Source organism: Echiichthys vipera (genome assembly GCF_963691815.1).
Source record: "Echiichthys vipera genome assembly, chromosome: X".
Taxonomy (NCBI): Eukaryota; Metazoa; Chordata; class Actinopteri; order Perciformes; family Trachinidae; genus Echiichthys; species Echiichthys vipera.
In genome coordinates, this window is record NC_139825.1 from 45,724,899 (window position 1) to 46,286,206 (window position 561,308).

The 561,308-nt window shown below is 41.7% G+C and overlaps 4 protein-coding genes across 5 annotated transcripts; 2 read left to right on the forward strand and 2 right to left on the reverse strand.

Annotated features, from left to right (window-relative positions):
* Nucleotides 1–44,351: 44,351 nt before the first annotated feature.
* On the forward strand, nucleotides 44,352–287,931 carry grip2b (glutamate receptor interacting protein 2b; the record flags this gene model as incomplete). Its single annotated transcript, XM_083939969.1, has 25 exons — nucleotides 44,352–44,508; nucleotides 212,677–212,754; nucleotides 225,741–225,876; nucleotides 226,802–226,947; nucleotides 227,923–228,009; nucleotides 228,193–228,268; nucleotides 238,132–238,277; nucleotides 238,695–238,842; nucleotides 240,390–240,559; nucleotides 252,935–253,090; nucleotides 253,472–253,624; nucleotides 253,752–253,938; nucleotides 260,118–260,263; nucleotides 262,622–262,702; nucleotides 268,054–268,117; nucleotides 268,375–268,520; nucleotides 271,301–271,445; nucleotides 277,080–277,219; nucleotides 278,295–278,489; nucleotides 278,743–278,902; nucleotides 279,777–279,891; nucleotides 281,250–281,463; nucleotides 281,707–281,897; nucleotides 285,137–285,283; nucleotides 287,764–287,931. 25 exons carry the CDS (start codon nucleotides 44,352–44,354, stop codon nucleotides 287,929–287,931), a joined length of 3,552 nt encoding a protein of 1,183 aa, XP_083796095.1.
* Nucleotides 287,932–307,544: 19,613 nt separating this feature from the next.
* Nucleotides 307,545–347,035, reverse strand: LOC310965579 (sodium- and chloride-dependent taurine transporter-like). Of its 2 annotated transcripts, XM_083939264.1 has the most exons (15): nucleotides 346,856–347,035; nucleotides 334,132–334,361; nucleotides 333,867–334,001; nucleotides 324,844–324,932; nucleotides 324,259–324,404; nucleotides 323,692–323,824; nucleotides 322,040–322,174; nucleotides 321,473–321,576; nucleotides 321,239–321,363; nucleotides 318,382–318,494; nucleotides 317,013–317,150; nucleotides 315,304–315,406; nucleotides 313,764–313,864; nucleotides 313,156–313,326; nucleotides 307,545–312,885 (listed from the first exon to the last, which is right to left on the reverse strand). In XM_083939264.1, exons 2-15 carry the CDS (start codon nucleotides 334,358–334,360, stop codon nucleotides 312,727–312,729), a joined length of 1,881 nt encoding a protein of 626 aa, XP_083795390.1. In that variant the 5' UTR covers nucleotide 334,361; nucleotides 346,856–347,035; the 3' UTR covers nucleotides 307,545–312,726. The 2 variants fall into 2 exon arrangements, with proteins under 2 accessions (XP_083795390.1, XP_083795391.1); XM_083939265.1 differs by lacking the exons at nucleotides 315,304–315,406; nucleotides 321,239–321,363.
* A 134,504-nt stretch (nucleotides 347,036–481,539) lies between these two features.
* Nucleotides 481,540–486,758, reverse strand: lsm3 (LSM3 homolog, U6 small nuclear RNA and mRNA degradation associated). Its single transcript, XM_083939491.1, has 4 exons — nucleotides 486,728–486,758; nucleotides 483,871–483,981; nucleotides 483,686–483,781; nucleotides 481,540–482,412 (listed from the first exon to the last, which is right to left on the reverse strand). The coding sequence occupies exons 1-4, from the start codon at nucleotides 486,746–486,748 to the stop codon at nucleotides 482,332–482,334; spliced, it is 309 nt and encodes a 102-aa protein (XP_083795617.1). The 5' UTR covers nucleotides 486,749–486,758; the 3' UTR covers nucleotides 481,540–482,331.
* A 44,007-nt stretch (nucleotides 486,759–530,765) lies between these two features.
* abraa (actin binding Rho activating protein a) lies at nucleotides 530,766–541,975 on the forward strand. The gene is made up of 2 exons (XM_083938600.1): nucleotides 530,766–531,777; nucleotides 539,169–541,975. The coding sequence occupies exons 1-2, from the start codon at nucleotides 531,139–531,141 to the stop codon at nucleotides 539,604–539,606; spliced, it is 1,077 nt and encodes a 358-aa protein (XP_083794726.1). The 5' UTR covers nucleotides 530,766–531,138; the 3' UTR covers nucleotides 539,607–541,975.
* Nucleotides 541,976–561,308: the final 19,333 nt, after the last annotated feature.

The following is a 561,308-nucleotide window of genomic DNA, read 5'->3' on the forward strand; positions in this document are numbered from 1 at the left end:
CTGTTGGTCTGTAATTCATTCCACAGTGAAAAGTTGTCTCATTTGCTGATTCATATTTACATTTCAGAGAGTTTGATTGATGGTGGCTGTCTCTGCCCCATCAGGTATGAAACAAAGTGTGGAGAGCAGGCCACATTACTCTGTCAATCAGTTGAGTAATTGGGAAACAGCAGAGCACTGCTACCGGCGCTTACTGCCTCAGGGTGTAGTTCAGAGTTCTGAGGCTCAGGATTCAAGGTCAACTTTTTTACCCCCGCAAAGAAAATTCTGTTGGCAGGAAAAACAGGAAACAATGTGACAATACACTGCACCCGTATACAGGAAATGCCCATCCGTACTGTACCTAGGGGTTAGAACGCCTTAACGCTGATGTTGTATTCTGTTTTACTCTCATAGAAGATATGAAAGCCACATATTTTCTTTATGTTTTTATTACTGCACATTTTTACTGATAGTACAGTGTGTACTAGAACTTTATTCCAAAATACTGCTAATATATTATATATTTCTTACTGTCATACTTCCACTTCCCATACACAAACCAATGCAGCGCCACAAATTGATTCCAGCCTTTTTTGTTTTTTTCGACGCGATTATGAAATATAAATATCGTTCTGTTCATTCATATCTGCATAGCACTCTTTCATCCTGTCCGTTCTTGTTCACACACACACACACACGCGCACACACACAGATAGTGAGAGAGAGCATGCGCACCTATGCAGCCTGCCTGTGTAAATGGTAAATGGACTTGTACTTATATAGCGCCTTTCTAGTCATCTGACTACTCAAGGCGCTTCACAGTGTTTGTCACATTCACCCATTCACACGGACATTCACACTGATGGCAGTGGACATCTACATACCATCTAATCTGATCTAACCATTCACACCACATTTACACACCCATGCGCAGCACGGGGAGCAATTCAGGGTTCAGTGTCTTGCCCAAGGACACTTCGACATGTGGACCGGGGGGAGATGGGGATCGAACCACCAATCTCTCGAACAGAGGACGACCCACTCTGCCACCACAGCCGCCGCCGCTGTGTGCTGACAGTCAGCTGTGTATGTGCGCACAGTTTCGCTCTAAGTTCTGGTTTGTGCTGAAATCTAAGTTAGGGATTTAACGATGCATCTTGACACAGTTAAAAATGTATAAAAATGTGTGATGATTCCAATTAGTTGAGATGAAAAATGAATAGAATGGCGCTATCTTTTTTTACTTTGTTTGTTGACAGAGGTGCAAAGATGGCGGCGGACGCAGCAGGTCACCCGAGTCTGTTTTATCGGAGGTTCTAACTCAGTTTTGTCTTTTGGAAATAAAAGTTGTGTATCTTCATCCACTGATTTCCTGTCCTAAGCACTGTTAGTAACAGGCTGGCAGCAGTGCGGAAGGAGTTGTAAAGTAGATAATTTCAGGAATATCTCATGAGGCTACAAAGGCTAATCTGTACATGTGCAGGTGAATAGAGACGGTGGATGACCTCCGAGCAGACAGCTGTGGCTGGTGAGAAGAACTTAGCAGTTAAGTTCTTGAGTTTTAGTAAATGCTTCATATTTCCTGACGCTTGTTTGTTTCTGTTAACAGCGCCTCTGCTAACAGAATGGTCTTCATCATGTGTACGGAGAATATTAATAACCTGAATTCTCTCTGCTCATGTAAACACCATATCCTGAATATGTCCATGTAAACGCACTCATTTGTGAATGTGCAGAGATCTCAGATTCTGTAAATATAGATATGCTGATATGCTATTCCTAACTATGAACACAGACCAAGCCTTAGTTTGTTTGTTTTTTAATTCAATTATTGATTTTGTCATTTAGAAAAATATGTCTGTAATGTTCAGTTTAACTTTTAGAAATAAAATGAAATATGCACTGTTTTGCAGTTTATACCTCAGAAATATTCATTTTTAAACCTGAAAAAGAAAAGCGAGGAGAATAGCCGATATATTTTGTAGATTTTATCACTTTTTGTTAAAAACATCATGTTGTGAAGTCAGTATTGTGAATCAAATCCAATCGTGAGTTGAGTCGGTGTATCCTTACATCCCTACTGATCAGTCTCGTTAAACTGTGTTTATTAACAGGCTTCTGGTCCAGCTGCAGTATAGTTATCGTTGTTACTGTTACTGTTGTCAGGCACCTGGCCTGGTTAAAGATTGTCTAAGCAAACATTATTATAAAGCAAAAGAAAAGGTCTGTCATTTCCGTCATGGTGCCAAAAAGATCATTCATCATTCATTGATCTTCAACCGCTTGTCCCTGTCGGGGTCGCGGGGGGGCTGGAGCCGATCCCAGCTGACATGGGGCGTGAGGCGGGGTCCACCCTGGACAGGATGCCAGTCTGTCACAGGGCACATAGAGACGAACAGAGACAGACAACCATTCACACCTACGGGTGATTTAGAGTCATCAATGAACCCAACACCTGCACGTCTTTGGACTGTGGGAGGAAACCGGAGAACCCGGAGAAAACCCACGCAGATACGGGTTAAAAATGCAAACTCCACACAGAAAGGCCCCATTTAGTATTTCTGCAGATCAAATGGACTGGGTGGCTTTAATGTGTCCCACATAAAGACATGCAAGTATAGCCTAATAGACTTATGAATCACATAAATGTCAGCCGATCACGCTATAATCTTCAAATACGTGTGATTTTTCAGTTCCAAAAAACACTGAAGTTTAAAAAAAGCGATATCTTTACTGTACCCACAGATACATAGTTATGTATATTTGCATAGTCTGATCCAGATAAAAGCAGTTCACATATCAGTTGTAAGAGTCTGTACAAGGGGGAGGTCAGAGCCCCTGCCCCTCAAAAGGTCTCAGTACGGCCCTGCACCACACATTGCTACCTGGTATGTGGGAAACACTGTACTTGGTAAATCTAAAACATGAAGAAAAATGTTTAGAGTCGTCTTCAAGCTTTGCTCCCTCAAGGTTACAAGAAATGGTCCAGTAACTACAAGGTGGAGAAAGTTTAAAGTACATGGATTTATTAAAAACTTTGGCAAAGATAAAACAGTACTTTTGCTACATATTAATCTGTACTTTTATTTTTGAGGAAAGACATTGAGGAAATTGCTTTGCACGGTCAAAGCATTTGTTTTTACTCTTTCCGTCCCTTGGGCCCAAACTGAATTAGGCAGAGGAGCTTTCAGGCCGTCTGCTCCGTCACATTGGAAAAGGATTTTGAAATTGGAAAAGCAACACTTTCTGTCATTTCATCCATCATCCTGTTGTCGTGTTTTTATGCTCTCCTGAAAGTTTCATAAGTTTGTTATACTTTTGACATATTGCTCTCTCATGTACTCTCTGTAGTCTACTTTATCTGCTCCTTTTTTCTGCCTTTGTTCTGCCCTCTTGCTCTCAAGTTTTAATTATCTGAAATTTAAATCCCAGCTGGGGCCTTTCTGTGTGGAGTTTGCATGTTCTCCCCGTGTCTGCGTGGGTTTTCTCCGGGTTCTCCGGTTTCCTCCCACAGTCCAAAGACGTGCATGTGTTAGGTTCATTGATGACTCTAAATCACCCGTAGGTGTGAATGGTTGTCTGTCTCTGTTCGTCTCTATGTGCCCTGTGATAGACTGGCGTCCTGTCCAGGATGGACCCTGGACAGCGGAGCACCTTCTCCAGAAGGCTGCTTCAGCTTCGCTGTCGTAGCAACAGATTCAGGAAATCTTTCCTGCCGCAATCCATCACTTTTTATAATAACTCTCTCACCTCTGCCTGAGAGAGAACTCTGCTCTCTCTACTGTTTTTTTTTGTTTGTATATATTATTGTTGTTATAGTATATTCTGCATATTTTGTTGTATACATTATTATTGTTTATCGCACACTGTGCACTGTATATATACACTATGTATATATTGGATTCTATTTATGTTATGTACAAAGTTTTTATTTGCTGACCCACTACTGCTGCTACAAAATAATTTCCCAGTCTGGGATCATTAAAGTCATTCAAAAAAAATTCTTCACATATAAATACAACTATTTTAAACACACTACAACCCACGCACACACACACACACACACACACACACACACACACACACACACACACACACACACACACACACACACACACACACACACAAACAAATGTCTGAATTACTATTTTGACTACATCTCTTCTTGTTTAACACCACTATTTTAAACTAAATCACAAGAGACAACTAAAAAATACCATTTTACAACACCAATACTTTAACTAAAACCCTTTTATTTTAAAACACTACTTTCTATAGTAGTCTTGCTTTATATTTAAAACACTTACATTCTCATCTATATACAATTCTACTATTTTCACAAATCAGGGCTCCATTGAAGCTGTCTCCAGGTCAAACTGCTCCAAATTGATCAAACTAACGCAGATCTGCTGTTCTGGAACCAAAAACTCAGAGTCTCCTATCTCAGAGTAGATCAACTCAGAGTTCAGGGTTAGACTCAGAGGTTATCGAACCTGCTTTGTGAAACGGACCTCAGATATACCACTGTATGTGTTTCTGCTTGCTGAGTTTGCTTCCACAGTCTCCAGGCTCTGTCTCTATCGCTGAAACTGACTGACTGCCTGGACTCTGCTTTGGCCTCTGATGTAAACACACTGACTTTTTTTGTGAATGAAACTATTTGGGGACGTGGCGTGAGCAAATGGAGAGGAATGCATGAGTAAGACTAATAGATTTATCAACTGTTTTTGCCAAAAGTGAAAAAGGATAAGATAAGGAAAAGATAACTGGAGTGCAAGAGACTGTGCAACATGATTTTGTCTGTGTGTGTGTGTGTGTGTGTGAGAGAGAGAGAGAAAGAGAGGAATAAACACATAGAGAGATAAAGGCACACATAAAAGACACTGCCACCTCCCTGTTCTTTGTTCATTACTGACCATGATGCCCAAATTACTGATGCTTGACACAGTATGACCTGTTTTTTAGTATAATAAACTTAGACATATGTCACTATATAGCCATGAAATATAGGTACTACAATCTTACTCACCTTAAATCTTTTTTCATATCCACAATTTTAATAAAATAGATCACAGTGGAGGCAGAACTGACTGCTGAGATATGTGTGTGAAGCTCTATTAGGATGTCGCTTCATGTTCACATAACCAATTAGGCTATTCTGATCAATTCATATTAATTATTTCAGTGGTAGAACCTGTCTCAACTATCTGACTGAAAGCACATACATATTCCCATCTATCGTCCAAGTACCTGCAATAATGACACTGGCTAATGGAGTGGAAAGCTTCCTGTGCATTAAGAGCTTCTCTCCAGGTTAATGAAGTGTGTGTGTGTGTGTGTGTGTGTGTGTGTGTGTGTGTGTGTGTGTGTGTGTGTGTGTGTGTATGAGAGAGAACCCGAATACATCCTCAGGGTATAAGAGGAATAACTGTGAACCATGCCATGGTTAAAGTGCCCATCCGCTCATATCTGTGTATCCTGTCAAAAGGATCAACGATCTGACTGTCGGACAATCGATACGATTTCTGGCATTTCAGGCATTTTGAGAGGCTTTTGTGCAGTTTGAACAGTTACCCGGTCCAATTCCCCTCATAGCTGCTGTCATAATAAACTTTATAGACTGCATTGGAATAGTATTTTACATGTTTGGGCTGAAAGTGGAGTGTTGTCTGAGACTGCTGTGATATAAAACTGAAGTGCAGACAGAACATGCTTTTTGTTAATTGCACAATATGATGCGTTCTTCCTTCCTGTCTTGATGTGTTGAGGTTGTCTGGTTTGAAGTCAATTTATTCAACTGTCAACTGACAAACCCAACTGTGAGCGTCCATCTGGTCAGTCAATTTGATCCGTATAGTGAGCATAATGTTGTGGCCATGCATAAAGGTCAGTTAAAACTCATAGTTTGAAAAATAAATTATGCACCATTTTAACCCATAAAGAAGGCCGGGTCTGTTGTCGGCTCTAAGCTCGTCACCCTGGAGGAGGTGGTGGAGCACAGGATGCAAAACTGCTGGTGATCATGGACGATGTCTCCCATCCCCTCCATGAAACCCTGGACAAGCTTCAGCAGCAGACTCATTCAACCTCGCTGCTTAAAGAACGGCACAGGAAATCATTCCTACCTGCTGCATCAGACTCTACAACGCTGCACAGCAACGCTCAGGGAATAAACTCACACTACTCAAAGTGACCTATCACTGACATGCACCTTATCTCACGTGCACATTAAAATCCACACAACATATTGTAATATAGTGCTTATCTGCGATACTGTACTCTTATTTTATTATTGTTCATATTTTGTATTTTATATTTTATCTTATTTTTAGTACTTCTGATTGCTCTGTACCGCTGCTACGATGACCTTATTTCCCCTCAGGGATAAATAAAGTTATCCATCTATCTATCCATCTATCTATCTATCTATCTATCTATCTATCTATCTATCTATCTATCCATCTATCCATCTATCTATCTATCCATCTATCTATCTATCTATCTATCTAACCCAACCATCCACTCCTACCTCCTCCCTCAGCTAGGAGTTTGAGGCTTGTTATACTGCGTCACTTCCGGAGCACTGTTTGTTGAAAGCCTGGTGCGTATCATACAGATGCTAGATGGTGCCAAAAAGTTTCATATCAATGTTTACAGAAAGAACAATTTGTTATGGTAACCTCATTGGTTCTTCATTCTGTTGATTCAATTGATTCATATGTCAGCCCCAGTCCAACTTCTCAGACATGAATTCCCTCTCCACATTCTCCTCCAGCTCACTTTGGTGACAAATTGATTCATACAAAGTAATTTAGGATTGCAGAGAATGACTGTGTTCTGGGAGTAAATGTCATTATAATTGTGTCTAAAAACACAAATAGCTGTGAGTAGACATGCATATCACTGATAGTTGTTGAAGAATTGGGTCCTTTTTGTTAGGGATCATCTCAGGATGCTGTGTCTGTATCTGTATAATCTGTGTCTGTGCTGTAGAATTGCTTGCAATTTTGTTATTTTCTGTCTGTATTCATGGCAACTGCATGTGTGCACTTGTGTATTTATCTGTTTTAAGTAGCTCTGGCCCATTAGTGAAAGCTGCTGTAAACAGCTGTGTGTTCTGGTCTCAGGTGGAGTGAGGTTGTTAGGCTCTACATGAAACCCCTGGGTATGGAGTCTCTCTCTCTCTCTCTCTCTCTCTCTAACTCACTCACTCACTCTCTCATTCACTCTCTCATTCACTCACTCACTCACTCATGCCTCTAATCTAAATTTAATGTTGTAGATTCCCATAGTGTGGGCCAAAGCCACCTCGTCAGCCATGAAGGTAGTGTAGGTAAATTTTGTAAATAAATGTCAAAATAAAATATTTATGATTAAATATTAACAGTTTTTAAATAAGTAATGTGAATAGGAACTAATAAAACAAAGCCATAGATTTAAAATGATGTGTTTTTCTGCATTTATCTGACAGAAATGGATCTAGTCATCAGTCAAATCTTGTGTGTTTATCATTGTTGTGATTAGATATTTGAGTGGGCCGCAGAAAACTTTCAGATTTCAAATTGACGCACTGTTATAGATTATTAGCTTTTACTGTAGACTTAACATAACATAGTCCTTACCTGAAACCTTACCTTAATGTATGTAATTGTTGCTCTAATGTTAATATGATAACAACGTTACATTTTGCCTCTCAAATTATTAACAGATTTCTCACCTTAATCTGTTACTGTCCTTAGGATAGGACACATGAAACACTGGTACCAAACCCTAGTCACTCAGTTATTCATTAACATATTCCTGTTAATTTAGAGTGGTCGATCATACGATTAATACATAGCCAATTTTGCTAATGTATTGTTTCATCCAGCCAGTTGAGGTGGTTTTCTCAGGAGGGTGGCTGGAGTCTCCCTTAGAGAGGAGTGAGAAGTTCAGCATCCGTGAGGAACTCGGAGTAGAGCCACTGCTCCTTTGCGTTGAAAGGAGCCAGTTGAGGTGGTTCAGGATCATCTAGTAAGGATGAACCCTGGGCGCCTCCCTAGGGAGGTGTTCCAGGCACGTCCAGCTGGGAGGAGGCCTCGGGGAAGACCCAGGACCAGGTGGAGAGATTAGATCTCCACACTGGCCTGGGAATGCCTCAGGATCCCCCAGTTAGAGCTGGTTAATGTGGCCCGGGAAAGGGAAGTCTGGGGTCCCCTGCTAAAGCTGCTGCCCCCGCGACCCGACCCTGGATAAGCGGCTGATGATGAGATGAGATTGTTTCATCCAACAAAATATACAAAAGTTTTCATCACACACGTGTTTTAAAGAATTGTCAATACAGACAAGATGAATATTAAATAAGACTTTTTATTTGTAGCTGCATGTGAGTGGACGACTTACAACTGGACCAATGAAGGTCTTTTCTCAGTTATACCATGTTAGGCCTCTTGAAATGAATGCGAGAAGTGATAATATTGCCGCTTTTTTGACCATTTTCAACCGTTTCAAAGATGAATAACCATTTATTTCTAAATTATAATTAACACTAAAACTGGATGACATTTTAAATATCCAAAATAAATTGAAACAAAACAACCAAAAACAATAAACACTGGTGCGTTTAGTTGCTACTGTTTTAAAACAAATGCTACACACCGGCTCGCTCAGATTAAGTAGTTTACCGCTGTCACTTGGTCTGAACCCAAAGTGCTCCCATGCGGCAGCTGTGGTGTTCGGCTTTCTCCATTTCCATCTTTGTTTTTATACCTCCAAATCTCAACTAGCGTGTTCTCTGTCTTGCTCACCTCCCCACACAGAGGCCGTGCGGCTGACAAGTGACACGAAATGAGACGAGGGTTAACTCCTCAATAGGGGTCATTTGAAATAGATTAAAACTGTTGTCATCCCGTCTCTTGGATAGAGAGACATGAGGAAAATGAAAACTATCGCGGCTGGCAAAGTTATCAAGCTCATTTAAAGTTATCATGCAATTAAGTGATTTATTGCTTATTGCGACAGGACTATATCATGTTGGATGAGCTGTATTCTTCCAAATGAATTGAAACTTGTGAAGAGAAGAGTGAATTTGGAGTCTTGCTGTTACAAACTCAAAATTGAACATGATTGGATGTTGCTACCGTTACAGTACTACTGGATTATTGCTTAAATATTTAATGCAGCCATACTCTGTTGATACAATAAACATTATCAAGTTTATCCAATTGCTCGTACAACAGGATCATGTGTGTCAGATGTTGGACCCACATAATCTCCAACCCATCCCTATGACAGCATGGATATGAAATGGTTTCGTCCTAAACTGAAGCTCTCTTATTCAGGGCGCACTCACACTGTCCTTCCGCACCGCGTCCCGGGCTTTAGGGTACTTGTCCCCCCTCCCTCTTCCCCCGCGCCCCTGGTCAGTTTGTACTCACACTGCCTGGGCCTCGTGCAAATGCTTCTCGCTGTCCATACGTCATCACGCCGTAACACGTCACACGCATTGATTGACGTCATCGCGATGCGTCGCTTTGTTTACGAATCTTTCCATAGACCTCAGAGTTTTTGTGCGTCTTGTCGACTGTTTTTTAATCTTTTCATCGACCAAATCTGCAGTAAACACTCCACCTCCGCATCACACCAACGTGAACCTTTCGCCGCCATTGTTGTTGTTGTTAAATGTCCGCGCATGGTCCGTCCTTCTTTTTTCTATGTCCAAACAGGCGCACATAAATTACATCAGAACCGTCGTAGGCCTCGTGCTCGTGCTCGTACACATGCGCATGCTCGTGCCCATACAGGTGCAAACGCGCTCTACAAAAGCCCACCTCTCTCAGACGGGCAGAGGACGGCCAGCTGTCTGCAGTTATGCGCGGAGCGGGTGCACTCACACTGGTCAAACGCACTAGGCTTTAGCTGAAAAAACGGTTTTGGCCCGGTGCGAAAGGAAAGGTGCAGAGGCTGTAGAAAAGGGAGAGAAAACGAAGGAGCCGTGGAGAGTTGCTTAAACTGCAATGTTCAGATAATAATTGTGAATTAACTATTTAATTATATCAAACATAAACTACATAATTTCTAAATTATCCACTTTGACTCAGTCCATATAATAAACCTGTCTCACAAAGTTGTCCATTGTTAGCAAGCATGTGTCCTTAAAACCAAACAAAAAAAAGCAGCACATGGAAAACAGACAGGAGAGCCAGAGTTGTAAAACCATCCAGGAACAGGCAGGGAACTGGTCTCTCTTGTATTCCAGTCCATCTTTATCTCAAAGACCGACTGAAATCACTGGAAATGTAAGTCTGAAGATGAGTCTGCATTCAAAAAGGAACTGCTGCATGTACATGTCCCCCGCTAAAATACACGGGGTGCTATTGGATGGTTGAGTGGACTAAGGAGAGAATGAGAGTGACAAAAGACAACTACTGCCTTTCTCTCCAACAATTGCCAGGAATTAAATAACCACACATTATAAGTGTTGAGGATCTCGTTGTTTGTAAATAACTGAATGTTTGTGTTTGTGTAAAAAGCAAAAAGAAAGAAATTACCTGGGAACTGAAAATGTATATGTTTGTGTAAGCCATCTGCTGCTTTATTCAGTCATGTCTAATCCGTGACTCCCTTTGGGAATTGGGCCACATGGATTAACTTCTTGGGGAAAGGAAGAGGAGAAGAAAACAGTACATCCAGACAAGTCTGCATCCTACTGCACTATCATCATCGATGCTGCTGGTAGTCATATTAGTAGTTTTAATAGCCTGGTAAGATGAGCAAATTTACATCACCACAAGGGGGCACCACCTTCACATCATAGTAGGGAGATGGCAGTGAAGCTATGTGACAGAAAAGGAGTGAGGTTGGTAAAGTGGGGAAATCAAAAGGTCACACAGAAAAGGAAGTAGAAGAAGAGGGATGAGGACAGGAGAGGATAGACAAAGATAGAACTTATAAAGGGGGGTTGTGGAAGCAGGAGATCACCAGATAAGGGGGGTGGATAAGGGCGGGCAACAATGAAGGAATGAGAAAGTAGGTAGTAAGTAGTAGCAGCAGCAGTATGAGGTTAGAGAGGAATGACAGGGAGAGAAGAAAAAGGTTTGGAGGCAATGAGATGTATTTAAAATAATAAAAGAGTGGAAATAAAGAAATCAAGAAAGGTATTTGTTCCACTTAGTGTTCATTCATTCATTTTCAACCGCTTATCCCGGGGTCAGGGTCGCGGGGGGTGCTGGAGCCGATCCCAGCTGGCATTGGGCGTGAGGCAGGGTCCACCCTGGACAGGACGCCAGTCTATCGCAGGGCACATAGAGACAAACAGAGAGAGACAACCATTTACACCTACGGGCAATTTTAGAATCATCAATTAACATGTGCATGTCTTTGGATTGTGGGAGGAAACCAGAGAACCCGGAGAAAACCCACGCAGACACGGGGAGAACATGCAAACTCCAGACAGAAAGGCCCAGGCCGTTATGCAAACCTGGAACCTTCTCGCTGTGAGGCGACAGTGCAAACCACTACACCATCGTGTGAGTTTATTAAAACTTTTATATTTTACGACACCGACAATGCCGCTGTCTAGGGGGCCTATTGCATCCCTAGTGAAAATTATTAATATTATTACGGCCTGAGCGCCGACAGCGTCAGTGAGGGACCCATTGCATTTGTGAGGATTCCTCCTATTCTTCATCTTCTTCTTCTTCTTATTATTATTATTATTATTATTATTCTATTAACATGTTAATTGCCTTTTTGAGGGTCTCAACATATCTAAAAAGTCCCCAAAATTTGTAAACTTGTCCAGTCTGGTGTAAATTTCTGTATTTGATGGGTCTCGGGCATGGGAGAGGCAAGATGCCTCGGTAGCGTCCCCTAGAAAGTTGCTAGCATTGGGCCCCTCGATAAGGTTTTACCTAGAGTTACAAAAATCGGTATTCTCATAGAGAGTGAGGAGACGCACAAAAAAGTCTCAAGAAGCTATATCTTAAACCCAACAGGAAGTCAGCCATTTTGAGTTGAAATTGCAAATTTAGTCCATATTTGGCCTTTTGATGGTGCCGTACTTTAACCAACTCGTCCTAGAGACTTAACTGGATCGACATCAAAACTGGCCTGTACCACCTCATGACCCTTATGATCAAAGTTACCTCATATTGTTCCATTTTGTTAAGTGTGTGCCCGGGGCATGGGGGCGAATATTGGCATTTTTCCATGAAACAGGAAGTAGCTAATAACTTCAGCACTAATTGTCCAATCTGCTCTGAACTTCAGATGGTTGATGAGGGTCCAGCCCCTGAACAGAACCACATCTCATTATTCACTCTTCAGTCAGAGCGCCCCCTATTGGTGACAGAAAATATGTGGCTCTTTGAAGATGTCATACTTTAAGAAACTCCTCCTAGAGATTGAATCCGATCACCTTCAAAATTGGCCTGTACCATCTAAAGACCTTAGTGATCAAAGTTCCTTCATATCACTTAGTTTTTCTGGAGGGCGCGGCCGTGAACATTGGCCTCATATCAGAACACAGAAAGTAGCTATAACTTGAAAGAGACTGGACCCCTACTCTGAACAATCCTAGATGACAACCTTGACTCACAGTGAGAGTGCCCCCTACTGTCACACTTTCAAGTACAGCTCCTCCTCCAGGAGGGACATTATGAAATTCAGTAGGCATATATAACACCTCCAGACGCACAAAAAAGCATCCTTGAGCAAAATCTTAAACTCAACAGTGCCAAAAGGTGAATATAGGAAGTAGGTTTCTATAGATTATCTGCGGACCCACCGCCCCTAATGCGACTGGAAGCCCTGACGTGCACTGGGTGTGAGGGCCCGTTCATCGCTGCTCGAAGCTTTAATAATGCTTATGATTGCCTCCGACCTAAACTGTACACCTTATTCAACCCGAAACCATAAAAAAGTTTTACTGTCCATAAATATTTTCAGTGTCCAAAGATGTCCTCCATGTAAACATTGTAAACATTAATGTCTCCCTTCTTGTCCGTCGCTGTATCTTCCCTTGTGTCTGCTTTTCCCAGAAAAACTATCTTTCATGTTTTCATGACAGCACTCTCGAAACGTCTTCACCTTCTCTGTCCTGTTACAATTTTACACCTAGTTTTATTATCATCTGTCTGTTTTTTGTTTTTAGACAGGAGGAAACTTTTCACTGTTATTGTTGATGGGTGCATTCATATACACCCATTCATGCCAATGCTTGAGAGGACCTTTACTGCCTTTATTGATTCCTAACTCTTTATCTTTAACAGACTTTATCAACACAATACTCTGTTTGCCAGTTAGACAGGAATATATGTTTTTAACAGATTCCCCAACCATTTCAAAGACAAAACATCTAGATAGACCATCAACATAATATCTGACTCTACCTAAATGCACATATTTTTGACTGAATATCTAAAAGCCAATCACAGTGTTTCGCATCATATGAAGTGTACTGCAGTAGAGCCACACCCCCTTTTTCAGAAAGCATGGCTGACTGTGAGGCAAGCTGGAGACGTAAGCATTTTACTCAATCATATTGGTAATGTACAGAGTTTAAGTTAAAACTGTGTTTAACGTAAACACAAGATGCTCTTACTTATACATACAATATAAGAAATATATATAGCTTTTACTCAGGACTTTAAAAAAATTACGTGCACATTCTGAAAAGTTTCAAGGTTGAACCTCGTGTTGCCTCGAAACAGTGTGCAACATTGTTCAACAGGTTTTGAGATCTGTTTGGTGGGTATATCAGCAGTGATGTGTGTGTTTTAACGTACAAAAGACAAATGTACAAACAATAGTTTGTTGTTTTATGGTTAATTACATGGCATAGCTGTTTCTTGGGAGAAATTCTGGGAGCAGACACTTGAGTCTGAGTGTGCCCTCTCGATCGACAGTTTATGCACAGAGTGGTATCATCTTACCTAACTTAATAATGCAAATAAATGGATTTCACAAAATGTCAAACGATCCCTTTAAAACAATCATTACACTTACAGCAGCTGCTACAAGACTGCAACTTTAAACAAGCCACAGACTTTTATTGTGAAGCAGCTACAGCTTCCTTCCAGCATGATATAAGCAACTACTAACCACTCAATGAATAAAAATAGGCACATCATTAGGTGGTGGATATCCAACATTAACATTGATGGGAGGTATATTTCAGAACAAACAACCACAGGGAGCTAGATAGATAGATAGATAGATAGATAGATAGATAGATAGATAGATAGATAGATAGATAGATAGATGGATAGATTGATAGATAACTTTTAGGTCATCGTAGCAGCGGTACAAAGCAATCAGAAGTACTAAAAATAAGATAAAATATAAAATACAAAATATGAACAACAATAAAATAAGAGTATTGTATCGCATATAAGCACTATATTACAATATGCTATGTGGATTTTAATGTGCAAGAGAGAGAAAGGTGCATTTCAGTGACAGGTCACTTTAAGTAGTGTGAGCTTATTCCCTGAGCGTTGCTCAGCGTTGCTGTGCAGCGTTGTAGAGTCTGATGGCAGCAGGTAGGAATGATTTCCTGTGCCGTTCCTTAAGGCAGCGGGGTTGGATGAGTCTGCTGCTGAAGCTGCTCTGAAGCTTGTCCAGGGTTTCATGGAGGGGATGGGAGACATTGTCCATGATCACCAGCAGTTTCTGCAGAATTCTGTGCTCCTAAACCTCCTCCAGGGTGTCGAGCTTGGAGCCAACAACAGACCCTGCCTTCTTTTTTGCTTTGATGCCCGCACCCCAGGACACCACAGCGAAGAAGATGGTGCTCGCGACAACAGACTGATAAATCATCTGAGCTATGATGAGGTCATCCATTATTATTTCACACTCAGTTTCATTAAGTAATTAGTGTGGGTTTTGAGAAGAAAAGAAAAATCTTAGACTTAAATGGTAGTTAAATGCATAACCACTGGGGTGTGCTGTTCTATTGATGAGAACAAAATCAATACTGAGTCAGCACTACTAGTGTATTTCAAGTAGTCCTGCCATGCAACATTTAATGTTCAGCTTTTGCTAAGACTTGAAGCCACAATTTACAATACTAAGTATTTGTATAGACACACATGCAAGTACACATAGATGTGCATGTGTCCCTCCACAGCAGTTTTTCAAAATGACTAAAACAAATTTTACTGGCCGAGTGTGCTTTAAGGGCGTGATCACACTGTCCTCCCGGACCACGACCCGGACTTTAGGGTACTTGTCCCCCCTACCTCTCCCCCCCGCGCCCCAGCCCCGTTTGTACTCACACTACCAGGGCCTCGGCCAATACTTCTTGCTGTCCATACGCCTTCAAGCCGTAACACGTCACACGCATTGATCGCGTGTGTGTGGCTTTGTTTACAAATCTTTCCATAGACCTCGGAGTTTTTGTGCGTCTTGTCGACTGTTTTTAAATATTTTCATCCGACCAAATCTGCAGTAAACACTCCACCTCTGCATCACACCAACATGAACCTTTCACCGCCATTGTTGTTGTTGTTAAATGTCCGCGCATGGTCCGTCCTTCTATTTACATGTCCGAACAGGCGGACATAACGCTACTGCCGTAGGGCTCGTGCTCGTGCGCGTACACGTGCGCACGCTCGTGCTCGTACATGTGCAAACGGCTCCGCTAAAGCCCACCTATTTCAAGCGAGCCGTGGAGGGCCAGCTGGCCGCAGTTGAGCGCGGAGCGGGTGCACTCACACTACTTAAAGGTACTAGGCTTTAGCTGAAAAACCGTTTTTTTGCCGCAGCCAAAAGGATAGTGTGATCACGCCCTAAGAATAGATTAGAGTTCAAATAGATGGCTGATTGCTATCTAAAGTGACAAAAATTCATTCTGACTGGTAAATGTTTGTGTTTCGATGGAAAACTTTGCATGCACTTCTCTCTTTTACAGACAAAATAGGAAAAAAAGCAAAAAACAAAAAAACTAAGTGTCAAATCAAAGCCCTATATCATTCATTTCGTAAGGCAAACATCAATTTCTCATTATCATATCGGTGATTGGCAGGAAGCTGATGTTGATTTGCTTTAAGGCTTTTTACTAAACTCAAAGTGACAAATTACATTATTCAAAAAAGTTTCATATATCCTTTTTCCTTAAATGTGTGTATTTCTCTCCTATTTGCCATATTCACATTGAACAGAGATACATAAATCCATATACAGAATATAGGACGTCAGGCTTCAGGTTATCAGACAGTCAGGAGGCATTTGTCTCACACAGTACTGTAAAGACGTAATAATAATAATAATACTAATAAAGGGTACTCCACTGATATATTCTTGGATTGCTTTTCTACAGTTGACCTTAACAAATTAACCTTTACTATTTAAACATAAAAGCCTTTTACTTGTCTCCTAGACTCTATTCCAGCTAGGTTACTTAAAGAAGTGTTACCTTTAGTTAGCACTCCTGTGTTGGATATGATAAACATGTCTTTATCAGCAGGTTATGTACCACAGTCTTTTAAAGTAGCTGTAATTAAACCGCTCCTTAAAATGCCAAGTCTTGATCCAGAACTCCTGCCAACTATAGACCTATATCATTTAATCTTGCCGCTCATTTCTGACATATACAGTAACACATTTTTCATCCTATACATTTCCTCTACATTTAACTTTTCTGATTTAATTTTCTGTGAATTGTATTTGACCTGTATTCTTACATTTGCCTCATATATAGTTGACTCAGAGTTTATTGTTTACTGTTTTTTTTATATATATACTTCCTGTAGTCATAGCTAAGAGTTCATTGGTTATCCTATAATGTATTTTTCTATACCCCCCTTGTGTATTTGTAAGCTGCTGGAAATTCAATTTCCTTGCGGGAGTCATCCCAAAGGGATCAATAAAGAGAAGTACAAGTCTATAATCCTTTACTGTCAGTAACACGGGTCAGTGGAATGAACTAAGCAGTGAGGTCAAAAAACAGCAAAACTGAGTGTCTTCAAAAAGAAGTATTTAAATTTAATTGTGAATCATTGCAGAATAACCCAGGATATAGGATATAGTTAAAAGGCAGCGGTCAGCAGACACTGTGTTGAGACAGGATGGGAGACAATACAAAAAAACACTTGTACCCAAACAACTCTGTAAAGCACAATAGTGCTAGTATGTAAGCAGGATGTTTTCTTTTTTCCTTATTTTTGTTTTAGCTTTCTTCAGATTTATTTGACTTTATATATATATATATTTATATATATATATATATATATATATATATATATATATATATATATATAACAAGAATGTGCAGATAAAGATAATACGGCAAGCTGGTACACTGTGAGAGATCACAGAGACACTACTGAATAACTTAGCTGGGTCTTGTAAAACGAGACACTTAGGAGAATCAATTGGTCCACGATGGAGCTGCTAAGCTTGTCATTGAATGTGATTGACAGAGTTCTCAACAAGGCAAGTGGCCGAAAACATCCTGGATGAATGGGAAAAGTGGAGAGTCGTGTGCCTTAAGGCGCTGGTTGTAGAGGATGTTGAGAATGTGAACATATTCACGTTCATGACAATTGGATTACTCGCCTTGTTCATGCAACACCGGAAGCTGAGAAAGATTGCCGCTGAACGGACCAGTGTGAGGGCAAACAATGCCACAGCTCTGCGCTCTGACATATCTGAATTCCCTGAGTATGTGGCCAGGATGCGAGCGGATGTAGCCACAACTCGGGAGGAAATGGCAAAGCTAAGCGCAGCGAAAACTGCAGAAGAGAGGGATGATTAAAAGAAAATACATGACAGGCAACAAGACGGGACTATTGCTCACTCATGATGGACTAATATGGACACTGTGTCTGTTTGTCTGTCTAGAGATGGACAGCATCTCTGACTACAGCCTGCTGTTGAATTTGTTGTGTCAAAGGACACAAGAAAAATAGTATAATGAAGACAATGTATTCTGTCTGACTAGATAAGCTTTTGCTTCTCCTGTTTTCCCTTTCGGTCATGTGAATTGAAACCAAGATAATGTGTGATGATGATTTATCTAACTGACATGCCCGAAATAAACCAATAAAAAAAATATTTTAAAAATTGGCCAACAGATAGCGTGTAACGTTAAACACTAGAATTAGCTAGAAAGTGGCTGAAAGAAGTAGAGCTGTGAGTGCTTGAGTAGAACTAGTGGATGTTTAAATTTTAAGCGGTAGTTAGCCGCTGTGGTGAATATTATAGCAAAAACAGCTGATTTTAGGTAACGCAGCAGGGAGTGACCTAGACACACACACAAGCACAGGAAATTACGCAATGCGTCACTCTAACACGTCAGCACCACATCACATTAACTCACATCAGTGAATGCTTGAGCGAATCGTCTCTTTCTTGCTAGTTGAGCTCCAACTAAAGGCTGAGCTTGATAATGAATGTAATCCCAGCCAGGGAAACAGCCCTGTCCTGATAACCTTGCAAAATTCAGTCTACAGGTTTTTAGTTGAGATCCAAACTGAAGGCCCAGTCTGAAGATTGGTGTGGTCCAAGAAAGGGCAGTGGAAGTAGCAAATAGGGCCATTGCCCCACCACTGTGATCCCATCACAAGATGGTCTCTAGTTAATAAGCCTTTAGCCTGGATTGGAAGTACAGTTCAACTAATACTAAGGGCGTGATCACACTGTCCTCCCGGACCACGACCCGGACTTTAGGGTACTTGTCCCCCCTCCCTCTCCCCCCCGCGCCCCAGCCCCGTTTGTACTCACACTACCAGGGCCTCGGCCAATGCTTCTTGCTGTCCACACGCCATCAAGCCGTAACACGTCACACGCATTGATCGCGTGTGTGGCTTTGTTTACAAATCTTTCCATAGACCTCAAAGTTTTTGTGCGTCTTGTCGACTGTTTTTGAATATTTTCATCCGACCAAATCTTCAGTAAACACTCCACCTCCGCACCACACCAACGTGAACCTTTCACCGCCATTGTTGTTGTTGTTAAATGTCCGCGCATGGTCCGTCCTTCTATTTACATGTCCGAACAGGCGGACATAACGCTACTGCCGTAGGGCTCGTGCGCGTGCGCGTGCACGTGCGCACGCTCGTGCTCGTACATGTGCAAACGGCTCCGCTAAAGCCCACCTCTTTCAAGCGGGCCGTGGACGGTCCGCTGGCCCCAGTTGAGCGCGGAGCGGGTGCGCTCACACTACTTAAAGGTACTAGACTTTAGCTGAAAAAACGGTTTTGGCCGCGGCCAAAAGGACAGTGTGAGCACGCTGTCACAGCCGAGTATCCTGCACTGCCCTCCATTCTTTAGGTAAGGCACTTTTAGGTAAATGTATTCACTTGAACATCAATGGTAGATTTTTCATTATAAACAGAAGCATCTCTGTCACCTGACAGGCGGCTCTGTTTCTGTTTATTGTTGTTGTGGAATCCGGTCAAAAGGTGCACCTGAACCTACCATGGAGTCCTATCAGCGCACTACCGTTTGTTGTTTGTTTACAACTCACAGAGAAGGCAAACAAGTTTCCACATCAGTGACTTTAGAGAAGCAGGAGGATTTAAAATATCCCTTGCTTCTCCGTCATCTCTGATTACGGCAGTGGCCATGGTGTTCTGAAAAAGCGCAGCTTCAGGCTAATGCTAAGCTAACGTTACACTCAAGCTTCACACTCCCACCGGTCAGTCTGTCTGCAGCTTATTACTACATGCAGTAAGGTGCACGTCTCACTCTCTCTTATTCTCATTCTCACGTTTAAGAAATATATATATATATATATATATATATATATATATATATATATATATATATATATAGCACCTTTCTTGTTTTCTGACTACTCAAGGCGCTTTCACACTTCTTGTCACATTCACACAGATGGCAGTGGACATCTACGTACCATCTAATCTTACAATTCACACCGCATTTATACACCCATGCGCAGCACGGGGAGCAATTGGGGTTCAGTGTCTTAGACACGTGGACCGGGGAGCTGGGGATCTCTCGAATGGAGGACGACCCACTCTACCACAGAGCCACTGTTCTAAAATCTCTCTACAGGAGGGCAAATCTCAACTGCCCCACTGTGGGTCTGATGTTAAAGCCAAGCCAGGACATTTTGGTTAACAGGAGCTTGTGTGACCCAAAAATGTTATTCCTGGCTGGTTTGTTAATGTTTTTCAGCTCTGAAAACCTCTACCAGGGTCAACTAGTTTCTGCTAAAGTTGTGTTTTGCTCTGGAAAAACTTGAAAACGTATGAGAGGAGAGATGTTAAAAAATACTCTCCACATTCTTGACTTGTTACAGAACTGAACAACTTTCTTTTTTCTGGTTTTCACTTCTCTAAATTGGATGATATTTCAGAAATTCCTGGACCAGCAGGAATTCTTGATTCAGTCCCACATGGACCAAAGTAAAAGCCACATGGAAGGAGGCTTAGTCGAAGCCAAGTGAAGTTATATCTTTGTAGTGACAAGCAGAGACTAGAAAGGTAAGGTGTGAACAAAGAAGTGTCAGATCATGTGTATGTGTGTATGTGCATAGGAGTGATAGAGCTCTCGAGGGAAGTGAGGCGAGCCAAGACCTGGTGTGTAATCATCATCGCTACAGGACAGCGAGGGGAGTGCATGCCTTTTAAAGGTAGCACCACAGGGGGGCGAGTCGATCTCAGAGCCAACTGGAGTTTCCTCAAAGTAGTTAGAAGCAGAGAGAGGGAATGACAGGGAGTCTGACACTGAAACTGAAATGTACTGAGAGAGGAAGATGCAGGCAATAAACTTAGGGAGAGGGATATAAAGACTAAGAAAATGTTGGACAGAACTTTGTAAATAACATCAACTACTAAAACCATAAGTTAAGTTCCACGCGACTCTTGTCCAAGACATGCAATAATGGGATGAGGGTACATGATACCAGCCTGGAAATGGCTGCAGACATGGGGTGTTCAGGGGCTTTGAAACATAATTTGAGGTGTGCTCACAGCTGGATTCAGCACACTGCGTAACCTTGCTGATCGCCACACTGCCACTGCGCCTGTGCTATGCTCGACATTGTGAAAAAAAACGTAGCAAGCCATTGGAAATAATAGGTTTCAGAGTTCAGTGGTGCCGTTTCCGCATTTGGGTGTCACAGTAATGTGCACAGTGACATGAGGCATTGGCATTCCTCACCCCTGGATTCTGTTTCTGGTCTCTCCTGCCCTGATCACCTTTGCACATCATGCATGTCCTGATTGGTCAATGTTCAACATATAATCTGTCTTTTGGACAAAGAACTCAAGGCAACATAATCATCTCATTTTAAATACTGATAATGTCAAACTGCAGACTCGTCCCAGCACTGTGCTACTTTGTTGATTTGTTCACCTCTCAGGTCTTATCTGTCAGTCTGCATTGTGAAAAGTTATGAAATGCAACTATCTAGCTAACTCTGGGACATTCAATGAATGTCCATTGTCCCTGTAAAATAAACGTATAAATAAACGGTGAAATCTATTCACGGCGAGGCCTGTGGATTATCCAAAGCAACAGGGGATTGTTTCTGGTACTGTGAGTACCACAAATGACTTGTAGACAATGACTAGAGTGAGGCGCTGGCATAGATCTCATTACATTAAACCCAGAGTGTCTGTATTGTACAGGGGTAAATGAGGAATAGTAAAATGTTGCACCAATAAAACTGACCGCAGTGAAGTGGGAGAAGTGGCACCAGTGTGTCACAAAGTGTATATGAATTGTGTGCTGCTAAGAGATGAAGACAGGGCTTTATCCACTATAACTGGTGCTACTTTTGAGGGATCTCCAAATAAATATATATGTGTATATAGGGCTATGGACCAAATTCTACATATTCTGAGTGCTGTGTAAAACCGAAGAGCTCTGCCCCGAGCAGGTATCTAACCCCCGGACCATCTTGCTTTGAAGAGAAAGTGCTAGTCACTGAATCACAATACTGCATGTATGAATCCTCTGGAGTATTCAGTGAATGGTGACTTTCCTTTTTGTTTCTGATATCCAGCTGTTTGGCTTCAAAGCCTAAATGCACAAAAAAAAAAAAAAGAAAGCAATGTTGAAACAAGTCACCCAATCTCACTTTCTTTCTTCTTTTTTCTTTCTCTCTCTCTATCTCTCTCTTACACAAACACACACATAGGCACACACACACACACACACATTCAGAAGTCCTTAGGTCATTTTGTTAATTAATTAGCCTGTAGAACAACTCAGCATGGAGTTAATGAGAAAGCCTGTCACCTCCTGCAAGTTCCACAGATATCACGTTTCCTCAGGCTGCACATTCAGCCACTATCACAGTGAAGACCCTGAACACATGCAAACAAACACACAAAGCTGATCTTTTTCATGGATTTTCAGTTAAGCTGAAATGCCAAATTTTTATTTTTATGGACTTGACAAGCTCCAGCAAGATTATGTGCAGATCATATAAAACGTAACCTTGAAACCTGAACCCGATCAGGTTGAATAAATTTCAAAAACATTTGGCTGAGGAAAGAAACTTGACTAATATGATATATTAACTGTTCTGGAATAATTTTAAATAAAAATGGTTGCTTAAAACTTTTCATTTACTCCATTTTACGTCTGACTGTATTGTAGCATCGTGTAGCATTGTAGCATCGGTGTAGTGGTTAGCACTGTCCCCTCACAGCGAGAAGGTTCAAGGTTCGCATCCCGGCCTTTCTGTGTGGAGTTTGCATGTTCTCCCCGTGTCTGTGTAGGTTTTCTCCGGGTTCTCCGGTTTCCTCCCACAGTCCAAAGACGTGCAGGTGTTCGGTTCATTGATGACTCTAAATCACCCGTAGGTGTGAATGGTTGTCTGTCTCTGTTTGTCTCTATGTGCCCTGCGACAGACTGGCGTCCTGTCCAGATGTTAGCTGGGATTGGCTCCAGCCCCCCCGCGACCCCGACCCCGGGATAAGCGGTTGAAGATGAATGAATGAATGTATTGTAGCAAAGTAAACTGTAGCACCTTTTATTCTGGTGCTACGTTCATTTCCTTTTCCATGTCTGCTGAGGCACCGGCTCCACACACACAAACACACAATTTATGCGGTTTGCGATAAGCAACTAGACACACACACTACACATGCTTCACAATATGAAACAGAATGAAACACAAATTCAATATGGGGTTACAAACAACAGGTTCGTATGATCTCTTAAATAAATACTTTTTTCCGGTGTTGTTCCTCCGCAGCTTATTTCTGCCTTGCAAATTTTGCAAAATAGAAAACTTTCTGTCTTCTTCTTAGGGTGTAAAATTCCCACGCTGAAGATACGCTGACTCACTGACCATAGACCGGGACTGACGCTGCGGGTCTGCTTCAAATTAAAAGTCAACCCACGTTCGGCCAGTTCAAAGCTTTTAATGTGAAGCTGCCACTGTTCAGTTGCATTAGCAGTAACTTAGTTAGAGGATTAGAGGACAAGGTAAAGACCTGTTATATCCTTAAATTACTTATGTTGTGATCTGGCACTATATTGAAAGTGAAATCAAATTAAATTAACTTGACCTTCTGTCGCCTCACAGCGAGAAGGTTCCAGGTTCACATCCCGGCTGGGGCCCTTCTGTGTGGAGTTTGCATGTTCTCCCCGTGTCTGCGTGGGTTTTCTCCGGGTTCTCCGGTTTCCTCCCACAGTCCAAAGACGTGCAGGTGTTCGGTTCATTGATGACTCTAAATCACCCGTAGGTGTGAATGGTTGTCTGTCTCTGTTCGTCTCTATGTGTCCTGTGATAGACTGGCGTCCTGTCCAGGGTGTACCCCGCCTCACGTCCGATGTCAGCTGGGATAGGCTCCAGCCCCCCCCCGACCCCGGGATAAGCGGTTGAAGATGAATGAATGAATGAATGACCTTCAAAGGGCTGTGGGTGCCGTAGTGGGGTGGGGCACCCCCCTAATATGATGGTAGGGGGAACACTGGTCATGTTACCAGTTAAGTTTAAGTTTAGGCATCAAAACGACTTGGTTAAGATTAACGATTGTCGCCCACCGCGAAACTCCTCCCTATGTGGATTTTTGCTGTCTTATATTGCATTTTAGCTTCAGACGTAGTTTCAACAGTAATATATGTCGGGATTACATATAAATTCTAAGTACATTACTTTTGCACTGTAAAATCTCCCTCATTCACAAACTATCATTTATACACACACACACACACACACACACACACACACACACACACACACACACACACACACACACACACACATATATATATTCAGACTCTGATAAAAAAAAAAGTCAGGAGTTTTATGGCCTGTGGGATTTTTGTTGAGTTTAAAATTCTCATCTCAGGCTCGATGGGACTAATTTGAATTTAGTGAACAGCTTGTCCCGTCTTTGAGTCAAAGTACAATCAGTCAAAGTTTCTCACTCCTTCTTTCAGCTTTAAGACTTTTAAATTAATTCTATTACTTTTAACTTTAGCAAGACTTTGTTCTTCTAACTAACCTGTTCGGTATTTGGGTCACATATCCGTCTGAAGTCAGTGTGCTGCAATCAGATTCACAGATCAGTAATGACCATCAGCAAGGTCAAAGGTCACAGCACCCTGGCAACAGATATTCATGTGATCATGTGACAGACATGAAAAAAATCAAAGGGGGGGGGGGGGAGATCTCTCGTTTCTGTAACATACAAAAAAATTGATCCTTTTTTCTGAAGATTAATAAAAAAGTTACTGTTAAAATAATTAATATCTGTGCATCCTTCAAAAATACAGATGGTATGAAAGTTTATGAAAGTGGGTTACTTGAATGGCTCCTCTGTGTTTTATGTAGGGGTGTCTCCGACTAAAAATGTTCATAGTGGAATTTGATTTGTCACGTCTTGCCTATAGTAAACTAATCGTCAAATCAGTTTTTTTTTGTTTATGAAAAACCCTCTGATGGGTGATCCGAGGTGGCGAGCCATAGACATGAAGCAGACAGAAGCGTGTGCATGTGAGTCCAGCGATGCGCGGTCACGCGTGTCAGGTAGAGGGTTACTGACAGATGTGATTTCTGATAGGGGCATTTTATCAAAAGTATTTGTTGTTATGACATAATTGTGTTTTCTTTCTTTGACAATAGCTGACAGTATATGTAGAACTGTAGTTTCACTTTCACGGCGCTGTGTGAGATTGAACGTCTATAATGAAAAATAACAAATGGGCAAATATTCCAATGAAATGGTTTAAAGCCCAGCCAAGATGCACTCTGACGGTGCGGGATCCTGGATAGTACAACTTAGAGAGGGGATTATTCCCGCAAACTAAGGAGAAAGAGTAAAGTAACAGTATTCATAGGCTTATAACTATACCCAACTCGACTGTGAGATTTTCAGTCGAATCATGCTCCTCGGAACGAATCATCGAATAGTCGGGGTCATCCCTAGTTTTATGGGAGCACTCACACTGTCCTTCCGCACCGCGCCCCAGGCTTTAGGGTACTTGTCCCCCCCTCCCTCTCCCCCTGTGCCCCAGACCCGTTTGTACTCACACTACCTGGGCCTCGCGCAAATGCTTCTTGCTGTCCATACGTCATCACACCGTAACACGTCATCACGCATTGATTGACGTCATCGTGATGCGTCACTTTGTTTACAAATCTTTCCATAGACCTCAGAGTTTTTGTGCGTCTTCTCGTCTGTTTTTGAATCTTTTCATCGACCAAATCTGCAGTAAACACTCCACCTCCGCATCACACCAACGTGAACCTTTCGCCGCCCATTGTTGTTGTTGTTAAATGTCTGTGCACAGTCCCTCCTTCTATTTTCTATGATCGAACAGGCGCACATAAATGACGTCAGAGCCGTTGTAGGCCTCGTGCTCGTGCTCGTGCTCGTACACGTGCGCACGCTCGTGCTCGTACATGTGCAAACGCGCTCTGCAAAAGCCAACCTCTCTCAGACGTGGACGGCCAGCTGGTCGCAGTTATGCGCGGAGCGGTTGCACTCACACTGGTCAAACGCACTAGGCTTTAGCTGAAAAACTTTTTTTGGCCCGGTGCGGAAGGACAGTGTGAGTGCGCCCTATAAATAATCAAAGTTTGACAGAGAGAAACCTGGAGCGGAGAAGTAAAAGTGAGTGACCCAGGATTAGAGTTGATGGAGTTAGTGAAATTGAGTGAAACAGCAGGTGAAAGAAAACCAAGCTTAAAGAGTGTGAGCTTGGGGGAAATTAAGTTGGCATGAAAACTATATCTTAATCCTGCAACTCATATTTTAACATTGTGTGGTGCCCAAAGCTGAGGTTGCAGTGAGAAGCTATGAAGCTGGCAGCAATACAGGCCCTGTAATGTTTTTATTGCGTTATCATCAGGGTGGAGACGAACCAGCCGGCAGTGAAATACCAACATTAAATATAATGACCTGGGGCGGCAGGAGATCATTACATGGGGACTTGGACCAAGTATGTACTCCTTGTGATTGATGAAGTAAGTATTTGTCTTCTTCTGTATGTGTGTGTATACCTTTCATTTGTAGGTATTTTATGTTTTTGACAACTTTGGTAATTGATTACAGACTGCATTTGTCAAAAAGTGCAAAACAGACTGGCGTCACATCATTTGATGCACACATTGAACATTCAGACAGAAGAAGTAGTCGAGGTACAGTAGTCAGAATGTGCCAAAACAAATGTGATAGTATTGGTGCTTTAATGGAGAGTTGACGTATCATCACTGGGGAATAGGACTGTGATGTACGCCAACAAGTCATTGATACTAAACAAGATTCCAGAGAAAAGCCTTGGATGACAGTTCCCTGAAATGTTTCTCAGGTTTACCGACCCCCCTCAGACAAAGGTATTAAAAAAACACCTGTGTGGGTGAACTGTTGTGTGTAGGGATGCAATTAATCGACACACAGCTCTCTGTTTAAATCAGGCCCCCTGTAAAGTATGTGTAGTATTTTGATATTTTCTATTCAGAATGTGTTTGATGTGTGTGTGTGTGTTACATTGTGTGGCAGCCCAAAATTTCCTCTGCTGCACATGCACATGCACACAAACACACACACACACACACACACACACACACACACACACACACACACACACATTAATTGATGATAAGAAATGACATTTAATTGCGTTTTGAACCCGTAATTCCCCGCCAGTCCATGTAAGGGCGAGCTTGACAACAGACGTACTTGACGCATAAGCGGGAACACAAGCAGTTCTCTGACGACAACAACAAGACAATCGAGGAGCGGTGCGCGGACAGGATGAAGAGGGCCAAATGGAGTGCAGTATGGAGCCACCTTAAGGAGCGGCAGTAGCTCAGTCCATAGGTGACTTGGCTGGGAACTGGAGGGTTGCTGGTTCGAGTCCCTGTGGAGTGTGGACTGGTGGCTGGAGAGGTGCCAATTCATCTCCTTCATCTGCTGGTCACTGTCAGCCCCCTCGCTCTAACATCTCTCCATTAATTGCATGTATAGGTCCTGCTTGTGCAATTCTTCTTCTTAAGACGTGAGCTCCCGCAGTTTCGTTAACATCAGGCTACAAGTTAAAGTCCATATTGCCTCTTCATCCTGTCAGTGCACCGCTCCTCAAATGTCTTGTTGTTGTCGTCAGAGAACTGCTTTGCTTGGTTCCCGCGTCTGGCGTCAAGCGAGCCCTTACAGAAATTTACTAAAGCGAAATAGTTTTCATGTCGGCTCTGTGGGAAGAAATCAACAGTGTTTAACTGATTAATTGACTTTGTTTAACCGCCCAGGGCAGCGAGTTAGGCAGCAGGTGACACACAGAATGATCTGATCAGTCAATGTAGATACGGTTTAAATGTTTAAAACATAAACAGCGGGAGAAAATGCAGGTATGAGTCGATCCACTTAATAAAATGTATCCATTCTGTGAGATGAGCGAGTGACGCTCTTGTCTTGCTATGTGGAGCAGTGCCGTATGTTGACAGGTGCGGGGCCCGTTTAGACAGTGAGCCCCCCCCCCATGAGCACCGTCTACATTGGGCTAACACAAGTAATATGCAAAGACACCTGCAGCACCATCAGCTCTCTGCTAAAATCAGGACCCCTGTAAAGGAAATACTGAAATTTTAGTGTTAAAATATCACTGCGTCTAGTTCTCGTGGACTTAATATCGTGTATCGTCTTGTCACACCCCTTATTCTGAATGCATGGCATATTTTTGTAACATTGTACTTTTATGGTGATGGTGCTGTTGGTTTATGTATCATCTTCAAAAGAGTACAATAAAATTGTGACACTGAATTTGAAACAGCACATTGTAATTTATGCATCTCTTATTGATTTATCGTGATTTACACACACACACACAAACACGCTCCTTTCATGACCCATTTAATTTCCTCTGTACATCACTGACACAGTCCTGTTACCCATGGCAACACATGATTTGAGCACATGTTGTATTTCAGAAGGAGTGTGTTTGTATTTCTGTGCGGGCATGTCAGAGTTTTGAGAGATATCTGCATGTTCAGTAGAGAAGGCACAGCGAGTGTCTGAACACAGGTATATGAGTGTGTGTACTTGTACTATGAGGGTGTCTGTGTGAAACTCTGAAACCCCAGTGTGTAAAAACATTTACTAATTAGCATTAACACAGCACAAAGTCACATATTTTTATCCTTGAGTGGCTTTGTTCACGAAACCAACACCAGAGCCTGCAAACATCAACATGAACATGAAGAGTTATTGACGAATCAGTCAAAATCTACATAAATAACGATAATAACTGGTTGGGGGATCCAGGTGTGTTAACCAGCAGAGAAGGGTGCATGGCTCAGTATTGGTGTACGAAGACAGAAATAGTGTCACATTTGTTGAGATGGTCTGTCGGTGTTACATACTCTAGGTAGTGTTGTGTCTGTGATTTGGGATGGTGGATTTGAATTATTTATTCTTTGGTCTATTTACACAGCACATTAATAAGCATTTCTGTGAATGCAACAGGGCCATTTTTCATTTGTAATCCTTTAAAAGAAGAGAATGTGTTACAAATTCATCCTAAAAAATAATAATAACATTTTCATAACTTTAACAAGGTTTTACATTAACTTTTTTGACAACCAGCCAATCAGAATTGGGCTACACGGTGGTGTGGTGGTTAGCACTGACACCTCACAGCGAGAAGGTTCCAGGTTTGCGTCCTGGCTGGGGCCCTTCTGTGTGGAGTTCGCATGTTCTCCCCGTGTCTGTGTGGGTCTTCTCTGGGTTCTCCGGTTTCCTCCAACAGTCCAAAGACAATTGCCCGTAGGTGTGCATGGTTGTTCGTCTCTATGTGCCCTGTGATAGATTGGTATCCCGTCCAGGGTGTACCCCACTCACGCCCGATGCCAGCCGGCTCCATCCTCCACAGAGCTGGGTTTGTCTGACACTCCTGTCTGTTATAGGGACGGTTTTCTTTGCCCCCGTACTCAATGGGGGAATTGTTGGGTCTGTAACGTATCCTGAGATAACTTTTGTTATGATTTGACATATATATTTATATATATATATCATATATTATTTAGCATGTGCAACACAAAAGCACATAATACAATGCATGTAATACAATGAGATAGAAAGTATTAATATTAATCAAAGTATAGATAAATACCATGGCATTTAAGTTCTACACATGTTCAAACCAAGCCGCAAAGCCTGGAAAACGCTGAAAATTGAAGCCAACTTGGCAGGAAGTTAATTGTTTAAATTATATTAGGGCTTTAAATTCTGTATGATTGAAGGCTGCCTGTGAGTGACAGATAGGCTCCGTCACAGGCCGCAAGCATAGACTTGCCATAGAAAGCCACCCACTTCAGCTTTACTTTGGCTCTTCAGAAACTTATCGGTGACGTCATGGAGACTACATCCTTACGGTCTGCAGCTCAAACACTGTTACACATTTTTGTCATGCAGATGGAGCCAAGTTGCAGAGGCTGTTCAGCAACAGGTTGGGTCCAATGGCTAAATCTATGAGTTCCCTTCTGTATTACAGCGCTCTCAGACATAATTATTATCCTCAATTATCAGTCTTATTGCCCCAATAAAGTTCTTAATGTCACTTCAGAAGTTTTTTTATACTTATACTTACTTTATACTGACAATGCTACTGCTTTCATGTGTTTCTCATACTGTATTGTATGGTTTTCATACAGTACCAACGGGATTCAACAGTTTCCCCAACCTGCTAATCTTGGAGTACCTCTTTCACTTATTTCTTATTTGTCTCTTCGTCTGTCTTTAAAGCTCAGACTTCACTATCCCACTTTATTTCTCTCTCTCCCTTCCTTGTATGCAACATTTTTCTCAAATGCTTCTCCCGTCCCCACCCCCACTACCTCTGCCGACAGAAGTTTTTTAGATAAACTATTGAAGAAACCACTGAAATTTCTGGAACACAGCCTGGTTATTACGTCCTCTGTTTACTCTAACAGTGTGTGTGTGTGTGTGTGTGTGTGTGTGTGTGTGTGTGTGTGTGTGTGTGTGTGTGTGTGTGTGTGTGTGTGCGTGCGTGCGTGCGCGTGTGTGTATAAATGTTAATTTCTTCTGAATTTACTTGTAAGTCACTAGGGTGGGAAAAGCAACATTTGTGCTTCTGTTTGTGTTTGCAACCCAGAAGAATTAAGAGAGACCGTCAGAGAAAGTGTTTGCTCTGCAGTTCACAGTTATACAGTAATTTATCCTCCTTCCCTGTTTTTTCCTGCCTTGCTCTACCTCTCTTCCTCCTTACTGTACCAGTGTCCTCCCAGCCCATTTCATATTCCCACCATCTCTCTTTCTGCCTCTGTTCCTCTCTTTGTATAAAAAAATAAACCTCTGCTGTAGTGGAATGTGTGTGCCTGCATGTGTATTTGTGACTTATCGTCTCATTTTTCCAACGATGCGGTACAGGTAGTCTCCTGTACATGTCACCTCAGCTCTCTCTCTTACAGCACCTCTGACTCATTAAAGCGAAGTGTAGAGGCAAAGCTACATGCATTTATCTAGAATCTGTCCGGCTGTAGCTCCGCAGAAAGTTTTTCTTCAGTATTCCAGAAGTGATAACAAACGTCTCATGTCTTGAGAGGTCATGAGATCCTTTCAAACTTTGCAGTGAGTAGAGATAACAGGGAGATGGAATCACCTGCTAGGCATTAGTGCCGGTCGCACCTCCTCTAGTACCCACGGGTCAACTGCAGGGTCATCAGCCAGAAACCACCTATCACCAACGTTTCGCTACTTTAATCCTGGAACGTCTCCTGGTGGTGGAGCAGTGAAATGGACGTCTCCCTGCCACCCCCAGCAGCTGATAGATGTTCCCCCCTGCGGCTATTGTTGTGGTTAGCTGTTTGTTCGCCAGCTCTTGCCCTTCCTCCTTAACCAGAGCCAAAAGCTTCCTTTCTCTTCCTCCTCTGCCAGCTCCTTGGTTGCCTTCTTCAGGCTCCCTCCTGTCACTCCTGCGTCCCTCAGAAGGCGTGTGGTTGACTGCCCCACATAGACTGGGCATCCAACTTCCACTGGATAGAGATGGTGGTCTTCCAGCCTGCCATTCGGCACTCAGCAGCGTTCGCAGGAGCTCAATTCCCTCCTCCGCTGGTACCGTGAGCTCAATGAGGAGCAGGGATTTTGCCTTAGAGGACTATGCCACAATGTCCATTCGCATTAGGGGTGTTGCAGAGTGTGCAGCATTCCTCGCTCCCAAACCACTGGTGAAGGTTCAGAGGACAGAGAAGCGTGTCATATGTTGCACAAATAAGGAAGCTGAGACTTGCCAGCGGGATCTTCCAAAGGTCTGTCAAACTGAAGTTTCGGTTGATGACTCCTTCCCAGGTTGTCCACCTTCCTTGTCGGCCCTGTGACACGGCCTTGATCATATAGCGCTCTTCCTCCAGCCTTGTCACACCCACCACCACCATCTTCTTCCTCTCTTTGCAGTAAGTTTGTAATAAAGAATAGAACACTAGTAGGAAAGGAGTCATCCGCGTAAGCCTATGCCTTTGCGGAATTAATTCAGCATTTTGTTAGAGCTAGAGGTTATGGTTAGGGTTATGGTGGGTGGCAGGGTTAGGGGGTAGTGTTAGGGTCTAAATAAGCCTATTTGCTGGGGAATTCAGCACTGATTGTGGAAAAATATCAGACCAGGGATCATAGGACCTGTTCTGTGAAACGCGGGGAACATCAGACCCTTTTTTAAAGAAAAGGTCTGCTGTTCCCCGGTCACAAACAAAGCGGGGAACACAGGACCTTTATTGGTAAAAGAGGTCCAATGTTCCCCAAAGCAATTTAGGTCAAAAGCAACTGGACAAATAACCATGTCCAGTTGCTTTTGACTGAAATTGCTTTGGGGATTATATAGCAGTTTCTCATTGACCTCCATGTTAAATAGGCTGTTTTCACTGCATAATTAAACCTATTACAGGTAGTACCTGGTCCAAAAAAACCCCATTCTAGTCTGTATGTTGAGGTCATGTCTCACTGAGGGGGGGATTTTTTGTGTGCTAGGCTATTTTTTATTTTATTGGAGGTTAAAGTTTATGAATAATTAAGGGCATAGCCTCTTGAGTGACAGCTAGCCGCTGGCCTTCACTTCTCCTCGGAGGTAAACGTCAGCCAGATGGACGTATCTCCCTCCCCCCGACGTCACATCAATGTAATTTTTTTGTTAAGAGGAAATGAGGTGGATTCAAAGTCTGACAAGATGGCGACTCCTGTAGGCGAGGGCGAATAGATCAAGTAGGGAGAACGGACCTCAACATAGATGCTACGTCCAAACGGGGATCATAGGACCCGGGGAACATAGGTATGCTCCCGGAGGAAATATGTGGAATACACAGAAATATCTGCATTCGTTTTTGTAGTTATATGTAAGAACAGTGCATGAGGACAGCCTGAAACTTAACAGTTTCAATGTGACCCTGAGCCAGCCCAGAGCAGATGCTGATGACATTGTGGTACATTTAAGTTGTTTCCATTGAAAGTAAGACTGAAAGCAAAATATGTTTTTCTAACACTTAAACAGAGAAAGCATCAGGAAAGTCTAATTTCTCACAATGTCTGCAAGCACCATAGATTGGTTGAATGTGTTATCTTTATCTGGACATCTTATCTAGATCAGATCATCCTACCTAATTTGCATTTTGGTGTCTGATCAAAATGTGGGCAGATTCAAGATAACATGATAACACAAAGACAATATCCAGGCAACATATCAAGATTGCATATTAACATCAGGTGTAAAAGTGGCTCTTTATAAACCACTTCAACCCAAGATCAAAGAGCTCACAGAGGGAGATGACCTGGATTCAGGTTTACCTTAGTGCGTCATTAAAAATTAACAAAAAAATAACAAATCTGCTAGCTTACTTATTGGGCAAAGGTTTTAAAATATACCTATCTCTGAGATGTCTGTCTCCCTCATCCAAATACAGTGAAGGGTTGTTTTTGGGTGGCACCATAAATCTTAGAGGCAAACCAGAACCTTTCCAAAGCAAGGGCTTATGTAAACTGACCCCTTAGTCTTATACTGAACATTGTGTCTGCACGTACACACGCCTGCCTACCCATCTGAATTACCCATTGAGTCTGCAGTCACATTAACAAAAGCCACTGCCAAGCTATTCAGTGAAAGTACATTGTTTGACATTAATTAATACCACAGTTTTCCCTTTTGTTTTATGTCTAAGTGTGCCGTTTTACTGTAGTTTGCACTACATTTTTAATTTACCACTTATAGCACAATCCTACTCCTTCGACTTAGATCATTGCTTGACAAGACGGCGGAGACTGGGGCAGGAGAACAAAAGCTCAGGAATGGAGTGGGAGAGATTGATGGACGAAGCAGGGAACAGACAATAATTTGGACCCAATACAGCCTTATGAGGAAAAAGGAGGCCTTTTGTTAGTGCTTATGCAATGCTTTTTTTTTAGGTTTTGGAAAGCAGCTAGTTTAAATTAAGTCAAATGATCATTTTGGGAAATTTAACTTAACACGGATGATTGGAATGAAAGCCACCTATGTAATGTTTACATTAAGCATTTCAGATGAGGATGGTTGGAACAAGATTAACAGAATAGTGACTAATTTTGGGGAAGAGTCATATGAGAGCATGTACAGACCACCCTCATGTCTGTTTATCTGTAAATATGAAGCAGTCTTTTATTTACGCTAAGCACAAAGCCTGGAAACAGCTGGCCTGGCACTGTCCAAAGGTTACTAGATCAGTCCCGTTAAAGCTCAGTAGTTAACATGTTATGTCTTGTTATAACACAAAAACTTCACATTGTGATTTGATGTGGTGTAACATGCCAGGCACAGACGGTGGGCATATTACAAAATTTAGACTACGCTGACTCGTGGCCACTTGGATAAGGAATATGGTTTGAGCTTTGAGTTTTTGTCACCAAAGTACAAGTGGAGGGACACTTGAGGTAAAGTAAACTGTCATCACCCAATCTAACAAATGTTGGCCGCGGAGTGGGAGTTCATATTTTTACACTGTTATATAAAATCCCTTTTTAATTATTCATTTTTCTGATGAATAACTTTAAAATAGTGCATTCCTGTAAATGGTTTTAATTAATAACAAAGTCTACTTTCAGCAAATTTATCAAGGTACAGTTCACTTTATCCCAACTACAATTACCTCAGTTCATTCTGCCTTCTAAGCATTATAAATGTCTGGCTGTTAAATGTCCTCATTTTTATCTTTGTACTCATTCATTCATTCATCTTCAACCGCTTATCCCGGGGTCGGGGTTGCGGGGGTGTTGGAGCCGATCCCAGCTGACATCGGGCGTGAGGCGGGGTCCACCCTGGACGGGACGCCAGTCTATCGCAGGGCACATAGAGACGAACAGAGACAGACAACCATTCACACCTACGGGCAATTTTAGAGTCATCAATGAACCGAACACCTGCACGTCTTTGGACTGTGGGAGGAAACCGGAGAACCCGGAGAAAACCCACGCAGACACGGGGACAACATGCAAACTCCACACAGAAGGGCCCAGGCCGGGATGCGAACCTGTAACCTTTTTGCTGTGAGGCGACAGTGCTAACCACTAAATATGGGAGCTGTTTTCTGTAGATATGGTTGAAGTTGTATTCCCTTTTCTGATTCAAGGCCAAGGCAGATGTTCACCCACCTAGAGCCTGATTCTATTTGAGGTTTCTTCCCATTAAAGGGGAGTTGTGACCTGTCACCACGTGATTGTTAATGGAGAAATGTTGACATCAGTTCAGTTCTTGCAGAATACTTAATCCTTGGTCAAAGCCGACACTATGCTCTAAAAGAACAACATAAATCATCCGTTTTTAGATAAAAAACCCTGCGCACTAAGAGCTTATTGTGTGTTTTGTATAGAGTTGACTCTCACACAGAGATTCCCCCTCACGCACACGCCTCAAGCTAGGCATACACTAAATTAGGTTAGCAGTTGCTAAGGTAGCCAGCTTTATGTTTTGTATAATTTTTTCTTAAATTCTTATCTGATATGGCCTTTGATTTACTTCCACTGCATCTGTTTCCAAACACTGTGTTCCAGACTTTTATATATCTCTGCATCAATGCTTACATCTCTCTGCATCAGTGTTTGTGTGTGTGTGTGTGTGTGTGTGTGTGTGTGTTACTGTGTGTGGGAGGCATGCATTGGGATTAGCATTAATGCTCTAATTATACAATTAGGAGGTGGTAATGATGGAAACAAGAAGTGTTAATGACAGATTTGTGCCCCATAAACATTTCTGTTCATAGAAAGTGACTCATTTGGGTTTCATAATCCATGAAACAACCAGTCCACCAACTCATCACAATGTTTGCTGTTTACATTTTGGATCTTCTAAGAGAAAAAAAAACATTTTAGAGTTTTGATTTGGATACGTTATTGATTGTTTTCTATTTTGAGCAAACTATTCATACATTTAGACAGAAACATAAAACACTAAACATATATTAATAACTATGTAGCTATGCTGTATACCTGAATGTTGTTGCAGTGATAAATGCTCTATCTATATACTGTATATATCCATTCATTCATCCATTAATTATTAAAAACTCACTTTATAAGATTAAAATTGTCTCTAAAGAGTTTGTAGTCTGGTCCCTCAGTGTATCTGGTTACAAAAGATTCTAATCCTGTGAATGTTCTCATTTGTCCAGGTCGTCGTTATCCCCAAAGAAATTTCAGTCAAAAGCAACTGGACTTGGTTATTTGTCTAGGAAGACGTTTCACCTCTCATCCAAGAGGCTTCATTAGTTCATGTGCGCATCCGTCAGTTGCGTACATGAACTGATGAAGAGGTGAAACGTCTTCCTGGACAAATAACCAAGTCCAGTTGCTTTTGACTGAAATTGCTTTGGGGAGAACCATCTCAACAAAACAGCAACTATCAACCCGTCACTATACTGTATATCCCTGAACATAACAAATAACAGCTGTTCACAAATGGCCTCGTGACTCCAACGACTGTCATTATAACCCAGTAGAGCACTAACAAACTCAAAACCAACTTCCCACCAACGAAGGTGACTGTCGTTGGCACCTGGAGCACAATAGGTTCAGGTGACATCCTCGGCCTAGTGTACGCCCTCACTACAGCTTAAATACCTGGATCTCCACACCAGATAGTAGGTCCAGTCCCAGCCTGGTCCTGGTTCTGGTCCTGGTCCAGTCCCAGCCTGGTCCTGGTTCTGGTCCTGGTCCAGTCCCAGCCTGGTCAGATGCGTAAATGAACTGGTGAAGCCTCTTGGATGAGAGGTGAAACGTCTTCCTAGACAAATAACCAAGTCCAGTTGCTTTTGACTGAAATTGCTATGAGGAAAAAGATTCTAATACAAGTTTTCGTGGTGGGAAACTCACTTAAATGTAAAACACTAGATCTCGGTGTGCATTAATAGCCCTCTAATTGACTTAACTATTAGAATAACCTGATAAGGCTCTTCCTCAGCTTTCTGGGACAGATCAATGAACCCATTAGTTGAACCATTAACACATTGTTTTAATGGAAAGTTAAACACCCTCCCTAAATGAACATGGCAGACGGACAGAGGTGTCCTGCTCTGTTCAATTCAACAAACTACATAGTAACTGCCGCCACCTATGAATTAGTTATAGTTAATATTTCCATCATGCTCTCTTTGTCATTGTTTCCCTCTGCCATTGTCCCAGTTCTACATTTTCTAATTTGGATCTTGCAGTGCAACCACTCTTTTATTGCTGAGCAAGTAACATGTTCACTGGATCAGCTAGACCTTATAAGCATGCATTGCTCATGAACACCGTTACAGTCTTTTTTGAGAGAGGGGTAATTTTAATAACGTTTTGTGTATCTTTGATCAGGTATCAACGACCCACTCACAAAGGGTCACTCTGGTTATGTGTGTGTGCAAAGTTTAAGTCATTTGATGTTGAACTGCAGTGACTAATTCACACCCCCTCTTTGTTTGACTGTTTCATAACCAGTTCATGTAGAGTACCAGGAACGTGCGCACACACACACGCACACACACACACACACACACACACACACACACACACACACACGCACACTGTACATATCTTATAAAACTTTGAACGCCCTCCTGGCATCAGAAAATCATCCCTTTAAACTCTGAATTAATTCAAGATAGCCACATTTGTAGAGCTTGCGAGTGTCTGTGTGTGTCAGCAGTGGGTGGTTGGGTGCTTTTTTGTGCTTCTCTCCATATGAGGATCCACCAAAATAGATGAATGAGAACAAAAAAACTGAAGGAATTGAATATGAATTGTTCAGCCAGAATTCAAAGAGAAGTGGTTTGAAAGGGCACGAGTGTTTTGATCTCATTCGGAGCTTTTATGAAACGAGTATTGTGGAAATTTACCCATTAGCACTCAATAAAGCAAACACAAGACATAAAATGTGCATTGTGGTCTGGAGTGAGCTTTACCCAATTGTAGAAGTGAAGAAAGATCTGACCACTTAAACAGACACATTAAATCCAAGCCGTGGATTCAATACTCGCGCCTGCTGCACTCCTGCGACACACAGAGACACAAAGTGACACACAGACCACTCTCCCGCTGAGATGGTAGCAAGGTACACAGGTCTGGCTATGTGCTTGCATACTTTTACTAAACAAGCTGGTATTTAAGTGAATGCTCATCATTTGTTCACCTGTTGCCCTTAAAGGCACCATGTAGCCTTTTTTAACAGCACTTACACTATGGTTATGTTCACACTGTAGGTCTTAATGCACAATTCTGATTTATTGCTCAAATCCAATGTTTTGTTTGGCTGTTCACATTATGTCTTTAAATGTGGCCTGTCTACAGATTTCTGTTTGAGCAGCTCACTCTCCTGAAGTGACCTGCATGCGCAGTTGATCATTGATGACATCAGGCCTGAACAGTGTTTACGGAAGCGAACACGGCAACGGCAACCGGTATTGTAGGGCTTTATGACTTAATGCTAAAAGCAGTGTGTGAGCCACTGGCCGTCTGCTTCTCTGCTGTCCTCCATGTTGGTTTTGATTCTGTTCCTGACTCCCGGCTGTATTACACTTTGTCATTCATTTACAAAACAGTGCAGCACGGGTCAGAATGATGTTAAAGTTACTGTAAATGCAGCCTGGCTGTTCACATTGCGGTTGTATTAAAAAAAAATCTGATACATGTCCGATTCAGTGCCATATATAAAAGTGGCCTAATTCTGATTCCAAAATGTCAGATTCAGTGTGACCTGTCAAAAGCAAATCCAATTTGGTTCACATATGAGCGAAAAAAATCAGATTTAGGTGTTGGTGCAACGCATATGTGAATCATAGGTCCATAAGTTTCAGTCTTTAGCTGTGTTCAAAAGCTTTATGGCAGAGTGTCAAACTGTCCTTGTAGGGTGAGAGGTGTCAGCAGCTATTTTTTTAGCGCTCCTCAGGTCCTACAGGAGTAAAGATCCTGAAGAGAAGGGAGGTTACAGCCGATCACCCTTTCTGCAGAGCGAATGCTACGCTGCAGTCTGCACCTGTCCTTGGCAGAGGCAGCAGCGTACCAGACGGTGATGGAGGAGGTGAGGATGGGTTCATTGATGGCAGTGTAGAAGTGGACCATCATTGTTTGTGGTAGGTTAAACTTCTTTAACTGCCCAAGAAGTACGTCCTCTGCTGAGCCTTCTTGATGAGGAAGCTGATGTTCCGCTCCCACCTAAGGTCCTAATCACACAGGATTAGGGGGGAGGGTGGGGCGGCGCTCTTCCTGAAGTCTACTATCATCTCCACTGTTTTGGAGCATTGAGCTCCGGGTTGTTGTCCCTTCACCAGGTCGTGGTGTCATCTGCAAACTTTAAGAGTTTGACAGACTGGTGACTGGAGGTGCTGTTGTTGGTGTACATGGAGAAGAACAGGGAAGAAAGAACGTAGCCTCGGGGGGAGCCGGTGCTGATGGTACTGGTGTCCGAAGTGTGCTTTCCCAGCCTCACGTGCTGCTTCTTGTCTGTCAGGAAGTCTATAATCCACTGGCAGGTGGAGGCCGGACGTTGAGTTTTGAAAGGTTGTCCTGAAGGAGAGCCGGAACGATTGGGTTAAATGCAGATCCTGACATAGGATCCCAGGGAGTCCAGGTGCTGGAGGTTGAAGTGGATGGCCGAGTTGACAGCATCGTCTACAGACCTGTTTGCTCTGTAGGCAAACTGCAGGGGGTCCAGGAGTGAATCTGTGGTGGATTTGAGGTGGGACAGTACCAGGCGCTCAAAAGATTTCATGACCACAGATGTCAGTGCGACGGTTCTGTAGTCATTCAATCATGTGGGTGCTTTTTTCTTGGGAACTGGGGTGATGGTAGATGCCTTGAAGCATGCTAGCATGTGGCATGTCTCCAGTGAGGAGTTATAGATGTCTGTGAACACTGGAGATAGCTGATCTGCACAATGCTTTAGGCAGGCTTCAGGAGCCTGTTAATGTCTTTCTCAAGTACAGACAGAGGTATTGATGGTGGATGGGGGAGGTGGAGGGCAGCTGTGACGACGGAAGCTGTTCTACCTCTGATGGTTTAAAAGTCAGTTGTGAATTGTGGTGGATTTGAAGCAGTCTCAAGGGAGCTTGGCTGAGATACAGAAAGTTATGTGAAGAGTGATGCACTGGTATTATTGGTTGGAAGGTGATGTAACTTCCTGTTTAATGAGATATGTTATTGATTCAATTTTCCAAGTCACTTTCCCAACACTGCTTTCATACATTACTTTAGTGGTAAAAGAAGGGAATCTTCACATCATTCATACAAGATGCAGTTTGTATACTCACTTAATGTGCTCATTTCAGACATTTATGTAAAATTGTGTTGGATAGGAATAATATGAAATATAGCCTACAAAGCAGAAACAGGCAACATAATACGTTTGGCAGTGAGCAGTCAGGATGCCTCCGCTATGGTGAAGTTTAATTTCATCTAAATGCACTGCAATAGTCAGAAAGAAACAACTGGTTTTAGGTCTTGGAATCCGCTGACAAAGCCAAAAAACTGGAAAGAATCTATTTCTGTCTTTCTGACTCCTGCAGAGTCTATAATACTTTGAAATTGTTATACTGTGAGCTGAGGACAGTCCTCCAGTGCTGCTAAGGATGTCTGACTGTCTGCAGCTGACCTCCTTTCCAAGCTTTGAGTTCAGTTTCACTCCTTTTCTTCTCAGGAAATTGTTGAGGTTGGTTTGTGGATATATCAAACAAGTGCTGAGTGACACAGTTAAACGCAAACCTAACTAACCAAAGACACACCTTACCTGTACCTTTGTTTTTACACAAATGATTGTATCAGTAGCCACCCAGAAAATTGTATTTTTAAGTTCTCTGACGACGCTGCCATCCTGAGCCTGCAGCACTGTCCCCTCATCCTACTTTTTCTGAAATACAGAATTTTGTTAAGTGATGTGACGAGCTCAGCTTCCCCTAAAAAAAGTGGTGCAATATGTTCTGCTGTGTGTTCATTGACTAAATATGCGCTAGAAAGCCTTCGTCTTTTGTTCAAAAGAGTCGGACGCTCAGCTTCTACTGACCTCAATGGGGAAGCTTAGAGCAGGTTGTTCCACTGCGGTGAAACTAGACGCTCATTGGATAAATGCTGGGCTTTGTCCCGCCCATCGGACGGTCAGAGTCTCTGGGGGTCTATGGGACAGTGAGCTGGCCCGGACGCTCAGCTTCTGCATGATGATTGTATGAGCTGTCTGAGGCAGACTCCTTTTTTGATTGACAGCTAAACGAGTGAATCAGCGATCTTGAAGAATAAACATCCAGCTGTTACCGATCCCTCAGAGACTTTGTCTTTGTTAAAAACCACTACCGTTGTGTTTGGCGGGTCTGTTGTGTCACTCTGCAGTTTCTTTCCCCAGCGAGCAGCAGCAGTTGTGGAGCTTCTCCCCCCGTCATGATCACTCACACTCACAGGCGGTCCCACTTCACAGTAGCCTGGCGCAGCAGCTCCAGCTGGGCCAATGCCATTTAAGCAGCCTAGCTCTTCTGGCTATTGGAAGGACACTGGTAAAGTCCCTGGAAAAGACGCCTAGTAGGTACGACAATGTCACAGATCATTTTCTTGAAAAGGAACGAAGGGTAGAATTTACATGTAAATAAACAAACACATTTGCAATGTATGCCGAATAAATGAGCTTCCCCTCCCTGAAAGACCAGCAGCCGCCACTGCTTTAAACGTAAAAAATAAATGGTGCTGGGTCCAAAATCAATAGGGGACCATACTCCACTGTGTATCCAGGGGGGGAAATCAACCAAGTCATCTCCTACAGGTATCTTGATAAACTTTGCCATTGGCAGGTTCATGTTTATTACCTGTGTCTCAAGCAAAGACTGTACTTCTTGCACAGACTCAGGGATGTCGGCTTGGTACGGTAACCTTCCTGTCCAGCTGAAATAAAAAAATTGGTTGCCTGATTCATTCTGCTATGGAGGTGATGGGGAGGTCTGAAAAGCTATGCTAAGCATGCAGTCCATCTATGAGCAGTCTGGCTCAGATAGCTGAGAATATATTGATATTATCTGATCAGAAACATGTTCTTAACACAGTACCAGCTTCTACCATCAGGTAAAAGAGTGCCCACATGCAGGCTGAACTGCTTTAGGAACTAATTTGTCCCCACCTCAGTCCTAAATGCCCCCAGGGCCAAACAAATTGTGCAATAGTACTACTGACCATGGTCAGATGGTGTAATACAGTGGGCGGGGAGAGTGTGTGTGTGTGTGTGAATTGCACTTACCTGCATGCTGTTTGATATATGTGGCCTATATGTATGCATTGTCTATATTTGTATTGTTACTTATTTAATGTATAGCAGCTTTAGGTTATGGTATTGGAGTCCAAGACAAAATTTCCTCTAAAGATAATAAAGTGTATCTTATTATCTTAACTTGTCAATCCTTGGTAAATTGTGCTAGGGTCGTGTCATATGAGGGTTAATGCAATTACCAGTTTAGACTTTGTAATACTTGTTGCTGTTGTTATTCATTAGTGGTACATACAGTATAGCTACAAGTAATACAAAATCATTAGTGTGTATTCCACATGTTTATTTTGTGTGTATTCCACATATTAAAGCTAATTTCTGCTTAGAAAGGCAGGTTGGGGTGGTGGATTGTTCCCAAAACACAGGACTTTAAACGAAGGACAGAAGTTGGTGTAGAGTTTTGATTCTCTTCCTGAGCCCGAGCCCAACCCTGACCATGACCCTGACCCTGGTCGTTATTTCCCACCACTATCGTCGGGCCAGGCCTTTGATCGAGTGCTAGTGGGGTTTTTTTGGTTTTTATCATTGCTTTATTTGCCTAATCTGAGGAGAAAGCTATGCCATAAATAGAAATATATATATATATAAACTATTTTAGCTTGATGTACTTTGATTAATGCTGAATCCCTACGGATGACAATGTACTCTAAAGTGCTACACTTTCAGAAGCAGTTGCCTCAAGACACTCACTAACCTCAATAATCTTCAAGGGGTCAATGTAATTTCCTGCCAGCAATCAATTTTGTCAGGTGTCACTTTAAGAAGAGTGGAAACTTCAATGCGGGACCTTAGCTTGATTAACAGGCATGTCCTAAACCCTACGACTGAGTTTTCATTACAGCTACCAGGGTTCACACCCCCAGCTCTGCAGTGTGTGTGCATGAGTGTGTGTATGAGTGCGCGAGCGAGCGAGCAAGCACAAAAGACTGAGTGTGTATAATAGAGGGTAAACTTTTATGTATGACTTGTATGTGAGAAAGAGAGCTAAGCAGAAGTGTCCACAGTGTGTGTTGTCCTGCCTACCCACACTTAAACAAAGTGTGTGTGTGTGTGTGTGCCTGTGTGTGTGTGTGGCCTCTCCTTCAGAGGAGATGATGAGCTCATTATGGAGAGACACAAACCAGAGATTAGAGAGCAAATGCGGAGGGATGGAGGAATAGATGAAGTAGAAATGGTAAACGGGAGAAAGAAAAGGGTGTTGAAAGAGGAACTAAGAGGGTCAGATGAGATAGAGGAGGTGAAGAGAGAAGAGGCGTAAGGATCGCATTAAGGGTCTAGGAAACAGGTGGAGTGGAAAGTGAGGGATGGAGAGATGAACAGTAGGGAGGAACGAAGAAATGCTGGAAAGCAGTATTAGAGGAAGACATGGATTGATCGAAGAAGTTAGCTGTGTTTGCTGCTGTGGAAGGAGACAAACTGCGTGTGTGTGTGTGTGTGTGTGTGTGCATGTGATTGTGCAGACATGTTTGCGTGCATGCATGTGTGCGCTGACTGACAGAATGAAAGTGCATTTGAGAGAGAGAGAGAGAGAGAGAGAGAGAGAGAGAGAGAGAGAGAGAGAGAGAGAGAGAAATAATGGAACATATAACTGCATATGGACAAAAAAAATAGCACCATGCTGAGCCTTTTTTTTAAATGTCGCTTTATTTATTTCTCCCCCTTTTTTCCTCTGGAAGTACCAGCTGAGAGTTTTGAAGGCTTGATGTGGGAGGTGGCGAGTGAGGGTGCATAGAGAGAGAGAGAGAGTAAACGGAGGGGAGAAGTAAATGTGCTGCCTCCCCCTCTCCTCTCTTTTCCCTCAGTGTCTCACTTCTCTCGTTGCTTCGTTCAGAAGCGAAGGAAAAAGAAGAGAAGAACAATAAGATATAGAGGTGTGGGACGAAACCTGAGCAAGTAACTGCTGCATTGTCAAGGGGAGGGGGGGCATTGGAGGTGAAGAAGAAGACCAGAAGGAGGAAAGGAAGAAGAGAGAAGGGTGAGGAGGAAGAGGAGGAGGGATTTGGGGGGAAATCAAGGGAATCACTGTGCGGGGAAGACGAGTGAGGCAGACTGGCGAAAGTTATCAGGCTTCCCAAAAAGCCAAGAAAAGACAGAGTTAGAAAAGAAGAGGAAGTGGGAGACAAAGAAGACACTAAAGAGTGAGAAGGAAGAAAGAGAAAAGAAGGGGGGGATAAGAAAAGGAGAAAAAAAGAGGTCTGCCTTGATCAGCCATCACATCATCCAGGATGGACAAAGTGGAGCGAGTGATGAAGATGGTGAAGAGGATGTCACCACGGAAGAAGAGGAGAGAAGGAGGAGGAGGAAGAGGGGGAGGACCAGGGGAACTGGAGAGCCCGGACACCCTGTGTGACGAACTCTGCCGTTTCAGCCTCTGCATCAGTGGTGAGAGATCACATCACCGCATGTGGTTGTGTGTGTGCTTGTGTTTGTGTGTGTGATATGACAGTAGTGAATGGGTGTGGTCCTCTGAGTGCACATGAGTGTGTTTTTAAAGACATGCATTGCTTCAGTCGAAAATTAAGAGGGAGTATGTGTTTCTGAATGTTTCTATATGGTGTTTTCAGGATATACATGGATGTCTTAAAGGGCATTTCAGAGTGTTTGTAAACAACAGACATTAAGACACTTCCGGGTGGCAGTACGCAAGCAGCATCCACTGACCTGAAGCTGCCCAGCTGCTGCTTTAAACAGTGTTACACAGTTAAAAACAAAAATGTGTTGTATTTTGGGTTGAGCCGCCTGATAGAGAGCAAAAGATGTAGGGTTTTATCGATTTTCTTCAGAGAATAGTAAATGTTCCTGCGGGACCTGTGGGTGAGGAGGTTAAAGCGAGTGGACGTCGTTCAAAGTACGAGTGCTACAGAGAAAACCGACAGACTGCCTGGAGTAGCTTCTTCTAACGGGGCAGACTGGGACCAAACCTCCATTATCGTGTTTGTGGAGACATTTTCTCACAGAGAACCGATCTCTGACAGTTTTTAGCTAAATTCTATCAAAACTTTCTGTTTAACCTACAAATATAAATGATGGTGTAATGTTTAGAGTTAATTTAATGGTGTTAAACTATAGTCAAATTTCTTATATTTGTAACCATATATCGTGTTAAAGGCCTTATTTAGCCTTGTGTTTACATGAGTCGTCTAAAAGATGACCGGTGAATTAGCCGTGTGCTCCTATGGGCCCCAGTCGGACACCCTGATAGCCGTAAACACTTGGAGCTGCTGGTCGTCCACATTAACATCAATGTTGTCAAAACATCCGGGACCATACTTACGTCCGTCACAATAAAATTACATGCTTTAACAGCTCCAAAATATATCGTTAAGTGTTAAAGTCATTTTTCATGTAAACCAGCACCAATGTTCATACAGCTTTCTCTCATCAACGTCAAATTCTCACACTAATTTGACTTTTACCCATGTACAACTATTAAAAATTTAATTTGTATATTCTTAGAAGTGTGTAAATAAATTCTACTTCCACTTCGGCACAGCAGATCTGCAGATCACCCAGTAATTTAAGCCATTTACTCTGGTCAAATGACACGGAAGGGCTTGTTTACTAGTGGTGCCATCGTAGAACGCTTCGGCGTTTGCCACCCGGAAGAACGAATATTATGGTTGTGGCGTCATGGTGTATTGTCCTATAGGCTACAGCAGTGTAGTAAGCAATTTATACAAATCTAGTTTTTATGTATGTTCCTATTTGAACAAGAATGGATATATGCATGTCTGTGAACCTTTCAGAAAGTATTTTCACATGTTTATTTTTATTTATTTTGAGTGTGTGTGTGTGTGTGTGTGTGAGAGAGAGAGTATGCATGTGTGAACATAGGGAACGTATGTTCTGTGTGCATGAAACAATTGGAAAATGCACTTTTTGAGTTTGCAGTTGAACTGTTTATTTAATTGAGCTGCTTCCTATTAAGTGTTGGTTTTATTAGATGATCATGTCGTCGTCAATCCATGCGTTTTGCAACTGACCTCCCTAACGTGAATAAAAAACTGACAGCCGTGTTCAGGTTTAAATGACTTTCCCTACCTTAAATCTGAAGTCGGAAAGTCTGGCAGATCGAGTTGACTCTAATGATAGACCGATACATCGGTCGGCTCCTCTGACACTTATTCTTCTTTTACACTTTATTCTTGTTGATAGGTTAAAATTGTTTTTTATAGTTGCACTGTCGTTATCATCATTGTGTAATTTTTATGATGTAAATTGAGGGAGCAAAAAGAGATAATCGGCAATTCCTATAGGTCAAAGGCTAAGGCTGATGAAAAAAAAACGGTATCTGCATCGTTTCGTAAAAATCCATATCGGTCGATCCCTAGTTGACTAAAATTTCAAATGTTTACAACTCTCACGCCCCTCGCCTTCTACCACCGGGCTCCTCTGCGCCGCTCCGCGCTCTCTAATCGAGTGCTTGTCAATGGGCGTGCACAAGATTCCTGTGAACGCGCCCGTGTCTTCTCTTATCAATAAATGAACTGTGCTGAGTGAAAACAAATGTTGCTGACTGGGACTATCCAGGCAGCTTTAGTCGCCTTAACTTAAACCGATCTTAACCATAAAGGTGGAAGATAAGGAAACAAATGGACTTGTACTTGTATAGCGCCTTTCACACTACTTGTCACATTTGCCCATCCACACAGACATTAACACTGATGGCAGTGGACATCGACATACCATCTAACCAATGTGACCATTCAAACCACATTTACACACCCATGCACAGGGGAGCAATTTGGGGTTCAGTGTCTTCCCCAAGGACACTTTGACAAGTGGACCGGGGGAGCTGGGAATCGAATCACTGATCTCTCGAATGGAGGACGAGCCACTTTAACACTGAGTCTGTGATATAGTTATGTCAGTGCGTGATGTGACTCATTTTAACCCAATCCATTATCTTTCCCCAGCTCTAACCAAGGACTTTTTCTGTCTAAACGTAAACAAACAGATGTGTTACTTAAACTTTTACCAAGTAGTTTAGTTCCGCAAAACAAATACAAACCATCTTTTGTCCCCGTCTGTAATTCACAACGGTACTCTAATGTTTGTGCATTCACCCACTGTTGTTCATACTTCTCACTGGATGATTGGGGCGTTCATCTTACAACTTCATTGTATCACCATTAAATGACAATCAAATGCAACTACTTTGCTTTAGCAAGTGCTTTATGTAGGAAACAAAGTTCTTATGCTACTCAGGTGACATTCACTGCCGTTGTTTTTCCAATTGCTTATATTACTTTACCGACCCACATGAACTAAAGTGTTACAAAGATGTGCTCATATTTAGTTTCACCTTCGAATAGGACGACATTTTTACGACATCTTATCGCCCACAACCTGTGTTCCTGCCCATTGGACTCTGTTCTGGGGATGTTATTGCTTCCCTTTTCTATGCGGTGAAATCTAAATTGTAATGTCATCTAATGCAAAAATTCGTTATGGAGTAAAAACCTTTTGAAGGCAAACAAACTCATATCCGCCATCCTTAACTCCTGCACCATATATGAACATCAGACTTGTTTGGCATCTTTAGCATTGTTGGCCTGAAATATACTAATGCATAAGACTTGCACATTTATAATTCATAGGAGACTGGAGGAAACTGGCACTGCTGACATCTCCAAGACAATTTCTCCTGCAGGGACGGAAAAGTTTGGCTCACAGTTTTCCTGTGACACTGTTTTCTTGTCTGTTTGCCAGTGTTTGCAGCATTGCTGTTCCCTTGGCTTAATTAGTTAGTGCTAGCATTTAATTAGCACTGAGCTGCGTACTGTTGATGCTACAGTTTGTAAGGTACCTCATGTTCTTCAAAGACCTTGGAAAGTATTTCAGAATGTTCAATTTTTTTGTGAAGTTTATTTTTTAACTTGCTTTGATCGTACACAAACAGCTCTATGAAGAGAGCGAGAGCGGCAATGTGGTAGTAAATGTATAGAGAAAAGGGTGTATACAGCAGTAAACGTACATGTGTGAGAGGGAAGTGTGAGTGTTTCCTCTCCCTCTCCCATATATCATTTCATCAAACAATCTTTATAATCACGCAGCAGAAAATGCAGCAGCCAGACTTCAAACAGCATCAAACAACCATCAGAAAGGCAAACATTGCACAGCAGGCGGAGAAAGGTCACTTTGAAAACCAGAGGGAACACGAGTATATCAAGGCAAACATCCCAATATCCTGCTCCAGCACAATAGATGTTTTTCTTCTCACATGACATACACCATTTACTGAATGCTTTTATCTAGAGCATCAGCAACAGGAGAGCATTAATGTTTAGTATGGTATGAATCCAGAAGGCTTAGACCAATGGATTGATCTGCCAGTCTGTAGTATCTCATCTTAATGCTTGATATCAACCAGAGAAGCATCTTACCTCTGACCTGATGTCGGTGATTACACACAGTAGATGCTGTCTGGGGAAGAACTGTAAACACTGACCAATCAGAGCAGATTGGGCTTTTCGGAAGGGGGTTAGGCACTAAAACGGAGCATTTCAGACAGGTTGAAAACAGGCATATTCAGACAGATAGTATGAGCAAAATAATGTGTTTTTCTTTTTTTTATTTAAGTTTGTAAACATGTTCTATCAGAAGTCCAGAAAGTCCACAAACTGTGAACTGCGCTGAGTGAAAGCAAATGTTGCTGACTGGGACTATCCAAGCAGCTTTAGTAACCTTAACTTAAACCGATCTTAACCATAAAGGTGGAAGATAAGGAAACAAATGGACTTGTACTTATATAGCGCCGTTCACACTACTTGTCACATTCACCCATCCACACAGACATTCACACTGATGGCAGTGGACATCTCCTTACCATCTAACCTAGCCATTCACACCACATTTACACACCCATGCACAGGGGAGCAGTTTGGGGTTCAGTGTCTTCCAAGGCATGTAAACATGTTCTATCAGAAGTCCAGAATACGAGTATGAACCTCACAATTAGCAAAACATGGCACCTTTAAGTCCAAACCAGAGTCCAATGTGCCTTGTTCCCACTGAATGATGTAAGGCAGCTGTTTAGACTCAGCTGTTTATCAATGTCGCCAGGATATCACATCGGCAACCATTTTGACATTTGCTGAAAAAAAAAACCAGCACTGTGAACAGGTAATCAAAGCCATGGCAGCAGGCTGCAGAGAAGAGGAAAAACAAACACACCTCTTCCATTGCTCTTCTCCTAAAAAAAATACGAAGGGTCATCAAGTTGGCCATGAAAGTTATCCTCTACTCAGACATGATGGAGGCATTTTATGTTCCCCACTTCCTGGCTTATAGTGCCACTGAAACTCTTGTCCTGCTGTTAGAGTACAGATCAACTGCACACAAATTGTACCACAGTTCAACTGCAACTCAGACCACCTTTAGGTCGACTCAAATTCTGTTTCTCTCACTGCAACCGGTTTTGGAAAATGCATTTGTGAATTATGATTCTAGTGAACAGTTGTGGTGTCCAAAGGTGGGCTATTGTTTTGGAAGAATTTCTAACAGCATGAACAGAAAAATATTTAACAACCGAAATATTGAACTTCCGACATTATATTACAATGTTCCTTGTTAACTGACGGATGGTGATAGGCATTTACAGTAAGAGAAGAAAAGCATGGAGCATTTTTTCCATTGTCTCTGAACAATGTGTGTGTGTGTGTGTGTGTGTGTGTGTGTGTGTGTGTGTGTGTGTGTTGACTGTAAGTGGGGAAAAATGAGGTGGAAGTACTAGATAGAGTGTAACAGAGGAAGAAATATTAACTTTTTTTTCTCAGACTAGGCTGGATCATCAAATACGTCCCAAATGATGATTTATCTTGATAAAACGGCTCTTTGACACAAATTAATACCAATAAAACTACCAACTGTCACCTTGTGCTAAATTCAGTTCATCAGCCCAGTAGACACATTTCACATTTCTGGCAAACTGCTTAAAAGCCAGTGTTCAAGTCGGACGGGATTAGTTTAACGTGGGGACGTGAGGTAAAATCATTTTACCTCAGGACATTTGCAGTATTAATGGCCAATTTGCACGGGAATAAGAAATCTGTGTATTCTACCAAGAGTGCGAGGGGTTACTCATTTTACGCACTACACCTCCTCCCTGTCTCCATGTGGTGCTACATAGCTTCCTGATATCAGAAAACTAAGTAAACACGAAACTAAAGAACAAAATCAATTATCTAACAACAGGGTTTCTTTTAGCGTCTCTATGCTCAAAAATATCTGGAAACAATTTATTAACAGGATTTGATGGAATATCGATATATGTTTTCCAGGTCGTATTCAGACATGATTAGTTTTACTTGAGGTATTCTTTCCAGACTGATTTATAGAAGTTCAAAATCAATTTTTACTGACATTGTGCATTCAGACAGGACTTAAACCTCTGGTTAGAGTGGCCTTACCCTAGGTCCCCACAAGGTAATTTGACTCAATAAGGCGGCAGTAGCTCAGTCCATAGGTGACTTGGCTGGGAACCGGAGGGTCGTTTGTTCGAGTGCCTGTGTGAACCATGAATGGAGTGTGGACTGGTGGCTGGAGAGGTGCCAGTTCATCTCCTGGGCACTGCAGAGGTGCTGTTGAGCAAGGCACTGAACCCCCAACTGCTCGGGGCGCCGGTCATTGGCAGCCCCCTCGCTCTAACATCTCTCCATTAGTTGCATGTATATAGTTCCTGTTTGTGCATGTGTGTGTATTTCGGGCCTGTGTGTGTGTAAAATGAAAAAAAATAGAGTGAAAATTGAATTTCCCCATTGTGGGACAAATAAAGGAATTATTCTTCTTCTTCTTAATAATCATAAAACAAGATTTAGTTTGCAATAACTAGTAGTGTAACACAGCGTAATGAAATGCAAAAATGCTTTGTTTTACCAGTCGTACACTTTACCCCAGATTGCACAACCGATTATAATTCTTAAGAAGGATCAGGTGCGTGTTTGTGAGCGACTGTAAGAGTAAAAGCCAACCCTGAAGCCACCGATATTGTCAAAGCATGTCAGATTTGGTTTGTGCATGTGCTTTCTGGAACCTAAATATACCTCAAAGCTGCTAAGCTCCTGCATTATTTCCATGCGGGCCAATTTTTATATAAAATCTGCATCTTATAATTAGGCCTCACGCACCGAAATTGTCAGTTCCACAGTGAAACTCCAGCTGAATACTGCAGCGGCTGACAGATAATGCAAACTAGATGTGCTATCGAGGTGAGAAATTAGCATCAGCTGAAAGCCAAAAGCTGCTACAACAGTCAAAGCTTCACCTTTACTGGAGCTGTAGATAAACAAACCCTAAAAAGTATAAAGTATATTTTAGAGTTAAGTCATGTCCTAGGTGCACTTAACCTACATGTTGTGACCTTTTTCATTTAGCCTCTGAGATATTTTGCAGCATAACAAAAACAGTAGAGAGAGTAAATGTTAAATATGGATGCTCCCATTGGCTAATTTGTGACGGTTTGATTTTAGAAATGGACAATTTTCAAACCTAATACAAAAAAACAAACTATAAGTGTGTTCCAGCCAAAGTTTGATTGGTTTGGTAAATGTTTAGAGGGTTAAAGAGAAACCTGACTTTGATGCATTTTATATGAACCTACTGTATTAGAGTTGAAGTTGAATGTCTCCTCTTAGTGCTGCCACCAATCATCACACTTGATCTCCTGCATAACACTTTCAGTATTTATCTTTTTCTGTAGTTTGTGCTCCGTCCAAAAAAGTGTTTGTGGTGGTGAAAGGATGTCAATGTTATGTATTTGGAGCAAGTATTTGCATTAAAAAAAAAAAAATTAAATATGCTAATTACTTGTCTTGTATAAATAGCTCTTACACACAGCAGAAGCCATCTTACAATGGTATATAAATTAGTATTTGCCACAAGACAAATGCCTGTTTGGGTTTAACTGGTGTGTTTTCCTGCACCAACAGTCACATGGGCAGCAAACAACTGTCATTTGGTAGTCCATATTCATGAACATTTGTTAAGAATAACAGACCTGGTTGGGGAGTTTTGGGATGGATGCGCTATCACAGCTACCATGGACAAGATAAATTAGTTTACTGACTTGTTTACAACATCTGAAGTGGTTGAAAGACCAGTCCACTGGAAAAATGTCAGAACTCAAAAGCACAGCAGATGGAGAAAATAAATTGAATCTGCCTGTTGAAAGCTGCTCACAAAGGCTGAAGAGCCTGAACAATATCCACCACTAGCTAACGGGCTACATAAGCATCAAATGCGCAACAGAGAGGGGAGATAATAGACTATGCCAGGAAACAGAATAAACAGATCACAGAAAAGGGAAAGCATCAAACACGGCAGGTAATGGCGTGGGCAGTTTAATACACCTCTCTGCGCTGCCCTTATCGCAGATGCCCAGGAAGCAGAGTGGCAGTCTTACACACCTCTCTGCGCTCCCTGTGGAGCATTTTCCAGCTCAGTTTAGTATACAAACACTGTCTGCCCCACGATCATTTAAATTAAACAGATCAAAAATGAACAGAAGAGGAGCTATAAAGAAAAACTTGATACAAATCAACGCAAAATCTGTGACTATGCAACAATATCAGAAAATAAAATGTGGACTTTTAAACATCAGATCTCTGTCATCTAAAGCTGTATTAGTAAACGATCTGATATCAGACAACCATATTGATTTACTCTGTCTGACCGAAACCTGGCTGCGTCCCGAAGAATATGTTAGCCTAAATGAATCCACTCCTCCCAGTCATATTAATACTCATATTTCTCGAGGCAGTGGTCGAGGAGGAGGCGTTGCAGCTATTTATGACTCAGGCCTATTAATAAACCCTAAACCTAAACTAAATTATAATTCATTTGAAAGTCTTGTTCTAAGTCTTTCACATTCAACCTGGAAAACTGTGCAGCCAATTATATTTGTTATAGTGTACCGTGCTCCTGGTCCGTACTCTGAATTTCTGTCTGAATTCTCAGAGTTTCTGTCAAATTTAGTCCTTAAATCTGACAAAGTAATAATTGTAGGTGATTTTAATATTCATGTGGACAGCGGTAATAATAGTCTCAGTATCGCGTTTATCCCTCTATTAGATTCGATTGGTTTTAGTCAGAGTATACATAGACCTACTCACTGTTTTAATCACACCCTCGACCTTGTTTTGGTTTGTGGTGTGGAAATTAATGACTTAATAGTCTTTCCACAGAATCCTATTTTATCAGACCATTATTTAACAACTTTTGAATTCATATTGCAGGACTACTCACCTCTGGGTAAAAGTGTCTACACTAGATGTTTATCTGATAGTGCTGTAACTAAATTTAAGGAAGCGATTCCATCTGCATTTACTTTAATGCCTCATCCTAATATTCAAGACTCCTGCACTAACGTTAGTTTCTCTGAAATTGATCACATTGTTGACAGTGTTGCAGGCTCTCTAAGAACAACACTCGACTCTGTTGCTCCTTTAAAAAAGAAGACGATAAAACAGAGGAAGTTAGCTCCGTGGTATAACTCACAAACCCGTGAATTAAAACAAATATCGCGAAAGTTGGAAAGTAAATGGCACACCACTGAACTGGAGGAATCTCACTTAGTTTGGCAAGAAAGTCTTAAAACCTATAGGAAGGCCCTCCGTAATGCCAGAGCAGCATATTACTCATCTTTAATAGAGGAGAATAAGAACAATCCTAGATTTCTTTTCAGCACTGTAGCCAGGCTGACAGAGAGCCACAGCTCTATTGAGCCATGTATTCCTATAACCCTCAGTAGTAACGACTTCATGACCTTCTTTAATGACAAAATTATAACTATTCGAGACAAAATCAACTCGCTTGGCACCAATTTTTCATCAAACCCAGGAACCTTACAAACTGTACAACCTGATATATTCTTGGACTGCTTTTCTACAGTCGACCTTAACAAATTAACCTCTACTATTTCAGCATCAAAACCTTCTACTTGTCTCCTAGACTCTATTCCAACTAGGTTACTTAAATAAGTGTTACCTTTAATTAGCACTCCTGTATTAGATATGATTAACATGTCTTTATCAGCAGGTTATGTACCACAGTCTTTTAAAGTAGCTGTAATTAAACCTCTTCTTAAAAAGCCCAGTCTTGATCCTGAGGTACTAGCCAACTATAGACCTATATCTAACCTTCCTTTTCTCTCTAAGATCCTCGAGAAATTAGTCGCCAATCAGTTGTGTGAGTTTTTACATAATAATGAGATATTTGAGGATTTCCAGTCCAGATTTAGAGCAAATCATAGCACTGAGACAGCGCTGGTGAAAATTACTAACAACCTTCTAATAGCTTCAGACAAAGGACTTGTCTCTGTACTTGTTTGACTAGATCTTAGTGCTGCCTTCGACACTATTGACCATCACATCCTGCTGCAGAGACTGGAGCATTTAATTGGCATTAAAGGAACCGCACTGAGCTGGTTTAAGTCATATTTATCAGATAGATCTCAGTTTGTACATGTTAATGACAAATCCTCCATGCACACTAAAGTTAGTCATGGAGTCCCACAGGGTTCTGTCCTTGGACCGATTCTTTTCACCTTATATATGCTTCCCTTAGGAAATATTATAAGGAAGCACTCCATACATTTTCATTGTTATGCTGATGATACACAATTATATATGTAGATCAAACCAGAAGAAACCCATCAGTTTGATAAACTTCAAATGTGCATTAAGGAAATAAAAAGCTGGATGACCTGAAATTTTCTGATGTTAAACTCAGATAAAACTGAAGTTATTGTACTTGGCCCCAAAGGCCTCCGAAACTCAATAGCTACAGACATTGTTACTCTGGATGATGTTGTGTTGTCCTCCAGCACCACAGTAAGGAATCTGGGTGTTATTTTTGATCAGGATAAGTCCTTCGATTCTCACATAAAACTAACAACAAGGACTGCATATTTTCACCTGCGTAATATTGCAAAAATTAGGAACATTGTGTCTCAGAAAGATGCAGAAAAACCAGTCCATGCATTTGTTACTTCTGGGCTGGACTACTGCAACTCCTTATTATCAGGCTGCTCCAATAAGTCTGTTAAAAGTCTCCAGTTGGTCCAAAATACTGCAGCTCGTGTACTAACTAAAACAAATCGAAGAGAACATATTTCTCCTGTATTAGCTTCTCTGCACTGGCTACCTGTAAAATCTAGAATATAATTTAAAATCCTTCTCCTTACCTACAAAGCTCTTATTGGATGTGCATGTTACTAATTCAGCTTCTTCCCTGGAGTTGTTTATGCTTTGTCGTCTCGCAGGTCTCTGCTGATCGCGGTGGTGCCTGCTGCCGTGGTCCTGCATGACGCTTCCTGCTGCTATTATCACTGTTACTCATATATACTATCACTAGTTTAATAAATAAAATTTGTAGCTGTATCGTAGCTGCTATTGCCACTACTCATCTTTGATCATGTTTGCCACCATAATTATTATCATTTTCATATTCTGTCACCTTAGCTGTGCTTGTTTCTACTATTTTATTGTATTAACTGTCTTAACATATACGTTATATTCACATTACTATGAATATTATTATAGTTACTGTTAGGCTTTGCTTGCATCTCTGGAAGTGTGTCTGTCTCTCTCTGTCCATCTGTGTGTCTTTTCTCTCTTTCTCTCTCCTTTTCTTCCTCCCCAACCGGTCAAGACAGATGGCCGTCCTCTACAGAGCTGGGTCTGTCTGACGTTCCTGTCTGTTATAGTGAAGGTTTTCGTTGCCACCGTACTCTACGGAGGAATTGTTGGGTCTATGTAAATCATAAATAAGTCATTGAGTGTGGTCATTACCTACTCTGTAAAGTGTCCTGAGATAACTTTTGTTATGATTTGACACTATAAATAAAATTGAATTGAATTGAATTAATGAAGTGACATTTGAAACCTGCTCAATACGGGTAAATAACATCAGGTTGTTACAGCACACTGCCTTAGGTCAATTTATAATGCCTACATCTATGCAATACTACTACTCATCAGTTTTCATGGAAAAAAGTGTACTTATATTTTATGTCTCAATATCAATATATGCAGAATATTTCACCTTGTCTTCATATATTGTATAGATACACCCACTTAGGATGTTATCATTGCATTGAATGGCCATAATCGTTTCCATAGGCACGGGTTATAAGTGGCCTGCTGCACCTACTAGTAGGTTCAGAAGGAATTTATCATCTATTCACAAGGAAAGGGTCACTATTAGCTTGGTCCAGACTACATTGGTCCACTACATGGTAAGTTTTATGAAAAGATTGTGTTTTGGATTAATGTACTAAATATCTTTATGGAAGAAAGTTAACTTAAAAAGTCACTGTTGACTTTTTGTACACATGGGACACAAACTCTACTCTTGCGAGTAGTTGTTTAGTGTGTGTTTGACCCATTCACCACCCCAACATCCCTTTTGTGTAGAATTTAGATAGAATCTATCTATCTATCTGTATATCTATCTATCTATCCATTTCTCTATCTATCTATCTATCTATCTATCTATCTATCTATCTATCTATCTATCTATCTATCTATCTATCTATCTCTCTATCCATCTATCTATCTATCTATCTATCTATCTATCTGTATATCTATCTATCTGTATATCTATCTATCTATCCATCTATCTACCTACCTACCTACCTACCTACCTACCTATCAATCAATCAATCAATCAATCAATCAATCAATCAATCAATCAATCAATCAATCAATCAATCAATCAATCAATCAATCAATCTATCTATCTATCTATCTATCTATCAATCAATCAATCAATCAATCAATCAATCAATCAATCAATCAATCAATCAATCAATCAATCAATCAATCAATCAATCAATCAATCAATCTATCTATCTATCTATCTATCTATCTATCTATCTATCTATCTATCTATCTATCTATCTATCTATCTATCTATCTATCTATCTATCTATCTATCTATCTATCTATCTATCTATCTATCTATCTATCTATCTATCTATCTATCTATCTATCTATCTATCTATCTATCTATCTCTTACAGCGCCGGTGTGGAGTACCTGAGAGTGACACAGAGGGGTCACCAGCTTACCAATACAATAGATAAGGGTTCATTATTTCCCCCCCACCTGCACTGTGAAAAAGGCAACAAATACTAGCCAATCAGAGTCAGAGCAGGGCAGATCTTCACAATTGTGGATGGGGGGAAAGTAGTCATGTCCAAATGAAGCTTTGTGAAGTTTTATGAACCATGTTTTCTTTGTTTTCTGAGCCGACTAGATGGCACTCACTGGGTTGAAAGCCCACTGGATTACCATTCCTTGAGCCTTTTTCTTTAACCTGTGGCAGCTGTTGGGTTCAGAAAATCAAGGAAATGCTTCCCATTGAGGAAGATAATTTGGACATCACTATGTATGTATGTATGTATGTATGTATGTATGTAAATAACCTGGTAATGGCTGTGGAAGTAGTAATTTGGCATGTGGATGATTACACAAGATTTCCACTAATATTTCTTGCACACTTGTTGCCAGAGTGTCATTGTTTAAGGTGCCACTTTCCAATGGTGACACCCGTGCGTAAGGTTGCGGACCCCTGGAATAGATTAACATCCTACTGAGCCAATCAGGAGGCAGATTAGGGCCATACTGCATCATAGCTATGGTTGTGATAAGCAACTGATAATACATATTCAAGTGACTGGGAACGGCTGAATCATCTGAATTATACATGTTAACATTAAAGTTCCAGTAAAGTGCATGTTAGAACGTTATGATGTTAAATAAACCCAGGTTAGCCCAAAATCTAGACAAATTCATCATAGTGTGACTAAATAAGAGCTATAATACATTTAATTCAAATAGCACTTTTCTGGACTCAAAGTTGCTTTAAAAACAAAGAAAAAACAAAAACAGAGTAATAAACAAGCACAGATTAAAAAGGAGGGGGGCGTGGGGCTAAGGATAGGCTGAGGTGAAGAGATGGGTCTTGAGGTGAGACCACAGACTGTATAAAAAAGGCCGGATGATAATGAGAGACGCAGAGTTGAGGGAGATCCAGAGCCTGGGAGCTGCACTGGAGAAGGCTCTGTCCCCAAAACAGCGGAGGTTAGATTTGTGGATGGAGAGGAGACCGGGTGATGTGGATCTGAGGGATTGTGAGGATTATTAGGAGGGGAGGAGGTCAGTGAGATATAACCTATGAACTTAGAGGTAGCCCATTCTGTTTCTTAGAAATAAAAAGCAGATGTCATAGCCAATAAAAAGCACTGTTGCTCATTCAAAACTTGTCAGTTTCTCCTCAATTTTTTAGAGAGCACCTGTATTGGAAGTGGTTGGAAAATGTAGTTTCTGCCCCTGCTGAATATCAGGGTTTTCATTTCAGAAACACTTACATTCACTGTCGGAAGAAAGATAATACCTTGATGTTTACTACTCAATTTTTCAAGAGTCACAACTGAATGAGAACCTTCATATTGCATATTCTTTATAGACCTTGTCAGCGGAATTCTATTGCTAGATAACAGCCATGGCCCTTTCTGTCAGTTTGTCAATCAAATGAACTGCAACAGGAAATAAACTAGGATGTTTATGTTTACATCTTTGAAAGGGTCTACTCTGTGTTCAGACACCATAGTGGCCTATGGTTGCAGATGATGTATACACATAAAAGGGAGAAAGACAATGTAAGAGACACTGTAAATAAAGCAGTGTGATGTAGCAGAACAAAACAGGAGTAACTTCTGAAGGAACAACCTCAATGGCCACGGTTGGAGTTTACATTGGTACAGTTATCCTCCATTTAACATTGGTGAAAGTTGGATTAATCTCACCAGACATTGAATTCATGCTATCTGCTTCTCCCGTAAACAGTAGTTACATGTTTTGTTGTTCGTTTGTGAGGCCTGGAGGCGCTGGGAGCACTCAACTTTGAGGTTATGTTGTTCTAAGCACCAAGTTCCGGCTTTCAGTGTAAATTGAAATGCACCATAATGCACCTCTCTCACTCCCAAGGGTCCTAAAGAGGACCTGGTAACTGCACCTGTGAGGTGATCAGACCACCAATCTTACTTTACAGAACATACTGTACTGACCTACAGTATGTACTGTACCTTTCCTAATTCAACCCAACCCAATTTAACCTAATCTTACCTACCCTAACCTCCTTTCACGTGACGTAGCATACTGTCAGAACAAGTACCAAAATTACACTGCCTGATATGCATAAACATAGCTTCAGCTTCCACACTCCAATGCTCAAAGTGTGTTAATTTGAAAGATTACAATTACCATACAGGTGTGAGCTGAGAGCAAAGTATTTCCTCCTCCAAAACTGGCACTGTAACTCTAACAATGTGGAACAGGTCTAGTGAACAGTAGGAATATCCAGTTGTGACAACCAGATATTTGCTTGTAGAGATTCACTTCTACTCAAGGTATATATTAGTATTTTGGTACAGAAAAAAAATGTCCTGTAATGTCCTGATGCATATTCTCTCATGTCTTCTACACAGTCATGTGTTTTTAAGGACGCACTCACACTGTCCTTCCGCACCGCGCCCCAGGCTTTAGGGTACTTGTCCCCCCCTCCCTCTCCCCCCTCGCCCCAGGCCCGTTTGTACTCACACTACCTGGGCCTCGCGCAAATGCTTCTTGCTGTCTATACGTCATCACGCCGTAACACGTCACACGCATTGATTAACATCATCGCGATGCGTCTCTTTGTTTACAAATCTTTCCATAGACCTCAGAGTTTTTGTGCGTCTTGTCGACTGTTTTTTGAATATTTTCATCGACCAAATCTGCAGTAAACACTCCACCTCCGCATCACACCAACGTGAACCTTTCGCCGCCATTGTTGTTATTGTTAAATGTCCGTGCATGGTCCCTCCTTATTCTTTCTATGTCCGAAAAGGCGCACATAAATTACGTCAGAACCGTCGTAGGCCTCATGCTCGTACATGTGCAAACGGGCTCTACAAAAGCCCACCTCTCTCAGGCGTGCCGTGGACGGCCCGCTGTCCGCAGTTATGCACAGAGCAGGTGCACTCACACTGGTCAAACGCACTAGGCTTTAGCTGGAAAACCGGTTTTGGCCCGATGCAGAAGAACAGTGTGAGTGCGCCCTAAGAGAGGTTCACTCTGTTGCCCTGATGGCAGGCTTGTCCCTGTTAATCTAGTGTTTGCTATTTGACTGCATTTCTTGATGTCTGATAGCATACTTTGTCTTCAACATCCACACCAGTTTTTCTTCTACAGTTGATGTTCAACTGACAGAAGTGATGCATCATCTCTCGTGGGTGATTATAAATATCTCAGTGGTTTTAAATTAGAAAAATCCTCCTGGTTTTCAACCCTGTCAGATGTTATGGCTGCTGTGTATGTCTCTGTGTGCTCTCATGATCACATTTAGCAGCTATATTTAGGTGTTAAATCCTCCTTTTCTTTTTCTCTCTCATCCTTGCACCCCTAGTCCTCTTCCTATCTCACTCCCTTGGTCTTTCACTCGCTCCTGGCCCTCTGCTTCTCCTTTTGCTCTGTCAACGCTCTCTCGCTCATATACTTTGCCTTCAATCTCTCTCTCTCTTTCTCTTTCTCTCTCTCCCTCTCTCTCTCAGATACTTCAGTCGTGTGGGTGGATGCTTCGTTCCTTCTTCTCTCTTCTATCCTGCTATCAGTGACTGCAGCTCTGCTAGCATTTATCCCCTGCTGTTGTTGCTTTGTTTTGTCTTTATTTGCGTTTTGATGTCTGTTAAGCATATTTGCAATGCAAAGTGTTGATTGCTAGTCTGGATTGATTGATGAAGAACTTGTTTTGCGGAAAACAAATTGAAAATGCAGCTTAAAATGTCCCAGTCTAACAGTAATAATGTACATGTATAAATCATTGTTTTTGTTTTTTGTTCTGTTGCCAATAGCAACCCCTGCCGACACAGTTCTATACATCTTTGTTGGATCATTTTGTGCAGGTAGTCTGTTTATTTGTACTTCTTTGTTTGTTGTGTTTAATGCATGGCTCTTGAGATGATGAATCTGTTTCTGTCATCAGGTTAGTAGTGACCGAGCTAGCCCTTTAGCATAAAGCTTAAGCCTAGTTCAGACCAAAAATTGAGAGAGAAAACACTTTTTTTAGAACCAAAGAAATGTAATTTAATAGAAAGTATACTGTATATATTGAGCTGTTCCCCATGGTCATTTGATTGGTAAAAAACAAAATGACCATTGTTGTTAGTTGTCATGGTTACCCCAGTGGGGCAGTAACCTAACTGTATCACCAGTCGAACGCCGTTCGCTGGTAATATCCCTATACGTAAAGATCTGTTCTGCCTCAGTTTCTCTTTTTTTGGTGCTGCTTTTACTGTGTGATCGCAACCGAAGTGCAAGTAGAATTAATTTACACACTTGTAATGATCTACAAGTTTCATTAGAAGTGATGTGAAATTTCACATTTGTACATGAACGTCTAATTAGTAAATGAAAGAGGCGTTGTTGAGAGAAAGCAGTAAAAACCTTTGGGCGACGCTCAGCCTGAGTGGCTCAGATGGTGGTTTACATTAAAAATGGAAATTGAGAAGACTTTACGGTATATTTTTGAGCTCTTAAAGCATGTCATTTTATTGTGAAGCACTGGAGTATTGTCCCAGATGTTTTGACAGCATTGATGTTAATCTGGACGACCAGTTCCTCCCAGTGTTTACGGAGAGGGGATCAGGGTGTCCGACTAGGGCCGACAGTAGCACACGGCCAATTTACCAGTGTTAGCATCCTTTTGACAACTCCTGTTAAAACTATATATGGTTACAAAGATAAGAAGTTAAGACATTAGTTTTACACCATTAAATTAACTCAAAACATTCTTTATATTTGTAGGTTCAACAGAAACTTTTGATAGAGTTTAGCCAAAAACTGTCCCACCAGTGACACAGATCCTCTTAAGCTTGGAAGACGTTCTCCAGAGCAGCAGGGAGTGAGAAGGAAAGACAGTGGGACCCAGCGGCAGCAGGTCAGCAGACCATTAGACACAGCCTGGCTTATTTTCTGTAACATACAACATTAAAAACAAGGCAGGACTAGCAAGCCAGTAGCCAGACAGCAGACAGCTTGGTAGTTAGCTAGTGTGCTAACAAACAAAGCTGTCCTTCCTCTGGGGATAGTGATGTGCTTTCCTACGCGATGACACCAGTGAGTTGATGAAGCATAGATTAATAAGTGTGACTTCTTTAGCGGTTGGCTCACCTAGCGTCACTACTCCAAGTTGGTTTATACAGAAGTTCATACAGACGTGTGTTGCATGTCAAAGGTACACATACAAATAACTTCAGTTCTAACCATCCATTCATAAATTGATTTGATTATGATTGGTCTTTCTGACTATTTTATTTCTGTGTTTAGAACTTTGCAGGAAAAGTCTGTAGACCAACACATTGTGCGTTGTTGCAAGTTTCAACTCCTCTCTGAACTGGATTTAATATGTTACTATATACAATATACAATATTAACTATATATTAACTAATAATAATAACTAATTACTACTAATAACTAATATTAACTATAACTATACAATATTTATACAACATTCTAGGTTACAGTCAAGTTGAGAATATATTTATTTTTTAGACTTTAATTATATTACTACTAGATTAATTACTATGATGATCTTTCTACGTGGATTTAGTATTGTTCTTTCAGTGGGGGTATGTGGTGCTGTTGTTATAAACAGTGCCCACAAGTGAAAGTAATTACAAACTTCATTAGCTTCCACATATTATTTTTGGGAAATTTAAAGCATTAGATGATCTTGACAGTAATGTTAAGTGCTTTGTATTTTGTGTCCTCTGACCAGTAGGTCCAGTTTGAGTTATCTATACTATCCCATGTGTGAATAATGAATGTTGTCTGTGATGCAAGGCAGGGATAGTGTTATGTTATGAGCAACCCTTTGACAAGCAAATAATTGTTACTCTGACATGGGAGGCTGCTGTTTACATCAAATACACCTAGCCTAAGGACTTTTCAGAGCCTCAAGCAAGTAGTATTTGTGTTTAATCACACCTTAATCTTCTTGGTAGCAGATTAGAAGTCATATGTATTGTTAGCCTGTGAATGTTCTCATGTGTCCAGGTCGTCGTTATCCTCAAAGCAATTTCAGACAAAAGCAACTGGACTTGGTTATTTGTCTAGGAAGACGTTTCTCCTCTCATCCAAGAGGCTTCATCAGTTCATGTACGCATCTGACCTTTGTCTTCCTAGACAAATAACCAGTCCAGTTGCTTTTGACTGAAATTGCTTTGAGGATACATATGTATTGTTTTTTTTTTGTTAAACAGTCATGTTCAATGCTTTTGGAAAGCACTGACACCATCCAGTTGATAGAGATTTTGGATCAGAAAATGCTTACATTGTTTTAAAAAACATTGAGACACTACATGTTTGTCATGAAGTTTGGATGACTTGTTGCCTCCAAAGTGTCTGGCATTGCTGATCTTTCACCCCAGAGAGCTTTTAACCCATAAACAATCACTGGGCAAGCTGGGTTTCACCAATTTCATTTGAGAATTCTGTCTTTATGTTACAGCGGTTATAGTTATCGACCCACCTAATATCAGTAAACCGCAACATACTATATATAACTCTCAATTTTCTGTCGCATTTAACCAAGACGTACCTGCACGTCTCACTCCCCCCACACATTCACACATCCCCATCTCTTCCATTTAGTATAATTGATCTCACAAAATACCATCTACCTTTCTACTGCATTATTTCGATTTGTGCATTTTGCACTGTGTCTCATTTTGGTTCATACATGAGGGGAAGCTTCCATTATAGCGTCCTCCTGGTCTGTCTAGAGATTATTAAAGTGGCTTGATTAAGCATGACTCAATATTATTATAGTACCAGTCAAACTCTTGACCTGGCAGCAGGCTTTAATACACTGAGGATTTGCCCCGTATAAAGTTATGTGTTATATTGCAAAGCTCATTTTCCTTATGTTTGATTAAAGATTTTCATTCCAGACATATATATCACTGGAGCAGTTATGTAGCATCCTGAGTATGATGTCTCAGTCATGATACTCAGGAGTGTGGAGCAAATGTAAATCAACTGCAGTAAAACAACCCCAAAGGACAAGGTTTAGTACAAGTGTGGAGACAAATGCTGACATCTATACAGCTGGCCCTACTGCGGGAAATTCCTGGAGGGACACTTTGAGACACTGTGGGGCAAGGTGAAATACCTTGTCAGTCTTGAGGCTGAGAAATGGATCAACTATGAACACCAGAGGAAGTAAATTGCAGCAGAGACTACATCTATCACAAGTCCATCTATCAGGGAGTCCATCTTGCTTAGCATGAGTTAGAGACTGATGTGTTTGTGTAACAGATTTCTAATCTCATGGGAGAGCAGGTTGCCAACACTGTCAAAAAAACTACTTCTGAGTCTGTGAAAGTCTTGTGTTTTGGGACCCATCCACCACCCCCCTTTAGCGGAGATTGGCAGTCATATACTAACATCACTGTATCACCAGTCAGACGGCATTCGCTGGTATTATCCCTATCCAGATGGATCTGGTCTAACGCAATTTTTCCGGTCTTTTCCTGGTGCTTTTACTGGGTGATCGACACCAAAGTGCAAGTAGAATTAATTTACACACTTCTAAGAATCTACAAGTGAAATTACATATTTGTGTTTTGGCATTTATGTGTCAAATTAGTAAACGAAAGTGCTCTTAAAGAGAGAAAGCAGTACGAACGTTAGGGCTGAGTGGCTCAGGTGGTGGTTCACCTTGAAAATGGAAATTAGAAAGACTTAAGGGTATATTTTGGAGCTGTTAAAGCATGTCATTTTATTCTGAAGGATTGAAGTATGGTCCCGGATGTTTTGACAACATTGATGTTAATGTGGACAAGGAGTGCCAAGTATCGTTTGGTCAGACATGTCTTTAGATGATACTGGCTGATTTTGAAGTTGATCGTGTTAAATCCCTAGTAGGAGTTCATTAAAGTACGTGCAAAATGTCCAAAAATGGCGAAATTCCTGTTGACTTTATAATATCGCTCCAAGAGGCTTTTTTTTGTACGTCTCGATGAATTATATATGCCTACCGTTTTTCAGAATTTTGCGTGAATCCTTGGGGAGGGGCTGTAATTTAGTGTTTGCCAATATGGGGCACTATCATTATGAGTCAATATTGAGATGTAGGTGTATTCAGGCTCTTGTCATGTATGACACATTTATTGAAAATGGACAATGTATGGTCAGGTTAAACAGCTTTCTGTTAAATCTCTAGGAGGAGTTCTTTCAAGTATGAAGACATGTAAAAAACTATGTGACTTCCTGTCGCCAGCAGGGGGCGCTATGACTGTGAGTCAGTATTGAGATGGGTTTGTGTTCAGGGCAGGACTCGTGAATCATGAGAAGTTTGAAAGAGATTGGACAATATAAGGGGAAGTTACAACAACTTCCTGTTTTCATGGCGAGAGGTGACACATTGGCACCATTCATCATCCACACGGTAAAGTTAAAACACAAATGCCGAGTATCTTTTGATCAGACAAGCGTTAAGATGGTACTGACCGGTTTTGAAGTTGAATCTCTAAATCTCTAGGAGGAGTTGGTTAAAGTATGACAAGTGCTAAATTAGAAGAATGGCCATAAAATTCAAAATGGCTGACTTCCTGTTGAGTTTAGATTATTGCTTCAAGGGGCTTTTTTGTACGCCTGGATGAGTTATACATGCCTCCCAGTTTTCATAAATTCATGCAAATCTTGGAGTTGGGGCTGTTTTCTAGGGGGCGCTAGCCAGTCAATTTGCCATGCCCATTTCTGAAAACAAAGAAATACATACATTTCCCTCACTCCTGAATTCTTTGTGAAGTTTGGCGAGTTTTTGAATACGATTAAGCTTCAAAAAGGCAATTCATTTGGCACAAGAACGACAAAAAAATAGGTCAATAGGTCCCTCACTGACGCTGTCGGCGCCCGGGTCCTAATTAGGCTGTTTATATGCTTACAAAGGTAAGAAGTTAGACTTTATTTTTACACCATTAAGTTAACTCAAAACATTACACCATCATTTATATGTGTAGGTTCAACAGAAAGTTGATAGAATTTAGTCAAAAACTGTCCGACTGGTGATACAGATCTGTTACATCCCTGGCTTTAAATTCCTGGAATACCCAAAAACTAATGTGCATGGATTCTTCCAGTAACACAAATGTGAAATACAGACATAATAAATATGTGGAACGTATACAAATGACTGTGCATTAGTTTTTGTTGTACAAAAAGTGAATAAGAACAGCATGGTTATCTCCCTGGATACTGTACAGGTAGAAAATGGATTGATGGATATATAGAAAATCTAAACTTATAATACTATATTTACTTTTGCATTGATTTAATAGTTTAAATATCCTATTAAATAATTTAAAACAAATCCAAAAGTAGCTCTGCTATTTGTTTCAGTAAATTAAGAACATCCTTATGCTACCAACCCCCACAGTAGCTGCAATGACAATGTCTCAACACGATGTTATACAATCAGCATCACAAGTGGCAGTCTACAGTATAACTGCTAAATGTTGTTCACTTGCATTTCTACTGATTAAACACTTACCATAAACTATTAGCTGTCTAATGGAATAACCACTCTTCTGGATGGGTACTTGACATGTCTGATTGAACTGGGATTGCTGGCAGCTCACAGAGAGAAAGAGCAGCTATCTGCTTATAACAAGTCCAGTCAACTCAGCAGGTTCTGACAACAAAATGAGCAATTTGCTTCTACTCTGAAACGTCTGGGTCAAGAGGTCCATTGGCTGGCAGACCCTCATGATTGAATCAAGATAACCAAGCCATGCACCACTACCCAGTGACTCCTCCAGGCATGAGCTTTAACAACCAGACCATATTTGATCAATACCGGGAACCACCATATCACTGAAAACATTCAGGGACTAGATTCTGATGCCTGTAATTTACTACAAATGCTTTAATGACACCGCTTGGGTGCTTTTAAAAGCACATTTCACCAGGGAACGCATTATTTGTTGTGCACTGTTTGGTAGATGGAAGATTCGCCATCTGGTTTCCTTAATAGAGTCTGACCTCTCTCATTTGATCTGTCAGCAAAATTGGCAATTTGCTTCTTGTCTGAGCTATCTGACTGCAGAGGTCGATTCATTTCACCTCCTGTGCAGGAGCTCATGGAGTTGAGCCATATAGCCATAGTGCCAGAGGACGATCAAGAATGACCATGGTGTGACTCGCATGATTGGCATGTTTTTTGTTTGTTTTTATCAAAAAATCTATTTGTTTGTATTTATTTATGTATTTTCTTTCAGTTTTTACATGATTAAACAATTGGTGTGTCAGTCTGAACAAGCACGCCAAAGACATCAGTCAGCCACAATGAAAAGATCACTGGAGGAACATGAATATATTACACTCACCGTGACAGATACAGAAAGAGTAATAGGATAGAGATGTGGAGGACAAAATAGCTTGGTAAAGAGAAATCCCCACATAGAGACAATCAGTCTTCTTCTGTCCTGTATAACCCTCCTGCTTATCGTCTGTCTTCATCTTACAGACATGTCCTGTACACTAATGTACAAACTCACGCACGTTTGACTGCCTATTAGATACAAGCCCACGTCCGCCTAGTTAAAGGTTGAATAAGGAGAATGAGCAGAACACTGCCATCTACAGTCTCAAGATCGTAGTTGCAACAACAAAAAATAATTCCAGCAGTCGAGTTTCCAGATTCGTTGTTGAGTGTGTCAAGCGATCAGCTGGCGGCATGTCAAGTGATTAATCATACAGTCTAACAACTTATTTCGACCAATCAATTAATTCTACAACAGTATTTAATGTTAACCAGTCTTTAACTGGAAGTCTTTCTTTGAGTGGTGTGTAATGGATTAGCTAGCTAGCTCTCAACTGAAAAAAATTCCTTGTTTCTGCAGCCTAACAACAGACAACACTGGCATCCCGCAATGAAACACTACTGGCTGGTACAATGTAAACAGAACATGACATAAAGTCATATTTTTAAATGTAAAAGCCCTACTTTTAATTTTGTACTACTCAAAACGCCCTGTGGGTGTATTATCAATTTATTTTTTTAATATAGCTTTTAATAAAGATTCTAAATATTCAAACTTTAATTATGAAAAAAAATCTCACATATTCACTTACACATTCAAAAACACACGGAAATTGATACACACAGTTATTAGTGTAGAAACTTTACACTCACTGACACACAGGAAGCCTTGCCATGGCGTAACAACATAACAGGGAGTGTATAAAGACAGAGACAGATCAGCAGGATGTCAGAGGAGAAGGGCTCACTTCGGGAACATCTACTTTCTGTTTTAACCTTGATCTACCGGGGAGTAGAACAGCGTCAAACTTTTTTTGCCATTGGTGGGGAGAGGGAATTGAAACACTCCCCCCTCACTGTCTCTTTGTCATTGATGCTATTTGGAGCATGTGTTCTGTTAGAGCCTTTATACCTACTAGTGCTGTCATTGGCAGGGAAACTGATGCTTCCTGCATCTCTCGACTTCTACATATGTATCAGAATTCATACTTTATTATTGTTTTTTTTTTAGGTTGGATTTAGTTATGTTCTATTTCCTAAAGAAAAGTTTCACTGTCACTCTATGCTTTTTGGCATTTGTGCAACTTTTGGGAAAGTTGGCAAACTGAAATAAGGTGAGAATATTTATGTGCGAAAAAAGGGAAGAAGTTGCTCTTCAGTGTCAATTTAAGACAAGATAAACCAAAGGCATTCTCCATTCACTGATCTATGATAGGGGGGAATGTAATGACAGAACTGATATCCATACTGTAAAAGAAAAAAAGATCACATTCTCCCAGAGGTAAATAGTTTTTTTAAGCATAAGAAAGTTGAAAGTCATTCCTGAGTCCTGAGTAAATGTTTTATGAGATGGAAAATCAATGCACAAAGCTCCCGAAAGATGTGGGATGACATGACTTTTTTGAGGGCTGCAGAGCTCAGAAGATTCTTACTTTTGTCTGTGTCTATAATAGGAATAAAATATAAAAGCTTGTCGTTAACACCTATGATAAATTCAGTATCTAACTACTTTCTTAGGGATATTGAGAGAAAGTAACTATTTCAATGGAAGGGGCTAGTAAACTAACAACCAGTCAGTGATCAAAGTGAGGAAACATGAATAAATACTGCAGCATGAATTTATAATGAGCAGTCTGACTTTATATCATAAGTTTGATGAGCCGCACTAAATAATACACAAAAAGGTGGAGAAAATGACTGTGGGACATGTCTCATCATGTGCCACCGCGTCTTTCTGTCTCTATTTGTGTCATACAGTCTATCTTTGTCTCAGGGCTGTGTAAACACAATGCTAATAGTCTATTGAGGTTGAAGTGTTTCTCCCTGCCAGCTCATTAGAGCTACAATTATAAAATCAGAATCTAATGTTTCTCTGTCCTAGTTTTCAGGCCACAAGCACCACTTTTGGAGAGTTATGCTCATATGAGTTCATGGTGTATTGAGATGCAAAATACACCAGCCTAGCAGTTTAACTGATTAATGTATATGAACATATTCTTAATTATATTAAAGCAAGCTTCTTTAAGATGTATTGACTTATTGTTTACGTAATATATCATTGTATTTTTTTGTTATGGCCGAGGCCATTGCACTGTGGTCTTACAGCCTCAACTGGAACATCCTCTATCCTTGGAACATCACAATTTAGAGGTCTGTTGTGTACAAAAACATTTGTTGGACGGGATGACTGTTTGGTACAGTCATCTTTAAAAGCTTGAGAGACAGAATTTTAGAATACCAGCAGTATTTGTTTACACTTTAAGCAGGTAAAACCTTTTGGTTTGGAAAAATTGCAACAATTGGTCTCTGGCACTGGTCAAACATGCTAATCAGTCTTTTTGCCACAGTATGATGCACTGACTTGGACACATCATCAGTGTTGTTTTCTGGAGTCACTGGGCGTTTCGGGTCTCATAACAAACACCCTCTTCCAGGCGACCCGACCGAGGCTGATCAGATCCGGCCTGTGTCCAAGTAGCGTTCTACTGCCCCCACCGCTCTCCCCTCCTCAGCCAGAGCCATCTGGACGTTTTCTCTGCAGCCTCAACATTGCTCTTCATGGCTCTCATCCGTTTTGCCCCTGTTATGCCTAGTATGCTGTAGGCCTTGCTCAGGGAGTGGCTGGCAAATCCCTGACTGCCCACCTCCACTGGCATGCATTTGGTCCTCCAACTGTTCCACTGGCATTCCTCCACCAGCTCCTGGTACTTTCCTCTTTTCCTCTCCTTTGCCTCCTCCATCCTCTCCTCCCATGGAACTGTCAGCTCCAAAAAGACCAGCTGTTTTGTAGCCTCAGAGACCGAAAGACGTCCAGTCTCAGCTTGGACTGGGTGATGTGTGAGGAAATTTTCAGTTCCCTCTCCAGAGCAACTATCATCGCCCAGTCTCGGGCCGTTGAGAGCAAACCAGCAGAGCAGTTCTTAGATGTCCTCTCTGGCTTCTGTCCTTCCTTGACAAACTGGATGGTCTTGGCTGTAGCTTGGGTGTATCAACTGGCTTTTATCCCATTGTTGATTGCCTCAGAGATGGATTTTAGTACTTGATCGTGTCTCCATCGATACAGGCCCTCACCCAGCACCTTGCAATGTTCTCTAGTGTCCCTGTCTTGGAACACAGGGGGCACACAGGTGTTTCTATTTTGTCCCAGGTGCACAGGTTAGATGAGCTTGGGAGGACATCGTAGACCCCCTTGTACTTCAAGAACTTAATCCTCTGCGGGTTCCACTGCCAGATGCTCCCACTTCCTTTAAGCACCTTGCTGCTTCATGGCCACTGCTCTGCGGTTCGCCCTTCCTCAACTGAAGCTCGCACCTCCTCCTGCATCAGCCCCTGCCTCTCCCTTCCACTGGCAGACTCGTACCTGGTTGATGTTAGGCTCCCAAGTCCAGCTCTGTACCGAGGATGGCCTTGTGCTTTGCACAAGTTTCAGCTTGTTGGACTGCCTCTGCTGCCCTCCACTTCCTCCCTGTCCTCGTCACAATTCCTGCCCCGGACACTTTGGCGTCTCTGGATCCTGAGTACTGCAGGTATTCTTGTGCCCGTGCCAAGATAAACTCTTCCCTGAGAGAGCCGAAAGGGAGCCTGAGATTTTTGGTGTTCCCATACAGCCCAATGCTACTTAAGCTGTGTGGTGGACCCGGCCATCTGCAAAGACAGCTGCTCACTCTTTGCTTGAACCCCTAAACCACCGTCATAGCAACCTTGTAGATGAGCAAAGGCCAGATGATTCTGGGAAGGATTCCATGCTAGTATATCCAGGCCTTGAATCTTCAGGGGAGTCCTGGCTTGTCCACTGTCCTCAGCCAGCCCTCCAGGTCAGCACTGGATGTCTTGATGGAGTCCGTCATTCAGGTTGCTGTTGAAGACCTTCCAGAGGCTCTTTACAGGCTTTCAGTGACTGATGGGATCAGATGTTCTCCCAACCTGTAACAGAATTTGTCTGTGACCTTTCCCTCCTTCAGGACCAAGGACCTGAAGCTCATGTGTGCCCACGATCATTACCAACCCTTGGAGGCTCCACCTAGCTCCTGGAACTGCTGTCGTTGTCACTGTGAGCTCTATAATTGTGGCTTTTCTATTGAATCTCCCCACCCTCTCAAAACTGAGGAGAACGTCCCTGGCCTGAAGGTTGACCTCAGGGAGAGGGACAAAATCCTCCTGGATCTCTCCACCGTCGCCACAACCCAGGTGAATGTCATAGCCCATCTTAGGGCTTCTTGTAAAGTTATTTGAACTATTAAGTGTTTTGGGGTGGAGGAAAATGTGATCCTTTCTAAGTTTCATATAAACCCATAAGAATACAAAGCAGTGACGTGCAGTCAGGGGAGATAAGTGAGGCTGTGCCTCCGCTGTCATCATGAGGACAAAGAAACGTAATAATAAAATAACACAAGTATGAATATTTGTCCTCTGGACTATGAGTTTGGTGTGGTTCTTAATGTATTTTGACCATTTTAATAGTCAAAATCGCAGAAAATTCTGTATTTCCTGCTTAAATAAATGAAGTCTCCTTCGGAGGTGAGGCACGGACAGCCCAGCCTCCCTCCAGATTGCGCAATCATTCACAAACTGGATTGAGCGCGTGCAAATAGCGCGTGCTTGTTCCTATTTCTGTGTATGTTTCCAATATGATGGTTGAGGACACTTTTATGTAATAAAAGTATACGTCTTCTTCTCCATGGTGTTCAGTAATGTATTTTACGTATATGTGTAATATTTACATCTTATTGATGAGACATAAATCCACAGGGAAAATGCTGCCTTGAGACAGTACCTCTGCCTCAAGGCAGGCGGCGATAGTGAGCAGCCTGCCACCAGCCAGGTCACGTGAACTCTGACCCGTGTGCAAAATGTAAACACAAAAAGTGTGCTGTGCAACGCTGTAGAGCTTAGCGACAAGCTGTCATTTCTCGCCCTGAAAATGGAGGATTTGATTTCTAAACTAAGACATTTTCCAAAGCTGGACTTTCAGCCAAAGCAAGAAGTAATTTACAAGAAAAGGTAAGATATACTGCAATATACAGCTGCACTGGTGTTTAAAATGGTTTTCAGCATCCTATTCACTCCTATTCTCTCATCCTCTCCTATTGGCATCCTACTGTATGTTTGTAAATCTGACTTGTGAGTCAGTGCCTCTCCAACCCCAACCCTCACTGCACGTCACTGATACAAAGGCTTCAACAGTTTGATTAAACCGACTGTTGCATCATATTGTTGAATGGAAACTTTAGCATTGCATGTAATTGCCTTTAACACTTGAATAAAAGCTGCACTTGGAATAATCAACAGTAGGAAGGTTTCCAAATGGGCTTTTATCTGTACCACATTTTAAGATTTTAAATCCTCTTCTCATTGTACCAGCTGCTCTTTGTTTAAGATATCATCAACTCCTTTTGTCTTGTCTTGCGTATTTACTGTTATTTTTTCAGTGCTTTGGTTGCAAAAACTATCTGCATGCCAAATGTACTTATGGGACAATATGTTTTTAGATCAAGGCCAAAATTGGAGAGGGCGGCAGTCCCTCGGCCCATCCCCATTTACACACAGCAGCTTATGTCTTCTTTCTGTGCCATTACAGGCCTGGGGAGTGTAGTGGTTAGTTGTTGCATTGTGGGATTGAGGCAGCAGTGGGTGCTGTTGCTTTAGGTTGCATCAGATGTTTCAACAGGACATGAATGCTTAGAGGAGGAGCGATGTTAGGGGGTGTGTGGAGGGGAAAAAAATAAAGAAGCACAGATGAATATGCAAGAAAGGCAGGAAGAGATAAGGGGTGGAGATGGTGGAGAGGAAAATGTATGTCAGGTAGAGGAGGTAGAAGAAAGAATAATGGGGGATTGGGAGGAAGAAAAATGGTGGAGAGGTGACTGAGAGGAAAAAAGTGTCAGAAGAAGTAAAGAGAAAGGGTGGATACGAAGATGATAGGGAAGAGGTTCAATAGGGGTATTGAGAGGAGAGAGGGTGGAAGAAATGTCCGACATTTAAATGACAAAAGGGGTTATGAGAAATTAATAGATCTATTGTCTAAAGGTTTATGATATCCATCCATCTACAATATATCTTAGCTTCATCCTGTCATATTCATATTTCCATATTACCTTACTAATTATTCGCCTGCCTGCACATTGTTCACATGTTTGTGTACCACTGATGAGCGTGTCATTCTCTGTTTGCTCTGGTTTTGTTCTGCCCATGGATTTAATACTGCTGCTTTTCTGTGAGGGCTTTTGTTGTTGTTGTGTTGTTTTACAAAGTGGAGATTGACATGTAGCCCACAGTGCTTGGCTTTATCTTTTCTTTTACATTCACTCTCATCACTCATCTTCAACCAACTTCCACCAGATATATTTCTTTTAGTACTATTTTATTTGGAAATGAAAGCCCACATATGTGGAGTTGTATGTGACTGCTGCACTCTCCTGATGCTCCTGATGTTAAACTTACAGCAATGTCTGAAAAAGATAGAAACTCATGATTCAAAATTGATGCAGCAGAACCAGACATATCACCTTTTTGTATCCTGAGCAGTTTTATTCCTTGGTGAATCCTAGAGTTTACATTATCCACAATGCAATGAGTCGACAGTTCGGTCGGAGGTCCAAATGTGTTAGCTTGAGCTGCTATCATCTACATGAAAAGGACATCTAGTGGCTGTTTGATTTTTACCAATTGTCTGTTGACAGAGCCACGTTTCATACCGCTGATTCTCATTCCCAGTGTGTCCAATACTTCAGTTTGATAGCCACTACCAAGGCACCCTTGCGCTTCATAATGAAATGCACCAAGCTATCATACCAAACCCATCCATGGCAATATTACATGCTCACAGCAAACACACCAGAAGTAAGTTGTGGTGTATGGGTCTAAGTTGTGGTGTATGGGTCTCAGGAGACCACGATGCATGTCCTGTTCGGGGCGGGGCGGAAGTAGCTCAGTCCATAGGTGACTTGGCTGGGAACCGTAGGGTCGCTGGTTCAAGTCCCCGTGTGGACCATGTATGGAGCGTAGACTGGTGGCTGGAGAGGTGCCAGTTCATCTCCTGGGCACTTCCGAGGTGCTGTTGAGCAAGGCACTGAACCCCCAACTGCTCGGGGTGCTGGTCACTGGCAGCCCCCTCACTCTGACATCTCTCCTCAATTGCATGTATAGGCCCTGTTTGTGCATGTGTGTATTTCGGGTCTGTGTGTGTAGCATGTATAATAATAAGAGTGAAAAAAAAAAAAAATCCAATTTCCCCGTGTGGGATTAATAAAGTAATTCTTCTTCTTCTTCATGTCCTGTGTAGCAATGCTACAAACGTACTGATTTAAATCCCATCCACAATGTTTTCCTAATGTAAACCAAGTGGTTTCATTGCCTAAACCTACAAAGTCGTTTTGTTTGTATCCAATGTTAACCAAATGTTTTCCATGTTTAAAACAGCAATCACAGTAGAGCGTCACAGTTCAAGGTGCAGGGCTACCCAGTTTGTTGATGAGTGATGCCAAGGGGTCCTGACAAAGCAGCCAATGTGTCAAAGTGTAATCAAAGAGTTGGAAGAGGTCAGGAAACAAGGGTCAGGAAACAACAGTCTCCTGCAGACAGTCAATGTTTTTTATATCCACAATCTTGTCGTAATCTGATGTGAAATTATAGTTTTATCAGATCATAGGTTGTCTTTTTTCCACAGGCATATATGACAATCAGATAACACTTCTGTGTCCTCTAGAAAGGCAGTAACAAAGGACAAGTGTTGTTGTTGAGTCTGGAGGATTTGTTGGGCGTGCCACTGTGTCTTTTGTAAAAATACCACTGGAGGGTACAAGAGAGAGAAAAATTACATAGTACCCCTCTATCTCTCTTTCCGTCTCCAATCTAACACATGAGGAATGACAAGCTGCTCTGGAATTCCCTCACCTCTATATCCACCTACATGCATGCAGACACGAACCCACACACCACACACACTCACACACACAGACATACACACACACAAACACACCTTTCTTTTTGCTCTCTCCCTTTCCTGTCCATTATCCCTCCATTATCAATCCCTCTCGTCCATCTGAATAATACAGCATGGCTGTGACTTCACCTCTTAATGGTTCACTTAAGACACTTTTAACCCCGTGAACTCACTTTGTAGTGACTCCCTGTGGAACAATGCAGGAGGAGTTATACTTGAAATGAGAATCATTACATTTGCCATATACAATAAATGTTTATCAGTAGCATCTTGTTTGCAATGGTGCACGCTTAAGGGAGAGTGGATTCATTCAGAGTTCCAGCTCATGTGTGTCATTCCTACTTACACCAATATAAAAAAAAAAAACTTGTTTTGTATAAAACCACTCACCACTTGGACTTGTACTTATATAGCACCTTTCTAGTCGTCTGACTACTCAAGGTGCTTTCACAGTGTTTGTCACATTCACCCATTCACACACACATTGACACTGATGGCAGTGGACATCTACAGACCATCTAATCTAACCATTCACACCACATTCACACACCCATGCGCAGCACGGGGAGCAATACAGGGTTCGAGGTCTTGCCCAAGGAAACTTTCAACATGTGGACCGGGGAAGCTGGGGATCGAACTGCCAATCTCCGAATGGAGGACGACCCACTCTGCCACTAAGCCACAGCTGCCAGCAAAGACTTTTATTTAAATATGTTTAAATATGGGATATCAGCAAACATCCACTTTAAGAGTGAACCATTGTACACCCACTCTCACAAAGTGAATTTTTGTACAGAATCTGAGATTGCTTTACATTATAAAAAAGGACAGCAGATTTTACAATGATTATTCTAGTAGGTGGGCAGTTTTTGTATAAAGTCAAAATCTGTCAGTTACAGGTCTGGTTTAATCACTGTTACTGAATAGCAAATTGAGATAAATTGTAATGAAACCAGATTTGTTTTGTGTTGGATGTCTTTCCCTTGTGGCTGTTCTGTATATTTTCTCTTTTTGTCCTGCCCCCGGAAACAGAACGTGGCTCTCTTCCTTTTTTGACTTCACCTGTGGCAGCCACATGTTGTCCTACAGGGCAAATCTAATCTGTTTTACTTCAGCTACTTTATATATCTTACATGCTATAGTTCAAGTGTACAGTGTAAATAAAAAGCAAACAAACAACAAACTACTCACTCACTCACTCATTCATCTTTAACCACTTATCCTGTGTCAGGTCGCGGGGGCAGCAGCTTTAGCAGGGGACCCCAAACTTCCCTTTCCCGGGCCACATTAACCAGCTCTAACTTGGGGATCCTGAGGCGTTCCCAGGCCAGTGTGGAGATATAATCTCTCCACCTGGTCCCGGGTCTTCCCCGAGGCCTCCTCCCAGCTGGACGTGCCTGGAACACCTCCCTAGGGAGGCGCCCAGGGTTCATCCTTACTAGATGATCCTGAACCATCTCAACTGGCTCCTTTCAACACAAAGGAGCAGCGGCTCTACTCCGAATTCCCTGTGGATGACTTGACTTCTCACCCTATCTCTAAGGGAGACTCCACCCACCCTCCTGAGAAAACCCATTTTGATTGCCTCTATCTGCGATCTCATTCTTTCGGTCATGACCAAGCTTTTTGTCACCGGCTCAGCTCTCTCTTTTCATGAAAATGGGGTGGTAAAGCAACTGCAATATCCGCTGCTCCGGCCAAACTCACCTCTTTCGGTCATGACCCAGCTTTCATGACCATAGGTGAGGGTGGGAACAAAGATTGAACGGTAGATCCAGAGCTTTGCCTTCCGGCTCAGCTCTCTTTTCGTCACAACGGTGCGGTAGAGCGACTGCAACACCGCCCCCGCTGCTCCGATTCTCCGGCCAAACTCACGCTCCATCTTCCCCTCACTCGTGAACAAGATCCCGAGGTACTTGAACTCCTTCACTTGGGGTCAGGACTCATTCCGGATTCAGGATTATACTCTATTACTGCACTATAGTTCTGTTACGTCTGCTCATTACACACATGTATCATGTCTGACCTCATCTGGATCTGATCACTGTCCACTTATATCTTTTCTGCACTACAGTTCTGTTTATACCTGTTTCAACAGTCTACTGCGTGTTTACATTGTTTACATCATATACACCTGTTCACATGTCTGCTTACATCTGATACACACATGTCTTTCTACATCTCACGCCGACGATGTTCTCTGTATCTAACCTGTACTAACACACTAACATCCTGACACTTATCCTACCTGTACTAACACACTAACATCCTGACACTTACTCTTCTTTTACACTTTATTCTTGTGTTAGGTTAAAATGTTTTTTGTATTATTGCACTGTCGTGATTTGCTGCTCTGTGTGCCTTGAATTGCCCCCCGGGGACAAATAAAGTTTTTTGAATTGAATTGAATTGAATTCCCTACCTGTAGTAAGCAACCAACACAAATCTTTTTAACCAGGATGATTTGTATAAAAATAAATACATCAAATAGTTTGTGTTAAACACAACTCAAGACAACTAAATATAGATAAATACATAAACAAAATGCATTACTAAAATACATTTTTTATTAGTTTAAGAAAAGATGATTACAATATAATAAAAATGGCAAAGCCAGCCGAACCTGCTTCAACAATAACTGTCTGTCCTAGCTTACATGAGTCAGTGAACCTAATTATTATTATTATTTTCATTTTTATTATTATGCTGCATATCTAGTTTCAGTGCAGTCTTGATGTTTCACTGATATGATAATGTCAGAGGACAAGGTTGGACTAAAACTGTCTACACTGGCTCCCTATTGGCTGTTGGATTCCAAATATCCAACACTAATGTGATGCTGTTTTACAGTCGAGATCTGAAGAAGTGGCCTAGATTCAAGACGCGCCCACACACACACACACACACACACACACACACACACACACACACACACACACACACACACACACACACAAGCTTTTCATACATTCACAAATCTAGACCCAATTGCATGTACATACACACACATTTGCACTCTCACAGAGCACAGATGCACACGTACACAAAAAGGCCAACATCCAAACAAACACACACACACAAACACACACCATCCAGGCACAAGCAACTGCGCCCTCATGCATGTATGCAACTGCACACTAAGATAAATACACATACAGAAAGACACAGACTGGCACACACTAGGTGGGGGGAGAGCTTTGAGTGCGTATACACCCTTGTGTAGCCCACGTGTGTGAGTTTGTGTGTGTGCAAACACTAAGCCTTGTGCTCTGAGATTAGCACTAATTTACATTTCTGCCAAAACTGAAGAGAAAGGAACACAGAGAAAGAGGGGCGACCCCAAATCAGAAATGTTATTTAAAGAGGAGGCGATGTAGAAAAAATAGTTAACACAGAAACAGAGGATGAGAGGCAAAATGTGTGAATAAAGGAGCAAAGAATAAAATCAGGAAAATACACATTTGACATTCAAAATGTGTGTTGACAACTTTGAATTAATTTGTTTAGTGGAAATGCTTTGACAGGCATGGATTTAACTTCTTGAATTATAGGTTACTCAAAAGATTCCACACTTCTCATGTCCTCCGGGCCAAAACTGGTTTTTCGGGTCAAGCCTAGTTCGTTTGACCAGTGTGAGTGCAACCGCTCCGCGCATAACTGCGGCCAGCTGGCCGTCCACAGCTTGTTTGAGAGAGGTGGGCTTTTGTATTTGCACATGTACGAGCACGAGCGTGCACACGTGTACAAGCATGAGCACGAGGCCTACGGCGGTTCTGACGTCATTTATGTGCGCCTGTTCGGACATAGAAAATAGAAGGACGGACCATGCGGGGACATTTAACAACAAAAACAACAATGGCTGCAAAAGGTTCACGTTGGTGTGATGCGGAGGTGGAGTGTTTACTGCAGATCTGGTCGATGAAAATATTAAAAAACAGTCGACAAGACGCACAAAAACTCTGAGGTCTATGGAAAGATTTGTAAACAAAGCGACGCATCGCGATGACGTCGATCAATATGTGTGACTTGTTACGGCGTGATGACGTATGGACAGCAAGAAGCATTTGCGCGAGGCCCAGGTAGGGTGAGTACAAACGGGCCTGGGGCGCGGGGGGACAAGTACCCTAAAGCCCGGGCCGGATGCGGAAGGACAGTGTGAGTGCGCCCTAAAAGTACTTTTAACTCACTTACCCACCCAAAGGATGCAAACTGACAATTAAGTAGCAGCACACAGTCAAAGTGTGTTACTCCAAACTCCAAACATGGGATGATCACATAGGTTTTATTATTCAGTGTTCAGTGTTTCTAATGTACAAACAGCAGTAGCTCATACTGGTGTGTACGTTTATTTGCACATTTGTGAGTCATACTGAACACATGACTAATTATGTGTCAATGAAGATACTCTATCCATATGTATGTGTCTGTGTGTGTGTGTGTGTGTGTGTGTGCGTGTGTGTGCGTGTGTGTGTTAAGAAGAAGAATAGGATAATGAGAGCAGTTAATCCAGCCCCAGCAGTTGTTCTCTAATGCCTTATAACAGGCCTCACACAGTGCTGCTTGTGTGTGTGTGTGTGTGTGTATGTGTGTATGTGTGTGTGTGTGTGTATGTGCGCATGCTCGTGCTCGTACATGTGCAAATGGGCTCTACAAAAGCCCACCTCTCTCAGACGGGCCGTGGACGGCCAGCTGGCAGCAGTTATGCGCGGAGCGGTTGCACTCACACTGCTCAAAAGCACTAGGCTTTAGCTGAAAAAACATTTTTTGCCCAGGACGGAAGGACAGTGTGAGTGCACCCTAATAGTTGTTTCCTTGGGTTTTCTTTTGGTGATGTTTGGGGTTTGGTGCTGTTTTGATTCAGCCATCACAAGTAGCTGTAATTCTCCAAATCCAGGGAAAATGAAAAATGAAAATGAAGTGCTTATTCATATCCACTTGGGATTTGATTCTAAAATGTACAGGAAACCACATTTGTGAGGCAACCGTGGCTTCAAGTATAGAACAAAAACCCTCGTCTGGTTAGCTGCCAGAAGACCTGTTAATGTAACTGCCAGAATCTTGCTGCTTTTTCACCCTGCATAAATTAATATTTGTATTCTCCGTCTGTTACATTAGCCACGCTGTGGAGTCCAGGTCAATTTAATCCCTATGAACAGATTCTGCATATGAATGCAGAATGCATCTGTAGGGAACAGGAAAAGGGTAGCGGAAGCGGTTTAATTTCCATTCGTAGCACTTGTATTATTGACCAATCAAGTTTGAGCGGGTTTTGGTTTGCAGGTAACAGTCCATGTGGAGAGCAAACAAGGCAGATCTCATTGGCCATCATGCAGTCACAGATTTCATTAGGTTTTTGAAATAATTTATTGACAACCATATGCAAATATCTGTTTATAGAGACGCCATCTCTCAAATCCAACTTCATTCTCGCATCTCATAGCTGCAAGCTACACCAGAAAGACAAAAACATTGGCTGTTGCCCCTTGAGGCTTAACTATTGTCAGGCTGGGTTCTGAGATCGAGGTCACATTAACTTGGAGCAAAAAATGTCTGATTTTTGTCTCCTGTGCTGTCTGAGAGACCTGACTCAACAAGATTAGACTTGATGTTACAGGGGCTTTTAGGGGTGCTTAGCACATCATCATTGTCGGTGTTAAACTCATATATTCAAAAGAGCAGTCTTAAATAAGCTGACTTGTTAAGGTTGTCTAGTTTAATTATAAAATTTTGTGGTCTTCTTTTATTTGTCGTGGTTGACCCAATACGGAAATGCCAAATACTGCAGTTCTTTGAGTGTCCACTAGACAGTTTGCAAAATAGAGCAATTTCTCATTGACCCCCATGTTAAACAGGCCATTTTAACAGTATAAAACCATGGGTTCACCAGTATCCCCTATTGTGGAAAATCTATACATGGAGGAGGTAGAGGCTTTGACCTCCTTCAAAAGGAGTAACCCCGAGCCATTGGTTCAGATATGTGGACGACACAGGGGTTAAAATCAACTCCTCAGGCCTGGACTCTGCTGTCCATTTACATCTCAAGGAGAAATCCCATTCATTTGATGACAACAATGTCCACAACCTGGACAGAGAGGACAGAAGGTTTGGAAGAGGAGTAAAAGAAGCCATCTATGCAAAAGTAGAGAAACCATCGCTAAACAGAGGAGGAGGTCTGAGACACCACTTATCTCCAATTTACAATCCTGCCCTTTCATCCCTTCCCAAGAGATTCAACAATCTATCCTCAAAGAACAACTGTTCACACATGGCCTCTTGTGACTCCAACGACTGTCGTTAAGACTCAATAGAGCACTAACGAAGTCGAAACCAACTTCCTACCAACGACTGTCACTGTCACTCAACTACGTTGATGGCACTTGGAACACAAAGGGTTCCAGTGGCATCATCGGCCTTGTGAGAGGTTAAATACCTGGATCTCCACACCCGTTAGTTGGACCAGTCCCAGCCTGGTCCTGGTCCTGGTCCTGGTCCAGTCCCAGTCTGGTCAGATGCGTACATGAACTGATGAAGCCTCTTGGATGAGAGGTGACGTAATAACGTAATAACCAAGTCCAGTTGCTTTTGACTAAAATTGCTTTGGGGATAACGATGATCTGGACAAATGAGAATATTCACAGGCCCACAGCATAAACCTATTCAAGGCCTGGTACAAAAAACATTCCAGTCTGTATGTCTAGGCCAAATCTCCAAGACAACACTTAGGAGGGTGAATTTGTTTGCAGTTTCAATTCGGACCAGTTTGAGAGAACGGACCCTGACAGGCATGTTCATTTTTTATACAGTATATGGACCAGACCATCCTTGGTTGCTGCAGGTATCCACAGTTAACAATTAATACACATAAAAAGAGTTTTATCAAGTACCCTTGAAACATTGAACCCCATTCCTGCTCTGCTCATCGGCATTGTTCAGCACTGGGCTGTTGAACAGTGGTTTTATGCCTCTGTATTTTAACACTGTGTTGTGTGTTGTTCTGTAAATAGACAGAGCTTTGGATTCCAGGTCTCATTAACTGGGTACAACACATCCCTTTTTCTGTTCTAGGTGCACTGCACTGTATGGACCAATTAATTGAACACGCTTAGTGCTACAGTGGCTTGCTGCGCTGCACATCAGCAGTCCGAGTATGAAGGGTGATAAAGTGTACCAGCTACGCAGCAGTGCGGTGATTAATAACTCTGCTGAACACACACACCAGAGACTCTAATATGAAGTAGAAAATGATGCAGTTGCATTCTGCAAAGCCTTCCTTTGTGTTTATTCTTTAAACATCTTTCATAAAGTTCCTGCTCCATTGCCTGTTCAAAGTAATCCCTCTTTGAATTTCACAACCTGGTACATACTGACCAAAGGCTTTGAGATTTTGCAAAGAAATGGAAATTTGTCCTCATCAAAATGACAGTATTGGTCATTTTACAAATGCTGACTGCTGCCTTCCAAACTATTATCATTCCAACTCGTGACACACTGCCGTTTTGTCAGGACCGTTTGGCATCACTTGATATGCCACATGACACATGGCGCTCCCGAAAGTCCAGTGTTGGTTTGACCCATTCACCACCCCAACCTACCTCATTATGTGGAGTTTGGCACTCTGAATCCAGGAACTCTTGTTCCAAACATCTCATATCACTGCAGATGGGCTAACAGATGGGCGCTGAAAGTGCCAAAATGGCAAAACAAAATGGTAGTATTTGATGCCCAGAGAATTAAAACAGGCTGGTCTTTTAGGATTGAAAGACTATGTGGCAGAGAGTGAAACCATTGGTATTATATGACATAATGTGACTTAAGGCATCTATTGTTGACATGCTATTTTGTCAGGAACAGGGCTAGCACTCCAAAGTTTGGGGACATTTAGGTGAGGGAAAAACTGGCATAGCCAATTATCAAAATGGTTGGTTGACCTATGACCTCAAGATATCTGAATGGAAATTGGTTCTTGTCGTGCACACAAGTCTCCCTTTTATAGACATGCCCACTGCATGTAGCATAAATGTGTTATTTTATTCTAAGATGGTCTATATTTGAATATCTGGGTCCCTAAACAGACTTGGAATTGCATTAACATTATTGCTAAAACAGTTTGTGAGACATAATTGAGCATAAGCATGACCGTAATATACTCTAGTCATAACATTGGAAGCCTTTATACACTCTAAACTTCCAACATTTGAAAAAGCACCAAACAAAATCACATTGTTTCTTACAAATTTTTGACTAGAAAAGCTTGACGTCCTACAGATCAGGCACAAATGTGTGGATGGTAGGTCTCATTCTCAAGGTTAGATACTTTATATCTGGGTATCCTTGGGCCACAGTTTTCCACATAAGAGAGTAATCATTGTTCTCTTTTAGGTTTGACCACAATCTTGGCTTCACCTTATTCAAGTTTTAGTAGCCATAACAACTTTACGCTCTCTTCTGTGCAACTTGTTTTAGTCTTTAATTCATCTCTCTCGCTCTCTCGCCCTCAGGCAATATAAAATTTAGTGTGTTGTTGTGTAGGCAGATGTTTGTATGGATGTGGTTCCAGTGCTCTCTGCTCATATATGCGTGTGTGTTAGTGTGGGTGTATACCTTGCCGGAAATTTCCAGGGAATGTGCATACAACCGTCGTGCATGGTGTGACACACAATATGTGTTCGTTTCTGAGGGATAAAACGTAAAGAGAGCCACAAACGGAGGCTGTTTACAACTTAATGCCTTTGTAAGTCCTGTGTGTGTATGAAGAAAATACACTTTTCAAAAGGATTTAGATTGTTTGTTTTTCTTGTGATTATAATATACATGAATGTGTGGGTGTGTATATATGCATTTGTGTGTGTTTGTTTGTTTGTGTGTGTGTGTGTGTGTGTGTGTGTGTGTGTGTGTGTGTGTGTGTGTGTGTGTGTGTGTGTGTGTGTGTGTGTGTGTGTGTGTGTGTGTGTGTGTGTGCGCGTGTGTGTAAAATGAAGTAGAGGAGACTTCCAGGGAGGGATTTGTAAATATGGATCAGTTCCTCTGCTGGCAATGGATTGAAATGCCAAAGAAAAAATTGTATCTCCTTCATGGTTTTGCTCATGTCTCCATCAGGTCATGATTGTTTTTCCTGTTCTGCTCTGTTTGTTGCTCTCTGTTGTGTTTACCCGCATTTTTTGGTTTTATAGCCAAGAAGCAGCCACCGTAGCAGACTATTGTCACCAGTGTCATAAGGTGCAGTTACACTGACAGAGGCTAGATGGCTCTAAATGAATCTCTATGACAGGAACCAATTATTTATTTAGTAAAGTTGCAATCCGTTAGATTTTTATCTAGTTAATTGTCTTCTAAGTTCCTAGCTATCAAAGAGTGAGTTAAAACAATGACACTTGAGCATATGACCCACTTATGAAAGCACTACAGTATCCCAATCTGTGTGTCTGTGGAGACATTGCCCCTTTATTAAAATGCATAGCCGTGGTAGTGACACTGCTGACAGCAGTCGGACTGCCGGGTGGGATCATCACTGCCGGTTATACAGCATTCACTTCCAACTTCTGTGTCAGGCTTTAAGTAAGAGCAGAAGTGTAATAGGAACGTGTGTGTGTACGGATTTAAGGGGAAACATATAGGGGACGGGCCAGAAGTAGAGAGGTGCTGTGTCAATAACGTTTACAAAAGAGCCGTCATTATCTGACACTATTTGCCAAACAAACAAGCCATGTTCATTCACCATGGCATCTCCCACTACTATTTCTTTCTTCCTCCCTCCCCAGTATCCACTCCACTTTTATGGACCGTTACCTGTCATCTCTCCGTTTCCACCTTGCTCTGAGCCACCTCTAATCTGTCCTCTTTTCATCCTCCTCTCTTCAGTGGGTTTATCTGTTTTCCCTTTCATAGCAGCACAACAAAAGAGCTTTAGTCTTCACTTCACTTTTTCCCTTTCCTTATTTAGTTTCCCTCTCTCTCTGCTCTTCCTGTTTGTGTCTTCTCTCATCTGTTGCCCACAGTATTCTTCTCTTCTTTGCTTGGATGTTCTTTTCACTCTCCTCTCGCTCCACCACCTTTACCTTCCTCCCTCTGCGCTCTTTTCAATACACCTCCTCCTCCTCCTCCTCATCTTCCTCCTCCTCATCTGTCTATTCTTCCCTTCCTGTGCTGAGACCAGCCAATTGCTACTTTGATCTTGCTGTCACTCTACTATAGCTTTCCCTTCAACCCCCTGCAGAGAGAGAGAGAGAGATAGATAGAGAGAGAGAGAGAGAGAGAGAGCCCTGCAGAAAGTGATTTGGAATGAGGGAGGTTCAATTCAGAGAAAAAGAGCAAGTGTGGAGATTAGTGTCGGGGGCGAGAGACAGAAACAGAGAAAGCATGCAGGAGAGAGTTTGAGTAACAAAACAGAGATATGGACAAGTGGTAGTATTTTTGCTGTAAAGCAACGTCAGGGTGCCAGCGTTGGCAGAGGGTTCCAGCTTAACAACCTAGCGTCATGTGGGCTTTGGCCAGTCACATGATAGCATACAATGTGAATTTTGTATTTCTAGTGTTTACCTTGCGATCTCTGTGATGAACGATAAAATAATTGTTGCCATGACCATTTTCCAAATGCATTTGTCTGAGTGTTGCAAAGTCTTTTGCATGAGGCAACACATGCATCCTGGTGTCTTATATTGTAAATACAGTAGCCTATGCTATGTTTATGTGTGCTAACTTAAGCTCTTTTTGCCTGGTAACTTTATGGCTTTTAGGGCGCACTCACACTGTCCTTCCGCACCGCGCCAAAATCAGTTTTTCGGGTCAAACTAGTGCGTTTGACCAGTGTGAGTGCAACCGCTCCGCGCATAACTGCGGCCAGCGGGCCGTCCACGCCCTGCCTGAGAGAGGTGGGCTTTTGTAGAGCGCGTTTGCACATGTACGAGCAAGAGCGTGCGCACTTGTACGAGCACGAGCACGAGATCTACGGCGGTTCTGACATCATTTATGTGCGCCTGTTCGGACATAGAGAATAGAAGGAGGGACCATGCACGGACATTTAACAACAACAATGGGCGGCGAAAGGTTCACGTTGGTGTGATGCGGAGGTGGAGTGTTTGCTGCAGATTTTGGTCGATGAAAAGATTCAAAAACAGTCGACAAGACGCACAAAAACTCAGAGGTCTATGGAAAGAGTTGTAAACAAAGCGACGCATCGCCATGGCGTCATCAATGCGTGTGACGTGTTACGGCGTGATGACGTATTGGACAGCAAGAAGCATTTGCGCGAGGCCCAGGTGGTGTGAGTACAAACGGGCCTGGGGCGCGGGGGGAGAGGGAGGGGGGGACAAGTACCCTAAAGCTGTGGCACGGAGCGGAAGGACAGCGTGAGTGCGCGCCTACAGTCTGCTGGATCTGACAGTCACATGCCACTATATCTATGAGGATCAGGAGGTTAAATCGGCCGTTCTTCTAACTCAGAGTACGCCAGGCAACCACACAGCTGACAACCTCGCAGCTCAACTAGCTGATGTGGTGGGCACTTACTGGGGAAAGTGACTGCATGTATCAATGACAATGCACGCAGCACTGTGGCAGCTAACTGTCCAGTAAGGGTGAACTGAGACTTAGAGCGTACTCACACTGTCCTCCCGGACCGAGACCCGGACTTTAGGGTACTTGTCCCCCCTCCCTCTCCCCCCCGCGCCCCAGCCCCGTTTGTACTCACACTGCCTGGGCCGGCCAATGCTTCTTGCTGTCCATACGCCATCACGCCGTAACACGTCACACGCATTGATCGCGTGTGTGTGGCTTTGTTTACAAATCTTTCCACAGACCTCGGAGTTTTTGTGCGTCTTGTCGACTGTTTTTGAATATTTTCATCCGACCAAATCTGCAGTAAACACTCCACCCCCGCACCACACCAACGTGAACCTTTCACCGCCATTGTTGTTGTTAAATGTCCGCGCATGGTCCGTCCTTCTATTTACATGTCCGAACAGGCGGACATAACGCTACTGCCGTAGGGCTCGTGCTCGTACACGTGCGTACGCTCGTGCTCGTACATGTGCAAACGGCTCCGATAAAGCCCACCTCTTTCAAGCGGGCCGTGGACGGTCCGCTGGCCGCAGTTGAGCGCGGAGCGGGTCCACTCACACTGCTTAAAGGTACTAGACTTTAGCTGAAAAAACGTTTTTGGCCGCGGCCAAAAGGACAGTGTGAGCAGGCTCTTACTTGGCGGTCGCAGTGTCAGCTAACTTTCTGAAAGATATCATTCTAAATTAGCATCCGAACTCTGGACCAAAGCGTTGAACGAACCAAGAGACCAGCCCCTCAACCCAACTACAGTGTATTATCATCCCTAGAGTCCTGACGCTAGTGTCATTTAAAAGAGCAAAGGATCCCTTGAGGAAAGAAAGCAAAAAGGAAGACAGAAAGTTAAAGTGCGTTAAAGATGAAGAGAAAAATTAGCTAGAAGAAATACCTGAAAAATAGAAGAAAACCGATGATAAGAATATGACAGAGAGCAAAGAGACACAACAATAAAATAGTGGATTAGAAAGAGGGACAAGAACGAGAAAGAGAGGTAGGTATATGGGAAAGAATGAAGAATACCAGTGTGAGTAAGAGAAAGATGAGAGAAGAACACTACTACTTCCCACACAGAAAGAGAGAGTGAACAAAATGAGTGAGAGACAAAGGTGAAAGATGCAGAGAGACGCGTGATCACTTCTCCCCGTTAGAGAAAAGGACTTGCTTGCTTTGCTCTCTCGTTCTCTCTCTCTCCAGTCTTTGCCATGTGACCAACACACCAACATCGCTCTTTTTAACTCTCATCCTTCGCTCGGCTCACACTATGTCTGACTGAAAGGGCGAGAAGAGAGAAGAGGAGGAGGGAGAGGAAGAGTAAGAAAGCAAAGCAGGAAGAAGATAAAGAGAAGAAAAGAGAAAGGATGTTCTCCGTTTCACTCAAGTGCCGCTTAGGGGTCATCAGACGCCGTGTTAAGGGTACAGTGTGTGTGTGTATGTGTGTGTGTGTGTGTGTCAGAAGGGAAATAGTGTGTACATAAGAGTTGTGATGTCTTTGGTGTGTGTGATCTATATTGCATTTTTGTGTAAGTGTATCTTTTGTGTGTATGTTTGTGTTTAACAGTTGTATGTACTTGTGTGTGAGCCCCTGCATGTGTACGTGTGTGTCCTCAGATTTGTGTGCATCAACTTTAATTGTGTATTTTTGTGTGTGTGTGTGTGTGTGTGTGTGTTTGTGTGTGTGTGTGCCAATAGCAAAGCATGATGCTGATGTTTTTGGCATGTTATTTTCTCATCTGTTAATAAGAAGATCTTATTTTCTGCTCAGCCAGTCAATGTGATTCTCTTGATGTGAGCAAACAAGACGTTGTTGCTGGTGTATGGAAATATAAACCACTTTCAGTTTCATTCTCGTGCACTGAGCTCTACTGATCAGTTTCGCAACAGGTTTGATTTTCACAGATTGTTTTGACGTGAATGTGATCTCTAATGTGCATGTCTTTTAACAGGGAAATAGTTCATTAGATCCTGTTTAGACAGTTGTGAATATCTGTTATTCTAGTCTAAATGAAGCGTTTCAGGTGAGGGAGATGTGTTGGTAGTAGCAGTTTGATTTATGTTTAATTTGTAACGGACGCAAGTTTCACTAAGGGCCTGTGTCAACTTAGCATTTTTTTGTGTCTTGCGTCTTTTTTCGGTTGATCCCAAAGGAGAGTATGTGGACGTATACGGACCCAGCGTCTTTTTTTCAGAGCGCTTTTAGATAAAAATCTGAATTTCCGAAAAGTGCTGGTGTTGTCACTGTTCTGGAAAAAGTCTGCTGGTGTCGTGATTGTTGTGCTTTTATCATAGCAGGCTTTGTAAGCTTGCTTTTAGCTGTGTAGCTAATGCTCTATTGATAGTGTTTAGCTAGCTACCTAGCTAATGTTATACAGTTAAAGGGGTCATCTGCAATTTCCCAGCTTGGGATCAATAAAGTATTTCTATTCTTTGTTCCCCCGCATCCTATGGTCCCCGGTCGCATAAGCCTATGTCTTCGCAGATCTAATTCAGCATTTTGTCAGGGGTAGAGGTTACGGTTAGGGGGTAGTATAGGGTCTACATAGGCCTATTGGCCGTGGTATTCGGCACTGATTGTGGAAAAAATAAAAGACAGAGGTAAATAGGATCTTTTCTGTAAATGGCGGGCAACAGCCAACCCTTTTTTGGGAAAAGTGGTCACATACAAAGCAGGAAACATAGGACCCGGTGAACATATGTACGCTCCCCGGTTAATTTAGCTATGTAGCTAATGTTATTGCTGTCAAAATCCATGTGCAGTGCTTCCTGTGCCCCTTTGCGAGAGAAAAACACTTTTTGTATAGCTATAAAAAGGACAATAAAGTGACTTAAAGGTTCGCGTTACTCATTTTCCTCCATCAGAGATTTGTCGAAATCCGACAAATTACATACAATGTGTAGTCTCGCATCATCACATTCTGCAGACAGAAATCTGGCAAATCTCTAATGCTCTGTTCTGTGGGGACTTACGTGTGTGTGTGTGTGTGTGTGTGTGTGTGTGTGTGTGTGTGTGTGTGTGTGTGTGTGTGTCAGCGAGAGATAAAGTTAATTTAGTAAGCTCAGGGACTGGCTGGATGATTGTTGTTCATAATCTTTTATGACTGGAGTATATAAAGCTCATGACTCTTGTTTAATTCAACAAATTCACTCAATGTAGTGAAATGAAGCAGGCAAGGATGTTTAATATTTATCATGAAGGAAACGTTTTCTTCTTCCAGTCAGAGTTATATCATTGAAGCAAACATTGTAAGGTAATAATCAAGCATAAAGTTGTTTTTTTAGGGATCTTTTTTTTAAACCTCTTTGTTTGTTTGTCAGGTTAAAGAGAATCAAGTGATTGCAACAGAGTGTAGCGGTCAGCTTTATAAAAAGTGAAGCTACCTCATTAAATAATCTTACAAATAACCACCAAACAATCTGACAAATGCTTTGTAACCAACAAAAAACTATAAAATTTCACATGAAATATGCATGAAAAGCAAACTCACTGCAGAGATAAACAACACCCAAAGCTTGTATTTGTTTAATATTTAATGTTTCAAACTATCATTATGAATTAGGTTCAAATGTTTCTGTGCAGATTTCCTCGTCTTAGAACCAGCAACCTTGCAGTCTAACTGAAGCCACTGAAGACAGGGAGGGACAGATATTATCATTGTTGGGTTTCAAATGAAATGCTCTCGCATTCAGCTTGAGTTGATATAAATAAAAAAAATATTTTTGTAATCGATTCTCCCACTCTACCTGCCGTGCGATATGTGCTCTTATTTAACTCCTAATAGTACAAAGCTGGTTTCATCTGAGGTTCCAGTGATTATTGATTACAAAACCTGTGTTGTTTCTGTAATAAGCATTGATCACAACATTTGTAGTGCTTTGCCAGCTTGTCATCTCTGCAGCATACGGCTGTGGTATGTGGGTTAGCTGTGTATGTGTGTGATATTTCATGTATGGCAAAGGGTTGGGTCTGTGTGTGTGTGTGTGTGTGTCAGATTGAGATGTATGATTGGCTGCCAGTGGAGCTGGAGCCAGTTTGTTGTGCTGATTGATCTCAGCATCTTTGCAAGCTGTAGGGACCACTCTCTCGCTCTCTCTCTCTCTCTCTCTCTCTCTCTCTCTCTCTCTCTCTCTCTCAAGCTACTGACTTTCAATATATTACACACAGAATGTTTACACACAATAGTCTGCTGTTTAAAGTATGCGCACAGTATTCGTTTGTGTGTGTGTGCTTTCAAAGAAAAAATAATCTACAAAGAAAACGTACTTATAGAGGAATCCGGCGAGCCATTTGTGTCTTCCATCATCTAGCGGTGCCGCCATTACTGCGGTGGCGTCTGAATGGTAGCTGTCATTGTTAAGTTTATCTTTGCTCCTTTTACCTGTACTTTTTATGCAGCATCGTCGTGAAGAACCTGTGCAATTCTCTGCTGCTCCAACAGCAGTGGGAAACTTCAACTTTGGAAAAAATGAATGCGAACTATACAAACCTCTACCCCATGAAGAGTGCAACTGTCTGAGGCTGTATGGTCGACATCATCTGGGTGTGCAGATGTTCGCCAGAAGTGGATCCAGGATATAAACAGAGGGGACTTTGTTCCCAACAGCAAAAGCACGCTACATTTTGGTTAACACTTGTCAATCTCATAGTGAATAGCATGTGGCTGCTTAGCTTAACAGAGTGAAAAAGTAATGTCAGTTACGCTAACAAAGCTTACCTAGCTCAAGTTAGATGCCTCTATCAAGGCTGCCGTGGTCGTACAGAGTAAAGTAACTCAATGTGGTGTTATTGTGAAACATAACGTAAGTTACTCTGACAAGGGCAACATTAATGACCACAATGTAAACATAAAGTAGATGAGTTAGTCAGTGATGGAGGTAAATAATTACAAGTACTCTTCATGAGGTAAAGGTTTGTGAAAGTTGTAGAAAAGGTACAATTATGATAGCGCCCATTCAGTCACGTGCATACTGGAGGGAGACGCCACCACAGCAATGGCGGCTTGTTCACTTCTGGTACTTCATCGGATTCATCTATGAAATGTCCCCTACTCCCTTCTCACAGGGGACTGTGTATGTGAGGGTATGTGAGTGAATTTCAAAATGAGAAAGATGTGCTCAGCAAACTTTCCCTGGCTTAGGCGGCTTGTGTGGAAGAAGGTTTCCTTCCTCAGTAGTAGGTGCAGTAATCAATAGAGCAGAGGTGTTGCTGTTAGATAAGAGGTGGAGACGGTTTAGAGAGATGAACTGCTGAGGTGTGCCAATTAAAGTCAGTGTATTTAAATTAGTGTCCTGCTCAGCTTCTTCCTGCCATCACACTTGTCTGTAACGTATGATCACAGGAATGTGACTGTTATGATATAATGCATGATATTGAAATTGAGATTTTAGTTTTATCTGCTGCCGCACAATTTGAAGAGCTTGTTGTGGCAGTTTCATATGTATTTGCATTTCAAAAATCATATTTTAACAGTGAGAAAATATTAGTAGTCCGAAACTATGATACATTAAATAAAAAACCTTCTGCACGTAAAAGCCAACAGTGGGTAGAGTGGAGATTGGTCATCATATTTTATCAGACATTCTGATCACTTGCATTGTTTTTTTTGGAGTTGCATTGCATTCATTAGTGATTCATCACTTTCTGTAGGTGGATATTTCCCACCAGTGATTTAAATGCAGTACAATCTTGTACATCTTTCATAACACAACTTTTAAAACTCTTTGAAAACATTCTCACACCTCTCATAGACCAGGAGCCGTGTGGCTTTGCCTTTGAACACAACAGTAGAAGTGGAACAAATAATGTAAAGACAGTTATTTTGTTTGACACATCTGTCCTCACAGCACACTGCTAGGCTTTAGTCTCACTGAAATTGATTTTGAACCACTTGCCCCATAGAGTTCCCTCCTGGTGACTATAAATACCAACAAAGTCTGCAAAGTGTAGATCATGATTAACACAACCAGGGGTAGGAATCCCATAGGTTGTCAATTGCATCAGTCAGCTACAATGATGAGCAACCCACCAATTGTTGCATCATCACTGTTTTCCGTGTTCATCACTGAGACATCACCTCAGCTTTGTAGCCTATTGAGAAAATAATAGTTTCCATAATTGATAAGAAAAGGTCTCAAATTACAGAGAAAAGTGGGACACCACAACTTGAGATTATAAATGAACTTTCAACACATTACGCCTTCAGGTTTTCCCAGGCCAGCCTCAGAGTGGATCCATAATGGGTGAATAGGATATAGGATATGATATGATATCACATAAAGTAGATACAGAACGTTGATAAGCATTAATGTACACACAGCACCCTATTTTGACAGAAACACACAGAATTGTAGAAATGTTTGCAAATGTATTAAAGAAATATCGCCGGGCCATAAGTGTTCAGACCCTTTGCTCAGTATTGAGAAGAAGAGCCCTTTTGAGCTTCACACCTGCATTTAGGGATACTCTGCCAGTCCTCCTTGCAGATCCTCTCCAGTTCTGTCAGGTTGGATGGTAAATGTTGATGGACAGCTAGTTTTAGGTCTCTCCGGAGATGCTCGGTTGGGTTTAAGCCAGGGAGCCTGAGAGAGACGGGCTTTTGTAGAGCGCGTTTGCACATGTACGAGCACGAGCGTGCGCACGTGTACGAGCACGAGCCCTACGGCGGTAGCGGTATGTGCGCCTGTGCGGACATAGAAAATAGAAGGAGGGACCATGCGCGGACATTTAACAACAACAACAATGGTCGTGAAAAGGTTCACGTTGGTGTGATGCGGAGGTGGAGTGTTTACTGCAGACTTGGTCGGATGAAAAGATTCAAAAACAGTCGACAAGACGCACAAAAACTCTGAGGTCTATGGAAAGATTTTTAAACAAAGCCACACACACGCGATCAATGCGTGTGACGTGTTACGGCGTGATGACGTATGGACAGCAAGAAGCATTTGCGCGAGGCCCAGGTAGTGTGAGTACAAACGGGCCTGGGGCGCAGGGGGGAGAGGGAGGGGGGGGCAAGTACCCTAAAGCAAGGGGCACGGTGCGGAAGGACAGTGTGAGTGCGCCCTTAGTAACTGGTATCCAGTCGTTCTGTCCTTGTAGCTGAAAAACAGCCCCACGGCATGTTGCTGCCAACACCATGCTTCACTGTCGTGTTAGTATCAGGCAGATAATAAGAGCTGCCTGGTTTTCACCATACCGCTTAGAATTACGGCTAAAAACTTTGATCTGAATCTCATCAGATCAGAGAATCTTATTTCCTATAGTCTAGGAGTCCTTCATGTGTTCTGTGGCAAACTCTATGCAGACTTTCATTTGTCATGCACTGAAGAGAGGCATCAATCAGGCAACCCTGTCATGAAGCCCTGATTGGTGGAGTAATGGATGCAGTAATGGTTGACTTTCGAGAACTTTCTCCCATCTCCCCAATGCATCTCGGGAGCTCAATGATCTTTGGGTTCTGCTCTTTCTCTCTCACCAAGGCTCTTCTCTCCAATTGCTCAGTTTGGCTGGACGGCCAGCTCTAGGAAGAGTTCTGGTCGTCCCAAACTTCTTCCATTTAAGGATTATGGAGGCCACTGTGTTCTTAGGAACCTGTATTATTATGTAATCTTGGCCTGATCTTCGGGCAGTTCCTTCATGAGGATACTAATTTGTTCTGACATGCACTGTGAGCTGTAAGATCTTTAATAGACAGGTGTGTGTCTTTCGTAATCAAATCCAATCGATTTAGACTATAATAAAGGTGTAGAACCATCTCAAAGATGGTCAGAAGAAATGGACAGCACCTGAGTTAAATATAAGAGTGTCACAATGATATTTCAGTTGTTTTTTTTCAGTTAACCTTATTAAACAACAAAATGCAGCGGCGGAAATTCTCACGTTTTTTTAGGATAAATCGTAGCAGAAATGCTTCATTGTGAGGTATTTGTCAGCAGGTGAGAGACTCAGGATCTGATTGTGTCTCTGTGGGGGAAAGATAAAAAAGAAGACTTACTTGTTTTATTAGATTGGTTTACACTTTGGCTCCTTTGTAGGATCCATCTGCTGTTTGACTGTATTTCTTCTTCATAGCAGAGGCTTCCTTTTGTAAGTGTAACTGGATCAAAAGGTTCTGCTGCTGATCACTGAGCGGTCAGCAGCGTCTCCAGGTTTTGAATAATGTTCTCCTTGCTTCCTCACATTACTTCCTTCACACTTCTTGCTGTATGCATTTTTCATAATAGTCTTTTCATCCACATTAGGTGCGCAAAAAATCAAATTGCATATCTTCATGAGTTTAAAGGAAGTCAGTATTTTTACCCTTGCCTTTCTGAAAGAAATAAAAGTAGCAGCAGATAAATGGCAGGGTGGGCTAACCTTTGTATCCTCATGAAATGAAAAGTTCACAAGGGTTAGCGAACCACAGATATGTTAAATATTGATGTTTCTGAACTGCTGCAACCTGATCCTCACATATACACACTTTTTTAAGATTGTGAATTGAAACAAAAAATATTGATTCTACTTAGGTTTAGGCTTTAAAGTGCATGGTTAGATCTAGAAAATTAGTATGTCTGGGACATGAACTGTGGTCTCCCTGGTGAGAGCCTGGCGTGAATTTGACCCAACCATCCACCCCGGCCTTCCCTGGAGTTTGAGGCTTGTTATTCCTTGTTACCTGACATCCGGACTACTTGCCCTGAATGTGTTATATTACCACGTATGATTTCACATTGGAGTTAGTTGAAAGCCTGGTATGTGTCATAAAGATGTAAAATTGTATCAAAATGTTTAATATCAACATGTCTGTGGTCCTGCTGTACTGCAGTTCCCCAAACCTTCTTAGGGCGCACTCACACTGTCCTTCCGCACCGGGCCAAAACCGTTTTTACAGCTAAAGCCTAGTGCAGTTGAGCAGTGTGAGTGCACCCGCTCCGTGCATACCTGCGGACAGCGGCCGTCCACGGCCCGCCTGACAGAGGTGGGCTTTTGTAGAGCCCGTTTGCACATGAACGAGCACGAGCGTGCGCATGTGTACGAGCACGAGCACAAGGCCTACGCTGGTTCCAACGTCCTTTATGCGCGTCTGTTCGGACATAGAAAATAGAAGTATGGACCATGCGCGGACATTTACCAACAACAACAATGGCAGTGTAAGGTTCTCGTTGGTGTGATGCGGAGGTGGAGTGTTTACTGCAGATTTGGTCGATGAAAAGATTCCAAAACAGTCGGACAAGACGCACAAAAACTCCGAGGTCTACGGAAAGATTTGTAAACAAAGCGACTCATCGCGATGACGTCGATCAATATGTGTGACTTGTTACGGCGTGATGACGTATGGACAGCAAGAAGCATTTGCGCGAGGCCCAGGTAGTGTGAGTACAAACGGGCCAGGGGCGCGGGGGGAGAGGGAGGGGGGGCAAGTACCATAAAGCCCGGGGCGCGGTGCGGAAGGACAGTGTGAGTGCGCCCTTATATTCAAAAGGACAAATATAAATAAAAGATTTCTTCATGAGCAAATAAATTAGTTATGAATACCAAGGCCTCTTATTGCAAATGTTACGTTTTAAGAATCATATATTAAAATACATGCATGCATCTTATTAATAAATCTTTTGTAGTTATGAAAAAAAAGACTTGGAATTAAATGTTTCATAGTTTTTGGTGCTCACTCAGCCCACAACATTTTATCATGCAACATGTTTCAGAGGACTGTTTGTATAAACAGAAGTGGCAACAGATTGGCCTCTCAGTTAAACTGACCCAAACAACAGCTGATAAAATGCCCTCAGGAAAGACAGTGAAGCTTCTACCAGCTCACTCGCTATAATGTCCTGTATGAGAGCACTGAGAGCAGAGGGAGCCACAAAGGTTTCAGATGATTTTTCTTTGAAGATCTTGTCACAGTCGAAATAAATGTAATGTGCCACCGTCTATTTCCAGTTTTATCAAAGGGTTTAGCAGTTGGTATGAGAGGAGACAGCAGGGGCAGCATCAAAGCCCAGAGAACCTGATAAAGAACCAAGCAGGATGCCTTTTCCCTTGAGGGGTTATCCACAGATGTCTCTCTTTCTCAAAGTCACACGTACATAAGTATACATATGTACCCTGGAGAAATGGCACACACTTTCAGAATGCATGCAAAGACACTTCAGTGCATATTCACACATACATATATACACAGATCACACAGTAGCAAGGGTCCAAATAGCCGAGAGGTTTGACAATGCAGCAAATAAGCGAGATTCAATGTGTTCAGTCTGCCACCGATTTAAGCCAAATAGTAGCACAAATCCAGTGGAGTGTTTCAAGATGCAGTTTAACCTGCAATTTAACCCAGGTTAAAGCCATTCACATTAACATTAATATTATTGTGGTGTACTGGAGTAGAGTTACATCCCCTTTGTCCCTGACGTCATCGCGATGCATGGCTTTGTTTCCAAATCTTTCCGTAGACGTCAGAGTTTTTGTGCGTCTTGTCGACTGTTTTTGAATCTTTTCATCGACCAAATCTGCAGTAAACACTCCACCTCCGCATCACACCAACGTGAACCTCTCACAGCCATTGTTTTAAATGTCTGCGCATTTTCCGTCTTTTTTTTAATATATATATGGGGAACAGGCGCACAAAAAATGACGTCAGAGGCTGTAGGCCTCGCGCTCGTACACGTGTGCACGCTCGTGCTCCTACATGTGCAGACAAAGCCCACCTCTCCCAAATGGTCCATGGCCGGCAAGCTGGCTGCAGCTAGGTGCGGTTGCACTTACACTGGTCAAACGAACTAGGCTTTACCCGTAAAACCTGTTTGGGCACGGTACGGATGAACAGTGTGTGTGCGCCCTTATGGCCATTTCTTATTCTTTCTGCTGATGAGAGGTTTGGTGACTGCAGAGTGGGCTTTAGTTCCAAATTGTTTTAAAGGATGAGACACTGTGTGCTGAGACAGATCATTTCCCGGTTCAGCACTGAACTGGTGAGCAACTCTATTTGCATGGTTGAACCGATTTCCCATTGACACATATTCCTGTCCTCTTGTGCACTTGTTTTACGTAAATGACCAGCCTTTTTGAGGGACTTAAATTAATCTGTGTCCTTCTCCCTGAAGGCTAAGAGGGTCATCCCTTTGGCCTTAATCTGAACAAACTGCTGTCTCAGAGTTTCAGTCATAAATGGGGTGTGACCAGCAATGAAGTAAATTGTCAGGAGCTGCCAGATTATGAACTGTGATGTATATGAAAGTGTTTTGCTCTCTGATTTTTATAAAATAAAGGTTTTTCATGAAGTGCCTTGGTTATTTAGAAAAACATGCTTGTACGGCAGTGGTATAGCCAAAGCAGATATTCTATCAACTTCTGAACAATGACAAAAACAGTATTTCAGAATTAATCAAGTATTTATAATTTGTTCTCTAATTTTGCTCTCTCCAGTGTATATTCACAAAAAAAATATCACATGAATGGTAAATTCACAGTAATGGGAACTTAACAACAACAGTTTGAGCTTTTCAGAGTTTATGAGATGCATCTGAGTTTGACATGATGTCCCGTTGATACCCACCATGGATGTAGGGAGCAGGATACAGGCTGGGCCCCATTTATTCCTATGAAAGTTGCTTAGTGCCGTGTCTGTCTGTTGTACATTTTCCTTGACCACCAAATTGGCACATTCTTTTATGATTTCACACACCATGGCAACAATTTATATTCATTGGGCGGGTGATGGGTGCAAATTTCAGACCCTGATTAATGATTTAGCTCACTCTTACTCAAATAGGAGTCTCTATATGTCCTTTGAGTTTCTCAACAGCCATTCATCCGGTGACCTTCAGTGTTTCGTATGCAATCTAAGCCACATATTTAGTAGGGCTAACAAACTACTGTATGGGCAGTGCAGTGTATTGAAAGGGGACCCCTATCAACTGTTAAACTGCCAAACTGCATGATGGGTACAGCTTGCTCTCTGTCGCTCCATACACTACATTAAAGAACAGATCGATAAAGAGGCTGGAGATGTTACATTGTAGCACACTAATCTAACACACATTTTGAGCATCAGCAATGTAACTTTATGAAGTTTTCATTTCTCTTTGGTCCTAGCAATAGCCTGGTACCAAATAGCTAACTCTTAGCAAATGATGCTAGCATTGCCAGGGGACTGCAACTATGTCATGGCAGTCTTCAGTGTGCAGTTGTTTGGATGAGCTGTCCTCAAGAAAGCTGCAAGCAGCAACACCAGAGGCCAAGCACTCAGCCTGTTCTAAACATTTTGAGCGGGCACTTCACTAGTTTAATACATTCGAACAACTGCCTTTACTGTAACCTGATTACTCTTGATGACTAATCAGGTTACCACTGAGGCAACCTCTAACAAGTGCTAGAACTTAAGCTACTCGAACTAAAATGTTCATGATAGCATTCATTAGGTGAGATTATAATTTGATCAATTTATTGCAACTTTCAGTGTGTGCCAGCACATAGACTTTAAGACATTGGTTTTACCAAAACACTACACATACAGACAACAGCAAAAAATAACAATACACATTGACAGAAAACAGGAAAAACTATGGCCTGTTCAGCAAGGCCTATTGTTTAGGAAGTGGTGGCAGGGATTAGATTTTTCGCAAAACAAGCCCCTCTGCAACTCATTGCTCTGTACCTGCACCGGAGGGCAGTCAGGTAAGGTGTGGATTGGTGGGTGTGTGATGTCCTGTCCTAGAAAGGTTGCAATGCATACAATAGCGTTATTGTTTAGCTCTGTTAGGTTGGGAATAGGGAGACCAATTACTGTATCTTGGCAGTGGTGTATCTTTGCAAGTTTATGATTGGAATGGGGCATGGACCAGTACACTAAGGGCGCACTCACACTGTCATACCGCACCGGGCCAAAACTGTTTTTTCAGCTAATGCCTAGTGCGTTTGACCAGTGTAAGTGCACCCGCTCCGAGCATAACTGCGACCCGTCCACGGCCCGCCTGAGAGATGTGGGCTTTTGTAGAGCGTGTTTGCACATGCATGAGCACGAGTGTGCGCACGTGTACGAGCACGAGCACGAGGCCTACGACGGTTCTGACGTCATTTCCTGTGCGCCTGTTCGGACATAGAAAATAGAAGGACGGACCATGCGTGGACATTTAACAACAACAACAATGGCGGTGAAAGGTTCACGTTGGTGTGATGTGGAGGTGGAGTGTTTACTGCAGATTTGGTCGATGAAAATATTCAAAAACAGTCGACAAGACGCACAAAAACTCCGAGGTCTATGGAAAGATTTGTAAACAAAGAGATGCATCGCGATGGCGTCAATCAATGTGTGTGACGTGTTACGGCGTGATGACGTATGGACAGCAAGAAGCATTTGCGCGAGGCCCAGGTAGTGTGAGTACAAACGGGCCTAGGGCGTGGGGGGAGAGGGAGGGGGGACAAGTACCCTAAAGCCCGGGGCGTGGTGCGGAAGTACAGTGTGAGTGCGCCCTAATACTTTATACATGTAACTTTGCGTGCATTGTATCATTTTGTGAGATAGTTATTCAACTCTGTGTCATTTGTGAAAATGCACAGAAGGTGAAACTGCTTTCATCTAAAATAGTGAACCTTGCTGTTCTGGAAGCTGCTCTTGACCTATTTGTATTGCAGTGCTACACTAATAAAGGCAGCAATAAGAAGAAACTGGGACCTTACTATTTACCTATAGATGTAGCAAATTTGCCACTTAAATATTGCTGCAATTTGGCTTTATTTTTACCACTCCTGGTCTGGACAGAAAAGGAATTTGCAGACTTTGTAAAGAATGTTCTGTCCACTGAAAAACTTTAATGACTCACTTGTCTACTGTTCAAGAGAGCCTTTCTTGCAGTTATAATGCATAATTGAATCCTGATAACCCCATTTTTCTGTATATGGCAATGTCAATGTTTATTTGAGCTGGAATACCCCCCAAAAACTGTCAGGAGTTCTTTGGGCAGGGCATGGACGACAGGACTCTGCCAATCTTGATGATGTCTGCTTCTGCTGCTAGGACTGAGATTCTGAAACCTGAGACACTTGCTGGAAAAAGATATTAGAATTTTTCCCAGCCTCGTTTGTCACTCATGTTGTATCCAGAGAATATGATAGCATCAAAGAGTGAGTGCATTTGTGTGTCTAAAATGCCCCATTTCCACTAGAAGTGTTTTCAAGATGTAATGTTCCATAGTTGAGTTGAAAATCAAAAGCTATACCAAGTATGAAACCACATTCTTAACAAATGGAAAGCAAAAGCTATGTATGAATGTTCCTTTTTTAGATGTAGCCTTTTTCCAAGAAAATTGACTGACAATACAAGCTGTTAAGTCTGGTCTTTTGTATTCATTGTTCCTCCAGTGCCATTTTCATAATGAATTTAAAATCCAAGGGTGACATAATGTACTTAACTAATAAATTCTGCCATTCATTAGCTCAACCTTTTCAACCCTTTCCCCGAGGCTCTAAGTAGAGCTACTTAAAGCATTATTAAAAAAAGAAGAAAATAAGTATCTCACTTTAGTAGACTGTACAAGTGATGTCCTGATGTACCTCCACCGTCTGCTCCCCCTGGAACACATTAACAAGTAGGTTAAATGAGAGGAGAGCGAATAAGACACCGGGTGTGATGCATTGGAAATACACAATGTTGTGGTAGTTTGCCTGAGGGTACTTGTACATGCTCCCTGTATCCAACCTCGTCTTCCCAGCTAATTAAATATATATAATATCAAATAGAGGTATGTGGAAAAATCTCCAATGCCCTGTAGATCTGTTTTTGGTTAGATACACTTTCTGATTTTAATTGCAAAGGAAATCACACGTTTGAAGACCCTCCTAAATCTTAAGTGAGTTAGCGGGTCTTGAAAGCTACAGGCCTCAAGGGTGTAGAATACTGTTTCCCCTCTTTCAGTTCGTCACTGTCTTGCCTTCAAATTTGTCACTCGAATTACGGAATTGTCATCCACCCTATGGCGGCGGTAAGTCGAGTGTCGATAATTTTGTCTTTGCCTTTTGTTCTCCATTACTGTCACTCTGATTTCCCAAACTGATGGCCCCTGCTTAACACTGGCTACACCTCAGAAACCTCTGTAACGTCACTTACAAACCAATTTCAAACACAAGGGATAGTCGGTGTATTAAATGGAAATTTAATGCAAATGTCTAATTTGCATCGAGACTACACTATGTTGTTAAATGTAAATTTGCGCATCAAAGTTGAACAAAGGTGAACTATGAACATTTTTTTGAATACATCAGTTAAAGGGAGGTTAGTGGGTAGCCAGATGGATATTTGCTTCAAACTATGCAAGCAAAAAATGTAAGCAAGAGAAAGCATGAATGGATTGAATGGACAATTTGCATCTTAGTAGAGTAGGAAGGAAATGAATGTCTTTCTGATTCAACTTTTGTAAACTCCATCTCCAGAAAATGTGTGATTTAGGCATGAGAGGAGAAGACGAGCAAAGCTTGTGAGTTTTGTAAAAAATAACAGTAACCTTAAGGTAGATGCGTTTGCTGCAAGCACTTTGCATGTGTTTCCCTTGGCTGTCCTAATGGGAGTTGAACCCCTAACCCATGACAACGTTAGTACTTTGTTCTACCCATTGAGCTGCACGAGAACCACAGAATCATGCTCCATGGAGTAAAGCCCAGAGGGTATCTTGTGTATTTGCTCAGTTGGATTAGAGTTATGAGTCTAATAAAGCAGCTCCATTATTACTCCATCCATTATTAGTTATTCTGATTCCAGAGGAGTTTGTCTGTAAGCTGCAACTCATCTCTGCATCTTTGCAATGACTCTGTAGGACTTTAAATTCTTAATTTCTGTTCGGACATATTGTGTTTGTGAAGCACATAAGAGCGTTGCGGGTAACAGAAAGGCATAGAGAGTAAAAAAATAAATAAATAATGGAAATCACATTGTCATCGATCTCGGAACCCATCGGCTATTGGTCTGACAAATATTTAGCCCCTCGGGACAATGGCCAATATTTCTGGATTTCCGGCATAGCCTGAGGATATCTGGGGCCTTCTTAATATGCCGGGTAGAATTCGTAACTTGAGATGCAAGAAGAGTTGGAAATGAGAGAGGATGTCTCACTAAACATATCTGCTCATGAATGCTACAATCAGACTACAAAATACTCCAGAACCCTTCTGGGACAAAAAAATGTGTCTTGTCTGCTACAAATTCTGCATTCATATGCATTCATATGCACTCACACTGTCCTTACGCACCGCGCCCCGGACTTTAGGGTACTTGTCCCCCCCTCCCTCTACCCACGCTTGCCAGCCCGTTTGTACTCACACTACCTGGGCCTCGCGCAAATGCTTCTTGCTGTCCATACGTCATCACGCCGTAACCTGTCACACGCAGTGATTGACGTCATCGCGATGCGTCGCTTTGTTTACAAATCTTTGCATAGACCTCAAAGTTTTTGTGCGTCTTGTCGACTGTTTTTGAATATTTTCATCTGACCAAATCTGCAGTAATCACTCCACCTCCGCATCACAACAACGTGAACCTTTCGCCGCTGTTGTTGTTGTAAATGTCCGCGCATGGTCCGTCCTTCTATTTACTATGTCCGAACAGACGCACATAAATTACGTCAGAACTGCCATAGGCATCACGCTTGTACACGTGTGCGCGCTCATGCTCGTACGTGTGCAAACACGCTCTACAAAAGCCCACCTCTCTCAGGCAGGCCGTGGACGCCCGGCTGGCCGCAGTTATGCGCGGAGCAGGTGCGCTCACACTGGTCAAGCACACTAGGCTTTAGCCGAAAAAACGGTTTTGGCCCGGTGCGGAAGGACAGTGTGAGTGCGCCCTAAGAGACTAAAGAATGAGGAACAGCATGATCATTGCAGCATATTGTGAGTTTGTGTGTTTGTCCATCTATCTATCTGTGTCTCTTTCTGTCCATCCGTCTGTCTGTCTCTTCTCTTTCCCTCTCTTCCCCAACCGGTCAAGACCAAGCCCCTACCACAGCAACTTTCTGGTTGATCCAATATGGAAGTACGAGAAATTGCAGTTCCCTGAGTGTCCACTAGAAGCAGTTTGCATAGTAGAGAAATTTCTCATATGTTAAATAGGCTGTTTTCACAGCATAATGAACCTATTTAAGGCCTAGAACAAAAAAATATTCTAGTCCGTATGTTTAGGTCATATCTCCATGACAAAACTGAGGGGGATGAATTTTTTTTCACTGTATACCCCCCTGGTCCAAAAACAGCCGGTGACAACTCGCACCATCAGGAGGTGGTCCCCTGAGATGGAAAGTGCCCTGAGAGACTGTTACAACACGCACGGTGAGGTCATAGAGGGGATGACACATTGTCTGACTGAGTACCTAAACTTCTGCGCAGACGTGGTCTCCCCTGTCAGGACTGTCCGCTGTTACCCTAATAACAAGCCATGGGTAACACAAGGAGTTAAGGCTGTCCTCAACAATAAGAAGGCTGCCTTCAGGAGATTAAGCACTGTATGAGGAAAGCTAAGGACAGCTATAGGAGAAAGGTGGGGAGAGGTCACAACACAAAGACCAGAGCTACAGGTGGGACAATGGAGAGGGCTAACAAGCCCCAAACCCCAATGCATCCATCATCCATCTTTAACCACTTGTCCCTATCGGGGTCGCAGGGGGCTGGAGCCGTTCTCAGGTGACATTGGGCGTCCTGTCCCTGGACACAGAGACAAACAGAGACAAACAGAAACAGACAACCATTCGCACCTACGGGCAATTTAGAGTCATCAATTAACATCCTCAACAATAAGGACGTACTCACACTGTCCTTCCGTACCGCGACCCGGACTTTAGGGTACTTGTCCCCCCTCCCTCTCCCCCCGCGCCCCAGCGCCGTTTGTACTCACTCTGCCAGGGCCTCGGCCAATGCTTCTTGCTGTCCATACGCCATCACGCCGTAACACGTCACACGCATTGATCGCGTGTGTGTGGCTTTGTTTACAAATCTTTCCGTAGACCTCAGAGTTTTTGTGCGTCTTGTCGACTGTTTTTTAATATTTTCATCCGACCAAATCTGCAGTAAACACTCCACCTTCGCATCACATCAACGTGAACCTTTCACCGCCATTGTTGTTGTTGTTAAATGTCCGCGCATAGTCCGTCCTTCTATTTACATGTCCAAACAGGCGGACATAGCGCTACTTCCGTAGGGCTCGTGCTCGTGCTCGCACACGTGCGCACGCTCGTGCTCGTACATGTGCAAACGGCTCCGCTAAAGCCCACCTCTTTCAAGCCGGCCGTGGACGGCCCGCTGGCCGCAGTTGTGCGCGGAGCGGGTGCACTCACACTGCTTAAAGGTACTAGGCTTTAGCTGAAAAAACGGTTTTGGCCCCGGCCAGAAGGACAGTGTGAGTGCGCCCTAAGAAGGCTGCCTTCAGGGGATTAAGCACTGTATGAGGAGAGAACATCCAAACTCTGAACCCCCTTGCTGTGAGGTGACAGTGCTAACCACCGCAGCACCGTGCCGCCCATATATATATATATATATATAAAATATCAAAATTACAATGGTAATTTACCGATCAAAAGTACTGTAATAACATCCAAAGTACCATACAAAGGTGCAAAGAACAGATTGTTAGTGAACTTCTGTATTACAGAGAGGTGGTGACAGACTCTCCACGGGATGCATTGTATAGTTTGATGACCACAGGCAGGAAAGATTTCCTGTGGCGCTCTGTGGTGCATCTGAGATCTGATAGAGCTGTGTATGGAAAACATCTCAGGGGGAATCAAAGTTATGACTCAAGATGTAGTGTGATTGAAGCTTGTGGAATGACTAATCTATAGCATGTTTGCTATTTGGGTAACTTTGACGGCTGCAATATCTTAAACATTCAGAATGGGTTCATGCTTTGATGAAGGGGGAATTCATATGTAAATTCTTTGTCATATTTTTGTGCAACTCGTCAGTGGCAAGTCTTGGATTAGAATTGTATGTTTTATGCCTCTGTGTTTGCCTGAAGGGAACATCACTGCTCCCAAATTCAAGGCTCATTTCATTTGTCACAGCTCAGTTTAATTCCATCTCCAGGACTCTACAGATGACGTGTTTCTGTCACAGCATCAGGCCTCTGGAAGACTCTCCGTGGAGCTTCTGTTTTCACAACTACTCTATTAGATTACTGTTTAAGTGCAGATAGAAAGGTGAGGTCAACAGTAATGGCCACAGTGCTGAATTAATGTGGTTTCTTTTGAGTCTGATAGTTTCACAATGAGAAATTATGTGAGGAAGGAATTAACCATTAACTCTTTATAAATGGCCATTCCACTTAAACACTGCAAACCTGAAATGATCTAGACATTAACAGTCAGGGATTTATGTGTGGATGCAAATATCTGATTCAGTCGAACATCCAACATCAAAGGAGTTTGACTGCCAGCTCTCTAGTACAAATACCAGGTAATCTCCGAGTGGGCTCGTGTGTGAATACAGCTGCTCATTCTCTCGTGTATCCATCAGCAAAACAAACCTCTGACAGTCTATAAGAAGGTTCATTTACACAAAAATGGTGTGCTTCATCTGTGAACAATTAACTCCGGACCTGATTCTTCTGACATTTTCCACGGTTCATATGTGAAAACAGCTTTAGACATGACTATTACCTTCATCTTTATAGTCATCAAACTACATATATATGCAGGCCCTCAGTGTGTCTTCCCTATATATATATATATATATATATATATATATATATATATATATTTATATATATATATATATATATATACATATATTGTTATTCCGATTTTGATCCCCAGGATTGGAGATCAAATTTAACCGGAGATCAAAATTACAGAACAGTGTATTAATACTTGGTTTATTCTGAAATACTGTTAAGAATTACACCTCTGCTGTAGCTACACCGCTGCTGTAGCTTGTTTTGTTTTTTTAAATAACTAAGGCACTTTGCTCTATCGTCTATCTTGCAGTGTCATAAAGCATGCACATTTTCAGGCAGAGGGGTGTGTGAAGATGAAGTAAGCCAAACCCTGAATCTGAAAGGAGTAGCTCCATGTGTTATGAGCGTGGCCATAGGCTGTTTTTGTTTCATCAAATCACCAGAAAACAACTGTAACACACACAGAGTCCAGTCTACACACACCAAACCCTGGTTCCATAGTGAGAGCGGCGCTACTGCATGAGAGATATTTTGTGTGCTGCAGCATATTTAGGGGTCCAAGCCAAGGGGCGTGGGAACCCTATTGTTTTCGCAAATGTTTTTGCAACTCTCTGTAGAATACGGTCAAAACAGGAAGTGGTCTACGTGGTCTCATGGGAGGGCGTATAAATAGCACGCCACTTTTCATGACTTTCATGAATAATATGTCTACGCATATTAAGCTTTTCTCGTGTCATTTAACGCCCGTAGTTCCCCAGAGTTAGGGTTAGGGTTAGGGTTAGGGTTAGGGTTAGGGCATTTCACGCCCGTTATTTCAGCCATCCTTCACATGAAATATTGATTTAAAAACAACCCTCTGACAGAAAGCTCCACCACTTCGTATTTCTCCGCAAGGTGGCTGAGAAATACGAACACGTGGATTTTCCCTCAATGACATTTGTGCGTCAAATGACAACGCTGTCTCTGCACTATACAAGTCAATTGAGACTACATGGCGTGAAATGACACGCAAAAATCATGAAATGCGTTGTAATTATATGCGAGATGGCTTGAGAGAAATAGCGTGTCATTCACACACCTTTTGGTGAGACCAGGCTGAAGTGGTATGTATCTTCTCCAAATTGTGTCGGATTAACACAAAACTTTGTAATCTACTTTCCCATGTCTTAGTGCGTGATCACACTGTCCTCCCGGACCACGACCCGGACTTTAGGGTACTTGTCCCCCCTCCCTCTCCCCCCCGCGCCCCAGCCCCGTTTGTACTCACACTACCTGGGCCTCGGCCAATGCTTCTTGCTGTCCATACGCCATCACGCCGTAACACGTCACACGCATTGATCGCGTGTGTGTGGCTTTGTTTACAAATCTTTCCGTAGACCTCGGAGTTTTTGTGCGTCTTGTCGACTGTTTTTGAATATTTTCATCCGACCATATCTGCAGTAAACACAACGTGAACCTTTCACCACCATTGTTGTTGTTGTTAAATGTCCGCGCATGGTCCGTCCTTCTATTTACATGTCCGAACAGGCGGACATAACGCTACTGCCGTAGGGCTCATGCTCGTGCTCGTACACGTGCGCACGCTCGTGCTCGTACATGTGCAAACGGCTCCGCTAAAGCCCACCTCTTTCAAGCGGGCCGTGGCGGCCCAGCTGGCCCTAGTTGAGCGCGGAGCGGGTGCGCTCACACTACTTAAAGGTACTAGACTTTAGCTGAAAAACCGGTTTTGGCCGCGGCCAAAAGGATAGTGTGATCACGCTCTTACTGAGGCGTGCTACAAAATGTGTCACAAACCAACCACTAGGTGGAGCTGTTATGCAGAATTAATCATATTGTTGTATAATATAACATTACTTATAATTACAAGTTGGATTAACAAGAAACTTGGAACAATAGTTTCTGATGCTCATCTGAGGTTTTGGGAAAATATGACATCAATCATCCAGGAGGTGGCACTGTTTTTTTGTTTTTTGGATGTAATTTGTAGCATTATAAAATATAAATGAGGACAGAGATAGTGAGATACTCTCTACAGCTGCATTTTCTAGTTGTGATGAAATGGAGTTTTTTCCCCCCTGATTCACGGCTTTGGTTTGAACTTCAGAACCGACCAAGTGGAAATATGGACAAGGGCACGGCTGTGTAAAGATTAACCTCTCACCAGAGCTCTTCAGCCTCTGCTCCACCTCACTGCCAAACATGTTGCAGCTAACGTTAGCAAAGACAACGCTCTTAGTGGATCATTTTTGTTTCTGTGTTTTTGAAAACATGGAAGAAAAAGCACTAAACTGTTTATTTGAGGCCAAGGATATTATTGTCAATATTTTTGTAATGTTAGGTTTTTACTTTTCTTGAATATACGGTACGAAGCAATTTTTTATTTATTATATTATATTAAATCATATATCAAAATCCATTTAAATTGAAAACTTTTGCTACTTGTATTGAATATTAATATGTGATTAATCATGATTAACTAATTAAAAAGCCTCCAATTAATAAGATATATTTTGTAATCCTGTCCCACCACTAATAAATTGATTTGTATGCGTGAGAAATACAAGTATGACGGGAGTGCGTGACCAGAGACCGAAAAGAGTGACTGTCTCACTCAATGTGTGTAGGGCGTCATCTTACAGAAGTCAGTCGGGGTGAATGAGTCCCAAAACACAGGACTTTCACCCAGGGGACCGGAAATACAAAGCAAACCCACAACCTTTTTTCTAATCTTAACCAAGTTGTTCTGGTGCCTAAACTTATCCGTCAATTTTTTTTGCCACATACAAGAGCCTCTGAGTTATCATTAGTAAGACCAAGTACGTCCCTTTTTTAGATGAGAGGAGATCAGAGGATAGAGATTAGTGTGTGATGGAGTAATTTAATTTTTCCTGGGGACATGAGCTTTCAGCATGCAATATACTACGTGGTCTCATGGGAGGGCGTATAAATAGCACGCCACTTTTCATGACTTTCATGACTTTTCGCGTGCATGTCTACGCATATTAAGCTTTTCGCGTGTCATTTAACGCCCGTAGTTCCCCATACACTTCTATTGTGAGCTTTTCGCGTGTCATTTAACGCCCGTCGTTTAACGCCCAACCATCCTTCACATGAAATATTGATTTAAAAAATACCCTCTGACAGAAAGCTCCACCAAGCTCCTCCAACACGTGGGTTTTCCCTCAATGACATTTGTGTGTCAAATGACAACGCCATCTCTGCACAATACAAGTCAATTGAGACTAAATGGCGTGAAATGACACGCAAAAATCATGAAATGCGTTGTAATTATACGCGAGATGGCTTGAGAGAAATAACGTGTCATTCACACGCCTTTTGGTGATACCAGGATGCAATATGAGATTGATGGTGTGTTTTCCAGTATGTCTTTAAGACCTGACTGTGCTTTCGTATTATAAAATGGATGCTGTAGCCCACACAGTGTCAGCAGTGCTTAGCTTTCTTCAACTGCCAGGACGTAACATGTTAAGTCTGCTGTAGTTTAGTAGATTATACATAGTGTCAAACCACACACACATGAACAGGATGAGTAATTCACAAGATATAACACTTAGTGTCAGCGCAGAGAGAAACTCATATTGTATATCATTCATAGTATCATGACATATGACACATACACGCACACACACCGACACTGTGATGCAACATGTTATTCATACAGTAACTTAAGTTAGCACTCCTGTATTAGATATGATTAATGTCTTCATCAGCAGGTTATGTAACACAGTCTTTTAAAGTAGCTGTAATTAAACCTTTTCTTAAAAAGCCCAGTCTTGATCCAGAGGTACTAGCCAACTATAGACCTATATCTAAACTTCTATTCTCTCTAAAAATTAGTTGCCAATCAGCTGCGTGACTTTATACATAATAATGAGTTATATGAGGACTTCAAGTCAGGATTTAGAATGAATCAAAGCACTGTATCTCAGTTTGTACATGTTAATGACAAATCCTCCATGCACACTAAAGTAAGTCACAGAGTCCCACAGGGTTCTGTCCTTGGACTGATACAATTCTGCAGCGCTGTGTTCCCTGTTGTTTGAACAGAATCAAGTCAAAGAAAATTATGGATTTGTCATTTTACCATTTTCCGTTTAATGAAAAGGAGAAGAGAAAATGGCTGCAGCTGAAAAGGTAATGAAAAACAATGTTTTAGCTCTAGTGCTAAACTCAACGCTAAGGTTAGCTGGACTTAAGCCAAACCTGATTCTTGCAGATATCCCCAATAAAAGCTTTATACTGTGTTTCTTTCCTAACCAAACAAGAGCACAGTTGATATTACTGTGTACAGCCAGTTAACTTCACCTGTGTACATGACACTTAGCGGCTCATGTTACCTTGGTTTCATACCGTTTCCCATTATGCACGTATTGGAATCTGGTTATGTTTATGCTCTCCGTGGCCTCATGTTTTATGTCCTTAGAGGTCACAACCTGATAATACTATGGTTTGTTATCACTGCTCATCTGCTACTACAGTAGGCTTTTTATATTTTTACCATTGTATTATATTCTGTGGTGCACATGTCTTATGAAGAACTTAAGTAATGATGATCAATTTCCCCCTTTTTTTTTTAAAGGCGCAAGAACTTCACACTAAACTGCAACTCCAGGGTTTGCGGTTGACATTTCCCACATGGCAAAGCTGCTGGGCCATCACAATTTGCTCAGAATGAAGAATAGACTTTCCCAACAGACAACCTCAGCTATACCCGCAAACACAAGAAACAAATTATTCCCAACAGTGATGAAACTGAAGCCACAGATCAGCCACACAATGCTGAAATAACTGCACAGTGACATTGGTATATATATATATATATGTATATATATATATATATATATATATATATCAATGTCACTGAAGATGAAGTCAAACCAACTTCATTAAGATGCATAGTGGGGTTGCTTTGTAGATGCCAAAGCCAATTATCAAGCATTTGATAATTAACTCATAATAGTGTGTGTGTGTGTGTGTGTGTGTGTGTGTGTGTGTGTGTGTGTGTGTGTGTGTGTGTGTGTGTGTGTGTGTTTGGTATAGCTCAAAATGTATCTTACCTAAGTTAAAACAAAAAGCACTTTTCGGTTTCAAGAACAAGAAAAATAAAGAAACAATTTCAGTTTGTTTAATTCAGTTTCAGTTGGTTTTTGTAAGAATTAATCCTCTTTTCAAACAAACGATTAAAGAATCTCAGATAAGTTCCTGTTTATTTTCCCCCCCTAGTTATGAGTGTAGCCTCTTCCCAAACAAACAATCTTTTAACAGGTGGATCTCACCCGCTGTCAGAGTTATCTGAACTCTCCAAAGACCTACACTGCATTTCACTTATTTAAAGAGATATGTTGCTGATTTCAATCCAGCTCTGTCTCATGGCAATGTGGGCTATTTTTCAGTTGATCAGTATTTGGCCTGTGTCATTGGCATCAGTGTCCGCCAATTGGAGCATCAGCATTTTGCCATTTTTTCCCCTGTTTGACATGTGATGATGCACCATTTTCGCACCATCACACACGCTTTTGGCAGAGCTACGGTCCTTTTTATTCCATGGCAGTGACGTGCGGTCAGGGGAGGAAGGTGAGGCTGTGCCTCCCCTGTCATCATGAGAGGAAAAAGGAAACGAAATAATTAAATAACACAAGTATTAATATTTGTCCTCTGGACTATGATTTTGGTGTGGTTCTTAATGCATTTTGACCGTTTTTATAGTAAAAATCGCAGAAAATTCTGTATTTCCTGCTTAAATAAACGGAGTCTCATCAGAGACGAGAGGTGAGGCACGGACAGCCGAGCCTCCCTCCAGATTGCGCAATCACTCACAAACTGTATTGAGCGTGTGCAGAGGGCGCGTGCTTGTTCCGATTTCTGTTTATGTTTCCAATATGATGGTTGAGGACACTTTTATGTAATAAAAGCGTACGTCTTCTTTTCCATGGTGTTCAGTGATGTATTTCACGTATGTGTGTAATATTTACATCTTATTGATGTGACATAAATCCACAGGGGAAATGCTGCCTTGAGGCAGGCAGTACCTCTGCCTCAAGGCAGGCGGCGATAGTGAGCAGCCTGATAGCCAGCCAGGTCACGTGAACTCTGACCCGTGTGCAAAATGTAAACACAAAAAGTGTGCTGTGCGACGCTGTAGAGCTTAGCGACAAGCTGTCATTTCTCCCACTGAAAATGGAGGATTTGATTTCTAAACTAAGACATTTTTCAAAGCTGGACTTTCAGTCAGTAAAGGTAAGATATACTGCAATATACAGTCATTTACAGTAAAGGTAAGATATGCTGCAATATATAGTCATTTACAGTAAAGGTAAGATATGCTGCAATATACAGTCATTTACAGTAAAGGTAAGTTATGCTGCAATATACAGTCATTTACAGTAAAGGTAAGATATGCTGCAATATACAGTCATTTACAGTAAAGGTAAGATATACTGCAATATACAGTCATTTACAGTAAAGGTCAGATATACTGCAATATACAATTGCACTGGTGTTTTAAAATGGTTTTCAGCATCCTATTCTCTCCTATTCTCTCCTCCTATCCTATTGGCATCCTACTGTATGTTTGTAAATCTGACTTGTGAGTCAGTGCCTCCCCAACCCCAACCCTCACTGCACGTCACTGTTCCATGGGGACTACTGCAACATTGACAGGCCAAATAGTTTATCTGATCACAGTTCCCACATAGCCATGACTCAGTTCTGGATTGAAATCGGTCAACTATTCCTTTAAGAATAGAGAAAAAATGTACACAAGTTCCTGCTCTTGTCAAACATCAAGTAAAAATGAATCACTTGAGTATTTGTGGCTGCAGGCTGAAGTAACGGACATATGTTCTTTCAAAACCATTTAAAGTTGTGTATGGTTATCTTGGGATAACTGCAAAAACAAATAACAATAGCCTGCAGACCAAGGTTAAAGTTTGTGTTTTTGAAATATAGCTTTATGATATACATAAAAGTAAAATAGAGTGTGGCAGTAGCTACTCTAAATTTATACAATATGTTCATTGTGGACATATTATTTTGCAGTTAGCAGTGTATTGTGAGTCAAGAGAGTGCAGCACAAACATTATTAGCTTCTATTGTTAGCTGCTATTATTTGTAATATGAAGCCCAAGCCTAAGCTGATTTTGTTATGCTTAATGATGCTGATATAGGCCTAGTCTGCCAGGGGAGACTACTGTTCCTGATACTCTGAGTTTCTATCCTGTTTGTCTGTATCATTCTTGTCTCAACGATGCATGTTATTAATTCAACTTCATATTTACCACCATAATTGTTATTGTCATTTCCATGTTCTGTCACTCTAGCTATGGCTGTTTCTTGCTGTTCTGCTGTATTAACTGCCATTTCATATGAGTCATATTCACTGTTACATTTGTGGTTGCTTGCATCTCTGGAAGTGTGTCTCTCTCTGTCTGTCTTTGTGTCTGTCTTTTCTCTCTTTCTCTCGGTGCAGACAGATGTCAGTCCTCCATAGAGCTGGGTCTGTCTGACGTTCCTGAAACTGTGGTTTTGAAATATAGCTCCTCTGGGCATCTATGATATACATAAAGGTAAAATAGTGTGTGAAGTCAGTGGCAGTAGCTACTCTAAATTTATGCAATATGTTCATTTTGGACATATTATTTGCAGTTAGCAGTGTATTGTGAGTCAAGACAGTGCAGCACAGACATTATTAGCTTCTATTGTTAGCTGCTATTGTTTGTAATATGAAGCCCAAGCATTACCCTGCAGTCACTCATTCAGTCAGGATTGAGTCATTTCATAGTGTTAAATTGTGAGTGGAAAACAATGACCCATCTTAATCATCATATTTCTATATGTTTAGATAATAAATATGTATTATTTGTACACATAATGTTGATTTGTTTACTGAAGGTCAGGGATAGTTTATTATACACAGTAATCATGTGACCTGAATTGAGTGAGACACGGTCTGTATTTGTTTGCATAATCACCATTTATATTTTGTATCACATTATAATTTGTTGGCTTGAGGTGGCAGGGAGTTTGTTTTGAACTAAGCCCCCACCACAGCGACTTCCTGGTTGATCCAATACGAAAGTGCCAACAACTGCAGTTCTCCAAGTGTCCAGTTGGAGTAGTTTGCACAATAGAGCAGTTTCTCATTGACTCCAATTTTAAACAAGCCAACTCACAACATAATTAAACCTACTTAGGACTTGTTTACAAAAAACATTCTCGTCTGTATGTTTAAGTCATATCTCCATGACAACACTTAGCAGGGTGAATATTTTTGTAACAGGACAGTTTTTTTATTTTATTAGAGGTTAAAATTTATGAATAATTAGGATTAGCCGCTAACTCCATCATCTCGACCTGGACTGCGGTCATTTGTGTGGTGGTGTTTCCATAAGTGACAAGATAGCTTGCTCTTCAATCAACTGTACAAACAGATGCTTTAGGAACAAACAGTGTTAACGTTAGCGTTGTTATGCTAATGACATAGCCGCACTTGCACCATGACTTACAAACTCTCGCTCTGAATTGTAAAACCAGGGTTTTAGCACAACCCGAACGTTTTGTACAGACATCCATGTTCTTCTATTCTGGTGATCAATGGTGTTTCCACTCACCCAGTCATAATATTTGCTAGATGGATTGGTATACATTTCTGTGTAATAATTTCTTGCTTTTGAGGACTGAATGAAACATATATCATTTGACATGGGAGCCTGTTGAAATTAGGATAATGTAATGATGATTAAAGCATAGGCTTCATTGGGTTTATCAGTGTATTCACATTTTATTACAGGACATCCCTACTCGCCCATTCCTGACAGTAACACTGAGCAGACTGTCTTTTTATTTCTTGTTTCCCCTTTTCCCTCAACCCTTCTCCTCTTTACTTCCTCTTCTCTTCCATCAGCTTACCCTACATTTGTATTTTTTATCCCTCCAATAATACTTCTATGCTTTTATGTTTCTTCTTATGCTTTGAATTAACTGTCCTTCATCCAACTCTCATATTTTGTTCACCTTTTGTATCCTCCTTCCTCTACACCTACCTTTCAACATTCGTGCTGCATAAATCTTTTCTAATTCCACTCATCTCTCTTCTTCTACCATTTTCTTACATCCTCTACTCTCCTTTTTTGTATTTGTCATGTCTTCCTCTAATGTCCGCTGCTACTTCTCTCCTTTCTCTCTGTGCCGTCAGTGCCCTCTGCTGATTGATGGCAGCTTTACATCACACTGAAGAGGCTGAGCACACAGTCTGTAGTATTAAGGTGGATGCTGACTTTACTGAGCAGCTGAAACCTCTAAGCAGTTAGTTTTGAGCTCTCATTTACCACTGCATTTACATAAAAGCTCTGTGGAAAATACCTGCTTTTCCGCATGTTGTTTGTGACTGGAATGTGATAAAATTAGCATTTTATTAACAAGTCTGCTTTTTGGGAGACGTTTTTTACCTGCTGAATGCAGAATGTTCTTTTATTGTTATAGTATTGAATTTTCTAATATTATTTTCACCAAACAATTTTATAATGCATGCATCAAGAACCAGAAAGTCTCTAATGCATAGACATATATTTTAGAAACTCTTGCCCAAAGTTAAATTGCATTGATACATTTCTGGTAGTTAGCCTGGCTTCATATTGATTTGAAATCAAGCGTCATCGAACCATTACGCTTCCATCTATGGCATCATCACTGTTGGCAAAAAACAAATGACATATTGGCTCCTACATGCATCAGTCAAACTGAAGTATTGCTTTGTTTCCACTTATTACATCCGATGTGAGGCTCCAAATCTTGTTATGCTATTAATGAAAAGAAGTGAATTTATCAGAAATGAAAGCCCCATCCCTGAATGTATTATTATCTTTAAGACCCAATTACAAAAGAGCACAAGAAGAAAAATTTCAGGAGAATAAAATTGTCTTACATTTCCCTGCTGAAACTATGAATTGCCTTCAGGTCTAATCTAAACATCTAAACATAGTTATTTATTGAACCCATCAGACAGTTGATGAGATTACTTTAAAACTATACATAAAGCCTGTTGTCTAAGAGTTGGGGATACTGTGGGCCATGAGTACCCTGCTCTGGTTATCCTGGTTTTGTTGCATTCATTTACAGTCACTGCGTTTGCATGCATATCAGTAACCCGAAAATGGTCTTTCCTTGGTTAAGGGAATAATCTGATTATTGAAGTTCCTGTCGTATACATGAGCAGGGGTAATCTGAGAATGCTGTTTACATGCGCAAATGATCTGGGAACTGAAGGAGTTCTCTAGGGCTGTTAACTGGGGTATGAGAACCTTGATTATGGTGGTATGGTGTTTACATGGTGTTTAAGAAACTGGGGTATGCCCTTAACCCGAATATAATCAGGTTTTTAAACCGCATGTAAACGCGAGTGACTGGATATAGTTTGAGTTTAGAGGCTATGGTGTAGCTTTGGAGTCACACCCACATACCCATAACTATGCTATATGTAGGTTACGCCTTTGCAACCTGTTCTCATCCCAATTCGTCACATACTGACTCTTGGTCAAGACCCCTTGGCATCAGTTGTAAATGCACTGCTTGCCAACAATGAACATCCACTATGATGGTTGTATTAAACATGTGGAGCACATGGTTAATGTTGTGAATTCAAAGAAACCTACTTGGTTTGTTTTGGTGACAAAAGCCATTCGGAGAGGGTTAGGAAAAGATCATGGTAGAGGTTAGAATAAGTCAATTTCTTAAGTAATTTAAGTTAAGCGCATGACAGACAGGACACAAACAAAACACAAACTGCAGTCTGCAGTCCTGCGTTTGTTTTACCGCATCGACAACTCTGCCCTTCTCCCTACACAGACTTCCTCCGACAGACATCTGATTCACAGTTGAAATCCTGTTGCGTCTCATACGGATACTCAAGGATCCTTTGCTTGCCACGGGGTGTGACAATTAGTGTCAGCATTCGACGCCCTGAGCATGAGAATCGTCTGGCCGTAGCTGGTGTGCACCTCCTCAAAGATATAACTACATGTCTTTGAGGACAAGCTTTTACACAGTCGACCACTCTGTTCTATTGCAGAAGCTTGTTAACTTAGGAATGACCTCTAAAACTGTTAAATGGTTTGAAAATTACTTTAGCGATAGGACACAATGTGTCCAAGCTGACGGTTTATTTTCTGACTTCGTGACTATACAAGGGTCCAATTTCTGGACCTATTTTATTTATTTATCTATATTAATAATTTGTGTAGTAATGTCACAAGTACAAAATTTCATTTTTATGCAGATGACACCCTTATTTATATAGCTGTGCATCATCTTTAGGTAAAGTGCAGTTAAGGACCTTCAATCTGCCTTTAATGTAGTTCAGAATTTTTTTAAATGTTGATAAAACTAAAATCATCTGCTTCTCAAGACTTAAGACAGCTGTGTGTCAGTCAAATGTAAACAACTTACAGATTGTTACTCTCAATAATAAGGGGATTGAGAAAGTCTCAACCTATAAATATATGGGCTTTTTCCTTGAGGAAAATCTGTCTTTTAAATACCAGATAAATAATTGAGTGCCTTACTAAAAAACTCAGGGTGAAGTTGGTTTTTTTTTGTATAGAAATAAATGTTATTTTTCTTTTCCTTTTTAGTGCTAGAAAAAAATCATCCAAGCCGTTCTTTTATCTGTTATTGACTATAGTGATATTTTGTACATGCACGCAAATACTGCATCTTTAAAAATGCTGGATTCTGTGAACCATCCTGCTTTACGATCCATCTCTGATTCCGGTTTCCAAACACACCATTGTGCTCTGTATGAGAAAGTTGGACTATCTTTATTACACACCCGTAGAATGGAGCACTGGTATGTGTTTCTTTATAAGACTATTTTACATCAACTTCCATCATGTCTGTGTTCTCTACGAGCTCCTAGAAACACCAGAACCTGCAGCACACACTCCTATAAACACCAGAACCTGCAGCACACACTCCTAGAAACACCAGAACCTGCAGCACACACTCCTATAAACACCAGGACCTGCAGCACACACTCCTATAAACACCAGAACCTGCAGCACACACTCCTATAAACACCAGAACCTGCAGCACACACTCCTAGAAACACCAGAACCTGCAGCACACACTCCTATAAACACCAGGACCTGCAGCACACACGCCTATAAACACCAGAACCCGCAGCACCCGCTCCAGCAGCCTGATTATGTTCAATGTTCCTCGGACCAACACTGTGTTTGGTGAAAGTGCTTTTAAATATTTAGCACCCCTATCTTGGAATAAACTACAGGATCATTTCAAACTGGAATCCCTCATCAGCATGGAGCATTTCAAAAGCATGATTAAGGACTTTTTGAATACAATTTGCACAAGTACTGTCTCTGAGCACTGATCTGCTTCTTTATTTTAAATGCTGTTTACTTTTGTTGATCTATCATGTTAAGTTGTGTGTCATGTTTAGTTGTGTGTTGTTTTGGTTTTAAACATGAATCTTGTATGTTTATGCTGCTGTCTTGGCCAGGACTCCCTTGGAAAATAGATTTAAATCTCAACGGGAATATTCCTGGTTAAATAAAGGGGAATGAAAATGAAAAAATGTCAGGGGTATAGTTGCTACAGAGATAGCATGTTGGAACCAGAAAAGCTGTGCTTCGGTCAGCTCGGATCACTTGTGTTTTAAAGACCAGTGGAGGTTGTAGACGATGTTAAGCAAGTTGAATGAAAGCTCCGTTAGCTGCTCGTCTTCAACACCTCTAGTAAAACCATTCCTGCTTTAAACTTGCTGCTCACTATGTCTCAATCACAGTGCATGAACGAACAAAACATGATGATTTGCACTCTTTTTAGTAATGAAACAAAGTGAAATCCAAATCACTTGACAAAAAACTTAAAAAACTTAAGGTTACTGTAATTTCTTCAAGTACATATGTAGCCCACCATCGCTTGAATTATAACATGTTTGTAATCAAAGCTTGATATGACCTGATTATGTACAATACATCGAGCACAGTGGTTCTGTCAACAGATAAAATCTGTCATGAAGCTATAAACAAAATCTTACACCATAGATAACTGGCAGAAAAAAAACATATTGACTCGTTGGTGTGAGACTGTACTAGGGCCTGTGGAAAAATGGTATAACCATTTCAAACACTTGTCTGGCATTTTCCTCGCAAGTGCAGGCACTTAGAAAAAGCTCTAGTCTGTGTGTGGTACAATTCATTGTCAGTGCGCAGTGGCTTTGCACTCCTAAGCCTTTTCTTGCGTGTATAATCTTTGTGATTTAGGAAGCAAATGTGTTCATCTGCAGAAGCTCTGGAAAAGTGTGTCACATTTTATCTCATGTCACAATCCCACTTGTCTTTGGTTTAAATCCCAGTGGAAACATTTACACTTGCCCGGGGGCTCCAAGGTTGCAATATATGCTTTTAAACATTTAATTACCTGTATACAGACAGAAAGGAAGGAAGTCGAAGTCAGAAAAGCTCTCCTTTAGAAGCCTCAGAGATAAGCGGAGTGTGCTGTGTTTGTGTGATGAATGTTTGATTGTGTCAAAGGAGATTTCTGACATATCTAGAGCAGAGATAGACAACATTTTGCTCATTAGAGGAAAAGGGAGGTGAGAGATGGATGAGGAATGAGAGAGCGAGGGGGAGGACAGATGGAGGGATGGATGGACAGACAGACAGACAGATAAGAAAAGGATGAGAAATAATGAAAGTGAGAGACGAGAGAGAGGATGATGAGCTATGCAAACCTGAAGTAAGGAGTGGAAGAGGAGAAATAAGGAGATGGTCATTAAGATTGAGGAAAGATGTAAGGCAAGAGGGATGATTAAGGAGATGTACATTTACATTCTGGTTATGAGAGTATAAAAAATGTAGAGGAGAGAAACAGGTCAGTCCTTGAATCAAGTGCCAACACAATCATTCTGTAAGTGGGGAAATGTTCAGTCTAATAATACTCACAATAGTTCTAATATTGCAGTGATGACATTTAGTACAATTATGATAAATCTGCAGTTATGAAACTGCAGCTTTAAAACAATTTGGGGAAGGCGAGTAGGAAGTGGAAAGAGCAGAGAGCAGTCATACATTCAGAAAGACTCACACAGAGTTCTGTACGCTCCACGCTTAAAGATGTGTGGTGTTTTTTTGGGAAAGCAGATATGAGTCACAAGATGTTCATTTTCAAACGCTCTGAAAAAGTAGCTCTTGAATGGAGCTGAACCAAAAATAGGTCTGCGTCTTTGTACAAAGAGGGGAGAATCACCGAAGCCAAGTCGTGACTTTAGAACTTCAAATACACTTCAGTAAATCCAGTCTCTGTGTGTGGATTCTTTACTTATTCAGCCCTAAGATGCTCTGAAAGACTTGTTTGATATTTCAGGAGTTCTAATTTGCTTCCCAAAGCGGCTTTACGTCTTTACCAAAAAGACGCTCTTTTCTAAAATACTAGTTGACTGTGAACACGACCTTATCCATTCAGGCATTCTGCACTATTCCTAAAGTGGCTTTAAATCTTTAGTCAGCCACCAGTTTACTCTTAACACACACAGCTTGATACCTTGCTCCTTATTTGGCCTTATTTGACATCACAAGTTAGCGAACAAGTTGCTAATCAGCATACTCAATTTAAATACACATTTCTCAGTTGCAGAGAACAAGTCATGTTTATCTGCTGACAAGAACATCAAACTATTTTTGATTAACCAGACTCAACTTGACTGCTAATATTATTAATAAGGATCCCAGAGATGTGCTTTTATTTTAAAGCAGTTTTTCTTCAGAAAACTTCATGAATTCATTGAGAAGTTTATGAGAATGTACCTGGCTCATTCAAGTTGATTAAGGATTTATTTTTCTTTGGAAGAGGGTGCATAATAATATACTGTCTAACCCTAACCAACCAAATTGACTAGATATACTCCAAACTATCAGAGTAATAATTTTATCTGCAATTTCCCAGTTCCATTAGGGAGGGAAGTTTATTTGTATAGCACAATTCAACAACAAGGTAATTTGAAGTACTTTACATAAAACATTAAAAGCATTGAAAAAATGACATTTCAGTATTATAAGTAAAATATCATTGCAAGCATTAATTGTGAATTAAGTGTCATTTTCAAGACATGTAATGGAAGTTACAGTGAAGTACAGGCAGTTTAATGAATTATTTTGTTTACTGAAATGCAGCGGCAAAAAGGAAGGTCTTCAATCGAGATTTTAAAAAAACTAAGAGTTGCATCAGACCTGCAGCTTTCTGGGAGTTTGTTCCCGGTATTTGGTGCATAAAAACTGAACACTGTTTACCAACGATTTAAAGAACTGCCAGTCTGAGGTCCTCAAGCAGGACTTCAGGTCCATGGTGAACCGCCTGCTAGACAGGGGGAACTGATTATTTCCGGCCCGCTTCCCCTGCCGCATTTTAGTGACGTCATGACCAGTCACCTCTGCCAGCTGCACCTGTGGCTTAAAGGATACTGCCTGGGGAAAAGTATTCCATTTTGTCAACAACTTTACAGTTTTTTTTTAACAGACCCAGTCTTTTTAACACGGCGGCCTGTACCCAACCAGGAGGTGTCAAGACTTTTATCTACCAACATTAACCTGACCACCACCACCCCCTGACTACAACCCAGTGTTGGGATCAGGATGCAGAGTCACAGTTTAATACACCTCTCTGCGCTGCCCTTTGGTCGGATGAAAATATTCTAAAACAGTCGACAAGACGCACAAAAACTCCGAGGTCTATGGAAAGATTTGTAAGCAAAGCCACACACACGCGATCAATGCGTGTGACGTGTTACGGCGTGATGGCGTATGGACAGCAAGAAGCATTGGCCGAGGCCCTGGCAGTGTGAGTACAAATGGGGCTGGGGCGCGGGGGGGAGAGGGAGGGGGGACAAGTACCCTAAAGTCCGGGTCGTGGTCCGGGAGGACAGTGTGAGCACGCTCTAATACACCTCTCTGCGCTGCCCTTACCACAGACACACAGCAAGCAGAGTTGCAGTCTTGCCCACCTCCCCACGCTTCCTGTGGAGCACTTTCCAGCTCAGTATCCTATAAAAGGCTGTGTGCCTCACGGTCATCTAAATTAATTAAATCAAAAATTAAAAGAAGAGGGGCTATACGGAAAAACTTGATACAACATTTTAATATCTTCAGACAAAGGACTTGTCTCTGTACTTGTCTTACTAGATCTTAGTGCTGCCTTCGACACTATTGACAATCGCATCCTGCTACAGAGACTGGAGCGTATAATTGGCTTTAAAGGAACCGCATTAAGCTGGTTTTAGTCATATTTATCAGATAGATCTCAGTTTGTACATGTTAATGGGAAATCCTCCATGCACACTAAAGTCAGTCACGGAGTCCCACAGGGTTCTGTCCTTGGACCGATTCTATTCACCTTATATATGCTGTCCTAAGGAAATATTATAAGGAAGCACTCCATACATTTACATTGTTATGCTGATGACACACAATTATATTTGTAGATCAAACCAGAAGAAACCGATCAGTTTGATAAACTTCAAATGTGCATTAAGGAAATAAAATGCTGGATGACCTGAAATTTTCTGATGTTAAACTCAGATAAAACTGAAGTAATTGTACTTGGCCCCAAAGGCCTCAGAAACTCAATAGCTAAAGATATTCTTACTCTGGATGATGTTGTGTTGTCCTCCAGCACCACAGTAAGGAATCTGGGTGTTATTTTTGATCAGGATATTTACTTCCATTCTCACATAAACTAACAACAAGGACTGCATATTTTCACCTGCGTAATATTGCAAAAATTAGGAACATTGTGTCTCAGAAAGATGCAGAGAAACTAGTCCATGCATTTGTTACTTCTAGGCTGGACTACTGCAACTCCTTATTATCAGGCTGCTCCAATAAGTCTGTTAAGAGTCTCCAGTTGGTCCAAAATGCTGCAGCTCGTGTACAAACTAAAACAAATCAAAGAGAACATATTTCTCCTGTATTAGCTTCTTTGCACTGGCTACCTGTAAAATCTAGAATATAATTTAAAATCCTTCTCCTTACCTACAAAGCTCTTATTGGTCAGGCTCCGTCGTATCTTAAAGAGCTCATAGTACCGTATTACCCGACTAGATCTCTGCGCTCTGAGAATGCAGGGCTACTCGTCGTTCCTAGAGTCTCCAAAAGTAGAATGGGAGGCAGAGCCTTCAGCTACCAAGCTCCTCTCCTGTGGAACCAACTCCCAAGTGTTATTCTGGAGGCAGACACTGTCCCCATATTTAAAAGTAAACTTAAAACTTTTCTCTTTGATAAAGCTTAAAGCTGGGGTTATGTTGTTATTTTTAAGGTGGTTTTGTCATGCTCAATAATTCTGCTATAGGCCTAGTCTGCTGGGGGATAATCCTGTTGCTGTTACTCCTTTTTTTTAGACCATTTATCCTGTCTGTCTCTGTCATTCATGTCTCGTCAATGAATGTAACTAATTCAACTCCATGTTTGCCACCATACTTATTATCATTGTCATGTTTTGTCACTCTAGCTGTGCCAGGTTCTTGCTGTTCTGCTGTATTAACTGCCATAACTTGTAAGTCAAATTCAACTTTGCCTTAGCTATCACTATAGTCACTGTTACTTTTGTGGTTTCTTGCCTCTCTGGAAGTGTGTCTGTCTTTGTCACTTTCTGTCCATCTGTCCATTTTTTTTTCTCTTTCTCTCATCTGTTCTTCGTCCCTAACCGGTCAAGACAGAAGTCCGTCCTCCATAGAGCTGGGTCTGTCTGACGTAACTATATATAGTTATAGGGAAGGTTGCCAATGGGGGAATTGTTGGGTTTATGTAAATCATAAATAAGTCATAGAGTGTGGTCTACACCTACTCTGTTAAGTGTCCTCAGATAAATTTTGTTATTCAAGATTCAAGATTTAAGATGTTTAATTGTCATATGTTCAGTTAAGACAGACGTCACACTGCACAATTAAATTCTTACTTTGCGAATCTCCCTGGTCACAAAGAAAGTAAAAATGAAATAACAATATATATTTAACTTAACAGTGTCAGAAATATAATTTTAAAAAGGCTACGATAAAATTTAAGTTAAAAAATTGTACAGACTAAAAATAAAACAAAATTAAAATGGATGTTAATCTCTTCTGTGTGTGTGTGTGTGTGCGTGTGTGTGTGTGTGTGTGTGTGTGTGTGTGTGTGTGTGTGTGTGTGTGTGTGTGAATCAGTGCAGGGGTGTGAGGGAGGGAGGGGGTCTTGATGAGGGAGCTGTTCACCAGCCTGATGGCCTGTAGATAAAAACTGTTTGTCATCCTTGTGGTTCTGGATCTCAGACTCCTGTAGCGTCTACCCGATGGCAGCAGCGTGAAGAGTCTGTGCTGTGGGTGGGTGCTGTCTTTGATGATGTTGTGGGCTCTTCTGGTGGCCCTGGTGGAGTAGATGTCCTGAAGTGAGTGGAAGGCTGTTCTAGAGATGGACTGTGCAGTTTTGACCACCCGCTGGAGGGCCTTCCTGTTTTGGGCAGTGCAGTTTCCATACCAGACTGTGATGGAGCTGGTGAGGATGCCGTTGACCTGTAGAAGTTGCTGAGGATTTTGGATGGAATGCCAAATTTTCTCAGCTTTCTCAGGAAGTACAGTCGCTGCTGTGCGTTGTGAGTCCAAGTGAGGTCCTCGCTGATGTAAGTGCCGAGGAATTTGAAGGTTTTCACCCTGTCCACTTCTGTCTCACCTATGCACAGTGGTATGTGCTGCACTGTCTTCCTTCTCGGGTCAATGATCTTCTTCTAGGTCTTTTCTGCATTCAAGGAGAGATTATTGTCTTGACACCAGGCTACAAGTTCTGCCACCTCTCTCCTATACGCCATCTCCGACCCTCCAGTAATCAGTCCGATGACTGTTCGCAAACTTTACGATACTGTTGTTGTTCTGGGTGGCCACACAATCGTAGGTGAAGAGGGTGTACAGCAAGGGACTCAGCCAGCAGCCCTGGGGGGTCCCTTTGCTTACAGTTCTTGTTTGAGATGTGCAGTTGCCAACTCTGACTGACTGGGGTCTGTCATTGAGGAAGCGCAGCACCCAGTTACAGAGGCCAGGTGTCAAACCAAGAGTGAGGAGCTTAGTAGAGAGTTTATGGTAAATGACCATGTTAAACGCTGAGCTGTAGTCTATGAAAAGCAGTCTGACGTATGTATCCTTGGCCTCTAGGTGATTGAGGTTGGTGTGAATGACAGTGTTGATGGCATCGTCTGTGGACCGGTTGTGACGGTACGCAAACTGGAAAGGGTCCAAAGTGTCCAGGATGTTCTTTTTGATGTGTGTCATGACTATCCTCTCGAAACACTTTATCACCATAGGGGTGAGTGCAATGGGACGATAGTCATTCAGGCAGGTCACAATCAGGATTTTTTCTCCTCAGAGCTGTGCGCACCTCGGCTGTTGTCACAGTGAGTGGTGAGTCTTGTGCACGCTCCGTAGTCAGTGGTCCTCTCTGTTGGTTGGTGTTGAGGGCCTCGAATTGGGCATAGAACTCATTAAGCTCATCTGGTAGTGAGGGCTGGCTGGTTGTGGCCCATCTGCTCCCCTGCTGGTAGTCAGTGATGTGCTGCAGTCCTTGCCACATGCGACGGGAATTTGTGGTTGAGTAGAAACCCTCCAGCTTCAGTCTGTATTGCCTCTTGGCATCTCTGATGGACCTACGCAGGTCATATCTGGCCCTTTTGTAGTCCTCAGCGCTGCCTGAGGCAAATGCAGCGGAGGGTGCATGTAGCATGGACCGAACTTCACAGTTGATCCAGGGCTTTTGGTTTGGGTATATCCTGCAACGTTTTGTGGGTACAATGTTTTTTTCACATGTACTGATGTAGCATGTGACACTGTAGGCATATTCCTGCAAGTCCACAATACAGTCAGTCCCCGTAACAGCAGCTTTAAAAATGACCCAATTTGTACTACCAAAGCAGTCCTGAAGCACCGGTTCAGTTTCTTCATTCCACACTTTAACAGTAGTACTTACTGGGGGGGCTTGCTTGAGGCGTTGTCTGTATACAGGGTAGACGAAAGCTTAGATGTGGTCGGACTGACCAAAGTGAGGCCGAGGCACAGCCTTGTAGGCTCCCTTTATGTTGCAGTAGACCTGGTCCAGTCTGTTGTTCTCCCTCGTCGGAAAGTTCACTTGTTGGTGGTATTTGGGGAGAACACTCTTGAGGTTGCAGTGGTTGAAATTGCCGGCAGCAACGAACACTGCGTCCAGGTGTGTGGTCTCATATTTGTTGATGATGTCATGCAGCAACCTCAGTGCCGTGGCGGAGTCCGCCCGTGGCGGGATGTAAACACTCAGCAAAAACACAGTTCTGAACTCCCTAGGCAGAAAGGATGGTCTGCATTTCACCATTACAAGTTTGATATCAGACGAGCAGTGTCTTTCAACCACCTGTATGTCCGAGCGCCAACTGTTTACGTAGACGCGTACGCTGCCGCCTCTCTTCCTTTCCGAAGCCACTGTACAGTCTCCGCGGTGGACAGAGTGCATTGTAAGATGAATGGCAGATTCTGGGATGCTGTCCGAAAGCCAGATTTCAGTGAAAATAAGAGCACAGCATTCTCTTATCTTACGCTGTGTTGTTATCCTGGTCCTCAGCTCATCCATCTTGTTATTGATAAAGAGCGAACGTTGGCTAGCAGCAAGCTAGGTAGCGTTGGGCATGTAGCCCTTGCCGCGTAGCCGCCTTGTCCGCTCTCTCCGTCGGCTGCGCTGGTCACCCACTGCCGGCGCTGTTGGGCCTTCCTGGTTGTGGTTAGTGGGGTTTCAGCGTAACAGAAAGTTAAAGTCTGTCAAGCTGAAAGTGAGCTTATGGTGAGCTAAACCAATCTCCAAAAGCGCATCTCTGTTGTATCTAACTGCCGCGTTGCCAAACTTCAAATCTAGGGTGTAAATCCAAACAGTAATATAAATGAGAGGCCTGGATGGTTCGTAGTTGTGCAGAAGATCAGAAATGTATTTTAGGTCCTAAACCATTCAATGCTTTGTAAACCAGCAGAAGTATTTCAATTAATCCATTATCTGGCAGACAGGAAGCTAGTGTAAAGATCTGAGGACTGGAGTGATATGAGCAACTTTTTTGGTCTTAGTGAGGACTCAAGCAGCAGCGTTCTGAATTAACTGCAGCTGTCTGATGGATTTTAAAGAGAGACCTGTAAAATCATTGTTACAGTAGTCGAGGCTGCTGAAGATAAATGCATGGACAAGGTTTTCAAAGTCCTGCTGACACATATGTCCTTTAAGCCTTGATATATTCTTCAGGTGATAGGCTGACTTTGTGATGTTTTTAATGTGGCTGTTGAAGTTTAGGTCCATGACTACACCTACGTTTCTGGCTTGGTTTGTGGTTTTTAGCATTTTAGCATTGCCGTTTGGAGACTGGTGCTGACTTTTGATCGTTCTTCCTTGGCTCCAAAAATTATTTCAATCCATCCATACAATCGTAATTTGCTCGATGCATCTGCTCAGTGCTTGTATTGGACTATAGACGCGTGGTGATATAGTAATGTAGATTTGTGTGTCATCTGCGTAGCTATTGTAACATACTTTGTTTGTTCTCATGAAACCTTCAGGAACTCCACATGTAATTTTTGCCGGCTCAGATGTGTAATTACCTATAGACACAAAGTAATCCTTGTCCTTCCATAAGGAAACAAAAGCTGTTCGGTTGTGTGCATGCAGCATTCACCCTTCCCTTTCCCCTACTGGAAGATAAGAGGCCACAATACAGTGTGGATATCAGTGGAGATGGCATGTGGAGGAGAAATTGTAACCTTTGAGGGTGCACAATAAACTGAGAAAAACTTGCTGCATAGAGAGGGCCAGAATCCAGAAATATTATTACTGGTGATTCTTTGAAAAATATAAACCATTTTGGTGCACACTGTGAGTTTTATTTTTTTGAATGACCCATATCTGATAAATATGGACTCAATTTAGATCATAAGAAAATATATTATATTACACAGATAAACTGTAATTTGTCATGCATGTTTTCCAAATATGACCTTATTTAATGTCTGTAATTACTTTTGCTTTCTTGAAAGGAACAAAAAGGTAGTGATATAAAAACATAAAACCATGTTTGTGGAACAGCGACCTTCGGTAACCCCAAGCCCCTATCACGGCTGCTTTCACTGCTGCTACCGTTAGCCTCTGCCCCCTAACCAGCGACAAGCTCATCCAGTCTTGACTGGGAGATGACGGCAAGTCTGACCCCAAGGACACAAACTGTTTTAACTTCAGTTCATTACAGACTCACGGAGGTGAAAGCTCTCACACCACATTAGCTTAATAAAGGGATGCTTCCCCCTGTCTGAGGCCAGCCATGCGTACACCTCCTCCTCCTCCTCCTCCCGTCATGGCCTATTATGGATGAGGCTGTTAACACCCGAAAAGCCTTGTTTGTTTCAGCCCACAGGCTTTTGTCAAGCTGATTCATTCCATCCTGCTCGAATGGCAACATCAGTTAAATGGCTGGAACGTAAAGTTCACAAGTCATAAAGGGAGAGTGTAAGTAGGTGTGGACAAAGAAAATATTCACCATACCAGAGCACTTATATAGTATTCTGTTTTCATCCCTTTTTAGAGCTGCCAGTGCTTTGTTTGCCATATATTATATATATTTTCTACATAATATAGCTCCATTTGTTCCATGCTTCAACCATATTTCTGCAATATTTAAAGCAATTTGGTGCACCACTTTTCAGTACTGGTACTGTACAGACATCTTAGGTTTACTATCTTCTTTCAGCCTCAACTCATCACATCCAAATACTCAACATTTTATGATGTTAAAGGTAATAAGCAATAACAATAATCTGCGCGTTGGTGGCACTCCAAAGGAATGTCAAACTATCACTTTGAATTATAAGCAAATTAAGGTTTCTGACCTTTTTTGCGATCAAGTGGCCAACTAAGGGACATTGGCCCTCATTTATCAAACGAATGTATGGCAGAAAAACGTGTGTACGACCATTTCCTGGAAAACTTTGGTATTTATCAATTTGGACGTGAGCTCGAGCTACGATCAAATCTCAAATCTGGTCTGAGATCGTGTACGCACATTTCAATTGACCCCCAGCCTATTTGTAAATAAACACTAGTAATAACACTAGGATCATGTCTACATAGTCCCCACATCCTATCACATACATAGTATTCTATTACTGGCATCTGGAAATATATCCTCCTTTATTTTAATGATTTGCTCAGTGGCACTGTCTTGCTCCCTTCTTCCGACAAATACGTATTGAAGTGCATATTTTCAGTTCAGTTCATATGTACAGTACAACAGAGACGCCCAGTGATGAAAGCAAATACACAGATGAAGCAAATGAAAGCATATAACCAAAGAAAGCAACAACAAAACCTTGTTTCTTCCCTCATATCTCTCTTTATTTTCTGGTTCATTATTCCTCCCCATGTGGCCCGGGTGAGCCCTGTCCTCCACTCTGCTCCCACTGATCAAACACTGCAAATCCCCTCTTTCTCTTTCCTACATAAATTATTACTCAAATTGGTAAAGATGCACACAACAGGTAAGACGGAATAGAACAAAATGGAAGGTGTGAAACCCTTTTCTGACAACAAATAATGCTGATATCTTGTTTTGTCTCTCTGTGGGGAAAAGTGTGGAACACATCTTTAGTTGAATGAATCGACTGAAAAGGCATTGTCAGTTGACTTGTTGGCTCAGCAGAAGGTTTATCATCTATCATGTTGCTAATTCATACTTCAACACTGACAAAAAACTACTAAACTACTATTTAGACTACAACACTGTAAGATGACAATGGACTGTATAGAAAATGGACGTAGCCTCTCCATCGAGGTCCGTTCTCTCATCTTGATCCAACTGTACTCACCTACGGGAGTCGCCATCGTGTCAGACTTTGAGTCCGCCTCATTTCCTCTTACCAAAAAAAGGGTATGCATGTGACGTTGGGGGGGATATGTTCATCTGGCTGACGTGAACGTCCAAGGCAAAGTGAGGCTAGCTGTCACTCAAGCGGCCGCGCCCCTAATTATTCATAAACTTTAACCTCCAATAAAATAAAAACTAGCCTGGAAAAAAAACATTCACCCCCCTTAGTGTTGGCATGGAGATATGACCTAAACAAACAGGCAAGATGGCACTTCCCTATTGGATCATCCAGGAAGTCGCTATGGTTTGGGCTTGAAGACGGTGTAGTATACAAAGCAGAAACAGCAAGGAGTATTGAAAGTAGGGCTGGGACTTTAACGTGGTAATTACGATTAATTAATTACAGAAAAAATAATGCATTTAATCGCAATTTATTTTCGCACATTTGTGCGAACATGTTGCAGCTAACGGTAGCACAGACAACGCTCCTGGGAGGGACTGTCATTAGTTGATGGATCACTCTTGTTTCTGTGCTTTTGAAAACATGGGAGAAAAAGCACTAAACTGTTTATTTTATGCCAAAAATAATATCTAAATTAGTGGTGGGACACGATTAAAAAAATGTATCTAATTAATTAGAGGCTTTGTAACTAATTAATCGCGATTAATCGCATATCAATATTCGAAGTAGCAACATTTTTAAATTTAAATGGGTTTTGATATATGTCTTAATATATTCTAAAAAATGAAACGGTACTTAGTATATTCAAGAAAAGTGGAAACCTAACATTGCAGAAATATTATGAATAATATTTTTGACATAAAATAAACTGTTAAACATAGTTATTTTTCTTCCATGTTTTCAAAAACACAAACAAAAATGATTCATCATCTAATTACAGTCCCTCCAAGGAGAGTTGTCTGTGCTAACGTTAGCTGCAGCATGTTCGGCATTGGGGTGAAGCAGAGACTGTAGAGCTCCGGTGGGAGGTGAATCTTTACACAGCCGTGCCCTTGTCCATATTTCCACTTGGTCGCTTCTAAAGCCTAGTTCTTTACAAAGACTCTAACTAATTAGATACATTTTTTTAATCATGTCCCACCACTAATTAAAGTATAAAAAACAGTGACCTTTACCATGCAAATAGATAATAATCGCCTTGTGAACCTACTGGTAGGTGTAGCGGGCCACTTCTTACCCATAACTGTGAAACAGAAGACCATTTTTGGCCATTCAGTGGTGTGATAATGTCTGAAGCAGGTGATCAACGTTCAAGTTAGCAGCATTATTAAAGACAGTATGACAAATGTGAAGTACAAGATTGCCAGATCATCTCTTAAAGCATCACTTAGTAGCATGTTACGGGAAGGAGATTTTTATTGTTGTATGGTTTTAATTTTGAAATTTCACCAACGGGTGATGCACGGTGGTGTAGTGGTTAGCCCTGTCCCTAAGGACATGTAGTGCGTTCAGGTCATGTGGCACATCTGAGATTTTATCCTATCACAGACCTGCAATTAAAAATGATGACAGCTATTTTTAAATGAACTTTTACTGAATGCTTTAGTTTAGTTGCCTAATCCTAATTGTATCAAACGAAATCATGACATTTTCTCCCTACTGTCTTGGGCAATTGACATTTTCCATTTTCCATACCATAGAAACCATTGTAGAAAGTGACCATTTTAAATATATTTATTTGGATGTGAAAGAACAAAATGTCATTGAGAATAATCTGTAGTAATAATCCAATGGCTGCATTCTCATCTAGCGCTTTAATGTTGCTATGTCTACAGTCATTCATGCCGGTGTTTGCCTCCATGCAAATCTCTATCACCTGTGTTGCTCAATGGGGACATTTTTTGTAGAAATTATATATGGTTCTCCTCCTGCAAAATATTTATGTAAAGCCATTTTATTTAAGCAGGGACCCACTGTTGTTTCATGAGCTTCACCTGTGTTTATTAAAAAGACACCGCCCAATTAGATTATAACTGCAGCGCCCACTTGTCCAATAAGATAACACCAGGCTACCGTGATTGTCCAATAGAGTTAAACCCATGACTGACTATGTGACTGTGCAGGAAGTCGCAGGATCCGGGACCTGTCAGTATAAGTTAGTCCTGTTTGTTTGTCCTGTGTGTGAGTGTGTGAGTGCGTGTGTGTATGATGAACACTAAGTTCCTGTCGGCTGATGTCTCCAGCAGAAGCTGACACTCTAGTTAATCAACTTGACACACCAGGTAGGAGAGAGAGAGAGAGTTAATCATCCTGACCAAGCCCGGGAAAAAAAAAAGCAGTCCCCAGCTGTGGGTGCATCGATTTGAGTTTATCATGCTATATAAGGTGCTGGGAGTGGGGGGTTACAAGAGAGAGAGAAGAAGACGGACATAGAGAGAGATATCAAGGGCATGGAAAAAAAAACAAACATAGCCGTATTGTGAAAAAAAAAACACGGACAGGGAAACTCTAGATTAAGGGTTGACCGAGCAAGTGAAAAAAAAGACTGCCTCCACATCAGCTGCTCACTTCTCCTGAATCATGTCATGACTCATTCAGTAGCCCTTTGTAGCTCAATGGTTTCAGCACTTGTTCACCAGTGAAAAGTAATAGAAGTCACCGGAAAGGCCGAAGCTTTTATGTATCCCTGTAAAGACTAAAAATGCAACTGAAGGGGTACCATATTTTTCGGATTATAAATCGCTGTTTTTCGTTGCGACTTATACTCTGGAGCGACTTATGTGTGAAATTATTAACATATTACCGTAAAATATCAAATCATAGCCAGGGCTGTTATTTATCTCAGTCACGTAAGAGACTCGGCGTATATCAGCAATCGTCACACACACACGTCAACCAATCAGAATTCGGCGGGGGCGGGTCATGGCAGAAGTGCATTGTGAAAAAAAAAAGATGCTACCTGCTACTTGGAGTTGGCGGAGTTGTTCAGAAGTGACACCGAGGAAGAAGAGTTCACTGGATTTAGTGATTAGCAGTGACAGAGTGTTTGGTAAACGTAGAGCATGTTCTATATGTTATAGTTCTGTGTGATTAGTGACAGAATGTTTGGTAAACGTAGAGCATGTTCTATATGTTATAGTTATGTGTGATTAGTGACAGAGTGTTTGGTAAACGTAGAGCATGTTCTATATGTTATAGTTCTGTGTGATTAGTGACAGAGTGTTTGGTAAACGTAGAGCATGTTCTATATGTTATAGTTCTGTGTGATTAGTGACAGAGTGTTTGGTAAACGTAGAGCATGTTCTATATGTTATAGTTCTGTGTGATTAGTGACAGTGTGTTTGGTAAACGTAGAGCATGTTCTATATGTTATAGTTCTGTGTGATTAGCAGTGACAGAGTGTTTGGTAAACGTAGAGCATGTTCTAGATGTTATAGGTCTGTGTGATCAGTGACAGAGTGTTTGGTAAATGTAGAGCATGTTCTATATGTTATAGTTCTGTGTGATCAGCGACAGAGTGTTTGGTAAACGTAGAGCATGTTCTATATGTTATAGTTCTGTGTGATTAGTGACAGAGTGTTTGGTAAACGTAGAGCGTGTTCTATATGTTATAGTTCTGTGAATGACTCTTACCGTAACATGTTACGTTAACACACCAGGCACGTTCTCAGCTCGTTGTTCATGCGTCATATAACGTAAACACTTATTCAGCCTGTTGTTCTCTGTTCTAGTTTTATTTTAAATTGCCTTTCAAGGTGAAATGTCGTTTCTTGGATTTAATCAAATAAATTTCCCCAAAAAAATGCGACTTATACTCTAGTGCGACTCATATCTGTTTTTTCCTTCTTTATTCTGCATTTTCGGCTGGTGAGACTTTTACTCCAGAGCGACTTGTAACCTGAAAAATACGGTAAATGGAAATGTCACTTGTTAACCTACTTGTAGCCCGTAGTGTGAGTTGTATCTCAGACCTACAATTAAGTTGTTTTTTTATGCCATACCATAATCATATTGTAACATTGCACGTGTGGCTATAATAGGAATATTAGACAGACTCACAAATGTTAGGCGAGCAAAATTAATCTGTGTTTGTTTGTAAATGTGAAATGTTTCATTTAAAGTGACAAACCCAAACATAATGATCACCAATTCTGCAACTCTCTGGCTCCTTTTAGCTTATTTTAGCTCATTAAATTCACTGCAGATCAGTTGTAGTGGTCGCATCAATCCAGTTCCCAGCAGCAGCCGGCACCGTTCGACAGACTTAGTGGCTAGCTGGTGTAGAACAGGGACTACCTAGCAGATAAAGAGACATATATATTTTTATTTTCTACTGTGACCTTGGAGGAAAGACATGTTTGACTACATGAAATAAACACGAGGAATGCTTGTTTTACCTCATCTTGCAATAGATGTGTCGGCCATATCCAACTGAGTTTGAGTTATCACTCAGGTCAATAGTAGGAGAGGAGCTCAAGGGACTTTGAAGACAGCTTTTTATAACTGTGACAATGACTCAACGCTGATGGTGAATATAATACTGTTAGTCGTGAAGACAATGACACGCTGGTGTTTTTTCGTTCACTAAGTTTGTTGATGGCTGTAATGATGGTATAATAATGATTTTCACATCACTGTTCTAGTACTCTAACAATTCATGTTGTGTGTTCTGCCAGCTGCTGCCAGTCTAAATGTTGCTGATGCAGGCTCATTGTAATGAGGTGAAACAGGAGATGTGTGTTTGCTTCTGCTGTCTGAAGATGAGCGGAGTGAAAGAGAAAAAATGAAAATGCACCTATACCTGTTTAGTCCAGTTAGCCAGATACCAATCTGGGAGACTCTCGGCTATCGGCCTGATGACGGTTTAGCCCAGCGGTGTCAAACTCCAATTCCCAGTGGGCCAAATTTGCGGGCCAAACTCAAATGTGCATGTGTTCCTTCTATCCAGATGTGTAACGTTGAACCTTTCCAGTGCAGGTCCTTGTTCTTGTAGTGGTGTTTCTTCTGGTTGATTCTTTGGTTACAGCCACGGTGGCTCTGCAGACGAGACCAACAGCTCTTTTCCTTCAGACACAGATCATCTGCCACCCACCGCTGCTGAAAGCTCCTGTTCTCCATCTTTCTTTTGGTCGTTTTTGGGGAGGGGTGGATTAAGTCTGTCTGCAGAGACTGGTAGCACGGATGCTTATGTTTGTTAACAGTAAAGTAGACGTGTATGTGCTTTATACTCGCCGGCCAGCTCTCATAGAACCTTGATATGATCTTGAGGGCCAAATATAATTACACCACGGGCCAGATTTGGCCCACGGGCCTGAGTTTGACACCCCTGGTTTAGCCTCTCAGGGAGGGTTCTGAAACAGCCAGGCCAAAATGTCCTCTTCTGTGCACCAGTCATTGTTTACCATCTGAGTCCATACCTTTTGCTGTTGTTTTTCTAGGTGTTTTAGACCCATCAAGTTTTTTATTTCCCAACTGTGATGTTTGAGGGATGCAGGAAGATAGATTGAAAAGGCAAAATGGCTGGTTCCAAAGTAGTGAGGAGAATTGTGTTTTGTCTTGTCTATGCACTCAACCGTATTCAACAGTATTGAAACAACTCACAAATAATGTTCTTATAAGGGTTTACAGCTCGAACCCCTTTGTCCTTTGAAGAAGGAACCTCACAGCACTGCTATTCTATGACTTTCCATGACTTTTTTATTACATGACTTCTGTTACGTGCGAATGTAGGATCCATAGTACCCTTTGTTGTACTTTTTGTTTTCTGCTTTTAACATCAGATTGTGTCTTTTGGACATAATTTATATACATACTGTTATGAATCGGCAAAATTATTGTGTGGGGCGATGGCTGAGTGGTTAGAGCAGTCCCCATGTAAAGAGCCTGAAGGTTCTTAAGGCAGCGTCAGCGGATTTGACTCCGACCTGTGGCCCTTTGATGCATATCTCCCCCTCTCTATCACCCTATTTCATGTCTGTCCTGTACAAAAATTATTGGAAAACTGCCAAATAAATATTTCAAAGAAAATATTTTTTCAAAATCAAGTCATAATATTTCTCCCTTCATATGCATATTTAAACCTCTAATTAACTTTGATCATGTTTGCCACCATAATTATTATCATTGTCATATTCTATCACCTTAGCTGTGCTTGTTTCTATTATTCTGTTGTATTAACTGTCTTAACATATACGTCATATTCACATTACTATAGATATCACTATAGTTACTGTTAGGCTTTGCTCGCTTGCATCTCTGGAAGTGTGTCTGTCTCTCTCTGTCCTCCACAGAGCTGGGTCTGTCTGACGTTCCTGTCTGTTATAGTGAAGGTTTTCGTTGCCGCCGTACTCTACGGGGGAATTGTTGGGTCTATGTTTATCATAAATAAGTCATAGAGTGTGGTCTTAACCTGCTCTGTAAAGTGTCCTGAGATAACTTTTGTTATGATTCGACACTATAAATAAAATTGAATTGAATTGAATTGAACTTTAAAATATTACCTGTAATCTGTCATGCACCAGTTTTGAGTCAGTCATTCTGTTCCACATTGAGCATGTTTGCAGACTGTTTGTTTAAAGTATAGTTGGGTTGATCAACAATATCAGACATTAATTGTCATGCATTGTAAATCAAATGCACACCTGTGTGAAAAGCAGACCTTCATCATTCACAGAAACACTCAGTTATGTTCAATATAAGCAACCGAGAGAGAAAACATCAAACCACAATTTTCATGCCATTTGAGGTCACTCTAGCAGAGTGATGAAAATACACGGCTTGAGTCAGTGCCAGAAGACTTCCACATCCTTTCTCTCTGAGGACCGCTCACTTCAGATGGTTCACTGTTGACAGAGGAAAAGATGAAAACACCTTTCCCCCTCAGATGGTTCAAAGTTCTTTGACACTTCTCTTTGTGACAGCGCCTCTGCGACGAGCTGCAACTTAAAATTTTCAGTTGCATCTACTGGCTTCATTTTAAAAAATAATTCAGCAAATTAGCTAGTTTGAATTGAAAACAACAATTCATGCTCAGGGCACAGTGTAGACTTTGAATGAATTGATTGCATCATGTGGTAACCTAATGCAATATCTCTGCAACAAACACCAACTCTGAACCTTTTAATGATTTCGTTAAAAGTGCAAAAGAAGATTTGATTCATTGCTGTGGTCATTTTCAAACAATATAATTAAATCATGATATAAATGTAATACAATAAATGCAAGAAATTACACTTTATTTGTAGGGGTGTGGACTGACCTGAAGCCATCATGAACATGACCTGCAGGAGTCTTTATGAATGTTTATGACTGGTGTCATTTGGTCAGTTACGGACGGACAAATACCAGCAGGTAGATCCCCAAAGCAACTTCAGTCCAAACCAACTGGACTTGGTTATTTGTCTTGGAAGACGTTTCACCTCTCATCCAAGAGGCTTCATCAGTTCATGTACGCATCTGACCAGGCTGGCACTGGACCAGGACCAGGACCAGGCTGGGACTGGTCCAACTAACTGGTGTGAGATCCAGGTATTTAACCTCTCACAAGGCCGATGATGTCACTGGAACCCTTTGTGCTCTAAGGGCGTGATCACACTGTCCTCCCGGACCACGACCCGGACTTTAGGGTACTTGTCCCCCCTCCCTCTCCCCCCCGCGCCCCAGCCCCGTTTGTACTCACACTGCCAGGGCCTCGGCCAATGCTTCTTGCTGTCCATACGCCTTCAAGCCGTAACACGTCACACGCATTAATCGCGTGTGTGTGGCTTTGTTTACAAATCTTTCCACAGACCTCTGAGTTTTTGTGCATCTTGTCGACTGTTTTTGAATATTTTCATCCGACCAAATCTGCAGTAAACACAACGTGAACCTTTCACCACCATTGTTGTTGTTGTTAAATATCCGCGCATGGTCCGTCCTTCTATTTACATGTCCGAACAGGCGGACATAACGCTACTGCCGTAGGGCTCGTGCTCGTACACGTGCGCACGCTCGTGCTCGTACATGTGCAAACGGCTCCGCTAAAGCCCACCTCTTTCAAACGGGCCGTGGCGGCCCAGCTGGCCCCAGTTGAGCGCGGAGCGGGTGCACTCACACTACTTAAAGGTACTAGACTTTAGCTGAAAAAACGGTTTTGGCCGCGGCCAAAAGGACAGTGTGATCACGCTCTAAGTGCCAACGACCGTCATTAGAGTGACAGTCGTTGGTGGGAAGTAGGTTTCGACTTTGTTAGAGCTCTATTGAGTCTTAACGTCAGTCGTTGGAGAAAACACACACAACATTAATTGCTAGTCATACCGTACGCGAAAGTAGAATTAGTTATAGGTATATGTTTAGTATCTCTAAAGTGTAGAGGATCTATACTGTAAAACTGTTACCAGTCTTTATGAATGTGTATGACTGATGTCATTTGGTCAGTTATGTTACTCTCAATGCAAAGTTGACATTGTTCGAAATGTCTTTGTTATGACAACTTGGCATTAACCTAAACAATATAGCCCTTCAAAATCCGACTCAGTTATCTTACTTAAAGAAACTACTGGGCTGCATGTGTTAACATTGCATTGAACTCAGTCATATGTGGTTAGCTTTATCAGTGGCTTTCATGAGACTGTTATATTCATGTTATTTTACCTCAAGGGCAGTGGCACAATTTAAACTTGGCATAAAGAGCCTATAGAATGAGTCACATTGTGTCACATTATCCAAGGAAACATTTTAAAATCTAAACTGATTAGTGTTTTTTTCACGCTTTCAGCTGCATCTCATGTCTACTTTGGTAAATGGACCTGGCTTGGAGTGTAAATCTTTAGTCATCTGATAAAAAAAAAACGTGTATATAAGTTCACAGTGTGGGGCTGTTAAAGTGAAATTCCAGCGTTTGTGTAACAACAATTCATGGAGACAACCTGGAGAGTCGCTGACACCTGAATGTGGTTAACACTGAATAGCTCGGGGCAGCACGGTGAACACAAACGGAAAAGGGTAAGACGTCTTTTTTTTTTTTAAATCTTATACTGCTCAAAATAACACCAAACCTCTTCAGTAGCATGATGAGAGTCCTTATACATTAACCGAAGCACCAACAATGTAGTTAGTGAATCAGGAGTTTATTAAAATTGTTTTGAAAGACTTACCAACTGGCCCAGGTACCAGCTCCTCTCATAGTAAAGTCCATTCAAGTCAATTATCAAATGCAATTCATAGGGAGGAACCCACTGATGCTGTGTTTACCGTGTTGCCCTGAGCTAATCAGTGTTAGCCGCATTCTGCTATTAGCGATTCTCTGAGATATCTCTGTGGCATAGTTGTTACACAACAAAAAAATTGTCTTGATGGCTTATTTTATTAGTGTATTTGCCAAAAAAGATCCTTGGATGATTTTACGCCAGAATTTCACTTTAAGTGTGAAGTAACACACTTTCACAATACAATTTCCATGTAGAAGCTGAAGTCTCATTGTCTTTTTTTAGGTAATGGGGTTAACTCAGGTGTGGACCTTCAGCCATGTGATGACAGGCGGTCATAAGGGAGGGAGCACATTTCCCCTGTCTCTGTTTAAGGATGTTCTCTGGGGTCTAATGTGAGGGTCCTCCTTGACACTGGTTATTAAACTTTACAGAGTAGGTATAGACCACACTCTATGACTTATTTGTGAGTTACATAAACCAACCCTATAACAGGCAGGAACGTCGGACAGACCAAGCTCTATGGAGGACAGACACCGGTTGGGGAGGAAGAAAAGGAGAGAGAAAGAGAGAAAAGACGGACAGATGGACAGAGAGAGATAAAGACAGACACAAAGACAGACAGAGAGACAGACACACTTCCAGAGATGCTAGCAACCACAAACGTAACAGTCACTATAATAATATCTAAAGTAATGTGAATATGACTTATGTGTTATATGTTATACGTCATCCATGTTTATCAGCGGAGTCCAGATCACCTCCAAGGTCTTTATCATATGTTTTACCTCTGTACACTTAAACCCCCTCACATAAAGCATGCCAAGTGTGACAGACTGTGAGGCATCTCAAAATACCAAACCACGACAATGCACTAATCTTTAATTCCTTAATGTCTAATGAGAACCCACACCTAAGGAAAGGAGAAATGTGTCATGGCAGTAGAGCAATGAATGAAGGGAGAACCAGCAGCGTAATGAAAATTGAAGTCCTGCGGGATCTTGTGAAATGAGTAAAAACGTTAACTTTTGATTTTGTGTGGCAGACAGACATAATGAGAACATTACATCATTTAACCACGGGAGGATTGTGTGAAAACTTAACAAACTGTATTAAGCAGACACATGATGTTAGAAAATGGTTCTCATTCTGTCAAGTACACATCCTGAGATAAGTTTAAGATTAATTAGAAACGTAATGTCATGCGTTAATTTTGAATCATGTTTCTATTCTTCTGTGCTTTTGTGGTGTAAAGATTAACTAATCTAGATGGTAACTCAAAATGTGTAAAATTGTGTGTGAGATGGTTAAAGGTTGAATATGGAGAATGATAAGAACACTGTCATACGTAGTAACGCAACAACAACAAATTATTTCAGCAGTCGGGTTGCCAGATTTGTTGTTGAGTGTGTCAAGCGGTAAGCCTGCGCCATGTCAAGTGATGAGTCATACAGGGTAAGCCTGTCTTCAACTGGAAGTCTGTCGTTGAGTGGTGTATAATCGATTAGGTAGCTCTTAACTCAAGATGATTCCTTGTTTCTGTAGCCTAACAACAGACAACCCTGGCAACCCGCAATGTCGGCCGCTATTTGCTGGTACGATGGAAACAGAACGTGACCGAAAGTCATTGTCAAACTTGTCAAAAATGTTTTGAAATATTAATTCAGACTAAATCTATATTTTTTATGAAAAAGCAATACTTTCGTTATGTTAATATTATACACTGACCTCGATTGGTTAAAGTGGAATTTTGTTTTTTTTTACCCTATTTCCACATTTGTACGTGACAAATTATTTTAGCAGTCGGGTTGCCAGATTTGTTGTTGAGTGTGTCAAGCGGTAAGCCTGCGCCATGTCAAGTGATGAATCATACAGGGTAAGCCTGTCTTCAACTGGAAGTCTGTCGTTGAGTGGTGTGTAATCGATTAGGTAGCTCTTAACTCAAATTGATTCCTTGTTTCTGTAGCCTAACAACAGACAACCCTGGCAACCCGCAATGTCGGCCGCTATTTGCTGGTACGATGGAAACAGAACGTGATTGAAAGTCATTGTCAAACTCGTCAAAAATGTTTTAAAATATTAATTCAGATGTCTGAGACAGGTAGGTGTTTGATAGAGCTGTTGTAGAGGAAGGCATATAACTGGTGGCAAGATTATCTCATGTTTGTATAAGAGTCTGTTAAATCTTAAATAGCACTCAACCTCATATGTTAAAACAAAGTGGGAAAAGGAAGGAGGAATTGTTCTATCCGACGAAGACTGGACAACAATATGGAGATACCAATGGAAGTGCACCAGTTCACAGAAATGGAGGGAATTTGGGTGGAAAAATCTAATAAGATATTTTATTACACCCACACAGAAATCCCACTATGTTAATAATCCCCCTGTTTGTTGGAGAAACTGTGGAAACCAAAATGCGAACCATTATCACATCTTCTGGGAGTGCTCTGAAAACTATTGGAGGGAGATACACAAGGCCTTACAAGAATGTTTAAATGTGAATTACCTTTTGCAAGTAAAACCATATATTTTACCCCAAGTGAAGGAGTTCAAGTACCTCGGGATCATGTTCACGAGTGAGGGGACGATGGAGCGTGAGTTTGGCCGGAGAATCGGAGCAGCGGGGGCGGTGTTGCAGTCGCTCTACCGCACCGTTGTGACGAAAAGAGAGCTGAGGAAGGCAAAGCTCTCGATCTACCGGTCAATCTTCGTTCCTACCCTCACCTATGGTCATGAAAGTTGGGTCATGACCGAAAGAACGAGGTCGCGAGTACAAGCGGCCGAAATGTGTTTCCTCAGGAGGGGGGCTGGAGTCTCCCTTAGAGATAGGGTGAGAAGTTCAGCCATCCGTGAGGAACTCGGAGTAGAGCCGCTGCTCCTTAGCGTTGAAAGGAGCCAGTTGAGGTGGTTCAGGATCATCTAGTAAGGATGAACCCTGGGCGCCTCCCTAGGGAGGTGTTCCAGGCACGTCCAGCTGGGAGGAGGCCTCGGGGAAGACCCAGGACTAGGTGGAGAGATTATATCTCCACACTGGCCTGGGAACGCCTCGGGATCCCCCAGTTAGAGCTGGTTAATGTGGCCCGGGAAAGGGAAGTTTGGGGTCCCCTGCTAAAGCTGCTGCCCCCGCGACCCGACCCCGGATAAGCGGATGAAGATGAGATGATGACCATACATTTTGGATATATACCTCAGGACTGGTCAAAAGAAGATGAGCTCCTAATGAATGCACTGCTTGTAGCCGGTAAAAAAACTCATACCAGGAAATGGTTATCTCAGGAGAACCCAACTTTAAATGCATGGATGGAAATTACAATGGACATTTATAAAATGGAGATGATAACAGCACTTGTCAACTATAGATTAGAACAATTTGCTTCCTGCTGGCAGAAATGGGTTTCCTACGTAAAGCCTCTTAGGCCTGATTTTACTTTTACAATAATTATTATATTGTATTGTATACATTATTTTCAATAATAAGGTTACAAAGAAAATGTCACTCCCTGTGTGTTTATTTAGTTTTCTTCTTCCCTTCTTTTTTCCTTTCCTCTGTTTGTCTGTTATGTGTATATACACAAACAAAAAGACTGGGAATTGTAGGAAATATGAATATATGAAGAATACATATATTTGAAATGCACTTTGTGAAGAAGCATATTTGTCTTGATGATGAAGAATGAAGAAAGAAAAAATTCATTACAAAAAATATTAATTCAGACTAAATATATTTTTTTATGGAAAAGCAATACTTTCGTTATGTTAATATTATACACGAGCCTGGTCTCACTAAAAGGCGTGTGAATGACACGCTATTTCTCTCAAGCCATCTCGCGTATAATAACAACGCATGTCATGTTTTTTGCGTGTCATTTCACGCCATGTAGTCTCAATTGACTTGTATAGTGCAGAGATGGCGTTGTCATTTCACGCACAAATGTCATTGAGGGAAAACCCAAGTGTTCGTATTTCTCCGGAAGGTAGCGGAGAAAGTGTGTGTGTGTGTGGGTGGAGCTTTCTGTCAGAGGGTTGTTTTTAAATCAATATTTCATGTGAAGGATGGCTGAAATAACGGGCGTGAAATGCCCTAACCCTAACCCCTAACCCTTACCCTGACCCTATCCCTGACCCTTACCCTAACCCTAACCCTTACCCCTGACCCTAACCCTAACCCCTAACCCTAACCCTAACCCTGGGGAACTACTGGCGTTAAATGACACGCGAAAAGCTTAATATGCGTAGACGTGCACGCGAAAAGTCATGAAAGTCATGAAAAGTGGCGTGCTATTTATACGCCCTCCAATGAGACCACGTAGTATACACTGACCTCGATTGGTTAAAGTGGAATTTTGTTTTTTTTCTCCATTGTCAATATACAGTAGGTACTCTAAAAGTGCGTGATTTTGTCACTGACAGGTGACTCACTGCATTCTGGAAAGATAGTAAAGTTGTCCTGAAGTCACATGACATGAGTTGTGGCAGGCAGAAGACATTTGTTGAACTCCAGATGGACACGTACCAGCGGGAAGAGTTTATTGAGGCGTAACTTTGTGATACAGATTTTCTCTATCTTTCTATAATCCTGTCAGACACTTCTGATAACAGAAATTCCCCTTGAAGGTTCAAGATGTCCTATTATGCTAGTTTGCAGGGTCATGTTTATATTTCCCGGGTCAACTACAATAGGTTTACATGCTTTGAACTTTAAAAAACACAATATATTTCTCATATTGTCCATTGTTGCAGCACCCATCCAGCACCTCTGTGCGACAGGCTCTGTTTGAGTTTCTTTGCTATTTGGTGTTCTCCTCACCTCAGATATTTCACCGTAGACACATGAAGCATGAAGGCAAGAAAAGATGTATTATCCCGAGACAGAAACTTATGAGATGTCTCCCTGTGACAGCTATTGTAGCGGAGCGCGCCAGTGCCTCCACGTGTAAAAAACAGAAGCCTGGTGATGTATATATTTGTTTTTTACCTTCATACAGGTAATATTTATGGGAAACACTTGCTTCTTTATAAGTAGCAATGTCCTACTTTATAGATCACATACCTGGAAGCTGCCTGGTGCAGCCTTCCACTGCTTGACAGCTTGGAAGAGGAAAAAATAATTTCACTGTTTGTACCATCCGTTACACAACGTACAAGTCAATAAATAGAGACATGCATTGTTCGTCTGCTGTGGTGCACTAACAGAGATTGCAGACAAAGATTTAGATAATTTGTCTCTGGATGGACACATTGGTAACATTTATGTTAAGAGTCTGCAAGAAGACTAGACGACTAAAGGGTAAAAAAAGAACCAAATCAGTTTCATATCATGCTGTTGGTACATGATGCTACTGTGCAGGTGCATAAGTACAGTATATGCTTGGACATGTATGTAAATGAAACAGATTTTGATTTTCTTTTTCTCTTTTTTAGTTTAGCTTTTGTTGTTTGCTGTGCTTTTTTAATGCAGATATCATTGCACAGTCTCCTAAATTATGGGCAATTACTCCTAAAATGTGTGCAGGGTTGTAGACTCTTTAAAAAAAAAAAAATCTACATTGAAGTTTTTACCAGAGCCTTTAAGCACTTGCTGATTGTGCATTGGCCCAGTTCTAAGCCCTTGAGGACTCAGCAGGAGATTTTGAGTCTGTACATCAGGGTTTAGCCTGTGTGTGTGTTAACTATGTGATGAACTAGCAACCTAGGCAGGGTGTAGCCGTGTCTTCTGGACACTACCAAGTGAATGTTGGGATATTTAGGTTTCACCCCCCTGTGACCCTAAGTAGCTTTAAGAAGGGGAGGAAAATGCATGAGGGATACAGGCAGTACTGAGTTAGTAGTAAATGTCCATGGTGCTGAATACAGCATTTAACCACATAGAACGTATACATTTGTTTCTGTCTTTGTTTCTTTCTTTACAAGCATGACTTACATGATTTAAAACATGTACAAATTTAACAATGCATTGCATAAGTTTTCACTACAGTGATATGTTCTTCAATATTTACTGTTTCCTATAAAGTTGGAATATTTATTTTTCAGGAACAATATATATATATATATATATATATATATATATATATATATATATATATATATATATGTATATATATATATATATATATATATATATATATATATATATCCGTGGTTTAATTTTCACTGTGATATGTCTGGAAGAGATCGATCAATACAGTTTTTAGAATATAAACTATATTTGAGAATATATACACTGTATCTATCAACATTAAATCTTATCCATCCCATGTTTTTGTAAGCTGCTGGAAATTCAATTTCCTCGGGGAAGTCATCCCAAAGGGATCATTGAAGAGAAGTCTAAGTCTAAGTCTAACCGTGCATTCACAACAAAAGCGATGGAGGCAATTAAATCGCCCCGCGCCCGAGTATTGCGTCGCTTGCTCACGTTTGTCACATTTTTGTTCATCGCTTCATTCGTGTCTATTGCATGTAGCCACCAAGGCGGCTAGCTAACTGAAGCTAACCCCCGGCTCAGCCTCCTCTGCTGCTGTGCTAAATGGAAGTGATGCTAGTGCTAACACTGATCTGAATGCTTTCAAAAAGAACAGAAATGAGCTCTCAGATTAAGGGTGTGGCTCTTAAAAGAGCCGTTGTGTTGTAGTGAGATCAGTGATTTAACTTCCGTAGCTGCACAGGCTGCTGCACGGTCTCCGGTAGATCACCGGTTTACTTCTTCTTCTTCTTTATTTCTGGCAGAATAGATGTCTAAAGGCACGTTGCTGCCATCCACAGTCCATAGTTATGTCCATTATATATCATATCCACAGGAACAGTCTGGTTTCCCCCAAGGACTGCTTTGGCAAGTACAGTGAGCCCCTTGATATTTCACAGAGAACTTTGATGGCGCTTACCCTAATCTCAACGCTGATTGGGTGTCACGGCACAGCTTCACGCGATGATGCTTGAAAAGTTAACATTTTTCAACTTCAAGCATCACACACGATGAGGCGATGACACAATGGACGCTCTTATCGCTCAGAGTGCGTCACCCAAAGCGAGACCGCGTGTCATTGCGTCATTTACATTGATTTTGAATGGCAGCTTGACGCTTTTATCGCCCCAATCGCTTTTGGTGTAAATGCAAGGTAATTGTCACATTCATTTCATGAGAAGAGTTAAAAAATATTTTTTTTCCAACTTTATGGGCAACAATGTATAAGCCCTACCCCAGCACTGGATCTGAAATGAAACACTGACTAGGATGTTAAATTGCTGACTCTCAGCTTTGAGGGAGTTTGGGGTGTTCACATCCATTATGGCTGAACAATGTAGGGCATTTGACCTTTTTAGGGTACGGAAAGCATTGCAATTTCTATATAATTGACCTGATGTGGATGCAAACACCTTCAGATTAAAGCTGTGAGTCAGCACCTCCTAAGCCAAACTGTCTGCATTCTTACAAACGGCCCTGTGTACCGTTTCTATGGAAGTATTTCATTCTGCAGACTTTGTATTTCATGCTGCAGATGACTTTGTATTTTGGAGTGAAAAGTTTCATGTACAGATAAACAGCCTCTGCACAATGTTGTGGTCCATCAAACCAATAATTGTAGTTGCAAACCAATACAGGATGTTTCTCTGCTTTTTGCTCAATATGTGCTAAGACATGCTTCAGCTTCAACTCCCGGTTCATCTCTGAACAGGAATCATTGTGCATGTAGGGTGGACTGATGGGGCAAAATTGTGAGTTGAGGGGGAGAGAGCATTTCTTGGTTTCATGTCACTTCAAGCGACATTGGTCACCTTATGATCACCAACCAACAGGGGAGCTAAGAAATAAGTCATGATCTGGTGGGCATCAGTGGTGGATGCTTTCATCTTTTGGCTACACTTCCAACTGCCTTACACACACAAACACACAGACACACACACACACACGCACCGACCTGCTACACATACACACGCGGGCCCACAAGACAGACAAAAAAAAAACTAGGGCATCAAAAGTCCTGAAGGCTTTGAGCAACACATTTTTTTGCATAATCAGGATAGAAACTGAGAGAGGGAGAGGGCAAGGGAGAGAGAATCCTGTAATTAAATTAGTGCATAAAGAAAATGAGGAGGAGAACATGAGAAAACACGAATATCTGCTCTGTCAGAACAAAAGCAGACTGGAAGCATCAGAGTGAGCGCAGACCTGATTAAAGTTGATTATAGGGACAGCTTTCTATTCCTGTATTTTTGTGTTAGAGCACACGCACCAACGCACAGGCAGCCTATGGTTCATGAGGGAGGGGGTCCCTTTGAGAGAGTAAACGGAGATAGCAGAGGAGAGAGAGAGAGAGAGAGAGGGGTGCATGCAGACAGACTGAAGTTCTGCCTCCTTCTTCTTCCTCTGCTCTTCCATGAGGAGCGAATTACCCATCCAGTCTGGAATCGGTGTGGGGGAAAATGCTTTTTCTTCAGGCTATATTGAAAAGACGGCTTCTGCAGAAAGGTAAAAAAAAAAAAAAAGGCAAAAAACGTTGATTTCTCTTCGCTGTTGTACTCATTAGTTAACTGTTTTGCACTTTTTGCTATATCATGAAGCTCCCCAACTGCTCCGGGCTACTTTTCCCTCTGCACATCTGCTGCCATCGATCATTTGATTGATCTCTCTTGTACTTGACGCTTTGTTGCGGGCTGAGGCCAGCTGAATATTCCCCCATCATGCAAGCATTTCTCACTTTATAGTGACAGATAGGCAGCGTTGAAGGGTTTGTCAGTCAGGCACGAAGACCTATTATAAAGCAGTGTTTTTCTATCTAAGAGGGCAATCTTAGGTAAACTGTTTAATGTCATCACCTCCATAAACAGTTTCCGTATCCCTCTGCCGACTCCTCATCAACATCTAAATATCCTTAAACATGTCTAACTTTATGTTTGCAACATACTGATGACTTAGTACAAGTTATATAACATTTATATAATTCCTTAATGCTTGCTTGGTATTGAATGATAGTTCACTTTGATTTTACTGTGTTGAATTATCTTTTTAATTAAATTGCTGTGCATGTTTTCCAGGTTATATGGCCTATCTTTGTGGATAGTGAAAAAGTGATTTGTTTTGCTTCTTTCTGCTCTTATTATGTCAACAAATCATTGGTCCCATAATGTGCAGAGGACTAGAAATGTATGTGTGCTAGTCAGTAGTATAGTTTTATGTTCTTTTTAATAATGATAAAAGCGTGTTTGCAATGATTTTTGGTTGCCCTTTGTGATAAACTGTGAGTTACAGTGATATTATGGAATTAATGTGCAATAGTAACACCGTAGCATTTCTCTATGGGGGACGTTTGTCCTCAAAAGTCACTCCATTACTAAATATTGACTCATATCATCTGTTATATGTCATCTATGATGTTTGGTTATAACCCGATATAGATGGAGACGTGTGGTGTTGCTGTGAGAGCTTAATTGTCCATTAAAGTGGCTTCATGTGCTATTTTGTTGTAAGTCCTTTTCCTTTCCTGTAATATTTATTGCATATATTCTTTATTATGTTTTTTTGATGATGCTATCATCTCTACAGTTTATTTTACCGTGTACATGTGGCGCTCCTCCAGTCGCCTCTGCCTATGTTTGTAGGAGAGAGATGTGCAGATTTTCCCTCTCCCTCTTCTGCTGATTTATTTATGAAATTGGGTATCTAATACTTTGAAGTTAGGCCTGGAGACGCAGTGGAAAAGCAGGCAAATGGGGACAAAACGCCGCCTATTGCCTGTCAGGGCACACTGCAGCCCACTATGGGATTACTATCATAATAACAACAATCGGAATATCCAGAGGAAGTGTGAGTTAAAGCCTTTATTGCCACACAGTTTAGGAAATAAATCATTGTCATACTAACTGCATCTACCAGATGTTAATATTGTGGCAATGTCTTACAGTTCAAGAGAAGAATGATGTATCTCAGTAACATAGAAACCAGCATGCTGAATGACTTCAGACAGCTGAAGCGAACAAATGTGACATTTTGCTGGAGTGTGTTGCTCAGTCTGCAGAAAAAGACTTTGACTTCCACAATCACTGTATCTGCAAATTCACCCATAGAATAAATGGAACACCACAGATAAGCGTGCCCCACCGCTGTTGATAGATTAATACCAGAGAGTTTCACACACACGTTATAGCATGTGTGTTATAATGAGGACTCACTTGTTTGACATTTAGGAGGTGCTCCCTTCTAGATTGACAGGGGAGAAGAAGTTTTGCTAAAGATCAGTGACATTATAGCCGAAAGGTCAAAGTTGAGAGTCACACAGCCATGACTGCATGAGGAGAATTTATCTCACGGACTCCAAAAGAGGACTGCACATGCAGACGTTCTGTGTGCATCATTTAGCCTTATTTCTGGGTAAGGGGCTAGTTTTATGAAACATAAATGATATGACTTACTGTTATAACTTATTACTGTTAAAACGCATTAAAATAGCCAACCAGTCCTTTCCACTCTTTAAATCAAAACACAATTACTTGTAGTCTCAGAAGTTTTGTCATTGTTTAAAAATCAATACAAGGGGTGGACTGTTGCACAGTGGTTAGTGCAGTCGCCCCATGTAAAGAGGCTGGAGGTCCTTGAGGCAGCGGCTGCGGGTTTGACTCCAACCAGCGGCCCTTTGCTGCATGTCTCCCCCTCTCTCTCTCTCTCTCACCCCATTTCCTGTCTGTCCTATATAATAAAGGCTTTAAAAACTGCCAAAAAAAAGTCAATACAAGATGTTTCTGCTGTTAAAACAGCCATGGTGTCCTCATTCACTGATCGCACATATAGCCATGAGTATTAATTAATGCACTCTATTATGTAACCCACGTATTTATTACTGCAGAAATTACATCCAGAGCAAAGAAAGAAATCAGGGGATGTACTATGACAGTGCCAAAAAAAGCAAAGGGATGAGGGTCGTGGTGATGAACGTGTCCCAAAACAAAGGGACTTTCAACCAGGGGACCTGCATTTGTGTCTAAATACATTATTCAAACATATGTTGTTTGTGTTTGCTGACAGCAGCAATAAATTACTTATTAGACATTTTCTTTTTGACCTGTGTGTAGCAGCTACCTAAGTTTATGTATTTTAAAGGGTCGGCGTTATAAGCTTTAGCTTCTGCCTATTCCCTTTTTTCAGACCTTATACATTTATTTTTTGTGTTTGTCATGAAATGTCTTTGTCTGAAATGTCTGAAACTGAACTGAACTGAACTGAACTGAACTATGCCAAACCACAGCCTTTTAATCTGTTCTTAAACTTATTTGGTCACGTAACAGTAGTTTGGTGTGGTTGACATTTCACATTGCAACAGCACCCCAGAAAGCTTTATTTGCGTCAGGAAGACTAACATTGGAATTTTTGGGTTCGCAGACTTTTACATTTTTAGAAACACAGACCACACCACAAAGACAACAAAGGGCAACACACACCAACACAACCAAAAACAGCAGACCAACACATAAAATAGTAAAATATATAAAGGTGCTTTCTGTAAGATGGATAACAATGTAGTATCATGGGGGGAAAAACTGCGAGAGTGGTATTATTATGTCAATCTCAGTCTGAAAAAAAAATGTGGCTACATCTGTTGCTGTATGTTTATGACACATTTACACAAACATATGCACTATAATGACTTGTTCTATGTTACTGAAGTAACCTGTCCCTCTGCTGACACGAGGAACTTTAACCCATGTTCACTTCCTGTCACCGTGCTGCTCTGAGTAAGAAATGCTCCTTTGTTCAAAGACACACATTCGCTCTAGTCATGATGCATAACCTGGTATCAGCCTATGCAGTAGCGCTGTTTTGTAGTGCTGCGAGGGCTACAGGTTGCCTGTGATTTTTTTATCCACCAAGTCAGTCTGAAGCTTTCTGAAGCTTAATAATTCCAGGACCTGCAGGTTTGCCTGTGAAGTTACATCAAACCTATTACACACTGAACCTCAGGGAATGACAAATAAATGGCGGCTTTGAAATTGTGTCTCTTCTCTCCAGGCAGCTGATGGTTATTCTGCAGATTAGCTGCCCATCCACCGGGAATCCTTTTCACTGCAGCGCCGCATGCATCCGTCTCCATTTTCACAGGATATCTGCAGGTTTAGTCTAACATGATGTTTTGTTCGCGTCTGAATGTGTATTGATATCATCATCACTCACACTCATCTTTCACAGACATTCAACTTTGCTGCGTGAAATAACAATAGAGTACTTGTAACGCAAGTGCAGGCATTTCTTCTGAAAGTATTGTCCAACCTGTCAAAAACAATTAAGGAGGACATACTGCAACCTTTTCAAAGCCTGCTCGACATTCAGCGACATATTCAAAAATCTGTTGGTAACATTTTACATTGGTTTAATTTGGTTCTTCAAGTTAGCATCACAAATGCCAAAATGAATAACTTGATGGTTGAATGTGGAAGACTGTGTGTGTGTGTGGTTGAGGTATAGACTTAAGGCAAGCTGTTAAAAGTATTCTGCAGCATGAACAGGCTGATTGAGGACGGAGTCGAGTGTCCAACTGACTGGAAATAAGTGGAACTTGAGCCGAGATGTCTTATGGGTCTAAATTATGCACTATGATTTTATATCTTTTTGTACATAAATCCTCCTGAAGACTTTGAAAAGTCCTCTTCACTCCCATCACATCTTCCATTGATATCAACTACATTCATTTTTCTATTTCCTTAAAGCCGTGGCTCTCCCATCCTTCCCTCACTTTTTCTGTTCCCCACCATCACATTTTCTTGTGAGACACAGAACTGATCATGAATGAACCTGATGATGCTGTATATTCACATTTAACCTCTCAAAATATATAATCCAAACATTTTTCTTAATCTGTTCTTCCTGTGCTCTCATTTTTCTCATTATTTCCTCTTTGACCTCTGCATTTTCTCTCCATCTTTCTCTTCTCTTCCCCATGTTTCCCCTCTCTTCCTGTCTATCCCTTTTCCTTCCCTCCATCACTCCCCTCAGCATCTTTCTCTTCTCTTCCCCATGTTTCCCCTCTCTTCCTGTCTATCCCTTTTCCTTGCCTCCATCACTCCCCTCAGCATCTTTCTCTTCTCTTCCCCATGTTTCCCCTCTCTTCCTGTCTATTCCTTTTCCTTCCCTCCATCATTCCCCTCAGCGATGCAGATGTGCTTTCTTTGATTTTGTCACCAGAGATTAATTAGCACTTTATTAGGAATCCTATTTACACCGCAAGCCAAAGCGGGGGCTGAGAGAGAGAGAAAGAGACTGAGAAATAAAACTTAAATTCTAAAAATATTCTTGACCTAATGTTACAGAGAAACACAGGAAGGACCTCATGCCCTGCTCTTTCTTCTACCTTGTTTCTCTGACTGATGTACACAGACATTTTTGCTTCTCCTAATAGGTAATTTATCAGCTGCCATTTGACACAATCCGTCCTTTTTTATCCTGCACCAAAAATAAAAATTCTCTCTGAAAAAAATCATTAAAAAAAAGCTAAAAAAAAATGTTTAAAAAAGAGAAAAAGCTTTTAAGAGTCAGGCCTTCAGGAAAAACATGGAAAACTGTCTCTCGTAGGCCATAGAAAGGACATTTGTTTGAAACAGCAGGATTTAAAACTGAGACAAAGGCATTTGAGGCAATGGCACCATGTAGTACCCTCCACTGGAGGTCGGCTGTCAGTTTCTCAAGGGGGGGCTTATATAAAACCCTCCAGTGCGGAGGACGCCCTGGTTTGTTGCTCCAAGCTGTTGGGGGCCTACCGCTCATTCCAGCAGATTTTATCTTACATTTATTAGTAGGTTTTTATTTAACAAACTCTGCTACAGCCTCCTCTTCCTCTCACAGATCACTCCATTTTGTACTACCTTGCCCAATCTCTTCATTTATTTTTCCTTCCATGATATCCCCTAAGCAAATTCAGTCAAAAGCAACTGGACTTGGTTATTTGTCTAGGAAGACGTTTCACCTCTCATCCAAGAGGCTTCATCAGTTCATGTACGCATCTGACCAGGCTGGGACTGGTCCAACTAACTGGTGTGGAGATCCAGGTATTTAACCTCTCACAAGGCCGATGATTTCACTGGAACCCTTTGTGCTCCAAGTGCCAATGATCGTAGTTAGAGTGACAGTCATTGGTGGGAAGTTGGTTTGGACTTTGTTAGTGCTCTATTGAGTCTTAACGACAGTCGTTGGAGTCACAGGAGGACATTTGTGAACAGTTGTTCTTTGAGGTTAGATTGTTGAATCTCCTGGGAAGGGATGAAAGGGCAGCATTGTAAATTGAAGATGAGTGGAGTCTCAGACCTCCTCCTCTGTTTAGCGATGGTTTCTCTACTTATACATAGATGGCTTCTTTTACTTTTCTTTCAAACCATCTGTCCTCTCTGTCCAGGATTTGGACATTGTTGTCATCAAATGACTGGGCTTTCTCCTTGAGATGTAAGTGGACAGCAGAGTCCCGGCCTGAGGAGTTAGCTCTCCTGTGTTGGGCAATGCATTTATGCAGTGGTTTTGTGGTATGTAGAGATCTTTGCATTCCTCGTTGCATTGGACAGCGTAAACCAGATTTCTTTCGTGGGTGTGTGGTGTTCTGTCCTTGGGATGAACTAGTCCTTGTCTGAGTGTGTTACTGGGTTTGAAATACACAGGGATGCAGTGTTTGTTGAAGATCCTCCTGAGTTTCTCTGATACCCCAGCCACATACGGGATGACTATGTTATTTCTCTTGTTTTTTTTCCCCTGGTTTTCTTTCTGGAAGCAGCTGTCATTTTCACAAAGGTCCAGCTGGGGCAGCCACAGGTTGTGAGGGTGCCTCTCAGGTGCTTGCATTCTTCCCCTTGGGCCTGTGAGCTGGTGGGTACGTTTTCTCTGTGTTGCAGGGTTCTGATAACTCCAAGCTTGTGCTCCGGTGGGTGGTGGGAGTCAAACAGTAGATATTGATCTGTGAGAGTGGGTTTTCTGTAAACCCCAATGTGGAGGCTTCTGTCATTTTCCATATGGACGTCAAAGTCTAAGAAAGGCAAACTATTGTCCTTGACTTCTTCCCTGGTGAACTTGATGTTTTTGTCCACTGAGTTTATATGTTCGGTGTGGGGTGTTGCCCACAAGTGGTGCCAGTATATTGGCTACGTGCTTGGCAATGTTGAAAGTGACCGAGTTGATGCTGCTTACAATGGGCATGAGCGGGGCCCCTTCTCTTTGGATTTTTTGGGAGTCAATATAATCAGGGGGTAGAGCCTGTAATAGTGTGATTTGTCAATGGCCCCTTCTTTTTGTAGTTGCTGTAGACACTCTATCACCTTCTTTTGGTAACCGCTGGTAGGGTCTCGTTTCAGAGTTTCATAAGTGTAAGAGTCACTGAGTAGTGCAGATATCTTTGCCCTGTAATCAGTTGTATTGAGAACAACTGTGCATCTATCCTTGTGTGATGGAAGGATTGTGATGTTGTGGTCTTTGCTCAATGCTGTTACTGCTTTTTTCTCCTCACTGGTGAGGTTGGATGGGGGGACCTTAGCTTGGGACAACGATGCTGACACTTTGAACCTTAGTTGTTCAGCCTCAGTTCCGGTTAGGTTGTTTTTCTTTATAGCAGATTCTGTAGCTGTAATCAACTCCACTATGGGTACCTCGGTTGGTGTCATGGCAAAGTTCAAGCCCTTGGCTAAGACCTCATTCTCTGGGTGTGTAAGATCTCTGTCTGACAAATGGAAATCCGTTTTTTGCCTCCAAGTGGGTATTTCTGTGTTTTAAATCGTGAAATTTCTTTTGTTTGTCTTTCTTTGCTCTTGCGTTGAGATAGTTGGGCTTTCAGAGTGAGATCCAGAACTTTCTCCATGATAGAATCAGATAAGATTGATGTCTGTTTCTGTAGTGAAAGGCCCTCTTTCTCTTTCTCCTTCGATAGTGAAATTTACCTGTCTTGTAAGCTCATTGAGGAGTTGATGTTGAGGCTTTTCTATGATTTTCACCACATAATAACCGCTCATAGTGGAATTAAAACATAGGCTAGTTGGTCTAAGCCTTTGTTCTTTACATCTCAGACTAAACCGTAGGTGCTTCACCCAGTGCTTCTGTCTCACCCTCTCTCACATCATTCACACACAACCTTCACACACACACAGCAGCGGCACATGAACAAACATTTTGTTCACGGTGATGCCTGCCTAGATGACTTTGTTCACAGTCGGAGACATAAGGATACAGAAAGAAGAGCAACAGGAAAGAGAAAGTTAGACAGGATATGAACCTCAATCTTTGGTGTCCCAGACCTAAATGAAAATGCTGAGAGAGAACATAGTACAGGCAGTAACTGTGTTCTTTCATCCCTCCTTAAAGTGTAACCCCAGTGAAATTGGACCCCACAGGCTTTGTCGGCATGAATATACAGATGTTCCTTCTTTCATTTGACTTGAGCTCCGCTTGAATGCCGTAGCATCATTAAGAGGAGGGTCAAACGGGATTTTTTCAAACGGGATTCATTTTACTGGCTGCAGTAGCTGCAGTGCCCACCAGGTGGCACATGTGAGCAGCTCAAATGAGTTATACAGTCCATGGTACAGACAGAGACTTAATGTCATAGTATACATGTTATGTGTTATGACCATAGACGTATAATAAAATATGTGGACAAATGTGCTTCCAGGTCTGAGTGTGCGCCTAAACATTCATTCAGACAGTTTATGGTCTTAACTTCTAGTTTCAAGTCTTATCAATACAGAATGCCGTTCATTTAGTAACTTGTGAACCCATTTAGAGTAAAATAGATAATAACGCAACAAATGCTTTAGTAGGAGGCTGCACGGCCACCTGTCAATCAGGATGTCTGTGTTAAAGTCTCAGGACTTTGACCCTCACACTGCGCTTTCACTTCATCACACTTCACTGGGACATTGGCCGCTGGAAATACAGCGTTCGGTTACACTTTGCTAATCGAGCTACAGTAGTTAGCACTAGAGTTACAGGGTTTGTGTGTCTGCAGGCAACAGGAGCAGACGACCGGAGCACGCCGCTCACCCGCCAACTAAAATATAGTGTTTAAAATCATTAAAGTTTCCCTCTTTAGTGAATTAGCATTTAATACAGCAGCATGGCTCTATGACACTGGTTTATTTTGTGTTTTAGTTCAACCTGGAACTCGTAATTTCTTCACAGTTGGATATTTGGGTGTACTATGAATACAAATACAAGTGGTAGCAAAAAAATAATATGAACAAAAAAAACAATAATTTGTTTTAATCAGGCTGTTCAAGGCCAAAGGGGAATTGAAGAATGCAGCGCAAACCAACAGTTAATATAACATTAGCCAACCAACTGATGATCTCATGCATTTGTCCTCAAATTAAAAATAAATGAAACAACAGGATCACAGGAACGCAGCTGGTGTCCCTGTGAACCCACTGGTGCTCTTGCACCCTGAGGAAGGAGCAGGCCGACACATGTTGGTGTTTTTTACACCAATGAAATACCCTATAACATAAAGGGTTTTTAACTTTTTCAAACCCACCTGAGTGCCAGCACTTTTTTCTTTTAAAAACAAATCAAGTTGGGGTTATCTGTAATTCTGAAAATTAAATGTGTACCATTTAAAGACTACTCAGCAGATACAAGTGTAAACGGTTGTTTCTGGAAATATATTGTTAAAAGAAAACAGCTGAGCAAATGCATTTAAATATACACTGTGCCACATTAACGCAAACTGAAGAGCCCATTTTGGTGTACAAACAGATTGATTTAAAAACACATGTAAATAATGATGAAATCCACAGACAACAGAACGGTAATGTCTCGTCTTACCGTTGATTCGGCTCCACAGCGAAGAATCGGCTGAATAAATATCAATCCACCAGTCAAAATCCAGTCCTGTGAGTGTCATTCAGCAGAAACATAGCAAGACATGGTTATCTCATATTTTGGTTACTGCTTTCAGCCTCTTTGCTGTAGCTGTCAGCGTCACGTTACTTCTTCATCTGCTTATTTCCTGTACGGAGCGCTACTCTGTCATTGCAACCCATTTTGTGGTCGGAGGGTGTATTTTCCCTAAATCCTGTCAGCAGATTTCTAGCATACTGTTGCCCCCTAGTGTCTACAATTAACAAGTGCAGAACCCCTTACTTACCGCCGCATTGGATTAAGCCATGGAGACAAGTTTTTTGTGTGATCGCCTATTAACAGAGAAATTCCGGACGGTCAGGCAGCCCAAACAAATCGATTACCGAGTTCAGTTATATTGAACCTTAAAAGAAATAAACTACAGTGCATTCAGTAAAAGACTTTTATGCCTCTCAGTATAAACAGAGCCTGCTGCTAAGGCTTGTAGCGTTGTTAAACAGTCTTTTTTTAATAACTCCAAGTACTCTAACTAAGTTGTTGGTGCTTTTTTTCATTTGAAAGGACTGTTGTCATGCTAATGCAGAGGTTTGGTGCTATTTTGAGCAGTATTAGTGGTTAAAAACAGCTGTTTTGCATGCGTTGGGCACTCTGCCATGTCTGGCTGTTAGCGACTGTCGGGTATTTCCCTGTTTATTGGCTATCACCCAAAAAACTTTGCCGGAGTTGCACTTTAAGTATGGCCATGCAAGGTGGTTGTAATATAAATGAATATGTATTAGAGCAAACAACTTCTGCTGTCCTTTTCCCTCTGAGGCCAGCTTTAGCACGATGGACTGAAGAAAGGTGGGAGGTTAGGAGAGAGTGAGATCAAGGGAGATGGGTGAAATATTGTAAGATAGAGCAAGGACAGAGATGAATGAAAGGAAAGAAATGAGTCAGTGAAAAAATGTGTGTGAATTTATGATGTAGGAGAACTCACGAAGAAGGGGAGGGTGAGTAATGGAGGATGACAGATGAGGGAAAAGGAGAGACTTTACTAGCAGTGAGAAGAAATGTTACAACGTTGAGGAAGAAGGGATTTGATGGTGTAAGAGATGAAGGGTGACAGAAAGGAAGAAGAGAAGCGCAAAGACAGACAGGGTGACGACTGCCAGAGGGATGATGTTGCGACGGTTAGGTTAAGGTCAGGTCAATGTATTTGTACCCTTAGGCAGATTTGATTTGCAGTAAAACGAAGACGGAGAGCAAGGTAATGAAGAGAGAAAGAATGAGAGTTATGAGGGATGTTAGAATTAGACTCATTCCAACTCGCTGTGGCTCTTGCTTGCAAATCCCTGCAAAGCGTCAGGCTTTAAGACAAATCTGACAAACATTTAAAAAGGAACCTTTTATTATTTATTTGTTGTTGGATAAAATAGAAGTGCATCAGCATAATTTGTGCCATCCAGGTCCACTTCTAGTTATTTTCAGTGTTTCTCTAAACTACCTTTTGAGCAACGCTTCACACAAGCAACAGAAAGGCTAACGACTGGCAACACCTCTTAGTTCATTTAACAATGTTAACTTAGGGCGCACTCACACTGTCCTTCCGCACCGCGACCCGGGCTTTAGGGTACTTGTACCCCCTCCCTCTTCCCCCGCGCTCCAGCCCTGTTTGTACTCACACTGCCTGGGCCTCGGCCAATGCTTCTTGCTGTCCATACGACATCACGCCGTAACACGTCACACGCATTGATCGCGTGTGTGTGGCTTTGTTTACAAATCTTTCCATAGACCTCGGAGTTTTTGTGCGTCTTGTCGACTGTTTTTGAATATTTTAATTTGACCAAATCTGCAGTAAACACTCCACCTCCGCATCACACCAACGTGAACCTTTCACCGCCATTTTTGTTGTTGTTAAATGTTCGCGCATGGTCCGTTGTTCTATTTTCTATGTCTGAACAGGCGCACATACTGCTACCGCCGTAGGGCTCGTGCTCGTACACGCGCTTGTGCTCGTACATGTGCAAACGGCTCTACAAAAGCCCACCTCTTTCAGCTGTCGGCTGTTATGCGCGGAACGGGTGCACTCACACTGCTTAAACGTACTAGGCTTTAGCTGAAAAACCGGTTTTGGCCCGGTACTGAACGACAGTGTGAGTGCGCCCTTAGTGGTTAACATTATAGTGCATTCCCAATTTTAGAACAGTGTCCTCATCTTTTTGTCCGAGAGCAAGTAAAGAAGAATTTTCAATACATCCTTTGTTATGTTTTGTTCGCCAGTAAATGTTAAAAAGTTGTTGCAACCAGAGTGATGTAACCCACTAAGCGGTTGCCTGCTGTTTGATACATTGCTCACAGCTGCAATGTGGTATTTGAGGGATCTGGAGCTCCCATCCAGGTGCAAAAGGAAGATGATAGCCATTATAAAACCTGAAATGGAGCTGAAACTCTGCATGGTCCAATCAGCATGTGCTCAGTGAACCAAAGTGCATCTCTCTGGGATCAAACACTCAGCATGTTGACATTCAACGTATTCTCATCAAATGATATCGTATGAAACATTACTTTACACTTCACACTATGAAATTAGTTTGTATGACATCTTACAAAATATGACAATGACTGCAAAGGTTTAGTTTAGGCAACAAAACGCCTTTGTTAAAGTTGTACTCCATATGATTTCCATCTATTTAATAGCCTATCAATCAAATAGTGGGTTAAAACAATGGTGTGTGATCATATGACACACTAATGAATGCACTTGTTGCCTTTTTTGCCAAGTATTCCAATATCTGCGTCCATGGCAACATTCGCGGGCTGGATGTAAACAAGCCGCCATGTTAGTGACGCTGCTGACAGCGGAAATCGATAATTTCAACTTCTGAGTCAGACCATCCATCACCCTACCACTCTTGCATCATAATTCACTGTTCCACTGTGTATCCGTATCCTAAATGTCCTGTTTTTTTGCCCAAAAAGTTAAATACAATGCCTATGTTTGTAGATTTAATGGATAGCTAACATGCTTAGCATTAGGCCCGGCTGCTTATGGACATAGCTTGGTACAAGACCTCTGAATCACAGTCCATGTCTCTAATTCAGTAAGCAATTCTGTATTTGATGACCTGGGAATAAGAACGGTCTAAGGGCGCACTCACACTGTCCTTCCACACCGGGCAAAAACAGGATTTTTGGCTAAAGTCTAGTTCCTTTGACCAGTGGGAGTGCAACCGCTCCGGGCATAGCTGCGGCCAGCTGGCCGTCCACGGCCCGTCTGAGGAAGGTGGGCTTTTGTAGAGCGCATTTGCACATGTACGAGCACGAGCATGCACACGTGTACCAACACGAGCAAGAGTCCTACGGCGGTTCTGACGTAATTTATGATTGATTGATGATTATGGTGAAAGGTTCACGTTGGTGTGATGCGGAGGTGGAGTGTTTACTGCAGATTTGGTCAATGAAAATATTCAAAAACAGTCGACAAGACGCACAAAAACTCCGAGGTCTATGGAAAGATTTGGAAACAAAGCCACGCATTGCGATGACGTCATCATTATGTGTGACGTGATACGACGTGATGACGTATAGGCAGCAAGAAGCATTGGCTAAGGCCCAGGCAGTGTGAGTACTGGCCAGAGGGGGGAGAGGGAGGGGGGGCAAGTACCCTTAAGCCTGGGGCGCGGTGCGGAAGGACAGTGTGAGTGCGCCCTAAAATGCTACCCATCTTTCGGGGAACAAGCTGCAGTGGGACAGTTAGTTCTAAGAGGCTGGAAAGTGTTTGAGGACTGGCTTAAGGTTGTACTCTTCGAACAAACAAAAGCTGCATTTATTTCTTATGTGTCAGCATGAGTTTGTTTGGTTCTGCCGACTATACTCTGTGAAGCCTGGTTGGAAGTACTGAGAGGGAATTAACCAAAGAATGATAGAGTACAGATAATAAAAACAGAGTTGAAAGGACATGAAAAGGATCAAATGAGAGACACTATAACACAAAGATAAAGCATGAAATTTGGAAGATGGGAGAAAAGGTTAAAGGACAACAGCAATGAGGACGCATGCGAGATTGAGTAAATTAGAAAATGAAGGGGGAACGAGGAAGAAAGAGCTGGAGCACCAGAGGGGACAGGCAGAGAGGATCAAGGACCAGAATAAATGGCAGACAGGTTAGAAGAGGCAAAACCACCTCACATGAGAAGGAAATGAGAATGAAATGAAAAAGAGGGAGAGAGAGAGAGAGAGATTAAGAAAATAATGACAGGTTGTGTTGCATATTGGGGTAAAGAACAAAGGCAGTGACAAGTGGCAGTGTGTTTGGTGCTATTAGGCAGAAAAGAGCTCAGGCTGTCACTTTCAAGACGCCCTTTCAGAAACCTTTTCAAAATCCATTGTTTGACCTTTCTCAGCTTCCTTAGTTTGCTGCCAGTGACAACAATGAGCCCACAGAAGAAGGAAAAAACCCCAACAAATAAAAGCCAAAGGAGGAAGAAATATAAAGAGAGATGGAGGAAGAGAGACAGAGGCTTCACACTTTTGGTACCCTGGCCTCATTATGTCAAGGCAGGGTTACAAGAGAGCAAAGGAAGGAAGACGAGCAACAGAGGGGGGAGTCATATTTAGAAAGAGAATGAAATAAGAGGAGACAGACAGGAGGGGTGAGATGGCAGGAATGACAGAATGAATGAAATGATAATTGGGTACTATTTAGATCTTAGCTTAATTCAAAGACATTTCAGTCAAGAACATAATCTCTCTTTTGCATAATATCAAAAAAAACCACTGTGTGTTTGCTCTCACGACTAAAATGACCCAACTATTGTCTTTGAGAAGCAAAGGCATTTGTGTAATTATGTAATTTATGGATAAAAGGCACAATCAGGTGCCCGGTCCATATTCCAACAGGAGGATCCAAGAGTAAATAAGCATTAGCAAGTGGCTTGCTCGATAGCTGCGCTCATCTCATCCATGGAAGCCGCCATGTTGTTTACCTTGAACAGTCACATCTCGTTATGTCACACTTAATTCTGCCTCAAAACCAACGTTGATTGGTTTGGTCGCTTGGCAAACTTCTCCAAATTTTCTCCCTTCTCCTTTCTATATGCATTTTCAACACAACTCTGTGGCCCTGAAGATGGGGATGCAATGTGAACGAGAATGTTGTCCTGGGGTCGTTTTGGGTTGCAGATGGGAGAAGTTAGCCTTCAGTGCCTTGAAGGCAATGAAAAGTGACCTATTTTACAAGAAGCTTGTCGATTGAATGGGCTTCATCAGCTCCACAAGTTGATTCGGAATCAACTTTCAAAGATGGTGCCATCCGAGCACTTTCGTCGCTGTCAGCGTACTCCGCTCAAACTGCTGTTCTCATAGAGCGTGATCACAATGTCCTTTTGGCCGCGGCCAAAACCGTTTTTTCAGCTAAAGTCTAGTACCTTTAAGTAGTGTGAGCGCACCCGCAACGCGCTCAACTGGGGCCAGCTGGGCCGCCACGGCCCGCTTGAAAGAGGTGGGCTTTAGCAGAGCCGTTTGCACATGTACGAGCACGAGCGTGCGCACGTGTACGAGCACCAGCCCTACGGCAGTAGCGTTATGTCCGCCTGTTCGGACATGTAAATAGAAGGACGGACCATGCGCGGACATTTAACAACAACAACAATGGCGGCGAAAGGTTCACGTTGGTGTGATGCGGAGGTGGAGTGTTGTATGCAGATTTGGTCTGATGAAAATATTCAAAAACAGTCGACAAGACGCACAAAAACTCCGAGGTCTACGGAAAGATTTGTAAACAAAGCCACACACACGCGATCAATGCGTGTGACGTGTTACGGCGTGATGGCGTATGGACAGCAAGAAGCATTGGCCGAGGCCCAGGTAGTGTGAGTACAAACGGGGCTGGGGCGCGGGGGGGGGGAGAGGGAGGGGGGACAAGTACTCTAAAGTCCGGGTCGAGGTCCGGGAGGACAGTGTGATCACGCCCATAGAGAATGAGTTGAACTGAGCTGCTCTTTTCGGTGTCAGGTATTTTCTGGAGCCCAAAGCAGAATTCTCAGAGTAGCCCAGGGTTAAACACGTCAATTATAGGCCTACCAGTACAGTGCACGACCATTTACAAGTGCTGTTCTGCATTTTCAAGAAAAACTGCTCTGAAAAATTATAAACCATAAGTCTGTTTATTGATTATTATGTTTATTATTATGTAATGCACTTAATACATATTACATTTGATCCTTTTGGATAAATAAATAAATGTTCCAGTAAGCACAAGAGCAGTCATATTACAGATGTCCGACAGACATAAATATGCTGCAGATTACAAACAACAAATCATCTTCTTCTTTGAGATTATCTCTCCCTGTGTCGAACATTTACATTAATAAGAAACACTAGGAAAAAAAAGCATCCGGTCTTTCTGTGTGTAATCCAAACCTGGCCGTCTGAATCCAGAAAAAATAAATAGAAATATAATTAAATTCAATTCAATTCAATTTTATTTATAGTGCCAAATCATAAAAAAAGTTATCTCAGGACACTTTACAGAGCAGGTAAAGACCACACTCTATGACTTATTTATGATTTACAGAGACCCAACAATTCCCCTCGTAGAGTACGGTGGCGTTGAAAACCTTCACTATAACAGACAGGAAGGTCAGACAGACCCAGCTCTGTGGAGGACGGACATCTGTCTGCACCGGAGAGAGAAAGAGAAGGAGAGAGAGAGAGAGAAAAGACACACAGATGGACAGAGAGAGACAGACACACTTCCAGAGATGCAAGCAAAGCCTAACAGTAACTATAATAATATTCATAGTAATGTGAATATAACGTATATGTTAAGACAGTTAATACAACAGAATAGTAGAAACAAGCACATCCAAGGTGACAGAATATGAAAATGATAATAATTACGGTGGCAAACATGATCAATGATGAGTAGTGGCAATAGCAGCTACGATACAGCTACAAATTTTATAGTTTATTAAACTAGTGATAGTATATATGAGTAACAGTATATATAAGTGTAAAATAGATATAAATATAAAAAGAAAAGGCAATATAAAAGAGAAAGAGCAGAGGGAGAAATGAGAGAGTGAATTATGAGACGACTGACGGGTATGCAAGCTGGCACGGCAGAACGCTGTGATTCCACCGAGGAAGAGCATAAAGCAGATTTGGGGTTAATTTGCATTTCAAACTCGCCCGACTTCCAGTCTACATTACCAGAAACCTGGTGATTTGCACTCTCTCCTCTATCTCTTCTCCCTCTATCTTATTTAATCTCCATATCTCCCGTTTTCACTATTTTCCTGAGTTACTGCAGGGTGTTTTTTCCTCATATTTGTTTTCTATCACTCTTGCAGATTGGTTTAGTCTTTCAGCGTGTTTCATTCATTTTATCTTTATGTGTCATCCTCAGTGTTGCTCTCCTCTAATGTTCTTTTTTTTAAATCTATATAGGCAATAACATATTGTCTATATTGTGATTTTCCTCACTCTGTTCGAGGACAGGCTGATAAAAACTAAAATCTGCCGTCTGTCATGATGAACTGTCCCAATCAGTTTGATAATGAAGTATGACAATAGATATTTTTTAGACATCAGTTAATGGTATTTCATTCCTCCTGCCTGCTCACTTTGCTTGCCCTGTTTACAATTTTACACTTCTCGACTGTTGGCTGACTGATTGGTCGAACGTCTGATTTTAACGTCACTGGTTGTTGAAGCTATTTTCAGTTAAATGTGTAGTAATGTTGTTAAATATGTTGTTTGTATAGCTGGAGTTTGCAACAAAAATAATTTCCCCCTGGGATTATTAAGGTATTTCTGATTCTGATTCTGAATTTTAAGGGATTCAGGCAATTTGTTGAACATTTAAAGATGAGTGGGCTTAGATTGATAATGGGTCACAATGCCTGTAATTTGGTAAATTTGGTTTATTGCCGTACTTTGTCCCCATTTATCTCTTTTTTTTTATATATATTTTTACTTATAGTCTAACAATTTCCTGCAGATGTTGTCCTTTTAGGTTTGGGCCATGATAGTGATGTCAAGAAGGGCTAATATATATATATATAATTATTATATTATATTATATAATAATAATACTTCGCTCCTGTCTCTGTCGCCTTTCCTGTCTCATTTCCTTTGTCTTCGTTACTTATATAAGCTACTTAGATATATTTTTTCTCTGTCTCTCCTGGTTTTCTTTTCTTTACTTCACTCTTTTATACAATCACCCCCTCCCCCTTTCTGTCTTTCTCTCTTCCCCCTGTCTTTTAATTTACTCAGCCTCCCTTTTTTATTTTCTCTGTAACTTCCCATCTGTCCATGTGTGTGTCGTGCAGTGCAGAGCGCTATTGAAGTGAGGGCATGAAGATGCACAGCAGGGGGAGGTATAGACTCAGAGAGAAAGAAACAGGTAATTAAAGAGAGTGAAGAGGAGGTAGAGCTACAATAAAGTGAAGACAGAGAACTTTACAACATGGAAGTAGAAGACGGACTAATCTGAAGTGCATTACAAGCATTACAATTGTTATTAAAAAGTTATTATGTTTAAACCACAATTGAAAAACAAATCTGCAAATCTAGCCTTCAGTTGGCAACAGTGGCCTGGTTGTCTGTTCTTTGGAAGTATTTCTAAGAGCGTGATCACACTGTCCTCTCGGACCACGACCCGGACTTTAGGGTACTTGTCCCCCCTCCCTCTCCCCCCCCGCGCCCCAGCCCCGTTTGTACTCACACTGCCTGGGCCACGGCCAATGCTTCTTGCTGTCCATACGCCATCACGCCGTAACACGTCACACGCATTGATCGCGTGTGTGTGGCTTTGTTTACAAATCTTTCCATAGACCTCGGAGTTTTTGTGCGTCTTGTCGACTGTTTTTGAATATTTTCATCCGACCAAATCTGCAGTAAACACAACGTGAACCTTTCACCGCCATTGTTGTTGTTGTTAAATGTCCGCGCATGGTCCGTCCTTCTATTTACATGTCCGAACAGGCGGACATAACGCTACTGCCGTAGGGCTCGTGCTCGTGCTCGTACACGTGCGCACGCTCGTGCTCGTACATGTGCAAACGGCTCCGCTAAAGCCCACCTATTTCAAGCGGGCCGTGGCGGCCCAGCTGGCCGCAGTTGAGCGCGGAGCGGGTGCGCTCACACTACTTAAAGGTACTAGACTTTAGCTGAAAAACCGGTTTTGGCCGCGGCCAAAAGGACAGTGTGATCACGCTCTAAGGTAGGAGAATAGTGAGCATGATATGACTATTGTTGTAATGAGGAAATGAATGCTGGGGTACAGTACATTATACCGAATTTAGCATGTGAACAATTATAGCAAGGTTACTGTTACAAACTGCCTTCACATTTATATTTTCAACTTGATTATTTTGGTATACATTTGTTGCTTTCAATATTTTTGCAGTCCGCTACTCTCTTGCATGCCTGCATGCTGCCACCGTTTGCTACATCTCACAGATGTAGTGTTGAGTATCATCTGCATATAAAGTAAATTCATATGCATTTATATTACATTTCCTTTGCTCTATTCTACTTTAATGGCTACTGCTCCCATTTGTGTAGATTATAGTGTGTGTGTGTGTGCGTTTGTTTGTGTGTGTGTGTGTGTGTGTGTGTTTCCTTGTCCAGACATAGACATTTGTGTGCATAAGTCTTCTTAACCAGTGCCTACTGTGTGTGTGTGTGTGTGTGTGTGTGTGTGTGTGTGTGTGTGTGTGTGTGTGTGTGTGTGTGTGTGTGTGTGTGTGTGTGTGTGTGTGTGTGTGTGTGAAGCTGCTGTACTAAAAGTGCACATGCCTGAATGGGGGTGTCTATATCATGCGTGGCCTTGTTCATGTGTGTTGCACTGAGCCATAGGAGGCTATCATTTGCCACTTCAAAGTACTTACCCATAATCCTCGGCGTCTGGATTCATTTGCACTTGAAACCCACAGAAAGAGGATAGGATGGAGGAGGTAGAGCAAGAACGAGGAGGGGAAACAAGACAGAGACAAGATGAGAAAAACTCCATGTTGACCATGTGCAACATAAAATAGGATCTCAAGTGTTCCAAGACTGTGTGTGTGCATGTGCGTGTGCGTGTGAGTGTGTCTGGAGGAGCAAGCCGACATGACACATTTTCTTGACTGCTTATTTTGCCTCCTTCCACCTCTTCCCCCCTCTCCATCTTTTTTTTGGAGCCTATAGGAAAGCACATTCTCATACACATTCACTAATGCAGTATGTGGATGCATACACACACACACACACACACACACACAGACTTGGCCCGACCAACTTATACACACTTTCAAACGCACACATCACACGTAATCATCACGCACAGACACGTAGGCAGCCAAATACTATAGATGAATTAATAAAACACACTTATTGAGACAGAAGCTCACACACCCACAAACAAATGCAGCTAACTTCTCTCAGAGTAACAAGCATGCTAATACAACAGCACTGACTTTCCATCCACCTCAGACAACTTCACCTTCCTGTCGTCTCGCCTGCTGAGAAACAGAGACAGAGAGAGAAAGGCTCACCTACTGTATTTGTTTCATGTTTTGCTTCCAGTCAGGATTTTCTTGTTCGCTATTAGTAAACCTACGATAAGTTATGTATAATGAATTCAAATATTCATTCATTCATCTTCAACCGCTTATCCCGGGGTCGGGGTCGCGGGGGGCTGGAGCCGATCCCAGCTGACATCGGGCGTGAGGCGGGGTCCACCCTGGACAGGACGCCAGTCTATCGCGGGGCACATAGAGACGAACAGAGACAGACAACCATTCACACCTACGGGTGATTTTAGAGTCATCAATGAACCGAACACCTGCACGTCTTTGGACTGTGGGAGAAAACCGGAGAACCCGGAGGAAACCCACGCAGACACAGGGAGAACATGCAAACTCCACACAGAAGGGCCCAGGCCATGGTGCGAACCTGCAACCTTCTCGCTGTGAGGTGACAGTGCTCTATTGAGGAAATCAGGTGGCGTAGTATTAAGGGCATCAAAGTCTGCGTGGGCATGGTTGGTGATGGGTCAAACATATGACTTCCCACTAACGGAGTTTGTGTATTGTGTGAAAGCAAAAGTTAAGAACTAAAGATGAAGAGAGTCTTTGCAAGTATTTTTTGTCGTCAGCTTGAGAACTTGATATCTTACTAGCCATGACAAGAAGCAGATTTTTTTCTGTAGTCGTCAACTCACACCTACTGGCACTGCTAACAGATAAAACTGGCGACTGTGGCTCAGAGAGAGAGTGGGTCGTCCTCCATGATTGGCGGTTTGATCCCCACCTTCCCCCTGGTCCACATGTCGAAGTGTCCTTGGGCAAGACACTGAACCCCGAATTGCTCCTCTTGCTGCGCATGGGTGTGTGAATGTGGTGTGAATGGTTACACTAGATTAGATGTTATGTAGATGTCCACTGCCATCAGTGTGAATGTCTGTGTGAACGGGTGAATGTGACAAACACTGTGAAAGCGCCTTGAGTAGTCAGAAGACTAGAAAGGCGCTATATAAGTACAAGTCCATTTCCCATTTACCATCACTCATTAATCATTGGATGATTGGTTAAAGAGATGTTCTGAAGCCCTTTGACCATGCTGACAGTGGGAAATTTGGACAAAGCTGAGAAGGGGCATTATTTATTATTTGTCGAAAACACCTGAAAGTTAAATTCTCTACTCTACCAGATTTCTCCGTTAATAGTTCACACACGACAAAAACTGTCTTGATAGCTTATTTGATGTGTGCAAGTGTCTAAAATAACCATGTCATGATTTTATGCTGGAATTACACTTTAACTTTGGATCTGTGTATTGGTATGTATGAGTTCATTTGAAGGGGGTTCTGAGTAATTACACTGCTACATTATTCATGAATATAGCATATATCAGCTTCTGTATTAAGCATGGTAATGTTCAGGCTCTTAGTATGTACTTCAACCTGAAACATACGACATTGAAGCGTACCTTATTTTCAGAATACTAAAATCGAACTGCATCCTGAAAAAGGCAGACAAGCTGTTAACACGTTTGCATGCGTTGCTGGCATTGACTGCTGACTGATTTGTAGCTAGACGAGACTGAACAATGTGACTCAGAACCTTTGCTGATGTAAAGATGTGTGAGCGAGCTGTTTTGGGATGAAACTAGGTCAGGCAGCGTTGGGCGAGCAACCTTCATGATGTGCTGACCATGAGGCAGAGAGATATAGAGAGTAATAACTAGGGTTATTAGTGTCTCTGCCCCCTCACCCAGCAAGCAGACGGATTAGGCTGTGTGTGTGTGTGTGTGTGTATGTGTGTGTGTGCGTGTGTTGGTATGAAGAAGAGAGTCCTCGTTTGTTAATAATGGTGCAGCCAGAACGAGACAATTCTAGTGCACAGTGACATTTATATATACATGCATTTATTTATTCGTCTTTTGTTGAGGAACAGACATTTGTTGAAAGTGTGTGTGTTTCTGATGTGTGCGTTACAACACATGCTTTGAAGGAAACATTCCAGCTGGAGGAAATGTTTATAGTAAATGTATCTGCAGGGTGTTGCTAATTTGTTTTCCTAATTTCTCCTTGTGGCAACTAAAGCCTAATTCACATTTTGTAGTTCTGTTTATGTCACTCAAAGCATTTGTTTAAGCTTCGGGACAAATTGTGGCGTTGGATAAAAGATTTAGTAGCCTAAACCGCAAGCTTTGAAGCTCGACCTCTTCTCTAAATTTAAGAAATGTCTTATCCTAGAGATGAAAGTAGCAAATGCTTTAAAATCTAATATATTTTTGGTGGCATGTATTGTGAGTTATGTAGTAAATGGAGCTTGATGTGATGTGTTTGAAGCTGCTGTGGATAAAAGTGTCAGCAAAAATGTAAATGCAAATGTGGAGGGAAGCTGGAGAAGGAGGAGGAGGAGTGGGATGTCTTGAACCAGTCAATCCTCTCTCACTGGCACTCTCTGTCTTATCTCCAAACACTATTTTCATACCTTCAGACACAGTCCTATCTTACTGTGATGCTTTCAAACGTTTGCTCCCTTCTTTTGTGTCCTTTCTCTCGCAGTATCTTACTCCATCTTATACCTCTCTTACCCTCCAAGTGAGTGCAATTGATTAAATGCATTGCTCTATTGACATGACTGGACTGTAGGCTAAATACAACACAGCAAAAGCAGGTTGTACAAGGTCTAGGCCCTTTTCAAAAAGAGACCGTCTTGCACAGGAAACGCAAAAGTGCCGTTTCATGCTCACTTTTTATTCCACGTTTAGACAAGCGTCTTTTTGGGGGTGTTGTGGGCATTTTGGATATTTGTAATTCATAATCATCGTTTTGTCAGGTCAGACACAGTTCAGTGTCTCCTCTGTCTCACCTTCTTAATGGATAATGCAAATAACTAACTCATGATGGTATAATGGGGCTACACGGTGGTGTAGTGGTTAGCACTGTCGCCTCACAGCAAGAAGGTCACAGGTTTGCATCCTGACCTCGGCCTTTCTGTGCGGAGTTTGCATGTTCTCCCCGTGTCTGCGTGGGTTTTCTCCGGTTTCCTCCCACAGTCCAAAGACATGCATGTGTTAGGTCAATTGATGAGTCTAAAATTGCCCGTAGGTGTGAATGGTTGTCTGTCTCTGTACGTCTCTATGTGTCCTGTGATAGACTGGCGTCCTGTCCAGGGTGTACCCCGCCTCACGCATGATGTCAGCTGGGATCGGCTCCAGCAACCCCGCGACCCCGACCCCGGGATAAGCGGTTGAAGATGAATGAATGAATGAATGATGGTATAATGGCATATTTGTGTATCTGTACCCTGTGTTAGAGACCTTGTGATGAAAGAGGTTCAGAATGTCTTAGGCATGTTTTTTGTTTGGTCCAAAGACGTCACCCAACCAAGGCTTAGCGCGTCCTGTCTCTTCCTCTAAAAGACTGGGCACCATTTGGCACATCGTCATTCCTGCTAGACTCTAACTTTGTGAGGATGCAGGGAAGAACGTATTTTTGTCTGCAGAGGAAAATGCTTTGGCAAAATAAACCACGGAGAAAAAGCTGATCCTGTTTCTTTATTGAAGAATCTATTTTCACAACAGGGGAAATCTGCGTGTGTAAAAGCCCTGAAAAGGGGAGTTATGAATGAAAGATGCACGGACACAACTTTCCTCAAACTATGCGTCTTTTTATTAACTGAAATAATAAACAATCATCAGTAATTCTGCTGAAATATTACAAGAGAACATGTGCAACAACATTACATTCGACATATTTTAGCATAAGCACTTGCACCAGTATTTTCAACTCTGAATGGCAAGTAAAATATAGTAAAGCACAGTGAAGTAAAATGGCTCTTCATTACATCACAATACACGGTCATACTGCGTTACAAATAATCACCTGAGAACGTCTACACATTCAACTAACACTAAAGTAACCAACAACTCTTATTATGAGGGACCCTTACCTGAAAAGGGGAGTTACGAATGCATAAACACATGGCCCAACACAGGAGAGCTAACTCCTCAGGCCTGGACTCCGCTGTCCACTTACACCTCAAGGAGAAAGCCCACTCCTTTGATGACAGCAATGTCCAAATCTTGGACAGAGAGGACAGATGGTTTGAAAGAGGAGTAAAAGAAGCATCTATGTAAAAGTAGAGAAACCATCGCTAAACAGAGGAGGAGGTCTGAGACACCACTTATCTCCAATTTACAATGCCGCCCTTTCGTCCCTTCCCAGGAGATTCAACAATCTAACCTCAAAGGACAACTGTTCACACATGGCCCGGGTGACCCCAACGACTGTCGTTCAGACTCAATGGAGCACTAACGAAGTCGAAACCAACTGCCCACCAACGACTGTCACTCTAACGACGGGCGTGGGCACTTGGAGCACAAAGGGTGTCAGTGACATCATCGTCCTTGTGAGAGGTTAAATACCTGGATCTCCACACCAGTTAGTTGGACCAGTCCCAGCCTGGTCAGATGCGTATATGAACTGATGAAGCCTCTTGGATGAGAGGTGAAACGTCTTCCTAGACAAACAACCAGTCCAGTTGTTTTTGACTGAAATTGCTTTGCGGATGAATGAAAGCTGCACGGACACAACTTTCCTCAGACTATGCGTCTTATTAACTGAAAGAAGTGAAGCGTGCTGAAAAATAGCTCAACACCCACCCTAAATATACATATCTCCACCCTAAATATACATATTTTAGTATAGTTTCTGTTCTCCACCCATCTGTCTATACTGTTCCCCATCTGTCTATACTGTTCCCCATCTGTCTATACCGTTCACATTATTATATTGTTTATATTATACTTTGCTTATTGTTTTATTATATATTCTTTTCTAAACTATACCAAGGGGGAGTAGCACTCCAAATTCGTTGTATGCAAATGCAATGACAATAAAGGCTATTCTATTCAACAGCTCTACACTGCCCCTACTGTAGCCCTCAGGTAATTACAACTACTGTTCATACTGCTGGTGTTAAAATGGCATTTTAAACATAAAGCATGAGGTACAAAAAGTCTGTACTCAAACTGCTATAACAGATTAAAGATTAATGACTTTACACTATTAAATTAAAGGAACATACTCACACAAGACATTAACTGTTACTCTGCTGCTGATAATACATATTGTTTAGTATGCTGGTAATACAGATAATTCAATCCGTCACAAAAACACCACAAAAAAATAACAAAACGACTAAAAACAGACGCAAAACACCACAAAAAGATGACAAAACGACTAAAAACTTGTTTAGTATGCTGGTAATACAGATAATTCAATCCGTCACACAGGCGTGAGAGCAGACCAGAGCCAGTGAGAGCACGCAAAGGGGGAGCATTTTTTTTCTGGAGGGTGGTTTCATGTTTTTGCGTTTTAAGTCCCCAAAAAACTAACAGAGAATCTCAACAACGCACACAGAGGGAGAGTGACTTCATTACGCTATATCTCTTCATAGCAGAAGTGTGTTTGCTGCTCTATCAACACTCTGAATGTTGATTACAGCTTCTTTAAATGTAGGTATAATAATTCAGAATGTAAGAAAAAACTAATTAACAGTGTTCACAAATTCCAGTTTGTGTAATGGAGGACTTCGGTGACTCAGTGACCAACAATCGTGACCCATAACCCATTACTGGAGGAGGGCAAGGGGCTGAAACTGAGTTATTTTCACAATTTTCTTTTTTTTTGTTTGCCGTTCATACAAATTGTATGCTACTTTTAAAAGATAGGAGCTAAATGCAGAAACAGCATTTACAGTTTTTGGACATCAGTTAATGTAGCAATAAAAGAAAAATAATGATGTTTTAAATAAATGTTTTAGATATTTATACATGAATTCACTGTGTGTGTGTGTGTGTGTGCGCGCGTGTTTCTGGATGATTTTAGACAGTGGGAGAGAAAAGAAGGATACCTAACTGAGCAGAGAGAGAGAGGGGGGGATGGAAAAGAAAAAAGGAGAATAAGGTTTCAGACAAAAGGAGTGAGAGCGGATTTAAGAGAAGTAGATAAGGAAGAAACTGTTGGCATTAAGGAGAAAATCCTTGTATGTTAACAAATGGTAGATAATAAAATTAAGTTATCTTATTTTAATTGTTGGCCATTTCCCTGCTACTATAACTAATACCAAACAATTACTGAGGTATACGTTTGAGAAGCAATTAAGGGATGTTACCCGACTGAAAAACTGTCTCATCCAACATCATCTCTGCAGCAAAAGTCTCACTGGTTTCACAACACACTGTTAAACAACATCCACCCATCAAACATGATCAATAGACATGTCACCCAAAAAAGTTTTTCCTTAAAGGCAGTCTGCTGCCGTCAACCTTTATGGGAAGAGTCGAGCTCACTGCCTAGCTGTGCACCATGCATTTATCAGCTTAAATGGACAGGACAATGACAAGATTGGCATCGATAAGTGCCTTGAGAAGCAATTTACTCCCCCATGCTCTATGCTAGAAGATCACCTGTGGCAGTACTGTGTTGAAATATAAACACTGCACACTCTAGAGAAAACTTCCTGACAGGATGTTGGATGAACTAATCAGCTTTCCTGATATGCATGTCTGCACTTAGCGTCAACACAAATATGTGTAAGTTACCCATAACAGCCTGCTCTGCATAGGTTTGCAAAGATGTTAACATGTATCCCTGCAGAATCATAATTTACTTCCCTACACTGTGTCAATATAGCCTCCTGAGACCATCCTGATCTCACAAGCACCATTGTATTTTACTCGCAAATCAGTCTGCTAATGTGCGGTGGAGAGAAGTTTGACAAGCGACCGAACCAATCAGCGTGTTGAAGTGTGACGCAGCGGGAAGCAACTGTTCAGTGTAAACAATATGCGGCTTCCATGGGTGGGATGAGCGCAGCTATCAAGCAAGCAACGCTTTTTTCTCTTGAATCTTACTGTTGGAAAATGGATCCGGCCCCTGAAATTGTGCCTTATATCTGTAAATTTATGTTACAAAAACGGCAAATATCCTTTACCGACATGTTGTTTACTTTCTGAGCTTTGTGTAACGGGTTTGGTTAGGACCCAATAGCAGCACAAATACAGGCAGGTATCGTTGGTAAACTTTATTGGTTTGATGCAGGGAATAATCACGGCGCTGCAGGTAGCCACAGAGGAGACTGGAGTTACACTCACTCTGAAGAGCTGAACCAGGTAACCACCAGTTAGCCACAGGAGCCGACAGGCAGAATCCAGAAGGGGACAGGCGAGGATCGTGGTCAGGGACGGAAGGCTGAGGAGATTTCCAGGAGATCGGTCAGGCAGGATAGAGGTCGGTCAGGCTGGGTCGAAACCGGGAGATCAGGCAGAGTAACGCTGGAGAGTCTGGTGCAAGCGTCGAGAACAATCTGGCAATGAGTGAGTGTGGAGTTGGGGCTTAAATACAGCCAGAGCAGAGAGCACAGGTGAGTGGAGTTGGCTTGATGAGAGGGGTGTGTCTGATTGGCAGATTGAAGCAGGTGCAGAGTGTGAGGCAGAGATGAACTGTGACACTTTGCTTTTTTCTCATGTTAATTAATATATGTGGTAGAGTCAGGTTAGTGGCAATATGGAGACAAGCAAACCCAGGAACAGAAGTGTAAAACAGGGTTGCCATATTAGTGATTAAAATAAACATGCATGAACTAGCAAAGATCACTTAGCAACACTCTTTTTCTGATTTTTCTCTTTCGTCCATCTCCTTTTATCTCTTTGTCTCTCACTTTCCAAATAAACTCTCTTCTTTTTTGTCTCTCTACTCCCCTCATACGCTTTTACACACTCTTTCTCATAAGCTCGTCCTCTCTCCCCCTCCCTCCCTCCCTCTCTCTCTCTCTCTCTCTCTCTCTCTCTCTCTTGGGTTGTGCAGTTGTAACGTAAGTGCCAGTCATCTCTTATCACCGACGCTGTGTTCCCTGAGCACTCGCCAGTCCACAACTCTCCCTGTTTCTCTTCATCTCTGTCTTCTTATTCTTCTCTTTTGGTGTCATTGTTCTCTCCTTCTTTTACCCTGTGGATGCTACTCTAGTAGGGAAACTTGATGTCTGCTGTCATGTTTTGCGGTCTGAGGAGAGACGTTGGGGCAAACAATGTTGGTGAGTGTGGCACCCATGAGAGTAACTCTTAAATAACATTGCAGTCTTTTAATTATTAATGTATTGGTGTTAAGCTCCCACTGTTGTTGTGATTCTGGACTGCACTTCCCAGAAATAACCTGTCATTCAAACATTGCATGGAGGTCCTGTGGCATCTTCTTGATTGGATGTTCTGCTGATGAAGTCACTACAGGTTTCTGTAGGTGACACTATTTTCATATTTCAGACATGTCAGTTGATTTCCAAAAGAGGTTCTTTGATTTATGCTTTTGTATTTGGTGTTAAACCGTTTAATGAAAAGCAGAATGTCACTGTTTGCTTGTTTATTGCAGAAACAATCCTGTTGACACTCTTTGATTTAGAGAAACATTTGTGTATAGTTTTTCTAAGTATAGTGTTACTAATATGTAGAACATTTCTCTAATTTGTTATTATTACATGTAGGAGGAAGCATCCCCAGTCCACCCAATCACAGTTATTGTGCCTTTATGCGCATCCTTCTTAGTTACTTGCTTCACAATGACATACAGCTAACGCACAATCAAGCAAAAAGATCTAGGTTTAAAAGAGATTTAATGTAAGTTTAAACACAAATGTCTTTGTAGGGTACACAGAGAGGGTATTATGGGTGTTGCAGTGTACATGAACAACTCCCTAATCTCAACAGCAGACTTGAGCATCAAAGAAACTGATGGGTTGATTAGGGGTGTCATGATTCTCAAAATCTACTATTCAATTTGAATTTTGGATTTAGGGTCATCATTTGATTCAATTTTTGATTCATTTATTTATTTTTATTCAGCACCAACACCTATGCTACAATAGGAGTAATAGAGAGTTTATGAGGTGCACCTGAATGCACCATTTAGTCGGTCAGGGAAGACAAAGTGTTGACACACCTGTGACCTCAGGGAAGCAGGATGATTTAACAGTTCTGTTGTTTCTCTGTCATCTCTGACTCCGACATTGGCCATGGTATCTGGCCATTTTGATTATTGCAATTTTGATGGATTTTTGAATCTGACACCCGTTATGGTCGATGCATTTACGGTCAAAAGGTTGAAAGAGAACAAAAAACACAAACATGTTAAAGTCATACTCAAGACCCATCCAAGAAATCTGTCATGCCAACCTCTCAAGATGACTCAGTGTATGCTTACTGCAACCTTTAAGTTGTACAGAAGCACTGATGCACTATACAACTGTTGTACTTTGTCTCTTTTGCCTGTCTGCAATATTCAATAAAAAAATCTGGCAAAAAAAGCAAAAAAACAAAAGTCAACACACATAATGACCGTGAATGTGACAAGATGGAAAACTTGTTTGTCTGAAAATACATCTTATCGCTATAGAGGCTGCTAGAAGGTCTATCAAATCTTACGGATTACATCTTTAATGTCATGATCTGGCTCTGTCAGTGCCCTCCTATCCTTCGTCTTGTGTGTGTTTGTCTCCCTCTGTCTGCGTTTCCCTGCATGTGCTTCCCCCTGTCTGTGTGTAGGTCCGGTAGGCGTTCCCCAAAGCTGCAGCCTGTTAGCTGATTACACCACCACCTTAAAAGCCTGAAGCTGGCGGGCATGCAGCGCCGGACCGTCGTCGAACCTGTATTGTTAAAACTATTCCCCCCGGACTGGCGTCCCCTTTCTCGTAGTGATTTTCACGCTCCCCGGTGTAAGCTTATTAATCGTGTTTGTGTTCTGTTTTACTCCGTAGTCTCCCGTGTTCCCGTCCGTCTCCTTATCTCCCGTCGTCTCCTCGTTCCTGTATTCCCGTGTTCTTTTAGTTAGTCTTGTGTTTGTATTCTCTGTAGTGTTTTTGCATTTGTTCCGTTTGTATTATTAAACGTTTTATTTGTAACTTTATTTTGTCTGTGTCTGCATTGAGTCCATTTTCGTGTTTTACCTGAACCGTTCATGACATTTAAGGTATTTAAACCCAACATGCCTTTCTATTTAGTTGTTTGCTGTTTTCATTCTAGGCACTGCTTAAATGTTTGTTAGCTGTAATAATAGTTGATACTAGTTGTAGAGTTAAGCATTTTATTGTGGATTTGATTTAAAGTATATTTTTAGTACTTTAAGCTGTCCATCCAAAACTTAATATATTGATTTGTTTTCAGTTCTGTTATCACAAACATAAGCTCATCCCCACTGTAGACTGTCAGCTCGAAGTATTCTGCACACCTCGATAGTCAAGACTCAAAACTATCAAATATGACAACAGCACAAAGCTGGGTTTATTTTTTTCCTTTAGAATATAATATACTAGTAGAGTAATAGTAGAGTCAGAGGGACGCACCAGGGATATTAATAAGATAGAACCATCCTATTTCATGCACCAATGAGCATAGTGGGAGCTATATTCACTTCCATGACCTCAGAGACTGAATAAGCTGATGGCTCTGCTGGAACTCAGGAAGCTGCTTTCATTTCTTTTAGTTTTATGTAGATACAGACACTATAGAGGTTTCCCAATTCACTGCACGCTTCATTAAACTACTTCTGCACTTTGGCGTCATCCTCAAGAGAGATTAATAGGAAAAGTAAAGCAGTTTGGAGAACAGCAGGTCAATATATTTTAGATTATTCAGGTTCTAATAATCCCTTTCACACATGCATTGCTACTGGGGCGGCAGTAGCTCAGTCCATAGGTGACTTGACTGGGAACCGTAGGGTCGCTGGTTCAAGTCCCTGTGTGGACCATGTATGGTGTGTGGACTGGTGGCTGGAGAGGTGCCAGTTCATCTCCTAGGCACTGCCGAGGTGCTGTTGAGTAAGGCACCGAACCCCCAACTGCTCGGGGCGCTGTTCACTGGCAGCCTCCTCGCTCTAACATCTCTCCTTAATTGCATGTATATAGGTCCTGTCTGTGCGTGTGTGTATTTCGGGCCTGTGTGTGTAACATGTATAATAATAAGAGTGAAAAAATTCAAGTAATTCTTCTTCTGCAAACCTGGAACTATCCCGACGTTAGCCTGCAGTCGTTTAATCTCTAAGTGAGCCCATGTGTGAATGCAGCCACTTATTCTCTAATGTATTCACCCATCGAGCGAGGGGCATGTTGATGACATGTATATCATGCTGCGGCCAAAAGCGAAGCAAAACAGGGTGATTTACACAAAGAGGGCAATGAAAAAGTCTAACTGGAGACAAACAAGATTTGGAAACTTTTGTCGGTAAAGACGGATGAAAAAACAAATTCAAAGAACGGCAAGAGACTCTGTTGAATATGACCAAATCCGAACTGGCTCCATCTGCATGGTGAAATCTACGTTGTCCTGCCTCCTGCTGCTCTACCCAGTAGTAACTGAGAATGTATCTAACATGGAGAATATCAAGTTGTGTACTACACGTGGGAAAAAGAAACAGATTCTCGTGACATTGTCTGGAGTTCGTACGTGAAAATGAACCATGTCTAAAATTCCTCCTTGCTGTTTGCATGTCATTAATTACTGTATCGCCTGCATTTTTTACGGGGTTGATTTAGTCTGTTCATCACTGTTGAAGAAATGGAGGAGAAATGCGTCATAAATTAATAATGAGGGGTTTAGCACCGCCTCAAATTTCTACCAACTGTAAAAGTTGATTCACTCACACATTTTCGGAGCATTTCCGAGCTGACCACACTGAGAGTTTAATAGCGTCGTGAGGCAGTGTGTGTGTTGGATGTTATCATCAACTGTGCATGATGTGTGCAATTTTCTCTGCTCTTCCCTACTAAGTGCATTTTGCCCAGCATGTTGTAACCATAACCCTCTAGGAGTAGATAAAGCACAAAGAGACACATTGGAAATATATTCATACATGCTGTACATGCACACACTCCAATATTTTATGTATTGTAACGAAAATTACGTGTCAGAAATACAAATGTCTGTCTGTGTTTTCATCTCATTTGCACCTACTTTCCTCCGTCTGCCATTTACATTTTAAGGCATTTGGATAATGCTCTTGCTTCAAGTGGCTTACAAGCATCGCATAGGTACATTGTGGCAGAGCATACGGCAGCTGATTGCGACCTAACTATGTCACTTAATAGCAGAAGTACTGTCTCTTTCGCTACAAACCCACTTATCTCTCATCTTCACCATAATGTTATCTGTCTCCCTTTGCCGGCCCTCTGCTAAACCTTGTCAACAGAGTTAAATGAGCATCGTGTCAAATCCATGGTGTATACGTGCTGGTGAAAAGAAGCTAAACTTCAAGGGATTTTTTGATGTTTTTTTCCTGCCCTACTCTTGCCAAGCTGTTCTTTCCTCATGCATGCTTCTCTTTCTTGTTAGTTTCACCTTGTTGACAGTGTTGCAGGCTCACTATAAACAACACTTGACTGTGTTGCTCCTTTAAAAAAGAAGATAATGAAACAGAGGAAGTTAGTTTCCATGGTATAACTCACAAACGTAAGTAAATGACGCTCCACTAGATTGGAGGAATCTTGCTTAGTTTGGCAAGAAAGTCTTAAAACATATAGGAAGACCCTCCGTAATACCAGAGCAGCCTATTACTCATCTTTAATAGAGGAGAATAAGAACAATCCTAGATTTCTTTTCAGCACTGTAGCCAGGCTGACAGAGAGCCACAGCTCTATTCAGCCATGTATTCCTATAACCCTCAGTAGTAACGACTTCATGACCTTCTTTAATTACAAAATTATAACTATTAGAGACAAAATCAACTCGCTTGGCAGCAATTTTTCCTCAATCCCAGGAACCTTAGAAACAACTGTACGACCTGATATATTCTTGGATTGCTTTTCTACAGTTGACCTTAACAAATTAACCTCTTTTATTTCGGCATCAAAGCCTTCCACTTGTCTCCTAGACTCTATTCCAACTAGGTTACTTAAATAAGTGTTACCTTTAGTTAGCACTCCTGTATTAGATATTTATAATATGTCTTTATCAGCAGGTTATGTACCACAAAGGTCTCTGTACTTGTTTGACTAGATCTTAGAGTGGCCTTCGACACAATTGACCATCACATCCTGCTACAGAGGCTGGAGCTTGTAATTGGCATTAAAGGAACCGCATTAAGCTGGTTTAAGTCTTATTTATCAGATCGATCTTAGTTTGTACATGTTAATGATGAATCCTCCATGCACACTAAAGTCAGTCACGGAGTCCCACAGGGTCCTGTCCTTGGACCGATTCTATTCACCTTATATATGCTTCCCTTAGAGGAAGCACTCCATGGATTTTCATTGTTATGCTGATGATACACAATTATTTTTGTCTGCAGCTCGAGTACTAACTACAACAAATATAAGAGAACATATTTCTCCTGTTTTAGCTACTTTGCACCGGCTACCTGTAAAATCTAGAATATAACTTAAAATCCTTCTCCTTACCTACAAAGCTCTTATTGGTCAGGCTCAGTCATATCTTAAAGAGCTCATAGTACCGTATTACCCGACTAGATCGCTGCGCTCTGAGAATGCAGGGCTACTTGTCGTTCCTAGAGTCTCCAAAAGCAGAATGGGAGGCAGCGCCTTCAGCTACCAAGCTCCTCTCTTGTGGAACCAACTCCCAAGAGTAAACTTAAAACTTTCCTCTTTGATAAAGCTTACAGCTAGGGCTTACGAGCCCTCAGCAATGTTATTTTGAAGCTGATTTTGTTCTGCTTAATGATGCTGCTATAGGCCGAGTCTGCCGGGGGATAATATTATGAGCAAGTGATTTTCCTTGAAAATGTAATTCAAGGTGGAAGAGTTCGTTGAGGACAATTTAGCGTTGCTTGCAGATACCTATGACATTTCTGTCAATAAACAAGCAAACAAACACTCAATTAAGACATTGTTATGGACTTCTTTGGTTGACAAATAGGTGTTGCCTAGTTGTCCTGACAGTCCTAAATCTCCTATACAACCAGTTCAGAACATGGAGGCAGTCATTAAGTTGAAGGAGATGGAGCTTGAGTCACAGAGATTGTCTTTAAAAGAGAAAGAGCTCCTACATGTTCTTGAAATGAGACGACTTGAGGAAGAAACCAAAGGGGCTGAAATCCAGCTGCAGGAGAGCTTTTTGAGAGCATGAGTTTGATGTGAGCAAAAATATTCATTTGGTTCCACCATTCAGTGAAAAGGATTTTGACAAATATTTCACATTGTTTGAGCGTTTGGCTACATAGCTGAAATGGCCTAAGGGCCTGTGGACATTGCTGTTGCAATGTGTCCTTGTTGTAAAGGCACGTGAGGTATATTCTTCATTGTCTTTAGACAATAGTCTTGACTATGAAATTGTAAAATCTGCGGCATTTCAGAAAGAATGACAACCAAACGTATGTTGAATTTGCTTGTGAAAAGGAGGCTCTGTTTGAATGCTGGTATGCTTCCAAGTGCCTCCAATTTTCCCCAGATATAATATAGGGATACGGCCACATTTTCCCATAAAGGGAGTGTCTCTGATCCTGGGAAACGATTTGGCTGCGGGCAAAGTTTTGGTCACTCCTGAAGTGACCAATGTTGCAGTGTCCAGATGAACTTCTGCGAAGCATCCGAAAGTTTTTGCATCATGTGCTGTCACTCGCTCTATAGCTACAAACCAAGCTAAATTTGATGATGAAATTGGCTGTTTTTGTATGGAGCATGATGGTGGATCCTGTGTTGTGCAGGGTGTGGCTGCGTTCCAAGTTGGTAGAAGGTCTGAGAATAAACCAGTGTCGTTGTCAAGTGATCAGTTGGTTGCTGAGCAGTCAGGTGATACCGAATTTGTTTGACAGTGCAGTGTCAGAGGTGGAAGTCAAAGGGGTATTTTCTGAGGGGTAACTTGCTGATGCGTTAATGGTCTCTTTTGAATGCATCTGATAAGGATGACTGGAGCATTGTTAAGCAAATCTTAGTCCCACATAGGTATCGGAATTAAATCCTTTCTTTGGCTCATGAAAATCCTCTTGCTGGCCATTTAGGTGTTAATAAAACATATGACCATATACTACAATATTTATTTTTTTTGGCCTGGGTTGAAGAGGGATGTAGTGCAGCATTGCAAGTGTTGTCAAGTAGCAGGGAAACCAAATTAAACTATTGTCCCTGCACCCTTATATCTGATACCTGTAGTTGGTGAGCCTTTTGAGCGCATTATGATAGACTGTGTGGGTCCAGTGCCTCGAACAAAAGCTGGCAAAAAGTTATTGTTAAGTTGTAAAGTTACCCGCTTTCCAGAGGTGATTCCATTACGGAAGATAACTGCTCCCACAATAGTGAAGGCTCTTACTAAGTTTTTTTTTCCTTGTTTGGTCGACCTAAGGTGATACAAAGTGACCAGGGTTCGAACTTTATGTCTAAAATATTTGCTCAAGTGTTGAAACAATAGGACATTAAACATTTTCATTCAAGACATCTTCCAATTAAACAAACATCCTCCCAAACATTTTTGACCATTTTTAACGGGGATACAAATGTTTAAACAATGAAACGGGAAATTAAAATTTTAACTTTAAATGCAGGGAATGAGTTCGAATGTAAAACCCCCACATTTCTTTGATGCAACAATGCTTATGGGAATTGCAGACTCAACTGGGAGAAACAAACATAACATAACAAACATATCTTAGAATTTTGCAGATTTCATATATGTACGGCAATTACACCTTGAACTCTTGTGTCAGACTGCACTGAAAATAATGGCTCAGACTGATCCTCCTCCAATAAGTGAGCACTTTGTTTCAGCAGTGTTTTACACGGATAAAGTCTAGGGCTTTGAGAGAAAAGGGGTTAAGAGAGGATAAATATAAAAAATGTTTTTTAAAAAACATGAGATCATTAGACCTAAAGTGTTGGTGACACACATCTTCACCCACTCTCTCCTCCCTGCCCTACCCACCCCCAACCAGATCCATACAGGCTGCAATTAACCACAACAGAGAAGCCATTACTGTCCTAATTACTGCTTGTTCCTTCCATAGCAACTCTATATGTGTGGGTGAGAGATGGTTTTGTGTGTGCGTTTGTTGTTGGATGAGGATAAAATGTGTGCAAAGGGTGACAGAGTTTATTTGCGTAATTGTGTGTGAGTGTGTGTGTGTGTGTGTGTGTGCATGTCATGCTGTATTAACTGTGCATATTGTGACTTGTTTTTTTACTTTTCATTGTTCCTTTCATTTTTCTGTGTTCCATTTGCTCAGCCACTGGTAGTGTGTGTGTGTGTTGTGTATAACTACAGTCGTTGCCAGCGTTGTCCCAGACAATAGCTAATTACACATCTTCACCGCCTTAAGCATGATAATGACCGCAATCAGATGCCTTGGCATTCAGCAACTCAGAGCCTATCACACACATTGTGTGTGTGTGTGTGTGTGTGTGTGTGAGAGAAACTTTGTTTGGGACTGTTTTTATTTGATGCCATCTAAGAGTCTACAGACTGACCTTGATTGCTATAAAGGTCGACTATGCAAGCAGTGTATTACACCTATATTAACGTTTGTTTTTTGTGGCTACCTCTAATGGCCATAGTAATTAAAACAGAGGAGGAAGTCAGTTCTCCAAGTGGCCACTAGGGGTAGGTTTCATAATGGAGCAATGTCTCATTGTCCCCCATGTTAAATACCCCGTTTTCATACCGTAATTAAACCTATTTAAGGCCTGGTACAAAACACTTTCTAGTCTGTATGTTTAGGTCATATCTCTATGACAACACTGATGGGGCTGAATATCTTTGGACCAGGCAAGTTTTGCTTTTATTGGAGGTTAAGGTTTATGAATAATTAGGGCTGGGGCCTCTTTAATGACAGCTAGCCACTGGCCCTCACTTCTCCTCTGAGGTATAAATCAGCCAGATGGGCTACCTCCCCCCATTGTTACATCAATGCCCTTTTTTGGTAAGAGGAAATGGGGCGGAGTCAAAGTCTGACAAGATGGGGACTGCTGTAGGCGAGTATGATTGGATCAAGTTGAGAGAATGGACCCCGATGGGTATGCTACGTCCATTTTATTATTTTGCCCCAAACCATCACCTTTTTATTGTCCTTACCAAGTAGTTTTGTTATCCAAACTTAAACAGTTCTGTTTCATAACGTTAACTGCATGTTTAAAACCTGTTGTTTGTAAGGTTGTGTTGCTTTTTACAGCAGCAGGACTTGTATGGGGGATGAGTGGAAATAAACAGTGTGTGTGTGTGTGTGTGTGTGTGTGTGTGTGTGTTCACAGTAATGAAGGAACATGTCGCCCAGTGCAACAGTGTGGCTCACTGTTGTGTTTTTAATAGTTTTGGACACACTGGGGGTCCATGGCAAGATGATAAGATATGCATGGGCTCATTCCTGAATCCAAAGCATATTTCAGTTTTGGCAAGTCTGTAAACACACGCTCGTTCGAAGCATTTGAATACAGTTAAGGCCTGATGTTATCGTTCTTTTGAGGGCAGTCTCATGTGATCGGTCTAACATCCATTTGATCCTTAAGAAATGATGGCAAATATATAGAAGCTGCGACTAGAAAAATGAGAATTAAAAGTTAGTCATGTCATGCGGAACTTGGATAAAGTAATAATTAATAATATATAAGGAGCTCTTTTCCAAAACGCTTTAAATCCATTTTAATAGTTTTCAGGAAAATGACATTTAGACCCACACATTTGGTTAATATTCAATGTATCTTGTCAAAATATTTTATTGGCTCAGTCTGAACATGTTGAACGGACGGACAAAAGAAAAAACTCTCCCGCTTCAGAGCGCCGCCATGTTGGATCGCATAGAACGCTCACTGAATTCTGATTGGTCAAGAGGACGTGTCGCATTTAGGCTAAAAATAGGTTTGGCGCTGGTCGCGGTTTGGAAAGGAACTGCATCTTGAGACCATTTTAAACAAGGAAATATAGAGATTAGGCAGAAACACTGATGAAGCAGTGAAAAGGTTCTGTAAACAGCAAAGTGGCTCAAACTCATTTATTTAAATTTGGCTTTTATCTCGTTTTGGAAAAGAGCTCTTCATTTATACCTTCTCTGAGAAAATTATGTTTGGAATTAGAATCAGAGGATGTTGGACGCCAGTTGTTCAGCCAATCTTTCTGTATTGTAGCATTGAATGAACAGGGGGGGGTTTGCCTTTATCTGAGCTCCTCAGCAGCACACTGCGTCGTTTGTATTGTGACGCTTACCTGGAGGTTTGCTGAATAGTTGCTTGATTATTATGGCGTGTTAGCGTAAATGCATCGTTCAGAAAAATGAAGTGGGCTGAGTCCATTACTCCCTTCAATTCAAATCCGTTCAATGGCATCTTGTGTTTTCTTTTATGTAAACAGACAAGCATTGCTGAGTGTTGGACTTTTTCTATTCAGCAGCATCCCGTTCACTTTGATTACACACAGCTGCCCAATATAAACACAACACAGTCCTGCAGTTTCAGCTCATTCAAGTATATTATGCATATTAACTCAAACAATAAAACATCATAAATTGCAGCATTATTATGTTAATCTGTGCTATTGTGCAGAGGGTGGTACCTTCAGGACATTCATTTGTTGCTTCATTGTTGCTTGGAGATGTCCATTAAGTGTGTTCTATTATCACAATATAAAGTTGTTTTTTTAAATATCTATTAAAACTAGTTCCAGTCCTGATTTGCTCACAGATGAAACAGACTTTGCTGTTGTGCTACTGTTGTAACAAAAATGCATCACTGTTTTGTTGCTGCAGAAGAAACCCACAGGAGAAAAGCTGAAAAGGTTCACTTATTTTACAAAGTACAGTTTTTAATCCCTTTTGTGTTGTTTCTTCACAATTTTCTAGCAGTGTTCGTTCTAAAAGCAATACAAGCTATTGTTGTGTAGTTCTTCGAAGATAGCTAAGGGCGGACTCACACTGTCCTCCCGGACCACGACCCGGACTTTAGGGTACTTGTCCCCCCTCCCTCTCCCCCCCGCGCCCCAGCCCCGTTTGTACTCACACTGCCTGGGCCTCGGCCAATGCTTCTTGCTGTCCATACGCCATCACGCCGTAACACGCATTGATCGCGTGTGTGTGGAGGGCCGCAGTTGAACGCGGAGCGGGTGCGCTCACACTACTTAAAGGTACTAGACTTTAGCTGAAAAAACGGTTTTGGCCGCGGCCAAAAGGACAGTGTGATCACGCTCTAAATGGACGTTTGGGTTCCTATAGTCCTATTGATGATGTTCGTGAATCATGAATAGTCTAACACGATCCTTATGTGGTACTAAAAAAAACAACCATTCATGGTCAAACAGCGTCGGCGCGTAGTATATAATGATGATGTAAATCATACTAAATTGAAATAGTAAAGATATATTCAAACAAAAATATTACATCGACTTGGTTTAATGATTCCCTCAGAATATCAGAGAAAACATCTGGTAACGGGGATGGATGTGTGTGTGTGTTTGTTTGTGTTTGAGTGTTCACATGTGTTTGAGGGGGAGAAAGAGAGAGAGATGGGGTGTGTGTATGTAACACTCGCATTTTACCATGAATAAAAATCTATTTATACAATTCAAAGTATTGCATACAATTCTACCTGACGCACGTGTTTACTCAAACAGGTTTCAATGACAAACAGATGTATTAAGAAAATTAATTAGAGATTGAGAATGAGCAGATGCGTGACAATTTGGGAGGGGTGTGAAACCGTCTACCATGGTGGAAGACCATGCTACTGGTTGCCAGAGCACCACGGTACAGTGTTTGAACCACGACTGGAAGCACATAGGGACAGAATCCCTGCATTTAAACTGAGATATAAAGAGACATTTGTGAAGAGATTGAGAGAAATAAGGCAAAAGAAAAGGGTCCCTACAAGGACAAATTAGCACTGTCGCCTCACAGCGAGAGGGTTCTTGGTTCGAATCCCGGCTGGGGCTCTTTCTGTGTGGAGTTTGCATGTTCTCCCCGTGTCTGCGTGGGTTTTCTCCGGGTTCTCCGGTTTCCTCACACAGTCCAAAGACGTGCAGGTGTTCGGTTCATTGATGACTCTAAATCACCCGTAGGTGTGAATGGTTGTCTGTCTCTGTTCGTCTCTATGTGTCCTGTGATAGACTGGCGTCCTGTCCAGGGTGGACCCCGCCTGACGCATGATGTCAGCTGGGATCAGCTCAAGCCCCCCCGCGACCCCGACAGGGACAAGTAGTTGAAGATGAATGAATATTATCAGGACCCCCCCCCCCCACACACACACACACACACACTTAGCTGTCCATCGTTTCCGAAGATGACGCTTGCTCCAGGGATTGGGTTGGGGAAGGGTGGGTGGGGGGGCTGGGGTGGGTCAGCGACGTTGCCGCTGGTGCCACTTCTCGTGGGCGAAGAGTCCGATCCTTGAGCCGCACACTCGCCCGCAGATGGAACACGGGAACCCAGATGCCAGGGGAACACCAGCCGCCCGCTGGTGTCGCTGGGTGCGCCTCTCAAAATGTCTGTCTTGGTTTGTTTTGTGTATCTGAAACACTGCCGTGGCACAGGTTCCCTGCCAGGCATTGGAAATAGAATAAACCAGGAAGCAACAGCGTCAAAAACAATGTGAAAAAAACAACAATAGAGAAATTTCTTTAAACCGAGGGAGGACTTTGCCATGGAAAGTAACATCACTACCAAGAGGACCTGTGTCGGTCAGAATTCTGTCCAAAAGTTGGCCACTTGTGATTTTGACAAAGGTGACCTGGGAAAAAAAGCTGTATCCCGACCAGCTGTATGTTGGCGAAGAGCCAGCTGCTATACCGGAGGTCGAGTTACTTCGTCATATTCCTATTCAACCTCCTTTCATGTATATATCATGTGTACATGGGGAATTTCAATAATCTGATTATTCCCTTAACCGGGGTAAGGTCATTTTTGGGTTACTGATGTTCATGTAAACCCACAGTTATTTTAATGAGTCTAGCACTTCCGCGATGACTACGTTGCTGTCATGACATACAGCACATCCAATTTACGTTCCCATAATCACAAGCACAAACAGATACACTAATACAGTGTTTTTCAACCACTGTGCCGCGGCACACTAGTGTGCCGTGAGAGATCGTCAGGTGTGCCGTGGGAAATTATCCAATTTCACCTAATTGGTCTAAAAAAAAATTTTTGAAAAAAAAAAAATTATTATCTGCAAATAATATACCATTGTCGAGTGTCCGTGCTGCAGTAGTCGTGACTCAGAGCGTAATCATGTAAAACTCTTCCATAACACTAGATGGCAGCAGGTAGCGAATTGCATTGTACGTTGAGACAAGAGAATTAGTGAGGCATGAAAGTGACCGCTGGCGGTAAAAGCATTGTGGGTAAGCGAGACTACGGTGAAAGTGATGGAGAAGTTTTTGAAGAGGAAAAATGCCAATTCCGAACTGGGCCCTGGACAAAATTCGGACCCAGAAGAAGGCCTTAGTATGAGTGGAGGAAAGAAAGCAAAGACGGTGAGCTCGAGGCAATACAGCAAGAGTTATGTTTCATTTGGATTTACTTCCACCGGGGATGCAACGACACCGATCCCGTTGTGCTTGGTGTGTGGTGAGAAGCTATCCAACAGTGCTATGGTACCAAGCAAGCTTAAACGCCATCTCCAAACGAAACACCCGTCGCTTCAAAACAAGAATAAGGAGTATTTTGTTCGCCTGCGTGAACACACGGAGAAACAGGCAACATTTATGAGAAAAACCACAAAGGTAAATGAGAGAGCCCTTAAAGCTAGCTACCACGTAGCTGAACTTGTAGCTAAATCCAAACGGTCACACACTGTGGCAGAGACATTAATATTACCCGCCTGCAAAGCCATTGTAAATGAGATGCTGGGACCTGAAGCGGTTAAAGAAGTAGCCAAAGTCCCTCTCTCAGATAACACAATTGCCAGACGTATTGATGACATGTCTGCCGACATCGAAAGTGTGGTTTTGGAAAAGATTCGTATCAGTGAGAAATTTGCGCTGCAACTTGACGAGTCCACGGATATTAGTGGACATGCTCAACTCTTGGCCAATGTGCGTTTTGTGGATGGAGACGTAATCAGAGAAAACTTTCTGTTTTGCAAGGCTTTGCCAGAAAGAACAACGGGAGAGGAAATTTTTCGGGTCACATCAGAGTATCTCGAAAAAGGAGGACTTAAGTGGGAAAACTGCACGGGTGTCTGCACTGACGGAGCCGCTGCCATGGTCGGGCGCACCAAAGGCTTCGTTAGCAGAGTGAAGGAAACAAACCCAGATGTGATAGTTACGCACTGTTTCTTACACCGTGAGGCCCTCGTTGCCAAGACTTTACCAGCAGAACTAGCCCCTGTGTTGGATGATGTTGTGGGCATTGTAAACTTTGTAAAGACACGACCTGTGAAAAGCCGCATATTTGCGTCTTTGTGTGAGGAAATGGGAGCGGAGCATAAAGCCTTGTTGTTTCACACGGAGGTCCGATGGCTGTCGCGCGGCAAGGTGCTGGCCCGTGTGTATGAGCTGCTGGAGGAACTCAAGGTGTTCCTGACAAATGAGGGGTCCGATTACGCAAAACTGCTTGCAAGTGATGAGTGGTGTGCAAGGCTGGCATATCTGGCGGATATTTTTCATCATCTGAATGAACTGAACACACGAATGCAAGGCCGGAATGAAAACCTGCTCACAAGTACGGATAAAATAAATGGCTTCCGTTCAAAGGTGCACCTCTGGCAACAACATGTGGAAAGTGGCAACCTTGAAATGTTTCCACTCACCAAGAAATGTCAAGATGTTCACACTGCTGCACTGTGTGAGATCATTAGTAAACATCTGAAAACTCTCCAGGAGAAGATGTCATTTTATTTCTCTTCAGCCTACACTGATAGCCTTGACTGGGTTAGGGACCCATACAGCTCAGCAGTTTTTGGAAAGGACATGACTTTGCAGGAGCAGGAGGAACTAACTGAACTGAGACAAAATCGTGGTCTGAAGCTAAGCTTTGCTGATCTACCTTTGAACAGTTTTTGGTTGACTGCTGCCAAGGAGTTCCCCATTCTGGCAAACAAAGCTATTGTGACATTGCTCCCATTTTCCACAACATATCTGTGTGAGGTGAGCTTCTCAAGCCTGACTGCCATCAAAAGTAAAAACAGAGAGCGACTGAGAGCTGTTGAGGAAGAGCTTCGTGTGTGTCTTTCTTCAATTCCTGCCAGGATATCAGCTCTTTGTTCATCCAAACAGGCCCAGGTTTCACACTGAGTGAGTAAAATACACTGAGATTGACATTTTGTACATGTAACTCTTCATATTTCTCAGTGTAGAACAGTGAAATCTTTCCCAAATATTATTGCTTCTGTCATAATAAGCACTATATTTCTGTATTCCTGGTAATTTATGATTTTGGACAGAATTAGAGTTTGCACTTTGACGTTTTCTACTACCTTTAAGACCACATTGTTGTTTCATTTGTTATGTTCAAGCTGTATTTTTAAAGTGGACATGTTAAGTGCACTTTTTATTTGAAAGAAGAAATATAAATGATGATAAAGTCCTTTATTCTTTGTGTTTATTTGATTCTTATTCAAGACACTTTGATGAGAATGACTATATTGTTAATATAGGCTACAGAGTATCATTTTTTAACATGTTTGGCTGGTGGTGTGCCTCGAGATTTTTTCAATGAAAAAAATGTACCTTGGCTCAAAAAAGGTTGAAAAACACTGCACTAATATAGTGGAAGAGCCATACTTTGGACTGTTTCATTTGTTTTGCATGTGTGTGTGTGTGTGTGAAACTTTGATCATGCACATCCACCCACACATCCACGTCCCTATTGCATACAGAACATCCCTTCTAGTGTTCATGTGTGAACGCCTGTTGGTGAGGTGTTTGCTGTTATAATAAAGGCATGTTCGTGAGAATGTAATGTGTTGTGAATATAAAACATACTACTATAATCTATGTAGGTGTGCATGTCGGCAACATGTATGTTGTGTTTCTGTTGCTACACTTGCATTTTGTTCCATAAAATATGCAAATCTTTCTGTGCAAGTTAATGTGTTTGAGCTTTAAGTCTGTATTTGTGTGATTAGATAATGTAAGGTCACCACAGCTGCAACTAGCACAGCAGTGCCTCCTGGCAAATCTATACAAGTGTATGTTTGTGAGGGAGGGAAATGGACAAAGAGAAACTTTGAATGTGTTTGTATAATTACATGATATTGCCCTGAGTGTATGTCAAAGCATGCTTATATGTATTGTGCATTCATGTTTTGCCTGTGTGAAATTATGTTTGTGTGTATTGTTGTGGACTGCCTTGATATCTGTCTCACTCTCTGTCTGTGTGTCTGGCCCATCGCCCATCTAATGGGTATCCGGTGACCTTGAGGCAAAATGTGAATGAACTTACATATGCATGTCAGTGTTTCCGCTGTGTGAGCATGCATGTTAATAGACCCTATAGTAGCTTGAGAGGGAGGTGCTGTGAAGCGATGACACAGTTATGGAGCTAGGCTAGCAGTTTCGCTACTTCGTTGGTTGTGCTAAACTAAGCTAAACGTCACAGAGCTACATTGATGATAGTGTATATACATAAACTTTTAGAAGTCTTCTCATCCAGCTCTCGATAGGAAAAGAAAGCATGTTTCCTTAAATAAGCTATGGAATTATATTAACAGACTAAAACTACCTAAAAGATTTTGATCGGCTGTTCAATACGTACCAAGGTTAAGGTGTTTTTTGAATGTTCTTGAAGGGTTGTCCGGCCTTTAGACAATTACATATGAGCTTAGTCCACGTGACGTCACTCATAGATTTCTGAAGAGCCATTATGAAGCTCAAGGGGGCCGGCTCGGCCTCCTGCCAATCCAAAACTTGTCCACGGAGTTGAGCATGAATGGAGCTGAGGTGGGCTGAATGAAGCCTATAATCTACACTTGCCACCTGTTATGGCACCCACCTGTCAGTCAAGGCCAGCATTCAACTAAGTCTTACTATAATGAAGTGAGTTGTATAAAAATGTACCTCCCGTACAGTTGTCATGAAAGGGTAAATTAGCTAAAAAGGCCAAAACTGTTTTTTCGTAGCAGGCTGTAGACATGTTTATTTCTGCTGTAGAGTTGGGCATTTTAACATGGGTGTATATTGGAAGTGACTTGCTTTTGGAGCCAGCCTCAAGTGGCCTCCTCGGGGAACTGCAGTTTTTGGCACTTTCACATTGGCCTCTTTTTTCAGCCCCTGAGGGTCGCCTCTTGGTCCTCCAACACCATACTGGGCATGGGAGTATAACAGTAATGTTAAACTGTGTATTATAGAGAGGTAGCTTCTTTTTAGCTTTGCTGTGAGAAGAGTGTGTGTGTGTGAAACGTGACAAAATGTTGCTTTGCACAAAACTTCTGCTTTTAAAGTGTCATCTTTACAATATACTGTATCAGCTGGGATCCGCCCCAGCCCCCCCCCCCGCAACCCCTACCCCGGGGTATGCGGTTGAAGATGAATAAATGAATTAATGTATCCCCAGCTTTTTTTACACCAGTATGCACCTTGGGTCATGTGACGCACATGATTGCTATGTAACACAGAGTGAGCATTGATTTTGCAGATCTGAACACAAACGGACATTTGGGTTGAGGCGTTTGTAATTTTGACCTGGCGTGTACCTGGATGATCGAAATCTACAGAAACATTTTGTTGTGCAGTTTGTCGAGGAGAACCTGAAACTGAGGCTGGATTATGAGAAGTTATGAGAAGGCATCAAGACAGTTTGTACAGCAATGACACATCTCCTAGCCTCAGTTGTTGACAGTACAGGCTTATCCTCAGCAGCCAGCAACGAGGACAAAGAGTTTGTGTGCATGCTGTAAAAGTAATATTCATTTGTATCTGTTTATATAAGTTTGGTGAAAGCTTGAGGGAATCCTGCAAGATACTAATAGAGTGTCTGTTAGTATTCCCTTCATGTATGCAAACACACACACACACACAAACACACACACACACACACATAGGCAGAGATACACACATATATACACAGCCTGTTTGTTTCTATATGAAGTCAGATGTTTTTAATCTAAGCAGGTGCATTTTTCACCTACAACCTCGTAAACAAGCATAGGCACATGTAGTCTGCACTTCTATATGTATTTTACTGTGTGTTTATCAGAAGATTAATTATTTGTTTTGTAACAAATGAATCAGGTATTTTTATGGTGTGCCTGCTGAACTACTGCTGCAAGACTCATGTTCCAAAAGACAAGGAATATTATGGATGTGTACTTCTTGGTAACTTCGTTCCTACCCTCACTTATGGTCATGAAAGCTGGGTCATGACCGAAAGAACGAGGTCGCGAGTACAAGCGTCTGAAATGTGTTTCCTTAAGAGGGTGGCTGGAGTCTCCCTTAGAGAGAGGGGGAGAAGTTCAGCATCCGTGAGGAACTCGGAGTAGAGCCGCTGCTCCTTTGCGTTGAAAGGAGCCAGTTGAGGTGGTTCAGGATCATCTAGTAAGGATGAACCCTGGGCGCCTTCCTAGGGAGGTGTTCCAGGCACGTCCAGCTGGGAGGAGGCCTCGGGGAAGACCCAGGACCAGGTGGAGAGATTATATCTCCACACTGGCCTGGGAACGCCTCGGGATCCCCCAGTTAGAGCTGAGCTGGTTAATGTGGCCAGGGAAAGGGAAGTTTGGGGTCCCCTGCTAAAGCTGCTGCCCCCGTGTTTTTCATTCAATGCAGTTGAGACACCAGGGATAACTTTGGGCTGGTTAAGGAATCAATGTTTTTCTTTTTTTTTTTGCTTGTCACTATTTCCATCTGTCACTTTTCCATTCTCTCAGTGAGTGAGCACTAAGTTTAAAAGTACACCATTAGGACTTATGTATCATTGGCTTATTAAAGTAATATTTAATAAGATCCCAATTATGTAATGGGAAAATACAATTTTTACTCATATTATGCAAAGTTAATGTATAAGATAACCATTTATGCATATTTATGTGCTGAGGTACTTTCCACCTGCTTATGGTTCGTTATGTGAAACCACCGACCTGGCCTCAACTAGCTCTGTTAAACAGGAGAGCTAACTCCTCAGGCCTGGACTCGGCTGTCCACTTACACCTCAAGGAAAAAGCCCAGTCCTTTGATGACAGCAATGTCCAAATCTTGGACAGAGAGGACAGATGGTTTGAAAGAGGAGTAAAAGAAGCATCTATGTAAAAGTGGAGAAACCATCGCTAAACAGAGGAGGGGGTCTGAGACTCCACTTATCTCCAATTTACAATGTAGCCCTTTCATCCCTTCATTCAACAATCTAACCTCAAAGGACAACTGTTCACACATGGCCCGGGTGACCCCAACGACTGTCGTTCAGACTCAATAGAGCACTAACGAAGTCGAAACCAACTGCCCACCAACGACTGTCACCCTAACGACGGGCGTTGGCACTTGGAGCACAAAGGGTGTCAGTGACATCATCGGCCTGTGAGAGGTTAAATATCTGGATCTCCACACCAGTTAGTTGGACCAGTCCCAGCCTGGTCCTGGTCCTGGTCAGATGCGTACATGAACTGATGAAGCCTCTTGGATGAGAGGTGAAACGTCTTCCTAGACAAACAACCAGTCCAGTTGTTTTTGACTGAAATTGCTTTGAGGATAACGATGACCTGGACGAATGAGAACATTCACAGGCCTAGCTCTGTTAAACTTTTCAACTGTTCCATTTCCTGTTTTTACAAGTATTATTTGCTGTGTCTAGACAAACCATATGAGAGGTCTGATCGATTAATGAGTTGCCTTATAAACAGTTCATGTTTTCATCTGTTCAGGGTCAGTCAGTCAGTTTGCACACTGATCTGACCCATACGCGAGTGTGACTCTGTATTTGCTCTCAAAACCTTTTCATAAAATAGCCATTAAATACAGATCATTCCCTACAGTTATCAGTTAAATTTCCACCACATTTTATAGTTTGAATATTGTCTGAGTAGATAGTAGTAGTAGCATGACTATCCTGATAACATACTATGACTTTGAAGTCTAAAAGCAACTAGATATTTCAAAACAGCCAAAAATAAACTACATCCTAAGGAAACTTTTTGTCCCCACTTACAAGAAAGCTAGTCAAAGTAAAATGTCCGTTGTTCAGTTGCAGATTTTTTAGTAGCTTTATGGAACTGTTCAACAATGAGTTTTGGTTTATCACATGTATGCACGCTGTAGGACAACCTCTTACCAACTGTGTTAAACTATTTTACTGATCAACAAGTAGTAATATGCCAAGATATGCTGCTGACAAAGGCAGAGAACTAGAAGACTACAGTGTGGTAAACATTGATGTAGCTTAAAAATGCTGGTTTTAAAATAAAAATTGGCTTTGAGGAAGGAAATGCTTTTATCGCCTTTGTAAGCAACGTGGTCTCATGGGAGGGCGTATAAATAGCATGCCACTTTTCTATGTCTACGCATATTAAGCTTTTCGCGTGTCATTTAACGCCCGTAGTTCCCCAGGGTTAGGGTTAGGGTTAGGGTTAGGGTTAGGGGTTAGGGCATTTCACGCCCGTTATTTCAGCCATCCTTCACATGAAATATTGATTTAAAAACAACCCTCTGACAGAAAGCTCCACCACTTCGTATTTCTCCGCAAGGTGGCAGAGAAATACGAACACGTGGGTTTTCCCTCAATGACATTTGTGCGTGAAATGACAACGCCATCTCTGCACTATACAAGTCAATTGAGACTACATGGCGTGAAATGACACGCAAAAATCAGGACATGCGTTGTAATTATACGCGAGATGGCTTAAGAGAAATAGCGTGTCATTCACACGCCTTTTGGTGAGACCAGGCTGTTGTAAGACCTCAAAGATACAACCAGTGAGATTTGCTGAGTGACACACTGAATGTAAACATTACTTTTATTTGTTTAAAAGGAACCTCTTACTACCGAATAGTAAAAAGAAGAAGAAAAAAAAACATTGCTCATAAACAGGCAGTTTGAAAAAACATATTTCAGGAATTTTCTAAAAAATGCAATTATTTCGGGAAAAGAGCTTCAGCTATGAATTTACTGTCTAAATTCGAAAGAAGTAAGGGTATGAGTCCTTACCCCAAGTGAAGGAGTTCAAGTCCCTCTGGATCATGTTCATGAGTGAGGGGACGATGGAGCGTGAGTTTGGCCGGAGAATCGGAGCAGCTGGGGCGGTGTTGCAGTCGCTCTACCGCACCGCTGTGACGAAAAGAGAGCTGAGGAAGGCAAAGCTCTCGATCTAGTGGTTAATCTTGGTTCCTACCCTCACCTGTGGTCACGAAAGCTGGGTCATGACCGAAAGAACGAGGTCGCGGGTACAAGCGCCTGAAATGTGTTTCCTCAGGAGGGGGGCTGGAGTCTCCCTTAGAGAGAGGGGGAGAAGTTCAGCATCCGTGAGGAACTCGGAGTTGAGCCTCTGCTCCTTTGCGTTGAAAGGAGCCAGTTGAGGTGGTTCAGGATCATCTAGTAAGGATGAACCCTGGGCGCCTTCCTAGGGAGGTGTTCCAGGCACGTCCAGCTGGGAGGAGGCCTCGGGGAAGACCCAGGACCAGGTGGAGAGATTGTATCTCCACACTGGCTTGGGAACGCCTCTGGATCCCCCAGTTAGAGCTGGTTAATGTGGCCCGGGAAAGGGAAGTTTGGGGTCCCCTGCTAAAGCTGCTGCCCCCGCGACCTGACCCCGGATAAGCGGATGAAGATGAGATGAGATGAGATTTTTTAAAAATGCAATTATGTCTGGAAAAAAATCTTCAGCTATGAATTTACTGTCTAAAATTGGAAATAAGTTCAAAACATACATTCATCTACTCTGTAACAACAATAGCATCATTACTGTTACTGAGAGATGAATCTAAACTTTTAAAAATGAGTACCACCTTCATGACAACATCCTTCCTTTAATCTGTCAACCCACTCACATGCGCTTAAGACATTACTGCCTCTGTTTGAAAAGAACCTCATGCTGTTAGCATTATGCCAGTGCTTCTACCGCAGGGGGAAAATCTGGCCTGATGCCTCGTCTATAACTCAACCTGTTCAGTAAGCTGACAGTGCCAGCAGTCATTAGCCTAATCACATTCAAATTATTCACCAGGAAACGTTAATTTATCGGGCAGAGTTGGAGAAAGGAGAGGAAAGGCAGCAGAGAAAAAACAGACCTTAAAGAGGAAATTAAGCTGTTCTGTAGACCCATTCAAAAAGACAATTAGTGCTACAGATCATGTTGTGACAAACATATTTGCCGTGTGCTGATAGCTAAGCCGGCATGAGGTTTGTTTGTTTTGAGCCTGAGAGCTGAAGTTTCATACTGCTTGGGGGCGGGGGGGCAGAGGCAAAGATGGCCAAGTTGCCTTAAGCATGTTTACGTCCCTGTGTGTGCGCAATTAACTGTTTATATAACGGTGCTTGAAGGTCTTTATACACCTTTATTTAATTTTTTATGTTTGTGTGACTGTGCACACGCAGGTGTACATTTGGTGCCTAAATTATTTTGGGTATACATCAGTCTGTGCTGCCAGAGGCCGTGTGTGTTTGTGTGTGTTTGTGTGTGTGTGTGTGTGTGTGTGTGTGCGTGTGTGTGTGTGTGTGTGTGTGTGTGTGTGCGTGTGTGTGTGTGTGTGTGTTGATGAGCAGCCTCTGGGGCCCATTATGCCTGTGACAGCCCCACAGTGGGAAAGCAGCCAGCCAGATAACTTATGAGAGCAGTTTAAAGCAAAATTGAACCCACAACTTATGAATTATTAAAGTCATTACACCTCTGTGAAGATCGCATAACTCCAAAACACAACCACAATGGCCTCCTTTCCACTGTCACTGCTGGGAAGAGAACTGATTTCTGAGCATTACAAGTGGGGAAGTGTTGCATATTTCAGATGTTTTGGAGTGAAAACAGGAAACTACTTGTTTTACTGTGTTGTGTAATCACTAAGTTTGTTACGATAACTGAACTTTAAACCTACATACAATACTAGCAAAAGTTAAAAAAAAAAAACAATACTCAATGCCTCTTTCGATAATAAAGCAAAATGACCACATTTCCCAGCAATTTGCACTTTGTCTTTATATGTTGTTTTTATCATATATACATTTAGTTTCTCTTCAGCTATTGGCAAAATACACGCAGACATACAGTTGCCATCAAACTCCATGAACATCAGGTTCTGTTAAAACTGTTTTTCTGCCAGCCTGCTAACTAACCAAACCGACTGAGCCCATTTTTATAGCTGCAATCATCAGTGTGTCATGACAATGGATCAAATGAGTGTAACAAGAACAGGTGTAGAAACTAATCCAGTAGGAACAATCAGCTAACTCTGCAGTGTCGCTCAGAATCACTGCGACGTTGCACTAGCAACAAATTTCTTCCGGGTAGAGAACTTTATTACTGCTTGATTTATATTGCAGAGATATGTAAAATCGGCAAACTTGTTCAGCCCTGACTAACTTTTAAAGATATATATACCCGGCCTAACCTATGTTTCTGTTTATGTGCTGTGTAGTTAACCTGGTGTGCTCAGCTACAGTCGTGCAGGGTGCTGTCATATTCTTTAATCTGTGGCCCAACAGGTAAATTACTTCTCCAACCTAGCGTGTGTGACAGTGTTGTTATTAGTAAGATATGAAAGCATCAAAAAATGCTTGCCAAGGCTAGCCTATATCATGAAAGATTTTTTTATTTATTGAGCTTAAACTGTTTTTTATAGCTGCAATCATCAGTGTGTCATGACAATGGATCAAATGAGTGTAATAAGAACAGGTGTAGAAACTAATCCAGTGGGAACTATCAGCTAACTCTGCAGTGTCGCTCAGAATCACTGCGACGTTGCACTAGCAACAAATTTCTTCCGGGTAGAGAACTTGCTACTGCTTGATTTATATTGCAGAGATATGTAAAATCGGCAAATTTGTTCAGCCCTGACTAACTTTTAAAGATATATATACCCGACCTAACCTATGTTTCTGTTTATGTGCTGTGTAGTTAACCTGGTATCTTTAACGAACCAAATGTGCTCAGCTACAGTCGTGCTGGGTGCTGTCATATTCTTTAGTCTGTGGCCCAACAGGTAAATTAGTTCTCCGAACTAACGTTTGTGACAATGTTGTTATTAGTAAGATATGAAAGCGTCAAAAATGCTTGCCAAGGCTAGCCTATATCATGAAAGATTTTTTTATTTATTGAGCTTAAACTGTTTTTTATAGCTGCAATCATGACTGTGTCATGACAATAGATCAAATGGGTGTAACAAGAACAGGTGTAGAAACTAATCCAGTGGGAATAATCAGCTAACCCTGCAGTGTCGCTCAGAATCACTGCGACGTTGCACTAGCAACAAATTTCTTCCGGGTAGAGAACTTGCTACTGCTTGATTTATATTGCAGAGATATGTAAAATCGGCAATCTTGTTGTCATTTTTCAGCCCTGACTAACCTTTAAAGATATATATACCTGGCCTAACCTATGTTTCTGTTTATGTGCTGTGTAGTTAACCTGGTGTGCTCAGCTACAGTCGTGCTGGGTGCTGTCATATTCTTTAATCTGTGGCCCAACAGGTAAATTAGTTCTACAACCTAACGTTTGTGACAATGTTGTTATTAGTAAGATATGAAAGCGTCAAAAATGCTTGCCAAGGCTAGCCTATATCATGAAAGATTTTTTTATTTATTGAGCTTAAACTGTTTTTTATAGCTGCAATCATGACTGTGTCATGACAATGGATCAAATGAGTGTAACAAGAACAGGTGTAGAAACTAATCCAGTGGGAACTATCAGCTAACTCTGCAGTGTCGCTCAGAATCACTGCGACGTTGCACTAGCAACAAATTTCTTCCGGGTAGAGAACTTGCTACTGCTTGATTTATATTGCAGAGATATGTAAAATTGGCAAATGTGTTGTCATTTCAGCCCTGACTAACTTTTAAAGATATATATACCCGGCCTAACCTATGTTTCTGTTTATGTGCTGTGTAGTTAACCTGGTATCTTTAACGAACCAAATGTGCTCAGCTACAGTCGTGCAGGGTGCTGTCATATTCTTTAATCTGTGGCCCAACAGGTAAATTACTTCTCCAATCTAACGTTTGTGACAATGTTGTTATTAGTAAGATATGAAAGCGTCAAAAATGCTTGCCAAGGCTAGCCTATATCATGAAAGATTTTTTTATTTATTGAGCTTAAACTGTTTTTTATAGCTGCAATCATGACTGTGTCATGACAATGGATCAAATGAGTGTAACAAGAACAGGTGTAGAAACTGATCCAGTGGGAACTATCAGCTAACTCTGCAGTGTCGCTCAGAATCACTGCGACGTTGCACTAGCAACAAATTTCTTCCGGGTAGACAACTTGCTACTGCTTGATTTATATTGCAGAGATATGTAAAATTGGCAAATGTGTTGTCATTTCAGCCCTGACTAACTTTTAAAGATATATATACCCGACCTAACCTATGTTTCTGTTTATGTGCTGTGTAGTTAACCTGGTGTGCTCAGCTACACTAATGCTGCGTGCTGTCATATTCTTTAGTCTGTGGCCCATCAGGTAAATTACTTCTCCAACCTAACGTTTGTGACAATGTTGTTATTAGTAAGATATGAAAGCGTCAAAAATGCTTGCCAAGGCTAGCCTATATCATGAAAGATTTTTATATTTATTGAGCTTAAACTGTTTTTTATAGCTGCAATCATGACTGTGTCATGACAATGGATCAAATGAGTGTAATAAGAACAGGTGCAGAAACTGATCCAGTGGGAACTATCAGCTAACTCTGCAGTGTCGCTCAGAATCACTGCGACGTTGCACTAGCAACAAATTTCTTCCGGGTAGAGAACTTGCTACTGCTTGATTTATATTGCAGAGATATGTAAAATTGGCAAATGTGTTGTCATTTCAGCCCTGACTAACTTTTAAAGATATATATACCCGGCCTAACCTATGTTTTTGTTTATGTGCTGTGTAGTTAACCTGGTGTGCTCAGCTACAGAAGTGCAGGGTGCTGTCATATTCTTTAATCTGTGGCCCAACAGGTAAATTAGTTCTCCAATCTAACGTTTGTGACAATGTTGTTATTAGTAAGATATGAAAGTGTCAAAAATGCTCAACACTAACAGCATCCAATAGCCAAAAAGTTCATGGGAAAAAAAAGATGATGGCGTATATGATGACATACAAATTCATGAATAAAGACCTTGTGGATCTGTTCCTTTTAAAGAGGTAATTTTTATATTAATTTATTTTTAAGAAGCCATTCTGGGGGTAACTCATATTATCGCTCATTTTAAGTGATCACTGGGAATAATGCATCTCAAATCTTATGGATTATGACTTTAAGTGTTTTAAATATAAAACCACAAGTTTAACTTGGTGACAGTATCATGAAGTATGTCCTATATACAGGGACTTGAGTCATAAGCTAAACACAACAAACTAACTATTGCAGTTTGTTTGTCACAGTGACGTTTAGACTTCAAGGCAGAAACTCTATGTAATTTAAAGAAGAATTAAAAGCATGCAGATAAAGGATTTGCAAGACACTGCATTTTAAAATCCTTTCTAACTGCTTAGCGCTGTTGATGGTATTAAGCTTGTTTGAAATGCTGCTTCAGGTGCTGAAAAGCATTTAAAATACACATTTATTCTCCAAGTTTAGTAGAGACATTTATTTTTAAGCTGTGGTGTAATTGTCCCAGATTATAATGCAGTGTACTGACACATCTGGAGTAGGGTATGAAAGTAGTTGAGAATTAGCTTATGAATTGTTAAACTTATCCCACCCCCCTGATGAAGCAGAGGTTGTAAAGTAGGACACATCCTCTACCCTCCGAGCCACAACAACAGCCTCAGCCCACCGTTACAGCTGCCGTCAAACTGATTTATACTAACTGAGTGTGGGTTTGCAAAATACTTAATATCCTGCATGATATCCTAAATGAGACCATCAAATATGTAATTTATATTGGGGGATGTGTAACTTAAAGTGCTCATGACTTCTTAATAACTAAAAAATGAACTCCTTGAAGAAAAATGTACAAGGATTAAAATGATTTTTCCCAGAATCTAATTCAGACCAGTTCTCCAGAAAGTAACAGCAGCAGTTAAGACCATAGACTTTATAAAACATCAGCGTAATCTCTGTGACCCGTCTCTGAGTCGTTGGGAAGCTCAATGTGACAGCGGTTCCTCCAAGCTAATGAAAATGGGCAAAAAGGTGGTGCATGGATGGAGTTGAGACGGGCTGAATGAAGCCTACAGTCTATGTCACCTGTGACGGCCATCCCTTTATTAGAAGAAGAAGAGAAGAAGAAGAAGAATTCCTTTATTCGTCCCGCAATGGGGAAATTCAATTTTCACTCTATTTTTTTTATTTTTTACACACACACACACAGGCCTGATATACACACACATGCACAAACAGGACCTATATACATGCAACTACTGGAGAGATGTTAGAGTGAGGGGGCTGCCAGTGACCTGAGCAGTTGGGGGTTCAGTGCCTTGCTCAACAGCACCTCAGCAGTGCCCAGGAGATGGACTAGCACCTCTACAGCCACCAGTCCACGCTCCATTCATGGTCCACACAGGGACTGAGCTACTGCCGCCCCGCAGAACTTTAAGTGTGAGACCAAAACCATTTTTTTCCCCCAGGCTGTAAATATCTTTATTCCTGCTGTAAAGTTGGGCATTACAGCATTGGGGTCTGTTGGGATTGACTCTTTAGTTCTTTGCGTTGGCTTTATTTTTGCTGCTTGGTTTAGGGCTACAGAAGTAGATATGTTTTGTCCACATCAAAAAGAAAATACTAACATTTGATTGGAACCATCCCAATTGGACATCAAATTGAATTTTTTTATGTAAATATGTACTTTCTTCTCGATTGTTTGCCTTTGGGCTGTCCTTCTCCAAAACAAGCACATTGGCCTAGTCCATATAATATGGACAGTCCTGGGAGTCACAAAATTCAGATCTGCAGCTCACTCTCTTCAGGTGTATGAAAATACCAGAAGCTTTTACATTATTTGCCTGTCGATGGTGCAGACTGTTACTTTTGTGCCATAGGTGACACTGTTGGACTGGAGCTACAGGTTCACAGCAGCAGGACTGAAACTGCAGCCCTGTTATTGGACTACATTTGCTCAGCCTGGTTTCAGGTGATTTACATCCATGACCGTACTGTAGCTGTGTTCAAAATCATTCCCTCATTCACTCACTCACTATCCCCTAAATAGTCTTTATTAAATAGTGCACTATATAGGGAATGACCCAACGAGATTGTTGGAGCAGATCCCAGCTGACAGCGGGCGTGAGGCAGGGTACACCTTGGACAGGATGTCAGTCTATCGCAGGAAGAGCAAGATAGCAAGATTTGAGAAAGAGCGATCAATCTGTCGATCCTTTCTGTGTTCAGGCCAGGTGCGGTTTCCCGTGTTGATGGTGTACTGATGTTGATGTTAATTATAATTTTAAACCCTGAATAAATTGTTGGAATTTCAATGGTGTTAAAGTGTGGTTTTGTTAACTACGGTTGTGTCCTGATTGCGAGCTGTAATAGCCCACAGCTGTTTTCTTTCACAAGTGAGTAACAGTTGTAAGCTTGTGAGAAACGGTTGTTCGTAACTGTAGTTAGCTCTCTAATACCTGGCTTCTTTTAGCACCTCCTCTGCTTCTTCTCCTTCGGTAAAACATGTCCGGTACAATGTAGTGTAAATTGGATGTACACTCAAATTAGCTGGGCATTGTGGGTATTTTATAGTGGACTATACTGTGAATGAAATTAACAACGGAGAATTCCAACACCACTACAAAAGGGCGTACAGTGTACCGCTGCAAATATTATAATTTTGCGTGAAAATGTATTATAATTTGCGTTATTTAGCAAAAAAATATATATATATTTTGTCCCTGGAGTAGGCCTATTTGGGGGGATAATCTAACAGGGGTGTTTGTGTGTGTGTGTGTGTGTGTGTGTGTGTGAAGGGGAGAGAGAGAGAGCGAGAGACGAGATGTGTGTGTGTGTGTGTGTGTGTGTGTGAAGGGGAGAGAGAAAGTGTTCATACACGACAGACACAGTCCTAAGGGGTAATCAATTCAATTAAATTTTATTCATTTCCAATTCAATTTTATTTATAGTGTCAAACCATAACAAAAGTTATCTCAGGACACTTTACAGAGTAGGTAAAGACCACACTCTATGACTTATTTATGATTTACAGAGACCCAACAATTCCCCCGTAGAGTACGGTGGCAACGAAAACCTTCCCTATAACAGACAGGAATGTCAGACAGACCCAGCTCTGTGGAGGACGGCCATCTGTCTGCACCGGTTGGGGAGGAAGAAATGCAGAGAATCCAATGAGTTTGGAGCATAAAGTGGCAATCCTCTGCAGGCGGTTTCTGTTCTGGAGGCTGGTTGAGTGCAACCAGCAGGTTATGGAGAAGGTGATGATGCTTTCAATGAAGGAGTAGTAAAATGTCCAGAGGATGGTCTTGCTTACTTCAAAGTAGTTGAGCTTCCTCCGGAAGTACTGCCGCTGGTGACATTTTCTGAGAATTTTCTGAGAGGAAAATTACAGTAGACTGTCAAAGATTGTACCCAGGTACTTGTATTCCTCCTCAAGATCAACAGGCTCTCGATGTAATATGGTGGTTACTGCTGCAGCAAGTGCCCTCTGTTTCTCAGAAAAAGACACCAACATCACCTTGGTCTTGTTGATGTCCAGCTCTAGACAAGAGCTGTCGCACCAATCCATATACTCCTGGAGAGCTGATCCATGTTGCTGTGAGGGGCCTGACAGCAGAGACACGAGGACTGTGTCACCAGCATATTTGTTCAGGTACGAGTCGGGCTGTGTAAATCTGCCGTCATCGGTGTAGAGCACGAAGAGTAGAGGGGAGAGGATACAGCCCTGAGGAGAGCCATTGGAGGTGTAGTGTAAGTCTGAGAGTGTTTTATTGACCAGCGCTCTCTGTGATCTGTGGGTTAGGAAGTCCAGTAACCACAGGATGAGCTGGTCTTCTAGGTGAAAGCTGGAGTTTGCAGGTGGAAGAGGAATCGGCAAACAGGTGTCTGGCTGAGGAATTCATAGTTTTAAGTGTCTGTGTAGAGTGTCCAGAATTAATATTTTGGCATCATCGACGCCTCTACTCTTGCGATATGCGAATTGGAGAGGATCCAGCAGGGAATTTGTCTCCTCGGTGATATGTTGTTTCACTATTCTCTCCATAGCTTTCATCACAAGGGAGGTGAGGGCCACAGGTTGAAAGTCCTTGAGTACTTTGGTAGTGCTCTTCTTTGGGATGGGGATGACTGTTGAATGTTTCCATCTGGGGAACTGTGCAGCTGTCAAAAATCTTTGGAAGAGGATCTGGAACACTTCTCCTAGCTGTTCAGCACAGTACCTTCGAACACGGCCGCTGATGTTGTCCGGGCCGGGTGAGCTGGTCTCTTTGGTCCTCCTCAGAACCCTCACCACGTCCTCTGCGTTGAAGGTGAGTGCACAGCTGCTAGGTTGAAGTGTAGTCCTAATCTCTTCAAGCTGGGTGGTGTTATGCCCTCAGATCTGGTGTAGAAAGAATTGAAGTCGTTTGGAAGAGATGCATGGCTGCTACCATCCAACTGGATGGTAATTTGCTAGGTGGTGGTGATGTTTACAGCAGCCCTGCCATGCTGAGCAGAGGTTCCCCTGTGTGGATTTTTCATCCACTTTGTTTTTGGCTGCTTTAATGGGCCGCTTAACTTCCTTGTTGACCTCTTTCATCTCAGATTGGGAACCAGTGATGATTTATTTGAGCTCCTTGGTAACCCATGGTTTATTGTTGGAGGAGATTGTGACAGCTTTGGAGGGAATGATGTTTTCTTCACATAATGATAGTGTCCACTTGCTCATTCAGGTTGCCAGAGGGGGTCAACAGGTTACTCCAATCTGTGGACTCAAAACACCCTTGGAGAGCTAGAATGCTGTCATCAGTCCACTGTTTGATGTTCTTAGTGACTTTCTTAACCCTCCTTATAAAAAGTATGTATGCCAGGATGAGCTGAACAGTATTGTGGTCGACAGAGCCCAGTGGAGGGAGTGGGACAGACCTGTATGCACCAGGGAGTTACCCATAGCATTTGTCTAGCATCTTCCCCAGGCGGGTGCTGCATGTGACATACTGATGAATACCTTTGAGGACTTTCCCGGGTGAGCAGTGGTTGAAATCACCCAGGATAGTTTTGCTGAGTCTGGTGATATGTGTTCCAGTTTGTTTAGTGGTGTTGTGATGTGTTCAGTGGCGGCAGCATTAGCTTTGGGATGGATGTACACCAGAATGAATGCTCTCACCAGAATGAGAGCTGAAGGAATTCCTCCTTCCGAAGTAGAAGGGGCGAAGGGAGATAGATGTCAGTGGTTCACAACTTCTCTCTCACCAAGGCCGTCAAGCACCAGTGTGAGTTCACGTAGAAATAGACGCCGACGCCATGTTGCTTTCCAGTGAGCTTGCTATCTCTGCCCAGTCTTAATGGTGGAGCGAAGCCACCAATGTGCAGCATGTTGTCACTGTCATTGTTGCTCAACCAGATTTCAGTAAAAGCCAGAATCGAAGCAGTCCTGTATTCATGCAGATGTTTAGCATTAGCTTGCAGCTTGTCTAGTTTGTTCTGGAGCGAGCGCACGTTGGCAAGAATCATTTGGGGGGGGGGGGGTCTATTATTCCACACATCTTTGTACCTCTTCTGGTTACCTTGTCTTTGTAGTGAATGTAGTTGCCAGGGTGAGATAAATTATTACGAAGTAATTTCTCGGGTGGTGAGATGGGGGTTAAATCTGAGCTGTAGCAGGACTTCTCTGGTGTAGGTGATACGCTGGACGTCAGGGGTATTATGCCCGAAGCTATGGGTTAAATCCTGAAGGAGCAGAAAGAGGAGCAGCAGTAGTAAACGAAGTCTTTGTGTATCTATGTGGCAAAGGATATTCCAAACAAAGACAAAAGTAAACAGCAGAACAGTGGTAGCAATAGCATTAGCTGTTGCATTAGCGTTAATTACCATTAGTTGGTAACGTTATGTTAAACATTCAAGAAAAAACAAACATAGAGGCATTTATTAGGACAACTAATGTTACGCATTCTCTTCCTGTTTCTTCATAACTCCCCCCCCCCCCCTTAAACCAGAACAGCGGCGCTCGGTGAAGTACCATTAACAACGGGCTGCTTTCGGCTCAGACACAGAATCATCAATAGTGTGCTGTTGTGGTATAACAGTTCTAGTTTGCAGTGGACACATTAAACCTTTTTGTCTTCTTTTCTAAATGTGAAATGATCCTCTGACTCCGGATGTAGTGATGTGCATCTGCAAAAATGGTCCGTGAGAAACAATGATCCCTGTGCTGAACAGGCCACATAACGCGCAAGATAGGAATTAAACAAATCATAGAGGCAGAGATTTTGCCTCAATTAATTTTTGAGTTACTCGACAAATAGTTTCAGCCCAAATATAGTGCACTACTTCTATTAAAGGGAACGAATTCTCTTGTGTCCTAAATGGTCCTTATCATTGTGTAAACATGCCGACCTGCCCCAGCTGTAGGAGAGCAAAGTGATAACAGCAGCAGTTTGGATAAGTGGTCATGTCAATACCTAATTTTTTATAAGTGACATTACTGTGTTCCAACTTTTAATAGATATTAAATACAATCAATTGCCAATATCTATAATAATATATACATTATATCAATCATATTTTGATTGATTGTATTTGTCGTCTGCATCCCAGGCCATGCTTTTTTCTTTTTGACCATCCTCTGTGCCTCTCCAAAATGCAATGAATTTATTACTTATCAAACATTGAAATCCTCACACGTCTCTGCCAAGTATATGCCAGAGACCATTAAACAGGACATCTGTCCCCCTTTGTGACTCATCACAATGATGGCCTCAGTTTCACTGTCCAAGGGAGACTAACCTCAACACTTTACAAATGGCCTTGCAGTGTAATTTCCAATGCATCAAACTATTGTAAGGCAGTAGATACAGTGACTGTAATGACCTGTAACTACAGGTACCTAGAAAAACCTCACATGTAATCCTTTTATATGGATGTATTTACAACATTGTTGCAATTGCACTTGTGATCGTGTTAGAAGATTATATACAGAGCAAAGTCTTTTTCAGGTTTTTGCATTTTTGTAGAATTTTTGCAGGTTTACACTTCTCAGCATTGAGAGAGCATTGTGCAGCTTTCTAGGCAGGGAGGCCCACTGGGGCTGCTTCGGTTCAATGAGAAAGAAATCTTGGATTTAGGATCCTTATTTTAAGAAACCCAATTTTAAACAAATTGCAGGCTCATCCCTCCGTTGTTAGATACACTGTCAGCTTTCCTGAGGGTGCATCCACACGATCGAAAACAACCTTTTTTTGCTCCGTCGCTTTTAAAAGGTTTTCCGTCCACACAGCCTCGGCTCAATAAATATCTGCGTCCACACAAAACCAGTGTAAGAGACTTATAACGCTGCAATACACATGCCAGGCCTGGATGTGGCGCTGTAACTGCCACAGAAATACACCAACAATGGAGAAGAAGAGACGGAGAGACGCTGTATAGGGTGTATGATACAAACACTGGCGTGAGTTTCTTGCCAAATCTGGCGACATCCATCCTAGAGAGAAATCTAGTGACTGTTTCTGGTTTTATTGGAGACTTTTGTGGTGTTTTGGAGACTCTGATGCACAAATCTCTCTGTAATTACTGTCCTCAACGAGCAGTGGGTGCTGCTGTGAGCCCTTCCCCATACCAAAGCACTCACAGGCGGACAGTTTCTCACTAGATTTAGCAACTTTTTCAGACCTTCTTATTAACTTTATTTATACAAAGCTACTAGTGACCTATTTAGTGACTTATTCAGACCATCAAGGAAAAGGGAGCAAAATATGGTCAGCCAAATTCATTCCCATGCACTTCACTCAGAGTGCAGTTCAGTATAAAGTCTATGGGTCCATCTCTCCTCACGCAGCGGCACTGTTGTTGTTATGTGACACCGCAGTAGGGGGCGTTTTTATATCTTCCCACTTTGGGACCTGGTAACAAAAGATACTGTTTTCAGGCTCCGATAATGTCGGCTGTGTGTGGAGGGTCGGCCAAAACGATACAAAATTTGTGCAGTTACAGGAATATGCGTCTCCGTGTGGACGGGCCGTCAGACTCTGGTAGCCTCACATTTGCTCATGCTAGAAACTTTGCTAACATGCAAGACAAGTGTGGTTATTAGAGGAAGAAATTGCCAGAGAGGCAATGAAGATACAGAGAGTACATGACAAAATAATGCTTGTGGGATGTACTATAATGAAGAGACTAATCCACAATAAGCCAGCATACCATTATGATTGACCTAATTCCGTCTATACTAGTTACAAATTACAGAAGGAAGTGTTTTTTTGAAGATAGTTTATCTGGAAAATGCTTCAAGTGTTTGTCTTATTCTTTGTACAGCAAAACACTGAGCTGAGGAGCCCAGACCGAAGTCAAATAAGCTGACAACTATCCTTTATGTTCATGGCCAATGAGTGGGGAATGTGGTGAATGGTTTCTTGTTTTCCAAAGATGGCTAGTGTGTAGAGAAGGATGATATGAGATTTGACTCATGGGTCGAGAAGGGAAAGAAACACATTTAGGGATGAGTGACTGTTGGCAGACACACACGTATGTAAAGCATTGTTGGCCTGAAGGATTTCTGTATCTGTGTTTGTTTCGATGTTTTCGTCTGAGAAGAAAGTGACGTGATGCAGGTTTTTGGGTGGAGAAGTTGATGCAATAGTTTAGTACTCTCTCTTCTCACTTACAGCTGTCCAAGTGAGAGAAATTTCCAGAAAATGTGTCACCGTGGAGCAGAATCATGTTGATATAATGATGTACAGTACCTATAGAAAGTTATTATACCCTTTTGAAATAGTCACATTCTTCTTTTGCAGCCTAAAATGATAATACATAACAAAAGTAATTCAGTTTGATTTACACATTTTGCCTTACAACATTCAAGTGAATTTTTTTCTTCAAATTTCTGAAAATAAATCAAAAATGGAAAACTAGAAAAGCAGTGTTGGAAAAGTGATGAGTCCCTTCACCAATAACTATCATAAACATTCTCAGGTATAACCAATCACCTTCCGAATTTACACATCATGTTAATTGGCCTCCGCCTGACATCAGCTGTGGTGTTTTTGATTTTACTTCAGAATAAAAACATCTGTTCCTTGAGGATTCATCTCCTAGTAGTGCAACACAAATAATTCACCGTGGTTGGAAAGATGCTTCCAGGATAAAGTTGTGAATAGGCACAAGTTAGGAGAAGGATATGAAAATATTCAAAATACTTTAACCTTCCCTCTAAGTACTGTTCAGAGTATTGTCCAGAAGTGGAAGTTATATGGCACCACCCCGACCTTTCCTAGATCAGGCCGCCCCTCCAAACTGGATGACCGAGCCAGGAAAAGATTGATCAGAGAAGCTACCAAAAGGCCTATGGTGACCTTGAAAGAGTTACAAGTCTTAATGGCAGAGGTTGGTCAATCTGTGCATGTGACAACAATTTCACAAGTTCTGTATGTATGCATGGCAGGGTGGGAAGAAAGAAGCGTTTTCTGAAACAATGTCACACTGAGTCTCATAAAAAAAACATTTTTAAGATTCTGATGCCATGTGGAAAAAGGTTATATGGTTCAAAATTACATTTTTTGGGCTGAACTCCAAGCGCTATGTTTGGCAGAAACCAAACACAGCACACCACCCAAAACACACCACCCTTCAGTGAAGCATGGTGGTGGCAGCATTATGTTGTGGGCTTGTTTCTCTTCAGCAGGGAATGCCAAGTCCACCCAAATTCTTGAGGAAAACCTGCAGCCCTCTGTTAGACACTTGAAAAAAGGCAGGTGGTTCACCTTCCAGCTTGACAACGACTCAAAACAAACCTCCATGAAAACAACACAGTGGCTAAAGGAAAGGAAGGTGAATGTCCTAGAGAGGCAGAGTCAGAGCCAGGACCTAAATCCTACAGCACATGGATGAAGAGTGCAGTCCTTCGCTGCGCACCACAGAATTTGATTAAACTCGAACAGTTCTGCAAAGAAAAATGGGGAAATATTTCCCACTCTAGGTGAACAAAGCTCGTAGAGACATATGCAAACGGCGTGATGGCTGTAATTAAAGCAAAAGGTGCCTCCACAAAGTATTAAATATGTGGACTCATCACTTTTCCAACCCTGCTATTCTAGTTTTTCATTTTCTATTATTTTTCAGACACTTGAATGTCTTAAGGCAAAATGTGTAAATCATGCTGGAACAATATTTTTTTATGTATTATCATTTCAGGCTGTAAAACAAAAAAAGTGACTATTTAAAAGGGTATCATGACTTTCTACTGTGTTTAATAAAATGATCATATTATACATCATAATAGAGAAGTGAATGTTACATTCTAAACCTCTAATCCTTATTAAATGAGCAAAATCAAAATAATAAAAGTATACTGATACCCTTAAAGACGTCTTGTTTGTCTCTGTTCTCTCTAGATGACGGGCCATATGGGAAAACAAAGGATATCTCTGGACCAGAACAGACCATGGCCTCGAGAAGACACAGTATACCAGGTACATCTATCTATCTATCCATCTATCTTAGAAAACTACTTTAAACTCTATCATCCATAGTCAGTCACCACACCGAAGCATCAGCATTTCTTATCATTAGTCTCAGACAGTTGCCTAAAGCAGAATTATGCAATGACTGCAATTAGCTTAATCAGTTTGACGCATTAATAAAAACAGCTTCCTTCTGTCCAAACTGGATATTTTCACTCTTGATCTCTATCAGATTCTGATGCATTTTGTGTTTGAATGGTAGGGTGACCTCATGACTGCGGAGAGGGTGCGATAACAGCAAGGTCTCAGCTTATCTGATTACAGTAAATGTGCTTGCTCTGAAAGTGTCCCTGGGTGTGAAACTGAGGAACTAGAATGAGCCTTCTAATGTATACCCTTTACATTCATCATCTTACGTGTGAACAGTCTTTCTTGCATGTAACCCCATACTGTTGTCATGAACGGTACAGGAATAACACAATGGTGGACTCAAATGCAGACACGGACAAAAGAAAGTACAAATTAAACGTTTAATAAATACAAACGGAAAAAAACACTACAGAATAACAAACACGAGACTAACTGAACAAACACGGAAATACAGGAATGGGTAGACGACGGGAGATCGGGAGACGGACGGGAAAACGGGAACACGGGAAACTAAGGAGAGAAAACAGAACACAAAACACGATTAGTAAGCTTACAACGGGGAGCGTGAAAATCACAACGAGAAAAGGGGATGCCAGTCCGGGGGGAATAGTTTTACCAAGGTTGGGTCGACAACGGTCCGGCGCTGCATGCCTGCCAGCTTCAGGCTTTTAAGGTGGTGGTGTAATCAGCTAAACAGGCAGCAGCTTTGGGGAACTCCTACCGGACCTACAGACAGACAGGCAGGGGGAAGCACATGCAGGGAAACGCAGACAGAGGGAGACAAACACACACAAGACAAGGGAGAGGAGGGCACTGACAGAGCCAGATCTTGACAACTGTACCAGTAAGCGCAAAAAAACAAATCAACTAAAACATTGGATTTCTCTACAGCCCCCCCCCCCCCCCACACACACACACACACACACACAAGCACACAAGCAAAACAATGTTTAAAGCGAGCTAAAAGTAAAACCTCAAAAACCTGTAAAGCTACTCAACAACAATTATACACATGAAAAATTGTGATATTACTCTGTTGCATGAAATAATTGTGCTCAAGTTGTTTAGATTAAAGCATAGTGTCCCATGGTAGAATTAGGCTTTGTTTCGAATCGTTCTTTGTTTTTCTTTCTCTTTTCTCTTTTATGAGTTTATTTCATGCATCAAATCACCCATATTAGTTCTTCTCCTGTATCAGGTTTTTACTTTTCCAGGCCTTCTTGTTACTCCGCCAATTCCTCTATTGGCTGGCCAATCCTCTCTATCTGTCTCTGTCTATTTCCTCTTCTCTAATGCTCCCCTTTTGTCGTCTCTTAATCAGTCTTCACTCATTCGTAATTCCTATCAATGCTCCCTCCCAGTGTCACCTTGTTTTGTCTTTTGTTTTTGTCTGTATCTTTGTTGTTATTATTTGAGCACAATGTCATAAGGATGTATCTCAATGTGTGTGTATGGGAGACAGATGATATGTGTATTCCCTGAGCATCAAAATGAAATGGTAGATAAAACTTTATGAATCCCAACATATTGTTCTGCATCTGGGGAGGCAAACCTCATCTGTGTTCACAAGGATTCATCAGCATCAAACTACATTTGTAAAAGCTTTGGTGCTTGCATGGAAATGTGAACAGTACAAGGGCTAATGAATGAATGAATGAGTGCCATCCTGCAGATTGTGTGTTTGTTTGTGTGTGTGTGTGTGTGTTTGTGTGTGTTTGTGTGTAGGTGTGTGTAGGTGTGTGCATGTGTGCATGTGTAAATGACAAACAAAAGCAGACAAACGTAAAGATAGCCGTCTGTCAGCGCAGCTCAAAGAGGGTATTTTGCTTATTACATCAGTACATTTTTCATTTTATCCGCCAATGTTTTCCTGATTGCTTCAAAGTAAAACACATAATGTTTCAAGATGTTTTCAAACTCACAGCTGTTTTCTCTTAAATCCTACTACTATCATTACACTTCATGCTCAGCACCAATTGGCAGACAGACAGAAACTAGCTGGTGAGAATAGTGAAGCATTTAGCAACTAAATAGATATATTTCCCTCAAGAGTTGGTAAAGGCCACAGCAGAGGCCAAAGACAGAGCAAGTAGTCGGGAGCCAAAGTCTGAAAAATGGGTTGAACCTGACATGGTATGCCATACTTTTTGTTTTTTTCCTGATAACTTTGACCCTAAAAACCAATAATTGGAGGGTCTGCTCCGCTGGAAATATCGCAAAAACAAAAATTTTGGCCATTTTAGTGTATGCATCCTTTATTTTCTATCAGAAAAATGTGAAAGCTGATTTTTTTCCCCTTAAATTATCAGTGGGTTTGGTAGGCTGTCACACAGATCACATGTGCTGACAAAATCTACCAGAAAAATAACTCTTAAAACATCTTTCTAAATGATTTTGAATCAATTTAATGCAAAAAAAAATAGTCAGTTTTTTCCCCACTTTTTTCCAATATTTTCATCTTTACTTCAATTCAATTCAATTCAATTCAAAAAAACTTTATTTGTCCCCGGGGGTGCAATTCAGGGCACACAGAGCAGCAAGTAACGACAGTGCAATTATACAAAAACATTTTAACCTAACACAAGAATAAAGTGTAAGAGAAGAGTAAGTGTCAGGATGTTAGTGTGTTAGTACAGGTAGAATAAGTGTCAGGATGTTAGTGTGTTAGTACAGGTAGAATAAGTGTCAGGATGTTAGTGTGTTAGTACAGGTAGAATAAGTGTCAGGATGTTAGTGTGTTAGTACAGGTAGAACAAATGTCAGGATGTTAGTGTGTTAGTACAGGTAGAATAAGTGTCAGGATGTTAGTGTGTTAGTACAGGTTAGAATAAGTGTCAGGATGTTAGTGTGTTAGTACAGGTAGAATAAGTGTCAGGATGTTAGTGTGTTAGTACAGGTAGAATAAGTGTCAGGATGTTAGTGTGTTAGTACAGGTAGAGTAGGTGTCAGGATGTTAGTGTGTTAGTACAGGTAGAATAAGTGTCAGGATGTTAGTGTGTTAGTACAGGTAGAATAAGTGTCAGGATGTTAGTGTGTTAGTACAGGTAGAATAAGTGTCAGGATGTTAATACAGGTTAGAATAAGTGTCAGGATGTTAGTGTGTTAGTACAGGTTAGAATAAGTGTGTTAGTGTGTTAGTACAGGTTAGAATAAGTGTCAGGATGTTAGTGTGTTAGTACAGGTAGAATAAGTGTGTTAGTGTGTTAGTACAGGTTAGAATAAGTGTCAGGATGTTAGTGTGTTAGTACAGGTAGAATAAGTGTCAGGATGTTAGTGTGTTAGTACAGGTTAGAATAAGTGTCAGGATGTTAGTGTGTTAGTACAGGTTAGAATAAGTGTGTTAGTGTGTTAGTACAGGTTAGAATAAGTGTCAGGATGTTAGTGTGTTAGTACAGGTAGAATAAGTGTCAGGATGTTAGTGTGTTAGTACAGGTAGAATAAGTGTCAGGATGTTAGTGTGTTAGTACAGGTAGAATAAGTGTCAGGATGTTAGTGTGTTAGTACAGGTAGAATAAGTGTCAGGATGTTAGTGTGTTAGTACAGGTAGAATAAGTGTCAGGATGTTAGTGTGTTAGTACAGGTAGAATAAGTGTCAGGATGTTAGTGTGTTAGTACAGGTAGAGTAAGTGTCAGGATGTTAGTGTGTTAGTACAGGTTAGAATAAGTGTCAGGATGTTAGTGTGTTAGTACAGGTAGAATAAGTGTCAGGATGTTAGTGTGTTAGTACAGGTAGAACAAGTGTCAGGATGTTAGTGTGTTAGTACAGGTAGAATAAGTGTCAGGATGTTAGTGTGTTAGTACAGGTTAGAATAAGTGTCAGGATGTTAGTGTGTTAGTACAGGTAGAATAAGTGTCAGGATGTTAGTGTGTTAGTACAGGTAGAATAAGTGTCAGGATGTTAGTGTGTTAGTACAGGTTAGAATAAGTGTCAGGATGTTAGTGTGTTAGTACAGGTAGAGTAAGTGTCAGGATGTTAGTGTGTTAGTACAGGTAGAATAAGTGTCAGGATGTTAGTGTGTTAGTACAGGTAGAATAAGTGTCAGGATGTTAGTGTGTTAGTACAGGTTAGAATAAGTGTGTTAGTGTGTTAGTACAGGTTAGAATAAGTGTCAGGATGTTAGTGTGTTAGTACAGGTAGAATAAGTGTGTTAGTGTGTTAGTACAGGTAGAATAAGTGTCAGGATGTTAGTGTGTTAGTACAGGTAGAACAAGTGTCAGGATGTTAGTGTGTTAGTACAGGTGGAATAAGTGTCAGGATGTTAGTGTGTTAGTACAGGTAGAATAAGTGTCAGGATGTTAGTGTGTTAGTACAGGTTAGAATAAGTGTCAGGATGTTAGTGTGTTAGTACAGGTAGAATAAGTGTCAGGATGTTAGTGTGTTAGTACAGGTAGAATAAGTGTCAGGATGTTAGTGTGTTAGTACAGGTAGAATAAGTGTCAGGATGTTAGTGTGTTAGTACAGGTAGAATAAGTGTCAGGATGTTAGTGTGTTAGTACAGGTTAGAATAAGTGTCAGGATGTTAGTGTGTTAGTACAGGTAGAATAAGTGTCAGGATGTTAGTGTGTTAGTACAGGTAGAATAAGTGTCAGGATGTTAGTGTGTTAGTACAGGTTAGAATAAGTGTCAGGATGTTAGTGTGTTAGTACAGGTAGAATAAGTGTCAGGATGTTAGTGTGTTAGTACAGGTAGAATAAGTGTCAGGATGTTAGTGTGTTAGTACAGGTAGAATAAGTGTCAGGATGTTAGTGTGTTAGTACAGGTAGAATAAGTGTGTTAGTGTGTTAGTACAGGTAGAATAAGTGTCAGGATGTTAGTGTGTTAGTACAGGTAGAATAAGTGTCAGGATGTTAGTGTGTTAGTACAGGTAGAATAAGTGTCAGGATGTTAGTGTGTTAGTACAGGTAGAATAAGTGTGTTAGTGTGTTAGTACAGGTGGAATAAGTGTCAGGATGTTAGTGTGTTAGTACAGGTAGAATAAGTGTCAGGATGTTAGTGTGTTAGTACAGGTTAGAATAAGTGTCAGGATGTTAGTGTGTTAGTACAGATAGAATAAGTGTGTTAGTGTGTTAGTACAGGTAGAATAAGTGTCAGGATGTTAGTGTGTTAGTACAGGTTAGAATAAGTGTCAGGATGTTAGTGTGTTAGTACAGGTAGAGTATGTGTGTTAGTGTGTTAGTACAGGTAGAATAAGTGTCAGGATGTTAGTGTGTTAGTACAGGTAGAATAAGTGTCAGGATGTTAGTGTGTTAGTACAGGTAGAATAAGTGTCAGGATGTTAGTGTGTTAGTACAGGTAGAGTAAGTGTGTTAGTGTGTTAGTACAGGTAGAATAAGTGTCAGGATGTTAGTGTGTTAGTACAGGTAGAATAAGTGTCAGGATGTTAGTGTGTTAGTACAGGTTAGAATAAGTGTCAGGATGTTAGTGTGTTAGTACAGGTTAGAATAAGTGTCAGGATGTTAGTGTGTTAGTACAGGTAGAATAAGTGTCAGGATGTTAGTGTGTTAGTACAGGTAGAATAAGTGTCAGGATGTTAGTGTGTTAGTACAGGTAGAATAAGTGTGTTAGTGTGTTAGTACAGGTGGAATAAGTGTCAGGATGTTAGTGTGTTAGTACAGGTAGAATAAGTGTCAGGATGTTAGTGTGTTAGTACAGGTAGAATAAGTGTCAGGATGTTAGTGTGTTAGTACAGGTTAGATACAGAGAACATCGTCGGCGTGAGATGTAGAAAGACATGTGTGTATCAGATGTAAGCAGACATGTGAGCGGGTGTATTTGATGTAAACAATGTAAACATGCAGTAGACTGTTGAAACAGGTATAAACAGAACTGTAGTGCAGAAAAGATATAAGTGGACAGTGATCGGATTCAGATGAGGTCAGACATGATACATATGTGTAATGAGCAGACGTAAACAGAACTATAGTGCAGTAATAGAGTATAAATATAATATATAACTATAAGCTAAATAATAAAGTGATAGTGGTGGTGCATGGCAGGAAAACAGCAGTCTGAGTATATGCTAGCTCTGTGTAACAGATGAATACTGAAAAATAAAGTGACCATAGTGCTGTCATGGATACAATATAAGACCTGATAGACACAATAAAGTGGAGTAGTGCATTAATACCATAAATTAACATAACTAACAGAATCAAGTGGACCAGTAAGAACATAGTAGCAGAATAAGTCCGGTGTGAACATAATAACAGAATAAATAAGTAAGTGGAGTAGTGCAACAGACCGGAGTAACATTATAAACAGAACTTCACTGGCAATCAACTATTCCAACAAGTTCTTACTTCAGTCAATATGCCATTCTTTTCACCAAACAGTATACTCATTCAGTAGAAAAAATATATATAAAAATCAATGGATCTGTGATGATTGCACTACTAGCTGGTGACAAACAGGCTGAGAACCTCAATTAAAATTTAAGGCTACTTACCTTGGGGGCAAAACTCCCTTTTTTGAAAAACTGGCATGGAAGAGCTCAGAGACAGAATTGTGGCAGGACACAGATCAGGCGATCAGATGATGTCAGGCCCTCCCCTACAACCCTACATCTCTGGTATGCAGAGGACCCAGTCTGTCTCCTGGGTGCAGCTCCGGCAACCCTCAAACACATCTTGGTGAGCTGTAGGGGCTTTGTAGCACGGTCCACCTCAAGGCTCCTGAACGAAGTAGGGATCAGAGGTCAGGCCCAACAGATGGCAATCAAAGAACTTGCCACTGCAGCAGAGAGAAGCACTCACTGGCGGTGGTTGAACCATAGGGACACAGAATGGGCTGCCAAATGACCACAAGGTTCCACTGTGCAACACACACCCACCAATCAAGCAGCAGCTCCAGCCACTTCAGCATCACCGCTCACACTATAAATTGTATCCCTGTGTAACGATCGGTGCGCTATGATTTTGTGACTCAGCCGCCTGGTGCTTTGTTGTCCATTGTATTGTTCATTGTGTGGGTTATTACTCCAGAGATCGGGACAAAGGGTAGGTTAACACACTAAACTTGCTGTGACCGTAGCTGCCTCGTGTTAGTAACGCTCGGGATAGGGGTGCTGCCCACATGGATTTAGTTAAGTGGATGATCTTTTGTTTGCTTTTTGTTTCAGCTCTAGTTTTATAGAGTCCTTTTTCAGTTATATTTGTTTTATTGCTTTAGCAGCACCTGTAGGCCCTCTCCTTCTGTTGTGGTCCTGTATGTTTTCCTTTTCTAATTTTTAACTTTATTGTTGATAAATAATTTACATTACCAACAACAGCTGGTTTTATGTTGCTTCCCTTTCCCCTCAGGAGCTGGGTTGTAACATAGTAGTAAATTCAATAAAGTAAACCAAAGAAAAAAAAGTCTAAATAAATAAGTAAGGTTGATGCAATGATATATAAGCTATACAAAGTCATATATAATTAACTCGTATTAGGTGTTCATTTCCAAAGACTACTGTCGAGGTTTAAAAACCTGACAGCAGACAGAATGAAGGACTTTGAGTAGCGGTTTTGCTGCGTGGTGCTACAAAGCGTTGGCCTGAAGGCATTAATCTGAATTCCAGAGAGCAGATACGGTCGTTTTGGTCAACTTTTTTTTTTTTTTAGCTTTTTGGACCATCCGCTACTCCCAAAGGGATTTCAAGTCCTTCTGCCGAACTCACACACACGATTATCTTGGAGCACACCTTCACAATTTTGTTCAGACTATTCCTGTCCTTCTCACAGAGGCCATCGAACCAACAAACGAATGAGGTGTTTAAAAGACTCTCAAGAAATAACCGATAAAACATGGTTAAAACTTTGTTACAAACTTTGAAGGATTTTAACTTTCTCAGTAAATGGACTCAACGTTGACCACATTTAACAGTAGAATCTGTGTTTGTATCAAACTTTTCAATGCGAGTCGAACACAGTTCCCAAATATTTTTAGGTGTCTACAATCTGGACCTCCTCACCACGGATGATGCGTGTCTTAAGTGTGTTATTGTTTTTCCTAAAATAAGTGAAAACCTCCTTTGTTTTAACACATTGAGGTCAAGGAACTTCTCATCGCACAAAGGCTGCTATTTATGACTCAGGCCTATTAATCAACCCTAAACCTAAACTAAATTATAATTAATTTGAAAGTCTTGTTCTTAGTCTTTCACATTCAACCTGGAAAACTGTGCAGCCAATTATACTTGTTATATTGTACCGTGCTCCTGGTCCGTACTCTGAATTTCTATCTGAATTCTCAGAGTTTCTGTCAAATTTAGTCCCTAAATCTGATAAAGTAATTATTTTAGGAGATTTTAATATTCAGGTAGACGTTGATAATAATAGCCTTAGTATTGTGTTTATCTCTCTATTAGATTTGATTGGTTTTAGTCAGAGTGTTCATAAACCTACCCACTGTTTTAATCAAACCCTCAACCTTGTTTTCGCTTATGGTGTGGAAATTAAAGTCTTTCCACAGAATCCTATTTTATCAGACCATTATTTAATAAGTTTTGAATTCATATTACAGGACTACTCACCTCTGGGTAAAAGTTTCTACACTAGATGTTTATCTGATAGTGCTGTAACTAAATTTAAGGAAGCGATTACATCTGCATTTACTATAATGCCTTTTCCTAATATTAAAGATTCCTTTACTAACGTTAGTTTCCCTGAAATTGATCACATTGTTGACAGTTTTGCAGGCTCACTACGAACAACACTCGTTATGCTGATGATACACGATTATATTTGTCGATCAAACCAGAAGAAACTGATCAGGGACCAAATCCAAAATGTGATGGCGGCTATAGGAACATTTTTAGAATTGGCAAGCCACATTAAATTTAATTATTGGAATGTGATTATTGAAAGCCTACCCAACCCAATGACGATTGGAGGAAAGAAATACGATTTTTTCCCATTTTTCTGACATGAAAATGTTTTGTGCGATATTTCCAGCAGTGCAGACCGTCCAATTTTTAGTTCTCAGGGTAAAAGATATCGGAAAAAAACACAAATTAAAAGTATGGCAGACCATGTCAGGTTCAACCCATTTTATTGAGACTTTGAAATTTTGGCTACCATAGAGAGCAAAAGTTGGACTTTTATTCATCAGTTGGCCAAAAACATGACTCCAAATGATAGCTAATTTGGCTGTGTAACTGCTGAGTGTGTAAATAAGAAACTTCTTGCTCATAATATTAGCTTACTGTAAAAGGTTGGTATGTCAATCTGTGCTCACAACATGTCCACTGCCCACAAATGGGCAAAACAATATATATGCTGGGCTTTTTTTGTCTAGTACGGATGAACCCTGGGCGCCTCCCTAGGGAGGTGTTCCAGGCACGTCCAGCTGGGAGGAGGCCTCGGGGAAGACCCAGGACTAGGTGGAGAGATTATATCTCCACACTGGCCTGGGAACGCCTCAGGATCCCCCAGTTAGAGCTGGTTAATGTGGCCCGGGAAAGGGAATTTGGGGTCCCCTGCTAAAGCTGCTGCCCCGCGTCCCGACCCCGGATAAGAAGTTGAAGATGAGATAAGATGCTGTTTTTGTATTTAGTGTAAATTACGGCAATTAATATTACACATTTAAGTTCTCTGGACGTCAGGTGATGTAGTTTAACAAGCCTCAAATGAGAGGTGGACAATATGGGAAAAATATCATATCATGATTTTTTACAGTAAAATCACGATATCAGTTTTAATGGATTTTTTTTTATCATTTTGAAAGTTACTGAACAGTGCAACAAAGCATTTCCCATTTTAAAAATAAAGCCATAAAAACACAGTGTTTTTGCCAAAGACCCTTCCTTAACAGATTTAAATCAGTTTGTGAAATTTTGCCAAGTACAATGGACATTTATCAAAAAGCTGCCAATTCAATTAAATTTTATTTACAGTTACAAATCATAATTAAAGTTATCTCTTGAAAACTTTACAGAGTAGGTAAAGACCACACACTAAGACACACAGATAGGGTGAGAAGTTCAGCTATCCGTGAGGAACTCGGAGTAGAGCCGCTGCTCCTTTGCGTCGCAAGGAGCCAGTTGAGGTGGTTCAGGATCATCTAGTAAGGATGCCCCCTGGGTGCCTCCCTAGGGAGGTGTTCCAGGCACGTCCAGCTGGGAGGAGGCCTCGGGGAAGACCCAGGACCAGGTGGAGAGATTATACCTCTACACTGGCCTGGGAACGCCTCAGGATCCCCCAGTTAGAGCTGGTTAATGTGGCCCGGGAAAGGGAAGTTTGGGGTCCCCTGCTAAAGCTGCTGGCCCCGCAACCCGACCCCAGATAAGCGGTTGAAGATGAGAATTAATATTACACATTTAAGTTCTCTGGACGTCAGGTGATGTAGTTTAACAAGCCTCAAATGAGGGGTGGACAATATGGGAAAAATATCATATCATGATTTTTTACAGTAAAATCACGATATCAGTTTTAATGGATTTTTTTTTATCATTTTGAAAGTTACTGAACAATGCAACAAAGCATTTCCCATTTTAAAAATAAAGCCATAAAATCACAGTGTTTTTGCCGAAGACCCTTCCTTAACAGATTTTAATCAGTTTGTGAAGTTTTGTACAATGGACATTTATCAAAAAGCTGCCAATTCAATTAAATTTTATTTACAGTGCCAAATCATAGTTAAAGTTATCTCTTGAAAACTTTACAGAGTAGGTAAAGACCACACACTAAGACACACAGAGCACACAGTGTCAACGAAAACCTTCCATTTAACAGACATGAATGTTGGACAGACCCAGCTCTTTGAAAGACGGACATCGGTCTTGACCGGTTGGGGAGGAAGAAAGGGAGAGAGAAAGAGAGAAAACACAGAAAGGTGTACATAGAGAGACAAAGACAGACAGAGAGACACTTCCAGAGAAGTGAGCAACTACAAATGTAACAGTAACTATAATAATACCTATCTTAATGTGAATATGACTTATATGTCATGGCAGCTAATACAGCAGAATAGTAGAAACAAGTAGAGCCAAGGGGACAGAATATGACAATGATAATAATTATGGTAGTAAATATGATCAATGATGAGTAGCTGTAATAACAGCTGTGATACAGTGAGATATATTACGGATGGTGTTTTTAATGGCTACACATTTTATAATTTATAAGACTAATGATAGTATATGCTTGTCACAGCGTCCTCTGCTCTGCTCACTCACACACAGAACTGCTCTCTGTCTCTCCCTCAGTCAGTCATGTTCGCGGGTCTTTTCCATAAAAGTTTAGGCCCTATTCAATAGGTGGATCCGGCCTGTGAGAGAAAATTTACTGGCCCTTCAAGTAGAAGCCTATGTGAAAAAGTAGTTCATGACCGCTGTCCTCTCCCGTATCCATCTCAGCGCATCTGTCTCAGCGCATGCAATACCAGCGCGCTGGGGCTGGGAGATTTTCCCCTTGCACTCCCTGTAGTCACTACGCTCTTCTATTTGGGTCTCTGCATCCTCTTGGGGACAGCTCGCCAAGGTCCGCACTGCTGTTGTCCTTGCAATGGTTTCAGACTGGTTAACTCTGTGGTAAAATCACCACAACAATGTCTCTTTCTACTCTGAAAAAAAGAAAACTTGACACAGAAATCCTTCACGCACTGAGTGTCTGACACTTTCTTGCTGTAAAAAAATAAATAGAGGTAATAGTGGTATAAATAATATTACAAATTAAGCCACACACACACACACAAACACACACACACACACACACTTCCAAGAAAACCAAAAAAAGCACCATAAGTGAGTGTGAAAACTCTTGTTCATTACATCTTACTTCATGATTGCAACCACACGTGTTGTATTCATTGTTGCAAAACTTGTTCTCTAAATAGTTTGTTTGCTGTCGTGATGGAAACCTTTGATCTGAAGCTCAATGCTGATTTTGTCCTGTACGTGTGTTAAAGTGTCCTCTAGGAGACTAAACATCAAACTAAAGGAAGTGACTCACCACAGGTGTGGAGGCTGGACTCTCTTCTGATTGGCTCATAGCGGACGGCAGGAAACTACTGACATTGTTATTATTATTATTATTATTAATTTAATATGAACGTGTGTGTGTGTGTGTGTTTCATACCTGCTCAGTTTGTTGAGTCGTTGTCCTGTAAATAGTTTTCCAATCTTCAATAAATAAAACTATTTCTGATCAACCCATATCAATTGCATGCTTAGAATACATACTAGTTAAGCCCCGCCCATTTCAAGACAACCAGATCAACTACCGGGTTAAACCCCGCCCACCATGAGTCCGGATACGCATACGGATAATTTATAAGGTAAACGGATACAGCTACAGATAATGCTGTATTCCCTCAACCCTAAAAACCAATCTCTTCAGTACCATATCTGCAATTTAAATATACACAGGTTTTTTTCTCACTTGGTCTTGTCTTGATAAATTATCGGTTTTAATTTACATAATTTACTCTGAAGAGTTATGTGACTGTTTGCTGTAACTGATGATGTGCTTTAACCTTTCCACGCCTTTCCAGGAACTTTTCAAGTGGAATGACTGCATGAAACACTGAGGCTTTGTTAATTCTCATTAACTGATACTTATCTTATCTGATCCTCACATTTACATTTCAGTCATTTCAGCTGACTCATATATTGAGCTGACAGGGATCATTGTCTCCGTCAAGGACACACAGCAGCAAACATCTTTTGATTCATCCTTCTTGTGACCCTTTAATCCGGGAATCATAATGGACAGAGGGCAGCCACTAACCACTTTCCAACTCTCTGCTGTATCTGTGTGTTTGAGTGTGTGTGCGTACATGTCTGTGTGCACATCTGCGTACGTCCTTCCCTTTCCCTGTTTTCTCTGTGCGTGTATTTGTCTTTATGTGTATGTGTGTTTTTGGTTAGAAGCTCTGCGGGGGGTGACTATGGTGGAGCTGGTGAAGAAAGAAGGAAGCACACTGGGCCTCACCATCTCAGGAGGAACCGACAAGGATGGGAAACCACGGGTATCAAACCTACGGCCTGGAGGATTGGCGGCCAGGTAGGTGCAACACCAGCAAAGAAGAGGAGGATTACATAGTTCAGGCTTTCTTGATATAATTCTCCGAGTGAAAAAGTCTTATATACCGTAATTTCCGGACTATAAGCCGCTACTTTTTTCCCTCGTTCTGGTCCCTGAGGCTTATACAACGGTGCGGCTTTTCTACGGCTTACGGTAACCAGGGGCGCGCACTACCGAGGATGCGCGAGACCGAGGCAGACATCTGGCGCCAGGTAACGAGAGCAAAACAAAGAGTAGGAGAGCGTCAGCGACAGTTTGCGCGAAGGAAGTGTTCATGCAAACACCATCAACATGGAAAACAAACGGAGAAGTGCATATGATGCTGCTTTTAAGTTAAAGGCAATCGATCTGGCTGTCAAAGAAGGAAATAGAGCTGCTGCACGTACCCTTGACATCAATGAATCAATGGTTATTTTGATAACGTAAACGGCCGCGGGACTGCACTTTTACTGCCGTGATACAGGCGAGCACTTTGTATTACTTTGCACCGCTGTATTATTTGTACTCTGCACGAATGCTGTTCGCCATGTCAAAGATGTGAAAGTTTGATTGAATGATTGAAAGATTTATTGTTAATAAATGGGACGCTTTGCGTTCCCAAACAGTCATCTCTGTCCTGACAATCCCCTCCGTGGTAGCAGGAATCCCTATATACTACGGTAATTACACATCAAAACGCCTGCGGTTTATAGTCGGGTGCGGCTTTTATATGGAGCAATCTGTATTTTACCCTAAATTTAGCTGGTTCGGCTTATAGTCAGGTGCGCTTTATAGTCCGGAAATTACGGTATAGCCTATAACTGGCAAATTTGCAAAACAACGTACTTGTGATGGTTTCACTGCAACCGGGCTGAAACCCAGTATCATTCATGCCTTTACATCCTTTCATCGCTCTTCTGTGCAGGAGTGACCAGCTAAATGTCGGCGACTACATTAAGTCAGTGAACGGCATCAATCTGACCAAACTGCGGCACGAGGAGATCATCAGCTTACTGAAGAACGTAGGAGAGAGAGTTCTGCTGGAGGTGGAGTATGAACTTCCCCCCACAGGTAAATATTGATTCAGCAAAATGCATTTACATTTACATTCATTTGGCTTTTATGGTTATAAAGTAATCGCCTCGGTAAGGTGAAAAACACAACCCTACCGACTGAGAAGGAGGTTGTTATTGGATGATTCTGAAAAAACCTGCATTGCAATGCATTTAATGATGATGTTTTTGAATACACTATCAATGTTATATTGTATATATATATATATATATTGTGGTTCTGCCAAATAAACTCAAGTAAGTTATGTTGAGGGCCACTACACTTGGTTATAAAATTTAAGGGTTAGGCAAGAAAGATGGTGGTTACAGCACTTAATGTTGCTGCTTGATGTAAATATGTGGAAAAAGCTGTCTCCTTATTCATTTTAATGAGATTACTGTCGGTACAGCAGTGGTTATACATAAACTTCTGTGCAGTGATTCCTCATCTCTAAAGCCTTTTAACTCATTGAACTATTACTCAAACCGTCTCATTGTATCCCTGGTACCGGCAGCAACACGCTGCACACTGTGCCATTTTCCGTCTGAATGCCTACATAAGTTTTCATTTTCATTAGTACGTCATTAGCTTATTGTCTGACTGAAACATTAACATCTCTTCCATTTATATGTATTTTTACTTTTATTATACTGCATTTCAAGATAATAAAATTGCATTAGTAGCCATAGTAAATGCAGCATACAGGTAAAGCAGTACAAACAGCAGTAAAAACATGGAGTGGCATTATCTTATCAGTACTGTATATGTTATTTTATTATTTTTATTATAATTATTTTCCTTATTGAATATTCATGCTCCATTAGCATGATGTAAAAATGATTGTAAGTGAACAAAACTTCATTTAAACCTGATTATGGAGCAGAAATACAGCTACATTTTACATTTGTTCACTAAATTAAATAAATAACCTCTCTCTCTCTCTCTCTCTCTCTCTTTTGTTCGTTCTGTCTCTTTATCTCCCTCTTCTTAAAGCTCCAGACAGCAGCTCAGGGGTTATATCAAAGACAATCGACATCTGTTTGCACAAAGAGGGGAACAGCTTTGGTTTCGTCGTGAGAGGTAATCACCAGTAAAATAAATAACTGTATGAATAGTTATGATTGACATTGAACTACGCTCGAATGGTGGCACTCAATGAAAAGACTGCCATTCTCATACTGAATGAAAAGACTGAGAGAAAGTAAAGGTTTTTAACCGTAGTTATAGTCCAGTGTTCAGCTTTAACCTTTACTGTTCTTGCAGGTGGTATTCACGAAGACTGGCACAAGTCACGCCCCCTAGTGGTCACTTACGTCAGGCCAGGAGGTCCTTCAGACAGGTAGCACTGACTGCACACTCATGCAACCGTAAATCCATGTATACTGTACATTCTGTTTGTTCATAAGGGAACAAACTCATTTAAAGTCACATGCATACTCAGAAAGAATCACGCACACACAGTTATACTGAGAGATATCCAAGCAAACACACTAACATATATAAAATCAGACAAACACACATGTCCAGGAAAAATATAAGCTAGGCAACCAGTCTCCATTGAGTTTAAACGTACTGTACAGCGACACAGTGTGGCCGGTTCCAATTAGGAGTATGGGAAATTTGTCTGCGCCTTAATGCAAATGAACCCTAAAGATATAGGTTTCATTTCCTGTGACTGTCACTGGTATGTTAACAGTTATGTGTTACTCATTGCTGCAGCAGCGTGAATCACCTCATATCGCTTTAATGTTGTCATCATGTGTCCATCTCAGTCTTCATGTTTAAGTAATAATATGTGACATTACCATATAAATGTCAGCTTTGCAGCTGTTTAACTGATTTAACACAGCAGGGATTGAACCTTCTGTAGATCCAGTGCATGAATCTGAATCCTCTGGGAAAAGAAAAAAAAATGCCTTTAACATGTTCTCATGAACAAGCCGTACATGTGTATTCACAGTGAATTTAAGAGGCAGAGACAAGAGTGTCATCTACGGAAAGACAGACCTCATGTTTGAAGGAAAAAGGAAAAAACCATACAATTCAATTCAATTCAATTTTATTTATAGTGTCAAATCATAACAAAAGTTCGCCTGTGAATGTTCTCATTCGTAACAAAAGTTATCTCCGGACACTTTGCAGAATAGGTAAAGACCACACTCTATGACTTATTTATGATTTACATAGACCCAACAATTCCCCCGTAGAGTACGGTGGCAAGGGAAACCTTCACTAGGTGGCAAGGGAAACTTTACCTTTAACTGTCTGTCTTGAACGGTTGGGGAGGAAGAAAAGAAGAGAGAAAGAGAGAAAAGACAGACAGATGGACAGAGAGACAAAAACAGAAACAAAGACAGAGACAGACACACTTCCAGGTGGTTTTGAATCTATTTTAAGTCATTTTGCATCTTTTTGTGGTGGTTGTGCATCTATTTTTTGTCATTTTGCACCTTTTTGTGCTGGTTTTGCATCTATTTTTAGTCATTTTGCATCTTTTTGTGGTGGTTTTGCATCTATTTTAAGTCATTTTGCAGCCTTTAGTGCTGGTTTTGCATCTATTTTTAGTCATTTTGCATCTGTTTGTGGTGGTTTTGCATCTATTTTTAGTCATTTTGCACCTTTTTGTGCTGGTTTTGCATCTATTTTTAGTCATTTTGCATCTTTTTGTGCTGGTTTTGCATCTATTTTTAGTCATTTTGCATCTTTTTGTGGTGGTTTTGCATCTATTTCTAGTCATTTTGCAATCTTTTTTTGTTGGTTTTGCATCTATTTTTAGTCATTTTGCATCTTTTTGTGGTGGTTTTGCATCTATTTCTAGTCATTTTGCAATCTTTTTTTGTTGGTTTTGCATCTATTTTTAGTCATTTTGCATCTTTTTGTGGTTGTTTTGCATCTATTTTTAGTCATTTTGCATCTTTTTGTGCTGGTTTTGCATCTATTTTTTGTCATTTTGCATCTTTTTGTGCTGGTTTTGCATCTATTTTGAGTCATTTTGCAGCCTTTTGTGGTGGTTTTGCATCTATATTGAGTCATTTTGCAGCTTTTTGTGGTGGTTTTGCATCTATTTCTAGTCATATTGCAATCTTTTTTTGTTGGTTTTGCATCTATTTTTAGTCATTTTGCATCTTTTTGTGGAGGTTTTGCATCTATTTTGAGTCATGTCGCATCTTTTTGTGGTGGTTTTGCATCTATTTTGAGTCATTTTGCATCTTTTTGTGGAGGTTTTGCATCTATTTTGAGTCATGTTGCATCTTTTTGTGGTGGTTTTGCATCTATTTTGAGTCATTTTGCATCTTTTTGTGTTGGTTTTGCAAGCAACCACAAAAGTAACAGTAACTATAATAATATCTCTAGTATGTGAAAATGACTTATATGTTATGGCAGTTAATATAGCAGAATAGTAGGAAACAAGTACAGCTAAGGTGATAGAATATGACAATGATAATAATTATGGCAAAACATGATCAATGATGAGTAGCGGTAATAACAGATGCCAATCTTGTGTTGGTTTTGCAAGCAACTTTTGTGGTTGCTTGCAAAACCAACACAAAAAGATGCAAAATGACTCAAAATAGATGCAAATACAGTGAGACATACCACTGAAGGTGTATTTATGGCAACAAATGTTCTAGTTTATAAGACTAATGATAGTAAATATGAGAATTAGCTCCAATGCAGGACCACAAGTTTTGGACACACATTTTCCAAATCACGCCTGGGTTTGTTTGGTCTAATGAATTATTCTGACCTTTTAAAAATTCAGTTTTTGTCTGAACTGTGCTTTGGGCTGGACGCACAGTTTGAATCTGGTTAGATATCTTTGGTTGTTGTGTTCAATCTGGGCCCGCAGCCAAGCTCCTGTTCTCAACATCAAAGAATATCAATTCGATTTCTCCGTATTAAGTATATGCATACTAATTGTTATTTTCTTAGTTTATCCTACATTATACATGTATATTAACCCTCATTAATTGTGGAATAAATAAATCCCTATTAGTCAAAAATCTCTCAGCATAATAATTAAACCTACATTTTTGCCACTAAGCTCCTAAGGAGCAGGAATAGTGGAGCGTGTCGAGGCATTTCCCCTGTTAAAGGACTGATTGTTTCCTGCTGTGTCGTAGTGACCAGCAGACGTTGTGTGTGAAGCTTAGAGTAATAAAATAAAAATTCAATTTCAACATAATTGCCTAAAACCCTCATTACTTCAATAATGCTCCATCTACTTATTACTTACTCACTACACGTGGGAGGGAGGGTTATTCACACAACCACTCCTACACAGAATCACGCGGAGAAGGAAATACAATCTACTAGACAATTAAGATTTAAAGTTGTACTCCGTAAGATTTTCATCTATTTAATTGTCTTTTAAGTTCCTTTTTATCAAATAGTGAGTTACAACAATGGTGAGTGATCCTATGACCCACTAATGAAGCATTGCTACTTGCTTTTTTTGCCAAGTTATCCAATATCCGTGTCTGTGGCGACATTTACATCCGCGGGCTGGATGTAAATATGCCACAATGTTAGGGTGCACTCACACTGTCCTTCCGCACCGGGCCAAAACCGTTTTTTCAGCTAAAGCTTAGTGCGTTTGACCAGTATGAGTGCAACCGCTCTGCGCATAACTGAAAGAGGTGGGCTTTTGTAGAGCCCGTTTGCACATGTACGAGCACGAGCGTGCCCACCTGTACGAGCCGAGCACGAGGCCTACGGCGGTTCTGACGTCCTTTATGTGCGCCTGTTCGACATAGAAAATAGAAGGATGGACCATGCGCGGACATTTAAAACAATGGCGGAGAAAGGTTCACGTTGGTGTGATGCGGAGGTGGAGTGTTTACTGCAGATTTGGTCGATGAAAAGATTCAAAAAACATTCGACAAGACGCACAAAAACTCTGAGGTCTATGGAAAGATTTGTAAACAAAGCCACGCATCGCGATGACGTCAATCAATGCGTGTGACGTGTTACGACGTGATGACGTATGGACAGCAAGAAGCATTTGCGCAAGGCCCAGGTAGTGTGAGTACAAACGGGGCTGGAGGGGGGGACAATATATATAGTATGTGTATGGATTTAAGAGGGTAACATATAAGGGAAGAACTGGAAGTAGAGAGGTGAAGGTGTTTCAATAAAATTCCCAAAAGAGCAACAAAGACAGTGACCATGAACGTGGGGGAGGCTCTGGAAAAACAAGCTCGTCTGCAGTTACATCTTACTGCCACAGAGGTCGCCGGAAACAACACATCACAAATCTTATAGAGCACAACTTTATTACAAAGAAAGTTAAAGAAATTATTCATAAATGTTATTAACTATTAAAAAAAATCATTTTATGTAGTGAGGATCCCACATGATGAATCAAAATCTGCACCAATACATTGTTCAAAAGTTACCTAACCCCAACGTTAGCCAACATAACTCTTCTTAAAATCCTAACTTTGGATGTGTGACACAAATTTTATCCGACCTCAGCACATTATTGCTGCCAACAGTGACAATAACACTAGATTTGCAAACTGTTTGTGTTGCATTTAATCTCTATTCTAACCTCGATTTAGAAGAAAAATTCCTTTGTTAGTCCCGCGAATGGGGAAATTCAATTTTCACTATTATTTTTCATGTTACACACACACAGGCCCGAAATACACACACATGCACTTACAGGACCTATATACATGCAACCAATGGAGAGATGTCAGAGCGAGGGGGCTGCCAGTGACCGGCGCCCCGAGCAGTTGGGGGTTCAGTGCCTTGCTCAACAGCACCTCGGCAGTGCCCAGGAGATGAACTGGCACCTCTCCAGCCACCAGTCCACACTCCATTCATGGTCCACACAGGGATTCAAACCAGCAACCCTCCAATTCCCAGCCAAGTCACCTATGGACTGAGCTACTACCGCCCCCTTAACTTGTACAATGCAGTTTCATTACAAAATGTTTTTGGGACATGCTGTTACAGTACAAAGGGTCACAGCAATGACTGTTTAGCACCAAACTGGAGATAATTTTTTCTTCTAAAACCACAAAGAATTAACATCACCCACAATCATACAATGCATATACATGAGCTACAAATTCCAGGGAAAGTGAGAATGAAAGCAAAGACGCAGACACAAGGGCTCAACCAAACTGTACACCGATGGGATATTTTGTTTTTCCCTTTTTAAATGTGTCCCCCATCTGTATAGTCATTGCACAATTATATCTTAGTGAGTCTAATTTTGAACAGCATACTTTACTCAACTGTTTCAACACTACTACTCCAACCAACGCAGTAGGAAGAGATTGAAAAAAAGTGTGACCCCCTTCTCTGATCACTCATCAGCTTCAATAGGTTGATTCAAGACTTTAGAAATGAGAGATGCTATTTTTATTCTAGTGGCAACTATCTGTGAAAGAGCTGCATTGAGTAATAGTTTATACAACTGCATTACAGTACACTAAGCAGTTATGTATTTACCCCCACAGAATTTTGCAGAATGAGTTGTCGGAGATCTTTGACACATCTTTAGGGTATCATAAAGAACTGTTTCATTGTGAGCCAACATATATTTGTCACTCTTGATTGCAGATCAACCAAAACTATTGGTTTTTCATTAGCCATGGCCTTTTTCTTGTTCACCCTCCGCAGGTTCACACTCAGTGACACACTTTTAAATCATATCTTTACTATTGAGTTATTTTGCCCCAAAGCTAATCGAACATAATGCTAAAGAAATATTGGTCAGTCCGGGGGAAAGGAATGAGATATCCATGCTGCTTTATATCCAATTTATATACCAGTTGCAGAAAACCTAATCCACAGCACCATACAGTCCCAGGAGTAGCTACATTTTTAGCAATACTGGGATTTAAAGCGCCAACTCTGAAAGTGTTGGAGTCCCTTTATGAGGAAACTGCATTAAAAGCATCCTTTCGGGCGGCAGTAGCTCTTGGCTGGGAACCCGGAGGGTCACTGATTCGAAATCCCTGTGTGGACCATGAATGGAGCGTGGACTGGTGGCTGGAGAGGTGCCAGTTCGTCTCCTGGGCACTGCCGAGGTGCTGTTGAGCAAGGCATCAAACCCCCAGCTGCTCGGGGCGCCGGTCACTGGCAGCCCCCTCGCTCTAACATCTCTCCACTAGTTGCATGTATATAGGTCCTGTCTGTGCATGTGTGTGTATTTCGGGCCTGTGTGTGTGTGTAACATGAAAAATAGAGTGAAAATTGAATTTCGCCATTGTCAATTGACAAATAAAGGAATTATTCTTCTTCTTCTTGTGAACAGAAAATAATGACTGCTTCTTAAAACAGGCTAAATAAGATGTTGATATTGTGTTTAATCTATTTAAGGACCTTAAAAACTGGTCAAATGTGGATGATGACGGACAAATTGCCCCAAATTGAGTGTAACAAAAGATTCAACAAAAACAGGTCTACTTAAAGTGAAATTCTGCCGTTAAGTTATCTCTGGGTCTTTTTCGGCAAATACACTTATCAGATAAGCCACAAGACAATAAAACGGAGAAATCCCGGGGAGTCGCTAACAGTCGCTAAAAGTCGCTAACAGCCGAATGCAGCTAACACTGGTTACAGCACAGCATGAAATTGGCACCTGCACACACGGCAAATGTGTGTAACTTTTGTGATTGGCGGGTGAAACTGTCAATCTACCTGCCACGTTGGTGTGTAGCTAATAAGACAACACAACACTGAGCAAGTGTTGTGTGTTGTTGACCAATCAGGTAGCTTATTGTTGCTAAGCAAGCCCCGTCATTTTCTTGGACTTTCAAAATAAAAAACGAGAAGAAGAAGAAGAAAAACTAAAAATTTGGCGGCATTTTGCTGGCGTGAAGAGGCCGATGGCTGCAACAGAACAAAATGAGTTGATTAAATATTAAATTAAAAAAGACGTTTTAATACAAAATGGAAAGTGGAAAGGGATTGCAAGGTTCTTGTGTACGATGCCGCAACAGATCGGGATCGGGATTGCCGTATGTTTGGCAAGTGGAGGATGCAGAGGGGAGTTTCTGCTCCTCCTCCTATTTTGAGGACTCAGAGCGCTCAGTTTGTGCTCTGTGGAGGGTTTTCAATCATTGTCTGACCTCGACATTACAATGTAATGTAGTTTGGTTTCTGTTTATTATTATGATTGTTATTGTTGTTGTTTATCTCATCTCATCTCATCTTCAGCCTCTTATCCGGGGTCAGGTCACGGGGGAAGCAGCTTTAGCAGGGGACCCCAAACTTCCCTTTCCCGGGCCACATTAACCAGCTCTAACTGGGGGATCCTGAGGCGTTCCCAGGCCAGTGTGGAGATATAATCTCTCCACCTGGTCCTGGGTCTTCCCCGAGGCCTCCTCCCAGCTGGACGTGCCTGGAACACCTCCCTACTAGATGCCCGAACCACCTCAACTGGCTCCTTTCCTTGTTGTTGTTTATCTAAATGTTATTCCATCAAAACAGTCAAAATATGTCTTATCTTGAAAAGCAACATTAACTTATAAGACATTTAAATATACTGTTCATTGTTAATCTAAAATAAAAATAAAAATGTTGAACCTGGGTATCTGATGACACTACAGTGACAAAGAAACAGTGACTAATGGATTGCAGTTGGGTGTTACCTAAATAAGTGAGACCATCAATGAGATGATTGGCTGTTTTTATTTCTGTTAGTTTCTATTTTAGTGAGTGTGATGCTGCCACACCAGCTCATTATGTTGGTCCAGTCATTAATGAGATTAAGTTGGTTTATAACTCAACCGCACTTTCATTTGTATTCTGTTCAAGAAGTTCAAGAACCATTCTTATGCTTTTTCTAAATCGTTCACCTTTATTTTACGCACAAAAAAAATGTAGCTGGTAAAAAAACCACTGTCGACAAAAAAAGTTAACTTCAGGCCCTGGCTGTTACACCAACGTGGTCTCATGGGAGGGCGTATAAATAGCACGCCACTTTTCATGGCTTGCATGACTTTTCGCGTGCATGTCTACGCATATTAAGCTTTTCGCGTGTCATTTAACGCCCGTAGTTCCCCAGGGTTAGGGTTAGGGTTAGGGCCCGTTATTTCAGCCATCCTTCACATGAAATATTGATTTAAAAACAACCCTCTGACAGAAAGCTCCATCACTTCGTATTTCTCCGGAAAGTAGCGGAGAAATACGAACACGTGGGTTTTCCCTCAATGACATTTGTGCGTGAAATGACAACGCCATATCTGCACTATACAAGTCAATTGAGACTACATGGCGTGAAATGACACGCAACAAACATGAAATGCGTTGTAATTATACGCGAGATGGCTTAAGAGAAATAGCGTGTCATTCACACGCCTTTTGGTGAGACCAGGCTGAAAACACGCTTATGTATTTACCGTAAAAGACCCTGGGATGATTTTACGCCAGAATTTCACTTTATGAGTACGTCCTGCAGATTTGTTATTAGGGCAATTTTGCTCAGGCAGAGCTTTTTGTTTTGGATTTTCCGTAATTTGTAATAATATTTGAATGACTTTTATTTGACGCCTTAAATCTTGTGAAACCTCCTTTCTAAAATACTTCTATAATACTCGATCCTACAGCCTCATTCCAGCCTTAATGAAGCCCTTTGGTTTAAGCTTAGCTTGCACCATGTTGTTAAAAAGCTTCAGGACTATCTGCGTCACACTTTACAACTTCTCGCTTGTTTGATGACTGCTCTTTAATTCTCACACTCTGCATAAAGCATCTATCGGCTCTTTATTGCAGCCGTTTGCGTGAAAAATCCAAATATGGCATATCCATTTTCGGAGGAAGAAGTAATAGCCTGAAATGTGCCTTTGAGTGCGTGTATAATCATTCATTCATCTTCAACCTCTTGTCCCTGTCGGGGTCGCGGGGGGGCTGGAGCCAATCCCAGCTGACATCGGGCGTGAGGCGGGGTACACCCTGGACAGGACACCAGTCTATCGCAGGGCACATAGAGATGAACAGAGACAGACAACCATTCACACCTACGGGCAATTTTAGAGTCATCAATGAACCGAACACCTGCATGTCTTTGGATTGTGGGAGGAAACCGGAGAACCCGGAGAAAACCCACGCAGACACGGGGAGAACATGCAAACTCCACACAGAGAGGCCCAGGCCGGGATGCGAACCTGGAACCTTCTCGCTGTAACCACTACACCACCGTATAGCCATAATATTGAGCAATAAGTCTGTGCAAGTGTTTTTGTCAACCAGAGACTTTTAGACAATTACCAGATTTCAAACGAAACCAGGTTACAAAGGATGGCAAAGTCTTGTTATTTTGAAAACTGTGATGCAGAGCAGTATAATCTGTCATCTTGACGCTTTTTCCACTGTGTTTGTCCTCCATTTGAACTTTAGGAGAAACTATAGTGAAAGTCTCAGACAGATGAGAGCACAGAAAAGAGGAGGATGAGATCAGACGGATGAAGACTAGGGGAAGTATAGGAGTAGGAAGAAATGTGCAGCACGTAGGAAGTAAGGTGAGACAGGAAGGAAGGTAGAAATAAGGAGCGATGTTAAAAGGGAATGTTGTGAAGTAAGGACTGAAGCAATATTGGAAAGAAAAGAGAAGCTTTGTCAGGTCAGGTTTATCTGGTAAATGGAAGAAGCAAGGATACAAATAAGATGTAAGAGAAAGTCACAGAGGTGCAAATGATGATGATCTCATCTTCATCTTCAACCACTTATCACGGGGTCGGGGTCGCGGGGGGCTGGAGCCGATCCCAGCTGACATTGGGCGTGAGGCGGGGTACACCCTGGACAGGACGCCAGTCTATCACAGGACACATAGAGACGAATAGAGACAGACAACCATTCACACCTACGGGCGATTTAGAGTCACAAATGATGATGATGAAAAATGTTTTTATTTTTTTATTTTTATGTCTTTGTCATTTATTCATCATGGTTTTTCTCTTAATTCTTTCAGACAGTGTAGTCTACGCTGTGTCATGGCCGTTACCAAGTCATACATATCGAGCATATTTAAACTTTAGATATTAAAGGCAGGGAGAGAACAAATTGATCAGATTCAGACTTTAAAAAGAAGGTAAAAGGGTGAAATGTAAAAGAAAGCAGGAGGAACAGGAGAGATGGATTTTGACTGCTTCTTTTGAGTTATTTTAACACTTGATGTCATATTTCTGCGTGTGTGTGTGTGTCTGTGTGTGCGTGTGCGTGTGCGTGTGCGTGTGCGTTCAGAGAGGGCACACTACGTCCCGGTGATCGTCTCCTCAGTGTGGACGGTGTGCCACTGCACAACACCAACCACAGTGATGCCCTCAGCATGTTGGCTCAGTGTGGCCAGGAAGCTCTGTTCCAGATAGAGTATGACGTCACTATTATGGGTGAGGAACCACACACACACACACACACACACACACACACACACACACACACACAATACATGAATTAAAGCCTTGGGCAAAAGTTTCTTTAGTAAAATGCCACAGAAATTTAAGATTGGATGTTATTTGTTGATGTGTTGGCAGTTTTCTGCTGCCTCAGGCTGTGAGCTGCCTCTTTTTTTCAGTGTAAAATTGCTCAATTTAATTCACCCAGAATGCAATGCAAAGAATCCCCTGGTCATCACATCTGATAGTTGTTGCTTTCAACAGCATTTTTGCCTTGAGCCTGTCTGCTAGGCTACTAATGTTGATGGTAGAGGAATTGAAAGGTGTTGCTACAGAATGTCACTGTTGTTCTTTCAAATCCCATCAGATCGAACTGTTATTGAAATAAAGAAAATGCTTTTCTCAAATCAGACACAGTAACAAACGCCTCCGGTCCACTATTAGTGGAAATTGCCAAGTCGCCAGGAGCATCGCTGGGTATTACGCTGACATCGGCCAATCATCGGAACAAGCAGGTCATCGTCATCGACCGGGTTAAACCTGGCAGTGTGGTGGACAGGTATGCACAATATACAGTATATGTTTTCATACATGCACGCTGGCAGTTTGACCATCAAAATCTGTTGTCAACTGTTCTCCTGCTGACAAACTTCAGATAATGCATTCTTTGGATTGCTGTTTTTGTCCTGGGCCTCACCTCTCAAGCTACATGCAGGCTAAACCTTGGATTGGTGCAGCTTGTTGAGGTGATACCATAGAGGGTTGTGAAGCTCAGTGTGGGCAGCTCCAGACGTTCCCATCTTGGCAGTGCCTGACTCCGCCTGCTAATCCAAAAATGGGCAAAATCAACCATTGTACAGTTATCCTAAATGGTTATAGAGATCAATACGATCAATGCGATTTTTTTTCGCACTAATCTGTAAACATGTTTATTTTTTTTATTTAAGTTAGGCATATTAACATAGGGTCTGTCATGAACGGTACAAGTATAACACGAAAGGTGGACCCAATGCAGGCACAGACAAAAAGTAAAGTTACAAAATAAACGTTTAATATAATAAACGGACAAACGCAAAATCAGTACAGAGAATACAAAATCAATTACTTACTAAACGAACACGGGAATACAGGAACGGGGAGACGACGGAAGATCAGGGAGACGAACGGGAACACGGGAAACTACGGAGAAAACAGAAAACAAACACGATTAATCAACTTACTACTGGGAGCGTGAAAACCATAACGAGAAAGGGGATGCCAGTCCGGGGGGAATAGTTTTACCAATACAGGCTCGACGACGGTCCGGCGCTGCATGCCTGCCAGCTTCAGGTATTTATGGTGGTAAGGTGATCAGCGTAACAGGCTGCAGCTTGGGGGGAACGTCTACCGGACCTACACAGAGACGAGGGAGAGAACATGCAGGGAAACACAGACAGGGGGAGACAAACTCACACAGAACGAAAGAGAGGAGGGTACTGACAGAACCAGATCTTGACAAGGTCTCTAGGCATTGACTTGCTGTAGGAGCCAGCCTCAAGTGGCCATTGGAGCATTTTCATACCTTTAGTTTTCATTATGTTCCCTCTCACACTTCTGACTGAAACCAATGCAGTTGGACAGCTGATATGCAACTGTTACATATTTATGCAATCTACTTATCTCTAAGACATGCATGCACACACAGACACACACACACACACATAAACTGTGTCAGGCCTCATAATTTCCACTGACAGTATGAGACAGGATATATCCCCGAGCCTCAGTCTGTCTCTAAAATATACATGAAGCACTTGAACTGTGTGTCAGTGCTAAAATTAGCTCTAAAATAACCTCAGTCAACTCAACAGGTTGACTGTGGAGGTCTACATTTTGCTATTGTTCATTCCCACATTGTGGCAAATTCATTGTTTTATATTTTAGTATAGTTTTAATATTAAAGGCAGCTAATCCGAGCTAATCAGGCTACTTTTGAAGCCTACTTATGGTATTCAAATATATTTCTGAAACAGCAAAGAACACTTTGTACTCTATTACTTTCTCTTTTTCGCAATTTTGCTTGGGGAAGATTCCTTCCTTCATCTCCCTGTCTCTGTGTTTTACCAGATGTGGAGCATTGCATGCTGGGGATCACCTGCTGTCCATAGATGGGACGTCAACAGAACACTGTACAGTGCTGGAGGCAACGCAGCTTTTAGCAAGCACAACAGAACTAGTGAAATTAGAAATACTCCCCTCCCATCAAACAAGGCTCGCTGGGAAACAGCACGACACAGGTGAGTCCACCAGCTATGTGTCTCTAAGTATGTAAAATGTCTACCAATCAATACGTGACTTTAAAAAACACACTTTACATATTTCCATTTGAACAGACTTGGACTTGGGCTTGTACTTATATAGCGCCTTTCTAGTCTTCTGACTACTCAAGGCGCTTTCACAGTGTCTGTCACATTCACCCATTCATCCACACTGATGGTGGTGGACATCTGGTAGATTAGACCATCTAATCTAATGTAACCATTCACACCACATTCACACACCCATGCGCAGCACAGGGAGCAATTCGGGGTTCAGTGTCTTGCCCAAGGACACTTCGACATGTGGACCGGGGAGGCGGGGATGGAACCGTCAATCTCTCGATTGGAGGACGACCCACTACGTCACTGAGCCACAGTCATCCACTGTAAACTGCATTTACAGTGGGTGAAGCATGGAAACAATTTTGCGACCTTATTGGTTTGCCTGTACATCAGTACATCTGTGAATGATCTCACTCGTCCAGGTCGTCGTTATCCTCCTAAGCAATTTCAGTCAAAAGCAACTGGACTTGGTTATTTGTCTAGGAAGACGTTTCACCTCTCATCCAAGCCTGGTCCTGGTCCTGGTCCTGGTCCTGGTCCAGTCCCAGTCTGGTCAGATGCGAACATGAATTGATGAAGCCTCTTGGAAGAGGTGAAACGTCTTCCTCAGTACATCTATTACTGATGTATCCTAGTGCATGAAAAGGTTCACATCAGGTCATTTAAGGCTTGCAATTAATGATCTTACAGTCATTTGTGGATGCAGTGTTTCCTCAAGGATTTTTTTTAGCATAGTTTATACAAACAACAAATGTTTTACTTACTTGCTTACCTACATATCAGTAACTCTCAAAATTTCAAATTCAAACAACAGTACAAACGGACGGTGTCTATAAGGTACAGGGAAGATGAGGGGGACGACAAACACCAGTGTTCTCACATTTTGCCATACTTGTCATATATTTATTTTTACACAAGCGGTTATCTTGTTGTTTGTTGGTGGTTGTTTGTTTTGTTTAGCCTAAAAACAAACAAAAAAACAAACAGGATACACAGGAAGTAAGAAAACCTATAGTAGTAGGTACTAAGTGGAGAAGGGGTAGGAGTTAATAAGCTAATGCTTCTTCCTGCTCCTTTTCAAACATACAAAGGGTTTTTAATGACTCGTGCTTCAAGTGTAATTTCTTTTTTTCATATGTTTGAAATAAAGCATTCATTCATTCATTCATTCAACTTTCACAGAGCTTTTTTTATGAAAGTATAGAAGGAAGAAGTGGAGCTATCTCTGCTGCCTTTGTTATGGTTGAAGGAGCAAAATAGTTTTCCATCTGATTCCTTGATGGAAAACAACGTATTGGGTTGATATCTTTATTTGCGGTGTGAAGACTTAGAAAAATGTACCGTGTTTTTCGGATTAGAAATCGCAGTTTTTTCATAGTTTGTCCGGGGGTGCGACTTCTACTCTGGAGCGACTTATGTGTGAAATTATTAACACATTACCGTAAAATATCAAATAATAGCCCGGGCTATTATTTATCTCAGTCACGTAAGAGACTAGGCGTATATCAGCAATCGTCACACACACACGTCAACCAATCAAAATCGGGCGGGGGCGGGTCATGGCAGAAGTGCATTGGGAAAATAGAAGATGCTAGCTGCTACTTCCGTACCGTTGAGTTGGCGGAGTTGTTCAGAAGTGACACCAAGGAAGAAGAGTTCAGTGGATTCAGTGATTAGCAGTGACAGAGTGTTTGGTAAACGTAGAGCATGTTCTATATGTTATAGTTCTGTGTGATTAGTGACAGAGTGTTTGGTAAACGTAGAGCATGTTCTATATGTTATAGTTCTGTGTGATTAGTGACAGAGTGTTTGGTAAACGTAGAGCATGTTCTATATGTTATAGTTCTGTGTGATTAGCAGTGACAGAGTGTTTGGTAAACGTAGAGCATGTTCTATATGTTATAGTTCTGTGTGATTAGTGACAGTGTTTGGTAAACGTAGAGCATGTTCTGTATGTTATAGTTCTGTGTGATTAGTGACAGAGTGTTTGGTAAACGTAGAGCAGGTTCTATATGTTATAGTTCTGTGTGATTAGTGACAGAGTGTTTGGTAAACGTAGAGCATGTTCTGTATGTTATAGTTCTGTGTGATTAGTGACAGAGTGTTTGGTAAACGTAGAGCATGTTCTATATGTTATAGTTCTGTGTGATTAGTGACAGAGTGTTTGGTAAACGTAGAGCATGTTCTATATGTTATAGTTCTGTGTGATTAGTGACAGAGTGTTTGGTAAACGTAGAGCATGTTTTATATGTTATAGTTCTGTGTGATTAGTGACAGAGTGTTTGGTAAACGTAGAGCATGTTCTATATGTTATAGTTCTGTGTGATTAGTGACAGAGTGTTTGGTAAACGTAGAGCATGTTCTATATGTTATAGTTCTGTGTGATTAGTGACAGAGTGTTTGGTAAACGTAGAGCATGTTCTATATGTTATAGTTCTGTGTGATTAGTGACAGAGTGTTTGGTAAACGTAGAGCATGTTCTATATGTTATAGTTCTGTGTGATTAGTGACAGAGTGTTTGGTAAACGTAGAGAATGTTCTATATGTTACAGTTCTGTGTGATTAGTGACAGAGTGTTTGGTAAACGTAGAGCATGTTCTATATGTTATAGTTCTGTGAATGACTCTTACCGTAACATGTTACGTTAACACACCGGGCACGTTCTCAGGTCGTTGTTTATGCGTCATATAACGTAAACACTCATTCAGCCTGTTGTTCTCTGTTCTAGTTTTAGTTTAAATTGCCTTTAAGATGAAATGTTGTTTCTTGGTGTTGGATTTTATCAAATAAATTTCCCCAAAAAATGCGACTTATACTCGAGTGCGACTCATATTTGTTTTTTTTCCTTCTTTATTCTGCATTTTCGGCCGGTGAGACTTTTACTCCGGAGCGACTTTAAATCCGAAAATACGGTATGCCTTGATCTGAAAAAAATAACGCAGCTTTTTCGCCTTGTAATAATTGTGTTGTGTGAAAGTATTCATAAGAAAACAGTTCGAAAAATACATTGGCCTGCGAATTAATCGCATCTAAAAATAAAAAAAAAGGCCCCCGGTGTGAAAAGGTCTTACTTGTGTCTCTCCCTGTCTCATCACGCGTGTCGCCCTGATTCTGGAGCGCTGCGCGGATGTTTCTTCTCTGTCATGTCAAATGAAAAGCCCTTGCAGAGTCCTGTAATTGCAATTTCATTTTATAAAATTCTGAAGCAGCAGGAGCAATAATTTAGCAGCGGCGGGCATTTACATAGCGGAGACCCTAGGATGTGGGCCGCAAAGAGAAGACTATAAAAGTTGTTATGTGGTTTCTTGCGTTTGCATTTGCATTTGCATGTTTATGCTGTCACCAGTGTAATCTAGTCTTGTCTAGTCCAGTCTAACACAAACTGGAGCACAAAGTCAACAGTAGCTGCTACACTGTAACTAGTTGGTTTCACACTAAACTCACCATTTGGTCCATCATTACACATACATCTCATCTACTGCAGCATTCATGTAAAGTGGGAGAGGAAACCACTTCTTATTAGTAACAGAAAGTAAGAGATGTGCAGCAGATGTGTGCTCTCACATGTGAAATAGCTAACACACGGTACTGTCCATCTATCATCATCATCTTTTCATATCACAGGGCATGAATTTTTAAAAGAAATGCAGTAATAATCCTTCAGTCTCTCATAAACTCATTATTTATCCTGCAATTTTATAGCACTTGGACTGGTGTCAACCAGATGGTGGTTGTTTACTTATGTGGCCAAATTCAAATTGATGTTGTTGTCTTTCTCTTACACGTTGTGTTGTCCTCCAGATCAGCTGCTAACACTGTTTGATTATGCTGTGTCAGATGTGTGGTGACACAGCTCTGTAGTGAATTCATTCAAGTGTGTGTACTAGGTCTCGAAGTTGATACGTATAATAATCTCTTGATTAGATTCAAGCTTTTGGCTGTCAGTCTGATTTTCACAGCCAGCCCTAGACTACTATAAAGGAACAGTGTATATGTGTGTGTTAAAGGTCTGGTTTGTTTACAGTGTATGAACACCAGTTCATGTCTCCAGATGAGGAAAAGTTACAAAATGTCATGAAGAAAAAGAAAAGATATCCTGTATTTTGGTCAACGCAGAACCCGAAATGGGTCAAATTTACCCTTAACATAATACAAGGGATATGGAGGGTAATTTATCCTCCTTTTAGGGCCACATCATACAATCTCATCTCATCTCATCTCACCTCGTCTTCAACCACTTATCTGGGGTCGGGTCGCGGGGGCAGCAGCTCTAGCAGGGGACCCCAAACTTACCTTTCCGGGCCATCCAAGGCGTTCCCAGGCCAGTGTGGAGGTATAATCTCTCCACCTAGTCCTGGGTCTTCCCCGAAGCCTCCCCCCAGCTGGACGTGCCTGGAACACCTCCCTAGGGAGGCACCTAGGGGGCATCCTCACTAGATGATCCTGAACCACCTCAACTCCTTTCAACGCAAAGGAGCAGCGGCTCTACTCCAAGTTCCTCACGGATGGCTGAACTTTTCACCCTCTCTCTAAGGGAGACTCCAGCCCCCCTCCTGAGAAAACCCATTTCGGCCGCTTGCACATCATGAATGTGTTTGTTTATTTATATGTATATTCTACCCTTCGTTCCTTTTTAAGAAAATGATCTGTGAGCTTGGCCCACCAATTATGCGTCTTGACCAGCAGAGCTAGGCTGCTTAAACTGCCTTGGCCCAGCTGGAGCTGCTGCGCCAAGCTACTGTAAAGTATGACCACCTGTGAGTGTGAGTGACGGGCAGAGAAGCTCTGCAGCTGCCGCTGCTTGTTGGGGAAAGAAATTGCAGTGACACAACAGAGTCGCCAAACACAACGCTAGTCGTTTTCAACAAAGACAAAGTTGCTGGGGATCAGTAAAGTCTCCGGATCAGTTCAGAACAACGGAATGAAAAACTTGGAAAATGCTCCGCTGGCTGTTTATTCTTCAAGATCGCTGATTCGCTCATTCAGCTGTCAGTCAAAACAGGATTCCGCCTCAGACAGCTCATCCAATCATCATGCAGAAGCCGAGCGTCCGGGCCAGCCCACTGTCCCATAGACCCCCAGAGAGGCTGAGCGTCCCATGGGCGGGACAAAGGATTGAGGATGTCTTTGTGGAATGGTAGATGGGGCGGATCTTTGACCTTTTTGAGCATCCTTTGAATAAGTGCAACTTGTCTGATAAGTGGGAAGGTTATGTTGAATAAGAGGAAGTCAGAGTGTTAATGTGGAAAACAGCAGCTGCACAAACTTCAAAAACAACTGAACTTATTTGCACTTGGTAAATGGACTTGTACTTATAAAGCGCCTTTCTAGTCTTCTGACTACTCAAGGTGCTTTCACAGTGTTTGTCACATTCACCCGTTCACACTGATGGCGGTGGTTCTCTACATACCATCTAATTTAACCATTCACACCACATTTACACACCCATGCGCAGCACGGGGAGCAATTCAGGGTTCAGTGTCTTGCCCAAGGACACTTCGACATGTGGACGGGGGGGTGGGGATCAAACCGCCAATCTCTCGAATGGAGGACGATCCACTCTGTCACTGAGCCACAGTCGCCACACGCCACATATCCACTTACAGTGTGGATATATGCATTTCACCCAGGTGTCTTCAGTTCTTTAGGTTCTTGATTCAGTATAATGCCACTTTTTTCTGACCACAGCCATCTTCTTACAGAAACACAGATTGATGAACGTAATTAGTTAAATGAAGTGTTTCTGTAGTTGTATCCAAGTAACATCTTTTCATCTGCAGGGGAATAAGAAAGCTGGGATTAAAAAAAGAAGAGAAATTATAGACTGAAATAGAGTGAAACCTCTGCTGAGACAGGGTTTAATGTCAGCGCGAAAATGAGTTGAAAGGAGAAGTGACGGATGAATGAGAAGTGAGTGACAGAGTGTAATGGCCTGATGGTATTTCATTAAAGTCATTACACTTCCTTTCCTTCTCCTCTACTCCCATTTTATTTAATCACCTTCTTATTTCTCCTGTATTCTTCTTTTCTTTTCATGTCTTCCTTTCTCTTGTCTCGATTTATCTACCCTTTACATGTTTTCCCCCCAATTTCTTCTTTTTTTTACTCCTACCCTTCTGTTTCATTCATTTCTAATCAGAAAACAATAAGGTTAATTTACTCGATTCGCACTCTAACCGCCCACACACACGCACACACACACACACGCACACACACACACACACACACACGCACACACACACACACACACACACACTCAAAAGGTCGCCATCTTATCTCACATCTCCTTAATTTGTCTCTACGAAGCAAAATTCATTCTTTCCCTCTTCCAATCATGATTGTGACTGCTGTGTGTGTGTGTGTGTGAGTGTGTGTGTTAGTGTGTGTGTGTGTGTGTGTGTGTGTGTGTGTGTGTGTGTTTCTCCAGTGTTTGTTACTGCAGCATAGATAAGTGTTGGTGAGTCTGGACATAAGTGTGTGTACTTGTGTGTATCTCTTAAGGTGCATAAGTGAGCATCAGTGTTGATGTGCAGTGTCCTGCTTGTGTGCATCTATCTGCGTGACTGCAGTCATTTCCTGTCAGCAGATCTGGTGTGTTTCACCGCACGTAATGACTTTAATTTTAATCAGGGAGGATTAGACAACAAAATGTTTCTACATTTCTCAGATCTCACCCTGTGGCCGTCCCAATTCTTTTGCTCCTTAGACCGGTTGCCAACAGAGCGGTTTAGATAAGATGACTCGCATGTCGAGGAGAAAAAAGCTCCGCTGCATGGATGTAGCAGCACAGGGCAGCTTAGGATCAACTTCAGAGTCTTGATAAGTACGTGCAGTGAGGAATTACACATAAAGCTGTGTAGGTTGTTAGACTTTAGCCTTGATTGTACGCTGATGCTCTCAGTGGGAGTTTCCTTGAGAAAGGTTCCTCCCGACATCTGAGGAAAAGTGACTTTATAACAGATGGCGGGTGAGTCCACCAGCATTTCTGTTTTTCTTAAACAGGCTTTCAGTTTGTAGCCACTGTGTTGTTGGTCTAATTAACTGACAATATAATGTGATTATTCCATATGCGCATGACTTTCAGACTGCTATAATTACAAACACCATTTTATTATACTGGCAGGTGCTTGATCCTCATTCACTCATTCATTCATCTTCAACCGCTTATCCTGGGGTCGGGGTCGCGGGGGGGCTGGAGCCGATCCCAGCTGACATCGGGCGTGAGGAGGGGTCCACCCTGGACAGGACGCCAGTCTATCACAGGACACATAGAGACGAACAGAGACAGACAACCATTCACAACTACGGGTGATTTAGAGTCATCAATGAACCGAACACGTGCACGTCTTTGGACTGTGGGAGGAAACCGGAGAACCCGGAGAAAACCCACGCAGACACGGGGAGAACATGCAAACTCCACAGAGAAGGGCCCCAACCGGGATTCGAACCTGGAACCTTCTCGCTGTGAGGCGACAGTGCTAACCACAATTATTTCCTAACTCCATGGACACTTTGACTGCAGGTCTAGGCCTGTCCCAGAAGTTATTTAGAGAAGCGATAATGTTGCCGTTTTGAGAACATTTTGAACTGATACAAAGATAATGGCATATCAATGCAAGTACACCCCATCAACGATTAATAAACATTTATTTATAAAGAATATTTAACACTAGAACTCAAAGACATTTCAAATATCCAAAATAAATAAACATAACAATAAAAACAATAAATGAAATGGACTCTCATTTTTTTAAATTTTCATTGGCTCATTTAGTTGCTACTGTTTTAACCCTGCTTTTATCCTAAGGGTCAATTTGACCCCATTTGATGTTTAACATCTCTAAATACTGACATCTTTTTTTTTTGTTGCTTTATATTCATGACTTTTCCTAATTTTATGGGGACAACTCATAAAAAACCTAAAATTGTCATGATTATATATATTTTTTTATTGTTCTTATCGTACATGTACTTGTCGCATCGGTGTTCCTTTGGGTCAGTTTGATAATCTGGATGATTTAATCATTATTATTATTTTCTATTTTACATTTCAAATATTATATGAGGTCAAATTCATGCTGCTGTCCTTGATAACGGACGTTACTTTCATTCCAGATGTTACAAATAACACAAAATAGCACTTAAAATAACAGACTTACTTTAAAACACACACACAGAAATCCCTCCATGCAGTTTAACATCAGTGATATTTTTCATTTAGTTAAATAAATACATAAAGTACCCGACTTCACTTGAGTCACACATTGATTATGATCATTTTCCAGATGTTTAACGGTCAAATTGACCTCTAGAATAAATGGTGTTAGTAAAATTTGAGGGCAACAGGAGGGTTAAGTTTGGTCAACTTGAACTAAATCTAGCAAATGAATCAAAGCAGCGGTTGTTTCTGTTAAAGGTGTCTGGTGGCTTTGAAGATAGCCTAGATAACGGCTTCAGTTTCATGTCAGAAATGCTGTCTGACAACAAGGTAAAGTTGTGGAAAGAATTCTAGATATAGCTACATACTATATCTTGATTTAAAAAAAAAAATGTACTTCTGTGTTGGTACTCGTATCCGCTTCTCCAAACTGGGGGGCGCGCCAACCACCATCAACTGTAGGTAACACACTGACCTCCTACACAACCCCACAAAACATCTTAGGGCCCCTAGGGCGCACTCACACTGTCCTTCCGCACCGTGCCAAAACAGGTTTAAGAGCGTGCTCACACTGTCCTCCCGGACCGAGACCCGGACTTTAGGGTACTTGTCCCCCCTCCCTCTCCCCCCCGCGCCCCAGCCCCGTTTGTACTCACACTGCCAGGGCCTCGGCCAATGCTTCTTGCTGTCCATACGCCATCACGCCGTAACACGTCACAGGCATTGATCACGTGTGTGTGGCTTTGTTTACAAATCTTTCCATAGACCTCTGAGTTTTTGTGCGTCTTGTCGACTGTTTTTGAATATTTGCATCCGACCAAATCTGCAGTAAACACTCCACCTCCGCACTACACCAACGTGAACCTTTCACCGCCATTGTTGTTGTTGTTAAATGTCCGCGCATGGTCCGTCCTTCTATTTACATGTCCGAACAGGCGGACATAACGCTACTGCCGTAGGGCTCGTGCTCGTACACGTGCGCACGCTCGTGCTCGTACATGTGCAAACGGCTCCGCTAAAGCCCACCTCTTTCAAGCGGGCCGTGGACGGTCCGCTGGCCACAGTTGAGCGCGGAGCGGGTGCACTCACATGGCTTAAAGGTACTAGACTTTAGCTGAAAAACCGGTTTTGGCCGCGGCCAAAAGGACAGTGTGATCACGCTCTTAAACACACAGACAGAAATCCCTCCATGCAATTTAAGGTCAGTAATATTTTTGATTTTGTTAAATAAAAACATAAAGTACCCGACTTAACTTGAGTCACAAATTGATTAGGATCATTTTCGAGATGTTTCAACTGCTACGCTCAAATTGACCCCTAGAATAAATGGTGTTAGTCAAATTTGAGGGCAACAGGAGGGTTAAACATCAAATGTGACTCACTCAAGTGAAGTGGTTCACTGCGGTCATTCGTTTGAAGCCGAAGTGCTCCCACATGGCAACTGTGGTGTTCAGCTTTGAAACCAATTCCATATTTGTTTTTATACCTCCAACTATCAAATACAGTGTCCTCTGGGTAACGCCGGGGTCCGCCTCCCCACATAGAGGCTGTGCGGCTGACAAGTGACTGACACGACATGAGACGAGGGTTAACTGATCATTACGTGGAGGAAGCGAGAGGGGTCAGTGGAAACAGTTGCACTGGACAGAAAACTCTTGTCATCTAGTCTCTTGGATAAAGGGACTCCAGGAAAATGGAAAAATGGAAATTATTGAGGCTGGCAAAGTTATAAAGCTCATTAAAAGTTATCATTCGTTCCATTAATTTATTGCTTATTGCAACAGGCCTTTTCAAGTCAAGGCATCCGCGAGAGCTTGTTGTATGCTACAGGTTTCGTCATTTTTCCTAGAGATTTTGGGGGAATAAATAAATGGAAACACAACCTGTCACACTATAAATAATGTGATCGTACCTCGGTGTTGCGGCCAGTTTTTAACCTAAGTTTTAAACCGTTCACCTTACAGGGGATCGCTTGCTGGACTTGCACGTCGGTGTTCAATTATACTCAGAGTCTTGCGTCTTCGTTCAAGATGATTTATTTTCCTTATATTCACAGAACATTTCATTTGACTTGGTGAGTGTGAGCGTGAGCGTGAGGTCTAAAGCAGTGTCGATTCCCCCTGTTCCACCCCGTCAATGCCCCATTTCCTGGCTCTTATCTTTTCCTAGAGATTTTGGGGGAATAACTAAATGGTAACACAACCTGTCACACTGTAAATAATGTGATCATACCTCGGTCTTCTGCTGCCAAGGGATGGTAGCACGACCCGAAGACTTGGCCTCGGATGATGTAGCCTAGAGTAACATGTTCAGCTACTTCTGTTGGTGAAGCGCTGAATTATCTTATAAACTCTGAGGCTTTGAGGTCATGTGTGTTTTATTAAAGGAGATGTGACATGATTACATATATCTCATAGCAGATATAGAGCAAAGTCAGCTGTTGAGCTAACTTAGTTTGTTATTGCTATCCTAAGCACTTCTTCTGGTTGCCTTATATCCCTCGGTAGAAGGAGGCTGATCACATTATTCCATTTAAAGAAAAAGTTTTTATTTTCAGAGTCAAATGAGAACACTGACACCACTCATGTCTGTACAGTTAATATGAAGCAACTGCTGGCAGTACGCTAGCATACCACAGAGACCTTTAACACAGGGACACTGCTAGCCTAGCTCTGTCCAACTGTAACAAGGTGTGGGTCAGTGTCACCAGCTAACATGTTACCATTAACACATTTCTACTGGTTTCATGTTGTTCCACTGATCAGAAGTTGATGTAGGGTACAGAAAACACCAGTGCATTAGTTTTGTTATTGCAATAGCAATGCACCAATGATGAAAAAGATGGAAAGTTAGAAAAAGGGATGTAAGCAATGAATCTTATGAACCATAATTTTTTTATGGCGAAGGAAATGTAATCAATGTGTTTAGACGTCAAGGTTTCACACCATGTTTTGGCGAGACACACTAATTAAGTGTGTTTGTCTTTAAAATTCTCATTACTGTGGCTGTTCAGCCTGGTCTCACTAAAAGGCGTGTGAATGACACGCTATTTCTCTTAAGCCATCTCGCGTATAATTACAACGCATGTCCTGTTTTTTGCGTGTCATTTCACGCCATGTAGTCTCAATTGACTTGTATAGTGCAGAGATGGCTTTGTCATTTCATGCACAAATGTCATTGAGGGAAATCCCACGTGTTCGTATTTCTCCGCTACTTTCGGGAGAAATACGAAGTGGTGGAGCTTTCTGTCAGAGGGTTGTTTTTAAATCAATATTTCATGTGAAGGATGGCTGAAATAACGGGCGTGAAATGCCCTAACCCTAACCCTAACCCTAACCCTAACCCTAACCCCTAACCCTAACTCTAACCCTAACCCTAACCCTAACCCCTAACCCTTAACCCTAACCCCTAACCCTAACCCTAACCCTAACCCTGGGGAACTACAGGCGTTAACTGACACGCGAAAAGCTTAATATGCGTAGACATGCACGCGAAATGTCATGCAAGTCATGAAAAGTGGCGTGCTATTTATACGCCCTCCCATGAGACCACGTTGGGCTGTTAGACAAGTTAACAAGGGTTAGCTTCTAATAAATGTAAGTCGAAACACTGTCCTCTGATCTGGTGATCATGGACAATGTCTCCCATCCCCTCCACGAAACCCTGGACAAGCTTAAGAGCAGCTTCAGCAGCAGACTCCTTCAACCTCGCTGCTTAAAGAACGGCACAGGAAATCATTCCTACCTGCTGCATCAGACTCTACAACGCTTCACAGCAACGCTCAGGAAACACACTCACATAATTTAAGTGACTTATTACTTAAATCCTACCACTGTAATGAAAAATGCACCTTTCTCTCTTCATCTTGCACCTTAAATCCACATAGTATATTGTAATATAGTGTTTTAAATTTGTGGTACTGTACTCTTCTTGTATTTTATATTTTGTATTTCTGATTGTTTTGCACCGCTGCTACGATGACCTAATTTCCCCTCGGGGATAAATAAATATGTTTTCTATCTATCTATCTATCTATCTATCTATCTATCTATCTATCTATCTATCTATCTATCTATCTAATCTATCTATCTATCTATCTATCTATCTAACACAGTCCTTCTTGTGTGTTCCAGTGAAGGTTCAGAAGTCGGATCATCCCCACTCCTGGGACCCTTGTGTGAACTACTGTCACCCGTCAAATTCCACCCTCTGCAACACAAGCGCCACCCTCAACAAGTCGTGGACCGCCTCAAATAATAACACCATCAACAGCCTCGACTACTGCAAGTGTAAGAACACAAACACAGACGCATCTGTTCATCAGACTTTTATTTTACTTTATATCTGTTTCCCTGTGTTAATGTCCATTGTGCAGCAGCTTAAAACACATGACCTGATTAAAAACACAGGAGGAAGTATTTACATTTCTATGCTACTTGGTGAAACTAGACTTCTGGCAAATGCAGCTTCTCATCTACTCCCACATACTAACATTACACCAAAAGTTAAGATGTTTCCACCTTGCTAGTTTATCCAAAACTTTGTGTAGTGGTAGAAACACGTCCCTCACAGATACTGAACAATACTGCATCACACTGTATCAAATTATAGGCAAAAACCTTCTGAAGAGGTATTTACTTCATTAACTTCTTTTCACTCTCTTTATGCAGCTCTGGTATCTGCCAGTTTCTCTCCTGGTTCTACGACTACATCGGGCCCCAGCAGCCAGAGCTCCAGCACCCTGCCCAGGCCTACAGTCCCCATGAGTCCACGTAACTCGCTGCTCAAACGACGGCAGAGAAAGAAAGAGCACAAAAGCTCCTGTAAGCTCAGCACGTCTCCCTGTGTACTATAATGTAATTTTTCTGAAGGCTAATTAGTAATAAAAAAAATCAATCTTGTGTGTGTGTGTGTGTGTGTGTGTGTCTGTGTGCGTGTGTGTGTGCATAGTGTCCTTGGCATCCAGCTCAGTGGGTCCGGGCGGTCAGGTGGTTCACGTAGAGACCAGTGAGGTCGTCCTGACAGGCGACCCGCTCAATGGTTTTGGTGTCCAGCTGCAGGGAGGAATATTCGCCACTGAAACGCTGTCTGCACCCCCACTTATCCGATTCATAGAGCCCGACAGCTCTGCAGAGAGGTGAGCACACGCGTCCATGCATGAATGAATTGCACATGACATCTTTACGGTCTTTAACAGTGTGTTTGCTCTGTAGTCAATAACCTTTTAGACACAACAACTTTAAAAATATATAAGAATTGGACTTTTCGACACTACAACATCAACAAAAAAGACAAACTGCCAGCTTTGGCGGATCTATTGCACAACTAAAGTTATTTGTATATTATCATGATACACACACACACACACACATATTTACACACATGTTTTTGTGTTTAACATTAGCAGCTTTACTTGTGCGTATTTTAATGTTAGTTCTCACTTGTGTTCCCACGCCATTTACTCCTCAGTAGAATGAGTATTAAAGTAATGAAGATGACTGACATATAATAATGCAGGTCACCCACTCATGGCTTAATGGTGGATAAATATATATGTGTGTGTGTGTGTGTGTGTGTTTGTGTGTGTGTTGGATTTAATGCTGTCTTACTTTTCTTGTGTGCATGTCAATGTTAGTGTTTGTGTGTGGGTGTGATACTGATGCTTGCAGTGTATTAACAGCTCTGCTTGGCTCAGTATGATGTGTGGGTGTGTAAACACTTTAAACCATTTACTTTGTGTACAAGAGTGTAGGAGGGGTTTTCCAAATATCGGCATGCGCATGTGTTCTCACAATGCTGATTCACACATATGTGTTCACAACTTCATGTCTGCATTATGTGTGTGTCTACTGATTGATGTTCCCATCGTATAACAGCATCTCTAAGTGCTGGGTGTGTTTCCACACCCCTAGGCCACACTCTCTCCTCCATTAATGCCCACGCTAACAACACTAATTAGTTAGCTTCCCCTCGCCCACGCTGGATGAATCGATAAATACCTTCCCTTCCTGATGAATCCAAATAAACCTCTTCACACCGCCCTTAATTACACAACAGTGACCAGCAAGGGCATCTTCCTTCCTAAGGGTTTAACCCATAATTATCATGCTTTTTTGCTGCTGGAAGTTGTTTATAAATGCTTATTTGGATTTCAAATGAATTTAAATATGTGTACTGTAGCAGTCCTCAGAAAACACTAATAAAGCAGCCACTTCTGGGCCGTATTCACAAAACATTTTCTTGTAGCGCTAGGAGCACTTAAAGTTCTTAGTTCAGAGTAATTTCTTCAAACCTATTCCCAACTTTTCCTCAGGGGTGGGAGGGACCCCTAAAATCAGACGGGGTTGACCTCGTTACTATGGATGACATCATGTTCATCCCTTCTATGGCCACAGTGATTGGCTGAGAGGGAACGAGTCCCTTAGGGCGTACTCACAGTGTCCTTCCGCACCGCGCCCCGGGATTTAGGGTACTTGTCCCCGCTCCCTCTCCCCCCGTGCCCAAGGCCTATTTGTACTCACACTACCTGGGCCTCGCGCAAATGCTTCCTGCTGTCCATACGTCATCACGCCGTAACAAGTCACACGCATTGATTGACGTCATGGCGATGTGTCTCTTTGTTTCCAAATCTTTCCATAGACCTCAGAGTTTTTGTGCGTCTTGTCGACTGTTTTTGAATATTTTCATCGACCAAATCTGCAGTAAACACTCCACCTCCGCATCACACCAACGTGAACCTTTCGCCGCCATTCTTGTTGTTGTTAAATGTCCGCGCATGGTTCGTCCTTCTATTTTCTATGTCCGAATAGGCGCACATAAATGACTTCAGAACCGTCGTAGGCCTCGTGCTCGTACTCGTACACGTGCACGCGCTCGTACATGTGCAAACGCGCTCTACAAAAGCCCACCTCTGGACAGTGTGAGTGCGCCCTAAGAGGGAATTTATGACAGAAACACTTGAATGTGGAAGTGAATGAACTGCAGCACTGTGTGGGGTCTGGATAGGACGTTTATCATCTGGAACAAAATCCTCCTGACCGACAGCTGGGAGACGCCAAAGATCATCTGAGCTGCACAGCTGCATTTTGCCTGTGGTCAAACAGCGGAGAGTTGTACCAACTTTAATCTGGGAGGATATTGGTAGTTTTCATTGGTTGTTGATGTGACGGCATCCCTGACCAACTCTAGTACGTACATAATGCCATCTCCATTAAGGCGATACCTTTTTAAAAGCTCACTATCATTTAATCTCTCCAAAATGCAGCAGCCATGTTAGTTCCTTCCTCATTTACTCTGAGTCCTCCAGAGGACTCCTATGTTTGTATAGATTTAGGAGCTACTTTTAGCGCTAAATGTTTTGTGAATTACACTTATTTGAAAAAGCTAGGAGTCCTAAAATTAGGAGTGAAACGTCCCTTATTTTTAATAGTTACTTCTAAATCAGCAAGTTAGGATCTACTCTTAGCCTTAAGATGTTTTGTGAATGCGGCCCCGGATCCTTTGCATCCTAACTGCCAGTACTGCTGTGTAGGTCAAACACCACCATGTCATCTGGAAGAGAGATGGAGCCCATCGTAACACCATAATCACATTACATTTTTAATGTAAAACTGACGCGCAAGAAGGGTGTCAAATAAATAATAACATTTTAACTAGAAAGGTAAGACATGATTCAGTGAATAGTGGTTTGAAGATGGGTTTTTCTAGAGATAGCTGACATTTTTAAGGCAAAATTCATACAAAGACATTGCTGATTAAAAATATGTTGCAGATAATGTTTCAACAAGTAATACAATTGATGCTACATTAGCAATACACAGCTAGGGAGCTAGGTGACAGAGCAAGACGTGCTGCTTTAGCCTTACACTCATTTGTATTAACTCAGGTATGCTGTACTAAGGGAGTTGTGTGTCCGTGTGTGTGTGTGTGTGTGTGTGTGTGTGTGTGTGTGTGTGTGTGTGTGTGTGTGTGTGTTTGGGCATACGGTCACATTCTCATCTTGATATAACACAATCATAAACCCTGAGTATACAAACTACAGATTGAGTCTGGGTTATGAAACCTACTCGGGCAAGACAAAGAATGAAAACCGCAAAATGAAGGAATAAAGAGCAAAAAAATAAGATGAGAAGATAAGATAAATGAGAATGAGGCTCATGACTGAACTGAGTTTATTCTCCAAACTATACAAAAACAAAAAATGGAGCAAGGAGACGGAGAAACAAAGGGATGAAGATAACAAAAAAATGGGAAAACAGGAGACTTGGCAGGCCCGTGGCTTAATGGTGGATAAATGTGTGTGTGTGTGTGTGTGTGTGTGTGTGTGTGTGTGTGTGTGTGTGTGTGTGTGTGTGTGTGTGTGTGTGTGTGTGTGTGTGTGTGTGTGTGTGTGTGTGTGTGTGTGTGTCACATTCATTCAGAAAAGTAAAATCCCATACACCTGGGAGTAGCTGCATGAAGGTGAAGCCTAGTTAAAGTGAGACAAATCACTTCCTCTTCATTCCCTCCTGTCAGAAGTCTCCTTGGGCAGTTAAAGGATAACTACTTTAATCATTTACTATCATTTAATAATATGGCTCTTGTTTCAGTTTAGTGCACCAATTATGAACCGCAGGTGTGAATTTTGACCCTTAAGCCGCACATACGCACAAAAAAGTTACTGCAGTTAGGATGGGTTGGGTGTAACGGCATTAAAAAAGGTTTAATTATGCTGTGAAAACGACCTGTTTAACATGGGGGTCATTGGAAACTGCTCTATTGTGCAAACTACTCCTACTGGAAACGCGGAGAAGTGCGGTTTTTGGCACTTCCTCCTTGAATCAACCAGGAAATCGCTGTGGTTGGGGCTTGAGTAGAGTTCATAGAAAAACAACCCAAGGATAAAAAGGTCAACAACCTTCACATTTAGCCAAACAAAAGGTATTTACATAATTAATTAATTTCAAAGTCAGTGCTAATGTGCTTTTCTTTCATTGCAGAACTGTTTTATGTAGCTTATGTCAGCTTTAGGGGTGTCTCAAATCTTTAATATCCAAACAGCGGCATTTGAAAGCTACAGTAGCTAAAAGTGACACAGCAGGGAGTCTGAAGCTCCTTCTGGCGTCATCTGTCAATGTAAAATTAATTAAAGAATATAACATTATTGGGACAATACTGAAGATTAGTACACCTACATGCTTGAGTCTTTCTTTCCCCTCTTGGTGCGTTGTACGCCCAGGGGTAATCACATCTGAATAGGCACAGAAAATAACTACACAGGTTGTTATTGGAGACCATCATCTTGCTCCGCTTCGAGGAAACATTACAAACCATTCAGATTGAAGTACTGGATAATCTCAGACACATCCTTATTGAATACCTCTTTTGATGGCTTTACAAACTCTGACAGTACTACTTTTGTCAAACCTTTACCCATCTCCCCATAACCCGTTCTAGACGTTTCCCAAAGTCTATTTCATAGATCTCTTTAGGGATATCACACCCACTGAAAAAAAAAAGGCTGTTTAAATAACTAGAAGGTCCCTAAGAACTAGTTCAAACCCAGATTGTAGGGCCCAAAACTGGTCACAGTTTCTCAGAAAAGGTCTTATTTTTAAAAATGAAAACACAATTTAACCTTTATTTGTATATGTGATCTCACTGAGACACAGGATCTGAAGGGTCTCAAGTAGACATGGTCAGGACACAAAAAGAAACAAGACACAGTGTTACAGACAGGTTGCACATACAAAGACAAATGAGGATGCAAGTCAAGTGCAAAAGTGCCAAAGTGGTAGTTTAAAAAGATCAACAAGAACAAAAGCAGAATAATACTCACACTGTCCTTCCGCACCGCGCCCCAGGCTTTAGGGTACTTGTCCCCCCTCCCACTCCCCCGCTGGCCAGCCCATTTGTACTCACACTACCTGGGCCTCGCGCAAATGCTTCTTGCTGTCCATACATCATCACGCCGTAACACGTCACACGCATTGATGACGTCATCGCAATGTGCGCTTTGTTTACAAATCTTTCCATAGACCTCAGAGTTTTTGTGCGTCTTGTCGACTGTTTTTGAATCTTTTCATCGACCAAATCTGCAGTAAACACTCCACCTCCGCATCACACCAACGTGAACCTTTCGCCGCCATTGTTGTTGTTGTTAAACGTCCGCGCATGGTCCGTCCTTCTATTTTCTATGTCCCAACAGGCGCACATAAATGACGTCAGAACCGCCGTAGGCCTCGTGCTCGTACACGTGCGCACGCTCGTGCTTGTACATGTGCAAACGCGCTCTACAAAAGCCCATCTCTCTCAGGCGGGCAGTGGTCACGCGGAGCGGGTGCACTCACACTGGTCAAACGCACTAGGCTTGACCCGAAAAAACGGTTTTGGTGCCGTGCGGAAGGACAGTGTGAGTGCGCCCTTAAAAGACAAATTACTAAAAATCCCTCTCTTAAGTTTCCTACAAGCCCAAAAGCATTACAGCTAAAAAGTGGGAAATATTAAAAGACATAATTGTGGGATATCATGACAACATGCCCATTCCCAGAGCGTCATATACCGTCACTTTGTCACGGCCCTTGGGGTTTAAAATCGATGCACAAGGCTCTCATGATCATCTTTGTGAAAGGCACCATGCTTTCAACTGTAAACCCGTCCGTTGCCAATTTCAACGCTCAGAGCAGGTGCGCCAGAATTAAGAGTGACAAAGATTTGACTGTCATCGAGGAAACCACGTTTTTTTGTCCCATGCGTACCTTTAATGAGGTTACAAACTGTTTTCTTTTAACCCTAACCAAGTTGATTGTTGCCTCAACCTAACCCCATGTTCCTCGTGTTTAAAAAATCGACCATAGTAGAGCAGACTCGGCAGTAGCTCAGTCCATAGGTGACTTGGCTGGGAACCGTAGGGTAGCTGGTACAAGTCCCTGTGTGGACCATTCATGGAGTGTGGAGTGGTGGCTGGAGTGGTGCCAGTTCATCTCCTGGGCGCTGCCGAGGTGCTGTAGTGCAAGGCACCTAACCCCCAACCGGGCAACGGTCATTGGCAGCCCCCTCCCTCTAACATCTCTCCTTAGTAGCATGTATAGGTCCTGTCTGTGCATGTGTGTGTATTTTGGGCCTCTGTGTGTGTAACATGATTAATAATGAGAGTAAAAAATTCAAATTCCCCGTTGCGGGATAAATAAAGTAATTCTTCTTCTTCTTCTTCTTCTTCTAACCAGTGCATTGACAAGTGACGCCAATCCTGGAATCACTAAAAATAAAAAATTAAATAAAAAAACCTTTGTACAAATGTTTCCAATCTTTCTGACGTCACCATAACTCCTGTTGCAGGTGTGGCCTGTTGCAGGTTGGAGACCGCCTCCTGTCAATCAATGGGATCCCCACAGAAGACGGTACACTTGAGGAGGCCAACCAGCTTCTCCGAGACGCAGCACTGACCAATAAAGTCACATTGGAGATAGAATTTGATGTAGCAGGTTTGTGATGGTGACTTTTGTATCACTACATCATATTACCTCTGATAGGATTTGCCTTTCAGAAAGATGGACGCGAAAGCAGCTGAGGACACACACAGCATCTTCGCTGTGTGTGTCCTCAGCTGTGTCAAGCGGCAGCGAGCAACAGTTGCGCTCTCTCCTTTCCGCACTTTTTAGCTATTTTTTCTTATTTACTGTCTTTTTATTAGTGCTTTTTCCTGTAAGTCGTCGTGCTAACCTTCTGTTCAGGGCAGTCTTAGAGGTACAAGACAGGTTCCTCCTTGAACAGCAGCAAACACAGTTCTTTGATACTATTGAAGCATGGCATGCAGAGTATTTATACTCTTGACAAAATATGCACAGGGCCTTTTCATGATGCTAAGCTAAATTGAACGTGCTTACATGGCTCCTTGTAGTCACGTCTTCTGGTCAGCTGTCCAAGTGTCACACACATGGAAATAGATTTGTGCGCACACAGATCATCACAAGAAAATAGACTACCTAAATAAAGTCCACCTATCAACCTAACCCCCAGATATCTGCTATAATTATCTGGTTTACTACTCTGTATCATTTCCGTGTGGCTCTATTATAGCTCATGTAATCTGCGGGATATTGTAATTAGTCGGATACCTGTGAGGGCTGTTGCAATTCAATTTTCCTTGAGTATAATTAAAGAACATAAAGCAGCTGTTCACTGTGCATGATCTATTAGCAAGCAGTAGTTTTGTTGGAGAATGTACAAATTTGCACAGACAGCATGAACAGGGACGGACAGCATTATTACGGCGCTTCGCTGCAGGGCCTGGCATCTCCAGGTTTGTATGGCACTTTAGCAAAAGAGGTCAGAAACTCCTCACGGAAGCTTTTTGTGACAGCTTGACGCAAAGCAGACTCGTAAAACTGGAGGAGGCTCCAGTAAAACCATCCAGTTAAAACAGTGGATTTTAGAAATGAATACAGATTAAGGCACAAGAGCAAACATTGCCAAAACATTTCAACAGTACATACAATACACTAGGTATGCAGTTTATAAAACACCACGCATCCATCACTTCATGTTTACACCAAGACGTTGGAAAAGCATTTCAATGTGGTTCCATCCATTCAATAAAGCAGTTATGATTATGATTTGTCCAGACTAAGACTTGAATTGAGCTGTGTAGCTCTCTGCAGTTATGAATTGTGTTGTTTTTTTTTGTTTTTTTTAAATTATTGACTTTCTGAATGTTGCATAATTTAACGAGTTAACATAGCCAGCGAAAGGGTGAGAAGTTCAGCCATCTGTGAGGAACTCGGAGTAGAGCCGCTGCTCCTTTGCGTTGAAAGGAGCCAGTGTAGGTGGTTTGGGCATCTAGTAAGGATGAACCCTGGGCGCCTCCCTATGGAGGTGTTCCAGGCACGTCCAGCTGGGAGGAGGCCTCGGGGAAGACCCAGGACCAGGTGGAGAGATTAGATATCCACACTGGCCTGGGAACGCCTCAGGATCCCCCAGTTAGAGCTGGTTAATGTGGCCCGGGAAAGGGAAGTTTGGGGTCCCCTGCTAAAGCTGCTGCCCCCGCGACCCGACCCTGGATAAGCGGATGAAGATGAGATGAGATGAGATGAGAACATAGCCAGCAGTAATTATGAAAGATTCAAGATTCAAGATTCAAGAAGCTTTATTTATCCCGAGGGAAATTACTGTGCAACAGTTTTAATACAAAGATGGGAAAGGATCAGAGTGACAATAAGCATAAAAACATAATAAAATAAAATAAAGCTAACGTAAAATAAATCAAACAATTAACTAGATGTGACAGAAAGCAACAGACATTGTGGTTAAATGAGCATTTATTCTTTAATTAGCAGGATTTCTTTCCCTACCATTAACCCCAAAAGTTGATGCAGTCAATTCCGTCTTTCGGATTAAGTTTGACGCCGTTGAAAGGAATTTACTTATCATCCACTTCTTGCAGCTGTCATCAACTGTTCATGAAATTAAAACACTTTGATGTAAAGATTAAAAACCTGATGGACACTTAATGAACTCGACCATCAAGATCGCAGTGTGTGTGAATGTTACAAGCTTCTTGGGGAGGATCCTGAAGCGAGGAGCTGTTCCAAGAAGTGTCAATCGGTCGCTGTGAACACAACTTGCCCTCGTCATGTTTTTGCCTGCATGTACGGTTGTTTCACTTATGACTCATGCAGACAAACAGTGAGGATTTGAAGTCCCTGTTTGCCCTGGAGAAGAGCAATAAAGAGGAGATAAGAGCAAGAGCTGAATGGCTTGTAATTACAAATGTTAAGCAGGATGAAGACTTATTTGTTGCTCTTTTGTAATAATGTCTTTTTCCGCATGTGTTTGTATCGCAGAGTCAGTGGTGCCTAGCAGTGGTACGTTCCACGTCAAACTGCCGAAGAAACGGGGAGTGGAGCTGGGTCTCACCATCAGTGGTAGGAACACACCACACACACACACACACACACACACACACACACACACACACACACACACACACACACACACACACACACACAAACAAAACACTGAACTTTATATGATCTATTTTTTGTTTTGAACTGCTGGCAGAATCTTTAAATTGCACCGTAACCGGCACATTTTTAAATATTTAGAGTGAAAACATAAATACAACAGTCAGTATTATGCATTATACACACACACACACACACACACATACACACACACACACACACTAACAAAAGCACACTCTTAACTTTATATGATCTATTTTTTGTTTTGAACTGCTGACAGAATCTTTAAATTTCACCGCAACATATATATATATATATATATATAATATTGGAGTGAAGACATAAATCCAACAGTCAGTATTATAACCACCATACACACACACACACGCACACACACACACACACACACACACACACACACACACACACACACACACACACACACACACACACACACACACACACACACACACACACATTTTTTCATATTGGTTATTACACTAACGTTCAAAAGTATGTGGACATACTGCACATGGGTGATATTTGGGTCTGGCCACATTAAGTAAAATATAAATACATACAATGATATTTCTACATCTAGACTGTACTGTCCTTCCAACTTTGTGGCAGGCCTTTTACTTATTTATGCATGAAAATGCTCCATGCACAAAGACCAGTTTTCCCACTTCTGAGCAAGTTTATTACAGTGAACTGAAACTTGGTGTGAAAAAATCTTTTCAGTTAACTGAAATAGAAATAAAAACTAGATTTAGTCAAATGTGTCAACACAACAAACATGAGGAGAATCCATTTCAGTATTACTAATACAAACTGAACATTAACATATGAAGAGCTCTTTTCCAAAACGAGATAAAAGCCAAATTAAAAAAAAATGAGTTTGAGCCACTTTGCTGTATACAGAACCTTTTCACTGCTTCATCAGTGTTTCTGCCAAATCTCTATATTTCCTTGTTTAAAATGGTCTCAAGATGCAGTTCCTTTCCAAACCGCGACCAGCGCCAAGCCTATTTTTAGCCTAAACGCGATACGTCCTCTCGACCAATCAGAGTTCAGTGAGCGTTCTATGCGATCCAACATGGCGGCGCTCTGAAGCGGGAGAGTTTTTTGTGTCGTCCGTCCGTTCAACATGTTCAGACTGAGCCATAAAAAACATTTTGACCAGAGAAACTGAATATTACCCAAATGTGTGGGTCTGGGTAAAAATGTGATTTTCCTGAAAACTATTAAAATGGATTTATAGCGTTTTGGAAAAGAGCTCCTCATTTACACGTTACAAAGAGATCTGAGATTGAACAAGAAAAGGGGCTAAAAGACTCTCGTGTGTCTATTTTGCATAAAACTAAACACAACTCAAATGACACGCCTTTTGCTGTTTCTATAAAAAAAAATATTGACTCGAAAGCTTCAAGTTAAAGTAACAAAATCATCAATTTAACAAAAGTAAAAACGTGCAGGTTTTTGTTCTTTTAAGATAAACATTAAAAAAAACTTTTTCTTAATAAATAAATAAAAACAATAATAACTCAAGTGTTTGTCTGGCCTTCACAGAGCCATGTCTTCAACACCATCACATGTCAGGCCTTATCATCACCCAGCATCAGCGCCAACCTCACCATCACTCCTCAAGCTAAACGGGAACAAATCCCTTCAGTCAGCTTCTCAATTCAATGAAAAGTCTTCCCAGAAGAGTGAAGGCTGTTAAAGCTGGAGAGAAATGTCTGTGTGGCTGTAATGTCTATGTGTCAATATTACTGTATTTGGGTATCTATTTACTTTTTATGTTCATATATACTACTGTTCAAAAGTTTTAGGCTACTGAGGAGAGATTGTGTAAGTTTCATGTTGGAAATTAAGTGACCTAGAGGGCACTTTAAGACACATTTAGGCTCCTAGAGGGCACTTTAACACACGTTTATGCTCCTAGAGGGCACTTTAAGACACATTTAGGCTCCTAGAGGACACCTTAGCAAACGTTTAGACTCCTAGAGGACACTTTAGCACACGTTTATGCTCCTAGAGGACACTTTAGCACACGTTTATGCTCCTAGAGGACACTTTAACACACGTTTAGGGTCCTAGAGGGCACTTTAACACACGTTTATGTTCCTAGAGGACACTTTAGCACACGTTTATGCTCCTAGAGGGCACTTTAAGACACGTTTAGGCTCCTAGAGGACACCTTAGCAAACGTTTAGGGTCCTAGAGGACACTTTAGCACACGTTTATGCTCCTAGAGGGCACTTTAACACACGTTTATGCTCCTAGAGGACACTTTAGCACACGTTTATGCTCCTAGAGGGCACTTTAACACACGTTTAGACTCCTAGAGGACACTTTAGCACACGTTTATGCTCCTAGAGGACACTTTAAGACACGTTTATGCTCCTAGAGGGCACTTTAAGACACATTTAGGCTCCTAGAGGACACCTTAGCAAACGTTTAGGCTCCTAGAGGACACTTTAGCACACGTTTATGCTCCTAGAGGACACTTTAGCACACATTTAGGCTCCTAGAGGACACTTTAGCACACGTTTATGCTCCTAGAGGACACTTTAGCACACGTTTATGCTCCTAGAGGACACTTTAACACACGTTTAGGGTCCTAGAGGGCACTTTAACACACGTTTATGTTCCTAGAGGACACTTTAGCACACGTTTATGCTCCTAGAGGGCACTTTAAGACACGTTTAGGCTCCTAGAGGACACCTTAGCAAACGTTTAGGGTCCTAGAGGACACTTTAGCACACGTTTATGCTCCTAGAGGGCACTTTAACACACGTTTATGCTCCTAGAGGACACTTTAGCACACGTTTATGCTCCTAGAGGGCACTTTAACACACGTTTAGACTCCTAGAGGACACTTTAGCACACGTTTATGCTCCTAGAGGACACTTTAAGACACGTTTATGCTCCTAGAGGGCACTTTAAGACACATTTAGGCTCCTAGAGGACACCTTAGCAAACGTTTAGGCTCCTAGAGGACACTTTAGCACACGTTTATGCTCCTAGAGGACACTTTAGCACACATTTAGGCTCCTAGAGGACACTTTAGCACACGTTTATGCTCCTAGAGGACACTTTAGCAAACGTTTAGGCTCCTAGAGGACACTTTAGCACACGTTTATGCTCCTAGAGGGCACTTTAACACACGTTTATGCTCCTAGAGGACACCTTAGCAAACGTTTAGGCTCCTAGAGGACACTTTAGCACACGTTTATGCTCCTAGAGGGCACTTTAACACACGTTTAGACTCCTAGAGGACACTTTAACACACGTTTATGCTCCTAGAGGACACTTTAACACACGTTTATGCTCCTAGAGGGCACTTTAACACACGTTTATGCTCCTAGAGGGCACTTTAACACACGTTTATGCTCCTAGAGGACACTTTAACACACGTTTAGGCTCCTAGAGGACACCTTAGCAAACGTTTAGGCTCCTAGAGGACACTTTAGCACACGTTTATGCTCCTAGAGGGCACTTTAAGACACGTTTAGGCTCCTAGAGGACACCTTAGCAAACGTTTAGGGTCCTAGAGGACACTTTAGCACACGTTTATGCTCCTAGAGGGCACTTTAACACACGTTTATGCTCCTAGAGGACACTTTAGCACACGTTTATGCTCCTAGAGGGCACTTTAACACACGTTTAGACTCCTAGAGGACACTTTAGCACACGTTTATGCTCCTAGAGGACACTTTAAGACACGTTTATGCTCCTAGAGGGCACTTTAAGACACATTTAGGCTCCTAGAGGACACTTTAGCACACGTTTATGCTCCTAGAGGACACTTTAACACACGTTTATGCTCCTAGAGGGCACTTTAACACACGTTTAGACTCCTAGAGGACACTTTAACACACGTTTAGGCTCCTAGAGGACACTTTAGCACACGTTTATGCTCCTAGAGGGCACTTTAACACACGTTTATGCTCCTAGAGGACACCTTAGCAAACGTTTAGGCTCCTAGAGGACACTTTAGCACACGTTTATGCTCCTAGAGGGCACTTTAACACACGTTTAGACTCCTAGAGGACACTTTAACACACGTTTATGCTCCTAGAGGACACTTTAACACACGTTTATGCTCCTAGAGGGCACTTTAACACACGTTTATGCTCCTAGAGGGCACTTTAACACACGTTTATGCTCCTAGAGGACACTTTAACACACGTTTAGGCTCCTAGAGGACACCTTAGCAAACGTTTAGGCTCCTAGAGGACACTTTAGCACACGTTTATGCTCCTAGAGGGCACTTTAAGACACGTTTAGGCTCCTAGAGGACACCTTAGCAAACGTTTAGGGTCCTAGAGGACACTTTAGCACACGTTTATGCTCCTAGAGGGCACTTTAACACACGTTTATGCTCCTAGAGGACACTTTAGCACACGTTTATGCTCCTAGAGGACACTTTAACACACGTTTAGGGTCCTAGAGGACACTTTAGCACACGTTTATGCTCCTAGAGGGCACTTTAACACACGTTTAGACTCCTAGAGGACACTTTAACACACATACAAAAGGAAGGGCAAGTGACCTGGAGAATTACTTTCAAAATAAAACAGGAAATGCACAAAACAAAAAACCCAAAGACAGGACAAACCTCACCGCGCCGTGACATAAAGTTCACAAACCTCAAAATAATAGACACAATTAAAAATGTTTTAAACTAATACATTATGAAACTGTAACCTCTAAAGGCGTTCAATGAAGCTACATGTCTCATTTTAACCATAAAAAAGGTCTCCCAACAATTTCATGCATGGAAAGTTTTTGTATACATCAAAGTGAAAAAGAGATTGGTGAATAAGGCTTGAGCTTTACTTCATAATGCCACTTTATGAGCATTATGCTGTACTGTGGCTGTGTCTGAGACAGAACGGTGCAATGGTGCCATCTTCTGAATGCAAGTGTCCACAGCTGAAAGAGAGAAATATTTTACAGGGCAACACACTGAAAAAAATATATTTACTGTGACAAAAGGGTTATTTATTTGCCATTAACACCAACATGCTTTGCCTTTTTCAGTCTCAGTGTTTGTTAAAGAGTATTTGATTTGCAATGAGTGCAAATACAGTTAATAATAAATAAATAAATAAATAATTACACATTCAACATTCCTTCCATTATGTCAAAACACATGCAACCTGACACTATTTGGTGTTGATGATTTCATGTGATATTACTGTTACACTTTGTTGTTATTATCAGTAATACTTTATTTTATATTTGACAGCAACTTACTTGGTTGTTGCTGCTGCTGTTTAGTTTGATGTCATCTCCCTCCACAGCCAGTAAGAAGACAGGAGAGCCCCTCATCATTTCTGACATCAAGAAGGGAAGCATGGCCCACAGGTATCTTTACTATTATATTCTTTTGTAGGTATCATGTGTTGTTCTCATCTCTCTTCTAATTTATTTGTCCAACTCTGTGGTTACGTGCATCGTAATTGACGATAGCCTATGTATTACTCTGATCTCAGTATACTTACTAATTAAAAGTGCCATTGGTGAGTAGAGTTTGGCGGAAATATGACAAAGGATGCTGTAGGACAAGCATGACAGAAGCGATCGTATCTGGTTCCACCTCTTTGTCTCTGTCTGTCCTTCAGGACAGGGACGCTGGAGCCCGGTGATAAGCTGTTGGCCATCGACAACATCCGACTGGAGAACTGTTCCAAAGACGATGCGGAGCAGATCCTGCAGCAGTGTGAGGAACTGGTCAAACTAAAGATTCGCAAAGACGAAGACAACTCAGGTACACAAATTAGCAATACTTGATTTATTCTGGAATACTATATATATATATATATATATATAGAAGAAGAAGAACAACAACAATTACTTTTATTTATTCCGCAACAGGGAAATTGAATTTTTTCACTCTCAATATTAATCATTACACACACAGGCCCGAAATACACAAACAGGACCTATATACATGCAATTAAGGAGAGATGTTAGAGCGAGGGAGCTGCCGGCGCCTCGAGCAGTTGGGGGTTCGGTGCCTTGCTCAACAGCACCTCAGCAGTGCCCAGGAGATGAACTGGCACCTCTCCAGCCACCAGTCCACGCTCCATAAATGGTCCACACAGGGACTTGAACCAGCGACCCTACGGTTCCCAGCCAAGTCACCTATGGATAATATTTAATATATATATTATAATATAAATAATAGGAAGTGTAGAGGCCCTTGCTTTGAATGACTTCAGCACATCTGCGCCCACAGGACATCACTAGTTTCTCACACTGCTCTGCTTTGATCTGCGTCCATTCAAGTTCAGTAACTGTAGTGGGTTTCTTAGACATTACTTTGTTGCCTAGGTTTTTCCAGAGTTTCTGGGGTTTAGATCTGGACTCTGACACTTAGGGTCTGCTCACACTGTCCTCCCGGACCACGACCCGGACTTTAGGGTACTTGCCCCCCCTCCCTCTCCCCCCCGCGCCCCAGCCCCGTTTGTACTCACACTGCCAGGGCCTCGGCCAATACTTCTTGCTGTCCATACGCCATCAAGCCGTAACACGTCACACGCATTGATCACACCAACGTGAACCTTTCACCACCATTGTTGTTGTTGTTAAATGTCCGCGCATGGTCCGTCCTTCTATTTACATGTCCGAACAGGCGGACATAACGCTACAGCCGTAGGGCTCGTGCTCGTGCTCGTACACGTGCGCACGCTCGTGCTCGTACATGTGCAAACGGCTCCGCTAAAGCCCACCTCTTTCAAGCGGGCCGTGGACGGTCCGCTGGCCGCAGTTGAGCGCGGAGCGGGTGCACTCACATGTCTTAAAGGTACTAGGCTTTAGCTGAAAAAACGGTTTTTGCTGCGGCCAAAAGGACAGTGTGATCACGCCCTTACTCCTCGAAATTTAACTGACTTCTTTAGACACTTTTGGTTCAGTGGTGCCCAGTCTGACAGGGAACATAATGATAAAATTGAACTTTAGCATTGTCATGTCATGGTTTGGGGGATCATTTCTGCAGCAGGAGTTGGGCCTCTTGTACAGCTACATGGCAGGGTGAATGTGAATGTTTATGTGAACCTTCCTTTGCCAACATGCAACACCTTCACTGCAATTGTCTCCCAATCAGCTGCAATTTTCATGCTAGACAATGTCCTCTGTCACAGTGCAAAACGGGTTAGGTGGTTCCTTGAAGCTAAGAATATTAAAAAAGTGAAATGGCCGGACCAGAGTCTAGATCTAAACCCCATAGAGAATCTATGGAAAATCCTTGGCAACAAAGTAATGTCTAAGAAACCCACTTCAGTTACTGAACTGTGGCTGAGACAAGAAGAACAGCCCAAGATCAAACCAGAGCAGTGTGAGAAACTAGTGATGTCCTGTGGGCGCAGATGTGCTGAAGTCATTCAAAGCAAGGGCCTCTGCACTTCCTGTTATTGCTTTTTCACAAAATAAAGGTTTTTGTTGTGACTTGTGCCTCGGTTATTTAAAAAAACAAAAAAAAACATGCTAGTACAGCAGTGATATAGCCACAGTGGATATTCGGTCTTTAAGAATGAATCAAGTATAAATAACTTGTTCTCTAATCTTTGATCTCCAGTGTATATAAACTAGATAGTCATGATGTGAGGGATGGGTCATTGAACAACTGAAACATTTCCAAATGTGTTTTATTTGATTAGATAACGTTCGACGGCTCAACAGACATCAGTTTTTAAGGAGCTGCACTAACAGTGTTAAGCCACCAGGTGGAAATGTTGTCCACAACTCATGGACTCATGGAGAATTATCATCCGAGACTGTTACATGCATATGTATTGATTTCCAGTGGGAGAGTTATCATACAACAAAACAAAGATCAACAAATGCATGTATGGGATATAGTTAGTATAGTATAATGTGTAGGAAGATGATATATTGCTGGTGTAGTGGTCTAATGTGTGAGCTTTAATCCAGCTAAGGACCCTTGTGCACATGTTACTGATTTTACAGCCACCATCATGGATTTGTGTGATTTAACGCGTCCAGGTTGTCGGGAAGAGATGTCCCCTACTGTGTGTTTTGATGTAATTTTGAAACACCACACACACAGACAGACAGACAGACAGACACACACACACACACACACACACACACACACACACACAGACACACACACACACACACACACACACACACACACACACACAGTGAGGGATTGTGTAATCATGCTAGAATATGACTAAGAGGACATGATCACATGCACACAGACGCATGGGGTAAAATGCAGACATAGTGTGTTCTTGCTACATGATGACAAGGCAGTCTTATACCTGGTTACCATGGAAACTGTGTTTTCCTCACCAGCGTCTCGGGAAGAGTTTTGACCTACTTCTGTAATGAAATGCCTTTCAAGCATTTCACATGAACAGTCAACGTGATGCAGAATCAAGCAAAAGAGGTTCTAGTTTGTGTGTTTGTGTGTCTCAGATGAGCAACATACGCCAGGAAGTCTCATTAGTTAGTTGCAGTCGTAATGTTAGAATAACTTGTGCATGTCTGTGTGTGTGTGTGTGTGTGTGTTTGTATCAGATGAGCAGGAGACATCAGGCAGCATCATCTACACAGTGGAGCTGAAGAGGTACGGAGGCCCTCTGGGTATCACCATCTCAGGCACCGAGGAGCCTTTTGACCCCATCACTATATCCGGACTAACCAAGAGAGGCCTAGCTGAGAGGTACTGTACATGCTTACGGCCACATACGCATCATCTTTTCTTAGAAATCTAGGCTGCCAAGTTTGAGTTATAAAGTATTAGGTTTATGGATTCATTTGTTTTCACATATTATTATTGTGTTGCTTGAGGACCAGTCAACAGTATATATACAATATATAAAGACTAAATGGTGGTGTAGTGGTCAGCACTGTCGCCTCACAGTGAGAAGGTTCCAGGTTCGCATCCCTACTGGGGCCTTTCTGTGTAGAGTTTGCATGTTCTCCCCGTGTCTGCGTGGGTTTCCTCCGGGTTCTCCGGTTTCCTCCCACAGTCCAAAGACGACATGCACGTATTAGGTTAATTGATGACTCTAAAATTCCCCTTAGGTGTGAATGGTCGTCTGTCTCTGTTCGTCTCTATGTGTCCTGCGATAGACTGGCGTCCTGTTAAGGGTGTAACCCCGCCTCACGCCTGATGTCAGCTGGGATCGGCTCCAGCCCCCCACGACCCCGACAGGGACAAGCGGTTGAAGATGAATGAATGAATACAACTAAGGCCCTGTTTACAGAAACAATATTTTATCAGATGTGCGTTTCGTTTTGACGGCAAAAAGGTGTAAAAACACAAAAGTGTCTCATCTGCTCACGCTAGCTCATGTCACGTACGCACTTACACCACATCCATGTGCAGAGTACAGTTAAACAACAACAAACACGTCAGACTATTTCCATCAGTCGGCCATTCAAGTGTCCTGGATGGGAGCGGAGGCTATGGGAGGCTGTAGACCGTGCTGCAGATCCCTGTCACACTGTACAGCGTCCTGCTTCTCTGCTGTTAGGGAGAGAAGGAGAAGGTAGTTTCTACGTACGCACCAGCTCTGGGTGGTGTTGTATGGCAGTGCTTCACAGCACCACCTAGTCATCTGGCACACATATTACATTGACTGTCACACACTTTTGCGTCACACAGATTTCCTCCCAAAGACGTTTGTTTAAACGCTGAATGAAAAGTGAGAACACAACACCACTTTTGCATTTCCTTTCTTGATTGTATTCGTCTAAACGGGGCCTAACACTACTAAAGGTGCTAAAGATCTCTCTATATAAACCATAAACTGTGTTCACTGGCTGCATGGAAAATATATCTTCTTCAAATAACAATTAAATTCTGATAACTTCACTGTATGGTAAATACATTTGACCTGGTGCTTGTTAGAAAAAATTGTGACACAAGGACCAGTTCAGAACCAGAATCAAGTCATAATAAAAACAAAATGTATTCTTGTACAAGAAGAGAGCATAAGTACACTTAACGCCACTGTCTCAACAGGCTCTGAGGGCTCCTCAGAGCCATTTTAACATGTAGTTGAAAAGTAATGGTTGTCATTCAAGTTCAAATTCACTTTTATTTATAAAGCACAGTTAAAAAGACCTGTAACAGTCATCCAAAGTGCAGAGACAAAAACAAATTGAATGCATGTACAAGAAACAGGAAAACGTGCATCATCATCACACATACAAATGCATGTAGCACCTGCACATATACAAACATATGCACATACAAACACATATGCGTATGTGTATGGTTACAGTAATCATAAACAGCAGTGCAATATTTGTTAATTATTATAATTATTATTGTAAAAAATGCACACAGACATTTTAAACAAAAACTAGGCTGGATTAGATGTCCCTGTGGATCTGTGGACAAGAAAAAATGTTTTTAAAGCACAATTAAACCTCTACATGGAAACCGCATGTCTAAAATGTAATGGCAAGCTGTTCCAGATCTATCCTCAAAGCAATTTCAGTCGTTGGACCAGTCCCAGCCTGGTCAGATGCGTACATGAACTGATGAAGCCTCTTGGATGAGAGGTGAAACGTCTTCCTAGACAAACAACCAAGTCCAGTTGTTTTTGACTGAAATTGCTTTGAGGATAACGATGACCTGGACGAATGAGAACATTCACAGGCTTAAGCTGTTCCAGAGTTTGGGAGCAGTCACAGAGAAGGCACAATCGCCCTTGGTCTTCAATTTTAATCTAGGTACATCCAGCAACAACTCACTGGTTGACCGTCGATCTCTGGCTGAGTTACAGACTTGTATGAATTCTGCCAGATAAGTTAAAATCTTAAGAATAATGAATTACTCTTTAAAATCAATCCTAAAGCAGATGGGAAGCCAGTGGAGGGAGGCCAGAACAGGGGGGATGTGTTGACGTCTTTAAGCGCCAGTTTAAAGGTGAGCAGTCATGGGTATATATTAAGAAAACATAGTAAGCTAGCTCGGCCATTCCCATAGCAATCTGCAACTCTCATGCTGGCTCTGCTCTGAAAGGTCCCTGTTCTCACAGGGAAACACAAAACATTTGACATTTGACATTTACAGTGTTGACTTTTTCCCCATCAACTAGTAACTAGCAATGTTTTTATGGTAGTAGTCTACTGCCGAGGGTTTCAGGCTGCTGTTTTCTGGCCCTTTGAAAACTACATATTTTATAATTCAAAGCATCAAACATGAGTCTTGATTCACAGACTGCAGCCTGCACAACACTAAACAACTAACCTGCAGGGAGATGGCATGCGGGTGTATGCTATGTCCTTTTTCTGCTCTTCCGCAGGCAGCAAAAAGGAACACTTCACACAAACCTTGTTAATGTAGATTTGACATAAATGTTTTATATGAATATCTATAGTCAGCTTAAAAACCTACAATAGATTCTTTATTGTTTTGTCATTTTATTTTTACATAAGTTGTTCATGAATTTATTAGTGGACATGTGATTCTTAAAAAAACCTCAGGTAAGCTTCTCTGTGACTGTGTAAATTTGTGTTGGCCCTCCTCTCTACAGTGTCATGTTTCACACAGTGTCTGTCTCATTAGGTGGCGGATGGATCTGTTCCCACATTTGCAAAATGTTCTTCTGTCGCCTTTTTGGTGGACTGTATTGTTACATTGAATTGTGTATTTATTGATTTATTCAGTCTGGGAAAGCATCTAAGGCACACAACCTAGTTTAAAATGTTTGTTCCACTCGTGCCAGTGTTTGCATTACATTGATAAATGTGTTGTTCTTGTGTTGTTCCTACAGTTAAATGTTTAAACTTTACTGCACAGAATGATATCTCTGCAGAGCTGGACACTAGGATTGGCAATCCCATTTCCAGGGGTGGGCCTACAAGCATGATTTGTTGTATCACAAATTGTAAGAAGCCAATCCGGGTCCAATATTCAACACTGAAAATGGGAGGTGGAAGCTTTCAGCTTCACATCACACACTCAGAATGGACTTAACAGTAGATATATAAAATATAGTACTTTAGATTTGATCTCTTATGTGTTATCATGGCAGCACATACAGAAACTTGAGGCAGATTAAGGAACAAACTCACATTGCCTTATTTAGTCCTCCCGAGCCATGGGGTGAAAACCTTATTAGGAGAAATAATAGAGGACTCCTTAGGCAATAAATATAGGGATTCCCCACCAGCAGCTGAGTGTGCAGCAGGTGTGGTGATAGATGAGATAATGAGAAACACAATACAGCAGAGAGATGTGGTGGCAGCAAGTGTCTGCGGCAATGAGACTGAACAGGAGGTGAGGTAATGGTTTTCCTGAGTCATAATCATCCTCTGGTGAATTCAGCTCCAGTCAACAACTATTTATTTCAAAATCAAATGTCAGCTTTTATAACCGGCTCACGCATTATCCCACCAAAACACACCCAGAGAGGCAGCTTACCGCTCACCCTGCCACTCACAAAAACACTCTATGAGCCGTTTTTTGGGAGTTTGTAATGTAATCGTCCTATTTCCTGTTGTCGATAAAGCACTTTGCGTCAGACCTGTGGGCTAAAAGCACTCTATAAATAAAGTTGGCTCTGCTTGACAAAGAAGACGGTTAGGGAATACAGACATCAACATCCTTGTGTCTGTGTGGCTCGTGGAACATGTTCACCCCGACCCAGTTTTTCTTTGAGCCAGTTTGATAATGTTAAATCAGCTCAGGTTAATACAGCTCTTTCAAACACACTCTTATCTGGCTTCAATCACGTGTGCATGTAAGTATAAAGCATGTGATATATGCATCAATGAGCTTGTGTGTGATAAGAGACCAAAATAAACAATAAAGCTATCAAGGTAGGCCGCAAGATAAAGGTTTGTTTTTTGTTTTTTCATTTTTACACCAGGTCTCATACAGTGGCAGTGATAGTGTGAGGGAGCCGGAGTTACTTACTCCAGAGTCGTGTTGTGACCCTCGACTGGTCATGTGGTTGTCTGCATGAATTTTGTTTAAGCAGTAATACCTTCTAATCAAAATCCCCGAAGCCAAATCTGATCTGTAAACAATGACGGCATCACTGCGGCACGTATCCAATGTTGTGCCCTTCACTTTAGATTTGTAAACAGCTTAAACTTAAACGTGTGTTTTGGAGGAATTATACCAATGCCTATTGTTGCACAAACAGCTACATGGATAGTAATGCACATGGATGGATTGCAGGCACAGGGCTCCGGGCACAGGCCCAGGGGCCCAGAGGGTCAGAGGTCCTGACTCACAAAATGTTACTGAAAGTAACACAAAATAATCTCAGAGACTCTAAATGACTGAAAATATACTCATAACAACCAAAACACACACATAAAGACCACAAATGACACATGACAACTACAAACAACAGACAATGACCACAAAGAGACACAAATTGACCACATAGGAAATAAATCAACTAAAATTGATACAAAATGACTACAATGAGAGCCAAAATGACCACAAAGAGACAGCCATTACATTAATTAGACTCTTTGAGTTTGGGTGCATTGTTCCTATGTAGACAGTGTGGGGCCTCTTACATGTCTGTACCTAGGGGCCCATTGTTTCATCATCTGTCTATCACAATGTACAGAACCATTGGTGGTGTTGTTTCCATTTGGAGCTGGTATAAACTGTTTTTTGAGTCATTATGTTGATCAATTTAAAGTCTTATCTTAACTTGATGCCTCTGAGCAATACTTAGCATGCATAGTACTTAAAGTGCAATTCCAGCGCAAAGGCATCCCACGGTCTTTTTCAAAGTTTACATACATCAAATAATCATTGAGATACTCAAAATAACACCAAACCTCTACAGTAGCATGAGTGTCCCTACACATAGAGTAAACCAAAGCACCAACAATGTAGTTAGTGAACCCAGAGTTTATTAAAAGAGTGTTTAGAAAGACTTACCTTCTGGCTCTGGTATCAGCTCCTCTCATAGTAAAGTCCATTCAAGTGGATTACGAAAGTCAATCCCAAAGGAAGGAGCCCATTGGTGCTTTGTTTTATGTGTATTGACTCTTCTCATGCTGCTGCAGAGATTTGGTGTTATTATGAGAAGTATTAGTGGTTAAAAAAGACGTTTTGATGCCTTTACCGTGCTGCCCCAAGCTAATCAATGTTAGCCACATACGGCTGTTATTGACTCCACCAGATTTATCCGTTAAGAGTTTTTACACAATAACAAACTGTCTCTATGGCTTATTTGATAGTGCTGTACAAAAAACATGGCATGATTTTGCATCGGAAATACACTTTAAGTGTGCATTACTCAGTGTGACTCTGTGTTCTCTTACTTATGTCTGTGCACTAATGTGTTGTGTTTTCATGTGTGTCTAGGACAGGGGCTATTCATGTAGGTGATCGGATCCTGGCTATCAACTGTGTCAGTTTGAAAGGCAAGCCCCTGAGTGAAGCTATCCACCTGTTGCAGATGGCTGGAGAGACGGTCACCCTCAAGATAAAAAAACAGCTTGATAGTAAGTATGAGAGCTGTGGATGGATTAATATTGTTGTGATGTAACAAAATATATATGTACCGTATTTTTCGGATTAAAAGTCTCACCAGCCGAAAATGCAGAATAAAGAAGGAAAAACACATATATAAGTCGCACTAGAGGTACCGCACTGGTAAAATCCAACACCAAGAAACGACATTTCACCTTGAAAGGCAATTTAAAATAAAACTAGAATAGAGAACAACAGGCTGAATAAGTGTTTACGTTATATGACGCATAAACAACGAGCTGAGAACGTGCCTGGTGTGTTAACGTAACATGTTACGGTAAGAGTCATTCACAGAACTATAACATATAGAACATGCTCTACGTTTACCAAACACTCTGTCACTGCTAATCACACAGAACTATAACATATAGAACCTGCTCTACGTTTACCAAACACTCTGTCACTAATCACACAGAACTTTGACATATAGAACCTGCTCTACGTTTACCAAACACTCTGTCACTAATCACACAGAACTATAACATATAGAACCTGCTCTACGTTTACCAAACACTCTGTCACTGCTAATCACACAGAACTATAACATATAGAACATGCTCTACGTTTACCAAACACTCTGTCACTAATCACACAGAACTATAACATATAGAACATGCTCTACGTTTACCAAACACTCTGTCACAAGTGTAATAGGAACATAAATAACAGCCCAGCCTATTATTTGATATTTTACGGTAATGTGTTAATAATTTCACATATAAGTCGCTGCAGAGTATAAGTCGCACCCCCGGCCAAACTATGAAAAACAATGCGACGTATAATATGAGAAATACGGTATATTCCTTAATTCTGTCTTCTTGGCCTGCTGAGCTGAACTCTATGTTTCTGAGGTCCCTCTTGGTTCTGCCATTTTCTTTAGATTCCTAGATGCATTTAATATTTTTAGAAATAGAGAACTCAAAGATCTTTCATCCTGTGACAACTTGCAATCAATCTTGTCTGAAAACAGGGTCATTGTCTCAAGATGTGTTTGACATTTGAAGACCATATATTGGACAAACCTAATTCCAACTTCTTCTCTCCAAGATGTAGAGGACAGAAAGGCAGCAGACGCAGAGGATACGACAGAGAATGAGCTCAGTGACCCTGAGGAGGATGATTTGACAGACAGTCAACAGACCAATAAGCTGTCAGAGCTTTACACCACAACCATACCCAGCGTTGACTCTGCCATGGAGTCATGGGATGGATCAGGGCTGGACGCCGGCTATGGCAGCCAGGGTAAGCTTTAACACACATACTGTAGACTGCAAAAGACAAACATGGCCATACACTACAAAACATATTTAGAGTAACACGTACTTAACAAAATTAAACTCAGACTCTTGTATATTATATCTTGTATAAATCACAAATGGTTATGTATTTAATCTACATTGAGAGAGAGAGAGAGAGAGAGAGAGAGAGAGAGAGAGAGAGAGAGAGAGAGAGAGAGAGAGTCTGTAAATGAGAACTTCCATCACTCCTCTTGTAGGTACATATAGCCACCAGGCAGCTGGCATCGCCCTCCATCCTCACGAGTGGCGTAGTGTCAAGCAGCAGCAGCGCAGCACGACCCCACCTCCTGGACGCCGGAAGAACTACCCTTTCAGTGACGGAGGCTTTAGTGAGGATGACTGGGACAAACCTCCTGGGTAGGACTGAACTTCTTCTTAACTACCTATGATGTATCCTGTATGCTTTGCGGATGTTTTTGAACACATGCATCACAGTGACATCAAGTCTGCATTCATTTTTGCAGATGTATCCGATTGCACTGATAATTTACAGATAATGTAAATCTGAAACAAGATAATGCAGACTTCATGTATGCTCATTGTGAACTTTCAAGAGACTGTTACAATACCTTGGTGCTACAGAGGAATGGATGGAAACCAGTTGATCTCTGAAACACTGCAGTAAATGTATCAATGGACTGAATGTTACTATTCAGTAATTTCATGTCATGATGCTAAATGTATATTTTTAAGTTCTCTTAAAACGGTATCTATGTGTTTGTGTCTCTGTTTGCACACTGCTGAGTCAGGAGGTTAAGCCTTGAGAGGATAGCAACATTCACTGGCATTATATAACACTAATGGGGGGTTGAGAGACAGAGAGGAGAGAAAAAATAATCATCTGCACAGTGAAAGTGAATTAATCTTGTCAGTCAAGGACACTCAGTGTTCAGACATTACTCACGTTGGATTTAACCAGATCCAGTGGCCTTGTCCTGTACAGACACTGCTCTTTCTTCACATCTTTGTTGATGATGGTACAGCGTTGATTTCTGTTGTGATGTCTTCAAAGCTGAAGCTTAACTCAACAGTACACATTTGTTTACATCACTATGACTCTTGACTGGTCTGGTTACTGTTTTCTGGTACAGACAAGTTTCGTGTTATAGAGAAAAGCACAGTTAATATAATATCCAAGTGATGCAGATCCACCAAGATTCATTGTTTGGTGGCTAAAAATGTGATTTATTTTCTGGTAATCAGTTAATTCATTTGTGTTTGTGTGTGATAGATTTATTGGCCAACAACAAGACGGTATTCTGCTGGATCAGGATGACAGTTTCTGGTGTCAGGCACTTGAGGATCTGGAGACCTGCGGCCAATCAGAGTTACTGAGAGAGATAGAGGTCAGTTGTCAGAAAAAAATCCACCTCCAAAAATTACCACAAACAGTTGACCTGACCTTGACATGACAAAGGCATGTTAGCGTTAGCTTCAAACATGGAAACATTCATTCATTCATTCATCTTCAGCCTCTTGTCCCTGTTGGGGTCGCGGGGGGGGGGGGGGGGGGGGGGCTGGAGCCGATCTCAGCTGACATCGGGCGTGAGGCGGGGTCCACCCTGGACAGGACGCCAGTCTATCACAGGGCACAAATCTTAGCAATTTATGTTCACATGCTTTATACCTGATGCAAGGGGTAAACAACATTAAATTGATCCATTCATTTGTGACATATATTGATGGTAATTGTTGCGTGTAACTTTATCTATTTCGTATCTAATTTGAATTTGCTCAGCTACTCACTACATAATCTGCAGCACATTTATGGCAGTTATGTGCACAGGCTCAGTACACACACACAATAGTGATATCACTATATGATATCAAAACCATTAACACATTATCATTATATTCTCTGGTGCTGCCTCAGGCGGCAGCTTATAGCCACAGCTCCCGTTGTGTTATTCCTTCATTGGTGCCCAGCTGAGGCCACAAGTAAGTCCGTTTCTGGACCCTCTGCAGTTTGCCGCATTTAGGAGTCGATGACGCTGCTATCTACCTGTTGCAACAAGTCCATATGTGTCTGGAGTGTGGGGGAGGCACTGTTAGGATCACTTTCTTTGATTTCTCCAGTGCTTTCAACACCATTCAGCCTCTGCTCATAGGTAACAGACTTGATAAAATCATCAAGAAGGCTGGCTCTGTACTTGGTTTCAGGCTTGAGTCCGTTGTGGAGAGGAGAACGCTGAACAAATTGTTAGCCATTATAGACAATGATCAGCACCCTCTCCATCACACAGTGGTCAGACAGTGGAGCGCCTTCTCACACAGGCTGCTCCACCCCTGCTGTCGAAGGGACAGATACAGGACATCTTTCCTGCCACATCCCATCACACTGTACAATAACAATTAAACTTTTCAGAATAATAAAATCAGGAACACCTTATGATTTTCTCATAATCCGTCCACTGCACCTTATATATTATATGTTTACATTTACACTACAATTAGACCGCTTATTTATACATTTTATTTTACAGGTATATTTTATATTGTATTTCTATATTTCTGTTTTAATGTGTCTGTGTAATGCTGATGTTACACTGCAATTTCCCAGTTTGGGGTCAATAAAGTCTTTCTATTCTATTCTATCTGCAGCCACTGAATAGTTGTTGATGTAGTGTATTTCTTTACCATCAGTATCACTTACCAATTAGCAGTTTTAGCTGAAGTCTAAGTGTGTCTGTTTTGGTTTGCGTAGGCATCCATCATGACAGGAACAGCCATTAGTCTTGGTGTAGACGGTGTCAACAAGCCTCCAGTTGAGCCCATGCTGAGCCACAGCAGGATGAGCCCGCTACGAAGAAATTCTCTCCTGCACCAGGGAAACCTGCTCCACCCAGGTGCACACCTCCACCAGGGCGTCCATCTCCACGAGGAGGCCCACCTGCATGAAGAGGCCCAACTCCACCAAGGTAATTATTGAATGGCAGATGTGACAGAGCCAAGGGTGGTTGTCTCTAGGACTGACAAAAAACAACTCCCAAATGTAATTGTGTTTCTGTATATAAAAGTGCTGTTCATTATATGGTTGGAAAATAAGTTTTAATCTAATTATTCTTAAAAACTTTCATTCCACCAAGACACCCACTTACTACAGGAGGCCCATTTTAACCATGAGGCCCATCTGCACCATGATGCCCACATGCACCACGAAGCCCACATGCACCACGAAGCCCACATGCTGCACCAGGGGACCCACATGCATCAAGATAACCATTCCCATCTCCTGCACCATGAGCCCAAGCCAAAGGCCTCATTGAGAGTGTCAGAGAGGACGTGGGAGTCTCGTCGGATCAAAGAGGAGATGCAGGGGATTCTGTCCCCGACCCCTTTGGAGCTGCACAAAGTGAGTTAAAACGTGTCTGAAGACGCTTTCAGGATGTGGCTTCTCTTCTGGGTTAGGATTATATGTTGATCAGATAAGGTCAAGTGAGGTCTTGACTGTAAATTAAACACTACAAATGTAAAGTAAATCAAAACTGACCCATTCTACTTTTGGAGACTCTAGGAACGGCAAGTAGCCCTGCATTCTCAGAGCGCAGCGATCTAGTCGGGGAATACGGTACAATGAGCTCTTTAAGATACGACGTAGCCTGACCAATAAGAGCTTTGTACGTAAGGAGAAGGATTTTACAGGTAGCCAGTGCAAAGAAGCTAATACAGGAGAAATATGTTCTCTTATATTTGTTTTAGTTCGTACACGAGCTGCAGCATTTTGGACCAACTGGAGACTCTTAACAGACTTATTGGAGCAGCCTGATAATAAGGAATTGCAATAGTCCAGCCTAGGGGTAACACATGCATGGACTAGGTTTTCTGCATCTTTCTGAGACACAATCTTCCTAATTTTTGCAATATTACGCAGGTGAAAATATGCAGTCCTTGTCATTAGTATAATGTGAGAATCGAAGGAATTATCCTGATCAAAAATAACACCCAGATTCCTTACTGTGGTGCTGGAGGACAACACAACATCATCCAGAGTAACAATGTCTTTAGCTAATGAGTTTCGGAGGCCTTCAGGCCCAAGTGCAATAACTTCAATAACTACCATTCTCATGTATGAATGGAGTATGCAGTGTAGAGCTAGAGGAGATAAGTAGGGCTTAGCATAAAGACGTTAAGTAGGGGGAAGAGCAAGCTGTCCAAAGTTTTAAAGTATGCTGACCACTCTAAAATGTTTTAACCTAATACTGTATTTATTTTTTTTAATCTAACAATTTCTTGATAAATCTGTCTCACAGGGCCAACAACATACCTTGTTGTTGTTACGAACCAAATGCAATGTGTCAATTAGCCAGCTTAAGAGGTATCTTTTGGCGCATTTTTCAATTTTGGATAGAGCCAGGACTTGCTGATTACCACCTGGCACTAGCTGCATACTTAATGCACAAGTGTCACTGATAACATTAACAACTGCTCCGTTATATTCAAGTGTCACCTGTACTTTTTCTCCTGTGACATGTCAAAATTCCTAATGTGAATAAGACCTTCATGAAATTAAATAACTTTAAATTGATTCAAGTTTTGGTTCAAGCATTTTTATGAGCCTGTGAATATTCTCATTTGTTATCTCCAAAGAAATTTCAGTCAAAAGCAACTGGACTTAGTTATTTGTCTAGGAGGACGTATCACCTCTCATCCAAGGGGCTTCATCAGTTCATTGTTGTCCTCAAAGGAGTGGGCTTTCTCTTTGAAATGTAAGCAGAGTCAAGGCCTGAGGAGTTACCATGCGTTTATGCAGTGGTTGTTTTGTTTCTCCACTGTAGAGATCTTTGCATCCCTCATTGCATTGGACAGCATAGACCAGATTGCTTTTGTGGGTGTGTGGTGTTCTGTCCTTGGGATGTACTAGTCTCTTTCTGAGTGTGTTACTGGGTTTGAAATACGCAGGGATGCAGTGTTTGTTGAAGATCCTCCTGAGTTTCTCTGATACCCCAGCCACATACGGGATGACTATGTTGCTTCTCTTGTTTTCTTTTTCTTTTCAACCACTTTGTTTTTTCTTTCTGGAAGCAGCTGCTGTTTTAACAAAGGTCCAGCTGGGATAGCCACAGCCGTTGTGAGGGCGCCTCTCAGGTGCTTGTGTTCTTTCCCCTGGGCCTGTGAGCTGGTGGGTACGTTATTAGCTCTGTGTTGCAGGGTTATGATAACGCCAAGCTTGAGTTCCAGGGGGTGGTGAGAGTCAAACAGTAGATACGGATCTGTGTGAGTGGGTTTTCTGTATACCCCAATGTAGAGGCTCCTGTCATTCTCCATATGGACGTCACAGTCTAAGAAAGTCAAACTGTTGTCCTTGACTTCTTCTCTGGTGAACTTGATGTTTCTGTTCACTGAGTTTATATGTTGGGTAAAAGTTTGCACCTCTTTGGATTTGATTTTAACCCATGTGTTGTCCACATATCTGAACCAATGGCTGGGTGATATTCCTTTGAAGGAGTTCAAAGCCTTGTCCTCTACCTCCTCCATGTACAGCATTTTTATGAGTTTGAAAAATACATTATTTTCATGGTGCAGGATATTATGTAATACAGTAACGAATGTACAGTATATGAGCCCAGCCCCCTTTGGGAATTGTTATGCTGGTGACTACATGTTCTCAACCTCCTGTGGATTTACAATATAAATGCATACAACGATCTGCACAAACATGTACAAGGATGTGTGTACTAAATCTGCTTTACAGTAATAATAGGCAGATTGGCCATCAGTCAGAGTGTTACAGCTTCTTAATGGTGTCTCATTAAAACAGCATACAGTATTGACACATTATATAATACTGCCTTTTCAGTTTTTTTTGTTAACCCGTAGCTTTTAGCAAAACATCTTGGCTTCTTTACCAATTATAAAACAATCACACATTTATCCAGCAATCATACTGTATTCAGCAGTGACCTGTCGAGCATTTAATCATGCTTCACTAAAGTATGTGACATGGGCAAGACACAAAATAAACACAGTTTAACAGCCAAATGCTGATATCCAAGTTACAAGTTTGCAAGTGAAAAAACTATAGTAATTTATTGAATAACTGGTAAAATGTGATTATTCCAGCCATTTGGCCTGTGGACAAAATGTTAATTTTGTACACTGAGCATACACTTACACAAATCACATAGCACCTTCTGTCAAGACAAGAAAACAAAAACCTCACAATCCATTTTTTGGTATGCAGTCAAATTTCAAGAATAAAAGGTGCAGACATGGGTAAGAAACACACACACACACACATACACACACACCTGGCTGACCGTTTCCAAGAAAACATTAGCTTTACTCTGAGTCACAGAAAGCCACTGCTTTCCATTTATATTTTAACTTGGATTATTCTAGATAGTTCATTCATTCATTCATATTCAACCGCTTATCCCTGTCGGGGTCGCAGGGGGGCTGGAGCAGATCCCAGCTGATATCAGGCGTGAGGCGGGGTACACCCTGGACAGGACGCCAGTCTATCACAGGACACATAGAGACAAACAGAGACAGACAACCATTCACACCTACGGGCAATTTTAGAGTCATCAATTAAGTTAAAACATTTAATTTAACCTGACCAAGCTCACATCCTTCTGTCGTCTTCTGTAGGTTACTGTGGTAAAGGACCCAGAGATCGATGACTTTGGCTTCAGTGTGTCAGACGGCTTCTTGGAGAAAGGAGTTTACGTCAACATGATCAGACCTGACGGGCCAGCGGACCGAGCCGGGCTCAAACCCTATGACAGGATCTTGCAGGTAACGATGAGAGCAATCCATTTGATGTTAGAGGGTTTTAACATCCGTATCTAGGCAACATTGTAAAAATGCAAGGCCACATTGAGCCTACAATAGAGATGTCCCAATACCAAACATTCAATAGTCGGTGCCAATACCAGTGAAATAACATGATTTGGCTACCACTGGTCGTAGTGCAACAACTTAAGATTCATACATTCAATAGAATGAGCACATTGGCACCGACAGACACACGCAAACCTAATTGCTTGAAGTAAATGCAGTCATTTCTACAGACATGGTGGTGGCAGGTTGACAAGACCAACTGAAATGTAAAGAGGTGAGCTAACTGATTAGCCGAGGCTGCATTACTGCGAGGTACAAGCTAACGTTAAACCTACGCGACATAACATACGACATTATTGGAACAGATGTGCCCGCGAGCCATCCCAAACATCATGTAATGTGTATTTGAGTATGTCAGGTAAAAAAAAGAAAACGTTAACTCGTCAAAACGTTTGGATGTTGTTAAGGCTGTCCCCCACGAAAAATGTTCATAGTCGAATCTGATTCGTCACGTCTTGCCTATAGTCGACTAATCGCAGAATCAGTGTTTTTTTTGTCCTCATGAAAAACTCTCTGATGGGTGGCGAGTCATAGACATGAAGCAGACAGCGGCGGGTGCATGTGAGTCCAGCGCTGCACGGCCCCGTGTGTCAGGAAGAGGGTTACTGAGAGACGGGATCTCTGATTTAAATGTGTTTTGTTTGTATCATTCTTAGACAATAGCTGACGGTATATTTGAGGAGCTCTTTTCCTAAACGCTATAAATCCATTTTAATAGTTGTCAGGAAAATGATATTTTTTACCTAGACCCACACATTTGGTTAATATTCAGTTTATCTTGTCAAAATGGTTCATTGGCTCAGTCTGAACATGTTGAACGGACGGACGAAACAAAAAACTCTCCCGCTTCAGAGCGCCGCCATGTTGGATCGCATAGAACGCTCACTGAATTCTGATTGGTCGAGAGGACGTATCGCATTTAGGCTAAAAATAGGTTTGGCGCTGGTCGCGGTTTGGAAAGGAACTGCATCTTGAGACCATTTTAAACAAAGAAATATAGCGATTTGGCAGAAACACTGATGAAGCAGTGAAAAGGTTCTGTTTACAGCAAAGTGGCTCAAACTCATTTTTTTTTAAATTTGGCTTTTATCTCGTTTTGGTAAAGAGCTCTTAATTTAGAACTGTAGTTTCACTTTCACGCCGCTGTGTCAGACTGTGTCGGATTGAACGTCGTTAATGAAAAACAACAAATGGGCAAATGTTGAAATGAAATGATGCTGATGATTAAACAGTAGCAGACTGCTGTATTCCTGCCGCCCAGATAGATTAAAAGCCCAGCCATGATGCGCTCTGACGGAGCCGGATCCTGGAAAGTATAACTTAGTTAAGAGGGGGAGGGGGTTATTCCCGCAAACAAACGAGATAGATTAAAAGCACATGAGTTATTTTCACATTTTTAGCAACAGAACTTATTAATAGGCTTATATTTATACCCAAATAGGCTATTTATCATGGTTTATTGGGAGAAACCAAACATCTATGTGTAAAATTAGACTTTCAAAACCCCCAGAGCCAGAATGGAATGATCCATTGTTTCATAACCACATTTTGCGCATTTTGCGACGATTCAACTGTGAGATTGGCAGTCGAATGGGGCTCCTCGGATCAAATCGTCGAATAATAGACTATTTGGGGTCTTCCCTAGATGTTGTAAATATATATGTATCAAAATCACCTTGAATTAGGAGCTACCATAGCTGTCCCCGTGAATGCCTCCTTGTTTAGTTTTTCATTACAATGTTAAACATAACGTTACCTACCTGATCAGTCTTCATATTTTTGTTTGCGGAAACATGTCAGTCGTGTTTTGAACGTCACATTATTCTGAAGACTGCGGTAACATCGTTTGCATAGTGGCTTCAGCGGATTGATGATAACGCCACGGTCATCTGCCTCAAATGCAAAGTACTTCCATTCTTATGGTGCCTTTTTTATCAATGAATCAGGGCGACACCATTGCTGTTGTTCACTTACACATAGGGTTTGTTATGCCATGTGACTTCCACCTTGTGACCGACTGGATCACTCGCTATACTTCCCCCCGTAAGAGTCCCATCACTGAAACTTATGGTGCCTCGATGCTTCAAATGCCTCAAAAAAATAGGCATTGTCTGTGTTTTTTTAATTTTAGAATGGGAAGGTATCACAACTATCGGTTCTTGTGACATCCCTAGCCTACATAGTCCGAAGGTTATGACAAGGCAGCAGAACAAGGTCTGTGGCTCAACAGTGTTCGTTAGGTTAGGTTCTACTGTCAGACAGGCGACAAAATTAAGACCCTAGTTACAAATCAGGAATTATCCTTAAACCTTGAGCAAAATTTGGTCTCAGTCTTTGTTAGCTAGCTAACCAACAGCAGTACCGTCTTTGTCCAGGTGAACCACGTGAGGACAAGGGACTTTGACTGCTGCCTGGCGGTGCCTCTGATCACAGAGGCCGGGGACAGACTGGAGCTGGTCATCAGTCGCAACCCACTGGCAAACGACGATGACGACGACACAGAGGACAATAACAACACTTTAGACCACCCGCTCAACCTGTAGTACACACACACACACATGCACACACACACACACACACACACACACACACACACACACACACACACACACACACACACACACACACACACACACACAGAAGAAAACAAGACAGATGAGTATCTAGACACTCTGTCACACTCAGGCAAGAGACTGGTGATGAAGTGCACAGTTACATCTACTGGAAACATAAACACTCCACTGGCTTGCAATAATTCTACTTAAACACAAAGACGGGAACACACACACACACACACACACACACACACACACACACACGCAAGGTCACACTGTCGTCTCTCCCCATTCACGCTGGGTTTAACTGCTGGCATAATGTATACTTCTATGGAAGAACCGGCCAAGTGCAGGAACCCCCGGAGACACTTGCCTGAAGGCTGGCTGGGAGTCTTCACAGTGTTGTCCCAACATAAACAACCACTTACTTGGCACTTTAACCAGCCATCAACCGATTCTTATTCTTTAAATATTGCTTTTACTTAAAGCAAATCGATAAAACCCTGCAATTTAGTTGAGGTAATTGAATCTGCATTTTAACGCCAGGCCACGGGTCTATAAAAATGTCTAGTGCTGATGGTGATGGAGGGATCTGCCTTATCACACAATATTGTAAATGACTGAAGGGATTTCAAGTGAAACTGCCTCGATTGCAGATTCTAATTGTTATTAACACTCACGAGAAGATTGAACCTCACTGGTCTTCACAGATGTAGCCATTGTAGCAGTCCATATCGCTGCTAAACGTCTGCTCTAATACTGCGGCTCCAAGGTAATTTCGTAGTTCCAGCTGTCGCATGAAGGTGGACTTCTATATTGGATACCTCTTCACATCATAAAATCAGCACAGTGATAATTTAAAGAAAAAAAATAGTGTCAAGACAATGATGTTATCACAAGTGGCAATACTTTCAAGACAAATCATCAAAGGGAAGAGAAAGAAGAGAAGAATTTGGTTTCCTCTCCTGACGAAAAATGTCATCTTTGGAAACTTTTTTAGCCAAGGCAACTTTTGCTGCGACAAAATTGGGAGGCTGTGCCCTTGGAGTTGCTCCAGAGAAAACTGTGTTGCCAAAGGAACATTTTCCTGCTACATTTTGAGAGATTATGACCATTTTTATTTACCACTCATGGGTTCATCTCACCTCAGCTGACCGACAAAGTCAAAGAGCAGTAGCTCTTCACAGTACTGTGTGTGTACTTTAACCCTCCTGTTCTCCTAAGGGTCAATTTGACCCCATTTAATGTTTAACATCTCTAAATAATGAAATTTTTTTGTTTTTTTTTTGCTTTATATTTATGACTTTTCCTAATTTTATGGGGACAACACATAAAAAACCTAAAATTGTCATGATTATATATATTTTTTATTGTTCTTATCGTACATGTACTTGTGGCATCGGTGTTCCTTTGGGTCAGTTTGATAATCTGGATGATTTAATCATTATTATTATTGTTTATTTTACAATTCAAATATCATATGAGGTCAAATTCATGCTGCTGTCCTTGATAACGGACGTTACTTTCATTCCAGATGTTACAAATAACACAAAATAGCACTTAAAATAACAGACTTACTTTAAAACACACACACAGAAATCCCTCCATGCAATTTAACATCAGTGATATTTTTCATTTTGTTAAATAAATACATAAAGTACCCGACTTAACTTGAGTCACAAATTCATTATGATCATTTTCGAGATGTTTAACGGTCAAATTGACCGCTAGAATAAATGGTGTTAGTCAAATTTGAGGGCAACAGGAGGGTTAAATAGCCATGGTCATGATTAGGGTTAAGTTTAAAAAAATCTGAAATAAAATAACCTATTTATGCCATTACAGGTACTGGGGGTACCACATTTACTTTGAGATATAGTGTAATTTCCATAAATAAACAAGGTAAAGGGGCGTGTCACAGCATCGAAACTGCATTTTACACTAGAGCAGGTTTTGGGGATAATTGATTTATGACACAAGCCAGAAAAAATCAATGTTCTTCAACAACAAACCGAGCTAAAGCTTCTGATTTTCAAGTGAAAACAAATGGAAGATGAAATGAATGAATGATTGATCTTAATAAACCTTAGTCAACAGTCAAATGTGTAATATAGGGTCATTGTAATTTTCCATGAATCCAAATTTACCCAGGCAGTCACACCAAAGAAACATCACGCGGAGTGCGTTATTTTTGAGGGTTCACATTTCGAATTAATTAGCATTAGCTTTTCATTCTTGCCGCTCAATTATGGATTTTGAAATATATGACTGAAAATAGCTAAGCATATTCAGAGATATTGGGTGTATTGACTGGAATCATAGATAAGTAGCTGCACCTATGCCGCCTATGTCCAGAATCACAATGCTAAAGATAAGTGCCAAGCTAGTCAGACTAGGAACAAGTCACACACACAAACACATTCATACAGAACATGGCCAACATGTACAGATAACAAAAGGACATGAAACAATGCAGTTTACGTGTGTGTGTGTGTGTGTGTGTGTGTGTGTGTGTGTGTGTGTGTGTGTCCCCTAACTTGTGTTCTGTGTGTCCGGCTTTGTTTTACTCCTGCATCCCTGTTTCTGCATGTACGTGTCGTTACATTTCTATCTTTGTGGGTGCATCTGGAAGGCTTCATATACATGCGGTTACCCACACCATTTGGCCAACTGAAAGTGTTTAATTCTCATAGTAGAACTGTGGCTTTAATCCTCTTTTGTTTACAGTCGCATTAGGAAGAGATTGCAGCCTGTTTAGAGGAATAACAGCACCGATGATACTTCAACACGTATAGAGAGTTTCAATGGTGTCCTCAATGGGACTTAACATAAAATGTGGTATTCTGAATTGCTCTAACTTAGCGTGCGAACCAGACAAATCTACAAGCTCATCTTACATTTGCTCTTGCAGGTGCGTCTGATCCACGTCCCGTTTTACAACCGTAAACTATGATGTGGACTATGATTGATAACTTGCAGAGGCTTCACACTTTACACAAAATAGTAATTTTGGCACACATTTGTCTGTTGCTCAGCTCTACGTCACATTTCCTTGTTCTGATTGGTTGTAGATTCATCCAGAGCGGAAATCCCAAACTAACTGAGAGGTTGCAAACCAACCAGCATTTGTGATTTGGTAAAGCTAGCTCCATCGGTCAGTGCCCCCGAAATAGCTCCACTCCCATTGCAACTCTTTCTTCCAGTACCCACGTGCCAAACCCAAAATCTGAACCTATCAAATAACCTTTTCTTTACCCCTCACACCTCTCCCCGCCAGCTATTTCGGTTTGTTTGTAACAGCATAGATTCCTCCCACCTCCTGTCTTCTCATATCCCTGCCCAAACTTTCCTTGTCCTTACAATCTGTTGATATACAAATGAGACTGGCTGCCACTAACATCCTTCTGCACTTGTGTGAAACAAGTGAAAGTAGAGCGTATACGGGTTGGATGGTGACTGTGTTGGCTTGTAAGTACATTAGAGATAGCCATTATGTTTGAGTGTAAAAAAAAAAAATGTGCAAGAGGGCGAGGATACACATAATGCAGAAACACAGGAATGCTACACGTGAGAGTGTGTGTGTGAGAAAGAGAGGAGACAGAATAGCCTCTGTCCTCTGAAGGACTGGAACATTTTTCAACAGGAACAATCACAACCTCTGTTCTCTCTCTCGCTCTCTTTCACTATTCGCATGTCTCCCCACTCTTTCTCCGCATTGTAACATAATACATTTAGAATCCAGCTGTCCCTTTTGAGAAACATGTGGGTGTAAATGAGGGAGACTGTGCGGGTACGACTAATGGTATGTAGGCCTGTGTGTGTGTGTCAAGGTTTCTGTGTGTACTATATAAATGTGTTAACATATACGTAACCAAGGATGTCATTTTTTTTCCTTTTTAAGCATGTATGAGCTTTTGAGCATGTGTTTGTGTGTACGTGTGTGTGTCAGAGAGAGAGAGAGCAAGGTGGTGTACATTTCATTGTACAGTGGTGATATTTTTCAGGGTTGTGGGCTGTTCAGGACCCTGAGGAGACTGAAAACAGTATAAACTCAGTTTGTCTGAGCGAGCCGGAGAAAGACAAAGTTTTCATAAATAACAAAAAAAGGGACATTTACTTCTCTCCAAGCACTTACTAAAAAAAAATGAAGCACACTGTTGAATACCATGCACTGTAAGTATTTTCATGTACAACAGGACAAACTTGTCTTGAGTGTTTTTTACGCAATGTCAAGTGGCCAAAAAAGAAAAAACTGTTTTGTAAAGCAACAAAAAATAACAAAATACTGAGAAAAGCCTTCCAAACTGTTGTGTTGGTTTTTATCTACGTATGTATGTGTGTACGTATGTATGTTGAATGTACGTAAGTATGTATGTGTGTGTGTGTATGTAAGGTCATTCATATTCCCTATGCATTTCTGGGTCAAAGGTCAGTTTAAAGCCCAATCCGGAATCATAACAATAGTACCACAAATAAATAAACAATACGTTTATAAGACTATAAAAACTATATCACAATTGTATATTGTAATAAATTACGCTTACAGTTAAATGGTTGGAGGGTAAAAATGACAAGAAATCCAATAACTGTGATAATGTAGGAGTGATATTTCAATTGTATATTGCTAATACAAATGATTGAGACTCTAATCTATTGAATTTTGGAAGATTTAATTATAGTATACTGCATACACTAGCCTGTTTATGAACTTGCTAAAAGATGTCATTACATTTGAGAGGTATTACATAATATATATATTACATCATAATAGCTGAAAACCCTTGACAAGTGGGGAAACCAGGCTGGGGAAGTGAAATGAGTTGCGTTAGAGCTAGCTAGCTGAACCAGGCTATTTCAAGGACCGAAGGTTACATCACTGTTACAGCTCCGATCTCTCTTTCTTCATCTGGTCTTTAATGTACGACAACGCGTTATGGAGAATGAGCTGCGCAAGTCTTCAATAAAGCACCCGCAAAGTGTGAGGTTGATCAGATGAACAGTTGTCAGGAGGAAAAAAAAATCGATGGACAGACAAAGACTCCTTCTATTGTAGTAAAACAGCTTCTGCAGCAGATCATTACTGTGTTTGTCTAACAAGTTAACAAGTGGGAGATGGAGCAAGTGTTGAAGTGTGTACTGCATGAGTTGTTACTGTGCGATACAAGCTCCTCATTTGTTCAGTGTTTTATTTTGGAGACGTGGAAAAAAAACATCACCGCTTCCCGTTTCTTTCAGGTCTGTTTGTACTGCTTTCGATTAATTTGAAAGGAGACATTTTGGTAGCCATATTGGATGATATCAGATGCTAGATTTGGTGTATTTTACCGAATGTATATATTTATATAATTTGTATATTTTTGGTAGTAGGCCTATAAAACCACAGCAGGCTATCTGTTCAACTAACTGTTAGCCTACTTCCCAGAAAATGAAAGTTAACAATTGATTATGATTAGCTTAATATTAGCTTAATGCTTAGATAATATTCACATAATTCCCCAGAAATTAATGCATTTTTTTGTTTTAAATCATTCATCAATCAAAGCACTAAATAACTATAGTGTCTTCACTTAAGCTACAACCCAGATACATTTAGCTTTATTATAACTACAACACTAGGTCAGCTAACCATTAGCTTAACTTAGGCTACAACCCAGATACATTTAGCTTTATTATAACTACAACACTTAGTCAGCTAACCATTAGCTTAACTTAGGCTACAACCCAGATACATTTAGCTTTATTATAACTACAACACTTAGTCAGCTAACCATAAGCTTAACTTAGGCTACAGCCCAGATACATTTAGCTTTATTATAACTACAACACTAAGTCAGCTAACCATTAGTTTAACTTAGGCTACAACCCAGATACATTTAGCTTTATTATAACTACAACACTAAGTCAGCTAACCATTAGTTTAACTTAGGCTACAACCCAGATACATTTAGCTTTCTTATAACTACAACACTAAGTCAGCTAACCATTAACTTAACAGGCTACAACCCAGATATATTTAGCTTTATTATAACTACAGCACTAAGTCAGCTAACCATTAGCTTAACTTAGGCTACAACCAGATACATTTAGCTTTATTATAACTACAACACTTAGTCAGCTAACCATTGGCTTAACTTAGGCTACAACCCAGATACATTTAGCTATATTATAACTACAACACTAAGTCAGCTAACCATTAGCTTAACTTAGGCTACAACCCAGATACATTTAGCTTTATTATAACTACAACACTTAGTCAGCTAACCATTAGCTTAACTTAGGCTACAACCTAGATGAATCTAGCTTTATTATAACTACAACACTAAGTCAGCTAACCATTTGCTTAACTTAGTCTACAACCCAGATACATTTAGCTTTATTATAACTACAACACTAAGTCAGCTAACCATTAGCTTAACTTAGGCTACAACCCAGATACATTTAGCTTTATTATAACTACAACACTAAGTCAGCTAACCATTAGCTTAACTTAGGCTACAATCCAGATACATTTTGCTTTATTTTAACTACAACACTAAGTCAGCTGACCATTAGCTTAACTTAGGCTACAACCCAGATACATTTTGCTTTATTATAACTACAGCACTAAGTCAGCTAACCATTAGCTTAACTTAGGCTACAACCCAGATACATTTAGCTTTATTATAACTACAGCACTAAGTCAGCTAACCATTAGCTTAACTTAGGCTACAACCCAGATACATTTAGCTTTATTTTAACTACAACACTTAGTCAGCTAACCATTAGCTTAACTTAAGCTGCAACCTAGATTAATCTAGCCTTATTTTAACTACAACACTAAGTCAGCTAACCATTTGCTTAACTTAGTCTACAACCCAGATACATTTAGCTTTATTATAACTACAACACTAAGTCAGCTAACCATTAGCTTAACTTAGGCTACAACCCAGATACATTTAGCTTTATTCTAACTACAACACTAAGTCAGCTAACCATTAGCTTAACTTAGGCTACAACCCAGATACATTTAGCTATATTAGAACTACAACACTAAGTCAGCTAACCATTAGCTTAACTTAGGCTACAACCCATATACATTTAGCTTTATTATAACTACAACACTTGGTCAGCTAACCATTAGCTTAACTTAAGCTACAACCCAGATACATTTAGCTTTATTATAACTACAACACTTAGTCAGCTAACCATTAGCTTAACTTAGGCTACAACCTAGATGAATCTAGCTTTATTAGAACTACAACACTAAGTCAGCTAACCATTAGCTTAACTTAGGCTACAACCTAGATACATTTAGCTTTATTATAACTACAACACTAAGTCAGCTAACCATTAGTTTAACTTAGGCTACAACCCAGATACATTTAGCTTTCTTATAACTACAACACTAAGTCAGCTAACCATTAACTTAACAGGCTACAACCCAGATATATTTAGCTTTATTATAACTACAGCACTAAGTCAGCTAACCATTAGCTTAACTTAGGCTACAACCAGATACATTTAGCTTTATTATAACTACAACACTTGGTCAGCTAACCATTAGCTTAACTTAGGCTACAACCCAGATACATTTAGCTTTATTATAACTACAACACTTAGTCAGCTAACCATTAGCTTAACTTAGGCTACAACCTAGATGAATCTAGCTTTATTAGAACTACAACACTAAGTCAGCTAACCATTAGGTTAACTTAGGCTACAACCTAGATACATTTAGCTTTATTATAACTACAACACTAAGTCAGCTAACCATTTGCTTAACTTAGTCTACAACCCAGATACATTTAGCTTTATTATAACTACAACACTAAGTCAGCTAACCATTAGCTTAACTTAGGCTACAACCCAGATACATTTAGCTTTATTATAACTACAACACTAAGTCAGCTAACCATTAGCTTAACTTAGGCTACAACCCAGATACATTTAGCTTTATTATAACTACAGCACTAAGTCAGCTAACCATTAGCTTAACTTAGGCTACAACCCAGATACATTTAGCTTTATTATAACTACAACACTAAGTCAGCTAACCATAAGCTGAACGTAAGCTGCAACCTAGATGAATGTAGCTTTATTATAACTACAACACTTAGTCAGCTAACCATTAGCTTAACTTAGGCTACAACCCAGATACATTTAGCTTTATTATAACTACAACACTAAGTCAGCTAACCATTAGCTTAACTTAGGCTACAACCCAGATACATTTAGCTTTATTATAACTACAACACTTAGTCAGCTAACCATAAGCTTAACTTAGGCTACAACCCAGATGAATCTAGCCTTATTTTAACTACAACACTTAGTCAGCTAACCATTAGCTTAACTTAAGCTGCAACCTAGATTAATCTAGCCTTATTTTAACTACAACACTTAGTCAGCTAACCATTAGCTTAACTTAAGCTGCAACCTAGATTAATCTAGCCTTATTTTAACTACAACACTTAGTCAGCTAACCATTAGCTTTGTTCCTAGGAAAAATATAGTTAACTTGCTAATTATAGTATTCTGCTCAGAGAACTAGAGTTAAGTAGCAAACCATAATGACCTTACCAGTCTGTTTCCATTACTGTAAACCTGAATACAAACTTCTTTCCTGAACCTTCAGCCAAATGTGGCTGTGACTCTTAAGAGGGGAAAATAATATAACGTTGCATAACTTACAAATGAGAACATTTCAGTGTCTCCCCCAGATCTGTGTGGGTGGTGTCTCCAATCACTGCTTCACATTTATGCTCAATCCCACGAGAACCTTTTTACACAGAGGTTATTGGATTCATGCAAGCCTGTGACATTTGTAGTTGTTTTATGACTTTACTTTAACATTAAATCATTTAAAAAGATGTGTTGACAAGTGGCATCAACACTTATTGCGATTCCGGATTGGGCCGTTAATAATGTATGCGTTGATATTGTGAAATTTTTTTCAAATTGTGTAAAGGTCTATTCTATGTAATATAGTATTTTTCTATGACAATATTACTCTTCCGCAACAGGGGAGGAAATACAAAACAAAAATGATTAAAGGGAAAATAAAATGTATAACTTTGCTGTTGTTGTTGTTTTGTTTTCTTCATTTTCTATGAAACAAAAAAGAGTGTACTGGTATACTTCTCTTTTCGAGAAGAACATGAGAAAATATCAAAAGTATGAACAATAAAATGTCTAATTTTATGTTGGGTGACTAGTCTGTTGTTATTCTGGTGTGTCTTTATGAACTTCAATGTAACTCAAAGGCTTCAGTGCAAATTCTGTTGTGTGTGTGACTGATAAAGTGACAATATAATGGGGCATTTAAATCCCACCTTAAGAATTAATTTTACAACTAAAGTTCCTTTCCCTAGTAGACTACCACAAGTAGTGGAGAGGAGGTAATACATACAAACTATCAGGGTCCTAGTCTTAAATATTAACATCACAAGCTTCTACCTTTGCTGTATATTTATAGTTTTTCACTTGAAAACACAAACATGCTTAAAGAACTGGGGGTCTTAGGGGAAACAAGTTGTGTGTGTGTGTGTTTGTGTGTGTGTGTCCAGTATGTGGGTGTAATATTCATTCATTCATTCATTCATCTTCAACCGCTTATCCTTGTCGGGGTCTTGGGGGGGTTGGACCCGATCCCAGCTGACATCTGGCGTGAAGCAGGGTACACCCTGGACAGGACACCAGTCTATCACAGGACACATAGAGACGACAGAGACAGACAACCATTCACACATACGGGTGATTTAGAGTCATCAATGAACCGAACACCTGCACGTCTTTGGACTGTGGGAGGAAACTGGAGAACCCGGAGAAAACCCACGCAGACACGGGGATAATATGCAAACTCCACACAGAAAGGCCCCAGCCGGGATGCGAACCTGCAACCTTCTCGCTGTGAGAACAGTGTGTTTGAATCTCAGTATTCAAGCCTTTCTGTATGTATTCATGTCTCTGTCCATGCTAATGTCTACACGTGATCTTTTTGTCTTTCACTCAGTCGACATGTTTCATTTTCTTAGTATATACAGTTTTGTACATTCTGTTCTTGCTGACTTAATTATCCCTTAGAGCGAGCCTACTGTTACATAATAGGCCACAGCAGTAACATAAGGAAAAGTAGTTAAAGAACCAATGACACACCAGCAGCGGTGGAAAGAAGCTGAAGATGGGGAAAGACCTGAAGACAAGTTGAAACCTACGAAGACTGGAAACCAACACTTAATGATCGACTTCCACCATCAGACACAGATTCTGTTTTTTAATCTCGTCAGCCAGAAAGCACACAGAGACAACACAACTATAAATTGTAGAATGTATAAAACCAATGAATATATATGATCATAATCTTGTAATTATCATGTGGAGATAAGTCGTAGTGAGGCAATTGTCATCATGGAGATGTCAAATACCTAACAAGACATTGCAAAACACAGTGATTGACCCATGACACATACATATGTCCCTAGATCACCTCAGTCACAATTAAGTTACCAACAAAATAAAATATATGATAAGAATGTATCCATATAGTGGGACTTTTAGCTTGTATTTTCCCAGTTTCCATGAAAACGTGACAAACTAGCCGCTGTTCCACGTTAGCTTGGTAGAGATTGTAACACAAAACTACTTTGCTAGCTTAATCTTGTTGTTATTAGGATATGTGCTGAAAAGAAATATTTTTTCGCACGGTGAGTTTTACGCAAGACAATTTCAACTCCCTGTTGAGTCAGCCAATAAACTTGAGCTAGCTTAACGTTAGCTTGTAGAGATTGTAGGGTGTCGCAACCTGAATAAATACCACATATTTAAACACAAAACTGCTTTGCTTGCTCAAACTAATTGTAGCTAAACTATCCACTAAAAAAAATGAATGGGCAGATCCTTTTTACAATTCGCCCTGTGTTGGGTTTTTTTCTAATTTCCATCAGAAGTATTGAAGGATTTACTGGTTCATTAGTTATCCAAATATATTATTTTTAGGTGGCTTTTTGCTTACTAGCTTTTAGGTTATTGTTGAAGTTAGGCTACCTTGAAAATAAGAAAATAAAAATCAGATTTTACTTTTTTTGACCTACTATAGGTCTACTATGAATCATTTTAACACACACTACGACTTTTTTCTGACTTTCATCAACATATTATAATAGGACTTTTTATATCATACAATACTATTATGTTTTTTGACTCAGTAAGACTTCACTCACTCATCACTCATCTTCAACTTCTTATCCAGGGTCGGAACGTGGGGGCAGCAGCTTTATCAGTGGACCCCAAACTTTCCTTTCCCGGGCCACATTAACCAGCTCTAAGTGGGGATCCCGATGCGTTCCCAGGCCAGTCTGGAGATATAATGACTTTTTCAACATCTTATACTATGATTTTTTATATCATACTATATTATGATACTTTAATTTCTCGTAGATTTGCCAGTTTAATCTCATAGATCTGCAACAAAGATTTTTTTACTTGCTATACTTTAGCATTTTATGACTATTTTTCAACATGCTGTACTATGATTTCAGGGTTCCTATAAGGAATTTATTTTGAGTAATTTCCAGGTCTGGATAAGTATGGACAAATCTTTGTATTGTTTACAGACCTTCTAAAATAAAATATATTAATATATACAAATCAAAACATGTTTACTAATGCAACATAGCCGACCTGTAGAATCAAGCTAGCTGTAGAAGGGTGTCAGGTTACAATGGCTACCATTCGCCCTGCAACTGCAGCGATTCTCATTTATTGAATTCTTTCCATACATATCGTCTGAATTTTATTCAAGATTTATTTTTATTTATCATTAATTTATTCATTTACAAGTATGTTTAATCCATCTAATAGCCAATGAATCACAGACTTGTGTTTTCTTTTGTAGTTCCTGGTTAATTGTACATCCCTATTGTTACTGCCTGTAGGGGTTGCAGGTTCAAAGTTATTAATTGGACTCTTTAATCCTTTAGCTTAAATAAAATGCTGTGCATTGAACATGTATCGGTTTGGAGTTAGTTCACTTATATGAGCTACATTACCTATATAAAAATGTCTTGTAATTACTTGACAACATAATGGCATACATAGTCAGAATTGGATTCGGAAGTTGGATTTTAAAACCATTTATTGACATAAGCCTCTAACAATTGGTATTCAGATGTTTAATATTGACCCAAAAATCCTCTGAGAAGTCTTGAAATTTGAGTCTGAAAAAATATAGAATTTTGAAATGGGATAACTAAAACTGCCACTTTTACTCACTCGGCCCCCGGGTTCACCCCAGAATTCACAAACTCAAAAAAACAACGGAGACAATCAGAACGACTGCACAAGAAAACCGGTCTCACAGTACACTCCCTCGCATATAAAGAACACATGCACCTCTACAATTTAGCACTCAATGAAGTCTGCTCTGTCTACTACTCCGGCATCATTCATTCTGGATCCTCAAACCCACACACTTTGTTTTACACTATAAATTAACTCCTCGAACCCCAGGACAACATCTCATCCTCATTCCCCCAGGAAAAATGCGACAACTTCCTACCATTTGTCCACCTCAAGATAGAAAGCATCCACAACCAGCTCGCCACCTCCTCTGCCACCACCCAGACTTGGAACCGCAACTTCCCCCAGAACATCGATTATGCCTTTTCTCACCCATCACCACAGCATGCATCTCCCGCCAAAATATTCTCTACTATGAAATCCTCCACCTCCCCCCTGGAGCCCATGCCCTCTGACCTCGTCAAAGCCTGCTTCACTCTCTCACCCCACTCATCACGGACACCATCAACTCCTCCCTTACCTCTGGCACCATCTCCCCACCTCTTAAGCTTGCTGCCATCACCCCCCTCCTCAAAAAGCCTGGCCTTGATTCTGATGACCGCAACAACTTCAGACCCATATCAAACCTACCGTTCCTCTCAAAACTACTGGAAAGAGCCGCCTCAACACAATTCAAGCAATACCTCCTCTCAATAACCTGTACGAAACATTCCAATCCTGTTTCCGAACCCACCACAGCACTGAAACAGCTCTACCCAAAGTCACCAACGACCTCTTGCTTTCCTCTGACTCCGGCTCCCTCACCATTCTCCTCCTCCTTGACCTCAGTGCTGCCTTAGACACTGCCAATCACTCCATCCTCCTCAGCCATCTGCCATCCATTGGCATAATTGACTTCGCCCTCTCCTGGTTCACCTCCTACCTGTCTGAAAGATTCCACTACATGGGGAGGATATCGATGGGCTCACTGAGTGCATCACAGACTACATACATTGTTTGCGCAGACTGCAATATCCCAGCTCGAATTGTGACCTGCTATGCCGACAATAAACCTTGGATCACCAAGGACATTAAGGACATCCTGAATGAAAATACTGTGATAAGGTGAGGAGAGTGCAAGGGGTAATCAGACTTAAAATGAGGGAGGCTAAACACAATTATAGGAGAAAGCTAGATAAAAAACTCCAGCCAAACAACATGAGGGAAGTTTTGAGCCATGTATTCCTATAACCCTGAGAAGCAACGACTTCATGACCTTCTTTAATGATAAAATTATAACTATTAGAGACTAAGTCAATTCGCTTGGCACCAATTTTTCTTCAAACCCAGGAATCTTAGAAACAATTGTAAGACCTGATATATTCTTTGTGAGTTATTTGAGGACTTCCGGTCAGCATTTAGGGCGAATCATAGCACTGAGACAGCACTGGTAAAAATGACTAACAACCTTCTAAAAGCTTCAGACAAGGGACTTGTTTCTGTACTTGTTTTACTAGATCTTAGTGCTGCCTTCGACACTATTGACCATCGCATCCTGCTACAGAGACCGGAGCATCTAATTGGCTTCAAAGGAACCGCATTAAGCTGGTTTAAGTGTTATATATCAGATAGATCTCAGTTTGTACATGGTAATGACAAATCCTCCACTCACACTAAAGTCAGTCACAGAGTCCCACAGGGTTCTGTCCTTGGACCGATGCTATTCACCTTATATATGCTTCCCTTAGGAAATATTATAAGGAAGCACTCCATAAACTTTCATTGTTATGCTGATGACACACAATTATATTTGTAGATCAAACCAGAAGAAACCCATCAGTTAGATAAACTTCAAATGTGCATTAAGGAAATAAAAAGCTGGATGACCTGCAATTTTCTGATGTTAAACTATTCTGATGTTGTGTTGTCCTCCAGCACCACAGTAAGGAATCTGGGTGTTATTTTTGATCAGCATATGTCCTTCGATTCTCACATAAAACAAACAACAAGGACTGCATATTTTCACCTGCAAATTAGGAAGATTGTGTCTCAAATGGATGCAGAAAACCTAGTCCATGCATTTGTTACTTCTAGGCTGGACTATTGCAACTCCTTATTATCAAGCTGCTCCAATAAGTCTGTTAAGAGTCTCCAGTTGGTCCAAAATGCTGCAGCTCGTGTACTAACTAAAACAAATCGAAGAGAACATTTTTCTCCTGTATTAGCTTCTTTGCACTGGCTACCTGTAAAATCTAGAATATACTTTAAAATCCTTCTCCTTACCTACAAAGCTCTTATTGATCAGGCTATGTCGTATCTTAAAGAGCTCATAGTACCGTATAACCAGACTAGATCTCTGCGCTTCGAGAATGCAGGGTGACATGTCGTTCCTAGAGTCTCCAAAATCAGAATGGGAGGCAGAGGCTTCAGCTACCAAGCTCCTCTCCTGTGGAACCAAGTCCCAAGTGTTATTCGGGAGGCAATCACTGTCCCCATATTTAAGAGTATGCTCAAAACATTCCTTTTTGATAAAGCTTACAGCTAAAGCCATTAGCCATCTGGCTTAGAAACCAGAATGAGTTTGAAGGCATCACTTCTTTTGGTCTAGTCCACAAACTTTCCCTATATACCGATGACCTTCTCCTATTTATTTCAAACCCCACATTGCGCGGACTGCAATATCCCAGCTCGAATTGTAACCTGCTACGCCAACAATAAACCTTGGATCACCAAGGACATTAAGGACATCCCCAATGAAAAGACCGTGATAAGGTGAGGAGAGTCCAAGGGGTACTCAGACTTAAAATGAGGGAGGCTAAACACAATTATAGGAGAAAGCTAAGAACAAACTCCAGCGAAACAACATGAGGGAAGTGTGGCGTGGCATGAGAACCATCATCGGGTCCCAGAAGACTGGTGGCACAGGGTTGGAGGATTGTGCCCCCAGTTTTATCAATTCTGGATCAGTTTGGGCACCTATCGGGGTATAAGTTGAATATTCAGAAAAATTAGTTATTTTTAGAATTTTACGTGAAAGTTTTCACAGAGGGGATCATTGACAGCATTCCACAAAACTTTGGACCCACTGTCAGCTCTTATTAGTAATAGTTGAATGTTTTCATCGACCAAATCTGCAGTAAACACTCCACCTCCGCATCACACCAACGTGACCCTATTGCCGCAATTGTTTTAAATGTGCATGGTCTATCCTTTTTTCTATGTCCGAACAGGCGCACATAAAATGACGTCAGAGCCGCCGTAGGCCTCGTGCTTGTGCTCGTGCTCGTACACGTGCACACGCTCGTGCTCCCACATGTGCAAACGTGCTTTACAAAAGCCCACCTCTCCCAAACGGGCTGTGGCCCACTGGTCAAACGAACTAGACTTTAGCTGTTAAACGTGCTTGGGAACGGTACGGATGTTGAGTGCGCCCTTACTGTTACTCCTGACGATGCTGAGGACACTTCCTAGTGCCTGGAAGGAGAGACACACCCCTTTTGTTCTTTCTCTTTTCTCTTTTTCTTTTTCTTGAATTACCTTATTTATTTCTGCCATTAGCTATAGTTTTCACTCTATTTGGTTTCATTTCAACTTATTTACCGTAATTTCCGGACTATTAGCCGCTACTTTTTTCCCTCGTTCTGGTCCCTGAGGCTTATACAACGGTGCGGCTTTTCTACGGCTTACTGTAGCCAGGGGCGCACACTACCGAGGATGCGCGAGACCGAGGCAGACATCTGGCGTCAGGTAACGAGAGCAAAACAAAGAGTAGGAGAGCTTCAGCGACAGTTTGCGCGAAGGAAGTGTTCATGCAAACAACCTCAACATGGAAAACAAACGGAGAAGTGCATATGATGCTGCTTTTAAGTTAAAGGCAATCGATCTGGCTGTCAAAGAAGGAAATAGAGCTGCTGCACGTACCCTTGACATCAATGAATGGCTGGTTATTTTGATAACATAAACGGCCGCGGGACTGCACTTTTACTGCCGTGTTACAGGCGAGCACTTTGTATTACTTTGCACCGTTGTATTATTTGTACTCTGCAAGAATGCTGTTCGCCATGTCAAAGATGTGAAAGTTTGATTGAAAGATTGAAAGATTTATTGTTAATAAATGGGACGCTTTGCGTTCCCAAACAGTCATCTCTGTCCCGACAATCCCCTCCGTGGTAGCAGGAACCCCTATATACTACGGTAATTACACATCAAAACGCCTGCGGTTTGTAGTCGGGTGCGGCTTATATATGGAGCAATCTGTATTTTCCCCTAAATTTAGCTGGTGAGGCTTATAGTCAGGTGCGCTTTATAGTCCGGAAATTACGGTATCCACTTATGTTATATGTTATTCTATTATTTAGTTGGTTACTGTGACCATGTCTGACATGGGAGGGATAATGGGATCCATGTTTGTGTTTTTTTGTTTTTGTTCCAGTTTCTTCACTTTAAGGCAGATGCATTGACACACAGTACAACTTTTTTTTCTCTGATCATCTGCAAAATTCAATTAAAAAATGTAAAAAAAAAAAAAAGATCTTCAATAGAAAACATATTATCAGCTTGTAAAGTATGCTGTTCAAGGATATGTGAATAACCGGCTGTCTGCCAACACGTTTTCCATATCACAGATGATGATAGGTCAGTTTTGTGACCAAAAAGAACTTTGTTATTGCAGGTTTAGGTAAAGCATCTGTCTTCCACCACTAAAAAAAGCTTTTACTGCAATAAAAAAGGATGGTTTATTGGCCTACATAAGATAAAGTGCTGTTTACAGCGCAAACCACCTTCACATACCCAGGTAAAAAGTGGCATGTGTCTGCACAGAGCCATTCACAGCAAAACAGTAGTTACTGGGATACAGTGGACAGTTAACTGGACATTGCAAATGGGAGTTAACGGCGGTAAATCTATAAAGATAGATAGAAAAAAGTGCATACACTTTCCCTGTGGCATGTACCCAAGTAACACCCCGGGATCAAAATTGGCCACATTTTCACATCCACCCTCACTTCAATTTCCTATTTTTGACTGTAGAACAACATAATCTTGAAAACACAACTATTTGTTTTTGCTTGCTCCTCTGTGTGAAGGCAAAAAAACCTGTCAAGAAGATGAAGTGGTAAAATAAATTCTCAGCAGCAAAGTCTATTCTCGGAGCTGGCAGGCTAAGAACGGAAATGTCAGGATTGTGTTTCTTTCTCTGGAGTTATTTAAAGCTCAGAATGATGCAACACAAGAGACAAATTAGCATTATTCATCAGCAGGTTCAAGCCACCAACATCCTCCACGGGGGCCTTTTTGTGGTTTCACATGGAAGCAATAACCATAACTACTTTTCCGGGCAAATTTGTAAATCACAACAAAATAAGGAATGAAGACAGGATGTACTGCCTTAAAGAGCCTTCTGTCTGTTTCAATATTTTAAATTTGTATTTAATGATTTCACGGAAGTGAGTTGTTTGGATTTGAAGAGAAAAAAAATGTAACCTCAGCTATTTTGGAAGAATTGCAGCCTGGGAACTTTAGCTGTGTTGAGTACCCAGCGTCTATTAATCACCAGCATGTCTACGCCTTTATTTCTCTGCTGTGAAACAGATTTTTCAGTCAAAATATTCCATAAACTGAAGCTGTTTACAGAGCTGCTTACTCCAAGCTTAGTTTGGGAGGGGTTAGAGGTGTTTTGAACAGTTCTTCTACTATTTTGAGAAGTTCACTTATCTTAGGTAAGTGATGGCTGTTTTGGTTTATTTCTGTTTGGTTAGGTAAGATGTTGAGGGTTGTAGCGCCACCATGAAGCCAACAAAAACACTTTACTCTCCCCCACAGTTCCAATGGCTGCAACGTTTTTTTGTGCATTAGATGATTTACTCCAAAACACATGAAGAAATCAAGAAACGGTTGGCTATAGTTGTTGAGAACCTTGTGGCAGCCATCCCTATATCCTCAAAGGCTGCCATGGAGAAACGAATCACCAACCAGAAAGCACGAGGGCAATCGTTCATCCCAAACAATAATAGCAGCTCACCTGCAGCTCATTGGATACACAACAGGGCCATCTCTGAAATCTGATGGTCCCCCCCAGGTGCCAACGCAGTCAGAGACCTGTGCTATCCTCTTTATTAGGCTGTAACAGGGTCTGGCTTCAAGTTAGAGTACATATATTGGTATATACAACCACCTCATGCTAGCTTGTCTGAAAGGCGCCTAAATAATGCTCTAAAGTTTGGCTAAATGTTTGCAAAAGGGTCATTTTCAAGGGTGTCCCTTGACCTCTGACTTCAAGATAAGTGATTAAAAATGTGTTTGCTGTACTGTAATATATATTGAAAATGGTTTTCACTATTTTATCCACCCAAAGGTAAGAAGGAAGACCAGAGTACAGGATTGACTTTGGGATTTGCAAATAAAAAGATGTCCAATTATATGTTCCCTCCTCAGGATATGTATACTATATTATACTATATATACTTTTCAATCAAATTAAGTTTGGTTTTTCGTATCTTTGACCTGCACCTTAGGTACTAAGTATTTAATGGAAACAGCACTAAACTCAGTTTTATTGTGAAACACCTAGAAGTTCTACATTTTATGCTTTCCATTATGATAAAAAAACAGCAATATAATCAGGTCTAGACATTTCTTAATTACACACAGGTTACAGTTGCACTGGTATTGTTATTGCCACAAATCAAGTTTCCAACCCATCTGACTACTTTCACATATTTAAGGAGAACTGGCACCAGTGAAATGTGCTGGAACGTAGCCTCCTGCGCTGGCTTGAATACCTTAGTATTGCAGGCTTTGTATGATTATAGTTTATAATGCCATCAGGGAGATGTAGGTATATAAATGCACCTACGTGGTCTCATGGGAGGGCGTATAAATAGCACGCCACTTTTAATGACTTTTCGAGTGCATGTCTACGCATATTAAGCTTTTCGCGTGTCATTTAACGCCCGTCATTTCAGCCATCCTTCACATGAAATATTGATTTAAAAAAAACCTCTGACAGAAAGCTCCACCACGTGGGTTTTCCCTCAATGACATTTATGCGTCAAATGACAACGCCATCTCTGCATAATACAAGTCAATTGAGACTAAATGGTGTGAAATGACACGCAAAAATCATGAAATGCGTTGTAATTATACGCGAGATGGCTTGAGAAATAGCGTGTCATTCACACGCCTTTTGGCAATACCAGGCTGAAATGCCACTAGTTGAGAAATTGAACTTGAATTGAATGATTTTTGTATGTGTGTGTGTGTGTGTGTGTGTGCGCGCGTGTGTCAGCAGTGTGAGTATGTACTTCATACATTTATATTGAAGAATAATACAAATGAAAAGTCAATAGTTCATTCTCTGAAGACACATTTTTATTAAGAAATAAAAAAAAGTTTTACACCTTTGGTAAAACCTGTTCAAACACATATTTTTTTATTTTTTTTTACCTAGCTTACAGGTTGGCCATAGAAATAAAAAATAAAACCTTTCAAATTCTTTTTAAAAATGTTTTTTTCTCCACCAAGAATTAAAAAAACATTTTCTCATGTACATTCTCAAAAAGGGAAGGGCTGGCATAAAGTATAATGCAGGAAAGACAGAGGCATTGTCACTGGAGACCATGATCAGAATGAGTCTGGCAACAGAGGATGGGGAGGATGAGTGGCACTCCATTTCCCAGAGGACTTAGCGCTGAGATCCCCATTGTGTGAAAGTGAAAGATGATGTTATAGCCTTTTGTGTCATGGTTAAGATCTTGTCCGCACAAGTTAAAACTTGAATCAAAGCTAAAAATGCCCAAAATTGAATTAGGTGACATCCTCACTGCTGTATGGTTCTCTGAGGAATTAAGGACGCCATCTTTTGCAAACGTCAAACCAAAGAATGAAGAATCTTTTCATTAAGGAAATGGAGCCCCATCTATCTTCCTTCACAATCACAGTGACTACAATGATAAAACATTTGTTGTCACCTCTACACAGCCAAAAGATCACAACTGTATGGTTTAATGTTGCATCTACATCACAGAAATAGACAATCAGAATCTAAATCCTACAGATATGATGTTGTTTTCATACCAGTAATGAAACATGGGATTTGAAATCCGGCTATCTGTTCCTCTGTAGATGTAATTTGGTTCTTCAGTTTCTTTGATAAAGCACTAAGGTTGCAGGGTTTGGCAAAGTGGAGTTGGATTAAGATAGAAATGTCTGAAGAAGCAGAATGTAGAAATTGCATACAAGGTTTTAAAAGAAAAGCCCACATTTGATATGGTGTAATCTGTTTTTTATTGGATTTACTGCTTTTGTTGCTGAGGGGCAGGCTTCCTAAAAGCAGCCACAATTACTTCCAAGGTGTTATACCGCCTTAAAACAGGTCAAAACGTTAGCATACCGCCTTAAAACATGTCAAAACGTTAGCATACCGCCTTAAAACATGTCAAAACGTTAGCGTACCACCTTAAAACATGTCAAAACGTTAGCATACCGCCTTAAAACATGTCAAAACGTTAGCATACCGCCTTAAAACATGTCAAAACGTTAGCATACCGCCTTGGTACTGGTTCGATTTTGCAGATTTTGCCGATGCGTTGTAGATTCAAAATTATGAAATTTGGAGGTGCTTTTTGAAAGCTGCCTGATTTTTTAGCAACACAGCAGTACTGAGATAAACATAGGCAGGTAGAAAGAAGGTGGGCTTAGTGGCAGTGTTTCTGTGTTACATACCCCTCACAAACTTAGCAGTCTGTCACAAAAATAAAAAGTAGCATTTCACTGAGAAATCCAGTTTGACGTGACAAGGTTTTAGTTTTATTCTCAGTGCATTTTCAAACCACAAGATCTTTGATGGAGTAGAAGTTTAGTTTGGTTTAGTTCCACAATGCGGAACATTTTGTGGCGCGTTTTAATTTAACTGCACCCTGAAGATTCAAATTTTCTTCATCAAGAATTCACAGGCTATCGTTTTTACTTCAAAGGTTAGTACCACCTCTTGGAAAAACAGCAAGAAAAATAAATGTATTCTACAAAGTATTGCACGTAACAAATCGTAGCTTCTTTTTTTTTTGCTTCTTTTTTTGATTGATAGTTGTACATGTTACTCCAATGACAGAGGTTCAAATACACTATATTTGGAATACAAAAGGCAAATGTGACAGACAGACATACAATCAAATAAAATAAAACAAGAAATGGCTAAATTCAAATATAACAAGATCAATAAAAATTAACCCTAAAAAAAGAAATCTTCAGAAACTTTAACATTCACCCGCAGGTGACTTTCACATTTTGACATTCGGCGGTAAAAACTTGTGCATTGCTAATGCTTCGATTCTCTTGCAAATTCCTTATTTCTGAGAAAAATCGGTTAAGCGTAGGTTAAGGGAAGGTTTACGAAGGCTAACTGAAGGGGAGTGTAACAAGGCAAAGGGACTTGTACATACCGTAAATATACAGCGAGGCAGAATAAACCAATAAATGAATGCATTAGTTATTACTTCTGGTCCATGTTACCCCAACGGAAAAAGGATCTTAGCACTACAGAAACATATTTTTTTAATCGTGAGAGTATGGAAGAAGGTTATCTTTCTATTCATTTTTGTTTCTTTGCAACATATATTTAATTTTCAACACTGCTATTGACATTGAAACTTTTAAGTCCCCAGAATATTTAACATTTATTTCCATTTTCGATTGTTTAATTAATGCACCATGTAGACAAAATGGTGATCTAGGTGCTCTATGCATTTTCTGTTTTCAAAACGCCATGAATATATTTTATTTAACTTTTCTGATGCTGTTGTTTTTACCTTCACTCAGCTTTAATTGCATTATTTACTCAGTGCAAAGATCCTTCAGGGGAATCCAGAACCAGGTCTGTACAAAAAAATTTAAGATTAAAATTGAGCTTTGAATCTTTATTTAAATGGGAGGTCTGCGATGGGAGCTTAGCTGTACAAAGACGACTCATATAGTAAATGTTTGCTACTGTATGAAAATAGATGTCTGCTGTGGATTTGGTTTCACAAATCCCTTTTAATGATATGAACTACTTCATTCTATTTGAAGAAATTAAATAAAGTGACATAAAAAAAATAAATCCAAGCTTAGATGACACAAAAACTGAGGCCCTGGTCTCACGATCAATTTTGATGTGATGTTGTTAGTCAAATTTCTGCAATGCATGTGGACCGTATACCTGCATATTTGACTTGAATGAATAGTATTTAACATTTTGATCTATTTTAATATGTTTGCTTTTGGGAGAACAGAAGCACTGAATGCTAAAAGCTTAAGGGTTTTGACAGTATTCAGACATTTTTGGAGGCTAATTGGGACCCTGAATAAAAAGATATTGACAGTATTTTTTGGCCTCATCATTTGATATGATGTCCAAATTGTACAAATAAGGTGCAATAAAATCTCACTTTGACTCACTCTTTCTGTATTTTTGGATAAGATATGCAGGTGAGGTCTGATTTTCTTTTCAGAAATTTAAGTTGCAATGTGCACAAATTCTAAAACGTTCACTGCCTATGAAACGTTTTTCGAGCGGTTGGGGTTCCTTGTTTGAAATGAAGCTTCTCAGCTCTCGTTTTCAGCGAGGTGAAGCAACTGCGGGAAAAACATGTCCAAATTCTGTCATTCACTGGCTCTGGTTTGTCTGCAGCCAGATGTCATATTTGACAGTGTCTTGAAAGGAGTTTGACACTCAGGTGAGTCGACAGGTTTTGTTGAAAGTGTAACCAAACCAATAGTTGCTTTGAGTCATTGTGTAGTTGACATTTTACCATTGGCCACAGTGCCCTGTCTGGCTGAATTTATCCAAATTAAATACTGTCCCCTGGTATTTACAGAAGAGGAAAAGCTATAAACCCCCAACACCTACAAATTTACAGATGGAGCCATTGTAGAATTGCCACTGTGCATTGAACTGCTCACTGAATGTTTGTCCCACACTGCCACCAGAGAAAATATTTGGGAAAAATCTGTTGTTTGTTTGTTTGTTTGCTGCTTAAGACGAAATTGTTTGCAGGACCAACACTGGAGAAATGAACGATGGGGCTAGTACAACAATGGCTGCCACTGTAAATGTATGATTTGTATAATAGCTTGGTATTTTCACCCGATGAAAGAAGTGTTCCTTCTTTTATGTAAAACTACAGTAATTATCATCAATAGTGAATACCAATAACATTATAGTCTTAATAAAAAAAATCTAAACATCGACAGAGCAAAAAACTAATAATAATGTAACTTACGCTGCAGAAAATAAAATAAATCCAATCAAAGATTGTAAGCCAAGAGTGCCTAGTGCAGTTACTAATGTACTGTAAACTGGTCTAGGACAGAGAAAGATAGATAGAGAGATAGATATAGATAGACTGATTAGCTACTACTGTACAGTACGCCACAGACAACACACTCAAGGGTTCAACCTCCACACTTCAAATCCTTTCAGATACCTCTCTTTGTGTAGGAGCGGGTTTCCCCAACACAGTCACGGTGCTAGTTTAATCTTTGACCCGTAGTTTATAGCTATGAAAGATAGTAAATATGGATATTTGTGCTAAGGTGCATTTAGGAACCAGGATCCTAGTTTGATAAGGGTCATCGGCTGTCATGGCTGCATCAACAATATATGCGTCTCTTTTTTTCAAATCAATCTACAGGATGTTACAATTTGTGGGATTGGGAAACATACCCTGTGACATCAACATTTTGAAATTTAGGTTGGTAAGTTCGGTCTTATGTCTCAAGAAAAAACTTGTCTTGTGCATCTGAAATACAAACTTTCTTTCAGAATATCTGATAACTGAATGCAACTTACCTGCCAGTTTCTAACCGTGATATGGGTTAAAACATGTTCATAAATTAATGATATTGTATCTGTTGTGCCTTTTACAAAACCTCAACTGGGCCTCTGCTGAAGAGCCAAAGTCAAACCCTATGGCACATGCCTCAGAAAAGTGCACCCTGTTGATTGTATCACAGGCAAAGAGCTGTCATATACTCAAAGAACAGCTCAAAACATTGCTTTTGGTGATCTGTGATTATTATTATTATTATTTATGGGAAAACATTTGCTGTCTGACTCCAAGACTCCAAAACCATGTTCTTCCTTTTATCGAATAACGACTGGTTTGAAGTAGCCGGTGGAACAAACATAACCCTACCTGCAAAAATGTGCTACCGTGCCTTTAGACAAGACAACAGTGGGACAAGTAGTCACATGGATTTTACAAATAGGAAAAAAATGACCAGCACCAGTTATTATGAGTAATTCAGAAATAGATTTGAAATGTGATTGCTACCCTCTTAAGAAACCCCACCAATAGCAAACTACTTCCAAAGTATTCCTACAAGATTTGAAACTGGATCTTTTTTTTTATCCTTAAAACCCTTATCAGTCCACCAGACAGACAGATAGACAGATAGACAGAAAACTAGCTAGCTTTAGAAGCATTTTAGAGGAGAGGAGAGGAAAGGAGAGGAGAGGAGAGCGATCTCATGGAGAGCCTCCACCTCATTCCTTTACATCATGGTTTCTACAATGGTGTGGGTGGGAGCCTTCATCAGCAGGCCCTTGTTCCCATTGGGGTCCAGCGGGTAGGAGAGCTCTTTGAGGCCACGGTGGTCTTTGGGACGGGAGCTGGCCCCGCCACGAACCGGGGCTGCCACCGCTTTAATCCTCTACAGGAAAGAACAAAGGAAGGAGGGATAGATTGGAAAAGTATGAGACAAGGGCAGGATGAAAAAGGGGTGAAAGAGAGAGTGAAGAGGGGAAAGGAAAGAGGGTTGGCAAACCACAGACGGAATGATGGAAAAAAGGTAATTGAAAGAGAGGAATGGCGTGAGCAAAATGGAGAAGAAGGACAAAAGACCGGTTAAAATTAGAACTAAAAAACAAAAGCACGTAAGAAAAACCTACATGTGTTTTGAGTGTGTCATTGCTGCACCCACCTCAATGAGCGGCCCATCAGATCTGATAATCTTGATGACAACCACCATGGGGATGCAGATCATGGAAGTCAAGGCCAGAGCCCAACCTATTCCGACGGCCCAGTCAGGATACTTGTAGACCTTGTTGTACGTCAATGGCTTGTATTTGACCAAGGAGAAGATAAAGCAGCCCTAGAGATGAAGAGGAACATATATTTTAAGCCTAATTCAAAGCAAACCAATTATACTTAAAGTGAAATTTTGGCGTAACAACAATAAACGGAGAAATCCCAGAGAGTCGCTAACAGCTAAATGTGGCTAACACTGATTAGCTAGGGGTATTACGGTGAAGGCATTAAAACGGCTTTTTTAACCACTAATATTGCTCAGAATAAACCAAACCTCTGCAGTAGCATGACGAGAGTCCCTACACAAGACAAATATTGTATATTAAATATCAAGTAAAATGACCAATTTGAAACGGTGACATATCTCTTTAAGAAATGTGAACATGTGACATCTAGTTTCAGGAAGGACATGCTTCAGAAAGCAGTTGTTGTAGAACAAGAGGAAGAAGAAGTTTTCTGCACGCATGATTTCTGTTCACTACAATAAAGGCAAGTTCTTACCATGCACAGTAAAGGAGTGATAACTGTCCAGCTCCATTTCATCCAAGCATTTGGTCTGTAGCCAAGCATGTCCTCAAGTGCATCATAGAAATTATCAACGCCTGTGAAGACAGTGAAATACCTTCTTATTAGTTATTATCATTTTGCAAATAAATTACTCATTTAGAATAGAAATACTTTATTGAGGGAGATTTCACTTGTTTCACAACAATTAAAAAGCAGGGCAAATTATTTATGGAGCACATTTCAAACACAGAGGCAATTCAATTCAGTACAATAACAAAGGGCATAATCCAAATTTGGAGTCTTGGATGCTAATATTGGGATTAACTGAAGTTTGTTACATCTTAGATGTATTCTTGCTTCTGTAGATTCAGTTTTTACTTCCATAAAATGGTTCTAGTCTGTACGTACCTCAACAAAATACAGCAAAACATTATCCTAAAAGTTAACTGTCTATATCCAATGTGTATTGAAAACTACTACTGCATGAAGGACAAGTATAAAAAAATGTTTTAATTTACAGTTCCCAGCAATGGGCATATGGTCTTATTAGAAAGATCTGATCTCTCTAAATGGACTTTGCTGTGCTGCAATTATCTATCCCGAAGTGCCCTTTGAGAGAGTGCAAAGACAACCGGAAATCACATTCGGTGCATGGAGTCATTGCAATTTCCTGTGCGCAAAAGTTGGCTTCTAAATTATCAGATTGAAATTCTGGCGTAAAATCATCCCAGGGTCTGGCCAAATACACTCAGCAAATATGCCATCGAGACAATTTTTTTCGTGTAACAACTATTAACGGAGATATCCCAGACAGTAGGTAACAGTCGCTAACAGCCGAATGCAGCTAACACTGATTAGCTCGGAGCAGCAGGGTGAACGCATTAAACACCTCAAAATAACACCAAACCTCTGCAGTAGCATGATAAGAGTCAATACACATTCACCGAAGCATCTAGGGCTCAATTCCTTTTGGATTGCATTTGGTAATTGACTTGAATGGACTTTACTATGAGAGGAGCTGCTACCTGGGCCAGTTGGTAAGTCTTTCAAAACACTCTTTTAAAAAAACTCAGGGTTCACTAACTACGTTGTTGGTGCTTCGGTTAATGTATAAGGACACGTTTCATGCTACTGCAGAGGTTTGGTGTTATTTTTAGCAGTATTAGTGGTTAAAAACAGCATTCTGCTGTTATCGTCTGTTAGCGACTGTCCAGGATATCTCCGTTAATAGTTGTTACACGAAAAAAATTGTCTCGATGGCTTATTTAATGTGTGTATTTGCCGAAAAAGACGATTGGGATGATTCTAAGCCTGAATTTCACTTTAAGTATACCTCCTACAGCCTCAAGATCAAATTCAAATTCAAATTCAAAAAACTTTATTTGTCCCCGGGGGGCAATTCAGGGCACACAGAGCAGCAAATAACGACAGTACAACTATACAAAAACATTTTAACCTAACAACAAGAATAAAGTGTAAGAGAAGAATAAGTGTCAGGATGTTAGTGTGAATAAGATAGTTGTATTTCACTCACCATAAACCCAGGCAACAGCTATACATTCAAAGAATGCCACCCACAGAAGGCACACACCGCTAGCTGCATAGTAATCAAACAGCTGGAAAACATACATGCCACCCTGCAATGAGACAGATGGACAATCAGGGTTAAATAGACACTTGTGTGGCAATATTTTCATTGCATTATAAATAGAAAAACCTATGCTGTGATTTCTATATTCATGTGCATTATAGTGCATACAGTTTCAGTTTCGTCCTCCTCAATGCACTGAGCTTTAGGAACATTCACTAAAATGCATAAGCTTGTACATTTAACACCTAATTCTTGATGATCATTCAAATGTATAATGGGCAAACGGAGATATTTTAAGACTACACATGAGTTGTGTGAGACCGGGTTTGAGAGGAAGGAGAGGGTGAGGATGGACGAAGAAGATAGTGATGATGATGGGTGGAAGTATGATTATTGTGGAGACAGAATGAGAGAGGAGATTTAATGGAAAGATCTGATACATTATGTGGACAGAAACACTTAACCTACAGATACTTTATCTTGGTGTTTCCTGTTTTAAAGTACGTATTAGAAATTAGCATGTAGCTTAATGGAAATGGAGTATTTTACACAGGGAAGTGTCATACTGACTGCACTGTGTGACCCAGCAGTTCCAGTCAAGATAGTTATCTGGTATTCATGGTTGTTTTTCAAAAATGCTGGCACTTAGCAACCTTTCATTTGAGATGTATGTTCGTGCTCTGTGCATAGAAAGTGCAAGGAATCAGGTATAGGTCTTGGGTTTTATGAAACTTGTAGCAATGATCTATCGTCACATCTGTTCAAGTCAATTTGTCTGGTTTAATGGAGTTTGATGGAGTGTAATACAGGGTAACATTTTCTTGTCACAAATTTCTTTCCAAATTGCAGTCACAGAGGCGGTAGGTGTGGCACAATGTTGGTGGTCTCTCTTGGAGACGTCTCTCATGGACAAACAAACTTGGACGAACAATTTAGGCACTGGATGCCGGTGTCACAAAACAATTATTGACCTAATAGTGCCTTCACTGCAGTCAAAAATTCAAACTTTGAGCCTCAATAAAGCCTCAATAGACCTTTCTCACAGCCAACTTTGCAATGCTATGACAAATTACTTTGTGATTTAGTGTGTGATCTGGAAAGTCAAAAAGTCTACAATCCAAGTCCAAGTCTTGCCACAGGACAGGAGAAGATACATGACAATGATGTGTCTGAATAATTCAAGGTAAAGGAAATGTCAAAGTATGACAATAGGTTGATGAACATGGGTGAAGTAAGTATAAGAAACAAAAAGAGAGAAAAGAGAACAAGGAAGATGGATTATAGAGAAAGAGGCGAAGCATAGGAGAGGACATGATGGAAAGAAGTTGGACTTGATGAGAAAAACAGACACGAGACAGAAATAGAAGAGGAGGGGGAGAAAATAATGGAAAAGCTAAGTCAGGTCTACTGTATATATTAATACCAGAAGAGGGAAAGGAAGTTCAATTCTCATGACTTGACAATATAAATAGCCCGCTGTCATATCCCCGAGGGAATGACACTAATAACTGTCCTAGACTGTTGTTCCTGGTGTATTGAGCTGTGGGCCAGGACCTGAATTGAGGTCAGTTTTTTACTGGATAAGTACTGTAATTGTGAGAGACAAGTCTATCCAAATGGTGCTGTTTCCCCGAATAGCTTGGCCTTGTTACCTTGGTAACCATGGTGAGTCCAAGCAGGTAGCTTATGAAGCAGATGATAGCGATGAAGATCTCTCTGCGGTAACCCTTCCGTAGGAAGGACGGATACAGATCCACCAGTGATGTGATCTGCCCTTCCACTTCCACAAACTACAGGGTGACACAGAGACACAGTGGTGTTATAAAACAGCAAAGGGTGCATTAAAGATCCACTGGTAACATGGGCTGCTTTTTTATACTAACAAACTACTATCTTAATATCTGTTCTCAACCTTTTAGTTTCATTTGGCAAATAAAAGCATCACTGATGTCACATTACAGGCTCTCATGTCTGAATTTGGCTAAAGAAGCTTCACATATATGACTTTTCTATTTAATGTTGTGAAACGCTCGCCGTTTTAAGCACAAGGTTAACGTTGTGAAGTGGAACGACTATGTTAAGTTTAGGAAACCAAACTGATGGGTGAAGTTTAGGGAAAGGTCATGGTTTGGGTTAAAAAGAGGAGGCTGTGTTTGTTTTGGAGGCTAGTCCTTGACGTAGTTACGCACTAAAGTCGTTACATTGGTTAACTTAAAAAAAGTCAATGTCTGGTTTCACACAGGACAGGATCAGGGTCTCCTGAAAGTCATATGTTTGTTTGTTTACCCTTCCATCTACCCCGAACTCCTCCCTTAACAGTCTCTAGGGATCTTCATACTGTCACATGACTTCCTCCAATGCTCATGCTATGAATACTAGGGCCACTAGAAGTCGAAGTAGAAAGTCCCTGAAGTATATATATATATATATATATGAAGAGCTCTTTTCCAAAACGAGATAAAAGCCAAATTTAAAAAAAATGAGTTTGAGCCACTTTGCTGTATACAGAACCTTTTCACTGCTTCATCAGTGTTTCTGCCAAATCTCTATATTTCCTTGTTTAAAATGGTCTCAAGATGCAGTTCCTTTCCAAACCGCGACCAGCGCCAAACCTATTTTTAGCCAGAATGCGATACGTCCTCTCGACCAATCAGAATTCAGTGAGCGTTCTATGCGATCCAACATGGCGGCGCTCTGAAGCGGCAGAGGTTTCTGTTTTGTCCGTCCGTTCAACATGTTCAGACTGAGCCATAAAAACCATTCTGACGAGATACATTGAATATTAACCAAATGTGTGGGTCTGGGTTAAAAAATGTAATTTTCCTGAAAACTATTAAAATGGATTTAAAGCGTTTTGGAAAAGAGCTCCAAACACACATATATATATATATATTTACGCAATGGAAGACATTTTTCTTCTTGTTCGCTAACATACACATTAGCAGACCTCAATCCCTAATGTGCTTTAAGTTCTACTTTGATAATAGCTGTACATGTGTAAGAGTTCATGTTGCTGCTAACCTGACTGTCGAGGCCAAGCAGCAGCAGCATGATGAAGAAGAGGACTGCCCAGACTGTAGGAAAAGGCATCATGGATACAGCCTTTGGGTAGGCAATGAATGCTAATCCGGGACCTGCAGAGGAGGAGGGTGGGGGGTAAGAAAAGAGACAGGGGGTAGGGGGAGGCAACATTAGTATCATGATTACATTCTTCTTTCTTCCTTGTGGGAAGAAAAAAACTCGACAACCCAACAATGGAGATGCAAAACAACATGTGAACCCATGATCAAACCTGGGCTACAATACTGCAAATATATGTGTGTGTGTGTGTGTGTTTGTGTGTGTGTGTTATGTATATTTAACTATTATCTGTAAATAGGTATTACATATATCTAATACAAATCTGTACTTACCTGTTACTTGTAAACATTACTTATCACACTAGCTGTATGCATTTCATACCATTTACAATGACACATTACAAGGAAAACAGAACAATAATAATGAACATGTAGAGTTTAATATGTAATGTAAATAGTTATCTATGTAAATAAGAGTATCGTGTAACTGCATCACTGTGGAAGCAAGTCATGAGAGTAATTGTGAAGAATACTATACATGGATGTGTGGTGAATCGCAACTACTATATGTGCTGTGTGGAGTTAAGTTGACAAAAAGGCTGTAAACATTGCAGCAATTACATGCAATATTGAACCTACTTATGCTTGATTCACCAGCTGAAAGACAATCAACAGCTAGAAAAGTAAATCAGGTATTAGTTTCAGAAATAACACCCACGTCACTCTAGCCATTTTGCATTCTTTACTTTTTTAGCATGATCCTCCTCTCTATGAGATAATACAAAATGGCCGTAGTAAGAGAGCAGCAGATGCAAACTGGGATGTCAAATAAAAAGCAAAGGCCTTTCTTTCCCTGAGGTTTAATTTGAAGTTGATGCTACATTGGGAACTGTAAAACAGGCGTTAAGAAACAAGGAAACAGCCGTATCAGCAAAAACAGCATTGCAGCTGATAGCAAGATAAAGTATGTTCAGTTTTCTTTGCAAGCTATGACAAGGCATCCAACCAAACACCACGTTGACTCAAAAAATAGCACCAACTTCCATTCCCTGAGACGGGAAATGCAAGCAGAACATTGATCGAGTATATTAACTCCCCAATAAACAGTATGATAAACAATTATTTGACTGTACAAAACGTAAAATACTACAACTAAAACCTAGATTTTAAGATATTTTTATCTTTTTATGACAGTCTCTGGGGTCAACAGAAGTCGTAGCATGTGTGCTTTTATTGCACTGTGAAAACAACAACTGTGAATTCAGTCAGCATTATCTTGCATGCTGATAGCATTCATGTACTTGTCATGTACTTTAAAAACAATCAGCCACAGTTAAAGCAGACCTTTGGTGTTCTTAGACTTCCAATAACTATATTCGTAGGTTTAATGGAAACACCTTTTCAGGCTGGAAAATTTACCTCTTCATTAACAACTGAGTTCAATATTCCAAGTTCTAGTTTCTCTGATATACATTTCTATTTCTTGGTAACCCGTGGAGCATCAACCCACTCACCAAACACAATGTTGATATTGGATAAGACAAAATTGTCCAATATTCATATCGACTGGGCTGGCAACATACACAGCGTTTTAAGTTTGCATAATGCCCTAATCTTAATTTGCTTTTGTAAACCTGGATGACCTCTGGGCGACAGATGAAGCCTGTTAGCACTTGACGCTAACACCATCATTGTTCTGTAATCAGCAAAATGGACAAGATTCAAGTTTGTGTCTGATTTGATGTCAAACAAGAAATCTTATGTTTGTAACAGAAGGATGTGAAATCCAGAAAAGAGGAGATTCAACATTTCCAAACAATTCCCAATAGTGGTTCTGAAAAACAGCTTTCAGTTCTCTGTTTGTGTGTTAACTCCTTTCTTTGAGTGCAATCTTGAGTGTATTTTTAAAAGAAAGTGCAAACATTCATCCTTAATCTGCTTTGGGATATGTAAAACAAAACAAAAGCTGCATTTGCAGCTCCATAGAGTGATTGTAAAATATAATAAGGCAACACTATAGGCCCATACTGTAAAACATATACCTTAAGTCCATGTTGGGACTTGCGGCTGCGTGAAAGTTTTTTCGAAAAACCTTTATGTAAGTCTCATGTAATCATGAATGGACGTGTTTCATAAATGTCTTTTGTTTTACTAAATGTTTAGTAGTATGTGTGTAACGTGGACTTCTGGGATTGGGTTATGTGTGTCACTTATTTCATGGCTCTTGGCCTTAAAGTGAATTAGTTATAGAAAAAGAAAAAATAATGTCTAGAAACAACTGATAACCCCATATGCCAATGTGTGACTCAAATAGCTAGGAACCACAACAATGGTGACATCAGTTTGTCAAATGTAGGTAAAAGAGGAACCCCCTTGGGACCTGACCATGTTTAATACAGCAAACTGGCACAAGATGCACACTGCTAGTTGTAAGTGTAAATTCTAGCTTATTTTTTCTAATGTCTCTTAATGTCTCCAACTCTTGCCCTTCAAAAACCCTAACCCTAGGTTCTTATCCATCCAACTTGTTTTAATCTAATGATGCGCCAAAAAAAGACGAGCAAAATGCTTCTCACATTATGCTTTCGTCAAGTAGTGTTTGATTGCGGAAACTTCCATATTCAGATGCCGTCATTTGTCATTGTTCAAGGAATCCATGTAAGACCAAGTTACCATTCAATTCGAAAATAATTCTCTTTTGGGATTCGTTGCTGTTTTTCTTTGTAATTACTGTTATTAAATTTGTTAACCAGGAAGCAGCGCCCACCATCACTGCTGCCTTTATAGAACCCTCGTACCTGACTCTGCCACATCAGCAATGTCCACCCCTTGCTCTTGTGCCATGAAGCCCAGGACGGAAAATATTGCGAAGCCAGACACAAAACTGGTACCACTGTTGAGGGCTCCCAGCAGCAAACAGTCCCTATGTCACACATATGTCATGAGGAGGATTTGTTAATGAACACACAAGGATCCCTTAACTCCCCTCTCTCCCCTGCAGCTAACCCCCTCCCTGAAAACTGATGCCTCACCTGTAGCAGTTGTATTTGTACTTGTTGTAGCTCCCCAAGGATGTCATGGCCCCCAAACAGATGGCATAGGAGAAGAAGATCTGGGTGCCGGCATCAATCCACACCTATCAAGCAAGGGAAGAGATTGGGGAAAAAAGGCTGAGGCCTGCTGATGATGGGAAGCATAGGGCATCAGTGATGCGTAGAAGAGCTAACGGGGCGGGAGTTAAGTCGTGGGTAGTCACGCATAGCTTGAACTATCCAATACGCTATGTCAGAATGCGCCGCTTATCATTCTAGGACTAGGGAAGTCAGGGTCTGTAGAAATCTATTGTAGTATTTCTGTTTTGACTAAACTGTTGTATACCTGAAATTATTGAATGTACTACCTCTTAAGGTAGCATAATTTCTTGTATACTACCAATGGATTCATAGAGGCCACCTTTTTCAATTAAATTTCGGACACTTCATGTGCAGCCAGACTTGTTCAACAGGGAGCAGCTCGCACGGATGTTTGGCTTGAATAAAGTGACTATAACAGGAGCGAGTGATGGGGTTTTCTCACTTAGGCAGCACAGGTGCACCTACCTCTGGGTCCTTCAAACGTGCAAGGTCAGGGTAGAGATAGAACAGGATGCCTGCAGAAGCACCTGGCAGTGTCACACCACGGACCAACAGCACGATGAGCATGACAAATGGGAACGTGGCTGTGATATAGACAACCTGAGGGAGATCACAATACAGAATAGCAAGGTCACACATTATGGAAACACTAAATCCTCAGGGTTATTCTACAGTTGAAGACTTTAGTGAACTTGAGTGTTTGTGAACTTGAGTTTCAGGAATGGTCTGTCTTTGCCACAACATTAATTTAAATTTGTAATTTGATCTAATAGTTAATATATTTGGTGTCATGACGGGATTTTGTTTAACCAATGTGTGAACTCTGGAAGTTGTTTCTGGATTATGACAAGAACAGACCACTGGCTGTCACTTCAATCAATAGCAGTTTATCGGCATCTGTTATTTGCTAAGCGGTGACCACACTTGGCCTTACAGGAGTGACTTTATTACCAGATTTACAACTTGGAGAGACCAGAGAGCATTTATCAGGCCCAACCAATCAATAAATAGCGTTAAGCTTATAAAAAGAGCAGTCTGGGATTGATTGGGCTACCTCTGGTCTCCAGTGGGTTGTTGTTGTTGTTGTTGTTGTTGCTGATGCTGTAAGACCAATTGAACATGCTCTGAAATGTTCCCTTTATGCATTCAACAAAGGTGACATCCAACCTGCAATACTGTGCAAAAAAGTAACCACTGCTGAATTCCCCTGCATGCATTTGGGATCTAAAAGACTGTGTGTGGGGAGGCCGGTGGCACAGTGGTTAGAGCAGTCGTCCCATGTAAAGAGGCTGAAGGTCCTCGAGGCAGCAGCCGCGGGTTTGTCTTCGACTTGCGGCCCTTTGCTGCATGTCTCCCCCTCTTTCTCTCACCCCATTTCCTGTCTGTCATATCTAATAAGGGCTTGAATAAATGCCTGAAGATAATCTTAAAAAAAAAAAAAAGACTGAGTGTACATTTTCAACACATACAACTGTACATTGAAATATGTCCAACCCTTGCTTCCTTTCCCAGTCTTAAAAGTCAGGTATACATTTGAGGAAATGCTGCTGTTAAGCAAGGCATCTCTGGGAGGAAGTATGACAGGAAAGTGTAACCAGATGTTGCCCTAACAGTATCCTATTCTTTCTTTTGAGAACTTCTGCCTCAGAAATGTTTGTTCAACTAAGTCAGTTCTCCACAAAAATCCAGCCTTGTCTGTTAATGAACACAGAACCCTTTGAAACACAGCAGTTATGGCTATTTATAATGTTATTTTTTCATCCATTTCAATCATTTTTGATGTATGGGCTCAAAAAACAATCCATTTGTCTTTTATTAAACAGAGAAAAAAGGGGATTTCAACACATTAAACAGCACAGCATTTGCTGCTTTCTTAGCCCCCCCAGACCTTGTAAATGTGCATTGCCCTGAGCTTAGATTAAACATAGCCCTTATTATTCTCTTGGTAAGACCACAGTGATCAAGTCATATGAGCGTCACCACAGCATCATCATTATAAAACAATGATGTAACTGGACAAGTTAGCTTTTGCAATGTTCTTTAAACTGCAAATCACAACCAGTAGCTTAATAAAAACATTAAGTACAGGACAAACAGGAACATCTTTTTTACAGTACCTTGCCAGTGGACTTGACTCCCTTCCAGATGCAGAAGAAGCAGATGACCCAGACAAGCAGTAAACACAAAGCCAGGTCCCATTTAACAGGACCGATGTCATCTATTCCACTGGTGATACCCAGCACATTACGTCTGCAAAGTTAAAGGAAAGCTCTATAAACGTGTGGATCCATCTGTGCAACTCACTCACAGCACTTATGCAATTATCATGGTATGGTGACAGGAAGCTAGAGCCAATTTCAAGTCAATCGAGTGGGTGGTTCACACAGTGTATGTCAAATGATAAAAACTGATATATGAGCAACTTCCTTTGGACAGTTGAACAGGTTGCCTTTGGTGGGGTCACCAACCACACCAACTCTGTAGTCTTTGGTATTCAGACTTTGAATTTCCAGGTCTAGTTTAGGTCCTTGTAATTAATTTAGTTTAATGTCTACCTTGCCCAACAAAAAGTGAAAGGGTACCATATAATAAAACTGCACCTTAACTAAACATGACACATCATAACATGAAAAGGTTGCATAGTTATGCAACTGAGCATGTATATGTGCTCTTATGTAACTCACTCCCAGAACTCGGTTACAGGGGAGGTGAAGTTGGTGGTGTTGGCAGCCGTCCAAAGGGTTTTGTTCATGCGATGTGTGTCTTCGATGCAGCTATTGGTGTTCCAGGGCTGATTGCACTTGGCCCATGGCAGCTCCGGCTGAAAACACTGAATGCACAAAAAAGAAGGAGTTATATTTGAGGCACAACTTTGGTTTGGGAAATGCTGGCTGGCTTCACAGTATATTTCTTTTTGTCTATGGTAGGTGGTCATGCCCTAAGTGGAATCATTCACTCTAACATGGTCCATGCAAGTACCTGAACACAAATTACAATGCCTAGCCCAGCTGGCAAAACGCATGTTATCATCAACTGTTCATTTCACTGATCCTAAGACTATTTTTTTTACTGTAAAAACCCTACAACACTCTCATTTCAGCTAGTCAGTACGTACAATAGGGGCAATAATAAGAAGTTCCAGAGCCCTGATAAAAATGTCCTTGAGTATTTCTACAGTACAAAGACAAAGTAATTTGTGATTGAAGTTATAGGAAGAAAAAATTCAACTTTTTTTAATGCCATCAAAAGTTAGTTTTTCCCAAACCTACCTGGAACAGGTAGTAGACACCCCAGGCCAGGATGACGATGTAGTAGATATTCAGCAGGGACACAATCACAATGGAGGCGTAACCAATACCTGGAGAGAAGTACAAGGTCAAAGTGATGATACAAGAAGTCGTCAACAGTCCAGTGAAATGGGCAAAAACAACTGAAGGTTGTGTTAGTAACAGAACAATCTGAGAAGCCATCACTGGACACTGTTTGGAACAGGGCAGGCAAAATGCTTGGCAGGTGATCCGTCTATCACCATCTACAGCATTGGTGTCAAACCGATCCAGTAAAGGGCCGTGTGGCTGCAGGTTTTCATTCCAACCAAGCAAGAACACACTTGACTCTACTTACTCAATCACCTGAACTGTCTTCACACAGTTGGTTTGTTGGACCAGGTGTGTTTTTGATTGGTTGCAATGAAAACCTGCAGCCACACGGCCCTTTACTGGATTAGTTTGACACCCATGCTTTACAGTATCATGGGCTAACTCCAATGACTTTTCCAGTTGCTAAATTAGACCCTTGCTGAAGCCAGTCAGGAGAAAAGAGAAAAAAACATTTTTTCCATTGAGAAAAACCTTCAATGCCACTCTTGCTCTTCTTTACAATAAAGAAACCCTCCAGTTCTGATATAACTGATGCTATTGCAGCATTGCAGTCACAATTGTTTTTAAGTCGTCACACACACCTACACAACGCCAGTAGCTGCCATTAGCTCTTCACAGTCCCATGCCCTCATGTGAATGAATGAAGGACATAGTCTTGATGTCCTTCAAAATACCCACAATTTTCAACATATTAAACTCAGTAGTGTTTGTAGAGCATAATTGCGATTGTCCATAATACAGGATGTAACAGTAGTGAGTTCATGATGAAGTAAGTGTCACAATTCATGAAATAAAAAAACATGACATCGATGATGTTTGGTGGATACATTTATGTGTTGATTTTTTTGTCTTCACCATCAATAACTTATGGTTAGTTATGCTGATTTTGTTCTGCTTAATGATGCTGCTATAGGCCTAGTCTGCCGGGGGATAATACTTTTCCTGATACCCTGAGCTTCTCTCCTCTCTGTCTGTAACATTCATGTCTCATCAATGCATTTTACTAATTCAACTTCTTCCCCGGAGTTGTTTGTGCTTTGTCGTCTCGCAGGTCTCTGCTGATGGTGGTGGTGCCTGCTGCCGTGGTCCTGCATGACGATTCCTGCTACTCTTATAATCTATCACGTTAGCTGTGCTTGTTTCTACTATTCTGCTGTATTAATAAGTCATATTCACATTACTATAGATATTATTATAGTTACTGGAAGTGTGTCTGTCTCTGTCTTTGTCTCTGTCTTTGTCTCTCTCTGTCCATCTGTCCGTCTTTTCTCTCTCTCTCTCTCATTCTCTTCCTCTCTCCGGTGCAGACAGATGTGCGTCCTCCACAGAGCTGGGTCTGTCTGACGTTCCTGTCTGTTATAGTGAAGGTTTTCGTTGCCACCGTACTCTACGGGGGAATTGTTGGGTCTCTGTAAATCATAAATAAGTCATAGAGTGTGGTCTTTACCTACTCTGTAAAGTGTCCTGAGATAACTTTTGTTATGATTTGGCACTATAAATAAAATTGAATTGAATTTAATTGAAATTACGCACATTTTTTTGTGTATTTTCATCGAGAAGTTATTATAGGCTTGGATTTAGGCTTCTGTCTTAGCCATTTGTTCCTTCCCTCTATTTCTGCCAGAGCCACGTTTGTTCGAAGACTCTGTCACACTGCAGTGAGAGGTGTCCTGTCTTGTTTTTTTTTCTTGTGAAATTCATGTTTTATTTTGAAAAAAGTAATCCTCCTCTCGTTTCAGGTCACTTGCCCTTCCTCCCGTGTCACCGGTCTGCTGTGTTCCCTGATTACTTGACAATGTTCACCTGTGTCACCCTCCCTCATTTGTATATAGTCCTCGTCTTCTCGTCTTCTTGCCAGAGTATATGGTCTCATCGTGTACCTCCAGCCTTGTCTTGTCACTAAGTATTAACTCTTTTATATTTCTGATTTTTTGAGCACCTATGACGAAGAGTTTTTAGTCAAGTTTGTGTAGCAAGTTTCATTAAGTGCCTTTATTTTTCCTCCTCTTGGAGTGATTTTGATTTAAAGTTTTCATTAGCTCTGTGCAGCATGGGTTTTGTTTGTAACCTTTTGTTCTTTTCCTCCATGTGAGTGACGTCCATTTGTGTAACTTTCGTAGACTATTATTTAATCAGTGTAATTTTTGCCTGTTGTTTTTCCTCCCTCAGGAGCAATTTTCAGTTTATTTCAACTGAACTGTCCAGTTTAAAGCAGGGCAGCGGCTCTGTGTGCAACTACACCATCCGCTTCCACACCGTAGCAGCGGAAAGTGGGTGGGATCACATGCCGCTTTACGATGTGTTTCTGAAGGGGCTCGCTGCCATTATACAGGACCTCCTTGATCCCCTGGATTTAACCGACGACCTAGATGCCCTTATCGCGCTCGCCATCAGGACAGACAACCGGCTCGCCTAGCTCAAGTGACAGAGAGGTTGTCTTAATAATTTACCCGGTGTGTCAGAAATAAAGCCTGCATCAATCGTTCCCTGACTACTTTTGAGTCCTTATTTTGCGTAAAATGAATTGTTTTATACCTCAGGCTAAATTGGACATGAGTATGTAATGATGTCGATCTGATGCAATGGTGCAGCCACTAAAAGAGGCTAAAGAAACTGAATAAGAAAATCTCAAATGTCAGGAGAATCCATGTTAGCATAAATACCCACAGTAAATTTAACCTACTCAAGGTCTACAGCAATCATGTTTTAGTTGTTTTAACCTTCGAGGGTGGCCCTGCATTTCATTTTAGTTTGACGTGTAGGAGACCGATGAACTAAATTTTATAGCCGTCAATACTGGCCTTGAGACAGAGCTGGTGGTAAATCAAGTGTGTGTGTGTGTTCCTGTGTTTCTACTACACAAGGATGTAAATATAAGGAACTGGGAACAGGTGTACGAGTTGGGATTTGGGACAACATTTGTACATGGATTAGGCTTCAGGTTAAAGGTTAAGTAATGATTGTGGTCCTCCTAAGGGTCCTTATGAGTATATAAGTACAACTTACGTGTTTGTGTGTTGTGTATGGTCAGTACACATCGCTGACAGAGGCCAGTCATCCAAATTCATGTCCTTCAATGTCAACGGGCATTTGTGTGTGTGTGTGTGTGCGCGCACTTTGGTCTGTGTGAACTGCCTGCACGGATTTTGTGTTTGTGTGAACTACTTCTCCATCGTATCATGTCCTTTTAATCACTCAGCTAATTAGAAGCTAGCAAGCATTTTCAACACACACATGCGCACATGCACACACACAAGCACATGAACACACTTGCTCGGTCACATGGAACAGTGCTGATCAAACAAACAGATGCGTCCTCCTCCATGATGTAATTTCTTGTGCTCATCTGCTGACCTCGGCTGACCTGCCAGTTTACATTTATAAGCATTTATTTGAACGCACATAGCCAGTGATAAAAATGTATTGAATTTGGAAGAGTAGCGTGTCTTTAGAGGACTCACACTGAAGAAATAATTGCAATACTGTTTAGTGCCAGGGAGCTGCAACTTGGGTCTGTCAGACTTGATTCACATTTGTCATTAACCTCTGACGTATTGTCTTGATTAGATATTAAATCAACAAATCTGTTAAATAATCATCAAATTAAATCAAGTCATAAGTACTACAAAAATTGATAGTAGTGCTATATTAGTAGCTGGGGCCATTCACATATTTGCGTTGGCCACCGTACTTCTCTTACATGCTTGGCAAAAAAGGGAATCTTCACAGCTAGATGCCAGAAAATCCTACATACTGAAACTTTAAGTAATGTCATATTAAGGGCGCACCCACACTGTCCTTCCGCACCGCGCCAAAACCGTTTTTTCGGGTCAAGCCTAGTGCGTTTGACCAGTGTGAGTGCACCCGCTCCGCGCATGACTGCGGCCACCTGGCCGTCCACGGCCCGTTTGGGAGAGGTGGGCTTTTGTAGAGCGCGTTTGCACATGTACGAGCACGACGCCTATGGCGGTTCTGACGTCATTTATGTGCGCCTGTTCGGACGTGCTCGTACAAGTGCGCACGGACATAGAAAATAGAAGGAGGGACCATGCACGGACATTTAAAACAATGGCGGCGAAAGGTTCACGTTGGTGTGATGCGGAGGTGGAGTGTTTACTGCAGATTTGTTTGGATGAAAATATTCAAAAACAGTCGACAAGACGCACAAAAACTCTGAGGTCTATGGAAAGATTTGTAAACAAAGCAACGCATCGCGATGACGTCAATCAATGCGTGTGACGTGTTACGGTGTGATGATGTTTGGACAGCATGAAGCATTTGCGTGAGGCCCAGGTAGTGTGAGTACCAACGGGCCTGGGGGGAGAGAGAGGGGGGGGGACAAGTACCCTAAAGCCCGGGGCCCGGTGCAGAAGGACAGTGTGAGTGCGCCCTAAGACACATTATAATTATTTAGCTGATCAGAAATATGATTTGGGCGCAACGACCAATCGTGTCAGGTTGGAACAGTCTGTTTCAGTTTAGATACATCCTTTTCATATGTATCAGCTGATTAAATGGCTGTCATCACAAGTATACATTTGAGGTAGCAGGTCCTACCCTACCTCCTAATTAGCTCAGTAGGCCATTATGATCTATTGGTAAACTGGATCAGTGCAGGATTGTTCAAATTGACACCTTCAAAATCAGAGATGTGGGCAGCAATTCAGGTGTCTCGATTCTCTTTCTCGTTTCCAGACTGGTATTTCTTTCAGCTTGTGTGTGTGATGTAGTGTTGAGTATCATCTGCATATAAAGTAAATTCATATGCATTTATATTCCATTTCCTTTGCTCTATTCTACTTTAATGGCTACTGCTTAGGGGCGGCTGTGGCTTAGTGGTAGAGTGGGTCGTCCTCCATTCAAGAGATTGGCAGTTCGATCCCCATCTCCCCTTCTTGGGCAAGACACTGAACCCCGAATTGCTCCCCGTGCTGCGCATGGGTGTGTAAATGTGGTGTGAATGATTAGATTAGATGGTTTGTAGAAGTCCACCACCATCAGTGTGAATGTCTGTGTGAATGGGTGAATGTCGCAAGTAGTGTGAAAGCGCCTTGAGTAGTCAGAAGACTAGAAAGGCGCTATATAAGAACAAGTCCATTTACCATTTGCTCCCTGATTTGAAGAGAAAGAAATCACACATTGGTGTAGATTATAGAGTGTGTGTGTGTGTGTGTGTGTGTGTGTGTTTCCTTGTCCAGACATAGACATTTGTGTGCATAAGTATTCTTAACCAGCTGCCTTGTGTGTGTGTGTGTGTGTGTGTGTGTGTGTGTGTGTTTCCTTGTCCAGACATAGACATTTGTGTGCATAAGTATTCTTAACCAGCTGCCTTGTGTGTGTGTGTGTGTGTGTGTGTGTGTCATCATGCAAAATGTGGTTAAACATAAGACAGGTAGAGGGATCTCTCATTTTTCTGTCTCTGCTACCTACCTCTACTCTTTCCCTTCTCTCTTTCCTCGCTTTAATTTATTTTTCCATCCTCTCCTTCTGACCATTCAGTCTCACCCCTTTCATTACTCTTTTCCTCACTTCTCTGTTTGTCTTAATTTCCTTTCTCCTCCCTCTTTTTCCTCTCAGTCTCTCCTCTTTTCCATACACCCTCTGTCACTGCCTTTATTTCTCTCTCCCTTGTTCTCGTGTTTATCAATTCATCTCATAGCTCCTCAGATCTGGCTGCTCTGCTTCTTGTCTGTCTCTCTCTCTCTCGTCATCTTCCTGATGTGTTGCTGCACTGTTGCCGTAGCAACGTATGATTTAGGACACTCTGTACACCGTCTCGGGTGTGTGAGTGTGTGTGTTTCTGCGTGTGTGAGAGACGGCGGGGAGATAATGTGTCTGAAAGGAAGAACAAACGCCTATATATGTGAAAGTGAGAGTAGCAGCATATGTAAATAATTAAAATGAACATAATAATTTAAAAAAAAGGTAACGATGATATAATTACTGAACTAAATTTACGACTATGAGGTAGATAGAAAAATCCCTACTGACAGGAAAGACCTTAACCTTAATCAGCTGCAAACAGGGAGAGGGGGAGGTGAGAAGAAATGATGAGGGAAATGATAAAGCTTAAGAGGGAAGAGAGGAAAGGAAAGGAAGGAAACATGATGGAAGAATTAAGAAAAATAGAGACAACAAAAAAAAAACAAACACATCTCACTCTGACACCTGAAGTAAAATCTAGGAATACATCTAAGAACGCCAAATGTGCGCGAGACGATTTTCCCAGGAGAGGAGGTGAGAGCTCGGGAAGGTTAAAGCAGAATAGAGGCCTCAGTGTGTTGGTGTACCAGCGCAGGCCTGGTTGCCTGGTAACAGTTGTAGGGTAAAGTCTCAGCCGTCTGATTGGCGGGAGTCTGGTGTGACTCAGCCTTATGTTGCACAGCCATTCCTCTGTGAAAAACAACAGAGGTCTGGAAAAATTTAAAGCCAGTAGTCGGGCAGGAAAGGGCTGTGCTGTGTGCTCATTGGTCTTCAGAGAGATGCCATGAGGGTGGGGCAGTGGGTGGAGATATAGTCAGAGCTAAAGGGCAGAGCTCACTCAAAAGACCACAACTGGTTCAACTAGGGCCAGTATGATGACATATAATGTCAAAATTATAGAAGAAGTGTCCATCATATATATTTTTCTATATCTTTTTTAAATTATTATGCCAAAAAAACAGCAACCGAACTGCGTTAAAGGTGCAGAATCTTTAATAAAGGCTATATTTTAAACAAAAATAATAAACCCATAGGGCATTTTGAGGAGCACAGAATGAACTTATTGCTTTTACATGAAAAAATATATATTTAGTCTGAAATAATATTTAAAAAAAAGTTTTGACGGGTTTGAGAATGTCTTTCTGTCATATTCTATTAACATGTTACCAGCCAATATTAGCCGGTGTTGCGGGTTGTCTGTTGTCCGGCGCAGCTACAGTAGTGCTTAGTGAAATGGAGTTTGCCAATCCTGCGGCTGCTTCCGAGCCTCAGCAAAAGAGGGCGTTATTTGTCCCAGCAGCTGAGTGACCGGAGACGGGCAAAAACCAGGGTCAATAAAGGCCAAGCATTCACTCGATGGACTGAGATAAAGGAGTTCAACAACATTAAAATGGCTAGGTTTCTCTTTGATCTGTAAGCCAACTTTCATGTGTACTTAGCTGTAACTGCTAACCACAAAGGCTAATGGTTAATTTAGTCAAACTCCTCTGCAATACTTGTTTTTATGGTGCGATTTGCTGGAGGGGATGGGTTCAAACAAGGCTCTACAGTGTGTCTCCAGACCTGGCAACAAGACTGGTTGATTTTTTTAATGTTGCCGCGACTACGATCTTGAGAAACTACATGGCAGTGTTCTGCTCATTCTCCATATTCAACCTTTAAGCTTTACTATGTGGTTATTTCATATGTCTTACATTTTGTTTATTGGATTACCAGAAAACATGCAATAAAGTTGTGTTCATATCACCCAGTACTAAGTTCAGTCAACTATTAAACTATGTTGGCTGTATTTGTGTGAAGTAGGGGTGGAAAGTTTTTTTTAAAAATCCGTCCTGTTCGGTACGCATGTCACGGTTCGGGACACGTGTCTACCGCCCGGTTTATGAGGTGCTACGTAGCGTAAGTCTGAGCACTGTCCTCCGTCTCACCGCGTCAAATCCAGGCACGCTGGGAAACTTGCTCCATGCGCGCGGCCACAATGCTACGCACGGTCCCGCTACGCTCTTCTTCGTGGGTTTCTGACTCGCTAAGCTTCGCTTTGTTTGTTCATTTCTGTCGGGTCAAATCTGTGGTAAAATCACCACATCTATGTCTCTTTCTACTGTGAAAAAAGAAAAGTTGACACAGAAAACCACCAGTTCACCAGAGAATGGACAGAGAAGTTTCTGTCACTGTGAAGCCTGTGTTCATGCAACAAGGATTGTTTTTGACAAGCTTGTTGCACTTTGAGGTAATGACCATTATTTGATGGTCTGTTTGATGGGCTGAGGATCTCGTCTCTGCTTTTTGCAGATGATGTGGTCCTGATGGCATCGTCGGTCAGTGACCTTCAGCACTTACTGTATCGGTTTGCAGCCAAGTGTGAAACTGCTGGGATGAGGATCAGCACCTCTTAGTCTGAAGCCGTTGCTCTCAGCAGGAAACCGGTGGATTGCTTATTCCAGGTAGGGAATGAGTCCTTACCCCAAGTGAAAGAGTTCAAGTACCTCAGGATCTTGTTCAGGAGTGAGGGGACGATGGAGCGTGAGTTTGGTTTGGTCACCATTGTGACGAAAAGAGAGCTGAGCTGGAAGACAATGCTCTCGATCTACCGGTCAATCTTCGATCCTACCCTCACCTATGGTCATGAAAGCTGGGTCATGACCAAAAGAACGAGGTTGTGGGTACAAGCGGTCGAAATGGGTTTTCTCAGGAGTCTGTCTTAGAGATAGGGTGAGGAGTTTAGCCATCCGTGAGGAACTCGGAGTAGAGCCTTTGCTTTGAAAGGAGCCAGTTGAGGTGGTCCAGGCATCTAGTAAAGATGCCCCCTGGGCGCCTCCCTAGGGAGGTGTTCCAGGCACGTCCAGCTGGGAGGAGGCCTCGGGGAAGACCCAGGACCAGGTGGAGAGATTATATCTCCACACTGGCCTGGGAACGCCTCAGGATCCCCCAGTTAGAGCTGGTTAATGTTGCCTGGGAAAGGGAAGTTTGGGTTCCCCTGATAGAGCTGCTGCCCCCGGGACCCGACCCCGGATAAGCAGTTGAAGATGATTGATGAGTGAGTGATCTTTACATCTATTTTAATATGTATGTAATGTAATATGTATTATATGACTAGATTATAACTATGGTGGTGCCAAAATGGCAAATTCTTAAAAGACCTCCAAAGCTCTGAGCAGAGCAAAAGCCTTGTGCTATCCAGTGCTATTTATTGGTGAGGGGCTACATACCAGTAAAGATGGGGCAGAGCTTCTCCCAGCAGGTGATGCCACCCTCAGAGGTGAACTGACCCAGGGCGACCTCCAGGAAGAAGACTGGCAGACCTCCGCCAAACAGGAAAATGAAGTAGGGGATGAGAAATGCACCTGGGTGTAGGGAAAACATTATCAGCATGAATTCAAAAGAGGGCCGATGTGGGAAAGCAGAGCATGTTTGATAAGCAAACCTTCTCTATACTTTATGTAAATAAATCACTGAGATATTTTAATGCCTTACCTCCACCATTCTTATAGCAGAGGTACGGGAAACGCCAGACGTTCCCTAAACCAACAAAGCCACCAGCCACAGACAGAACAAAGTCCAACTTGCTGGCCCACTTCTCCCGCTGGGGGGGTTTCCCCTCTGCCTCATCTTCAGGCCGGGTGCCAGGGCTTTTACCAGGAGATGGCTTCAGAGTGTCCTTATGGAAGTCCTTCAGGCACTGAAGTTTCTCTTTTTGAGCCATTCTGTAGAAACAGGAGATAGATATTTTTAATAAACATATATATATATATATATATGATTTGAATACTGCCATCAATACACAAAAATCTAAACAGATTTTCAAGTTTTAAAAAGCCTGTGAATATTCTCTTTTGTCCAGGTCGTCGTTATCCTCAAAGCAATTTCAATCAAAAGCAACTGGACTTGGTTATTCCCTAGACAAATAACCAAGTCCAGGTGCTTTTGACTGAAATTACTTTGATGACAGATTTTGAAAAGAACCCTGTGACGGTGGCTGGCTACCTGCCGTAATGGCTGGTTGACCAACACAAGAGCCACAACCCAAGATTTTCCAGCATTTGACGGATGATTGATGGGAGCAATAGTTTCTTAGTCTGTGTTAACCAACTGAAATCAACTGTGATTGAATACTTTTAAACATGCTGGAAGACAAGGGGGAAAACTAGATGGTGTTCCAAGCTGTAATCAGTGGTGATTGTTCTAAGACTGCAAGGGAAAATATGGTGAATCCCGTGGTAAAATAGTTACTGCTGTGTGTACATTTCATTGACTTAATACGCGCTAGAAAGCCTTTATCTTTTGTTTAGAATCAGCTACTTATCACATGTATCCAGTTCAACTACTTTTCATTCAGCCACAGCCCTTTACAGAGTCCCACGCTCAGCTTCTACTGACTTTAATGGGGAAGCGTAGAGCGAGTTGTTCCACTGCAACAAAACTAGACGGATCATTGGATAAATGCTGGGCTTTGTCCCGCCCATTGGACGCTCAGCATCTCTGCGGGTCTGTGGGAGAGTGGGCTGGCCCGGATGCTAGGCTTCTGCATGATGATTGGATGAGCTGTCTGAGGTGGAATCCTTTTTTGATTGACAGCTAAATGAGCGAATCAGCGATCTTGAAGAATAAACATCTTCAACAACATTCTTCAAGTTTTTCATTCCTTTGTTCTGAACTGATCCGCAGACTTGACAGATCCCCAGCAACTTTGGCTTTGTTCAAAACGACTAGCGATGTGTATGGAGACTCTGTTCTGTCACTCTGCGGTTTCATTCCTCAACAAGCAGGGGCAGCGCCGGAGCTTCTCCCCCCGTCATGATCACTCACACTCACGGTCACACTTTACAGTAGCCTGGCGCAGCAGCTCCAGCTGGGCCAAGGCCGTTTAAGCAGCCTAGCTCTGCTGGCCATTGAGAGGACACTGGTCAAGTCCCTGGAAAGGACGCCTTGTTGGTACGACAAGGTCACAGATCCTTTTCTTGAAAAGGAACGAAGGGTAGAATTTACATATAAATACACATTCATGATGTAGGCCGGAAAAATGAGCTTTCCCTCCTTGAAAGACCAGCAACCGCCACCAGCTGTAATAGATGTTCTTTGAAACAATAATGGCTAAGAACGTAAGAAAATATGGCCTTTATACCTGTACAGTTTAGAGTTATTTACATTTTTATTTGGCTTTTACTTTCTACTCATACTCCGCTGACACCTAGTTCAGAGGTAATGGAGGTTAGGATAGAGTTTTAACTGTATTTAAATATATATATATATATATAAAAAATTGTTAGTTGTACTGGGAATCAAACTTGTAGTCTCATAGTTAAAAGAGCAATATCCCTTTCCAAATATAAGTTAATTACACCAACAATATGTCTTGACCAGTCAACTGATGTGGCAGTAGAGTGCATTGAATTGAATTGAATTGGTCTGGTCTGAGGAGGCTTATGCGACACTGCAGGGCTGCTTAAAAGTGACTGACTGGCCTTCACTTTGTGAGACGCTTGGGGAGGACATTGATGGGCTCACTGAGTGCATCACAGACTACATTAATTTTTGTCCCATCTCGGACTGTAACATGCTATGCCAACAACAAACCCTGGATCACCAAGGACATTAAGGCCATCCTGAATGAAAAGAAGAAAGTCTTCAGAGATGGAAACCGTGATGAGGTGAGGAGAGTCCAAGGGGTAATCAGACTTAAAATGAGGAAGGCTAAACGCAATTACAGGAGAAAGCTGGAGAACAATCTCCAGCGAAACAACATGAGGGACGTGTGGAGTGTCATGAGAACCATCACCGGGTTCCAGAAGACTGGTAGCATGAGGTTGGAGGCCTGTGTGGACCAGGCAAACAAACTGAACTTATTTTTTAATAGGTTTGATACAACGGCCCATCCCCCACAGGACTCTGCTGCTGGCTGCCCTTCAAAGACTGCCACTATACCTCCCCCTACTCCTCCTCCTTACATAGCCCTTACCTTCTGCTCACCACCTCACTTCACACCTACCTACTGCTGACAAGACTCCACCCTGGCAAAGATGCAGGCACCCTGTATTTCCAAGGGTTCTTAAAGCCTGTGCCCCTCTGCTTTGTGGAGCAATGAGTCAAGTCTTCAGCCTGAGCCTGCACCTCCAGAGTCCCTGTGCTGTGGAAGACGTCCTTCTTCGTGTCTGTGCCAAAGAGGCAGCGTCCCAGTGGCCCTCAGGAATAAAGACCCTGATGTCCCACATCATGAAGACCATGGAGACCAAGAAACTGTCTTCTCTCCCTTTCTCTTCACACTCTTCACCTCAGACTTAAACTATTGCACTCCTGCCACCTTCAGAGGTTTTCTGATGACTCAGCAATAGTTGGCTGCATTGGAAAGGGGGATGAAAGTGAATACAGGACTGTTGTGGGCAACTTGTCACTTGAAGTGAGCTAAGTGGATCTCAGGAGGATGAAAAAACACCTGCGACCCCTGTCTCCATCCAGGGGGTCCCTGTGGACACTGTAGAGGAGTATAAATACCTGGGGGTTTACTTCAATGATAAGTTGAACTGGACTAGAAACGCAGAGGCTGTCTACAAAAAGGGTCAAAGTCGACTCTTCTTCCTGAGGAGGCTGAGGTCCTTTAGCATCTGCCCGACGATGCTGAGGATGTTTTATGAGTCTGTTTCCAGTGAGATCTACTTCACTGTCACATGCTGGGGCAGTGGGCTGAAGGTCGCAGACACCAACAGACTGAACAAACTGATCAGGAGGGCTGGTGATGTCGTAGGGGAGGAGCTGCACACCCTGACGACTGTGGCAGAGAGGAGGATGCTGTCCAGGCTCCGGTCTATCTTGGACAATGTCTCCCACCCTCTCTGCGACACACTGGCCCAGCAGAGGAGCACCTTCAGCAGAAGACTCCTCGCACCCAGATGCACCACAGAGCGCCACAGGAAATATTTCCTGCCTGTGGTCTTTAAACTATACAACACATCCCTTGGAGAGCCTGTCACCTATATATATATATATATATATATATATATATATATATATATATATATATATATATATATATATATATGTTTTTATTGAATCCTATTACTTTTAAAATAGTGTGAATTGTGACCCAGAAGGTTTAATCTGCTTTGGTATCACTGCGCGAGCATTTTATTGCCGCCAGCAGGAGGCAGTGTGGCGCTGTGTTACTACCTCCAGGACTCTCTATGCAGCGGCCATTTTGTTTCCTCATTACGCTGAGGGAAGCTGCACCGAACAGAAGCACTCCTCTCCAGTCTCATAATTTCTTCTGTTTAATAATTAGTAATTAGTATGTGTATACTAATATGTTTGGTGAATATGCAGAGAAAATGTGTTTCTTCTATTTGGCGCGAACGGGTAAAAATGGCGTCTGTGGTAAACTCTTTTCTGATTGTCACTTAGTGGAGTTCAGAGTATCCACGACTGACCCACGAATGACAAGTGATGTCAGTAATGTGTGCCGTGGACCATAAAAAAAGATAACAGTTGAGTCGCAGTGTTTTTACGCTAGGTTTTCACTGAGGTTTGCGTGAGTTTTTCTTTGTGTATAACCACTTTAACTACGGACTGAGGTGAATAAAAGTTGCCAAATGGAGAAACAACGTCATGGCTGCTTGAGGATGCTGCACCGAACAGAAGCACTCGTCTCCAGTCTCATCATTTCTCCTGTTTATGTGGACAGGTACTCAGTTTTGGATCTGTTACGCTAGCAGTCCATGAAGTTAGATATCCCAGATGTCAAATACACACTACCAGTCAAAATATGGTGTCATAGTATGAGTTTAGCACGGGTTCAAATAGCCAAATCCATTTTGTTTTTTTATTAAGAGATTACCAAGAACTTTACCAAGTCATTCAGAGTCACCCAGTGCTCTCAGTTTTGTCGTGGATGTTAATTTTGAATGTACCTGCCCTAAAGGAGAGCTATAGCCATCAAAGCCAAAACAAACATTACAATGTCAAAACAATGGTTTAAGCTTATATAGAGGAGAAATTACACAACCCATGATCTTCTTCTCCCTCCCAAAGTCAATAAAACTATTAAATGTGACTGTGATTGGTCAAAATGTTTAAGCAATGTGAACAAGGCCACAGTGACACAACCAGAGCAGTAAATTTCCACCAGACAATGGCCGTGAGAGAGGGAGAGTCAGAGGGAAAGACAGACATACTTAGTAGTCAGCAGATGTCTGTCATTGTGGAAAACGTCATGTATTTGTGTTTCTCTATCTGCCAGACTGCTGTACCATCAGCTTCCTTCTCTTTATCGCTCTCATTTAATCACTTTTTCTAACTGACTTTCTGCAAAATATTTACACAGTACAGGCTCAAGGACAAGACCGCATTTTAGATAAATCCCTATGGCTTTGTCTGTTGCTGCCTATTGACACACATTTTTTATTCCCCCAATTTCAGGATTTTTCAAAGGACAGAGCGATGAAATTCATCATTAGCATGACACACTTGTCAGTGAGAAAGTATTAACAGTAAAGTCTGCTTGTATAGATCTGCATAGAGATAATGGAGAGAGCCCTTGCATACAGAAAGTTTCAACAGTCTAACCCACGTGTTTGTATATCTATACGATAGTGCATCTATGTAACTCTCAAGCTAGTTAATGATTTCACTAACACACATTTATCTTCATGACTTACTTCCTACGCAGTTAATTAGTAACACTGAGGACATTGGGACAGTGAAAGCACTTGTGTTGAACTCTGTTTGAGAATATTCAGAAATGTCCTTTAAATGCACACAAACACAAAGTGTAACATCACATTTTTGGGACTGTTTCATTGTGTTTCATTTCACGGTGACTGGCTAATAAACTGGTACACAGGTCCTGCATTGGTTACTATCAGACACTAAGCTGCTTGTGTGTGTGTGTATATACATACATTTAGTTTTTCCTGCTTGGAAAGACAGTCGACTCCATTATGTCTGTGACAAACTGTTAACATTGTTATGTCTATGTTATAAATTAATTTCCCCCGGGGATTAGTAAAGTATTTCTGGTTCTGATGGCCATAAGTGATAGCACGATTACTTCCAGTATAGTAGTGTACTTGCATATGCTCTTTGACTACGGAGATAATGGGATAACTGAGAATGTGTCTATAAAACTGATGGTGAATCAATTATACTTTCATATAAGAATCAGTTTTAGGCACAAAATGTGTTTTGCTCATTTAAAAAGAGGTAATCTGACTCTAAGTGGGCTCCCTTGCTGTTACTGTATCATGATTTATGGCTGTATTGTAGTTAAACAGCCTCGTTTAGGTTCCTTTAAAGTGTGTCGTACTGGATTGACACCACAATACAGTTGGCAAATAAATGAGTCTAAACAACAAAAGCGCTCTGACCCTCGGTGGTAACACAAAAAAGAATGAAAAGTAGAGGACCCGCAATTGAGCCTTGTGGCACTCCATGGACGCATTAACTCACCTGTATAACAGCTACATCTGAAAGAATAGGTGAAATATATCATATGAGACTTTGACAAGCTTGCGTACATAGGGCACAATACCATGTAACAACTTTCTTGTTTTCCCCATCTCTATTCTTAAAGTATCTAAAAAGGACATCAAATAAAGCAAACTCTTATATTTGTATTTTAAAAAGTTAATCGCCAAGACTCTCCAAGCATCTACAACACAAAACAATATTTTTTTTGCTGAACAAGAGTAAAAAGAAAGGGGACATATAGAGGAGTAGTGTGATAGTTAATGAGATCCACAATCAATATGAATGCACATTAATGTCATTTATTGTAAAAGTTATGTGTGTTAATATAAGTAGGGACAGTTTGTTTAGCTATATTCTGTTTCTGCATCCCCCTTCAACCTTGTGGAGTTCATAAAAAGCTTTTACAATTGTGGAAGATATATCTCCAGTGGTGCTTTAAAACATTAAAATCCTCTGTTGTACAAGAAGAGATTCTTTTTGTTTTATTAATTGTTTTTGAAAATGCAAATGCAGTTCTTACAAGCACCACTGTTCCCCACAGTAACACTCACTAACTTCCTCTCAACACTTACTCAATACACCATCATGGGTGCTAGAGGGTAAAGCATAATGCTGATATGTGTATATAATCTAACATCTTGTTTGATGGTGTTTACAGCTAAAACAAACTAGACACAGGGCTACTACGGTTCTTGTCTTATAAAATGTAAAAACTGGGCAATGTGGTTGCACTTTCTTTTGCTCATGAGCATGACCAAAATAATTAGATCATGGATATAAGCGGCTGAAAGTTGTAATATTCGCAGTGACGCTGAGCTTACCATTAGAGATAAAGCTCAGATATCTGGGAAAGAACATGTGCTCCTTTGCATTTAAAGGAATCAGCTGAGGGATGTGGTACCAGCATTCAAATCAGATGCGTCATGGACGTTTCCCTGTGGAGGTGTTCTACGCCATGGGTGTCAAAGTCAAGGCCCGCGGGCCAGATCCGGCCTGCGAATGAATGATCTTGGCCCCCGGAATAATATTTGATTAGTATTAGATCCGGCCCGCACGCCACAGCGGCCTGCTGGTGTTTTTCACCAACGCACCAAAACTACATTACCCACAATGCAACGGTAGCCCGCGAACTTACTGCAGCGCCGCAAGTGGGCTGCCTCGGCTTCCTTATTCATCAGCATTTAGGGCAGATGTCAACTTTCACTTGAAATTACTGACAGAGTCGTACAAAAATGTGATTATTAATTTAATTATTAAATAAAATACGATACACTGTGTTAGGTCTTGGTTCAATAGGTCATATGCATCATTTTAATATGTTTTAATAAACATTGAACCAGTCCGGCCCTCGGCTTGTAGCAGATTTGTTTTTTTGGCCCTATGATGTGTTTGACTTTGACATCCCTGTTCTACGCCATCCAACTGGGTGAAAACTCTACATTGACACTCTATCAGAAGATCCAAAGTTAGAGATGGCTTAAGTTTATTGTCTGACGAGGAATTCGCAGAGCCACATTTCGAGGAAAGACAGTTGAAGAAAATTCTCAAATGACAGCAGTGATACATAAGCAGGAAATGTCGCTGTTGCGCTGTTGCCTACAAAATGAGAGAGAGCGAGACTGGCTGTGGGAATAGTAATGAATGGGAACGATTGAAAGTTCAGGCCAAAAGCTTGGTGTAAAACATAGAGACTCATTGTCATCTTATTGGTTCGTGTGTGTGTGTGTGTAATGCTGGCTGGAGTCTCTACATGAGTACACACACACACACACACACACACTCTTACCATTTACATAACACTCTCCTATTTTAAGACCATGTACATTTCCACTGGGCTGACCACTTATTAAATCCACTCCTCTCCTTCCTTTCTCCCTCTCCCATCTTGGCTCCACATTTCTTTTACTCCTTATCCTCTTTTCCAATCTCCTCCTTTTCCTTTGTTTTGATCACATGTAAAGATGCAGACAGGGGCTACTAAAAAGATAGTGACAAAGAAAAATGAGTCAGGCAGATAAAGACAAAAATAGATGTGACAGATAGCCTGCAAGAATGAGTGTGCATTTGAAAAGATAGATGCACAGAGAGTGATAACAGGAAGTGTAATATGTTATAAGGAAACAGAGAGGTGCAAACATTCCAGACTTACCTAACTAAAGTTAACATCACAGTTGATTCTTAGTTGAAAGAAAAAGTGCATTCTTGGCATTAAGGTCAATGGGTTTCAGTGCTGTTTACACACACAGCCAACGTCTATCTCCTTATCACACACTCCAGGACTTCAACTAAAATGTGTATCTACACCGTGACTTGGCATTCATGAAATTATCTGAAGCCAACAGAGTATGTTTGCCATCAGTGTTCAAAATTTTCCAAAGAATTATCCGGGTTATTTAGGTTGTTCAGAGGAGGTTTGCCCTGAAAGAGACCCATCTCTTATCTTCAGTGAGTCAGTTTAGTACTAAGCTGAATTGCTTCTATCATGAATTACATGCTGCTCCTGCAAGAATGTGTTCCCTTTTATCATTTTAGCCCTGGATAATTGTCATAGCAGATATGTGGGGAGTGCTGCTGCTAGTAAGTCTGAAGTATGACATCCTTAAAAAAAAACCTGTTAATTTGACCAGTAGATGACACTTCGATTGTGGTTTATGTTAAATTAAATACCATCGATATAGATCTACAAACAGGTTGTGATATCTTGCATGAATACCTACAATAACATATTTTGGCCACTGAGGGAAAGCAGGAAGAAGCTATAAACACTTTAAAGTTGATAAATCTAACTTGCTAGCAAAATGTTATTTTGGCGTCATCTGGTGGTAGCCTGGAGAATTACACCGTAGCAAACGCGCATTGTACGCGTCTGATAGCCACATAATACTGCAACTGCCTTTACCAAGACTGTATCATTAAATTCGACACTTTGTAGTTTAAAGACAGGTTGCGGTCAGAAGATATTTCACATTGTCTCTGTTAATCATTGCTACTTCCACTTTCTGATGACTCGAATGCAGAGTTTTAAAACTCCCGACATATTATTTATCCATTGGTAAAAAGGCTCAATGGCCACATCTCAACCAAAAATGCAACCAGACGCTTGTTCCAGAAAGTTTCAGCCATACTACGCCAACTTCAGCAGCAGCTAAGTTTCCTCAGTTGGCGTTGAACTGTAAACATGTTTGACAGCCAAAAGGGGGCGCTGGTTGGTTACAGTCTGTCATTCACCTTCGAAAAGAATGATGCACTTCTATCGTTCTGCAGGAAGATGGTGATTAGGCATTTACTAGCATTAAACCTGACCCTCCAACTAGAGCTGGCTGAAAATCAACATCTATACTGCTTTCACGTTCAGCTGCCAAGGAAAATGATATCTTTCAAAGCACATATTAACGGTTTAAAGTGCAAAACAATGTTATAAATTCATAGAAGATAAAAAGGGAAGTTGTGAGAGTGTATTTAGGTTAGTGGGCATGCACAGTAGCAGTGGAGGTTTACCAAGAGCTGAAGTCAAGGACACACAGTCCTATACTGTGTGTAACTGGTTTTATTCACCATGTCACTTTAGGCCCTTTGCCTCTCCGGATTTTGACTTATAGTACGATTCTAGTAATGCTGAAGGGCGGATATTTCACTTAACACAGGTTACTTACTTGATAGGTGAGTTTTATAGGAAACAAGCCTGCATTCAATACCTTACACTATGAAATACTAATTTGATAGAATTACAGGAGGACAATAATTCCTCAAAAACTACAAATTTTGAAGAAGATCGTATAAAAAAAGTGTGCCACAGGAAACCACTACAGGACACAAATAGGACATTATAGTCAACCCTGTGGTGTGATCCTGACCTCACAGTGGCTGAAAGAATGTCACACATCACCTCGATGAGGAGTCTACAGCAGCCAATATTAGACTCAGGGACACACACACACACACACACACAGTCTGCTTAGTAACCCAGGCCGGACCTGTATACCAGTTTATCAGTCAGTCACATAGATCAACAACTACAGCTACAATGAAACAGTCCCTAAAATGTGATGTTACACTTTGTTTCAGAATTTTCAGAAATGTCCTTCAAATGCTTACAATGTGTGGTCAGTATCTTAGCTGCTAACCAACACGACCCATGAAGATCTGAGTACTCTGGATTTTTTCCCATCCTGCCAACTCTACAATTATAGGCAAAAAACATGACAATGAATACTTCAAACTCTACAAAAGCCCATATCAGTCTTGTAGAGATCACAGGGAGATGGAATCACCTGCTAGGCATTGATTGCACCTCCTCCGGTGCCCACAGAGGGTCAACTGCAGGGTCATCAGCCAGGAACCACCGATATCAACGACGTTTCGCGCCTTTAATCCTGGAACGTCTCCTGGTGGCGGAGCAGTGACAGGGACGTCTCCCAGCTGTTTGTTCCCCAGCTCTTGTCCTTCCTCAATAACCAGAGCCAAAAGCTTCCTTTCTCAGCCTCCTCTGCCAGCTCCTTGGTTGCCTTCTACAGGCTCCATCCTGTCACCCCTACGTCTCTCAGAAGGCGCGTGGATGACTGCCCCACATAGACTGGGCATCCAACTTCAACTGGATAGATGGTGGTCTTCCAGCCAAACCAGCACTCTACAGCGAACTCTGTGTACTTGGCCTTTTTTTCGTTCGTAGCTGGCCTCGGTCCCCTCCTCCGCTGGTACTGTGAGCTCAATGCTTCTCTCCACCCTAGGCTTGCCCTTCCTGCCTGGACTTCGTCGACAATCTCTTGATGTTGCAAGCAACTGATGGAGGGCACAGCCTGGTTGGTGGACTCTCTTAACTCGAGAACGATCCAACTGATGAATTGGAGCGGAAGTTGGAGGGTGTTCCTTCCTAACAGGCCCATTTCAGAGAGGCATCGTGGCAGCCCAAACCACTTTCTGGTGAATAAGTTGGCCTTTCCATCCATCTTACTTGTGGTGGATGAGGGGATTTCACCCATTTTCAGCGGCCACATCACTCTTCTGTAGAGCATGAACTGGTGGCACCAGACTTTGTACTTACCTGGGAGTTGGCTTTGGTCGATCTTTGCCAGGTCTTCTGAGAGCTGTTTAGACATACGATGTATGATGTACAACGTACTGCCTCCCTAGGCTTTATATGGGTTGCACAGAAAGGAGTGGATTTTTTTCTCCCCCTAAGATGAAGGTGGTGCTGTCGGTTCTGACTCCTCTTATGAGAGACAGGCTCTGTGATTTTGAGGGCTTAATCCTCATTCGAGCCCACGACATCAGCTTGTCCATCCTTTTCAGAAACATCGTACCGTGACACCAAACATGGTCATCCTCAAAACCTGATAAAAATGTGTTGACTCTAAATTCAGTTTTGAAACAGCTTATGTAAAGAAAAAAATGTGGGCTTATGCTCAACTATCGTTCACCCATTTTATATGTAAATGGCTGAAAAGTCTTAATGTGTTGCCATGTATATTGCATCTGTCTAGCAATACCTGGCTGTCTGAACGTTTTGAACTGTGCTCTTTTGCAGGTTTGTTGGACTCTGAACATTAAAAGTAAGAGTACAGTTTGATCCAAAACAAACCCAACTGCTATCATAAGCCAACATAAACTACTGAAGATAATTTGCAGTCTAGACAAACCTGAATCTCTTTCAAGACACATGCGAGCCAGATAAACCCAAGACACACCTCAGAAATATGAGGACAAATCAAAACTGTACAGAGGTGTTACAAAAGAATGATGCACTTACATGCATTTGACATTTGAGGTGCTAGATGTTGGAAACAGGCCATGCCTACCATGCACTGTCAACAACAGCAAATTAAAGCACAGCCCTAAAGCTATTTAAAAATATTTTCTACGTTGTTAGCAGTGGTTCATCTGCGAGAGAATGGGTGACAGAGAGAGGGAAAGCGAGAATGAGAAAGAGAGAGGGAGGGAGGAAAGGCGGAGAGAGAGAGAGAGAGAGAGAGAGAGAGAGAGAGAGAGAGAGAGAGAGAGAGAGAGACTCGTGTTTAGGAGAGCGCACGAAGTGCAACATGCGACTGGCTGAGCATCTCTGCCTTCTCGCCGCTCTGAGCGCTTCACTTCCCCTTTTCAACCACAGTTCAATGACGAATTTAGACAGTATCAAATAAAGTCAATGAAAAGGAAACATATATAAATTGCATGACTATTCCCTTTGATTGGAATAGCCTACAAATCTATACAGATGTGGAAAAAGACTGACCATTAAAGAGCAGAACGTCTAAAAGAAAATGACACGGAAAATAGACTTATACATTTAAAATCAAGCATCACATAAAAGCAACTGAAGCACGCATGTAGAAAAGCACGTGGGGAAAAACACTTATGTTGCATTTGGAGTTTTTAAGAAATTGCAAATCCACTAGCGAACGAATCAGCGCTCAAAGAGAACAGCCTGTATCCATATCTACATCACCGCTTCCCCACCTGCCTACACACTACGGCCGGTAAAACCGTCAATTACTGCAATCACCAAAACACTGATAATTGATTTATCCACCCATAAATGACCTTTAACTCTTCTTAATTGCTCCTCTCGCTTGCAAAAATAAATAAATAAATAAATCATCATTCATTTCCATTCTTAGACAAATCAGATAAATGTCGGCATTCAAATTATAATTATAATAATATTCATAATAAAATTACATGAGCAGCACAGTCATCCCTTCCCTTCCGCTTTAGAGGTTTACAACGAGGTTATAGGTTTTTCCGTTACCTGCTATGTTGATATAATATCGTCTCTTATTTTGTCCTTTTAATGTCCTTTGAGCGCTGTCCCTTGTACGTTTCTTCTTGTCCGTGTCCTCCTGTGTCTGTGAGAGCGACTGAAGGCTGGACGCGTCGGTAGCCTATTTTTTAGCCCGTTTATAAGCCTCTCTTTCTGACCTTTGTCTCTCAAAACAGGGGGGACATGAGAAATCAGCGGCAGTGGAAAAACACCGGCCTGCCTCCTCTCAGAGCAACAGGAGAGCCGTGTGACGCTGTTAGGACCCGCCTCTGATTTCTGTCAAGTGCGTCGTTTACGCGAGCGAAGCAGCACAAAGTGGAACTGGAAGAGATGCACGGGCTCAAGGTCGGTGCCAAATCCACTGGATGAACTCTAAAATGCACTGATGCACTCTTCCTGCCCATCACTCTGCAACAATGTAGCTCTGTTCCAGGGTCCATTGTTATCATCGACATGCCGACCATAAGCGTTTAAAGGCTCCGCCAAGTGATGCAGGCACATTTTCAGTTTGCAAAGTAGGAAGGGAAGGTCTACGAGCAGCACGTGAAAGCAGCATTAAGGGGGTAGCTCTCCCCCCACCCATTTCAGGAGTTGGTTGGTTTGTGGTGTGTATCTTAACCGGCATTCACGGGCATACTCCCACGTGCTTACTCTCAGATTTATTCATATGGCATCGTATGTCTCTATTGCAAAATATGAATCTCTCACACTCACTGGTGTCATGTGTTACATCCCATCAGTATCAATATTTGAGACACTTACTGTGTTGTACTTTGCATTTTTAAAGGTAGCAGCTTCAAGGCAGAAATGCTCATTTTGCACATAATATGTCTTGTATAAAAAACACCATATAGTCATGTTAAAGGTTGAATATGTAGTCTTTATTAAAAATCTATATTTAAAAAAATAATGTACCCACGGGGCATTTTGAGGGGTACAGAATGAACATATTGCTTCTCCATAAAAAAATATATTTAGTCTGAATTTATTTTATTTTTTTAAATTTGACAGGTTTGGCAATAAGCTCAGTCCATAGGTGACTTGGCTGGGAACCGTAGGGTTGCTGGTTCAACTCTCTGTGTGGACCATGTGTGGAGCGTGGACTGGTGGCTGGAGAGGTGCCAGTTCATCTCCTGGGATCTGCCGAGGTGCTGTTGAGCAAGGCACCGAACCCCCAACTGCTCGGGGCGCGGGTCACTGGCAGCTCTCTCGCTCTGACATCTCTCATTATTGCATGTATACAGGTTCTGTCTGTGCATGTGTGTATTTCGGGCCTGTGTGTGTAACACGATTAATAATAAGAGTGAAAAAAAATGTAATTTCCCCGTTGCGGTATAAATAAAGTAATTCTTCTTCTTCTTACTTTCCCCCATGTTCTGTTTACATTGTGTCCAATAGCCTTGGGCGTTGCAGGTTGCCAGGGTTGTCTAATTTGTTGGGTGCAGCTACTGTAGGCTGGCACTGGGTGAGAGTTTTCCCAGCAGCTGAGTGACGGAGACGTGCAAAACCTAGAGTCTGTAAACAGCAGGCCATGCATTCATTCCATGGACTAAGATAAAGGAGTTCAACTGCATTAAAACACACGCACAAATTACTACTTTATGTCACACAGATCTTTAAAAACATAACAAAGTGTCCCTGTGAAGACTCTGTGAATGATTTAAATATTTAGACAGACATGGTAATGTTATGACTGGCAACATATTTGATTAGGCAAAGACTAAGCACAGAGGCAAGTTTTAGATCTGATGCGCTATTCAAATAAAAACGATTTCCCCAACTGTCTGTTGTCCATTGTATTTCAGAGGTAGTCCCTGGCTGAGTTAACCTAGCCTACTGTACCTTTAACATGTGTATGGATACTTTCTAATTTTTCTTTGTTAATTCACTTTTAGGCACGTTTGAGAATCATTTCACTGAGGCCATCATGGAGAATTTCTTCATCATTGGCCAAAATCCACTCACTTGACCAGTGCAGTCCATTTATATCTCCAGGGGAAATGTGTTGATTCATTTTAACCTCCGTTCTAAACAATCTTTATATTATGTATTATCTTGAACGTTTGATTGGTAGTAAATGTTGCCCTTCCAAGTGTTTTCAAACACAGCTTTACGACTGTGTTTGTACTGGTGTTCAGTGACAACTGAGAGTGACCCCGCAGATGTACTATAGGTTGTGATTTTGAGGCACAAATAAGGACATTTGCATGCACCTGACTTAGTAAGAATTACAGATTCAGGCGTATTTCTAACTAAAAACAGAAGGAGTCTGACTGGGCTCGGATTTTCTTAACCATCCATTCAGTCATATGTGTGTTTTTTGGACCTATTCTGTCATTAAGGTATCTTAGGGCGCACTCGCACTGTCCTTCCGCACCGCGCCCCAGGCTTTAGGGTACTTGTCCCCCCTCCCTCTCACCCCGCTGGCCAGGCCCGTTAGTACTCACACTACCTGGGCCTCGGCGAATGCTTCTTGCTGCCTATACGTCATCACGCCGTAACACGTCACACGCATTGATGACGTCATGGCGATGTGTGGCTTTGTTTCCAAATCTTTCCATAGACCTCAGAGTTTTTGTGCGTCTTGTCGACTGTTTTTGAATCTTTTCATCAACCAAATCTGCAGTAAACACTCCACCTCCGCATCACACCAACGTGAACCTTTCACCGCCATTGTTGTTGTTGTTAAATGTCCGCGCATGGTCCGTCCCTCTATTTTCTATGTCCGAACAGGCGCACATAAATTACGTCAGAACCGCCTCAGGCCTCATGCTCGTACATGTGCAAACACGCTCTACAAAAGCCCACCTCTCTCAGAGGGGCGGTGGACGGCCAGCTGGCCGCAGCTATGCGCGGAGCAGTTGCACTCACACTGGTCAAACGCACTAGGCTCTACCCGAAAAACCTGTTTTGGCCCGGTGCAGAAGGACAGTGTGAGTGCCTCCTTAAAGATCTACAGGACAAGAATTATGAGAATATGATAATGACACTGATTAAATTTTGCTTTTGGCAGTCCATATGGAATTAAATGTATTGACAATGAAATAAATCTTAAACCATTTAGACATTTGAGCCAAGTCAGTATTTGGAATATGTGTGAAAAAATACCTGAAAATCGATGGAGATGCAGTGATCAAGGCATTAAAGTGTAATTTCGGCGCATCAAATGGTCTTTTCGGCACTTGCCCGCATCAAATAAGCCATCGACACAGTTTTTTTAGTGTAACAACTGTCAACAGAGAAAATTGTGAGAGTGCTAACAGCCACACGTGGCTAACACTGATTAGCTCTGGGCAGTATGGTGAAGGCATTAAAACGTCTTTTTTAACCACTAATGCTGCTCAAAATAACACCAAACCTCTGCAGCCGCATGAGAAGAGTCCCTACATATATAACGAAAAACCAACAACATAGTTATTGAACACAGAGTTCATTAAAAGAGTGTGACTTACCAACTGGCCCCGGTAGCAGCTCCTCTTGTAGTAAAGTCCATTCAAGTCGAGTATCGAATGCAATCCAAAAGGAAGAGGTCCATTGATGATGATGATTGATGATTAAGGAATCTGTCGCCTCTTCCAATTTATTCTGGGGACATGGTAAAAAAGTTTCCAGTAGGGTGCGGGTGACAAGGGATGGGGAATGCTCCATAGCAGTCACATATTGTGTTGCAGTATTCAATGATTCCAGCCCACAGCGAAAAATGTCACTCTCTTGGCAGCATAAACATTCTTCTTCAGTGCCCATGGACGCACAGCACCCATGCACGCACAGCACCCACAGGCTGATGCTATGTTTGATGCTACCCTGATGCTACCTCTACCTGTAGCCCCTGCTGGCAACAGACGTCCCTGTCCCCTCGCGTGACATTTGGGAAATTTGCTGTCTGGGACATTTCCAAACCTTTTACATCTATTATTAACTTATATTTCACCAAATGCCACAAACAAAGTTCATGTGTTTTGCTGGAATAAATCATCAATGGGCTCCTTCCTTTTGGATTGCATTTGGTAATCGACTTGAATGGACTTTACTATGAGAGGAGCTGGTACAGGGGCCAGTTGGTAACTCTTTCTAAACACTCTTTTAATAAACTCTGGGTTCGCTAACTACGTTGTTGGTGCTTCGTTATGTATTTATCTCTTTGGCTCTTTATGTTGTTTTAACCATGTATGAATGTTTATTGTATAAATAAATAAATGCTGTATATTCCAACTTCTGTTATTGTGACGTTATAAATTAGTATTTTATTCTGCCATTCAAGGGTTTGCAATTAATTTACTTTTTTCACACACCAAAAGATGAAGACACACACATACACACACACACACACACACACACACACACATAAATACATAAATATAAACAATCTGGCAGGTGGATGTGGAGCACACAATTTTCCACGTTTTGGCATTGTCTCTCTGCCTGTTATATAATGCGCACGCAGGACCAGATTTGTTTAGGATCTCCATAAACACACACACACACACACACACACACACAAACATAAACACATATCCACATATCCACACAAACACGCACTTACTTGTTCCTCAATGCAACTTTGCATCATTCAAATAACTTAGTATGACCACTTAAATCTGCTCTGAGGATCCAAACATCCTGCTTCCTTTCCTATCGTATGAAGTGGTCTGGTCAGGATAATAAAGTAGCACTCAAGGTTTGGAGTGTTCTGCTGTGATACAGTTGCCTGTGTTGACCTTTCCTCGGGCACTGAGATAAAGTCTGCTGAAGCAGTTGGGTTTTATGTATCTGCGTAGTGCTGAGACAAGAAAGCAACTTGAAAAAGGTGAAGCTCTTTCACAGATGATGGGGAACAAGTCGACACGTTATTGCTGGGTATATGTGAGAACTCTGGCTGCATTAATTGTTTTGTGTTTCATGTGTTGTGTGTTGCGGAGACAGCAGGAGGGTCAGCGTTTTCTATTGGAAAAGCCAAGATGAACTATTGTGTTTTCGATCTATATCACCTTGAAAACCATTAGTGTTCAACATGTTATACTTGGGTCTGAGGACTGCCCTCAGAGCATGTTGATACACTGGTGTTAAGTGTACAAGATGATCTCTTCTATATAAAATTAAAATATATAAATGTTGTTTTTATTATAACTTGATTCTGGTTACGAACTGGTTCTTGTGTCACAAGTTTTTTGACTGTTGCAACATTGTCAAATTGATTGTGTCACTAGGAAAGCATGAATAAACTCTCTCTCCCTCTGTATGTGTTTGCTATGTTCTCCAACCTGTGTGAATGCTGTGCTTTGCCTCTTCTGTCTTTGTTTACTCTCACTCTCTCTATCTATCTCTCTTTCTCTCACTCTCTCTCTCTTTCTGTGCATCCTTCTCTGTCTCTCTCTATCTGAGTTTCTCTTTATTGTCGTGAATGTCACAAAGACTATGTTGGCCATGCATAATTCAATTCAATTCAATTCAATTTTATTTATAGTGCCAAATCATAACCAAAGTTATCTCAGGACACTTTACAGAGTAGGTAAAGACCACACTCTATGACTTATTTATGATTTACAGAGACCCAACAATTCCCCCGTAGAGTACGGTGGCAACGAAAACCTTCACTATAACAGACAGGGACGTCAGACAGACCCAGCTCTGTGGAGGACGGACATCTGTCTGCACCGGAGAGAGAAAGAAAAGGAGAGAGAGAGAGATAAAAGGCGGACAGATGGACAGAAGGAGACAAAGACAGACACAAAGAAAGAGCCAGACCAATAATATCTCTTTCCCTCTCATAAATAGTCGTCATAGTAGTAAATAAGCACAAAAAATACTAAGCTGATGGGTCCAGTAATATGTGAGACAAGCTGCAGACGGACGGACGGACGGACAGTCACACAAACACACACACACACAAAGGGAACTGATGTTTTTTTAAGATAATAGAAGCAGACTTTGTTGTTGATTTGATGCGTCTGTGAAGTCCTAAAAGGTTTAACAACTGTTTGAGATGAATTAGTAACTTAACTAAGTTCCTCCTTCTGGAGATGTCTTGTGTTTTCTAAATGTTGATCTCCACTATAAGCTCCTTCCTCGTTTGAACCTACACACTCAAAAATAGAGGTACCAGTTTGTACCTAAAAGGGTACAAATGCTTGTCGTGGGTGCACCTTTTTGAGAGACATTTGTGTAACTTATCAAATTGTACCAGTTAAACTATAATTGTGTACCCTTGAAGTCATATATGTCCCCTTATACTATAGTACAGCAATGTACCCACTGAAGAAGAATTACTTTATTTATCCCGCAACAGGGAAATTGAATTTTTTCACTCTTATTATTAATCATGTCACACACACACACACACACACACACACACACACACACACACACACACACACACACACACACACACACACACACACACACAGGACCTATACATGCAATTAAGGAGAGATGGTCCCGCTTAGAGCAAGGGGGCTGCCAGTGACCAGCGCCCTGAGCAGTTGGGGGTTTGGTGCCTTGCTCAACAGCGCCCAGGAGACAAACTGGCACCTCTCCAGCCACCAGTCCACGCTCCATTCATGGTCCACATAGGGACTTGAACCAGGGACCCTACAGTTCCCAGCCAAGTCACCTATGGACTGAGCTACTACCGCCCAAAGGGTACCATATGGTACTTATAAGGGCACCACCCCAGCGACAAGCTATTCTGGACTTTAAGGACAAACAAATATACCAGAATTGTCAACAATATTTGCTTCTTGACTGTTTGACATTAAAAGATTATAAACAGTCTATTGTGAATAAATATTTTCACATAAAATGTATTCATGTCAATGTATAAAATAACGAGATGTAAAGATTGCTTAAATGATTAACATTACACATTCATCTTCAACTGCTTGTCCCTGTCGGGGTCGCTGGAGCTGATCCCAGCTGACATTGGGCGTGAGGCGGGGTACACCCTGGACAGGACGCCAGTTCATCGCAGGGCACAAGCTGTCAGCAAATTATTTCAACTCAATAAGCTATTTTTGTGTAATTTGGGCTTCAGCTAGCGCTCAAGTAGTTACTTTTTTAATAGCCTATGGGCCAATGGTGTGCACAAAAAAGCCATTGGAGAATTCTTATTTGAAATCATGGATAAACAACAACGAACATTGTTAAACAAAAGCCGACCTGATCAACACTCGTCATGTATAATAATTGTTATTTGTCTGGAATGTCATTACCCGCAAAAACTTCACCTATGCAGAATATGTTTTATTTCAACATTTGTGTAGAAACTCAGAAGTATAAACAACAGCATATGTACATAAATAAAAATAAGTATGTATACTGTAAATTAAATTCACATTTTAAATGACAGAAGTAGTACTATTAAGGATTCCCTATAGTGCAGCCAAACAAATTTACTGTCATCAGGAATTCCCTTCTGGCCAGGAGGATAATGTTAACATTTTAAATCTCATAATTTCACAACAGTGGAATATTGAAATAACATTATTATATTATACACTATACTTTAAACTCTAGCTTTATATATATTTGGGTCTCATATACTGAAGGCCAGTTGTTATGAGATTACATAGTTCAGGTGTTGCAGGGTTGTTGGTTCTATCAGTCATAACATTGTCCTCATTGGAGTAATTGCTGAGACCTTGGACCCGCAGCTGCCTTGCCAACTGTAGGTCATACAGGGAAACAAACACCAGCAATCAGATCAGCATACAGGATGTAAACAAAGGAAAGAAAGGCGAAACCGCAAAAAAAGATTGCCCCAATTAGACGTTGTAAACATCCACCACACTTCTTGCACTTGTCATGATTGTGCACACTTCCTCCAAAAAATCCTTCATTGCGCAGGATTTTTTGTGACATTACACGCGTCCTCACTCTAGATTTGACTTTCAGCTAAAGTGGTTTGGATAATCTGACTGACCTGACCTGGATTTTATATTTTTTGCAGTCTGTAGTTTGTTGCCCAGTTGAACCAATTTTTGGGGATGTTGCCACATTCAGAGCTATTACACCCTGGAAATCCAGATGCACCGCTAGCAAATTTCCATTTGCTCTGCTGCTGCCTCTGGGCACGCACCATTGGCGCTCATTAACTTTGTCAGAAAATCCGAACTCTCTCAACTCCCATCTGCTATGGGCGGACGTAAACGATGACGACAGTGCTGCGCCACTCGAGTCATCACCTTGTCCATTGCTCTGATTGGTTGTAGTAGTTTGTATTGCTATACAATTGTGTGAAGTACTATTTGAAATGCATGCTCTGATGCTGCCCCTTGAGTTGGGAAGGTCTATTGCTCATTGCCAAAACCTACATCTGGATAGATGTGGGTCTGGATTTGGAGGCTAGTGCAATTAAGTTTTAATGTTTTAAAGGCTGATAGGATCAAAAGCCAAAGCCACAGAACTACAAGTTTTCCTTGAAGATCCACATGATCAGCTTTTATGTAGAACATACAGACTGATAATGACTTACAGCCATTGATGTAAAGTAATATTAAGATAATAAAACAGAAGAAACTAAATGTTTGGAGGGACATATTAAAATACCTTCAAGGATGTTTCACGTCATTTTGCTGATCACAGTTAATCTCAGTAACCAAATGATGTTTGCAGTAGAAAGAGTAACACCCAGAATTGAGTGTCTCATAGAGAGAGAAGGAAGGGATTTCAGTCATTATAGGGCACTGATATTAACACCCGCTGATCAGAGCAGCGGGGGCGGTGTTGCAGTCGCTCTACCGCACCGTTGTGACGAAAAGAGAGCTGAGCCGGAAGTCAAAGCCCTCGATCTACCGGTCAATCTTCGTTCCTGCCCTCACCTGTGGTCATGAAAGCTGGGTCATGACCGAAAGAACGAGGTCGCGGGTACAAGCGACAGAAATGGGTTTTCTGGAGGCTGGAGTCTCCCTTAGAGAGAGGGTGAGAAGTTCAGCCATCCGTGAGGAACTCGGAGTAGAGCCGCTGCTCCTTTGCGTTGAAAAGGAGCCAGTTGAGGTGGTTCGGGCATCTAGTAAGGATGGGAGGAGGCCTCGGGGAAGACCCAGGACTAGGTGGAAAGATTAAGATCTCCACACTGGCCTGGGAACGCATCAGGATCCCCCAGTTAGAGCAGTTTATGTGGCCCGGGAAAGGGAAGTTTGGGGTCCCCTGCTTAAGCTGCTGCCCCCGCGACCCGACTCCGGGTAAGCGGATGAAGATTAGATGAGATGAGATGATAGCAACACCAAACTGTCATCCACCTCTGCATAATTATGTAAACAAACACCATCATTGACAAAAGTGACTGCTTAGGAAATGCAAGAAGTTAATTGTATCTATTTTCCAATAATGTAGAGTATACTTAATTCCATATAGGTACATGGATACACAAAAAACTATAAAAGGATGCTTGTACATTGTCTCCATATATGCTTGGGTTTCCTCCCACCACCAAAACATCTATCCCACACAGTGAAAAGGGGAAGGGTCTCATCAGGAAGGGAATCCAGCGTAAAAACTAATAAATCAAAAATGCAGATTATGAATCAAACTTTCATACCAGAAAGATGGAAACATCATCTGCTTTGGCTGAAAGAAGAATGTATTTGGAAGAAGTATTTGCTCTCATGCTTTAAAGGTTGAATATGTAGAATGAGCAGAACACCGCCATCTAGTGTCTCAAGATCGTAGTCGCAACAACAAAAAATAATTCCAGCAGTTGCAAGGTTCGTTGCCGAGCGTGTCATGCGATAAGCCTGCACCATGTCAAGTCATCCGAGGTAATGACTCATTTCAACTAATCAATTAGTTTTAAAACAGTATTGAATGTTAACCTTCAACTGGAAGTCTTTCTTTGAGTGGTGTAATTGATTAGCTAGCTAGCTCTCAACTCAGACTGATTCTTTGTTACTGTGGCCCAACAACAGACAAACCTGGCAACCTGCAATGCCGGTCGCTATTGGCTGGGACAGTGTCAACAGAACGTGACAGAAATGTGTTTCCAAACACGTCAATTTTTTTAATATTACTTTAGACTAAATATATATTATTTTATGGGAAAGCAATACTTTCATTCTGTACCCCTCAAAATGCCCCATGTGTGTATTAATTCGGCTGGTGTAGTGATCAGCACTGTCGCCTCACAGCGAGAAGGTTCCAGGTTCGCAACCCAGCTCGGGCCTTTCTGTGTGGAGTTTGCATCTTCTCCCCGTGTCTGCGTGGGTTTTCTCCGGGTTCTTCGGCTTCCCCCCACAGTCCAAAGACGTGCAGGTGTTCGGTTCATTGATGACTCTAAATCACCCGTAGGTGTGAATGGTTGTCTGTCTCTGTTCGTCTCTATGTGTCCTGTGATAGACTGGCGTTCTGTCCAGGGTGTACCCCGCCTCACGCCCGATGTCAGCTGGGATCGGCTCCAGCTCCCCCGCGACCCCGACAGGGACAAGAGGTTGAAGATGAATGAATATAATCACTCTACATATTCAACCTTTAATACTTCTATAGTTTCTATAGAGTCATTATCTGAAAGCAAAGACTATTTACAACCTGGTATGAATATAAATCTATTCTATTTGTACCCAGGTATTTTATTTTGCCAAACCCTAGCTGGGTAGGGTAAATCTAACCAAACTGTGATATAATCAGTAAGTAAATACAAATTTTAAATTTTGTCCCAGCCTGGATTTGCACCATTGGCTCCTGAGTCAATGCTTAACCCAGTCTCCCACAGTTAACTGCCACTACTGACACACTACTACTGACACACTTTGTCCTTTCTTTGAAGCAGTGGATGTGGGGTCAAGGCTATTTTCACACGGGTGTAAATAAACACTCCTTTATCTTAATTATGACTGAAAAAAGAAGATTAGAAATTTATTGGGCAAAGCGAATGAGCTCTTAGCTGGGGGTGGATACACAAATCATTTACCCACTTTTATTCACAATGCAAGATATGGCATAGTCTCGGTGGAGGTCTACCCTCTGTGAGTGCCAGTTTAAGATAGAATGAATCATCTAGATGTACTAGATTTAAAATAGACATGCGAAGAGCAAGCAGGTGGGGATATATTGGGAATTTTAACAGGGGGGAAAGGCGATTGTGGGAGTCAGGTGACCAGGATTGATGGGACTGCTGGAGCATGGCAGGCCTGGAAAATTCCTCAGAAATGCATGGGCCCAGGAAAAGTAAGTGTGGCTGGAGGCAGGGACAGAGGGAAAGACTGACAAAACATGGCAGAATTGAAAATACACTATACACATAAAGTATACATTATATATAACATTTTATATATATATGGTAATGGTAAATAGACTTGTACTTATATAGCGCCTGTCTAGTCTTCTAACTACTCAAGGTGCTTTCACAGTGTTTGTCACATTCACCCATTCACACAGACATTCACACTGATGGCAGTGGACATCTACATACCATCTAATCTGACCATTCACACCACATTTACACACCCATGCGCAGCACGGGGAGCAATTCGGGGTTCAGTGTCTTGCCCAAGGACACTTCGACATGTGGACCGGGGGAGGAACCGCTAATCTCTTGAATGGAGGACGACCCACTCTTTCATTGAGCCGCAGTCACCCCGCATATAAATATATCACTCTGTTATACTTTGGAATATTAACATATTAAAGTCAATGTAAAGTGTGGTTTAATTGATTTGGAAACCTTATTTATACAATATTTTGTAATCATTTGAAATTGGCTGCGTGGTTAAGAACACATTTTTCTGTAGTGTGACAAACTCTCTTTTGTGATTGCTTTACACAAACTTTAAATAAATAATATAAGGAATTAAAGTTGTACTCCAAAAGATTTTCATCTATTTCATTGTCTTTTGAGTTAAAACAATGGTGATTGATCACATGACCCACTAATGAAAGCACTCCTAATTGCCTTTTTGCTTCCTATTCCAGTGTCTGAGGCGACATCCGCTGGCTAGCGTACCGTAATTTCCGGACTATAAGCCGCTACTTTTTTCCCTCGTTCTGGTCCCTGAGGCTTATACAACGGTGCGGCTTTTCTACGGCTTACGGTAACCACGGGCGCGCACTACCGAGGATGCGCGAGACCGAGGCAGACATCTGGCGCCAGGTAACGAGAGCAAAACAAAGAGTAGGAGAGCTTCAGCGACAGTTTGCGCGAAGGAAGTGTTCATGCAAACACCCTCAACATGGAAAACAAACGGAGAAGTGCATATGATGCTGCTTTTAAGTTAAAGGCAATCGATCTGGCTGTCAAAGAAGGAAATAGAGCTGCTGCACGTACCCTTGACATCAATGAATGGCTGGTTATTTTGATAACGTAAACGGCCGCGGGACTGCACTTTCACTGCCGTGTTACAGGCGAGCACTTTGTATTACTTTGCACCGTTGTATTATTTGTACTCTGCACGAATGCTGTTCGCCATGTCAAAGATGTGAAAGTTTGATTGAATGATTGAAAGATTTATTGTTAATAAATGGGACGCTTTGCGTTCCCAAACAGTCATCTCTGTCCCGACAATCCCCTCCGTGGTAGCAGGAACCCCTATATACTACGGTAATTACACATCAAAACGCCTGCGGTTTATAGTCGGGTGCGGCTTTTATATGGAGCAATCTGTATTTTACCCTAAATTTAGCTGGTGAGGCTTATAGTCAGGTGCGCTTTATAGTCCGGAAATTACGGTAAATAACCCGCCATGTTAGCGATGCTACTTACAGTAAGTCTGCTGGCCCAACCCGTCACTAATGTTATGCTGCGTTCACTTGTAATCGAAAATCGGACTTGAGACGGGCTTGTGGTCAGGGCAGAAGTGTAATAGGAACAGGAAGGATTTAAGAGGGTCATTTAGACTGGAAGTAGAGAAGTGAATGTGTTTCAATAAAGATAACAAAAGAGCAAAAATTTAAAATTTTAATATAAATGTAGATAAAATAAATAAATAATTAAAAATTGTCAACACATGTAGTAACCGTGAACGTGACAAAATGGAGGGCGCTGAAAGAACAGGCTCGCAGTTACATCAAGATTTTTATTTTGTCATTGTGGCAGCAATAAGTTGGCGAGCAAACACAAACTTCTACCTTTGAACCACTCCTCATCCTCCTTTCTGCTCTCCAGCTGATATCCGTCCTCCAGGTTGATCATAAATTTGTATTTTATATATGTACTATGTAAAAAAACATGTAAAATTGCTGACTTTACTGCTCCTATTTGACGTTTTCCCCAATGCGGTATATTTTGAAAACTGAATATCCCTCCCAGTGGCAATGACAGGCCTATTTATACAATTCTAATATTATTATAGAGTTAATTCCCGTAACGTTTCACTCGTAATGGCAACAAATGTTTATGTGAACAGAATGGGAATTCATGGCAGTCATCAAGAATTCCCACTTTTATGTAAAAATGCATCAAACTCAGAGTACAAATTACTTTCTGCGTTGTCTATAAAGGCACACATTTTGGTAAAGATATGATTTTAAGCATACAGATGAACAGCAAATAGGGGCATTATGCCAGAGAAGAGGTTTGTGTTTATTTATTTATTTTCATTATAAAACTGTGTCATTATTGGAATTAATTTTAAGTTCTGGGGATTCAAGATGAATAAAATAAACTACAAAACTTCAAGTAAGCTTTCTTGTGTGCACAGGGTGAGTACCGTATTTTTTCGGATTATAAGTCGCAGTTTTTTTCATAGTTTGGCCGGGGGTGCGACTTATACTCTGGAGCGACTTATGGGTGAAATTATTAACACATTCCCGGGCTATTATTTATCTCAGTCACGTAAGAGACTATGCGTATATCAGCAATCATCACACACACAACTCAACCAATCAAAATTGGGCGGGGGCGGGTCATGGCAGAAGTGCATTTGGAAAATAAAGATGCTACCTGCTAATGCTTGAGCTAAGCGGCGCATTGTCTACCTTTGGAGTTGGCGGAGTTGTTAAGAAGTGACACCGAGGAAGAAGAGTTCAGTGGATTTAGTGATTATCTGTGACAGTGTTTGGTAAACGTAGAGCATGTTCTATATGTTATAGTTCTGTGTGATTAGTGACAGTGTTTGGTAAACGTAGAGCATGTTCTATATGTTATAGTTCTGTGTGATTAGTGACAGTGTTTGGTAAACGTAGAGCATGTTCTATATGTTATAGTTCTGTGTGATTAGTGACAGTGTTTGGTAAACGTAGAGCATGTTCTATATGTTATAGTTCTGTGTGATTAGTGACAGAGTGTTTGGTAAACGTAGAGCATGTTCTATATGTTATAGTTCTGTGAATGACTCTTACCGTAACATGTTACGTTAACACACCAGGCACGTTCTCAGCTCGTTGTTCATGCGTCATATAACGTAAACACTTATTCAGCCTGTTGTTCTCTGTTCTAGTTTTAGTTTAAATTGCCTTTCAAGATGAAATGTCATTTGCGACTTATACTCGAGTGCGACTCATATTTGTTTTTTCCTTCTTTATTCTGCATTTTCGGCCGGTGAGACTTTTACTCCGGAGCGACTTTTAATCCGAAAAATACGGTATTTGATGTTCAATAGATGGATTATTTTAATCATTTTAAGACCAGAGACAAAAATTAAAGACACAGCTTTCAGTGATCCTATGAATATGTGTGTATTCATGGCATAAGAATATACTTATGTAATGAGTGCAATGCTACTATTAATCATATATCGTAGGAGACATGGCAATTAAAAGACAGTGAATATAAAATGGTGTTTATTTATTGTCTTTTCTTTCTTTCCATCCGTCAAACACCAGCCTGCAGCCCAGACGAAGCTCTCAGGCTGTAGCAATATGAGAGGTGGTGTTTGTTTGCACAGCCGCCTTTAGTGTCGTTGGACAGGAGGTCATGTGACAGGAAAAGAGACAGAGATCTAGATGGTAGACTTCCTGAATGAGGCGGCGGGAGAAAGAATAAATGCAAGGCTGTGTTTGACATCAAACAATTGTATCTGTATTTGCTTCCTCCCATTTCTCAATGTCATCAGAAATGTTTTTGTTTCTGCCTTTAGAAAGAAATGTGAACTGGATCTTGTCACATTTTGTTTTTGTTTATCCTCACGTGTGTGTTCTTTGTTTCCACGTGAAATTATTCCTTTGTTTCTCGCTGCGGTGACGTCATTTCTGATCAGTCGAATAAAGGAGGCACTGAGCAACTGAGAACCAGATGGAGAGACAGCGAGGAAGAGTGAGAGGGAAACATACAGACAACAAATGTGTTTATTCCCAGTGAAAGGAGAGAGGCTGCAGAATAAAGACACAGGGAGAGAGAAGAGGAAGACACGCAGCTTCAAGTCTTAATTTAACTGCCTTTCAAGATCATTATTATGCGTTATTTCCCGTCAAAATAATGTATCACTACGAGTCATCTAATACAAATATGAACCAATGGGATATCATTTTACAGAGACGAAGGCAGTTTGGTTTGATGGGAGGGATCTGCCCCGCTGTTCACAGGTTTGTGTGTTTCTCTGAAGTTGTGTGGTAAACATGTTCAGCTTTATAGGAAGTTCATTTCTGGGTTTCTACTCAGTTCCTCAAAATGTCTAATCTCACCTCAACAAAACTCAGACCAAGAAGTTTCCTTTTTGTGAAGCAAAACCAAGGAAATCTGACTGAAAATGTGACACTGAACCTCTAAGTCACACAGAAGTGTCTGAACAGATGGACCAAAGTCCCCCGAGAAGCCCAGCTCTTCTCTAACTCTCTTCAGTTAAATAGCTTTTTAAATAGTTCATCATAGTTTGTAAACAGAGACAATCATCCGCAGTCATGTCTAATCACATTCCCAGTTATAGTATCTATGAATTTGTTTGTTCTTTCTGTGGGCTAAACATTGCCTTAAGCCATTTAGTGACTTCTAAAAACATTTCAATCCAAACATTTGTTATGTTCTATAGAAAAAGACTAAAAGTCTACAGCCATGTGCAAGTTCAACCCCATTCAGTGTCAATGGGACGGAAATGAATTGCCTCACGAGGCATTGTGGGTGTTTCTGTGATGTAGGACTGACTGAAAAGTTAGAGGTTGAAAGGTGAAACATTTCAGCGTCATGCAAATGAATGTGGAAATTTGCCTCGTGGCTGCAGAGCAGAAAAAAAAGACCAAAAAAAAAGGGGCTGAGGAGACCGTTCTTTTGGCTCCTCTGCATTTGTGGTGTGAAACTAAGGGCGTGATCACACTATCCTTTTGGCCGCGGCCAAAACCGGTTTTTCAGCTAAAGTCTAGTACCTTTAAGTAGTGTGAGCGCACCCGCTCCGCGCTCAACTGGGGCCAGCTGGGCCGCCACGGCCCGCTTGAAAGAGGTGGGCTTTAGCGGAGCCGTTTGCACATGTACGAGCACGAGCGTGCGCACGTGTACGCGCACGAGCACGAGCCCTACGGCAGTAGCGTTATGTCCGCCTGTTCGGACATGTAAATAGAAGGACGGACCATGCGCGGACATTTAACAACAACAACAATGGTGGTGAAAGGTTCACGTTGTGTTTACTGCAGATTTGGTCGGATGAAAATATTCAAAAACAGTCGACAAGACGCACAAAAACTCAGAGGTCTACGGAAAGATTTGTAAACAAAGCCACACACAGGCGATCAATGCGTGTGACGTGTTACGGCTTGAAGGCGTATGGACAGCAAGAAGCATTGGCCGAGGCCCTGGTAGTGTGAGTACAAACGGGGCTGGGGAGCGGGGGGGGGGGGGGAGGGAGGGGGGACAAGTACCCTAAAGTCCGGGTCTCGGTCCGGGAGGATAGTGTGAGCGCGCCCTAAGTGTGTAGAGTACATCAGTAGAAATGGGCATTTGTGGGCTACTATGATTGTAACTTATTATTTGTGTAGTGTGTCATTTGAAATAAGCTAATGCTAATGTGCAGCTTAAGACCATCTACGGCTGCAGCACTGGTTAAAGGCGTGCACGTAATTATACAGTTCTAGAGTTCGCGGGCTAAAGCAGCAAGCTTTGGGCCAGCCATGTTTATTATTTTGGTTTGCGTTCATTTGATTGTAAATGTGAGATAGTTAACCTGCAGAATAGGTTAATTCTGTTATATTAAGAGATCATTAATGTATTTAATGTACAGTTATTACTCTTTTGATGAGAGGATGGAGAAAGATGTGTGTTTTAAGGAAAGGTTATTACATGATTGATGATAGACAGACGGGAAATGTTATCTTTGGTTTAATAAAAATTTTGATATTTAGATTTTTCCTGGAAAATATGTGGAAAAAAAGCGTAATTTATGTGAATTTCATTCAAACGTGGTTAAGATACCAGTGCTTTAATGCAAACAAAATAATAGAAATAATCTATGATTGCAGTTAAATGTTTAACCTGAATTTAAGAATAAATATAATCCGAACGATTTGGAGAATGAGCAGTTGTGGTCCAGTTTCACTTATTGCTGTCCTGTGTTTCCAGTCAGGATTATATATCTGTCAGCGGAGGCCTAGCCGGGACCTGCTACATCTAAACAAAATTCCTTGGCAGTCCATCCAGTAGCTGGTGAGATATTTCAGTCTGGACCAAGCCCCCACCACAGCGACTTCCTAGTTGATCCAATACAAAAGTGACAAAACCGAGTGTCCACTAGGAGTAGTTTGCACAATAGAGCAGTTTCTCATTGACCCCCCATGTTAAACAGGGTGGGGGGGCACAGCCTCTTGAGTGATAGTTAGTCGCTGGCCCTCACTTTACCTCGGTGGCTAGTTATCAGGATTAGCATGCTAACACCGTCATCTCGACTTGGATTGCTGTCATTCGTGTGGTGGTGTTACCATATGTGACAAGATGGTTTGCTCTTTGATCAACTGTACAAACAGATGGTTTGGGAACACACCTAATAACGTTAGCTCTGTTATGCTAATTAAATAGCCACACTTTCACCATGACTTGCGACATAAGCTAGCGTACTATTGATGGCACTTACACCAGATGCTAATCTGGAGCACCGGGAGGATTCAGGCTGTTAGGGTTGGTGTTTTACAGTCTATGAGCATGGTGCTGTGTTGAATATCAGTTTAAATCATAGATCATAAATGCTAACTGCCTGCACTTGACTCCCAGAGCCGTTTAGTTTTCCACTAGAGATGGGAAATAATAAAAAATGACTCCTGTTCACTCCAGGTCCCGGAAAAAAATCTGGACGTTGACTCCTACTCCCGTTTATCTAGTAACATGTTCTATTAGCCTATCTCCCGGTCAGTGGTGCTAATGTTGCTAATTCAGATGGATGTATCTCCCTCCCCGCAATGTCACATCAATACCCTTTTTTTGGTAAGAGGAAATGAAGCAGAGTCAAAGTCTGACAAAATGCCGACTCCCAGAGGCGGGTACGATTGGATCAAGTTGAGAGAACGGACCTCGACGGAGAGGCTACGTCCATTTCTTATACAGTCTATGATCTTGACCAGAGTAGTGGAACAACAATGACAGACAACCCCCAACTGAAACACTCCCATCTTTGTTGCTAGCATGGCTACATCAGTGGTATGTAGGCCAGTAACACTTGGATATGACTGACGCTGTAGCCTACATGCTTAGTCAACAGCCCAGTTCTGATGCGGCTCATACACAGTTCCACTCTGTGATGAGCGTAACTGTGTTGAGTCACACTCATAGCTGAATGGAGCACTCTTTGTTAAGGTGTAGCAATCTTCAGGATGAACCTTGGTTGAAACAGGAACTGTTGGAATGATTAGTTATATTGATAATTATAGGCAACATACATAACAGTGTGGGCAGTGAGGTGGCAAACTCAAGGCCATCCTCAGCAAATGCCCCTGGTTATGTTGAGAGCCTGCTACATGATCGAGGCATGCTCGGTTTTAATCCCACATTAGTCAGCAGGCAGTCAGTCAGGCAGGCAGTCCAGAGATTAGCGCCTGTCATCTGACCGCCTTGGCCGGCCAGGGAGAGGGATTAATCTGAAATAAATGCACCACTTCCTAGTAAACACCAGCATTACAAGCAAGGGGGGTGACTGTTTTATAATTAGATTGGTACTTAGTATATATACCTTTTATTTCTTTAGTGAAGGAAGGACATAATTTCTACACATTGACACATAATAAAGCTGCAAGATGGGTTGATCTAAGCAATAGATAAAATAGATACAATAGATGAGCTAAGATAGAGAGATAGATAGATGGACGGATATGGTTTAAGCTCTTTAACAGGAACAGTAGCTGAACTTCACTTAGTACAACCTTTTGACATCGTTTAAAGGTTGGAGTCTTTATCATCTATGAAGCCCATCTCTCTCTCACCACAATTCAGCACACAATCCCTTTACTTAGCCTGTTTCTCTGTCTCCATCCATACATGGTTTCATGCAGCTACCTCTGGTGATGACATCTGGATTAAAGGACCATACTATAGGGTTTAGTACATTTTAGTACTTTAACTGAAAACCATGTATGCCATAAATAAATACATACTGATGTAGTGAATTCCAAGCTGTCATTGGTTTACACTGATTTTAGTGACACTTCAAACTTCAAACCTCCAAACTTTATGTTTGTAAATACCTGATATCGGAGTTTTGAGCTACATTGTAATGCAAGAAATAAGGAAATGGACATGTGTAATTCTATACCGATGTGTTCTTGTATGCAGTGCTATTGATATCTGATTATTACTTATTCTTGAATACAACCCCAAGAAGAGTTTTTAGGAAACAGCATAATCAATATGCCCTGTGTACATCAGGAGAAACGCATGAGCTAAGAACTGCAGATCATTCACAGTATGCGTAACCACTTTTCTTTACATTGGATTTAACATTAACATATAGAAACTATTGCTTAATGCAGGTTTAAGGCGAAAAACACCCAGATTTAGAAACCAGAAGCTTCTTAAAATGATTTTTAAACCTTGCCAAGCACAGTCATGTGAAAGAGTAACGAGGACACTGAGCTGTTGGAAACTAAACTGAAAGTGTGGAGAGACTTGCAGTTGGCAGCAGTGTCTGAGACAGTTTTATGGTTGATCAAACACACAGGGGCAGGATGTCCTGTCTTGATATTGCTGCTGCACTGTGTTTTATGATCTAAATTCAACACTGCAGCAGAGTTGAACTTGGAGTTAATGTGTCCAGGAGGTCTTTAGTTTAATGTTGTCTTATAAGTTTCATGATTTATTGGAGATATAATTACAATCTAAGAAGTAATGTAAAGGCAGAAATATGGCTTCAACTCTGGCTATGGCTTTCCTCTTCCATTCCCTCTGTTGCTGTTTGCTTTTACATCAAAAGAAGCTGAATCAAGAAGCATATTACATTTTTTTTTAAAGGCTTTTGCCACAACAATAAAGAAGCAATATCAGAAAAAGATGTGGGACGTGTGATGTTGAACTTTGGCATTATTATTCTCTCCACACAGAATACAAATGATAAAAGGATAGGAGAGGCACTGTTCAGAACTGGCTGGCACACTTATGATTGTTGCTATGCAGCTTTTGATAATGTTGCCATGGAAATAATCATTGCTGCAGAGCGTAAGGCTGAATGTCTTATCTGTTACCATGGCAAAGGCTGTGGTTTGCAGATCATTCTGGGAGAGAGCTGTGTTCTCCAGACAGTTACTCTTTCCATGCGTGAAACACTCATTTTCTTGACATCTACTGAATGAATGTGACGTACGTGACGGGCTGATTTTGCCACAGTTACATTCTTATCTCTATGTAACTGTAAGGAACTAGATGCAAGAACTACAGAGCATACTCAGCAGCAGAACAGCACATTAGAGAGGCAAAGAAATGTCCAGATAGAGGAAACTCTATGCACAAGAGGCTACGTATGAAGTGCCATGAGTGACGTTCACTTTGTTCAATGAGTCACTGTTTGGTAACTTGGACTAAACATTATTTTTGCTAATGCACTAAGGCACCCTGGAAGCGATGTATAGTGTTTATGGGGAATGTGTTGTCGCAGACACTACGTGATAGGAGTCTTATCTGAAAATAACAAAACTCTTAAAAACCTAATGACCATAAATAACCATTTTTACTACTTAAAGCATATAAGGTGAGTTTGAGGCAGGTCTATCTCACCAAAACACCCATAATTTACATGTGAGTTTTTACCTCTGTGGGAGAGCAGGGCCATTTTTCTCCGCTGAGATAAGCCCGGTTGCTGATTGGATGTAACTCTCCGCGGGATGTGACGTGTGGAAGGACTCGATGCCAGAATATCACGGCGAAGTAGAGTAGATACTTGTATCCAGTGGTGCAGTGCATGGGTGTCAAAGTGATCCAGTAAAGGGCCGTGTGGCTGCAGGTTTTCATTACAACCAATCAAAAACACACCTGACTCAACTTACTCAATCACCTGAACTGTCTTCACACAGTTGATTTGTTGGACCAGGTGTGTTTTTGATTGGTTGTAATGAAAACCTGCAGCCACACGGCCCTTTACTGGATCAGTTTGACACCCATGGTGTAGTGGAATGCAGTGCAGAAAATGATATGTGCACGCGTATCTTTGCACACGCTTGTTAAAATGAGTGCTTCAGTGGCTGGGTTGGAGTCTGACTGATTCGGACCTGCGACCCTTTCCTGCATGCTAACGTTGTGAATCATACAGGCCCCCTTAAATCAAACTGCAACAATTCTGTATTTCTCACTTGGAGTAGGAAGTGAACAGAGCGCCGCTGTATCACTGATCAGCTGATCACCTGCGATCAAAACCCATTCAAAATGATATTTCACCTCCGGAGTCTCGAAAATCCCTAATGGAAACACGACGAGTGAATGATCATTTGAGAGGGTCTTTCTCCGCTCACTCGGCCTTTAGCTTTGCCCCAGCCTTGCTGCCCCTGGGTCGCCTCCTCAGCTCCTCCAGGACGGGGTGCCGTATCCCCAGCCTGGTCTCACCAAAAGGCGTGTGAATGACACGCTATTTCTCTCAAGCCATCTCGCGTATAATTACAACGCATGTCATGATTTTTGCGTGTCCTTTCACGCCATGTAGTCTCAATTGACTTGTATAGTGCAGAGATGGCGTTGTCATTTCACGCACAAATGTCATTGAGGGAAAACCCACGTGTTCCGCAAGGTGGCGGAGAAATACGAAGTGGTGGAGCTTTCTGTCAGAGGGTTGTTTTAAAATCAATATTTCATGTGAACGATGGCTGAAATGACGGGCGTGAAATGCCCTAACCCTAACCCTAACCCTTAACCCTAACCCTAACTCTGGGGAACTACGGGCGTTAAATGACACGCGAAAAGCTTAATATGCGTAGACATGCACGCGAAAAGTCATGAAATTCATGAAAAGTGGCGTGCTATTTATACGCCCTCCCATGAGACCACGTAGGTATCCCAGCTCGCCCCTTTGTGCATAGAGACAGCAGTTTCTCTCTTGAGTCATTGAGAAAACTGGCTCTTGGTTGCATTTTAAAGTTAGAAATATCCATAGGATATTTTTAAAACACACAATATCTTCACAAGAAGAGTACAAAAGTAGCAATAAAGAGGTTAAAATAGGGTAAAATAGCTAAAAAAAAAAGAGCTAACAACCGGAGAGCTACTGGAGAGGCAGCCTTTTCCTACAGCGCCAGAGTATTGGATACATTTCCCTTTAGGTTTATTCTTTGATCTGCTCAAGACACAGGGAATGACTTACCATACGGTCAAGAAGAGTCGAATCAGAGGTAAACAGCTTGCCTGTCTGTCTAAAGTTAAATAAATATATATCTCTGCTTCATATGCTACTTATCACCCTGTACACAGACATTAAAGTGGTACTGCTCTTCTCATCTTAATCTTGGCAGGTGCGACAACAAGTGTGTTTCCAAAAATGTTGCAATATTGTTTTAACATGACTCAGGTCCTTATTTCACAATCAACATACATCTTTTGTATTTTGTAACTGTACTGTTGAACACTTTGCTCCAAATTAAGTTGCAATGAAAGAAACAAAACCCACTTATAAACAATTAACATCTGGGGAAAGTTGTTTTAATTATTCATATTAGCAGAAGTGTCCCCAGCACGTGTGTTTGATTGTGTGAGATTCCTGACTTATTACTTAACAAAAGGCCTCATTATTCTTGTGCGTCTGGTCGAGGATTGAACCGGCAGGCCAATCTGCGTCTCCTTAATGGAGCATTATCCGGTCGGCTGAGCTCCCATTCTGCTCCTAGCTCATTAAACGTCAAGCCCCTTTTTTCCCCCCTTAGAAACAGACGTCAGATCTCTTGGTCGCTTGATTTCAGGGATAAACACATTCTCGAACACATTATCTCTGTCTCCCTCTAAACTGCACTCACAATGTCACTCCACCAAGCAAGTGCACTCATAGTCTCTCAGCACATGTCTTCGTGAAAGCTTTAAATCTAAATGTTGGGTTTTTGCGTCTTTTTTTAGTTGTTTTGAGTCTTTTTTTGTTGTTTTGTGTCTTTTTTTTGTCGTTTTGTGTCTTTTTGTGTCTTTTTTTAGTTGTTTTGTGTCTTTTTGTGTCTTTTTGTCGTCTTTTTGTGTCGTTTTGTGTCTTTTTGTCGTCGTTTTGTGTCTTTTTTTAGTTGTTTTGTGTCTTTTTGTCGTCGTTTTGTGTCTTTTTTTAGTTGTTTTGTGTCTTTTTGTCGTTGTTTTTGTGTCTTTTTGTGTCTTTTTTTGTTGTTTTTTTGTCGTTTTTGTGTTTTCAACTAAAAAAAGACACAAAACGACCAAAAAAAGACACAAAACAACTAAAAAAAGACACAAAACACACGTCATTAGATCATCATCACTGATGTCACACATGTACACACACCCTTATGGATGAAATGTTTTGATTTTTTCCTTATTTCTTTGATTTTCTCCTCTACCCTCCTTCCTCTTTCCACTCCCTCTTATAAATTAAACATTTGCTTCTTTGCTTTCTGTCCTCACTCATGTTGTTTTTGGTCTACCTTGATATTCTCTCAATCTATGTCCCCATTATAGCTCTCTTTGTCCATCTCTCAGGCATAAACACATGCCCTCTGGTATGTGAATATCCCAGCTCACCTCCTGGTCGGGGGGTCACTTAACTTGACTGACTGCCTCCTCCTCCTCCTCCTCCTCCTCCTCAGTCAGGTGTCTCCTGTTTCCTGACCACAAGAGCAGGTGCAGACTGACATCATGTATCGTAAGTATTATCTCATCTATTTCAATGAGACCACTGTGTTCACCTAAGGGTCCTGAAAAAAACCCAGGTTGGCCGATTCAATTTGTGCAAGTGCACATTCCTGGATTATTTTGTAATGTGAGTGGCATAATTATACTGTTTGCCACACGATCATCACAACGAGTGTTATAAAATTAATGTGGCTGTAATAACTTTTTAGAGTTGTAAAATCCCGTCTTGCAGGATCATTAACTGCTGTACAACTCAAACTAGACCTACTGGATTATATTTCATCAGCTTTAGTTCCTGTTTTATTACATTTCAAACAAACCAGCTGCCTTTGCTTTTCTTCGCGTTCAGCCTCAGCTTCATCTCTCTTTATAAACTCTCGCCTTTGCTTCCTGGTCTCTTAGGGCGCACTCACACGGTCCTTCCGCACTGGGCCAAAACCGTGAGCCCTTAGTGATTTTCCCTACACTTTCTGCTAGTTTACGTTCACCTCCTTTGCCAAGGCTGGATATCGTAACCAGGAAATTCCGTGCTCAGGAAACCAAAAAGTCCCGGGTACACTGTGGGCCAGTTGCTTTTATTTTAAAAATCACGTCATAGCTTATAAATTTGTATGGAACGCTATCAACTATCAACTGGGTCCTGCATTATTTTATCGAATCTAGCAGCCCCTGTCAGGCCTGTGTCACCATGGCACAACAGGCTACAACTACCAAGTAGAATAGAGATGGACTTTTGATTCGCCTAACACACAAACAAGCACACAAACCTTCACCTCAAGTGCCTTTCTTTATCTCACACAGACAGCCCACACAAATTACTCATCTCATCTCATCTCATCTCATCTTCAGCCTCTTATCCGGGGTCGGGTCGCGGGTCAGCAGCTTTAGCAGGGGACCCCAAACATCCCTTTCCCGGGCCACATTAACCAGCTCTAACTGGGGGATCCTGAGGTGTTCCCAGGCCAGTGTGGAGATATAATCTCTCCACCTGGTCCTGGGTCTTCCCCGAGGCCTCCTCCCAGGTGGACGTGCCTGGAACACCTCCCTAGGGAGGCGCCCAGGGGGCATCCTTACTAGATGATCCTGAACCACCTCAACTGGCTCCTTTCAATGCAAAGTAGCAGCGGCTCTACTCCGAGTTCCTCACGGATGCTGAACTTCTCCCCCTCTCTCTAAGGGAGACTCCAGCCCCCCTCCTGAGGAAACACATTTCAGACGCTTGTACCCGCGACCTGGTTCTTTCGGTCATGACCCAGCTTTCATGACCACAGGTGAGGATAGGAACCAGGACTGACCGGTAGATCGAGAGCTTTGCCTTCCTCAGCTCTCTTTTCGTCACAACGGTGCGGTAGAGCGACTGCAACACCGCCCCTGCTGCTCCCTCACTCGTGAACTTGATCCCGAGGTGAACTCCTTCACACAAAATACTGCGGTAATTCAATTCAATGCACATATTTTTGCATATGTCGTGCTGTACAGCCTTTTATACTATAGTTAAGAGTCACATCTCTCGCCAGCATCCACACACGTCCTCACTGCCTCTTCCTCTCTGTGCAGTTCTCATGCATTTGTTTTGTGTAGTTTACTTTCTGTGGCTGCTTCAACATGTAGTATGCTGCTAATATACTATTGCTCACCCTTTACAACTTCTTATTGATAAACTGTTAAATTGTTCCTGTATTCTTTTTACTAATGATGTTCTTGACTGCGGTAAGTTGCTTTATTGTTCATTTCCTTTGTATATTAAATACTAAACACCAAGGCAAATTCCTTGTATGTGAAAACCTTGTTTGAAAAACATTCTAATATTAATGAAAGGTTGTTAATAACAATTAAATATAGGGTCCTAGGCATTCAAATTAATGCAAAAAATGGTAAATGGACTTGTACATCTATAGCGCCTTTCTAGTCTTTTGACTACTCAAGGCACTTTCACAGTGTTTGTCACCTTCACTCGTTCACACAGACATTCACACTGATGGCAGTGGGCATCTACAGACCATCTAATCTAATGTAACCATTCACACCATATTCACACACCCATACGCAGAATAGGGAGCAATTCAGGGTTCAGTGTCTTGCCCAAGGACACTTCGACATGTGGACCGGGGGAGCTGGTCATCAAACCGCCAATCTCTCGATTGGAGGATGATCCACTCTTCCAATGAGCCACAGTCGCAATGTAAATGTCACCTATCATTTAGCATGATGTCATTAGACTGACTTTTTTCTCAACACCCTTGACTGTAACTGAATTCACCGGGCCCTGTCTCAAAACCTTGTCTGGTCTTGTCTTTGTACGGCAAATCGTGACTGTTAGAAAAATGGACCAGTTCGGAACCAGAATCAAGTTCTAATAACTAAATTTATTCTTAAACAAGAAGAGAGCATAGGTACACTTAAGTGTCTCAACATGCTCTGAGGGCAGCCCTCAGAACCAGATCATTTTAACATGTAGTTGAACAGAAATGGTTGTCATAGAGATGTATTTACAAAACATTGTAAGCTACTTTGGCTTTTCCCATAGCAATTGCCAACTCTCCTGATCACACCGCAACGCACTCTGTGAGAAAGGTCACTGTTCTCAGAGGGAAACACAAAACAATGTATACAGCCAGAGTTCTCATATATAACTAATAATAACTTGTTGACTTATTTTTCCATCAGTGGCGTGGCATGGCTGTCGTGGAGTGCTGCAGCAGAGTGCGTCCATTTTATCTTAGGGCGCACTCACACTGTCCTTCCGCACAGTGCCCCGGGCTTTAGGGTACTTGTGCCCCCTCCCTCTCCCCCCGCGCCCCAGGGCCGTTTGTACTCACACTGCCTGGGCCTCGCGCAAATGCTTCTTTCTGTCCATACGTCATCACGCCGTAACACGTCACACGCATTGATGACGTCATGGCGATGCGTGGCTTTGTTTAAAAATCTTTCCATAGACCTCAGAGTTTTTGTGCGTCTTGTCGACTGTTTTTGAATCTTTTCATCGACCAAATCTGCAGTAAACACTCAACCTCCGCATCACAACAACGTGAACCTTTCTCCGCCATTGTTTTAAATGTCCGCACATGGTCCCTCCTTCTATTTTCAATGTCCCAACAGGAGCACATAAATGACGTCAGAACCGTCCTAGGCCTCGTGATCATGCTCGTACGTGTGCGCACGCGCTCTACAAAAGCCCACCTCTCTCAGACGGCCCCGGACGGCCCGCTGTCCGCAGTTATGCGTGGAGCGGGTGCACTCACACTGGTTAAAACGCACTAGGCATTAGCCGAAAAACTGATTTTGGCCCGGTGCGGAAGGACAGTGTGAGTGCACCCTCAATCGAGCAGCTACATGGGCCACGGAAGCCTCACGGCACAGCTCTATTTTTACGGGGCTCGTCTGTTTTTCTCTTTGCGAGCAACTACGCAGCCATCCAACAAGTGGGCAATGTGAGGTAGCACAACTTCCAAACCCTGCATAACCAGCTATATTAAAAGTTAACATGCACACAGTGAAACTGGCAGCAGCGCAACGTGACCCTTGGAGCCTGTGTAAATAATACAGCTGCTCCCTGACTACGTACGCTGCACATCCGTTCCCCATGTATTTTGACTGTGACATTCACTTTCTCCTTCTCTCTTCCTCCCCCATTTACCATACTTTTAATTACACCTGTTATTGCACCATGTTGCGAGCGTGTTGAAAACAAGTACAAGCAGGTGAGACATGTTTAAAGGTTTTGGTTTTCTTAATTAAATTTGGCAGCTAAAGCCACAAAGTTTCAGTCACGAGTTGCTCAAGGGGTGGGAGCAGGGTGTAGTGACCTCTTTGAAGGTCACAGAGGGGGGCAACTGGCGCCACTGGTGCATTAGGGCATTTTCCGACAGTGATATGGGAGGGCGGTTAAGTAGTGATTGGACTTATTCCAGTGTATTACCCTCTGGGTGGGTCACACTTAGGGATACAGTGAGATCAGATGTGTGTATGTACATCAAAGTATACTGCTATCAAGAAGACTACGGCGCATTTAACTTGTAGAAACAGGCAATCCAAAGGAAAACAACATGCAAACAAGTGGCATGATCACCACACAGGAGAAAAACAGACAAATCGATTGAGCTAAGGTTTCAGGAAATGTCTTGGGTCTACAGAAACACACAAAGTTAAACGTCTTCAATCTCCTCTGAAAGGTAGTTTAGGATTGTTGGGACTTGGATGTTTAAGGTCCAAGTGTTGTTGTTTGTTTTTCTGCCTTGTCTCATGGTAATTTTACACACGGCTGACCCAGTTGAAAAAATATCTGAATCACAGAGTGGTAGGTGTGGAGGCAGGGAGTAAACTGTGCTGAGTTTAAGTATGTGGAGGGAGGACTGGATCAAGCTCCTGCCTAAATGTGTTTATGTCTGACTCAGAGAGGAAAGATGAATGATGAAACTCTAAAATTTCATCAATATCACAACAATCAGTTATTGCTAAAGAGAAGCTGTGCAAATTAGCACAAGGAACAATATTAAAACTGTTTTAATTTTAAGTCACAATGAACACAGTCAGTGGGACAGACAGTAAATGTTGCATAATTGATCCGACAGACCAAGCTGAGGAATATGGATGAAGTAGCTCAGTCACATTTGCAGGAGCCTCATCGTGCAATGCTCTGTAGGTAAGAGTGAGAACCTTAAACTGGATCCTGTATGCAGGACAGGGAGCCAGTGAAGAGTTTTAAGTACAAAGGTGTGAGTGAGTGGCCTTGCTGCAGCATTTTGAATTGTCTAAAGACGGTCTAAAGCAGACATGCTATTTGAAGAGAAAAGTGCGTTACAGTAGTCGATACGAGATGACATAAAGGCATGTATAAGCATTTCAATTTCAAAATTTGCAACTACTAATCTCCGTCTACTAGTCAGCTGTTTAACATGGGTGTCATTTTATCAAATATTACCCCTAAGTTTCGCAAGTGGGAGTGAACAGCAGAGGAAAGAGGCCCAACACTAGAGACGAGCGAGTACAGCATTATCTGTATCTGTATCTGTATCTGTTTACCATATAAATTATCCGTATCCGTATCTGTACTCGGGATGGGTGGAGCCTAACCCTGAAGTCAGAATCAGAATCAGCTTTATTTGCCATGTATATGCAAACATACAAAGAATTTGAATCCAGATTTTTTTCTCTCCTCTGTGTACTAAATACACAAAAATATAATCCTTTATCCTCCCTGCCCGTTTCTTCACTAGGGACTGGTGTAGGTCGGCCCCGATGATTTTTTCAGTAGACCTGATTTTCCGTTGCAGTCTGTTCCTGTCCTGTTTGGTGGCCGATCCAAACCAGACAGTTATTGATGTGCACAGGACAGACTGGATGATGGAGGGGTAAAACAATGGTGAGCAGCTCCTGAGGCAGCTTGAACTTCTTCAGCTGTCGCAGGAAGTTCAGCCTCTGCTGATCCTTTTTCCTGACTGAGTCCATATGGGACTTCCACTTGAGCTGCCGGGCGATTGTGGTTCCCAGGAACTTAAAGGAGTCCACAGTGGACACAGTGCTGTTGAGGATGATGGTGGTGGGGGGTAAGGTGGGTGAGTTCCTCCTAAAGTCTACTGGATTTAAATGAGAAACAAATGAATGTTGTCCGCAAGTGGTAATTAATGTTAAAACTGTTTATGATTTGTTCTTAAGGCAGTAAATACAATGAGAACAACAGGGGCCCCAGAACTGAGTCCTGTGGGACAGCACAGGAGAGTGGGCAAGAGTCAGCCACAAAATCACCAATAGAGACAGTAAAACTTCTAATGCTATACCATGTGTCCTAAAGACCGGGGAACGGTACGGGCGGACAGTGTGAGTGCGCCCTAATGCTATACCTCGTATACCAACAAAGTCACATAACCTCTTGATCAAAATGAGATGGTCAACTGTGTGGAACGTAGAGCGGAGAAGTACCAACACAGAACAATCACCTGCATCAGAGGACATTAAAACATCATTAGAAACCCTCAGAGCAGCAGTTTCAGTAGAGTGCCACATCCGAAACCCTGCAACAGCAGGACCAGTAACAGGCGAAACATTTAAGCGTGCAGCATGGAAACCTGCATGCTCTTAATCAAATCCAACAGATCTTGTACACTGATACGTTTAAAGAGTCCAGAACAGTAGGAGATGGAGAGGGGCTAGAGATGAGCCTGTGAGCCCCAGAATGAATGCTGGACCTAATTGCCATTACCTTATCTACAAAAAGAGGTTAGGCACGTGTTACACTCCTCTGTAGAGAAACATGGTAATGTGGAAACTTTTGGTGAAACAATGTTGTTGATGGTGTCAAATAAAATCTTAAGGTTTCTTTTTGAGGAGGCATTCAGGTTTGCAAAGTAAGCAGTCAATAAAAGAAGTGCAGACATCCTTGAGGTGCAAGCGATGCACCTCAGTGCAGGTAGACCAGACGCTTTCCACAGCCGCTCTGTCCTTCGACACTCCCGTTGCAACCTCAAGACAGTATCAGTCATCCAAGAGGGAAGTGAGGCAGATGGCTCTGGTCCTCAGGTTCCACTATGTACAGCAACATGGAGCAATGCTCATTAAAAGATTGTGATAATAGCTCCACACCGTTGTATTTCATGTTAAAATTACAGACAAATTGCTCTAAAAAGTGATCTGTATTCTCAGTTATGATGCGGTAACACAGTTATTTTAGGGCACAGTGAGTCAGCATTTACATTTAGATACATTTGTGTTCACTGATCAGTTGGTCCTCACATTGGACATGGTTAACATCTAAGCCTAGAAAGGTCCAGAGTATGACCACCCATGTGGCCCCAGATGTTGTTTGACGTCAAATGATTCTGTAATTTAATTGTTTAATTGTCCTAAACAGCCAACATCGCGAAGCGTTGCTTACTTAACTGTTACATTAGTAAACAATCATTTTAGGGGTCCCGGGCATCTAATCTCTACTCCCCCCTTCTCACTATCTTCCTTCTCTCTGTGTGGGACTACGTTATGCATGAGTAATTGAAATGGATGAATACTGGATTGAGGAGGAAGCTGAGGTTCCACAGCCAAAAGAGAAAACTTATTCAGGTGCAGAATATTAAATCTGTTCTGCAGCTGGATGTTGTGGTCATAAGGTGCAATTGAGGAGCCCTCTTATGTACCATAGACCAGTGCTCCTGATGATGGAGTGGAGTTGGCCAGGGATGCATGTTTTGTTCTAGCCCCGAGCTGGTTCCAGTGACCCGAACAGCAGCTGGACACTGAACGGTGACAGGTTCTGGAGTAGAAGCAGCCTCCTTGACCTCCACAACAGGGAGAGAAGGAGCAGAGACATCAGGAGCTTGGGTGCAGGTTGTGCTACACCGTGCCACACTGAAGATGCTGGCATCCATTAACTCTTCAGCTTCCTGGATCTTGTAGAGCGCAGGAGGGCGCAGCTGACACAGCCTGGAATAAGAGGTGAGTGGAGCCATGGTTTCACGGAGGTCACTGGGTAGCAGAGATGAAAGAAGGCTGGTACAGGGCTACACATGCTTTAAAAGTTTAAAACTAGGCACCAGGCAGTTTGATGGTAGCAGGCCTAGGCCAAGCCGCTGACAGGGCAGTCACTGACACCTACATGCAAGGGCTCCAGTGAGGCGCCCGCAGCATTGTTGAAGCTCGATGGCAGTGACTCAGGAAGAGTGAGGTGAAACTTACCGACACAGGTCCAACAAGTGGACCTGTTGCGGTGATGTGCACTGTATATAATAACTATAATAAATAATACTACTTTTATTAAAAATGTGTTGCTGCTCATGGGGGAAGTGTGTGGTCTTTACCTACTCTGTATGTAAAGTGTCTCAAGATAAGTTTTGTTATGATTTAGCACTATAAATAAAATTGAATTGAATTGATGTTGTTATGTAAATTTTGGTACTCGGTATCAGGAGGTGAGTCTCCGTTGCCGACCTCAGCTGTCAATCCATGCAGTTAAAAACATCCAAATGACTAAAACTTAAAACCGGGTTAACACGGGCACTTAAAAGCACATTAATTTTAAAAACTCTGCTACCAAAAAGCTAAAAAAAAGTATCAAAATGTGACGGAGCTACTGACAGTGTGCAAAAAAAAAAATATACAGCATAAAGGTGCGTTCAGACCAAATGTGAATGACGTGAATTGAGCGACAACTACATTTATAATCAATGTAAATGGCGCAATGACACGTGATTCAGGCAGAGGCGGCGCAAATAAATGTGGCGCGAATGAGGCGATTTTATTCGCGTCTATCGCATCTGGTGTGAACGCACAGTTAGGCAAACACACACTATATTTTGCAGAATCTAAACAGACAGTAAGCGGGATCAACACAGTAAGAGCAGAATGCACACACACACACGCACACACACACACACACACACACACACACACACACACACACATAGCATAGAGCACACATACTGTATAGACAGAATAACCGGGACAGCACATCACCCTCTTCCTGTTGTTGCAGTGTTGAGTGACGTCATGTCCAGCCTGGTATTGATGGACAGTTAACTGGTAATGGTGTCTAATGTTTTGCAATGTCGATCTTCCTGGAAGCTTTCCTCACTCTCTTACTAAAGCATTTATATCACTCTGAATGCTTTTATCCAGAGCATTCAGTTGCTTTGGTAAGAGCAGACCACGTGGGAAGTAAACCCTCAACCCTGTGGATGTTAATGGCGACACATAAACTAAGCAAATACATAAAACAGCCTCAGTGCCAGAAGTTTTTGGCTTGTATTGTACATATTGCGGCCTAAAGATACCCCTTTACTGCATTGCCTGGTGTTTAATGGTTCATAATTTAAATCAATACATTTCAAATCAAGCTCATGTTAAATTGCTTTTTAATGGCTGAGCTAATATTGGGGCGGCAGTAGCTCGGTCCATAGGTGACTTGGCTGAGAACCTGTGTGGACCATGAATCGAGTGTGGACTGGTGGCTGGAGAGGTGCCAGTTCATCTCCTGGGCACTTCCGAGGTGCTGTTGAGCAAGGCACCGAACCCCCAACTGCTCGGGGCGCCGGTTACTGGCAGCCCCCTCGCTCTAACATCTCTCCATTAGTTGCATGTATATAGGTCCTGTTTGTGCATGTGTGTGTATTTCAGGCCTTTGTGTGTGTAAAATGATAAAATAGAGTGAAAATTGAATTTCCCCATTTTGCGGGACGAATAAATTAATTCTTCTTCTTCTTCTTCTTTAATTATTTTCAACAGCATATTTTAGTTGGCGGGTGAGCGGCGTGCTCCGGTCATCTGCTCCATTTGCCTGCAGACACAAAAACCCTGTAAACCTAGTGCTAACTACTGTAGCTCAGTTAGCAAAGTGCAACTGAACGCTGGGCCTGTGTGTGTGTAAAATGGAAAAATAGAGTGAAAATTTCCCCATTGTGGGACAAATACAAGAATTCTTCTTCTTCTATCGCTAAGTAGAATATTTCCTTACATTATGATTCAACAGAACGATTCAGACTATACAACCTCAATTCTCAATTCCTGGATCAATTTCCTTGCGGGAGTCATCCCAAAGTATCAATGAAGAGAAGTCAAAGTCTAACTGCACTGTTTGTATTACGACGAGGCTGATTTACACGCTACCGAGTCGTTTTCGTTTAAATGTGTTCTTGATTTGGAGGTTCTGCCTCGTCCAAAATAAGATGACTTTCTCGTTGCAAGGAAGCAGCTTTGAACCTGTTGGTGAACTGTTTATCTTCAATAACACAACCTATGTTGTGAATTGAATTTTGCCTAGCAACAATAACCTCACACAAGTCACAGGAGCCCTCGGGCTCTTTCGAGAGTGACGTCTGCATCAGGTAAGATTTGACTTTCTAGAGAAGACTGTGAGGGAAGGATATGAGTTAACAGATGGTTGGCATGGAAACAAGACATTTTCAGAGACCAGGGAGACCCTGCATCGTACTCCTGACAGACAAGATCCCTGCACTGACAGTCTGGATGATGCTGACACACAGATGGGATGAGAGGATGAGCGCAGTGTCGATGATCCTGCTGTCACTAGAACGCTTTGCTTTGTGTCTATGATTTACTTTGTCAAAGAGGTCCTTACATAATGGTTAGTCAACCACTTGAAAAACAAAATAATAATGCTATTTTAAGTTAATTTAAGTTTGAGGAACATATAGTCAAGCAGTGAGGCGAGCTTGTGACTGGAAAGCAGGTTTTTTGAATCCTGAATAACCTGGTTAAGAAGTAATATCTCCTTCCTTTCTCAAAGCACCATGGAGGTCACACTTAAGGATACTTACCGTATTTTTCTGATTATAAGTCGCATTTTTTTTTGCCTTGCTCAACAGCACCTTGGCAGTGCCCAGGAGATGAACTGGCACATCTCCAGCCACCAGTCCACGCTCCATACATGGTCCACACAGGACAACTGTCCCCATCACAACTGTCATGCCCCTTAATAAGTATTACATACAACTTAAACACAAATAGAATTGAACTAAAAATGGTAAATGATAGGATTTCTGAATATCCTCACTTAAATTACAATATGCCACCAAAGACATGTGAGTATGAAATAAATGTGTAAATTAAGGGATAGAAAACTAAGCAGAAACTGCCTATATGTCTTATAGAGAGCATTGAGTGAATTGTGCACTCATCCAGTTAGTTTGAGATCTATATCTATCTTTATCTAACTGGAACTACTGTAATTTCCGGACTATAAGCCGCTACTTTTTTCCCTCGTTCTGGTCCCTGAGGCTTATACAACAGTGCGGCTTTTCTACGGCTTACGGTAACCAGGGGCGCGCACTACCGAGGATGCGCGAGACCGAGGCGGACATCTGGCGCCAGGTAACGAGAGCAAAACAAAGAGTAGGAGAGCGTCAGCGACAGTTTGCGCGACGGAAGTGTTCATGCAAACACCCTCAACATGGAAAACAAACGGAGAAGTGCATATGATGCTGCTTTTAAGTTAAAGGCAATCGATCTGGCTGTCAAAGAAGGAAATAGAGCTGCTGCACGTACCCTTGACATCAATGAATGGCTGGTTATTTTGATAACGTAAACGGCCGCGGGACTGCACTTTTACTGCCGTGTTACAGGCGAGCACTTTGTATTACTTTGCACCGTTGTATTATTTGTACTCTGCACGAATGCTGTTCGCCATGTCAGAGATGTGAAAGTTTGATTGAATGATTGAAAGATTTATTGTTAATAAATGGGACGCTTTGCGTTCCCAAACAGTCATCTCTGTCCCGACAATCCCCTCCGTGGTAGCAGGAACCCCTATATACTACGGTAATTACACATCAAAACGCCTGCGGTTTATAGTCGGGTGCGGCTTTTATATGGAGCAATCTGTATTTTACCCTAAATTAAGCTGTTGAGGCTTATAGTCAGGTGCGCTTTATAGTCCGGAAATTACGGTATAGTAGATAAGCTCTTAAATCATCCCGGCAGCTCAGCGCTACATCCCACTGTCCAATGAGTAGAGACTGTTGGTACTTGTGATTGATTTTGTTCAAAAGGCGTTCTTACTGTGTAAATGACTACTGTTCATCTAAGATAGCATAGTAAGTATTGTATTAGTATGTAACAACTAAATGATAGCCTTTTGTATGGCGATTAATGTTCGGGCACACATACATGCCCATAGAAGGTAAGACGATTCGACGCGGTGATGTGGTTGTCAGCACTGTCGCCAGTGAGAGGGTTCTCTGGTTTGAATCCCGGCTGGGATTATAAAATAGAATAATATCAATTATGTCGATTAAGTGTCAAAACTAATGGTTAAAAGTTAAAAGTGACATCTTTAAAATTGCGGCTTGACAAAACTGGGCCCTTCTGTGTGGAGTTTGCATGTTCTCCCCGTGTCTGCGTGGGTTTTCTCCGGGTTCTCCGGTTTCCTCCCACAGTCCAAAGACGTGCAGGTGTTCGGTTCATTGATGACTCTAAATCACCCGTAGGTGTGAATGGTTGTCTGTCTCTGTTCATCTCCATGTGCCCTGTGATAGACTGGCGTCCTGTCCAGGGTCTACCCCGCCTCACGCCCGATGTCAGCTGGGATTGGCTCCGGCCCCCCGTGACGGGTGCTACACCAGGATGTTGCGTGCAGTGCTCAACATCAGCAGGACTGCACATGTAACCAACATGATCCTGTGTGAGGGAACACCAAGGGTGAGTGAAAAGATTGCTGTAAGGAGAATGAGACTTGCAGGTCACTGCCAAAGACACCCAGAACTATCAGCCAGCAAGCTGGTGCTGTGGGAACCGACACGACACGCGGGCGCCGGTCAAGAGGACGTCCCACACTAACATACGTGGACATACTCAAGAGGGATGCAGGAGCCCAGAGTACCAGCGAACTGGAAAGATGTATGTCTGAGGACAACCTAGAGAGCCCTGTGACCCCGACAGGGACAAGTGGTTGAAGATGAATGAATGAATGTATTTTAAAATGAAAATCAAATAACTTATTATAACAATAACTGTTATTTCTCATTCCTACAGTTATTTCTCTCACAAAGTTTGAGAGGATGAAAAAAACAGTTTTAAAAACAGTTTGCACATTAAGGGCGCACTCACACTGTCATCCCGGGCTTAAGGGTACTTGTCCCCCCCTCCCTCTCCCCCGCACCCCAGGCCCGTTTGTACTCACACTGCCTGGGCTTCGCGCAAATGCTTCTTGCTGTCTATACGTCATCACGCCGTAACACGTCACACACATTGATGACGTCATGGCGATGCGTGGCTTTGTTTCCAAATCTTTCTGTAGACCTCCGTTTCCGTTTTTGTGCGTCTTGTCGACTGTTTTTGAATATTTTCATCGACCAAATCTGCAGTAAACACTCCACCTCCGCATCACACCAACGTGAAGCTTTCGCCGCCATTGTTGTTGTTAAAGGTCCACGCATGGTCCGTCTTTTTTTTTTTTTTTTCTATGTCCGAACAGGCGCACATAAAATGACGTGAGAGCCACCGTAGGCGTTGTGCTCGTACACGTGTGCACGCTTGTGCTCGTACATGTGCAAACACGCTCTACAAAAGCCCACTTCTCAGGCTGTGGACGGCCAGCTGGCCGCAGTTATGTGCAGAGCGGTTGCACTCACACTGGTCAAACACACTAGGCTTTAGCCGAAAAACCTGTTTTGGCACGGTGCGGAAGGACAGTGTGAGTGCGCCCTAAGATAAGGATTGCACAATACAGAACACTGTAGTAATGTTTTATTGGGTATCTACCTCGGGTTTACACTCTAACTGGAACTATAGTAGATAAGCTCTTAAATCATCCCGGCAGCTCGGCGCTACATCCCACTGTCCCATTAATAGAGACTGAGTAACAGCCTGGAGCATCAACTTCAGCTATAGATAGATGAGGAACAGCCAGAGAGAGGCAGCTGCACACTGGAGCTTTTACAGTAGAAAGAGGGAGACACTGTGTGTGTGTGTGTGTGTGTGTGTTTGTGTGTGTGTGTGTGTGTGTGTGTGTGTGTGTGTGTGTGTGTGTGTGTGTGTGTGCTTTACAGTAAGGACACTACAGCAGAGGAGGCTACATGGAAACTCATAAATTGTTGATATTTCAACATGTTATAAATGATTTAAATATAATGTTTATTGCACTGCAGAAGACTTGTATTGCTGTAGGTCGGCTGTGCTTTCACTCCTGTACTGTGCAGTGTTTTTTATTCATGATCTCTGGTGTTCACAGAGAGCTGAGGAGTGATTATGGGACTTAACAGCCGGAGCAGCAGCTGATCATCGTATATAAAAAGGCAGAAATGTGACACAAAAGAGGCATTTTGAATTGAAATATTACACTCGTGGCTGGAGTCGACAGGTTTCCCTCACGTTTGAAACATGTTTAAAATATACAGTGAGAGTTAGACACATGCTCAACACACCTCTGTTTGAAGTTTTTCTTTTACGGGTTTTGAAATCAGTTCATTCATGGAAGAAAACACACGTTTGTTTGAACTTCACCACACAGATCAGTGTGAGCACCTGCAGCAGAAACAAGGGTTGCCAGACGATTTTTTTCTTCAACCTGTCAATAAAGCTCAATCATTGAATTATTTAATAGTGTAAAACACACACGCACATGCTCACAAACAGAAACACACACACACACACACACACACACACACACACACACACACTATAACCATCTAAAAACGTATAGCTTCATTCATTGTAAGCATTAGAGTTAAACATTGCCCAATTTTCCTCCAGGGATCAATAAAGTATTACTCATTTCTTCTTACTGACTAAGGGCGCACTCACACTGTCCTTCCGCACCGCGCCCCGGGGTTTAGGGTACTTGTCCCCCCTCCCTCTCCCCCCGCGCCCCAGGCCCGTTTGTACTCACACTACCTGGGCCTCGCGCAAATGCTTCTTGCTGTCCATACGTCATCACGCCGTAACACGTCACACGCATTGATTGACGTCATTGCGATGCGTCGCTTTGTTTACAAATCTTTCCGTAGACCTCTGAGTTTTTGTGCATCTTGTCGACTGTTTTTGAATATTTTCATCGACCAAATCTGCAGTAAACACTCCACCTCCGCATCACACCAACGTGAACCTTTCGCCGCCATTGTTGTTGTTGTTAAATGTCCGTGCATGGTCCGTCCTTCTATTTTCTATGTCCCAACAGGCGGACATAAATCACAAATGACGTCAGAACCGTCGTAGGCCTCATGCTCGCACTCGTACATGTGCAAACGCACCCTACAAAAGCCCACCTCTCTCACACGGGCCGTGGGCGGCCAGCTGGCCACAGTTATGCGCGGAGTGGTTGCACTCACACTGGTCAAACGCACTAGGCTTGACCCGAAAAACCGGTTTTGGCGCGGTGCGGAAAGGCAGTGTGAGTGCGCCCTTACTATCCTCAGGTACTGGATTCTGGGTTGTTTTTTTCTTCATTATAACTAAAATTACATACATTTAAGAATGCTTTAAAAAGCCGACCCAGGATGAAACAAAGGTTGCGTAACATTTTAACATCAACCTCAACTTAATTTGACTTACAGCAATGTGTAGGAGTTGCCTTCAACTGCAGCTTTTAATGATCAGTAGAGTTTTAGGTTACATCAATTCAAATTCAGATTAAATTAAAAAACGGTCTTGGTGAGGAAATTTGTGTCCAAAAAACATTAAGACTTTAAGGTGAGAAGTGTGGTCCACCTTTGAGGGAGAAGACTATTATTTTGCTTTGTGCTGATTCATCACAACTATATGTGAATCAGAGGTGCTCCTTAGTGCAAGTTTAAGTTCACCACAAGAAGAAGAAGAAGTCCTTTATTTGTCCCGCAATGGGGAAATTCAATTTTCACTCTATTATTTTTTTTTTTCATTTTACACACACACACAGGCCCGAAATACACACACATGCACAGACAGGACCTCTATACATGCAACTAATGTAGAGATGTTAGAGCGAGGGGGCTGCCAGTGACCAGCGGCCCGAGCAGTTGGGGGTTCATTGCCTTGCTCAACAGCACCTCAGCAGTGCCCAGGAGATGAACTGGCACCTCTCCAGCCACCAGTCCACGCTCCATTCATGGTCCACACAGGGTCTCAAACCAGCGACCCTCCTGTTCCCAGCCAAGTCACCTATGGACTGAGCTACTGCCGCCCCAAGCACACTAACATAAACACACACGCACACTGGATGTGTAAATTTGTACTCATCAACACATTCACACTTGCTGGCAAGACCAAAGATGACAATCTGTGTGTGTACTCTTTGTGTCTGTGTACTGGCAGATTGGAAATAAAGAGCCATACCATGCTTGTTTGCTCCCTTATTATGTAATTGCCGCGCCTACATCGTGTGATGGCTTTGAGAAAAGCAGCAGACGTGATATCATTGCTTTTTAAAAAATTTATGTTTCTCTTCGTTCCAGGAAGATGGTATGGGATAGAGAAGGACAGAGGAAAGGAGAGAAGACTGGTAGAGTATAATATAAAGAGGACAGAGGTGAGGAGAGATGGAGGAAAAGGTTAGAGGCAGTTAGGAGGAAGGAGATAGGAAGGAAGGGAAAGTAGGGAGGAAGGAGGAAAACACTTGTTATCTGGATCAGTTGGGTGCGGTTTAATAAAGTGGTGAAAGAAGGGAGTGAGTATTACTGTACTGATGTTAAGGGAAAGGTTGCAGACGTGCTGTCCTTGTTGCACAGAGCAGCAGTGAAGATATGAGTTAAATTAAAAAAACAAAAGTATGACTTGTTTTCGCGCTGCTGTCGAGGTCATGTAACAGTTCTGTTATGCAGGAAAGACAGAGAACAAGCTTGAAGTGGAAAGAGACAGAAAAACACCTTGTTATAAAGTTGTTTCTGTCTATGATCTCTTATAAGAGAGCAAATAAAGTTTCATGTTTAGTGTCTTAGGGCGCACTCACACTGTCCTTCCGCACCGCGACCCGGGCTTTAGGGTACTTGCCCCCCCCTCCCTCTCCCCCCGCGCCCCAGCCCTGTTTGTACTCACACTACCAGGGCCTCGGCCAATGGTTCTTGCTGTCCATACGCCATCACGCCGTAACACGTCACACCCATTGATCGCGTGTGTGTGGCTTTGTTTACAAATCTTTCCATAGACCTCGGAGTTTTTGTGCGTCTTGTCGACTGTTTTTGAATCTTTTCATCGACCAAATCTGCAGTAAACACTCCACCTCTGCATCACACCAACGTGAACCTTTCACCGCCATTGTTGTTGTTGTTAAATGTTTGCGCATGGTCCGTCCTTCTATTTTCTATGTCTGAACAGGCGCACATACTGCTACCGCCGTAGGGCTCGTGCTCGTACACGTGCGCACGCTCGTGCTCGTACATGTGCAAACGGCTCTGCTAAAGCCCACCTCTTTCAAACGGGCCGTGGACGGCCAGCTGTCCGCAGTTATGCGCGGAACGGGTGCACTCACACTGCTTAAAGGTACTAGGCTTTAGCTGTAAAACAGGTTTCGGCCCAGGACAGAAGGACAGTGTGAGTGCGCCCTCAGTGTGTTTTATTTTATTTTTTTCAGTTCATTCGTTAATAGAGGTGCGTTGTACTGGAAACCATCCATCCCCAGGTAATGTTGGTATGAAGAACCTTTAAAGGTAACCAATCCTATAGCATCTGTTTATTAGCTCGATATCAGATGTCTCAACGACTTACCCTGTGTCTAGACTGCAAATGACACGCCAGCGTTGCACAAGGACAGTGTTCACGCAACAATGAAGGAACTGTCTCTACTACTTCCCCCGGTGTTGCCAACTTGGCGACTTTCTCACTACATCTGGAAGCTTTCCAAATCCTCTTGGCAACTTTTGTTGTCAAAACGAGTAGCAACAATTCTAGCGACTTTTTCTAGTGTAATCTGAGACTGTTGTGGTGTTTGGAGACTCCAACATTTATCGCTCTGTAGTTACTGTCCTCAATGAGCAGCGAGTGCTGCCGTGAGCCCCTCACCCGTCCCAAAACGCTCACAGGCGGTCAGTCTCATCATAGCCTAGCGCAGCATGCAGTCCTAGCTGCAGTCGGAGCAGAAAAGAGACACACACCATTCTGCGTCCAGACTGCAAATGAATCGTGCATGCACAGAGATGATGCTGATCCTTGGGATGCAAATAACATAACAGTCTTTTAATTGAATGTGATATGCTAACATTTAACAATAAAGGACAAAATCCATTTATGTTATGTGGGTCTATTCAAAGCAATTCAATTATATTATTATTATTTTGAGAAGTGATTTTACAATAGCAAGATAAACAAGACAGGTCCATGTATCTTTTGGTCATTCGATTTTCAATTCACAAACGGATATTTAAAAAAAAAGGGTGGTTATTTGATTTTCGTTTTATAATTCATTCATTCATCTTCAACCACTTGTCCCTGTCGGGGTCGCTGGGGGCTGGAGCCGATCCCAGCTGACATTAAATCAAAATTGGCGTTTTGATTGGTTTTTCGTTTTCTAGTTATTTAAAAAAATAAAATCACTCGAAGACAAGTTGCCACATTCACAGTAAGAGCACCAAGAGGACGCTGCTGTGTCAGAGACGAATTTATGCTTCTTATTTGATATTTTAGCTTGTGACAGCAAATCGTTAAGGTCATGAGGGGTTTGACTGTTGGTACTTGATTTTGTTCAAAAGGCGTTCTTACTGTGTAAATGACTACTGTACTTGCCATGCATAGTCCCCTGAGATGTCCGCCACTTGACAACAAGGGGACTCTCACGGCTAATTGGGCTTGGGACACAAGCTCAGGGCTGATCACCCTGTGGCTGGCCGCCTCTGGGGAGGGTGTATAGTGTAAATGGCCGAAACACCCCACGATCCAGAGTAACACTACTGATGATGCGTCTCGTAAATTCAATTCTCCTTCAAGTCATCCACCATTCACCGATTAGTCCACCAGCTAATTGTATGTGCTTGCACAGAAAATGTTTTTCATTCCTACAGTTACCATTACAAATAAATGCAATTGGCCAATCATGCAAACAAGGCAATGCCGTTATTTAGCAACCAATAGTTTACTTACTGAGGAGTTGGCAACACTGGATCCACCTGGTCTGAGCATTTTAAAGCTTTGAGCAGCAAAGGAGTAGCCACACAAGTCCATACTCTCTGTGCAGTGTGCACTTTTCCTTTGAGCCCGAGCAATGCCTACCCTAACTATTTTCACTGTGTTGAAGCCATTACACCGATCTGTGTTTCACCTATATCATATTTATCATATTTATGCGAGTAACTAATCATGCCTATATATCAAATTATGCTGATCATAATGAAATCCTGTTGATCATGTTGATGTGATATTCCTGAAACGATTATGATGATGATGATGATGATGATGCAATGATGAGGTCAGGGGGTGGTAACTCTATATGTAGATGTCACCTGAGCACAGGTAAGGGGGTGTGTTTGGCCAGAGAGCGGATGGGCAAACAATTTTCAACTTAATTGTAGGAGCGGTCAGTAAATCAACGCGCATTCTTTCGTAGTGTCACAATAATACGTTCTTATATTGCTGTTACTGTTGAGCAATAAAAGAACGTATTATTGTGACACTACGAAAGAATGCGCGTTGATTTACTGACCGCTCCTACACACTGCTAGATGTTGATCTCACACCAAACCATGTTTCCCCTATAATTCTGTAGGGTCTCACAAAGTTTGAGAGGATGAAAAAAACAGTTTTAAAAACAGTTGGCACATTAAGATAAGGATTACACAATACAGAACATATGCATATACAACAATACAGGGGAGAAATAATAAAGAATTATAAAAATCCCTTACTTATGCACTACATAGTAGTAATGTTTTATTGGGTATTGGGTTTACACTCACAGATTGTCGGAAAAAGTGTAAATAAAAGGTTCAGGTCGTGGTCATGACCGTGAGACACAGCTGAGACATGAGCATGCATGTAGCAGGTGTAGGCAGCTGCATTGATAAAATAGTTTATAGTAAAAAAATAGTGCAAGTAAAACAACAAGTATCACACGTCTAGACATCAGGTCAGATGGCATGGCCTTACAAATGAAGATACAGATAGATGCCTTCTATATGTCACTGAGGCCCATTTGACTTTTTCACTCACAAAAGAGTTTGACACCAGTCGTGAGTAATGAATTAAATGGCATAAATGCATTTGTCTTTTGTTCAGAACAAGACACTTATTAAAATAAATATGGCCAAGTATGGCATAGAAGATGGTATTGTCTGCATAAAAATGTACTTTTCAATGTTCAGTTGGAAAATACCTTATTTACATATAGAGAAAATAAAGATTCCTTCAACTAGTTTCTTGTAATAAATCAGCTTTCAAGTCACTGCAGTAGTGAGTGAAGAAATTCATTCATTCATCTTCAACCGCTTATCCCAGGGTCGGGGTCGCTGGGGGGGGGGGGGGGTTTGGAGCCGATCCCAGCTGACATCTGGCGTGAGGCAAGGTACACCCTGGACAGGACGCCAGTCTATCGCAGGGCACATAGAGATGAACAGTGACAGACGACCATTCACACCTACGGGTGATTTTAGAGTCATCAATTAACCAAACACCTGCACGTCTTTGGACTGTGGGAGGAAACCGGAGAACCCGGAGAAAACCCACGCAGAAATATCACACTTAATTTATGAAAATACATAAAGCATTGCATTGGAAACAGGTGAGAAGATTCAAATCCTCCTAATTAAACAACAAAAACATTGTCACTGCACTCGTGAAGAACTCACATAAGCATTTTTTGATCTGATGCTACTGTCAATAGGGTGACATAGAGTAGCATTAGCATTAGCATTGCCTTTTAAAACTGCCATATGTTACAGTTGTAAAATTAGACTTTTCACCTAAACTACGATGGTTAAGGTTTTTCTGGAACAAGGACACTACGACGATTTGGTAAAAGCTGGATTGGGTTAAAATATATTACTTAGAAAAGACTGGAGGATGATTGGGATAATGGTTAAAAGAAAACCTACTTTGATTATAGGAAACAGAAAGTTAACTGTTGACTCATATCAAACTCTGACATGTTGTCAAACCAAAATTCCCAAAAGTGCCACACCTCCCTGGTTGTCACTGTGTGCTGGATGCCTGTCACGCTAAGAGCGTGGTAGCAGAGACAAACCTAGGCAACAATGAACCCATGGCTCGGCTTAAATTCCAGCACCATTATTTTCCATTCACGCTTTACTCTGAGCTGCGCCCTTAAGCTTCTCTAAATGCTGCTGTCAGGGAAAATGTGCTGAAGGTATACTAAGGGTGCACCGTTTGTACTCACACGACCTGGGCCGCGGCAGAATGCTTCTTATCCGCCTATATGTCCTCACGCCGTTACACGTCAAACACATTGATTGATGTCATTGCAATGCGTGGCTTTGTTTCCAGATCTTTCCGTAGACCTCTGAGTTTTTGTGCGTCTTGTCGACTGTTTTTGAATCTTTTCATCGACCAAATCTGCAGTAAACACTCCACCTCCGCATCACACCAACGTGAACCTTTCGCCGCCATTGTTTTAAATGTCTGCGCATGGTCCCTCCTTCTTTTTTCTATGTCCCAACAGGCGCACATAAAATGACGTCAGAGCCACCGTAGGCCTCGTGCTCATGCTCGTACATGTGCGCACGCTCGTGCTCATACATGTGCAAACGTGCTGTACAAAAGCCCACCTCTCCCAAGCGGGCCGGGGCCGGTTGCACTCACACTGGTCAAACGAACTACACTTTACCCGTTAAACGTGCTTGGGCATGGTACGGATGGACAGTGTGAGTGTGCCCTTATATTCACATTCACGGAAAATGGGGGTGGTGCTGACATGGGAATAAAATGGTTTTTTTTTTGTTTTCCCCAAGTTCTCACAAACTGAAAATACATCATTTACGGGGTGTATTCTGTTGGAGATGCTGCCAAATCCCTGAGGTAACAAGTACAGCTCTAAAATAAGCAAATAGATAAAGTCAGATAACAACACATGAAGTGACCCCATTACTCCACTATACTGTAACTTTACATAAAAAATATGTTTGCTGTTATGTTAATGAATATTGAGAACAGCCCCTTTAAATACAAATTAAGGTATTTTTATGACTCATCACAACAGTTAATTTAAGTGATTTTTCCTTTTTAAGACTTTTAGCTGACCTTTTATAGTTTGAATCGCTCGAAGAGGCAAAGCTGTCCAATATTTTTTTAAGACTAAAGTAAATAAGGGATATAATAATGTTTGTTTCCATTTACACTTGTGACCCTACAGATGTATCTTATTAAGGTCCTGACGATGAATACTGTATAACCACAAATTCAGAAGTTGAAAAAAAATACACATATTAACAAATGTATTGTTAATATTGTGTTTCGCTTTATATCTGGCTCCTTTCTATAGACCTTGGAGTTTTTGTGCGTCTTGTCCGACTGTTTTGGAATATTTTCATCTGACCAAATCTGCATACGTGCGCACGCTCGTGCTCGTACATGTGCAAACGTGCTGCACAAAAGCCCACCCATCTTATGACCACTCATCACAACAGTTAATTTAAGTGATTTTTCCTTTTTAAGACTTTAAGCTGACCTTTTATAGTTTGAATCGCTTGAAGAGGCAAAGCTGTCCAATATTTTTTTAAGACTAAAGTAAATAAGGGATATAATAATGTTTGTTTCCATTTACACTTGTGACCCTACAGATGTATCTTATTGGGGTCCTGACCTCTGGGTTGGTAACCGCCTGTGTAAATAAAGCATCAACTTATGACGATGAATACTGTATTACCACAAATTCAGAAGTTGAAAAAAATACACATATTAACAAATGTTGCTTTATATCTGGCTCCTGCGTCCTGCGAATGTTGTGTATCAATGCATATTTGTTTGTTTTTGAGCATTGCAACCTCTGAAGCCACTGAGACATAATATTATGAGTTTAATTTTGGTTTTGCTTCTGCAGTACAAATAAATCTTTTCAATGTAGTTGCTTGTCCATTTTACACGAACATCAAACTCAAAATACAAAAAAAATGGGGAGAAAGAAAGGAAAACATTTGTAATTAGGTCTCTCATCTTTAACCCTAACCTTAAATTACTTTGTTAAGTCCCATCCTGATATAGATTGTGTGGTTCAAAGTCTATCGCTGACATTTTTTGCACACAAAGAGCAACATATTTTCAACTTAGCCTGCGAGTTTGAGCTCTGTGTGACAATGGTCACATGATTTTCCTCCTACATTTAATTGCTCGCAGGAATGTTAATCCTGTTCACAATGAGCGTTAAATCTGTCATGCTGAAGTTTGCAGCATTGATTGGAAACTAATTAGATGTCACAGCAGAGGGGTGGTGACAGATCGGGAACACTTCTGAGCTACTTTTTCAAAATGCCAATTTCTGTGCTAATTTGGATTTTTACCTGATTTAATTTCTATTGATGAGGTTTATTTGACATATATCATTTCACAGGAGCTAGTGTTGCAAGTTTAGTCCAAAGTCCAAACCTCCACATATAGAGTAACCTTACCCCCACATAGAGATCGTGACTGATGATAAAGCCGAAGCGAGACAGCGTTTGTTTTTAAATAGAAAAGTTTACAGCGTTTTGGTTTACTATCCAATATGCTGCATTACAAGTTAGAGATAAGACATTTGTCAGAAGCGAGGATAAGGAGAGACAATAAATGTTTACTTCCAAGTTCAATTTAACTTTTTTAATGTCACAAATAGACGCCTGGATGTTAAAGAAAAGATCTTCTTATATGTGAGAGTCTGGATTTCACACTTCAATTGTTACTATGAATTATATGTCTCTATCAAACTCGTGAATGCGCCAGATCACTTCTATGAGATGAGGAATACCATTTTTGCTATTTAGACGGTTATGGTACATGGCGCCTGTCCCTGTGATTTGAGCCTATTTTAAGAATCAGCAGATCAGAAGCCATAATGCAGCTTATCTGCTTACTCACTGTATTGTAAACATTGCAGTGTGACTGTAAGATAAGCGTCTGGTCACCTCCTGTTGTCCTCTGTTTCAGGCAGAGAGGTGAGGCAGGACGCATGCGGTAAGTTTGACCTATTTAGGTAACATGGATAAGCATGTTAACAAAGATCACTGCCTGTTGATGTTGATGATTTCTGTTTCTTGTTAAAGTTTTAACCATCTATCTATCTATTTATCTATCTATCTATCTATCTATCTATCTATCTATCTATCTATCTATCTATCTATTTATCATTCGATCTATCTATCTATCTATCTATCTATCTATCTATCTATTTATCATCTATCTATCCATCTATCTATCTATCTATCTATCTATCTATCTGTGCATCAAATGACAACGCCATCTCTGCACTATACAAGTCAATTGAGACTACATGGCGTGAAATGACACGCAAAAATCATGAAATGCGTTGTAATTATACGTGAGATGGCTTGAGAGAAATAGCGTGTCATTCACACGCCTTTTGGTGAGACCAGGCTGGGAAAAAGGGAGAAATATGTGGTTGGCCTAATTCATTCCCATGCATTACGCTCAGAGTAAACCAACTCTATGGCCGCTGAGGTCTGTCTCTCCCCCTCTCTCCTCGACACGGCAGCACTGCACAGACACGGTTGTCGTTGTTATTATGTGACGCCACAGGGTCAAAGGTCGAGGTAGGGCGTTACCTTCCAGACGACAACGTAAGGGGGGGTGCTTTTCAGATCTACCACTAATCTACTCTAGGACCAGGTTTTAGAAAATACCATTTCAGGCTCCAATAATGCCGGTTTATCAGGAGGGGGGATGGCTTAAATAGACAGGAGTTGAAACAGAGCTTGTGAGATAGAGGGTTGATACAGGTGCAGCAGCCATGAGCAGTATGTGAAAAATAAAGTTTTTTTTAACATTAAAGCATGTAAATGTGTTCGAGTAACACAAACTACATGTTTGAGTCTGAAATAGAGTATAATGGGTCCCCTTTAAACGTTCCTCAAGGTTTTTTCCTTTATCAAGCCTGCATCGCCGATAAGCCCGCTCAAAAAGGCTACAGGAGACAAGAACGATGTGACCTCAACCCCAAAGAACTTTTAACAGCAGCAGACACACAACCACCAAGTTCAAGCCACTTTCACTATGACCACATTTGTATTTTCACACAGGAGACAGAAAGGCAGTAAACAATTAGAGAACGGGTAGGAAAAAAACAAGAAGTCAAATAAGGATATAAAACTTAACTGCTGATCAGAGGTGTTGCTTCAACCATGCGGGGAGTCGGCAAGTGGATTTGAAAAGTTGCCAGATGTCAGTGATTGTCTAATTGTCTGTGTCTCTTGTCAAGTGTACAATGCGGATAGTCAAAGAGAAAATGATTGCAAAATTAGGGACAGAGAAGCAGAGCACCGTGAGCTGTTGTCATGTGCTCTGAGCAAATACGAAAATAGAATCCAAACGCATACAAATTACATAATATACTGATCTTTTTTTGCTACATCATAACTTAAATTTACACGCTTGGAGTGTCAAAAGCTCCGTGGGGTATTTATTACGGAACAGCGAGGTTAAAAGAGACTAATTGTTCATTGAATCCTAGACATTGTGCACATTAATCTTCATATGACTGACTCAAATTTGCACGTACACCACGATGTACCATCATAATTTGGCAGGAGTGTCATTTTGGGTGTGTGTGTTTTCCTATGTTTGTAGATAAGGTGAGGCCAGATCGTGTAAAACAGATGGATTTGTGCCAAAAGGTTCGTCTCATGATTGATCTACTAACAAACATCTTTATGTCAAGGCATCCTGTTTACTCTTTGGCTATTTGTAGCGTATGTAGCAATGTTTTTAGGAGTCTGTCCCTGTTTTATCTCAAGGATGCCAATGAGTGCATGCATACAAAAGGCTGACATGAGCTACAATCCAACTGATGGTTCAGATAATGCTTGGACCAATAAGGCAAGGGAGAAGAAGACTGCTACCAAGCCAACGTGCATGTAAACCTGGGGTCCCATTTAGAAGAAGTGTATGCCACTTCCAAGCAAATGTTGTAATCTATAAAACCAAGTTTGACAGGAGAATACCCGCACCTGTAAATTAACCCTGACCCATGCATAGGAACATTTGTTCCAGAGACATTTAACAGTCAGCTAATTGGGGACGGGTCACCACTTCTGTCTAACCTATTAGGAAGAAGAAGAAGAATTCCTTTATTTGTCCCGCGAATGGGGAAATTCAATTTTCACTCTATTATTTTTTCATTTTACACACACAGGCCCGAAATACGCACACATGCACAGACAGGACCTATATACATGCAACCAATGGAGAGATGTTAGATCGAGGGGGCTGCAAGTGACCGGCGCCCCGAGCAGTTGGGAGTTCGGTGCCTTACTCAACAGCACCTCGGCAGTGCCAAGGAGATGAACTGGCACCTCTCCAGCCGGTTCCTAGCCAAGTCACTTATGGACTGAGCTACTACCGCCCCAAGGGATCTCCTTGTTGTCCTCAGCCAAGTTTCAAAAGTTTAAAAGTGGCGTCTCTCTGTGCTGTCAGCTGTCATGCCAAGTGTCAGGCGATGGAAATCTCCACCCCTGTCACCGCCATGTCTACAGCAGCATCTCCTGGACTCCTTCTCCACTGCACAAATAATAATGACGCAATGTGCAATATTGGGTTTTGCCAGTGAGAACACAAATGGTCAAATGGTCAAAAACAGTTCAGACCAGATGTGATGGCTGTGATGTATGGGACGAGATAACATACAAAGTCAATGTACAGAATACATTACATGCATTTCAGGACCCTACAAAAAAAAACAGTAGTTAGTGGTAATTTTTAGTTTGTGGGTGTTGATTTTGGTGTTTTAACACTTGTAGTGATGGGGGGGGGGGGGGGGTGAAGGGCCTTACCTATGCCCCTGAGTGTGTCCTTAAATTGACACTGTGTGTGTTAAATATTAACACTCAGAGTGAAAGGAGTGAATAACACAATTTCGAGTTAAAAGTTGAGATAGTTTTGGTTCTTATATTTATGAAAAAGGCACGAGAACAGCCTGATGTAAACCCAGGAAACACTTGTGTATTTCAGTAAATTTGTTGTCATTTGACGCTCAGTGGAAAAAGGAACAAAGTCCAATAACAGAGGAGCTGAAGGTTGGTGGATGGGTAAAGTAGGAGACCACAGTTTGCATGGTTGTGTTTGTGAGCATACTTAAAATTGCCACCAAGACACACATTTTTTAAACGGAAATTAACCATTTTGAAGAAAAGTTGTTACTTAAATATACTTAAATCATAGTTAGAACCATTTACTTACAGATACAGAATTACTCATCTTGAATGGTCACGCTATGAAATTCCCCTATATTAAAGCTTCTCAGCATGCTGTCTATACTGTGTGTGTGTGTGTGTGTGGGGGGGGGGGGGGGGGTATGGTAGTTTCCTCACAAATGTGCATATCTGTCTGTCTGTCTGTCATAAAGAGGCCTGAGGGCTATCATGGAGTGTTGCATAATCATTTAATAAATCTCTTCTCTACAGAGACACAGAATTTCTCTTGCAGCCAAGTAAAACATATAGTACATGTGGCGTGACAAAATACATGAATACATCAACAGGAAACTTTCAACAGTCGCTCCAAGTAGTTAAATGAGGTAATAAACGTCAGAACTTGACACACGTACACAAGCTTGATTTCCACTCCCACAATTCACCAGAAATGGATGTAAATTGCGTCCATCAATGAAAAGAAGGACAAAAATTAAGTGTTTTTTCACTGATTAAGTAACTTTGGTTCATTCTATCAGCACCAGAGCATATGGCATTACATGCAACCGTTGGCTATTTAAAGTCCCCATATCATGAATTTATCACATACACACCCCTTAAACCATTATTGGCAGTGATATCATCATATCATGTTATCATTTTTAAATGTCAGAAACATTATCAGTGATTAAATGACAACGCTTTGGAAAGTAATTCACAACTGAGGACACAGTAAAAGGAGCATTAAGCATGAATCATGACTTGAATTAAAAAGAAAAATCACTCAATAAAATGTAATTGAAAATAATTGATACTTTAAAATCACTATAATGTGTTGTAGTAAATCAGTGAAATTGGCCATAAACTTAAAGAAACATTATTTTTTCTTAAGTTTTCATCTGTATTTTATAAATATAGGTTCATGTTTGGGAATCGGTGCATGCAGGGTGTTCTGACCCACAGGTTCACGCACATCTGGCCCCAGAAGTGAATGATTTTCTAATACGACATGTCATGAATCACAGTACTAGGTCATGTGCAGATCATCTGTGAACAAGCTCACCCTGAGTAAATAAAGCTGGAAATACAACCCTGGCCAAGACCAGTGTTAAAACCTGGGTCAAAGGTCATTGTCGTCTCTCTTGTTAAGCACAGAGTTCAACTAGAGACCATCTTGCAATGGGATCACACCAGCTGCGACGCCAAATCTGGGCTAGGGGCGTAAAGTGGTGGTTCCGCTGCCCTTCGTCAGATCCATCTTTGAGCTCAACCTTCATTTTGATCTCAACTATCAGGTTTTATGACTGTTTCTTTTGCAGGTTCCCGGTGACAAAATCTGCCGGACGACATCCAGAAAGACGTGAACACCCGGCAAAATACTCAAACTGCCTCTGTGGCTGGTAAAAAATATCTGCTATGTGTTGTAATTTTAACGTCATGAATACGGTACAGTTATTCGTCGAAAACAAACGTACGTAACATTTGTAACATACAAGATAACAGAACAAAATCTTACGTATGAAAAGTTATGCCTTTATCCTTTGTCTTCTTTGTTCGTTCGGTACTACAGCCATATGCTGCGCACAAGTCAGTCAGCTGGTTCTGATCATCAAAGAAGCATGGTTGGACTGCCTTGGATCCCCGTACACAAGATGACAGCTGTATGGACACATGCTGAGAGGCAACAGGCACCTCTAGTGTTTATTTCTATATCTGTCTTATTCATGTCTCATTAAATCAGCCTCAATTACACGCAGTACTGTCTATCTTCCATCTGTGGGCATGTTGCTGCAAAAATTCTGCTTAATGCGTTGGAATCAACTGGTATTGCTAACAGTGGCTAACCTGTCTAGACCATAAACTGTATATAAAGATAGACGGCTTAACAGATCACTAAAAGTGCAGCCAAAACATTTAAATTGCTCCCTGCTGGCTGGCTGCAGTATAGGTCATGCACCCTCCATGTTAGTGGATGGGATATGGGCCAAACTTAAAGGTTAAAGTACACAAGTGTTTGTTTTTCTTATGCCGTGCTATATAAGCGAGACGAAATGTCATGATTGACAGCTGTGATCGACTTGTGATTGGTTGGGAATCGACTGCTCAGTCAGTAATGCGCAGACTCTGGATCCAAAATTACAACATAGCGACATCCGGCGCCCAGGGGGGGCATCCTTACTAGATGCCCAAACCACCTCAACTGGCTCCTTTCAACGCAAAGGAGCAGCGGCTCTACTCCGAGTTCCTCACGGATGGCTGAACTTCTCTCCCTATCTCTAAGGGAGACTCCAGCCCCCCACCTGAGGAAACACATTTTGGCCGCTTGTACCCATGACCCCGTTCTTTCGGTCATGACCTAGTTTTCATGACCATAGGTGAGGGTAGGAACCAAGATTGACCGGTAGATAGAGAGCTTTGCCTTCCGGCTCAGCTCTTTTTTCCTGAGAACGGTGCGGTAGAGTCCAATTCTCCGGCCAAATTCACACTCCATCATCCCCTCACTCGTGATCATGATCCCGAGGTACTTGAACTCCTTCACTTGGGGTAAGGACTCATTCCCTACCTGGAGTAAGCAATCCACCAGTTTCCTGCTGAGAGCCATGGCCTCAGATTTAGAGGTGCTGATCCTCATCCCAGCCGTTTCACACTCGGCTGCAAAACCGATCCAGTGAGTGCTGAAGGTCACTGAGCAACGATGCCATCAGGACCACATCATCTGCAAAAAGCAGAGACGAGATCCTCAGCCCACTGAACTGCAACCCCTCCCCACCATGACTACCCCTCGATATCCTGTCCATGAAAACCACAAACAGGATTGGTGACAAAGTGCACCCCTGGCGGAGGCCAACCCCCACCGGGTGAGAGTTGAAAATCTTTCGGACAGGGGCCTCCTCCAGACGTTCACAGTTCACCCGCACTACTCGTTTGGGCTTACCTGGTCAGTCCAGAATCTTCCCCAGTCCTCTGACCCAACTCATCACCAGATGGTGATCACTCATCACCAGATGGTGATCAGTTGAGAGCTCTGCCCCTCTCTTCACTCGAGTGTCCAAAACATACGGCCTCAGATCAGATGATACAAACACAAAATCGATCATCAACCTTTGGCCTATGGTGCTCTGGTACCACGTACACTCATGAGCATCCTTATGTTTGAACATGGTGTTAGTTATAGACAATCCGTGAGTAGCACAGAAGTCTAATAACTGATGACCGCTCGAATTTAGGTCAGGGAGGCCGTTCCTCCCAATCACGCCTCTCCAGGTGTCTCCATTGTTGCCCATGTGGACGTTGAAGTCTCCCAGCAGAACTATGGAGTCTCCTACTGGAGCACCATGCAGGACTCCATTCAGGTTCTCCAAGAAGGCCGAATAATCTGAAGTGCTGTTCGGTGCATATGCACAAACAACAGTCAGAGTTTACCCCCCTACCACCTGCAGGCATAAGTAGGCGACCCTCTTTTCCACCGGGGTAAACTCCAACACCGCGGCGCTCAGCCCCTCACCTTTACTGCTACCCGTGTAGCAGCGCACCCGACTCCAGCGGTTCCTCCTACGAGTGGTGGGCCCACAGGGTGGAGAGGAGGGAGGTGCCACGTCACTTTTTCGGGCTGTGCCCGGTCGGGCTCCGTGGCAAACCCAGCCACCAGGCGCTCGCCGGCGAGCCCTCCTTTTGGGCCTGGCTCCAGACGGGGGCCCCGGGCTTCCTCCGGGCAGAGTCTCTCTTCCTCTTCCTCGTTTGTGCATAGAGTCTTTGTGAACCATTCTTAGTCCGGCCCCTCTCCTGAGACCACTCTGCCATGGGAGACCCTACCAGGAGCACCAGGCTCCAGACAACACAAACCAACACAAATAATAATACACCCAAAGGGTGTTTTGAGGGGTACAGAATGAAAGTATTGCTTTTCCAAAATATATTTAGTCTGAATTACTAATTTAAGAAAAATTTGACAAGTTAGACAATGACTTTCTGTCACATTCTTTTCACATTGTACCAGCCAATAGCAGCCGGCATTGTGGGTTGCCAGGGTTGTCTGTTGTTAGGCTGCAGAATCAATTAATCATTTTGAGTTGAGAGCTAGCTAGCTAACCAATTACACACCACTCATTAAAAGACTTACAGTTGAAGACTGGCGTTAAAAACTGTTGTTTCCCTGTATGATTCATCACTTGACATGGTGCAGGCTGATCACTCGACACACTCAGCAACGAACCTGGCAACCCGACTGCTGGAATTATGTTTGTTGTTGCAGCTCATCTCTCTTGAGACACTTGATGGCAGTGTTCAGCTCATTTTCCATATTCAACCTTTAATGTGATTTCGGAGATTTAATGGTTTACCGTAATTCCTCATAGTGACTGGAGCCTTTATTTACCTCAACTACAAAAGGTATCAGGCCTTTATTTAAAGCAGATTTGTATTAAAGACAGGCCTTTATTTTTAATTACCTCTACCTGATAATTAAAATTTACATTTTTCAGTTTGATCTGCTACTGTCTGCCCTGTTAAAGTTACAGCAGTACACTGTTAATACAAGCTCAACACCTGTCTCTGTTTCAAATTAAAAACACTTTAGAATAGTTCAGATTAAACAGATGTTGCAACTTATTCAGTATGCCTAGTTGATGTGCACTTAATATGGTAGCCTCCGGCAGCTTATTCATCCTTGTTTTTCCCAACCTCCGGCATTATATTATTCAATACCCGGCCTTTGTTTATTTGTGTTCAACAATCCCTCAGCCATTATAAGATTTCTTTATTAGATTTCTGATAAACCATTGTATCCACTGTAAACCACATGACATAAAATAAGTGTGTCTCTGTATTACTACAGACTTCACAGTGCTTCCTTCATAATGGCTTTTATTGTTGTTTTGCTTTTGAGCTGTTTGCATGTTTGTGGAATGTCACAAATGAAATAATTAAGATAAGAAAATAAAATAAAACTAATTGATATATATGAAGCAAGGCTTTTATATGGGAAGTGAGCTGCTGGCAGCTACGCAGTTTGGTGTTAACTTTATTTTTTGATGACATCGCTGTTTTGGGCATGTTCCTTTATAAGAGAGCAAAATGTTGAAACAGAAACAACATTATGGAGATATTTGTGTTGTTGAGCTCAGAGGATCAACAGGATGCTAACATCGGCTGTCCGCAATAAGTCTCTTTTCATAGAGGCGTGTGTCACAAACCTGTTCAACTCAGCTGTAGGTGAGTCCTCACTAAGACCAAAAAGTCGATCATATATCTCCAGTCCTCAGATCTTTACACTAGCTTCCTGTATGTCAAAGAATTGGTTTCAAAATACATCTGTTGGTTTACAAAGCACTGAAGGGATTAGGACCAAAATACATTTCAGATCTCTGCCCAGCTACGATCCATCCAGACCTCTTAGATCCTCTGGGACAGGTCTGCTCTGTGTCCCCAGAGTCAGGACTAAATATGGGACAGGTCTGCTCTGTGTCCCCAGAGTCAGGACTAAACATGGGACAGGTCTGCTCTGTGTCCCCGGAGTCAGGACTAAACATGGGACAGGTCTGCTCTGTGTCCCCAGAGTCAGGACTAAACATGGGACAGGTCTGCTCTGTGTCCCCAGAGTCAGGACTAAACATGGGACAGGTCTGCTCTGTGTCCCCAGAGTCACGACTAAACATGGGACAGGTCTGCTCTGTGTCCCCAGAGTCAGGACTAAACATGGGACAGGTCTGCTCTGTGTCCCCAGAGTCAGGACTAAACATGGGACAGGTCTGCTCTGTGTCCCCAGAGTCAGGACTAAACATGGGACAGGTCTGCTCTGTGTCCCCAGAGTCAGGACTAAACATGGGACAGGTCTGCTCTGTGTCCCCAGAGTCAGAACTAAACATGGGACAGGTCTGCTCTGTGTCCCCAGAGTCAGGACTAAACATGGGACAGGTCTGCTCTGTGTCCCCAGAGTCAGGACTAAACATGGGACAGGTCTGCTCTGTGTCCCCAGAGTCAGAACTAAACATGGGACAGGTCTACTCTGTGTCCCCAGAGTCACGACTAAACATGGGACAGGTCTGCTCTGTGTCCCCAGAGTCACGACTAAACATGGGACAGGTCTGCTCTGTGTCCCCAGAGTCAGGACTAAACATGGGACAGGTCTGCTCTGTGTCCCCAGAGTCAGGACTAAACATGGGACAGGTCTGCTCTGTGTCCCCAGACTCAGGACTAAACATGGGACAGGTCTGCTCTGTGTCCCCAGAGTCAGGACTAAACATGGGACAGGTCTGCTCTGTGTCCCCAGAGTCACGACTAAACATGGGACAGGTCTGCTCTAAACATGGAGAGGCAGTGTTAAAACTGCAGGTCTGCTGCAACTCTTAGTTCTTTTAAATCAAGACTGAAGACTTTTCTGTTTGCTACTGCTTTTCAGTAAACTGCACTGTTACTTCTGTAACTGTAACCATCTTTTATGTTTTAAAAATTACTTTTAATGCGTTTTCAATCTTTTACATGTTTTAATTGACCTTTTATATGTTTCAGATTTATATGACTTATGTGTTGTTTCTCCCATGCTTTTAATGTTTCAAGTGAAGCACTTTGAATTGCATTGTTGTTGAATTGTGCTATACAAATAAACTTGCCTTGCCTTGCCTAAAGTACCGTATAACTGAGCTTTGCATTCCGGTCACTTTCTTTCTGGTGTGTGTATAAGTAAATGTATTTTGCTATGTTTCAGCTGCATTCTCTGCTCTACTCCTAATTCATGCTTTTTTGTTTTTTCATTAGAAAAAGTTGTGTATAAGGTCTGTCTGTACTTTTTCTTGTATTACCTTAGCAGAGGTTACAAGCGAGCTGAACCAATAACACTGCAGACCTCTGATTGGTAAATATCGCTATAGCACAATATGGGACATCCTGCACAAAAGCTACCGTCAACAGAGGCCATAGTTTTTTATTAACTCAACCCAGATTTTAGCATAGTCTACACTATATAGTGTAGACTATGCTATACAATTGACGAAGTACGGATGTTCCTGTTTGTTTTCTGACATTATGAAGTACGGCATAGTTGTCCATCTTCGGTCCATTAAAAAGAAAGAAGGGAAGATCAGACACTTTTCGGTCCATCTCGCCAAAACTGATGATCACCGGCAATCAAAACGCATTCAGAATGATACGTCACCTCCAGAGTCTCGTAAATCCCCCTCTTTGTAATGGAAACACGAAGAGTGAATTTGAGAGGGTGTGGCCTAAAACTTTCCAAGCGGCCACATTTTACCCTAATGGAAACGCACATTGACACATACAGTCTATGTTTAGAGCTTGTGAATCACTATTTTAGATAGCTAAAATCCTCCTCGGCTGTCAGACTGCTGCACATGGGTGCATGAGTGTTAATAGCCTTAAACTGAAGCAGACATTCTGCCCTACAGATGCCAGCATTCGCATCACTGTCTGATTTGGCCGCAGATATAAATAGGCCTGTCCGTCCTTGAAGTAATTAGAGGAATAGCATATGACTTATTGCTGTATTAGAATAGGGAATTCAATTTATTAGATAACTGGAATAGGAATAAGTCTATTATACGTCTTTTCTGCCTCACACTGCTATTCTCTTCAACTGTACATCTACTTCAGATGGCAATGGAAAGTTATTTCCTACTGTACTCACAACCCATTGTCAGAGAAAGACAGTGTTTTTTTTAATGATTTGATGATACTGATTTAAAATTAGAAAGTGCAGTTATTAAGCACGAACCTCCTCTTTTCATGTTCTTTTAAAACTTCCAGCATTTAATAAATAGATAAAACCACAGCTATTCTACTATTGTCAGCTGCATCACATATTGGTCATAAAAAAAGGATTCTCACTGTCAGCAGATGTCTGGTACAGACTGTACACTTGTATACATAACATTTTTTTTTCCTTCAGTGTTCAAAGACGACAGCTCATATATTTCTACTCCCTCTCTCTTTTCCTGAACACATGCTGCCGTCTGTCAACACGGCGTTCCACAAAAGATTTGCAGCCACCGACATGCTTCAGATCTTCAGCAGGCCAACAGCGTCCTGCTACAACGGTGGAGTCGAGTTTCTTTGACCTATGGAAACCTAGAAAATCTAATAATACCTACCCCACTCTACCTCCAACAATGAACCTTGTTTTGTTTTGTGTATTCATTAAGAATAAATTAAGTGTGTGGGCAGCTTTATCCTCAGCCTTGTCATTTGAGTCTCAGCTTTTATTGTTACGGGAAAAAAAGATAAACTCTCCTGAGATGCCTGTATAAACATTAATGGGATGCTCTGGTGGGCCCTTCAATGGTATCGCCACAAAGAAGGAAGCGTTCATGGAGCTGTCCCTATTCACTGTCCATACGTTTCTGTGTATTCCACATATTTATTACTCTAAAAAATTACCTCTAGAGCAAAGAAAGAAATCAGGTGTAGAACTTTGTATAAGGACACTAAACCCCTCGCAAGGAGGTAGGGCAGGGTGGTGGATGGGTTCCAAAGCACGGGACATTCACACGGGGAATCAGTTTGATGCCTAACCCTAACTGTCACAGTTTATTGTCTAAACTTAAACAGGAACTACAGTAGTTTTGATGCCAATCCCTGACTGTCTTATTTGTTGTTTTAACTTAAGAGGCCATGACAATGGAATTCCTGTGGCGTTGCACTCAAGCATAGAACAATGTGACAACTCTCAGATATTGTTGCACTGAACTGGTTAAACAGCCCTGCTGTCTGCTACTTAAAACAGTGCTGATTGTTCTAAGACTGCAAGGGAAGCTGAGCTTCCCCTAAAATGTCACCAAAAAAAAAAAAAAAGTGTCAAAATATGTACTGCTGTGTGTACATTTCATTGACTTAATACGCGCTAGAAAGCCTTCATCTTTTGTTCAGAATCAGCTACTTATTACATGTAACCGGCGCAACTTCCTTCTCACTCATCCCCACAGCGCCACACTGCTTTAAGGGAGTCGGACACTCAGCCTCTACTGACTTCAATGGGGAAGCGTAGAGCGGGTTGTTCCACTGCAGCAAAACTAGACAACCATTGGATAAATGCTGGGCTTTGTCCCGCCCATCGGACGGTCAGCGTCTCTGGGGGTCTATGGGACAGTGAGCTGGCCCGGACGCTCAGCTTCTGCATGATGATTGGATGAGCTGTCTGAGGCAAAATCCTGTTTTGATTGACAGCTAAATGAGCGAATCAGCGATCTTGAAGAATTAACATCCATCGGAGCATTTCCAAGTTTTTCATTCCTTTGTTCTGAACTGATCCGGAGAATTTACCGATCCCCAGAGACTTTGTCTTTGTTAAAAACGACCAACGTTGTGTTTGGAAACTTTGTTCGGTCACTCTGCGGTTTCTTTCCCCAACGAGCAGCAGCTGCTGCGGAGCTTCTCCCCCCGTCACGATCACTTACACTTACAGACGGTCACACTTCACAGTAGCTCCAGCTGGGCGAGACACATAGTTGGTACGACAAGGTCACAGATCATTTTCTTGAAAAGAAACAAAGGATAGAATTTACATCTAAATAAACAAACACATTTATGATGAAGGCCGGAAAAATTAGCTTCCCCTCCTTGAAAGACCAGCAGCCGCAACTGTTTGTGAGATATACAAATTTTGTGCTTAACTTTTCTTATGATATCATATGAACCTGTTGATGTGAACATATTCAGCTAAAAGATTCTGCTAGCTCACCTGACAACCTGCACCATCAGGAGGTGGTCCTCGGAGATGGAAAGTGCCCTGAGAGACTGTTACACCACAGTCTGGGATGTGCTGATCGACCCGCACAGTGAGGGCATAGAGGGGATGACACATTGTCTGACATACCTGAACTTCTGCGCAGACGTGGTCTCCCCTGTCTGCTGTTACCCTAACAACAAGCCATGGGTAACGCGGGAAGTTAAGGCTGTCCTCAACAAGAAGAAGGCTGCCTTCAGGAGCAGGGACAGGGATGTCATGAAGGCAGCACAGCAGGAGTTGAAACATTGGGTAAAGGAAGCAAAGGACAGCTATAGGAGAAAGGTGGAGGAGAAGCTGAGGGAGAACAACATGAGGGAGCTCTGGGAAGGTGTGAGGACCATCAAAGGTCACAACACAAAGACCAGTACTACAGGGGGGACAATTGGAGAGGACGAGCAAGCTGAATGACCCCCTCTATGTCTTCAACAGGTTTAACCAGCCCTTGTCGCCCCCAAGCCCACCCTTACTGCAGCCATCTCTCCTTCTTCCCTCTACACACCTCCCCCCCGACACCTCAACAACACCCCCTCCTCCTCCACCTCAACACAATCCCCGCCTCACATCAGCACAGACCAGGTCAGAGGAGAGCTGAGGAATCTCCAGCCCAGGAGCGCAGCAGGCCAGTGTAAAGTGTGTCAGAGACTACTGAAGACTTGCGCTGCAGAACTGTGGGAACCACTACAACGGATCTTCAAACTTAGCCTGCAGCTAGGGAGAGTGCCTACCCTCTGGAAGACATCCTCCATCGTTCCAGTTCCCAAGAAGAACAGGCCCAGCGGCAGGCACTCACTTCACACCTGATGAAGGCAGCTCTTCCTCAGCCTCCTCAGACCCCAGGTACAACACGCCCAGGACCACCTGCAGTTTGCTTGCCAGCCAGATGTTGGTGTGGAGGATGCCATCCTCTGCATGCTGCACCGAGTCAACTCCCATCTGGATAAGGGAAGCAGCACAACAAGGATTCTCTTCTTGGACTTCTCCAGTGCCTTTAATACCATCCAGCCACCTATACTTCAGGACAAGCTGAACAGGATAGGAGTGGACCCCTATCTGGTGGACTGGGTCAGAGACTACCTCACTGACAGGCCACAGTACGTCAGGCTGAAGGACACCACGTCTGACACTGTGGTCAGCTGCACTGGAGCCCCTCAGGGCCCAGTGCTGGCCCCTCTTCTCTTCACCCTGTACACCTCAGACTTCTGCTACACCTCGGAGGTGTGTCACATACAGAAGTACACCGATGACACAGCTATCAAGTCCAGATGTTATTTGTAGTTATATGTGAAAACTCTGGCTGTATTAATTGTCTTGAAGTCAGCAGAAGATTCGGCGAGTGCTATGAGAAAAGCCGAGATAGCTTAATTTGTTTTCTAAATATATCACCATGACAACCGTTACTTTTCAACTATTGTTGATGTTAAAATGACTTGGCTACTTCTACGTGTATTTACGCTCTCTCTATCCTAACCGTCACCATTTGTAGGCTAAATCAGTCATGTTGTGGTAGTTTGGATGCCTTGTTGTCGCACACAATCATGTATGTTGCCTTTAGCGGTCAACTTCACTGTTCACTTCTGGTCCATCACCGAACTTTTCATTCGACATCGTATGTTGATCATGAGAATATGTTGGTATTTTCTAGTTTGAGTTGAACTGTCCCTTTAAGGGTTGGTTAGGTTAGATTCCAAAGGTTTAAAGTCCAAAGGTTTAACATAAATGTTAAAAAAAGTAGTCATATTTTTTTTAACAAGTTAAATTTTATTAAAATAAGGCATAAATCAAATCTGGCTACCTACCGTCAAATTAGCATAAAGTGTATTCACCTTGAATATACAGATCTGGAAAAAAATAAGTGGAAATGATGAAACAAATTTTGTATTCCAGTGCTGAAAGAATAATTTCAGCACAGACACAACTGACTGGATTTTTTCCCTTATTCATACAATCCAAGATTGTAAAATACAAATTATATTACAATGGTTTATTTGTCTGCAATAAACATATGATAAAGAGGCACAGCTGCTCAGAGCCAATAACAAGATAACCCACTGAACCATCTGAGCAGCCAAGAAGATAATATGACTCTTTGCTACCGTGTGTGTGTGTGTGAGTGTGTGTTTGTGTATGCGTGTGTGCGTGAGAGTCTGAATGGAATATGAGAAGGTATCATGACAGCCAGTTGGCTCACTCTGAAACAACTGATACTGCACACTTTCTCCGTCCATCTATCATGGTCTCTCTTTCCTTCTCTCCAGCCTGCCTCACAACTCCTTTTCTAATCACACTCTCCTCATCACTCTCTCTAACCCACACACACACACACACACACACACACACACACACACTAATTTAACACCCACGGAAGCCAGATCATGTTAGCAGATTGCCAAACTGGCATAGAACTGTGTGTGCCTGTGTGCTTCAAGAGCCCTCAGCAACATTCAGCAGTAGTAATGAAGATTGAAATCTTCACATCGCTTCTGTCCACAGTTCATACAACGTGCTGCGCAGAGGAACAAGCACAGAGGCCTGCAGGGAAGAATGAAAAATCTGATTCTGCATACCTCCAATATTCACCAGCCATGTAAAATGAGCCTTAATGAGATTTTATTCTGAAATACATCCATGAAAGCCAGAACAATCAGCAACAGGCTGTCTTCATTCAAAGTTCATTCATATAACTACGAAAAGGGATGCACTGTAGCTTCTATGTCTCCATATATCTATTAGTCATTTTATATAAAAAATGTGTCACAACAGGGTTTTGGAAGAGCTTTTTCAAGATCATGTCAGAGGCTTTAGGTGTGGCTATCACTCCCTGTCCGCTCATTGCTATTTTGGAGTTCGCTCAAATCATTTAGAAAAATCAAGATTCATTCAAACATCCAATTTTCACTCCATGGGTCAACTGAGAAATACACTTCTCTCACATTTCGATACTGTAGCTACAACTTCTACGGCATGGGGTGAACGACACATTCTGTTTTTCTGTGTAGCTGTGCTCTTACATCAAGATGAGTGTACAAATGTTTGGTGGTTGATGAGATATTCTGTTTGGAAAGGGAAGACCATCTGGAGTAGGGGGTGGGATAAGGTTTTGTATGTTTTCTACTTGTTTGTTCATTTGTATAATTGTTTATGTGGAAGGAAAAAAAAACATGCATCTATTTGTAAAGGTTATATGACATAAGTGATGTGTTTCAATAAGCGTATTTATAAAAAATATAGGCTGCAATTTGACGTCCTGTCTACGTGAAACCAAGGCGTAATATTCCTTCTTTCCCAAAAGACTGCTTTGTGACATGTGACGTGAAGCAAAAAGTTACAGTACAGTGACGTACATGATCAGATAATTCACAGTTTTCTTTGCCGTGGCGGTTAGCATCTCGGATTTCACAGGCTTTTCAAATGCCCATCTTGACTGTCGATATTTTGCTGTCTCTCATTTCTGTGATCGGCTGTTTCCTGCTTTTAAAACTCCTGGCTGTGGGTCACACAACAGTTCATGTAATCAACTATTTACATGGAAATCAAGGCAGAATATGTGTAGGGTCTGAGTCATCGCATTAGGATGCTAAATCAAACAAGAAATATACCTTGGTCTGTCTGAATTTGGGGAGCAGGCTGCAAACAAGGCAGCCAAGTCAGAGCAAAGAAGGATATTATGTGATTTTGTACGAGAAAATATCATATGTACCCATTGTTGGTGATACGTTGTCAGCAGGGATTGGTTTAGAAGTCCTGATCCCTACAAACACAAAATGTAAACACCCCTGTCTTCATACTTTGGTGCACTTTTTGGTCTGGATCTTTTTTTTATTAAGCTCCTTCCAATTAAGGAAAATCTTAACACTACAGAATACAATGATATTTAAGACAATAGTGTGGTGTCAAGGTTTGTTGCAAGGATATTTAAAGGAGTGGGGTTTCTCCTTGAGATGTAAGTGGAGTTAGAATCTCAAGAAGAAAGCCCACTCATTTAATGACAGCAATGTCCACATCCTGGACAGAGAGGACAGATGGTTTGAAAGAGGAGTAAAAGAAGCCATCTATGCAAAAGAAGAGAAACCATCACTAAACAGAGGAGGAGGTCTGAGACACCACTTATCTCAAATTTACAATGCTGCCCTTTCATCCCTTCCCAGGAGATTCAACAATCTAACCTCAAAAAAACAACTGTTCACAAATGGCCTCCTGTGACTCCAACGACTTGTCGTTATAAACCAATACAGCACTAACCAAGTCGAAATCTACTTCCCACCAACGACTGTCACTCTAACGATGGTTGTTGGCACTTGGAGCACAAAGTGTTCCAGTGACATAATCAGCCTTGTGAAAGGTTAAATTCCTGGATCTCCACAGCAGATAGTTGGACCAGTCCCAGCATGGTCCTGGTCCTGGTCCAGTCCCAGCCTGGTCAGATGCGTACATGAACTGGTGAAGTCTCTTGGATGAGAGGTGAAACGTCTTCCTAGACAAATAACCAAGTCCAGTTGCTTTTGACTGAAATTGCTTTGGGGATAATGATGACCTGGACAACTGAAAACATTCACAGGCTTTAGTCAGTATTCTTTTAATGTCCTCGAAAGCTGACTGCTCTTTAGCAGCTCATACAGGAGCTGGGACGAACCTCCACAGGTAATTCACCATGAAGAGGTCTATTTTTAGCTCCTGCACATTTTCAGGCGGTGGCAGCTGGAGTATGGCCTCCACTTTGTCAGGGTCCGTCTGACCCCTGACTGGTCAATGAGATGACCCAGGAAGCGTAGCTGGCTCTGCCTAAGGTGGCATTTCTCCCTGTTGAGTTTCAACCCTGCCAACTCAACACGCTGCAGCACCTTCATGAGTTAGGCATCATGTTGCTCCATCAAGGTCCCATAGCTTAGGATGTCCTCCATGAAGACTGCCACACCTTCCAGTCCATCTAGAGTCTCTAGCATCTCCCGCTGGAAGATCTCTGGTGCACTTGTCATGCAGAAAGGTCATATTTTGAAACAGTATCTGCCAAATGGTGTTATGAATGTTGTCAGCTTGCAGCTGTCTGGATGCAGAGGGATCTAACAGAATCCGCTGGCAGCATCAAGGGAAGAAAACACAGTTGCACCCCTCAGCTTGGCTGTTATATCATCTGAGGTGGGTAGAATATAGCGTTCTCTTTTGACTGACTTATTTATTTTTGTCAGGTCAACGCAGATTCGGACTGTGCCTGTGTTCTTCTTCAGGACTGGTACCATGGGAGTGCACCATTCAGTAGGTTGCGTCACCTGCTAGATGACACAATCCTTCTCAATCCCCTGTATTTCAATTTCTACCTTCTGTAACATAGGAAAGGGCAGTGTGCACTTCATTTTAGCTCATCAACTCGCCTCATCAGGTCCATCCTTACTGACAGAGCCCGACTGAGGAGATTGCTGACTCTACATCCATGTACTACGTAGGCAGTGAAGGGATAATCTATTCCTTTGTGACTGGCTGTTGCATTAAAGCGGCACAGACGCAGCAGCTCACCTCCAGGGCTGTCCAGAGGAATGTCAGGTGGGTCCAGTGTTCTCTCAGGGATGAGTGTGTGAAACATGTCTTCACTTATGACAATGACGTCATCTCCTGTGTCTATCTTAAATTCTACTGAAGAGGAATCAACAATCAATGTTGCACAGACCACTGTTCACGTCTCTCAGTAGCATCACACACTGAACCCAGAAAATGAGATGTTTGCTCATCTCTTTCCGTCTCTGTGACCTCATTTACTGACCAGCTGCGACATATTCTGGCCCAGTGTCCCATTATGTGATAGTTGTGGCATATAGCTCTTTCTGCAGGGCACTTTTCATCTCTGTTATGCTGTGTTTTCCCACATTTGCCACATTTCTTCTCATCATCACCATAACAACGAAATAGTCATTGCGGTCCTCCTCTTGAGCAAATGTGAATGACTTGAAAATGTTTTCTGCCTTGTTACCCATGGCATAAAACAGGCAGCTCACTTGTACTTGTCCCTCATCCTTGTAAAGTTTTGTTGCAATTCTGTATCGCTCAAACTGTTGCTTCCTCTCAGACTACTCCGTCGGCTTGTCAAATGTAAAGTTTTCCAGAGAATTAAACATTTCTTTTCTTCTTGCCATCTGACTTCTTAATTTATCTCTTGGTCGTTCATTGAACTACTTCTGAATCCATGTAAAACGATCGAGGGTCGGCTTGATCTGTTTATATTTACTTTAATGATAGCACAAACATCTAAAATAAACCGGCAAGTGTTTTCATTTACCAAGGCCACAAGGCATTAACTGCTCTGTGTTTCAATGTTACTGTGACAATATTAGTTCCATTACACAAACTATATATGACACCAACAACAACAAAGTAACCTTTAATCCAAAACCTGGCAGGGTGTCCAACCTAATGCCCCCGGGGTCGTGGTGCAAGTCAGTTTGGTCAGTTTGGACCTTCTGTGTCAAAAGTCTCTGGCTGTTTCTCACTGTTTTTTTTATATATTATAACACCAAAATGAATTCAATCCAGATGAATCAGAAAGTAATCAACCCACTAAGTCAGGATTTCTGATAGCAGTTGCATGTTATTTAAGGGGTGGCATATATGCAGGGTATGGTAGGCTATTTGTGATGCGTCTGCATCTGCTTTGTGACCCTAAATTTGGATTTTAAGTGTTATTTTTCTTTTTTTTACTTCTCATGTGACTCATTTGATGTGACATGATTGGAAATAAGCAGAGTTAAAACATAGCACATCCCCTTGGAACAGCTGGAGATAAATTCTGTGTGATTCACCCCTACTGAGGCAAAAATTGTCTTGCTGCCTCAAATGCACATACTGTGCACCATCAGCTAAAGAAGAATAAAGTTTTTAAGGTCATTTGAGCAGTGGTGCAATTCTGTCTGTGACATACTGTACAATAAATGTTATATTCAAAAACATTCGAGGTGTGTGGAACCATTACATGCAGCCAGCGTGGACTGGATTTACGGGAGAGAGTTTACAGCTCTTGGTTAGTTTCTAATAAGTTAGTTTGAAAATGATATCAAACTAAAAGCTACACATATCTTTATGCTCCTTTGTCTTGATTCAGAAAACTGAACTCTCGTCTTAAATTATTTAAAGTTGTATGCATCTGGTCCCTGGTGGGAGTCTGAACTGCTAAACCATAACACTCTCACTTAACAAACACACTCCAAATATTAGGTTTGGAGGCAAACTAGGTTCCCATATCCATCCAGAAATATAATCTTCTTTTCGGTCCTTTCATCTGCATGGATGCAACATGGAGGATTGCTTCCTGATTAATCTTTTACTTTTAGCTCTGCCTTGTATCCATCCTGTCATTTATGTGTTGTAACGGTGATACAATAAGTAACTGTGCGTTTTGTACAACATGTACAAACAATTACCAGCAGATTTAACTGTCCAACCACTGTGCCATCCCCTGATTATCAAAATCATCATCAAAATGTTAAAAATAAGCATCAGAAAGCAATAAGAACTTACGGTGATTCAGTCATTGACCACTGGAAGTCTGCATGTTTAACGATCCTTCAATCAGTTTGGGATTCATAAAATTAATTCCTCCCATTGTTTGTTTTTCACTTTGGTGCTCATCCACTCATATTTACATTTGGATTAAGGTCTGAGGCTTTTTTAAATTTAAGTATTACTCTCTCATGTCTCCTCCTTGGTCGGTTTTTCTCTTTGGTCAGGGTTATCTTAGAAAATTGTCTGTCGGTTCAATGTATTCAATCACATTGGAAGAGAAAGTGATGACGGTTGTTCCAAATGGCTTCACCTGACAGTAGGTTTGAAGAGATGACTATCATAGAGAGGGAGAAGAGGCTTAGGCAGTCTATCCTAAAAGGCATTTATTGTGTTGCACTATGTTCAAACTCAACTCCCTCACATCCTAGTTTCAAGTATTTATGGAAATAGTTGAATAAACTCCCGTAATACCAATGCTGAAAAGGTGTGAGGCTATTCAACCATCTGACAAAGAGTTCGGTTGAAGTACACTGGCTCTTTTACAACTATTTTATCCTATGTTCTCTCTTTCTCTATGTCTAACAGACACTGTTAGGACAATGAGAAAAGGTATAACGTGAAATTGCGATGACCCACACTAGTAACTGATATCAAAGTTTCCTCTCACTAAGCACCAGGGCACATATATACATGCACAAATAACTGAAGCCATCACAACATGCTTGAGATACAACATGAGACAAATCACCTGACAATAAAACCATCAACTCTCACTTGATAGGTTTTCAGTTTCAGTGGTTGGTTCTCTTTACCCTTTCTGTTCAGCTGTGGCATCTGTGACCTAATAGGGGCGGAAGTAGCTCAGTCCATAGGTGACTTGGCTGGGAACCGTAGGGTCGCTGGTTCAAGTCCCCGTGTGGACCATGTATGGAGCGTGGACTGGTGGCTGGAGAGGTGCCAGTTCATCTCCTGGGCACTTCCGAGGTGTTGTTGAGCAAGGCACCGAACCCCCAACTGCTCGGGGTGCTGGTCACTGGCAGCCCCCTCGCTCTAACATCTCTCCACTAATTGCATGTATAGGCCCTGTTTGTGCATGTGTGTATTTAGGGTCTGTGTGTGTAACATGTATAATAATAAGAGTGAAAAAATCCAATTTCCCCGTGTGGGATAAATAAAGTAATTCTTCTTCTTCTTCTATAGCTTCTCATGCTAACATCAATGTTTTTCTTTTTTATTCTTCTGTGCAATGAACATAATGGGTATGCTAGGTACATCCAAGTTTGCATACCTGGTCTCAAAATAACATGAGGTGGAACCATGAAATTCAAGTTCACACCAACACCACGTGTGTTACATCTTTCAGGCTGAGAGAAACACATTTCTGACCCCAATAATGTTAATAAGCATGTCTTCCTGATACCGGAGCCAGAGTCATAACCCTTTGAATTTTTGCATGCTGCATGTAATCAGATCAACATTATACTGACTTCCTCATGTTCAATGTCAGCTGATTTGTTTTCAAGGGATCATGACAGTACCCATTTCCTTTTTTACCTGTGGGTGTTACTGTATGTGAGGGTGATTGTTAAAAAGCAATAGTCTTAAGTGGTTGTTGATGAAGTGGGCCACAGCATTAATCTGGAAGCTTCTAGTCAGCCTGCTCCAAGCTCCGATTTAGATCATGTTTATCAACAACAGCTGTCTGCCAGAAAAAACACAACACAGACCTCTAAACACTAGACGGCTTAGTTATTACGTGACTGCTACATTGTCTCCGTGCCTCCGACCTGCACGGACTGCTGTGTTTCAGTGGAATTCATAAATGAGTGGCTAATTCTTCGAACACCTCACTAAATTTCAGCCTCTTGCACATCTTTCAAGCCTAACATTGTCAAAACAGAGCAGCTAATGTTGGTAGCAGAACTACATGTTGGCTACTGTCCTGCAGCTGCTCTCTGTTTCCACACCGACTGAGCATAAGTAAGAGTGAAAAGACCGTAAATTACACAGTGAATGACTTTCTTACTGAGCTCAAATGCAAAAAAACGTGCTGCAACTGTGGTGTTTGTTTTTCTTAAGGAAAGCCAGTACTTGAGATATGAAAAGTTTGTGGTAAAAAACAATAAAATATATTCTCCTTGGTCAAGGCCTCTCTCTACCTTGAGAATCGCATTGAGCCTAAGCTGTTGCTGCAACCTATGAAGAAAAAAAAAAGGACTGAGCCTCACATGTAAATAGAGTTTTATACAGAAATGGCGCTCCTGACTATTTGTGATTGGTTTAGAAAACTGTTGAGGCGGTCCCTGGACTAGACTTTGGACCATCCATCACTCTCACACACCTCATTTGTTCCCTGCTGCTGCAAGGGTTGAGTACTCAACCCCTGGGCACATGGTTCCTCCAATGAGCAGCGAGTTCCTGTTGAAAGAACCCTCCCTACTCTGTTACTTTCCGCTTCCTGGGGCTGATCCTCTTTCATCATACTGTGCCTTTATGTACCTATTTTTAACTTGGGGTTATCTGCAACGTCCTATAATAATGTGTAAAAACATAATATATAATTATGTGTTCTGTGTTAAATTGAAAATAATGTGAAAGAATGCTAAATAATCTTTATATGAATTCTATATGTCCACATTGAGCAATAATCCAATTTTAAACAAACACTTTTTATAAAAATTTCCACACAACGTGTCTTTTGGTTTTATTCAAAGCATTATTCTTTAAGGAATGGGTAGAAAAACAACCCAAAAAATTAATATCTGAATACCAAAATTGAAAACCAATCGCACAAACATATCTGAATATTCGGGTCCAGCCCTACAATGGGGTTGAAGAAATATTTTTTACATGACCCATGAACATTTTTCGGCAAATACACTCATCAAATAAGCCATCCAGACAATTTTTTTTTGTGTAACAACTATTAACAGAAATAACCCGGAAAGACGCTAACACCCGTGGCTTAAACACTGATTAGCTTGGGACCGCACAGTGATGGCATTAAAACAGACTTTATAAGTTTTTAATCACTAATCCTGCTCAAGATACCACCAAACCTCGGCAGTAGCATGATAAGGATCCCTACATATTATCTGAGCATCAATGGACTCCTCCTTTTTGGATTGCATTTGGTAATCGACTTGAATGGACTTTACTATGAGAGGAGCTGCTACCGGGCCAGTTGGTAAGTCTTTCAACACTCTTTTAATAAACTCTGGGTTCACTAACTATGTTTTTGGTGCTTCGTTTAGTGTGTAAGGACTCCTATCATGCTACTACAGAGGTTTGGTATTATCATGAGCAGCATTAGTCGACAAAGGCTGTTTTTTAATGTGTTTGTCATGCTGATCCGATCTTATCAGTGTTTTAGCCGCAACAATTCCCCCATTGAGTACAGTGGCAACGAAAACCTATAACAGGCAGGAGCATCGGACAGACCCAGCTCTGTGAGGGACGGCCATCTGTCTTGGCAAGTTGGGGAGGAAGAAAAGGAGAGAGAAAGACAGAAAAGATGAACAGATGGACAGAGAGAGACAAAGACAGACACAAAGACAGTGCAAGTGCAGCGTATATTCAGAATGCACGAGTTAAAAGGAATGACACTGTCACCTACTGGCATGATATATGTATGCAGGCACACACATACTGTATATACCACATATCCCTCTTTTTTAATAATAATTCCTCGCGGGAATTAGATTCTGAAGATCTCAGTATATTCTCGAATCTGTAGACAACTTTCAGCAAACAAGGGGGTAGCCTTCACGGCTGAAAACAGCGGACAAAAATGCAATGACAGTAGCGTGACATAACATTTGATATAAAGGCCGTTTTTAACTGTATAAGTCAACCAATATAATGGTGGTCAGGTTGAGCAGAATGGAATGGGCCCACTATATCCATGGCAAGTTTTTCCCAGGCTGCATTGGGAAGGGGCACCAGTTTCAGTGGGGCAGCACTGGTTATGGCAGTTTTGTCATGTTGGGAGCAGGTGGTGCATGACTTAATGGCAGCTTCAACATCAGAGTCTATACCAGGCCACCAATAAAGCTCCCTAAGTATTTGTTTTGTCCTCACCATGCCTTGGTGAGTGTCGTGGGCAAGCTGTACTAGTTGTGGCTTAAGAGTCTGTGGAATCACAACTCGGTGAGTACCTCTAACCAAGACCTCATTGAGTTCAGCCAGCTCAGTCTGTGCAAGTAGAAGGGCAGAACGGCAGAAAGGCAGGATGAAGGCCTTTAGCTGTATGGTGCCAACCATTTCTTTGATAAGCCATACTCTACTGCAGTACTTGGCAATCTTGGTAGGCAGTATGTATCTGCTCTGTAGTAACAGCTGCAAGGTCCACAGACACCATTGCTATGATGTCCTCGCCCTGCTCTTGTGGGTCAGAAGATGGCAGGGGCATGTGAGACAGTCTCCTATGACGTAATCACCACCTGGTTAGTATTCCACAGTGTAGTTAAAGCACATGAGGCGAGCAGACCATCTCAAAATCCTCATACCTGCTCTTTCGAAGCCTTTGGTGGACAGCAGGAAAGTAAGTGGGCTATGGTTCCTGTGCAGGGTGAAGTGTCTTCCCCAAAGCTAAGTGTGCCAACGCTCAGCTGACCACACACAAGAGAGGCTCTGCCTCTTTCTCTATGATAAAGTCTTTCCTCTCACAGTCAGAAAGGGACCTGGAAGCGAATGCAACAGTACTTTCAGTATCTTACCGTGTAGCTGGTGAGCAATGCACCAATGCCGTAGTCACAGGTGCCTGTAGTGACGAGTGTAGGTAGAGCAGGATCGAACAATGTAAGCGCTGGGCTTATAGCAATTAGATCTTTGAGGTGAAAAAAGCCTCCTTAGCAGCATCAGTCCATTTTATTTTTCCTCAGCAGAGCATAAAGAGGTTCCACCACAGAGGCGTAGCAGGGAATGAACTTTGAATACAACCCTGTGAGGCCTAGGAAGGACTGTAGGGTCGTGGCACAAGGGGGAGGAGCCTCTGTTATAGTAGTAACATGATCTGGGTTGGAACGAATGCCTGAAGCAGAAACAATGTGGCCCAAAAACACAAGTTAATTTTTCCTGAACAGGCATTTTTCCACATTTAGTTTCAGTCCACTGTTGTTCAGGCGGTGCAGTACAGCTTTGAGTCGTGTCTTAAGCAGCATAGGAGTATCAGCATACACAATAATATCGTCAAAGTAACACTGGAAACCATCCAAACCTGACAGAATCTGTGACATCATCCTCTGAAATGCACTGGGCTGATGTGAGACAGAAGGGGACCTTAGTGACCAAAAAAAGTTCTCGGCTCTTAGGGTGCAGAGGTACCTGATGATATGCTTTTCGCAGGTCCATAGAGGAAAATATTTGCGGCTCTGTTAGCTCATGAAACACCTCTTCAATATGAGGCCGTGGATGGCTGTCAACAACCACAGCCTTGTTGGATTCATGTAGATCTGGACATATCCTGACTCAACCCACCTTGCGGTGCACCACTACTATGGGTGAAACCCAATGGTGAGGAGTTGATGCATTCAATGACACCGTCCTTTTCTAGTCTCTGCAGCTCCTGAGACACTGCATCACGAATTGCAAAAGGCAGACAACATAGCTTTTTTGCTGCACAGGCTGTATTCCAGGTCTCACAGTGACTTTGTGAACAAATCCAGTAACTGTTCCAGTCTTCGAAGCATCAGTTTCAGCAGCTGTGTACTGCACAGGGATGGCAGGGGGTGTGTTGGTAGTGACATGACCCTCTCTGATCTCAAGTTACAGGGCATTGAAGAGATCCATGCCTAAAATGGGCGTACCTGCTGAGGCAATATGCATGTACTGGGACGTGCATTTTGTCCTGTATGTCACCTTCCGTTCCAGACAACCTAGCACGGGTATAGGTTTATTTGTGTATGTGGTCAGTGTTTTTCTGGGCTTCAGGCGAGGGGTGTGGCGGAAGTGACTCTTGTACATGTGCCATCAGATCTGCAGTAATGGTAGGGCTACCTGAAGCCTTCAGGGTGATATTGCACATTCATGTACTGCTCAGTGTACTTGAATCATCTTCATCAACTAATAGCACTGTGACACTGGAAAACTTCTCCCACATCTCATGAAGCAGTCCTGCTGGCTGAGCACTTGGGCAACATGTATTGAAGAGCCACATCTGAAGCATGTCCACATCTGTAGCATGTCTTACCAGCAGCCGTTGAGCCGTTCAATGCAGCAGTCGTTGGGGTGGTCTGGGAAAGTTTGTTTTCTGCTTCTGCTTCTCACAATGAAAAGTAGACTTACGAACCATGTCAACAACAGCCTCAGCAGCTCCTTGAAGAAGCTATCGTTTTAGCTTCAGCAACTAGATTTTCAATCTGAGTGACAATTGTCAAAGTCTTTTCGAGTATAAGTTTATCCACAAGCAGCAAGCGCTCTCTGAACCGTGCATTGGAGGTTTTCTCCACAAGTTGGTCTCCTGTCGTCAGATAATGTCCCAAACTCACATGCAACAATTAGCTCCTGCAGGGCCGCTGCATACTGAGCTGTGGACTCATCAGCTCGTTTAGCGTATTCCTCTCTGCAGCGACTTTCAATTTAGGTACAAGCCTTCTTGAGTGTGCATGTGCAAAAGTTGCATGCTGCCTGTTGCTACTCCAGCCTTTGAGTTTGCTTTTTTAAACTTTCTTAACTTTTATTCTTTTTTTGTTCATTCTGTTTCTTAACCCTAACTTTTGTGAAGTTCTGCCCTCTACAATGAGGTTACTTTCAATTGTTTTCGTGTTTTTTTTTCGTGATGTTTTTATCAATACCGCTTCCACCGGGACACGCTTCCTTTGTTCCTCTGGAGAACAGCTGATCGCCCTAATGCCGGCCAACTGAGTGGCCAGACCAGCTGGGTTTCCACCCGAACTCTGGAGAAAAACACACCAGGTACGCAGAGGTCGGAATCAACGTTGGGGTTATAGAGGAGGGATGAGACGGGACAGGCTTATGGAGAAAAGAAGATTTAAGCCGTGTCTCCCCTCTGTTGTTATGGGCAATGTACAGTCTCTGTACAACAAAATGGATGAAATAATGGCGCTGACACAGAGACAACTGGAGTACCTTGAGTGAGTTTCACGGAGACATGGCTGGACAGGGACATTACGGACCAGAACGTCTCCATGGATGGCTTCTTTACCCTTCGGTGACTGCACTGAGAGTGGTAAGCAGAAAGGTGGGGGGCTTGCCGTTCTAGTAAACAGCAGATGGTGTAATCCTGGTCATATCACCATTAAAGAACAGCTCTGTAGCCCGGATGTTGAACCGGATGTTGGCCATTGGACTCCATTCATACCGTCTGCCCAGAGAGATCCCCCATGTCATCACTGTTGTCCTGTACATTCCTCCCTCTGCAAACACCACATCTGCCTGCAGCATCATACAACCCACCATCTCCAGTCTCCAGACTCAACACCTCAGTGCCCTTATCATCATGTCGGGAGACTTTAACCATGTCAACTTGGATAGAGTTCTACCGACCTTCCAAAAGTACTTGAGCTGCCCTACCAGAGAGGAGAGGACTCTGGACCTTATGTATGCTAAGATTAAGGATGAATACATCTCCTCTTCTCTCCCCCCTCTGGGCAGGTCAGATCATTGCCTGGTTCACCTCAAACCCTGTTATGTACCTCTGGTGAAAAGGAAGGCTACGACCACAAGGACTGTGAGGAGGTGGTCTGAGAAGGCTAATGAGACACTGAAAGGCTGCTTTGACTGGCCTGCACTTTGTGAGCCGCACAGGGAGGACAACGATGGGCTCACTGAGTGCATCGCAGACTAGATTACTGCTTCGCCAACAACAAACCCTGGATCACCAAGAACATTAAGGCCATCCTGAATGAAAATAACAAAGCATTCAGAGATGGCAACCGTGAAGAGGTGAGAAGAGTGCAGGGGTACTAAATCTGAAAATTAGGGAGGCTATAGACCATTATAGAAAAAAGCTGGAGAATAAACTCCTGCGTAACAACATGAGGGACATGTGGAGTGGCATGAGAACCATCACCAGGTTCTAGCAGACTGGTAGCACGGAGATGGAGGACCGTTTGGACCAGGCCAAGAAACTGAACCTATTTTTCAATAGGTTTGCAGCCCATTCAATGACTGCCACCTTACCTCCCCTACTCCTCCTCCTTACAGACCCCTTACCTTCCCCTCACTTCACACTTACCTATTCCACCCTCCCCCCCTGCTCTACATCATGTCCTCCACAACCTCATGACCTCAGCCCTCCCCCAACGGACAGTGGGGTGTCCATCACACTTGACTTGGTGTGAAGACAGTTGACAAGACTCCACCCTGGCAAAGTTGCATTCCCTGATGGCGTATTTCCCAGGGTGCCTAAAGCCTGTTCCCCCTAGCTGTGTGGAGTACTGAGTCAAGTCTTCAGCCTGAGCTTGCACCTTCGGAGGGTCCCTGGGCTGTGGAAGACGTCCTACCTCGTGCCTCAAGTCAAGTCAAGTCACTTTTATTTATATAGCACATTTAAATACAACAGGAGTTGACCCAAAGCGCTTTACATTAGAAGACATCAGGTTTGGTGCCTGTACCAAAGACGCCGCTTCCCAGTGGCCCTCAGGACTACCAACCTGTGGCCTTGACGTCCCACATCACAAGACCATGGAGAGACTTGTCCAGGAGCAGCTAAGGCCTATGGTCAGGCCCTTCACTCATCCACTACAGTTCGCTTACCAGTCTCCTCTGGGATTTGAGGACTGCATCACCTACCTGCTGAACAGAGTCTACAGTCATCTGGACAAGCCTGCGAGCACTGTGAGAGTCATGTTCTTTGACTTCTCCAGTGCATTCAACTCGATCCGTCCAGCTCTACTAGGTGAGAAGATGGCTGCAATGAAGGTAGAGGCCCCCATAATGTACTAGATTGTGGATTACCTGATGGGCAGACCACAGTATGTACGCCTACAGAACTGTGTGTGTGAAAGGGGGGTCAGCAATACTGTGGCCCCACAGGGGACTATGTTCTCTTCACCCTCTTCACCTCAGCCTCCAGCTACTGCACTGAGTCCTGCCACCTTCAGAAAATTTCTGATGACTCAGCAATAGTTGGCTGCATCGGAAAGGGGGATGAAAGTGAATACAGGACTGTTGTGGGCAACTTCGTCTTGGAGTGAGCTAAATCATCTGCAGCTCAACGTGACTTAAACAAAGGAGCTCGTAGTGGATCTGAGGAGGGTGAAAACACCTGTGACCCCTGTCTCCATCCATGGGGGTCCCTGTGGACACTGTAGAGGAGTATAAGTACTGGGGGTGAACTTCAATAATAAGTTGAACTGGACTATATTTGCAGAGGCTGTCTACAAAAGGGCTTGAATTATTAAAGTATTTCTGGTTCTTATTCTGATTACCAATCGCTGGCAGCATGTAGAAGATCTGCTGAGCCTCTACGCCGACCGTGTGTATTAGCAAAGCATGCTTCCCCTTATTCTCCACTTTGTCGGCCAGAGCAAGCACATAGTTATCAAAATTGTGAATCCATGCTTCGAAAGGCACTGTAGGCTTCCCTAAGCTTTGTAAAAACTAGCAAAACAGGGACTATCAAAAAAAGGTGGTGTGGTGGAGGTGGAGGGGTTGACGACTGGTGTTACTACATCCATATTTCCGTATTATACAAGAGGCACAGTCTATGGCTATAACTCATCTATGAAATAATCTCTTACATACTTGGACCTGTGCCGCTTTAGATGAGACAGCAGTCTGCAGTGTAGTTTATAAACATCACTGATAAACCAGAGATTTATAGAGCAACATGGTGTCATGATCAAAGAAAGCGACTCTTTCTCTGTCTTTCTATGTAATAATCTCTAATAATAATAAAAATTAAAGCTATTTAAAGTAACTGAAAAAAGTGGGCTGGGATGGCATCCACACAGCTCACACGCCAATTTTTGAAACAAGGATTTTTGTTCTTTCATCACCCTATGTTCTCATTTACCGGGAACTCTTGTCAGTTTAGGTGAAGGGTGGCGTTTTATAATTTAAAGGTTGTGTTTAAATAATTAAAAATGGCACAGTGGTGCCTCAAAGGCATCAGTTTATCCAGTTTCCATTTGGATGGTGTAGGGTACCGTGCAGCAGCGAAACATGTGGAAAAGAGAGTGTGGACAAATGTTGCAGGTACTTAATATGGATTCATACCTCTTGATTCGGATTCAATATTCATCAGTCATTCCAAAGGTTGTTTCCGGTGCTACCGTTCATACCTCCGTCCAGTTTCAGCATTGTTATGGATGTTACGCAACACATCCTCTAGAGGGGAGTGCTTTGAGGCTAATTACCGGCATCAATAATCGCAAACATAGCATCTGGAAAGGGGGTGATTTTGCTGTTTGTCATCCGAAATCGGCAAAAAGGGCGCAAAAAGTGTACGTGGCAGTGGCATGTGTGACCACTCAATGAAAACCGACACCTTAATGGAGAGGATTTATCTTTGGGTTTGCAGATGAGAGAGCTAAATGACGAAAGGATGTCCGCCGCTACCTCTTCTTCTTCTAATTTGAGTTTTCTGGCGGCTGTCTGCCTCTACTTTCAAAGATTTGCTTTTTAAGCTTTTTAAATGTCCAGTTACTACTCTATTCTTCGTCAGTTTTCATGAATGGTTGGACTTACTATTAACTGACTTTACTGCCCCCTCAATTTCCGGTGGTATTGCTCCATTCAGTTCGGAGCACTCCGGATTCATAAGCTCAGAAGCGCCGAACTCAATGACGGAAGAGACGCTCTCCGGGACGGGACGAAAGAGTCCATATCCACATTTACCGTAGAGTGGAAATGGGCCTTTACTACTCAAAGGAGAAAGTAGAAGAATCAAGTACACAATCTTATATAAACAGTTGAACATCGGAAAAGTTTCGTCTGAGCCTTCAAGGACAATTCTGTTATGTGTTAAGGCGATTAAGTGATTAATAAAAATAGATGACATCCATAGTCACTTACTGTTGCATTTAAGTAATACATGAAAAAACATTTCACAGAAAAAGGTCACATTTTTAAAACAATGACACTCCGTATCGATGGGTCCTTGGTAACAGTTCAATTTGAAACTTTGGAAATAATTGATTTTCCAAAAACTGTGCCAGTAACTTCAAAGACTCTCTCTTCAATTCCATCTCCAATGCTAAACACAATGGTTGTACTCAACAGGCAATGGCAGGCACTCGATCTGCCACCAAAGCCAACAGCACATCTTGATCTCAAAGTTAAATCCATGTCTTAAGCAAACTGCAACATAAATGTTTTCTTTGTTAACATGAAACTTAGGTTTTTTTTCCATCAGGTTGGCATGGCAGATGGGTATATATATACACTACACCGCCCATGAGCCCAAGTGACTGTTGCTATGGTAAGAAACTACTCAGAACCATGAATCAGAGTGATCAGAAATTCTTGCTTTCTATTACCGGAAAATTCATAATAAGCAAAACACATTTTTGAGCTGAGAGAGACCAACTATACCTGCCATAATCTCCAATGAACATATTACCCTCAACAAGTTGTGTTAATGTACAATTGTAGTTTGTATATAAGGAAACTACAAAAGGCAGAGCTAAATGTGACTGCATTCCCTGTACCTGATTATTGTGATCCTAAATTAAGTGAAACACAATCGCAACCAAGAGTCTACCTTCACCAATTCATTATTCTCCATAAGACTGACTCTTAGTAAACAAGTTTGTAAAATAAGTTTGTTGTCTGAAGGTCATTTTTGAGCATTTCTTAGAATCCCATGCTTGAGTCTGTAACGCTGTTGTCACTTTGTCAGCCGAGGTCTTCAGTTACCTGCTATCTCCCCAAAGCAATTCTAGTCAAAAGCAACTGGACTTGGTTATTTGTCTAGGAAGACGTTTCACCTCTCATCCAAGAGGCTTCATCAGTTTGTTTACATAACTGACCAGGCTGGTACAACTAACTGGTGTGGAAATCTGGTGTGGTATTTCATCTCTCACAATGATAATGATACAGGGAATAACACTGAGTAACTGGACCCAAATTCAGACAAGGAAACAGAGTAAGGTTTAAACAAATATATAATAAAGAAAACAAGGGTATAAGATGGTCGAGGGTAGGCAGGAACGGATAACAGATGAACAGTCGGGGATGCAGACGAGGGAACGGGACCTCTGGAAACTATAACGAAAAGGAACAAAGAAACAATAATTAACAAACAAATCAACACGTAACGATAATGTAGTCATACGAAGGAACCAAACAACCAGACAAGTAACCACGTAAATGGGGAAAACGGTCTGGCACATCCGGCTATTTGTGCTGCAGGCATTGCTTAGGGGATCAGCCACAGCTGGGCGGAACAACGCTTACCAGCTCCTGACAAACAAACAGAGGGGAAGGACCCATGCAGGGAAAAATAGAAAAAGGGAGACAAACCAAGCACAAAAGGAAGGGACAGGCCTGACACGACAGGGATTCTAACATTGTGCTCCAAGTGCCAACGACTGTCGAGTGACAGTCGAAGTAGGTTTGGACTGCGTTAGTGCTCTATTGAGTCTTAATGACAAGTCTTTGGAGTCACAGGAGGCAATTTGTGAACAGTTATTCTTTAAAGTTAGATTGTTGAATCTCCTTGGAAGGGATGAAAGGGCAGCATTGTAAATTGGAGATAAGTGGTGTCTCAGACCTCCTCCTCTGTTTAGCGATGGTTTCTCTACTTTTGCAAAAATGGCTTACTTCTCTTTCAAACCATCCGTCGTCTCTGTCCAGGATGTGGACATTGTTGTCATCAAAGGAGTGGGCTCTCTCCTTGAGATGTAAGAGGACAGCGGAGTCCAGGCCTGAGGAGTTAGCTCTCCTGTGTTGGGCCATGCGTTTATGCAGCGGTTGTTTAGTTCCTCCAGTTGCTGACAATGGGCCTGAGCGGGGCCCCTTCCTAATGGATTTGTGGGAGTCCATACAAGCAGGGGGTTGAGTCCTGGGGATAGAGCCTGTAATATTGTGATTTTTCAATGACTCCTTCTTTTTGTAGTTGCTGTAGACACTCTATAACCCTCTTTTTGAAACTGCTGGTAGGGTCTCGTTTCAGAGTTTGGTAAGATGAGTCACTGAGTAGTGCAGAGATCTTTGCCTGGTAATCAGTTGTATTGAGACCAACTGTGCATCTACCCTTGTCTGCTGGAAGGATTGTGATGTTGTGGTCTTTGCTCAATGCTGTTACTGCTTTTTTTCTCCTCACTGGTGAGGTTGGATGGGGGTTTAGCTCGGGACAACGCTGCTGACACTTTGAACCTTAGCTGTTCATCCTCAGTTCCAGTTAGGTTGTTTTTCTTTATAGCAGATTCTGTAGCTATAATCAACTTCACTATGGGTACCTCTGTTGGTGTCATGGCAAAGTTCAAGCCCTTGGCTAAGACCTCATTCTCTGGGTGGGTAAGATCTCTTAACCCATCTGTTATGTGTTTCTTTCTGTGCTGGAGAGTCATTTTTTTGCCTCCAATTGAGTATTTCTGGGTTTTTGTCAATTTTCTGGGATTGCAAATTGTGAAATTTCTTTGTTTGTCTTTCTTTGCTCTTGTTGTGTTTAGATAGTTGCTTTTGACTGAAATTGCTTTGGGGAGATAACGATGACCTGGACAAATGAGAATATTCACAGACTTACCTGCTATCCTTTACCAGAGGTTGACGGGGCGGGAATGGACAGGAGAGGCGAGCGTACTGAAAGAAAGTGATCTGCTACCACAGTGTAACTGCATGAATAAGAGAAGAGCTGGGTGTAAAGTTATACCTGCAGGGCTGACAGCTGAAGTGAAATGCCTTGTTGAGTGAGCGTATACAACACAGCCACTCTCACTGAGACCAGAGCCGACTTTAAACATGTGACTGTCTGGTTCAGTTTGATTTTGTGATGTGACGGCACATATCAAAGAACATTTTTTCTACCATCCGGCTATGCCTAACCCTGCAAATGTTAATGGCTGTATGTGCTGAGGATGCAAGGTATCCAGGTATCAAGGTATCTTTGAGATTTTTGCTGCCATCCCAAAGAAATGGAGAAAATTGGGTTTTCCTTAAAAAAGTCCTCAAAGTGTTGATACAGGTAACACATTTCCAGACACACATCACTTTTGCTCTACTTTACTCAAGTTCCAACAAAAGCTGTTAACCCCAAGGTCTGAGTTTAAGTGATATATCTAAACTATGCAATGTACAACTGGATTACATAATAAATCTAAATATCAAGTGAAACATCAACGCATAGAAAACAGTCTTACACAGGAACATTCAAATCAAATGTTCTCCCTCCTCTGAGAGTAATAACCCTTTCTGAAATGTATTTCCCAGAACTTCTGTCTCCCTCACATTCCTCTACCCTCTGCCTGCTGTGAGACAGATATTAGATGATATTAAAATATTTGTTTTAATATTATAGGAGACAGGAGGAGGAGGTTAGATCCACAAAGCACTCTGCAGGGAAGTCACATTTCACTGGCTGTAAGTGTGTGTGTGTGTGTGTGTGTGTGTGTGTGTGTGTGTGTGTGTGTGTGTGTGTGTGTGTGTGTGTGTGTGTGTGTGTGTGTGTGTGTGTCCCAGTTCACGCCAAAGACTCATGATGAGAAAAAAATGTTTTAGAACGTTGCAGGTAAAAGTTACAGCAGTGTAAGGTGATATAATTCTGATGTTGGTTGATGCTGTCACCTGCCACTCAGCCTGTCAAGTCGCCAGCAGCTGGTTTTCGAACGTAACACACATCACCTTTTTAAACAGCCTATTCACTTGTATCAAAGTCTGCTGGACAAGACAAAAAAACTGCTAGCTGGTTGAAATGGTTGTTTTGGACGGAGGCTCAAAGAGTGTGCGAGAGAGAGTGAAAAAAAGACAGAGAGAGAGAAAAAAGAGGGTCAAAGCGTTACAACAAACAAGGAGAGGGAGCGCCGTAATCGAGAGCAAAGCAGTGATTAAGGGAAAAAAATGGTCTTTTTCATTGCTAGAAATGTAGCTATAGTCTAGTCTATAGTATAAACAAATTATATAAAGCTACCAAAAAAAAAGCCTGAAAGTCAGAGGTTAGAACGTAAGACCGGGAGGAGTTGCTATGGAGTTGATACACCATCTAGCCTTGTCTCATTAATGTAAACTGGCAGGTTTCAGAACGTTGAGACCTGCACATTGCAATTACTTGAAAGTTTTAACTCGTCTCGTCACAAATATTTGGTCTGAACTGAGCTTTAGAAGAAGAGTAAGAGAAGAAGGTAGCCATCGAGGTGCAATTCTGAGACTGATGTTTGTGCATGCATGTGTACATCTAGTGATGGATGTAACTGAGTATTCAAGCAGTCTATTGTGCTTGATCAGGTTGTCATAATAACCACGAAAAGCAATGCACTGTAAGGCATATGTAATCCACGTACTGATTACTGTAGTAATTATGTCTGGAGCAAAGAAGGAAATCAGGTGACAAAGTACAAGATCCAAATCCGTGCAGAGAGGAGGGTACGGGTGGTGGATGGGTCCCTAAAACAGGACTTTGTGTCATAGAAGTACTAAGCCAAACCACTACCTTTTCTCTAAGTTCAAGTCTTTTTGGTGCCTGTTTACCAACCGATCAGCATTTCATGGCGTTAAATAAAATGTCATGTTTCGTGAGATATCATATGAACCTGTTGATGTGAACATGTTGTTATTGTTCTTATTGAAACAGTGATATTCAATGTTTCTGTAAAAACCTAACCACCAATGCCAACATTGTATTCTGGCAACTTGGTGATAGTATCATGAATAGTATCATTAAAACCTGTGATGCCAGAATCAGTGAAGGTCTTTCTTGAAAAATGTGAATCAATGAATGGACTCGTTTCAGCTCTAAAAATACACATTCAGATATTACGAAAACAATATGATTAGGTTTGAAGAGTAGAATATTTATTTTCTGATAAAAGAAACGAGCTGTTTTAGACAAAACTTTGCATCTGACTTAATGTTTATGAAACAAAACAGAGGAAAAGGGAAGTGGGAATGATGGAACAAGAGCAGAGTGACAGTGAAGAATCCTCAGAGATTCACTGAGTTGGGATGTAGGTCACCTGTAATCAGACCACGCACCAGTCTGTGTGTTTGGAGGGGATACACAAGCACTCACAGAGCGAGCAACACTCAGACATGATGATTGTTCTGACCTGCTAACGTTGCAGGAGGTAATGGGTTACACAAGACAGAGAACAGAAAGACTGGTCAACTAGTTAGAGCGTAAAGTGAGATTCCGGTATAAAATCATCCCAAGCTCTTTTTAGGAAAATACACTCGTCGAATAAGCCATCGAGAGATTTTTTGTATGAACTATTAATGGAGATATTCCCGGCAGTCGCTGACAGCCTATTGCGGCTAACATTGATTAGCACAGGACGGCAAGTCTAATGAAAACTATCGCTAAACCGCTAACACTAATCCAAATAAAACCAAACCTCTGCAGTAGCATGATAAGAGTCCTTGCACAGCATGTTGCAGTATTCAGGTATTCCAGGCCTCTGCGAAAAATTTCACTCATAAACGCAGCATTAACATTCTTCGGTGCTGATGGGTTCAAAGTACTCACAAAATGCCCGCACACTGAGACGCCTTGACCTCCTCCGCTGGCTGTTCACCCATCTTCTGACCCCTGTCCTGTGTATTCTGGCTAAAATAGGTATGGGCGCCCATGGAAATCATAGAAGTCATCTGTCTGATTGGGTGCTGCAGGGAAAGCTGTCTGGGACTTTTCCAAACCTGTTACAATCTATTTTTAACTTATGTTTCACCAAACTGCTAAAAAACCACAAAGTTTACGTGTTTTGCTGGAATAAATCATCAATGGGCTCCTTCCATTTAGATTGCATTTTCTAATCAACTTGAATGGACTTTACAACGAGAAGTTTGTACTGTGTAACCTGACTGTCGCCAGATGAATTTTGTTCTGCCTTACTTCACTCATACATCTGGGATCGCTCCATTGGAAAGTGACTTTAGGAGGCTGGGCCTTATCAAAAATCTTCTGACTTGGAGACGTCCACAGGTTGTTGAGGGCCAGAGACAAGGCCTTCAGAGCTGGAGACGAATCTGGCTTGAGAACAGCAAGAGCCAATCTTTCCCGGGGCATCAGAAAAGCAAAACAGGATCACACACACAGAATAACATCCTGCTTCAATGACAGCAAAAATGCACGGAGCTTATGGCAAGGCATTCAAGCTATCACAGACTATAAGCCTGTACCAACGAGCTGTGAGAAACAATACTCACCCACAGGAAAACCCAACACCTCCCCATGACCAGACTCTGTGCCTGTCTGCTGCCAGCATAAAGAAGTCATTCTCTGCTATTTACGCCTGGAAAGCAATAGGCCCAGACAACATCCCTGGTTGGGTGCTGAAAGACTGTGCAGAGGAACTGAAGGATGTCTTCACTGATATCTTTAACACCTCCTTGAAGCAAGCCATTGTCCCATCAAGCTTCAAAGTTGCCACCATTATACCTGTGCCAAAGACATCATCCCCATCCTGCCACAACGACTACCGTCCTGTGGCACTGACACCCATCATCATGAAGAGCTTGGAACGGCTAAGCATCAAATCCATCCTCCCCCAAATTGGACCTGTTCCAGTTTGCGTACAGGGCGAAACGATCCACAGAGGATGCAATTTGCTCTGCCCTCCACCCAGCCCTCACCCACCTGGAACAGAAAGACTCATATGTGAGAATGCTGTTCATAGACCTCAGCTCAGCATTCAATACTATAATGGCACAACAGCTTATCTGCAAACTGGATAAGCTCGACCCCAGCACAATCACCCTGGCCACGAGGGCCCTCACTCTTTTGACTCAGGACTGCACAACAACTTACAGCACCAATCCCCTCATAAAGTTTGCGGACGACACAACTCTGGTGGGTCTCATCATCAAGGGCGACAAGGAAAGAGGTAGATCTTCTGACCACGTCGTGTAGGAACAACAACCTCCTGCTAAATGTCAGCAAGAAGAAGGAGATTGTTGTTAACTTCTAGAGAAGCCACACTGACCACCCACCACTAACCATCGACGGTGCTGCTGTGGAGAGATTGAGTAGCACCAAATTCCTGGGGGTGCACATCAGTGAGAACCTGTCATGGACTACAAACACTACATCACTGGCAAAGAAGGCACAACAGCACCTCTACTTCCTGCGGAAACTCAAAAGGTTAAGTGCTCCACCACCTATCTTGGTGACATTCTACAGAGGCACCATTGAGAGCATCATATCCAGCTGTAATGCTGTATGGGGTTGAAGCTGCACTGAGTACAGCAGAAGAGCCCTGCAGCGCATAGTGAATAAAGCCGGGAAAACCATTGGTGCCCCACTCCCATCCCTCGAAGACTTGTACACCACCGGCCTCACCCGGAAAGTGGTCATAATAGTGAGTGATCCAAGCCATCCTACACATAAACAGTGTTTAGCCTCCTGCCCTCTGGAGAGAGGTACATAAGCCTCTGCTCCCGCACCACTAGAGTCAATTACAGCTTTGTCCACCAGGCTGTTAGGCTGCTGAACTCTCTCCCCTCTCTATCCTCAGCCCGATCCAGCAGGGTGTCAGGAAGATAAAAATCTGTCCTCCAAGAGACACCCTGAACTCTTGCACATTAACACATAATGTTAGCTTTCTCGTAGTTAATAATCCTGTGGACCTCTCCGGGAACCATCACCTTATCGTGATGGAGAGGTTTGTGTGTCCCTGTGAAACTGAGGGCTGTGTTGTCTGGAGCCTAGTGCTCCTGGTAGGGTCTCCCATGGCAGAGTGGTCTCAGGCAAGGGGCCAGACTAAGAATGATTCACAAAGACTCAATGGACAAACGAGGAAGAGGAAGAGAGACACTTCCCTGCGAGCCAGGCCCAGACGGAGGGCTCGCCGGTGAGCGCCTGGTGGCCGGGTTTGCCACGGAGCCCCGCCGGGAACAGCCCGAAAAAGTGACATGGCACCTCCCTCCTCTCCATCCTGTGGGCCCACCACTCGCAGGAGGAACCACTTGGGTCGGGTGCGCTGCTGCATGGGTGGCAGTAAAGGTGAGGGGCCCCGATGGACCAGACACGGGTAGCAGAGACTGGGGACGTGGTATGTCATCTCTCTGTCGGGGAAGAACCTGGAGCTTGTGCAGGAGGTGGAGCGCTACCAGTTAGATCTGGTGGGGCTTACCTCCACACACAGTCTCGGTTCTGGAACCGTACTCCTGGACAGGGGTTGAGCCCTATTCTTCTCTGGAGTTGCCCAGGGTGTGAGGCGCCGGGCGGGTGTAGGTGTACTCACAAACCCCCGCCTGTTGTGTTGGAGTTCACCTGGGTGGACGAGAGGGTCGCTTTCTTACACCTGCGGGTGGTGGGGGAGAAAACTCTGACTGTTGTTTGTGCACATGCACCCAACAGCAGTTGAGAGAGAGGCAAAGCTGGAGGCTGATGGGGAATCATTGTCAATATCTCTGGCGGAAGTCACTGAGGTAGTCAAACAACTCCACAGTGGCACAGACCCAGGGGTTGATGAGATTCGTCCCTAAATGCTGAAAGCTTTGGGTTCGGGGGGGCTGTCTTGGTTGACACGTCCCTTCAACATTGCGTGGAAGTCTGGGACTGTGCCATGGGAATGGCAGACTGGAGTGGTGGTTCCCCTATTTAAAAAGGGGGACCAGAGGGTGTGTGCCAATTACAGGGGTATCCCACCACTCAGCCTCCCTGGTAAAGTCTACTCCAAGGTGCTGGAAAGGAGGGTTTGTCCTATAGTCGAACCTCAGATTGAAGAGGAACAACGCGGATTCCGTCCTGAACGTGGAATAATAGACCAGCTCTTCACTCTCGCAAGGAACCTGGAGGGGGCCTTGGAGTATGCCCATCCAGTCTACATGTGATGTGATCTGGAGAAGGCATATGACCTGTTCCCTCAGGAGATACTGTGAGAGGTGCTATGGGAGTTTGGGGTGAGGGGGTCACTTCTGTGGGCCATCCAATCTCTGTACACCCAAAGCGAGAGCTGTGTCCTAATCCTCGGCAGTAAGTCGGATTCGTTTCCGGTGGGGGTTGGCCTCCGCCAGGGGTGCGCTTTGTCACCAATCCTGTTCGTGATTTTCATGGACAGGATATCGAGGCATAGTCGTGGTGGGGAGGGGTCGCAGTTCGGTGGGCTGAGGATCTTGTCTCTACTTTTTGCAGATGATGTGGTCCTGATGGCATCGTTGGTCAGTGACCTTCAGCACTCACTGGATCAGTTCGCAGCTGAGTGTGAAACGGCTGGGACGAGGATCAGCACCTCTAAATCTGAGGCCATGGCTCTCAGCAGGAAACCGGTGGATTGCTTACTCCAGGTAGGGAATGAGTCCTGACCCCAAGTGAAGGAGTTCAAGTACCTCGGGATCATGTTCACGAGTGAGGGGAAGATGGAGCATGAGTTTGGCTGGAGAATCGGAGCAGCGGGGGCGGTGTTGCAGTCGCTCTACCGCACTGTGACGAAAAGAGAGCTGAGGAAGGCAAAGCTCTTGATCTATCGGTCAATCTTCATTCCTACCCTCACCTATGGTCATGAAATCTGGGTCATGACTGAAAGAACGAGGTCGCGGGTACAAGTGTGTGTGTGTTTACATGCACCATACCATATCCTCGGCCGAAATGGGTTTTCTCAGGAGGGTGGTTGGAGTCTCCCTTAGAGAGAGGGGGAGAGGTTCAGCCATCCGTGAGGAATTCGGAGTAGAGCCGCTGCTCCTTTGCGTTGAAAGGAGCCAGTTGAGGTGGTTCGGACATCTAGTAAGGATGAACCCTGGGCGCCTCTCTAGGGAGGTGTTCCAGGCACTTCCAGCTTGGAGGAGGCCTCGGGGAAGACCCAGTACTAGGTGGAGAGATCTCCACACTGGCCTGGGAATGCCTTGGGTTCCCCCATTTAGAGCTGGTTAATGGGGCCCGCGAAAGAGACATTTGGGGTCCCCTTAAAGCTGCTGCCCCCGTGACCCGACCCCGGATAAGCGGTTGAAGATGAGATGAGATGAATAATCCTGTGTCAGTGACACAATAACATCAAATACTAAAATTCATATGTTAAAATAAACATTCTTTGATAGTAAATATATTTTGATAATGTGTTAAAATAAGATCCTTAATGATAATACACATTATGACTGAATAATACATGCATACAGACTGGGACAAACTTCAAATATAATCCTTGTTGGATCCTTAACATCCATACAAACATGATTAGGTTAAATATCACCACATTTCTTTAACTTGGGCAATCTTGATTATAGAACGACTGGAGTCAGTCCAAACAAAACTAATTTATTTATGGATGAATAAAATACACATTATAACAGTTTATACTTCCTATAATAGTTTTTTTTTTCAGAAAATAGTAAAGATGTGAGTCTCTGTCTCTTCTTATCAGATCAGGTCTGTGGGTGTCTCAGAGTCGTACAATGTAGGGGTCTTGAGTTAGAGTCAGGGTGCAATAAGAAAGCCTTTTCTCCATTAGTTAACAAATACATTTCATCTTATCACAGTGTCTGTCTTACATAAATTCGTCTTACATGGTTCTTCATTTAATGACCTTGAAGTTATTTTGTTTACTCTTTAATGAGTTCCAGGGTTGTCTAAAAGGTCAAAAGATCCTGAGAGTAGAGCAGGGAGGGCCAGTTCGTGTCTGGGTCAAGGAACAGAGATAAGGCAAAGACAGGCCAGAGAGGGAGAGAGATAAGTTGGCTGATAAGGCATCAGGGATTTCTGATCAGACTGGCATCTAGGTGCCTCATCACAGAATCTGTCCCCATTCTTTTGATGATGACATATGGGGCAATGTTTCCTTCACTTACCTCCCTTTCCGTCCTCTGTAATTATGATCTATCATCACATTCACATGCGCATTAACCTGAAAGTAATTACTTAGTGCTATTCTAAGTTATGTCAGTAATAAAAAGAGAATAACCAAGAAAGATTTAGAGGTCATTAAGGAAAAGAAAGACATTTTTAGAGTTTCGTTTGCACCCATTCACTCTGTCCTTTATTTCTTCCACCTCCTCTCCCTTCTTGCATGCTCTGTCTCTCCTCCTCGTCCTCCTCCTCCTCCTGCTCCTGCTCCTGCTTCTTCTCCTCGTCGTCTGTGTGGTGAACCATACAGTTAAATGCGGTCAAAGCCTTAACGGCTTTTTCTTGGAGACCTACTGCAGAACAATGACACCTTGGGCGGCCAGTTGCCACAAAGCTTTACAATCCAAACGGCTCCATTAACCAGCAGCTGAAGAAAATCATTGACCTCTTCAGTTTATGGTTAATCAGACAGTTTTAGAAGAAAACATACTGGTGCCAAAACATCTGAGGAGTCTAGTACCTGAGGAACAATACACAATCCTGTTTAAGGTTAAACTCCATTAAAAAGTTGACATACCACTCCCAAAAAAACCACAAATATTACATTAAAAATCAGTTTAACTCTATTCACCTGCAAATGTTGTGATGAGGTCATGCCCTGGACCTATTTCAAAACATCAGAAAAGTTTCTTCAAAAGTCGCACAAGGAAAATAATTTTGAGTTTTATTATAAACTCATTGGTTACCAGAAAAATATAAATAGTGGATGATTAAGAAGAAGAAGAAGAAGAATTACTTTATTTATCCCGCAACGGGGAACTTGAATTTTTTCACTCTTATTATTAATCATGTTACACACACACAGGCCCGAAATACACACACACACACAGACACACAAACAGGACCTATACATGCAATTAAGGAGAGATGTTAGAGCGAGGGGGCTGCCAGTGACCGGCGCCCCGATCATTTGGGGGTTCTGTGCCTTGCTCAACAGCACCTCGCCAGTGCCCAGGAGATGAACTGGCACCTCTCCAGCCACCAGTCCACACTCCATACATGGTCCACACAATGACTTGAACCAGCGACTCTACAGTTCCCGGCCAAGTCACCTATAGACTGAGCTACTGCTGCCCCCTTAATAATGTCCTAATTATTGAAGGGAATTTTTTATCATCAGTTGTTTGAGCAGTTGCCAGTTAGGAAGATTAAAGTAGTCTATACTGTATAATATTATTATTCTAAGAGATCCAGAAGCTCTTATGTGTTGTATTTGGAGAGTTTAACCAGGATATATGACAGTGATGGAGACAAGGAGACACGGAATAAGCAGCAAAAATGGAGAAAATAAAATCAGTGAATTGCTTAATTCTTCTAATTTAATTTTTTAGACTATTTGTAAGCATACTGGCTACATACGGTTGAACTAACTTTTACGGTAAATCTTGTGACACAGCCGTGTATTTGCCTGCTGTGCTGTGTCCTTATTGACCAAGATTGAGTCAATTATGGTCAATTTAGAAAAAGAGCAACAGTAATGAAATTGTATCTTCGTGGGGATGGCTGGCAGAAAGAAAATTGGTAAATGAGTTTTTTTCATTTTGATCAAAAATGTAAACCAACATACACGTTAAATCCCAAACCCCGACCAGCGTATTTGTGAAGCAGCAGGACATAGTTTGCCGCCTGATGCTGCATAAACTGCTGGGTTTACCGAAATGGAAAATCCCTTTCCTTGGTGGGTTTTCTTGGTTAGTCTTTGTGCCCACATTGTGTGGTCTGTTGCTGCCGGGAACTATTCAGATGAATACACGCGCACACACAAATATCTAGAATTTTAATATTTTCGAACTTGGTTTTACCGGTTTCCTCCCACAATCCAAAGACATGCACGTGTAAGGTTAATTGATGACCCTAAGATTGCCCATAGGTGTGGATGGTTGTCTCTGTTCGTCTCTATGTGCCCTGCGATAGACTGGCGTCCTGTCCAGGGTGGACCCCGCCTCACGCCGGATGTCAGCTGGGATCGGCTCCAGCCCCCCGCGACCCCGACCCCGGGATAAGTGGTTGAAGATGAATGACTGAATGAAATTCAAACCCCGAAAGGGATGCAAACTAATAAATGTGTAAAAAGCAAAATCTAAAACATCATCATGTCTCAGCCGGGGCCCATGACCATTTATTCTCTAAACTTAGGGCGCACTCACACTGTCAGTCCGTACCGTGCCCCATGCTTTAGGGTACTTGTTCCCCCCCTCCCTCTCCCACCTGAACCTCGTGCTAATGCTTCTTGCTGCCTAGACGTCATCACGCCGTAACACGTCACTCTGAGTTCTACTTACGTATATCCAATATCTGTCTGTGGCAACATTCACGGGCTGGATGTAAATAAGCCGCCATGTTAGTGACGCTGCTGACGGCCGTTGGTCTGTCGGCCCAGATAGAAGGGAGCAACCCTACGTCACGTAAAAGGCCGCACCCTGTCGCTGGTGAAAACAAAGGAGAAGACTTCAGTGTGTAGGCGCTAATGCGAGAAATAGGAGTGAGTGCTAGGTTTATAAAAATAAATTTGATTACATTTGAGGAAAAACATTACAGTCTATGGGAAATACGAGTAATATTTCCATATTCATTGATAGAATGATGGCAGAAAAAGGACAATGAGTTTCTGTGTAAAAGAGAGAAAGTCAGTACATTTTCACTGGACAATCATTCCCTAACTTTTTGATTTTTTCCATAAACACAATCATCGCTCAGCAACAACGTAATATACAGTAGCTGTCTGCTTCACTAACGTTAGTCATGCAGGAGGTTTCAAGGCCAGTTAACCTAAAATAGGCAAAATCAGGACAGATTACAACAGGATTTGTATTTACTGCCAGTCAAAGTCGACACTTTTATTTTCACTGGAATAGAGGGCGTGGCCTCATGTGTTGCTCTCCTCTATCGTCACAAATGGTTATTATGCTGCTTTCACTTGTAATCGTAAATTCCAACTTCGTAGTCAGGCTTGTAGTAGGGTATAAGTATAATAGGAAAATGTATGTGTGTATGGATTTAAGGGGATGGGCTGGAAGTAGAGAGAAGTGTGTTTCAATGAGGTTTACAAAAGAGCAAAACATTTTTTACAATTGTCAACACACTTAGTGACCATGAACGTGACAAGATGGAGCCTCTGAAAGAACAGGCTCGCCTGCAATTACATCTTACCACCACAGAGGCTGCTAGAAACAACATATCTCCAATCTTATGGAGTACAGCTTTAAACTACAGAAAGTTCATTCCACACAGACGCACACACTCGTGTGAAATTGCACCAGAAAATCTGTGAAACAGACAATATTCAATTTAAAAATTCAAACTCAATATATGAAATGTTTGGGACAGGAATTAGAGCGTCTGTTTAGTCCTGTTTTTCTCCCACTCTGCTCATTAAAACCTGTCAATCATCTGGACCAGCTGTTGTCTCTCCCCCTGCTGTCTATTAAGCCTCCACAGGTGAGGAAGAGGCAGATGGTGATCATCATGCAGCTGATTGGATACTAACGTCACAATATTTTAATCATATTTACTATCTTCCACAGAACTAAAGATTGTCGAATCCTTTGTGACACCAGGTTTTTAAAAGGCATGCATGCATCAAAACAGATTTATTGCCAGAATACTTCTAGTTTTATAATATCCTACTTTTGTTATTGTATACTGCTGCTCACAGACATACACATCAAGTTATACTGTATGTGTCTGATATTTGGAAATGTACATCCTCATGTGGGTGTTGCCAGCAAGCACCAACCACAAGTGACCAGTCCCCAAAAACATGTTTTTTATTTTTCCACGCCGAAATACCTCCTGTCCACTGGTCCCTGATAATTACAGCATACATGACATTATCCCATGCATTGTCCTGTAACAGACTGTGACAATAACCCTTTAGGAGTCAGACAAAGGGTCCAGTGGGAAGCCAGCAGCGTGAAACTAACTCCTTTAGACACGTACAGTATTGTTGCTGTGGTGCTAACAAGCCAGGAATTGTACACATTAACAAGCTCCGACATCTAACCACACCTCATGCGGCTGCTTCAGTGTCTCATCTGCCTTCTCATTGCAGCTGTGGTCATCTTGAAATAGTGCTGCCGTCAAGCTGTAAACAAGGCTGGAGTTTCTGATACACCACAGAAATGTGACAGTGATGACGGATAGAGTAATCTCTCTTTGGCCAAATATGAACACGGCATTCCAACTCAGATGTGGGACAAAACAAATGGGCCGAGATCGCCAACAAAGGAGAGGTCTCGGCTCGCTTCCAAACTGATCCCTGGAACAGTTTGTTCGCAACAACCCAGCAACCGAAACAATTGACTCACAACTGCTGTTCACACTCCAACAAAGTCGGTGGCCAGCCGTCATTAAACAGAAAGAAGACTCACGCTGTGAATACCATGACACCTTCACATGTTTACAGTGGCCAGCTGTTTACTGAATTCTAATGTTTGGGTAGAAGACCAAGAACCTAGCGAAATAAGTCATGGGTTGACTTAGGGCCTATCCACAAGGAGACGCGTGTTCCTGTAATCGCACAACTCTAGTATATAACGCCGGCTATCCACACGCAGCCGGCGTTATTGGAGCCGAAAACGGTATCTTTTGAAACCGGTTCCCAGAGTGGGAAGATTTGAACCCCTCTGAGTGGCTGCATGGGAATGAATTGAGCCGACCAAATATTTCTCCCTTTTCTCTGATGGTCTGCATACGTTGCTAAATTGGTCGCTAGTAGCTTTTCATAAATAAGGTTGCTAAGAAGGTCTGAAAGGTGAAGCTAAATCTAGTGAGAACGTGACCTGTGAGTGCTATGGTGCGGCGGGCCGGGCTCACAGCAGCCCCCGCTGCTTGGTGAGGACCATAACTACAGAGTGATTCATGCATCAGAGTCCAAAACACCACAAAAGGCTCCAATAATCCCAGAATCAGTCACTAGATTTGTCTCTAGGTTTGATGAGGATTTGGGAAGTTGCCAGACTTGGCAAAAAAAAAGTGCTGGTATTATACACAGCGTCTCCCCGTCTCTTCTCCGTTGTTGGTGAATTTTGTGGCAGTTACAGCGACACATCCATGCCTGGCATGTGCATTACAGCGTTTTGGCCAGTTTCACTGGTTTCTAGTGGACGCAGATATTTTTAAACTTTTTAAGAACGACGGAGAAAAAAAGGTTGTTCTCAATCGTCTGGGTGTACCCTTAGAGCGATAAAGTAAAATGTCGCTTTTGGTTTTTCCATCAAAGAAAAGAAATGGAAAATCTGGTCTAAGGCAAATTCCTAAGGTAAGATTTTTGACCAATAAGAGAAAAGTTTGGACTGCTGGTGAACATTGCGTTACGAACACAAACGAACTAACGAGGGATTAATTCAACAGTTGTGTAATTTTAGCCCCTGAATCAGAGCAAAGCAAACAAACTATTGACTTGAAAATGCCCTTAAACCATCTGAAATGCCTGCATCGACAAGATTGATGTCTTTTCAAGTGCAACACAAGAGATTTGAAGTACATGTATAGACAATAATATCAACAAAAAGTGATGAGGTTAATTACATGATGATACACTTCAAACAACAATCACCTCAGTGATTTTATCTGTTTATAGCACAATGTTTGCACTTGCTCACGTCCTGAGGCGTGGTTAGACCTGTTTAGTGAACGGCTAATTCTCTGATGATCCTCCAAGAGAGCACACAACGCGGTTGCCAAGAAATCACTGTTCTGAGCATTGCGTTCTGTTTTTGCGTTCAAGTTGTTATGTCACATGTACTCACCTCCCAATGTCACTTTCTGTAGTTTTAATTTCTCTGAGTTCTTAGATTGCCTGCCTCTGCGACCTCACCCTATATCCTGTCTGCAGACACAGGTGACTGAATCACACACACACACACACACACACACACACACACACACACACACACACACACACACACACACACACACACGTGTGAGGAAAGTTGCTCTACAGCATTAAAACCACCTTTACCATAATTATATAACCGATATGCTTGAGCTTTTTGTCACTATGCAGCACAACGCTGGAATCAATGGCCTCATGGTGACAACCACAGCGATTTTTAAATCCATATTACAAACTTTTTAGTTCTTAGAACTCAAGGTCTTATTTTGAGCGTCACCAACAATGAAGTATGGGAACATGGAGTGTATTAAAATAGTGTTTTGAAAGACTTACCTACTGGCCCCGGTACCTGCTGCTCCATTCAAGTAAATAACCAAATGCAATCCAAAGGGAAGGAGCCCATTGATGATTTATTCCAGCAAAACACATAAATGTTGTGGTTTGTGGCAGACACGGTAATCCCTCTGCCAAAGCTTCTCGATCAGGATCTAAAAGTCCAGATTTAAAACAATAAGCCACTGATTTAACAGAGCACGGTCATCGTACGGCAATGGTAGCCTATGAAACGTTTCTGGGTTGTAAGCTTTCATTTCGGTTTCTCAGCCGGGAAAGATAGAAACACGATCCATTCTGTCTCTCTTCACTTCAAGTTGCAGGCCAGTCACCTTTACCTGTGCCTGCACTCACTGTGCATCTTCTGGCCGCCTTAAGATGTAAATGGACAGCAGAGTCCAGGCCTGAGGAGTTAGCTCTGCTGTGTTGGGCCATGCGTTTATGCAGTGGTTGTTTTGTTTCTCCGATGTAGAGATCTTTGCATTCCTCGTTGCATTGGACAGCATGAACCCGATTGCTTTTGTGGGTGTGTGATGTTCTGTCCTTGGGATGTACTCGTCTCTGTCTGAGTGTGTTACTGGGTTTGAAATACACAGGGATGAGGAATGCAAAGATCTCTACATTGGAGAAACGTAACAACCACTGCATAAACACATGGCCCAACACAGGAGAGCTCACTCCTCAGGCTTAGATCTCAAGGAGAAAGCCCACTGCTTTGAGGATAACGATGTCCACATCCTGGAACAGAGAAGACTATGTAAAAGAAGGGAAACCATCACTAAACAGAGGAGGAGGTCTAAGACACCATTTATCTCCAATTTACAATGCTGCCCTTTCATCTCTTCCCAGGAGATTAAACAATCTAACCTCAAAGAACAACAGTTCACAAATTAAAGTTAAATAACTGGATGTCAACACCCGACATTTGGACCATTCCCAGCCTGGTCAGATGGGTAAATGAACTAATGAAGCCTCTTGGATGAGAGGTGAAACATCTTCTAAGTCAAAAAAACAATTCCAGTTGCTTTGACTTAAATATCTTTGGGGATAACAATGACCTGGACAAATGAGAACATTCACAGGCTTAGTAGTGAAAGATGTTTGAGCAATGGAGCAGTGCTTTTACAAGTGGTTGTAAATGCTTTCACACTATTCCAGTGATAAGTTGGTGTTAATAAAGTGTCAACAACTGCAGCAATGCACCAATAAAGGCACTGAAGAAGCAAACATGGATGGAAACATGCATAAATATTTCAACAACAAATAAATGGCTTTGAAAATGTTTGTTTGAGGACATGCACATTTGTTTAATCTCATGGATACACACACACATGCATTCTAGTAACTAATACATTATTTACGTATGTGAGTACGTACGTATGTAAATAATGTAACTTTTGTTTTAAGAAAAAATCCAAAGGGCACCTTTAAAAGTGTTGTAATTCTCACATAAATCCGGCTATCAAATCAAACGACAGAGAAACTAGGATAACAGCGATCACGGAGGGAGAGTGACGCCATTACTCCACTATAGATGTGTTTCTATTAGGGTCGAATACCTGTAATGATGCGGGTCAATCTTGCCAAAATGCCCTTAATTTGCATGTGAGTCACTCAAGCAGCCATTTATACTGCTGTTTTTGGGCCTCTGGCAGAGCAGGGCCGTTGTTCTCCCCTGAGAGATGCCCGGTTGCTGATTGGATGTAACTCTTAGTGGGATGTGACGTGTGGGAGTAAAGGCGCCACAACAACACGGCGGAGTAGACACTTTTATCCAGTGCTGTAGTAGAACGCAGCATAGAAAATGGTCTGTACATTCACATCTATGCACAGGCTTAATAAAATGAGTGCTGCAGCGGCCGGGTTGGATTCTGACCTGTGGCCCTTTGCTGCATGCTCCCTCTCACTCTCACATTTACACATACACACACACCGCAAGCTTGTCTGTCAACACACTTTTACGGTGCCCAGAACTTTTAAGATGGAGTGTTTTCTTTTGTGTTACTTGCACATAAGTTGACGTTGTGAATCATACGGGCCATCTTAAATCAAACTACATCTATTCTGTATTTCTTACTGTAGAGCAGCACACCGCTGTATCACTGATCAGCTGAACATCAGCGATCAAATCCAATTAAGAGTGACATGTCACCTCCAGAGTCACCTAATCCCTCTTGGGCACGGAGCAAGTAAACAGCCGTTTGAGAGGGCGTGCCCTAAAACTTTCCAGGTGGCCTCATTTAACCCCAATGGAAACTTTCCTTTTATCGCTACATGGCAGATAGTTGTTTGCTGCTATATGAATGTTCTGAAAGTCGAGTATAGCTCCTTTAACGGCCTTTGTGGTAAAGGTAAAAGACAGTGTCTCTATAAACAGATATCTGCCTCTGAATGCACATAAAAAAAACATAAAAAAGTAAATGTAAAGCTAAACTGGTGTCAGATAATAGACGATGGGTTCTGTGTTTGTATGACCGTTAATGCATTCTGCCTTGTTCGCTCTCCACACGAACCGTTTACCTGCATGCAACCAAAAAATGTTGAAAAATGATTTTTTTTCATTAGTTATATGTGAGTTAATTGTTTTGTGTTTCCCGGAGAGAACAGGGACCTTTCAGAGCAGAGTGTGTTGCGGAGTCAGCATGACAGTTGCCGATTGTTATGGGAAAAGCGGAGACAGCTTACTATGTTTTTTAAATATATCACCATCACCATTACTGTTCAACTACATGTTGAAAGGACTGCCCTCAAAGAATGTTGTGACACTGGTGTTGAGTGTACTTATGCTCTCTTCTTGTACAAGGATACATTTTGTTTTTATAATAACCTGATTCTAGTTTTGAACGGGTCCTTGTGTCACAAGGTTTTCTAATATAAATACTACTAGGACTACAAATGGAAAGCTTCTGCCTCTACCCAAATCTGTCCCGTTGCCTACAGATTCTACATTTCTGTCATCTCACAGAAAACAACCAATGTGAAGATTAAATACTGCAAAGGTGCATTGCCTTCAGTCTGTTTTATCAGGGTAAAAAGACTAGAGCAAGTTTCATTTTTATAAAGCATAAAACAAGTGCTGTATTAAATTGTTTGTATGTTGTTACACTGGTGAAAACAGGGTAATATAGCCTGAAATACATGTGCATCATCACTTCTGCATTGCATTTACATACAAATACGTTTTGGGTATTTCAGGGTATTTCTAGAACATTTGGTCTCACATGAGTCACTGCTGCCCCTAAGCTGAATGAGAGGACATCTCACTGATACATCAAAAATAAACAGTCACATGGCCATATGAAGTCACGTTATACACGCACATGTGGAACTGAAGGGTTGACTCGTGTCCTGCTGTCTCAGTGTTATTATGGCACTCTACAAAATGCCAAATGCCAATACACAAAACGACTAAAAAAGACACAAAACGACTAAAAAAGACACAAAACTACAAAAAAAAAGACAAAAAACAACTAAAAAAAAGACAAAAAACAACTAAAAAAAGACACAGAACTACTAAAAAAAGACACAAAACGACTAAAAAAGAGAAAAATCAACTAAAAAAAGACACAAAACTACAAAAAAAGACAAAAACCAACAAAAAAAGACACAAAACAACTAAAAAAAACACAAAACAACTAAAAAAAGACACAAAACGACTAAAAAAAGACACAAAACGACTTAAAAAGACACAAAAAGAAACAAAACAACTAAAAAACGCCCCAAAACAAACTAAAAATAAAAAACAACTAAAAAGACACAAAACGACTAAAAAAGACACAAAAAGAATAAAAAAGGACACATAACGACTAAAAAAGACACATAACAATTAAAAAAGACACAAAATGTCTAAAACAAGACACAAAACGACCTAAAAAATACACAAACTGACTAAAAAAGACACAAACTGACTAAAAAAGACACAAAATGACTAAAAAAGACACAAAAAGACACAAAACAACTAAAAAAGACACAAAACGACTAAAAAAGACACAAAACAACTAAAAAAAGACACAAAATGACTAAAAAAAGACACAAAACAACTAAAAAAGACACAAAACGACTAAAAAAGACAAAAAAAGACACAAAACAATTAAAAAAAGACACAAAACAACAAATAAAGACACAAAACAATTAAAAAAAGACACAAAACGACTACAAAAGACACAAAACAATTAAAAAAAGACACAAAACGACTACAAAAGACACAAAATGACTAAAAAAAGACACAAAACAACAAAAAAAAGACATAAAACGACTAAAAAAAGACACAAAACAACAAAAAAAGACACAAAACGACTAAAAAAAGACACAAAACAACAAAAAAAAGACACAAAACGACTAAAAAAAAGACACAAAACAACTAAAAAAAGACACAAAAAGATACAAAAGTTACACATTTTGTTATTTAATTGATTCAATTGATAGTGAAAAGTTTAATAAGTAAAAACGGCTAAAAGCTTTTGACTGGTGAGTAAAAAATGAGTCTGCCGTGTCGTCTATGTCCCGCTTATCGTGCACGTCGTCAATTTCAGAGGAATTCAGACTCATGAGCCACCGAAGCCTTCGTTACTGCACAGTTACAGAGGAGAGACAGCGGTGCTACGGCCTTAAAGGGTTAAAGACGTCAGCGACAGCTACGGTTAAAGTGAAGTCCAGTGATCTGCTGCAGAAGGCAAAGAAAGTTAGTTTATACAGCACATTTCAGTGACAAGGAAATTCAAAAAGCACAAAATTAATAAAGGTTTAATTAAATAAAAGGCAACGTTGAACACAAATGTTGTGAGCCTTGGTGTTCGGTTCATTGATGACTCTAAATTGCCCGTAGGTGTGAATGGTTGTCTGTCTCTGTTCGTCTCTATGTGTCCTGTGATAAACTGGCGTCCTGTCCAGGGTGGACCCCGCCTCACGCCCGATGTCAGCTGGGATCGGCTCCAGCCCCCCCGCGACCCCGACCCCGGGATAAGCGGTTGAAGATGAATGAATGAACTTCAGTTACAGGTCTACTGTAACTGGAAGACAGTATCAGTAGGGCTGAAGTTTTATGGGAGTTTATTTCTAGATGTCAGCCCGTTCTCATTCAACTGTGAACCTGTCAGCTGACAGCGCCAGGATGAAGAGCCCCAAACTCCGCAGAGGGTCAGGGGGATGTGGACAAACACACTTTCATCCAGGGGACAGCAGTTCATGTCCTGTGTGTCACTGTAGTTACGTTACAAACGCAGTTATTTTAACCCCACCCACGATCAGGGCAGTACGGTGAAGACATGGAGCATGAGAAGAGTCCTTACACATTAACCGAAGCACCAACAACGTAGTTTGTGAACCCGGAGTTTATTAAAAGAGTGTTTTGAAAGACTTACCAACTGGCCCTGGTAGCAGCTCATCTGTCGCCTCTTCCAATTTATTCTGGGGACATGGTAAGAAGCTTCTAGTACAGTGCGGTTGATGAGGGATGGGGAATGCTCCATAGCAGTTAAACAGCGTGTTGCAGTGGTAACTGAGTCCAAGGGCGGCAGTAGCTCAGTCCGTAGGTGACTTGGCTGGGAACCGTGGGGACCATGTGTGGAGCGTGGACTGGTGGCTGGAGAGGTGCCAGTTCATCTCCTGGGCACTGCCGAGGTGCTGCCGAGCAAGGCACAGAACCCCCCAACTGCTCGGGGTGCCGGTCACTGGCAGCCCCCTCGCTCTAACATCTCTCCTTAATTGTATGTATATAGGTCCTGTCTGTGCATGTGTGTGTATTTCGGGACTGTGTGTAACATGAATAATAATAGAGTGAAAAAATTCAATTTCCCCGTTGCGGGATAAATAAAGTCATTCTTCTTCTTCTTCTTCTTCTTCTTCTTCTTGTTCTTCTTCTTCTTCTTCTTCTTCTTCTTCTTCTTGTTCTTCTTCTTCTTCTTCTTCTAATAAGACTTTTTCCAAACCTTTTTTCAACCATCCGCATCCATAGCAGTCAAACAGCGTGTTACAGTATTCAATGAGTCCAATTAGACTTTTCCAAACCTTTTACCATTATTATTATTACCTTATATTTCACCAAACTGCCACAAACCATAAAAGTTCACGTGTTTTGCTGGAATAAAGCATCAATGGGCTCCTTTCTTTTGGATTGCATTTGGTAATTGACTTGAACGGACTTTACTATGAGAGCAGCTGGTACAGGGGCCAGTTGGAAAGCCTTTCAAAACACTCTTTTAATAAACTCTGGGTTTACTAACTATGCTGCTGGTGCTCCGTTTTATGTGTAAGGACTCTAAGCTGTTTTAATGCGTACACCGTACTGCTCCGAGCTAATCAGTGTTAGCCGTATTCGGTTGTTAGCGACTGTTAATGACTCCGTGGGATATCTCCGCCAATTAAAGACACAAAAAACTAAAAAAAGACACAAAACAACTAAAAAAAGACACAAAAAACTAAAAAAAGACACAAAATGACTAAAAAAGACACAAAGAGACACACAACTAAAAAAGACACAAAACGACTAAAAAAAGACACAAAATGACTAAAAAAGACACAAAACAATTAAAAAAAGACACAAAACGACTAAAAAAGACACAAAAAGACACAAAACAACTAAAAAAGACACAAAACAACTAAAAAAGACACAAAACAACTAAAAAAAGACACAAAACGACTAAAAAAGACACAAAACAACTAAAAAATACACAAAATGACAAAAAAAGACACAAAACGACTAAAAAAGACACAAAAAGACACAAAACAACTAAAAAAGACACAAAACAACTAAAAAAGACACAAAACAACTAAAAAAAGACACAAAACGACTAAAAAAGACACAAAAGACTAAAAAAGACACAAAAAGACACGAAAAAACTAAAAAAAGACACAAAACAACTAAAAAAAGACACAAAACGACAAAAAAAAGACACAAAACAACTAAAAAAGACACAAAAAGACACGAAACAACTAAAAAATGACACAAAACAACCAAAAAAACGACATAAAACAACTAAAAAAAGACACAAAACGACTAAAAAAGACACAAAAAGACACGAAACAACTAAAAAAAGACACTAAAAAAGACACAAAACAATTAAAAAACGACACAAAACGATTAAAAAAAGACACGAAACAACTAAAAAAAGACAAAATGACTAAAAAAGACACAAAAAGACACAAATCAACTAAAAAAGACACAAAACAACTAAAAAAGACACAAAACAACTAAAAAAAGACACAAAACGACTCAAAAAGACACGAAAAAAACTAAAAAAAGACACAAAACAACTAAAAAAAGACACAAAACGACTCAAAAAGACACGAAAAAAACTAAAAAAAAGACACAAAACAACTAAAAAAAACGACACAAAACAACTAAAAAAAGACACGAAACAACTAAAAAAAGACACAAAACAACTAAAAAAAGACACAAAACGACAAAAAAAAGACACAAAACAACTAAAAAAGACACAAAAAGACACGAAACAACTAAAAAATGACACAAAACAACCAAAAAAACGACATAAAACAACTAAAAAAAGACACAAAACGACTAAAAAAGACACAAAAAGGCACGAAACAACTAAAAAAAGACACTAAAAAAGACACAAAACAATTAAAAAACGACACAAAACAACTAAAAAAAGACACAAAACGACTAAAAAAGACACAAAAAGACACGAAATAACTAAAAAACGACACAAAACAACTAAAAAAAGACACAAAACGACTAAAAAAGACACAAAACAACTAAAAAAAGACACAAAACGACTAAAAAAGACACAAAACAACTAAAAAAAGACAAAACGACTAAAAAAGACACAAAACAACTAAAAAAGGACAAAACGACTAAAAAAGACACAAAACAACTAAAAAAAGACAAAATGACTAAAAAAGACACAAAACCACTAAAAAAAGACAAAATGACTAAAAAAAGACACAAAACAACTAAAAAAAGACACAAAACAACTAAAAAAAGACACAAAACGACAAAAAAAGACACAAAACAACTAAAAAAAGGCACAAAACGACAAAAAAAGACACAAAACGACTAAAAAAAGACACAAAAAGACACGAAACAACTAAAAAATGACACAAAACAACCAAAAAAAACGACATAAAACAACTAAAAAAAGACACAAAACGACTAAAAAAGACACAAAAAGACACGAAACAACTAAAAAAAGACACAAAACAACTAAAAAAAGACACAAAACGACAAAAAAAGACACAAAACAACTAAAAAAGACACAAAAAGACACGAAACAACTAAAAAATGACACAAAACAACCAAAAAAACGACATAAAACAACTAAAAAAAGACACAAAACGACTAAAAAAGACACAAAAAGACACGAAACAACTAAAAAAAGACACTAAAAAAGACACAAAACAATTAAAAAACGACACAAAACGATTAAAAAAAGACACGAAACAACTAAAAAAAGACACGAAACAACTAAAAAAAGACACAAAACAACTAAAAAAAGACACAAAACGACAAAAAAAGACACAAAACAACTAAAAAAGACACAAAAAGACACAAATCAACTAAAAAAGACACAAAACAACTAAAAAAGACACAAAACAACTAAAAAAAGACACAAAACGACTCAAAAAGACACGAAAAAAACTAAAAAAAGACACAAAACAACTAAAAAAAGACACAAAACAACTAAAAAAAGACACAAAACGACTCAAAAAGACACGAAAAAAACTAAAAAAAAGACACAAAACAACTAAAAAAAACGACACAAAACAACTAAAAAAAGACACGAAACAACTAAAAAAAGACACAAAACAACTAAAAAAAGACACAAAACGACAAAAAAAAGACACAAAACAACTAAAAAAGACACAAAAAGACACGAAACAACTAAAAAATGACACAAAACAACCAAAAAAACGACATAAAACAACTAAAAAAAGACACAAAACGACTAAAAAAGACACAAAAAGGCACGAAACAACTAAAAAAAGACACTAAAAAAGACACAAAACAATTAAAAAACGACACAAAACAACTAAAAAAAGACACAAAACGACTAAAAAAGACACAAAAAGACACGAAATAACTAAAAAACGACACAAAACAACTAAAAAAAGACACAAAACGACTAAAAAAGACACAAAACAACTAAAAAAAGACACAAAACGACTAAAAAAGACACAAAACAACTAAAAAAAGACAAAACGACTAAAAAAGACACAAAACAACTAAAAAAAGACAAAATGACTAAAAAAGACACAAAACGACTAAAAAAAGACACAAAACGACTAAAAAAGACACAAAACAACTAAAAAAGACAAAACGACTAAAAAAGACACAAAACAACTAAAAAAGACACAAAACAACTAAAAAAGACACAAAACAACTAAAAAAAGACACAAAACGACTCAAAAAGACACGAAAAAAACTAAAAAAAAGACACAAAACAACTAAAAAAAACGACACAAAACAACTAAAAAAAGACACGAAACAACTAAAAAAAGACACAAAACAACTAAAAAAAGACACAAAACGACAAAAAAAAGACACAAAACAACTAAAAAAGACACAAAAAGACACGAAACAACTAAAAAATGACACAAAACAACCAAAAAAACGACATAAAACAACTAAAAAAAGACACAAAACGACTAAAAAAGACACAAAAAGGCACGAAACAACTAAAAAAAGACACTAAAAAAGACACAAAACAATTAAAAAACGACACAAAACAACTAAAAAAAGACACAAAACGACTAAAAAAGACACAAAAAGACACGAAATAACTAAAAAACGACACAAAACAACTAAAAAAAGACACAAAACGACTAAAAAAGACACAAAACAACTAAAAAAAGACAAAACGACTAAAAAAGACACAAAACAACTAAAAAAAGACAAAATGACTAAAAAAGACACAAAACGACTAAAAAAAGACACAAAACGACTAAAAAAGACACAAAACAACTAAAAAAAGACAAAACGACTAAAAAAGACACAAAACAACTAAAAAAAGACAAAATGACTAAAAAAGACACAAAACCACTAAAAAAAGACAAAATGACTAAAAAAAGACACAAAACAACTAAAAAAAGACAAAATGACTAAAAAAAGACACAAAACGACTAAAAAAGACACAAAACAACTAAAAAAAGACAAAACGACTAAAAAAGACACAAAAAGACACGAAACAACTAAAAAAAGACACAAAACAACTAAAAAATGACACAAAACGACAAAAAAAAGACACAAAACAACTAAAAAAGACACAAAAAGACACGAAACAACTAAAAAATGACACAAAACAACCAAAAAAAACGACATAAAACAACTAAAAAAAGACACAAAACGACTAAAAAAGACACAAAAAGACACGAAACAACTAAAAAAAGACACAAAACAACTAAAAAAAGACACAAAATGACTAAAAAAGACACAAAACAACTAAAAAAAAGACACAAAATGACTAAAAAAGACACAAAACAACTAAAAAAAGACAAAATGACTAAAAAAGACACAAAACCACTAAAAAAAGACACAAAACAACTAAAAAAGACACAAAACAACTAAAAAAAGACACAAAACGACTAAAAAAGACACAAAACAACTAAAAAATACACAAAATGACAAAAAAAGACACAAAACGACTAAAAAAGACACAAAAAGACACAAAATGACTAAAAAAGACACAAAATGACTCAAAAAGACACAAAAAGAAACACAACTAAAAAAGACACAAAACAACTAAAAAAGACACAAAACAACTAAAAAAAGACACAAAACAACTAAAAAATACACAAAATGACAAAAAAAGACACAAAACGACTAAAAAAGACACAAAAAGACACAAAACAACTAAAAAAGACACAAAACAACTAAAAAAGACACAAAACAACTAAAAAAAGACACAAAACGACTAAAAAAGACACAAAAAGACTAAAAAAGACACAAAAAGACACGAAAAAACTAAAAAAAGACACAAAACAACTAAAAAAAGGCACAAAACGACAAAAAAAAGACACGAAACAACTAAAAAATGACACAAAACAACCAAAAAAACGACATAAAACAACTAAAAAAAGACACAAAACGACTAAAAAAGACACAAAAAGACACGAAACAACTAAAAAAAGACACTAAAAAAGACACAAAACAATTAAAAAAACGACACAAAACAACTAAAAAAAGACACAAAACGACTAAAAAAGACACAAAAAGACACGAAATAACTAAAAAACGACACAAAACAACTAAAAAAAGACACAAAACGACTAAAAAAGACACAAAACAACTAAAAAAAGACACAAAACGACTAAAAAAGACACAAAACGACTAAAAAAAGACAAAATGACTAAAAAAGACACAAAACAACTAAAAAAAGACAAAATGACTAAAAAAAGACACAAAACAACTAAAAAAGACACAAAACGACTAAAAAAGACACAAAACAACTAAAAAAAGACAAAATGACTAAAAAAGACACAAAACAACTAAAAAAAGACAAAATGACTAAAAAAAGACACAAAACGACTAAAAAAGACACAAAAAGACACAAAACAATTAAAAAACGACACAAAACAACTAAAAAAAGACACAAACGACTAAAAAACGACACAAAACAACTAAAAAAAGACACAAAACAACTAAAAAAAGACACAAAACGACTAAAAAAGACACAAAACAACTAAAAAAAGACACAAAACGACTAAAAAAAGACACAAAACGACTAAAAAAGACACAAAAAGACACAAAACAATTAAAAAACGACACAAAACAACTAAAAAAAGACACAAACGACTAAAAAAGACACAAAACAACTAAAAAAAGACAAAATGACTAAAAAAAGACACAAAACGACTAAAAAAGACACAAAAAGACACAAAACAATTAAAAAACGACACAAAACAACTAAAAAAAGACACAAACGACTAAAAAACGACACAAAACAACTAAAAAAAGACACAAAACAACTAAAAAAAGACACAAAACGACTAAAAAAGACACAAAACAACTAAAAAAAGACACAAAACGACTAAAAAAGACACAAAACAACTAAAAAAAGACAAAATGACTAAAAAAAGACACAAAACGACATGTTTTGCTGGAATAAAGCATCAATGGGCTCCTTCCTTTTGGATTGCATTTGGTAATTGACTTGAACGGACTTTACTATGAGAGCAGCTGGTACAGGGGCCAGTTGGAAAGCCTTTCAAAACACTCTTTTAATAAACTCTGGGTTTACTAACTATGCTGCTGGTGCTCCGTTTTATGTGTAAGGACTCTAAGCTGTTTTAATGCGTACACCGTACTGCTCCGAGCTAATCAGTGTTAGCCGTATTCGGTTGTTAGCGACTGTTAATGACTCCTTGGGATATCTCCGCCAATTAAAGACACAAAAAACTAAAAAAAGACACAAAACAACTAAAAAAAGACACAAAAAGACTACAAAAAAGACACAAAAAGACACACAACTAAAAAAGACACAAAATAACTAAAAAAGACTCAAAACAACTAAAAAAAGACACAAAACGACTAAAAAAGACACAAAACAACTAAAAAATACACAAAATGACAAAAAAAGACACAAAACGACTAAAAAAGACACAAAAAGACACAAAACAACTAAAAAAGACACAAAACAACTAAAAAAGACACAAAACAACTAAAAAAAGACACAAAACGACTAAAAAAGACACAAAAAGACACGAAACAACTAAAAAATGACACAAAACAACTAAAAAACGACACAAAACGACTAAAAAAAGACACAAAAAGACACAAAACAACAAAAAAAGACACAAAATGACTAAAAAAGACACAAAATGACTCAAAAAGACACAAAAAGACACACAACTAAAAAAGACACAAAACAACTAAAAAAGACACAAAACAACTAAAAAAAGACACAAAACGACTAAAAAAGACACAAAACAACTAAAAAATACACAAAATGACAAAAAAAGACACAAAACGACTAAAAAAGACACAAAAAGACACAAAACAACTAAAAAAGACACAAAACAACTAAAAAAGACACAAAACAACTAAAAAAAGACACAAAACGACTAAAAAAGACACAAAAAGACACGAAACAACTAAAAAATGACACAAAACAACTAAAAAACGACACAAAACAACTAAAAAAAGACACAAAACGACTAAAAAAGACACAAAAAGACACGAAACAACTAAAAAAAGACAGAAAACAACTAAAAAAAGACACAAAACGACAAAAAAAAGACACAAAACAACTAAAAAAGACACAAAAAGACACGAAACAACTAAAAAAAGACACAAAACAACTAAAAAAAGACACAAAACGACAAAAAAAGACACAAAACAACTAAAAAAGACACAAAACAACTAAAAAACGACACAAAACAACTAAAAAAGACACAAAACGACTAAAAAAGACACAAAAAGACACGAAACAACTAAAAAAAGACACTAAAAAAGACACAAAACAATTAAAAAACGACACAAAACAACTAAAAAAAGACACAAAACGACTAAAAAAGACACAAAAAGACACGAAATAACTAAAAAACGACACAAAACAACTAAAAAAAGACACAAAACGACTAAAAAAGACACAAAAAGACACAAAATAACTAAAAAAAGACACAAAACAACTAAAAAAAGACACAAAACAACTAAAAAAAAGACACAAAACGACTAAAAAAGACACAAAACAACTAAAAAAAGACACAAAACGACTAAAAAAGACACAAAAAGACACAAAATAACTAAAAAAAGACACAAAACAACTAAAAAAAAGACACAAAACGACTAAAAAAGACACAAAACAACTAAAAAAAGACACAAAATGACTAAAAAAGACACAAAATGACTCAAAAAGACACAAAAAGACACACAACTAAAAAAAGACACAAAACGACTAAAAAAGACACAAAAAGACACAAAACAACTAAAAAATACACAAAATGACAAAAAAAGACACAAAATGACTAAAAAAGACACAAAACAATTAAAAAAAGACACAAAACAACTAAAAAAGACACAAAACGACTAAAAAAGACACAAAAAGACACAAAACAACTAAAAAAGACACAAAACAACTAAAAAAGACACAAAACAACTAAAAAAAGACACAAAACGACTAAAAAAGACACAAAAAGACACGAAACAACTAAAAAAAGACACAAAACAACTAAAAAACGACACAAAACAACTAAAAAAAGACACAAAACAACTAAAAAAGACACAAAAAGACACGAAACAACTAAAAAAAGACACAAAACAACTAAAAAAAGACACAAAACGACTAAAAAAAGACACAAAAAGACACGAAACAACAAAAAAAGACACAAAATGACTAAAAAAGACACAAAATGACTCAAAAAGACACAAAAAGACACACAACTAAAAAAGACACAAAACAACTAAAAAAGACACAAAACAACTAAAAAAAGACACAAAACGACTAAAAAAGACACAAAACGACACAAAACAACTAAAAAAGACACAAAACAACTAAAAAAAGACACAAAACGACTAAAAAAGACACAAAAAGACACAAAACAACTTAAAAAGACACAAAACAATTAAAAAAGACACAAAACAACTAAAAAATACACAAAATGACAAAAAAAGACACAAAATGACTAAAAAAGACACAAAACAACTAAAAAAAGACACAAAACGACTAAAAAAGACACAAAACAACTAAAAAAAGACACAAAACGACTAAAAAAGACACAAAAAGACACAAAATAACTAAAAAAAGACACAAAACCACTAAAAAAAGACAAAATGACTAAAAAAAGACACAAAACGACATGTTTTGCTGGAATAAAGCATCCATAGCAGTCAAACAGCGTGTTGCGGTATTCAATGAGTCCAATTAGACTTTTCCAAACCTTTTACCATTATGGACCTTTTGGATTGCATTTGGTAATTGACTTGAACGGACTTTACTATGAGAGCAGCTGGTACAGGGGCCAGTTGGAAAGCCTTTCAAAACACTCTTTTAATAAACTCTGGGTTTACTAACTATGCTGCTGGTGCTCCGTTTTATGTGTAAGGACTCTAAGCTGTTTTAATGCGTACACCGTACTGCTCCGAGCTAATCAGTGTTAGCCGTATTCGGTTGTTAGCGACTGTTAATGACTCCGTGGGATATCTCCGCCAATTAAAGACACAAAAAACTAAAAAAAGACACAAAACAACTAAAAAAAGACACAAAATGACTAAAAAAGACACAAAAAGACACACAACTAAAAAAGACATTAAACAACTAAAAAAGACACAAAACAACTAAAAAAAAGACACAAAAAGACACAAAACAACTAAAAAAAGAAACAAAATGACTTAAAAAGACACAAAAAGACACACAACAAAAAGACACAAAACAACTAAAAAAGACACAAAACAACTAAAAAAAGACACAAAACAACTAAAAAAAAGACACAAAACAACTAAAAAAAGACACAAAACGACTAAAAAAGACACAAAAAGACACACAACTAAAAAAGACACAAAACAACTAAAAAAGACACGAAACAACTAAAAAAAGACACAAAACAACTAAAAAACGACACAAAACAACTAAAAAAAGACACAAAACGACTAAAAAAGACACAAAAAGACACACAACTAAAAAAGACACAAAACAACTAAAAAAGACACAAAACAACTAAAAAAAGACACAAAACGACTAAAAAAGACACAAAAAGACACAAAACAACTAAAAAAGACACAAAACAACTAAAAAAAGACACAAAACGACAAAAAACAACTAAAAAATACACAAAACAACTAAAAAACGACACAAAACAACTAAAAAAAGACACAAAACGACTAAAAAACGACACAAAAAGACACACAACTAAAAAAGACACAAAACAACTAAAAAAAGACACAAAACGACTAAAAAAGACACAAAAAGACACAAAACAACTAAAAAAGACACAAAACAACTAAAAAAAGACACAAAACGACAAAAAACAACTAAAAAATACACAAAATGACAAAAAAGACACAAAACGACTAAAAAAGACACAAAAAGACACAAAACAACTAAAAATGACACAAAACAACTAAAAAAAGACACAAAACAACTAAAAAAAGACACAAAACGACTAAAAAAGACACAAAAAGACACGAAACAACTAAAAAAAGACACAAAACAACTAAAAAAAGACACAAAACGACAAAAAAAAGACACAAAACAACTAAAAAAGACACAAAAAGACACAAAACAACTAAAAAATGACACAAAACAACCAAAAAACGACATAAAACAACTAAAAAAAGACACAAAACGACAAAAAAAGACACAAAAAGACACGAAACAACTAAAAAAAGACACTAAAAAAGACACAAAACAATTAAAAAACGACACAAAACAACTAAAAAAAGACACAAAACGACTAAAAAAGACACAAAAAGACACGAAACAACTAAAAAAAGACACAAAACAACTAAAAAAAGACACAAAACGACTAAAAAAGACACAAAACAACTAAAAAAAGACACAAAATGACTAAAAAAGACACAAAACAACTAAAAAAAAGACACAAAACGACTAAAAAAGACACAAAACAACTAAAAAAAGACAAAATGACTAAAAAAAGACACAAAACGACTAAAAAAAGACACAAAACGACTAAAAAAGACACAAAACAACTAAAAAAAGACACAAAATGACTAAAAAAGACACAAAACAACTAAAAAAAGACAAAATGACTAAAAAAAGACACAAAACGACTAAAAAAAGACACAAAACAACCAAAAAAACCGACATAAAACAACTAAAAAAAGACACAAAAGGACTAAAAAAGACACAAAACAACTAAAAAAAGACACAAAACAACTAAAAAAAGACACAAAACAACTAAAAAACGACACAAAACAACTAAAAATAGACACGAAACAACTAAAAAAAGACACAAAACAACTAAAAAAAGACACAAAACGACAAAAAAAAAACACAAAACAACTAAAAAAGACACAAAAAGACACGAAACAACTAAAAAATGACACAAAACAACCAAAAAAAACGACATAAAACAACTAAAAAAAGACACAAAATGACTAAAAAAGACACAAAACAACTAAAAAAGACACAAAATGACTAAAAAAGACACAAAACAACTAAAAAAAGACAAAATTACTAAAAAAAGACACAAAACGACATGTTTTGCTGGAATAAAGCATCCATATTCAATGAGTCCAATTAGACTTTTCCAAACCTTTTACCATTATGGACCTTTTGGATTGCATTTGGTAATTGACTTGAACGGACTTTACTATGAGAGCAGCTGGTACAGGGGCCAGTTGGAAAGCCTTTCAAAACACTCTTTTAATAAACTCTGGGTTTACTAACTATGTTGCTGGAGCTCCGTTTTATGTGTAAGGACTCTAAGCTGTTTTAATGCGTACACCGTACTGCTCCGAGCTAATCAGTGTTAGCCGCATTCGGTTGTTAGCGACTGTTAATGACTCCGTGGGATATCTCCGCCAATTATTCGTACATTAAAAAATTGTCTTGATGACTGTATTGGCCAAAAAAGACCGTGGGATGGTTTTACGCCGAATTTCACTTTTACACAACTCCTATACAACATTAAACAGAAAAATAATGCTCGTCTGCACAGATCACAGGTAGACATCATGATTAATGTTCATAAAATGCACCGGAAACTTGGAACATACCGTATTACACATAAACCGCCTTTTGTGAGATAAAAAGACAAACTGTTGGATGCTGGTTGGTGGTTTTTCATTTGTCTAACGTTGTGTAATATTGATTTATGTGAGAGCAACAACAAATTTACACACAACACAGCAATGAAAAAAACAATTGTTATTTAAAATATGTAAGTTATCTACATTCATGACCGAAAGAACGAGGTCGCGGGTACAAGCGGCCGAAATGTGTTTCCTCAGGAGGGGGGCTGGAGTCTCCCTTAGAGAGAGGGGGAGAAGTTCAGCATCCGTGAGGAACTCGGAGTAGAGCCGCTGCTCCTTTGCGTTGAAAGGAGCCAGTTGAGGTGGTTCAGGATCATCTGGTAAGGATGAACCCTGGGCGCCTCCCTAGGGAGGTGTTCCAGGCACGTCCAGCTGGGAGGAGGCCTCGGGGAAGACCCAGGACTAGGTGGAGAGATTAGATCTCCACACTGGCCTGGGAACGCCTCAGGATCCCCCAGTTAGAGCTGGTTAATGTGGCCCGGGAAAGGGAAGTTTGGGGTCCCCTGCTAAAGCTGCTGCCCCCGCGACCCGACCCCGGATAAGTGGATGAAGATGAGATGAGATGAGATGTAGTTATCTACATGTAAATGGAAATTCTGTACGTGTTTATTTACATTCAAAGCAGGGAAGTTAAATCAGATCACAAGTAAACCATTCAGATCTTTATAAACCAGCAGTGAAATTTCTGAAATGCATTCTTTGAAAGACAGGAAGCCAGTGTGAAGACCTCAGAACTTGGGTAGTGTGATCCATTTTTTTGGTCTTAGTGAGGACTCGAGCAGCATAATCAACATCTGAATCAGCTGCAGATGTCTAGTCAGTTATTTAGTGAGATGTGGAGACACAGCAAAAGCCTATGTTTGGTTCTGAAAGAGTCTTGTGTTGATGATTCATCTTCAACCTCTTGTCCCTGTCGGGGTCGTGGGGGGCTGGAGCCGATCCCAGCTGACATCGGGCGTGAGGCGGGGTACACCTTGGACAGGACGCCAGTCTGTCACAGGACACATAGAGACGAACAGAGACAGACAACCATTCACACCTACGGGTGATTTAGAGTCATCAATGAACCGAACACCTGCACGTCTTTGGACTGTGGGAGGAAACCGGAGAACCCGGAGAAAACCCACGCAGACACGGGGACAACATGCAAACTCCACACAGAAGGGCCCAGGCCGGGATGCGAACCTGGAACCTTCTCGCTGTGAGGCGACAGTGCTAACCACTACATTTACGGTATGTAACACCAAATATCTTTCATCCCTCGGTCATGGAAATATTATGCGACAAAACCACAAATTACACACCCTGTTTTCACGCTTGCTAAATTAAAATGTTAGCCGACTGTTTGGGTTTTGACTACATACGAAGTTTTGGTTCATTTCAGTGTTTTTAGCAACCAACAATAACAAAAGTGTGGAAAACACTTGAAAAAAATGTAAAAGCACTTAAGAAGTATCGTAATAGAGAGATTACATAATTGCCACACGCACACACACAGACACACACACAGACACACACACACACACACACACACACACACACACAGAGGTCTTCGCTCTTCGACTCAGCAGGCAGATCTGCGTTGGCATCATAAAACAGTTGTGGCATCTTGGTATTTTCTGGCCATCTGTCCTGCTCTCTTGTATAACAGTTCCCTCTGGGCTATAATGTCTAACCTCTGCAATGGGTCCCTTGTGAGAGAAGGACACACAGCATTTCATTTTTTTATTTGTTTTGCATAAGTCATTTCAATTCTTGGCTTTGCATTGCAGTCAAATGCCAAGCAAATAAGTTGGCAGTGTGGCTGCTCCTGCCTCTACAGCACGTCTACACTGTGTTTATAATGCTGCATATGCTGAACAATGTCATCACCTGGAAGTACGTGACAGAATGAATTTTGGCTCACAGAAGGCGATCACCACATAAATGCTGGTACTGCAGGATCACAATGTCTCACACACAAAGCATTTGAAGGAACACCCAAAGCAAAGCAAATCATGCGGGTTTTTTTCTGATACGTAACTTATTCATTCATTCATTCATTCATCTTCAGCCGCTTATCCCGGGGTCGGGGTCGCGGGGGGGCTGGAGCCGATCCCAGCTGACATCGGGCATGAGGCGGGGTCCACCCTGGACAGGACGCCAGTCTATCACAGGACACATAGAGACAAACAGAGACAGACAACCATTCACACCTACGGGCAATTTTTAGAGTCATCAATGAACCGAACACGTGCATGTCTTTGGACTGTGGGAGGAAACCGGAGAACCCGGAGAAAACCCACGCAGACACGGGGACAACATGCGAACTCCACACAGAAAGGATCAGGCCGGGATGCAAACCAGGAACCTTCTTCTGGACAGGACGCCAGTCTATCGCAGGACATATAGAGACAAACAGAGACAGACAACCATTCACACCTACAGGCAATTTTAGAGTCTTAGACAAAAACAATCAACACACATTTCAGAACCAGGTTAATGGGATCAACGGGACAATTTCAGACTTACTTGATGGCTCTAAAATTGCCCGGTGGCCACTACACGGTGGTGTAGTGGTTTGCACTGTCGCCTCACAGCGAGAAGGTTCCAGGTTTGCATCCCGACTGGGCGCCTTTCTGTGTGGAGTTCGCATGTTGTCAGCGTGGGTTTTCTCCGGTTTCCTCCCACAGTCCAAAGACGTGCAGGTGTTCGGTTCATTGATGACTCTAAATCACCCGTAGGTGTGAATGGTTGCCTGTCTCTGTTCGTCTCTATGTGTCCTGCGATAAACTGGCGTCCTGTCCAGGTTGTACCCCGCCTCACGCCCGATGTCAGCTGGGATCAGCTCCAGCCCCCCGGGACCCCGACATGGACAAACGGTTGAAGATGAATGAATGAATGTTCCCTTAACAGAACTGCCAAGTGTCTGTGTTGTCCACAGTCTATGTTTGTTTAATAGTATATTTTGGCCTTCACTTACATCTAACAGTGCATGGACTTGAGCGCTCAGTATACAGTTTATTGGTCTGCACCTAGGTTTGGAGAAGTGATTATATTACCAATTGTTTTCCTGATATTTCCTTCCTCACCTATAGAACATGTCTGTTTCATTTTCTGCACAAACAAAACACTTTTTGCGTGGACTGGTGGCTGGAGAGGTGCCAGTTCATCTCCTGGGCACTGCCGAGGTGCTGTTGAGTAAGGCACCGAACCCCCAACTGCTCGGGGCGCTGGTCACTGGCAGCCCCCTCGCTCTAACATCTCTCCTTAATTGCATGTATATAGGTCCTGTCTGTGTGTGTGTGTATTTGGGGCCTGTGTGTGTGTAAAATGAAAAAATAGAGTGAAAATTGAATTTCCCCCGGTGCGGGACGAATAAAGGAATTCTTCTTCTTCTTCTTCTTCTTCTTTTATTGTCACATCTACAATACATTAAAGTATTTAGTTACATTCAGTAGTTTTGTGGTTATGCAACGTGGTCTCATGGGAGGGCGTATAAATAGCACGCCACTTTTCATGACTTGCATGACTTTTCGCGTGCATGTCTACGCATATTAAGCTTTTCGCGTGTCATTTAACGCCCGTAGTTCCCCAGGGTTAGGGTTAGGGTTAGGGTTAGGGTTTAGGGTTAAGGGTTAGGGGTTAGGGTTAGAGTTAGGGTTAGGGGTTAGGGTTAGGGTTAGGGTTAGGGCATTTCACGCCCGTTATTTCAGCCATCCTCCACATGAAATATTGATTTAAAAACAACCCTCTGACAGAAAGCTCCACCACTTCGTATTTCTCCGGAAAGTAGCGGACAAATACGAACATGTGGGTTTTCCCTCAATGACATTTGTGCGTGAAATGACAACGCCATCTCTGCACTATACAAGTCAATTGAGACTACATGGCGTGAAATGACACGCAAAAAACAGGACATGCGTTGTAATTATACGTGAGATGGCTTAAGAGCAATAGCGTGTCATTCACACGCCTTTTAGTGAGACCAGGCTGGGTTATGGGCGTCCTAAGTGGTGTTTTTCTCTATTAAATATATTAATGTTAATGTCACTTTCAGCGACTTGATACCATCCAGACATCAAGGAAAAACAAGTGTACAGCTCTGAGAGCAGTATATAACATGCAGCATGTCAGAACGTTGATTCTGAGCGGTTTAGTTGCTTTGATTTAATCAAGTCGCAGAGTAACCCCATGTCTAGACTGTAAATGTATCATCCCTTGCATGCCACATGCAGCAGGTACACTGTCATTTTAATCTATCCAGCTGTCCGTACCCCTGGCAGGCTCCTGTCTCAGCTGCAACTTATGGGTATAAATGTGATCAGGAGGGTTTAATTTTGCTTTAAAATCTATTTTTTTCAACAATACATGTTTAAACCAAAGGTTGGACCCAGTATAGAGGCTGAATAAATATATTTATTTAGATTTTGCTACCTGTGTGGAGTAGAGAGCACTGTCTCTGGAGAAAGAAAGAAAGCAGCGTACTCTGCTTCGGTTTAATCCCAGACTCTCTCCTCACTTCTGCCAAGCAGCTGCACAACGCTGATGATCAAGTTAATGGGTAAGTGTGATGAAGTTAAAAGGCCGTATGCCAAGGATTTAAGTGTTACTCAGGATTTTATTGTGTAATTATTCCAGAAGGCGACACTTACCAGCAGTTTGTGACATGATAAAGAAGATAAAAGCTGAAATTTTGGCCTTGTCTGTGTCGCCCCCTGTGGTGGTGACAGGTAAATACAAATGTGTATGATCTGTGCCAGAGGTTTTCAAACATTAGTTATGCCATTACCAATGACAGCACTGATAATATATTATTATATTATATAATATTATAAAATATTGTTGCAAAATTACATCATTTCAGTTCATTTCAGTGACTTTTTTTTGCAGGGAAGCGAAAACAAAAAGCATTTTGACAAACAACTTAACAAAACTGCAAATAAAAATGTGAGCATCAAACTTGTGACCTACCACAGAGATGGTATAAACTCTGCGTACACATCACATCATTACACACACACACACACACACACACACACACACACACACACACACACACACACACACACACACACACAACATGTGCAGTGTACAGTATAGTCAGATAGAAAGAGGATAGCGGGGATTTATGAGCTCACGTGTGCGTTCTGCCAGGCAGCCGTGACATGTTATGTAACATGTGAGAGACGCATACACACACACACACATATATATACACACGGACGTAACTCAACTCTGTTAAACTGTCCAACATGTAGACAGCCTCGGGGGAATGAGTGGGAAATAAAATCTGATGAGGACTCCGCTCCCCCCCAAAACATAAATAAGTCTGGACTCTGTTTCTGTTTCCCCAGTCTGCAGACAAAGCTGATTTTAACAACATACATTTATCAGGTTAAAAGTTTCTAATGTGCCACCTTAAAAAGGGGCATGCACACATGTACTGTATAAGCAACAGCTATGAAAACATTTGCCAAAGTGCCAAAATCGCTGCTGTTTTATCATTTTACTAAGCTGCAAATGCTCAGTTCCTGCTACTGTCATTTAAACAAGGAGCCAGGAGATGCAGCTGCATTCAAGGGTTCACCTGTGGGACACTTCACATCACTTCATTAAAACAACCCACACAGGGATTTAGTTCAACGTGGGTTTCCAAGGAGAGCTTTGGTCTCACATAATCTCCATGTTGATGTTATGGCCACTGGAAAAACCCATAACATTCGAGCAGTAGTTGTTGTGTTACTCTGCTCAGTGTTAAATACAGAAATAGTCGGTAGACAGTCGAAGGCTAGTGATATTTATCACACTTCCATGAGACGTTTTAAGTGTGTGTGCTTGTGTGTGTGTGAGTGTGTGTGTGTGTGCGTGTGTGTGTGTGTGTGTGTGTGTGTGCGTGCGCATGTGTGTTTGTGTGTGTGATTAATTCAAGGACGGCTCGCTCCAAGGTTCCTTGAGCCTTGATTTGGTTATTTTTCTCTCTGTGGGTCACATGCCTGTCCCAATGACAGGTTTAGCCTGTGTATAGTGTGTGCATTCATAACGCGTGTCTCTTCTGTCTGCAGTTATTCCCATCAACAATGCTTCACCATGTGATTAATCTACATTACCAGTCTACTTTCAGTTCTTATCAACTCTACAACTATAGTCATGTATTGACAACACTGCCAGGGTTACAAAAAAAGGAGTTTAACCTTGCTGTGAGAGTTTAAACCTCATCTCACAGCATGCACCGAATACAGCACGTCGGCAGCAGTCTCAGTGAACATGCTTTGATAAACCTGGTGGACGCTGCCTGCCCAGCATCACACAGCAGACAAAGTCAGGGCCAAGGTATACTTGATCAGAACATGCAAGTGCAAAATGTACTAGCAGAGCAAACTGGAAAATTGCAGCAATTGGCATTAATAAAACATGGACAGCCATGGAGGTCGATTGTGCAAGCAGCTTATTATGACCCATATTTAGGTTTGTTGTTAGATGACGATCTTTAGTGACGTAGTAATATTCATTCATTCATTCATTCATTCCCCTTAAACCGCTTATCCCGGGGTCGGGGTCGCGGGGGTGCTGGAGCTGATCCCAGCTGACATCGGGCGTGCGGCGGGGTACACCCTGGACAGGACGCCAGTCTATCACAGGGCACATAGAGACGAACCGAGACAGACAACCATTCACACCTACGGGCAATTTTTAGAGTCATCAATGAACCGAACACCTGCACGTCTTTGGACTGTGGGAGGAAACCGGAGAACCCGGAGAAAACCCACGCAGACACGGGGAGAACATGCAAACTCCACACAGAAAGGATCAGGCCGGGATGCAAACCAGGAACCTTCTTGCTGTGAGGCGACAGTGCTAACGACTACACCACCGTGTAGCCCCTAACCAGCTTAATCAAAAACAATTTCCTTTCACAACAAATGTTAATGCATTGCACACTTCTCAATGAGCCCTCTGTCCGCCTTTCTGTGTGGAGTTTGCATGTTCTCCCCGTGTCTTCGTGGGTTTTCTCCGGTTTCCTCCCACAGTCCAAAGACGTGCAGGTGTTCGGTTCATTGATGACTCTAAATCGCCCGTAGGTGTGAATGGTTGTCTGTCTCTGTTCGTCTCTATGTGTCCTGTGATAGACTGGCGTCCTGCCCAGGGTGGACCCCGCCTCACGCAGGATGCCAGCTGGGATCGGCTCCAGCCCCCAGCGACCCCGACAGGGACAAGCGGTTGGAGATGAATGAATGAATGAATATTTTGATGCTTACAAACTCTCCCATCAAGAACCAAAAAAAGAATCACCAAAATATCAATATCATCTGTATCATTTTCCAAAGATTTGTAAGCAATGAACAGAAGCTGTGTATTTCGCTACAGTTCAGATACGTATCAGCCCTTTTTGCAGCGTAAAAACACCAAAACACAAAAACAAGCATGATGGACGTGCCTTTCTAGTCTTCTGAACACTCGTGTTAAAGACACAATAAGACAACTGAAGACATTAAAGGTGCTGATACTAATTTTGGAGACAATAGGAGAGCGTACACGTATTCACCGGATCAACCTTCAAGTAAGAAGCTCGCCCCTCTAAAGAACGAGGCATTGAGCGCCAGTGTTGGGTGCTGGAGGGAAAGTGACAGGGGCAGATTTAAATAACTTTAGCTACACCAGAGAGTGTGAATGCCGAGTGATGTGGCCTCATCACATCAGAGCTGCAGTGATGAAAACGCAGATATATGTGACACGTGAAGAATTGGATGATGAGGTTTGTCGTGTCTGTCAGCACTTGAATGTGCTGAACGTATATTACGTATATGCCCTTCTTATACATTTACATTTCATGTAATAAAGCCAGAGGACACGGATGTCATAGTCACAGCATACCATTTGAAGGAGTAGTGTGTAAGATTTAGTTGGCAGAGAGACAAAGAGAGACAGACAACCATTCGCACTTACATTTACACCTACGGGCAATTTAGAGTAATCAACTAACAGGAGACACAGGTATGTGCCTGTGAACCGTGGGAGAAAGCCGGAGAACCCGGGGAGAACCCATGGCGGGCACAGGGTGATCGCCCCACCCTGGATCCCAACAGGGAACCCTCTGGCTGTGAGGCTACAGTGCTAACTACCAAACCACCATGCAGCCCTATTGGCAGAAATGTAGGCAAGGCAAGGCAACTTTATTTGTATCGCACTTTTCATACACAAGGCAGACTCAAAGTGCTTCACAGCACAACATGGCATGAATTAAAGTGCATTACAGAAAGACAAAGAGAATAAAAACACAGACAATAATAAAAAACAGTGCAGACGTTAAAAGTGCCAAGATTTAGCAGAAAGCTGAGGTGAACATAAAAGTTTTCAGTGTAGTTTTAAAAGTGGTCAGAGTGGGTGAAAGTCTCACATCTTCAGGAAGTTGATTCCAGCTGTTTGTTGCATAATGACTGAAAGATGCTTTCCCTTGATTTGAGTTTACTCTGCGAACCACTGACAGACTGGCCTCAGAGGATCTCAGTGATGTAGAAGGCTGATGTAGTGGGAGCATATCAGTGATATACCTCGGCCCTGGACCATGTAGTGATTTATATGTGAGCAGGAGGATTTTGAACGTACAGGAAGCCAAAGTAATGATTTAAGAACTGGTGTAATGTGCTCACATGTTTTGGTCTTTGTCAGAACTCAAGCAGCAGCGTTCTGAACGAGCTGCAAGGAGACCGTTACAGTAGTCCGGCCTACTGGTGATAAAGGCAAGGACAAGTTTTTCTAAATCTTGAGTCTTCTAATTCAGACATTTGTGTTCCAACATACAGCTCCGCTTGTGTGTGAAAGCTCTTAAGTGACAGTTTTCTCTTTCTCTGTAAACAGTGTGAACACACTCATCACCTTATGGGATGGAAGCCTACTAAGGGCGCACTCACACTGTCCTTCCGCACCGGGCCAAAACAGGTTTTTCGGCTAAAGCCTAGAGCGTTTGACCAGTGTGAGTGCAACCGCTCCGCGCATAACTGCGGACAGCTGGGAGAGAGGTGGGCTTTTGTAGAGCACATTTGCACATGTACGAGCACGAGCGTGCGCACGTGTACGAGCACGAGCACAATGCCTACGGTGGTTCTGAGGTCATTTCCTGTGCGCCCGTTCGGACATAGAAAATAGAAGGAGGGACCATGCGCGGACATTTAAAACAATGGCGGCAAAAGGTTCACGTTGGTGTGATGCGGAGGTGGAGTGTTTACTGCAGATTTGGTCGATGAAAAGATTCAAAAACAGTCGACAAGACGCACAAAAACTCCGAGGTCTACGGAAAGATCAGGAAACAAAGCCACGCATCGCCATGACGTCATCAATGCGTGTGACGTGTTACGGCGTGATGACGTATAGGCAGCAAGAAGCATTTGCGCGAGGCCCAGGTAATGTGAGTACAAACGGGCCTGGGGAGAGGGAGGGAGGGACAAGTACCCTAAAGCCCGGGGCGCTGTGTGAAAGGACAGTGTGAGTGCGCCCTAATTCCCAGTCCAATAAAAAAAAGCTACTTAAATAACTTATATATCTTTTTGTTTACACCTGTTGTCTTGTTCAAAGAGAGAGAAAGCACAGTGAGAGGACGGAGATTTGGTTCTGTGGTGTTCTGATGGATCATATCTGGGGAATATTACTTGTAGAAGGAAACGCCTGCGGACGACCAGAGAGGCAAACGCTAAAACACTTAATGTCTGATTATTATTATGTGAGTATTTCTGTATTTACTCGATATCAAACAAATAAAACCCACATTTATGAATGAGATTGAATCAGCGGACCTTACAGCAAATGATGAGGGAGATAAACAGACTTTATTTTTGGTTTTCTTTCCTTTCTTTGTTTTTTTTTAACCGGCTCACCGGCATTGTGTGCAGAAAAACCGATTCAGTCGGCATTTAATGCACAACAACCGAATCGCTCGGCGTTTGTAGAACAACCGAATCTCTCGGCATTGAGCGCACGACGACCGAATCACTCGGCATTGCGTGCAGAAAAACCGATTCACTCGGCATTAATGCACAACAACCGAATCACCCGGCATTGAATGTGGCCCTGTCGGACCACTCGGAGGAATCCAGATTTCCGCGGTGACATCCGCAGCACTTGGAGATGGCGCTGCCCACAGCGGAGAAGAGTCTGCGGATGACGTTCGACTCCTGTGGTGTCTTCAGGTGACGCTTGACGGAGGAAGCAATGAACTTCTCAAGTGCTGGTTCCCCTAGTTTTAGGGAGATCAGCACCATTTGTTCGTTGCCCCACTTCTTGCACAGGTCCTGGAAGATGGTCTTGTCGAGGTTCTTGAAGGTCTTCTGGGTGGCGTGGAAGTCTACACCCTCGACCTTTGCCCATATGACCTCAAACAGGTGCTTCATGATGGCCTCGGGGTTTGAGCAGGTAAAGGTCACTTTGTTTTTCCTGTATGCCCGCCCAACTAGCTGCTCCACAAACGCCTCGATGAACTGCTTATTTCTTTCCTGCTGCGCCGCAAGTTTGGCAAGTGTCTCTTTAGTTACTGAGACGGTCGCTCCACCGGTCGATGCTTTACTCGATGCACCAGTCAACGCAGGCAAGTGCCCCATGAAGGGTGTGGTCGGTGACTCTATAGGAGGCATTAACTCACTGGCCGTTATACCTGTGATCAATCTGTCACTGTGGGTGTTGACCTGAGTGTTCATCCACCAACTCATCAGTCCCAGGAAACTCCACGCTCTGTCCTGGATCTCAGCGTACATGTCAGCATCTGACTGAGGAACATGCACTGTCCTGCAGACTGTTCCTGACGTTCCTGGATTAATCTCTGGCTCTGTTGCATTTGCGATGTGTCCGTAGAGGAGATCACTGAATTCCTGTGTGAACGTCTGGACTTTGAGAGGGGAAATGTTCTTGAATTTTGTCATTTCCCAACCTTCATTTCCATCCATTAGTTTTTCACCCTCCTCTGCCAGCAGAGAGGGAACGAGGTCTGTGATTTGCTGCGGTGATTTCCTGCTTTCTTCTTTGGGGTCCAGGTCGAATTTGTCCACCACTTCTCTCGCATTACGAGTGATCCACTGTCTGGCAAAATACTTTGCATAAAAGGCCTTGATCTTCTTCTCTGCTCTTTTCCTAAACCGAAGGTCCTCCTTTTCAGTTGTTGGACTTGGGACGTCTTTCAAACTCCTGACATCGTCGGCAATGTCTTCTACGACAGCCTCGATGTCAGAGGAGCTTTGGGATCGTAGCGTCAACTCAGAACGCGACTCTTCGTCCAAAAGAGGTTCAAAGATTTGAGTCACCTCCTCTTGGATCATGTCTCTAATCCTGTCCTCTGGTGTGGCCTCCACCGGGGCTTCTGTGTGTCCGTGGTCATCGTCTTCTAGGTCTTCTGGGTCTTCTAGGTCTTCTGGGTCTTCTGGTTCCTTGTCGTCTCTGTCTGGGTCTTCTGGATCTAAAGGTGTAACTGGTGTCTGCCAGCGCTCCTGATCCTTGGGGTTGTCCGGATCCACAAGTGAAGCTGATGCCCGCCTGTGGTCTGATGACTTGATGAGTTTTTGGGGGGAGGTGGTCGGATTCGGTCTTCTCCTCTTTATAAAAGGTGTTTTGACCCTGGCTGTGAGGGCCTTTAACAGTTTGCAGACGTATTCAATCATAGTGTTCAGCCTGCGGGGGGGAGTGATGCGGTGTGTGCTTGCCAGAGAAGAGTTGACGTGTTCTGAAATGTCTCTGCTGAGCAAACTCGACAAGCGATTTGAGTTGATACCCTGGATCGGGTTCTTGATGTCCAGAACGTCGGAGAAACTCTGTGAGACAGCGTCCCCCACACAGGACTGAATGTCCTCCACAGACACTTTAGTTTGGCCCTGGAGAGCTCTCAGCACGGCTTTGGACAAGGACCGTATTATGTCCAGCAGCAGTTCGGCCAGCACAATTTTAGTGGAGTCATCTGCGGTGCCTGTTTTCAACAGCTCCAGCTGTTCGGGGGTTATCCTTTTGAAGTAGGATTTGATCAGATAATTGCACAGTTCCACGGCTCCTGACTCCTCCGTCTGTGGCGATGCTGGTCTTGAGAGGGCCATCGTGGCTGTTGTTCCTTCTGAATGCTTTGTGTCCTGAATGTCCGTCGAAGAATCCTTGTGAATAAGCGAGTTATTGTCCTTCCTGGTCGGAGCCACGTGAGCTTGTGTGCAGCAGCTGTTCAGGTCTGGAGGCAGATCGAGAATGTGCCGGAACCCTCTGTGATCTCTCATTTACATAGAATTATGATATCACAAAGGCAGTTCTTTAAGCTCCGCCCCCTCAACATCAAAGCCACCGCTGCTAGGCAACAGCGGAACACTCTGGCTGTTTGTTGTTTTTCAAACAATCAGTGAATGAAATGATTTCCATTTGTATTATTGTTATTGTTATTGTTATTATTGTTATTATATAAAATAAAAGGCAGCTTAAGCTAGCAGTTTCCATTGTTGTGGGAATTTTGTAAATGTGTAATTCATAATTTACAAAGCTCCTCCCCAAGTGTTATTCTGGAGGCAGACACTGTCCACGAGCCCTTAGCAATGTTGTTATTTTTAAAGCTGATCTTGTTCTGCTTAATTATGCTGTTATAGGCCTAGTCTGCCGGGGGATAATACTTTTCCAGGTACTCTGACCTTCTCTGCTCTCTGTCTGTATCATTCATGTCTCATCAATGCATGTTACTCATTCAGCTTCTTCCCCAGAGTTATTTGCGTCGTCTCGCAGGTCTCTGCTGATGGTGGTGGTGCCTGCTGCAGTGGTCCTGCATGATGCTTCCTGCTGCCATTATAATCTATCACCTTAGCTGTGCTTGTTTCTACTATTCTGCTGTATTAATAAGTCATATTCACATTACTATAGATATTATTATAACTACTGGAAGTGTGTCTGTCTCTGTCCATCTGTCCGTCTTTTCTCTCTCTCTCTCTCCGGTGCAGACAGATGTCCGTCCTCCACAGAGCTGGGTCTGTCTGACGTTCCTGTCTGTTATAGGGAAGGTTTTCGTTCAATTCAATTAAATTTTATTCATAGTGCCAAATCATAACAGAAGTTATGTCAGGACACTTTACAGAGTAGGTAAAGACCACACTCTATGACTTATTTATGATTTACAGAGACCCAACAATTCCCCCGTAGAGTACGGTGGCAACGAAAACCTTCACTATAACAGACAGGAACGTCAGACAGACCCAGCTCTGTGGAGGACGCACATCTGTCTGCACCGGAGAGAGAAAGAGAAGGAGAGAGAAAGAGAAAAGACGGACAGATGGACAGAGAGAGACAAAGACAGACACAAAGAGAGAGAGAGCAACAAGCAACGTACAAAATGCAACTTACACATTTACTCAAAAAAACTATAAAGACTGATCAGGAAGGTGACGTTATGTAAAACATTCATGCAAAACTAAACATAGAGGCATTCATGAGAACAGCTAACGTTAACGTTACGTTTTCTCTTCCTGTTTCTCCGTAACTACGGCAACCGACCTCCTTAAGCTGCAACACTGCCGCTCGGTGAAGTGGCGTTAACAATGGGCTGCTTTTGGCTCAGACGATGAATCATCAATGTCGTGCTGTTGTGGTAGAACAGTTCTAGTTTGCAGTGGACACATTGAACCTTTTTGACTTCTTTTTAAGTGTGAAATGATCCCAAACTTAGTCTCCTCCTTTACTGGGCTGTAGTGGTGAGCATCCGCAAAAACGGTCCGTGTGGAACAATGATCCCTGCGCTGAACAGGCCGCATAACGCGCAAGATTGGAGTTGAACCAAACATGGAGGCAGAAATGTTGCCATGATACATTTTTGCAGTCGAGTATCTCAAGTTGAAAAGAACGGACTTGTCTCTCTCTCTCCCTCATTTCCTGTCGTCTCTCTACCATCAAAAATAGCATTTTAAGAGGAAGTAGCTTTTGTAGACTGTCATCTTTTAAGAATTACTATCTTATTTCTAAGTGATGATAACCTGCTTGTTTCTGTCTTGTTTTAATATATCCACTCTTATATTAAGGTGACTGTGTCTCACATCTTCAGGAAGCTTATTCCAGCTGTTTGTTGCCTAATGTCTGAAAGATGCTTTCCCTTGATTTGAGTTTACTCTGCGAACCACTGAGGATCTTAGTGATCTAGAAGGCTTATGTAGTGAGAGCATATCAGTGATATACCTCGGCCCTAGACCATGTAGTGATTTATATGTGAGCAGGAGGATTTTGAAATCAATTCTCTGACGTACAGGAAGCCAGTGTAATTATCAGAGCCAGTGTTATGTACCTTCTGAGGAAGCTCAGGTCCTTTGGAGTGCAAGGGGCACTCCTGACCTCCTCCTATGACTCTGTGGTGGCATCAGCCATTTTCTATGGAGTAGTCTGCTGGAGCAGCAGCATATCAGCAGCAGACAGGAGGAGACTTGATAAACTTATCAAGAAGTCCGGCTCCATCCTGGGATGCCCTGTGGACTCAGTGCAGGTGGTGGGAGAGAGCAGGATGATGGACAAGCTGTCATCGCTGCTGGTGCAGGAGTCCCACCCCCTGCAGGTCACTCTCACAGCACTGGGCAGCTCCTTCAGCAACAGACTGATTCACCCTAAGTGTGCGAAGGAGAGGTATCGCAGGTCCTTCAGCAACAGAATGACACACCCTAAGTGTGCGAAGGAGAGGTATCGCAGGTCCTTTCTTCCTGCTGCTGTCAGACTTTACAATCAGCACTGCTCCCAAATAGACTATTGGCCTCATCCTGTACCCTGCACTGTGAAATATGCCTGTACTATGGGCACTTCTGTTTTTTGCACTTTTTGCAATTTTGCTCACATTTTCTGGTCTTTGTTAGAACTCTAGCAGCAGCGTCCTGAACGAGCTGCAGCTGCCTGACAGTTTTTTTGGGAAGACCTGCAAGGAGACCATTACAGTAGTCTAGCCTACTTCTAATAAAGGCACGGACAAGTGTTTCTAAGTCTTGAGCTGACATGAGCCCTCTAAGAGGTGATAGTAGGCTGATTTTGTTACTGATTTGATGTGACTGTCGAAATGTACATCAGAATCCATAATAACCCCAAGATTTCTGGCTTTATTTGAGGTTTTCAGGGACAGTGTAATGTAATATTATATTTATAAATATGTTTTAGCTTTCTACAACACTGTGTAAAAGAGATCATTGCCATGGAAAAGTGTTCTGGCAGAGGCAGAGCCAGAGCCTGGGTGGACCACATCCGTCAATCCACAGAAAGTCTGGTATATTTAACTTTAGTAGTGACAAAAAAAACAACTAAATGTTAGCTTTCCATTACTCCGATATTAATTTTAATAGCCTGTATTTGGCGAGCACAACACTTTGGGTTCATGGTTAATGGCTGGATTACTGGAAAGAGAATAAGAAAACAGTACAGCGGACACTGACGACAGAGAAATGGACCAATATGCAGTAAACGCTACGCCGAACACAGTATCTGCTATGGCAGCGTTTAAAGACTTTGACAGTTACTGAGCAGAAAACCTCCATCCAACCGTAGAATCACTGCCATAATGACCGGCTCGCTCTACATTGTTCCTTACATAATCCCCTGATAGATGCCACTAAATCCTACACACTGATTATTTAATAGTGTAGTTGAGTAAAGATTTTTTACTCAAACCCAAGCAAACTATAAATGTCACCATCGTGGTTGCACAAGATCAAAAGTTAGGAGAGCGCCCATTTTTTTGTTGCTGCTATTTACAGCTTTTTTGTTTTGTTATGTAGAATAAATTGACTACATCTGTATTTTGTTGTGGGCTACACGGTGGTATAGGTATATGGTTAGCACTGTCGCCTCACAGCGAGAAGGTTCCAGGTTTGAATCCCGGCTTGGGCCTTTCTGTGTGGAGTTTGCATGTTCTCCCCGTGTCTGCGTGGGTTTTCTCCGGGTTCTCCGGTTTCCTCCCACAGTCCAAAGACGTGCAGGTGTTCGGTTCATTGATGACTCTAAAATTGCCCGTAGGTGTGAATGGTTGTCTGTCTCTGTTCGTCTCCATGTGTCCTGTGAGAGACTGGCGTCCTGTCCAGGGTGTACCCCGCCTCACGCCCGATGTCAGCTGGGATCGGCTCCAGCCCCCCTGCGACCCCGACCCCCGGGATAAGCGGTTGAAGATAAATGATGTATTTTGTGCTGGCTGTACAATGAAAATAAATTAACCTTGAAAATGTGTAGGCTTCCTCCTCTGGGGAACATGAATGTTCTTACAAAGTGCCATGGCAATCCAGCAAGAATATGTTGAGATATTTCAGTCCAGACCAATGTTTTATCTGCAGTATTATGTTACATTACAGACAATTTTAGTTTTAATGATTTCAAAATGAGAAATTAAGTCTTTAACGTCAGTTTGAAACTCTGACAACCATAAGCCTCAGTGGCTGCTAAACAAAACAAGCCTGACTGATCACTTCTCTCTGTCATTTTTAATTGTCTTGTATTGACTATATTCATTCATTCATTCATTCATCTTCAACCTCTTGTCCCTGTCGGGGTCACGGGGGGGTGGGGGGACGGGGCCGATCCCGGGCGTGAGGCGGGGTACACCCTTCGAACCAGGAACCCTCTTGCTTTGAGGCGGCAGTGCTGACCACGACACCACGATGTCGCTCCTATTGACTATAAACATTAATTCATTCATTCATCTTCAACCTCTTGTCCCTGTCGGGGTCTTGGGGTGCTGGAGCCGATCCCAGCTGACATCGGGCGTGATGCGGGGTCCACCCTGGACAGGACGCCAGTCTATCACAGGGCACATAGAGACGAACAGAGACAGACAACCATTCACACCTACGGGTGATTTAGAGTCATCAATGAACCGAACACCTGCACGTCTTTGGACTGTGGGAGGAAACCGGAGAACCCGGAGAAAACCCACGCAGACACGGGGACAACATGCAAACTCCACACAGAAAGGCCCCAGCTAGGATTCGGACCAGGAACCCTCTTGCTTTGAGGCAACAGTGCTGACCACGAGAACACCGTGTCACTCCTATTGACCATATTGATATATATGACATATACTTGTTTTTAGCTATTTTTATTGATTTACTTTAATTTTATTTGCAGTTGTATTTATTTTTGCTTGCTCATTTTACTGTTTGATGTATTTTAACAATCTTATCACGTGAAGCACTTTGTGGCTGTCTGTAAAAAGGTGCTTTATTTAATAAACATAAATATAATTATATTCCATAAAAAAGTTTTATGTGGTTGAAAGCTACAGCAAAAAAAAACATAGTATGACTTGAGTTTAACTGTTGTATGAAGTTGTTTCTTTATTGTTGTTATCCAGTTATTACATCTACAATAGGACTCATTTACAAACATTTAGATGCAGAAGATGCTCGTACCTCATTAAAGTGCATTAAGGTCTCGTCCTTGTGTTGTAACATTGAAGTAATCGTTCCTTGGAGGTAGCTTTTGTATTCTGATAATGGACTATAATGGCGAAGTGGAAAGCCGGGCGGTGCAGCCAGTTGCCTCACCAGTTGCATCGACAAAATGTTTCATATTCCCAGTAAAAAAGCTCCTTGAGGCTTTGTTCTTTAAACACTTCTACTGGAAACACAAGAATAAGGAACAGGCAGAAGGAAGATTTTCATGTATCCCCAGTTTTAAGTAAGAGTCAGCTCCTGTCCGCCACTCTGTCATGCTGCTTTCAGTTCAGTTAAAATCCCATCATGTCACTCTGCAGACAGGTAGGTATATGTTCCCTTTAGGCAGATTTGCAATTACAGAAGTCAAAACGTCTGCTATAAAAACATTGATGATTCAGATTCAAGCAACTGAACTAGCTACAGAACTAGTTCATATCAAAGTGGCATGAACTGTTGACAAACCAAAGTAACAGGTTCACCTTGGAGAGAGACATCCCTGTAATTATTTTTCCGAGCTGTACATTTCCATTGTATTTGAAAAAGGTAAGAAATCTCAGAGACGACCTCCTGTAAACCGTGACTCTATCAGTGTTTCCCACAGTTAGGGTCGGGACCCCAAAAGGGTCTCAGACCACGCTAAAACGGTATAATTAAATTTCCTAAGCAGAACAGCGAAGACTTTCTTCCCCTTCTCTTTCTTCTTGGGAAGCTTGACCTGAAAAACTTGTTTTGTTCTTTCGATTAGGTGACATTGAGTGTGACTTCTGTGCTTCCCTCACTCTCGATCACGCAAATGCATAATGTATTTTTGTAAGTTTGGGTCCCAGGGACACACCAAATTCATCTTTTGGGTCTCGAGCTGGAAAAGCCTTGGGAACCCCTGACGTAGATCTTTGTAGTCTGGCTGAACTGAGCCTTTACGATGACAGTTGTGATGGTGAGTACCTGCTCGGAGATTAAGCAAATACAGGAAAATCTTTCATGTACTGCTGCCGCCTGTCAAAGGCTGGCATGGGGGTTCAATTGGATAGCTACTCAAACATAATCCAGACGTTTCTGCCTTGAAATAAAGAAACTAAACATGTTTCTAAAGATGCCTCTCATGTTCAGTTAATGTAATATTACAAACTCTTTGTAGGACGTTGTGCTTATGACTGTAAAGTCACTGTTGGAAGCTCAGTTTTTTATTTAGAAAAGATTGGTTGGGGGGCAGCAGTAACTCAGTGCATAGGTGACTTGGCTCAGAACCGTAGGGTCACTGGTTCAAGTCCCGGTGTGGACCATGTATGGAGCATGGACTGGTGGCTGGAGAGGTGCCAGTTCATCTCCTGGGCACTGCCAAGGCCAAGGCACCTTGGGCGCTGGTCGCTGGCAGCCCCCTCCTTGATTGCATGTATATAGATCCTGTTTGTGCATGTGTGTATTTAAGGCCTGTGTGTCTAACATGATTAATAAAAAGAGTGAAAAAATACAATTTCCCCGTTGCGGGATCAATAAAGTTATTCTTCTTCAAATGAGGCCAGCAGCATTTTCATATAGGTCACCATCACCTTTGTAGCAGCCCCATACTGTGGATGGTTTATTTGACAGATACTGCCATCTGGTGGTTAAACAATAAATACTTTAGCATAATTACTTAAGTACTGACTGTGCTTAAGTGTAGTTTTGAGGTACTAACTCAACCATTTCTATATCTTGCTGCTTCACTATGTTTCAATTCATTCAATTCAATTTTATTTATAGTGCCAAATCATAACAGAAGTTATCTCAGGACACTTTACAGAGTAGGTAAAGACCACACTCTATGACTTATTTATGATTTACATAGACCCAACAATTCCCCGTAGAGTACGGTGGCAATGAAAACCTTCACTATAACAGACTGGAACGTCAGACAGACCCAGCTCTGTGGAGGACGCACATCTGTCTGCACTGGAGAGAGGAAGAAAAGGAGAGAGAGAGAGAGAGAGAAAAGACGGACAGATGGACAGAGAGAGACAAAGACAGAGACAGACACACTTCCAGTAACTATAATAATATCTATAGTAATGTGAATATGACTTATTAATACAGCAGAATAGTAGAAACAAGCACAGCTAAGGTTATAGATTCTAACAGCAGCCGGAAGCGTCATGCAGGACCACGGCAGCAGGCACCACCACCATCAGCAGAGACCTGCGAGACGACAATGCACAAACAACTCCAGGGGAGTTTTCAGTGGAAAATATTTATTTTATTACACTATGCCAGGGGTATGCCAACACACCTGACTCTAATGATTTGCTCGTTATCAAGCAGCTGATGCTCGTCACAGTTTGTGTATTGTTACACTCAGGTGTGTTCGGGTAGGGAGAAACCTAAAACATGCAGGACAGTGGCTCTCCAGGACCAGAACTGCCTACCCATGCACTATGCAGTACATCTTAGGGCGCACTCAAACTGTCCTTCCGCACCGGGCCAAAACAGGTTTTTCGGGTCAAGCCTAGTGCGTTTGACCAGTGTGAGTGCAACCGCTCTGCGCATAACTGCGGGCAGCTAGTCGTCCACAGCCCGTCCACGAGCAGCAGACACTCAGGTTAGCTGGTCGGATCATGCAGGACCCCTCTCACGCTCTCTTCGCGGCGTTTGAGTGGCTCCCCTCAGGACGCCGTCTTCGCTGTCCCTGCTGCAGGACACAGAGGAGAAGAGCAACCTTCATCCCCAGGGCTGTCCAGCTCCTCAACTCCTGACCCCTCTGACCATCCCCCTCCCCACTCTTGACACCCTCCCCTGGACACTACGGCGGTTCTGACGTCATTTATGTGCGCCTGTTCGGACATAGAAAATAGAAGGACGTGATGACGTATAGGCAGCAAGAAGCATTTGCCGAGGCCCAGGTAGTGTGAGTACAAACGGGCCTGTAGGGGGGGACAAGGACCCTAAAGCACGGGACGGACCGACAGTGGGAGGGCGCCCTAAGAAACAAATAGAAACAGGTGAGTTTTTTCTCTAATAGTTGCTCAGCATATTGTTTAGTAAAAGTTATTTAATTAATAAGGTAAATAATGAATTGACATATTCGGTATTGTCTCAGAAATCTCTACATTGTAATGTTAAACCAGAGAGAGGGTTTTAATGAGACTTTATTTGTCATTAATGCATTTAATCTTATTTAGTGCTGAACTAGAATCCTAGATTAAACTGAATAGGCGGCAAGAAGCATTTGCGCGAAGCCCAGGCAGTGTGAGTATAAACGGGCCTGGGGCGCTGAACATTTCATACAATAGTGTACAAAGGGTACATTGTGATAGAAAAAAAAAAAAGTTGGGGGGCCGACGTTAGGCTCAGATTTTCGGTGTCAGTCAATTAAAGGGCAGTTCTGTTATAATGATTAATAATCTTGATAATGAGCACGGCATTGTTTACTGTGTGAATACAATCTAAACTAAAATAGGATTTAAGTACAACACTTCTTTGCTTTTCTTTAAAAAAAGAAAGAAGGGAAGTTGCCTGTTGATTTTAGGATCGATAGACTTAGTTAACGATAATTAAAGCTCAAATTAATATCCTTAAGTGAAAGACAACAAACAGTTTTTTTTTCCAAATCAACTTTTTTATTGATACCAAAAAACAAAAAGGAAGCAAATGTTTACATTTACACATCCGAGCGTGACGTCTCAAGTTTCACAAACGCTACAAAAATATATATAAAAAGAAAAGAAATTACCAAACACTGTCCGAGTGAAGTCCAATATTCACAGATCGTGGGGTTTGGAGTAACTGCAAGAACCATGTTTCATCCCCTTTTGCTGTCTGTCGCCTGGTATAGTTTTAAATTCACTCGACAAATCAGACCAAAACAACTTTACGGACACACGTTTGAAACAGTCCCGCTATTTAAAATCATAATGAAACATTTGTAACTTGGTCTGGTCGTTGTTGAGACTGCGAATAAGAATAAGTCATTTGAGGAGACTAAACGCAAGATCACATGTTCCTGGTGGGGATTTTCTCACTGAGCAAAATAAAAAAATGAAATAACCTGAAAAATCAAACTCTGAATAGTGATGTGAAACCCCCCTTGATCCCAACATCAATTTAATAATAATTTGGCCAAAGAAAAACAAAAGAACATCCTTCTTTCTCTAGAACAGAAGTGTTTTGTCTTCATTTCCTTCAGTCACAACATGTTTTATATCCTTGCAGCCCCACAAAAGGAAATTGGGAATTGTGTAATCTGTGACCTTCAAGTCCTGGATGTTGAGGAGGGGACGGTGTTGACAAAAGGGGTCTGAAGATGTTTTTGAACCTAACCAGTTGCAGCATCACCCTCTCCCTCAGTACAAGAAACTTCTGATGCCCACGAATGCTCCTTCACACGCAAGTGGTCAGGGTTAGCCTACCCTGAGGGGCGGAGCAACAAGGACAACACCGTCGCCTCGGACAAACAGCATGGGGATGTTCCTCTTGGTTGACTAAAAGAACAGAAAAAAACACGCTTTACTTTAGCTATACATGAATTACAAAGATAGCAGTACTATGAACATGATTTTAAAAGCCGTAAACCAGTACAATATTTAGCTTTTTAGACATTTTGCCCTGAGTCCTGCCACCTTCAGAAGTTTTCTGATGACTCAGCAATAGTTGGCTGCATTGGAAACGGGGATGAAGGTGAATACAGGACTGTTGTGGGCAACTTCATCACTTGGAGTGAGCTGAATCATCTGCAGCTCAATGTGACTAACATAAAGGAGCTCATAGTGGATCTGAGGAGGGTGAAAACACCTGTGACCCCTGTCTCCATCCAGGGGGTCCCTGTGGACTCTGTAGAGGAGTATAAGTACCTGGGGGTGTACTGAATTGGACTAGAAACACAGAGGCCGTCTACAAAAAGGGCCAAAGTCGACTCTTCTTCCTGAGGAGGCTGAGGTCCTTTAACATCTGCTGAATGATGCTGAGTCTGTTCAATTCAATTTTATTTACAGTGCCAAATCATAATAAAAGTTATCTCAGGACACTTTACAGAGTAGGTAAGTCTGTTGTGGCCAGTGCGATCTTCTTCACTGTCACATGCTGGGGCAGTGGGCTGAAGGTCGCAGACACCAACAGACTGAACAAACTGATCAGGAGGACCGGTGATGTCGTGGGGAGGAGCTGCACACCCTGACGACCATGGCAGAGAGGAGGATGCTGTCCAGGCTACAGTCTATCCTGGACAATGTCTCCCAACCTCTCTACGACACACTGGCCCAGCAGAGGAGCACCTTCAGCAGAAGACTCCTTGCACCCAGATGCACCACAGGAAATCATTCCACCCTGTGGTCATTTAACTTTACAATGCACCCCTAATAGTCTGTCACCCCCTCTTTGTGATTTAAACTCAACTATAGACAATCTGTTCTTTACACATTTTTACAGTACTTTTGATCTGTATATATATTACCATGGTAATTTTGTGCCAATCTTGTCCTTTAAGATCTTGAAAAAAGCCTTTTTTACACGTGCCAGAATTCATGGCTTCTGTCAATAGTGCGATACAAACATATAGTATTTTGTATCACAATCTGTATTTAAAAAGCTACTTTGGAAGTGGTTTGATGCTGCTGATATAGAATAAAACCATAAAGCAGCATTATTCTATCGTTTCAGGAAAGCCCAGTGTGTCCAGACTAGTTTAGGAACCAAAAACACCACAACTAGTTCAGCTGTAAGAAATGAGGCTGTAACAGGTAAAAATGAATATAATACCTTATAGAGTTCTTCATAAGTCTCCTCGTCAATCTCCACCGTCGTCACCGTCTCCTCCACCTCACCCAGGACCATGTTCATGTGCTGATCGTAGGCCTGCAGAGAACAGCCACAAATATAAACTGGGAGAAGTGCACAGAAAAGGGTTTGACAGTATAAGCACATACTGGCTGTGTGTATCTTACATGCAGTCGACCACGGAGCTCTCGGTCATTCCTCATCTTGACGTAGATCCTCTCATCTAGACTGAGTCTGATCAGATCGAGTGGCTCCTCAACTGTGTTGGTGATTGGTTGCTGCAGCACACATAAAGGATACAAGTTAGGCCCATGACAGACAACGAATTCAACAACTTAAGAGACAAAAAGCAACGCAATTTCAGTCGACTGCTGCTTCCATAACTCCGTAAGGAAGTTAACCCCAGTATACATTAACTTAAGGGAGAATATGGGCGCACTCACACTGTCCTTCCGCACCGGGCCAAAACAGGTTTTTCGGGTCAAGCCTAGTGCGTTTGACCAGTGTGAGTGCAACAGCTCCGTGCATAACTGCGGCCAGCTGGCCGTCCACGGCCCGTCTGAGAGAGGTGGGCTTTTGTAAAGCGCGTTTGCACATGTACGAGCACGAGGCCTACGGCGGTTCTGACGTCATTTATGTGCGCCTGTTGGGACATAGAAAATAGAAGGAGGGACCATGCGCGGACATTTAACAACAACAACAACAACAATGGCGGCGAAAGGTTCACGTTGGTGTGATGCGGAGGTGGAGTGTTTACTGCAGATTTGGTCGATGAAAAGATTCAAAAACAGTCGACAAAACGCACAAAAACTCTACTAAACTAAAATATTTCTTCTTTAAAAGAACACCAGAGAACGGCTGTGAAGGTTTTAGTTGGTGGAAACAATGTTTTTCGACCTTCTCCCGGCTGGGTTTGGCTTTTCCCTGCGGTGCTTCCATCAGCGTCAAAAGTTGGTTTAGATGTGAGTGGTTGAAGTAGCACATCAATAAAGATGGCGGATAAGTGGTTTATCCAATGTGAAGCAAGGTGGAACGAAATTAATGTGGTGAAAGTCAGGTTACAAACTGGGGGCCCAGCTGGTGAAATGTTTGATGCATAGTTAAGCTGTTACACATATTCAAAGAGTAAATTCAGCCATCAACACACATCCACTATGTCCATGAAAAGAAAAGCCTGACAGTCAGAAGCTGCAGGATGAGATGAGAGGAGCAAACAGATACCAGAGGGGATAAGTGTGTGCACAGCAAGGTGAAGACAACTCAGGGCGCACTCACTGTCCTTCCGTTACGTGCCCAAACAGGTTTTACGGCTAAAGTCTAGTTCGTTTGACCAGTGTGAGTGCAACCACTCACGGCCCTTTGGGGAGAGGTGGGCTTTTGTAAAGCGTGTTTGAACATGTGCGAGCTTGAGCGTGCACATGTGTACGAGCACGAGGCCTACGGCGGCTCTGAAGTCATTTTGTGTGCGCCTGTTGGGACGTAGAAAAAAGAAGGAGGGACCATGTGCGGACATTTAAAACAATGGCGATGAAAGGTTCACGTTGGTGTGATGCGGAGGTGGAGTGTTTACTGCAGATTTGATCGATGAAAAGATTCAAAAACAGTCGACAAGATGCACAAAAACTCTGAGGTCCATGGAAAGATTTGGAAACAAAGCATGCATCGTGATGACGTCATCAATGCATGTGACGTGTTACGACGTGATGACGTATGGACAGGCAAGAAGCATTTGAGCGAGGCCCAGGTAGTGTGAGTACAAACAGGCCTGGAGGGGGGGACAAGTACCCTAAAGCACGGGGCACGGGACGGACGGACAGTGTGAGTGCGCCCTCAGAGCTTGTTCATCAACACTATCTTGCATTAAACGGTCAAAAAGCTTTGGGGAGTAAAGATCTGTTGGAGAACAGCGGTGCAACTCATTTCTACTGAGTTAAGAACCTGCTATGAAACACTATGCAGCTGAAATTAAGGAGAAGTAAATCATACATAACCACAGTGGTGGAAGGTAATTAAGTGCATTTATTCAAGTACAACTTTGAGGTATTAGTACTTTGCTTGAGTAATACCGTTTTCTGCTACTTTATACTTCTATTCCACTACTTTCTTAAGTTAATATTGTACTTTGTTCTTATTTACTTTACATATTCCAAATATTGATACATAAAGAATATGAACAAGTAGGAAATAGTGTAATAAAGCTACACATCAGCACCACTACATCGCTTTATTTTAGGGTACTGTAACTTACTGCTGCTACACTTACTGTGCTTTACTGTAACTTGTATATGTATGTATAAAGTAATTCAAATTAGCACCACCTTAAAGTGATATTTACACAAATCCAATACTATAATACTCTGAAACAGACCATTCTGCAATATGGATACTTTTACTTTTTATACTTTAAGTACTGCTTTTGATTTTGAATTTTACTTTAGTAACATTTTGAATGCAGGCCTTGTACATAACAGAGTATTTCTACAGAGTGCTAAGGTTATTTCTTATTTTAAAAGCTCTTAAAGGCTTCTTCCACCTCTACATAAGTACTAACATTTGGAGGAGAGACTGAAAATTGATGAAACTGTGGAGAAAAGTAAATTAAATGAGATTGTATTGCGCTCTTATAGATTATAACACAACCAATCAAACTAGTATTTAGTTGTTATCTAAACACAACCAATAAAACAAGATTAATAGTCAATAATGATGGCTGTGTGCTATCTTGCATTTAGTGGTTTTAGCTTTGAACTGGTAAAATATATAAAATAGCACCGGAGAGTCTCTCAAACAGGTTTTCTCATTTTGACGGTAGCATTACATGCTAACAATGCTAACAATGCTACCTTAGCTAGCATGTTTGACAGGCCTCTCCGCGCTGTTAACAAAGCAAAACCAGAATAAAGGGACATATTAATCACCCTCAAACAGGCACAGGGATAAAACACTACACCGTCATGCTTTAAGGGTCGTTACATTCACGCTATGTTAGAGAATAACCGCATATTTTGACGCGGCTGCACAAACCTGCTCCGCTTCGTCCGCCATTGGTTTGGAGTCTGAGTCGTGTGGGTTGAACGGGTGCGGATGTAGAAGCACTAAAGAGCAGGCGCCGCGGTGGCTGCTGGGAAAAAGACATGCGGCCGCCATGTTGGACCGGTCACACTCGTCATGTTTCTACAGAAGTGAGAAGAAGAAGAAGAAGAAGAAGAAGAAGAAGAAGAAGAAGAAGAAGAAGAAGAAGAAGAAGAAGAAGAAGAAGAATTCCTTTATTCGTCCCGCACCGGGGAAATTTGATTTTATCATTCATTCATTCATTCATCTTCAACAGCTTGTCCCTGTCGGGGTCGCGGGGCCGCTGGAGCCGATCCCAGCTGACATCGGGCGTGAGGCGGGGTACACCCTGGACAGGACGCCAGTCCATCGCAGGACACATAGAGACGAACAGAGACAGACAACCATTCACACCTACGGGTGATTTAGAGTCATCAATGAACCGAACACCTGCACGTCTTTGGACTGTGGGAGGAAACCGGAGAACCCGGAGAAAACCCACGCAGACACGGGGACAACATGCAAACTCTACATTTTTCATGTTACACACAGGCCCGAAATACACACACATGCACAAACAGGACCTATATACATGCAGCTAATGGAGAGATGTTAGAGCGAGGGGGCTGCCAGTGACCAGCACCCCGAGCAGTTGTGGATTCGGTGCCTTGCTCAACAGCATCATCTCCAGCAGTGCCCAGGAGATGAACTGGCACCTCTCCAGCCACCAGTCCACGCTCCATTCATGGTCCACACAGGGACTCTAGCCGGCGACCCTCTGGTTCCCAGCCAAGTCACCTATGGACTGAGCTACTGCCGCCCGCAAGTGCAGCATATTCCTTCTCAAGCGAACCATCACAAAACGGGCTCGGGGGGTTTACTTAAGATTTAACATTAACATGACAAGATCATTTTCCCAATTAATTTGAGAGATAATGAATAAAACGTGACATGTCATGCCTTGTAAAGACTTCTCATAATTTGGAAAACACTGTGGAAAACACGGACGGATGATTTCAGTTGGTTATTTTATTGTTATGAAATTAAACTGTAATCTGTATATTTATGTGCACATTGTCAAACTCGTCCCTTTACTGGCATTTATGTTGTTATATGTCACGACCCACAGGTTGTGACTTGGACCCTGGCCTCTGTTTGCGTGTGATTGTGGTTTTTGTGTTTCCTTTTGTCCTTTTGGACCCTTGGTGGGTTTGCTTTTTGTCTGTCTCTGTGTTCTTTTCTCTCCCTCTGGAAGCTGCTGAGGGGGGGCGTGGTTAATGAGGAGACAGCTGTCACACCTGCAGCCCATCACCGGCAATCAAGCGTGATCACACTGTCCTTTTGGCCGCGGCCAAAACCGTTTTTTCAGCTAAAGCCTAGTACCTTTAAGCCATGTGAGTGCACCCGGCATTTATGTTGTTATAATGTTGTTGGCAATACATTTTTTTTAAATATATATTTTTAGGTAATGAGGTCATCAGGCTAACTCATGCCTCTGATAATAATAATAACTTTATTAAAGTTTTTTCAAGCTGGAGCCTTGTTTACTGTCAATATGCCAAAAATGACTTAAATATTCATATTGAAAATAAAGAATACAAACATATTAATACATGCAAAGTGACACAGAGGAAGCTGTATAAAGATAAGAAAGGATATTCCTTTATTAGTCCCACGAAGGGGAAATGTCCTTATTAAAGCAACAAAGTGGATAGAAAACAGAAAAATCATCAATAATAAAAACAATAAATTGTAGAAAATATAGAAAAATATGAACAATACAAATACAGGGAAATGTAAAATTTAAGAATACCAGGAACAATAGATGCAATATTTTTAAATATTTTACATTTACTCCAAGGCAAAAATAAATTATTACTATTGCACACTGAGATTTCATACTGAAGAGAACCCAGTTGGTGAATGTTATAGTGCAGTTATTGTCATTATTTATCATAATTTCAATTAAATTCAATTCACTTTTATTTACAGTGCCAAATCATAACACAAGTTATCTCAGGACACTTTACAGAGTAGGTAAAGACCACACTCTATGACTTATTTATGATTTACAGAGACCCAACAATTCCCCCGTAGAGTACGGTGGCGTTGAAAACCTTCACTATAACAGACAGGAACGTCAGACAGACCCAGCTCTGTGGAGGACGCACATCTGTCTGCACCGGAGAGAGGAAGAAAAGGAGAGAGAGAGAGAGAAACACAAAGAAAGACAAAAGACAGAGAGACTGACACACTTCCAGAGGTACAAGCAGCCAGCGAGTAACAGTCACTATAACAATATCTATAGTAATGTGAACATGACCCACATGTTATGGCAGTCAGAACAGCAGGGACACGCACATCCAAGGTGACATACATGATCAATGATGAGTCGTGGCGATAGCAGCTACGATACAGCAAGATATTCCACTGATGGTGTTTTTATGGCTACAAGACTAGTGACAGAATAAATGACTAATAGTTATTGAAGTAGCAGCGTCATGCAGGACCACGGCAGCAGGCACCACCACCATCAGCAGGGACCTGCACACAGGACCACTGCAGCAGGCACCACCACGATCAGCAGGGACCTGCACACAGGACCACTGCAGCAGGCACCACCACGATCAGCAGGGACCTGCACACAGGACCACTGCAGCAGGCACCACCACGATCAGCAGGGACCTGCACACAGGACCACTGCAGCAGGCACCACCACCATCAGCAGAGACCTGCGAGACGACAAAGCACAAACAACTCCGGGGAAGAAGTTGAATTAGTAACATGCATTGATGAGACATGAATGATACAGACAGAGAGGAGAGAAGCTCAGAGTATCAGGAAAAGTATCATCCCCCGGCAGACTAGGCCTATAGCAGCATCATTAAGCAGAACAAACGCAGCTTTAAGAATAACAACAACAACATAGCTGAGGGCTCGCAAGCTCGTAATTTGAGATGTGATGTTTGCTTCGATCAAAGCACTTGCTGTAGTTTGCCATTGAAGAAATGACGGCATAGCAACAATTCTACCAGATACTGTACGTTTTTAATCAAAAGAAGCAGAAAAACAAGAATATTCAGTAGGCATATACTTTCACACTGCACTTGCTAAAGCAACTCAGTGAAACGCAGTGGTGAATCCTAACTATTTGCTAAAGCAACTCTACTTGACTGTGTCTATAATATACTCTTCTACACTTCAAATATAACTATTGTTCTTTACTCCACACTGCACGTATCTGACGGATGAAGTTACTAGTTGCTTTGCATATTATGATTTTAAGAAGAAGAAGAATTCCTTTTTATTTATCCCGCAAGGGAAATTAAATTTTTTTCCAGCAACAAGCCTAAAAACATATTCACTTCAATTCATTCATTCATTCATTCATCTTCAACCGCTCGTCCCTGTCGGGGTCGCGGGGGTGCTGGAGCCGATCCCAGCTGACATCTGGCGTGAGGCGGGGTCCACCCTGGACAGGACGCCAGTCTATCACAGGACACATAGAGACAAACAGAGACAGACAACCATTCACACCTACGGGCGATTTAGAGTCATTCAATTTTATTTATAGTGCCAAATCATAACAAAAGTCATCTCAGGACACTTTACGGAGTAGGTAAAGACCACACTCTATGACTTATTTATGATTATGACGTATGATGAGCTTATAATGTATAATGCATTGCTATAGATGAAACCAGGGGCTGTATAAACAATAATTAGATCAAGATAGGAGAATAAACAAGAATCAGTAGGCTGGATTAATGAGAGTGAGCCACTACGCACGACACATGCGTACTGGAGGATGACCTGCAAACCTGGCAACCCGCTCCGTGCAGCTAAGCAGTACCACTCTCTCCCTCCTCTCTTCTCTCCTTCCAGACCTTTCCATCCTCCATGTCTCCGTACGACGATACCAACAGTCCAGCTGTGCACTGGTAAGTGACAATAACAACCCAAACTTCATTATCTGTTGCCACTTAAGAGTCATTTATACCCCGTAAACATGTGTTGACCTCATTTAAACACAGGTTATGTTGTTTTTTCGTGCTACTGCAAAGCAACAACAATCAAGTTTGCAGTATTACATTTACACACTATTGCGTTACAAGGTCAGTGTTGTGAGTTGGGGTTAAAGTAAGTGTTAGCCACTAAGATGCGACATTCAGAGGGTAAAAATATACAAAACGATGATGTCACAAACTCACTGACTGATTGACTGTGCGTTATAACAGTGATCCTAAGCTGCGACGTTAGCCGTGCAAGTACAAATGCACGCACACTTTAGACGTGTTATGTTGTGTTATACATGCATGAGGCTATATTTTATTATTTAGATAGGCAGATACACGCTCAGGCCCATCGTTAGCTCACGTTTAGCTTTTCGATGTGACTGCACTCCCACTGTGTTTATGCCACGTATGCGTGCACTTGTCCTGCAGCAGGTTGGGAAGTTAAATACGAAAATAAGGGTGTTACGTTAGTGCTTTTAGTGTTTTGCATGTTTTTATATAACAACATGAACTACAGTCTATTTGCATTTATGATTTTTGCTATATTGGGGCACACAAATGCACTTTTTTACACTGATAATGATCAATTTGCCTGTTTCTTCATGCAGAAATTAAAGAAGTGCTAAGACATTCAAACATACTTTAAATCAATTTTTACTTTTGTGCCTAATTATTTGCTGCATATGTTTGTTTTCATGCATTAAATATGTTTCTTGCGACAAAAACTACAGAAATAATTGTCAAAAACAGAACCGCAATGATGACTTTTAGGATTTATGATACTTTAATTATAATTTCATCTTGTCCAAGTGTCATGTTTTGGATGACTAGCAATAAAAAGAGACAATAATTCAATGTTGTATATTGTAATTCAAGAAAAGACAAGTTATCCACACATCTGGGACGCTTGAACCATCAATTATTTGGCGCCGTCTATGATGGAAAACTGATTAAAACGATTAACAGACAATTAAAATAGGCTAGTTGTGGCAGCTCGGAGTTAGAATACCTTATTCTGTGTGTTTACATATTTTCCTTAAAGCTCTAACTTATTCACTCCCTTTGTGTTTAATTCTTCTTTGTGTGCCTTTCTGTTTATATAACTCGTGTGTGTGTGTGTGTGCGCCTCTTCTCCCAGTTCAGCCCAGTGCTACATACTGGGTGTTTGTGCAGGCGGAGGAGGCAGAGCAGAGCAGTGGTGATACCCATTCCACCCTCAGCTGCAGTATGGCTCTGCGGTGGAAGAGATCCCTGCTACAAACTAAACACTACAGCTAACACACGGCCTAAAACTACCATTTCACTGATGACGACTCTGCTTATTTAAAGCTAACACATTTTGAAATCAGCAGATACTAGATATGTGTGTATTTGCTCTTCTCTGAATCTCATTTGCACCTTATTTTCATTATTGCTGAAACTTGTGTCCATTTTCTCCTCCCTATATTCTTCTATCTCTGCCACAAGATGGCGCCCAAGAGCCGGAAGATAGAAGTTGATGTCGACGTCTGCTGCAGGTCCTCAGTCCAACTACCTGAATCAGTTTGTTTGAGCTACTGTCGTAAACTCTCACTGTTGAGAAGTAACTGTTACCCTAACCCTTTTTTTAACAAAACAAAAACAACAATCACTTTATCATTAGGACATAAGTGTTAAGTGTTTTAGCAAGGACACTTTTGTCGTGGCTATTTGTTAAAAGATTTTCAATTTTCATATAATTACTGTATTTGTGTTTTCTTTTGTTGTATGTTACACTGAGGAGCAATGACATTTACAAGTAGGGTGAAAATATGAAGACGATGCAAGAGCCCCAAACCATCATCAAGTTTGTTGTGTCAGATATTTCAATGGGTATAACTTAGGGCGCACTCACACTGTCCTTCCGTACCGGGCCAAAACGGGTTTTTCGGGTAAAGCCTAGTGCGTTTGACCAGTGCGAGTGCACCCGCTCTACACATAACTGCGGCCAGCTGGCCGTCCACGGCCCGTCTGAGAGAGGTGGGCTTTTGTAGAGCGCGTTTGCACATGTACGAGCACGAGCGTGCGCACGTGTACGAGCACAACGCCTACAGCGGTTCTGACGTCATTTATGTGCGCCTGTTCGGACATAGAAAAAAAAAACAGATGGACCATGCGCGGACATTTAACAACAACAACAATGGCGGCGAAAGGTTCACGTTGGTGTGATGCGGAGGTGGAGGTTTACTGCAGATTTGGTCGATGAAAAGATTCAAAAACAAGACGAAAACTCTGAGGTCTACGGAAAGATTTGTAAACAAAGCGATGCATTGCGATGACATCATCAATGCGTGTGACGTTATATGACGTGATGACGTGGGGACAGCAAGAAGCATTTGCGCGAGGCCCAGGTAGTGTGAGTACAAACGGGCCGGCCAGCGGGGGGAGATGGAGGGGGGGACAAGTACCCTAAAGCCCGGGGCGCGGTGCGGAAGGACAGTGTGAGTGCGCCCTTAATGCAAAAGCAACACTGACAAAACTGCCACTGGATTTTTGAGTTCTCAGTCATGAAAATGAATTTTTCATCGTCTTGTTCTAGCAGAATGTCGTCTCTTTTGTGTCAGTGGAATATGTATTAATCTGACGCAGACTCCTCACATTAATAAAGTCACATTAAATCACTTTGACATGTTGTCTGAGCAAGAATATCTGAATTAAAAATGCAAAGAAGTGCAGACAGAGGGTCAGCATTTCCTCTCACGGTTGATGGCTACTCACAGCCACTGATGGTTACTGAAGCTTGATTTAGGGTTGTGAGTTGCAGAGTTAAACGTAGCTGCAAAGTCACCCCTTGTAGCCACCATTCAACAGTATAAATACACTTTTCACAAAAATGAAGACTCATTTATCTTTAAACAAAAACAGTGGCCTCCCAACCCCCAGACTAACTTAGAAGTAAGAGCCAATTTTGGAAACATTGTTGACAACTGGCGAACAGCGGAAGAGCTGTGTCATGGGTTTCAAAATGAGCGCAATGAGAAGTAGAAGAGTTTGGATAGAGACTGGAGTAACCTTCATAGTAACACTTAACTAGTAAAATGCTGTTGAATGTGTTTTAGTTGGAGAAAAGTCTTCTTTTAAATAGTCCTACTTAAAGGTTGAATATGGAGAATGAGCTGAACACCGCCATCTAGTGTCTCAAGACCGTAGTCGCAACAAAACAATTCCAGCACTCAGGTTGCCAGGTTGGTCAGACCCGGCCCAGCAGCCCACAGGAGACCAGAGTCTGTTTGAGTCTGTTTGAACCCCTCGGGCAAATCACACCATAAAAACAAGGATTAGAGGAGTTTGACTGACAGTTACTTTTAGCCGTTACGACTAAGTAAACATGAAAGTTTAAACCCCGGGCTTTAGGGTACTTGTCCCCCCTCTCTCTCCCCCCGCGCCCCAGGCCCGTTTGTACTTACACTGCCTGGGCCTCGCGCAAATGCTTCTTGCTGTCCATACGTCATCACGGCGTAACACGTCACACGCATTGATTGACATCGCGATGCGTCGCTTTGTTTACAAATCTTTCCATAGACCTCAGAGTTTTTGTGCGTCTTTTCGACTGTTTTTGAATCTTTTCATCGACCAAATCTGCAGTAAACATTCCACCTCCGCATCACACCAACGTGAACCTTTCGCCGCCATTGTTTTAAATGTCCACGCATGGTCCCTCCTTCTTTTTTCTATGTCCGAACAGGCGCACATAAATTACGTCAGAACCGTCGTAGGCCTCTTGCTCGTACACGTGCGCATGCTCGTGCTCGTACATGTGCAAACGCGCTCTATAAAAGCCCACCTCTCTCAAACGGGCCGTGGAGGGCAAGCTGGCCGCAGTTATGCGCGGAGCGGGTGCATTCACACTGGTCAAACGCACTAGGCTTGACCCGAAAACCGTGTTTTGGCCCGGTGCGGAAAGACAGTGTGAGTGCGCCCTGAGTGACTCAGAATACAATGAAAGACAGCGTAAGCGTCAAACCTACAGAGCTTCACTGGCAGACCAACTGCTGTCTGCAGCGTCACTAACATGGCGGCGGTTTTGCATCTAAAGGGGGAATGTCTCCACAGACACTTGGATTGGATTACTCAGCAAAGAGACAAAAAGTGCTTAAATTTGTGGGTCATATGATCATATGATTGTTTTATCTCACTCTTTGATGGATAGGAACTTAAAAGATAATTAACTAGATGATAGTAGATAATATCTTTAAAGCCCCTGAACACCCACACAGGTGTTTTCAGTTATTCTGGCTGATTAGACCTTTGCTTGGGTTGGAGTTGGGCGGGGCTTTGATGAGGTCATAGAAGTCCGTCGAACAATAAGAATGATAAAGGTGTAGTTTTTCCCACTTTAACAGGTGAAACAAAGAGACAGGAGACTCTGGAAGATGTCAATAAATCACAGGAGACACACCCACACAGTCCTGAGAGGAGGTCTGATCAACTAGTTAACTGAGAGCTGTGTGGGTGTTCTGGGGCTTTAAGATGGTCAAGAATTACATACAGTACATCAGACGACAGTTGATAGCCTACAGGCCTATTTTAAATATGACTAGTAAAAGACTTCATGTGGATTTCTAAATGAATCTGTTGCACACAGCTTATGAATCTTGAATATCTTAAATTAGACTGAACGTAACAAAACTTTTATTCAAACTGAAACGGTGGTGCATTGCACATCCTGTTGTGTATGCAGGCACACAGCCTTTTCCATTACCACAAGTTTACATACACTTCGCTGCTGACACACACACACACACATACACACACACACACACACACACACACACACACCACACAACGACTGAATAATCTTCTGTTAAATCAATACTCATATCAACTAATAAAATAAAACTGGTTTTACAACATCAGTGCTTTCCTTTCTGGCTCGATAGTTACTGTGACATTTCAAGAATTAAAATGTCTTTGCTCTTAAACTGTGGCTCTTGAGCTGCATCTAACAAAACAAACAAAATAAAGAAGAAAATGTGAAGTACTGTATTTTTAAGGCTGCTTCACTGCTGAAGACCTGCAGATGCAGTCACATCAGCTTCCACAGCAGGTCACTGTTGAACAGCAAAAACAGTTTCGCTGGTGCTCTGCTGTATTCTTAATGCTTAAAATGAAATAAACCAAAAGTTATTTTGAAATATTGTATTATTTTCATCTTCATTAAACAGTTCGGGAAGAGACATGCAAGACAGCTTTGACAAAGGTCATAGGTCATATCCAACCTATGAGTAATGAGTAGTAGTGATGATTTACTTGATTGAGAAGAAGAAGAATTCCTTCATTAGTCCCGCGAATGGGGAAATTACACACACACACACACACACACACACACACACACACACACACACACACACACACACACACACACACACACACACACACACACACACACACACACACACACACTTAATGGAGAGATGTCAGAGCAAGGGGGCTGCCAGTGACCGGCGCCCCGAGCAGTTGGGGGTTCGGTGCCTTGCTCAACAGCCCAGGAGATGAACTGGCATCTCTCCAGCCACCAGTCCATCTCTCCAGCCACCAGTCCACACTCCGTTCATGGTCCACACAGGGACTCGAACCAGCAACCCTCCGGTTCCAAGCCCAGTAACCTATGGACACCTATGGACTGAGCTACTACCGCCCAGTGTGTGAGTGTGAGTGTGAGTGTGAGATTGAGCACATATAAATGTTTACATTGTTAAATTTCATTATCAACTAACAAACTGGGAGAAAGCAGCATTGCATTTCAAGTACCCACTAGTACTGGTTTAGTTTATATCTTGTATATTTTTATTGTACATCTAAAGAGCTGAAACAGACCAACCATAGTACACAAAAGTATGTGGCCATGGGCGTCTGACAGAGAGTCTGTGTGTGAAGAGAAGAGTAGAAGTCACAGCTATATGAGTCTAAACTGCAGGCTCATCATCCTGCAAACACACACACATATGTATAGATTCGCACCTCATCACAGGTACATGTTCTTATGCATTGTTTCATAAATATTGCTCATTTACAAGAACTACTTTTCCTTCAGAAGCAGCTACATCAGTCTCACCTTTTGTTGTTGTAAATATATAGGTATATGTGCGTAATGTTCAAAATAATTCACCCTTGTTCAGCCAACATATTTGTTCATTTCCAGGATTTATCAATTTGACTGTGAAACACTGGACCTAAAGTAAGTAAGTGTGTCATTTTTCACTGTGCAGCTGAGAGGTCAAATGAAAGGTTTTCTTCGGAAATGAGATACGCACATTTTAAAAAAAAGGCATCTCGTCTGACATAAATGATGGATGGGACATAATTAAACATTATGGCTTCTTTTTTTAAAGTACATTAGGTCTCCTGCAGCTGAACTAGCCAACTTCTCATTCTGGCAGCTAGAAAGTGGAAATGATTTGATGTGACGTCATTAAGTAAGGTGCACACAGCGCAATCCTGTTTAGTAATGCAGTCAGTCTGTGATATTTTGTGCCAAGAGAACCAGCTTTCCATGGATGAAGCACTTACTATTGCTGTCTGTGAGACAGTTGAGATACAGCACTTCCTCAGAGGAGATTTCCAATGCCAATTTAATTTGATCAAAATGGCCAAATCAACAGTCTCATTAGCGCAAATGGAACACACTTAATTTCGCTTACAGCTGTTTTTTAAATACATTCATTCATTCATTCATCTTCAACCGCTTATCCCGGGGTCGGGGTCGCGGGGGGCTGGAGCCGATCCCAGCTTACATCGGGCATGAGGTGGGGTCCACCCTGGACAGGACGCCAGTCTATCACAGGACACATAGAGACGAACAGAGACAGACAACCATTCACACCTACGGGCGATTTAACCGAACACCTGCACGTCTTTGGACTGTGGGAGGAAACCGGAGAACCCGGAGAAAACCCACGCAGACACGGGGAGAACATGCAAACTCCACACAGAAGGGCCCTAGCCGGGACACGAACCTGAATCCTTCTCCCTGTGAGGCGACAGTCTTAACCACTACACCACCATGTATGAAATACTTTTCAGGTTATTTAATAAATATAAACACATATATAGTTGCATTTTTTACTATAGACTGTATAAAAAATGGACGTAGCATCTGTGATGGAGCCCATTCTCTCAACTTAATCCAATCATCCTCGCAGACGGGAGTGGTCATCTTGTCAGACTTTGACTTTGCCTCATTTCCTCTTACCAAAAAAGGTACATGTATGTGACGTTGGGGGGAGGGTGATACGTCTATCTGGCTGACGTACAGACCTTTTCAACGATGAAAACATAAACATTCAAAAACAATCATAATTTATTCCTAGTTTATGTGAATGATATCAGCTGACAGGAAGTTAACAATGACCAAGGCTGTTGCCTAAAAATGTTTTTCCATTAAAAAGTCTGTACCCCAGAGAAGAAGTGAGGGTCAGTGGCTCGCTGTCACTCAAGAGGCTGCATGTTGACATTTATGATAACATCATCTCACGAATGATGAAGGAGTTAGCAGGCTAATCCTGACAACTAGCCTCCGAGGAGAAGTGACGTCCAGAAGCTAATGGTCAGTCAAGATTAATTATTCATAAACTTTAACCTTCAATAAAATAAAAACTAGCCTGGTAACAAAAAAATTCACCCCCCTCAGTGTTGTCATGGAGATATGACCTAAACATACAGACTAGAATAGTAATTTTGTGCCAGGCCTTAAATAGGTTTGAGTACGCTGTGAAAAGTGCCTGTTGAACATGGGGGTCAATGAGAAATTGCTCTTTTATGAGACCTGTCCCTAGTGGGCACTCAGAGAATTGACATTTTTGGCACCTATTGGATCAATCAGGAAGTCACTGTGGTGGGGCTTGGTTTTTACCAACATGAAGACAAGGTCTGTGACGCTGTGACGTATTCATTACTGTAGAAATTGTGTTCAGATCAGAAGGAAATGAGGTGAAGCATGCTAAGAGTGCCAAATGTCCGTAAGGAGCGTGCGCACGTGTGCGAGCACGAGCACGAGCCCTACGGCAGTAGCGTTATGTCCGCCTGTTCGGACATGTAAATAGAAGAACGGACCATGCGCGGACATTTAACAACAACAACAATAGCGGTTAAAGGTTCACGTTGGTGTGATGCGGAGGTGGAGTGTTTACTGCAGATTTGGTCGGATGAAAAGATTAAAAAACAGTCGACAAGACGCACAAAAACTCCGAGGTCTGTGGAAAGATTTGTAAACAAAGCCACACACACGCGATCAATGCGTGTGACATGTGACGGCGTGATGGCGTATGGATAGCAAGAAGCATTGGCCAGCCCTGGCAGTGTGAGTACAAACGGGGCTGGGGCGCGGGGGGGAGAGGGAGGGGGGACAAGTACCCTAAAGTCCGGGTCGCGGTGCGGAAGGACAGTGTGAGTGCGCCCTAAGAGTGCCAAACGTCCGTATAGGAAGGGGTGTTGGGTGGTGACTGGCTCCCAAAACACAGGACTTACTTGGGGAACTGGTGTTTGTGAAGTATAAAGCACAACCACAACTATTTTTCTGATCTTAACCAAGTCATTTTGGAGACTTTCATTTAGGTTTTATCTCAGTTATATAGTCTTATTTTTATTATTCATTCAGGGTGAAGCCTCAGAGCCTGATAGCAGAACATTTCGGTCCAGACAAATGACATAACAACGTGTCCTTCAAAACAAACTGGCTTCCAACCACAGCATCCTGTTGGCAGGTTCCCAAAAATCTATAAATAAAGAGCCAGAAGTCTGAATTTTGTGACACCAGCATTTGTCTATTGACTGATATAATTTTGTTCTGCTCAGTCTGAACACCGACTCACAGCCGTGAGGCAGTCTGTTGTTCTGCGTCATCCTGGGCCAGGCCAAAAAAGGAGTCAATGTTTCCCCACCAAAGTGTTCTTTTAATTTTATCATTGAATTATTTTTAAATATTTGTATAATTATAAATTAATTGTCTACGTGTCTTTGAATTGATATGAGAACTGCCAACGAAACTACCAAGCTTCATAACATTTACAAGTTTTCATTTTAAAAAGTACATTTGCAGAAGCCTCTGTGTGCTGAAAAATCTCATGTATATCAACTGTTCACATCAGGTTAATTGTTTATGGCCCAATGTACACCTGATATAAACATATGATCTGTATTTGAATATATTATATGCATAATGACATCCAATCTGCAGGCACTTGACACTTTTGTGCAACTTCCAATTAGTACATTCAACCATTAGGGTACAAACCAGAAGAGCAAGTTATTTAGTAAGTGCGGTAGCTTCAAATAAGTCGATCTATAGAAGGCTACATATAAGTGCTTTTTTTTCCTAATTCATCTTCTTAGCCAAGATGCAGTCGAAAAAGATGCATTTTTAGCCTGCGGCAGAAGATGTGTAGATTCTTCATTCCACCATTTGAGATCAAGGAGTGACTCGGTGTTCCTCTAAGTGAGGGAGCAGCAAGCCGATTTTCCGATGCAGAGCGAAGAGGGCGGGCTGGGGTGTAAGGTTAAATCATGTCCTAGATGTAAGCTGGGCCTGATCCGTTAGTAGCATTATAAGAAAGTGCTAGTGTCTTGAAACGGATGCAAGCAGCTACAGGAAGCCAGTGAAGGGGGCAGAGGAGCGGTACAGTGTGCGAGAACTTAGGTAGGTTGAAGACCAGTTGAGCCACTGGATTCAGGATGAGCTGCAGAGGTCGGATGGCACAGGCCAGATGACCAACCAGGAGGGAGTTGCAGTAGTCAAGGTGTGAGATGACAAGAGCCTGGACCAGAACCTGTGTTGCCTTCTGGGTCAGAAGAGGACGTATCTTCCTGATCTTGTGCAGCATATATCAGCACAATCGGGTTATTGAAGCAATGTTGGCGGTAAGGGAGTGTTGGTCGTTAAGTGTCACACCCAGGTTCCTTGCTGTCTGGGTGGGAGCTACCACAGAGTTATCAAGGGTAATAGTAAGGCCTTGGGTGGGAGAGCCTTTTCCAGGAAGGAAAAGCAACTCTCTCTTGTCTAGATTGAGTTGCAGGTGGTGTGCGGATATCCATTAAGAAATGTCAGTCAGACAGGCAGAGAACCGTTCTGCTGCGAGTATGTCGGACTGAGGAAAAGAAAGAGTAAGTTGGTGTTGGTGGAGTTGGTGAACCTTGAGAACCTTGAGGGACCCCAGTAGTAAGATGACAGGGTTCCGACACAGAGCCTGTCCAAGTTACCCGTTATGTGCATTTTTTTAAGGTAGGATGTGAGCATGGAGAGAGTGCTAAGATACCTAATTGCTGAAGGGTGGAAACAAGACTTTGGTGGTTAACAATGTCAAACACTGCAGAAAGGTCCAAAAGGATGAGTGCAGAAGAGAGAGAGGCTGCCCTAGCCATGTGAAGTCGCTGAGTGACCGCAAGAAGGGCAGTTTTGGTTGAATGGCCGCCCTAAAACCAGACTGGAGAGGATCAAGGAGGTTGTTCATATGAAGGTAGGAAGAGAGTTAGTTAAAGACAGCACACTCCAGTGTTTTGGAGACAAATGGAAGAAGAGAGACAGGTCTGTAGTTATTTACTTCAGACTTGTCAAGGGTAGGTTTTTTGAGGAGGGGGTTCACTCTTGTCTCTTTATAAGAGTCAGGGAAGCAGCCAGTGGATAAAGATGTGTTAATAAGATAGGGGAGAAAAGAAGGTCAGGTGGAATAGATTGGATAAGGTGAGAAGGAATGGGGTCAAGGGGGCAGGCAGAGGTTATGAGAGTAAGATCAGGAGATAGGGGGTGAAAGAGGATAGCGAAGGGGATGAAGATGATATTGTTGAAAGGGTGGTGGGGTGGAGAATGAAGAGTGTTGGCAAAGTGGCTTGGTATAAGGGAGGATGGAGGAGGAGGACGGGGGGGGGGGGGTTGTTACATCTCCCCTCTCCAGGGACGTGGCCTGGCTAGGTTCCACCACTCAGGTGTCTATGGCCAGCAGGTCACACAGCATGCCGTCGATGAGGAGGAGCTGAACCATGCCTTGATCCTCCAGGACTCACCGCTTCTCACCTCTTATGTAGTCAAAGATAAGGTATTACCGTTCTAGTTCACTTAGGTCATCAATGTCCTGAGCTGCGCCACTGTCACCAATTGCGCTTGCAAGTGTCAGTGGCTGACTTGCACTCAATTCGGAAAGTCTCTTCTGGATCTTGAAGATCGGTGTCCACCGAGGGGTGACAGTGGCCATTATGACGTAACACAGGTGGCCTCTGCCCTCTGGATGATGCATGACCCTTCTCTGAAGCTTTGGACACAGATTCACGTCGTCTCGGCACCCACTTCACCAGGCAATTACACTAGATCATCCCGGACAAGCCCCCAGTTGTTACCGGCACCAGACCTAGGGGAAATCTGGACCAGCAGCAAAGGATACACAGGCTAGGGAGCACTGCATAACTATGAGATTTACAGTCTGTAGCTCTGTGGATCGGTAGAGAAAGGACCAAAGTTAGCATCTTTCTCATGCCAGAGCTTCTTTATTTCTGAGTACGAATGCATTCAATTCTCAAAATACATCAGTTATCACTACGATCTCGGGTTAAAGTACTTCACAAATTAAATAACAAAAGGTTTAAACAAGCTGGCCATAAATAATGTAAAATATTCTTCCTGAATATAAGTCCACATGAATTCAAAATAATTTAACAGATATTACATATAAACAAAAACTGACTTAACTCGAAACACTATATGTACCAAATAACATAACTCCACATATACATTCACCTTACATGAACATCTGCTCACGTTTATGTACATTAGAATTAGATAAAAAAACATTTCAGCCATATTACACAATACACTCTCTTAAACACTTGCACTTAACCGCTGCGCTTAACAAAATTACACGGCCCGACATGTAAGCGTTAACTGGAAATGCAAAAATCAAACAACTGCCAGGTGAGTTTCTCACAAAAAGTATCTTCAATACTGTTTTTTACACCTGGTATTAAAAAGCATTGGGGACTTTTCCAACAATAAACTAAAGTATTTGACAGAGTAAGCCGAAGAGTTTCTAAAATTCTTGATGGCAGCTTTGCAGGGCAGGGGTAAAGTTCGAGGCAAATCTTCACAGCGAGAAGGTTCCAGGTTCGCATCCCGGCTGGGGCCCTTCTGTGTGGAGTTTGCATGTTCTCCCCGTGTCTGAGTGGGTTTTCTCCGGGTGCTCCGGTTTCCTCCCACAGTCCAAAGACGTGCACGTGTTAGGTTAATTGATGACTCTAAAATTGCCTGTAGGTGTGAATGGTTGTCCGTCTCTGTTCGTCTCTATGTGCCCTGCGATAAACTGGCGTCCTGTCCAGGGTGTACCCCGCCTCACGCCCGATGTCAGCTGGGATTGGCTCCAGCCCCCCGCGGTTGAAGATGAATAAATTAATGATTGAATGAACTGAGTTATGCAGCTACAGCTGATGGTAGCCCAATGGCGGAGAAGAATGCTAATGGAATCATCGCTGAGCTACGAACCAGCCAATTCTTGAAGCTATCAGGGACCTAAAAACTGACTCTTGCGGCAGGTTTAATGGAGTCCTGACAGCAATTGAAGGAGTGAGGAAAGAAGTTGGTGAGTGCTTGGAACGTGTTATGAGTGCAGAAACTCGCCTGTTAGCCTAGTGACCAGGGTTCACAGGGTGCGGAGGGCAATGATGCCTGCTCCTTTTTCGAGACCTGGATCCCGGAGACCCTGGGCTTAACTTCACCAAATACAAAACTAGTCTTGGAGAGAGCCCTCCGTGTGGGACAGAGGAACGACCCGTCTGCACCCCCAAGAACAGTGGTTGTGAGGTTTGTGAACGACAGAGACAAGATGAGAGTTCTGAATGCGGTCCGAAACAAAAAGCAGAGAGTCTACAAAGACACATATGACCAGTCCCAGCCTGGCATTTTTTAAAAATGAAATTCCAATAAAGATATCGTTTTAAAAAAAGCATTTTTAATATCGTAATTCTGCATTGTCAAATCTCAATCTAAATAGTTCAGTGGGGCTGGGGGACTTATAAACAAGCATGGTGCATCGCAGGTAAAGGGATCTTGCATTAACATGCCTTCTTATCCACATTCAGATAGTACCTTCATGCACCTTCAGACTGAATTTCCATTTGCTGCACTTCATTATTCAGTCTGACATAGTTTTTTTCCCAGGCCCCCTTCACAGCAACTTCCTGGTTGATCCAATATGGAAGTGTCAAAACCTGTAGTTCTACGAGTGTCCACTAGGAACAGTTTGCATAAAAGAGCAGTTTCTCATTGACCCCCTTGTTAAATAGGCCATTTTTACAGAATCGTTAAACCTGTTTAAGGCCTGGTAATAAAAAAACATTCTGAGGGGGATGATTTTTCTTTTGTATCAGGCTATTTTTTATTTTGTTGGAGGTTAAAGTTTATGAATAATGAGGGGTGCGGCCTCTTGAGCGACAGCTAGCCACTGGCCCTTACTTCCCCTCGGAGGTAAACATCAGCTAGATGGACGTATCTCCCTCCTCCTGACGCCACATCAATTAACTTTTTTGGTAAGAGGAAATGAGGCGGTGTTAGATTCTAACAAGATGGTGACTCCTGTAGGTGAGTACAATTGGATCTAGTTAAGAATAAACAGTCCTCGACGGAGATCCTACGTCCATTTTTAATACAGTCTATGATTTTTCCCTTTACCAAATATGAGTATCTGACCCACCATCGTCATTTTCAATTGACACAAGCGGTTAGCAGTCGCAAGTACCAGTGAACTTAACACTTGATTTGTTGATAAAAGCCAATTTAAAAGTTATTTCTTTAAGTCGACTCATTTCAACCTGCATGGCAGCATTGATCTCCTTCACACTTGTGGACATGCTTGGGGCTCTTACAGAGAAAGACGGGTCACTGAAACAAAAAATACTTGCTTTATGTTTTACGCATGCTGAACTGTTTTTTCATTGATCTCAAGATTAAAGAGTTTAACATTTGATGCACTAACACGTGTGTGAGAGCATCTGAGGACGTTTACACCACGAATGACTGCTGTTTAACCATACATCATCTTCAAAAGTGAAAGCATGCCTCCTCCCCTTTAAAAAAAGATGAGATTCTTATTCCAGGTGACAAATCTAAAAATACTCTTTCAGGAGGAAGCGCCAAGAGATGAAAGTTGAAAAATGGAGGGAGGGGTATAGAAGAATAATAAATAATTGCTCAGTAAGATCGATGAAAGCTCTACCTGTTCGGTCAGGCTGACCCTAGAATAGCCCTGCACTCGTTAAAATGTCATTCAACCCTTGACATTACAGCAGTGACTGACAGACTGATTTATATGGATTTAATTATGGATGAAGCCAAAGTCAATGGAGCAAACTGAAGATGAATTTAGCACATGCACATACCAATATGTATGCACTGGCAAAAACACACAAATACAAAGCCATGCACATGCTTTTAGCAGCTTGTAGTGTGTGTCTCATCTAGAGCTATTACTACAGGATCTATTTAAAACACAGGCAGAAGAGGAGATGAGGACGACAGGGCCTACGGGGAAAAACACCTTCCTTTAATATCTACTGCTCATTATTCATTCTAATATGGAAACAAAAGCAATAAATAACATTGCCCTTCGATTATGAGCATCCAGTCGGTAGCACCAAATCATGAATTGACACACAATATGAACAAGGGATTGAGAAGTCCAATGTACCCGTGCATGTTTGGCCTTTTATAACTCATTGTTTTTATCGATTCATTATTTATTTCTCTGCATTCCTTTAAAGAAGAGATCCCCATCTATGCTTAACGGTTGAAAATGGAGAACACCGCCAACTAGTGTCTCAAGATCGTAGTCGCAACAACAAAAAATAATTCCACCAATCAGGTTGGGCAGATCCAGACCTGTAGCCTACAAGGTACCAGGGTCAGTTTGAGCCTGTTTGAACCCATCCCCTCGGGAACCGGAGGGTCGCTGGTTAGAGTCCCTGTGTGGACCATGAGGACCTAGGTTTGGAAAAGTGATTATATTACTATTTGTTTTCCTGATATTTGCCTCATCACATGTCTGTTTCATTTTCTGTACACACAAAACACTTTTTGTGTGGACTGGTGGCTGGAGAGGTGCCAGTTCATCTCCTGGGCACTGCCGAGGTGCTGTTGAGCAAGGCACCGAACCCCCAACTGCTCGGGGCGCCGGTCACTGGCAGCCCCCTCGCTCTAACATATCTCCATTAGTTGCATGTATATAGGTCCTGTTTGTGCATGTGTGTGTTTTTAGGGCCTGTGTGTGTGACATGAAAAAATAGAGTGAAAATTGAATTTCCCAAAGGAATTCTTCTTCTTCTTCTGCTTATTCTTCTTCTATTGCAAAGGAATTGACTTTTACCATTACCCGTTACCCGTTACCCGTTACCCGTTACCTTTACAGCTAAGTAAACATGAAATTTAGCATGAAACGTAGCCATTTTGGGGTGCATTTTAATGCCGTTGAACTCCTATATCTCGGTCCATCGAGTGAATGCTCGGCCTATATTGACTCTCATTTTTGCCCGTCTCCGGTCACTCAGCTGCAGGGCAAATAATGTCCCCTTCTGCAGGATTGGCAAACTCCATTTCACCCAGCGCCAGTGCCTTACAACGGAAACCCGCAATGCTGGCCGCCATTGGCTGGTAAAATATAAACAGAACGTGACAAAGTCATTGTTAAACCTGTCAAATTAAAAAAAAAAAAATTAATTCAGACTAAATATATTTTTTATATGGAAAAACAATACTTTCATTCCGTATCCCTCAAAAAGGTCCATGGGTGAATTATTTAAAAAAATATGCAGCTTTTAGCAAATATTCTACATATTCAACCTTTAATATGACTGATCTGTCTTGGTTTTCCTGGTCCACATGCGAATTGGCATCAGCTCTGCTCCGATCCAAAGAATGGTGGTAATAAAGCTGTTTGCCAATTCCCCAAAACACCAGAGGAGAACAACTTGTACACTTTGGGCAGTTAAGCGTACGTTTGAATCCCAATCTTCACACTCACAGACTCACATACTTTGATTGTGTTCATGGTAAGTGGGGGCTTATAGCTGTCCCTCGGTCAAATCGTCAGCTGCTTCACGGCGCTCTAGCAGACATTTTGAGCGCTTTATCAACACTTTCCATGAGTCTGGATTTCTGCAGACTTTGCCTGAGGGAATTACCCACAGTTCATAGCTTTGAGATATTAAACACAAAGGGAGTTTAGAAACAAAGTTGAACTTCTTGCCTTTCTAATCATATATTAAACCACTTACTTTAGCCTTGTCTAGACGTGTGTGTGTTTAGTTTTAAAGTAACACATTACTGTTACACAGAATTACACCAAATTCTAACCAGCACCAGGGTCCATGGCAGTGGCTGCAGCACCAATATATTTTCAGGTGGTTCACAGTAATTGTAGCTATTTCCGCAGACTGCCTACTGCCAAAGTCAACATTGGTCACTACACAACAATTTGTATATGGGAAAAATTAAATGTTCAATTATTTTCATTTGTTTTTTTTTGTTTTTTTTTGGTGAAAGTTTCCAGCACCAGAATTAAGTTCTGATGTCTTTGGTTGAACTCATGTCCGTTTGCTTTTCTGTGACAGAAACCCATTATGGAGAAGTGAGTTACAGCAATTTAGACTGTGATCCACTGCTGGCTATTTGGAGTAATGTGAATAAGAGCAGGCAGAAATGATAGCTATCTGTCATGAGGCTAGACATCTCCTATACTACCATGGAGAGAAAAAAAGGTGAATTAAAGCTGCAAGCAGCGATTAAAGGGCTCTCGCACAGTTTGCGTGTCGGGGGAGCCTGACAGGAAAAGTTCTAAGTATTGTTATGGCCGATTCTCCAGCCAAACTCACGCTCCATCGTCCCCTCACTCGTGAACATGATCCCGTGGTACTTGAACTCCTTCACTTGGGGTAAGGACTCATTCCTTACCTGAAGTAAGCAATCCACCAGTTTCCTGCTGAGAGCCATGGCCTCAGATTTAGAGGTGCTGATCCTCATCCCAGCCGTTTCACACTCGGCTGCGAACCGATCCAGTGAGGGCTGAAGGTCACTGACCGACGATGCCATCAGGACTACATCATCCATCATCACCAACCCCCACCGGGAACGAATCCGACTTACTGCTGAGGATCCGGACACAGCTCTTGCTTTGGATATACAGAAATTGGTTGACCCAAAGAAGTGACCCCCTCACCCCATACTTCCGCAGCACCTCCGATAGTATCTCTCGAGGTACCCGGTCATATGCCTTCTCCAGATCCACAAAGCACATGTAGACTGGATGGGCATACTCCCAGGCCACCTCCAGGATCCTTGCGAGAGTGAAGAGCTGGTTCGTTGTTCCACGTCCAGGACGGAATCCACATTGTTCCTCTTCAATCTGAGGTTCGACTATAGGAAGTACCCTCCTTTCCAGCACCTTGGAGTAGACTTTACCAGGGAGGCTGAGTAGTGTGATACCCCTGTAATTGGCACACACCCTCTGGTCCCCCTTTTTAAAAAAAAGGAACCACCACCCAAGTCTGACACTCCCTTGGTACTGTCCCAGACTTCCACGCAATGTTGAAGAGACGTGTAAATCAAGACAGCCCCTCCAAACCTACACTGACTACCTCAGTGACTTCCGCCAGAGATATTGACAATGATTCCCCATCAGCCTCCAGCTCTGCCTCTACAAAAGAGGGCGTGTTAGTCGGATTAAGGAGTTTCTCAAAGTGCTCCTTCCACCGCCCGATTACCTCATCGGCTGAGGTCACCGGCGTCCCGTCCTTACTGTAAACAGCTTGGACGGTTCCTCGTTTCCCCCCTCCTGAGATGTCGAATCTGATTATTCTTTTCATATTAGGCAGACTTCCTGTTGCCAACAGGTGGCACTGTGGCTGTGAGTTAATATTGAGATCGTAGTGTGTTCAGGCTAGGGGTCTTGTCATGCCTCAGAAATCCTATAATGATTGGATAATGTATGCTTAAGTTAAAGCAACTTACTGTTTCATAACCTGTCCCACATCTTGCATCAACTGTGTGATGCTAGAGAGTGACTAGTAAACTTGCTTTGCCTTGCAATACATCAAAGGAATATTAAGACGTTGGTCTGTTCAGGTCGGGAGTCTTGTCATAGGGGAAAATACAGATTGCTCCATATAAAAGCCGCACCTGACTATAAACCGCAGGCGTTTTGATGTGTAATTACCGTAGTATATAGGGGTTCCTGCTACCACGGAGGGGATTGTCGGGACAGAGATGACTGTTTGGGAACGCAAAGCGTCCCATTTATTAACAATAAATCTTTCAATCATTCAATCAAACTTTCACATCTTTGACATGGCGAACAGCATTCGTGCAGAGTACAAATAATATAACGGTGCAAAGTAATACAAAGTGCTCGCCTGTAACACGGCAGTAAAAGTGCAGTCCCGCGGTCGTTTACGTTATCAAAATAACCAGCCATTCATTGATGTCAAGGGTACGTGCAGCAGCTCTATTTCCTTCTTTGACAGCCAGATCGATTGCCTTTAACTTAAAAGCAGCATCATATGCACTTCTCCGTTTGTTTTCCATGTTGAGGGTGTTTGCATGAACACTTCCTTCGCGCAAACTGTCGCTGAAGCTCTCCTACTCTTTGTTTTGCTCTCGTTACCTGGCGCCAGATGTCTGCCTCGGTCTCGCGCATCCTCGGTAGTGCGCGCCCCTGGTTACCGTGAGCCGTAGAAAAGCCGCACCGTTGTAAAAGCCTCAGGGACCAGAACGAGGGAAAAAAGTAGCGGCTTATAGTCCGGAAATTACGGTATGTCCATTCTGGAGGAGGGGCTGTAATTTAAGGTGTGCAAGTAGGGGGGGCTCTCACTTTGAGTCAATGTTGTCATCTAGGTTTGTTCAGGGCGGGGCTCCTGTCATGCATGAGATATTTAGGGTAGACTGGACAACTATTGCTCAAGTAATAGCTACTTTATGTGTTCTGATGAGACGCCAATGTTCACGGCCACACCTTCCATAATTAGGTTACAACATGAGTTAACATTGATCACTATGTGGCCTTGTTCAGGGCTGGACCCTCATCAACCATCAGAAGTCTGGAGCAGATTGGACAATGTATGCTGAAGTTATTAGCTACTTCCTGTTTCATTAAAAAACGCCAATATTTGCCACCACGCCATGGCCACGCGCTGCAAAATTAGGTTACCAGAGGAGGTAACTTTGATCACAAAGATCTTGAGGTGGTACAGGCCAATTTTGATGTCGATATGGTTAAATATCTAGGACGAGTTTGTTAAAATAGAGCACCATCAAAAGGCCAAATATGGAATAAATTTGCATAATTGAATCAAAATTACTGACTTCCTGTTGGGTTTAGGATATGGCTTCTTTAGACTTTTCCATGCTTCTCCTCACTCTCTATGAGCTTACTGGTTTTCGTAACACCAGACTTGACAAGTTTGCAAATTTTGGGGGGATTTTTACATATGTTGAGGCCCCCAAAAAGGCAATTCATTTGGTAAATGAAATAACTAGAAAAATAATCCTTACAAATACAATAGGTCCCTCGCTGACGCTGTTGCCGCTCGGGCCCTGATTAAAGCCGCAAGCAGCGATGAATGGGCCCTCGCACAGGTTGCGTGTCGGGGGAGCCTGCCAGGAAAAGTTCCAAGTATCGCTATGTCAGACCTGTCTTTAGATGATACTGGCTAATTTTGAAGTCGCTATTGTTAAATTCCTGGGAGGAGTTTGGTAAAGTACAACACGCGCAAATGTGCTAAAATGGTCAACTTCCTGTTGACTTTAGCATATTGCTCCTAGAGGCTTTTTTGTACATCTCGATAGGTTATATATGATGAATCAATATTGAGATGTAGGTGTGTTCAGGCTGGGACTATTATCATGTATGACAAATTTGGGGAAATTTGGACAATGTATGGGCAGGTGTCAACAACTTCATCTTGTTTGGCGATACAGCTGACTTTGGCGCCATGCCACATCTACACAGGAAAGGTAAATCGTAAACACTGAGTATTGTTGGATCAGACATGTCTTTAGATGGTACTGACTGATTTTGAAGTCGATCGTGTTAAATCTGTAGGATTAGTTCTTTAAAGTATAAAGACATGTAAAAACATGTGACTTCCTGATGCCAGCAGGGGGCGCAATGACTGTGAGTCAATATTAATATTGGTTTGTATTCAGGGCATGACTCTTATGAATCATGAGAAAATTTGAGGGAGAGTCTACAGCAACATCCGGCTTTAATGGTGAGAGGCGTAACTTGGGCGCCACGCCACAACAACACAGGGGGAAGAAAAGTGCAGAGTATCATTTCGCCACACGTCTTTGATAATACTGCATAATTTTGAAGATGATCCTGTCAATCTCTAGGAGAAGTTCGTTAAAGTATGACAAGACTTCCTGTTGAGTTTACGATATGGCTCCAAGAGGCTATTTTGTTTGTCTAGAAGAGTTCTACATGCCTACCGATTATGGTACATGTACCTCATTCGTAGCGCCTGGCTGATTCTAAGGGGAGCTAATTTACCACGCCGATTTCTGAAAACAATGAAATATGTAAACTTTCACCAAGGTTGAGTTTTGTGTGAAGTTTGGGGAGTTTTTGAATACAATAAAGCTTCCAAAAAAGGCAATTTATTTGCATGAATAACAAAAAAAAGCATTTTAATTCCGTCAATTTCTATAGGGCCATCGCTGGGCCGTCGGTGCTCGGGCACCGTCTACTTTCATTGCTATTTACTTAGCTGTAATGGCTATAGTAACGGCTAATGGTAACTCCTCTGCAATGCTTTGCCGTTTTTATGGTGCAGTTGCCTGTCTTAAACCTGGCATCCTGACTGCTGGGATTATTTTTTGTTGTTGCGACTACAATCTTGAGACACTAGATGGTGCTGCTCATTCTCTATATTCAACCTTAAGCTTTCTAGCTTTGGGGATACAAATTGAAATAGCGTCAATTTCTAACCTTGTTGTTTTTTTTGTTTTGTTTTTTACTTCTACATATTGAAAATGGAGCCCACAACAAGTGTACTACTGTGGACACAATGCTGGCTGCTGTTATACAGCAGTCCAGCAGCAGGTTAAGAGTATCTAAGTGTTTGAGAATCAAAGACTTGTTAGTAGGTCAACGGCTCATCTCTGAGGAGCAGCAGCGGCTCTTTGTAATGCTAATGTGCTCCAGTAGTGTCAAAGCCAAACACTCAGAGGTGTGCACAGTAATAGACCCACGTACAGCAAATGACATCAGTCAGGGGGTCAATACGCTTTTATAAAACATACACACACACACACACACACACATGCGCACACACACACACAAACACACACATTTTTACATTTTTATTTCTGTACTTGCGAGTACTCTCATTGACATCATCCATTCCCTGACCTTAAGGATAACCACAAAGGCAAATACGAAGAGTTGAACTGGACACACATACACATGCACACACCTTACATTCACACCTACACACGCATACATGCGAGGTGTCTTGTGAAACTGTTTTTTATCCAGACTAATTAATATATCAGAGTGTCCGCTGGGGGTCAGGCTCCTCACAGCACAGGCCAAACCATATTTATTATTGTCCGGGAGGATGACAAAATGGAAACTAATGGACTCCGCTCACATTTTCATTCATCACTGAACTTCATCCGGTAATTAAGAAAACATCATTTGTAAATCACCTCACCTTTTTACCTTTTGAAACACAAATCTGTTTTAGATGTGCTGAACACTGTAAGCTTTTTGTGACACCACACTGTCTTTTTCAGTAAATAGACACGTTTACGTTAAGTTTATTTATCACCATTGACAAGAATGCATTGGACACACTAAAGGGGGTCAGAGGGAAACCAGAGGGTCCAGGCTGAATATTTCAGGGACACAATCTTTTTTTCTATCTATGTAAAAACTGAGGCATCGTTCGTCACAGAGCTTGTTAAATGAAGCACACTTTTTTTTTGCAACCAAACAATGACCAAGAGCACTGATCCAGAAGAAGCAATTGTTCGTTTCTGATTTGAGCTCCTCATTAAAACTGAGATATGGTGACCAATGAGCACCAAAGAAGAAGAGGCTGCATTTGAATGCGGTATAGCTGCACATGATGAATATATTAGAACCATGTTTGACAGCAGCAATAATTTCCTGTGCAGTGGAGCTTGTTTCTGAGTTGAAGGGATCATTTATTACACAGCTTGTTAGACCAAGAGCAGTTGTTTGTATCTGGCATGCACGTAATCCTCATGTATATATATATATATATATATATATATATATATATATATATATATATATAAGTTCTGTATGCTGCAAAGTGGGAGCCCCTGCAGACATCCTCCCTTGGGCATTTGTTCTTTGGCACTCCTGCATAATGCCAACACACTCTCAGTACAATTGAAACGGGTAGGACACAACTGTGTGTAGACGATGAGTTAGCAGTCTTTCTCGCTTTTTACTAATTTCTTTCAGTTTTTCAGAGAATGTGCATATGTTTTAAATAGTCGTAGTAGCATTGAAATATTTTAGGCTTTTTAGGCAATTAAAACTGAGTGTCCGGGAAATGTAGCAAATCAATATATTCTACATTGTGTAGAAAGAAAGTTGAGCTGAGGACGGCATTATCTGCTCCATCACAATATTAGCTCCATTATCTAATGGGTTTGGATATGACTGCACTGCTGCACTTACAGCAAGTCTGCTACAACAGCGTGTATCATCAAATATCGTCCAGCATTACAGACTCACTGATTAGGATGATTATCGCAGTGGCAGGAGGGAAGAAATAAGAGAGGAAAAGGAGGAAAAACTATTAAATGTTGTCTATGCTGTTTGTAATATCTCTTTTTAATCTCCATTGTAAAAATGCAGACTCATTTTACTTGTTATCACAACAGGAAGAGGGGTGGGGGAAAAGAGGTGGAGAGAGAAATGGACATGGTGATGACTAAAGAAAGGAAATAGAAGAGAAATAATTGTTGGCATACTGAATTTCACTTTAATAACTAAATTACACACAAAAAAACAGTGTCTGTGTGTGTGTGTGTGTGTGTGTGTTTGTGTGTGTGTGTGTGTGTGTGTGTGTGTGTGTGTGTGTGTAACCCATGCAGACAGAAAGTTAGCGGGTTTATTAGCAGGTTAGTTGGTTGTTAGCAGGTTGATTAGCAGGTTAGTTAGTTGTTAGCAAGTAGATTAGCAGGTTAGTTAGTTGTTAGCAAGTAGATTAGCAGGTTAGTTGGTTGTTAGCAGGTTGATTAGCAGGTTAGTTGGTTGTTAGCAAGTAGATTAGCAGGTTAGTTGGTTGTTAGCAAGTAGATTAGCAGGTTAGTTAGCTGTTAGCAGGTGTATTGTGTGTGTGTGTGTGTGTGTCTGTGTGTGTGTGTGTGTGCGTCTCTTTGTGTAACCCATTGAGACAGAAAGTTGGACAACAGTCAGATCAGTTGGTCAGAGGATCCAGCACTTTGATCCAGCTTGAAATTATGTGCTGACATTCATGATCCTCAGATGATGATTTCATCCAGCGACACCAAAAGGTCAAAGTTACCTCTGAAATATTTCCAGATTTGGTCGATGGATTAGCAAACAATTTGGTTGCATAATGTCTCCTAATGACTTTAGTGATCCCCTGACGTTTCCTTCGTCTTTATTAAATTCAGTAATCGGACAAAAAACATGCAATAGTAATGACATTCCCATCAGCCTCAGCTGCACTTTGAGATTTATGCTAATTAGGAAACATTATGCAAACATGCGAAACTAAGAAGGTGAACATGTGAATATGCTTAACATTAGGAAGTACCATCAAAGACATTATATATACAGTATATAGCCTGTGTGTGTGTGTGTGTGTGTGTGTGTGTGTGTGTGTGGGGGGGGGGGGGGGGGGGGGTCTGTTGGAGATGCCTTATTATTTAAAGAACCCACCTTTGCTTATGACTTTTGGCCCCAGATTGAGGCTCCGCAGAGACAGAGAAAGTCGAATCTATTGCAAGCACTGATGGTAAATTCACTCAGGTAATCCTCACAAAAACATAAATGCAAATGTCGAGTTGTTGCAGCGTGTGTGACACAAACACTGTTGATACCTCAGAGACCACATAACTGAGCCTATGCACAGTCAGTCATCTAGATACCTAACACTGTTGTACACAAGAGGTGCATAGATGAGGAGAGATTGAAAGAGGGAGACAGGGGGGAGCAGGATAAAAATAGGTACATGTAGAAAAGATTCCTGTCGATGTAACCTTTTTTTTCAGACCGTAAGTTTTGCAACAGCATTACAAATCAATTAGCCACATCATGGAGGTCCACTACAGAGTGAGCTGTGCAGAAATCATGGCTAATGTATGTATGTATGAGGACAGCCTGGAGAGGTAAAAACATCTGATTTGTAGCAGTTTATTGTTGCACACTGATCAGAAAAATGGAAAGGAATTTAATAACATGTGAGTATAATTGTGTCACACATATCTCGATTATTTGTTCAGTCACATCGTCGGTTAGATAGTATCGGAGATGACAATGGCGAGATGGTAAACCTCTATAATCCGCTTTACTTAGCCGAGAGAAGCTGCTGAGTTTAGGATTCATACACACACAAACCCACAAACTTCAAAGAGGATGCATGTAGGTGTATTGAAAAGACATAAGACTGAAGTTGATTGATCCTATTAGGTTTTCCGGAAACACAAACCTGAGAGACATTCCCACACAACTGCACATTACCAGCTATCTCTCTCTCTCACTCTCTCTCTCTCTCTCTCTCTCTCTCTCTCTCTCTCTCTCTCTCTCTGTCTCTGTCACAAACTCACATTACAGTGTGTGACTCAGCTGTGTCATATTCACAGCTGAGAGGGAACAGAGCAAGGAGTGCACAATTAAAGAACGCCTGTCGGCCAGTTTATTTCTATCTCAGGGTTGCCTCTTGCTTGGGCGACGGGGCGGCTGTGAACGGAGCTTCAGGCTCTGATCTGCTGCTGTCCCACTTCCCCCCATCCCTCTCGCTGCTCTCCTGCAAAATGGCAAAAATAGAAAGAAACAACTAAAAACAGCCGAGGAATGCTGCAGCACCCAACTTCACCCACAGAACATCTACACAAACTCAATATAATGCAAACTGAAAGCATTTACCATTTGTCCGGCTTGTACTTCTGTCACTGCGCACTGACAGAGGAGAGATTGAATGGGATGAATAAAATATGTTTTCTGCTCACAATACTCTTTTTTTAGGTGAATTTGGTCACTGCTGAACTGCACATCAGACCGCTGACTCTCTGCTTACCAGTTCTGCAAAATGGAGAAAATTAAATGAAATGCTCACATGTATATTTATTAGATAATGTCTAAGTGCACAACTGTTTTAAGGACTATATTCACTATGATCAATGTATTCTCATGAACAGGTTCATATGATATCGATTTAAGAGTTCGGCACACAAAGTCGTGTTATATCTTAAGAAATAGTGAACAAAATTCAACCATGTAACAGTGATGGACTGTTAGGGCACACTCACACTGTCCTTCTGCACCGTGCCCTGGGCTTATGGATACTTGTCCCCCCCCTCCCTCTCCCCCTGCTGGCCAGCCAGTTTGTACTCACACTGCCTGGGCCTCGCGCAAATGCTTCTTGCCTGTCCATCATGTCACACTGTCCAACACGGCATCACAATGCGTCGCTTTGTTTACAAATCTTTCCATAGACCTCTGAGTTTTTGTGCGTCTTGTCGACTGTTTTTGAATATTTTCATCAACCAAATCTGCAGTAAACACTCCACCTCTGCATCACACCAACGTGAACCTGTCGCCACCATGTCCGAACAGGCGCACATAAAATGGCGTGAGAGCTGCCGTAGGCTTTGTGCTCGTACACGTGCGCACGCTCGTGCTCGTACATGTGCAAACACGCTTTTCAAAAGCCCACCTCTCTCAAACGGGCCATGGACGGCCAGCTGGCCCAGCTAGGCGCGGAGCAGTTGCACTCACACTTGTCAAACGAGCGAGGCTTTACCCGTAAAACCTGTTTTGGCCCAGTGCGGAAGGACAGTGTGAGTGCGCCTTTAGAAGGCGACAGACAGGACGTGGACCGTGGAAGTAATTCACCAAAACTACCATTGAGGGCTAAACCAAGGCACCAGAACTACATGACCGTTTTATTTTACAAACATTGACGGTTAGGGTTAGGCACCAAATCCACTTGGTTAGGATCAGAAAAAAAAGGTTGTGGTTTGCTTTAGTAAGTCCAGGAAATGAACGTCAGCAGGAAATGAACCCCACTCGTCCGGGTGTGTCACCACCCAAACCTACCTCCTTATGTGTAGATTTGCTCTTAAACTACATCTCATGCTTTAAATATGTGGAATACACATGAAGTGCATAGTACTTTTCTCTGTTATATGTAAAAAAAATGTAAGAGAACAACCTACATCCAGCCCTGATAACTGCTGAGATAAAAATTGTCGAACTGTAATGTTAATATCACTCTTTCCACACTAACACTAGGAAAATTTGAAAATTACAAAATTCAGATTGTTAATAAATTCTTCTCGACACCACTGATTTTTACCTTAACCGTACCAATTTGGAACTGAACGTCACTGTCTTTTCTGCGATGTGCTATGTATGCCTTGATATAAAATGAAATTTGATTACTTTGGCTATTTACTTTGCTGTACAAAATATGCCAATAAACGTAAACTCAGCCGATGTTCAGCAGTTAAACTTTTACATGTGGGAGAAGGAATGGATTTATAATTAATAAGAATAATAATAACAATAATTTTAAGATATTTAAACAATGTAATTCAACTTTTTTTGTGAAAAATCCTGTCAGACACGTTATTATCCAAAGCTGAGTATTTTCTGTGTTTCTCATGTCTAAAGAAATGTCTGAAGGGATCTTTATTGGTTTCATTTGTCACTTATGTGGTTATTTCTAAGTTGTTCAGGACAGAGCATCCCAAAGTGTCAACGAAAAAACTATTGAGCTTCTGATGTGTTCTCGAGAAAAGTAAGGCCCTACTCCAATGTGATAAGATAGGTCAACTTGTCAGCTAAGGGGAACTTTCAGGCCTATTTGCATCAAGGTAAGTGTGTGAATATACATCACGTCAAGAATTCCACTTGCTAGCTACATTGGGATTCCTTGTTGGCTGGTTGTAGTTTCTGTCCCAGACTGCGTTGATCTCATCTACAATTCATAATTTGATCCCTTCAGTACAAACATTTTTAAAATGACTTGAGGAGCCACTTGGTTACATTATTATAGCCCATTAATGTGTGTGGGGAGCCAACAGCAAGTCAGCTAGGCCAGTGGGAGTGCTAGACATGTGCTCCGGATCACGAAGAAGCGCACTGGGCTTTGACGCCAGTTTGAATTGGTGGAATTTCATCTACTAAGACTTTGACTCATTGACTAACATGGAAAAAGAGATGTCTATAATTCAGGAGATTCCTTTTTTGTGCATCACAAAACCCAGTGATGTTCTTTTCGGTATGAAAATTTGATCCATTTGATACAATTACGTTTCAAAAGTCTACAAGACCGCTCCGGGAACCATCATCTTATCGTGGTGGAGATGTTTGTGTGCCCCTGTGAACCTGAGGGCTGTGTAGTCTGGAGCCTGGTGCCCATGGTAGGATCTCCCATGGCAAAGTGGTCTCAGGCGAGGGGTCGGTTTAGGAATGGTTCACAAAGACTCTATGGAACAAGGAGGAAGAGGAAGAGAGACCTTGTCCGGAGGAAGCCCAGGGCCCCCGGCTGGAGCTAGGCCCAGAAGGAGGGCTCGCAGGCGCTGCACGGGTGACAGTGAAGGTGAGGGGACGGACCAGACACGGGCAGCAGAGGCTCTGCGGACGTGGAATGTCACCTCTCTGTGAGGGAAGGAGCCGGAGCTTGTGCGGGAGGTAGAGCACTACCAGTTAGATCTGGTGGGGTTGGACCCTATTCTTCTCTGGAGTTGCCCAGGGTTTGAGGCGCCGGGTGGGTGTGGGGATACTCACAAACCCCCAGCTGAGTGCCGTGCTGTTGGAGTTTACCCCGATGGACAAGAGGATCGCCTCCTTACGCCTGTGGGTGGTAGGGGGGAAAACTCTGACTGTTGTTTGTGCATATGCACCGAACAGCAGTTCAGAGTATTTTGCCTTCTTGAAGACCCTGAATGGAGTCCTGCATGTGGCTCTAGTAGGGGACTCCATAGTTCTGCAGGGAAAATTCATTGCCCATTAAGGCACTGATGGAGACACCTGGAGAGGTGTCGTTTGTTATTAGACTTCTGTGCTAGTCACGGATGTCTATAACTAACACCGTGTTCGAACATGCTCATAAGTGTACGTGGTACCAGAGCACCCTCGGCCAAAGGTCGATGATTGATTTTGTGATTGTATCATCTGATCTGAGGCCGTATGTTTTGGACACTCACGTGAAGAGAGGGGCAGAGCTGTCAACTGATCACCATCTGGTGATGAGTTGGGTCAGAGGATGGGGGAGGATTCTGGACAGACCAGGTAAGCCCAAACGAGTAGTGCGGCTGAACTGGGAACGTCTGACGGAGCTTTTCTGGCATCCCTGTGGAGGTTGGGGGCATTGAACCGGAAGCTGTCCAACTTAAGAAGGAGGCCTCCCGTGATATGTTATCCCAGAAGACTCTGGAGGCAGTTGTACATTACTGACGGACCAGAAGGGCTGCAGCCTCTGCTGTGTCAGAGGCAAAGCAACGGGTGTTGGAGAAGTTCGGAGAAGTCATGGAGAAGGACTTTCGGGCGGCACCAAGTTGCTTCTGGAAAACCATTCAACACCTCAGAAGGGGGAAACTGGGAACCATCCTAGTATTTACAGTAAATAGAGGGGAGGCTGGTGACCTCAGCCGCTGAGGTAATCGGGCGGTGGAAGGAGCACATTGAGGAACTCAATGTGCTCTCTTTTGTAGTGGCAGAGCTGGAGGCTGATGGGGAATCATTGTCAATATCTCTGGCGGAAGTCACTGAGGTAGTCAAACAACTCCACAGTGGCAAAGCCCCAGGGATCAATGAGATTCATCCAGAAATGCTGAAAGCTTTGGGTTTGGAGGGGCTGTCTTGGTTGACACGTCTCTTCAACATTGCGTGGAAGTCTGGGACAGTGCCAAGGGAATGGCAACCTGGGGTGGTGGTATCCCTATTTATAAAGGGGGGCCAGAGGGTGTGTGCCAATTACAGGGGTATCACACCACTCAGCCTCCCTGGGAAAGTCTACTCCAAGGTGCTGGAAAGGAGGGTTTGTCCTATAGTCGACCCTCAGATTGAAGAGGACAATGCGGATTCCGTCCTGGACGTGGAACAACGGACCAGCTCTTCACTCTTGCAAGGATCCTGGAGGTGGCCTGGGAGTATGCCCATCCAGAAGTCGGCGGAAGTCACTGAGGTAGTCACAATGACTCCACAGTGGCAAAGCCCCAGGGACTGATGAGATTCGTCCAGAAATGCTGAAAGCTTTGGGTTTGGGAGGGGCTGCCTTGGTTGACACGTCCGGAGGGGGCCTGGGAGTATGCCCATCCAGTCTACATGTGGTTTGTGGAGCCGGAGAAGGCATATGACCGGGTCCCCCGGGAGATACTGTTGAAGGTGCTGCGTATGGGGTGAGGCAGTCACTTCTGTGGGCCACTAAATCTCTGTACACCCAAAGCGAGAGCTGTGTCCGGATCCTCGGCAGGATGTCGGATTCATTCCCGGTGGGGGTTGGCCTCCGCCAGGGGTGCACTTTGTCACCAATCTCATGGACAGGACATCGAGGCTTAGTCATGTGGGGGAGGGGTTGTAGTTCGGTGGGCTGAGGATCTTGTCTCTGCTTTTTGTAGATGATGTGGTCCTGATGGCATCGTCGGTCAGTGACAGTGAGTGTGGAAACGGCTGGGATGAGGATCAGCACTTCTAAATCTGAGGCCATGGCTCTTAGCAGGAAACCGATGGATTGCTAACCCCAGGTAGGGAATGAGTCCTTACCCCAAGTGAAGGAGTTCAAGTACCTCGGGATCATGTTCACAAGGACAATGGAGCGTGAGTTTGGCCGGAGAATAAGAGCAGCGGGGGCAGTATTAAGAGAGCTGACCCGGAAAACAAAGCTCTTGATCTACCAGTCAATCTTGGTTCCTACCCTCACCTATGGTCATGAAAGCTGGGTCATGCCCGAAAGAACGAGGTTGCAGGTACAAGCGGCCGAAATGTGTTTTCTCAGGAGGGTGGCTGGAGTCTCCCTTAGAGAGAGGGTGAGAAGTTCAGCCATGTGTGAAGAACTCGGAGTAGAGCCGCTGCTCCTTTGCGTTGAAAGGAGCCAGTTGAGGTGGTTCTGGCATCTAATAATGATGCCCCCTGGGCGCCGCCCTAGTGAGGTGTTCCAGGCCTCGAGGGAGACCCAGGACTAGGTGGAGAGATTATATCTCCACACTGGCCTGGGACGCCTCAGGATCCCCCAGTTAGATGTGGCCCGGGAAAGGGAAGTTTTGGGGTTACAAGAATCATATAATTAAATCACTGTATCTTCATTCAAGTTAGCTGGTGCGCTTAATCGGAAGAGCCCGGCTTGGCTGGTGGAAATGGAAGTGCCAATAGGCTGGGTACTTCAGATGCGGCAGGTGAACGTTTTTGTCTTCATGCTCCACCGAGCAACTTTCATAGGATTGAACGGTCTGCCATCGAAGGCTGCATCCAGCTCTCTTCATAAATCCATAGTGTGCTCTCAATCCACACAGCTTCACATGCTCTATGGCCCCAAAACATAGGTGCATGAGAAATCATGGGCACTAGCAGAATTTCAAAATAAAACATTGTTAGCAAAGGAATTACAATACAGTGTAACTTTGACTAAAAAGAAGCCAAGCGTTTCATTTTTTGTTGCATACTGTTACAGTTTCCTCTGCTGACACAGACTGAAGAGGATCCTGAGCCAAGGACAGTTGCTCTTTTCATCAGAGATGGATTAGAAAACATTGTGCATTGCCATGGCTGTGCGCTGATGTCACTGCCATCATGGGCCGACAGAGAAACATTCTCTTCTCACACTGACTCCAATCTGTCTTCTCGCATTGAGACTTGGACAGAACATTTGTTTGTATGTGTGAGTGTGTGTTTGTGTGTGTGTGTGTTTGTGTTTGTGTTTGTGGCTGTGTGTGTGTGTGTGTGTGAGTGTCAATCTGTACTTTATGTATCTATGCATTATTGTTTGCGATTGTGTTTCTATATTTTTCCAACACTTTTATTTTGTGAGGACCAATTACAGTTTTAGACGTTTAGAGTATGAACATCTTGGGAGAGTGATCTCACTTCTTCAAATTAAAGTTTGAGGTTAATGGCAGAGTAGCTCTGATTATTAAGGTTCGGATTATGTGTTAGGGAATGAATGCATCATGTCACCGGTGGCCCTCACAAGTACAGACAAACGTGTGTGAGCAGGTGTGCGTCCCAAGCAGTGCGGTCGGAGTGTGCTTCTCACTCTGCCAGGACTGGCACTCAGGACCAACCAGTAATGAGATCTCACTTGTGACTTGCCTTCCTGCAGCAATGGCGTCAGCAAAAAAAGAAAAGACATCCTCCAATGAGACACAAATACACCCATTAAGCAAGAAAGAAAAATTACATTTTACAAATACACAAACTGTGATCTGTGTGTACATATGCTGCAGCTCAAATAGATGTTTTGCAAGTGATAGGCACTTTGGGATAATTAACCCCAGCTGTCTTTTGTTGAAATGTGTTTGGGGTCTTTTTGGGTCCCATTCTTCCTGCTAAGATGAGGATGGGTGATTATCAGGGCTGGACATGAGTGTAGAAGTGACATGAACTGATATATTTGAATGGTGCAATAGGAAAATGCCACCATCACTCCTGCATGTTGTAGGCAAGGCTGTCATCAGGATTTTAATAACTTGAGGTGCAGCTTAAGTTTCCTCATAAGAACATCTTTTTTCGCAATGCCTAAAAATAAATTCAGATATGGAAGTACTTTTTTTTATATATTAGGTTTTTACTTTTGTCCATCTTGTTTTTTATACCTAACCTAAGTTAAAATATCCTGAGTAGAAAACAATCGTATAATCCATATTTCAATAAAACCAACCATGTGCAGGTTTTAATTAATTGAACTTCCAAACTTGGGCCTTCAGTACCTAAAACCCCCAGTTTTAAATGTCCTTAATATTCACTACACAACTAGATGTAGCCAGCGGGGTTCAACTGAGAAATATACCTAAATCAAGAGGAGCAGATGTGCAGGTATGAGCTTGCAAAGTGGACAGAGCGATTTCAACCAGCTAAGTAAAAATCCCAATAAGTTTCCCCATCACAGTTGACTCAGCCAGTCAGATCAGTTTAGTGTAACCAAAACAAAGTAATGGTAGAATTTAAAGTCCTCCTCCAGACACGTTCTAAAGTATGTAAAAGTAATCTGCTTTGTTTAACATGTTTTTCCACAAAACAAAGTTTTAAAACTAAAGAAAAAGGACTGGAAGCACTTTTCCTCTTCTCCTTTATTGAGAAATTCTGGATTTGTCCTTGAGCCCCTCTCACCTCTGCTGCCATAGATACCCCATTGGATCCCCCAACCAGAAGTTGAAAGGATTGTGATGTATATAAATATTTTTTTAAACATATAGACATGTCAACAAGGTTAAAAACTTGATTTTAATTGGAGGGCGTCGTGTCATATAAATGTCCGAGTGCCACGTTAGCGTTAGCATTAGCATCCGGAGGAATGTACATAGCTATTAGCTTCACTACGATTTCAAAGGTGCATTTCAGCACAAAACATTACCAAGCTTAAAACTCTGTAAGGTGTGCCACTAAATTCCTTATAAAGCTGAAGATGACACAAACTGTACTGCAACTTCAACAATCAATGAAGTTTCAAATTCTAGATGATTTTACAACGTAAGATTTGGCAACGTGTTTTGTTCTCAATAGAGTGTTAACATTTGCTGCCACTTGGTTTATGAGTATGTACTATTTTGAGCCTGTTGGACAAAAACTCTATGACTTTCACGTTGCTAGATTATCCAGGAGGGTCTGTCTGTTGCATAACATTAAGGTAACAGTGCAGTTTTTCATCATATACTTGTTGACATTACACAGCAAAATGTACAGCACTTGGAGAACTGTAGCTAGGGTCATTGGTTCAGTTGCATATTCACTTTTAGGAACTTGACAAAATGAATAAACAATGAAATTCCAATGTCTGCAGAGAGAGATTGCAGAGGGTTTTCACATGCTTCTACTTTTCAACATGACATGTTTTAAGTCCAGCTCATGAATCTTCTCCTGTTGCTTAACATTTTGTCTTCCATCCCGAGCAAAGACAATTACATCAGATCAATCATCCTCTGCAAACTTCAATTCCTGCAAAACTATACCTTTATACCGATACCTTTCATTTCTGCTTTTCCATACATTGTATTATTCCTTCTTCTAAACCAACAGCTTATCATTAGCAGTCTGAGCAGCTGGAGGTCTGGCTGAGATCTGGGTATCAAAAACACTTTTTTATGACCAACTCCTTCCATATATTCCCTTTTACTGAATATGTGGAAAGACAACATGGTCTCATGGGAGGGCGTATAAATAGCACGCCACTTTTCATGACTTGCACGACTTTTCGCGTGCATGTCTACGCATATTAAGCTTTTCGCGTGTCATTTAACGCCCGTTGTTCCCCAGGGTTAGGGTTAGGGTTAGGGTAAGGGTAAGGGTTAGGGTTAGGGCATTTCACGCCCGTTATTTCAGCCATCCTTCACATGAAATATTGATTTAAAAACAACCCTCTGACAGAAAGCTCCACCACTTGAAACCCACGTGTTCGTATTTCTCTGCCACCTTGCGGAGAAATACGAACACGTGGGTTTTCCCTCAATGACATTTGTGCGTCAAATGACAACGCCATCTCTGCACTATACAAGTCAATTGAGACTACATGGCGTGAAATGACACGCAAAAAACATGACATGCGTTGTAATTATACGCGAGATGGCTTAAGAGAAATAGCGTGTCATTCACACGCCTTTTGGTGATACCAGGCTGGGAAAGAAGACAAAACTCTGACAGTTAAACAAAAACAGTGGACACTAAATTAAAAGGTCTATGGACACTTAATAACAAACAATATTAAGCTACATAAACCACACAGGTTTAAAACCAAAAACACTTTGAATGAATGATGAATGCTTTATTTCAAACATATGAAAAAAAATAAAAATAAATTACACTTGAAACACGACTTTGTATGTTTGAAAAGGAGCAGGAAGAAGCATAAGCTTATTAATTCCTACCCCTTCTCCACTTAGTTTCTATACTATAGGTTTTCTTACTTCCTGTGTATCCTGTTTGTTTTATTTATTTAATAATTTTTTTTACATTTTTTTTTTAAAAATGTATTTATTTATTTATTAAAAACCAACAATACCAACAAACAAACAACCGCTTGTGTATAAATAAATAAATGACAAGTATGGCAAAAAGTGAGAACCCTGGTGTTTGTCACACCCCTCTTCTTCCCTGCACCTTGTAAACACCGTCCGTTTGTACTGTTGTTTGAATTTGCTCATGGTTGGACGTCGTCTGAGCTCCTCCGCTAGTCTGCTCCACAGTTTCACTCCACATATTGAAATGCAAAAAGTTTTTAAAGTTGAGCGTGCATACAGATGTTTTAGATTCAGTTCCCCCCTCAGATTATAACCCCCTTCTCTTGGAAAAAAACATGCTTGAATATTTACTGGTAACGAGTTGTTTGTTGCTCTATACATGATTTGTGCTGTTTGGAAACTGACAAGATCAGTGAGTTTCAGTATTTTTGATTTTCTCATAGAAACAAATGAATGAAGCATCACCAAGAAGTGTTTTTGTGTTATTGCTCACCTGTCTCTCAGGCTCAACAGTAAAAGTGTTTAATATTATTTATAAACCTGTGAGTAGGGTTTGTAAAGGACTGTAAATTGTTAATCAGACCTCTACTTTGAAACCCTTGGAAGTCAAGGCAAATATCCGAAATAATAAAGGTTTGCATTTGATACATAGCTGTGCGTGGTTAAAGATGTTTTTATGTTATCTGTCCGTCTTTTCTCTCTCTCTCTCTCCTTCTCTTCCTCTCTCCGGTGCAGACAGATGTCCGTCCTCCACAGAGCTGGGTCTGTCTGACGTTCCTGTCTGTTATAGTGAAGGTTTTCAACGCCACCGTACTCTACGGGGGAATTGTTGGGTCTATGTAAATCATAAATAAGTCATAGAGTGTGGTCTTTACCTACTCTGTAAAGTGTCCTGAGATAACTTTTGTTATGATTCGACACTATAAATAAAATTGAATTGAATTGAATTGAATGTTACTGGTGAAGACAACTTATTTTGATTTTCTTTCTTTAATATAATTTTTCTCATCCGACCCTTTCTTTAAGGATATATATATATATATATATATATATATATATATATATATATATATATATATATATATATCATAACACACTAATACTTTTCTCATAGCTTTCAAGTGACAGGCGTGTCTATTTGGGCAAGCTTGCCATGCACAGAGAGTGGTGGGAGCGTGCACGTGAGGCAGCTGCTGGCATGAGTTCAGAAACCTGAGCTGGTGGTGGCACGGCCCCCAGTTGGCTATTTTAGTCTGCAGACAGTCAGAGGACTCATTAAGGCTTTGTCTGGCTGCGGCACAGATACAAATGTTTTAAGAGCACTGAAACATATCATTAATCCTCACATTCAGCTTCCTACTAGATAAATCAATAGCACCTGAATAGGTCATCTTTACGTCTTTCCTGTACAAGGGTGATGCAACAAAGTTTCACTAAATCTCGTGATCCAACCTAGGCTGGAAACTAGACGAATCTGCCAGACCCACGTTTCATGTGTTTTGGCTGATACGTCTGGCCCCTCTCCCATTCAGATAGGATTTCCAGCCACTCGGCTCTAAGCGGACCAATCTCATGTGGGGCGGGTTTACGACGATGACGGACATCGCCACTATCGCAGTCTGCAGGTCGGTTAAGCACAGCTTACCAGGCTCACCAACTCAGATCAAATTGTCAAACTAGATGGCACTGATCAAATATGACTTGATATTCTGTCATAATGTTTTCAGGAAACACATTTTAGTGTACTGTTTAGCTGTAATTAAAGAAAGCCTGTGACCCGACTGCCATTGTTTTCCACGAAGCAAGCACCACGTTTGCTGCTCTGATTGGTTGTAGGTCTATCCAGTTGTGTCCAGAAGCATTTTGCTCTGTACAGTTGATAACGCCCCTTGGAAATTGAAAATGAAGCTAGAGGGCCCAGGCTAGTATGCGAAATGTTGGTATTGTACTTTTCTGAAAACCACAGATACATTGAATCCCAAACCACGTTTTATCACACATCGTTGCACGTTAAACACATGGTTAATGTTGTGAATTCTGTAAGGCTCATTTATTCTCTACGTTAGATACACATATGGGTACAGACGAAGCCTTCTGTCTGTAATTGCACATTATCATTACCATTGTATATCTCGTTCCTATTTCTGCATGTATCCTGAAAGCTTGTGGATGAGTACCGATATGGACCACAGGTTGCAGTACCACCAGAAATCGCACGGGCAGTGTCAGGCATTGAACACAAAAAGTGCCGTGAATAGCAAGAGAGAGCAAGTCATCGAAGCCCAGGCGAATATAGATGTATAAATGAACAAACACCCTGAAATACTGAAAGTGACGTTTGTCGTCTATTTCTCTCATCTGTCAAACCAATGACTGGAATTCATTCAGGGATGTATTTAGCGTCTCACTGACCACCGCCGTCTACAATGCTGCCTGCCATTTTGTCTCCTTCTCAATAGACACAGGATCATTATCTCCTCCACCACCACCATGTCTGTTGTCGTTGTCAAAACCTTTTGTTTTCTTTTTAAACCGGGCGAGTGGTTGGAGCAGTCACCCCATGTGAAGAGGCTGAAGGTCCTCGAGGCAGCAGCCGAAGGTTCGACTCTGACCTGCGGCTCTTTGCTGCATGTCTCCTTCTCTCTCTCATCCCATTTCCTGTCTGTCCTATAAAATAAAGGCTTCAAAAAATTGGGCGGCAGTAGCTCAGTCCATAGATGACTTGGCTGGGAACCGGAGTGTCGCTGGTTCGAGACCCTGTGTGGACCATGAATGGAGCGTGGACTGGTGGCTGGAGAGGTGCCAGTTCATCTCCTGGGCACTGCCTCTGTGCTGTTGAGCAAGGTACAGAACCCCTAGCTGCTCAGGGCACCAGTCACTGGTAGTGCTAACGTCTCTCCATTAGTTGCATGTATATAGGTCCTGTTTGTGCATGTGTGTGTATTTCGGGCCTGTGTTTGTGTAAAATGAAAAAATAGAGTGAAAATTGAATTTCCCCATTGCGGGACAAATAAAGGAATTCTTTTTCTTCAAAAAATGAAAACATGCAAGCAAATTTGATAATGTATGTCTCTATTTACGCATGAAATGGGCGCATAAATGAGCCTTGGTTAGGTTTGAAAAAAAAAAAGATCATGGTTTGGGTTCAAATAAGTGTGTCCGTTATGTAATTAAGTTTTACTTTCACACTAACACAATCAACATCAAATGCTTCTTCATGTGTTTTGGCTTATCAGCGTGTTTCTGCTCTATTTTTTTTCTAATAGTGATGATCTCCGCAAATAAAGCATTAAATCATAAACATAAGATAATTACAATCAGTTGGATTTCTTTGTTGAATGCCGTGTGGTGAACAATAAAAACTGGATACTGCTAATGAATCACTTAATCGTACGATAAATCAGTCATTCTGTCGCTCAATCTAGAGTCAAGTTTTAATACAGTTCCCCCTGTGTTGATTATAATGACTGTCACTAATGAGCTTTTTTCCAAAGAGAAACTTACATCACAATTTACATGTTATATAACAAGCCGTATGAGAGCAAATCACTGGGGAAGATGTGCTGGGAAATAAACAGGTTAATTAATGGCAAAGTCATTTCTTTGGTCTTTATACCTGTAAAGATTCATCTAATCTCGACCCCAAACTTCCCTTTCCCGGGCCACATTAACCAGCTCTAACTGGGGGATCCTGAGGCGTTCCCAGGCCAGTGTGGAGGTCTTCCCCGAGGCCTCCTCCCAGCTGGACGTGCCTGGAACACCTCCCTAGGGAGGCGCCCAGGGTTCATCCTTACCAGATGATCCTGAACCACCTCAACTGGCTCCTTTCAACGCTAAGGAGCAGCGGCTCTACTCCGAGTTCCTCACGGATGCTGAACTTCTCCCCCTCTCTCTAAGGGAGACTCCAGCCCCCCTCCTGAGAAAAACCCTTTTCGGCCGCTTGTACCCACGACCTCGTTCTTTGGGTCATGACCCAGCTTTCATGACCACAGGTGAGAGTAGGAACGAAGATTGACCGGTAGATCGAGAGCTTTGTCTTCCTCAGCTCTCTTTTCGTCACAAAGGTGCTGTAGAGCGACTGCAGCACCGCCCCCCGCTGCTCCGATTCTCCGGCCAAACTCACGCTCCATCGTCCCCTCACTTGCGAACAAGATCCCGAGGTACTTGAACTCCTTCACTTGGGGTCAGGACTCATTCCCTACCTAAAGATACATATTTTAGATAAACATGGAGAAGCAGTTAGTTTATACTTTACTTTAGACTTACACATTTGATATTGATTATGTATAGGTTGACATCATTTGAAAAACATACATATAACTTCATGTAAAGCAAGAAAAATAGCTTTCTCTCAATTGTCAGTGAATTATACAAAAAAGAGTAAGTGTTTTATATTCTGCTCAATTATTTTGAAGAGGTATATTATTTTTTTTTCCTTATTATGTCACTTTGTAAATGTTTTTCCTCGTCTTATTTATTTAATTGAGACTACTGGGTTAATATAGTCAGACCTAAGATCTGTCCAACTGAAACAATTTGCCATATTCACATATAAAAAAATCTGTTTCATTTTATTTTCTGGGAATTATTTTTACTGGGAACTACTTTTTTATTGAGTATGATTAAACAGAAGGAGATTTTGTGAATACAGATGATGCACAACGACTAGGTTGGCTGTTCACATACAAAACAATTAAAAAATTAAAGTTATTATTTTTGATTAACCCTGGGAGAAGGTAAAAAATGCCATGTAGGATAACATTTAGGCTATTCACTCTACAAATTACTAGAAATGTGTCCTATAAATACGTTATTATGCATGCTATACTGTTTCAATGCTTGTTCAATAGAATAATACCATGTGAAGTGGACCGAATGCTTGACATGACACTAAAGTAAAACAGACGGACTACAGTATAACCCCACAGTTGGTGTAGAGATACCATGACCCCAGTTAAACAATACACAGTCAAACAACAAATATTCCAGCGACAAAAAGGAATTAATGAACATCAGACGTGGGCTGAGAACAAATGAGTAAGTTGTATTTGAAGTCACTATGAAGTCACTTCTGTTAAATCTAATGCACAGACAGCATATGAGTCATAATCCAGAATTTCACTGTCACATACTCACAAATACTGAAACAGTTCCTGCAACACATGCACAGACATGCACTCCACATTCGTTGTGACCCACAATTTAGCAATTCGATCTCACACAGCCATCAAAGGGATCAAAGCATACCTTGTCATGCCATAAAAGAAAGTTGTGTATTTGAATGAAAACATCCCTAAATATACACAATGAACACATCACGCACACACTGGTCCCACATGTATAGCAGGCTGACTCAGAGTGGAGACCTGTTTGTGTTTCAGTGTATCTGTGAGGACAGAGACCTCTCTCAAGTGTCGCTAAAAACACTGGACACCTGTTCGCTGGATCCCACTGGGAGAAATTCCACTCCTCAGTCACCGAGTATGCATGAACAAGAATGTTGACAGTGGACTTTCCTGTCTCACGTGGACACCATGCGTCATCACTTCCTTTACGACCCTTCCCTATATAAAGGCCTGTGTGGAGCCAGAGGGGCTTCAGCAGGGGATTGAAGCCAAAGTCCTCACACTCTTCACACCGGTAGCTCACCCACTGACCGACTGACGATCTGAGAGGCTTCCGGATGTTCTGTGATGTTCTGCTTATAAAGGCTGAGCCGAACAGATTCTCATCCATGGTCATGTGGAAAGTCTCACGGCGAGTGAGGAGTTTGTAAGATTCTACTCTGAGTTTTTATATATAAAAAAAACCCCTCAAGTTTTGGAGAGATCAAGAGTTTCTACGATTGAAACCAGCTGTCACATCACATTCTGCAAAGGTCTTATTCGAACTGTCCAACGGCAGAATATATTTCTACAGCATTAGGAAAAACACAAGACAAGAGAAATAACTTCTGGAAAGCCTTCCTTTTGTTATCCATCACCATGAGTAGCGGTGGGACCACCACAGTTTCACCACAGGAGCCTCAGGCTTTCAAACGGGCGGTACGGAAGATAAAATGCGCCGCTATGGTGGCCAACTTGGCCAAGAGCTGGCAAGGTTGGGCCAATGACCACTCCGACAAGCAGGATGCCATCCCAAGCGGCTGGATGCCTTCATCTGTTGAAGAGGAAGACCTAAAAGAGCGCAACCACGTAGTAAAACTTACCGTCACCCCCCGTGTAGTCGCAACAGATGCTGGCAACACCAGTGGGAGTATGATCCGCACCGGTTCCGTGATCAAGACCGTGCAGCCAAAACGCAGCGAGTGCAGCAGCAGCGATGTAGTCAGCGCCATCCGAGGAAAGATGGAGTCGGGTCCCGAGGAGAGCAAGCAGTTTCTGGGCAATGAGTCGCCAACACGGCGGCGCCATATGAGGGCGCTACAGAGCGCAGGAGGAGGAGGAATCATCCAAGACAGGAAGATTTTGCTCCAGGAGAGGGAGAAGAATCTGGGGTCAAGGAGCAGCAGTGTTGACACAGAGGACAGCGGACTGGGAGAGGAGGTCGGGCTCAGCGACAACAGTGAATCAAAAACTGAGCAGGGCGACATCGTGCCAAAGAAACGGATCAACAGACCAAAGGTAGATTGGTTACTCACAAAGATTGGAAATGGATGGAAACAAGTTTTAGCAGGAGAATATAAAGATACCATCATATTTCAAATGTAACAGATATATAAAGCTACGTCAATCAATATTTCTAAATCAACAATGGATCCAATACTTGTGTCAATGTGGAAGATGTCACTTACAATGATGAATCCATCAATCCACAGAATTATAACCCAGCTTTGCAGAGCTTTACAAAAAACAACAAGCTATCATTGCAACGATTAATTGATTAATCGACAACTACTTAAGTAATCAGCAACTATTTTGATACAAATTAAACGTTTTAGTACTTCATCTTTGGTTTTAGGAAACATTTTCTTACATCTTACGGACCAATTGAGATAATAATCAACAGATTAATCGACAATGAAAACAATCGTTAGTTGCAGCCCTACTAGCTTCGTGATTTATCTTTGATCATTCCTTAAATTAACTTGTTTTTAAATGCATCAGTAAGTTCTGGTCATTATTTGTATTTAAAAACTAATAATACACCAATATATGGTACTGTTGGCAAGGGGATTACAATAGTTTGTTTTACATGCTTTGGTATCAAACATGGTTGTCAGCATGCAGCTTATACCATAGTGTGGATTTAACTGCACCTCTTTACAGCACATCCTTATCAAATATCCAAATAACTAAAATAATTCAGAGGAGAAAGCATCTAAGTTGCACTTCTTCTTATTTGTCGCTTACAAAGTACAATGAGACAAGTGAAAACACAGTGATGGCAGAAAACGCCAGAAACTTAAATATATCTGGTTTACACCCAAACTTCTTATTCAATTCAATTCAAAAAACTTTATTTGTCCCCGGGGGCAATTCAGGGCACACAGAGCAGCAAATAACGACAGTGCAACTATACAAAAACATTTTAACCTATCACAAAATTATTTTAACATATCACAAAATTATTTTAAACTATCACAAAAACATTTCAACCTAACACAAAAACATTTTTCAGAGTTATTATATCAGAAAGGTCGTGGGAGAATCAGTCCTTTGCACATGTGTTGTTGGAGACAAGCTTAGAGCGTGCTCACACTGTCCTTTTGGCCGCGGCCAAAACCGGTTTTTCAGCTAAAGTCTAGTACCTTTAAGTAGTGTGAGCGCACCCGCTCCGCGCTCAACTGGGGCCAGCTGGGCCGCCACAGCCCGCTTGAAAGAGGTGGGCTTTAGCGGAGCCGTTTGCACATGTACGAGCACGAGCGTGCGCACGTGCACGCACACGCGCACGAGCCCTACGGCAGTAGCGTTATGTCCGCCTGTTCGGACATGTAAATAGCGATCAATGCGTGTGACGTGTTACGGCTTGAAGGCGTATGGACAGCAAGAAGTATTGGCCGAGGCCCTGGTAGTGTGAGTACAAACGGGGCTGGGGCGCGGGGGGAGAGGGAGGGGGGACAAGTACCCTAAAGTCCGGGTCTCGGTCCGGGAGGACAGTGTGATCACGCCCTTATATAAAACCTAATATCAGCAGATTAGAGTTGTATAATTGACCTTTAATTACTTTGACTCTTCTGACTTTCACCAGTTTGCTTCTCTACAACTACAATACAAGTTTCTGTCCCTGAATCTAACACACGGTGAAGGACAAATACCCTAAATTAGAGCATAAATGTTCTCTTAAAAGTCACACAGCATGAATAAACAAGTTTAAGCAGAAGTCCCTTTGATGTCACCTGAAGAAATCCAACTCCCTCATGGAAACCAAACGGCATAACAGTTGCATAACTCTGATGCAAGAATCTCTCCTATAAAAGGCAAAGGAATCGTCCGGAGGCCTCCTTGACTTGTCGAGAGGGTCGCCAGAGAGTGAGGCCAACTCATAAAAACACAAGATGGACTGCGGCGCAGTGGAATATATGTAAATAAATATAGTCATGCTCTGCAACATGTTGTCCAACCTGACCTTCAGGTGGAAAAAGCCTTGGAGGGGGAAAATGAGGTGAAAGAACATGGGAGAGAGAGAGGGAGTAATATGAGAGGCAGACACTGCGACAAACTTTAGAGAAGAGTAAGAGACCTTCAACAGATATGAGAAAAAGTGTAAAGGCGTTTAATATCATTAATTGTGTTGATCTACGTGGTCTCATGGGAGGGCGTATAAATAGCACGCCACTTTTCATGACTTTCATGACCTTTCGCGTGCATGTCTACGCATATTAAGCTTTTTGTGTGTCATTTAACTCCCGTAGTTCCCCAGGGTTAGGGTTAGGGTTAGGGTTAGGGTTGGGATTAGGGTTAGGGTTGGGATTAGGGTTAGGGGTTAGGGTTGGGATTAGGGTTAGGGTTGGGATTAGGGTTAGGGGTTAGGGTTGGGATTATGGTTAGGGGTTAGGGTTAGGGTTGGGATTAGGGTTAGGGGTTAGGGTTGGGATTAGGGTTAGGGGTTAGGGTTGGGATTAGGGGTTAGGGTTGGGATTAGGGTTAGGGGTTAGGGTTGGGATTAGGGTTAGGGTTGGGGTTAGCGTTGGGATTAGGGTTAGGGCATTTCACGCCCGTTATTTCAGCCATCCTTCACATGAAATATTGATTTAAAAACAACCCTCTGACAGAAAGCTCCACCACTTCATATTTCTCCGCAAGGTAGCGGAGAAATACGAACACGTGGGTTTTCCCTAATGACATTTGTGCGTGAAATGACAACGCCATCTCTGCACTATACAAGTCAATTGAGACTAAATGGCCTGAAATGACACGCAAAACACATGACATGCGTTGTAATTATACGCAAGATGGCTTGAGAGAAATAGCGTCATTCACACGCCTTTTGGTAATACCAGGCTGTGTTGATCGATATTTGGATGAGTTGGCAAACATTGCAACAAAGGAGTGAGATGCAAAACAAACTTAGCAATGATAAACTACAAATCAGTGATGTAGGAGAGTCAGGCTGTCTTCATTCACTGTTGTATATATACAATTTGTAAGTTAGGCACATATTTATTACTACTCCTCTGTAGCAAAGAATGAGATTAGTGATGTAGTATAAGACGTTACAAACTTTGAGTATGAAGGAGGGTCGGGGTGGTGGATGGGTCCGACGACACAGGAGTTTCAGATTTCTTGGCTGTCTGCATTTAAGACGTTGGTCACAAGAAAACAAGCAGCATTAGTTTGGTCTCCACCAACTCTTATATGAAGAGCTCTTTTCCAAAACGAGATAAAAGCCAAATTTTTAAAAAGTGAGTTTGAGTCACTTTGCTGTTTACAGAACCTTTTCACTGCTTCATCAGTGTTTCTGCCAAATCTCTTTATTTCCTTGTTTAAAATGGTCTCAAGATGCAGTTCCTTTCCAAACCGCGACCAGCGCCAAACCTATTTTTAGCCTAAATGCGATACGTCCTCTCGACCAATCAGAATTCAGTGAACGTTTCTATGAGATCCAACATGGCGGCGCTCTGAAGCGGGAGAGCTTTATGTTTCGTCCGTCCGTTCAACATGTTCAGACTGAGTGAAAGTGAAAAAAACAACTAAAAACAAATGAAAAACACCACAAAAATGTGACAAAATTACTATAAACAGATGAAAAAACACAAAAACTGATGAAAAACACCACAAAAATGTGACAAAATTATAAACTGATGAAAACTCTCGACCAATCAGAATTCAGTGAGCGTTCTATGCGATCCAACATGGCGGCGCGTTGAAGCGGGAGAGTTTTTTGCTTTGTCCGTCTGTTCAACATGTTCAGACTGAGCCATAAAAACCATTTTGACAAGATTAATTGAATATTAACCAAATGTGTGGGTCTGGGTTAAAAAATGGAATTTCCTGAAAACTATTAAAATGGATTTATAGCGTTTTGGAAAAGAGCTCCTCATTTACACGTTACAAAGAGATCTGAGATTGAACAAGAAAAGGGGCTAAAAGACTCTTGTGTGTCTATTTGGCCAGCCTGGTCTCACCAAAAGGCGTGTGAATGACACGCTATTTCTCTCAAGCCATCTCGCGTATAATTACAACGCATGTCATGTTTTTTGCGTGTCATTTCACGCCATGTAGTCTCAATTGACTTGTATAGTGCAGAGATGGCGTTGTCATTTCACGCACAAATGTCATTGAGAGAAAACCCACATGTTCGTATTTCTCCACTACTTTCCGGAGAAATACGAAGTGGTGGAGCTTTCTGTCAGAGGGTTGTTTTTAAATCAATATTTCATGTGAAGAATGGCTGAAATAACGGGCGTGAAATGCCCTAACCCTAACCCCTAACCCTAACCCTGGGGAACTACGGGCGTTAAATGACACGCGAAAAGCTTAATATGCGAAGACATGCACGCGAAAAGTCATGAAAGTCATGAAAAGTGGCGTGCTATTTATACGCCCTCCCATGAGACCACGTAGATTTGGCATAACACTTAACACAACTCAACTCAACTTTGCTGTTTCTATAAAAAAATATTGAGTAGAAAGCTTCAAGTTAAAGAAACAATATCATCAATTTAACTAAAGTTAAAACGTGCAGGTTTTTGTTCTTTTAAAATAAACATTTGAAAAAAACTTCTTTCAACATTGTGATATTAATACTATTAATAATGTTTTAACTTAAGCAAACAAACAGAAGTATTAGTGAACTTCATCAGCATCATCATTATGAGAAAATGGTGCCTTTCATTGGGTTGTATTGGAAGAATCTGGGGGTCAAGGTTATTGGGTTATGTTGTTATGTTTATGTTATTGAATAGTTTAATCTGAAAATATGAAGCGGAATAGAAAGAACGCTATTTATATCTAACATGCAGTGAAGTAGATGCCTCAGACTCGTACTCGTGCTGTACAGTACTTCACATTATGCCCCGAACTGTACGATCGAGAGCTGATCTCTGGACAAACCAGAGCAACAAATGCATAAAAAGAGAAAAGAGAAAATGCGATCAGGAGGATTTTCCCTTTAAGGGTTCACAGAGTTTTGTAAAAGGTCCATCAGTGACACTGTTTCGCTTTTAATAGAGCAAATACCAAAGAGATACGGTGACAGTGATCTGACAACCTGGCAAGCTTAAGTGAAGTACCGAGGGAGTTGGAAGGAGGGGGGGAGGGGGGGGGGTGGCGATAAATAGCGGGAGGTTGGGGTAGGAGGGGAAGTACGGGGGGGGGGGGGGACTAAATCAATCAATCAAACAATTAATTATTTGTTGTGTAAAATCATATTAAATACAATTATAGTGAAATGTAATCATGTAATTTCCTTCAATGTATGCATTAAAGAGAAAGGGACAAAAAGTGAAAGACGAGAAGTTAAAGTTAAAGTTAAAATGTGTTAATAAAGCACAAAAAACCCTGAAATGATCCAGTTTTTGTCCAATTTTCTGTCCATTCAAGATAACATTTCTTCTGACTTTGAATAGCACAGAGGACAATATACAACTGCTGATATGATGAAGTTTAATATCAGGAATCACTGAGGTGCAATTTGAAGAATCTACTTTAAATTAGATTTGCTTTGCTCAGTTGTTCATATGAGTAATAAGCACAAAACAGTGTCAAAACCCAAAATGTTCCAGTTTTTGTACAATTTTTAAGATAATCAAAAGTTAAAAGACAAATGACTTATATGAGCCTTTGAACTGTCTTGAGAAAAGTGTTTTCAAAACCTTTTATTGGATCCTTAAGGTTGTAAATTATAATGTTTGTGCATGCTGGTTTATATCTTTCGTATGTCTGCACCATAAATGTCCGGGAATCATTTGAAGGAGCTCTTTTCGCAAACGCTATAAATCCATTTTAATAGTTTGGTTAATATTCATGTATCGTGTCAAAATGTTTTTTATGGCTCAGTCTGAACATGTTGAACGGACCGACGAAACAAAAGAGCGCCGCCATGTTGGATCGCATAGAACGCTCACTGGATTCTGATTGGTCGAGAGGACGTATCGCATTTAGGCTAAAAATAGGTTTGGCGCTGGTCGCGGTTTGGAAAGGAACTGCATCTTGAGACCATTTTAAACAAGGAAATATAGAGATTTGGCATCAAACACTGATGAAGCAGTGAAAAGGTTCTGTAAACAGCAAAGTGACATGAAAAACTCTTTTTTTTTTATTTGGCTTTTATCTCGTTTTGGAAAAGAGCTCTTCAATACCTAAGGTTGTAAATTATAATGTTTGTGCATGCTGGTTTATATCTTTCGTATGTCTGCACCATATATGTCCGGAATATGGTAAGTATGAGTATATAAGTATATGGTTCAAATGTTTACACATAAGTATATTTATAAATGTGATAAATATCTCACACAATTCAGCAAAGTCGGCAGACCTGCACGCAAGCATTTTAACTGAATTTGTTTTTGACTTTTAGTCCCAATGGGTCAAGCTCCAATACCCCTGAATACATTTCCCATAATGCAACTCATTAGTATTCTTTATTGGACTCATCTGCTTTTTAAGGGCGCACTCACACTGTCCTTCTGTACCGGGCCAAAACCGTTTTTTCAGCTAAAGCCTAGTACGTTTAAGCAGTGTGAGTGCACCCGTTCCGCGCATAACTGTAGAGCCGTTTGCACAAGTACGAGCACGAGCGTGCGCACGTGTACGAGCAAGAGCACGAGCCCTACGGCGGTAGCGTTATGTGCGCCTGTTCGGACATAGAAAATAGAAAGACGGACCATGCGCAGACATTTAACAACAACAACAATGGCGGTGAAAGGTTCACGTTGGTGTGATGGGGAGGTGGAGTGTTTACTGCAGATTTGGTTCGGATGAAAATATTCAAAAACAGTCGACAAGACGCACAAAAACTCAGAGGTCTATGGAAATATTTGTAAACAAAGCCACACACACGCGATCAATGCGTGTGACGTGTTACGACGTGATGACGTATAGGCAGCAAGAAGCATTTGCGCGAGGCCCAGGTAGTGTGAGTACAAACGGGGCTGGGGCGCGGGGGGGAAGGACAGTGTGAGTGCGCCCTAAATGCCTTTTTTTCAAATTCCACATCCTCGGCAGACCTGCAAGCAAGCATTTTAACTGAATTTGTTTTTGACTTTTAGTCCCAATGGGTCAAGCTCCAAAACCCCTGAATACATTTCCCATAATGCAACTCATTAGTATTCTTCATTGGACTCATCTGCTTTTTAAAACGCCTTCTTTTCAAATTCCACATCCTCTGTAATATAGGTTTTTTTTCTGCAATGTCAATTCAAGACATTATGTTTTCTGACTTTGAAAAGCTCCTTCAGAGCCACAGAGAACAATATGCAACTGCTGATATGATAAACTTTAATATCAGGAATCATTGAGGTGCAATTTGAAGAATCCACTTTAAATACGTTTTGCTTTGCTCAGTTGTTCATACGACCATTATAAGATGTTCTTTGGATGATGTTAACCTGCCCCCCATCTTTTATCTCCAGATTAAGATTGACACAACAGGTGACATCAAAAACCGCTGGCAGCAGTGGTCCCAGCAGCACATTGTGGGCCAGAAGCTGAACCCTTTCAGCGAAGAGTTCGACCACGAGTATGCCATGGCCCAGCGCCTCCGCAAGGGCGACACCGGCTACGGTCGACCCAAAGACGGATCTAAGACGGCAGAGAGGGGCGACAGAGCCCAGAAACACGTCTACAGGGAGATGGAGGAAATGGTTTGGATTATCAGAGACATGGGCTTTAAGGATAAAGAGGGTAGGACCATCATTACCTTCGGTCGGCTCTTTGACCGCTACGTGAAGATCTCAGATAAGGTGGTGGGCATCGTGCTGCGCTGCCGCAAACACAAGATGCTTGACTTTGAAGGAGAGATGCTGTGGAAAGGACAAGACGATGATGTCATCATTACTTTGAGGGACTGAGGACAGATGCGATGTTTTACGCTATATTTGCAGACAAACATACCGACAAATCTCACGCTCATCTAGAGTAATATTGCTATACATGCTAGCTACAATGCTACATCATGTAGAATTGAAAATACAAGAAAAAGGATGAAGCCGCTTTGGTGCCTAAACTTAACCAGTGCGGTCACCAATCAGTTACCGTTTTTGCATTTTTAAATAGAAGATATTGTCATCGTAAGATATCATACAAATCTGTTTCCATCATATTTTGTAACATATACAAATTTCACAGCGTCAAATACAACATATCATCATCATCATTGTTGTGCTTTCATGTTTGTAAGAGATCACGCAACCCTGTTAATAAGAATATGTTAAAATAATAATTCATTCATTCATCTTCAACCGCTTGTCCCTGTCGAGGTCGCGGGGGGCTGGAGCCGATCCCAGCTGACATTGGGTGTGAGGCGGGGTCCACCCTGGACAGGACGCCAGTCTATCGCAGGGCACATAGAGACAAACAGAGACAGACAACCATTCACACCTACGGGTGATTTAGAGTCATCAATGAACCGAACACCTGCACGTCTTTGGACTGTGGGAGGAAACCGGAGAACCCGGAGAAAACCCACGCAGACACGGGGAGAACATGCAAACTCCACACAGAAGGGCCCCAGCAGGGATTCAAACCAGGAACCTACTCGCTGTGAGGCGACAGTGCTAACCAATACACCACCGTTTAGCCTGATGTTGAAATAATGCAGAATGAATATAATGTTGAAAGATAATACACAAAAAACTGGAAGCAAAGACAAAATCTTAAAGACATAGGTTATTTTTTTCACAGGTATGACACACACACACACACACACACACACACACACACACACACACACACACACACACACACACACACACACTCATTAGTTCTTCTCATATACCTGACAGGTCATCCGGTGAAGGGAAGCTATTTTCAGCATGCTAACCATGCTCGCCTCGCTAACTATGCTACCACATGCTGGAAGCCTCGAGTGTTCACCACAATGCCTGTCATGCTTGGAAGCCTTACTCAATAACTGTAGCTGGAGAAACTTCTTTTAATGATGTCTCTGTTTTGTCCTCTTAAGCAGATTTTGTCGAGAACAAGTAAACAAGGGTAGCATGAAGTTAGCCTGGCCACAGGATGATTAGGACTTTTAAGTGTTTCAGGTATATTTAAGAGTTATTGTTTTTTTTGTGTTTTTTTTATTTTAAAAGCTAAGTTGTCATTTGATTTTTTTATTAAATGTGAATTTTGTAAAGGATTTTAATTAATAACGTTTACCAAAATGTCATCTACTGTTGAACTATCTTTAGAGACACATGTGGTTGTATGTTGAGGAAATACTGACTTTTTCTGAACCACACCTACGATCTTAAACTGCTCTCACAGCAGCATATATTCATATTTTGACTTTAAAGGAGCGCTGTAATAACAGGAGGTTTCCTCTCAGTGAGGGGAAACCTTAACTGTACTGTTATGTTAGAAAAGGTCTTTTCTCTTGAGTGGTAGTCTAACATGTAATAGTTTTGACGTAAAGTATTGTGTAGTATAATGTGTTTTACCTCATTTGAACATTAAAAGTGAAATTCAGGCGTAAAATCATTCAATTGTGTTTTTCGACACTTGCACACATCAAATAAGCCGTCAAGACAGTTTTTTTTCGTGTATGAACTAGTAATGGAGATATCTGGGAGAGCTGCTAACAGTCGCCGGACGTCGCTAGCACTGATTAGCTTGGGGCATTAAGGCAATGCATTAAAACGCCTTTTTTAACCACTAATACTGCTCAAAATAACACCAAACCTCTACAGTAACATAAGAGTCCTTATGTTGCATTCACACCAAACGCGAATGGTGCAAATACAATCCCTTCAGATGCTTGTATCGCGTCACTTGCTCACATTTGTCACATTTTTGATCATTGCTTCATCTGCGTCTATCGCATTTAGCATCCGAGGTGGCTACCTAACTGAAGCTAACCACGGCTCAGCCTACTCTGCTGTTGTTGATGAGAAGTGATGCTAGTGCTAACAGAGATCTGAATACTTTTAAAAGAACAGAAATGAGCTCTCAGATGAAGTGTGTGTCAGCGACTCCAGTGTGCAAGTGTCGAAAAATATGGGATGATTCTACGCGGGAATTAAACTTTAATACATTCACTGATTTTGAACATTTTCGCCTTTCAAAGTGAAAGCCTGTCAGTATTCTTACAGAAGTACAATTGTGTTTTAAAGACATGGTGCATCATGTGGATTGATATTGTTGTAAATATACATTTACATGTGTCATTAGAACACCCATGTAGTGTTGAAATGTCATTTTTGCTGTGGTTAGAGTGTTAATATAGGTCATGTGGAAGTGAATAAAGACTGGAATTTAAATGATTGTGTCCTGTTATTTCCTTTTAACAGGGGAGTGTGGAATACTGAGCTGCTAGCAAAAGGTCAGCCAGACTCAAATAACGTCATTCATTCCAGCCTGGTCTCACCAAAAGGCGTGTGAATGACACGCTATTTCTCTCAAGCCATCTCGCGTATAATTACAACGCATGTCATGATTTTTGCGTGTCATCTCACGCCATGTAGTCTCAATTGACTTGTATAGTGCAGAGATGGCGTTGTCATTGCGGAGAAATACGAAGTGGTGGAGCTTTCTGTCAGAGGGTTGTTTTTAAATCAATATTTCATGTGAAGGATGGCTGAAATAACGGGTGTGAAATGCCCTAACCCTAACCCTAACCCTGACCCTAACCCTGACCCTTACCCTAACCCTAACCCCTAACCCTGGGGAACTACGGGCGTTAAATGACACGCGAAAATCTTAATATGCGTAGACATGCACGCGAAAAGTCATGAAAGTCATGAAAAGTGGCGTGCTATTTATACGCCCTCCCATGAGACCACGTAGTTCATTCAGATTTATCTTCAGTGTGATTTCAACATAAAGCCAGACACAAACAAGCTTACCCCTAGTCTAGACTACACATGTCACGTCTTTTCTTTCAGCGTTTAAACGGACTACCCAAGAATGTGTTTTGAACCAGACAAAGATCTGATAAACTGCAATATTTAAGTGTTAAACCAACAGTTTTCACATCAACCCAAAATTAATTTTCAATTCAATTTTATTTATAGTGCCAGATCATAACAAAAGTCATCTCAGGACACTTTACAAACTAAGAAACTAACACCATTCGACACACCTGAAACTTGTTTGCCAGCTTTCAGTCAAATTCAGCAGGGAAGGGATAAATCAACACTTAAATGTGTACTCTGAGGGCGTACTAACACTGTCCTTCCGTACCGCGACCTGGGCTTTAGGGTACTTGCCCCCCCCCCCCGCACCCCAGCCCCGTTTGTACTCACACTGCCTGGGCCTTGCGCAAATGCTTCTTGCTGTCCATACGCCATCACGCCGTAACACGTCACATGCGTTGATCGCGTGTGTGTGGCTTTGTTTACAAATCTTTCCACAGACCTCGGAGTTTTTGTGCGACTGTTTTTGAATATTTTCATCCGACCAAATCTGCAGTAAACACTCCACCTCCGCATCACACCAACGTGAACCTTTCAACGCCATTGCTGTTGTTGTTAAATGTCCGCGTATGGTCCGTCCTTCTATTTACATGTCCGAACAGACGGACATAACGCTACTGCCGTGGGGCTCGTGCTCGCACACGTGCGCACGCTCGTGCTCGTACATGTGCAAACGGCTCCGCTAAAGCCCACCTCTTTCAAGCGGGCGGTGGACGGCCCGCTGGCCGCAGTTATGCGCGGAGCGGGTGCACTCACATGGCTTAAAGGTACAAGGCTTTAGCTGAAAAAACGATTTTAGCCCCGGCCAGAAGGACAGTGTGAGTACGCCCTGAGAGGACCGTGTGTTTTATGTCACTAATTACATTTCTTTCACTTTTAGATAAACACAATTGATCTTGTTTGTATCCAACTATGCAATAGTGTATCTATAATACAACTCTGAGATGTAACACTGTGGTCCTGACTGGTTCAAAACGTTTTGTGGTGTTCTCAAAGATAAGAGTACCTCCGGGAACAGCATGTGCTCGAATACCAATTAAAAAGGCCTCCTTCCTAATTTGTATCTTCCAACCCAAGCTCAAATGCAACCTCCAACTTACAGTTTAGTCTGATCCTACTGCAGCAAAAAAATAATGTCGCTGTACTCTTTTGCAGTAGTAGGTTTAGCCATGTCATCTCCTATGCACCTCTGGGAGTCATTGTAAAATTGAATATCACATATTTTAAATATACAGAAAAGATCCTAATGTCTCTGTTAGAAGACTATCACCATTGAGAACACTTGCAACCAGAGGGGTGAATGCTCCAGAATTAGTTTGAATCACACTAAATAGGTTAGGAGTGTGAAAGCAGACTTAACCCCTAACCCTTAATTGAAATGAATAACCCATTAAACATGTAAGGGTGTCTTCCCATCTTGCTCGTTTAGAGCAGCTTAACTTGCAAAAGACTGGTTCGTTTGGACATACATATAAACACAGGGTTTGCCAAGACAGGATGGTTTTGGAACAAAACAAACTATAGTTGTGATTCTACCTTGTTGGTAGTGGGCTGTTCACTCTGAAAGGTCTACAGGATTGCAGACTTGATAAAAAAAATCCTTGGGGAAGTCTCCAGAAGTTTATGCCAGAGCCCTTAAGCACTTGCTGATACTGCAGTGAGACAGTCTAAAGCTGTTGTGAACTCTGTTGATGTCAGTTCAGACACTGTTAGCAAATCGCAGAGCTTTTCCATTTTGCTTCCTCACCTTCCATCACTTCATCCCCCTCTGCTTCCAGGGTTTCTCTTGAAAGGCAATAGTAGAGGCTAATTTGGACAGTTGGGACAGTTCCAGATGTTAGCCATTGATTAAGTGGTGCAATCACAACTGCATTAGAAAATAACTATGTTATAACTGTTCATATTTTAATCAATAATGTCTTAGGTCTTTAACATTTTTTCTGTTCACCCTCTACACCTCAGACTTTCAGTTCCTCTCTGAGTCCTGCCACCTGCATCCGACGATTCTGCAATTGTTGGCTGTGTCAGTGAGGGGAAGGAGGAGGAGTACAGGGGCGTTGTGGACTCCTTTGTCGACTGGTGTGCAGCTAATCACCTGATTCTAAACGCCACCAAGACAAAGGAGCTAGTGGTGGATTTCCGCAGGAGTAAATCTGCCCCCACACCCATCTCCATCAACGGCGTGACTGTGGATGTTGTCCATGATTACAAATATCTTGGAGTATACCTGGACAACAAACTGGACTTTTCCAAGACACTGAGGCTGTATACAAGAAGGGCCAGAGTCGTCTCTATTTCCTGAGGAGGCTCCGGTCATTCAATGTTTGTAACACCATGCTGAGGATGTTCTACCAGTCAGTGGTAGCCAGTGCCATCTTCTTTGCTGTTGTGTGCTGGGGCAGCAGACTGAGGGCAGCAGACGCAAAGAGGATCAGTAAGATCATCAGGAAGGCTGGCTCCGTCCTGGGGGTCAAACTGGACTCTTTGGTGGCGGTGTCTGAGAGGAGGATGCTGTCTAAACTGCACAGCATCCTGGACAATAACTCTCACCCTCTCCACCAGCTGCTGACCTCCAGCAGAAGCACATTCAGCCATAGACTCATTCTCCCCCGGTGTAATACTGAACGCCGGAGGAAGTCTTTTCTTCCGGCGGCCATAAAACTTTATAATTCATCTCCCCCCAGTCAGGTAAGGAACAGTGGAGACACTGTATCCTGAAAATGTCACTTTGTCACTATATACCATCACTGCACCACTTTATTCAGTTGTACTTTATTCAGTTGTACTGTCACTTACTACAGTAAGTAATGCTGCTATACTACACTGTCACTTTATATCACCACTACATCACTTTATTTATTTATTAATGGTTTACTGTAACTATCTGCTGATACACTTACTGTGCTTTAGGACATGCTGCTACATTTCACTGTGGTTTATTGTAACTGACTTAAGTACGAAATGCTGCTACACTCCACTGTGCCATACTGTCACTTAGTTCTGTAGGAAATGCTGCTACATTTTTAACATTTTTAACACTTATAACTTATCGCTCCTTATCACTTATTTAGTTTGTACTTATTTTATTTCAATCTGCTGCTAAACTGCACGCTGCGTATTGTTGTATATTGTATAAACCTACGCTTAACCACGACGTCTGTTGCACTCTGTCACACTTAGTTCATTGCTTGATTTATCTGACGTTAGCTTTATTTTGATTTGATTTATGTTTATGCTTATTGTTACTCTGATCCTTTTCCGCCTTTGTATCGAAACTGTTGCACAATCATTTCCCTCGGGATAAATAAAGCTTCTTGAATCTTGAATCTTGAATCATTTCAGTAAAATGCAGTTTCTATTGATGTTCAATTTACAATTTATTACTAAAGACGTAAGGATTTAATTTAGCTATGTTTATCTCCTTTAACCCCAAATTTTTAAGCTGCAGTCGGCAGGTCTAGCAGATCCAGTTGACTCAGTCAAATTTCAAATGTTTACAACTCTCACGCCCCTCCCCCACTTCCACCGAGCTACCCCGCTCCCTCCAATTGAATGCTCGTCAGTTCACATGCACCAGATTCCTGTGAACGCGCCTATCTCATGTACACGCTACACGGAGGGGTGGCTGTCTAACTTACTCATAGATAGCAATTGCTAACGTCATTAAGCATATGCCTAGCTTGAAGCACATGTAATATTGTAAAATCGTGAGGGGAGAGGCCGGGATCTGAGGTGTGTGCACAAACTGTTCCTGATAGTCAGCTCTCAGATAGCCCTGTACTGAGTGGACATGATGATACAAGTATGGTTCAGTTTTAAAAACAAACAACAGGCTCTAGGGGGACGTAGAGGCTCTTTTCTTTTTTATAAAACCAACTGATTTATGTTGTTCGATCAGAGCATAGTGTCAGTTTCAGTAAATATGATCCAAAGAAATTTGGGCGACTGCAACTTTAAGATAATGGGTAATTTTCATTTCGAGTTTCATACAAGAGTCTCTTAAATGCTTAAAACAACATAGACATAGACTTAGATATCTCTTTATTGATCTCTTTGGTATGACTCCTGCAAGGACATTTAGTTTCCAGCAGCTTGCAAAAACACAAGGGAGGTATAAAAAATATACTATTAGATAAACAATAAAATCATAGCTAAATAAATATAGAAAGTAAAACCATAAACACAAAGCAATAAACTCTTAGTTAAATATATATAAAAATGTAGAGATATGAATACAGGTCAAATAAAATTCACCGAAAATGAAATCAGATAATTTAAGTGTAGAGAAAGCATATAAGATAAAATATGTATGACTGTATATGACAGAAATGAGCAGTAAGATAAAATGATTGCACTTAAGTGGTGGATAAAGTTATTGCACAAAGAAAATAAGTTAAGTGTCCATGTGTGTAAGAGTAGATTAATAATTGCATATTGAGTGGCTCCCACTCCTTCTGTCCTCTTTATTTCCTCCTCCCCCTGAGTGAGGAGTTGTAGAGGATGACGGCCTGAGGGACAAAGGAGTTCTTGAGCCTGTTGGTCCTACACTTGGGCAGGAGCAGCCTTCCACTGAACAGGCTCCTCTGGGTGCTGATGACGGTGTGCAGGGGGTGGCTGGCATTGTCCACAATGTCCAGCGGTTTGTCCAGGGCCGTCCTCTCTGCCACCATCACCAGTGAGTCCAGTTTCATGCCAACTACAAAACCGGCCTGCCGAATCAGTTTACCCAGTCTGGAGTTGTCCTTCTTGGATATGCCCCCCCCCCCCAGCACACCACAGTGTAGAAGAGGACACTGGTGACCACAGACTGGTAGAACATCCACAGCAGTTTGCTGCAGATGTGTAAGGACCACAGTCTCCTCATAAAGTACAACCGGCTTTGTGTCTTCCTGTACAGGTGGCTGGTGTGTGTTTTCCAGTCCAGTTTATTGTCCAGCCACAGCCCGAGGTATTTGTCCACCGCCTCCACCTCAGCTCCCTCTAGAAGGACTGGTCGCGGTCTTGGTCTGGACCTCCCAAAATCAATTACCAGCTCCTTCGTCTTGGAGGTGTTAAGCTGAAAGTGGTTAGTGTGGCACTAGAGAGCAAAGTCCCCCACCAGACTCCGATACTCCACCTTTCTGTTGTTCCTGTCATCGGCGTACTTCTGTATGTGACACAGCTCCGAGTAGTAGCAGAAGTCCGAGGTGTACAGGGTGAAGGGAAGAGGGAAAAGCACTGTGCCCAAAGGGGCTCCAGTTCATCTGACCACAGTGTCGAACTTGGTGTTCTTCAGTGAGGTAATCTCTGACCCTGTCCACCAGATAGGGATCCACTCCCATCCTGTTCAGTTTGTCCTGAAGTGTAGGGGGCCGGATGTTGTTAAAGGCACTGGAGAAGTTCAAGAAGAGAATCCTTGCTGTGCTGCTTCCCTTATCCAGATGGGTGTGGACTGTGCAGCATGTAGAGGATGGCATCCTCCACACCAACATCTTGCTGGTACGCAAACTACAGGTGGTCCTGGGCATGTTGTACCTGGGGTCTGAGGAGGCTGAGGAAAAACCGCTCCAACATTTTCATCAGGTGTGAAGTGAATGCCACCAGTTGGAAGTCATTCAGCTCACTGGGCCTGTTCTTCTTGAGAACCAGAACGATGCAGGATGTCTTCCAAAGGGTAGAGACTCTCCTTGCCTGCAGGCTAAGGTTGAAGATCTGTTGTAGTGCTTCCCTCAGTTTTGCAGCGCAGGTCTTCAGTAGTCTCGGACATACTTTTTCCGGGCCTGCTGCTTTCTAACATGTCTCTTTTCAGAAAAAGCATGCAATTTAATAACGACATGTGAGGTTTTCTCCCATTCATTTTCTATTGGACGTGAACAAATCACTTCGGAAGGCATTATAGGACCGACTCCAAAAAAAAAGAAAGGCCACATTCTGGTGGGACAGGAAGTTTAGCATTTACTTTCAGTCGATATGGCTGTGGGGAAGATCTTTCTTGAACTTTCTAGAACAGGCTCGGCACAGCGTCACTTGTAGGAGAAATGCAGGTTTGCTGATTTACACAATGTTTGCTCAGAGAAAGCTACTCGCTAGTTTGCAAGGAGTGAGAAGTGGCGGAGGCGATAATACCAAATTTGATTGCTTTCATTGGGTCTTCTTTATAACACTAATTACAAGTCAGATTAACTGATATTGAGACATCACAGAGTCATATTTTCCATTAATATAAAATCAGAAAATGACTCCAAGGAACCCAGAAAAAGGGAGCAGTGGGAGGAAAATGAGGGGTAAAGTAGAGAGTAATTGGATATTTGTACAAAAAGGAGCACTGGGTGGAGAAAAGAAGGACACAGAGAGATGGAGGTTTATTTAAATTGAATCCGCCCCATGTTACTTGATTTCATGGTATTCTACCGGAAAACTACAAAACAGTAATGTAGCATGGGGCACTACGGTGACGGTCTGTCAAGGCAGATGAGCGTGTGTTGAAGCACAACTCTTTCCTACAGTGTGGTGTCTGTCGATTACTTAGGTGAACCATGCTGTTGTTAGGGCACGAGCGCCCACAGGGAGGGATATATTGTATTTGTAAGGATTACTATTAGGGCCCTAGATCAACAAAGTCATCGTTGAGGGACCTAATGTATCCCTAGTGATTATTATAGCCGGAGCGCCGACAGCGTCAGTGAGGGACCTATTGTATTGGTAAAGATTCTTCTTCTTATTATTATTATTATTATTAGGGCCAGAGCACCGATGAAGCCCATCAAATACGTAAATTTACATCAGACTTGACAAGTTTGTAAATTTTGGGGACTTTTTAAATATGTTGAGGCCCTAAAAAAGGCAATTCATTTCGGAAAATAATTATAATACTACTACTACTACTAATAATAATAATAATAAATCTGCAGTCAGCAATGAACAGGCGCTCGCACCCGGTGCACCTCGGGGGAACCGGCCAGACCCCAGGCGATGCAGCCATGTGTCTTAAAGACCGTCAAACACAGCACGAAGGGCATTGGTGCTGCAGGCAATGTATGGAAACTTTTGCCAAACTTCCTGCATCCACTTTGTGCGCTAGAAAGCACCAACCAAAGATGCTTTGCCTTGCTTTAAATTAAACGAAGAACACACATTGCAAATTTGATGTAAATCGTATGAAGTTTTGTTATATTAGGCTGAAACCCTTTTGCCAACAGGTGGCGCTGTGGCAGTGAAGATTCAAGAAGCTTTATGTATCCCGAGGGAAATTATTGTGCAACAGTTTCCATACAAAGATGGGAAAGGATCAGAGTGACAATAAGCATAAAAACATAAATCAAATAAAATAAATCAAACAATAACTAAGTGTGACAGAGTGCAACAGACATTGTGGTTAAACGCAGGTTTATACAATATACAACAATACGCACTGTGCAGTTTAGCAGCATGTTGAAATAAAATAAGTACAAACTAAATTGGTGATAAGGAGCGATAATTGAAACAGTGTTAAAAATGTAGCAGCATATATTAAGACGTTGGTCTGTTCAGGCCGGGGGTCTTGTCATGCTTCAGAAATGCGGTGAAGATTGGACCATGAAGGCTAAGGTTACAGCAACTTCCTGATTCATAACGTGACGCCAATATTTGCCGCCAGGCCGCGGCCAGACCACAAAAAAGGAAACAATATGAGGTAACTTTAATCACTAAAGTCTTTAGACAGTACAGGCTGATTTTGAAGGCAATGGGATTCTATCTCTACGGGGAGTTTGTTAAAGTATGACACTATCAAAAAGCCACATATTTCATGTCATGTCATTTCATGGTAAGCTCTGACTGCGAGTGGATATTGAGAAGTGGTTCTGTTCAGGGCTGGACTCTCATCAACCATCACAAATTTGGTGAAGATTGGACAATGTATGCTCAGGTTACAGCAACTTCCTGTTTTATAACACCAATATTTGCTGCTACGGGTAACTTTGATCACACAGGTCCTGCAATGTTGAAGTTGATCAGGTTAAATCTCTAGGAGGAGTTCGTCAGAGTATGACATCTGAAAATGTCGGAAAATGGCCATAAAATCAAAAATGCCCGACTTCCTGTTGAGTTTAAGATTTTGCTCCTAGAAGCTTTTTTGTACGTTTGGAAGTGTTATATATGCCTAAAAAATATATGCCATGAAAGTACGTCCATCCTGGAGGAGGGGCTGTAATTTGAGGTGTGTCCGTAGGGGGCGCTCCTACTCTTAGTCAATACTTTCATGTAGATTTGTTCAGGACGGGGCTCTTGTCATGTTTGAGACATTTGGGGCAGATTGGACAATTATTGCTCAAGTTAAAGCTACTTTCTCTTTTCTGATGTGACACCAATGTTCACGGTCACATCACGGCCACACCCTCTAGAAAAACGGAACGATATGAGGTAACTTTGATCACAAGGCTCTTGAAATCGTACAGACAAATTTTGATGTCGATTGGGTTGAATCTCTAGGACGAGGTTATCAAAGTACGGCATGATCAAAAGGCCAAATATGGACTAAATTTGCATATTTGACTCATGATGAACGACTTCCTGTTGGGTTTAGAGTATGGCTATGGAGTCCGGCCAGTTCCCCTGACGTGCACCAGTGGCGAGGGCCAGTTTATCGCTGCTTGCGGCTTTTATTTGGAATTGTAATTTGCCGGTGGAGAAAAAATGATTCATGTCACCATTTGCATTGCACCGTTTGAGGGTTTTCTTGCGCGTTGATTCAATTTTAGTGTGTGAATTTGTCCTTTTGTCTTCGTGAATGCAAGGCATGCTTGCACTGGTATGTGTGTTTGAGTGTGTAATGTTGTGTCTTCTATGTCAGTCTGCGCATGTGCATGCAAGTCATGCCTTTGTCTCTGCATGTGTCTCTGCGTGTGTGTGTGTGTGTGTGTGTGTGTGTGTGTGTGTGTGTGTGTGTGTGTATGTGTGTGTGTGTGTGTGTGTAATTGCCTAGTGTGACCTGCCTACTGTCACACAATTGCTTTGTGTTTGAGTGAGAGAGACCTAAATTCATGCTGATCAGTTTGGTCGCCAGGGAGTCTGGACGTCTGCCAGATAGACAGAGAGAGGGAGAAACAGTGAGTGATGTGAAAGAGATCAAGGGAGATACTATAAGAGGAAAGCAAGATAGAGAAATAAGTAGAGATGAGAGTAGAGGGAGGTAAAAAGCAAGGAACGTAGAGACAGAGTATTCCGTCTATACAGACAGTTTAAAGCATCATACTTGGTTGTCCTTAGCTACGGACTGTCAAACAAAATGAATCCCTCCTCTCCTCTGCTTCTCACTCCATCTCCCCATCTCATTCTCTTCCACCATCTATCTTATTATGGTGTATTTCCTTCTCCCTTGTGTCTTTTTTCTCCCACGAGAGGTGTGCAGATTATTGAGGTTTAGGATTATTTATGTTTTTTTAGGAAATATGGCTTTTGGTCAGCTTTATACTTGCTTTTAACTTTATGCTTGCTTTTAATGACACAAACAATTTTGTTTGGGGAAAATGGATATAACTTATCACTTCTGCTGTTACTTCTACCGCGTAATACGTTGAATTGTTATGGCTTTGAACTATCTGCAGCTGCATGAATTAGAAGTCATCACAGGAAAGTCCAGTATATTTTAATGGTGTTATTCTGAGGTAGGAGTAGTAGTGTGGTTTACCTCAAGGGAGTCATTTTGAATAATTCAAGAATTGCAATGTACGCAGATTACTCCACAGTATACATATCGGCACCCAGAATCAGATCATCAGATCAAGATTTGAGAGTGCAGAACTGACTATCTTACAATGTTAACTCACAATGATAACATCCTACTTGAGGGGGCGTTCATATGAGTTTTATTTCAACACCACATGAATGCAACAGAAATCCCTATCTCACAAGTTTCATGAAAATCGGGTCAGTAGTTTTACCGTAATCCTGCTGACAGACAGAAAGACAGATAGACAAACCAACAAAATCTTAACCTCCTTGGCGAGATAATAATAAGAATAATCAATAAAGCATCTAATGGTGGAGTTAAACTATTTTATTGACAGCTGGAATAGAATAACAATACACTAAATTGTGCATTTACTCAACAATATAACAGTTTGCCAAATGAACCTGCAAAAAACCTGTTTGAAATGATGTGCAGTGAATAAAACTAAAGTAATACCACTTTTCCACTCTTCTGATAACATTCAGGTCCTCAAGACAGCAAAACATGAGCAACAAGTGGACAGCAACGCAGACAGGCAATTGACGCTTAATGCTTTGCTAACTTTACCTTATGCTAACATTTGGTGACGCTTATCTACAGATGGGTGAAAAGTATTGTAAACTTAAAAGATATAATCTAAATGGAAGATTGAAATCCTTAAGGTAATCAAGTTAGTCAGTTGTCAGTTGCTCCAATGAAGCTCAATGGTGGCTGACAACAGATGACTGAGTGGATGCATGTGTTTAACCAGAAGAATGTGTAGTTGAGGAAAATTGATTTTACATCAGCATTGCTTCCAAAAGTTGCCCATATCACATGTTCCTGACAGCATAATAGGGCCTGTAAAACTGCCTCATCTAGTATCCCAAAACCAAAACATCCCCTTCTTTCATGTAGTCTTTTAGGAGCCTGCAGGTGTCTGTGAATGCTGTAGATAAAATGCCATTAGATCATCAACCATTGACAATTTGGGTTGGAGCCCAATTGAGTTGAGTTGGAGCAACGTGAAATCATTGAGAAAGGTGTGAGGTACTTAACCAGGAAAGGTGTTGAGAAATCAAGTTACAAAAGTCTGTGGTACTTCGACTCACACCGGGGTCACCCAACCTAGAAATGTATTTACTTGTGGTAATGTGGGTGGCTTTGAATGAGCAGATGGCATGTGGAGGAACACTTTCATGACGTTTGGGCTGAGAAAGGCCTCAAAGGGAAAAGTTTGCCTCTGCAGCACAGCCCACTGGAGATGTTTTGCTTTTGGGATCCACCAGCCACTGTTTCGTAACAGCCACAGAGGAGCTGCATCTACCCTTTCATCATTCCACCCCTAAACCTTGTCCCCAAGAGAGAACACAATATGATATGTGTCTAGAAGTGTACACATTGTCACCCTTAAAGAAAAGGACACAAATAGTCATCTCTTTCTTTGTAATCAGTAAAACCCATGTACTTAAAGTGAAATTCCGGTGTAAAATCATCCCAGGGTCTTTTTAGGCAAAAATACCCCCCAGTCATTCAAAACACTCTTTTAATACACTCGTGTTCACATACTACGTTGTTGGTGCTTCGGTTAATGTGTAGGGACTCTTATCATGCAACTGCAGAGGTTTGGTGTTATCTGGAAAAGTGGTTAGTGGTTAAAAAAGACGTTTTAATGCATCCAACTCACCGCCCTGAGCTTATCTGTGTTAGCCGTGGCAGGCTGTTAGCGGCTCTCCAGAAAATCTACGTTAATAGAGTTAATAGACCCTGGGATGATTTTACACCAGATTTTCATTTTAAAAGGAACAAGATATGGTCAACTAAAGCTCAGGTAAAGAACTTCAAAGGGAATCCTACCAAGTTTCATTCCTTAGGTTGAGATTCTGCAAAAACAGACAGGAACATATCTTCACTCTTGTGCAAATAATTAGTGCTAAGAAAAACTGTTGCACAAAAGCTGACCAATGAATGAATGATAAACATAAACTAAATAGCTGGAAGTGCCACAGGATGCAAATCCTTGTTAAACAACCTCCAAATAACATCCTACAACACTGGCCACCATGAGTTAAGAATCAAGTCGCCCAGTGTTGGGGACATTTCCAATTCATGCAAATGTAGAAACCAGTAGTGCTTGGTCCACTGAGGACCAGAAACACTGTTGTTTCTAATAACTTCAATCTAAAAACAGAAAAGAGTTTTAATCACCTTTTCGCCTGATAGCGTAATTGAATAATCATTTCAGAAAGCTACCAGGGTTTGAATACCATAAGTGATGCATTACTCAAGAAATAAACTATTCAGTTGCACACTGGTTTAAAGGCAACAGGAGAAAATAACTGCCCAATCAGAGCAGAGTATGCAAATAACTGGCTCAACCCTAAACATGTTTGGACGTTTTCTGGCTTGAATCAAAAAAAGGCTACCTCTGTTTATCATTTTAATGCGTAACGTGTGAACGGAGCCAACAGGAAGTCAGCTGGCTCAACTGTATGGGCCCAAACTTGTGGAAGCCCAAGGAAGCCTGCAAGACTTTTTTGGAATAGCTACATCTCCTTTAAACTATGTAAATACAACAGTATTTTTTAAAATCAGAAAACATATACTAGTTATATTTTATATGCAAATATAGCCAGAGTCAACCAAGAGGACTGGAATACTAAACATCACACAAGGCTACGGATGTTTTCCAGATCAAGAACAAGGCTATCCATCGTTAAACATTGTTGGAGATGGCTAGGGGAAAATCTTAGGGGCAGTCATGTGACCTTTGTTTCACACCTAAAAGCTATTGATTAAACATATAAGCTGCTTAATATGCTGTATGTAAAATAACTGTCCCTTATGCTACCGTAGAATTTAATAAGATGAATGGAAAAAGCCTGGTTTTGCAGAATATCAACCCAAAAGGCAGCTGTAGGTCGGAAAAGGACCCCATCCAGACGCCAGTACAATTCTTACACATGATGGCTGGATTGCTAATGTTCTTTTGTTAGTTTTTAATCTACTCAATTGAAACCACAAAGTACCATTATGTGCATTCAAACATCTATAAAGAAACAGCAATTTAATTTGTCTAAGTTTAGAAAATAAATCTTGTTTAGAAACAGGTGAGAATGTTTGAATATCTACTCTGCAAAAATGTTTTTTTTTGCTCAGTTTGTTGACTTAAGCCCACATTAAGGAGTGGGGAGAATACACAAAAAGTCAATATCAGTATATTAGAAATTCATTAAGAACATCAAGAACATATGCAAAGACAATCATTTCCATACAGTAGATAACACTTAAATTACTTGAAGTAATGGGCTGAAATGGTGACACTGTAAAACTTTTTTGCGTCATTTTGATTACTTTATGTGACAATTCTTAGTCCTTAGCCCTGACAAAATGTATATTGGTGTTTTTAAGGCCTCTACTTACATTACAATTGATAGTAGTACATAATGAACATCCATGTGGCAGACACAATCAAACTAAGGGTAAATGCAAAAAAAAAAAAATGTATATTTTTGGTGCTGAATATTTCAACTATAACATCTATTAGCTCATTCATTTGCCTTCAAAGTTACAAAATGTCACAAACAGATTCTGACAGGTGAACAAGAAGCTTTTGATGTGCAAAATTACACAATACATTTTTAAATAACAAACATTACTCTTAATCCTGCTGGCAATGTGGGCGTATATTTTGTCTCTCAAACAGTCAGGGAAGAACATTTTCTTGCACGGGTCAGCTGTAGCCATCATAGAAAACCCATCATTCACTGCACACGTGCCATAACACTGTTGCCATGCTGCTCCATCCTTGAGTGGAACCTTTTTTTTTAGCCTTTAAATGAACAATCAGCTTTGTGTTAAAATTGTTTAATGCTTTATAAATGATCTGTTCACTTGTACTGTAGAAGCAGCTGCTGTAGGTTAGATGTAGATAGATGGGGAACTTCTATGATGGTTATCGCTGCAACTTTATATATTTCTAACTCTCTTCATGGTCCATCCTCTCTAAATATAAATCATTATCATGCAACATTACTTTTTGTTTCAGCTGCAGGATTCTTCTTCTCTTGGACGCAATGTTATTTCTTTAAACCCCAATGTACTAATGGGTACAATTTCCTTTTAGAAGATATAAGTGTAAACCCTCCTCTTTCATTTGTCCTCATTTTCGAAATCAGCCCTCAAATATAAGTTAAAATTTTGGCACAAAAGAACGCGGACAGAAACACATTCCTTGGGTCACGGTAAAAGGAGTTATCTCATCTCATCTCATCTTCATCCGCTTATCCGAGGTCGGGTCGCGGGGCAGCTGCTTTAGCAGGGGATCCCAAACTTCCCTTTCCCGGGCCACATTAACCAGCTCTAACTGGGGGATCCTGAGGCGTTCCCAGGCCAGTGTGGAGATCTAATCTCTCCACCTGGTCCTGGGTCTTCCCCGAGGCCTCCTCCCAGCTGGACGTGCCTGGAACACCTCCCTAGGGAGGCGCCCAGGGTTCATCCTTACTAGATGATCCTGAACCACCTCAACTGGCTCCTTTCAACGCAAAGGAGCAGCGGCTCTACTCCGAGTTCCTCACAGATGCTGAACTTCTCACCCTCTCTAAGGGAGACACCAGCCAACCTCCTGAGGAAACACATTTCGGCCGCTTAATTGATTTTAAATATTTATATATATTCTATATTTATATATTTAATGTTTACAAACTCTGATATCATCTCATTTTTAAGAACAGTCTGTTTTTTCTTCCAACTACCAGGCGCCATTGTTGTCTTTACATCAGAGTCCACACTCAATGTCACTGTAGGTTGTGAAAAATGATCCTGCATTTTTCAAATCAGAAATCGTAATGTTACACGGGGTACTATATTTCAGCTCCTTCAAAGATCCTTCAGAGACTACATTACACTCTCCCTGGAAAAAGTTATGTAAAAAAAAAACATGGATGCAGTGGGTTAAAAATTACACATCTTAGCAAGTGATTTTTGTTTTCTTGCATTCAGATTTTTCAATTTGTTTTAATTGCGCATCATTAAAGTTTTCTCTTGGACAGCGGGTCATGATGACGTGAGCAGTAGCATGTTTTGGAATCACAATTGTTTCCTGGTATATACAAAACGCACTCTTACGCCACGAGATGACTTTAAATCATCTTGTTCATCTGACTGCAGTGAAAATCACCAGCTAAGCTTGTCATTTTTTCAAAGGTTTGCACTGTGCAACTGAAAACTGCAATGACTGGATGTTTATTATTAATATTATTATTATTGCTTTACAGAATGTAGCTGATTTGTTTGGAAATAAATACAGTATTAATATCCCTGCAACACTGCTACTGGCAGCAGAGGCCACTTTTGCTAAGTTTTTTTTAAGAGTAAAATTACTCAAAAATTGTATGGTTGGATTAAAATGTTAGTTTATTAGTATTAGAGATATTTTGGTTTTAAATCTTGCTTTAAAGTTAAAAACACAACATTTTTTGTCTCTTATTTTAGATCCCAGGAATTGCCTATAAAAGGGAAAACGCCCAAAATGAAATTCAGTTAACTTTAAATTGGAATTAAATTGCTACATATGTATGTATGGTCTCAATCCAACATACTGTACTTCATGTATCTGCTTTCTGTGTAGCCTATAGCTCATGCTTAGTCTTATCAAGTAGTCTTAGAACTAATCAGTCATGCGGATGCTACCAGCTAATGCTACAATCTTAACAGTAACTAGCAAGGATATCCCTTCCCCTCCTCAGACATTTAACATTAACCAACTAAGATATTATAGATTAACTTCGGCTCTTTACAAAAGACACCAACAACCATGATATTTACACATACAAAGAGACATTAAGAATCATAAAGTGCCCAAGTAAACTATACATTTATCTAGTGTGCACACTGCGTTCCCTTTAAATTCATCCTAATTTTTGAGTACTTTCTTAAAAAGAAATCTGTGAAACCTGACGTCAGTCCAGACAGGTCCTTTGTTTGGATGATGCAAAGTACATTTCATGCTTCCTTCCTCTCTTTTTCCTTTTCTTCCCTTTCTCCCGCTCTCCATTTTGAGTCGTAGCATGGCTAATCACCAGGTGCCTCGGCAGACTGTGGATTAGGTCTGTAATTTAAAATAAAGGGGACGCTTCTCTGCACAACCTAAATACTGCTGTCAGATTTTGTGGTTAGCGGTTGTTTCTGTTCCTCCTTCAAAATAGCTCATGCCGCAAGGTAATTGAAGAAGAGGATGGAGAAGACACTTGCTGGTAGAAATTGGCACAGTAGAAACTGTTATTAGACAACTTTTAGCCAAAGCTTTAAAAAAAAGAGAGGAGGAATCTAAAAAATCTACTTCTTAGCCACTGGCTGAAGAACATTCCTAACTACAGTTATTCTGGGATATACAGCAAAATTTCAGCCCTACACTGTCAGCCAGGCTACAGCATCAGCATCACGTGCCAGAACCACAGCAGGTAGAATATCTGCCCCTGCACTACCAGGTGGATGTGAAACTTTAGAGCAACACAAAACAGAACAGAACTGAACTAAATGAGGACAATACCCTCAACATTTCAGACCCCATTTACACCTGGCTGTTTAATTGTATCTAGCTTGTACACTGATAAGTTTTAACCACATTGTATTTGGTTGTCACATGTAGGGAAGTCCGGATTGACCAAGCCCCCACCAAAGCGACTTCCGTGATCCAATAAGGAAGGGCGCACTCACACTATCCTTCCGCACCGGGCCAAAACAGGTTTTTCGGGTCAAGCCTAGTGCTGCTGACCAGTGTGAGTGCAACCGCTCCGCGCATAACTGCGGCCAGCTGGCCGTCCATGGCCCGTCTGAGAGAGGTGGGCTTTTGTAGAGCGCGTTTGCACATGTACGAGCACGAGCGTGCGCACGTGTACGAGCACGAACACGACGCCTACGCTGGTTCTGACGTCATTTATGTGCGCCTGTTCAGACATAGAAAATAGAAGGACAGACCATGCGTGGATAGTTAACAACTACAATAATAGCGGCGAAAGGTTCACGTTGGTGTGATGCGGCGGTGGAGTGTTTACTGCCAGTGTGAGTGCTCTGAGTGCTCCGAGCGATGGACGTATCTTCCTCCCCCCAATGTCAAATACATGCCCTTTTTTAGTAAGACGATTGGATCAAGTTAAGAGAACCATTTTTTATACAGCCTACGGGATTAACTAATTTTTCCATAACCACACTTACATAACATCACGGTTTCACAGAGTAAGAAGCTACAATATCTCTGGTATCCTGATTCCTGCATTGTTGCCCTTTGAAAACCAATCTTAAGCCTCACATAATCGTGTGTGCACCAGTTAGTTTTGTACGTGAGAGAGAGTCGTGCTACTCACCGTGAGCATTAAGAAGTAGAGCTGTAACAATGTAAAATGATTTAAGCACTATATCTGCCAAAAAAACTTTGTTATTTGTCAGCGTAGGAGCATTTTGGATATCTACAAAATTAAGTAGTTGTTGTAGAAGATGGATATTCAGTTTACAAATAGTGCCTTCAAAAAGTGACTGCTATGGGTCCAACCCTTTGAAAAAGATCGAACATCTTCGAGATAATCATCCACCCCTTTATGCCTAAGACAAACAACCACTAGGGAACGTAACGTTACGAAGCTGGAGTAGTTGTTAGTCTTTTTTACTGTTATGTAAAATATAAAGTAGCTGACATGTGCAGGACCAAAAGAATGCTTGTGTGTCACTTTTCTTCCATAGTGTTGTATAATAAAGTCCCTGATTTATAATTGTGTAGACCGCAAAACCGTGATTTCCTCTGACAATATATACAATATTAAAATCTCATATTGCGACATCTCTAGTCACATGCATGTATGGTTCGATGCGTCGCATTCTAATCATAATTTAATACAACATATTGCAAGATGTCAAACTGTTTCCGATGCATCTGGGTAAATTTTCACGTACTTGCAAAAGTTGGAAATCTCTTTTTTCGATTGGACTCAAGAAACGACCAGGTAAAATGGGGTCTTTGATGACTTTTTCTAAAAAACCCACAAAAGCTGAAAGTTTTCCTTCCTACCAAACACAACACTGGCTGATTTATATGATAGGTGCCTTCCTTGATAAGATGACATAATAATCAGTACAATCAGCAAATGTCGGGATTGATTGTAATGAAAATGGACAAGGTCATACTGGTCTTGGGTCGTACTGGAACATGGTCTTTGTGAACTCAGAACATGCTAGTTATTCGTTTACACCATATTGATTCACCCAAGGACCAATTTATACCTGGCACTGCAGGTAAAAGTACTTAACTGCAGTGACAGGTAGGATAGAAATCTTACAGTCCTCTGGATCCCCATCATCTAGATCCTTCCAGAAGATGAGAGGGACTTTCATTCATGCCTCCGCTCACATACACACAGTACCAAATTAACCGAACATTGAAGGGCCAAATGTGTGAAACAAACAAAAAAAAAGTGTTCAAAACCAAGATGTCTTAGTTGGTTACAACAAATAAGCTATATATAGCTACTTAGCTTTGTATATTTATATATATAATTATCTTTTAAAAGTCTCTTATTCTGTAGTCCTGCTGCACAGGGATCCGTTCAACTACAATCTGCTGTCCCCAAGCTCCTGCAAAATGGGAGGCTGGTAAATAGTCTGAGGGCAGTTTCACTTTCTCCCCAGACTCGTGGATGGACAGATAACACTCATGAGCTGTCCAGCCCCTTTAATGAGGACGCAGAAAGACAACGAGCAGTCCTGGGAATGAGACTAGAATGTAGGCTTGTGAAGGCGCGTAACTGAAGCAAAGCTGAGCCTGCAGTGCATTGTGGTCCCAATAGGATGTGATCAATGTTGGCAACGAAATCCTCCTTTGAAGTATCCTCATTAATCAGGTTTTTGTTTTTTGAAATCTGAAGGGAGCCACATTTTCCTGTGAGTCTGAGTTGTGGTCGACTTCAGCAACAAAAGAAATG

Bases quoted from the DNA above. Each gene is read 5' to 3' on its own strand.
- LOC310965579 (XM_083939264.1), bottom strand. From the start codon at position 334,360: ATGGCTCAAAAAGAGAAACTTCAGTGCCTGAAGGACTTCCATAAGGAC. The intron at 324,933-333,866 runs GTATGTAGCCCC...ACTTCTCTCCAG, and splicing joins GCTCTGCCCCATCTTTACTG to GTATTGGTTACGCCTCCATT. The intron at 315,407-317,012 runs GTAACAAGGCCA...GTCTCATTGCAG, and splicing joins GACTCACCATGGTTACCAAG to GGTGGCATGTATGTTTTCCA.
- lsm3 (XM_083939491.1), bottom strand. From the start codon at position 486,748: ATGGCGGACGAAGCGGAGCAG. The intron at 483,782-483,870 runs GTAAGATACACA...TGTTCTCTGCAG, and splicing joins AGCTCCGTGGTCGACTGCAT to GCCTACGATCAGCACATGAA. The intron at 482,413-483,685 runs GTATTATATTCA...CTGTTCTTTTAG, and splicing joins CTTATGAAGAACTCTATAAG to TCAACCAAGAGGAACATCCC.
- abraa (XM_083938600.1), top strand. From the start codon at position 531,139: ATGAGTAGCGGTGGGACCACCACAGTTTCACCACAGGAGCCTCAGGCT. The intron at 531,778-539,168 runs GTAGATTGGTTA...TTTTATCTCCAG, and splicing joins AACGGATCAACAGACCAAAG to ATTAAGATTGACACAACAGG.